We start from the raw sequence: 516,184 nt of genomic DNA, 5'->3' as shown, positions 1-516,184 counted from the left end.
CTGTTTTCATTAAATCAGAACCACGTCAGTTCTGACCTTCAGTGGGAAACTAAAAGCATGTGAGCAATTGTTTTCTAAGGAAACCTGAACAGATATGACTGATTAAAAGTTTTCTTTTTTTTATTTTAGAATGGAAACTAGTAGGTTTTTGTTGTGTTTGGGGCGATTTTAGAAGAGATCACAAAACCATCCCATAAAAACACAGAACTTGTCTATCAGTTACACCTTAGACAAGTTTTCTGTTGCTTTTATGAATGTACAACCACATGACCTGGTTAACTGATGTGAATTGGCCTGTTTGCATTTTTCATCTCCAGAATCTGTCAAAATTTCACTCATTTTGATTGGCCGAGGATGGCAGATGGAGTCCATCTCATTCTTCATTCATTGGATGAATGAAGAATGATTATTCTTCATTCATTCAAGAATAATCTTTACTTCCATTTAATGCAGTAGATGGTTTCTCATGAATCACAAAAATGTGGAATATATTTTTGCTTCAAAGCATTATTGATTTAAACACTCAGACACAATAACATGATCACTGGAACCTCTATGAAGCTCCGAACTTCCAAATCTATCCAACGTTTTTCTTTAAATTGTGTTCTAAAAGTGTATTTATTATTTATGTGACATTTTATGATTAAAGAACTAAGATGACAACAGAAGAGGTGAAATGTTTTGATGAATTATTGACTATAAACATAAAGATTCTGTTTAATCTGTTTGAATTTAGCTGTTTTGAACAACAGATTAAAACCTTTAAACTTAAAAATGTTTGACGTTTTGCAAAATATTGTTAGTATCTGAATCTTTTAAAATCTGTTAATTCAACTAATAACTGTTAACATAAGAATGTTGCATGCATAGATCTGATTGATTTTGATGAAGTTGATATTAAGCAGCTTTCCTGTTACTGAACATCCGTTATGATTATCAAGACATTCGATGTTTGGGTTAATGCATCTGAAACTGTGTTGACTTCACTTAAAACATGATAAAACAATTTATTTTGTGGCACCGTCTTTGGTCGTGTTGCTTTGTTTTTATATGCAAGTCTTATTCCATCAGCAGATGTAAGGTGGGAATCATTTTATTCTTGATTAAAACAAATGAAAGAGTCAAGTTTAAAAGTTTATTTGTCTTTTAACTTTCCACAGATGATTCATTGACTTTAACTTCAAGGTTAATCCAAAAACTAAATCACAAAAAAATGTCTTGTAATAAGTGAAATAATCTGCCAGTAGAAGTAGAACTTTTTTATCATCAATATTTAATTATTATTGACTTAAAACAAACTCCTATATCTTTCTGAAAAGGTGCTTGTAAGTTAGTTTAGTCTTATTTTAAGTGTGATCAGATATTTTCATTTGAAACTATCAATATATTTGGTAAGATTTTGTTTTTTTGCAGTGTGGAGCTGGATGTGGTTTACTGGAGTCATAAAGCCTGAAAAATGTACTTTTAATAATTTCCAGAATGATAGATGTCGTCTGTTCTTTAATTTTATTTAGATTGGGCTCTGAGGTGCTGCTTCATCCTGTCAGACAGGTTCTATTTAGTTTTTATTTTTTATTTTTAGGTTTTGGTCCAACAGGTTTCGCAGTAATCAGATCTGGATGTGGTGAGTGAATTTGAGCTCAGCTTTAAAAAAAAAAAAAAAAAAAAAGTGGTCACTTTAGTTAAATCATAATTTAACAAATTGGTCCGGAAAATCCTCACTGGAAAACTGCTTTTAAATTCTTTTGCATCTGGTGTTAAGATGCATTTAATGGTCTAAAAGATTTAAGTGCGATAAAAATCCGATGTAAGGTGGTGAGAACTTCTTCACAGTATTGTACTTTAATTTTCCGGAGAATTAAATATCTCCCTCTACAAAGTCCAATATTTCAAGCAGCTGCAGTTTAAAGCTTGAACTGTTTCTTGTTACAATAATGAATAAATTCGTACATCAGTATTTACAGTATGCTGACTTTGCTTTTTTCCTCTTCAGGCAATTTTCATCCAAAGTGTTTTCACTTCATTGTGAACGTTTTACTATTCATTGATCTTGGCCCTTTCACACTTTCTGAACACTTTAATGCATTTAAAGTGAATGAGGTTTTATTATTGGCTATGCATTTGTTAAAAAGCTCCCATGCACCAATAACTCTGAGCTCAATCCAGGTTTGTTTTTTTACTGGACCTTAAATAATCCCCTGATCTTATTATTCATGAGAATTTGTTGGGAAGCAGAAAAACCTTAAAGCTGCTTTATGGGAAACAGAAACGGGCGCCTCTAAGAGCCTTTTACAGCTCGGCTTTATGGCCGCCATAACCACACATGCTCTCCTGTCCCTGTGAAGTCTTTGTCACCATCTGCCTCTGCAGCAGGGCTGCGTCCTTTTAGCTGAATGAGACAAAGTGTGGATGCAGGAATGAGCTGTGAAGCATCACCTCCAGACGATGAATCATATCTGCACGTCTATCTGCTCTGAGCGGGAGATGAGACAGAGCGACTCAGGAGGTCAGAGTGAGAGATGACGCGATATCCAGCTCATGATGATAACTCTGAATATGACACAGATCCACTGCAGCGGAGCAAAATCTGACAGCAGGAACACACGGAGCATTAAAAAGGCTTTGGGGCTTCGCAGAAACATTTTCTAATAGTTCTTTTTGCAAACATATAAGTCTAATGTAGATGCCATCCATCTATCAATGCATCATTTATTATAATTTATCTTCGCTATAGGATTTTAAAAATCCAAATCAGAACTAATTATGAAAAAGCAAAAATGACCTGCTGGTAAATTAATAAATATTCTACTAGATCCCAACAAAACTGTTAACAGTCCATGATCAAAATGTGACAAAAGTTGATCTTTATTATACAAGAAATAATCTGCCAGTAGAACTGCTTTTTAAAAATCAATATTCAGGAATAATTTGTTGCTGAAAAGTTACTTGTAAGTTAGTTTTCTTATTTCAAGTTTATTAAGATATTTGAACTAGAAATTAGATCAAATGTACTTGGTAAGATTTTATGTTTTTGTAAAAAAGGCTTTTTGTTTGACATGTGACCTAGATTAAAGAATAGTCAGGGTAGAATGGCCCAGTCAAAGTCCAGTGAATCTGTGGCACAACTGATTATGCTTATCAGATATGATCTGATAAATGTAATCAGATTATATCTAATCTATTTAAGCTTGAACTCTTTTGCCAAAAATAATGGGCAGTATGTAGTAAACTTAAACTGTAATGTAAGAGAAAATGGTTCTACAAAGCTGCAACTCAGAGGTGCTGGAGACAAAAGCATGCCACACTTTTCAGATATTTACCCAAGCTTTCTTTAAAAGTGTCCACTACAAATTTATGCTGTACTTCATGTTTGTAGTTCTTATAAAATTTCGCCAAAAACATATTAAAGTTTGTGGCTCTAATGAGACAAAATGTTAAAGAGTTAAAGATTTATGACCAGGTCTGTTTCCAGCCGTCAGCAAAACAAAGAAAGAGGGTCTGGCTCCAGTCCCAGTGGGACAAACCGGTCCGCCTGCTCCCGCTAAAGCCGCCATGGCTCTCGGCCAACCGGGGAGAATCAGGAAGTGACGCCGCTCGTAGCGCACGGAAGACCCGGGACTGGCGCGCCAAATTTCAAAGCACTTCCTCCCGCACGAAGGCGACAGCCCGCACTGAAACCCGCACGGAAACCTCCAGGGACCGACGGAGACGCGAAAATAATCCGTAAAAGTCGAACTTAGCGGCGGTGTGAGTGTGGAGGCGGCCGCTGGAGGAGCGGACGCGGGGATTGGAGCTGCAGGTCGCGGAGGGAGACGCTGCGCTGCTCTGTCATTGTTGTAAGTGGAGCCTCTGACTTTCATCCTAACAAGGAACTAAACGACAGCGAGCCGGAGCCTCTGCTGCTGCGGAATCCGCTCCAATCAGCCCAATCTGGGTGAAAACGGGTTGATACCACAGGATTACGGCAGGTTGTGTTGAAATACACCGATTTAAAGTTTATATTTAAATAATTATTATAGTTATTGAGTTCTGCTTTGTGTCCTGATCCCGTGATTTGGCAGCTGGAACACGATGCACACTTCTGCTTCTTAAAGCTGCACATTCTGATCAAACTGATCAATAAACTGGACCATCAAAGTTCAGATCATTTCTGTCAGCAATTAAGCTACAAATAATATATAACACGTGTTTAGTTTTTTTATTAGTAGTAATGAGTACAGCTCAGAAAATGATTTTTAATGCACAAATTATTTGTTAATGTTACAATCATTTGGAAGACTGCTGTATTGACAGTCACTGGCATGTTTAAGTGCTGGATCTAAATATACTCATGGAAAGTTGAGTGGAAGGAGAAATAAGAGTCAAAAGCATCAGGGATAACCGCAGCCCTGATAATGTTTTTAAGATGGTGAAGATTCCCAGGGCAGAATCCAAACTGCTGGAGGTTCAGGGTGAAGTTTCCCTTTGATAAGAACTGTAGTGATGCAGGTTTCATTTCTGCTTTAATAACTGCAGAAATTATTAAACCTCATTGAGGATCTACAGAGTATTATTATTATTATCAACACAAAGACAAAATACACCAGAGCCAATACAACTGAGATAAATGTTGCTATTACACCAACCTGCCTGGCTACTTCTGTTGCTTATGCAACATTTTCTACCACATTTCCTCCTTCCACTCAACATTCCAATAATATGCTTGTAGCATTCTGGGGAAAGTCTGCTTCTGTTACTGCTCAGGCCTGTTGTTCAAGGTGTCGATGTTCATGATTTTTAAAATTTTTTGGCTCACTCTCGTGTTTATTACAGGTTAAATATTATTGGTCCTGAACAGATAAATGTATTTTAATTTGATGTTTTTCTTTGTTTTCTTTCAGATCGATCTTCAGTTTCTCAGGCTTGAACCTCCAGTGATTTTCTGTCTTTCAAAGTAGATTTCAAAGTAAAAGTCCCAGCTGCAGAGTTGGGAGCAGGTTTTGGCGTTTAATCCGTCCATCTTGGCGTTGCGTTAGCGATGCTGTGACTCACCTGCCGTTCACGTTCACGCGCCTCTTAGTGTTTGAACTGGCAGCTCGGCAGTCCCCTCTCCGCAGGGGCTTTGGTCTGTGTGAGCCGGGGCTCATAAAGCAGAGCAGGAGCTCATTTTCACCGTCTTCCACTCGGCTCCAGATCCTCATTACTCATTCATTTATGCGCAGCGTGGCGGCCGCTCTGCATGCTAATGGAAGCACCTGTTGCTGAGCGCCGCTGCACCCGCCTGTGACCTTCACGTTTCGATCCGCCTGCTCGGCGTTCTGCTCCGACTCTCAGCTTGGCTGCTCTCCACTTGCTCACAGGTGTGTTTGGAAATGGATCTGGGCCGGCTGTAGCTCAGGGCCGGTCACAGATCAGGGGGCGGCCTCAGCCATGCTGAACGGGGCGCAGCCGTGCTTCCAGCTGCTGCGGATCGGCCTGTCCACGGGCGACTCTGCGCGGGACCTCTACACGTTCCGGCCGGGGCTGAGCCGCTCCGTGTTCCGCCTGGGCCGGGCCGCCGAGCTGTGCGACGTGACGCTGGACTCGGCTTCGGTGTCGCGCATCCACGCAGAGCTGCACGCCGAGAAGGAGGCGAGCGGAGGCGACGAGGAGGTGCCGGCGCCGCAGGAGGAGGGCTGGAGGGTTCACATCAAAGACAGGAGCAGCCACGGTGAGAATGAAACACACCTGGAGCGTCCCAGTCAAGACCCAACATGACACAGGAAGACACACCCACTGACAGGAAATACCACATCTGCAGAGAGAGACAGGAACCTTCACAGTACAGCGGCAACTAACCTACTAATCGATTAATCTGATCAAATAAATGGCCACATTTTCCATTTAAGCCTTTTTATACAACATTAAATACGTTCAAGTTTTCCAATAAACAAACGATTCCTTTTTTAAATGAGAAAATAAACATTTTATTGCCTAAAATGCAATATTTGTTGCAAGGATGAAACAGCAGCGACAAAATAACAGGAAAAGTTCAGACCTTTCTGCCTGACTACAGTACATGGCTGATTTATTATTTGTTAGCACAATGTGCTTAATATGAGATTTTCTTTTCAGAATTTGAAGCTAAAGCTGCAACTTGAGAAATTCTGTGTAGAAAGATTTACAGACAAAAAAGTTTTTCTGTCTTAAATCTAAATTTTTTGTACAGTTTTGGCTTATTTACTACTCTGACTGTGTTGTTCTTCAGCAGTCAGTCTGTGTACTCCAGTTAATGTCGGTTGTACATCAGATTTTTGGATGTACCGGAAACAGGCAAATATAAAGGTTCCACCCAAAACTTTGAACTTTTTAATCATTAATCTTTGCATTTTCTTCTACAAAGAGGCTAAATTATAATTTTTTTTCAATGAATCTTCAGAAAAGTCACAATCTTTTGTACTTATTGGCTTCACTTGACCAAAAATAAAAATATTTAAAGCTTTTCAGTTTGTCGGCGCTGGAAGCTTGGATCAGGGTTTTCAGGTCTCAAATAAATCAAATAAATAAATAACCCTGTATGTAACAATCATTTTTAAATTATTGAGATATTTATTGTGTAAAAAATTACTTTTATGTTTAAAAAAACCCCCAGAATTTTCATTTGTTTTAAATATGACCCGTTTGAGCAACAGAGAGTGACGGGTCGGTTTATTACAAGAAAGAAAATAAATCAGACATTTTTCTGTTTGATTCAAACTGAATGCAAAGCTGCATCTGAAGAAAACCCATCAAACATAATAAATTTGACACGAACATTTTCATACATGTAGGACCAATAATAAGATGTTTTCAGTGGAGCTGATTGCTGCCCTGAGCAGAGAAACGCCTCCTGTTGGGATCCGTGTTCAGGTGGTTCTGCTGCTGTCTCAGGTGTTTGTGAGATGGAAAGAGAAATCTGGAGGTAAAGTCTGGCCCTGGGCCTGCCGGACTGTGACTGATGGACTCTGCATCTAAACTGCGCCTTATTGTCTAATTTTTCTGGTAATTTCACAGTCCGTTTCCCCACATTTCGCCTTTTCGCCGTCAGCCTCGTGTTTTAGCATTCCCGCCACATTTCTCCTGCTGTCACGGCCGTTTGATTGGCTTGTAGCCTTCCAGCTTTTCATTTCTGCTTCCATTTCACAGCCTGTTTTACATTTCCCTCAAAGTCTCCGAGCTGTAAACACATCCAGTCAACAAACGGCTTTATTTTCCAGTCTCCGCTTGTTCCGTTATGTCCTCCTTTTGTCAGATGTTGGAATATTAAAAAGTTTTGTGGATTTCTGGCTCCGGGTGACGTTCCCTCTGGAGCTGCAAAACTGTTGCTCACTGTTGGTTTGACTTCAAACAGTTTCCATCCTGTAAACGGTGAATATTTGATCAGATTTCAGCAGCATCAGTTAGCGGTTAGCATCTTCTGTCTGGTTTCCAGGAACCTGGGTGAACGAGGCTCTGCTGCAGCCGGGCGTCCTGTGGGAGCTGTCGGACGGCGACACGCTCACCTTCGGAGATCAGTCAGCTCCAGGAAGTCCAGAGTTCTATTTCCTCTTCCAGAAGGTCAAAGTTCGTCCCCTGGACTTTGATGCCATCACAATTCCAAAGGTAACAAACCGATGCTTTCAAGGAAGTTTGATGAGACAGAAACTTATAAGTCGTGTTTTCATGTCTTTGTGCTATAAAATAAAAAGTTTTTTTTTTTTAAGATTTTGACCTTTTGTTTTCTTCTTATACTCCCTTCTTTTTTTAAACAAACTATGATAATCATCAGTCTCTATTTTCTCATTTATCCACAGAAACCCAGGTTCAGCAGTAACTAATGTCCAACATAAGGCCCGCGGGCCATTTGCAGCCCATAAAATGATTTTGTGCGGCCCCTGGCTGCATTTCAACATTTGTTCAAATTTTACTCGTCATCTCAGGAAGTTAAATCAGATGGAGTCTTTTTTTTATTATTTAAGGCCTTTGACAAATTAAAAATTAAAATGGAGAGTCTGGGCTCTAGACTCATTTTTTCCACTGGTTGGACTGGTCCGCCGATTGGATTGGAACTTTTAAAGTCCAAAATTTTCTACTTTTAAGACTTCTAATCTTTCCAATCTTACACACATGAATGTGATGATAATTTTAGACCTTTTAGGGGTTTTTCCATATGGTAATTTCTCAAACATGGAATAAAAAATTAACATAACTGCAGTGGTTTTGAAGATCCCACAGCAACATGCTTCCACCGCCATGCTTGACAGTCGGTTCAGAGTTCTGAGGTTTCAAAGCTTCATCTGAAGAGACTTCTGATCATTTTGGCCAAACAGCTCAAACTTTGTATGTCACTCTGCTGTTTTTCAGGCAGGAACGTTTTCCTCTGACTTACAGAACCGCATCAGGACCAACTTGGACCGCAAATCAGCCGACAACCTGGACCTCTCCAAGATGTCCATCAACCGGGCCACGGTCATCCTGAACTCCATCGGCAGCCTGAGTAAGATGAAGGGCCGGGCCTGGACCTTTAAGAGGAGCCACAGCCACGAGGGGGCCGTGTCTGACCCAGGGACCCCGTCCTGCTCCTCACCGGTGGGCTTCTCCTCGCTGCTTCCCTCCGCCACGCGCCCGGCGTTTTCCTCCAGCGCCGCCGTTCCTCTGAAGCCCCTGCAGACGGCGTCCAGGAACAGGAGGAAGTCTGCTCACACCGTGCTGCTGGAGGACGACAGCTCCGACGAGCCCCGAGGGCGAGGAGGTGAACGGCAGCTCACCTTATGGTTCTTTATTTATGTTGGACAAGAATACATGTATGCAAACATACACACACGAAAAAACAATGTTTGACACATAAAAATCAGTTAATTGTTTGGACAGCAGTGAGTAGAAGTTTACACTTTTTTCCCCCCATCTTTATACTATTAATCAATATACCGAAATATATCAAAATACATCTAACAGTATATGTTATATCAATATCTTGCATGGAAAACTATTTTATTAAACAGATGTTTTATACTATATATATATATATATATAATATGAAGTTATATCTTATATGTCAGATATTCCTATAACACATATAATCCTGTAACGATAATGAATTTTGCTGTATGATAAATTGTCCCAGTAATTTTTGCAATAAACAATAATATTGATGTTTTGAGACCATTTTCAATATGTTAATGATGCACATTCACTCTCTCAAAGATCAGTAAACTTTAATTTTGTATTAAATACATTTACCTAAATCATCTAAGAATGTTCTATATTTTACTGTTTATGCATATCTTTCATCTTCCATATAACTTTAGAAATATTTTTTGTACATCCCTTTGAATATATCTATATTTGGACATTGCTTCATTGTTCTTATCTTTTGTTTCTTAAAATTCGCATCTTTTCTTAAATTGTATCCTCCTCTTTCTCTTTGGTTAAAACAATTTTTGAATTTTATTTGCTCTGTTCTTTATCTGTGATATTTTGAATTTAACAACATCCAGATATTTAAATACAAATGATTTTATAAATAGTGGGTTTGGGTTTATGAGCATTAAAAATGTAATATATTTTAAAACAGAAATTTAATTTGTGATTTTCTTGTTTTGGTCCAGCTGTGACAGGAGTGGTGGAGGACGGACAGAGATCCAGACCAAAGAAGAGACGGAGACTCTACAAATCTGAGTCTGAAGGTTTCGGCTCCCCTCCGCCTCCCCCGCTGCAGCCCAAGCACCACGGCGACATCCGCCGCCCGCTGGAGGTCAAGCCCTTCCCGGTGGGCGTCCGGACCATCGGCAGCTTCCACGGCGCCATGACCAACAGCCGGCTGAACCAGCAGCTGCTGCAGGCGTCCTTCACCAGCGTGGTTCCCCACAGACAGGAAGTGGACACCGCGCACCGCGTCAAAACCGTGGTGAACGGAACCATCGCCACTTTCCGCCAGCAGAAACCGGTGGCGCAGCGAGGCAGGCGGAGGGCCAACAGCTCGCCGGTGTTCTCCCCTCTGGTGGTGGGAGGAGAGAACTACAGCCTGGCTTCGCCCACAGTGAGGATTCGCACCGACGACAGAGGAAGGATGCAGTTCAACCGATTCCACCATCAAACAGCGTAAGATGTTTGGAATGAAGTTTTACTGCTGGCCAGAGGAGATGATAAAAAATTAAACATGTAGATTAATAATATATTTAACTAAATGAGGGCTAGTTATTTGTTAAAATAAAGTGAATAAAAATACAAATCGTAAAAATATTTAAGTAACAAAAGAGGTAAAAATGCATAATAAAAATGTCAGTGCTTCAATTTTACTTTATTTAAATATAATAAAACATCTGATTCAGCATGTAGCTTCAATATTCTAAATCTTCATGTTTTGTTATAACATAGAGCTGAGTGTCATCAGCACAGTGTTGTTGGTAAACCAGCCAACTGGAGCAGCCAAAGAACTGAAACGAGGAATTTAATCAGGTTTATTAAGTTTTAAGGTTTCTCCTGTAATTAGTTGCAGTTTTTTCTTCTTTTCATGATTTCTCTGTTTTTTCTTTTCCTCCCTAAAGTAAACGCCGCGGCCGGCCCAGAAAACACCCGCTCCCCCCTCGGCCCTCGCTGCCCTCTCCCTCCTCCTCCTCTTCCTCCTCCACCTCTTCTGCCTCCTCCTCCTCCGGCTCGTCCTCGTCCTCCTCCGACGAGGACGACGATGAAGATGAGGACGGCGGTGTGGCGGCGGGGCCGGTGGAGCCGTGCGCGGCGCTGCGCTGCCGGCTGCCGCAGCAGGACACAGTGCAGTGGATCCAGTGCGACGTGTGCGACGCCTGGTACCACATCGACTGTCTGCATGTGGACCGGAAGAAGCTGCTGATGGATCCCAACGCCGACTTCCACTGCGGCTGCCGCTGAGGCGACCAGCGGGGCCCGCGGAGCATTTTCACCCCTAAATGTTTAATTCTTTTAGTGCTAAAAACATGAAATGAAAACTAGAGCAGCAGCTTTCTGAACCTCGGTGCCACTCAGGAGTTTCAGAGGAAAACTAATGAAAAGGCTCTGCCTGGAGAGCCGGGATCAGGACGGGAACGCTCGATGAAACGTTTAAGCCCCTTCTCGCTGCATTCAGGAAGATTAATGCAATGTTTTTTAACAGAATAAACTTTCCTCAAATCTCCCCCGTTTGCTGACGCAGCCGCCCCACAGATGATCAGACTTTCCTGGGTGGGAGCGGTGGCGTGGGCGGCGGCGGAGCAATTAAAACGAGTCAGCAGGCTGCTGCAGCTGCTGAGACGAGATCTCAGGACGATCATCTGATGTTTGAAAGCACTTCTGCAGGAGCAGCTGCAGGATTTAAGGAGGATTGGGTTTTTATTAAAATGCATAGCTGCAGCTGGTCAGAGAATATCTCCTAACCACTGAAATGATATGAAATATGAACTCCTGATGGGGGGAAGCAGATGCTCCGTTCTGGGCCTCATGGGCTGGTTGGGTGTTTATGTCACAGATGATTTTATGATCTTTTCAGCTCACATCTTCATAGATTCCTCACACTACTGAAACTTCAAGCCAAAGTTGGTCGGTTTACTCTGAATGTACTCAACTTTTCACAATCTTCCTTCTGAATTTCTCCTCTGCTCAACCCATCTGGGAAAATCTAGCAGGTTTAAAAAATATATAAAAAAAATAAAATGGGAGAAAATGTTGGAAAAAAAGATCCTTTGTTAATTTTAAAGGTAGGAAAACTTAAAAAAAAATCTACATGTTTGTTTGAGTGGAATGCAGGTGAAGTTACTTCCTTTCCACTCATGTTAGATTTTCTGTTTTGCGTTTTATTGTTTGTTTATTCTCAGCTTTAACCAGACAATAAGCAGCCGTCTGTAGTTCATCAAAGGTAAACTTAATGAACTTTATATAACTGGTTTGCACGAAAATCTGTTATTTAGTTGCTCAAACGTTCCAGTTTCTTAAAATGCATCAGAAAAATGACTTTTAAATCAGTTAACTCTCTGGCCTTATACAAACATAAAGGTGCTGTTCAGCTTTTTGCTCAGATGTTGATAAAACTTGTTGGATTTTCTGTTGATTTATTTCTGTTTGGTTTTTCACAGTTTAATTCATTTTGCTTGTTGGGTTTAGATTCTGAAAGATAAAAATATTTAAAAAGCATCTCTTCAGCTGCTCAGCTTCACATAAAGGGAGCATCATCTTCACCTCGCTGAGCGTTAAACCAGCCTTTTTTCCACTTTCATGTGGCAAACCCGACTGTTGAAGATGTTTTACAAATTAGTTTTTTTTTTGCTCCAACACGTGTTAAAAGTCGAAGCTTGACTTGCTGGGAAGTTGAAACGGGTGCAATGTCAACCACAGGAACCACAAATGTGAAAACTGTGTAGAGCTTTGTGTTGTAAATTATTCAGAGCAGAAACGCCAGGAAGAAACCCTGCAGGTTTGCAAAACAAATTACAATTTTACCTGACTCTGAATTAATACTGAAAATCCTCCTCACTCTGAATTCCCTGAACTGTTCTGGAGTATTTTTATTCAACAAACTACACAGGATTTTAGTGGTTTTCTGGGCTTTGGATGGTTTTTTTTTTGTCATATGCTTTTGGTTATGAGGGAAATGTGAAATCTTATTGGTGTTGACAAATATTGAGATATAAAGTTTGCACACGCTGGGAAAATGTCGGGTTTCTGTGATGTAAAGAATCAAAACAAATCATTTTACAATTACGTCCACCTGTTAATGTTACGTTTAAGCTGTGTAATTCAGCTAAATAACATATAAATCTGAGGGAATTGTTAAAAATCAAAATAATCTACAGTAGCCTATATTGCTTTATTTATTATTCTATTTTAATGACTCTGCAGTTTCTCCCCACTTTGTCCTGGAAAAGTTCTCCAAATCTCTCATTGTGAGGACATCTCCTGTCTACAAACCTCTTTATGTGAGCCAGCGTAAAAGATTTCATGTCAGGTTTAGGTCTGGACTTTGACTAGGACGTTCCACTTTTAGCTCCTTTCTTGCAGACACCTGGAGGGTTTTGGGGTTGAAACTGTCATCAGTTTCATTTAATTCTGCAAAAACAGTTCAGTCTAAAGAACCCATCAGCATGATACTGCCATCACTATGTTTGAAGTTTTTGTGTTTTGTAATTTTGGTCCAAAACCTCTAGTTCAGCCACGTTTCGGTCCGTCCTGAATGTTTTCTTTGTATCCTGCAGTAGATCTCATTATATGCAGAACACAACCAGTATTTTCTAATTCCTGCTGATCCTTCAGTATATATATATATTTTTTGTCAACTTGTCTTTGTAAGGTTATACTGATACTTAGTTAGAAGCTTCAGATATTTTGGAACCTCTGCAGTTTTTACTTTACCTTAAGGATCCAAAAGTCAGGAAAAATCCCTCTGAAGTAAATTTTTGATTGATCAAATTTACTATTATTGGTGCTTCAACAAAGTTCTAGTTCAGGTTCCAACTTTTAGTTTTTGCATCTTCTGCCTTAGAGATTTGTTTAAAGTTGAGATGATTTAATTTGGTCTAATTCTTCTACATCACAAAAAATCTGATATTTTAACGGGTGCGTTTACTTTTCACAGATTCTGTATCTTTAAACCATTAAAAGACTTCATAACTGTTTAATGAAAGAGGAGAAACTCGTCTTTAATTGCAGCGGATCATAAATCTGCAGATCTGGGATTTTTTTCATTATCACTCCTCCTATCATCTTTGGAGACTTTGACAGTTTGTAGCCTGCAGACATTTTTCTGATTGATTTGGTCATGTCTTTATGTGTCCAACGTCAGATTTTTGTCTCCTGATAAAGCTTGCTCTTGTGAGGTGACCGCTCTATTAATGAGCTGCGAATCAAACATTGTTTAGTAAATCACGTTGCTTTGATCCGGATCTTCACAGTGCTCTGCTTTTAATTAGCACATTAAAAACGCCGAGCATTTCAGAGCAGTTTGACTTTGTTGGTTTTCTGATATTGTACAGAATCATAAATCTCCGATATGCCACGAGCGTCAGAGTTATCAGAGAAATAAAGATTATTCAGAAGATTTATCTCTGCATTATCTGTTTTTTTATCTTCTGAGGCTGAACTGTTTTCTTCTACAGAACCATCTGTGATCAAAAGCACATCTCATTTATTCTACATTCACATCCAGCTCCAGTCAAGATTGATCAGACCTTGATATCACCGTTTTTGTTTTCCTCCTCTTGTTTTTTTTGTTTCCTTTTTAAACCATTAACCGCAGCCGGAGATGTAATGTTTCTGCTGATTATTTTCTTTGAAGCAGTTACAGAGAAGCGTGATCCAACAAGCACAGACAACGTCCTCATATTCGAGGCCATTATCTCAACAATATTTTTTTTTTACTTCAGACTGGATAATATCCTGGTTCCCCATGCATGAAGTTACATTCACTCACAAAATTAGAGTTGAACACCATCACCTCGGGCACACATGCAGATAGGGAGGTTTAATAATTCACACCCATAATGTAGAGCAATGTCACATCCTGCGTTTAGATGTTCAGGGAAGAAGCTGACATTTAATATCCCTCCAGGGTTACATGGTTTTATCAGCTGAGAGTCTGACGATGGTTTATAGCCATCCCACATGGGCAAAAACGTGCCTGAAGGACAAGAAAATATATATTTTTTAACTAAAACATAAAAACCATTACTATGTTAATAAACATCACATTTTATTCATAAATCGTGGTGTCAATAAATCCTAAGTGTGACTCTTATCTGAGTTCACCAGAGAGAGCTGGACTAAGATAGTGTTTCAAACTAAGTTTAAGACTTTACAGGGTGACACAGAGACAAGCATCAAAATTACATTTGTTCGGAAAGCGGTTCGCTTTCACATAACACGGTGTAAACTATTTCCAAACCCTTTCAAAAATCTGTTCCTCTCCTCGCCTGTGGGGGCGCTGCGACTAGAACTACTGAAGGAAAACGACACGAAATCCTCCGAGGAAGACACGGAGCGCAACTTTCTTCTTCACGAGACGTAAACAAAAATGGCGTGGCTTCCGCTTGTCAACGGACAGGAAAGGAATTGTATGTTTGTATATGTACAAAAGAGAAATCCTGCGACCATTGAAGTATGACGCAGTTGACACAGTGCAGCGGGAAAGTGAACAGCAGTAGCTGCAAATATAACAAATGTTGCAATTTTGGTCCAATCAAACCGAATCTACCGGATTATCAGGGGTGAAAACACAGCAGTGGGAAGATGCTTCATTCAGGAGGCCTGGAGATCTGCAGGTGTTTTTGATCTTAGGTCAAAGTTCCTGATTCACAATAAAAAGAGAGACTGGCATCCATGGGATGGTTAACAGCAACACAGCAGTTTAGAAAAACGGACATCGTTTGGACAGTTAGTGACAGGTTTTGATACGATGCCACTCCGCCATGTTAACCTCTCTGCCTTTAGCTCAAAAGCTTCAGCGCTGCGTTTAGCAGGTACAACTGGGTAATTTGAAGAAATGACGACCTGGGAGCATTTCTGTGGATGTTGGTGTCATAAAAGCAAAGTGGATAAAGTGAATCTCACACGGAGCAGCATGGCCGGCTAACAGGCCTGTTGCTTCAGGACCAGCTGGGAGGAATCCTGCATCAGCGCCGGATCCTGGATACTCAGAATATTCTACGGTAGGATGTTTGTTGTTTTCTGTGTGTTTTGATTTAACATGTGGTATTTTAAAGGTCAGATCGGGATGTTTTACAGTTGTTGTGGAACAGAAGCTGGTATCTGCTGGTTTATGGCAAAAGGTGATGTTTTGATTCAAGATTTTGTTTGCAATACAAGATGAAGCTGTTACTGAATTCTGCTTTCTGAATAGTTTTATTTGTATTAACATATTTTGTTTTGTAGTTTTTGTTTGCACATAATTTAAATAAAATCCAGTAGTTGGGCTTCACTCAAGGACAACTATAAATGCTGTTTTGGTTCAGCAGGAGGATCTGATAGAAAGGTTTTCATATATTCACCTCGTCTCTTTGCTCTGCAGGTTCACACATAGTTACTAGTTTCTTAAATTAGAATGAGGGCAGATCATTTGGTTTCTTGCAGGCTCAGCTCTAAGTTTGTTACTCGTCTTCCTGTTGGAGCAGCTGATACTGAGCCTGGTTCTGTTGGTTTCTTCCTGTTTCCACTGTCACCACATGCTTGCTCTGGATGAGAAATTACAACTAATTTGAGGATTAATCTGTGTTTTCTTTGAATTGTATCACGTCATATGTTACTAAATTAGTCTTTAATAATATTGCTGTGTAACAAGAAGGCTCTTTGTTTGAATCCTGGCCAGATTGTCTGCATGTTTGCAAGTTGTTCCCAAAGCATCCATAGATTCTCTATTGGGACTCTGGTTTTGTGTCTCTGTGTTAGAAAATTAAAACAAAGTGAGGTGGGATGAACTCTACAACTCACCCAATGACCACCGACCACAAGCAGGCAGGGACAACGGATAGATGGACATCTGGAGGTGCTGATCAACCACAATATGTGATTGTGGTTGATCTTTATTTGGGCAAAGTTAGAGACTTGGATAATAAGTAATTGAATATTATTTCAGGCTTTAGTTCTACAAATGTGATTATTTTGATATATAATATCAATAAATTGATGGTTTTCCAACTTCCTGCCACCTTTGTGAGCCAGAATTGATACTGTATCAGAACTTCCAGGGCAAATAGAAGAAAAAACATCCAGAAAATAATGAACAGTTGTTGGAAATGCAGACCCTCCGTTATACATGAAACATAATGATCTGGATGTTTCCTGTAGCCTAAATGTGACACTTTGATTCTTTAAACCCCAAACCAACCAAGAAACATGTTTGCGAAGGCAGTTTTTCTTGATTTGCTCATTCTTTATATTTTTGTATTCAGTTCCTTAATTGTTCTTTAGAACTCCTCTTAATGATTTTTGCAGACTTTGTTGACAGTAAGCGTGCCAGAACCAGAACACTACCTTCCACTCTGAGGCCAGAACAACAGCACCATGAGCCCTAAAGACAATGCAGTCCAGATGCATCAGTCGGTCTTGTCGTGTGGTTTTCATGCTTGTGAGTTGTTAGTCAGTAAATGTTTGGTCAAAGCCATTAAAAAGTGTTGTAGCTGTTTATGCAGCTGTGTTATGTTTGGACTTTGTTGCATGATGTGATTTTCTCTGTTTGTGCAGCCAGAAACAATTACATTTTACTAACAGCAGGTCATCATGACTGTGGCGGTCAGAGAGGACAAGTCAGAGTTTCCACACGCACAAATTTCCATCCAAATTACTTCTTTTAGTTATTATGAACGTGGAAAATGTGCAGCTTAGTGTTATTTTATTATCCTCAGCTCCACATAGACAACCATTCCAATTCAGGTAAATGTCACCTTTATTCAACTGTTTACCTGCGATCATTCAAGCACTTCTTAGGTTGTTTAAACGTCTAGTTAAATCCTCTCCTGGGGTAAAACACGCTGCTAAAGCATCATGAAGAGGTTGCATCCACCACTGAGCGTAGAGTTTGTTTTTGCAAACCATTTTTTCTCTTTCTGGTTTGGCCTTCATCCAAATCATAAAAGTAGAGAGTTTAGAGCATAAAAAATATACAGTCTATAAAAGTTACAGTATTGTGAAAGAGTTAAATGCTTTTTGGTTTCAGAAAGTGACAGAAAATTTAAAAAGTATATAAGATAAAAAGGAATATTTTACACATTAATGTCAGGCTTCTGAAAAGTATTTACATTTCTATGCACTCAATATTTGGTTAGAACATTTTCACTATTTATGAAATGAATCGATATGATTATTTTCTTTTTTAAATCTACCTATAGAGCAAATGTCTACAGTTAACACCGCAAGCTAATGTTAGCATGCTAACTCTGATGGTGCAATAATGTTCCCTTCTCAAAGTTCTGACTGGAAAAAAGGCGCATATAAAATATCCTTTTGTGAATGTTTCTTTTTTATACTAACACAAAAATCTTAAATATATCAACAATAGGCATGTTTAGCACCAAAACATGCTGTTAACTTGTATGTCAATGTTATGTTTTGGGCGTTTTGGTCACCATCAAAGTGCCAATGTGAAACTTCTCCAGAAAAAAAGCCCGTAAAGACAGAACGAGCTGAACAAAGAGATGTTTTATTTCAACCTGACCCTTTTATAAAACTCCAGCTCTGTTCACCAGGAGGGATTTCAGAGTCAAATCTCAAACAATCCCCCAAGAATTATGAACAGAGCCTTTTTTATAGGCAAACAGACGGTAGACACTTTCCCATATTTGGCCCTGGTACCTCAAAGCAAGCAGCTCAACTATACACACAGTCTGGCCTTTGGCTTTGGTTTTGAAACCTGTTCCAAGCTCAACCTGAGGCCTCAATATAAAATATGGAGCAGAAACTAAGATGTCACTTTTATCTGACATAACATTCACATTTAATGTTAGCATAATAAAGTTTACATCCTCAGATATTAGTTAGTAAAAAACCCATTCTGAGATGCAATAATAATATTCCTAGGGTAAAACACTGGAATGAAGTTTGAAATAAGAGACATTCTTTTGCTTTTCAAAGGTTTTCTTTTAATGTCAAAGCAGAAGATGTCTGTATGGAATAAATATTTTTCCCTTTAGAGGCATTTCTCATTATTTTCCTGTTTGTACTTTCTCTATATCTATATATTTCTCTGCATCTATTTATTTTATCCACTGGAAGATGGAATGAAGAGATTCTTTGTCTGATATAAACAGACATCCAACTCCAGGAAAACTTCATGCTGGTTTTATGTGCTTGTTACCCATTATTTGTAGGGCATGACCTCCTCAGTGCTGATGGGTTTTTGCTTCTTTTAAATGGAAAAACCCACCGATTTGACTGGCTTGACAGCCTGACTGCTGCTCTGATATGAGACTTTGAGTATATGTCTTTAAAAGAAATGTTCAGGATGTCAAGGTGGTCTCATAAATGTTTTCAAGTTGGATGGATGATGAAAGTAAAACATGTCAGGCTGTCATTTCCCCCCCTCTCGAGTCAGAAAGATGCAGAATCTCATTTCAGAGCATCCACACACACGCACGCACACACACTGGTTTGGGAAAATCACCCAATGTATCACTCAGCAAATTTGTGACTCAAAACTCCTGCAAACCTATTTTACGGCGCCGGTCCAGTGGGGAGTTATACGAGTGATGGAGAGATTATGGAGCTGTTATGCCCACTGCTCTGACCTGCAAAGATGTAGGGAGACAATTACAATTGTCTGAACTGTTTCCATAGCAACGCTCCTCTGCAGATTTTTATTTTTTGTGTGGTTTGGGGAGTGGGGGGGCTGAAAGAAACGAGCCTGTTCTCCATCCTGTAATACCGGCTGACACCTTCATTCCCTTCGACGAGAAATGTACTGACATAGAAAGAGGCAGCGAAGATGATTGTGTGAAGATGAGCATGGGAAGGTTGGGGTAATTTTATTCCTGAAGCACTTTTTAGTTGCATGAAACTCAAAGTATTCATTTGTAGATGGGAGGGGGGGGGAACAAAGATACGAGAAAACAATCTGATTAAATATAGATGAAACAAATCGCACCCAAATGCAATATCCAAGAAGACATCACTTAAAAGACATTAAGCAAAGTGCCAGAAACCCCAGAGGTCTGGGTGGTTTGAAGAGCAGACATGGTTGAAATATCACGGCTTGTTTGTCACAGGAAGCTCTGCAGGAACAGCCGCCGCTGCCGTCTCATTTTGACGCTGCAGTCGAACAGAGCGGCCACAGACAAGAGAAACCAGAGAGTTTATACCTGCATTGAAAACCATCTGCATTCAACAGCTTCATTCACAGACACAAAACATCACCAGCGAATTCAGCAGCAAGAATCCACTTCCAGTAACAAAGACAGACGGAGGTACAGATAGGGAGACAAACAGCTGCTGCCCATTAGGCTGTTTTCAAACTCATATTCAGGCATTGATTGTACAGACAAAACCATTATTCTGTCTGCCAAGACAGAATAATGTTTGATTGGATATCCAAGCAAATCCACTCCAAGGTCAGACCGTCCAACGAGTAGAAAATGGAGAAAATCCAAAGAGCTGCATTTCAGACTCTACTGGTCTCTAAATGTTGAAGTTCCTCACAGAACAACTAAAAGTATTTCAACAAGCAGGACTTAATTCGAAGAGTTGAAAAAGAAAACCTATTCTATGAAAATAAGAACATGGCTGTGACTCAGGGTTACAAAGCTGCATCTAATTGAAATTCAAGACTCACAGGAAAAATATGTCTTAGAAAGAGGCAGCGAAGATGATTGTGTGAAGATGAGCATGGGAAGGTTGAGACCAAAATAGACAAATTTAGCCATAACTCATAACTGTCTGGACAAAACTAAACCCATCTTTTACTGTTTGAATATTTCCTAACTGCCAGGCAGCTGCTGGAGGGTTGATGATTTGGGCTCAGGACCTGGACACAGCATAAACTTTACTCCTCTATATGGTAAAGTACACAGAGGATCATAGAGTATAGAGCTAAATATGATTTTGCCTGTCCGACGGATGAAGCTTGGTTCAGACTGGCTCATCATCCAAACAAAGAAACAAATCAAGGTGTTGCATTGGCCCAGTTAAAGTCCAAATGCTGCTTAATTGGAGCATTTTCCTTTGGACTGTCTGCAAAAATCTGTGAAACAATGTTTGAGATCTTGAGGTAAAGAAAAATAACAATAATTCCTCTTTTTTATGTGTAGTGCTGACATCAATGCCACATGATGACTCCTACTTCTGTTCGCCCTGCCGGCATTGGCTTTGAAAACATATCGGTGTGTGTGTGTGTGTGTTATTCCCATTTATTTATTACAGAAATGTTTTGTGGAAGACTCTGTTGTTCCTTTTGGCCCAGAAAAACACATCAAAGAAGCAGAATTATGTATTATCCAGACACAGTGCAACTTTATAGCAAAATCAAGCAACTGTGTCACTTTTAGAAGCTCCTGCTGTTTCCGACTCGCCGGCTTCAGTACGTCATCAGGATCCATTTACAAACGGTTTTTAGGAGTTTTAGCCTGTGAAATAGTTTCTATGTTGAGCTCAGCATGCATGCAGTTCCACCAGGTGTTTGCTAATTGCCGCTGCCGCTAGTCTGGAGGAGCATCTTCACTGGGACTTATTGTCTTGACTTTTTTTCAGCCACATTTAAACACCTACATCTAAAATATAAAATTATGTGCTTTTGAGAACAGCATAATATCCCATCTATGTCAAAATGGAGAATATAAAAAAAGAAGTAGCTCTTTAATTCTGTTTATCATTTTGATTTGTCAGCTACAGTTTCTAAAACAATTTCTAATCTTTTAATTTTGTTTATAAAAAGCTCTTAAGATGAAATAAAATGACTTTATGGACCTTATAGAAGTCCCTCTGCCTTCAGCTCAACTCTCAGGACTAACCTGCAACACTGAATCTACTTGTGCATCTGCAGTTCTTTCCCTCCTTCCTTCTCCTTTCCTTCCTTCCTTCTCTCCTTCCTTTCTTCCTTCATTCCTTCTGCTGCAGGCAAAAGGAGTTTGCAGCTTCATGGACGCAAGATGAATACGTCTAATATTTCTCAAGATGGAAGCTTCCATCAAGAAGATATTGACTTTGACTAAAGCAAATAAAACATCTCCCTGGTGATCATTCATTCATTCATTCATTCATTCATTCATTCATTCATTCATTCATCCATTTATCTGCTCCTGGCTCTAAAACCAGGTCAAATCCATGAAGCCTAAGCAATGAAGCAAAGAAAGGTCATAAATAGTGACTGACAAGGTCTTCATTTTTCATTGAATTTCAGATATTCTTCTCTTTCGGGGGCTCTGTGATCAATCTCCATGTAAAAACTGCACAGTCAATAAATCTCCCCGGTGTTATGGACACTATCAGTTGTTCTGATCCTGTATGTATTGAGTCCTGAGAAGTCTCCCCGAACCGTATTGATTTTCCTGGAAAAAGAATCCCATAAAGCAGCAGAGTTGAAAAATGACTGAAGGTTATTGTAAATACCTGAAGCTGTGTGGATTTGACTTCTGCTGATTTAATTTATCACATTTCAATAGCAGCGTTATTTAAAAGATTGAATAAAATCAGTGCAGTAAAGGTCATATTAACAGCTCAGTTTTATACAGACTTAATCTAAAAAAACATTAAATGAGCTTTTGCATAATTTCTCATTAGGTGTAACAGGATCACTGAATGGATTATCACTTCTCTTCTTGCATGTTTCAGTTGTGAGGAATTAAACAGCTGCTGTTTTAGATGGAGATTTTACTTTCTGTTGTGATGTCAGCTTTCTTTATTGGTTAAATTTGGAATATTACAAACATTAGCCTCTCAAAAACAAACAATAAACCAACAACAGATGGAAAGTCAGTGATTTTCACCCCTGAGAAGAAGCCCAAGACGTCATTCCTGTCAGTTTGTCAGTGTTTTTCTGCCGGCCCAGCAGGGGGCAGTGCTGAGCTGACTGAGCCAGGCGGCAGGCGCCCACAGAGGACAGTCAGCAGGAGGGAAGGGGTGAACATGCAGGACCACTCCCTGAATATTACACCCTGGATGTTTGTTCCTCCTCTCTGCTGATGCGGAGTAAACGCTCTGAGTGGAAGTGGATCCTTTAGTGATCCGGACCATCTGCATGCTCCTACCTCCTACCTGTGCTGCTGTGGCCTCTGTTCTTGTTGTTTTGGAGTTACATGTTGCAGCGTTCAGGGTTCCAACCTGTGTGTGTAAGTGTGTGTGAGCTCTATGACTTTCCAGTCACACACTGTGCGCTGGGTTAATGTGGGGGGGCTCGTGTGTTTCAGGCTGCGCTCTAATAGATTCTCGGGAGCAGATGTCGATTTGTCCCAACAGCCTCTCACATTCACGTCTCCTTTTCTTCTTCTCTCCCTTTCATCTCTTTGTCTACTTCATCTATTTCTCTCACTCTTTTCTGATCCCACTCTCCTCTTTCATCCTTGCAGACCAAATTCCTTCCTTCTGTCCTTTCCTCTCACCTTTCCTCCCCCATCTTTTTCTTTCATCTCATTTCTTCTCCCTTTAATGCTCCCCTGCTCTTCTTTTTTGCCTCCCATATTTCAATTCTATCATCTGTCAACAGATCTAATCTCAACTCATTCTCTCTATTTTACCTGTATCTTTTTTTTATTTTAATTTCTTTCCTTTTACCTTCACTTTATCTTGCATTTTATTTGTTGCCTCCTCTTTTGTCTTAATTTCCCTCCTTTCCTACCGTAATTTCTTCCTTTGTCACTTTTTTCTTTTCCACCTAATTTTTCCTTTATTCTTTAATCACATCACTTAATTTCCTCTCCCTGTTTCATTTGTTTCCAGCTGTCAGCTTCTTTTTCCTGCCTCCCCGTCTCTCCTTAATCATTTCCCTCCTTTTCTCTCTTCTTTTCTCCTTTCCATCCAGCTGTATTTCCTTTCTGTTTATCCATCCATCCATCTGAACCCAGCCACCCTGTGAAGGAAGCTCCTTCTCGATCTTTCTGTAGTGATCCACATCTTGTCGCTGTATGTGAGGGTCAGAACATTGACGGACCGGTAAATTGAACGTGTTGCCTTTTGAGCTGATCAGAAAAAGACTTCAATCTATCCATCCATCCAGCTCCATCCAACCATCACTATTGGACCAGACACCAAGATATTCCTCTGCTTGAGGAAGAGTCTCATCCCCAGCTTGGAGGAAGCAGCCATTTTTTTCCTTCACTTTGATAATCTGTTTCCTTTTATCTAGTTTTTCCCTCTTTGAATTCCCTGTTCCTGATTTCCTGTCCCATCAATAGTCCCTTAATCCTGGAAATGTTCTTCAGGTAATAGAAGGCTGACTTTGTAATTATCTTTATATGACTCTGAAGGTTCAAACCCAGAATTCACTAGTTTCCAGCTATAATAACAGAGACTGTGCATTGACTCTAGATCGTTGGTCTTTATGTCCAAAGATAATAACTTCAGTTTTATTTCTGTTCAGCTGGAGAAAGTTATCCACACTGCTGATTTGTTTTTAACGTGTGTTTAATGTTTGGATGGGTTCAGAGTCACCTGTTGACATCGTAATGCAGAGCTACAGTATGTATCATCTGGGTAGTTATGGTAACTAATCTTATTTCTTGCTATAACCTGAGTGAGCAGGAGAATCCATAAGGAAGAACATTTTTTTGCAATTTAATGGATCGTTTATCATCTCAACTTCCTTCCCGTTTTACCGTTTCTTCTTCATCTTTTCACTCTTAAACTGCTGTATTTTTTTTTTTTTTAGCATTTTTGTATTCACTTTACCCCTTGATCCCACTATAATTAAGAATATCCTTATAAAACATGACAGGTTATGACTCCAGATCTTGGGGTCATAATATAACTTTTATCAGATTCATATGATCAAACGTTCTCACAGCAGACTGAGTTAGCTTGAGTTAGTCCACTTTGACGTATACCTATATCGGCTTCGAAAGTCCAACTGGCCTGAAGGATTTTATCTAGCAGGTGCTTATAGGGCCATTACCTTATCAGTACCCTGGTAATGGCCTCAACGCATCTCACAGTTGCACAATAGACTTAGACTTCGACTTCGACTTCGACTGACTTTGTTGTCATTTTCAATGCACAGGGTGTATAAAGAACGAAATTTCGTTGCATACGGCTCAGGACAATGTTTGAGGAGAAAAATGTTCGCTGGTTGACCTGACACTTCGCCCTTTTGCCTGGGCTGGGTGTGGAAGGTTGTTCCCGAAGCAGTTTCTCCTTGTGTGCCTTCTTCTCATTCACATGAGAGTTACCCAACTCTTTAGCAAGTTCAACAAGGAAGTCTACCCGTCTCTCCTTCACCCCAGTGCATGCCTGATAAAGCACATGTGCATTCAGTGCTGCCATGTCAATCAGGTTGTAGAACACCGCAACTGGCCATCTCCGTGTTCCTGCACGCACGCTGTACTCCCGCACCATTTGGTCCATCACATCCACACCACACTTTGTTTTGTTGTAATCTGTGACCGTGTTTGGCTTCCTTTTGGTGGTATCCTCAGTCTCAACCACGCTGTGCATGCTGCTCTTTCTAAACTGTCATTTTATACCCTCTTAGCTTTATTTCAAAGAGAAACATTACTAATTTCTTTTAGAAAAACCTTTGCACATTTCTTGAAACAGATTGTATGTTTTGCAAACTCTATGTACATTTGGCAAAATGACCTGGATAATGCAGCACAACATCATGGATCAGCTGCAAAAGGTCACATCTCTCCAAAAACACTTCATGTATGCTTCAAAACTAAACTGAAGAGCACTACCTACAGGAGAGTCTACTGTAGAGCTGCCTCCATCATAGATTGCACCCACCCCCAACATGGACTATTCACATTCCTACCTTCTGGCCTGACGGTCAACGACCACATTTACAATTGAAGAAGGGATGCTAATTTGAGCCATCAGAGTCGTCAGTGCCATATCGGCTCACCTTTTGGCCCTGGTGAGCCGATATGGGAAGGACTCGAAAACTGAGCTATCCTAGTGTTAATTATAAAAAGATAACTTTAAATAAAGATTTTAAAGGATGGCAGTAAACATCCCAGCTGATGGCTGGTCTGTACAGCAGAGGTTTCAGTTTCATACCCATAAAGGTTCTCGATGATCAGAACTACAAAGTTATGAAATGGTGAAGAGGTGATCATCCTCTTCATCCCTCCTGGTTCTCATTCTGTACGTCTAACTTCAATTTCCTTTCCTTTTTCTTTCTCATTTATCTTTTCTCCTCGTATTGATTAATTTCCTCTCCTTTCAACTCCTGTCCTGTTGTCGTTGCAATTTCTATATTTTTCCTCCATTTTCTTTGCGTTTCCCTTTACGTTTTGTCTGGATGTCATTTTCCTCCCCATTTCATCCTGTTTTCTTTTGATTTGTTTTTGTCTCACCTTTCCTCTTCATTTCCTTTTTTTATTTAAACCACCTCAAGTCTTCTTTTCAGTAATCAACTCCTTCTTTTCTTTACATTTTGTCTCTATCACCTTTCTTCCAATATCATCTCCTCTTCCTCCTCTCTCAGACTTTCATCCTTTTCCGCTCAACTTGTTTCTTTTCTTGATCTCCTCCTTCTTTCATTCCCTTCATCTTTACTTTTTTCCATCCCTCCTTTCACCTTCTTCTCCTCAGTTTGTCACTATTCTCTCTTTTTTTCAGTGGCTCTTTGTTCACATTTTTTGTTCTGCCATCTTCTCTCGCATGCAGAACTGGATCAATGGCATTCTTCTCTCTCTCTCTTTTATCTTTTGTTCCCACTCTCCCCCTCCCTTCTCCTTTTTTCTTTCCATCGAACTTTCACTCTTTCACCTCTCCGGCTCACAGGAAATGAGTTTCGAGCTTATTGGCTTATTTCCACCTGTCCCCAGTTTGACCTCTCTGTCTCACAAACAGACCCAGTCACATTCACTTTTTCTTCTCCTCCCCCAACAGGTAACAGGAAATTCAGTCAGTCTCCTGTATTTGTGCACAGATTCATAAAGTCAAACCACACACTTAAAAAGCGTTCCCTCCCACATGCCCCCTCGTGCTTTTCTTCATTTCAGTTCATTGTTTCACCTCACAAATCAGCCTCTATCGGCAACAGGAACGTACGACCTCTCTAAACTGTTTAATAATGCCATTAATCATCGGACTCTGACTTTGCGTTGGCAGTCGCCTCTATAAGTGGACTCAAAGTGGGTTACGATTCCTGAGGGCCCCGAGCTTCAAAAGAGGCCCTTAAAAAGCTACGAATGAATGTGGTCTTTCATTTTGTGCTGCTTGGATTTTTTTTATTATAAACATAGAAAAAAAGGCTCAGATATAGTAATATTTAGTTAACCATAAGATTCAGTTGCCTTAGCAATTGCTTCAAGTCTTAAACTTTGCAGCAATTTCTCATTTTGAATAAGCTTTTGAAAGTCAATCATTTCCCTTTTAATGGAAAAAATCTTTGGCAACAATCAAACTAATTGTAAAAGGCTTTAGGCGTTAGTAAAAACATGAGTTTTTTTTTTTCTTTCAAAATTTTCCATTAAGTAAATTTATTTTTGGAATATCAGTTTGCTGAGTCCTGTGGTTAATGGAAACGTAGCTAAACACACGACCACTGGACCAGGAATACTTTCTGTTGGGAGAACAACATGGAGATTAAACATGGTAAAACAAAAACTAAGATAGTACTGAAAAGTTCAAGACAGCAATAGATTCTTCACTGACACTGTTTACAAAAAACTCAACTGGACACAGAAGAACTGGGTAGCATGTTTTTTTTTAAAGGTTTTATTGGCTCTAGTGGCCTTTATTTGATAGTTAATTGACAGGAAAGTGGGTAATGAGAAAAGGGGAAGACATGCAGCAAAGGTCGCCAGGCCGGGAATCGAACCTGCAACAGCCACGTCGAGATCTAAGGCCTCCATATGTGGGTTGTGCTTAACCCCTGCACCACTACAGCTCATCCCATGTTTTTTTTTTTATTTGGAAAAAGCAAAACAAATATAAAGAATATGGGGAAATATCTCAACAAATGACAAGCTCCATTAATAGCATCTAGGAATAAGACAAACTTGACAAAGAAACAATGCTACAAGAACATTACTCAAAAGTTAGCAACAGTAATCCTTCTGCCTGTTTGCATTTCCCACATGGATGCAGCAACAATAACATTTTCACGGTGAACTCCATCCAGCAGGCAGAACAACAGAACCTCGGCTTTAATCCAAAGACCTTTTGTTGTTTAGCAGATTTGTATCTGGGAAAATCAAATCAATGTTTCTGCTTGTTTTCGTCATATCACATCTTCATGTTTGTTGTCTTTAATGAGGTTTACTCATCCTGTTTTGCCTTAATAAGCGTGATCAGCGTCAACAACCACCGATTCCTCCACTCTCTTTTATGCTTCCAGCCTCTGATTATTATGTGTATTTTATGTGATTGCAGATGTGGTTTTTATAAGATGATAGATAAACAAGAACTCATTTAATAAACAGCATGGGTATGAAACAAATATATAAACATGTTTTTCTTTTAAAGGGTAGTTATTATTAGAAATAATACACTTACAGTTTCTTGAGATTTAAGGAGGAAATGTTTAGAAGAACAACTCTTTTTGGTCCTCAGTGTGACAATAAACTGAACACAAACGCATAGAAAACATGTAGGAGCGTGTCTGGGAGAAAGTTCATACGCTGGAGAAATTATATCCCACAAATGGTTTGGAAAAACCCATTTTTTCTTACTGTCGAGGTGCTAACTTTTGGATTGAAAAACTGCAATGCTTCTATGAGCAGCTTCACCCTAATAAACCTGCCTCATAGCTGCAGCAACATTATGGGACTTCTCCTGACATTTTAGAAATGCAGGCAAAAGTAAGTGTTTATGAACTGATTTCTATTTAATTGCAAATCTGGAGCCAGTGAAAGAAATCTACTGAGATAGTTTGTATGGAATGCCATTAGTGTCAGTATTTGTTGCTGTGTTGATTAGTTCTGTGTTCAGTGCAGAATGAGCTGGAATGATAAACATACTATGTTTTAAAGTCATAAAGGTAGTTTTGTCCTTATAAATTTCCATATTTTTAAAATAATAAATCCTCTCTCCACCAGTCCCATCTTGTCAAACAGAATTTTGTCCCAGAGAAACTAGGCTCTATGTCTTAATGAGTTCTTGTTTCAACATTAATTTATAGTTTAATACTTCTGCTAATGCTTATAAAATAGGATTATTGACTATCAGGCTACAAATTACTGTAATTTTTACTGCAGGGCATGTTTTGACAGGGGATTAATTGGGTGACTGCTAATGCTAAATGATGATGTCATCTGATGCACTATGACCCCTGTACTTTATCAAAAACTAGTTCACACGCTTAAAACGCTTAAAACTGAATTGATTCATATTAGTTCATTATTTAACCTCAATTACTTTTCAGTAATTTATACATCATTGTTATTAAATAAAGAATTTATTTGTATGTTAGCTTAATGTTTCCTCTGTTTAGATATGACTCAGTTTTGCATATAATTTGTTTTCTTTGTGGCTTCAGTAAACCTCATAGGAACAGATATTACAGAAATATATTATTGCTGCTCTATAAACATTTAGTGTTTTAATATTGATGACTACTGACGTACAGATTCCTATGCGGTGATCAGATCTCTCCCACTCTGCTGTTGCTGAGAGCTGAACTTGCCCTAAAAATAAATCACTGACTGAACCCAGATGACTTTTGGACCTGGATCAGAATCATGTCATGCTAAATCATGCTAAGAATTGAAACCTTTCACTTTGGCATCAACAAAACAAGAGTGAAGTAAGAGAAAACCTTTGACCTCCCAACGATCCAATCCACTCGTCTAATCAGAATCTGCTCTCTGCAATTAGACCGATTCTGTTCCTGAGCCAGTTTCTCTTTTGGATCTTGTTAGGGAGCAGGCCGGAGCGTATGACACAATTAGCTGACATAAACACGGAAATAAAAAACACAAGCTTTAATTTTATTTACACAGAGAGCTTATGTTGCTTGAATGTAACCAGATGTGGAAGTCCTAATGTGAACCGATTCAAACATCAGAACCAGCTCTTCCAATTTAAACACATTTGTGTGACAGTTTCTTTTAATTCCCTAAAACAAATAAATGTCATAAAATAATATGTAATGCTCTCGCTGCTTTAGTTTGAAATGATTCCAACTTTACAGATGAAGAGGGAAAAACTTTGTGAGCTTTACGTTTTGAAGACTAGAACTTAATTTCTTCCATGTTTCTGGTTTTGACTCTGAAAATTAATCATCTCCTTGACCGACAGTTGTGGTCCATCTTATTTTCCCTGGGTTTGAATTTTCCAGCTCCAAACTAATTAACAAGGCAAAGGGAGAGGTCAGGATTCAGAATGAGTCCTCAGAGACATTTAAAGTGACAGTAAATTCAGACAGCACTCGAACTCTCGGGGAACCTCCTACATTTCACAAGATGTAATTAAATTCACATTACTGGCTGAACAAACTTCTCCGAGTCTCCAGAAAACGCTGCAGAACTGGTGGTTAGGATGAGTGATGACATCCAGAGCAGAAGAAAAAGTCGGTTGGCTGCAGCCGTACTCCTTCGACTTAATGTGGATGAATGAGGCCCATCTCAGAACAAAACTCATTGAAATTCTGCCTTCGTGCTCGAAAATAAAACTCTCAGCTCTAATTTGAGTGTATTAAGATCAGTTTGGAAGGGAAGGTAACAGCTCTTTAATGTGTAGCTGCCCATTTTTCAGATGTAATCAGTGGATTTAAAAGCTGTTTCATGCTCAGGTGGAAGCTATTCTTTTGTTATTTCTTTATCCGTCATGTCTGAAATTGATTGCGGGTGTGGGTTTTACATTTGGAAGCTGTTATTGTTGTGGACCCACAATGTGCAGTCATAGGAACTCTTATTATAGATGGAATAACACAAACGTTGTCCTGCAGAACCAGAACAAATTACACCGGAGATGGCCAAATCAACAGTTATTCGACAAGTCAACCCAGTTTTGCTCCGACTCTGGAAACCTACAGAGCGCGCCGCCATTATTGGCACCCCTGGCGAGTGTATTTATGCAGAAAAAAACTAAATTTACATTACAAAGCATGGCTCCTAAATTACTGGCACTGCTAACAATTCTGGTAGTATGAACTGAATTGAAGCATTTCATATTTTTCTTTTTGTAATAATAACTTTCTCAAACTTTTAGTGAATAGTCCAGTAATTTCCTATTTCCCGGGGTTATAAATATGACATCACACAAGGCCTATTTCTCTTAGCTTCTCCTAAAAATGAAAGACAACATGGCATTCAGAAAAGGCAGATGTGTGTTGCTCTTAAGTTAGGAAATTAAAACAAGAAAACAGCTACTTTTCTGAATCAGGTTCATAATTTGAAATGTTTTAAACTGAACTATGATGAATGAGGACTAAAGTTAAACTTGCCACCATTCACTTATTGAACTTTTCAGCAACAAATGTTCCAGTTAATTCATGCTGTGGGACTGTTTATAGGAACCTTGAAAGTGACTGACTTTATGAACTCTTTGAAATATCAAATCATTTTAAACCATTTTAAAATCTGCCGGCCTCAGCCAGAACACCGACAATAGTTTACTCTGATTTAACACAGAAATGCTTCAACAGACACAAAATCAGCATTTTTTTCATGGCTGTTTCAGTCTTCAGACCCAAATCCTGAAAAAAACAACAGAAAAAAACCTTCAAGGTGACCTCAGGAAAAGAAAACTGTACAAATTATTATTATCATAAAGCAATAAAAGTATTAATTTATTTTAAGGCTTTTCAAACATCTTCACAGGGTGTCAGTAACTGTGGCGGTCTCTGTAGATAAAACAAGAGCTGGAATCAAAAGACGACTCAACATCATGAAGTAGGTAAAAAAAACAACCCTGAGTTCACAAATTAATAAGCTTGTCAATATCACTGCCACACGGTCAGAGCTGAGTGGATCTGACACGTCTCATCTTGTATTTTATTAACTGAATGTGCTGCAGGTGCTTTCTGCTGCTGAGCTGCGACAAACTTTAGACTTTATTTCTTCAGGCCTGAATCTGAATGCATTAAATATTCTGTACTCCAAATAAATAGCAAAGTTCAGGCTCTAAAATGTTAAACCAGTGATTTACTTGGAATATTAATCATGTTGTTTAACAGAGTAGAAGATGTTTCTGAATCTTACCATCTGATCACAAGGATCCAAAACCAACAATCTTTTCTGGTTCAGCCAAAAAATGTGACTATATTTGTTTGAATATTTTCAATTAATAAAAAGATAATTAAATGTAAATTCATTATATTTAATATAATAAAAACACTTTTTAAAATATTTATGTAATTGTTGGTTCTTTCCAGTGCTGCTGGAAATCATGAGAGAATTTAAAAGACCCTTAGATCTGATTGGCTAATGAGTAATCATCTGACCAATCACCTTTAACCATAACAACCGTAGCTCCACCTAATGAGGCCAATTAACAAATAAATGTTCAAAATGACGTTGAAATGATGATAAAGTTGATTTTGTTCCATAGGTACACTGCAGCACATAAACTGTTAAATAGAGAAATATTTACTGAAATACTTTAGTTAAAATTTGACTTTAGCTTGCATTGGACCCCAGGGACTTGCGGAGGTTGGGTACCAAAACTACCTGCGAATAGTTAAATTCTGCAAATATTTGATCCCACTTTTTAACATTTACAGTTTTAACTGCCTATTTTTATATTTCACACTCCAAATATCTTAAATATGCATTAAAACACAGTGGAAACCATCTAGCACAGAAGCTAATATCTACACCCTCCCTCCCTTGGGGCAGGTAGAGCTGGATTATTCCCAAATAACTTCAAATATTAATTTGTGATTTTTATATTTGTTATTTTTTTTATGAACTTGTATGGTTACGTATTAAAATCTTTCATGTTATTTGTGGTTATGATGTATTCTGGTTCGTTAAGCCCCTCCATCAACCACTCTACTGGTCAAACAAATGAAGAACGGGTTCTACTGTCAGTTCAGGAAGAAATAAGGAATGGAAAGAGTATATAACTGTGTTTATGACTGCTATATACACTCTGTGATGCATTTGCACTTTACTCTGCAGGCTGTCTTTACTGTCGCAATGAAAAATTTTCACCTAGGATGCAAAAATGACACTTTGTTAACAGATGACATTGTTGCTAGGCTGTTAACCTGATTTGTTTCTGTGCTGTTCTGGAACACACCATGAAATAGCATTTACATAAATAATCCCGTTGGGAAACAGTGCAGCATTACTGTGGCCTAAGTTCAGTGGTTTACATTTGTAGTACCTCATCCTTCCTGTCTCTCACCAAACTTCCTCAAATAAGTGCAAAATGCCAGCCATAATTACATTAAAACACTAATAGGCATCAGCTTGGCTGAGACAGACGTTTGCATCAGCGCGCTGCTCATTCAGGAGGGATCTGCAGCAGCAGATTCTCTGGAGATTCAGCAGTTTTGCACAACGCGTCCCGGGAGACACTCATGCACGCTCCGATTTAGAAAACTGGTTTCCTGTGAGGCGGAAACGTGGCTTTTCTGCGCACAGGGGACGCCGGGAGATTAGCAAGACAAAGAAACCTGCGGCTGGATGTGTTGGAAGTAATGAATTATGGAAGGGGGATATGCTCTCTTATCACCAAGCTGTTATATTTAGATCAAGCTACAGGTTATTTCTCAGGGAAATGTGCAACAGGACAGACGTGCTGTTTCAAATAAAAGTTGGGAGGAAAGTCTGGTGGAAAGTAATGGAAAAACTCCCGCTTGGTGTGCACTGTGCCCCACTCCGGCTGGTTGTTTCAGGCCTGTTAAGGTGCCGTTTCCAACCTGAGGGAGCACGCGGGTCTCAGCAGCAATTACATGTTGGTGGACTGCAGCAGTTTTTCATGAAAGTGGTTTGGAGCAAACTGAGAAATAAATCAGTTTGGGGGACAGTATGCCTTTAGTATGCATGACATCAGCCACAACTCATCTCAGAAACATCCTTTTATTAGAAAAGATCTTGATACGGATCCACAGACTTGTCCTGAAAAACAGTTTCTGCCTCCAGCATGAAGCAATAAATGTTTTCCTTCAGGCAAGAATCAGATAATTATCTTCAAAGTAATTAGCATTGATAACATGATGATCCCAGAGGACATTTGCATCTCTATAGATACGCTCTTTTCACACACACCTTGCACAGTTGGTTTGATTCTGCTTTTATTGTTTCTTCACACCAAGAAAACAGAAACTTATTTTTTGCACATCTATGGCTTGGATAACGTGGGATGTGGAAGAGTTTCTCACCTGTGAACCACCAGGAGAAAATTAGAGAAGTCGACAAATTTAGTTAATTTTCATCAGGAAAAAGTGCAAACTGCGACATTAATAACAAATCCGGAGTGATTTTTTTCCGGGGTCACTTCATGCAAACTCACCCAACTCATTTGATTTATGGGATGCATTTAAATTAAATGTACTTCTCCTTTAGGTTTAGCCTTCAGAGCAGAAAACATCTATTCATCCAGTGTCTATACCAAGAAAAAGTCAATTCAGCTTCATTCATATGACAACATCTCAACTTTAATTACTGGTAATCACTCAATTTTTACTTTAGGTGGTAAAACTTTTTGTGCTACACATCAATAAAACACAAAGGAGTAGTTAGCAACAAATTACATTTGCAGTAAATAAGTTTACATTTATGAAAAATGTGAATAATTATGTTTCCTATCATCACCTAGGTATCAGTAGAGAAAATGTTATTTTTTTACTAATAAAAGTACAACTGGAAAAATTAAATACGAAATAGAAATATGAACAAACAAGGCATCCAGTGTCAACATTGAAATGATTTCAGTTATTTCTTGAATACCAACTCCACCAAAATGACCTTTAAAAGTTTTATTTGTAGAGCATGGCAATTTGAGTTTGACAGAAAAGGTTCAGTTTTTGGTTAGAAACCTTTAAATGATAATGTTTTAGCTGTTTGTTGTTTTATAACCACACAGTTTATGGGTAAGGCCAAAGTAATCCTGCATGGTCACACAGTGGCAAAACAATGACACTGATGTAGAACAGCTCTTAAAAGTCTAACTGCTCTGGTAAAATACCAGGAGTTTGACAGTTAACAGAAATGAGAACATGACAAATCATTTCCAAACTTTATCCACCTGTATTATTTCCCAGCATCCACTGGGAGTTTCCTTTTACACCACTGCTTTGCATTGCACTCTGTGATTTATGGGTTGGGTTCAGCTGCTTTGCCATGGAAACTTCATCCTTGCAGCTCTTGTGAAAATTTGAAGGTCTGCAGCGTTTGACTCTGCAGAAAGTTGGTGACCTCTGCATGATACGGACCTCAACATCTGCTGACCCACTCTGTGCTTTCACATGACCTAACAAATGTGGGCAAGTTACTGTCGTTTCCAATCGCTTCCACTCTAATACCACAAACAGTCGGCTGTTTGAGGAAGACTTGCAGAGGAAATTTCATGACTGAATTCACTGAGCTGAGCTGTCTGCATGCTGCCATCAAGGTGATTGGAACAGTAAATTCAATAATCAGGTAATAATTATTGTGGATTTGAATGAGGTTCCAGGTAACCATGTGCAGACAGAACTTACCAAACGAGCTTCATAAACTACATATCATAATTTAGTGTTTCCACCTTTCTCATATGCAAACACTTTTCATTTCACAGCAGAAATGACACAAAAATAATAATAAAAATAACAAAACAGGAAGTTCAGCAGCCATAACAGTCTCTCTTTCCTTATTAAGAACATTGCAAAAGCTGCAAAAACACTTAACTTGAAAAAGAAAACTTAATTTTCTTAGAACAACAAAATAAAATGTGCATCCAATAATGCAGTTTTGGAAACTGTTCACACATGGTTTTGGGAAATTGAACAGATAACACAGCGCTCTGTGTTTTTGCAACCAATAGACCAAGATGACATAAGAGTTGCCTTTTCTCATCCTCTCATTTTAAAAAAGCTTTGAATCAAACCCCAAGATCATAATTGGGATCAAATTAGGACATTCTTACTTTAGATACACAATATTCCAGCATTTTAGATCAGTTTTTAAAAACTCTACAACCTCAGTACATTTTTTTCAGCTATGTTGCATCAAAAGGCAGAAAAAGAGTTTTGTTGGCGAGAGATAATCGTTTTCGATAACCAGGCTGATTTGCAGTGGGTCGGAGCGGAACTTTCCCCATATTTCTTTGCTCCTTTTCTGACACCAATGACCCAGAAAGATAATAAAAAACACAGAAGTCAAGGTGGAAACAGCACAGCCTGTCTGAGTCAGTCAATCTGGTAAAGATGATTTTAAAAATAAAGCCAGATGATAGCATCTTTTATGAGTCTGGAGAGAGACTACATGGGCCACCTTCTGTCAAATTTTAATCGGAGTTTGATGGATGAGTGATTAATGACCCTAATTAATTGATTTTAATTTCCGGTCACATGATGCCCCTCCCCCCATCCGGATGACCCGTGACTAATTGATTTTAATTTCCGGTCACATGATGCCCCTCCCCCCATCCGGTCACATGATGCCCCTCCCCCCATCCGGTCACATGATGCCCCTCCCCCCATCCGGATGACCCGTGACTAATTGATTTTAATTTCCGGTCACATGATGCCCCTCCCCCCATCCGGTCACATGATGCCCCTCCCCCCATCCGGTCACATGATGCCCCTCCCCCCATCCGGTCACATGATGCCCCTCCCCCCATCCGGTCATATGACCCCAGGATGTCTCATGACCTCAGCGTGCTTAGCACGTGTTACAATATATTCCCGCTAATTTCAATTCATCCAATAGAAACAGAGACAGGCTCCGATGACAGAGACAGGCTCCGATAAAACCATCAAGAAACCTTGATGGTTTTATGAGTAATACAATTAAAGTATAAAAAAAACAATAAGTGTTAAATAATCAAGAATAATATACAATATAATATATTTAAATAGAATGTTGTAATTAACTCCGGTTTTGCTCACCAAGCCGTTCGTGTTTGTGCGTGTGTCCAGGCAGAATACTGGACAGAGATGTCCCTCAGGATGTCTCAATGCCATACATTGTTTAAGGGGAACTCCTTCTGACCTCTATGAGTTTGAATTAGCCGATAGAAGCAGAGACAAGGGGTTCGGTGTTAGAAAATCAATAGTAACATACAATATAGTATATTGAAATAGAATGTTGTAATTACCTCCGGGTTTTTAAACAGAAGGTCTTTCTGATATACTGCCTGAAACGGGACACGCCACAGCCATCAGGAAGACCCTCATGACCTCCGGTCATCATGCGTGACACGTGTGGCTATGTATATTTCCGATCATCTCAATAGGGTCTCTATCGGGGGTTGATTGATATGATGTAAACGCCAGCACAGGATTCATTCTCGTGACTTTAGGGAGGAAGCCCCATGACAGTGCTGCTCACCAAGCCATTCGTGTGTGTGTGTGTGTGTGTGTGTCTGTGTATATAAAGACATATAGAAACAAAAGTCCCTAAAGAAAACCTACAGTTTAACTATTTTACTGCATTATTTATGGTAGCACAATTAGCAGGTGTTGACTATGAGTTTGTGATTTCCTTCATCACTTCAATTTAAAACTCTAATAGATTTGCTTTTTCTGTAACACTTGCTAGTGTGATACATTTCAGTAAATGTTCCTCATTTGTACTCGTACTTCTTAAGAATATGTGACAGACAGTAAACAGGCCTACTCAAATTTAACTTTTATCTTTCCGCAGTTAAAAAATTTGTCCAGACTTTTCCAGAATTTGATCCGGCATCACTGTGAATGATTTTGTTCAGTTTTTTTTCTTGCTGTTGAATCAAACTCCACACAGATGGTGTCTGTGAAGATGCAGCGCTAACCGCTGCACCACCGTGCTGCCCACGTTTTTTCCAATTGGGTTGGGAAGGGATCTATTTTCTAGTTTGTCAATGGGGGGAAGAACTTTTTAAATTTGGTCTTGACGGAGCGTGGCATGGCGCCCCGTTCACAGAGGCTACAACCTCCACGCGTTTGATTCCAGTCCTCGGTTCGTCTCCTGCATGCCTTTCTCCTTCTCTAAATATCAAAATCAAGAACTTTAGACACGATCTTGTTGGTCTTCACTTGTTTGTTTCTTTTTTGGCTTCTTCCATCCCAGAGTGTTTCGTACTTTCTTCCAAAATGAATTTTTAGACTTTTTCTTTTTACCATCTGGATTGTACAAATCCTGCAGGATGGTTTCTCCAGCGACCTCGGTCTCTTCTGAGGATTCTGGATCCATGGAAGAACCTGATAGAGGTTCTCCTGAGAGATCCTCCTCTGAAGAAACCTCTTGATTTAATACTTTAACTTGGTTCTGTGAGTTTTCTTCCTTCTCTTGGGAAACTGTGATGGGTTGTTGTTGGAAACCTTCTTCCTCGGCTCTCAGAGTTTCGGCCAGCAGCAGATCGTCTCTCGCTCTTTGTAAATCATTTTTCACACAAATGAGCTCCTCCTGGTGTTTTTCTACTTGCTGTTTTAATGCAGTTACTTCGGTTTCAAACCGACTGTTTAGCTCCATGTACAAACTGTTAACATTATCCAGCTCAGCCTTGGCACTCCTTTCCTTGTCTTGCAGGATTTTCTTGTCTGTTGTTGTTATTTCTTGGAGGATGGCATATTCAGCTCTCAGCTTCTCTAGAAGCTTCTTGTCCTCCTCTGTTTGCTCCAGGTGAGCTTTTCTCTCCTGCTCTACCTGATGCTGGTATGTCTCGATTTCTCCTGACATTTTGTGGAGGAGCTCCTCCTTCTCAGCTCTCATATGGTCTAGAAGCTTCTTATCCTCCTCTGTTTGCTCCAGGTGAGCTTTTCTCTCCTGCTCTACCTGCTGCTGGTATGTCTCAACCTCCTGCTGTAAATCCATAATGTCTCTTTCAAACCTACATTTTATCTCCTCGTGCGAAATGTGAACCTGATCCAGTTTGTTCAGCATCTGCTTCTCTCTCTTTCTCAGTATTATGATTTCTCTAGCCATTTTTCGAAAGAGCTCCTCCTTCTCTGCTTTCAGCTTGTTGACTAGCTTCAGACTCTCTTTCTGTCTTTCTTTGTTTGCGTCTTTCTCACATTTCACCTCCTGCCTTACCAGAGAAATGTCTGCATCATATTTACATCTCAGCTCCTTGTAGGAAGTCTTAAGTTGGTCCAGTTCTTCTTGGACAGCCTCAGTTTTCTTCCTCTCAGCCTGTATTCCAGCAACAAATGCTTCCCGGCTGAGGAGGTGGGCCACCTTTAAATCCTCAAACTCCTGCTGCAAGGTCTTCTTCTTCATGTTTTTCACACTGTCGTAAAATTTGGATGCAATGTTTGCAGCGTAAAGTTCTCCTGGATCACTGAACATCTCTTCTCTCTCTTCTCTCTCCAGTCTCTCTAGTTCCCTCATTGCCTCTTCGGCCTCGTTGATAAGAGTTTCTCTGAGAGCTTCCTGCCTTTTTAGACTCAGTTCCATCTCATTCAGTTTGGCCTCCAGCTCGGCCGGGTTTTGGTCGTCTTCTAACCTCCCCTTGCAACAAGACTTCAAATCCTCAAAGTCTTGTTGCAAAGGCTTCTCCTTCATGTCTTTCACAGCGTTGTGAACCTTGGAAGGAGTGACATCAGAATTAAGGTCTCCTGGATCACTGGACATCTCTTGCCTCTCTTGTGTCTCTAGTCTCTCAAGTTCTCTTTTTGTCTCTTTGATCTCATTAATAAATCTCTCTTTGAGATCTTCCTGCTGTTTTAGCCGGAGTTCCATCTCTTCCAGCTCGGCCTCCAGGTCGGCCATGTCTTGGTTGTCTTCTATCCTGGCGCTCTCCATTTCCAGACTGGAGGCCAGTCTGTGGGTTCCCTCATCTAAGATATCCAGATGTGCAGGAGCGAAGCTGCCTTGGGGGTCTTGCTGGACTCCCGTTCTCGCCTGGGGTCCCATCATTTTGTTGCAGTATTGCTGAAATAAGTGAAACATTTCTCCTCAATACAATCACTAAAGTTGTCGATTGGTAAACTACCTTAAAGAGCTTTGCGCACGTCTGAACTGGTCAGTGATATTGCAAGCAATGAAAAATATGCAGAATTGTGTTGCATACAATTCTGCAGTTGATGACATCACAGACTGCATCGCCAGTGACATCACAGAGTCTTCCTTTGCTGGCGGTGTGACATCATTCCACCACCAAATATCTCACTATTTATTCTTGTTTACATTCAAAATAGTCCAGGATTCACTCGTTTTTATCCAAACTCATTTCTGTTTTGGGCCAGATCAAAAACCTGAATGTTCATAAAGTTCCTGTTGTGCCAGAACATATTGATGAAAACCAATTAAATTGTTAAAATATCAATAAATAGGTGTTTCAGCATCAATAAGTGTTTCTTAAAATAACATAATATTGAACATCTTTTCACACTAATCAGTTCATCCAGGATTGTTTTTGTGCTTTTCTGCAATCAACATCACAGATTTTGTGGCGCTAATTTAGAAATATCTATAAGGAATTTTTTACAATATTTGCGCTAACATATGATGTTAAATGTGATCTTTTATTAATCGCTCTATCGGTCATGGACTATAACTTGACATCAGGTCAGGCTGAGACAGCAGGCACTTGATCCAAAATGTTTATGGTCAATTTTGAGAAAAAAATGTCGATAAACTCAGAAAACATGTTGATAAACTCAGAAAACATGTTGATAAACTCAGAAAACATGTTGATAAACTCAGAAAATGTTGATAAACTCAGAAAACATGTTGATAAACTCAGAAAACATGAGGGGATCTGTTGATTTTTGTGTGAATTTTGCGGTTGTTTGTAAAAACTGGAGGGGCCCATTGCTTTGGAGTCTAGAGGGCCACATAAAAAGCTATGGCGGGCCAAATCTGGCACTCGGGCCTTGAGTTTGACACACGTGCCATATATGATAATCTATAGAACTTTTTTCAATATCTATACATTTTGAAGTTAATTTTGCTTGTTTAGTCAAACATTTATTTTCTTTTGTATTGTGGAAAAAGAGAGTGTGAAAGAAAATTTATAATAAATCGATGTAAACAACATGAAAAAGTAAAAGATAAAAACTAAAACTATTGATTTATAAATCTTGTTGAAAGTTGGTATTACCAGGGTTTCCGACCTCTCCCCTGACGTCCCGAAAGAGGGTCAAAAGACCCTGAGTCCAAACTGACGACTCTGATGGCTCAAATTAGCATCCCTTCTTCAATTGTAAATGTGGCCGTTGACCGTCAGGCCAGAAGGTAGGAGTGTGAATAGTCCATGTTGGGGGTGGGTATCTATTATACCTACAACTAGTCAGTCTAGTTTTGAAGCATACATGAAGTGTTTTTGGAGAGATGTGACCTTTTGCAGCTGATCCATGATGTTGTGCTGCATTATCCAGGTCATTTTGCCAAATGTACATAGAGTTTGCAAAACATACAATCCGTTTCAAGAAATATGCAAAGGTTTTTCTAAAAGAAATTAGTAATGTTTCTCTTTTAAATAAAGCTAAGAGGGTTTAAAATGACAGTTTAGAAATAAACTAACCAAATTAATTGTGTTGATCCACCTCAAAAAAATCATGCAAAAAGTGTAAGCAAAAGAGATCTGGGAGACTTTGCACATGCAAATTTGCATGCAGCCTTTTGTGCTGTGGAGGATAAATAGGTGACTGCTTCACCTATTTAGTTCTCAAGAACTAATGGCATTTATTTCAGTCATTATCTTGCGGGGGGTGACCAAGGTTCCATCACTATGTGACAGCTGGTCAGCAAACCTGGCAAACATGGAAACATTTATCAGGCATGCATTGGGGTGCAGGAGAGACGGGTGGACTTCCTGGTTGAGCTTGCAAAAGAGTTGGGTAACTCTCATGTGAGTGAGAAGAAGGCCCACAAGGAGAAACTGCTTCGGCAACAACCTTCCACACCCAGCTCAGGCAAAAGGGCGAAGTGTCAGGTCAACCATCGATGCAGGATGCGTGTCCTGAGGCCGAAACATCATCAGTGACCCCTCACACCCCCACCATGGACTGTTCTCCCTGCTGCCCTCTGGAAAGAGGTTCCACAGCATCCGGTGCAGGTCCACCTGGTTCCGAAACAGCTTTTTCCCACTTGCCATCAGACTGGTGAACTCTTAACTGGACTGTACTCAAAAACTGGTCTCCACTTTATACCTTGCACATGTACAGAGCTAAATAACTTATATTTTACTGTCAGTCCTGCACTTTATATTTTAGATTTAGATTTATATTCACATTTTATACCTTATTTTATTTTATTCTGGAGTAACCTCACAACATTGGAACCTCAAACATTGTCCTGAGCCGTATGCAACGAAATTTCGTTCTGTGTACACCCTGTGCATGCAAAATGACGACAAAGTCAGTCTAAGTCTAAGTCTAAGGAACAATTGTGCAACTGTGAGATGCGTTGAGGCAATTACCAGGGTAATTACCAGGGTAATGGCCTTATTTACAGAACAAAAGCGCCTGCTAGCTAAAATCCTTCAGGTCAGTCGACCCGTCTCTGGACTCCAAAGGTAGAAATGTTAAATGACCTTTCTCTGGTATTGCGTGTGTTAAAGTGAAGTTTTTATTAACCTCTTCCTGCTAGCTGCCCCCCCTGGGGGAATGAACTCAGACATCTTTTATATGGTGCAGGTGGGTCTCATCAACGTCTGATTGGCTTTGCTGATCCAATGGGGTGGCTGCTCTCCTGCAGCCTCTAGGCAGCCAATCAGAAAGCTGTGCCCGCACAGCTGATCCTGCATAATAGAAAAAAAACAAAGAGCCTCCACAGCCTGAAGAGGCCAGGGGCCGCAACAATGTTTATGTAGCTTTGTTGTGTTTTTACACCTTCTCGGCCTTTTGGCTAAGACAGCGGTCCCCTCCTTTGGGTGGTGATAGCGGTAGTCTTTGTGACTTGGCTGTTACCACTGATTTAGAGGTTCAGTAAATTTTGTCCCCGGTTGAGATATTGACCACTAAGTAGTGGAAAATATCTTTTACCTTTTATTTGTATTTATTGGTGTTTCTTAACTAGTGATGGTGAGATGAAGCCTCATGAGGCATTGAACCACTTGAGCCAACTGGTTCGAGAAAGGGTTCATTTCTTGAGGCTTCATGTGCACACGAAACCACCTACTGGCCAGGTGTATAATCACAGCCAGCTGTATCTTAACACGTGTGATGCATTGAATTTTTGTCTATTATGGCTCTTGGGAATGACTTCACAAAAGGTGTAGGACGAAATCATTTGTCAACATAAATTATGTATACACATATGTGTATAATAAAATATTGTTTGAATGTATCCTCTGTGTGTAATTATTCCCAAAATAGTAGTGTCATGTGATATGGCATGTTGTGTAATAATGTTTTTCTGTGACTCTAGAAAAATGGCCTGGGCTTAATCAGGCAGAGGACAATGAAAGTGCTTGTGGAACTAGGGAGGGGGTGGTGAACAGGCTAATGCTTGTGTAACTTGGATGATTTCATGCATTTTTATTAAGAAACAACAATTTCTCCACAGTTTTTATTCTCCCAACTCCTTGGAGCACAATAAACACCTCACCTTTACAGAAATGAAGAAACAGTGAAAAATACAGTTCCTCATAAGCAAACGTAATGCATCTGCAAATGTTCAGTTCACCTTACCTTGTTAGGGCTTATCAAATCGAAATCGAAAGAGGAGGGGAAATCCTCCTCTTTCTCGCCGGCTCCATCCTACTCCTATCCTGTCCTCGCGCTCCTAAATCTCCTATCTATCTATCTATCTATCTATCTATCTATCTATCTATCTATCTATCTATCTATCTATCTATCTATCTATCTATCTATCTATCTATCTATCTATCTATCTATCTATCTAACTATCTATCTATCTATCTATCTATCTACTAAACTCTCCAAACACCAAACTAAATAACCATTATCCAAACTCTGCTATCCAAACTATCAAAACTCTATCCACTCTCTGAACTGACCACAACTCGCCTACAACAACCCACATTTTGATTGGAGCCTGTGGGGTTTCTAAAGCTGTCAAACCCCGCGCCAACATCAGAGCCACTTCCCGAAGCAGTCACGTGGTACAGCCAGGCAGCGAGGCTTCGGACGTCATCGTTTTCGGCTCCTCCCCTAAATGAAGCAAGCCTCGATACGCGCTTTACGGAAACGCCCCCTCCATTACTCGACACACACCTCGAAGCCTCGGCACATCACGTAACATCACTATTCTTAACTATTTATTGGTTTTAGTAAAGGTTTTAAACCTTAACTGGTGGTGCCTCCACCATGGCGGCTAGCCATGCCAGCATGCGGAGGCACCACAGTGTTCGATTTTTATTTAAAGAAAAAGAAGAAGAAAATAGAATAACGAGATTGGACTTTTCCAGGAAGCTGATTCAACAGGTGATGAAGTTTCGGCCAGATGACCTGAATTGTATCCTTACCCTGCCTTTCAATAAGGGATATGACGTAAGTTTTTGCTCTGCCGCACTTCTTAAGGAATTTTGGACACGGTTTGAAAATGCTAAGACCCAGTTTTCAGTATTTGACGTCGAGAAACTGACTGACAACTCCCTGAAAACGGTGATTGTCAGGATGTTCAATGAGACTGTCAGTGCTGAAGACATCTGTATGTGGCTGGGTAGATACTGCACTGTGAGAGGCCAGGCTATGAAGGTGCGGGATGTGGACGGCATCTGGAACTGTGCTTGGCGGGTCCCCATTAAACAATGGGAAGTCTGGGGGGGGGCTTCCTTCCCCTCCCCGCCCTCTCCTCTCCTCCAATCAGAGGACCTGGCGGGAGATTTGAATTTTCCAACCCAGCTGCGTCCACTTGCTCATTTACCGTTTCTGTTAGCGTCTCTTTTCCTTTTTTCAGTTTATTTGCAAACGATTTTGGACAGTCTCTGAACAAATGATCCTGTCCACCACACAAATTACATTTCCGCCCGTTCGTACATTCATCAAAAGTGTGTCCCACTTCTCGACATTTACCGCAGAATACTTTTTCATAAGTTTCGGCCAGATGACCATGCTCGCCGCACTTCCGACACAGTTTGTGTGAAGTCAAATCAGAAAGAAGAAAAAAAAAAAAAAAAGTTGTGCGTTCCCACACGGACCTAAAAGCGGGACGGACAAGGAAAAAAAAAAGAGAAGACGGAAGTTAAAGCCGTCAAACAAAGAGGACAGGAGTTTGGGACTTTGTGAATCACAGATCCTAGTCAACCTGTGTACAACTGGATGATCTTTTAGATGAGCAGAGAGGCAGCCGGTAAGATATAAACTGTGTTGTTATGAGATCGGACCGCAAAGTTGTCTACAATCCAGTTTGGCCGATCGGATCATTAGTGACAGCTGAACTGAGGTGGTGGATTGCAGCGGCGACGCTTGCCGTTCATTGACTGATGGACTTTTATGATTGAATTGATTATTGCATTGATGAAATGGATTTGGGTAACAAGTTCAATTGTTAATTTACCATCAACTTCAAAGAATAATTTAAAGCTAAATTTATGATAAATATTTATTATTAATGTTGAGAAGCAGATGTTGTATGCTAAGAAATGTATGTGTATGAAATGTAAATATTAACTTGGAATGCACTTTAAAGTTAAGTTAAAGTTAACATAAGTTTAGTTACTTGTGTATTTAATTTTGATTATTTTGTATATTTAATTTGTGATGGGTTGCTTGGTATTATTTATATAATTTGCAACTAAGTGAAATTAATTTATACAGATTAGTAATTATTATTTTTTGGGTTTGTTTAAAGGTTTTTACCTGCATCCTCTGGATCAATGGTGAATATGTCCATACACTGAAATAAATGGAAGTAAAAGCAAGGAAAACTGTTTGGTCCTTCGAGTAAAATCCCTGCCATTAAGAATCTGCATGGGGTCATCCATCCCTTTTCAAGTGGGGAAGTTGCACAGTTTAAAAAAGAACTTGACAGTTTGGGTTGGCCTTGATAGTGAATGTAGCCCCTGTTCTCCCCCAGGACTGTCATTGAGGGGAGATGCTTCAGGCCCTGGAAGCCTTGGGGGTCTTCCCATTGCTTAATGGGGACCCGCCAAGCACAGTTCCAGATGCCGTCCACATCCCGCACCTTCATAGCCTGGCCTCTCACAGTGCAGTATCTACCCAGCCACATACAGATGTCTTCAGCACTGACAGTCTCATTGAACATCCTGACAATCACCGTTTTCAGGGAGTTGTCAGTCAGTTTCTCGACGTCAAATACTGAAAACTGGGTCTTAGCATTTTCAAACCGTGTCCAAAATTCCTTAAGAAGTGCGGCAGAGCAAAAACTTACGTCATATCCCTTATTGAAAGGCAGGGTAAGGATACAATTCAGGTCATCTGGCCGAAACTTCATCACCTGTTGAATCAGCTTCCTGGAAAAGTCCAATCTCGTTATTCTATTTTCTTCTTCTTTTTCTTTAAATAAAAATCGAACACTGTGGTGCCTCCGCATGCTGGCATGGCTAGCCGCCATGGTGGAGGCACCACCAGTTAAGGTTTAAAACCTTTACTAAAACCAATAAATAGTTAAGAATAGTGATGTTACGTGATGTGCCGAGGCTTCGAGGTGTGTGTCGAGTAATGGAGGGGGCGTTTCCGTAAAGCGCGTATCGAGGCTTGCTTCATTTAGGGGAGGAGCCGAAAACGATGACGTCCGAAGCCTCGCTGCCTGGCTGTACCACGTGACTGCTTCGGGAAGTGGCTCTGATGTTGGCGCGGGGTTTGACAGCTTTAGAAACCCCACAGGCTCCAATCAAAATGTGGGTTGTTGTAGGCGAGTTGTGGTCAGTTCAGAGAGTGGATAGAGTTATGATAGTTTGGATAGCAGAGTTTGGATAATGGTTATTTAGTTTGGTGTTTGGAGAGTTTAGTAGATAGATAGATAGATAGATAGATAGATAGATAGATAGATAGATAGATAGATAGATAGATAGGAGATTTAGGAGCGCGAGGACAGGATAGGAGTAGGATGGAGCCGGCGAGAAAGAGGAGGATTTCCCCTCCTCTTTCGATTTCGATTTGATAAGCCCTAACAAGGTAAGGTGAACTGAACATTTGCAGATGCATTACGTTTGCTTATGAGGAACTGTATTTTTCACTGTTTCTTCATTTCTGTAAAGGTGAGGTGTTTATTGTGCTCCAAGGAGTTGGGAGAATAAAAACTGTGGAGAAATTGTTGTTTCTTAATAAAAATGCATGAAATCATCCAAGTTACACAAGCATTAGCCTATTCACTACCCCCTCCCTAGTTCTACAAGCACTTTCACTGTCCTCTGCCTGATTAAGCCCAGGCCATTTTTCTAGAGTCACAGAAAAACATTATTACACAACATGCCATATCACATGACACTACTATTTTGGGAATAATTACACACAGAGGATACATTCAAACAATATTTTATTATACACATATGTGTATACATAATTTATGTTGACAAATGATTTCGTCCTACACCTTTTGTGAAGTCATTCCCAAGAGCCATAATAGACAAAAATTCAATGCATCACACGTGTTAAGATACAGCTGGCTGTGATTATACACCTGGCCAGTAGGTGGTTTCGTGTGCACATGAAGCCTCAAGAAATGAACCCTTTCTCGAACCAGTTGGCTCAAGTGGTTCAATGCCTCATGAGGCTTCATCTCACCATCACTAGTTAAGAAACACCAATAAATACAAATAAAAGGTAAAAGATATTTTCCACTACTTAGTGGTCAATATCTCAACCGGGGACAAAATTTACTGAACCTCTAAATCAGTGGTAACAGCCAAGTCACAAAGACTACCGCTCTCACCACCCAAAGGAGGGGACCGCTGTCTTAGCCAAAAGGCCGAGAAGGTGTAAAAACACAACAAAGCTACATAAACATTGTTGCGGCCCCTGGCCTCTTCAGGCTGTGGAGGCTCTTTGTTTTTTTTCTATTATGCAGGATCAGCTGTGCGGGCACAGCTTTCTGATTGGCTGCCTAGAGGCTGCAGGAGAGCAGCCACCCCATTGGATCAGCAAAGCCAATCAGACGTTGATGAGACCCACCTGCACCATATAAAAGATGTCTGAGTTCATTCCCCCAGGGGGGGCAGCTAGCAGGAAGAGGTTAATAAAAACTTCACTTTAACACACGCAATACCAGAGAAAGGTCATTTAACATTTCTACCTTTGGAGTCCAGAGACGGGTCGACTGACCTGAAGGATTTTAGCTAGCAGGCGCTTTTGTTCTGTAAATAAGGCCATTACCCTGGTAATTACCCTGGTAATTACCCTGGTAATTGCCTCAACGCATCTCACAGTTGCACAATTGTTCCTTAGACTTAGACTTAGACTGACTTTGTCGTCATTTTGCATGCACAGGGTGTACACAGAACGAAATTTCGTTGCATACGGCTCAGGACAATGTTTGAGGTTCCAATGTTGTGAGGTTACTCCAGAATAAAATAAAATAAGGTATAAAATGTGAATATAAATCTAAATCTAAAATATAAAGTGCAGGACTGACAGTAAAATATAAGTTATTTAGCTCTGTACATGTGCAAGGTATAAAGTGGAGACCAGTTTTTGAGTACAGTCCAGTTAAGAGTTCACCAGTCTGATGGCAAGTGGGAAAAAGCTGTTTCGGAACCAGGTGGACCTGCACCGGATGCTGTGGAACCTCTTTCCAGAGGGCAGCAGGGAGAACAGTCCATGGTGGGGGTGTGAGGGGTCACTGATGATGTTTCGGCCTCAGGACACGCATCCTGCATCGATGGTTGACCTGACACTTCGCCCTTTTGCCTGAGCTGGGTGTGGAAGGTTGTTGCCGAAGCAGTTTCTCCTTGTGGGCCTTCTTCTCACTCACATGAGAGTTACCCAACTCTTTTGCAAGCTCAACCAGGAAGTCCACCCGTCTCTCCTGCACCCCAATGCATGCCTGATAAATGTTTCCATGTTTGCCAGGTTTGCTGACCAGCTGTCACATAGTGATGGAACCTTGGTCACCCCCCGCAAGATAATGACTGAAATAAATGCCATTAGTTCTTGAGAACTAAATAGGTGAAGCAGTCACCTATTTATCCTCCACAGCACAAAAGGCTGCATGCAAATTTGCATGTGCAAAGTCTCCCAGATCTCTTTTGCTTACACTTTTTGCATGATTTTTTTGAGGTGGATCAACACAATTAATTTGGTTAGTTTATTTCTAAACTGTCATTTTAAACCCTCTTAGCTTTATTTAAAAGAGAAACATTACTAATTTCTTTTAGAAAAACCTTTGCATATTTCTTGAAACGGATTGTATGTTTTGCAAACTCTATGTACATTTGGCAAAATGACCTGGATAATGCAGCACAACATCATGGATCAGCTGCAAAAGGTCACATCTCTCCAAAAACACTTCATGTATGCTTCAAAACTAGACTGACTAGTTGTAGGTATAATAGATACCCACCCCCAACATGGACTATTCACACTCCTACCTTCTGGCCTGACGGTCAACGGCCACATTTACAATTGAAGCAGGGATGCTAATTTGAGCCATCAGAGTCGTCAGTTTGGACTCAGGGTCTTTTGACCCTCTTTCGGGACGTCAGGGGAGAGGTCGGAAACCCTGGTAATACCAACTTTCAACAAGATTTATAAATCAATAGTTTTAGTTTTTATCTTTTACTTTTTCATGTTGTTTACATCGATTTATTATAAATTTTCTTTCACACTCTCTTTTTCCACAATACAAAAGAAAATAAATGTTTGACTAAACAAGCAAAATTAACTTCAAAATGTATAGATATTGAAAAAAGTTCTATAGATTATCATATATGGCACGTGTGTCAAACTCAAGGCCCGAGTGCCAGATTTGGCCCGCCATAGCTTTTTATGTGGCCCTCTAGACTCCAAAGCAATGGGCCCCTCCAGTTTTTACAAACAACCGCAAAATTCACACAAAAATCAACAGATCCCCTCATGTTTTCTGAGTTTATCAACATGTTTTCTGAGTTTATCAACATGTTTTCTGAGTTTATCAACATGTTTTCTGAGTTTATCAACATTTTCTGAGTTTATCAACATGTTTTCTGAGTTTATCAACATTTTCTGAGTTTATCGACATTTTTTTCTCAAAATTGACCATAAACATTTTGGATCAAGTGCCTGCTGTCTCAGCCTGACCTGATGTCAAGTTATAGTCCATGACCGATAGAGCGATTAATAAAAGATCACATTTAACATCATATGTTAGCGCAAATATTGTAAAAAATTCCTTATAGATATTTCTAAATTAGCGCCACAAAATCTGTGATGTTGATTGCAGAAAAGCACAAAAACAATCCTGGATGAACTGATTAGTGTGAAAAGATGTTCAATATTATGTTATTTTAAGAAACACTTATTGATGCTGAAACACCTATTTATTGATATTTTAACAATTTAATTGGTTTTCATCAATATGTTCTGGCACAACAGGAACTTTATGAACATTCAGGTTTTTGATCTGGCCCAAAACAGAAATGAGTTTGGATAAAAACGAGTGAATCCTGGACTATTTTGAATGTAAACAAGAATAAATAGTGAGATATTTGGTGGTGGAATGATGTCACACCGCCAGCAAAGGAAGACTCTGTGATGTCACTGGCGATGCAGTCTGTGATGTCATCAACTGCAGAATTGTATGCAACACAATTCTGCATATTTTTCATTGCTTGCAATATCACTGACCAGTTCAGACGTGCGCAAAGCTCTTTAAGGTAGTTTACCAATCGACAACTTTAGTGATTGTATTGAGGAGAAATGTTTCACTTATTTCAGCAATACTGCAACAAAATGATGGGACCCCAGGCGAGAACGGGAGTCCAGCAAGACCCCCAAGGCAGCTTCGCTCCTGCACATCTGGATATCTTAGATGAGGGAACCCACAGACTGGCCTCCAGTCTGGAAATGGAGAGCGCCAGGATAGAAGACAACCAAGACATGGCCGACCTGGAGGCCGAGCTGGAAGAGATGGAACTCCGGCTAAAACAGCAGGAAGATCTCAGAGAGAGATTTATTAATGAGATCAAAGAGACAAAAAGAGAACTTGAGAGACTAGAGACACAAGAGAGGCAAGAGATGTCCAGTGATCCAGGAGACCTTAATTCTGATGTCACTCCTTCCAAGGTTCACAACGCTGTGAAAGACATGAAGGAGAAGCCTTTGCAACAAGACTTTGAGGATTTGAAGTCTTGTTGCAAGGGGAGGTTAGAAGACGACCAAAACCCGGCCGAGCTGGAGGCCAAACTGAATGAGATGGAACTGAGTCTAAAAAGGCAGGAAGCTCTCAGAGAAACTCTTATCAACGAGGCCGAAGAGGCAATGAGGGAACTGGAGAGACTAGAGAGAGAAGAGAGAGAAGAGATGTTCAGTGATCCAGGAGAACTTTACGCTGCAAACATTGCATCCAAATTTTACGACAGTGTGAAAAACATGAAGAAGAAGACCTTGCAGCAGGAGTTTGAGGATTTAAAGGTGGCCCACCTCCTCAGCCGGGAAGCATTTGTTGCTGGAATACAGGCTGAGAGGAAGAAAACTGAGGCTGTCCAAGAAGAACTGGACCAACTTAAGACTTCCTACAAGGAGCTGAGATGTAAATATGATGCAGACATTTCTCTGGTAAGGCAGGAGGTGAAATGTGAGAAAGACGCAAACAAAGAAAGACAGAAAGAGAGTCTGAAGCTAGTCAACAAGCTGAAAGCAGAGAAGGAGGAGCTCTTTCGAAAAATGGCTAGAGAAATCATAATACTGAGAAAGAGAGAGAAGCAGATGCTGAACAAACTGGATCAGGTTCACATTTCGCACGAGGAGATAAAACGTAGGTTTGAAAGAGACATTATGGATTTACAGCAAGAGGTTGAGACATACCAGCAGCAGGTAGAGCAGGAGAGAAAAGCTCACCTGGAGCAAACAGAGGAGGATAAGAAGCTTCTAGACCATATGAGAGCTGAGAAGGAGGAGCTCCTCCACAAAATGTCAGGAGAAATCGAGACATACCAGCATCAGGTAGAGCAGGAGAGAAAAGCTCACCTGGAGCAAACAGAGGAGGACAAGAAGCTTCTAGAGAAGCTGAGAGCTGAATATGCCATCCTCCAAGAAATAACAACAACAGAGAAGAAAATCCTGCAAGACAAGGAAAGGAGTGCCAAGGCTGAGCTGGATAATGTTAACAGTTTGTACATGGAGCTAAACAGTCGGTTTGAAACCGAAGTAACTGCATTAAAACAGCAAGTAGAAAAACACCAGGAGGAGCTCATTTGTGTGAAAAATGATTTACAAAGAGCGAGAGACGATCTGCTGCTGGCCGAAACTCTGAGAGCCGAGGAAGAAGGTTTCCAACAACAACCCATCACAGTTTCCCAAGAGAAGGAAGAAAACTCACAGAACCAAGTTAAAGTATTAAATCAAGAGGTTTCTTCAGAGGAGGATCTCTCAGGAGAACCTCTATCAGGTTCTTCCATGGATCCAGAATCCTCAGAAGAGACCGAGGTCGCTGGAGAAACCATCCTGCAGGATTTGTACAATCCAGATGGTAAAAAGAAAAAGTCTAAAAATTCATTTTGGAAGAAAGTACGAAACACTCTGGGATGGAAGAAGCCAAAAAAGAAACAAACAAGTGAAGACCAACAAGATCGTGTCTAAAGTTCTTGATTTTGATATTTAGAGAAGGAGAAAGGCATGCAGGAGACGAACCGAGGACTGGAATCAAACGCGTGGAGGTTGTAGCCTCTGTGAACGGGGCGCCATGCCACGCTCCGTCAAGACCAAATTTAAAAAGTTCTTCCCCCCATTGACAAACTAGAAAATAGATCCCTTCCCAACCCAATTGGAAAAAACGTGGGCAGCACGGTGGTGCAGCGGTTAGCGCTGCATCTTCACAGACACCATCTGTGTGGAGTTTGATTCAACAGCAAGAAAAAAAACTGAACAAAATCATTCACAGTGATGCCGGATCAAATTCTGGAAAAGTCTGGACAAATTCTTTAACTGCGGAAAGATAAAAGTTAAATTTGAGTAGGCCTGTTTACTGTCTGTCACATATTCTTAAGAAGTACGAGTACAAATGAGGAACATTTACTGAAATGTATCACACTAGCAAGTGTTACAGAAAAAGCAAATCTATTAGAGTTTTAAATTGAAGTGATGAAGGAAATCACAAACTCATAGTCAACACCTGCTAATTGTGCTACCATAAATAATGCAGTAAAATAGTTCAACTGTAGGTTTTCTTTAGGGACTTTTGTTTCTATATGTCTTTATATACACAGACACACACACAGACACACACACACACACACGAATGGCTTGGTGAGCAGCACTGTCATGGGGCTTCCTCCCTAAAGTCACGAGAATGAATCCTGTGCTGGCGTTTACACCATATCAATCAACCCCCGATAGAGACCCTATTGAGATGATCGGAAATATACATAGCCACACGTGTCACGCATGATGACCGGAGGTCATGAGGGTCTTCCTGATGGCTGTGGCGTGTCCCGTTTCAGGCAGTATATCAGAAAGAACTTCTGTTTAAAAACCCGGAGGTAATTACAACATTCTATTTCAATATACTATATTGTATGTTACTATTGATTTTCTAACACCGAACCCCTTGTCTCTGCTTCTATCGGCTAATTCAAACTCATAGAGGTCAGAAGGAGTTCACCTTAAACACTGTATGGCATTGAGACATCCTGAGGGACATCTCTGTCCAGTATTCTGCCTGGACACACGCACAAACACGAACGGCTTGGTGAGCAAAACCGGAGTTAATTACAACATTCTATTTAAATATATTATATTGTATATTATTCTTGATTATTTAACACTTATTGTTTTTTTTATACTTTAATTGTATTACTCATAAAACTCGGAGCCTGTCTCTGTTTCTATTGGATGAATTGAAATTAGCGGGAATATATTGTAACACGTGCTAAGCACGCTGAGGTCATGAGACATCCTGGGGTCATATGACCGGATGGGGGGAGGGGCATCATGTGACCGGATGGGGGGAGGGGCATCATGTGACCGGAAATTAAAATCAATTAGTCACGGGTCATCCGGATGGGGGGAGGGGCATCATGTGACCGGAAATTAAAATCAATTAATTAGGGTCATTAATCACTCATCCATCAAACTCCGATTAAAATTTGACAGAAGGTGGCCCATGTAGTCTCTCTGTCTGGAGATGTGCTGTGACGAAAAGCAGGTCCAGAGGTACACAACAATAAATGTCATTCAAAGCTATTTTGGACTTTAAAGATGAGCTGTAGGAGATAATGTATGTCAGATCAAAAAGGAAAGGTAAAGAGAGCCGAAAGCAAGACAAAAGGCAGGGAGGAAATCTATTTTTAAATAAAAACAAAAGTCTTGGAGGTTTTTTTTAGTGGATGTTTGGTGTGTTGTCTCAAATCCTGCATCGTCTTCTGACAGCAGAGAAACGTGGAGGAGAGAATCGGCGGCGCTGCTAGCTAACAATCAGCTGACACTCCAACAACTCTCCATCTTCAGGAAAATAAGGACCTTTCAACAAACACTTGAGTGTTTCTCTGTGTTCAGGTTGCATTCAGCAGTTTGGGAGGGATGTTTAAGCGCAGAAGTGTTGCCCGCTAATGGTAACATTTCATGCAGAAAACAGAGGCAGTGCTGGAGCTTTGTGTGGCTGCAGCTTGTTAAGGCATCAATTACTGTCAGAAGGTTCCAGCGGCAGGTGAGAGGCAGCGTGTCTGCTGCTATGATCGGCCGCGCGCTCGGACTGCCTTTCATGTGATGATAGCTGGAGAAAATTTAGAGGGGAAGAAATCAAGCACAGAAAATCTGAGCGACAGCAAACAGAGGAGGAAGGACGAGTTAATTCAGATGATTGGATTTTTGTTTTCCCGGATGAACTTGGAGGGGAAGCAAATGCTACTGGAGGGGCAAGAATGAGAGAGGAGATTTAGAAAATGACACGACGAAGGACGAGAGGTTGGGATAAAGAATCCACGGCACAAAACATGACCTGGGTCTGTCTCTGTGGCTCATTTAGGATAAAATTATAACTGTATTTAAATCTAATTTCTCAAAAGCATACATCCAAGTGTGAGTTACACATATTTATTTTTCATTCATCACTTGTTTCTGCGTGCGTACATCTACACTGGCTGTACGTTTTATGGAACATGGCAGTTGTTCTTAAACTCTCCTTTACGTTCCCTTCAGGCTGCAGCTGTTGCGTCATCATCCATCACAGCAGCAGATCTATTTTTATCAAGCATTAACAAACGGGACAAACTCGCAGCAAAACGGATCATCTCGTGCACAAGATCAAGAAATTATTCTTTATATTATCACAAAATACTTTTCTTCATGGCTTTCCAGGGTTACCTTATGATAAACATTCGTTCTTCAGGAGTCCCTTTTCTTTTTGCGTATTTGATTTGAGTGTTGGACTGAAACAGGTGAAGCTGATTTTAGACAGGAGCCCCACGGCAGGAGATGATTATAATTGTCTTTTAAAGCTCCAATTTTGCAATTTTCTCTTTGAGGGCCCTTCATGAAAGACTTCAGCTGATAAAAATGATCAGAACCAAACAGGAATAATGCAGCTGCTCTGACTGTGAGGCTAAACTTGGGATGTAATTGTGCAAAAAAAGGTTTTATGAGGTGAGAGATGAAAAATTTAATACAGTGAAAATGAAACGGGGAAAAACTCCTGGCTTTCCTCTTCTTTCATGTTCTTTGTTCAAAACATCTGATTCAGTTTCATCCCAGTTCACTTAGAACCAGTTCCATTCAGTTCTTCCTGGTTAAAATGAAATGATTCTTCATATTTCATCTAAGGCTCACAGATCTAATGGGAACACTTATTTATCTTTTTATGTCAGAAATAAATTTGTAATTATGATATAGGTCAGAAAGTCATTCACCCATTAGCATATTAATTATGTCCTCATTCAGCATTTTAATGCTTTCACTGCCTCAAAGCAAAAATAATTGTAAAATTTCTAGTGCAGCACAAACCAATAACACAACATGTGGAAGTGTGGCAACGTTGGATGAACATTGTGTGATGAAATCCTGATTCTGTATCAGCAGAAAAGCTGTTGGATCGACTTAAGCTGCAGCTTCACTCCTTTTCTCCCGGCATGATCTGCAAACCCACCTGGAGAAATGATCAACTGTCTGCATGGTGGGATGAGCCTTCAGTTTATTTAGATTTTAAAACCACAGCATTCATTTCTAATGTTCTTAGAAATCTCTGTGGTCATAACAAAACATTTAGTTTTATATCAGTGTTACATTACACACAGGGAACCTCAATTTACTCATCAGGTGATTTTTGAGGGCAATTGGTTGGACTGCATGACATCCCCTTTCAGATTCTGTTTATGAAGCAGTTTGAAAGCTGTCCTCTACTTTGTCTTGGTCAAGAGCAACAAAATATGAAAAACATCAACAGACATTACTGGAGCCAAATGATGCTGAGAAAACGGAAATGTTCGTCTTTCATGGACGGATTTGTGTTGCTCTGACTACAGAATTAAAATAACTAATATCTGCTCCAAATAACTTTGCAGAAATCTAAATATCTAAAGTTGAGGCAAATTAAACCGACTCCAACTGAACCAAGAGCCTGCAGCGCCAGCAGAAACTGAGACAAACAAGTCAGAGTCCAGGAAGATGTGATAAAAATAGAGAAGAATGAGCAGAGCTGCAGTGGAGCCTCTGACGGTGCGGGGCTAATAGGCAAGCCTGGGGTCACTCTGTGGATTTCTCTCCGTTTTACATGATGGTTAGACCGAGGCGAGGGTTTGAGAGACATTAAAGTTTTATGATAGCTCCTGGTGAGGACGACTCACTGTGAATTAACAGATCAGAGACGAAGTGCCTGCTGCAGAATATGACTGCGTGTGTCAGATAAAGTGGCTCCGTAATTGGACGAGACAGTTTAATGGCTTCGTTTTAGCCATTATGGGGTCAGCAAAGTGAGCGGGGTGACGGTGAGTTTGCTGCAGGTAGAGCAGGAATGATGTGACCCGCTGTGACATGGCAGGTGAACGGGGCTGATGCACAAATTCAATTTCAGACCCATCGACTACAAAGTCTGCTGCTGCTGTTACTGGGGTTTTTTTTGTCGCCTGGTGTATTTGAAGTCTCTTTCCATCACCTGCTCGCCCACTTTGCTGTTGGAAAAGAGTTTTGTTTCTCACCCACACACCTGCACGCGCTCAGCCACTCACACCTGCGCGCGCCGCTCCGCCACGGTTCCTCGCACGCTTCATGAACACGTCCTTTGTGTCGACTTCAGGAGCTAAACTCAAAACTCCCACGTTTGATGAGAATAAACTTCGCACAAACAGAAATATCACCCGCACACGCAGACACGCGGAGCCATCAGTCACCGTGCGCCACTCCGCCGCAGTTGGAGAGCAATCTTCTCCAGGCTTCGGACCACAGGTGGTAAAGCAAACAATCAGTTGTTCCCACCACGGTGTCAGAGCGGGAGGGAAAACTTCTCCCACGGCTTCACTGACTCTCCAGTGGAAGTGCGGCAATAAATGAGTCCTGTTTTTTTTTTTTTTTTTTGGTTGTTGTTGTTTTTTCTGAAGAAGTGACAGCTTGAAAACTTAATAACGGTGACAACAACATCAGCTGTCAGACTCATCAGGAAGAGGCGAATGTTAACACACTTTTCTGGTGAGGACAGTTTTGATGAGTGACAGACTGAACGATGCCTGACTGAGAGGAAGTTTTTATCCAATCATGTGTGAACAGATTAGTTTAATGGGAGACTGATTATATGGAGCTCTTCCAGTTTTATAGAGCAGTCAACATCCTACATGTCTGCTGGTTTACTTTCTTTTTTTTTAACTTTATTTCTCAGAACTAGGCTGAGATGAAGCAATAGGAACAGTTTGGTTTTCATCTGGTCCAGATCAGAACCGGTGGATTTACTGAGAGGTTCATGAGGTATAATGATAAATAGTTATTATTAGACTTTTTTCACATAATATATTCATATTGAATTGCATCCATTCCAACATATAACCATTGCCATTCCTTCTCACGACACTTAGAGTTGAGAAAACTAAGATTTCAGGTTCTGCTTTTCATGTTTTTTTTAGCAGAAGCTGCAGGATTTTCATGAATATCATTTTGAAATTCTTTGCATATTACCTGTAGGTTTGGAGTGAACACAACTCGGTTCATTTGGGCGCCACTGGATCAGTTGTCTTATGAAAAGTGGGGGTTAAATTCCAGCTTCCTCCTGCCACATGTCAACATGCCTCTAGGCAAGGCACTTCTCGCTGAGTTACCAATCGATCTGCGTATTGATACATGAATGTCTGTGTGTTTGTGAGGGCGGTTAGGTGACTGACTCTGGTGTAAAGCGCTTTGAGTGATCAATATGACTTTAAAATGCTTTATAAATTCAGCCCAGGTATCATTTATTAAGCTTTCTGCAGATCTTTGTGCAGAACTTTCTAAAAATATTTTGTTCCAGTCACAAAATACTAACTGATATTTCTAAAAGGCTGTAATGATGTCTTAGTTGTTTTTTTGTTTTTTTTTAAATAAACTCATCAGTAATCAACAAACCAAAACCTCTCGGCTTTAATTTTCTCCTCAAAAAATGAGCCTTCAGTGGATTCACTGCAAAAACACAAAACCTTACCAAGTATTTTTTTAATCTAGTTTCTAGTGTAAATATCTTAGTATTCTTGAAATGAGACAGAACTAACTTACAAGTAACTTTTATATGAACTTCTGTTAAGTCAATAATTCCTTAATGTTGACGAAAATGTACTGGTTCCACTGGCAGATTTAACTTGTAGCATTTTTATTTAGACATTTTTCTCATGTTATAAATGACATGGGAAAGTGATATTAAGAAATTATTCAAGCTCGCAAATCAGGCTGGAAAGTTACTTGTAATTAGTTTTGCCTTATTTCAAGTTCACTTTGGTTTCTGGACTAGAAACTGGAACAAAAATACTTGGTAAGATTTTGGTGTTCTTTCAGTGCTCTGCTTCTTTAACACTCTGGTTACAGTTACTTGTCTTCTTCACTAATTCCATCTCTTCTAAGAAAATTGTATTTTATTTTTTAGTCTGACTCTTTGATGGAAGCATTTTGCTCGCAGCTCTTCCTCTGCTGTTTGCAGCCTGTTTTCCACACAGAGGCGTCAACAGGCCGGAGTTTATGAAGAGATCCTTTTGTGACAGCAAAGTAAAACTACCAGCTGCGGGTGAAACACAATCATTACTGGTTTTCTGACAACCGGACAAGAAAAACAAATCTTTTTTTTGTGACAGATTTACTGTAAAGAAGTGAATATGTTTATTTTTACCAGAGAGTGTTGCTGAGGGTGTGAACCCACAGCGGAGCTCAGACTGACAGGCAGCAGAAATCTACTGGACGAAAACAGTTTTTGTGATTTTTTTTCTTCTTTTCTTTAGTTTTTCAGCACTCAGATATTGACTTTTCTTTTCCAGATGGATTCAGTGATTTTATCGATTTTTCTTTCACCATAGATGGCATCAAAGTAAAAAAAGAAATCCATCTATATCAGCCAGGAAAGGAAAGGTCATTGTGTTTGCTGCTTTGAACAAGTCTGAAGAAACTTTTTCATTTATTTTCTAAGGACACATTTTGACTCGCCACTGCAGGAAAAGGTGGAAGCTGCAGAACAACTTGAGCTGGAGCTGATCTCTACAAGTTTTATACTTTCAGATGAAAAGATGCACACATCTTCCTGGACCTCACCTGCACATTTAATAAAACCAGAACAGGAATCAAGCTAAACATGACGATCCCATCCATAGCTCCAGGAAGGGATGGGTTACTTTCAGTGTTTTCAGCTGTCCTATATTAAATATGATCATTAAAATCAGCTCCATGTTTGGCTGCTGGAGCAGCTGCAGCTCTGAAGGCGGCGTCGTCATTTATCGGTCCAAACTCCAAACAGAACTGTTCTCCTCGTGTTTCATGCTGTTCCTGTTGCATTCTGTTCACAACAGCAGAATCAACCTCAAATAAAGGCATCTGATTCATTTTTAAACTTCACACGTTGCAGGAGACAAAAAATGATTAACGTGTTCTATTAGGACGGACCGTTGGCCTCTTTTTGTTTCGTTTATTAATGGAAATCAGTACGTTCTGTTATTTTCTCAGGATCAACATTAAGCATTTAGCTTTTTTATCTTTTAAAAAGGTCTGAAGCCTTTGAGATCTGTAAACTCTTAATGGAGTCAAAAGAAGCATAAAAAGCCCCTTAAACTCTCTTTGTGCTGACAGAACCTACAACATCTTTAAATTCAGGATTTTCTTCCAGCTCTGGTCAACCTGTACTTTCCTTTCCCTTTCAATTGAATTCTTTAACTAACCATGAAGTCAAGGCTTAGTAATAAAAGAACTGAGCTGCGGCACCCGAACGCAGCCTTCAGCTTTTTTAGCTTCACTTTTTGATTTGACATTTCAGCAAATGAACAAAATAATGACATAAGAAGCAGCTGCATGTACAAGCAGCTGATGCAAATGTTGCGTGCATGAAATCTGTCTGTAAGTCTGATTAATTACCTGGTTTTCCTGCCTTCACTTTAAGAACGTTTTGTGTGACAACACAGGCAGTTTCTACTCCATCTCTGACAATTTTCTCCAATCTTGGAAGTTTTTAAAATGTGACGTTCAGAAACTGTCGTTTTAAGCTGTTTTTAAATGTACTACATCTTTAACGTAAAGATATGTTTATTTTGTATTTATTTATTCGTTTCAAACATTCATTCTACTGATTATGATATGCTTAAATTTTGAAGTCATTCAGAATCTTCTTGTCGTCTCTTCTCCTTCCACTACCTTCCTGAAAAGCCTCATGTATGTTTTTCTTTTTCTCACCTTGCAAACTGTTGGCCAGAGATCCAGCAGTTGTTTTTCTCTTTTCTGACTTTCTGTCTTTCCTCTCTGCGTCCTTCAGGTGAATTTTCCTGCTGTGAAGATCAGCAGCTGAAACGTACAAGGTTACCAGCAGTTGTTTCTCTGAAGCTGTTGATGATGTTTGTCCACCTTCTGCTCTTTATGGCCCGGAGCATCACACTGATAAAAGACATTTACATGTACAATAAAAGAATCAAAAGTCATCAGTCAGAAGCACCCGACTGCTTCTTTCCCTCATAAATCCTGATTTCTGTATGGGTGTACTTAGTTTTCTCACTAACTTTGCATGCAGTTAGATGCATGTTGTAGTGTGAAATTGAGCTGAACTGTTCGGCATTATTGATGCAGCAAAATATCTAAACAAAAGCTGAAAGTACAGAGTAATTCCTCAGTTTAGCTGGTCATAAATCCAACATCTCAGCTTAAATATTAAAGCAGCGCTGTGCAGTTTAAACTCAATGCAATTAGTTTTTATTTAAAGTTACTGAGGCTGAGCAGCAGGTAAAATATGCAGCAGGATTTTCAGATGTGGGAGAATGTAGTGAAGACAAGCAAAGGGGAAGAGGAAAGCCAATTACTTTTTCTGAGGTTACCTTTAATGTTCTCTTTGAGAAGTTGAAAACCTGCAGCTGAATGTCCGCGGGGGGCTGTCAAATGGCATTTTGAGGAAATGTAGGAACAAGCAGCAGTAGATCAGACAGGCTGGTGGCAGGTAGGCAGACCAAAAGGAAAAATTACAACTCTAACAGTCTCCTGGAGCGCGGTGAATGTTTCACAGCCATTCTTCTCTGCAGACCACGGCTGAGTTTCTGAAAGAAGATTTCTCTCTTTTTGCTCTTTTCAGCTGTTAAAATAAAAGCTGATCTCCCGGCTAAAGAGTCGATAACCTTTGGATTCTGGAAGCATCCAGACACAAAACCAGTTAATTATTCTGATTTCTGAAATGTTTGATAAGGATTTTTTGGTCTGAGTTACTGTGTGGGTGTCGGGTTTTGTTTCCAAGTACACTTGATGGCGTAACGAAAGACTTCTCTTTTTCTCCTGCACTTCTTTCCTTTTTCTCACTTTGTATGTTAGTGTGTGTTTGAGTTGAAAATACAACAGAAATGCTGTCTGTTGTTGCTGCCAAGGCTTGAAATCATTATCTGATAATGAAACGCGATCAGACAAATCACACAGACTGCTTCTGAAAAGTAGTGCGACGTGCCGCTGAGGAGTAAACATGTCTGTAAGGAAGCAAAGAGGGATTTCTGGGTAAATTACCAAATGAAACGGTTTTATTCTCTTCTCTGATGTTAAACTGGCTTAAAATCCATAAATAAAAACTACAAACTCGTTTATTTATAGAGATGATGAATATTAACCTCTGACTGGAGCTGTTTGCTAGTTTTATCTTCAACACTGCCAGATTCCTGAGACTGACTGATTCTGAAAAATGACCCCATCCCAATGAAATAACCACCGATGCATGATTGACATCCCATAAACTATGACAGAGTAGAGTGTCAACACTGTTTTGCTCTCCAAAATATTCAGAGGGGAACCCAGATGTCAGCAGCTAGTGGGAACGAGCCGGTCCAAGTTTGGGAAGAGCTTCAGCCAGCTGGCCAGCAGGAGGGGTCAGCAGGGTCAGAGAGACCCTTTAAGTCCTCAGACTCTGCAGAGGATTAAGGCGACACACGGTGCACCGGCTCTTTAAGAAGAGCTCCCAACCTCCACCTGCGTTTTCCCAGAACTGCACAGCTCAGTGAAACCCTGTCAGGGTCAGTTATCAGTTCCTACTAAGTTTGATTTTAATTTTATCCATGATATTTTGCCATAATATTGGAGTCATTTGTTTTGAGTTTGCTGCATTTTCCCCAAATGATAATAATAAAAAATGTATTTTAAATGGCTAGGATATGCTGCTTTCTCTAAAATAAAACCTACAATCATTAAATAGCTTAAAGTATTCTGAAATCCACTTTGTTTTTTAACACTTTAGACTCTTGCTAAACTTTAACCTTTTGTTATATTTATCATGAAAGTAGATTTATCAGTAGGAACCAAACTGAGAATGAAATGTTTTAATCTTACAGGTGAGGTTTTCAACAAGGTGTGCAGCAAACTGATTGATATCTTTATTCTGAAACGGAGGGAAAGGTTGGTGGAAGATGGAGAAAAGAAACAGCTGTGATCTATAGGAGGAGTGGGAATAATCCAAATCCTAAAAGGAGAAACAGGATTAGAGGAGGACTGCAAATACCTGAGTGATCACCTGACTAGTACTGAAAGAGGAATGCTGGGATCAGAGCTTATAGAGCAACATGTCTGCTGCTTGATCAAAGTGAGCGTCCCAACATGGAGCTGATTATTCAGCCTGTCGCCGCGTCATCAGCTGCCACTTACAACATGACTGCAGCAGCGACATTAAGCTCTATCTTTTTTTAAATTAACTTTAGTTACAGCTGAAAATGTAAAGCTTTGACACAACAATGCACATTAGACGCCTGTAAGAAACAAATTGTCATATAAAAAGCTCTTTATAATATAGAATCATACTTTATGTCAGTGCATGATGCAACAGAAACACTATATTTGGTTAAAATCTTTGCAAAGTGTTTTCAAATGCAAATTTGTACAGATGGTACGAATAAAAAGAGTTTTATTTCTCTGGGTTTTCTGTTTATAATGTCTTTTTGATTTTCTCTTTGTTTTCCTAACATGTTAAATTAGATCATTTCTTCTGGGATGTTAGAAAAACTGAACACATGGTTCCTCTGAAGCAGCAGTTGGACAAAGTCTTACTTTAAGTCCAGTCAGATAAAAACTGAATATGCATTTGAAACAAATATGGATTTAATTACTTATGCGTGTGAATGTTGGATTGAATTAAGACTGAAGTTTTTTTGTTTTTTTAAAGTCTCATCAGTGAATGCAACATCACCAATCTCATCCATCTACTAATGTATATGAACTTCAACCAGCTCCTCACAGTCTGCAGAGTAAGTGAATGCATTACAGCCTGCATGCGGCTAATACATGATGTGGGCTCTGATGGATGAACATGAACTTCATATAAAATGCTTGGTCATTCATTAGAGCCTGCATGCAGCTGCAGCTGCTGTTTGCTGCATCTGTCGGCCGTCATGTAGACAGTTGGTGGTGGCAGCATCCAGGTGTGGAGATTCTTTTCTTTAGCAGGAACAGGGAAGCTGGTCAGAGCTGATGGTGGCTAAATGGATGTAGCTAAATACAGGCTGATACTGGAGGAAAACCTTTTGGAAACCACAAAAGATTTGAGATTGAGGTGGAGGTTCAGCCTCCAACAGGACAATGACCCGAAATCTATTCAATGATCCATTTAATCTGACTGAGCCGCTTTGTAGTGGAAAAATGTCACAATCTGGAGGTTTTTCACAGCTGGTAGAGCGATAACCCATGACGTCCATCTGAAACTGCAGAGGTATGGACTCACTTTTCAGATTATTATCCATAAAACAATTTAAAAACTGTGCACTCTCCACTGTCTTTCTTACAATCTCTGCTTTATGTTGCCTTACCACTTAAAAAAATATCCCAATAAAACACATTCAGGTTTGTCAGGTAGTGCAGTACTCTTGCAGGGTGCTGTATTTTTCATAACTCTGTGTTTGAAGGTGTAACTTTCCCTGCAGCCATATCTCAGCCTCCAGCTTCATTGCCAGTCATGCAACGAAACAGAACCAGCAGAGAAAATGGGCTGGTTTTGTGATTTCTGAGACGCCTGCAGAGCTAATAGAAGAATGTTTCTGACCTTAATGGACACTCTCCTCAGCCCAGACCTTTAGCAAAGGTCATACTTATCTTTAAACTACTTTAATTAGGCCACATCCATTTATTCCCTCTGAATTGGATTACTGTAATTCATTACAGGTTGGTATGGTGCAGCTGATACCACGGTGTTGGCCCTTTCAGAACCTGCAGCTTCACTGGAACCTGCCTGATCTCCATGTCCGGAGCAGGATTAATTACACACACCTGCTGATTACCTACCAGCGCTTTAATGGCCTCTCAAACCCGGTTCTGTCTCTCATTCCAGGTTAGACTGAGAAGCTGATTGCTTTAGTTTGGACTTTAATGGTTTTTAGAGGTTCTGACAAGAAGATTTGAATTGTGGTCTGATCAGGCCTTTTTAGTTACAGCTGCAGCAGACCAGAGGAATCTCCTCCAAATTAGGTTCTGTCAGTGTTTTAATCACATCTAAAAACATAGATCCACTAACTGCTTTTCTCAGATTACATTTGGCCTCCTGATTATTTGTCTTCATTATGGCTGCCGTGGGGATAATCAGTGTTTGCATGCTGTTTCTCCAAACGTAATGGATTAAAATGTGGAATCCTTTTCTACAAGGCAGTTTTTTAATTTCACTCTTGGGGACTTGGATACTTTTAAATGTAGTTTTATTCTCAATAAGTTGTAGCTCATAATTTGTTTCATTGCAGCCTTTGGGTCAACTGCTATTTCTTTAAACATGTAAATATATTATATATAGCACAGAACATCGTGGAAGAATACAACCAACCAACCAACCAACCAACCAACCAAACGTGAGTCTAACGCTGGAGAGAGAAATAGTTTGAGTTCTTTTATCAAAAACAAAAGAGAAATCCTAAAACCACTACATTCTGACTCTTGCATTTTTAAAATATTTTGCAGAGAAGAAAGTTGTGCTCTTGGCTTCTTCTGAGGTTTTTGTGTCATTTCCCTCAGTAGTTCTTGGTGCAGCGCCACCGCAGGCGAGGAGGGGGAACAGATTTTTCAAATGATTTGGTTTGTTTCACACAGTGAACCACAGCAGCTGAAATGTAACAAATGTTGCAGTTTTGGTCCAAATCAAACCGAGTCTAGCAGACCATCAGGTAGAAAAACACCCTAAAGCCGATATAATCCATTTTCTGTGTGCATGTAGAGTCGTATGAGACATGCAGACAACATATTGTGATATATTGGACTTAATCTCATTATCTTCCACAGAGAAACAGAGCTGAGAATCGGGATCTTTAATTTTATGAATTAATTTGATTAATTATGTTACACTTTCACTGTAACATCATTTTCCTCTTGTGTAGAATATTCATCTTATTGAGCTGTAAAAACCGCAGGTTGACAAGGTGACTGGTTTCCAAAAGGCTGGTGACCCAGTGGAAGAGCCTCGTGGAGAAAGTGTTGCATTATGGGCTGTTTGCGGCAGTTTGCCGGCTGTTAGGCTCCGAGCGAGTGTGTGGCAGCTCAGACACTAATTTGTGGCCCAGCAGTTAGAAAGATGACTGGAGAATCCCACTGAGACTCGCTGAAGGTGTTATTGTGGCTCCACACGGATAACATCGCTGTTTAGATTGTCTAGGTGTGTTTTGGTTTGTATCATTATGGCTAAAGCAGAACATTATCTGCACATTATGTGACAGAACAGTTTGCTGTGTGCTCTGCATATTGATGTAACAATGCAAATGTAGCATTATATAGTTTTATTTATGTATTCTTGAGCTGCTGCTGCTGATAAATGTATTAGATTTAATTAAAGCACCATTGTTTGGAATCCTAATCGTCTACTTTGGTTGAAAGGAGATATATTAAGTTCCAGTCTGTGATAACTTTTAGTCAAAACAGCAGAATTACAGTTCCAGTTAAATCTTCTGTGTTTTTTTTTTTTTAGGAGGAGCAGGTTCATCACTTTGAGTTTTACTTTCCAGATTCCAGGTTTGTTCTCTGATTCCTGCCTGTTTAGTCATCATTAGTGATTTCTTGTGTCATTTCTGGTCAGTTATTGACCAAATGTTTCCTGGAGAAGCTCTTACTCACCCAGTTATGCTTTGACACACAGCTGGTTCTTATTCCAATCTCTGAGTCCTTCCCATAATTTAAAGTTCTTTGTTGGGTTCTTTTGCCTTTCGTATGTTTCCTGTTCATTTGGTTAACATTGTTTTTGTCCTACTGCTTTGACGTTCTTATTTGCATATTACCTTCCTCTTGTGTTTGGGTCCTTCAGCTCCACTTTATGAAATGGTTGTAAATACACATATGAAAACATGCAAACCTTTATACTGCTTGAGCTTCTTCACATGAACTATATATACCATATATATAAACTATATTCATCATACTACTGTACAATGAATTAATCTGTCACATAAAATCCCAATGAAAGACAAATGTTGGTGGGCAAAGTTCACTGTTATAAAACGTTTAGCGTGGTGCTGCTGTACAAGGGGGATGGAGAACAGCTGTTTTACAGACTTGTCCACAAATTAGCATTTTAAATGTAATCCAGAATTTCACATGGGAGACAAACAAATCTAGACTTTTAAAGTTTTTGAAGACTTGTGTTTTCTTTTCCCACCAAAACATAGATGTAGAATTTCTTGTTAAAATGTAAGACTAACTTCCTCTACAGTCGCTCCAGAAGTTAACCACTAAATATTTTTGTGTTTTTCTGTCCTTGCTCATTCCTTACAGGCTTGTTGAAGTGCTGCTGTCCAGCGTTCAATGGGCTGGAGGCGGGTACAAACTGGACAATGCACACATTCACACCTGCAGGCGATGCTGAACCTCTGGTTCCCCTCAGGTTGATGATTCTGGACTGTGGGAGGAGGCCAGGTTACCTGGACAGACGGGCAGCAACATGTGCCAAATTCAGCAGAGAATTGGAAAACTTTTCCTTTGACTTTTTCTCCTTTTCTGCAGTGAAACCCGAAGAATATTAGAATCTGCTGTTCCCAGCAAAAGTACAAGCTGACCTCCTGTAAAAAATAGCTTTGACACTTTTTAAAACCTTTTCCAGACTGCAGTGAATGTGTGTTTGACTGGTAGAGTTACTTTAAAATGTGGTTTTTACCCACTTTTTCTTTTCTTTTCAGCACTCATTCTCCCTGAACAGACGGGGGCTGAAATACCTGAGCAGATAGTTGCTGGAGCTGTAAGGAGCAGAAATGCCTGAGAAAGTCGGGTTGCTGTCAGCTCCCGCTTCCTGTTGAGGTAAGGTCTTCTCCCATTCAGCTCGGGTCGCTGCGCTGCACTTCTTTACATCCCGAAGGAAACAAAACTACAACCGTAAACGTGCTTGGATAAGAACTTGCTTATTAAATCACAGCATATTCCCCTGTTGCATCCCTTGCTCTTATATAAGCCAAAATGGAAAACACTGCAGTTGGACTGGTTAATTTGTATTCTTCCCAAACAGCTCTTTAACATTTTAAAGCTCTGGCTCACAGTCAGAAATGATAGATGCTATAGGGATATAATTTATTAGATCTTCTCATCTATCTTGTTTGGTCGAGCCATCAGGTTCTGCGAATGGCAAATAAATCTCATTTATTTTGAGGCATCAAACATCTTAAAGAATACTAATCTCTGTAAGTATAAAACATGACTGCTTCCTCAGAGTCGGCCCACTCCTTTATTTACAGTTCTAGCATATAAATTATGATGTGATGGAGGTCATTAATTCTCATCCTCTGTGCAGGATTTAACAAGTCCTGGCAGGTGGTCTTTGCATGTTTGGAATAAAGAAAATATGATTTGGATTTAAAATTATTTTGCATCTGCTTGAGAAACTTCCACTGGTTCCAAAGTGTAGAGAGAATGAGCCAAGTTAAATTATATTTTGACGTATTAATCTGTCAAAATGGATCTAACCTTGAGAGATCTCCATCACACACTTAAATAAGAAATTAGATTCTTGAATAGAGTTCAGGAATTAATTTAATATGGAACCGGTCAAAGACGATTAAGATCCAGAAGATGATTAAAGAAGAATCACCAAGAGCTACAACTCAGAAATCAAGACAAACTTTAAGTATAAATCCTGTCTTGTCCAGTTTGGTGTTCCACAAGGTTTTGTTTTGGGACCATTATTGATTTTGCTGCATCTTCTCCCTCTTGGTCTCTTACTGTATGATATTTACTTTTATTGCTCTGCAAATGGTATCCAATTAATCACAAAAATCTTTAGTGTGATTTGCAGAATTTATCTGTATAAATATGGGAAAATACAGAAAGAGAAGAGAGAAATACCCAAAAATCTGTATATATTTTATCTTCTAAATGACATTTCATAAATGCACAATTTACCCGGAATAAATAAAAAAAATCCATAACTCGTCTTTTTGCTTTATCCGCTTCTCTGCAGCCAATCAGAGGCGAAGTTGTATTTATTTAAGAGTCTTCCAGCCATAAAAATGATTTTCTTCCAAGCTCATATTCTTTAGACCAGAGAGAACCCAGAAGAGAGAACTGTTCATTATAAAACACTCACACTGTAACTAGGCCTGTTTTCACATTTAAATCAGTTGTTATAGGTGAAAGGTCAAATCTAAGATGTTTATGTGCTCCACAAGGCTGAAAGCATATCCATATTTGTCTCATTTCCTTTCTTACTCTCAGCTGTAGTTGTTCCCACAGTCGCTGGTAATGATGTGAAATCAATACCTTGATTTTTCTGCAGCTTCTCTGTTTCGATGCATTCCACTGATTTTTATTAACTCGGCTTATTAATGTAGAACACATCATGAAGAGTGGATCTGCACCGCTGTCTCCAGGGAATATTAATTATTGATATTGGTTTATGTATCAGTATACTGCTGCAGATGCCTACAGCCTGCTGTTGTCAGCTTCAGCAGAATTTATTTGCATAAAGATGGGAAAATACAGATGGGAAAATTTTCACCTTTGTGAGAAATACACAAAAAGGTGAAAAAACAACAAAAGTGGAGAACTGGAGAGGGTGTGAAACTCTCTAAACATGACAACATGATGGAGCAAAAGGGAATATATAATACATTTTAGATGAAATGCAGAACAAATAAAAGATAAAGCAGCTAAATATTTCAGAAGCGTTACCTGACAGCCATGGTTCTGTTTACGGGCGGCTTTCACATTAATAAGTTTAAACTTTGGGGTTTGATGGTGAAAACATTAAACAGTTTGTTTTGTTTTTCACCACAGCAAATCTATGTTTAAAAGTTAAATCAAAATAACTTTGATTTAGATTTTATGAAACTTGTTAAAATCTCTTCAGGGGTTTGTTTTTGTTTTATGTTTTTCTGCTCAGATTTTTGTTCAGTTTTCTTTGGTTTCTTTGTCTCTTTGAAGAGTTTGGATTATTTTTCCTGTCATTCTCCTTCATTAAGGTGGAAAGCAGGCGCAGGGCACATCATCCTGTGTCTTCTTCTGCTTCTTGGAACAAAGTGTCACTTGGAAACAGAGGCCTCTGTTTCCAGGCCCGGACGAACTCCACCAGGCCGCCTTTCGTCTTTCATCTTGTTTTTTGTGTTCATGAATTGGATCTCAGACTGTAGTGTTGGAGAGGAGGAGTTGTGGTTTGGGGATTCTCAGGTTTCATATTTACTTTTTGCAGATAATGTGATTCTGTTGGTATCTTCAGCTGGTATAAAGTGGTTAGAGATGAGAGGCAAATTCTGCAGACCTGAGACCATGGTTCTCAACTGGTTCTCAACTGGTCCTCAACTGGTTCTCAGCTGGTTCTCAACTGGTTCTCAGCTGGTTCTCAACTGGTTCTCAACTGGAAAACCATGGCAGGTTGGATGTCAGGCTTTTCCTGCAGTGGAGGAGTTTGAAGGTGTTTTTCCACAAATGTGCAACATTTGTTACATTTTCAGCTGCAGTGGTTCACTTTCACACTGCTGTATGTTAAACAATCCAAACCCTTTGAAGAACCTGTTCCCCTCCTCGCCTGTGGTGGCGCTGCACCAAGAACCACTGAAGGAAATGACATGAAAAACTCTGAAGAAGACATGAACCACAACATCCTTTTTTGTGAATTAAAAAAAATGGAGAGGCCTCAGTTGTAGGATTTCTCTTTTGTCTTTGGTAAAATACAATGAGACATTTCTTCTTCTTCTTGAGGTAGACTTGTGCGTTTGTTTTGGTCTCATTTACCCAGAATGCCCTGCACTACAGTTCACCTTGATGTCATGTGAATAGTTCTTCAACACACTATCAAGTTTGTTAAATAAGTAAAGTTTCCAAGATATTTTCTCTCTTTAAATTTCAAACATCAGATACAATAAATGACTAAAAAGTGAGTCAATAGCAGAATAAACTGAGTGGTATTGTTTTCAAATTGCATCACACACTGCTGCTATGATACTGCTGCTATCCCCAATTGCATTTTAGTAACAGATGTTGCCCATTTAAGAAGAAATAAACAAGCTTTCCAATGATGCAAGATTTGAACATCACAAAGCATTATTACAACACAGATATAATGAACCAAACACAAATTTCCATATCTGAATGTGCTGCTCTTTGTCTAATTTTTTGTTTTGTTACCAGAAAGCAGAAACATGTAGCAGCGTATAAAAGCATGGCAGCCAGTGTCAGTCCGTCTTCAGGCCGGAGCTCACGGCTCTCAGCAGAGGAGGTGGTTTCTATTCAGAGTAACCTCAGCGGCCGACCTGAGCAGAGTGCCGCCACTTTGTTCCTGCTATGTTTTAAGTGAAATGGTGACTTAAAGCCTGACCAGATTTTTACCAAGAATGTTGTGTTTACGGACCGTCATGCATGAAGTTGTGCACTGAGTCGTCAGTCTGAAAGCCTGCTGAGTCTTCCTTTGTTCACGTCTGAGTTCTCTCCAGTAAGTTTTTTTCCTTCAGCCTGCTTGGTTTCACTCTGTTTCCACTAAAACAACTGTCCTGCGTTCCTGTGTGTTCATTTAAGCCCTTCTGTTATCCTGTGTGTTGAATAATTACTCTGTATATTTTAAGTCCCTTTTCTCTAGTTATGATATATATCTAGTGAGTTTGTATGAATAACTATTCTTAATCAGCTTAATCTGAATTGGATGATATACTGCCTGGACAAAACAAACGTAAAAAAAAAAAGTAATTATCTTCTATTTGATAACCACTGCATGGGTGATTATCTTTCAGCTGGTAATAAGTTAATTAACCCCAACTGATGTAATAATTATCTTCTCATAAAAAACAGAAGATAATCTCCTTGAATGCATAAAGCATTGAAAGAGATTGTAGAACTACTAAAAAACAGTAAGGAAAGAGAGGAGCCATTGTTTTCTCTAGACGTTTGGTGAAATCCAATCGAGTCAAAACAACTGTAGAATTCAAGACTATGTTTAATTGGGTTCAAAAACACTAAAGCCTACCAAGTATTTTTGGTCTAGTATCTTGTACTTAAAAGCAAACAGTTGGAATTAAACAGGAACTAGGGTTTTAAAAAAAAACAAACAAACTCGACATGCATGACATAAAGGTTTAATCAGAAATATAAAACTGTACTGCTGTCTGTGAAAAAGTAAAAATTTTAAAATAAAATTTCAGGGTAGCAGATCTGACTTAAATACAAAAATCATTGAACATGTATACTAATAAATATAAATAACTCAGGGCCACACATTGTATCCCTACAAACTCAGCAGGTGTGAATTAAAGTCAGCTGTCTCCCCTCTGCTCTCATTTGCCAACAATAATTACAGCAAGTGTTCATAATTACCTTGACAGAGATGAAGTGAAGGATAAGCTACACCTTTAAAAACGTTATTCACGGGGGAAACCTTCTCCAGCAGCACATGCTTCCCATCATGCACGGCCTGCTTCACATCCATTCACACCTGCTTCCTGTGAGCTCTGCTCCCAGCTGGCCGCTGGGACACGCAGCCAGTTAAGATGCACCTCTGGTTAACAGCTGAGGGAGACGACGACCTTGATACGTCTCCCTGCATTACTGCAGCGCTGCGTTACCAGCAAACAGTGCTGTAACTCCATTACAGAATCACACCTGTTTACAAGTCCCAGCTCCGGCGGAGATAAATGAAATCAATACTCCGGCTCCTGTGCCATTTCTCCGGTGCTCTGCGGTCTTCAAGTTTATATCATCGCGCATCTTTGCAGCCTAAAGCTGATTATGAAGCAGAGTGCAGATCTGCTTACTTGAAAGATAAGTAATTATACGTAACGGAGTGCGGTGTTGGTGGAGTAGAGATAATGTAAGTCTGTAATAGTTACAGTAAACAGAGAGGAAGGCCTGACAATCAATGTGTGTCATAAAGCTGGTAATGGCAGGGAGGAGCTTCACAGGAATCTCATTTTGCTGAGGCGAGAGAAGAATCAACAGAACTGCAGGAGTTTTACTGCCTGACATGAATCATGGGGTGGATTAGATTGTTGGGTTATTTTTCCTCCAACCCAGAGTTATTCTAAAGGATTTAAACGTTTCCACTGCAGGTGATTCTCGCTGCATGCTCAACCAGGAGGAGTGAATGCTGCAGTCAAAGACTGGATGCAATCAGCTGGGCTTCTTTAGATACAAACTTTTTACTACTTTGAATAATTAATTGAGCATAAAGAGGATCAACTGGAACGTACAGTATGTGTGATTGAATTGAAATGATTTTTGCAAAGTGCCTTGAGACACATTGTGAATTGGCACTATGTGATTACTCAGAATTGAATTGAAAATAAATAAATTTATTATAAACTTAAACTTTCTTAAAACAAATGTGTTGATTTTCACTGCTGGTTCTGCACCAGATTTAGCTAAAGATAGTTTTTTATTGGTGCTGTGTAGCTACAAAGTCAGTCTGCTGTGACTCACTGCCATGACATTAACAATAAAAACATTTTTCTACAAGACTTTTTTAACATGTTTTGACACAATAAAGTGTCTGTATACACATTTACTGTGCTAGTGCACAACTGACGTGTGTAAAGGAACACAATTATTGTGATAAATAATTTTATTGCAATAACTGTGTTGAATTGTTAGTGGAGGAAATGTGTGAAATTGAACACAATGTGTCGTCCTGATATAGACACGTTATTATGTTGGGTTTGACATAATTGATGTTGATATTAATTCTTCTGTTTTCAGCTATTAGTTCTCAACAGATATGTGTTGATGATGGAATATGATGTGCAAAGAAAACAAAGTCCTCAACCTAAGTAGAAACATTGATCCCCTGCATGGCTTTGTGGTGACCTGCAGACAGGACAGCCTGGTTGTTTTACTCATTAACGCTACCTTGGTCAGCCTGGCAGTTACCGTGGGCGACCACCTGTTGGTGGGTCACTCTGGCTGTGGAAAACTTCACCAGTTCTTTCCAGTTAGGACCTGATTCCAGAACTGGGTTTGTTTAGTACCGGGATCCGTCTGGTTAAAAAAAAAAAAAACTTCCAGTAGAAACCGCAGCAGTTTCATTTGTGCTGACTTGGCTGCAGTTGGAGACAGAACAGAACTTTAAACACAAACCCACCCTCATCAGACCCAAACTAGAACAGTTATCTGACTAAATAAAGTACAAAACGTTCTGGTGGTTGGGAATGGAAACCAGGCTAAAATATTTATCTTTTAATCAAGCAAATTCTCTGCTGACACCCCAACTTTGAAGAGCCACAAAGTTTGTTGAAAGCGCTTTTTAGTTGTCAGTTTTATGGTGTAATTGGTCATGGATAAAGATCAGCAACCGCACACTCTGTGTTCTTGAAACGACTTTCACAGGAGGATTTAAAAACAAACTATAAATCACCGTGGCGCACATTTCTGTATCTATAATTCTAATGATGATACGGAGAGGCTGTTTTCAGTTGTGCCAAAGCAAAGCACTCGACGGGAGACAGATGCACAAGAAGCAGCCTAATGAGACGACAAGCAGCATCTGAGGCCCATAAGCACTTCTCTTAGATTGCATTTCCCTCTTATGTTGTGTCAGAAGCAGCAGGCTTCCGCTGACTGGAGATAACAGCGGCGGAGCTGCCGTAAGAATGTCTTATAAGGTAGATTTAACTCGAAAAGAGGAGGAACATAAACACTTTTCACTGGAACCTCCTGTCCTCTGGGTTTCCTTGTTAACTGCTGGCTCTGTGTGGTCATGTTACAGCGGTGCTGCATCGGTGAGCACTGGGGATATGAAAAATTGTCAAGATAGCGGCGCTCCAGTGCAGATGAGACAGGTTTGTGTGCAGATCCAGCACATGTAATTGTGAACGCTTCTCCTGAGAGCCGACACTGCTGCCAACATGTTTTGATAATACAATTAAGCTGTCTTGCAGTAGTGGTTTCTGAAATGGTGGCGCTGACAGGATGTATTTATAAAAAGTCGGCTGAATTGGACACATTTTGATGGTAATTTGTTGGAGATAAAAAGCTCTAAATTACTCACTGGATTTTCTGACAGGTGGCTTTGACTTAAAAGAGTGTTTAGGAATACATTTTTCTCTTTAAGTGCCTTCAAACTGCCATTGTCCTCCTGGAAAACATGTCACTTATGAATATTGCAGGCTGCCTCTCATGTACAGTTCACCGTCCTCATCAGTATCACCTCCTCTCTTGCATATTCCCTCCGCTGGTAATCTAACAACATATTTCAGAGAGGAAAACCACAGAGGCGTCGGTGATTTTACGTGTAAACATTTTAATGCTTCATGACAACGTAAAGTTTGATTCGTTTCCCATATTACAAAATTTTGGCCGAGAGAATTGTCCAAAACGTTTAGGAAACAGTCAGATAACAGTCACTTGAACTAGATTGTGTTGGTTGCAAACATCCCACCTTTTTGTCAAATCCCTTTTTTGTTTGAGCATCATTAGGTGATCATATGGGAATTATGGGAATCATATGCAAATGGGAATTCCAAAAATAAATTTTCTTAATGGAAACACGCCAATTTCACTAAGACTCTTATTTTTTGTTTAGGTTTTTGCACTAGGATGAAGTGATTTTTTTGGCTGTTGTGAAATTTGTGTATTTCTGCAATGGAAACATTTTTTGTGTCACATGAGTCACATAAAGAACAATTTGATGTTAACTCTGGTGGAAAAGATGAAGAAGTCAACAGTATGAGGATGATGATGTGGCATGTTTTTATTTAATGATTTATCACTTGAACAAGTTTATTCATGTGTGATTTTAATTGCATTTCTTCATTCATTTAAACACCATAATTGTGAAATTGTGTGTTTTTGACATTAGTGGAACATCAACAAAGTTTTTCTCACATTTGCAATGCGAACACAGCTGCTCTGCTGTTTGTAAGTTCAGCTCACATTAAATCTGGTTTCATCTCCTCCACCTCTGATTCTCTGTTTGTTGGATGGTTTCATCCCTTCGTCCCTTTTCTAATTCTGGCCAGATCTCTGTGTTTCTCTCCTCACTGTGACTTTCTCTGCCAGAGTTAATTGTTTTCTGCCTCTTTTCCTCCTTTGTGTCGTCTGTTGATGGAATCGGAGAAGCTCTCATTGTCTCTGCTGCAGGGAGGATTGGGATGGCAGGGATACGGATGGGAAGCCAGAGGCTGACTCCGTCTTCAACATACACACATACACACACACACACACGCAGTCTGTGGAGATAACAGTGATGCATGTAGTTGGAAACATTCAAACATGCCTTTACAGACCCGCACACAAAGCGCAGCAGCCTGATGTTTGCTCTCTGATTGACCCTGAGACACGGCTTGATAAACATGCGTGATCAATGCGCCCACCTCCACCCGGACGAGCCACTTTAATCTCTTCTCCAAACGATGCTTCCTTCCCTGCAGTGCTGAGCCAGTTTTCTATTTATGGAGAGGTGTTGAGCTGATTTGAGATGATCGGAAAGCGCCTCACTCCCGTTGTGAATCTCCTTGACGTGTGTGTGTGTGTGTGTGTGCGTGTGTGGGTGGATGTGTGCAGAAGCTGGCATGTTTACAAGTCAGCTTTTGGAATTGTCCAGGTGTGTACGTGCATACGAGCTTGATTTTAGGTCTGTGAAGGTGTTTGTGCTATTCAGTGTGTGGGGGTGTGCTTGCATTATGGATGGAGGGGACATCCACCGGAGCCAGCCTGCAGAGAGCAGATGTGCTTCCAATAATGACTAAATAAAGATGCAGGGAAGCACCGCCAGCCAAACTAATCAACGCCTTGAAGTGAACAACTTTCCTGATGGAGACGGGTCTGAGGCTTCCAGTGTTTGTGACTGAATGGACACATCTGCTGGTGTTTAAGCCCCGTGTGTGTAATAAGAACAGACACACACTCTGATATTACGTTTACTTCTGTTTGGCTACATTATTTGTTTCTGTGAGTTAAAAACACTCCGACATATGGTGTGTTTCCAGACTAAATGGTGGATTTGTGGCCAAACATTAGAACGGCATTAAGGTCGGATTACTGCATTGTGCAACTCTCAGCTTAACTTTTAGCTGCTGTGCACAGAACAGGCATCATGCTCAACTGATTTACAAACTGTGTTCTATTTCACCATATGCTTCCTGTCCTCCAACTACATCAGAATTCAATGAAAAACCCGACGTCGTTCCTTCACCTGACGGCCCTCGTCTTGTTTATTTGGCAACAACAACTTTCCAAAGTCTTTGAGAAGTTTCATTGAAAGCACCTGCTAATGTTGGCAAATATACAACCCCCTCCCCAACTGCTTTCTATTTAATAACTCTCATTGGGGGAAATTTGTCATCAATCCAAAGTGGCGTCAAAGAGATGAAAAGCATCCTGCAGAAGTGTCTCTGGGAATTATTGATACTGTTTCAAAGATGCAATCAGGTAATATGTTGCGACATTTTGTGGTTCAGTTGCCACAAAATGAATCATGTGAGAATACTGTTGCATTTACCGACGCTGATACAAAAGCATCTTCAAAAGGCTGAAAAGCTTTTTGAGTGGAGTTAGGAACATGACCATCATCCAGGGGAACTAAAACTGTCTCCCATCCAACACACTACTTTATAAACTTCATTTAGATTCAAAAGTTAAATTGAGTCCATTTGGAGTCTCACTCAATTTGCAAATGATGTAAATGTAATGTCCAGCCATGGAAAGAATCTATGATTCTGCAAAATGAAAATCAGCGTTTATTATTCATGAACTGGGGAACACTTATCGAGTTGGTCTGGCCCATCAGCAGCCCACACATTTCCACAGTGAACTGGATAACTGAGCTGAAGTGTTTGACAATTCAGGAACGAGAGATGCTGTCAAGAGAAAAATGGAGCACACCTTTACTGATTCAATAGGATTATGGGAGGAAATCAAACCTGCTTAATTAACTGATCATCCTCTGTGTGAGCAGGTCCTGCACACTTATCCCAACAGAAAGCTAATGTGGAACGACATTAGCAATGATCTGACAGAAGCAGCTAATGCTGCCTGTCACTGTGGAAAAGGTTGAAGTTTATTCTGCAGAGGGAAACAGACATCGACTAACTACATCAGGGGTGGACGTCCAAGAAAAATCAATCTAGGGTTAAAGAAATTAACTGTACCGTTTAAGATTAGCATTTTAAAGGGTAAAGTTCATAACATTACAATTACAAAAAGACAAAACAAGTGCAGCTTGTTTTGAGCAGTTCAATCAGAAAGTTGTACCTGAGCAACTAAACAAACTTACTTCCGTTTCTCCACAATGAACTGCTTTATATTTGGGGAAGTTTTTGCAAATTTATAGTTGCAATATTTTCCCCATCACAACCTTAAAGCATGGTGGTGGATGCAGGGTGATCATGGCTTGTTTACAGCCACATAACCTGGACAACCTGCAGTCGTCGTCTTCTGCATATGAGCGTACTGAAAAGTCAAATGTGATTCCATGAGTCCAAACTGAAACATTAACTGGATAAAACACAGCAACAAATCTTCAACAGTCTGACTGAAATAGGGAAGCATCAAAGTTTTGCAATGACCTAATTAAAGTCCAGACCTCAGTCAGATTGAAATGCTGATAACACTGTGGCTGTTATCAGAGAGACGGTCTTAGTGTTGGAGAAGAAGCTAACTCTTCAGTCAGCAGCTGCTGACAGCACTCTGTAGCACTGACCTGAAGGTAAGATAGTTTGTGTCCAGGATGTGTGGGGTCTGCAGAGCTGTTATAAGTCCTGGATGGCCCTGTTGATCCTCTCTGTAGTTGTAGTTGGGTCCGTTTTGTAGAATGAGGCGAGTTAAATGAAGAGGAAACATTTTAATGTTGGGAGTCGGTGTTACCTTCCATCATTAGTGAACATTTCAAACATATTATTAATAAACCGATGACAAAATTATGCATAACAGGATAATAAAAGTTGCTGTAATTCAGTTGCTGGTTGACACAGACTGTGATCATTATCTTCAACCACTTCGCCAGTCCATCAGGACGTTTCTTTAATTGCTTGCTGTGGCTGTTTACTGTTATGGCTCTGGATCCAGATGGGTTTTATAGAATCTGCACCAGTGGTTTTAAACGCTGAGCTGAGTTCTCCCAGTCGGACTGTAGTTTGAATTGATACATATATGAGGTTTTGCTTTTGGAGATGCTGTGTGGGCACAAGGTCACATTTTCTGACTAACCATAAAAATGCCTGACTCAGGCTGGTTGAGTTTTTAATACTGTATTTCCTCTGATGGGTTTTTGCTTCTCAGAAGTCGGGGCGCACATCTTAGCAAAAATACAGCCTCTTCAGTCCAATATGTATGGATCAGAACATCTTCGCTCTGCTACTGTAATCTGTCAGCAAGTCTATAGAAATGTTGCCTTTATTCTAAGAAAACAACATACAAGTTAAGTAAAACAGCTTTCTGGATAAATACAGTTCTGACTGCGAACAAAAAGATTAAAAGACTTCGACCTGCACAAAGAGAGAGAGAGAGACATAAGATCAGAGGAGAGGTAGAGGAAGGGCAGGGAGATTAAGAGACAGTATTATAGTTCCATTAAAGCTTTCTCTTTCATCAGTTTGCAGACTGCGCTTCTCTCTGTGCATGTTTCATATTGATTCTCCTCTGTCATTTTCCAGAGTTGAAACATTCCTGCAAGATTCTGAAGAACAAATACCAGACACACAGTTACATCCAATATCTAAAACTAGATTGAAATCTTTAGTCGAGTTAATTGCAAGACTTGTAATTAAGTAATCACAATTAATCATGTTTTAATTCAAGCAATAGGAGGACAGATGGACTGTGGGTTTAGTCTGCAGGCACTGCTTTGGTCTGTTGTGATGAAGAAAGACCAGAGCCAAAAAGCGAAGCTCTTGATTTACCGGCGCATCTACATTACGACTCTAACCTCCGGCCACGAGAAACAGACCGTGATCGAAAGAACGAAACAATGAATCAGTGTTCAATGTCGCCACGAAGAAAAGTGCATAATGTCACACAAGTTCAGTTACAACAGTCTGATGATGTAAATCTAGAAGAGAAGCAACAATAAGCATTTGTGTGTACCTAGAAAAAACAAACTAGTGGAGGTGTGAAAGTGTACTTTACAAGAGCAAAGGAGCCAATGAGCTGTTGCCAGGAATGAGATGAAGGTGGGAAAGATAAAACAGAGAGGTATTCTGGGAATTATGAAAGGAAAAACGTGTCATTCTGGGATCCTTGTGTCTGTTTATCCCCTTAATGTCTTTAATTAAAGCCAACAGCACTGTTGCTGTGCTCCCTTGGAGTGTCATTAGGAAACCAAATCTCAGCTTGGAAACACACTGATGGAGGAGGAGGAAGAGTGAGGGTCAAAGCTTCTAATGATGAGGGGGACGCAGCGTGAGAGGAACGTACAGATGGGACGAGGGAATTCATCAAGGCCGAAGGAACGCTGGAAGTCGAGATGAGTGGAGTTATTAAAGGTGAAAGAGAGCTGGAGGCCGGGACAGAGAGACGGACGCATGGGATGAGGATGATGGAACGGGACGAATAGACGGCTGCAGAGAGAGAGAAGGAGAGAGGGCGAGAGAGGAGGGGAAAGCTTGGTGGGGGGATTTGTGGATTTTAACTTCAAAAGGGCAAAGCTGGAGAGGAGACAGGCGGCCATGAAGAACGTATTAGCGAGCTAAATGTGTGGGTTTCCTGACACATGACCACATTACGCCAGCAGCACGTTTAATCAATCTGATGTTCCTGCTCACTGCTGCAGACCTCTTCTCATATGGGAACACAACCAACATCAGATGGATCGATGAAAGACAGAAAACAGGCAAACCCTCTCAGATTCACGTTGTTATACTTCAGAAATATAAATAGGTATGAAACATTCTAGTAGTTCTAGATAAAGTCCTCATATTGCTACAGAAAATCATTTAAAAGTCACAAATCCAGCACAATATTATGCAGAACTAAACAAAACAACATGGCGTCATTCACGTCCTGAGGTGTGCAGGAGGTGTTCAGACATCAGAGAAATTCTGCCATCTATAAATATTTTATTATGTTTTTATTATCCTCCATTATTATGCAAGCACACAGTTTTACTGTATTATGCTTTGCCTAAAGCTCCAATAATATTCAGTTTATTACAATAACAGTCTATTGAAAGTTTATACCACCAACATTATCATTATTAAATTGATAATAAAACCGATTAATCAGGTATAATTCAAACATAAAAGCTGAAATAAAACATTGCTGAGCATCATTTTGATCCAGATGTGTTTGGTTTGCATCATTTCCTTGTGTCTATATTTTCCATATGATTCATGAAACTTGATGCTTAGCTCACTGACTGGAGGAAATCAATGTAAGACAACATGCTACAACATGCTAGCATTGATGCTAATGTAGCATCTGAACACGGTTCCAACCGATGGGAACACTTTGGAACTGCCATACATTTTCTAGTTAATTTTTTTGTTTGCTTCTTTGTGCATTTGAATTTATTTCCCTTTCATCTGTTTTAGTCTGTTTTATCTTGGTTTGCCGTTTCTTTTGATTCTCAGTTCAGCCTCTTTCCTGTTAGCCTCTCTCCATCAGTTTCCCTGCTTTTCTTCTGCTACAGCTGTTCCACATTTCCTCTGATTAGTTTATCTGGTTCTCCGCGGTTTCGTTATAAGTTCTCATTATATTATTAAAGTTCTCTGTTAAACCACAGTTTTTCTCTGCATTTTGGTTCTTTATAACTGTAAACATGACAGAAAGCCTGATTGGAAGTTTTGAATCACGAGTTCAGGCTTCCAGAGCCTTTTGCATACAAACTGATGAACCAGGAATGAGTTAGAATGATTATACAGTCGCCTCTTTCCGTTGTAGATATGTTTCATTACAATGACAATTCAAAGCTTTGTCATTCTAGAAGAAACAGATGCTAAGCAGGTTTATGTCACAGCCATCGTAAAGTCAAAAACATAATGTAAAAGAGGCTTTTGTTACTGATATGAAGATCAGCGTTCTTATCAAAGGACCTAGATTAAGCGAGATAATAGCTGCCTGTCCTTGAAAATGAAAAGCTCTTCAAAAACATTATTAAGGACTTGTTTCAACATAACCATTTTTTAAGGGCCAGGTCCCCTTCTGTTTGTTCCCAATCAGGAGCCACTTATGTGAAGCACTTTGCACAGCGTATTACTGCATTTAACCATTGTCCCTACTTATCAGACAATAAATCAGGCTGCAGCAGCACTGAGAGCTACTCTGGTTTATGCCAGAACTTCTTTTCCAGGATTCAAAAAATTATACAGACATTTATTTTAGCCACTTTTCCAGCAGTTTTGGAAAAATGTAGTACCTCACCGCTGAAGGCAGCCATACGTTGGGATTCTCGCTGCCTACTCAAAGTAAGCATTCTTTAAAAACTGCAACCACTGACAAAACCAGCTAAGCACCAGAAGCAACGGTTGGCCTCATTCGGTAAACATGTTCTTAAGTTGGAAGTAATTCACTTTCTGTAAACTGGCACCAGGGGGCAGAAGTGGTGCTAATGCAGTGAGGGTTACAGGAAGAGTAAAGTGATAAAGTTACAGGCAGTTGCTGGAGACTCTGACGGTCAGCTGAAAGCAATTCCACAACACCTTTAGCTTCTGATGTCTCGCTCGGATGTTTTCAGAAATGAAAAAACTGTAAACTGAAGAAGTTTGCTCAGTAATACATCGTACCAAACTGCATTCGCCTCATAAATGGTGTTTTTGTGCTTCAAAGATTTCTTGCTGTTAGCATTTATAAAATAGATTCAAAGCATCTCTGTATTGGCTTTGCTTTGACTCTTTGTCCTCTAACCATCTTTTACATCCACTCTGCAAGATATACTCATCTTCGGTTCTAATCTGCTTCTGTAAACATACACCACGGCTCTTCTACACAATTTTTGCCAGTTTTTCAGATTGATGCACTCCAAAGAAACGTAATCTCTACTCCTGTTTTCCATTTTTCATGGCTGTCTCTCAGTGCTGCTATCTTGTTTCATGCTTGTGAACTTTGAGATGAAACAGATATCAAAATAATATCTTTGTGAAGCAATTTGTGGAAGTTTTAAAAAAGCAACAATGCAAAGATATAACTTGAAAACATTCTCTGATATAGATGCTTTTAGATCTGGTTCCATTGTGTTTTGGTACCGGCTGCAATATATTGTTAGTCTGGACTTTACCCACAGAGCTCTATTGATGTATTCACACCCTGATCAGATTTAGTTACAAATCACTTTGACCTTACAATATGTTCTTCTCTCATCATTCCTCTTGTCCCTGTACACAAACTATTGGGCCTCAGCAGATCCATGTGGTTCGGCTCATCATCAAAACAAGACGAGTCCAAACTGCAACAATCAGTCAGATCTGCAGAGAGGAACATAAGGGCTTACCTTAGAGGTTAGGAACAGAGTAGCTAATATCTTTGCAGACCCCACACATGCTGGACACAAACTGTTTAGACTTTTTCCTTCTGGTCGGAGCTGCAGAGCGTTGTTTGCAGCCACAACAGACAGTTTTTTCCACCTCGCTGATGAACACCAAACAATCTTTTTTTGTCTTTTATAAAAACGCTGACGCTTTACATATTTGCAAAAAGCTGAAGTTATATTCCTTGTTTGCATGCAAGAACATGGCAAAAAGCTGATTCTGAACCTTAATGTATTTATTTTATGCGTTAGCGCAACATAAAGTAGAGCACAGTTGTGATGCAGTATCAGATAAAAAAAACCCATTAGTTTTAGTCAGTTGATGGTAATCAGAATAAGATATAACGCTAAAATAATCTCGGATGAATCAGTGCTTACATAAATGCTCATCTTTTAGGTTTTCAATCAATAAGTTTCCATTTCCTTAAGAAAAATCGGACTATTTTAATATTGTATGCCTAATTTATTGTGGAGTAAGTAAACAAGATCACAATATAATTATTTTGTGATTTTAAAATTGTATTTTTAGCCCAAACGTCTTGTTGGCATGATGATTTTGGCTGACACAGCATGTGGTCTCCCATCACATCCTGATTAAAATACAATACTACTTAAAACAAAACACTACAGTCAATTAAATACTTTAGTCAAGTATTATATTTTAATTTTACTCTTACGTGTAAATGCTGGTCAATCAGAAACCCATATTTGCAAAAGAAAACTTGCTTGGGTACAAAATTCTTAAAATAATTGTGGATCCTTCAGATTGCAGTGCACAACTTACAAAATTAAATAAAATAAAACAAAAAACAAAAAAACATGGAAGGTGCCTGACAGAAAAATAACTGGCTGCTGTAAGAAGAGATTGAAGCAGTGGGTGGATGTTTGAAAAGAATTTACAGAGGCAGCCAGCTGTTAACAGCTGGACGTGTTTCAGGTCAGAATATAAAAGACGCCCGGCTGCTAGAGACTTATTACAATGAACGGAACTCCACTGAGCTTCAAAAGGTCGGCTAGCAGCTATGGCTACCAGAGATACATTAAGGCTAATTAAAATATAATTAATTTCTCTAAGACTGGGCTGACGCAACAATTCAGGAGCTCCATCAGCTTTTCAAATACAGCAGCGGAGATGTTGACCCCACTTACCTGCATTATCAGACTATAACCTTTTACATCTGGAACACACTTTTAGCAAAATCGCTGAATTATGGTTATTATCCTTCTGAACATTGCGTCTGTGTTCGGCCACATTCAGCCCAGGACTTGGAGAAATCAGGACATTCTGACCTGTTGCTCTGGAGAGTAAAACAGTAGACCCAGTTTACCCAGAACTGGGGCGCAGATAGACCCAAAAATAGTCAAAAATACAAGAAAATTAGCATCAGCAGAGTCCCGGTGGCTTTGCACTGAAAGCCTTCGCATATGCTTGATTCTGCAGCCAGAGCAGGAAGTGGATTGCTTCATTATGACTCATGGTGGTGTGCTGGTTGGTAAGCAGTTTCCCTCCAGAAACAAAAACTCAGTTTTAAATCTGAGCTCATTTGGATCTCTCCGTGTCAGTTTGCATGTTTTCCCCCTGCAGGTGTGTTTTTCTGCTCCTCCACAGACACACCTGGCAATGTGAACGTTGCCTCGCTGCACTCTGACTTCAGTCTGAAAGGTCTGCAAAAACCCATGAGTAGAATCTGAAAGTTAATTAGATCCTTGGGTTAAAGTTAAATAACATAATTCTGTCTGAAGTGCTCAGTAAAGTTTGGTTCAGCAGAATATGAAATTATGTGATAAAGTTCAAACAGTGACGAGGCCAGATGGTCCTTATCCTACCATTTTTAGCAGGTGGAAATGTAAGCAGACTGAAACTCTTTATTTAGAATTTGATGGGTTTCTTAACAAATTATTGAACTTATATTTTTACTCACTTTTTCATTTGGATTTTCATCTTAATGCAGCTGATTTTCAAACATAAATCATGTCATTTGTCTTAATTTTAATGGACTTTGACTTATGGTTACTATAATAGATTTTACTTGCCAGTTTTCATCCATCCACCCATCTTCTTCTTCTGCTTATCCGGAGTCGGGTCGCGGGGTCAGCAGCCTAAGTAGAAAGGCCCAGACTTCCCTCCCCAGCCACGTGTTCCAGCTCCTCTGGGGGAATCCCAAGGCGTTCCCAGGCCAGCTGGGAAACATAGTTCTTCCAGTGTGTCCTGGGTCTTCCCCTGGGCCTCCTCCCAGTTGGACATGAACACCTCAGCAGGGAGGCGTCCAGGAGGCACCTCAACTGGCTCCTCTTGACGTGACGGAGCAGCGGGTTTACCTCCCAGATGACTGAGCTTCTCACCTCATCTCTAAGGGAGAGCCAGACGCCCTACGGAGAAAACTCCTTTCGGCCGCTTGTATCCGCAACCTCGTTCTTTCGGTCATGACCCAAAACTCATGACCATAGATGAGGAACGTTGATCGACTGGTAAATCAAGAACTTTGCCTTTTGACTCAGTTCTCTCTTCACCACGACAGACTGGGCTTAAAGGAGGAACCGGTTCATCTTTAAACCCGCTTCACTGGGAAAACAATTCAAACATTTTTATCTGTAATATTGAGGTTCTAATAATAACATGCAGACCGGATTGTTCTGAGTGTTGTGTGCGGGAACGTTGAACAGGTTGCAGCCGTTCCTTTAAGATGCCAACATCAGCGCCTTCAATTGGATGCAGATAGTTGATGTTGGCCAGATGGCTGATGGGTGTTGGGGTTGTTTTGGATGTTGTCCTGTTGAAAGGTGAACCTCTGCTCCAGTCTTTCATCCTCTAAAAGGTTTTCTTCCAGGATTGCTCTGTATTTACCTCCATTCATCCTCCCATCATGTCTGACCAGCTTCTCTTTCCCTGCTGAAGGAAAACATTCAGGCTGAAATTTGATAAACAGGGAACCAATGAAACTGTTTCAGAACCGGTTCTGATGTGATCGATCCCTTTTTGATATGTTGGTTTGATTTATTTTCACTGGGAATATAGTTTACTTTTTTTAGTCAAAGATTTTAATTTATCAGTCAATCTTCCTAATTGAATGTTTATTAATTTACATATTTGTATACTTACCTTTTCAGAAAATTCATTTTATATTATTATTATTATTAACATATAAATTCAACATATCTTCACTTTGCCTTTTTAATATAATACAGGCTGTTTCCTATACTGCTGGTATTTGATACTTGGAGGAAAGAAATTCATCTTTCACTGGGTTTTGTTCTTGGAAAGTGAATGTACATCCTTTCTTGTAAGAGCGCTCCTTTACCTCTGCAGGTGTTCAACAAAAGATAAAAGGATGCAGCTTATTTCATCATGTTCCATTGGTATACAGTCCTTTGTCTTTATGCTGACTCCTGCCCTCTGCTTTGCAGCACTGCAGCTCTGCAAGGTTATTTTGTTTCTCATCTTATGGACCAGAGTTTAAAACTGGTTCATTTTCTCAAGGCATTCTTGGGAATGCAGTTAATTGAAGCCTGGCTGAGAGATGCAGGACATCACCCTATCATAAAATCAGCCTTTGGTCATCTCTACCTCGTCTGAATGTTGATACGTTGATACATGCAGTTATTAGCAGAGGGTCACATCTGTTTATGGTCTCCATCCGTCTCCTGTTTCCAGGATTTACAGCTTTAATTTGTTTTTTAAAAGCACTTTGACTAGTTTTCTACACGAAAAGGTTGATTTGTAACCTTTTACATGAGGCGAACTCATATTGAGACCAGATAATAACTCTGACCCCCAGGCAGTAAGAGTGCAATTGCATGTTAACATCAGTTTAATGACCAATTTCTCACAGAAGGAGGCAGCGTTAGATTCTTCTTCAGGAGAAAATCAAGAAGTGTTTTTAAAATTTAAATCTAAGCGGTTGAGGTGTGTAGATTGGGTTACATAAAAAAAGATTTGCTGTTGAACTCTAAAATTGATTTTTGCTACTGAGAAATAATCACATAAACATTATTCTCACGTCGGAAGATCATTGTGCACATTTTAAAATCTGGGGTAGGAAATGAAAGCATCTTATTTTTACTGAAATAATTTTCACTTATTCTCTCAGCAGGAATTAAAACACATGGTTTATATTTAATGCTTTATGCCTGAAGAAAAATTGCACTTTGTAATGTTCTACAGATGAGTTATTCTCACTGATGTTTGCCAGGTTTTGTTAGATTTCTTTATTTTTTTTAAGTGAGACTCGAGGTGAGTTTGCAGAGCTTGTTCCCAGCAGGAGGCCGACCTGTTCACAGCAGGATGGTGATGCTGTGCTACCAACATTTGTACTCTTCTGGCTTTTCCTTCTTCTCTTGAAGAATAATTTGAGTTGTTCAGAGGTCAGGAGGAATATCAGTTTGGATTTAAATACAGATGTTTGATAAATAGAGGAAAGAGAGAATATGACAGAAAGGGGACAAACAGTCTAGTTAATTGATCATCTGGGGTATTTTTTAACGTTATATTGTAAGTAAGTTACTATACCCATACCCACAAATTGTAGCTTTAAGTTGCATACAAACCCAGGGTTTCCCCTAGAAAACTTGCTAAGCCCGGTGGTCGAGGCTCCGAGGCGGTCCACTGGCGATCCACCGGCGATCCACCGGCGGTCCACCGGCGATCCACCGGCGATCCACCGGCGATCCACCGTGTTTTTGTATTAAAAGATGTTAAGTAGACAGGAAATGTAAATATATTACTGAGTAATTATATGTTATGGGCAAACTCCAGTGAAACGCTATTTAAACCCACAACTAGTCTTAAAAACAACAAATCAAAAAATACAATTAAGTTGAATATAAACTATTTGCACTTCTGTTTAATCCAAATTAAGTCAGCGGCTCCATAAAGGCTTCAGGGGCCCATAAATGCTAATATTTTAACACAGACCACAGATATATAAATGTAACATTTGTTTATTGAGATTATCAATGCTGCTAAGTTTGATTTAATGGTTTCAGCATACATAGATTAAAATACTGTAAATTGCTTAACATTTATATGTAAGATTTTAAGGAGCTGGCAGGTTTACTTTGTAAAAGTTCAAAGAACAATATTAATAGTTAGATTATTTTGTTACCAGAGCTACAACCTGATGCTGTGAGTTTAATCTTTGAGTATTTGTTTGTTCACAAATACTAATTAGTAAACTGCAATTATAACTTATTGCTTGTTAGGTTGGCCAATTAAACTACTCCCCCTCTTCCAGATTAAATCGAAGACAGAAGTTGTTAGAGGTGCTGATGTTTTTAACAACAACAGGGGCCCCTAAGTCAAATTCTGCTTAAGGCCTCATGCAGCCTTGGACCGGCCCTGAACGAGTTAAATTCGCTGCACAGAGCAGAGATTCGCAACAAACGGGAGATTTAATTCAATCCTGCTAATGTGGCTTCAGTAGCTCTGTTGACTTTTTAACCAGGGGACACAGAAACTATTTTGGTTGGTCCAATTTCTCTGAACTCCGCGCAGCCGCGCACATCAACTCTGTCTTTCTAAGTGAGCAAAGCATTTGATATGGTTTGATGCATCGTGTAACCGCAAAAATAATACTAAAAATAATAATAAAATAATCTAAAACCAGCGTGACTGCGAGACGAGCGTTAAAGCTCCTCACCGGGCTGAACCTGCATGATGAGGTTAGCGCTGGTTTGTTAACAAAATTCTTTGTCCACAAACAGAAATCATTCTCACTGCTTGCTCAACACTCTAATCTGAAAGCGCGACTACAAGTTATTCCTGAGGTTCACATAGAGCTACGCACCCAGAGCAAACGCGGTGGGATTTAAACTCCTACCTTGATCAAAAACTCTGGAAAGAAACATAATTCCTCACAGGGGGTTGATGTAAATATCCATACAGGTCAGTTTGAGTGAAAGGAGGCCCGCTTTTTAATTTTTTACCAGATTAAATAAAAAGACAAGCAACAAGTTTTGTTCAGTTGTGCTAGTTGTACAGCATTTGCACAGCTAGTTGTTACAGGAAGTTAGAAAATGTCAGCTTTTATTGAAAAGGCCTTTAAAGCCAAACTAAATCTACTCTGGTTCGATTTATTGGTTTCATATTGATTTTAGTCTTTGTACAAGTTAACAGTTAAGCATTTAAGATTTTGACAGTTTGGGGATGTAGAGACAAAGCTAACATTAGCCACGTTAGCTTCAGAATGTAACTCAGTGATTCTGAAACGTTGGGGAGGTGAAACTGAATAAAACTTTTTGTCTGACTGTTTTTGCAGTTATTGTAGTATTCAGACTTCAACATGAAATATTTTTGCAGTCTGCAGAACTGACTGCAGTGACTGAAACACAGACATTAATTCAGCTGTGTAAATCATTCTAACAGGTTTTGTTTAGATGAGCAGTAAACAAATTACAACAGGATTTTCAGTAAATTATGATGGAATTTCTTACAGTTGTGACATTTCAAGTAACTTTTTTACTTCATGTATTCCATAAAAAAACTACCAAACATTGTAGTGACAGAAGACAATCTTCTCTGCTTTAATTTGAATCAATGTGGACAATATATTAGTGTTTCCTGCATGCAGTTCATCCAGGCACATAATTGCTTTAAAATTGAGACGACTCATTTTGGAGAGACAAATTAAACATCGCTGAAACATCAGATGATGTCAGCATCTCCAGGTCACATGACACTCCTGTTCCTCAGGAGGCTGACATTTAACAACAGAGCCTGGAGGTTAGTAATCACTTGTTTCTCGTGCCTCACTCAGTCATTTGGTTTCTAAAAGCCTCTCACCTCCTCCCCCGCCTTCAGAAACACACCGCACCGTCACACACACATGGGCTGCCTTCACCCTAATCTAAGAAACCTGACCCCACCTCTAGGCTAAAGTAAAACATCATTTTAGAGCGAGTTTTCTCTTAACCCTCATCCCACAGGGTGAGATTCAGGACGGCGATAAGCCAGGCTTTCCGCTGCAGCCTGGATCAACCCTGACTGATGGCAGTGAGACCGAGGACGGCCGCAGCTCACTGGTGGGGGGCGACTTACATGAAGAGGAAAATAATTCCAGGTATCAGGATGGTGATATCCTGAGAAAATGCTCAAATGTTGCTCCAATTCCTTGAGGATATTTTAGATTTGCATTCTGTAAAAAAAAACAAAAAAAAAACAAACTTAAAAATAAAAAGTGAAATGGATTTTCCCCTGTTTATGTTCAGATCTACTGCACGACCCAGACATGAGCAGGAAAGCAGAATGTGCTCACTGGTTAAATCATCCTTGCATCATTTTATTTCTTAGCAAATATCTGCTTCGGGGTTTGAAATATTGTACATTTGGACTTCAATGAAGTCCCGCACCGTCACACAGAAACACACTTCTCTGTTTCCTGCAGGACTCTGCCGCCGCAGTCGGGATTTATGTTGCACGGTTTTTCTTCCCGAGCTACTAAACGGTTTCTTCTCAACAAACTGCTGCTGCAAAGGTGCAGCTTTTAAAAAGCACGACTGTCCTTCTGGGAATGTTCGTTAGAGAAGTGAGAACAACAGAGATTTTCTTTTATACTCAAAATTAACCATCAAAATTCATAGAAGTTGAAATGTTCTGAAATGTGCTGAATGTCATTCAGATCGTTTGGTCACTATTTCCCCCCTGATGCCAGAGTTTAAGCTTTTCTCACACAGTAATCAGCTTTGGAAATGACTTATTTTAATAAAGTAAAGTTATACAGAAATCCATATTTTCTACATTTATTTTTAATAAAAATATCAACAAATGTGTTAGCTTAGTCATGTTTGCTGTTCACATGTGGAACAAGGTCTAACCAAAACTGAACTCTTTGGTCTAAAATGCTAAATGTTTTGTGTAAATTAGATTTGCTGATCCCCTTGAATGCAACATGTCAGTGGAAAAACTTGTTGTTAGTAGCATCATGCTGTGATTTTATTTTGAAGGGACAAAGAAGCTGATTAAAATTCTTTGGATGATGTACGACGCCAAATGACTTGAGGCTGTGGTGGATCTTCACTTTCTAGTGGGGCAAAAACCTTTCATGGATTCTGAGATGGGGGTTGGATCAAAACATTTTCCTTTTATAAAACGGCCCAGTCAAAGTCCAGACCCTTAAATAAGAATTTGTGACACAAACTTTAAAGTGTTGTGTTTACAAGCTGTCCATCAAGTCAGACTTACTCTTAGCTTTTCTACAAAGTCAGGTTTATTAGTTTAGCACATTTCAGCAGCAAGGCAGTTCAAGGTGCTTTATGTGATACGTACATCATACAGTAACAAATGAAACGAGTAATAAATATAAAATTTTGTCAAATGCAAAGTAGAATGAGCAACGATTTCAGTCCCCAGATGAGCAAAGTGAGTAAAAACTTGTTGGATTTGCAGAGCTCTGACTCAGGGAAGCTGAATGTTTTCACCACACATTTTATGTGAAAAGCAGTTTATTCATTTATTTCTGCTTTATAATTCTGCTGTACTTTTTGCTTTTAATGTGAGGAAGTGTGTACAAGTTCAAGGAGCGTGAATACTTTGTGCTTGGCTCTGTATTCCCATAATTAAAATTCATTTGGCTCATTACTGGCTCGTACTTTTTGGTCTCCGGTTTTTCCTCATATTAGGTGATCTCAGCAACAGTTTACTAATGCTGCCTGCAACTATGAGGGCACTTATATGCATGACATGTCTTACTTCCCACTTCAGAGGCCTTGACTACGGGCTTACAAGCATGACTTAGAGGCAGAATTAAACCGTGCAACATGAAAGAACTCAACTCTCCACAAAAAATTGGCACAGCAAATTCCTCCTACTCAGGGCTTTGGATTGGTAATAAACTGTCTGCCACATCCCACACCGTGTTTTCCGTGTCTTTCTCTGGCGAAACAAACTGAGCCATCTTATAAATCATCGTAGGGTTTTCCACAGAATGAAAATAGCAAGCCTCCACTGCTTCATGTCAGCTTCCTGCCAAGCTGCTTGGCATTTCCATCGAGAAACTTCTGCATGTTGGTGTGTGTGTGTGTGTGTGTGTGTGTGGAGGAAGTCAGAGGGTCTTGTGTTCTACTTTGCTACAACTTGGCTGCAGCGTTGGGAACATGGAGCACAAGCTGTTTGTGGAACTTTGATGGACACGTTTGGCTTGATTGTTGGAATATGGCTGGTTTGAAGAACAGCTGAGAGGCTTCAGCCCCGTTTTTAATCTCCTGGTGTCTCGTTGTGTCTGGCATCTCTAACAAGCATGAGGTGTCCTCTGTGTTGATGCCTTGACCTGCTGGCTGCTGCTTCATTAGACACCTACTGCACATCTCACTGTTCAGTCCTGACATGAAAAGAGAAGTTCAGTTAGTTTTTTCAGCGACCTTCTGTTTCAGCTGGGTCACTTCTAATTTAATTGAAATTATTACCTGTGTGTTATTCTTTGTCTCTGTTTTATTTATGAAACCTTGTCATTTTTGCTTTTGGTTCCTCTAAATTGGTTTTCTAGCTTTTATTTGCTTCTTCTTTAGAGTTTTATTGCTGGTTGGAAACCCAACTTAAGGTGCATTTCTGTTATTTGCTTAAATTTTCCTTCCTCCTATAATTTGTGTAACTCGGCTTCGTGCACACACCTGGTCTTTGGTTGCTGATTGTCTCTGGCACCTGCTGCTCCTTCAGTCATTATTTCCTGCCAGGTTTTCTTTCTCCACTGGTTTGGTTCCAGGCGTTTGTTCCTATCGAATCCAGCAGTACTTTTGGATCCATCCTTGAAATTCTGGATTTTCTGCAGCTCCTTCAGTTCTGTGAGTGTATTCTCTTGTTTTTTTCACTGCTCTGTTTTTGTGGGGTGAGCCAACCCCTACCAAGCTACTGTGGAATAAAATTTGCTTTTATGTAAGATGTGTCACCCAGGCTAAAAGGCAGTCTATAATTGAATCCTATTTTATTAAAAATCCATTTGAAGGGCTGCGTATGCTAGAGAAGGACAAATAATTTAGTTATTTTCCTGCAACAAACCAAATTACTGAGTTTTCTTTTGTTGTTGCTCAGTTTTGGATGTTTAAGGGGGACATGAACTGTAGTTTGGATAAATGCTTCTAACTTCAACTGCTGTGACTTTATCTGGACTTTTAGCAGAAATGTCTTGATTGTAGCAAATGCTCTTTTTTCTGATGGTGCAGAATTATCTTCTCCCAGTGGAGGTCTTTAGTAAAGATGGTGAAAAGTTGACCGGTCTGGTTGACTTTAGATGCAGACACTGTGATAAGTCTTCTCTGCTATTCATGCTGCTGGATGTCCACTAAATAAAAAAATACATCTGTCCAGAAGCTGAGATGTGGAACAACAGCTAAGAATGAAACTTGGTTATTTGTGTCCATCTGCTTTTTCCTAAACTGCAATATTTGTTTTTCTTGCTTGTTGACAACTACTTTGACATCAAGACAGAATTCCTTTTTAGATTAAGAAGAACTGCTTTGTGATGAAGGAAGAACCAGATAAATGCAGAAACTGGCTGAAAGTGATGTTTGTTTGTTTGTTTTTTTTTCCATAGTATTGAAAGTAATTCAGTATTTGACATGTTTCTGCTGGTGGTGATTATTTTCCTCTGTGCTGCTGATTTGTAAGAACTCAACTTGGATCTGTGACAGGAAGGTTAAATAGCTGGTTATGCAGCAGAAATGTTTGCAAACGATTTTCCTTTGAACTGATAAATCCAGTTTAATAGTGGAAAATGTAAACAGCAATGCTCTTTTTAAAGTCAATTCATTTTGTTTTGATGTGCACATAAAACAAGTCATTTATAGCTATTTGTCATCTTTAGATACTTGAGCTACCAAATTTGTTGTGTCTGATCCAAATGTGAAACAACAATAAACCAGTGGAGAAATTCATCTTAATGTCTTTTAAGGTAAAAGAAAATCCATATTTTCTTATCTCAATGCTGGGATCTTCTTCTTTTTATCAACAGTAGTGCAGAGGAATCTTTCCAACCATTGTTTAACAAAATGTTGTGCTGGGCTTTGATCCTTTTTACATATATTTTGGGGGAAGCTGAGTTCAGTTTCACTTGCCTGCATGTTTAGCAGTTTATTGCAGAATAAAAAACTGACTTGGAGAGAACTGGTCTGATGGGCTGAAATGGGAAAAATACTTGCAACATGGAGATGGTCAGTTGCTGAATCACTGGTATTAAGGGTTCAAATCTTTATACCGAATCAGAAGTCATCGGGTCATTTTAAGTCCTTTGGTTTATGTCGGGTTAAACAGGTAAAGTAGCAGAATCACAGAAACACACAGGAAACAGAATGATTTGGTTGCCTGAGGTTAGCATCACTGATAAAAGCAGTTAAAAGGGAACTGGACCACTTTCACAAGGATTAGTGCAAATCCATAAAATGAACTCAGTTTAGCAGCTCTTCAAATCGATCAATACTCTGTGCCCCAGTCTAAAAATCCTCAAGAACAGATGAGAAATGATCTGGGGTTGAAAAAGCCACTTTTAGGGCATTTGGACTTCAGAAAACCACAAAATGTGAGAACCTGGAACGGCGGTGAGCCTCCCCAGGTGAGGCAGGCCCACCAAAGTTAAACATGGTAGTCATATTTGAGACATGTTTTTAATATTCATCATGTGTTCCTCATTTAATGCAAGAGGATTTGAGTCTGATTGTTGAAGAGAGATTAAGCCTGAAACGTCTGATCTCCTGCGGCTGACACCTGCTGTAAAAACGGAGCTGCAATGAGCATAGTCATTATTTTTTCATCTTCAGCTTTCATCCTGTTTTTTCCTCAGCTTCTGTTTTTCACCTGTTTTTATATTAATGTGAACATTCAGAGTCAGTGGCCTCAGATACCAGCTTGATAGCAGCTTTGCAATACAACTCAGCATTGTCCCTAAAAGAAGCTTAACTGATCCAGGGCTCTAATACTGGAATTAAATCAAATTGTGATTAAAAACAAATATTATGTGTTGCTGACAATTAGATGCTAAATTAATTGCAGGTTATTAGTTTCAAGATTGCATCTACCAGCGGTCTCAATTTACATTCTACTGAATGAAACAAGCTTTTTAGTCTGTTTATTTTATCGGTTCTGTTAATGCTTCAAAAAGACTATGGAAATTTTGTCAAAATGTTTTAAACAACCATTGCTTGTTTATCATTGTTTTAAAAACAAAAAAATCCTTAAATGTACGGTTCCAGAAGCTTTTATTCCTACTAGTACTAGTATTATTCATTTCCATTCCCTAATTGCCTAGTGTTTGGGTTTGAAGCTAAAAAGCTTCAAACCCAAAATTAGAAATAACTTTTAGTATTTTGGTCTCATGTAGTTTGTTCTTGTAGAAGTCATCAGTAAATGTATATTTTATTTCTTATTGGACAACCTTCTGCAGAGGTTAAAGGCCGTTTCCTGAATTTATCGTCCAGATATCGTTCTTTCTGTCCACTGTGTACGTCTGCATCCCTAAGCAATGTGTAATTCATACTCTGACCAACACTTATGGTATTTGTCCACCGGCTTGTCTGTACTCATAACAAGTCGGATAGCTGTGACTCTAATTAGCACAAAATATTAGTAAAAAATGGTTAGTTCATCACTCTATTTATTGCACATAAAGATCGAACATCAATTTTCATATTTCTAATAATGGTCGATGGCTAACTCTTACATTATACATGTCATAAAGAGTTGAGGAATCTGCTTGGTGATCTGGGTGCAAATGGCTGAATATCTCCAACTGGTTTTAATAAAGTTTTCTGTTGTTGCTCATAAGATTTTGCTCACAGCTTGTTGTTCGGTGAACACAGATGCATAGAAAACTGGAAACCTGGAGAGACGCCACCTCAAGTATCATCTTTGTGCGCCGCTCGGCTACATTTAAGCTCTGATCAGTGCAGACACATAAAACAGGCGATTTATTTGGACATGTGACATTTTCCTTGAGTGGACACTAAAAGCTTCAAGTGCTGCAGTTATCCGAGTCGCTCCTTTGCAATCGGAGACGTCTCCCTCTCCTTCTTTGTCCTTGCCGTTAGAAGAGCCTGATGTGCTTTTTGTTTTGTGAGTTTCAGTTCAGAAAAAAGAGATTTTTGTTTTTTTCAGAGGATGCAATCCTCTCTGAAAGCAGACTGTCTCTGAACTTCCACCAGTAACTAGCCTCCCCCTCCTCTGAAAACCCATAACCCGGGTTACCTCAGCGGGGACGACTCAGGATGACTGGCAGGCACCTCTAACCCGCCGATCCTCTGTGGTTAGAAGCTAAAAGATTATCCAGTGAGCAGCTGCCTCTCCTTTTTATTTCTTTTTTGGGGGATTTGAAGACTCTCTTCATCCGTTCACCCATCCATTTATCCCTCCATCACAACCTCCTCTTGCTCTGAAACATACACAAACCTGCATGCATGCAAATGAAACCGTTCAACTGTGGAGGCAGATAAATGTGAAACTTAGATTTTCTCACTAATTTTGATGAAGCCATTGATCCAAGGAGCAAATAACTGTGTAGGTGTTGAGCTGTCATGATATAAGAGGTGATTTATTTTGCTCTCTGGAATGACAGACGAAGGCCTGGAGATGTATGGAGGAGAGATCAAAGAATGGGTGGATGGAGTGATGCATGTCGGGGAGGAGAGATGATTAATGAGGCCAGACTGACCTGCATCCAACCTGAAATCATCAATGCAAAGAGAAACAGACGATCTGAAAGCAAACCAAACATTCAGAGGGATTCTTTCTATTCCTTTATGTGAGTTTGACCTGAAAAGGAGAAGTTCAATACGACATGATTATGGGTTTCATCTTAGATTCTTAGATTCAACTTTATCTGGAATAATTTATGATGTAGACGGAGCGGACTTCTCATTCTCTGAGTCTGTTTACAGCCAGAAGCTGCTCCCCTCTCTAATGTTTAAAACACCACTTCTTAGCTCTTTAGGCTTTTGTGAATCTCAAATCTGAACTTTTGACCCTCATTTGACTCAAAAGTGGTTCATGTACAAAAGTTCAACTCCCTCAAGCAATTCCTTCACAGAAAAGAGCTTCGAGAGAAAAGAAGCTGCCACAAACTTAAAGCAGAAAGTAATACAGAAGTTAAAAGGTGAATGAGTTTTGTTTTATTGTTCTGCTCAATTGCCTAAATGTTCAGTGAGTGGTCCTTCACATCAATAACCCACAGTGAGTAACCAGCAAAATATGTGAAGTGCTCCTTACTTTCAAATTCATACTTTAATTTGATGCTATAAAACTAAGTGTAAGTGGGGGCGTGCCGTGGTGGCGTAGGGGTTAGCGCGACCCACATTTGGAGGCCTCAAGTCCTCGACGCGGCGGTTGCGGGTTCGACTCCCGGACCCGGCGACATTTACCGCATGTCTTCCCCCCTCTCCCTCCCCCTTTCCTGTCAGCCTACTTCATAAAAAGGGACACTAGAGCCCACAAAAAGACCCCCTGGAGGGGTTACAAAAAAAAAAAAAAAAAAAAAAAAACTAAGTGTAAGCATTGTGTCACTGACCTTGCAGCACTTACTCATACTGAGCATGCATGCAGTGACAGTGGAGAGGAAAAACTCCCCTTTAACAGGAAGAAATCTCCAGCAGAACAGCCTCCATCACAACTGGCTGGAGGTTTGAGAAGATGGAGTAGATCCACAAAAAAGAAACAGATGAACTGCTGCAGGATTATCAGCGTGTAATACTGGTGATCACTCACTGCTGGTGCAGGTTTCTGCCTCCTGGAACAGTTTGGAGGTGATGTCTGACCTCCGACTGTTTAGTTCCTGAACAGCTGGGTTGAATGATTTTCTTTTTTTCTTTTTTGTTTGTGATTTTTGAGCAAACGCTGGTTCGGAGAACTACACATCTGTATCACATCTGACATTCTGGAAATGAAGTTGATCCCTTCAACCTTGTCCCTCAGGTCAGGGTTCAACTACTGATCACGTCATAGAATCACTACTCAAAAATAATCAGAAATATCCCTTTAAAGATACAAAACATTCTGCCCAGAATATGGGTCAAGAGATCAGCTGAGCAAGGGTTGCAAGAATATAATGGTGTCTAAACTTTAAAACAAAGATTTAAATAAATAAACACTTTCTCTTGTAACATTTGAAATGTAGTAAGATTTTAGAAGACAAAGAATCTGGTTAATTACTTCATGGGTTTTTGTTCTGGAACAAATTTTCTCATCTCAGGTTCAAGAACATGATCTAGGCGTCTCTGTTTTCAAAGATGCTTTCCGTAATTAGTCCAAACCCATAAGAATTTAATGATTGGGTTCTCTCATGTTTGCCTTTCAGGGAAAGTTTATACTGTTTCTAAAGGTAAAGAGAAACACGTAGTTCAGGACATTTTTCACTGAATCTAACATCTTCCACTTTGAAATGACTTTAATTTGTCTGCATTCAGTTAGAAACGCCTTAAATCAGTGGAAATCTCATCCTAAACATTATTTCAGATTTATCAGTATATTCTTTGCATGTCTGCAAATCACATCGTGTCCATAAAATTTCATTCTGAGGGCCACAAAGGGTCCTCGGTTCACACTTTTACATCCAAAGCCCGACACAAACTTTCTTTTTTGTTTTTTAACTGACTGAACTTTTTTCCTTCCCATATCCCTTTGCACTGTGTGTTGGTGCGTTTTTACATGCACAGGGGCCAATAAGTCTCTGATTCAGTGTGACTGATGGGAAATTACTTTAAAAACTTGCAGCTCTTGGCATCTAAGCTGATTCAAACTGATTCAGATTTTGTTTACAACATCATTATAGCAGGAGGAATTAATTTGCGCAGTTGGCTCTTCAGGGCCAAACAGGCCTGGAGCCAGAGCTTACTCATTATTTATGTCACACAAATTTCCCCCAAATTGCATTTATGTGGCCTTTTTTGCATTTCAGAGCCAAAGCAGATTATGTGCCAGTCCTCTGATGGTTTCAAACATATTACGAGTGTGTTTGACTTTTAGGCTGTGTGTGCATAATGTCAGCAAACCCTCCAGTAAACCTGCGCCGGTTGTCCTGTCGATGCAACGCTGCGTTTCTTGAGATCCTAATGAGTCTGACCTGTTGGTGATGGTAAATGCCTCTGGGCAACCTTTGAGACTAATGGGACGGATATTAATATTTTGTTGCCCAAGATGGAGATTACAGCTGCAATTACCTGACCTACATAGTGTGTTTGAGTCACTCTTCCTGGGAGCAACATGGTGGATCCTCTGCCTCTTGTTTCTTTGCCATCATTCGCTGAAGTCTTCTCCGTTAATGTTTCTGGGTTCTGATCCGAACACTTGCATCAGCTCAGATTTACACTTCCTCTCACTGCTAAGCCATTAACTGAGTGCCTCAGACTTGTTGAGCCAAATGATCCAGAAACACTTTGTGTTCGGTGAGGAAGCGTCTCATCCATCAGAGTTCTGTTTCCATGCGGTCGTGTTGCAGGTCGTTGTTGCTTGTTAAAATACCAAAGGTTAAGGTTTCAGCAGAATCCCAGTGTCTCTTACAGGTTTGTGTGTTTTCTATAGAGCTGCGACGTTTTCCCCAGATAAACACAGATCACACACCGGGTCATCTGCATGATGTCAAAACATGATCCGTCAGAGCGCTCCACATTCTTCCTGCGCTTTGTGGTCCGGCTGTTTGGAGTCCCGGCTCTTTGTAGGAGCTCTGCGCTGCAGAGTTCAGTTGGTGGAACATGTTAGACTGAGACTTTTCATGGACCCTGAAGTGAAACGTTGCTGATTTGAAACTTGCCTTCACTTGTCTGTCTTCCACATTTTACTTTTGAACCTGGTCAGCCCTGAACAGTAAGGATGTGGAGAAAATGCCACGAGGAAATCGGTCTTGATGTGGAAAAATTACAATTAGGTCACACCTGCTAGTTGTATTGCTATATGTTTATTCTAAGTTCTGTATATTCCCACCAAGTTAAAGCGGTTTCGGTTACATGCACAAGGTTGGATGTTGTTTTTCCCAGCTGCATGGGAACCAGTCTGATTCCCAGGCTTTGGATCCCTTATCACTTTGTACAAAACTCATGTGTTGTCTCTGCCTGGCAGAGCTTTCCGTTTCAGACTTGCTACATTATTGATTGTCCTGTGAGCTCTCTGAGTTGTGCACAATTCATGAATAAACCTGATTGAGTGATTTTACCTGAACAGTGTTTTATTCCATGACAGTCTACATGACAGCTTATGAAGTTACCAGGCACATCAAATATGAGACTTTTCTCTCTATGAATTGTTTTAGTCATTAGTGAGCATGAATTTACTTAATACCAGGCTTTCAAATATATATTTTAAACAATTTAGAGTATTTGTACAGCAAACGATGTAAATGCATTTGTTCAGGATCGTTGTTTTGTTGAAACACATGCCCAAGTTTCAGCTATCCACAGTAATTTGAAGGAAGTCTTCCTTTCATTTCTGGAATATGCCGTTAAAAAGTGGCTCTGATGCAGCATCACAGCATGATGCTGCCACCACCAGGATCGTTAGGTTAACTTATCTCGACTCCACCAAACATGCTTGTCATTGTGGACAGTTTGCTCAGTCTTTGTCTTGTATCAGTTTATGCAAATATATTCTTTATTTAATAATTCCTTACATGTCATAAAACACATTTCCAAATGCAACTTTGTTTATGCCTGCAGGTGATTTAATGTTCAGAGATTTCTCCTTGTGCGTATGAGAATCTAATTTTTAAAATCTCTGCGTGGAACGGTTGCACCGCCTGTGAGTTTCGGTCGTCTCCCTCAGAGGCCTGGGACCTCTGGTTGAGAACCTCTGATTACTTCAGTCATCCCTCCCTCAGGGAGAATTGTAATTTATTGTAACTCCCACTCTTCCTTTTCATTTTCTACCCACACTGAAACCTAACTCTGTAGTTTCCATTTGCAGCACGCTGTCAGAGTTGTAAGAATTACAGTAAAGCTGTAACGCTCGGAGGATTCACTATTTTATCCTTGAGATTTCTTTGCTTTTCCCCTCCTGGCAAAATGATTTTGATATTATTCCAAGGTCTTTAGTTCTCGGAGCAGAGAGGAATACAAGGCAGCTGCTCTCTGATGCTGCTGAAGCCAATGTGACCCGTAGATCATGTTCATCTAGACGGTGTTCAGTGGAGCTAACATGTTGACCCGACTCTCTCTGTACTCCACCACTGACCATTACTGACCAGTCTCCCTAAATGTCAAAGCAGCAAATTTCAAACTCAAAGGCATCTTTCTGGTTAAAACCTGGTAAAAAGGGTTAAGAATCAAAGCCTTAAGAATATGAGCGATGGATGGATGACGGTTTCCCATCAACCTTTCCTTGTCCTTATTGAAGAACAGACACAAAGCCTGAAGCCAAGTCAAATAGTTTTACTGTTTTCGGTCTAATCCAAGGAGAGCCATTCTATCTGACCTTGTTCTTTCCACTCTTCCATAAAGCCATACTTGTGAATTGCCTGATTAACAGGTTTGTTGTTCGTAGGTTGAACGCTGTTGAAGGTTGACGTCCATGTCTTTGTAGGTCTGCAGTTGCTCCATCCTCCGCATGTTCAGACGACTGAACAGAACTCTGAGATGTTGAAGGTTCTGGATATTGATTAAGAACCAAATCCTGCTGTAAAATTCTCCAACTTTCTCCTGGACTTTTCTGCTGGATTTTTTTGGTCTTCATGATTTTTGTCTAACAAACCTCTTCACAGAATGGCTGTGTTTATGTTGGAATCAAAATACACACAAACTTTGACAGGTGTCGTAATAGAAAACGCTTTTGGAAATGATGAGGTTCATTAATCTATGAAACCATATTGTCTTTTGTTGTTTCTCTGACTCTAGATATCTGGAGTTTAATCTAGCAGCTGCATTTTGTTGGCCATTTTCTGGCTTGGAACACAAACATGAATCACATGTTCTCCTGTCTTTCCCAGTAATTATCATTTCATATGATTTAAGTTCTGAATTACTCACTTTTGTACATTTGAAAAATATTTTATGTTTAAAGGACTTGCAGGGCATCAGTACTTGTGGAACCGATAATAAATAAAGTATAATTTAATCTTTCTTTTTTTTAACCCACCAATGAATATAAGATTTTTCTTACATTTGTTTGTGAAATGGGGCTGATGGGATAATGGACTAATTTATTCTTAGTTTCTTGTTATTCAACACTTAAATTACTTTCTCTTCAGAGTTCCTGACATGTTTTGATGATACACGTCCATCTTCGTCAAAGAACACTGAAAACATCTGTGGTATGTCAGATTAATTTAATTATCTAGTAACTAAAGAAACTTGAAGACTTTATTGCAAATAGAAACAATGAGTTTTACTGGAATACTAATTTATTCTACATGCATATTTCTATGTCTGAGGGTTTCCAGTGATTGTACAGGAAACATTTCCTCAGATATTTATTCCTCCAGACTTTCTGACTCTGCAAATTTTCTCTTCACTGTGTACTGAAGACACGGTGCAGGAAGGCCTTCAGTTAAAAAAACAGTTGCATTGAAATGAATTCCTGTTCAGAAAATAAAATGCCATCCTCCTCGGTTGTTTCACAGCAATAACTTCTAGATAAGGATGAACAGGGAACATCATGAACATGATGCATGTCTATGCAGGAGCATTACTGTCAGGAGTCAACAGATGGCGGGATGTAACCGGATCATTTGTATGCACCAGCACACACACGCTCATACACACACACACACGTATGCATGCTTGCACAGCAGGGACCGGCAGAGTACACAGCGAGCTTTCAGAGGACGGAAGGATTCTCTGCTCTGCTGTGATTAATGGGCTGATTGAGGTTGGAGCCAAAATAGGGGGTGGGCCAGTTTGAAACTCACTAATGAGGTGATAATGGAGAGGTGGGTGGCTGAGGCCACCACCCTGCAGAATGGTGGAAGCGAAGCTGGGAAGGCTTTAGAGGCAGGAAGGAGGAGAGCGCGCTCTCTAAAGGGAAGATTTGTGTTTGTTTTTTTTGGCTGGTCTGAATGCTGAAGGTGCACAGAGGCAGGAGGAGGCTTTTCTTTTATTCAGAAACTCTAAAGCAGAGAGTGTTGCACTGCAACTGTAGGTGTAGCAGGCAGGTGGTAGTTTCACATGATGAGGGGGTTTCAAACCGTGATTGCTGGTTTCAGAATGAGGTACTGCGGGTGTTCTGCAACCGAATGAAGGGCAAGGCAGCTTTGTAACTACCGTGAGGGGGAACAAAATACCTTGTTTGTGTTTAGAGAAAGATCAATAAGTTTAGAGATAAAGAATGTTTTTGCAAATCATTAAATTGACATTGTCAGTGTTGTTTGTGGTAGTATATTAAGAGTCTCTAGGGATAAAACTCCTAATTTTCTTTTGTTTCCGTGTTGGGATTTGGAGCCTTCTGACTGGACTCCACCTGTTAAAACTTTAGTGGCCCATAATGCACATTACCAGGATGACTGGTTTAGTGGAATTGGGTTCTGCTGAGAGGTTATGAGCAGTTAATGGGTCTGCTTCCTAACAGCCGGCTGGCGGACGACCCAGGTAGAAGTGTTAAAATGATGAGGGTGGAGTTTATTCTCCTTGGAGAACACGGCGATCCTTTAGCAGCGGACAACGGACAACGGGAAGAACGTAAAATGGAAACATGACCTGCTGCTTTAACGAACAATCTGGATTTGACTATTTTCTGCGGTTTTCTTGACTTTAATTGTTATTTTAGAGAACATTTTTATGTTCATCTGTCACATGGTAGAAGTCTGAGTGTCTGGCGCTCTAAATATATGGAGAATATGCAGCTTAAAACACGGTGGAAACTTGACACTGTGGGGCAAATAAGTATTTGATACACAGCAGATTCAAGTTTTCTCACTTGTAAATAATGGAGAGGTCTGTCATTTTTATTATAGGAACACCTCAATTATCAGACAGAATCTAATAAATCACATGGTATGATTTTTAAAGAATGACTTCATATTTAAACGTTTGATACAGTGGAAAAATAGAACTCACTTATTTACAGCTGTAGAGGTCGGACATTTCTGTCATCAAACTGTTTACTGATTGTCGTGTTGCTCATCCATCCTGGTTCTGTGCAGATCTACAGTTTTTGCTCCTGGTTTCTGTAAACAACTCTTTGGACTTGTCCATGGTGGAGAGGCTGGAGTCTGACTGAATGTGGGGAAACTGGTCTTTTATACAGGTAATGAGTTTAAACTGGTGCATTAATAAAGGTAATGAGTGGAAGACATGAGGACTTAAAGATGAACTAACATGTCTGAGAGTCAGAATTCAACTTGATGATAGGTGATCAAATGCAATAAAACGCCAAATATTAAAAGAACCATACAGTGTGATTGACTAGATTTTATTTTTAGTCAGCCTCTCACAGTCAAGTTACATTTTTAACTTGAATAATATTATCAAATAGTTATTTTCCAAACATTTCCTGTAATATGAATACTCAGGTTGGGTTTGCTTTGTGCTTTCAAGTTCAAAGTTGAAGGAGTCCTTATTATCCCAGAGGGGTCATTTGTTTTACAGCAGGAACATAAACTCACAACATACACAAAGTTACATTCTGAACTCTAGAAAACTTATAACTGATGGTAAATTCGACTTTCTGACCAGATTAGTTCTGCTTTGTATCGGGGAATATCTGTGCCCTGATTGGACCAAACCAGTTATTTCTCTGTAAAGCTCGGATCAGCCAGGACAGATTGGACTTTCTTCCACGACCTGACCTGATACAGTACACTACGGTCCTAAAAGGAAGCTGTAGCAATTTTACTATGTTTTAAAATACCCTGCAGGCGAGGTTTCTGTTTGACATTTAGAGACTCACAGCAGCAGATACAAGAAAAGGTGAGAACAGTTTCAATAAAACGAAAATAAAACAAAGATTTAGAATCTTTAATAAAATCTTTAAGATATTCAACACAATGTAATTTACAACAAGATTCTGAGTCAATATTTCAATTTAAGGATATTGTCAAAATTATTTGGGGCTGACTAAAAGTTAATAACCAGCTCTCCCTTTGGGTCTGTCTTCACTTTTAATGTGGGCAAAGTGAAGGCAGATGCACAGCGAGTACTGGTTATCAATTTCTGCATGTTCTCCTGAATCTCACATCCATAATTCTGCTTGAACTATTAATCGTGTGCACTGACTGGTCTTTATGACTGAGGCAAGGCAAGCACGCTCTGTAATCAGAATAATAACTTTCCTTCACAGAAAGGCTTGGTGTTCTAATTCTAGTTTGAGGAGAAATGGATAATATGAGAAAAACGGCTCGACTGTGGTGTGAATATTTGGTTCTGTTAGTGTTTCTGACTGGATCCCACAGCCAATGCAGACATTGATTAGACATTTCTTGGAGTTTGAAAAGTCAAGTTTTTTTTTTTTCTGGAACATTTTTGAGTTTAATTTCAGTTTTTTGTTTTTTTTGGTGGAAATGTATTTTTTTTCTCCACAGTGAACCTTATATGCTGTCGTATGTTTGGGTCAGGACCTTCAGTGTGGATGGCAGTCAGCTGATCTACGCCGAGTCCATATTTTGGTTTATGGTGTCTAAGTCTCTGAAACTTTCAGCTTAATTACTATATTTGTTCACATAAACACCACAACACACATTTCCTCTTGACGCTGTTGCAGTGATTTCTCCACGTAGTTTAGATTTTTACAGACTGAGCGACGACTAAACCATCAAATTCTGCCTCATCTCCACAATTTGTGAACAAAATAGGATTCTCAGTTAATCTCCTTCAACTTATTTAAAGACGAACGTAAAAAGTGCCTCAGCCGTCTTCAAAGACGTTCTCTTATCGTCGTAAACAGCAGGAGGATTTCAGTTTGTTTATTTCCAACTTCTGTGTGTTTGGAACGTTTCCGTCTTTAAAAAAACGTCTCTGAACAAAAGGCCCCATCCATCTAGAGACTCTGAGACCCTCCGCTGCCCCCACACGCTCTGACAGCTGTTCCTTCTCCAACTGTTCCCACTTCCATGCCAGAATCATCATCAGGAGTCACAATGTGCATCCAGGGATCATTTATGATTTCAAAAAAAACTGAAGATTTGTGTTACCTGATGTAGCAGCAACGAAAACAGAAACCAGAATATTTAACCAACAACCACAGAAACTGGCTTCCAGTGTGACAATGTTCAGGTTTTATTTCACTAAAAATCCACCAAACAATCCGACATTCTTCATTACGATCCATGAAGGATGACAGATGTTGAAGAATGTGACTTAATTTGATTGTTAAATGTTATGTTTTCTTGCTAAAACATTCATATTACTTGAACATTATCACAATTTGTCATGTTACAAACAAAAAATTATAAAGTTAATGAGATTTTATGTGTGCACCTGTATTCCGACTGGCCAAGTTAATTAAATCTTTTTTGGGTATATTTCTACTTCCTTTTGTTCATTCTTTTTTGCAGAATTGTTCAAACTTCATCAGTTTGAATGGAGAAATTCTCTGAATTGTACTTAAAGTTTTGCTGGTTGTAGATTTAATGTGATCTGTGTTTAAGTTTTTCACCAAATAATAAATGCAAATATTACTTACTGCAAACAGGACTTGTGTATTTACCTCATTTTCTCTTTTGCTCCTTTTTAAAAACATGAAAATCACATTTTTCTCCACCTCCAGACATTCAGTGCTCTCCTGAATGCTTTTTAGATTTACTTTTCTTTTCTGCAGATTTAACTTTGCGTTGGTACCACAAGAACAAAGCTGTGCTGGGACAAGAGCCTGAGATCTTCTCAGAAGGATCATTAGCATCTTTGAAGACTAAATATGAAATAATCTCTTAAATATGAGATGAGGCTTTATAACGGGCTTTTCAATTGTCTGCTGAGGCTGTAAAAATAAACAGAACTAAGTATATTTCTATCGTCTCCTGACATTTAAAGAAAAATAATTTATCCATCCCATTTCACTGGATTTGTGCTGGATTATACTCTTTTGAATTTATGACTAATTAGTTCATTTTTATCCCATAAGCCTAATTTTAACCAGCTCATTGTCTTCTTCTGAGGGCGGACGGGTTTATCTCTGCTTAGATTGCCTTTGCCAAGGTTTCCACAAACATCAAAGCATCTTTTTAGGAAACTTTTCAGCGATTCTACGAATGCTCAAGCAGGGATAAGAGGGATGTTTACTTCATCTTAGAGAACCGGAAGAGCACAATTATGTGCAATGATAAAAAATTTTAAGTGATCACTATGATCTTTGGTGGTCAAAAATAAAGTAGAAGCTACTTCCTGGGAAGCCTGGCAGTAGTCTGAGAACATAATGAGAGGTTATTAAAAACAGCATTTTTATCCCTAAAATGTTTTATTTTGAAATAAACCAAGAAAAATCAGAATCCCAGACTGTCAGTATTTTGTTACTGATAAACCTGCAAACTGCATGAACTTTCACTGGAGGATCAAAGTTCAGAAGGCCCTTTAATGTGCGATGATAATATTGAATCTTAATGTAGCTTTTAGAAGCCACCGTGTCTTTACATTCATGGCTTTTCATCTGAGTTCTGCATGGAAGATCATTTCTGAAGTTCATGGATTTGTTTTCTGGAGAACATTTGGTGACCAAATACAACAGCTTTATTTGACCTCTATTATTAATTTAAAATGAAAATATATAAAATGACTAATGATGGAAGTAATAAAAAGACTCCAGGAAGCTTTAAACGACTTATTTCCTGATCTGATAGAGGAATGGAAAACTTGTGTTTATTTAAACAGTTTTACTGTTTTCTCTCAAGATGAAGATAAGATAAATGAATATAGAGATCATTGATACTTTGACCTTTATTCAACCTGGAAACAAATGCTGGTAAAAGGTTCCCCTGATCTTCATCAGGTATGATGAGTCTTTCCTCCTCCATATCCTGAGGCTCATGCAACATAAGGAAACATGGCACCAACTGTAAACTCTTCATATAGTAGAAAATGTTAAAGCATGTGCTCCATGTCCAGGGACTCGGGGTCAACGGGTGACCCCGAGCAGAAAATGGAGGGATGAGGGAATTCTACCGCAGATTAATATTTTGTCTTTTTCCAACAAAAAAAAATCCCTTTTAAATATAAAAAAATTACACCAACCTCAAAACTTTTACAAACAAAACCATTTTTAATAGGAACACTGTTTAGTTTCAGAGTAAAAGGGATTAATAAATTAGGTTTATGAGCTTAAACCTTTCAGCCATGTCGGCTCCAGTTTGACCAGAAAGACCTGGACACGCACCAGTGATTCCAGTTTTATTTGGTCTGTCCTGCCAGTTTTAGTTTCTCTTCAACTATAATTAAAACATAAAATATATCCATGTTGTATTTTTAAACAGGGCACTTATGCATTATTTTTGTGATAATTTTGTTTGTATGGAGGATCAAAACCGAGTCTGTAAAATTACAATTTGTCTCAAAATTAAAACTAAGAAGGACTAAAAAACAAAGGAGGGTTGAGAAGAAAATAGTTCAACTGGCATCTGTTCTAGATTTCGTTTAGTTTAATAAATCATGACGTCTGCGGTTAATCAGCCAAACATTTTCTCAGGGATGATGAGAATCTCCACCTGAACAGCAGACATGTTCCCGCACCCTCTCCTCTCCTCTCCTCTCCTCTCCTCTCCTCTCCTCTCCTCTCCTCTCCTCTCCTCTCCTCTCCTCAGCTTTTCGGCTGAAGTCCTCTTGGTGACGCTCTGCTGACATCACTCGGATGTTCCCCACTCAGCTCTGCGCATCAAACCCACGGAGCTCCTGCGACTCTCTCACACTCCGTCCACACTTTGTTCTCCGCCTGCTGCTCTCAACGCTATCCGCCAGATACGCACCCGCCGCGGGCTACCTGTGCGCACTGCGGCCGGGCCACACGGGGGAGGGGTCGCGCTCCTGCCCGTCATTAAGACTCAGAGGATCTGCGCTCGGTCCGGAATCAGGAGGAGGACGCGCTGAGCTGCGGGAGGAAAGGAGGAGGAGAGAGAGAAGTTGCCTGGTTTGAAAGCAGGCGATCTGAACTGAGTTGTAAGTTTGTGAGCGGGCTGCCGGAGGAATAACTCGGAGTCCGGTCTTGGCACACCTCGGTGTTCTGGATATTTACCTCCAGTGCAGAAGAATGGCGAGAGATTACGCAGCGCGCTGCCCGCGCTCTCTGGGGCGGAACGCCTGGATGGTGGCAGCGGTGATCATTCTGGCTGCTCAAGGTAAGCCGAACCGAACCGAACCGAGCCGAGCTGGGTACCAGCGGAGGCTGAGTCCTCCTGCGCCGCGCGCTCTGGATCACGGCTGATCTCCGGACTTTCCAGCCGCACATTCCCCGCTCATGCTCACAGTCACGTCTCTGGCTGATGTCTGACTGTAAAAGTTTCTGATCCCGCTCTCCCTCCACCAGATCGCAGCTGAGTTTCAGCTGGGGTCTTGACATGCGAGGCGTGGCGTGGTTTTTGTCCTAATTCCTGGCTGCTTCCGTCGGCAGGTGACTGCTCAGGAAACCTAATCCTCTCTGAGCCTCTACAAACCCCTTCATGCACGGCTGACCTGCAGTCTGTGTTTACCTGCAGAGGGAGACGCGTGTGCGGTCAAACGGGACAGCAGCTGATTACTCCCCGTTAGAACAATGATGAAAATCGGAGCAACAGGGTGATGATGGGGAGCTGCGCTTCTACTGGCTTCTCTATAGAAATCCCGCCTTAATAATTAAATGGTTAATTAAAGAAAATGCAGATCATACTTGGATACAAATGGCATAGGTGGCTCATACAAAATGTTCCTTATCGGCACCATCTCACCATGAATCGTTCAGTAAAATAGGAGAAGTGAAGTGGATCACTTTGGTTTTCCTGTTGACCAACAGATGTTTCTCAGCTGCACCAATAATGATCGATTATCTGCTGTTCTGCTGCTACGCGCCAAAAAGAGTCAAAGAAATGTTATAAATGAATCCTGTGGCGCGTTAATACATCAGTAATGACCAGTAATTTTCGGTGTGATTACATGATATCTGAACCATTTAAAATCATGCACAGTATTTCAGATCCAGGCAAATTTGCTGCCCTCCTGGTGACGAAAAGCCTTAAAATTAATCAAACTTTTATAGTGGTGGAAAATCTCACAGTGAGAAACTCAGAAACTGTTGATTCTGCACAGAATGCTGCAGAATCAACATGTTCAGAGTCAAACGTCTGGTCAGTTCTCCATGACTTCCTGTTTTTTGCTTGATCACCAATAAAAATGGGAAACATGAGAGAACGCTGGAAAGGAAGGTTTAAAAAAAAACCCAAAGCCGATGACTTGTACTGGTCTATAGGTTGTTTGGAAGTCTCACAAAGATAAATATTACATTTTAATAAAGAACCACGTGTCCTCTAAGTACGGTGGAGGATCTGTGATGCTGTGGGCCTCAGAGATCATCCATCATCTGCTTATCCTCTCAGGGTCCTGGGAACGTTTGGTGTTTATCTGCATCATTGATCGGAGGAGAGGCGTGGTCCAATATGGACCGGTCGCTTGTCCATTAGAGTAACAACCCCCCCCAAATCTTGAGAGACCAATTTACCTCACAGTTGTGCTTTTGGACTGTGTGAAGAAGCCGGAGAACCTGAAAAGAAGCCAGGTGGGGATTTGAACCCAAGACCTTCGAACTGCAAGGCAGCAGGTTAGCCAGAGATCAGCAGCTGCTTATTTGAAACTGAAACAAGCCGAGTCTGTCAGCATTGATCTGAAACATATTAGAATCAACAGAAATCATTCAGCCATCATAAAGCCAATATTATTCCATTTCTGACTCAGTTCAGTGGGGAAAAAAAACAGTAAAAACTGAAAGTTAAGGTTGAATTTTCTGAAATATTTCAGTCTGACATTATGCTACTGCAGTAAAAAAAAAATCAAATTTTTACTGAGAAGCAGTAAATTTATCCACCAGTATGAAGCCTCTTTGTCTTCCTAAAATGTTTTTCTGCAATATTTCAGCCCCATCCAGACTTCTGTACAATAACATGCCACTGTTGTTGTTGAAACTTGGTAATGAGCCAATCAGATGGGGATCAAAATCAGACATTTGACTTATCAACAAAGTGTTACTTGTTGAGTCAAATGTAAAATCATAACGGTTGGACATCTCCACTGATGCATAACTGGGAAAATCTTGTTTGTATTTATTTAATGTTGGATTCCAAAGTACAGCTTATCAAAGTCCCTGCAGTTCAGTTTCCCTTCATGGTCAGTTATTGAATCCAAACGGCTTAAACAAAAGCCTGCTTGTGTTTTCTCCCTTCAAAGTAAAAGCAGAAAACAGTTTTTCCCTATTAAAGTCTAATCAATGCATCTCGACTGAAACTAGTCAGGTTTTCAGTGTTTCCTCCGCTTCCTGCAGACAGCTGCAGCCAGTCACGCTGAACATATTGGCATAAAAATCTGTTTTCCTGTTCACCGTCAGCAGAAATCTGCCCCGACTGTTGCTCCCACCTGGGTGTAACTCGTATCGTCTGTCGGAGCTGTCCCCGAATTGTCACAGAGGAAACAGAAGATGGGTCATATTGGAGCCGTGTCATCTCTCACGCTGTCGCTCCGCCGAGGCGCACCTCAGAGATCAAAGCGGCTGGGAGCCGCGCTGCGTTCAGCAGCAGCATCTGTCATGAGGAGCGGCGACCAACGCTTCTCTTTCCCGGGTGAAGGTTTGACCTTGATGGGGACCTCGCTGTGAACCCAGCCTTCCTCCTCATGTTTGTGTGAAGCATGAGGGCTGTGATGCTGCTGCAGCCTGGGCTGCACAGGTTGGTGGAAGGATGACAGCCGCTCGGCTGAGACGCTGGCTACATCCGGTTGTCTGAGAGCTGTCAGATTATTGTGACAGCATCCCCACAGGTTACGATTTAATTTGAGCATGCAACAACACAACTGTCTTGTTGGAGGAGGAGAAATCCTCGGCGCTCATTTCACCCACCACAGCCGGAGGAGATGCAGGTGAACGCAAACGTTGGTTTTTCCTGGCATCTAAAGCAACTTTCAGCAGAATTTTCTCTTTCTGCCTTTTCCCAACAGATCTGTGACTGACATGGTGATGATATGATTAGATACAGCAGAAATACTAAGGGTTTATGTTTGTGTGATCACACCTCTGATACTCTTTGTTTTGAAACACCTGAAGGATACAAATAAAACTGAAAGCGTTCAGTCTCCTGTTTTCACTCGCTCCCTGAAACAAACGTTAAATGCAGCAGAGAAGCCATGATGTTGGAAGAACCAGGTTAACCTTGAGTTAAAAAAAGTGTAAAACAGGGTTGAGTGGATCTCCTTCTGCAGCAGTGATAATTAAGTCACTTCAGGTGCCCCTCTCCTCTGAGGCTGGGCTCTTTGGGCTCCATCCTGCTCTGAAATGTCAGCCATGATGAGTCCCCTTGTCGGCTCGCTGGAGACGAACGACTGATTAGCTTATCACTTGGAGAGCAGGCGGCCGATGATTATCGCCCTTGCAGCGCCGCGGCCTGATTATCGAGAGTCATTAATGACTCATGGTCTGCTTTGCATTGCACCGTGTTGTTGTTTTGCATATTCATGCATGTATGTGCATTCCAGTGGTCCGTTCTGGTTTTCCCTCCATTTGAAGACTTGATCTGGAGCTTCTCTGCTTTGGCATTTTCATTTTTTCCTTTCTGTTAATGACGACTTGGGATTCCTACGACTTAATGCTTGTTTTCACAAGATGAACAACATAAATATGACTTCTGTTGAGCTGCACTTTGTCTGTGAAAGGCGCTTTGAAAATACAAACCTACTTAATTGATGGTTACTGTAAATGTAAGTGAACTCTGATGGTGTCAATATAATAATGTGCATCTTCCCTCAGCTGAAGCAGTTATGATCTAAACCATTTGTGCTTAAATTGCTCAACCGAGATCAGACTTGACTCGCACTTGTTCTTCAAGGTCTCAAACTTGGACTCTGACTCAAGTTTTCAGGTTTGAATTTATCTTTATTTCAGGTAATCAGAAGTGAAAGTTAACACAAGCTAATAGAAATATATTTCTCCATTTCTTTCCAAACTGTCATGGCTTCACTAAACAGGGCTGGGAAAGGCAAAAATAAAATTTTTAAAATTTTTATTGTGACTGTCATTGAGTTTTATATTATATGCAGCCATGTTGGATTTTGTGGTTGTGAAAAAGCTTTGGACTTTTCCACTTTTTTGTAATTTATTCCACATTGAACTAGAAATTTGAATTGAAATTGAAATACAAATGATCACTATTATTTAGCTGTATTTGGTAATTTAGCATGTTTTCTTGTTTTATCCAACTAAAAGCTTCTCAGTGTAGATTTATTTAATTCTTTCCTAATAATCATGAAAATTGTTTGAGTCACATTGGTATGAAGACGATAAACCGTATTTACTATAGATAACAGAGCTGCTCCCGGCTTCTCCATATATATATATACAGATATATATTTATATATCTCATTGGTTATTTAGAATGATCTGAAGCAGTTTTGTAAAATGCCGAAGTGTTTGAGAAGTATTGAATAAGAACATTCTTCCAGCAGATGTTTAAGACTTTCCTCTGGTCCTTGATTTGAATTTCTAACATACACCAAACGTCTGTGTCGGCAGATATGGAGATCATGAATCTGATGAGAGATTTTTTATTTCAGCTATTGGAGACCTGGAACCTGTCTAAGACTTGTAAAGAAATTACTTTTGAAAATCTCTGGAAAGTCGGTTTTTTCCCATCTTTCTACAAAAACATGTAAAATCACATCCAACGTTCTTCCTCAAGAGGAGAGAAAAATCTCAAAACAGTCATCAGCTTCACTCCTTGGGCCATTTCCAGAAGATGAGATGGATTGACAACAAAGTGAATGAAAATACAGACCTTTTTATTGCGTTAATTAAAATTCATAACCAAGCTCTGCTTTGGGAGACGCGTCTGTGAGCGGCTCGGTTGCGGCCGACTGTTGGCTGCGGATCGCTCTTCGCTGCATAATGGTGCTGCTGATTAGCTCTTAGAGGAAAACCTACAGGCTGAAATATTGCTATCCAAAGAATCTATCACTAAAAAAACTGATGAAAGGCCATTTAGCTCTAGTATTCACAGCCCTGAAGCTTAAGCGGGATTCTGTGGAAGTTGGAAGGTTTTGATGTGAGAGAAATGTTTTGGAGATGGGTGTATTTTTGTTTTCATTTGTTTTTCTTGATAAATAATTTAGATTCCAAGCTGTATTAAAATGTCTGAACATGTAAAGAAGCTTCAAATTTCCAACGTAACACTTGGAGTTGTTGGATTCCTCAACCATGCATGAAACTTTCAGCTGCTCCGTCCTGCAGCTCACTGACTCCTCTGTCCCTAACCTCTTTCAGAAAGTCCTTCACGCTGGGACTTGGACGCCTCCTGGCCGTCTGCTTTTGGACAGAACCGAGGCGGGCGGCGTGGGGTGTGGTTGTCAACCTGCCGCTGTGACGCTTCTGGGCCTCCAAGGTTGCGAGGAAACTGTAAAGGTCGACTTGTGTGAGGGAGGGCCGGCTTCGCGGCTCCAGGGTGTGATGCAGTGATGGCAGGTCGTCTGGGATTTAATCGCGTCAGCAACACATTCTCACCGTTAAGCTTTTAATTGCGTGAACTGAGAAGTGCAGAGAGGGATACTGTATGAAAAATTTCCATTGAAAAATTTTTTTACAAACATTTCCATCAACTCTTAAATGGATTTTTACCATGATTTACGTTAGTCATGTTTAATTTATTCACATTTCTGTGAATCCAAAAGTGACATTTTCTGTACATTATGTTATATAAATGTACTGTATAAAAATGATAAATTTAATACATTGACATAAAGTAGAAAATACACGAAAAACACCTGGGAAGTTTTAAATTTCCTTCAGATTTCTACGGCTCATTTCTCCATATTTTATGGATTTTGTGTCTGTCCCTCTGGGGTGATCGTCTTTAAGAATCGGTGGTGGCTGATGTGAGATTCTTGCGGTACGGTAATGTTGAGTTAAAATCTAACAGCTTCTCGTTGTTTTTTAGGGACTGAAACAGCTGGCCAACCAGCTTGCAGCCTTTTGTGTAGATTGGATAATAAGTACTTTAATAAGGACGACGGTTGGCACTGCTTCTGTTTCCACACAATCACTCAAAAAGTGAAATATTTCCAGAGTTAGATATGTCTTGTTTGCACGTGAAAAGCAATCGGATGACCATTCATAGCAACTTTCTCATCTCTCCAGAACTTTCTAGCATCTTATTAAAATAATTTCTACAGTAGGAACCAAATAATAGTTTGAAAGCTGGACTGGTAACCGATCTGTGCTTTCTTTATATTTAGAAATGACTTATTTTGTCCCTCACACACTGTTGGAGTGTGTGTTGTTCTTTAGAGGAGATGTCTGATTGGCTCTGCATCAACCCTGATGGTTGATATAGACTCCATGCTTCCTGTGATTCTCTCCACGTCTTTATTTAAGCTCTTTTCTCTGACTCATCATCGCCTTGACGATCAGTCTGTTGCTCAAGGATGGATTTCCCTTAACAGGAACCGTTACAGTTATTACTATTTATTAAAATTACTTTTTTCCTTAATTATAGCCTTTTCTCTGCCAATTTGCAAACATTATCATGTTTATTGGGTTGAGTTAATGTTCATACGTATCTAATTGTGATTCTTGTAGCAACTTTGAGAAGTTAACCGGAATGACTTGTTGGATATTATTTTTTTTTTTTGCACACTTAAGTCATTTTACACGTTTTTGTGACTAAAAAAGCAACACAGCTGCAAAGTGTCAAAATAATGTAACTCTAATCACAAAATGCATAATAGCAAGTTTGTTTGAAAGTCTGAAAAATTGTAAACAGTTAAACATCCCAAACCTCCAACCTGGGATGATCATTACAATGTAACTAACCTGTCTTTTTTTTCTTAATTACAAAATTCTCCTCTCTGTGAGTCCAAATTAAGTGGAGACATTAAAAGAGAGACTTCATTCTATGTGCAGCAGAAAGTTTCATCTTCAGTGAGGATGCCTAGTTTCACTCGTATTTCCTGGTTTTGGCCCTGGCGGCTCTTTGGCCTCAGATCGTTGTTTACTGATGGTCAGAGATTCAGCGTCTGCAGGGTGGATCTCTCCTGATTCCTCTGTTGCACCAACGCGTGCCTTTAGGGTTTTGTTTGTTTCCGATTGGTTTGGTGGAATCAGGGTGAGGATTTTGTGTTCTGTGCGGCTGCAGCTTGCTGAATGCCCACAGAGCAGCTTTTAATCCATCACTTCACCCGCCGCAAGTCAGAGTACGAGTCAGCAAATTTTCCTTTCCTTCCTCTTTAGTTCTTTCTTTTTGAAGGATCGGGATCGTAAGCAAATTCCACATCAGGCTCTTTGGAAATAAACCATATCATGGCTAACACCTTGGCACCTCTTTGTGATTCCTGGGCAAACAGGTGTCAGAGGGACGAGGGATTACTGAGCGGAGCAACAGGAGCGGAGCCATGAATCACAAAGGAGCTGATCCGCGGATGGCCAGAGGAAAGCTTCTGCGTTTTGCTCTCGGGGGTTTTAGTCGTCTCTCTGCATCATGAACATCGTTAGACGTTTGAAAAACACCCAACCTCTCCTGCGTTCTCAATCAATGCTGCTTCCTCTCTCTGGTTTTTACTTTTGCCTCCATGCCGGGTGGGAAAAAACACACAACTTCCAGCGGGGGCTTTCCAGGCTTTCAAACCCGGCTCATTCTATTCATTTTCTCTTTCCTTTATTCCTCCCCTCTCACTCGCTCTCTCTCATTCTCTCCCTTCCTTTCTCTCTCTCATTCTTCTGCTCACGACCCGCTCCGAGCCAGCCGGGCTGGCTGCGGCTCCATCCCAGCTCCCGAGTGGAGGCCCTTTTGTTGGCTCAGCTTTTGGTGGAATTAAAAGGGGTGCCAGCCGCCCCCTTTCCCCTCCTCCCTGCCTCTCTCTCTGCTGCTCCCGGCTCCTCCAGCCCTCATTGTTTGGAAAGGGAAGGGATTCAGAAAGTGTGAAACTGTTTAGACAAGCATCTCTGCTCTGTCTGCTCTGGGAGTGGAGTCGTCGTCCTCCCGTTTCAGCCGCCGCTTCCTTCCCAGATAGTTTGCTGGTGACAAAATGGAAATGGCTTGAACCCTCTGTGTGGGAGTGCAGCAGTGGATCAGGCTGCGATGTGACTCTGTGACATTTCCTGTTGTACCCATGTGGGCGATTTAATAAGCGCAGTAACATTTGTTTGCCTCACTTGCATCATTATAAAGCCTTTAGGCAGGGCTTCCTCCTGCAGAGAGACGGGAAGAGGGACGCTTAAACTGGGAACCGCGGGAGCCCAAACTGATCCGCGTTTGCAGATTTACAACTTGGAATTTACACGGCAGCTAAACGGAGGTATAAAGGAAACATCCTGGATGATGTGCAAACGCTAATGAGAGACGGCAATTTAAAATGTCAACGATGGGACCCAGTAGAGCTGACATTACTCATGCAGAAAGCAGATTTCTTTCTCACCCCCGTAACATTTGTTTGTAATCAGCGGTATGTTGGGATGAAATATCAGAGTAGGTGGAATAGAATTAGCAGACATTATTGCAATTAAACATTTCAGGAGTGTGATTAGAGCAAAACCACTTCAGGAGGAATATTAAAATGTAGATCTTGGTCTATTTTTTTATCCGCTGTTTGTTCAAAAACTCGCATTAACACAAACCTTATTACTGTACAGTTTTTTTTACATTTTACTGTCACAAAGCATAACTCAGAAAGTGTTCTGCATATTTATTCACATCCCCTTTTCTTTGATGCTCTTATTATTATTATTATTATTATTATTATTATTATTATTAGCAGAACTGCAAACATATGAAGACATGACTTTCAGACTCAAATGGAAATGACCAAAAGCCTCCTGGTGACTCTGGAGGAGATGCGGTGATAAACGGCTCAGGTAGCTGAATCTGTTGACAGCTTTTAGTCTTGCTTTCCACAAATCTGGACTTGATGAGAAACTGACAAGAAGAAAATGATTGTTTTACCACAAGCCGTGTAGGAAACATGGAAAACATGTGAAAAATTTTTCTCAAATGATGTCAAAATTCAGCTTTTATTTGGCCTAAATGCAAAATAATGCGGTTTTAGAAAAACTAACGCTGCACCTCTCTGACACATGGTGGTAGCAGCAGCAACAAACTCTATGCATGATTCCTTTTAAAGGTTTTGGACATGAAGTATGTTGATAAGTTCAGATCTATCCTGGGAGAAAAGCTTTGGTCGTGTCCAGCAGGACAACAGAAACCAGTGGAAAATATATTTATGTGCCAGAATGGTGCAATTAAAATTCAGACCAAAAACAGTTTGAGAATTTAGTTGCAAGGCCTGAATATTGATTGTATTTTTACTGAATCAGACTGACCTTAAACTACTTTACAAACGTAGCTGGACAGAAATGCTCTCCTCTAGACGTGCACATCTGGGAGAAACACAGAAAACAAGACTTCAGTTTTAATAGGACAGAATGACCAAATATTAAGGCATTCTATTCTTTTCAAAATTGTATTCATTAAAAAGAAAAAACAGATTTCATTTACCTTTAGATGTGCACTACTTTTTATTGATCTGCCTCATAAAACCCCAATAAAATATGCGGAGCTCTTGGTTGTAATGGGAATAAATATTAAAAAGCTGAACATGTGCAAATACTTTGGCAGAGTATTGGTTGTATTTCCATATTTTGCATTAAAACACAAAAATCTAAGCTTCTTAAAGTCGAGTAAAGTTGCTGGTGGTGCAGTACAGAGCTCAGGGTTGTATACCGTCTGAATTATGGAAGCTCTACACATGTCAGTCTTGCATAAATCATGAGTCTATGATGCATGTTACAATTTATGAAATATAAATTGGTCACATGATTCCTGCAGAAGTAACTGGTTCTACTCAGTCTGCAGTTTTCCCTTCAGTTTGTTGCCTTTGCTGTCAAACACACAAACTTTTCCTAATAACTGCATGAATCAATCAATCAATCAATCAATCAATCAAATTTTATTTGTATAGCACATTTCAGCAGCAAGGCATTTCAAAGTGCTTTGAAATGAATGAAGCCATTGTTTAGCACATCATTGTGATTAGAGGGAATCGCACTCGAAGTGAAACGTCTTTCCTGGCTGAGGAAGTTTGGATCCAAGAAGTCTACATGATCTTGAAAGTGAGTTTCCTGTCCTGGCTCAAGTCGGAGCGCTAGAAAGGTCGGCCATTGTCAGCTGTCCCTGAAAAGTGACGATACTGCTGAATGTTTGAACCGTCATCCTCTGACTGGAGGAGACAAACATCCTTCAGGAACTCATCCAGATTTCCTCTAAGCTGTCCTGTCGTCTGCAGGACTGTCTCTGTTTCTGGTTGGATCATGTTCTCAGCTCCCAGAGGTCTGGATGGTCCTATGGTGAATGTACTGATGCCTCTACAATAAGGTCTACAAGCTCTTGTTAAAATATGTAAAAAAATATATATATATATATTAGTGCGATGTCAGTTTTTACTGGTCTGGATGCCATATCTTTAGTCACCTTCACCACATCCACAGCATTCTTCAGGTGAGTAATTCTGTCAGATTTAGTTCAGATGGTTCCCACAATTTCATTTTCTCCCTGCGATGCCAGAACTTAGTTCAATGCTTGGATACAGAAAAATAGAATCTGTTTTTATTGTCGGCTTTCTGTCAGAGACAAAACTCACTGTTTTTAGTTTCAGCCGTCTGACAAAGAGCTTCAACTACATGGAAAAAAAGTGGCTGGAGAGACAGAAGTCTGGGCTTCTCTGTGGAAGCTGCCACCTCAATGACTGAAGATAATTAGATAGATGGATGGATGGATAGATGACACGGCATTTCACTTTCTTGCATTGTTTTGTGAGATCTTTCAACCATTTTTTTGCCTTTTATAAAAAGGCAAAATAGGAGAAAAGTCCTGTTTTTGCAGTGTGCATGTGAGGGACCAGACTCAAACGAGGACAAAAAAGTGTTTTAAGTAGAAAAAGTTTCAATTTAATTCTACCAAAAATAATTAAAGCATAAAGATTTAATGCAAGAATAAGTCAAAGGATAAGTAACAAGTGCAGAAAGGTTAAAAAAGGATGTTGTTATGCAAATGTATCAGTCTGGAGAAGGGTACAGAACAATTTCCAAAGATATTTTAAAAATTTACTGACATTTTTGTAAATTGAGATCTTTTGGATATGAAATGTCTTGAACTGGATGATACACTTATGAAAATGTCAGAAAAATCCGACTAGGACAGTTCGACTTTTGGGACGAAGTGATGTGAGGAAAACTAGAAGGTGGAATTAAATCAGAGGGTAATATTTCTGTCCCCTCAGCAAATGTACTCTTTTGGCTTTTGAATCTTATTATTTTGTCACTTTAAAGGTCAGATAATGTAGAGAAATGATCCTGGTTTTATGCTAAGAAAATACAATAACCTGGCTTTTAAACACCTTGTATAAATACTCTGAAGATGTGACAAATTAAACATGAATGCACTGAAATGTCTTTGTGTTGTCCAAGTGTTGCTGAACTGTGCAGTAAGACATTCTGTTGCAATATTAAACATTTCCTCCATGCCGCGGCTGAAAAAGCTCTGGATTGCGCCGTAGGTAGACTTTAGATTGTTGAAACGAGGCATGAAAAGGTCAGACCAAATATCAACCCTTTTAACAAATGTTCCTGACCGCTTGGTGAGACAAAGTAGCGACTCAAAGAGAGGGGGAAAAAAATGAAACTCAACACCTCTGAGGTAATTCAAATAGAACATAGGAAGTGAATTGATTTATCTGTTCCTCTGCCTCCTAAAATAGCCGGACTGTCCAGCTCCCTGCAGCTGGCAGACGCTTGGAAACAAGTTGTGGAGGTCAGCAGGTGAACGGCCACAGGAGGAGGAGACATCCTGAGTGTGCTGATGAGATGTTGAAGGAGAACATCGCTAAGGACGAGGATTTGTGCTTCCGGCACTTTCCTCACCTCCCTCTGCTTCCTGTGCTTCTTTATCATTCCTTAAATTGGCCGCATCGCCCTGCATGGTGTGTGTATGTGGTGTGTACTTGTGTGTCGATGGTAGTAATCTTAATCAAGTGGATCCACTTTGACAACATTGTTTCTCATTTGCATGTACAACTCTATTTGACTGAATACTCTTCACATTTCCATGCAAGTCACACACACATTAAAAGAGAATACCAGTGTCATTTAAAGTTACAGCCCATTTCCCAACACATTTCCCCCCCATTTATCCTGCCATGCATGTCACTACTAATTAGATCATTTTTTTGTCATTTTTCAATAAACGTGCTGCGGTTATTTCAAACCTGGCTGCCAGCGAATGGTTGTGCTGGCAAACAAAGCAGCTGCATGTAAGAAAAGGGGAAAAAAAACAAGACATGGATGTGACAATTAAGTTTGTCAGGCTGCGTGTTTCAGGAGTTATTTCCTGCCACAGACTCGCACATCTTCTGCAGCTGGCAGGTGAGTGACGGGAAGCAGTCCATGTTTTTATATTAACAATGGGACATGGCTTCCTGTCAGCCTTCATTAGCAGACGTGGAAGCATTTGCAGCTGAAGGGAGAACTTTCTATGAACAGCAACCTGAAAACTGAAGGAATGGCACCAGACTTGTGGTACGGATCTATATCAGCCCTGTTGGTGACAACACTTTGCTGAAATGTCTTTTTCCGCTCTGGTTTGCAGTATTTCTTTGTTCCAGATACAAACATGCATCACAGGGCCGTGCATTCACACAGCCGTGCCGAACAGAACCACTGCATGCAGAGAGAGGATGCAAACTGAGCAGAGGAAGGCCTGGAGCATGATTCAAACATCGACCTTCTTTCATTCACCGTTCAGCTCAAAAACTCAAATCATCCAAATAACGACGGCTCTCTGAGTAATTCAAGTATCATGAGCTGCTTTCACTGCATTCAATTCCAATGTTTCTGCTTCAATCCATTGTTTGTGTTCATACCAGTAATTAAACTGAACCGCAGTGGAACATCTGTGTGAACGGTTGCATTCCCAAAGCAACACACGAGCAGAAGAACATTGACGTCACACAGTAGTTGCTGTTGTTGAGCAATGAGAGGCGACGATATTATAGAAACATGAAGGAAGCTGATCAAACTGAAGCACAATAAGTAGCACCAGCTTTTTGTAGAGTATTGACTGAAATTTGTTTCTTTCAAAATGAGTCGGTAGAAGAAGTTTAGGTATGTGATCAGATTTCTTTTTGAAGTTTTTAGACATGCTTTGCTTGGCGAAAACCTCAGACACCCAAGTCTGGAAAAAACCCCTCAAACAGGAGTCAGTGTTGGTTATGGAGGAGAATTGACTCTAAAAACATGAGGATTCCCCCAGGTGCCACCGACTAACAGACTATCATTGCTGGGCTTAGTTTCTCAGAGGTTGGAGGGTTTTCTACAAGTGGTGCTGCTTATTTATTGAATTACGGAAACATGGCCTTGCAGCAGGACTAAAGCACACCCAGCAGTGTGAAGCAGTTCTCTCTGCAGCCACAGAGACCCTCCCCTCTCTCTGATCTGTTTTTCAAACACAGGGAACCCTCAAAGCGTCACTTTATGGCACGCAGAGTTTCCTGAGGTGGCAACAGCAGAATGGCAGGATGCATTGAAATGGAAATGTGCAAAATGGCCGCAGAGTTTTCTGCATGAAAATGTTTTTTTTTTCCTGCTGTATTTTAATGCTTAACCACAGTGGTTTTCCATCCTAACCAAGAAGTTTTAATGCAAATTAGAGTAAAAGATTCCCAGGCGATTCAGGAACTTCTCCTCATCCTCTCTGACCTCCAAAGATGTTTTGAATTTGTTTTTTTTTAATAAGTTTTGGTGTTTTTGTCACTCTTTATTCATCATCTACAGAAAATAATAATTAATTAGCAACTTTTATCTTCCAAGTTGTTCCACATAAGGCTGGTGGTTCAGCATCGAGTTTGCAACAGAAGACTGGGCAGTGTGACGGTTGATTATTGCACAATTTATAAAACTTCCTTCTCTTTTTTACCTTCCATTTTTACCACTGAATTCTCATTTTCTCCTATTGCTTCTTTCCTTATGCTGCAGAGAACCCACATAGACGGTACGTCACTTAGCAAAACTTGGTAAATAAACCTTGAAAAAGATGTCAGAGTATCCAAGAAGCCATAAATCTCAGTTAATTACGCCTCATCAGATTCCTCTTGCGAATTAGTCATGGGAAATGAGAACACAGCCGCTTTTCCTTCTGTAGCGTTCAAGAAGGAAAAGTTCTGGGATGATCTGTTGAAGTTAATTTGGCCTACTTGACTTCACAAGTCTTGTGATGTGTGTGTGCGCCCACTGGAGTGTGAAGAAATGGTGTGAACTTTTTGCTGCAAACTTGGTTCAGAATATCTACAATCCTCCCCGTGTTACAGTTTCAGAGATCTGGCTCAAGGCTACAGAAAATCGTTAATATAATGTCTCTGGAGAAAATAAAGACTAATATTTATACTCCTTTTCCGAGGGGGTTAGTCGGCTTAATTATGAGTCAATTATTGAAATAATTAAATAATTTTGCAATCAAGTGGAGTAAACAGACTTAAAAAAGACCATTTACTGAAAGAACAATACACTCAGAACAGTAATTAAGCCAAAACTGTTGTTACGTTTTTCATATAAGATCAAAAAACTTGTCTGTAAATCTACTGAGAACTGCTGTAGTGGTCATGTTTCATCTTCACCAGGTTCAGATTCTGTTCAACTTTTGGATCAAGAAACTTTATTTATTCATTTATTAATCAGTTAATACAAACAATAATAAACAGGGCAGCTCAGTCTGTTTTGGTAAGTCGAGCAGAAACTTTTCACATATTACAGTATTTTTTATTTTTTAGCTGCAGATGCATCCTTTGCTACAAATGAAGCGTTCACTAAAGGAATGCTGTTTATTTTCTTAATTCTAAAAGGAATCAAATTATTTGTTTGGATTTTTTTTTATGTATTTGTAATAAAGTAGTTAAATGAAACATCTGCAGAGTGTGCAATTTATAAAAATTCCGATTAGTGATCAGAATAAATTGACTTGTGTGTTAATGTGACAAAATTTCATAGTTTAGAGGCTGTGAATACTTTTGCAATGAAGAACAGCCAAACGAAGCATCGGGTTTGTTGAGGTTTATTGAGGTTTGTTGAGGTTTGTTAAGGTTTGCTGAGGTTTATTGAGGTTTGTTGAGGTTTATTGAGGTTTGCTGAGGTTTGTTGAGGTTTGCTGAGGTTTATTGAGGTTTATTGAGGTTTGATGAGGTTTATTGGGGTTTGTTGAGGTTTGCTGAGGTTTATTGAGGTTTATTGAGGTTTGCTGAGGTTTATTGAGGTTTGATGAGGTTTATTGAGGTTTGCTGAGGTTTATTGAGGTTTATTGAGGTTTATTGAGGTTTGATGAGGTTTGTTGAGATTTGCTGAGGTTTGCTGTAGGATCGGTGAGCCTGTCGTTTCAGGGAAGTTGCTCAAGGCCACATCAGCTGCTGATAAACCTGGAATTTAATACGACTCTGGGATCAATATGGGCTGCTGTTATAAATTCATATCCACTTTGTCATTATATTTTTTTTCTAAATGGTGGGTCATTCTATCCCTTCAGTTCACATCCAGCTGAACCAGCCCCACCCCCAACAAACACACACACACACACACACTACCCTCATACCTGGTGGCTACTGCTGAACCTGATTAATTACTTCCACATCTCGCTCTAATTTAGGTGTTGATTAAGAGATTTGGCGTTCAGTCTGCAGAACGAGCTTCCTCTCTCTCCTCTGTCGTAACTCCAGTATAAAGAAGGAGCTCTTCTTTAACTCCAGACTGTCTGTAATGTGAAGCCGGTGGTCACCGCTCTATTCACACCGTTCACCCTGCAGATTTCCCCTGCGAGGCCCAAATTGAGTTTTCTTCAGCACAAAAGGTGGCCGCTCCTTTTTGACATTAAAACGTTCAATATTCCAGACGGAAGCAGACGTCCTGTCTTCTGCCGAGCACCAATGAACGTTTTCATTTGCATGATAGAATTACAGAGCTCATTCAAAGGCAGGGTTTTCTATTTTCTTCTTTAATAATATATCGTTGTCGAGTGACTAGAGATATGGCCCGGTGCTCCTCTGCGGGCCCCGTGGGCTCTCCTCTCATGCTGCCTTTCATTATTTCTGCTCCCTACTGCGTTTGGCAGGAATGCTTTCTTACCTGTCAGTCAGAACCAAGAGGATCTCTGCTTTTTTTCTTTTTTTCTGAGGGATGATCCAGTCCAAGTCCCCCTCAATTAGGCGGAATGAAAGTGCAAAACAGATTAGCAAGCCTGCTGCCGAACATCTGTCATCCTTCTGATCCTTGTGTGTCGTCGTCGACATCTTAAGGTTCACTGCACGACGCGTCTGTGCAAACGTTACCAAAGCAGAGCTCTGTTTGTTGTGCTTTTGATGGAAAGTGATGGGGATCCTTGGAACGAGCCTCCGTTCTGTAATCATGAGTCATTTCTAAACAATAAGCAGGACCAGCAGGCATCGTTTTACCAGAACAAAGGACTCAAATTCAGCTCTAATGTGTCTGTTTACTGGCGTGGCTGCCTCAGGTTCATACAGGAAAGCTGTCTTATTTTTTAAGGCGGCCTGTTTTCACTTTCTGATACATAATCTGCGGTTTCTTTAGATTGGCTTCGGGTTGGGTTTAGATTTAAGTCAGAGCAGAGTCTGGATTGAAGCTTTTAGTGGCCATGACAAGGGCCCTCTGTTAGCTGCAGAGCTACAGTCACCATAAACTGTGTGATGGGTGATGATGTGAGTCACTGTGACGGACTGAAAACAGGCACACACTCCATCTTTTCCTCACACTTCCATAATAGGACTGAGTCGGCTGCTGGCACTGGCTTTACTGAGCGTTTAAAAAGTTGTGATTTCAACACTGATGCAACTTTCAACCTTACTTCATATATTTCTTTCCCATTGATATTTAAATATCTTAATTAAATTCCCTTTTTCAGTTAATTTTTTTAATTTTCATTTTGCATATCTTTTTATCTTTCCACCCTCCTACACTCCTTCTAGTGAGATGCCAGAGAGAGTAACATAAAGTAACCCCTCATCCACCTGTTGCTGCACACTGCTGATCAGCTAGCTGAAAGAAGGTGACTGTTATTTTTTAAAGTTGTCCGTGTGCGTTTACAGCTCAGGAAATATTAAACTGCTGTAATCGTCTAAACCTAAAAGCAATAATCAAACCTTTTTTTCACCAAATGCTGATTTCTGAACTCTTAAATCAAAACACTGAGTCCAGGCAGTTTGAAAAGAGTGAATGAGTTTATTTTCTTCATGTAATTTGAGGCTTGAAAGTAACAATTTGCCATTTTCTGCAAGTAATTTGTTGAACTTGCATGTTTGGAAACTGAGGGAAATGTCAGTTGATTGGGTGAAATAAAACTGAATTTATTCAGAGCATACTTGTGGATAATACAGTTTAAAAAAACCGAGCTTCTCAGTGGTATCTGAATGGTTTCCTGCAGTAAATAAGAGTTGTGGAGAAAATTATTATAACCTAGCATTTTTTGCAGTTGAAAATGTCTGAAATGTTCCAGCAAAAGCTCTGAGGCACAGACATGCTTGAAAAAAATGAGGATTTTATTTCAAACAAGCCAAGGTTATAAATGAATGTGCATGATCCAGGAAGAAAGAGCTGAATTTTAGACAGACTCTTCCTCCAGAAACTGACCACACCGCCTCTCACATTCAGCTTCATTAGGTCTAAACATACAGATCCAGCCATGAATAACAGTCTTTCTGCATTCACAGCCTGTAGCTTTAACTATAGGCACCGCTGGAGCTCCATACCTTCCTGGCTGCTCTCAGCATAAGACTCTTTATTAGAAAGAGGTCTCACTACTTCTGATCCAGAAGAATCATTTTGAAGGCATAGCTTTAGTTCTTACAAGAATCAGCAATGCATAATCAGTCTATTGTATAAATTAGTGCAAAATCAATAATTAAAAAACAGGTCAGCAGGCAGGCAGACATAAAAAGTTTACAACATTCATTTTCTGTATAATATACAGCAAAACTGCAACTAATGGATAATCGGATAATAAAACAATTCTGAAGCTCATCAGTTTCACCATGTAAGCCTTTTTAATGCAGTATAAAAAAACTAAAAATTCAAATAAAAAAAAAATCCAATTTATTTTTTGAATAATAAAATAAACATTTTATTGCCTAAAATGCAATAACAGGATTGCTTTAGTGAACTCTCGTTTGTAGTGAAAACCCAGTCCATCATGTTTTCTGTTTGTTTTATTTACACGCAAGTCTTTTTCCCCTTTAACCAGCTCCATTTAATTATAGTTAAATTTAGTAAAAAGCTATTTCAGAAATTTTAGTACCATTTAAGGGACAGTTTGTAACGGGATGTAATTCAGAGTTGGACTCCTTATTATGTTCCTAAGAAGGTGAATTTTACCGACTCCAGCTTGGTTTTGCCCTCCTGCAGCGTTGGAGCTTGCCTCCAAAAAACTCCATTAAGAAAAAAGTTTGAAATGGAAACTAGAAAACGACTGGAGCACCTAAGCCCCTGACCCATCCACCCTCTCATCCCCCCGAGTCAATTTCCAGGCGGTGGGATTCTCGAAATGAGAGGATGATTTTCCTAATCCCTGTGGATGCATCCGAGGATGGAGCGAAATGTTTCGACTGTTCCCGTTTCCAACCGCGCGGACGTCCTGATGGGCTGACTGGCGGCCCAGTTAGCTGATTGGACGGAGAGAAAAGGGTGTTTACAGGATGAGTGCTGCTCTTTTATGTGCATCTTCCCTTTTTCCCAGTGTGCTTTCCACAGACTCTGTGGGTGTCTAAGCTGTAAGCCTCTGGGTGTTTCACAGCTAATGTACAAAGTGTGTCTGAAGTAAAAAGTTAAATAGGTTTGGAATTGAATTAGGCATTTTTCAGAATAAAAGAAGCTGAAGGGGAGCGTGCTAATGAGATGGTTTGGAAAATGACTTTTTTCCAGCAGTGGTTGTCAGCATGAAACCGTCCAGAAGGGATGAAGAACGGAAAACTAAAACTGCCCTGGAATAAAGAAAACCAACAACAGACTGATTGATGGTAAATGATTCACTAAGTCTTGCTCAGAATTACACCCTTAAGTCTTCATCCACGTTTTATGTCTTTTGAAAATGTGTTTTATGTCGAGTTTGTTCTGTTTGTTTCATGTTGTTGTCCAGAGTTAAGTAATTCCAGCTGACTGGAAAATGAGTCCAACAGATTGATGTAAATGTTTTCATGACTCTCCCTACCTCATCCTTCTAAAATCAGCTTCAGCAGCAAACTGAACTATTTTAGTTTAGATTTAATTTAGAACTGGACTTTAACTAGGCCATTGCAACAACAATAAATCATTGTTTTGTTGTAAATGTGTTGCTGTGTTTGGGATCTTTGTTCTGTTGATTTGATTGACTTTGAGCCCAGGTTCAGCAGTCGGACTGACGGTTCCACGTTTGACTCTTTGAATAGTTTGGTTGTTTTGGTTGTTCAGGTCTGATTCAGTGACTGCCAGCTGTTCTGGTTCTGTGGTTACTAAATGAGCCCAAATCATCTCCTCACCACCATGATTGATAGTTGCTATAAGGTTTGTGTTCTGATTCTGTTTGACTGTATTATGTATTATGACCAATCATTTCTGCTTGGCTTTCATCTCACATTGTTCCAGACATCTTGTGTTTAAAGTCTTACTGCCACATTTATTTGAAGAAAGAACTTTTAGCTTCAATCCTTTTAAAAACAAGCCTCATAAAGTTTCAGTCTGTTTCTGTCACCTTCTCATGAATTTTAACTTTTAACCTGTAGAGTGTGAAATGGATCTCTCTTTATTTTTCATGCAATATGACGTTTTTCAAATAGTTTGGAAATGGTCTTAAAATCCTTCACAGGTTGGTGGGCAGCAGAAGTTGCTTCTTTAAGGTCTCTGCTGTATTTCTGTACTTCATAGCAGCAAAAGTCTGACCTTGATAGAAAAGTTTATCTCTGTTAATGACAAGTTTATGCTATTTTTGATTATCAGTGCATGATTAATTCTTAGTTTCAGCAGCTGGAGTTAGTTTTAAAAATATTTCTAACCAGTCCTTCAGTATTTTTAACATGTTTTTGGCATTAATGACAACAAATATGTTGCTTTTAGTTCAAAACTCATTAGACCTTCAGCTTGAGTTTCAAAATCAATCCATGGAATGCAAAAGTTGGGAATATGTCTATAATTTGTCATTTGATGACGCTTTCAGTTATATTGATTTACCATTCTTCTGGAAAAGTAGGAGACATTCAAAATTTAATTTTAGTGTATAATTTAGAATGGGCGGGTTGGATTCCAGTGATGGGCTTTAATGGAGAGCGGATTATCATCAGCGTAGGAGTGGATATGGAGGACATGATGATGGGAGTCATTTCCTTGCTGCAGCAGACAGATGGATGGAGAGATTGATGTGAGAAAACTTGGGACCAACCACACAATGATGCCGCTGATGTGAAATTTCTGCGCTGTGTGAAACTCTTCCTCTGAGGTTTGAACGTGTCCACAGAGGCTTTCTGCTATCTGCTGCTTACAGTAGCCGATAAGAGCTGCTCAGGATTTTCTCCCGACCACCTTAAAGCACACATTTTCAAGGCTTTAGATTCGGCTGCCAAGCAACGGCCTAATCTGTAGCAGACTAGGGGAAGGTTATCATCTCATGCAACTTTAATATCTTGAACTGAGTTCTTTTTTCTTTTTTGCTCTGCATCACCACAAATTATTCCAGGACAGAAAGTAATGGAAAAACTCATTACATGATTTAAGGTTAATGGACTAAAGCGTTCTTGGCATCATAGCAGAATTAGTCTAGAGTTTTTCCACCCCTGGTTCTGAAGGTACACTGACCCAGATCTGTTAAAGGTTTCCCTGATTTAGTCGCGCTGGTTTCAAATGAACAGAGGGAAGTTGGTGAACTTTTGAATCCAGGTGTTTTAAAGGAGGAAAACGTCTAAAACATACCAGACGGAGCGCCTGGAAAACCAGACAAATGTGGCAGCTGTGACTCTATCAGCTGGATGGTTTTTGGGTCCCGAGACTTTGTGTCTTGGAAAGTGTGTTTGTTGTGTTAATGCAAAAGTAATGTGAGACCAGGATATATAATAATGAATATTAAGTACGTAATGTACCTTTTTGTAAATTGATCAATTTGCAGTAATGGGATGTACAACAAAACGTATCATTTTTGGAAAAGACAAAACGAAAAAGGGGTAAAATTGGCTTTTAAGGGGTTAATATGTTAGAAACTTCATGAGTAATATGTATGAGGTTTGTAGATTTCAATTCAAACTAAAGATATGTTCATTATGATGATTTCTTTTTCCATTTTTGTTTAGTGGGACATTGGTAATACAATTTAGTTTAGTCACGTATCAGTGACTGCACAGAAAACAATCAAGTGAAATGTTTCTTTTCTTTTTCTTTCCCTTTTGAAAACACCAATTAGTGAAACTGACATTTACGTGGTTAGTTTGAGTAAATGTAAAATACATAAAATTAATGCGGGGGGGGGGGGGGGGGTAATTATGATGATCTTGAAAATACATTTGTGTGTTTAGGGGACTCAGGTCGTCACAAGGCAATAAAGATGAATCTCTACCTGCTGTTGCAGCACATTGAACGTTCCTGTGAGTAATGGTTCTGAAATCCAGAACACAGTTCCTGTGAACCTTTTGTCTCCAGAACATTGCCGACATGTTTTAACTTGATTGCGTTGAATTGGCTTTTACAGAAGCTGTAAGCTGCAGTGAGATTATCGTCGCTCCACAACAGCTCGGTTGTTTGGAGATGATAGGGGGCATTGTGTAATTGCTTGTTAGAAGAAAATATGCAACGGGCGCGATGGGTTAAATGACAATTAGCGCAGTATGTGTTCTGGTTTAGATGCATGCGGGAGAAGCTGCTGCTCGCTGTAGCCTGAAGCTCTTCGGAGCTCTGGGTTCACTCTGCGTTTCACTTGACAGGTCTGGCTAAACCGTCATCCTGTTGCTTCTATTCCTGGTTTCTCTCCCCTCTTTCCCCCCCTCTCCACCTCCACCTCCTCTCTCTGGGATGCTGGGGTTAGTACACAGTGACAACTCCCACCCTCCCTGCTGAGTGTCAGTTCACTGGCCCCCCCTTTTTCCTGAAATGAGTGAGGATGAAGAGCGGAGGGTTGGGGGGTTGGAACATGTCAGAGAGAGAAGTGTGAGGGTCCTAACCTTCCCCCCAGCCTGTTCTCTCCTCCTCGCCATCTCCTGGCTCTTTTTCCCTTCACTTCTGCTCTTGTATTTAATTCTCAGAGCGGAACGGCTGCCGGGCTCAGAGTGGCTGATGGAAGGCGCTCGGACTCAAATTTACTTTCAAGCACACCCGGGCGCTCGTGCACAGACACTCTGATGATCCCGCGCGCTGTCCGTTCAGGGTGCTGATTCTCTGCCACATATATGAAATGATTGCTGCGCAGGCACAGAAACCCTCCGTGTCTCAGTCGGTTGGAAACACTCAGCAGCAACCTCCTGACAGCTCTCCAGACGCACTCTCTCCACACAGATAACAGATAAAAGCTGTTTTCTTAAGTCCTTTCCGATGTCTCCCCCCCTCCCAACTCATGTCTCTTTTTCTCCTCATCTCTGTGCGCCGAGTTGTGGGCGTTGGCAGGGTCTGTGTTTGTCTCTCTGTGTGTGTGAACGTGTTTCGCTGCTTGTATTTGCATTCATGCTGCGTCTCATTGCTTTGTTTGTGTAGATGTGTGGAGAATAGACAGGAGTGACTACTGACGAAACAACCACGTGTCACTTTATGTTCTGGGTCTAATGTCTACAATTTGATGCCAAATGATCAGGATTTAAGAAGGAAAAAAGCAGAATTTTTTGTGCAACATGACTATTAAGTTTTTACTCTGTGGTCATTAGAAATACTAAGTACACCCTCGCTGCTACTGTAGGATTGAAACAGAAAAGTAACACTCAGGTTTAAGGCTGTTATCAGTAATTCTATCGACTATTCAGACGATTAATCAATTAATCGGATAAACAAAAAGCACATTCTGCATATTTTTCTTTTAATGACTTGTCTTTTCATATAATGTTGGAAATGCTTGATCGTCTGTAGCACAGGATGCATCTGCAGCTAAAAAAATCCTTCTAACATCAACATGAAAAGCTCAATTCTGCAACATTTAATATCAATACAGTTTAGGGATGATCTGGTGATTATGTTTATTATTAACTGATTAAGAAATAGATACAAAAGATCCTGAAGAGTTTTTTTTTTTTTGCAGAATTGGAACCAGGTGAAGCTAAAACTGTCACTTGAGGAATTCTGGGTAGAACAGACTTACAGACAGTTTTTTTTTTTATCTTAAATGCAAAATGTATACTTTTTTGTACAGTTTTGGCTTAATTACTGCTCTGTGTTGTTCCTTGAGTCTATTCTCCAGCTAATGATTAATCAATCACTAAATTATTTCAATAACTGATTAATAATTAATCTTATTAATAATTTCAGCACTTATAAATCAGGAGTTTAGGTAGTTTGGACAATATGGATGCAGTAGCATTTTAATGGCCTTTATAGAAGCAACTGAACGCAAATTTAAACTCCATCATTCTACAGAGCAAAAGATTATTTCCAAGTGGAAAGATTTGTGGCAGCTACCAATCTTTTCAAGCATGGATGTCCCAATAAATTCACCCCAAGGTCAGACCATGCAATGCCTGGAGGATCTAAACGGGTGAGGAGAAAAATATTAAGCAAGGACGACTTGTTTAAAAAAAGAAGAAAGGCTCTTCTCTCTCTCTCTCTCTCTTAAAAAATGGTTTGCAAAGCTGCATTTGAATAAGCCGCAAGATTTCTGCAATGATATCCTCTGGGCAGATGTGAACAAACAGGCGTTTAGTCGTGATCCACATGTCCATCTGAAGAGAAAACAAATTATAGGATAAACACCTGATGGCAGCTGATGACGCAGCTGACATGAAAGTATTTTAGAGTCAAGTCTGAATTTGTCAGACTGACAGCTGAGGTTTGGCCTTGACTGGGTCAGATCTACAACAGAATAACTGAAAAAATTTCCAGTCAAAGTCCAGGTTTCCAACTGACTGAAAAGCTGCACGGTGTCTTCAGAGAGCCGTGCAGAAACAAATGTCTGCAAACCTCAACAAGCTGAGAGAACATAAAAAGTGGGTAAAAACTTCTCCAGAACAAGAGAGACTGACAGAAACATCTGCCGGGAGTCATAGACAAGCTTGTTCTATAAACTGTTGAATGTTGGGTTAAAGTTCTTTATTTCCTGAAACTGAGCTGGAAATCCAGCCGCCTCATGACAGCAGGTTGGCTCTGACATGGACAGAGGTTTGTGCGTCATAAGAAACCACCATCACTTTTAAAAGTATCCGAGAACACCTCAGAGATTCATTCCTCCCCAGCAGGAGAGGGAGAAGTGGTTGCACGCTTTCTGGTTATCATTCAATGGAAAATGGAGCTCAGAGCTGGGAAATCTGTCAGAAAGTTTCCAAATACTCTCCTGCAGATGAAGCCTTCTGATAGCACTATGCGAACGTCTTTATGCTTGTTTTGCCATGATGACATCAGCATGCCAGACAGGTCCTGTTCCCAGGCCTGACAGAGGTCAGATTAAGATGCATTTTCATGAGACTAACACAGTGAATTGGATTTTTAAAGGTCACAGTGTTGCACCTTCATCTGTCAACCACATTGCTTTTATCTGACCTCTCATTTAACCCAAAGGATCGAATAGAAACGGCAATCAGCATCCTTATATGCTGTTTAATACACAAAACATAAAACCACCCGGCTAGAGGTGAAAGGTCCTGGAGATGCCCGTTCATGAAAGAAGAATATAATAATAGATAATTTTCTGGTTGGATAGGTGACTGCATGTCTCTGTTTTGGGATGGGTGAAGTGGTTGAACTGGTTCCTGTTTTAATGGATTCAAATGTTGAAGTTTCCAGAAGGTAAAAGGAGCTCTCTGTGCAAGATCTGACTGGCAGCAAATCAAAAAACACAAAATCCTACCAAGTGTTTCTTGTGCAAATGTATTAGTATACTTGAAATAAGACAAAACTAACTTACAGGAAACTTTTCAGTAAGAAATATGAGTTTATATTAAGTCAATATTGATAAAGCCCTCATTATAAGTGAAATATTAACCAGTAGAACAAGACAATAAGTTAAAATGTTTTGTTCCAGTTTCAAATTATTTCACCTTTAACTTGTATTTTTCCATCAATATTAAGGAAAGATTGACTTAAAACAAGTTCCTATATCTTGCTATTAAGTTAGTTTTTTTATTTCAGGTGTGCTAAGATATAGACCAAAAATCCTTGGTGAGGTTTTACTTTTGTGTTGTACAAATGTAACATGATGGACATTGTTTTGTTTGAAATTAGAATAAAGCCATGATGGAGAAGCAAAAAGCAGTTTGAAGTAACTTTATTAATTTATGTCCAAACTGCTGAGAGTCGAGCCTCTTAAGTGATAAACATCCACTTATTGTTTTAATTGGATGAGATATAATATTAGATTATTATTAAATGTTTGTTTGGGGCACACAAAGGATTTCAAATGATCTCATTTGGCTCAGAAATAAAGAACTATACCTTTCTATGCCCAGGTACATTTTGATCAGCGTTTGTCTGTTTCTGATATGTTGGGAGAATCTTGTAAAATGAGTTTGCAGTCGCATCCCGTCGTCTCTGCATGTTCAGCCGGTTTGTTTCTGCATTAAGAGGAGCCGTCATCAGTGGATAATTGTCCCACAGATGTTGGCCCGCCCCATCACAGTATCAGTTTCTAATCTGTGATCACAGGTGGATTAATTACCAGCTTTAATCAATCCGCTTTGACCAACATAATACAGCCCAGCCGCGCTGATGTCCAGACTTTAGTGGACACTCATAAAAGACAGCTGCCAACATTTTCCCCCCTCAGGTTTCAAATTTAACGAGTTTTGAGTTTTTTCAAATAAAATGGACACAACAGGGACTTTTTGCCCGTTGGCTACAATTTATTAGAGAAATATAAAAAAAGAAGAAAGATTTAAAAAAGAGAAATTCTAATATTTTGGGAAGAACACTTTAGAAAATGTAATTGTATTTATATATACTAAGATAAAGTATAATTAAAATAAAATAAAATGGTCAAATTAGTCAATTCAAAAATATTTACTTGATCCTAAAGTAAAATTAAATATGTAATAATATTTGGTTGATATTCAAACCGTTATGATCAATCTCCTAAATTTAGCAGAACTGAGCTGCTTTTGATCTGCTGTGACTGGTTGGGAGTTAAAAAACGGTGGAAAAGCTATACTTTCTATAAGAAAGAAAAACTTAGAGAGCACACAGTGGTAATGGGATAAGAACCGAGTCAGGAGTACTTTCTATGGAGCAAAAAAAAAAATTCAAGCTCAGAGTTAATGGCAGGAATAAGAGAAAGAAAAAGAGATGCAGTTAAGTGCAGAAGAAGAGGGACCAGAGGTACTTTCTACAGAAATAAGACAAAGAGAATAATGTATATAAAGTTTAAAGCAGTAATATCCAGACGTCCTTTCCATAGCATATGAGGCAATAGGAACCTGAAGGCTCCATGATTAGAAACAACCCATAGATGGAAACTAGCAATAGGAAACAGCAGATTGATTAAAAGTGACTAAAAAAACAGTCAGCGAACACAATTGTTCTGCCTGATCCGATTGGTAAGATGCCTGACCTGTAGGAGGCAGAGCTGTTTCAGCCAATCATAAGAAACTAGAGCAGGCTGACAGGATGCATCACCTCAACTCGATAACAGCCCCCCATCTGTTTCACATCAGACCTTCACAAAGGAGAAGGAGCCGCCGCGTTCGCCCGCAGCTACGCCGAGCAGGTCACAGGAAATCAGAGGAGGTGGCGCGCGGATCGACGTTCACATTCAAACGTAATTAGTCTGGCGCCATGTTTGAAGCAAGGAGGGACAAATAGGAAAGAAATTAAACAAGAATGGAGCCGACAGCAGCTGGTACCTAATCCAATAAATGATTATTCATTATGAAAAAAATCCCAACAGCCAGAACCACAAGTCAGTTTTGATTAATGAGGCGGATGATTAATCAAGTCTGCCAACACATCCTCACATCATTCAGGGTGGAGTTATTAATATTTGGTTGGTAGAGAGTATCCCAGCCCCCACCAGTGTTTTGTTTTCCTTGTGTGAAAGTAGGTTATCTGTGGGTCTTTGAGCAGGAGCTGACTCGTTCACCTGAGGTTTAAAATGCTGCTTTGTTGGTGCAACAACAACATTCCACTTTTAGGTTGCTGTTGACAGCTCTTCCCTTATGCAGGTGTTACTGCAGAAGATAAGGTCTGTTACCTTGATCTAATCTTAAATCTTGCAAAAATGTTGATTGACTCAAACATTCATTAGTTTGTGGTCTGTCTAAATTCTAAGTGCTTTCTCATTTTCACCGTAGAGTCTGGCCTTTTGCTGCCAGCATATGCTTGTTAACCACAGCGCTGACCTATGTCACACTATACCATAGCAACCAACTATGATTCACATAAAGTGCTTTATAATATTTCTGCATCACTAAATCAGGCCAGTTAGCCCAGTTTGAGTTCCAGGATTTTGTGGTTCATAAGTTTTATTAGCCATGAGTTTTCCACACTACCTCAAATGGAAAACTTTTTCTTTATCTGTGCATGTTGATAAAACACAGTTTTGCAATTGCTGTGTTTCTATTAAATAAGAAAAGCAATTAGGTATGTACCTATTTCATCCGCAGAACCAGCATTCATCATCTATCAGCCAATCAGAGGAGACGGTGGCGTCTTATTCAGGCATCAGAGACACTTATTCTTGGGAACGGCCATGCATGTGGCGTTTTTGGGAAACCGTAGTTGGCAGCTGCACATCGTCCAAGCAGACCAGAGCTAACACAAACTGGTGGGACGCAAAGAAGTGTTTCCATTGTAAATTTTGATATGGTTGAGAAACCAACTCTCTGGCATGTTTCCGTTTGACCTAAGCAAATTTATTTTCATAATTCCAATTTGCTCAATTTTTTGGTCAATGGAAACGTATCTACTGACTCATTGTTCATTTTCTAATGAGAAGCCACAGGAAGCAATAGTTTGGTCTTGCGGCTGCCCCTCCCCCACATGTTGCTGCGCACAACTGGTCAGCTGACTGACGAAAACCTCCAACAGTTTTTCTATGACTTATAAAGGAAACAAATTCAGCAGTTGTGGTGTGAAAACTACAACAACTCATCACTTTTGTGAAGGTATTGCTGCTTTAAGACTAGAATTTCTGAGATATGGATGTCAGGTCAGCAGAACCAACGCAGCATGTTCTCTGCCAGAGCAGACAACCTGAATTATTATTGGATACAATAAGCCTGTTGTAGCTGAGGTCGTCTATAAAAAAACCCAGTTTAACTGACACCACAAATAGCTGTTTTTGCTAAAGGATTTGTATCAAAATTATAATTACAACTATGTAGACATGGAAAAGAACTAATAGTTTTTTTTAGATTTTAATTAAAATACCTCATGATTAAAATTTGCACTAATACCCAATTTTTACTCGAGGTTTCTGTGGGAATCCTTGCAGTGAACTCTGAATATTCCTGCCTCCGTTTGGTTGACGCTGAAGCTTCACTCCACCATCCAGCCTGTTCAGTTTGTCGGTTTGTCCTTGATTCCCTGCAGAAGGTTTGGTTTACGTCTTTGTGCGGTGTCCGGTGTCGCTGCAGACTCGTCTTGCATTTCTATGTTCGGGGAGTTTTGTGAGGCATTCTGCGGAGGCCTGATCTCAGATCAATGCAGGTTTGAACAGTAGCAGCGTTTACACATTCCATTACCTTAAACGGACATCAGAGCACTGAACAATCAGTGTCAGGCTGCAGGCTTGTTTAGTGGAATCGCTCCTCTCTCCTGACTCGCCTGCTGGTCATTCAGTCATTCGCTGCCTTTGTTTTAGTTTCCACCAATCTTTGCTGTTTTCTCAGGAGCGGCTGATGTCTTTGTGTCTCCTTGACTTGCATCTCGTTGTTATTCCGCTCCTTTCCTCTCACCTTTCTGCCTTGTCATTGGCCTCTCCTGCTTGATTTTTCATTCGTCACATCTGCTCCCCTGCCGTCTGCTTTCTCCTTCATCCTCCTGTCATCGTGTTTCCTCTCCTTCATGCTGTCATTCATGTCCTCTCACCCCCTCCATCGTCTCCCTCCCCTCCCAATCTATTCATATCAGCTTTCCTTATTGCTCTCGCTTGAATTTGCCCTCTTATTTCAACCTTTTTTTCTTGCGAAGTCTTTCAGGTGCCAGTTTGGATTTCCTATAACTAAATTGTCCTCTTTGCAGTTATTGATGTAATTTTCAGGTGTGTATAAAAAGAAGACACTTCTTTGTGAAGCTGAGAATTATTCCTCATCCATATTGTTACCTTGTGTGACATTGACGGAGCGACTCTGCGTATCGTTTGGACAGCCAAGATATTCAAACTAAAAAATGTATGAATCCTGGTAAATATGTGTAATAATGAATGCTTTTTGTATTCTGTTACAGTTTGCCTCAAATTTTTAATAACTGCTGGAAACAGGTTTTCTTCCGTCAAAAATTGTATTTAGTTAAGTGATAAAATGTCCTTTAACTAAAGATGAATCTATTACACAAAAGAAAAACCTTCTGGAAAATCCATCTTTTTTTAGGTTTGTTTGACAGGAAAATAACATTTTCTGCAAAAAAACTTTAAACTCTAAACTATTTCCTCAGGTGCTCTATAAACTGAGTTTCTTTAAATCTAAACTAAATCCCACCTGTTTAGAGCTGCTTTTGAAGTGTAATCAATAAAACATGAATCAATAATCTGATGTGTAACGATGGCTCTTGACAAAATGTAATGACTAAATTCTTGACTGCTCGTTCTATGAATTTGTATTTTTGTGTTTTTATGATGTACAGCACTTTGAAAGGTAAATTTGAAGTACAGTTATGGTTCTTCTTAGACATAATGATAGTTTGAGAGATTTATGGTTTCCTGTTCTTAAGATGGAAAATAAATTCATATTTCTTGCTGAGTAGATGACTCATCATCTGTGGTCGGTTTGTTTGAACCATGTTTACATGCTTATTATATCAAGTTATATTATCACTGCAACATTCACTAAGCTCACTGCGCCTTGCAGGTGTTCTGAATATCACGCAGCTGCAGGATTCATCCCGGACTGGACCCGTCATCTCAGGTTCTGGTCTGGCAAAGAAAACTGGAGCACTACTGAAGTTATTAAAAAGTGTCAATAATAATGTAATAAGAGCATCACACAGTGTTTTCCTCACCGTTAGACTGAAACCTCATGCTGTTAGAAAAACAAGTGATGGTTATGATGAACATTACAGTAACTATTAAACAATACTTTGACATGTTAATAGAAATATAATGGAAAATAAATAAATAAAAATAAAAAATATATATGTATATATATAAAAATAAAATATCGCTCCAATGTGCAATTTTGCTAAATTTCGGACACATTTTGTGATATGTAAACTCAATCTATACATAAAAAGCTAATTTATGTCAGTAACTTAATTCACTAAGTGGAACACATTATATAGATTAATTACACACAACATTTTCAGTCCATTATCTTTGGTAATTATGATCCACTTACAGCCTATGAAAACATTTAAGTTTAAAATATCAGACCAATAAAAACTTTTTAATGAAAAAATGTGGGCGTAATAAAATAAATGTTTTATAGAATAAACAGTTAGAAAGAAATTTATTTTTAATTTGACAAACGAGCTTCATAGAAACACATATTCTAGATTATTTCACGAGACTAGTATTCCATATCCCATTGACATTGGAGTGGTTAGCCATGGCCTTTAGTCTTTATTCAGGCATTTTCCATTGATCTTCTAATACAGTTCAATCAACCACTTCAGGTAAAATGCATTAGGCTTCAGAAAAGTATCCAACCACAGGATACACAAACTTCTCTTTCTAGGCCAGCTACCCAAGCAAAATGCTAGAGACTGATTTCAAGTTTCAGCCTCCTCTGCACCTGCCAGGTGACGCTAATGTTCCAGTTTCTGTAAAGCGGGAAGCAGAGGTGGAGACGCATTTTATCAGTGGCCTTGTTCTTCTTTAGCTCAGGGCTGAATGTGTGCAGTAAGCTTTGTGGAAACTCTTCAGAATAAACATCCTGGTTGCTGATCTGCTGTTTCAGGTGCATACACAGTTTTCAGGCTAAATATTGATGATGATTTAAAAATGTTCAGGGTTACACACTAATATCAGAGGGACGCCATAAACATTTATGTCCCGATGCAGAGGATGGATATTTCCTCAGAGGTAATATGGTGCTAATATGAACACAATGGAATGATCTGATGATTTACTAACATGTGGCTGCAAAATCTCCACTCTACTTGAGAGAAAACCTGTAAGTATTGTTAGTGATGGAAAACAGTGAAGACACCTTTTATAATTTATTATAGCTGCATGAATTCAGTCAGAACTTCATCATTCAGCATCTAAAGACGCTGACATTAAGGTTAAAGCTCTTCACTTTTAACTGTTTTCACACATTCTACTCATTTTTATGGGTCTTTGTGAATAAAAAAAGAAAAGCAGGTCTAGGAACTTAGAAATTGCTTTTCAACGGTATAAATCAAGTCTGTCTTTATTTTATTTCTGAATAATAAAATATTCTCACCAGATTTACAGCCTCAGTGATCTATTCCCCCATCAATCAGCAATATAAAATCATTGACTTGAGCAAATCTTAAAATTTTCATAAAATAGAAGTCTCCTGAATAAACCCCAGCTCCATTTAAAACCCCCGACACATAAATTTCAAAGCATAAGTTTATGTATATTTTATATATACGCTCTCATGCATCTAAATCCTGACACGTCGCCATGTTTTTGATGTTTCGGGTATAAATGCGGTAATCTGTCTCTGGGTTGTGCCCAGACAGACACACAGCGGTGGCTGCGTTGGGGCTGCCATTGATTGGTGGCGGTGTTGGTATTCAGCTCCACGCCGCCACCCTCAGTACTGCTGCAGCGGCTTATTGGTTCTGTGTGTGTCTCAGGTGGACCAGCTGCACAGCATGGTGACAAGGAGTAAAGAGAGACCAGTGTTTCTCACAACAATTACTTCTAAAACCCAGACTGGTCATCTTCTCCTTCTTGTCTGTCTGCCTCTGGTTTTCTGTTTCCTCCTTTTCCTCAGTTTTACTGTCTCACCTTGCTCTGCCACCACACTTCCTCTATTTATTTTCTTTTTTTCACTCCGGTCCTCCTATTGTATTGTATTTAGCATCTGTCATCTTTGAGTCTATAAATGTGTTTTCTGACCTACTTCTGTCCTGTTTTATTTTCTGTCTTGCCTCTTGCCATTCAGCGCCTCTACCTTCGCCTCGCTTGTTGTTTTTAATTTCAAAGTTACAAAAATGTCTTCAAGATGCAGTCAAGGTTAAGAGTTACGCTTTTCTAGCTCAAAATGAAGAAGAAAACCGCAGCATGCCTGGAGAATGCAGTCAGACCTTCAGTAATAGATGGAGCATGATTTTCATCTCCGTCTCTGATTGTGTGTTTTAGGAACTTTAAGTCGACTCATTCCTGAGGAAATCCCTGAAATCTGAGGGGCTTAAATAAAACTTGACCTTCAGTTTGTCTCCACTTCGGATGTATTAGACCAAATTTGATGCAGCATCTGTACACGTCCTTGAGTTTTCTTCAAATAAATAAAGTTGAAGTTGTTTAGTTGCTTGCACTTGAACTTGGACTTTCATCTTGCAGCATAAATTAGCACTAAATGAGCCAAATTAGTCTTAATTTACATTTCTTGGCTGATGCAATATTTAACATTTAAGGATTTGCTGAAGCCCGGAACAAATGTTCCAACTGGAATGTGATTTGGTCCGAAGTCAAACCAGTGAGGACATTTCTTGTTTTGGTTAAAAATGATTATGTTTTAAAATGTTATAGAAAATAAAGGCATATATTTGATGCTTTTTCGGAGGTCTGATGAAATATCCAGTAAAACAACAAACTCTTAAGTGGAGGTCATTGTGTCATATGGATAACAAAATGTTAAAAGTAATTTTCTAATAAATCTAATAAATTTCCCAGTGAACTCCTGTGACAGCGGTGAAGATTGGTTCAGTGGATCCACTACTCAGTTTTCTGTAGAACGTTGCTTTTCACAGACACTTCACCCATATGAGCATGTCCAAAATATTTGAAATAAGATGCAGCTTTCACGCTGTTAGCTGGTGTTTGAATCCAGGAGTGGCTTTTATTTTCCTTGGCACTGATTGGTTGAACCTCCAACAGCAGAGAGAAGCAACTTTCTGTCTTTGTGCCAAGACTGTTTCCACTGTGCATATTATTAATGATTAAAATATGCAATACAATAATATGAATATTATTGATGCTGATATCCACTATTAAATTATTTGGATAGAAGTGGTTTAAGAGTCGTTCTCAAGTATTCATGAATTTCAGCTTTTCAGGGCTGTTGTGGTTCTTTACTGCTGTGAATAGTTTGCTTATATTTTATTTGATTCAGTGGGTGATCAGGTTACCGCCTGATGACATCACTTCAAACATGATGTAACTGATTATACTTTTGTAATATTTAACTCATATATCTTTTAAAAAGTGCCAGTTCTGTATTGTATTGAGTAGACCTCTATAAAGTTGCTTTCTTAAAAATCCCGTAAAATAATTTTTGAACTGGTCTTCCTCTTCTCAGCTTCGGTTTCTCTTCATCTTTCTGTTCATTTCCTGTTTTTGCTTTCTGTGCTTCTCAAGGTTAATCCCACACTATGCAACTCTCTGTTTCTTTCTTCCTTTTCCATTTTATATCCTGTTTTCTTTTCATGGTTTCGCCGTGAACTTACTCAATCTCCAGCTGACCTTCTGCCTGCACTGAAGGGCGGGTCGGGCTGTGTTTATTTTAGTGGCTGTCTGCAGCTGAGATCTTTCACCTCTTACCTCACACCTCTGTCTCCTCTCATTCCTCCTTCTCCTTCCACTTAAGCCGCTCTTTATCTCTGGCTTCTGGTTTCTGCCGGCAGGGTTTGTTATATTCTCTCGTCTTTCTCCGTTCTGGCCTTTCTCTCTTTAGCTTAACCTGCATGTGGTTCTTTGCTTTCTCGCTTTCCTTTCGTCTTCAACTTTGGCCCCTTTCAGTGCCATGCAGGTATCGGTTCTAAAAAAATGAGGCTTTGTTCTGTCTGAAATGGTTTTGAAAATGTGACTCGTATAGAGCAGGCAGATTTCTCTTAGCATTAGATTACAACCCCATAGAAAAATAGATTTAAATCAAAACATTGTCTAAGAATGTGCCATTTAATGTAAATAAATGTTATTACCCTCAGGGAAATTCAGCTAATCAATATCGATTAGTGTTTATATATTCATGACAATCTATATATAACAATATATTGGAATTTATAGACTCGATATGCTTAAGAAATGTGCAAAATTTCAGAGTTTGGCCAAACAGAACTGGAGACACATCTGCTAACTTTGGTACAAACTTCAAAAAACTTAGTGATGCTCTTTGAGAGACAAATAAAACTACAGCCGGAACCATTAGGGATCATGAACAGAATCCATCCTGACAGTCTCAGCTCTCCAAATGTAGCCAGGGATTTTGAGGGAATTTTTCAAAAATAAAAAGTCTGACTTGTATTTTTGCAGCAGTTTCCCATTTTTCTTCCCATTAAATACCAAATACCCATGTAAAAAAAAAAACCAGTTCCATTATGTTGATCATATTTGAACACTGAATGTTTTGTTTGTGCAGTCTTAAAAAGCTTTGTGATTGCATCTGTGCAACTTGTTTTCCTTCTACTATAAGAGTCACTTTAAATGATTCATGGTTCATGATGAGGAAAAAAAGCAGTTAAAGCAAATGAAAGTGAAACAGATGAAATGTTTGGTTGTTGATCAGACAAAGCTCTCTAAAAGACCTTGGGAGGTTTGTTGTTCTTTTTGCGTGAGGACATGAGAAACTCAAAGTTTGAATCTCAAAATGAACAATTCTTGGTTTGTATGATTTTGGCAATGACCCTCTGAGATTATAAAAGAGTTTTGAGTAAAAAATAATCCACTTGGTTTCAAACTATTAACACAAAAATGTTACAATTTCAGAAAAAAGTGTCAAATTATCAGTTTTGTTTGCTCTGCGTTTTTAATTTATTCATATTTGATGTTTTTTATATCCGTTTTTTGTATTTTTGACAGATATATAAGATGGTAGGAGACCTGAACTACACATTATATTTCCTGCATGCAAATTCTACATGTCATCATATTTTTGGCCAGTTGGATAGTTTACAGCATGGAAGAGCTTCCTCACCTGTGTGCTCTGACACAAAGCCAACCAAAACTCCCCTTATCTTCATCATCATCATCAGCGTGGATTACTCATTCAGACCCACAGAAAAACTTTCCCAGGAGAGAAGTTGTGATGATGAAGCGTACCTCGGCATATTTCCTTCTGCTGGTGGAGCTGAAAGTAATCCGAGGTTCTGCACCGATCCTGAGCTTCTCAGGTGGATTTTTACATTCAGTTGAAGCTCCTAACAGCTGCAGGCTGCAGCAGGACAGGCTGTAATTTCTGTAAACATTCCTCCATGGAACCAATAAAGGCAACTTTTAGCAGCAGCTTTATTCTGTGTATTGGCCAGGCTTGTGAAAGTCGGCTTTGGATGAATGCTGATGTAGAGGAAAATAACAACCCAGTTTAGATGGAATGAAATGTTGGCTATTAGATGACAACAAGTCATTTTTGTGGAGGGACTCTTGTCTTTCCTTGAGGCTGAGCAGTTGTGCTGTTGTTGCTACATTTTCCTAAATGTGCAGAGACGTTTGTTTGAGTTGTTATTTAAATAGCTCTGGTGTCTTTTTGTTATTGTATGTTAAAGTTGGAAAGAGCCTGAGGCGTTTTTTTATTTTTTTACCTTTTTGACACGCAAACGGCAGCCTGCTTCATTAGAGAGCATCGAGAGATGAGCGTCTCTTCTCTGCTCCGCCGTTCTTCATCTTCCTCCTCTGTCTCTTCCCATTTTTCAGCCGCTCTCCTTCGGCGTGATACAGTTCCTCATCTCTCACACTCACTTCACCTGACGTCTCAGATTTTCTCTTCCTTTTTCTGCCTTTTGCTTATAAACTTGAGCTTTCAGAGCTGCTTCTTCATCATTTTCACTTCTTTGCTCTCAGTCAGAGAATCGAGCTCAGAGAAACGCTGTCACTGGTTTCAGAACGTTGATGAGGTTGGCGGTTTGTGATATAAGCTATAACATGAATATAACACCTGATTAAAATAAATCCAGAGAATGGATTTGCTATTTGTTTCTATATTTCAGTTCAATTCTGCATCCTGTCGGTCACTGATGCCAGTTTTTTTCTAGACTTTCTATGTAAATATTGTTGTACTGTGATGAGCCGCCAGTCACTGGCGATCCTCCTGCTGCCATGTCTCCCAGCGATCCACCGTAAATCCCAGAGTATAATCGATCACGTTGACAACCCCCCATTAACCTCCGATTCATGCGCCCCCTCCTGACTGTGGCATCCAGCTGACAGGAACTCACCTGTGGGCGTTTTTGCTCTTTTCCGTGGGATGTTTTCCCGCTCTGTGCTCTTCCCTCTGTTTCTTCTCCCCTGAGGCGTTGCCCTAATCCATGATGTTTCCGTTCTTGTCTGTACATAATGTGACAGGAAATGCGCCTGGGACTGTTTCACTTCTGCATGTTTAAAACACATAAAACATTTTATTGCATACAGCAGTTTGGAACTTTTATGTGCATGATGTACTAAATATTCATTATGCAAATTTTTTTCCATACATCTAAATCAAAATCTTATAAAATGCAGTTTGGGAAACTGGAATACTTGGACATAATTCTACTGGACCTGCTTCTGGCTGCAGTTTCAAAACCAGCCAATCCAAGAGCGCCACTTATTTTCCTCTGTGCTGATTGGCTGAAATGATGAAAGCTGTAGCTAGTTTTCATGGTTGTGTTAATACAGTTTCCAATGTGCTCATTAATTTATATAAGTAATGAACTATTATTATAGGCAGTAATGAATGTTTTTAGAGTTAATCTCGTATTTTAGGATTTTGTTATTTGCAGGCAGCTGCTGTCCCTAACCACAGCGAATACTGGGGGTATTATAAAATGAACAGTTAAGTAGTTCTGACCAGTTGCATGTTAAGCGTTTATTTTTTTTCCAAAGTCATGCCTGGTGATTACAGGATTGGGTTAATCAGAAACTGTGGATAAAAAAACGACAGTTTAATGTCAGTAGGCCAATCAAAGACCTCAAATGTGTAAACTTAAGCCACGTCCCCAATAGGCTTGTGACATAATGGAAGAGATTCTTTATATTCCATGTTGTTGCTCATAGTTAACAGAATCACTCCTACTAATGAGCAGCTCCACCTTTTGTCACTAGAAACCTCTGACCGGTCAGAAATGGATGCAAACCGTTGAGGTGTGTCCTGACGTTTCAGCAGCAGATCCATTTGTCTGCAGGAATATATGTTGGGTTTCTCTGGGCCTGATCTTCTCAGTTTGGATGTTTCACATTTAAACTGATTGATTTATTGTTCATGTTGTGTCTACAGCCGCCTGTCTGATGTTTCTGCTGCTGCTGTTTGGAGAGTCTGACTCGATCACCGGATCGATTATTCCTGCACAGTGTAGCTGGTGAAATAATCATTACAACTAATGGGTACCACCAATAAACAACTGTACTCTTAATTAACGCCACTGCATAGTAACTCCAGTAAATCCTACAGTCACACCATCCATAGCAGGAGAATGAACCGTGTTTGAATATTTAATGACCGTTTTGGTGAGGTCAGCCTGAAGGGGAAGCTTCCTTTCATGGTGCTAAAACATGCAAACCTTGCACATGTGATGTGCATGTGTTGGGGAGGTCACTGCTCGGCCTACTTGCATTACAAAGAGTGGAATTGTAACATTATCATTTCTGCTCCTGTAAGTCTGAAAAAGGAAAGGTGTGTTTCAGATAAGTTGTCCACCAGTTTAATCTATTTTGTTCTGGAGAAAAAACCCAATTTTTTCCCCCTCATTATTGCATGTTAGTGGATTAAACCACCTGGATCACACCAAACTGTTTTTTAAACTTTTAATTCTGAATTTTGTTGATTATTTATTAGGTTTTTTTTGTTCTGTTTTGATTTTTAAGGTCTACCTGTGGGTGTTATGGAGCTTTCTGAGGATTTTTATCAAGATAAAGATGATTTCTCTGACGCTAAATGGCAAGAAAGTTTCACCCTAAATGGTGACATTCGGAGTGATTCACTTTGCAGAAATCAATCTTATTCCATTTTTTGGCAGCAGAGAGCAAGTAGAATCTCCTGCACTGCCCAAACCTTTCAACATGCTTTACTCATGCTGGCTGTGTGATGCTGATGCACTGAAGCCTGACAGCTGAAAACGTTCCTGGGTTTGAATCCCTGACTGGACTCTTTCTGCTTTGAGTTTGCTTGTTCTCCCTGTGCATGTGTGGGTTCTCTCTGGGTACTCCGGCTTCCTCCCAAAGTCTAAAAGCATGACTGATGGTACAAACTGCAGTTATTTAAGTTGTTCCACTTGCCATATGCTCAGGCATATTAAAAAGTCATATAATCCTGTTGAAACTACATAAATCATTAGTTTATTGCTGAAAGTTGTGTAAGTCTTAATCATTTTGCAATCAAATTTTCTCCTCTTTTCATCCTCATCTACTCCAAGCTCCCTGATAACCGTGCAGCGAATGCCCCAGCAGCGTGTGCATCTGGACACGCCTCCACTCTGGCCTCCATGTTCATTAGCTCTTGTCCCTCAGTGCTCATGTTTGTGTCTGCTGCAGCGAGCGCCGTTAAGGAAAAGCAGCACATTAAGAAACGCATCTCTGCTGACCTGATCTCTTTGTAGCTGGCCTCTGATCGATACCGCTGGTGTGTGTGTGTTGGTGTGTGTGTGTGTGTGGGTTGCAGCGTGTGTGTCGATAACAAGGTTACAAGCAGCTACGTTTGTCTCGCCTCGCCCCGCCGTTGTTGTCATGCAAATCACAAACACGTTGCACAGATGAGCAGAATTTCTCATTTGTTTTAATGAGGCCTGTCTGTTTAGAAGTCGTTTGTTTCACTTTGGTTGTTTTTTTAGTTTTCAATTAGGAGGCAACACCTCAGGACTCTCTGGGATGAAACTACACACACACACCGTTGCTTTCGTTATTGATAAAGCGTCTCGGTGTGAAGTAAAGGGGCTCAGATTACTGTTTGCTCTCCTCTATCTGTGTGTGAATCTGGGCGCTGTGTGTGCTGCAGACCGTCCTCCCGACCGCTATCAATCAGGGCCAACGTAGCGTGTACTAATTACTACGTTGTATGATGATTTACGAGCAAAGAGGCAGCAGCTCAGGAACAAACTCCTGCTGCTGTCAAACACAGTGATTCAAATCGGCTCCTCAGAAGAATATGACACAAATTACAGGTGGATAAAACCAGAAGATTGACTTAAACTTTGACTTCTGATTAAAAAGTGAATATTTCTAAAAAACCGATCAGAAAAACCAACTTTTTATCCACTTTTTGTTCATCAGTCAATATTTTGACAAGCATCTAATTAATACGGTGACTTAAAAATGTTCTGAGAATAAAGCCACACCTTGGCAGTTTTCTGTTAATGAATTGTCTTGCACAAACATTAATTTTCACTTTTATGCTCTGTTGCTTTTCATTAATCTTGCTAATGCAGCAATTAAAACCCTCCAGAGTTAAACATGTCTACAAACAAAGAGCTTTTTTCTCATTGTTCTGCTGGTCGTTCCTGCTGTTGCTCCTCCTGTCCGGCTGCAGATCAGGTCAAAAGTTTTCAACACACGGTTAGGTTCATATATGCAGGCTCAGATATATACATACACCCACCACTGATGAACAAGCTTCTGTTGCAAAAGTTTGTTTGAAAGAATCAGCGCAATATTTCAAAACCCAAGAACAGCAGCCCAGCTGTCAAGCATGGAAGTGGCAGAATCATGCTGAGCCTTTTTGCAGCCAGTGATATTTTGATGTGCCATTTTTTTTAGTAAATGGCTACTTACTACACAGTTTTTTTCTAAGTTGATACTGATTGTACTTTTATTTTAAAAAGATGCTTTTCTCATTTCTTTGAGCTAAAATATGTTTTTCAATCTAACTCTCCCCGGTGTAGGAGTCATGTTGGGCTCAACTGTGTGGATTTCAGCCTTTATGTAAAATTTTGAGTCTTTGTAAATTAGAGAAAAAACAATAAACACAAACCTTTGCGGCCAAGTCTGTTTAATGTCAGGTTTTTATTAAATAACTCACTGAAAGACCAAAGGAAAGACTGATGATCAATCTTGAGTAACTTTGAATTGAACTTCAGCTTTAGATTAAATATACAGTGAAACTCGATCATTTCTATCAGAGCCTCAATAATATTCTCCATCTGCAGTGAACTGGCTTTGTGACCAAAAACAAAGAGAACAGAACCACTGATCCAAAACTTGTTCCAGAAAATGGGAACTTTTCTGCCCACTCAAACCTAATCCATCCATTTGTGCGTGTTTTTTTTCATAAAGTCTGACGCCGCAGAATGTAGCGATGATAATCTATTGTGCACAATCGTACGTTATTACTGTACATGCTGATTCTGTTTCGTGTCAGTTACTCAGTGTCAGCACCACTGAAATGTATCAAAGTTATTAAGTCTTCCATCAGCTCCATGTTCGGAGCGTTCCAGGAATCCAGGCCTGCATATGGAGATGAGAGAAACTCTTGTTCTATATTTAAATGCTGCGCCTCTGAATTCTTCAAACGTGGATGTAAAACAAAGATCAGTTTGGTTTGTTTTTACTGTCGGGCTTTAATCATAGATTATCTGCAGACAGAAAAGACGGATAAAGCTGCACGCTGTATTTTTCAGCCTTTAGTCGTATTGAGAGGTCTCTGCACCTTATGGAAGAAACACTCCACTCCTGTCTTTTATGTGACAGCAGGGATAGAAAACCAAACCGCTCTGAATTTCTGGTTTCTATCACTCTGCTCCTGACATGATGGATCCCTCTTGTTTTATCTGCTATGAGATGCACAACTAAATTGACAGTAAAAGTGTTAATTTAGTTAGAAATAATGATTTCTTCATGTTTTTAAGACTTTGTAAGCAAATAAAGACTGTTCTTCCTGCACTCTTTAACCACACCTATAGACACAAACCAACAGCTAGCATTGATCCTGTGGTGCTCAATATAAGCAAGTTATTCCCAAGACACAGAATATTACTCCAGTTATTGGGTTGCATTTTATAGCTAAATATTTTTAGCATCTTTTGGACACCATATGCTCTGGAGGAACGTTTTCTACCCAGTAACTTTACCTCACATTTAGAACATGGACTTGGACATAGTTTAAATTTTATGTCAGGTCTTTGTCCAGATGTGTTCTTCGCATTTTCTGTTTTATGTGAGTTTAGGCCGTCAATGCATGAATCAGCTCACATCTGTCTTACATTAAGTGTTTGTCTCTCTTTCTCATTAACTGTGTTTTCATTTCAAATGTGCTCAAAACGTTATCAGTATTCTGCTAATGTATGAAAAACACAATTTCTCATTTGCGGTGTTTCCAATAAATAAGAAACTCAATCTCTCAATACTCAATAAGTCCTTAAAAACCTGCAATAATCTGCCCACTACTTCCTGTCTTCTTCGTGGTTTGTGCCAGAGGCAACATCTGGCTGTTGATCATGTGATTTGTGGGATGTGAAAAAAGTGTTTCTGTTGCAGTTTCACAAAATAAACCAATTTAGATACGGCCAACAATCCACCGCATCCTACAGCAGAACTTTATATCAAAAAGCAAGAGTTCTTTTGTAATTGCCGTATTTCCATTAAGCAAATTTATTTTCAAAATGTCAAATTGTGCAATTATATAGTTGATTGGAACGCAGGTAGTGACAAGAGGCTTTTCTGAGAACTTGAACCTCATTTGGACCAAAATGTTGTAATTTTAACAGTGGAAAAATGTTTTCTTAAGATCAAAATGCGTATAAATTTCATCACAATTGTCAGTTTTAATATTACAGCATCTGAACATCTGGAAGTTGAACTTCTAAGTAAAGTCGTGTCTGTGGTTTAACTGCTGAAGAATGATTTTATGTTCCTGTAAGCAGGAACATAAATTTCAGTGAAATTTCTGAGCTGCTGTTTCAGCGGAGGAGGAATCCTCATAAATCTGTCCATTCAAGCCGAGTTCAGACAGATAATCTTTGGGAGACGCATTCCTCCAGCCCTGATGGGACGTCAACAAAACGGAGAAGAATGTGAGAAACAACCTCGTTATTTTAGATTCAGCCCTAAAACTCACAAATCGTTTGGCAAAAATGGGGGTTTTGCTTTTAGTTTTTCCAGTGGGTTAGAGTGGAGGAAAGAAAATGTTTTCCAGCTCATCTGATGTTCAGTTTTCTCAAAATTTAACCAGAATTCCTAAAAATAAAATGCCTAATTTACAGTTTCCTTTTAGGTGATTTGGTTGATGCTTGCTGATTAGCTCTGTAGAGAAAAAAGATGTTTCCCAGCTCCCCTCCCCCTGGGCCCAGTTTTTATTTTTTATTTTTACGCTCTGTAATGTAACCTCATGTCACCCTCCTGCTCCACAACATTCCCACAAACGGCTCCAGTTCTCCAGACCTCCTACTAAAAGCCTTCTGAGGACGGATCCTTCCCGCTGTGTGGAGAAAGCAGAGCTGGAAGAAGAAACGGCTTCATTGATGAGGATGGAGGTTCTTAAGATGCTCCTCTGAATCAGAGGCATGCTGGGAAAGTTTTCAACCCAAATAAGCTATAAAAAGCTTACAGTTTAAGCTTATTAGTGGTGAACTTTTGTTCAGTTGTCCTCCAGAAAATCCTAAATGCAATATAAGCTTCTCCTTGAATCACACTGGCTTGTTTGCAGTTTTTTCTTTACAATTATTTGATGATTTATTAGAAATTACATGCAAAACTAGTTGCATGATAAACACTTTACAGCTAGTTTTAATTTCATCATTACTGCATGTTTTAATAATCAATCTTGTGACAGAATCGTACTGATACTTATTTGTTCTGCGTCAGTAAGTCTAAGATGCAGAACTGAAATCATTTCTGCTCAGATTTAAGCTGATTTTTTTCCAGCGTACAGATCAAAAGCACCTGGGTTTTATCTCGGCTCCAGAACCAGAGTGTGGTTTGTTGTGCTGAACATTTTGAGGATGCCGGCTCATTCGGAGCAGCCAAGTCTGGCTTCTTTGTGTTTGTGTTGGCTTGGATCTTCTTGATCCATCTCCTGGATCTCTTTCCTGGACATCTGGGCCACCAGCTTATAGTTCATGGTTCAGAGCCTTTGTGGAGACCTGAATGTTTGTCCAAGCTGGCGGGTCCAGCACCACATTTTGCACATGCAAAACTGGGATCCAGGAATATATGAAGAAAGAATGTGGCACCTGAGGAGAGGGAAGACGGCAAAAAGAGAATAAACCAATGAAAACAATATGACTTAGATCATTTATTTACTTGTTTTTCTGTGGTTTCATATTACACTTTAGATATAAAGACTTGATAAAATTGCTAAACAAAAACTACGGTTTGACTAAAACATTATAATTTGCTAAAACAAGCTGAAGCAGGAGGCTGAAGGTGATGCTCAGAGGAGCCACAAAAGCCAACTCTGCAAAAAGACCTGAAACACTGAAAGGAGCCAAACCGGAGCAGATCATGTCACAGACGGAAGGAAACGCAACTGTTTTGGTTGCTGCAGCCTCCTAAGAGTTCTACGTTTTTAGGATATAAACCCAGATTTGATGAATCCCGACCACAGATCAGCAAATAACATCCGATTATGTGTTTTAAAGTGGAATCTGCATCTTCTGCTTTGAAGCCAGAAAGTATTAATTTGTTTTTGTAATCATTTTGAGGCAAAAATAAAAAACTGGATTTCTAGCACAGCTCCATTAAAAATCCCTTGGTTTAATGATGCTCGTGTGTTTTCCAGCTGTAATTAAAGCGGCTGCGCTCGTCGGACTGATTTCTCAGCCAGAGCCGCTTTTCACTGTCGAGCTTTGTCATTACCAGACCTCTTGAGACGGTGCAAATGTCAGGTCTGACAAATGATCTTAAAAGGCACATTTACATGTTCATAAAGTTCAAGCTGAAGATGCCGTTTGACATTCAAATCAACTGGAATGGTCACTTTTCTGCTCCTTTGACCAGCGAGGTCTCCGGGACCGACTGCCTTCCCAGAATTTCTCAACTGTTGATTCAGATTTAATTTCATGCATGGCTTTAAGATGCCCCACATGTGAATATGAATGACATAATGCATGGTACACAGTTGACATCATTGGTATGAAATGAGGTGCTGCAGAGGTCGTGAATTGCTCCTCAGATTCCTGTTGCTTTCGCTGTAGCAACATACTCACACAAGCAAAAACACCACGATGAAGCTAATTACAGGCTGCTTGGAAATGTCACAAAAGCCAGTTTGTCCGTTTGAAAGCAGGAGTGAAATTTTAAAGAGCTGCCACCCTGAAGAGCAGATTGCAAACAGCGCTGAGGTAATTAAGCGTCGGAGCTTTTAAATGCACAAATTATCATCTGAAATAAATGTTCATCTTTTTTTTTCATTCAAAACAGCCTGATTGAAAAGTTGTTTTGTTTTTTTTGTTCTGCCGTAAATTAAAAAGCCATTTAGCATATTCAACCAAGCACACCGACAAGCTACTGTATGATAGGGTCATTATGTGCCATTATCTTCAGAGTTTGAGTAAATTCCCTGGAAAGCAAATTAGTATCAAAAATGGTCTGTTGTGTTAAAATGGACTTAATTGAAAAAAAAAACAAAGGAAAACAGGCAGAGGATGAATGAGTGGATGAAGTTTGACTGTCAGGTTCTGCTGGACTGTGAGTTTAGTTTGATGCCTTTGGTTCTGTGGTTTCATTTTGTTCCTGTTATGGATTAGAAACAGTTTTTACTTCAGTGTTTCAGTTTCCTGCTCATTTACTCACCTGTAGCATCCAGTAATCAAAGCTCCCAGTATAAAAACTTTGTTGTCAGATCCTCTGTACTGGTTTCTTTGGCCCATTGTGTTGATTAAATTATCTTTTCATAATCTTTTAAACAATTAGTCAAAAAATCATTAAGTGGTTACATTTCTATGAGACAAGAACTTCACAAAGTTAAAGGTGAAAGTTGTGTAGCTAAACATAAAAGTGATGAGCCTGATGTATTTTATATTCACATTAATTCAGTTTATTTACACAAAATTTCACAAAATGTCATCTCAAGGCATTTTATAAAAGTTAATTTCAATTCAATCATACATATATTTCAGTTGATCAAGTGCATAAAGTTCAGTTTATTATTCAAATTAGATTAAAAAGTCGTTGACATGCAGCATTTGGTTCTGGACAAACATATAGCAGCAACCGTTGGTGTTGTCATTGACTTTCCAGCAATTCCTCACACTGAACATGCATGTAGCAGCAGTGGAGAGGAAAAACTCCCCTTTAACGGGAAGAAACCTTCAACAGAACCAGAACCCGGTTCAGCACCAGCAGCCATCTGCCGTGACGGACCGGGACTTTGAGAAGAGCAGAGATGCAAAAACAAACAGAAGAGCTGATGTAGGAGAACTTTCTAAGTTAAAGAAAAGTTCATAGGATGTTTAGCTGGCAGCATTATCTCAGGCCTCATCCAAGCAGGTACCACAGTACCAAAGCAGAGTATATTATGGCAGCGTTAGCAGGTCGGTGCGTTTGTCCGTGAAAGACACGGACAGAATCAGATGCACTGACTCAGGAGGACAGAAACAGAGAGAGAATACAAATTAATAGTTTAAAAATTCTCTGGTAGTCTGATCCTTAAACAGTTACACAACTTCTATTCCCATTAAAGTTCTGCAAAGTCATTTACATTTTCTTTCACACAGTCACCCTTCTTTACAGATGCATCTTCCAAAATGTTATTTTTGATACTTCATTAGTCTAAACTGTGTGAAAACTGTCATTTTACATCATGACCAGTTAAAAACTGGCTGTATCATGCAGTGTGCAGAGCTAAGCAGATGTCAGGAGTTAAAGTACTTCTCTTTACATTAAACAGTATCATGTTTGGAGGCTGACCAGAGCATCCACCTCTCAGCTCATTGCTTCTGACTTGCATGTTTAAAAGGCTCTGGCAGCTCGACAAAAACATGCCCTGAGCAATTACCGTCACATGACCTTCGCAGAAAACACTCGGCTGCTTTCATCCGGCTGGAAGGAGGGTGTGTGTTGGAAGTGGGTAGCTACAAGAGGAAGGCCAGGCTGAAGAGAGAACCTAAACCTTTTGTTAAGTAATAACAGATAAGTAGGTAATAATGACTGATTCTAGTTTATTAAGGCATCAATTTTCTCTTCCTTTGAGAAAACCTGCAGCCTGTTAGGAGAGACAAGATGATGCTGCAGCTCCAAAGTGCAAAGCAGGTCAGGAAATAATGGACAGGCGGTGCAGCAGGTCTGCCTCGACTATCAAACCCTGTCAGAGCGATCTGTCAGGTGGGTTCGTGTGACATTTCTCCTCAGAGCAACTGCAGTCACAGGTGTGTTTGTTTTCTGCCACATAGCTGCCCTCTGGGGTGGAGATATAACCGTCTCTGAGTCTGAGCTTTGGTTGAGATGGTGTGGAGTCGAGTGGCTGCTGCTGACTAATGAACACGAAATATTCACACACCTGTCCTCTGAGCATCTCATTAGCATTTCTGAGCAGGCGAAGGACGAAAGAAGAATGCCGGAGAATTGATAGCTGGTGAACAAGTCCCTGAATTTATCTGTTAAAACTCAATAAAAAATTCAGTTTGGCTTTAAGACTTCATTGTAATTCACATCTGATTTATCTAAAGGACACATGCAGATGTATTTTAAGGTCATACTTTAAACAGACATCTTCCTAAGATGGCATAATGGAAAATCCTAAGTCTGTTTCCTTCCAGATGCCTGATGGTTCCACATTCAGCTGTTCAAACAAACATGCAGATATAAACACCATGGGGATGTCCAGTGGTGCCATTTGTGAATATTTCCCCCCAAATACTGGTTATTATTCACAGTGAAGGAAATCTTCAACTGAAAGGGCTGAACAGCCGCTCAGCATGAAAGAAGCCATTGTACAAGGAATGCTGCCTGAACAATAAAACGTGTCATTTTAAAGGAATTCATTCAAAAATGTTTGCAGAAATAATGACAAGAAACTTTTCAAATATTAAGTCAGTTTCTTCTGAAGCAAAATACAAAAATAAGGACTTTTTAACATTGTTTCCTTCAGTCCATACATACCGACAAAACCACAGAAAGCTATTATGATGCAGGTGTTGCCGCGGCTCATCGCTGTCAATAGGCCACTTTCTCAGGAAAGTACATAAAAACGTTGTGTGGCTGCAGCCTCGCAGCGTCCAGGCGGTTATTGTTTTCTCCTGTTGGCAGCAACGCAGCAACATCTAATAACGGGAAAATGAGGATTCCTAGTAGCAACAATCTGCAGCGCCACATCAGTCCATTGTTCTGTTTTCTGCTGGTGCCCTCCGCCGCCGAGCTCTCTTTATTAACCACAGAGCAAGAAATAAAACTCATAAGGAGAAGATGGGAGGTAATGGTCAGGACAGAAACGTGCAGCGGTTACCTCAGGGGGCGAAGGGGATGAAGGTAATCAACATGATCACAGGAAAGCTGTGCAGGTGGAGGAGTGGAGTTTTACTCGATGTTTTTCTCTGCTTCTTGTTGTGTGGACAAAGATTTAGCTTTTGCATCTTTTGAAAATAGCCTGCAGATTTCCATCCTACTCCTTTTTATATGCGCACAAAAGAATTTCTAAGAATTTTCCCTTTAGGTGTAACAATGAAGGACAAACAAGAGTGAGTGGCAAACTCTCTCTCCGCAGAGGAACCAGCGGGGCATCGAGATTTTTTCAAAAACCTTCGGGCTCCAAGCACAGCCAACAAAAGCTGCTTTTAAAGCACTGAGCTTAAGAGTTCTGCATTATGCTTGAGTTCAGCATTGACCTGCATAATTCAGCTGACGAAAAAGGACGGAAGAGAAGATTCATGACGAGGTAATTAGTTTTCTGAAGCAACAAATTCTTATAGAAGTCACTGATAAACAGGAAGTAGTTTCTGTCTTTCTATAGATAGAAAATGCTAAAATTATAGTAAAATATTTCTGGTGCAACGTTCTCTTTAATGTCTAATGCAAACTGGATGGCTTGTAATGAATATATGTGTCACAGAATATCATAAAAACTTTATTATCATACCAATATAATATTAATGTCTGTTAATGTTATTACTTTTACTTATTTTAATTTTTGTCACGTTGTTCCAATATAAATATTGTACTAATGTGATAATAACCTTTGGGAGGTTGTTGGTGTTTAATTCATGTTTGTTTTGACTATTTCCTTCATTCCTCTGTGTTCAGTAATGTTTGCAGGATGTTGACATATGAGAACATTTCTTTTAGTTTCTTGGTTTTTTCTTGTGTTCTGTTCTTTGGTCAATCAGATTTTATTCTCTTGAATCAGTGTTGTGTTTTTCCCAAAGGTTCCTACTTTCTTTGTTTTAGTTCAGCTCTTTGTGTTTATTATTCTCCTTCCTCCCTCAGTCTGACATTTTCTTTTTCTCACAGCTTTTTTTCCTTATCACCCGATTTCCTCACCTGCCTCCAGTGTCATTCACTGCTTCTTCCTTAGTATTTAACCTTATAAAAACCTTGCAGTTGTTCTGGTCCAGATGTAAAACCTTTTTTGAAACCTCTTTACAGATCATTCTTAAAACTTGTTGTTTTTAAGGTTTCATTTTGTGCTTCGTGTTTCTGTCAGCATTAAGGTTAAACTTCTGCAGCTGTCTTAGCTGCGTCCATTTTATTCTTCCAGCCTTAATCACTATCTAGAGTTTTATGCTGTTTGTGTGTTGGGATATTAAATTGAACCTTACTGAGCTGTATAAAGTGTTAATAATAAGTTTCCATTAATCCATGAATTGTTTGTTTTTCTATCCATTTGTTGGACTTTTGCTTCCATCTTTGAACAACATTTGGTTTGCCTGGGTGGTTATTATAAGAAGTCTTTTTTTAAATGTGTATGTTTGTTCATATTTCTACTATTTTGCTGAACCTTGACTCATGACGCTCAATGTGTCCATGTCTGCATTAATCCTTAATAACATCATCTTTGAGGAACAAAACCATCACTAATCCCAGATGAGACGTGATGCGTCATTATTGTGACTTTGACTTGCAACTATAATAAAAGCACAGCTGTGCTTTTTTAGCTCCAGCATGAATGACTGTAGAATATCCGTGTTCTGCTGCAGGTTTACAGCTCTGGGCTGTTATTTCAGAGGCTGCCCTGTTCAGCCCACCTTTGATTTTTTTTATTTTATTTTTACCTCTCACTGTTTCTTAAATTCTTCTCAGCAGTTTAATGGTGACTGATACCTTAAAATGCTGCTTCAAAGGTTAAACCCCTTTCTGTACCGTTATCAGTGAAGTAAAGGTCAGCCTTAACTTGACATTCAAACCTTTAAAGCAAAGTTTGATCCCTGTATTACCTTTTATTTGAATCTCCTTAAAAGCCCATTCAGTCCGTTTTGTGACCAGCAGCTTTTATGGAACGCCTTTTATATGTGATCATATGGACTGTAGTGACATTTATAGCCACACATGCAGCTGTCATGCTGCAGCAGCTATAAGAAATGAAATGTTTGAATTCAATGTTCCCATATTATATGCACTACGTTGATCTGTTTCTTCACCACTTCAGACAGAAACTGATTGTGTTTGAGACTCGGAGCCCTCCTTTTCAGAAGCCATTACAGCCAAGTTCTGCTGCTAGTGCTTGAAAAATGTTACCTGGCTGCAAACATGGCGCCTGAGGCTGCTCCACAATGGTCCTCACAGTTTCTAAAAAATGACAAATGAAGCCATCGACCACTGAGGAGTATGCATGGTGGTGCACTTCATCAGCAGAGCAAAAGTGTGTCAGGCGGTCCAGTCGAGCTGAAAGGTTTTGTATATTGCTTTAAGAAAATGACTTGTCCAGCAGTGAACTCTTCATATCTGGCTCTCCTGCCATTCTCCATCATTTCATCTTTACTGCTGCAAGAACACAGAGTTCATCAGTGAAGTGGGCCGTTACGGGGGTCTGAGTGTCTGAGCTGCTGGGTGTGGGCGACCTTTGGTGCGACGCTCAGGTTGTACTTGACTAACTTTGGTTCCCTCTTGCTGTGGAGGATTTATGTGAGGATGGATGCAGGGGGCTGTTTTTGGCGTCACACTGAAAGATTTAAAACAGCGTGAAACAAACGGGGGTCGGAGCGAGTCAAAACGGGGTCAGGCGTGTGTGAGCGGTGGATTAAAGCGGCGTGTGGGTGCTGATAAGCTGATCTCTGGGCAGAGCTTGTAAGAAAGTGTTTTCAAACATGGGAGACCCACTTATGACATCTTCCAGAAATTTATATTTAGACCATCCTCCTCTGTCTCACCAACTTTCTAAATATCCCACTTCTTTAGGGTTTTAAACCAGGAATCTTTGAAGACCTTGTGGCATACACACTTTACCCGCTAATGTAGAGAGATTCTGGAACGAGTCTGAATAATTACAAACACCTGTTTTTTCACCAATTAGTATCTCAGTTTTACACAGTTTCATTTCATGAGTGTAAAAGAAGAGTGTGAACATGTAAAATAATAAAACCATAACTGCTTTAGCCTTCCTGTTATCTGCTTAAAGTCCTGCTGGTTTGGTTGCAGGCTTGTCGCAACATGTTGCTGAAAATAGTTTCCTTAAAAATTGCTGAACTTTTCTTTCTCTGAATTCATTTTAAGCATTTTACTGTTGATTAAAATATTAGTTTTTCTCAGTCAGTAACAGATTCCAGGAAAAAAAGTGTTAAAATGTTGGCCTGATAGATCTGGTGCATTCTGGCTGGGAAAAGATTGGATTTTTGAGTTTCCAGTGGACTGATTATAGATCAGGTTGAACAAGCTGAAAATCATCTGATTCCAGCCTGCAGCCCTTTGCTCTGTGCATCCCTAAAATAAATGCCATTGTGTAATTTGACTTTAGTCTGGAGTGGGGTGGAAAAGAGCTTAAGATGCAGGGAGAAAACCGATGACATCCACCAAAGATTGTGACCTGAATTTCAATTAATCAGAATGTCACCGCCGGGTCAGAAAGTAAACGGCTCATCCAGAATCTGTACAGCCAGCTGCGGTAGCAAAAACCCGAATGAACACCATGACTGAATGTGGGAAGGATGGAGGAGGTGAGGGAGAGACGTGGGGTGAGAGGATGGAGCAGAGGGCTGCAGAATGCAAACAGCATGCAGAGATAAATAGATACATATCTGTGAGAGTGTGCAGGATTGCTTTTTGTCAGTGCAGCTTGTTCGTCCCCGCTTGGCCTGGTTTTATCATGCAGCTGCACATTGCTGCTGCACATACAGCCTATTGGTGGATGTTTTAAAGATGACAGAGGGGAGTGATACCATGGCTGGCTGAGGATGGAGACCCTCCCTCCCCTCCCCTCACTCTTCTCCCTGAAGCCCTCCATTTACCAACAGCCATGTAGAGACCTCCAATCTCCAGGCCTCCACTTTTATTTCTCCTCCTCCCGTGTCCTCTGTACTTTTTCCCTTTGTCTCTGTGTGCCTGCGCGGCTTGCTGTGCATTCTGACCGGCTGTTTGTCATGGCTGGATGTGAGCTTGGCACCAACACAAGCCAGCATTGTTTTTCTTTTTTTGGACGCTGCAGAGGGGAAAAGGAGAGCAGGGGAAGCGATTGAGCGGCAGAAGGAAAACAGGAGCTTGGAGGAGACTTCAGGATATTGTGGTGCACACAATGAGGCTCCAACAATGGAGCCACAAGAACCGCTTAGACGACATGGCAGCAACTCCACTGGCAGATTTGTTGCTTCATACAGCATGTGGCCTTTGCTGATTAATAGTTTGAAGGTCAATAATAGTGGGTGGTTAATGTGCCTATCAAGATCTTGTTGGAATCCTTCTTATAAAATTGATTTAACTTAATTAGTATTTGTTGGTAAGAAGGAAAAAAGACTGAAATTTCATCAAAATAGTTTCAAACATTGATTTGAACAAATCATGAGGTCAGGTTGATTTGTCAGGTAGGAGTGGGCTACTAGCGATATGGGCTTAAAGTTTTATCACAATATTTTGTGGCGCTATTGTGGTAACAATAAGAATTATTTATTACTATTTAAACTGTGACTACACTGAAAAAAGAGAACGGATGTAATCAAATTAAGTTGTCACACTTACTTTAAGTTTAACATGACAACTTAGTAAACTTGACATTCACTTGGATAAACTTAATTTGATTACTTGTAACAAATTAACTCATTTTTTAAGGTGGATCACCTGTCATATTCCCACAAATACAAAAGTTTGTAGAGCTTCTTTAGGAAGTGAGATTTGTTTCTCTAAACTGCATACAGTACCTGCAAAATGTTTTCAAATTTGATATTTATTGATATTTATTGAAAAACCTTTGGAGGAAATAGTAAAACTAACAAACCCAACAACACGGACAGCTTTGTTTTTTTTTTAATATGATTAATTGGAATTAACTGAGAGAGGGATAAATCAAAATTCTTATCGTAACAAGAAATTTATCACGATAAATGATAACCAAAATGATAAATGCCCCCTCTGAGCGTCAGGTCTAATAAAAGAGGGTATTTATCCCCAGCACATGGGCAGACATCTTGGACAGAACCGGGAGTGCACCGCACTGTAAGCCAGCCAAATCCAACCCGGACCGGGCCGTGGCAGCGCGCCGCCTGGACTCAGACGTCCGACGTGAATCAGATCGAAGGTTTAATACGTGAAGAGCCGTTTCACAGTTGGATGGCTTCCAGTTTGCTCCTGACTTTCAGCGACTGAGTCACAACTTGGCCAACAGGAGATGCAGATGGAGAGGGATTTGCTGAACTGGCTGTGATTCATGCCGTTTTGGAGCATATGTGTTCTACCCACTGGGCTGAGTAAAACGCCGGTAATGGTGAATCCATATGCATGCTGCACCGAGTCTCCTTCTAGAGAAAAAGTCTGCCGCTGGTGCCAGGAACAACGCAGGCTGGGAAAGTCCTCTGCAGTATTCAGATGGTGGAGCAAAGTAAACACTGGTGTGTCTGTTTGTCATCAGGTTGTACTGTACTCTGTTCTCTAAGTCTCTGCTTTGAGGGCCGGGATTACATGCTGCCATACCTGAATGGTCAGTTAGAAGTTAGAAGTTTGTTTAGATCTTGTTGAGACATTAGTCCTTTAATCCTGTAAATGTTCCTCAGGTGACAGAAGGCCGGCTTTGTAACTGTCTCTATGTGGCTCTGAAGGTTCAGGTCAGAGTTCATCACCACTCCCAGGTTTCAGGCTGATCACCAGTTTCTAGCTGTAATAACTGAAGCTGTGTGCTAACACCAGGTTCAGTTAATTAAATTAAATTTATTTATGTAGCACCAATTCACAGCAGATATCATCTTGAGGCAATTTATAAAAAAGAAATAATTTCAATTCAATCGAACATCCCCTCCCAATTTATCCTTGCTATCACACAGTGCAGCTAGCTATTCTTAGTAGTTTGTTTCTAAGGAAACCCAGCAGATTGCATCACTATTGTATCTAAGATAAACTGATATGTCATCCAGAGGACGTGCCCTACTGGAAGAAGATCCCAGGACAGAACCCAAACTTTGCAGATGGAATATGATGCATGTTCTGACGTGGGGATGCCTGAGAACCTCCCAGCAGGCGACGCGTCTCATTAATAAAAGGTTTCCCTCATGCAGCTTCTCCCTCTGTAACCTGACCTTGGATAAGCAGCAGAAGATTAATGAACGCGACCAGAACTCATCCACAATGGACGCATCAGACCGAAGGAACATTGTTGTTTTAAATCTTGATCATTAAGACTTGATCTTGTTTAACTGTACTGCTGCCAGTGACAAAACCTAAAGAGTTCAGGATGAACAATCTGATGAAAAATCTACCCAGCTTTCCACTTCTTAAGGACCAGGATTTTAGAGCTCTGAGGCCTTTTTGTCTTTGAATAGTTGGGAGTAGATTTAAAGATCAGGTATTTGTGCATTAAACCCCCAGATTTACAGGCATGGGTACATTTTGATCACCCAGGCCTGTAAGTTTACAGTTTATCTGTACATCTTTCCTTCTTTTCTGTAAATTTGCCTTTTGAATCAAAATGAACTCTTTTGGTTGGGATAAAAACTTCAACATTTGCCTCTTGGTTGAAGAAGTTTTGTCTTCTCCAGACAGACATTTTCTACTAGTTCAGTTCAGTTTTGTGCTTTTGGTGGTTTGACAATAACAGCAGACACACTTGTTCTGAAATCAGTGAGCTTTTTATCTCAGTCATATTCGGTTTCAGGAGGAATATCTTTGAGGTTCAGATCTTTTTCTGAAACTTGAGAAACAAAATCGATTCTGTAAATTATTAAAACTCTTCTTTTGATTAGACATGCTGAGTCATGCTGGTGATTTGAAAAATAAATCAGCATATTTTTCAGATATCAATAGAAGCTGTCCGTTTCAAGCTTAACTGAGGATGGCAGTTTTCCAATTTGTATGGGAAGATTCTTCAGAGTTTTGAACAAAACATAAAAAGAGGACTGAACTCTGGAAACGACTGCAGCAGTTGGTTTTCTGTTCTGTGGAGGGTTTCTGCTGGATGGAAATATTACGTGCACACTCTCACATGCACTCAAGACAATGGCATTGCCTGGGGCGACGCCCGGCTCAGGCCTCCTGCTCTGTTCTTCCTCACTCTAAATGGTGTCCTTTTTTCTTTCACCTGTCAGATCCCGTTTCTCTTTCACTCTGTCTCCATCTATTTCTCACTTTTTTCAGCTCTTTTTGACCCAGTTTTTGCTCCTTGTTTTTTTTTCCTTCCTTACAGTCCTCGGTTTGTCTCTTTGTGTTTCATTGATTCAGTCCTTTTTCCTCCCTTTATTTCAGGCTCTTCCTCATCATTTTCTCTGCTTTGTGTCACTCATTTACAGTATTTCTCATTTCTTGTCTCAGACTTTGCTCTTGCTCCGTTTTCTCTTGTTTCCACCTTTCATCTCATCTTTGCTCCTCCCTGTCATCTCGGTCATTAATTTTCCCATCTTTGGCTCGATGTGTCTTTGTGTTTCTCCTCTGTCTTTGTCCGCTGCCGGCTTGGCTTGTAGCACTTTGTCAGTGATTTCACCAATTCATCACAGTCAGCAGTCAGACTTCCAGAGGAACGGCTGTACGGGAACCTTTATCTCCGTCCGCCTTTATCTCAGGGACATTCTGTGGCTGCCAGCATGTAAAATAAAAACGCTACGACGTTCTGATTCGCTCTCCTCCTTCCTGTTGAATCTCCACTCTGACACGTCGTCCGTCTGTCAGTTTCGTGCAACAAATGCGGCCTCCTAATCCTCAGCTTGTTTTGCTTCATAGATTCAAATGTCTGCAGGTGAAGCTCATTTCTTTAACTGATGTCCAACTAATCTTTTCCTTTCTTCCACTCACCTCAGGAATCTTGCAAAGCACAAATCTTTTCCTCTGACAATAGCAGAAATGTTTTTGCAACATAACTTCAGGTGTAATGAAAGCAGGTAGCTCTGTGACCTCATGAAGCAACTTGAACTTTAAAATGAAAAGTGAAATCAAAGTTTAATGAGCGAAAGAAGAAGAACTGGATCTAGAGACACAGAAAACTAAAACAGACACTCTGACTAATAAAGTTCTTTGAAACCAAACTGAATCTAGATTGTGCCACTAATTAGTGACTAAACGTTATGAACTTAAAGCAGCACAAAGCATAAAGGATTATAAAAGGGTTTAAATCTTTAAGTGACATAAATCTAGGTAAAGTAAACATTTTAGGTTAAGGTTTTTGGCTTTGTATGGTTTTAAATCACTAAAGTATTTATATTATTTTCCAAGCAATCGAACTTTTCTTGTAATCTTTTAAATTTGACAGAATCGATGGTTGTTTGTTTGTTGCACCTGATTTCTATCCACTCCTCATATCTTTTGCACGATGTTTGTTCTGCAAATTGTTCCTGAAAATGAGAAAAGTGGACAGAAGTGTCAGGTTAACAGTAATTCCAGGAAATAAACACAATTTGAAAATCTGAAGAAAACCTGAGAGATTGATCGTCCTGATTCTCTACATTCAGGAAGGTTTTCATCGCATAGTGAAAAAAAAATCATAAAATCATGTCTTCCATCTGTCACTTTACCATCTTCCTAAAATAATGGTGTGGAATGAAATAATTATTCACACTGTTATTACCTTCATTAATCAGCTTATTCATTCATTTATCATATGTGCTTTTTGAAGTTGTTCTTCTGCTCAGAGCTGCACCTGTTGTTCAGTTGACAGGAAACTCAAGGCCACATTCAGCCACATTCTGCTAAACCGACCCGAGGTGTCAAAGTGCGGCGGCTCTGCAGCTTCATTTCTCCCCGGCAACTCATTTCGTGGTTGACCAATAGTATTCAAACCCACGGATTATTGAACTGTTGAGCTCAGGCTGCTAAATGAGAAGCATTTGTTGAAAATACATTTCTGTTGACTATCTGTACAAAGGTTGATTTGTGGTTGGTACAATGTCAAGGTGTCCTGCCTAAATTGTCTGTTTGACTGAAACTTCACCTGGTGCCTCTTTCTTCTAAGAAGGTGTTGATCTGTTTAGTTTTCATGAATTGTTTTTTTCTTTCCACTTGTTAGGTGTGAAAAGCTGTGTATAAAATCTGACATTGTGTGTGATGTAATCTGATTTTTTTTTTTATTTGTTTATTGGCCAAAAGTGATTTTGGCAAAAAAAAAAAAAAAAAAATGTCTTAGGCCATTATTTTAGGAAGTTGACAAAATTGTGTTTCTGTTTCTCATTTGATTTTATAATTTTTAATTATTTTTAAAAATAATTCCATGAAAACTTTTTGACAAGCTGCAGGTGAGAAATCATTAGGAATGTCCCAATCAGGATTAATTTATTTAATCTACTCTGTATCAGAGTACTTTGGTTCTGATGTGGGCCGGTTTATTCTCACACGTCTTCACCTTCAATCAAATCAGAATATTGTTACTTGACATTTTTTTGGTAGATATGTCATCTCACATAGCTGTTAGGTTTCAAAATTAATGTCTGAAACCTAAAAGAGTCGGGTACAAACATCCAAAACCATAAGTTTATTATAGCGCAAATGGACCAGCTCAAACGGCCGAACTGGAGATACCAGACCAGAAACCAGACAGGAACTGGGATACTTGGTATGAAATAATGCTCCACTGAGTCTCTGATCCAATTTGTGTATAAGAACATTCCAAAGAAGAATTTAAAACAGGACATTTGGGAAGTTTTCTGTGTGTATGTGGGAGCTACTTTATAGGCAAAAGTTGAATCTGGAGAACAAAAGAGCTTCAGACGTCAACAAATGGAGAAAGTTCGGCTGCTTGGAAGGAAGAATTCTAAAACAATGAGGAATGACTCAAGGCTTCTTGCATGTGACTCTAAATCTGCCCTGCTGGGGTTTGTAGCAAAAGCTCAGAAACAATGGATGAACAAACTCCACAAAGCAGCATGTTGCCAGCCTGCTGTTTACAAAAGGAGAAAAAAAAAACCTGGAGGCTAAAATGAAAAAGAAAAGGTGTGGCAAAGTGAGACGATGGTCTGCAGAGCACAGAACACGCACGGCAGGTTAATGAGGCGCATCTGCTCGTTTTTGTCCCACAAATCATTAGGTGTGCGCCTCGCCGCCTGACATGTGACTAAACTGATATCATACAATCTCACTCAGGCTGATTTTTATCAGCTCAGTGTGACATGCAATAACCCTGCAGGATTGCTGCTGCTGTTGCTCAGTGTGTAAGGGCCTTAAGTGAGAGATTTACTGTCTCATTCGCATCAGTACAACTCTGTAACAAGTCGGGCCACGGAGCAAGCCGCAAACAAAAGGCAGCACAACTAAAAGCGCTGGAGAGAGGGAAGGTGTTAAAAGAGGAGGGAGGATGAGTGTTTTGGCTTCTTTCAGCCTCATGCGGACCATTTTCTCCCTCAAAGGAAGTACTTAAAGCGCTATGGATTATTAATGCCCCATCTCTGAGGGGGCAGCTCCCTCAACATCCATCATACTCCTTTCTCCCCATGTTACTGTGCTCTTTGTTTCCTCCTCTCCTTCACACTCCCTTCAACCTCCTGTGTGTTTCTCATCCGTCTGATCTCCTTTTCTACATCAAGCGCTGGCTCAAATGATGCGTAGCACAAATACGAGACAGGAGAAACGACTTAAAGGAAGTTTAATGCAAAGAACACCAACAGAGCCAGAAGATAAGGGAGACCCGGCCAAAACGAACCCAGGAGGGAGACGGCCTCAAAGCTGGATTTGGACCGCTTCCCTAAATCTAGACGTCATAAACTCAATGAAAGCTTAACGTAGCTTTATTATCCACAAAGGAATTTGATTTAGAGCTTGCAGTGACATATAAAAAGGCAGCCATAAACGACTACATACTAAACACACTTACTCTGAGATGCTTTTTATGAGCTCAATATATAGCTGCCTGGACGAAAGATTCTTGATTAGCTTTGCATTAAAACAGAGAATATCTGTAGTTTTATTGTTTGAAAACAGACTCCAACCCTCAAAACGCCTGAAGTATTCACATTACAACCATCAGCCATTATAGGACGATTTTAGGTAATGGAACAACACAACACAGTTATATTGTAATTGTGAAGGAAGGAAAAAATTGATGGTTACAAATCAAAATCTGAACTTTTTCCTTCCACTTAACTACAGCCTCCTTTACTCTGATGCCCAAAAAGTTGTTCCAACACAAACACTTGTCCTTTAATTTGTAAAAAGTCTTCTTGAGTGTAATTTAATGTCAGTATGAATCCATGTGTTTGGTTTCTGGGCCCAGTTCTCTCTAAAAATCAATCCATCTGGAGGATTTGAAACTGATGCTTCTAAATCCTCTCCATCCAACCTCATTTAGCCTAAGATCATTTGGAAGAAAAATGCACAAACATGAAAGTTTTTGGTTGTAAGCCAACAAAATGTGCAACAGTTCCAGGGGTGCCAACTCTTTAGTTTTACTGTAAAACATGTAAAAAGCAAAACCACAGCACTTGCACTGATAGATGTACTTTTTAATTAAGTGTAAAAAGTAGAGAAATAGCTGAAACTAATGGAGGGTCTAATAACGTGAAACAAACCAAATTCACATATTTCAGGTGTAATTCGCCTCAATGTCTCAAGTTATAGGATTTTCTCAACCTTCACCTCTGAGTTGTTCTTCACCTTCAGCCTCCCGTCTCCTTTCAGCTGCATCCATTTCTCACTTCCTCTTTTCTCTTCTCATTTCCATCCATTCCTGCCCCAGTTCATATTTTTATCTTGCTCTTTGCTTTTCAGGCCTCCCCTGCAGTCATTTGATCTCTCCTCCTTAAACAGCTATTTCTGCTGTTTGTCTTTATTCCTTCCATCAGAAATAACAGGAAACAAACCAAGGAGGATTCCACTGCATGTGGAGGTGGAAACAGACGAAGATTTGGACATGAATTAGTTCAATCTCTGTCCAAACATGCCGGTCTCCTGAGTGCATGACCCCAGAAGCCTCTTTGTGTAACATGACATTTATACCAACTGTTTTAATGTCATTTAATGCCAAACAATGCAAATGAATCACATGGAAGTCTTAATCTAATCTTCTGCATTTTTCTTTTCTGTCATGTTTCAATAAATCAGATGTTTTATTATTAACACTTCTCCTGTTCGTCTGGGTTGGATGAACCTTTCTGGACGCTGGTCTTTTGTTTCCTTGGAGATTTTTCGTTCTGCTATCAGTCTGCTCACTATCAACTCGCTAATAACCTGATGAGCTGTATGGAATAAAAATGAGCTGTGGGACTGGCGTTCATGGTAGAGGCAACTTTTCCCAACCTTCTCTAGGCTTTTATAGAAATAGCTGATGAGATTGAAAAGATTTTGTATATCTTAGTTTGACAAATAAATGTTAACCTTCTTGGAGGTCTTAATGCTCCATAAAAACTTTAGTTGCAACCAAAAACATTTCCATTTTAGGATCAGAAGTTTAATAGAAAAGCGTCTCGCGCTGCTGTACTGCAGCTGGTGTCTTTAGTCAGAAATCCTTTTTGTGCCGTGACTTAATTAGATTATGTTCAGAATCAAATTAGGGCCTAATCATAACTCTCATTTCAGATAAAGTTGGGTTACTGTAGCCAGTAAATCTTTAATAATTAAAGATTTATGGCATATTTGTCTTATATACAATCATTGCTCTGCTTAATGTTTGAAATGGTCTAAATAAGATCAAATATACATTGAGCAACAGTTATGTGGACAGAAATGTCTTGTTGACGTCAGAATGATGTAAGAAGGTACAAATATGGGTTATGGCTACGTTAAGGACCAGCACTATATGCTGGTGAAGTTGAAATGTGCTCAGTTTGATGATTGGAATATCGTTTGTTCACATTTTGGACTTTATTATGTTGCTGGAATATTCAGACAGAAGGTCATCATTCAGTCATGTGTGTCACTGACTCACCCTCTCATCCTCTGAGTGTTTCTGGTTCTGGTCACATGTTTTTAACCTTCCTGACCATAACCTGAGCTGTTTGGATCACATGAATAAATGTGTGAAAGGCTGTAAAACTGCTTGTACAGGAGTGTTGGATAGTGATGGCCAAGTGTGCGCTAATGGGTGCATGTGCTTTGTATTGTGCTTTAAAAGGTCAGCAGAAACAGCAGCATGTTCACTTTATTTACCTCTAACAGAGCTATGGTCCACTGAACTCTAATTGTACCGGCAGAAAGCAGTTTGTTCATCTCTGCTGGAATGCCTACATAGATTTTAACTTGGCTAAAACAGAAAACTGTGTTGAATACCTGAACAGGAACTGAATCTTTTATGATTTAACTTGGCTAAAACATGCCATGTAAGGCTTACAAAAGTTCATATGCATTATGTGTTTAATTAAAGTATGGTTTTCAACACCAAACAGCAATTATATTTGCCATATTGATCCAAATGTGGAAAATAGTTATTTAAACATCATGGTATAAAATTAGCAAAACTAGCAAACAGGTCATGAAAATCTCTCTGTTTTATGGTTTTATTCATTTGTGTTGTTTCATTTGTGTTTAGATACTATGCTGTCTGAGACTCTATTGGGTGGTGTTTTCAAAGCAGCCAATCAAGGAGTGCCATTTATTTTCCTTGGCACTGATTGGTTGGACCTCCAAGAGTGGAGATAAGGAAAAACTGAGGCTGTTAGCTTCTGCAGTAGTGGCAAGATGGTTTCCACAGTCCACACTGTTTATTTAGGTACATTTGGTGTTTTCCTGTCTGAAATTTTGGATGTTGGTGAGTGAAATTGGTGTGTGTGTGTGTGTGTGTGTGTGTGTAGAGCGTGTGTGTGTGGCGTATTGCTCCTGCTGTGTGACTGGACAACACACACTGTGAGAAAAAAACCTTTTAGACTTGTTGTCATGTGATTTCTCTCAGGTTTTGAAATTTCAAAATCTTGCCGTATGAACCAGGCATTAGACTCATCATTCCTGTTACAAAGTGGAGGAGACCCGATGATGATGATGATGAGAAAGAGGAGCAAATAAAACGAGGTGTAAATCTGCCTCATTTTCAGCATGAATGTTTTTTATCTGTCTGCCAGAAAAGGCAAAACTGTTGAATTGGTGACATTTCATAAATACAGTGCAGCTTCTAAAAGTATACAGACTTTAAGAGGCATATTGCTTCCATTTTGGTTCCATCTTTCTTGGTGCCTCTTGGACCATCATCTTTCCTTCAACGACACCAAATAATAGCCTCCTTGTTCTTGTACCCTACAGTTTCCCAGCATTCGGTGCCTTCGGTTCCCTGCAATCATGCTCTGTCTTGTAATGTCAACCATTAGTTTGCTGACAATCATTTTGAAGCCTCAGAGTCGGGATGTTGGTTCTCATCTGCCTGTTTTTCTGAATCCTGATGGACAGTCATTGAACCCTCCAGATCAGGAATGTGTTAACATATTGGTTTTGTGTCTGCCTTATTTTTTTCTGTAGATTTTTGAGTTGAGATTTAAATTTAAAGATAAAAGCAAGGTGAAAATGAAAATTGAAGGCATGTTTCTACTGAAAAGTAAGTTGAGTTTTTACTTTTTCTCAGTTAAACTGTCCTTTTATTTTATTTTTTTTCAGGGGGAGATTTGGGGCTCTGTTTTCCCTCTGCTGCAGCACAGCAATTTTCTGCTGCTATCACCGTGGCTCTACACACACTCTGTCCATTTTGTGATTTTTACCAACACTTTTTTTCTCTCCCACTTTACTTGCCCTCCCTCCTCGGCTCTCGGTGGCACAGCTTGTCTGTCCATTTTGCTTGTTTTCTCTAAGCCACCCCCTCTTTAGCAGAGATGCTCTTAAGCTCCTTGTTTTCCTCCTCCTTTCGGCTTCGCTTTCCATCTGAGCAAATTGCTTTGGACGATGCATCCAGGTTGGAGTGTCCTACTTTTTTTTTCTTCTCCCTCGCTCTCATCTTCCAGCCTGTCCTTCTCCCTCATCTCTACATTTATTTATTTAGTTGGGAAGATGAAGAGAAGCAGCAAATGAGAGGGAAAGTCAGAGGGGGTCAGGCAAAGGGTGACTGTGAGAATTAAAACAAATAAGAGGATAAGAAAATAGTCTTAACCGAGTGTCTGTCAGTATAGTTTGGCAGCAGTTTCATGAGTAAACAGCCTCTAAATTCCAGACCACAAACTGTTTCACCACTTATGTTTCTTTAGTATGAAGATCAGACTTTTAAAGAATGCATGAAGGCCGAGGTTTTCCACCAGACTTCAGCTCTTTTGTTAAAATAGTAGTTTATCCTAAGATTTAAAGAAATATAAGCTGCTTAGATTCTTTCTGAATTGCAAATGATCTTGACTGTGTGGCTCATTTGATACTTAGCAACAAAAGACATTCTCTTCATGCAAGAATGAGAGGAGATGCAAAAATGCAGAGAGGGAATGAATCACAAAGCAAATTTAGCATTGATTTCTGTTCACTTTGTTCTTTTTTGGTTCTCTGGCTGATTTAAAAGGCCATCTGATAAACCGTACAGCATGAATGCTGCATACAGATGTTATTCATCACCTCCTGATTATGTTTTTACGACCACAATTGATTCCTTCCTGGCATTGTCTTTGAAAAGTTTGCAGCTACTGCTGAATATCTGCAAGCTGAGACAATGAAGAAGGAAAGTCAGAGTTGAACTTCTGGTCAGAAGTTTGCATGGACTCACCTTTTGTATGAATCTCAATAATTACTGATTTATTTCAACCATTCTGCACTTTGACTGCATACTTTTTGCAGCCATCACAAAAGATTACGTCATATTTTCCCCACAGACTCGTCTTTCAAACGTAACCAACAGATTTTCAACAGGTTTGAAATCAGAGCGTTACCATTAACCTGTTCTCCATCTTGTTCAAGTTTCACCCAGTTTTAATAAACTGTTCTACTTGTATCAATACAATTTGATAATTATGGATCAGGATTCATGGTAGAAGCTTGTTGAAGGCGACAGTGTGACTTTTACCTATAAAACATAATTTTGACCTTATATGGAGAAGAAAAAATGCACATTAAATTGAAAGTTGTGAACCTGGTTTAAAAAGAAATGGTCAACGTTGTATGATTCATTATAAGTGCCTTGAGACAGAAGAGCTGAAGCAAATCTTTAAAAGTCCTGAATTGTCTTTGCTGCAGTGATGATAAACTTCTGACTGCACATGAGGAGCAGTTCAGGGATTTTCATCAATTTCTCTTTAATTTGCAATTTAAATTTCTCAGTCAGTCTCCTGCAAATCTCAGAACATAAGGAGGTTTAACTATTCAGCTGTTAGTCTTCAGCTCTAATTTGGCACATCAGCAGCAGGGGAGGTAAAACCTCACCCTACATCACTCTGCAGAATCTGGGTCACCTGTGATTTCAGCAAATTTTATTATCCTGTGTGAAAATGTGTAATGAAACAGAGGTTGGAGGGTAATTCATTACTTCGCCACGTTGGCAAGGTTTTATGTCGGGGGTGAAAAAAGCATTCTGCTTATCAGTTTAAATCCTAAATTGGAGCCACGACAGGGAAGAGCTTCCCATCTCCACTAATTGGGTTTCTGCAGATTTGAACAGTGAGAGCATAAAGAGACCGAGTTAAAGACGGAGGAAGTTGGTGAAAACAGAAGAGAGCGAGTTTTTCCTCCAGAAGACTTTTGACAGACTGGCAGAGAGGAGGAACCGCCGCCTGATGGCTGATTCTGTCCTGCCGCTTCTGTTTGTGAGGCTGCAGGACCATAAAGAGTTAAACAGATTATTGAGGTATTAGGCAATAATACTGCTTGTGTTCATTCAGCAGTAAAAGGCCTTTCCCAGCAGGTGAAGTGTTCATGGGAGAGGAAACGATGGCAGCATCCTTGTTTGGTAGAAACAAAAACTGCTGGGAATAATGATGGAAGTCTGCTGTGTGCAATTAGAGCCTTTATCTTTATACAACCCACTGCTAAAAAGGAAGCTGAGCAGGGACAGACCTGGACTCCACACAAGGAAACCTCCGAACGCATCGCAGCACACCAGACAATGGAATTAAAACCAAACACAACGGCCGATTACTCATGACCAGTGATCCTTTATTTTTATCTGAAAGCACAAAGCTGTTGTCTGCAGATTTAGATCCATTTGAGCAGCGAATGTCAGACTCTGTGGAAATGAAACACTCTTTGAGTCATTTGTGATTGTGCAGCAGATGCAATGGAAAGATATCAGTTGTGTGTGTTTTTTTCCTCTGCTGCATCAGAGTGGATTTATAAATGAGTGTAAATCTGAGTGTTTCCATGAGGATCTGAAAGTTTTCCTGTGAGTGGGTTAATCAGAGACCATGGCAGTCCCGGCTGGCTGGATGTTTCACTGCAGCTCCTACAAACCATTACAGACCCACTAATTGTCCGGGTTTCACTGTAACCCCGACCAGAACTCCCTTATTAGCACCAAGGAGCTCTGAAGTCCGCTGGACCTCTCCGGGTTTTACCGCCATCAAACATAAACACCAACGCCAACACATTTGCTGCTGTTGCTATGCAACTTGTGCGGACTCATTTGAAGTGCACGGCTCTCTAAAAGTTAAAATTAGTTTAAACTTCTTCCACTTAGAGCATGCTTAGCCGTGAGGGCCATCCTCTTGCTGTCCTTCACAAAATAATGAGTAGAATTAAGGCAGCGTGGCGGAGAGAAGTCCCAAAACACACTCACTCACTATCGCCCTGGCCCTCTGCAACAACATTGTTGTGGTTATTTTGTGAATCCTGTTTCCAGAGAAAATGGCAGCTCAGCGGGGTGACGGTTTATAAAAAAAACACTCTGTCCTTGAAATACTTTGATGTGGCCCAGGCTCTAACTAATCCCCCCTTTGCCTGCCGTGGGCTCGAGGCCATCCCATTATACGGCGCGCTCTGATTTCTGCTAAACTACGATGGACCCATTTCACAGACTTTCTCCCTGTGCCAACCACGGGCCGCTGCAGCGTAAAGCTGCTGACCTTGGGGTGCATTTGCATTGGCGTGGATTAAAGGCTGCCTCCAGTGACCTCATCGCATGATTAATAATTCAAAGCTGAACTCAAGAGTCCATTTGTAAAAGTGATGTTTGATTATTTCCAGTTCTCTCAGGACAGCGAACCTCCGAGTTATGTAGCTACAAATGTGTAGCATGTCAGGTCTGTTGGTGAAGGGCACAGAGGAGTGAAGGTGGCTCTGATCCCAGTGTGTGTCCATGGGGGCCACCAGGAACCCGACTACATCACTGATCCAATCTACAGACCTGATGTTGTTGTGTTACTGTGTTTTTCTGTTTTGTGTGTTATTGGACACAATGAACCTTCACCTGTTGTAGTTTATCATAAGATGATTCATACAAACGATGATGGTAACTAATGTGGTCATGGCAACATGGTTTCTACTGCACATTAATACAAATTCAGGTATTTTTGGTGTTTGAACTGTTAAAATATGCAGTTATGAGAGGTTTTTGAGTCTCAAGTATTTACAGATTTCAACTTTGTGTTGGATCATCACGTAAAATCCAAGTAAAATACATTGTAGCTTGACAGATAAGATGTGAAAAGTTAAAGCGATGTGAATAGATCTCGAAGGTATCGTGGTAATGTTGCTAATCCTTTTGGAAAAAGGTAGAAGAAAACATTAAAAGTAGTTTTTTAAGATAAGTTATTAGTATTATAGACCCACATTTAGGGTTTGTTTCCATCAGCTTTCTAGACACTCAAAGTTTTTACCTTTGCAAAAAAAACAAGTGCAATCAAATTGGATTGAGAGCCTCTGTCAATATTGTTTTGTGGTTCTAAGGTAACAAAAATGTAATAATGCAAGGAGTAAGTATTTTTTAGGCACTGTATACATTTGTCTATGTATCTGTCTTGCTTGCTGAGGTTTTGCTGCGTATTTATCTATGTAATATCTCAGTTATGATTCTAAACTTTTAACTATCCTGCCTGATGTTTGGTACTTTATCATTTGTCTTGAACTCTACCTTCTCTTCAGAGTTTTTTTATTTTATTTTTTGCATTAGATACAGAGCAGAAGTACTAAGCCCACTCAGCCGTTCAGTCGACCCCCCACAGGGGGGAACAATGCATACCTTGACCCACTTATAGCTGGAGTCATTTAGGGGATGTGTCTGCATCCGCTCCTCTCCTGGGGTTAATGCTCCTCCGGCTCCTCTGGGTTCTGATTTATTTGGTGTTTCTGTTTTTATGAAGTTCTAATTCAGAATCTATTTCAGCAACTTCCCTGTAACTTTTCTCACCATCTTATCTCACATTAAAGATGTTTTTTTTCCTTGTCTCATGCAGAGCTTTGTATGCTGCAAACATTTCATAATCTCGCCTGAAGAAACCAAAGCTACAAATCCTTTACTACAAATCTGCAACAGGGGAAACTTTGACCTTGTGTGTGTGTGTTCTGCTCAGAGTTATACTCTACTTCTGGCTAACGATAAGCTAATGATTAACTAATGAGCACCTCAGTCCTCAATCTTTCTAACGTCTGCTTTTGAAGACCCGAGGAAATCATTAACATTTTTTACTGTCCGTTCTTTGAAGAAGGATGATTAATTTTTAGGGTTTTTATTTTCCATCATTATGCTTGCTCCCTATTTTAGTCTTGTCAAGTTGTCTGCATGTTCTAAGACACACATTGTGTAATGCTTTGCATAATGATATTAATAAAGACTTTTTTTTAAATTATGCAATACCATTAATAAGAAACAAATATATTTAGGGCTGCAGCTATTTTAGTAATCAATTATTCTGTTCATTAATCTGACAAATAATCATAAAAAAACTGTCTCAGTCTTTCATGTATTTGCAGCAACATTTCAGCTTTTATTTTGGAAGTCTCCAAATAATTTCTAGAAGTTTCATTCTTTTATCAGTTTTACCTTTAACATGATCCAGCCTGCTGGTGTGTTATAGAAACATTTCCACTAAAAAGTCACCTGATGTTGACTGATGTTCACCTGAACATCACCTGATTTTGACTTTGTTCTCTTTAAACATGAGGATTTTGCCCTTTGGTGCCTCTTCATTCTCTCTCTCTCTTCTGCTTTCTCACTAATTATGTTTTATATGTTTCAGACTGAAACAGTTATTCTGAGGTGATGGCCTGATCATTGCTGTTTCATGACTCTTTGCCTGCCGACATTGAAACAAGTGATAAATAATTATGGGTCTAAATACGTTTCCTGTGGTTTACATGTCAAGCAGAGTGTTAAAGCCAGCCGTCTGCAGGCTCTGAAAGGTCAAGCTGCGTTCCACACAGGGAATTATGGAACATGTTTAAATGTTTAACGCGCCCTGATTGTACTGAATGCCATATGCTGCAGCTGAATGCATGCATTTTTAACAGTTTTACCCCCAGGGTTGGGCAGATGGAATGCGACGGGTTGCATTCTTTTTTTTTTTATCTCTTTGTGAGGAAACCACAACTAGTCTTGGATCTATCATGAACAAGGATGTTGATTTTCAGTTTTTGATTCTTGTTTCAGGAACAAGAATGAGTTTTTTTGTTAATTGTAAACTCTGCCTTTACAAGCACACACACACATTTCCTGTAAATGAATGAATGAAATGCAAATGCAAACCTCATGAAGCCAGACCTAATCTGAGTTTTCTCCTTGCAGACGTAGGGCCTGACTGCAGCGCGGCTGTGAGGCGGAGTGGATGTTTTGCATGAGGAATGTGATTCTAATCTTTCCTGGCTTAGCGTTTCTCATTGTTACATGTCGAACTGTTGCCAGTTCTTCATCAGAGCCGCTGCTGCATTTCTGTTCAGGCACGTTTAGCTCGTAACTGGGAAGTGTTGGTATTTGCTGAGCAAAGTGCAATTCTCCTGAGACTATAATTACAGAGGAATCCTCTGAAAGGCTCTAAAGATTACAAAGAGGTGATATATGACAGATCTGTGTGTGTGTGTGTGTGTGTGTTGTTTTTCCGCTGCTTTCATTTGTAATATTTATGATTACCTTCCTAACGATGTTAAAGAGCTGCATGTAGCCAAATAATTAGTAGAAGTTGTCTGTTTAACTGAATTGTTAAGAGACTCCTGGACATTTTCTTTCATCTTCTGAAGTTCCTGTTTTTATGAAATCAAAATAAAAGAGTATTTGTCATGAGAATTTGAATGCATAAATCACTTTGCTGCTTTCAAAGGATTATGTCAGCGAAACTAAACAGTCCTCACCTCTGTCATAACGTCTGTTTGTACTGACAGGAAACAAACAAAAATCTAATTCCAACCATTTTCTTTCAAGCTAGTAATTTCATAAAAATTAGCTTCTTTTGCGTTTTAAGTCCTTTGTTTTGGAAGCACATATTTGAAAAGCTTTCCACTTCAAGCTGGTGTTAAAATCCAGTGGATTACTCTGCCAGACTGGGCTTGGATATTTAATGTTCCCAAATTCCACATGAGGAACTGTGGGTGTAGTCAATAGCCTGAACTCATTATTCAAAAATATACTGACTCTAAATATGATTTTCCTCTGCTTCTGGTAACAGTAGATTACCAGCATGTTCTGACTAGGATATTGTGTTTTATTAGTCAGTAAAATGGACCATCTAAAACTGACAAGTGGAGATTTATGCTGCAGATATCATATTTATCAAACAATGAAAAATATGCAGTTTCTTGTGTATTTAGTAGATCGTCACAAAATTCAGAAATTTCAGGTCTGCAATGAGAGTCAAGCCAAAGTCCTGAAACTCTTATTGACATGCAAACAATTTAAATGTTGCTAGTCGTACTTATTATCTTATTGCTGGACTTCAAGGTCCATGAAATAACAACTCTGCTTTCTATGGCTCATTTGCCATGAACCAATGAAGTGAAAACAACCCAAAGAGAAAAATCTCAGAAATTGCCTTCAAAATAAAAGCTTTTTTTTTTTTCAAAACTAATGGAATGTATTTAGATTTTAATGCAAAATGAAACCTTGTGCATATTTCAATGTAGGCTATTTTTGCACTCCACTGTTGGGACATTCAAGAACTGGAAGTTATTCAGATCTGCTCTAAAGATTTGCAGATATTTGGGAACTAAAGGAAAACCCAGATTCAGCCAAAAGAATGGCGAGATGTCACTCTGAGTGTCCAAGAATGTATTAAAGATTGAACTCTTCCCGTGAATAGTATAAAATTGGTTATGTAATTGACACATATTTGATCAAACTCTTGAGAAGCTTCAAATTACCAGCCGAGATTGAAAAAATTATAAATTACCTGAAAAGTGATGTTTTCATTAAGCTTCAAATACATAAGAAAAATTAAAGAAAGTAAAAATTAGGTAAATTATGTGAAACATTTTCTAATCACATTACTTTGATCTGTTTGGATTTAGGCACATTAACTCTGGAGAAGTTAACTTTATAGCAGTAAAATGTTAAACTTTGGTTAAGAATTGATTCATTAAACTTTACGGGACATCTAAAAACGTAACAGAACATTCCCTCTTATTTACATACAAATTAATTTAAAAATTTGAACAAAATTCACAAGAAGAATACAAATATTTTTCTTCTTTCTACTTTTTGAGTTCTCGTCGTCTAAGAGGTTGCGGCCTCATAATTGTCTCCATGGTTACGTGTTGCCCGAGCCCCGACATCGTTCTCTGAATCCTCCTGAGACGTGTGAATCTTTACAGCAGAGATTCTGTAAAACCACAGCTGTGAGCTAAACGGGCCCCCACAGCTAGATCTTTTATCTTCATCTCCTTCATCCACAGAGATGAACATCTGACGCTTTCAGACGTTAAAATAACATGTTGCTGCTTAATGAGCTGCCAGGGAAGCTGGCTGCATTACAAAAGTTTCCCTGCACTCATGTTAACGTCAGAACCTGACAAGGAGGTTCCAGTTCACCTTTTCTGTACAGTTTATTCTCCTTTTCATGATTATCTCCAGTTTTCTATTTCAGTGAGCACAAACGCAGTCGGAGACGTCAGAGTGACAAAGAGACCAAATTAAGCCAGAACCTTTCAGGACATGTTGAAGGCTGGAGATGGAGCCTAAAAATCCAGCATAAATCAACATCCTATTGTTGGCCCTTTATATATTAATTTAAAACCTACCTGGTGATGGGTTCATAAAATGAAAAATTCAACTCCTCAGTTGCCATGGTGATTCCTGTCTTCTCTGGGTAGCAGCGATGATGGGAAGCCCACAGCACCACTCCTTTAATCAGCCGGGCGGACCGAACTGCAGACAGCAATTCAGACATGAAGTTGCACCATTTCTGTGAGGCATTGGAGCCATAAATGAGTCTGTGTTGGTGAAACTTTTAAAGGGACAGTAACATGTAAAATCAACTGTTCTTAGCTTTACATCATGTTATGGTGTTACTCCCTCATCTAAAACATACTTGGAGTGTTGCTTTGATTCCTCGTCCAAGTTTCCACCTCACAGAGCTCCCCTCACCCGCAACTCCAACACTCTGCTTGTCGGGTCTATTTTTGTTCCCAACCTGCAAGGATTCAACCAGAAACATGTTACTTTTCTGCAGAAGAGAGGAGCAGAGCCAGACGTGGAGAACCGCTCTTACAAAGCTGACTCGTCTATGACGGGCAGTTTGATAAAACCAGAAGAGTGAGTAACGTTTCTAATCTTCAAGCAAACATTCAAAGAACAGTTAATAATGTACCATAAAAGAAAAGGGGCCAAAGAAGAAACACAAAAGAATAATAATATGAAAACATATAAACTCATAATTTAAATGAACTTAGATAATAATTTTTCCAACACTGCTCCTTCAGACTAGCCAGCAGCAATTAGCAAACACCATCTGCTGAGCTCATTATAGGAGCTACTTACCAACGCTGGGAAAAACATTGTTAAAAGATTAATATTAGCGCGATGTTGCTATAACTTTCTGAAGGCATACATTCAGAAAGAGCGGGAATTTTTAAAGAGACAGCATCCGAATTTCAATGTGTTAAATTATGTAGTCACATTTATTTATATATAAAGCATTTTTAAAATAACTGAAGGTAATATAGTTACTTGCAATAAATTGATAAAAACACACTATACCTCCCCTTTCAGACTGATGAACCAGCTCTAACCCTAAAAATGTGGTTCTGTTTATTTTTAAAGATGAGTCTGAAATGACCTACAGTTGCTCCTCTTGTAGAAATAGTTTCTCAGGGATTGAAGGCATGAAACTCCTCTCAGTCACTGGAGTGAAAAGTAATTTCTTTCTCCCAAAACATTTTAGAGAAAAGGTCAAGGTGTACGCTTGAGTGTAGAAATCATGTTCCATCTGCAGAACCATTGTTTGTGTCACTTCGTCTCCGAAAGATCCTGATTTCTTAACCATCAGAACCCTCCCTGACCTTTACAGAACTTCACCTTTAATGAGAAAGAAAACGCTTTAAGACAACACACACAACCTTCTGATGGGTCTTTTATGTCTTTAGATTAAGCAAACTCTTGTATGCCTCTAACAATCAGGTGCAGAGTCTTTATGTTCAGACAGGAAAAGAAAGTGAGTGAACTCTGCAGAGTGGCTGAGGAAGCAGATGGCTTTCATAACTAGCCCAGCGGATGGGAATCTCTTTGTTTTGAAGGCAGCGTAGCGCGAGCCGCTGCAGCGGGAACGCAGTGCTACATGTGCGTTTTCTGTCGGCTCATTTGGCTCCCTGCAGTCGACGGAGGAGGCGACTGTTTATTGAATGAGAGACAGACCTCAGACGGCGGAGCAACAGCACACTGTGACTTCACTATTAGGACTGGTGACTGTTCTCCACCTCATTAGCCACTCTGGAGGTTCTCAGCGCCTGCATCTGTCCTCTTATGGCTCCTCTTCTGGAGAGGCTGCGTTTTCTACAGCTGGAGTGAAGCACTTCTGTCACTTTTTCTAACAGAAAATTGAGATCCTAGTGCACAAAAGTCATCACACCCTTTGCACTTTTTCAAAATGTTGATGTTACAATCTCAATAATTCATTATTGTCCATACTTTTGATGTGGAAGGAAATTGTTGCATTGGTTTCAAAGTTGTCACCAATAAAAATTTGAACAGTGTTTATTTGCATTCAGCCCCTTTTACTCTGGTGTGCCTAAATCAAATCCAAGGCAACCACTTCTATTCATGAGGTACCTAAATTAGATGCAAAGGAAATAATGATGAAGCTCATCAGGTTCTCTCAGAAGCTTCACAAAAGGGGATTTTATTGTCCAGATATATGAAGTTTTGATGCCTACATTAAATAAAACTGAGAAAACATGAGAACTGAACACAATTCAGAACTATATTATTGGCACTATAGTTTATATGGAAGTGCCTTTGAACAGAGAGACTTGGTTAAGCACAGAAACACGGAGGCAAATGTAGCTTCTAACACAAAAGACAAACAGAGTATTAAAGTTTAATGAGAGCAAATTGTGTGACTGGAGAGTAGTAGGAGAAAGTTTCTGTGTTTTTCATGCTTTTCTGAGCTTGAGATATTTTTGCAAAGAACTGGCAAAACTGACTCAAACTAGAAGCAAATAAATACAAACTATAGATTATTTTCTTACTTTTCATTTATTCTCTACTTTGTGTTGATGTAGCAGAGAATAAAATACATCTAGTCTGTTGTTGCAACCCAACAAAATGTTGAAGTGAATATGGATAGTTTTACAATGGACAGAAAGTCATATCTGATGTTGCCTTTGATGTTGTTTAAATGTTACAGAAAGTTGAAGACTGACTCAAGGTGAAAGGGTCAGTAGCTGAACTGAAACATTGTTTCTAAGGCATTTTGCTGTTGTGGTGCATATCTGAAAAATTCAATCATCTTGTGAATGTTTGGTTCTTTTCTGTAGGGCAGTTGTGCTTAAACTCCCCTTCCTTCACCTTCTGATACTAACGAATCTTAAACACAGTAGCTCTTTATCTAGAAAATGTCCTAATGTTGAACTTCCACTGCAGTGTATTCAGTTTGTATAATTCATGGCCCTTCTGACAAATAGTAAAATCTTTTCTTGCTGTTAAAAATGGGACATTTGTGGTTCAGTCTTGTTACTTGCCTATTTGTCTGTGACCACTTCAGATCTATTTGAGATAAAAACACGGATTCTGCTGGAGGGATGCTGCTTCTTTTGGTTCCATCCAATCACATACATGCACACACTCACTAAGATCAGCTTAGCTTGTTGATTTAAAGTGATGTGAATGTTGTTGGACTGAGGCAGAAACCAGAGGAATTCATGCGCTCATAGGAAAAATATGGAAACTTCACGCAAACAGTCCAAGATCTGAACCTCAGACGTAATCATCCATTTAACGGCCAGAAAAACGTCACAGTTGTTCCTTTATTTTTCACCAGTTAGTGTGGAGGGCGGAACAGGTTTACTGTGAAATACTTTCCAGTCTAAACTACAGTGAAAAACAGAACAGGGATTACTTTGGTTTTGTTGTAAAAAGTAAGCAACTTGGTACATTACTGCCACCTTGTGGTGCGAGTTTTGACACTGCATAATTATGCTAAGTTATTGCGTTAAATATTCAAACATGAATGCTGTTGTCAACCTCAGACTGGAGCAAATAGCTGTAAAATCTGTTTTCTTTCTTTCTGAAAGTCTTGAATAGATCTTTAGCTGGTTCAGAGGCAGCCCTTGGCCCTCAGTATTTTGTAATTATAGACCTCGAGGAACATCCCATTTTTCCATGTTTTCCTGCTTCTGCACGCCTGCTTTAAGTTAGCAGTGGTGGACTGACTGTTCCAGGACTTGACAAGCTGTCGAAGTCTTTCATCCCTTTTCAATCAGTTGTTTAAAGGCAGAAACACATCTTAAACATGCAGGATAATGCACCCTGAGGAGCAGGAAAGTGATGAAAACACGACTCAACACGTCTCTGTCAGAGAGAACAGACAAACTGAAACTGGTGAAAGCATGTGTGCCAGTCTGCACGCTTCTAGCTGGTTTTGATGGACGGTTGAGATTCACAAGTGATTTTATTTGAGGTAAATTGTGCACTAGATGAACAAAATGACTCATGCATGCAAACAAATGTGTAAATGACTGTGTTTGTTCAGGTATTTGTTTTGGGGTTCTTTGTGAAATGTGCGTCTAACCGCTCAATCTGTGTGTTCATGTAACACAGGAGACACAGGAGAGGAGACAGGAAAGACTGTTGACAAGTAGCTAATTAGCAATCAGAGCAAGGTGCTTCTGCTGGGAAAGAGACCGTTGTTTCACTCGGACACACACAGACCCACACACACACACACAGTGTGTGTTTTCCCGTCGTCAGGCGCTTCCTGAGCTCTTTGGGGACCTGCTGTCACTGATGTAGAATCTGTATTTAGAGCGTCACATTGAGCTGTGGCAAAAGGTTATTGAGCACACACACACACACCCACGCACACACACACAGAAACACCCTCGCACACTGAGCATGCAGACAGTGATGATGATCGTGATCATGGCTGGCTGATGCTGGAACTGTTTAAGGAGGGCTGCCATTAGATTTCAGCAGTGATAATGACACCCAGGTGCCGATTCCGATGAGATGGGAGCCATTTTTAATGATTTCCTGTTTGGGGAGCGTTGCGTCTGCAGATGAAGCGTTCAGCTCTGAAAAGTAATGCTTGTGTTTATTGATTATACAAATCTGGCTTCGTTTTGATCACCTTATGTCCCGCTGGCTGTATTTTCTGATAACATTCTTGTCTTTATGTGGAATATCAGCAGGTATTTTATGTGTACGGTTCATTAATAGATGCCTATTGGCAAATCTCTTTACTCAGCTTTAAAAATCAAAATTATTTTTCCTCATAAAACATATTGGGTTCTCAGAATGATTCCAAATGACTAGTTTACTGAGTCTGAACTCCATTTCCTTCTGTTAGCTCTATTTTATTGTCATTTTATTGTCTTTTGCTGTTTATATTTATGTGTGATGTGCTTTGGTTTAACTGAAGTGGCTTTAAATGTCCTTGATAAATAAATCAGACCTAGGAAAACATTGAACAGTTAAAACTTAAATCACCAAGAACATGTTGCAAACAAAATCAACAAAACAACTATTGAGAAATAAAGAAATTGAAATGTTGATTTTTTTTTTTACTTCATTTCAATGGTGCTTAATGTCTTCTGAGTCCAGCATAGACCCTCGAATTAAGGCTGTTTTCCCCAAATATTGAATAATTTGGTTCAGTCCCAAATAGATATTTACTCTCTGGTACTATTTCTATCTAAATAGAAAGTTTGTTTATCCTGCAGGGATAAAACATCACAGAAATGTGTAAGAAAATATTATGCAATCAGTAAAATGAAAAGGAACGACAAGCAATGTTACATAGAGGTTTACTCGTCAGATTGAGGCCAGAAATCTTTTAATAGAAGCTGTCTGACAACTGGAAGTAGACTGGAACATCTGGAATGACAGGAAATCATGACCAGATCTCCACAAATTCAAGAACGGATGAGAAAGAAGGTTAGTGTGTATTAGTGACTAATACACACTAACTGTGTATTAGTGACTGTACTGAACCCTTCTCCTGTACTGAACCCTTCTTCTAATCTACAACTTAATGATCCTGGTTGTGAGAGCTGTTACATCTTTATGCTAAATACTGCAGCTAATGTCCTTCATTTAACATAGAGGGAGTTCACTGGCAACTCACCAAGAATCAAGACGCCTCGAAAGAGGCGATAAGGATCATCAGTAACTGTTAGTAACTCCCCTTCTAGAATTTATAATAGTTGTAGCTATTAGAAACTATTAGAACTCTTCATGTATGTGCTACCAGTAATCCTGTGAGTGATTAGCGAATGTAGATAACTCACATACGTTATCAGACTGCATTTCTTTCCTCCAGTAGTTACCCTTGTTTACATCTGATGAATCAAGTGTCTTGCATCTTTTCTAAGAAAATCTGTGGACTCAGCAGATGACCTGCTGCTGACCTGCTGCTGACCCATGTGCTCCATCCCTGAGTGGAAAGCTTCTCTGGACGTCAGACTGCAGCCATCTTGGCCCGCCGGCGGTCAACGCAGCATTAACATCTGCCGCCAGCAGACCTCGGTGGTTAACAGCCGCCCAGCGGACTCACATTTTTCTGTCAGAGTAATTGACCCCCTGCTCATTATGTGTCACTCACCCCCGTAATTTTACCCGCTGATGTGGACCTGAGTCGAGACCTTTTGAATAATTAGCCTCCATCAAGTTGACTAATTTCACATCGAGTCTTAGGATGACATTCACAAAAATGTAGTTCCCTGTGATTGTCAGGGTTTAAATTATAACCTGAGTGTTTGTAAAATGACCTGATATTGGATCCTTGTTTGTTTAATTTTCCTTCAGTCTGTGACTAATTCAGCAAACTGCCTCCAAATTGCCCTACACTGATGCTGTGATTTTTGGCTCTATCTGCTGTAAACTCATAAACCTAATTTTGCCAGACAAGCGTAAAAATGTTCTAATGCGACAAGTTGACTGAGTGAGACAAACAGTTCATGGCTGAAGTTCTGAGCTCAGACGCCATCAGAGGGAGAAGCAATAAAGAGCTAAAACGCTGCAGTTGGACATAATTTAGTCCTAATAAATAATCTGGTGTTTCTGTTAGCTTAACTGAGCTGAACTGATTCAAATTAAACCAAAGACAAATAGCAACCAGAAATTGTTATTGGATCAGTTTGCTGGGAGGGATTTCACCAGAGATTATCCAACCTGAAGCAGCTGGCGTCCAAAATATGATGGATCTGTCTCTGTTTTCATTTGTCTTTTATTTTCCTGACTGTCTTTACTTTATGGTGCGTACATGGTTCCACTGTTTGCTTAGATGAAGTTAAATTGAGCCTGAAAGCAGCCAAACGAAGCTGAGCTGTGCAGAGAAACCAAACGGGAACCCAGATGCTGCAAAGCTGCAGAATCCGCTTCACAAAGACCCAAAGCACCGGGCCGAGACTGCTGGATAAAAGTCCAAACTTTAAAAGACAAAATGAGCCAAACTGAGGGTTGAAGCCGTCTTCAGCGGCTCACCTTTCCGCCGTTACAATGGTTGACGTGCCCCCGCTTGTAGATGTCGGTCGTGAAGTGCTGATTGAGTTACACACAGGATGGAGTTTCAGTTTATAGCTCAACAATTCACCACAGAATCCTCCCTGAGACGTTTCTGGTGCTGAGGGAACATAGCTGCTGTGGCAGAGAAAATAAAACCGTCTGAGAACGATTAACTGGGTTTCATTAAAAAAGGGTGAAATGATCAAGTTGCAGAAATGCTTTGGCCTGTCTGAGAAGGGTGCATATTTTATTCCAGAGACGCTGTAAATTAGGTTAGTGCAGCATTAAAAGTAAAATGTGACCAAACCAAGAAAACAAAAGGAAATGTATCACTTTTCCCAAATCTTGTGAAGAACTTTGGGACTGGAATTCCTTTGTTCTGATGTCTGCGTCAGTTGAAGCTGTTCTGTTGCTGGATAGTAAGAATTGTAGTTTTGAACTGTGTTTTAGAGCACTGGACATGCAGAAACTAAAAAAGAACAATGTCGGTATTATTGAGGAAAGAAGAAAAAAAGACTGGGAGAAAAGGAAATGAGATAAGGAAATGAAGTGAATCAGTCAGAAGAGAAAATCCACCTGACCGAAGGTTAAACCCCACAGGAAAGAAGAGGAGGGACGCAGGGCCGGAAAGGGAAACTCAAGATATCCAGTACCAGCAGAAAAAAATGTTCAGATATGAGCTGAAGTTATATATATAAAAAAACTACAAACAAAAACCATCCGCTTTATCTCCTGCTAATCGTAAATCCACAAAACATGAAGCATCTTCTAATCACTGATTCCCAGCGGTGTAAAACGATTTAGTAGATTTTAAAAACCACAGAAGAACCATAAAAGAAGTGATGTGTCCTGATTTCATTCTCATATCTTGAATTCATCATGTTAAAGATAACGCCTAAAATTGACTGTTTACATAAACTTCAAATGGTCCACTGGCCTCTGAAGTTCACCTGAGTTCGCTCCGACAGCTCTGCAGTTCAAAGAGTTTCTAAAGGGAGAAACATTCGCCCACGGCAACATAAACGCTTAAAATTCAATCTACTTGGTCAGATTCCTTTGAAACCACCACACTGCAGAATGTAATGTTTTATTTATAAGAACAACATGAAAATGGTACAAAAAACAGATATCAATTTCTTATTGTATAATAAGCATTTATAAAGCAATCTCTGCAATCTGGTGCATTATGAAATGTTTTGTACCAGTTCGCTCTGAAACACATTCCAGTGAACATCAGCTCAGTTTTACAAATGACAAAAGTCAGAGACGCACATTAGAATTTGAACAGCTATTTTCATAACCTTCCAGAGTGAAGTGATTACAGCGGAGCCCCGTCTGCTCGCACATTTTTACTGGAATGTGACTTATTGGTTTAACAATGGGCCAATTTTCAAAAGGAAAATGCAGCTTATGAAGACAAATGGCTTTCTGCATTGCCTTTGTCTGTTGTTTCCAAAGTATCCAATCCAGGAGCAGCATTTGTTTTCCTTGGTGCTGATTGGCTATACCCCCAAGAGCAAAAATAAGTAAAACTGCTGATTTTAAGGTATATTTGGTGTTTGAACTATTATACTAGGAAGTCAATCGTTTCACAGGTGATCTCAAGTATTTGTTGATTTTATTGGTTCTCAGGCAGCTGCAGTTCCTAACCCAACAAATACCAGAGTCGACTATACAAAACAACTAAAATGACCTTTAAAGACAAGAATTAGATCTAAATCATAGATTAAAGTTTAAATATATACTGTACGTTCAACCCTTTACGTCATCCAAAACCAGTTTGTACAGTTTGGCATCCTGTTCCTGTCTGAAAACTCACTTTGTCCAGGTTTTCATCTAGGAGGAATTTTCTGAATTTGAATTTGGGCTCCATGATGATATTCATGGTAAATATTGCAATGCACAATTTCTCTTCCCTCCTATTTTCCCCACATTTCATTTTAAACGTTCAGTATTTGGGAACTATGATGGCTTAGGTTAGCTTGAAAGTGATGTTTTTGAAGGTATATATTTTATATGTATTAGACACAAAGTTCAAACATTGGAAGGAATAAAATGAGGTAAAGCAGTTTTACAAAGTGTAACTGGATCTGTGTGATGCCTCCATATAATAAGAAGAGACTCCATAAACAGGAAGACTCTGGTAAAGAGATCAGGGCGGTCGTGTTTGTAATGAGATAGTGGTGCTGCAGCTGAAAGTGGTCAGAGAACAATGGATAGGAAGCTGCAGGAAAGGTATCAACAACTTTCCCTAATGAGCCAAAAGGAGATGAAATTTCAGAGCTTTCAGGAGGCAGAAGGAAGCAGAGAACCAGGAAGGGAGAGGAGGGAATGGAAAACTGGAGAAAATTCAGGAAATTAGAACAAGTTACTGGAAAAAACAATACCAAAGAGAAAGAAGGTCAGAAAAAACACAGAAACGTATGTAGATTTCCTGCACATGGTAAGTGTGTGATAGCTGTTGTCTCTGAAATATATTGGACACCAAAAGGTAGAAGAAACATGACAGAAATCTCCTGCTTTACATAAAAGCATAAAGAAAACATGGATGCTCTATATAAACACTGTTACCACCTCTCAATTTCTGCAATCATTTCATTCCTTTATATTCTCCACAGTGAGTCTCTGAAGAAGCGGAGCCATGTCCTTTTAGGTGTAGTTTGTGGAGCTGATGAAGGCTAAAAGCTTCCATTTTGTTAATGTAGTCTAAAAGGTTTCACTTCCTTGTCAGCCATCATTTGGTAATAGTTGGTATTATGAGATCTGCTCACCGCCTTTTTCATTTCTAAAGAACATTTTGTGCTTGAGAGTCTGCAGAGGTACAGAACGTACAAGCTGCAAATCGACCCTGTTGCAGGTGATGCAAGTTGAAAACACCAAGAGATCAGACCGGGTCCTGACAGGTGCAAAGATTGCAGTTTTTCTCCAAATGTTGTTAGATTGCAGTACTGAGTGGAACTGTTTGCTTTCCCTCAGTTTGCTGATGAAAGACAAATGGTTACATACACTGGATATCTCTCTCTCTCTCTCTCCCGTTCTTCTTTTTATCTTTCTATTTTTCATGTTAAGCCCTCAATAACTGACATTAAATGCTCAATTATGATCCGATGAATGAAAATGGAACTGGATGAGTCACGGAGAGTTCAGCGTTTATTTACTTATCAAGAAGAAAAATGACATTGATAAGATTGTTGCTGCAATTTTAATCCCAAGAATGAACTTTATTGTTTCTAAAATAGCAAAAACTAATGAACAAATAACATCTTCTGACAACCTTCAACCTTAAATAAAGATAACTGAGTGCAATCTGCAGCTTAAAGCAAACTCTAAAAGGCAGCTTTAGTTGATGATTTGATCCATTTTAGTTGTTTTTTTGTTGCTTACTATTGGAACTAGTATCAAGTAGTTTACCTACTTGATACTTTGAGATTTTATAATCAATATACTTTGCTTACCTGCTTCAGCTCCTTTTAACATCAGAACTGTCTTAAGTAGTTTATTCATTTGAAATCCTTTTGTTAATGTCTGCTGTTACTTTATTTCTACATATTTTATTAAATAAGATAAAATGTCCATCTGAGAGTAAAATGTCTTTTTTAGGACAGACCTGGCTTGGATATATGGACTCAGTTGTTTAAATATTGTAACTGCACAATCAGCTTAAACAAATACATGTTCCATCAACACATGGACGGCTGTAATAAATTATTTAAACACAGATTACACGCTTTCCGTGTTTAATAAAGTCTTTTTCAAAAAGAAAAAAAAAGAACCTCCCAGGGTGTCTGCACATATCACATATAGAAACATCTGTTTTTTCCAGGCTCACAGGGATTAAATATGGATTCTGCAAAAAACAAACAAAAAGAAAAACTGAATGGATGGGTGGACAAAAGGACAAACAACAGAACTAATGAAAGGTCAAACAAACTTAGAGGACAGAAAAGGTCCAGAAGTTGAATTATTTTCCGTACTCTGTTCTTCTCCTCCATGTTTTTCCCTAAAAAGCTCGACTGAACCTCATATTTTTCCAGACTGCAGAAACTCTGGCCTACAAATCTGCACTCTTCCTGGAGATGAACTGTTTCAAAGACTCTCTGATTAGGAAGCTGTCAGCAGTTCCACTCAGATCACATGTAATTAATGACGCGTCTGTTTGCAGCGCTGACAGATGTTTATCTGATAAACTTCCTCTTCAGCTCTCCGAGGATCTCCTCTCATGTTTGTCAATGCAACATCAAACCTTCCCTCAACCTCGGCTGCTTTCACACTGCCACAGTATTCACAGAACCTTGAGCAGACGTGGAAATCCTTCGCTCTGCTCACAGTGTATCAAACTGACAATCAATAAGTTTAAGTTGCACATCTCTTTGAGCCTGGCTGTATCTCAGTAACGGGGTATAAAATCCGCGGGTATGTTTCTTTCTAAGGCTTTAAAATCTTCCCTTCATCTTTGAATACAAGATCAGAGCCTGCAGTGTGGATGCTTATCTGTATTGGGGTTAGAGGAGGCTTTAAATGCCAACGAAGGCCAGGACTGAGGTAAACTTTAAAGAAAAAATCTGTTTTGGGTTTTGATATAAAATTCGGGTCCTTTTCAGGTCAGTTCTCCACCTCAAACAGTCGTAATTCTTAACATCTATTTTAATTTCTAAATGTAGAAATTTAAGGGCAGATCTAATTTTTTTCTCTGTAGTGAAGTTTTGGCTAATAGCGCTGGATGGCTATTATTTTCATATTTACAATTCATAGACATGAAAAAAGGGCAGCAGATGAGACTGATAACTACATTTGGGAAACAATGCATATTACAACACTACCAAAACAACAGTGGTGATCACAACGTCTGTAGCTTTAATTTGACTAAGTTTCCAAGATGGCGGCGCGCGTAGACGCAGCGGCTCTGTGCTCACCGACTCGAAGTTCGTCTTTTCCACTTTGCTCCTGCATCTTAACTTGAGTCGAGCAAATCTCAATCTCGTTGTAATCTGTTGATGACAATGACAAATAAATCTTATCTTATCTCTTATCTTATATAGTTAGAGAACGGTAGCTTGGAGACCTGGCAACCCGGCACCCAACAGAAAGACATTAATGATCTTATGTGACAAAACCTTTTGACAGCATTCAGGTTAGATGTAGAGCCAACAGTTCTTGCTCAGTTACTCTGATGTTATAATGCATAGATCAGCTCATCTGCTTCTCTTTCACCAGAATACTTTATTCTGCTGATTGTGTGCAAACCTCTCTTCTCTCCGCATGATAAGTTTTATTATAGTGAGTTTCATGGCAGTAATGTTTTATGAAAATAATGTAACTAAGATGCCACCTCTTATAAAGCTTGTTTGTTAGCATAAAGTTACAGTGAGTTTTGACTCCCTGCTTTTCATCATCAGCTTTAGCTTGTTAGTACTCAAGATTCCAACTTGTTTTGTGTTTTTGGTGAAAATCTTCAAAATTGTGCAAAGTCATATTTGTATGAAAGTGCTTCTTGTTTGACTCAAATAGCTATTTATATAGTTGAAGAAATGTGATGTTGCTTAATTATGCTTTATATCTCTGTTTGTGGTTCTCAAATATTTGCTCTTTAGATGTTTAAGCAACAATCTAGTTTAGTAACTTATGAAACTTAACTGCTTGAGTAATTTTAATTATTCCTCCATCCTGCTGAATCTGAATGCAATTTACTGTAACCATGAGGGCTTGTATCTTTCTCATTGAACAAAAGTACCAAACTTTTGGGCCTGAACTTGTTGACCCGATGAGATTTACTCTTCCAGTCGGGGTAAGGCTGCAAAGCTGAAAATCAAGCCTGCAACTCAATGCTTCAGTTGTTGAGTTCATAACATTTGATCACAGGAGATGTGCTTTTCTGCGATTCGGCCCGTCCGAGCAGCAGAGGGAAGAACTCAAAGCATTACATCAGATGATATAGGGGAAAAACTCTGGGAAAACTCTGCCTCCAGCTATTTTTATATTGATGTAAGGCCCGTTCAGTTTTCAGGCTTGTTTAAACCCAGAGTGCCCAGATTCGGTCCAGAACATGACGAGTTTAATCTGAAGGAGCTGCTGGCTCTCTCTGCAACAAAGCGCTGGACTGTGCTGCGTTTCTGAAAGCCGGAGCCAGACTGGAAGGGTGAGGTGAAACCAGAAGACATCTGGTTAGGTTTTAATGCCACCAAACCTCAGGCTAACAATTACACTTTAAGGCACCAGCAAGACCTTCATTTTATTACTCCTTAACTTAATTACAATACTCATTTGACTTTGCAATAAATTTCTTGGACATTGCTGCGCAGTCAAGTTAAAAGACAGAACGTGCTGATACAGTCGTAGAGCTTTTATTTGCCCTGTTTCTAAATTGATTCAAATATAAGTTCAAGTGAAAAAACTTCGCTCAGTAACGTGTAGAAACAAACCCTCCGGAGTTTCCTGACTGACTTTATTGGCCTCTGACATCATTGTGGAGGAATTTATCAGATGTTTTGGTTTGTTGAGGTTGACGCACGTTTTTTCTTTCTAAACAGCTTTTCTAAGGTCCACATCATTGCAACCATGTTGAGGACTGGTCTTTGACTGGACCATCGCCGCTCTTTAACTTTTCAGCCATTCTGTGTTAGATTTGCTCTGGATCATTATCCAGTTTATGACCCGGTGGGTCAAACTGCTTATCTCCAGAACACGAGTTCATGGTCGGCTCTGTGACTGGGAGACGCCCCATTCATCACCCCTCCATCTTATTGCCCTGTGATGACCTTTAAGTTTTTACAGCCTGAGGCTTGGAGAGTCGAGATGGACCTCAACATTTATTGTGGTTATTGTGATTAATGTGAAAACTGTGAGCGTCGACCTTGGAGTGAATTTGCTGGGATGTCTACATCATCCGGCCTTAAACGTTTTCCACATCCGACTAATCTTCTCATCTGAGTGATGGACTTCAAATCATTTGCTCATAACTCTTCCAAAATTGATGTGCAGCAACAGTTTCTTCTTTAAGGTTATTGCTGATATGTTTCCACCTGGATATTTTGTTACCCCTTTACCATTGTGCCTGAATAAAAACCTTCCTTTTGGATCAAGGGTCTAAGACGGTGTATGAGGATCATTGTAGATAAAAAAAAAAAGAAGTACATTTCTGGCTACAAATCTAAGAATTCATTAATTCATTAATTTAAAAAATCTTCCACAGTTGAAGAATTTCCACCTCTGAAACTCAAAAAGTAAAAAAAAAGAAATTCTAGAAAAGTTCTGAAATTAATCCAAACATTTCTGTTTCTTTCAAGTTTTGGATATTTCTTGGTGGAAATTTACATCTTTTTTTTTTCTATCATAAGGATCAGTTATTAAAACACATTTGATCGTTTTTGGATATTCTGGCGTCTAAAACCATAAAACAGGGATTGAACTTTTCTCTTTGCATGGCTACAGATGTTCACACAGTGTTTGCAGCAGGTTGGTTTCAGTTATTTCTGCTGTGCTTCCCTTTATAATTAAGGCTTGTCATATCTGAAAACATGACTGCTATATTCTCCACATTGAGCTGTTTACTCAAGCTCTCCACCCTTTGGTTTATACAAGACTTTGATTTATTTATATTCATATCTTGTTGGGATAAAAAAAAAAAAAGAAATCAACATACACTTTTTATTTAATCGAGCAGAAGTACATTTCATGATCTACTTTCTTGGATTTGAAGACTTCTGGTATCACAAAGGTTCACAAGTTTAACCAGGATTTTCTCAAGGAGCAACAGAAAAAAGACCAGCGGGGTAGTTTGTCTTTATGGATGTACAAACGGGTAGGAGGTTCTTTTCCTGTGGTGAGAACTTGAGGCAATCCTTAAGAAGGTGGAGGTAGGAGCAGAGGGGTGGGGTTAGAGGTGTCGCTGGCTAATTACAGCGTCTAAGACCTCAGCCCTCATGTTCAGCAGCTTAACATGGATTAAACTGCATCCTAGCATATTTGTAATCTTAGACTTCAGAAGTCGGTGCTCAGCAGCAACCCTCCACTTGCTGCAGCTACTGTCACACTTCACACCAAGCAGGAGGAAAATGGGATCCCTGGCTGTATTGTGATAGCTGATGGCACAGTGGGAGCGTTTCTGGAGCCGCTGCAGAACCATGAGGGAAGCAGACACGCTTTGGCACTTCACTCCGCTCTAACTCAGAGGGCCCCACTTTACAAATGTGGTGGGCAGAAAATCATCTCGGAACCTCCAACCTTGAGGCAGATGGGCTCCGACTTCAGAGCGCCGTCGTCTTGTTCCACTTGCTGCGGCCAAGAACAGAGAAGCGAGGCTGAAAGCTCGAGAAAACACAGAGTCCTGTCTGCTCTCGGTTTCTGCTGAAGCCCACAGATGGTGGGATCAGAGTTTGGGCCTCTTAGCAGTGAATCCATGTTTGCCGTGTATCCAAGCTCTGCTGCTGACCATAAGCAGCTCTTCATGGGCACAATTTACCCGACTGGAAACGGCTACTGTCAGCCCAACAGCGGATGCTATCACAAAGCATTCTGGGTTCATGTTGACGGGTTCGCAGGACCTCGTCAGCCTCTGAAGTTTTAAACCCATAATTTAGCTGAATGGTTCCATCCTGCTGTTACTGGAGCATGGATCCAGGATGGAGCATGGATCACTCGTGATGTGGATCACTCACGGATCCACATGAGTGATGAAATGAAGTTCTCACTCAGTTGGGGCATCCTTTAGTTGTGGGCTCCGGATGAATAATTCAAAATGTGGAAACAAGGGGCGTGCTGTGGTGGCGCAGGGGGTTAGCACGCCCCACGTTTGGAGGCCTTTGTCCTCGACGTGGACGTCGCGGGTTCGACTCCCGGTCCCGACGACCTTTGCCGCATGTCTTCCCCCCTCTCCTCACCCTCCTTCCTGTCTGCCTACTGTCAAAAAAATACGAGCCACTAGCGCCGCACAAAAAAAAAAAATTTAAAAATGTGGAAACATTGACGGTTTTATTTTTTCCTGGTTAGAGCTAAGATTTGTCATCCTGATCTGAGGACTTTTTCATTGGAGCAGCTGTGACCAATCAGATGGCTGGCTTGAATTACTTAAAGATCCATTAAGTGTTTTCATGGAGTTTTGTTTCCATTACAAGGAGATTTGCTCATAGAAACCAACAGTAAACGATCCATCCCACCGGCGCCTTGCTGTGAAAACTCAGTGAAGCAACAGAATTCATCCGAAATGTTTGTCTGACTTCTGGATGTCTGAAAACATTCATTCAGCGCAACCTGTGGGAGTGCTGGACTTTGACTGGGCCATTTCAACAACCTTTCCATTTCAGCTGTTATATACATGGCCTCACATTTAACTCTAAAATACTTTGGTCCGCTCAGCTAAAAGGTGCTTGAAAGGTAATAGTTCTGTGGCTGCAAAACAAACCCAGATCATCACCCCTCCACCGCCGTGCCTGGCAGTCAGCATGTTCGTGCAGAAATGCTTTGTTTGGTTTTCTCCACACATTGTGCTGCGTTTTGATCAAATGTCTTTGGATTATTCCAAAAAGCTGCTTCAGCTGCAACATTGCAAACCTAAAAGGCTTCAGTTGAATTCAGTTTAAATTCAGAAATGTTAGACAAAATGAATCGTTCTCCCATTCAGTACTTTTTCAATCTGTTATTGTTTTTTAATAGACTGTGAATTTATGACAGTAAAATTAATCTTTCAGGGTTTTTGATTATTTTTCTGAGTTTTGTTTGGTCTGAAATTTTTGGATGACTATATTTGAAAAATGACCTTTTTCTCATTGTAGCAACATTTGTGTCAGGTTTTTTTCAATATTCTCTAAAATGCATCAGTTGCTTCTTCAGCTTCGTTTCTCGTGTATTTCTCATGTGTTTTTTTTTCATGTATTTGATTGCATTTTGGTTGAATTATTATATTTCTCAAATATACTGAATATTGTCCTGTTGACAGGCATTCACTCTGCAGAATGATGGGCTTAGATTGACCTTTAACCTTTCAGACTGGCAGGCAGCACGTTTTGCAAAAGTTTTTCATTTTTATTTATTTGTTTTGCCACTTGGTGATCTCCTGCATTAACTGAATAGTTTCCACTCATTAATAATCTCCCTCTCAGTCGAATGATGGACTCTAAATACTTTAGAAATGGCCTTGTAACCCTTCCCAGATTGATAAGCAGCAACTATTGCTTGTTGGAGATAATTACTCTGCCCTCCTTCCTCGGCGTTCTGCCACGGCTTCTGCTTGCTGAACCTTTGGCTCCGCTCGCTGATAATCAGTTAATCATGTGGATTTGATTAGCAGCCCCAGCTACTTATCCTCTTAATTCTGGTGGAAGCGGTGAGGCTCGGCTCCATTTTTTCACACACCGCTTCTGCTGTGTCAATGTCTATCAGGAAATCCTGCTGTTTCCAGGATGGATGACCTCAGTTGTTTCGGCGGGAACAGACTTGAAGCGAGGCGCTGAGCAAACACACACCCTGACAGTCACGCGCCGCAGCTGGTCAGTTGTTCTTGGCTGGTGTGATGGGAATGAAGGGGAGAGAAAAAAGAAGGAATTTGGCTCAGCAGTGGCGCAACTTAAATTGGGTTTGATTTAAAGCTCCACGTTGGGCCTGAATTCGAGAACACATACAAACACACGCCCGCACACACACACACACACACCCTCTGCAGGACTGTAGGTCAGGACCTATCTGGTTGAGATAAACCAGCTTCATGTCCATGTTTGTCTTCTTGCACTGGAATCCATTTTCTCTGGCCTTTTCTTCTGTTTATATTTCCCTCTGTGTGGAAAAGCGATGCACCGACCAGCTTGGTGGTTAGAAATGTCCGACATGAACTATGCAAAGAGCAGCAAACTTTACATGAAAAATCTGATCCTTCTGTCCAATATGAATGACTTTGACACGCCTGAAATAAGATGGAAGCATTCAAGGACCGTAGTAATGCAAGTTTTAGATGTTTCTGCTCCAGTTTCTGCAGGATAAAAATACACATTCATTTAAATGAGGCCTGTTGAAGCAGGGAGGCATTGAAACCATGTATAACTATTTAGATCTGCTGCTGTGCTATGACTACAGAAGACAATTTGAACATTTAACAGCAAAAATGACAGACTGTTGCAGTATTTGGACTGATATTTGGCTCTTATAGATCCAGACTGTTGTCTTTCAGCTCTTAAGCAGTAAAATGTGGCCTTGCTTCCTCTGAATCGCATAATTATGCTGAGTAGGAACCTGTTGGCATCACTTTTGTAATTTCATAGCAGTAATAGTTCATTAGAGCTCATAAATCCGTTCTTTAAAGTAGAGGACGGACAATTCTTCAGATATTTTACTGTTATTGTGAAAGCCTGTATGATCCAGAGTCTGTATTTTTATCCAATGCAAAACGTTTCAGCAAACCTTATAAAATCACCTTTTGCACAGAATTAGGCAGAATAACATTGATCATGACAATTTGATCGGTTCAGTTCAGTTTTTAAGTCTCATTTTTTAAATTCCTCTCCCTCTGATTCAACCTTCAAATGTTGCATCATGAAAACTCCCCTGGCATGTTGCAGATGTGGATCCAGATTTCTGCAGAATAAAAAGCTAAAAAGTGACATGCTCGGTCAAATGCAGTTCAAAAGAGGATTTCATCTGATCACTGGTAAATGTGGATTTTTAGCTGTGGTTGACAAATGCCACAGCTAGAAATCCACTGTGGCATGAAGAGAAAAACTTTAAAAGGGCTTTTAAAGACTCACTTTCACTGGGTTTCAACCGCTGCAGAATGTGCCTCTACAACAGTTTTTACTCTGTTTTGAAAAATTGCTCTTCTTTGTTGGTGTTTATTTATTCCAGGACTTGTCACTCTGTGGATTCATAGTTTTTGAAATGTTTTTTTTTTTTACTTTTGGTTGCATTTAATCATTGCCATGCAGCAGTTTCAGTTCTGAATAAACAAAAAGGATAAGAAATGTGGTGGTTTTACCACAAAATATCTAAAAAGCGTTTGGGGTAAAGTAGATATTTTCTATCTTTGCTGTACTTGAGTGTAATCTTGTATGAAATGTGTCTCTCTGTTAGAAATATGCTTGCCCTGCAGATTCAAGGACCAATCTACTAGCACTGACACAGAAATTATGTTTAATGTGCAACAGCATTGGTAGAAATGACTGAACTCTGAGCTTTTAAATATAAAACCAAAGTTTTATGGTCTGACTCCATGCCTCTTTTAACCACATTCAGACAGTTTAAAGATTAAAAGGAAAATTGTCACAAAGTGCAGAAAAGTAGCCTTTCAGTTCAGCAGTTCAGCTCAGGTTACCTGTGACTGTCTGGTTCAACTCTTCTACTCTATTTTTAAGTTACCTGGCTTTTATTTTGTACGGCTTGTAAAAGCTTTATGCTGCTTTGCCTTTCCAAAAGGAATCAAACCTCCATCCTTTTGCACCTGAATTATTGAAACCGTTCACTTCATGGAGATGCAATAATGTAGAAACATTTTTTTTTTTCAAAGAAGTGAATCAAACAATTTAAAAGTTAGGATCATAAAAAGAGCCATTTTCTCCACTTTATCAGAGATCCTTGAGTTTCTGCTGCTGTTGCTGGAGAAATGCTATCATTTCCTCTCCTGTAATGGATTTTTCTCTCCCTCTCCGGTTGTTTATTGCTGCCGCTGAAAGAAAGCGCTTTCTTCTTCATTGTTATGAAGAAGTCTGCACAAAGAAGTTGTATTTATTGCTGATGTTTGAGATAAGCAAAACAATCCCGTCATTAAATTTGATGATCTGCTTCACGTTGTTTTTGGAGAAGATCCATGTGAAGAAACAACCAAACTTCCTCCAGACAAAATAAACAGGAGCTGTGTTGAGTTTCTTCCATTCTGTCAAAGTATTTTAAGTTTTTAGCAACAGATCTTCTGGGAGCAAAAGTCACAATATCAACTGTAAGTATATGTAGCGTGTGTTAGTGAATAAATAGCCCTGGGCCTGTTGTTGTTCACGCGGTGAGCTTTTCGGTTTGATGTTTCTTCCCTCTCAGCTCAGCTTGGAAGTGTTCCAGTTTGTGCAAATGTCCACATTTCCACGTTTTCTTTTGTTGAGTTTTAGCTGCTGATCATATGTTAAGTTACATAAAAAGAGTGACATTTCAACACCAGATACACGCTGCCCCCATGACCCTCACACTGACACGTAGCGAACAGTTAATACTGGCTTTGCGGCGGTTGAACTTATGTTTTGAGCGGAGCCGATGCTGGACTCCCACACATGAAGAAACGTTTATTTGCGTTTTCTTTTCCCAGCTTCACTCGTGTATTTAAGTTCAGATGATTAGTATCATTTATGACTCATTATGATTCATTTCAAACTTTTTTTTTTTCCAGAGTTAAAAACCAGAACAAATACTCTTTTTTTTTTTTTTTTGTCCCTCTCGAACAAACTTAACAAGAAAGAGAGTTTTTCCGAGTCTTTCCTGCTTAAGAAGCAGTCGGGGACGAGAGGGATAAAAGAGCAAATCAGATGATGATATGTTCTTCCTCAGAGGAGGATGATGAAGAACAGAATCATGTTTTGGAACAGGCAGATGATCAGAGAGAGGACAGTCGGAGAAATTCAGAAATTAAAGGGTAACAGACGATGAGGCAACGCGTCTGAGAAGATGATCAAATGTTTAGTCAGAGAATGGCCAGGAAGGCCTGAATGCTGTAAGAGGCTGAAATGTTAAACACGAAAAGGGAAAAGAAAGGAACTTATTCCAGGATTAGACGGCAGCAGATATTACAGGTTTTACTCTGTTAAACACTGATGAACAAGACTTTGAGCACTTTTTCAGAACCGAAGATCAAAGGGACAAGACATTTTAAGAAGTGGTACATTGAGAAACCAGCTCTGTTAGACTCCAGCATTTCACTCCTTACTGCCTCAATTTTACAATTATGCAAAAAAAAAAAAAAATCTGTTGTTTTGCTTAAAGCAGGCATTTTTGGTAAATTGCATATTTTAATGCAGCATATATAACACATAAGGTTAGCGATAGCGGACAGACAAATAAATGGATCGGATGCTTGTCAAGCTGAATTTTCATTCAGATATTTTAGAGATGCTTTATGAAAAAAATACAAATAAGATTTTCCACTAATTATTTGGATTCACATTCCACAGAAAGTCAGAGACATGGTGAAAACTGAACCACCATAATTCAAATAGAGCTAAAAGATCCAACGTCACAACCAAATGGCAGCAAAGTCTTTCTATTACTGTTCTTGGTATGTGTAGAAAACGCATCAATAGGCATTTAGAGAGGAATCCAGAGACTAATCGTAGTTTTTGTTAAAGGACTGACATCTTAATTATTTTTACCATTTTATATTGTTGTAAACTTAGTAGCTTGAAAGTACATTAATATAACACATTATTTCATTAGAATGACCTTAGAGATGTGATTGTGTTGCACTGACAATCTGGACTCCATTGATAGATACTTTGTTCAACATGGTACCTGATAAATTAACTAAATATATAATATATTTTATTTATTACAAAGAACTCCAAGTTCTTAACTGTAACTCCAGAACTGATGGTTTGGCTGGTTTAGGCAAAGAGTGATAAAGTATCTTGTTGTTCTTGAAGTCTACAAGTAAAAATTATAAAGATGTATACATTTCTATTCAAATGTAAGACTTCAAAAACAGCAATCTGACAAAACAAAACACAATGTAAAATCTAAGCCAATCAATATCAGAATGCCTGTGTTCTTGTATATGATGTGTACAGAAATGGCGTCCGCTGAGCGCCGTCCGCGCTGGCCTCAGATATTATCGACGTTTTGTACTGGCGTGCTCCTTGCAGCTGCGGACTATTGATTCTTGTGCTTAAGCCCGGCAGCAGGTCTCACACAGCTTTGGACTAAAATCAGTTTGTTGTGAAGCTCTTCTCTCGCAGCCTCTGCTCTCCAAACCCAGAAGAGCGTCGTGGTGTTCTGTATGCTTTGTAGCGCCAGCCGAGTGTGTAAACGGATGTTTTGCATAATTACACTTTTCATCTGGACCGCTGCGATGGTAAACCGGTGAAAAGGGAGACATATTTGAGAAGATGCAGCGGATGCATGGGCCTCCCTGTGCAGTAAATGTCACTTCGGGTTGGGCCGAACGCTGAGCCGTCTCACATGGGACTCCTTCCCCGTGTTTTATGGTTTGCAACACGCGTCCTCTCTCCAGAGACCTTCTCTGTGCTGCGAGTGTTTGCGGACTGAGAAGATCTGTTGCCAGATGTGGCTCCAAATGAACAGCTGTTACTCTGCTCTACAGCTGCCTGTCTTGTTGCTACGACACCCTTGCTGTTGCCGTGGTGAACACTACTCTGTGCAACAGACGTTTTGCGTTTGGGAAATCCTGCCGTGGGTGTGTTTGGACTTAGGCCCTCCCTGACAACGGTCCAGTACCTCTGGGAGTCGGTTTGATGGGCGAGAGCTGAAATTCAAGATGCTGGTCAGGTGGCGTGTGTGGGAGTGTGTAAACTTGCTGGCAATCTAATTAATTTCATGTCCTGACGGTGAAAGTGTGAAATTCTAAGCATTTTAGATGGATAGAGACGGAGAGGCAGTGGCACCGTGAAACGGGAAGAGGAGGAAATGAAATAATGGAGGTTCTGGCAGGCAGTGGACTGAGTCAGTGAATGAACGACTGGCTGATGAACTGGCAGACAGCCACACAACAACATCAAGGCTGACAAATCCAGTGTCGTCTGGAGCTGCTCGGCTCTGTGCATTAATTCATTATGAAGTGTGAAGTCTGATTTCTATCAGTCAGACATGGAGACAAACCTGCACAGGACATTTCATCCTCCTTACAGACTCAGAAGACTCAGTTTGGTGATTACAGTCAAAATCCTGGATTAATTTGGTCAATTTAAAATGTTGCTAATTCAAAGCACATTTTGCCATCTAGATCACATGCCATCTCTGAAAAGGAGATGGCATGTGATGTAGATGGCATGTGGTAAGGTGGATTTTTTTTTAGTCAACATTTAGACTTTGCAGCAGTCCCACGCAAAGTCTCTCATTTGGATGGATGAGTAAATAATTCATAACCCTGCAGCTCCACTTGGAAATTAACTAATTTTGAAGCAACAGGCTCAGTTTATCAATTTCTGCTGTTCTTCAGACTTCATCAACCCAAACCTGGAGCAATTCTGTCACATTTGCCCACACACAGAATAAACAAGGTCATAAAAACATAAATGAAAATGAAATGTCTGAAAGTGAAATTCTTAAGGTCTGCTTAGTCGATCATTTGTGTGATTTCTGCAGCAATTAGAGCTGATTACAGAAATCTGAAGATCAAATTAGACTAAATGCATGTAATAAATGGCTAATAATTGTGTATATAAAAGCATCTTTTAGAGCTGAAATTCAGATTTTAAAAACTCTTTTCAGACCCACTTGTTGGTTTTTGAAGTCTTTGCATAAATTCATTTACTGCAACCTTTTCATGAACAGAAGTGAAGAGGTGAAGTGGGAAAAAGCAGACGGGGAACCACAGGATGTAAACAGGTGATAAGAGCATGAAGACACGACTGTGAGACACATTTCCTCACAGCTCCAGACAAACATGTGTCAGAAACTCAGACATGAGCTGATAAGCTACAGGAAGAAACATTTCTCTGAATGTTAGACACATATAGTCTAGTGGCTATAATTCTCAAATGTTTATCTCCTCACTCCCAGCTAGAATTAAAGTATATACTTGTTTTACTCAAAAACATTTACAATTGGTGCAACAACTCTTAAAGGGACAGCAACAGGCACTTTCCTGGCACTTGATGTCATTTTATAGCACAGTCAAATAATGATGTCACCTCAAGTAATAAAAAGTTTACTAAAGACCCTTTAGCCTTGTTATAACCTGAACATTTAATTAATGCCACATTTTATTTGAAGCTTCATGACTTGCAGTCAAAACACATTAAACACATCAAATGCCATCGCATCCATATTACATACCTGTTGAGCTTGCCATATGCAGTGTTGCCTTTCTGTTGCCAATTAAACCAAGAATCTATGTGTTAACATTAGCAGCAATTCTGGCATTAATGTGGTGTGGAGTTCTTTGCTTCATAACTTAATTTAGTCACAAAGATATACAAAAATAAATAAATTAAAAACATTTCTGCCTCTGATTGGTATATTCTTAGTCTGACCTCATTTAATAACTTCTGCTACACTCACCTAATGTTTAAAGATGTTTAAAGATCTCACCATCACCTCTACTACAGAACAGTGAGGATTGTATCAGTTTTAAAGTAAATTGCACAATTAAGACGAACTAAAGTCTAATTAAACTCTATCTGCAGGTTCTGCTGCAAGTTCATGTTTAATTAGATTTGAAAGTAGTTGAAATTTTCTAATCGTTACAGAAAAAATGACAAAACTCTCATAGGTGGAGATGTTGCGATGCAGAATGATAAAGTTCACGTCTGGCGGTAAAGTCAGTCAGTTTAAACCAGGAAATGTTATTGACTCCATTCTACGTTAAAAAGCTTTGATGCAAACAGACAGAAAATGCAAGATTAGATCTGAGCTTCATGGGACTGTGAACCAAACGCAGGCAGCAGGGATTAAAAAGCCGATTTCCCAGGTCTACTCCTAAGGTGGAGTATTATGGGAAATTGGATTCCAATCCTTTCCGGAGTCTGTGTTGGTATTGAAATACAACTCTGAGATGTGGAATAGACTCGAGGCAAACTGCATCTCATGGAGTCTGAATTATGTCAGACATGTCTTTGAATAGTTAATAGTATGAAGTTGATAAGAAGGAGCAACTTTTCAGCTTCCCAGTCACTGACATCAGATCTATAAAGTCTGAAAAAGACACAAATTAAATCATAAATCTGTCAAAAGTGATGATTGGAAACCTCGCGGTTCACAGAATACCAAATTAAGTGAGAAAATTAATTAAAATTTTAACACCTGAATGATTGATGATGTGCACTATTTAGCAAATATGAAAAAAAAAAGAATTTTAAATTTACAATCTTTTCTCTGTCTTATTTCTGTCAAAGGATCCCTTCTGGAAAAACTAATCAAACTTTTATGTGTTCATTTTAGTCACTTTATGAGTTTCTTTTTCCATGAAAACATTCATCAGATGGTTTTCATCAGCTCCGATTGCACTGAACACGAATCCGCTTCGTTCATTAAATACGGAACATTCTTTTAAAGGAGCAGAACACAGCGCTCATTTTGGGATTCAGGAATCTTCTCAGACGATCAAACCTCATAAAAACTTACAAATATTTTAGGGTGAAAACTTTAATTTACTACAATTTTGATACATTTTCTAAAGTCCACATTGACCAGTAGCTAAGCTCAGCTCCTCCCAGTGAGGCTGAACAGATTACAGCAATGATGTTCTGTTCTGTCCCAAACCAGTCTGTCATGGAACAAACTGGATCTGGAAATGTTGGCAAACTTTAGGAAACTTCTGGGTTTTGGGAAAACAGAGCAAGACTGCTGATTACTTAGATAGCTTAAAATATCAACTGTAGTCATTTTTCCTTGTTTTAAGTGTTCTTCTAACAACATTGCCTGTTTATCATATATATGTAATTAAAGGAGGCTCACATTATGATCCCTGTTTCTGCATCTGGAGGTTGAAGCTTAATAGAAACTTTAGAGATCATCTAACTGGTCATTCCTGCTTTTTATTGGTCTGCTTGTTGATAGCGGTCTAACGCCACAGCACCTGGTAGCGCCTATTAAAAGTCTGTTTGTGTTTTTATCAGCATATATTGGAGTTTATCTGATTTAACTGATTATCTTTCAGTTTTTTAAGAAACCTGAATATGTTTCTTGCAGGACATTTGCAGAATAATAATTTTCATTTACTCCAATTGCTACAGAAAAGCGAAGATCAAAATCCTGCAAGTACTTGGACTGATGTCTGAACAGAATCACATTAATGTACTTCATTTCTAAAGTGCTGCAGAAAATGGATCAAACATGTAAATAAATCATAACCATCTAACGTAACATGAATAAACCTGACAAATGGAGGCTAATCATGTAAAATGAAATGATTTATAGACACAAGATGTCAGCATATGAGTGTTTTGTTCTACACACACCGGTGTGTGTTGCTGAACTGTGGGTTTCAGCCTGCTGAAATTGCGGCACTTTCGCAATCTAATTTAGCCACGGAAAGGCTTATGCACCATGTATTTGGGTTGATTTAATATGACTGAGCAAACATTGAGTTGTTCCGACACCAGGCTGCTCATCTCCATCTATCATCTATTCTAATTCGCTCCTACTACACTTTCATTATTTGAAATTTGTGGGTTGCCCGGATGAATTTATTACAGTTGTTGAAACGGGCGCCCACGCCTGTTCGCGTTATACATGCTGGAGTCCATCTCGTGTTGTTGTTGTTCAGCTCTGCACAGATCTGGTAACTGCACATCTGTGAGTTCAGCGACTGAGTCTGGCTGGGGATGAATTTAGCTGAGATCCAGAAAGGCTTCATTGTTCATTCTGTTCTGTCCCTTTCATGCTGCTGGTGTTCACAGGAAAAGCCTTGAGGAGGTGTTTTGTGCAGAGAAATATCTACAGTGAAAAGATGAGGTCAGACTAGATTAATTTCATGGTTGCAGAGTGCGGTGATAAATGTGCGCTTTTAATCTGCGCTCTATGAGTCTGAGTATGTTCAGCACCCAGAGTCTCGTCCTCTGAGAACATCCTTGGCTTTTTCCGAGTCGACCGATTGTATTTCACCTTTATGAGAGCAGAAGTAACTGCACAGCGCCGGCTGCCCGATCGAGCAGCAGATTTTTATGAAGGTAAAGGTTCCTGGAGATGGGGATCACCCATCTCTCACCGGTTTGTCTGAGAGGAAGTGGTCGCGTTTGCGTCTGTCTGAGGCAGAAAATGAAACGGTGAGCGAAAAGTCGCTGCATGCCTCTGAGCCCAGAACCTTCTGTTCTGTAATTAGTTTTTCCTGCGCTGTTTTCCATCCCTCCTCCCTCACCTCATCCATCCATCCATGCAACAGATTGCAACGGTGATTCTGGAAATCCGGTGGATCAGGCCACACACACCCACGCACGCACGCACACGCACGCTTACACACCAATAGAGCCATATGAATGTAATCAAGTCCACAGTTGCACATGCCAGGGGTGTGATGGGGCAGAGAGGACAGAAATGACAGATTTAGTTGTCTTTATAATCTGTGTGTGTGTGTGTTTGTTCTGATCCATCTGTACTGCACAATAGTGGCAAGCCATCTAATTTTCAGGACTTATCGTCCCAAAGCCAGCTTGATTTCACCAGCCGGTGACTCTGAGTGTCTGTGGGATTTCTCAGCACACGGTGAAGACGAGCCTGCAGACTCAGGTTGATTCTACCCTGCATTTCTCTCTGCACATGTGCATCTGAGTGCATATGTTATGTGGATGTGCGTGTGTGTGTGTGTGTGTGCCCCTGGAGTTTATTTTACATCACACATCACTGATTCAGACCAACACTGCTGTTTGTGTCTCTGTTTGCTCACATTTCAGACTTGTTTCTGTTTTTTTTATGTTGGTTGTAACCGTGGAGTCGGCGTGATAACCGTCATTAATCAGCTCAGTCCTCTGCACACATCTTTGTTTATTCTGAGCCACTTCCACTCTCATTATGTAAAGTCACAGTAAAAAGGAAGAAAACACTGTTTTAATTCCAGGAATTTATGTATCAAGACCAAACATCAAGCGATGAAAAAACACACAACAGATTCCACACTGTCACTGTTTATTAAACGGAGATTAGGCAGAAATACAAGCGCTGTGTGTGAGGCAGACCCAAAGATTTACTGACGTCTTCAGCAGTGATCACTCTTTTAGTTTTCTGTCTGACTTTGTCTCCATGTGGAGGAATTTCAGCCCAATGTTGCTTCCGATTGGTGTCCTGATCTGACACATTTGGTCAGCCTTTTATTTGACTGTAGAATCATTTGATATAGAGGAAGTTCAGGACGAATGAGCCGAAACAATCCCACCTCCACCTCACTGCATTACAGTTTATATGAAGAGTTTCAGCCTATTTGCTCTGGGGTTTGTGCATTTTGGCCCAACCTTCCTCTCATTGGTCTGCAGAACATTGTCACAGAAATTCTGAGGTTCAACCAAATTTAGTTTTGCCATCAGGTGTGGTATGAAACTCCCACGGTATAATAACCTTCAGGGTGAGAAGCACTTTTTGATTTCGGCTGTGGATAAGTGGGAAAGAAGCTGTGGTGAACATTCACAAAGTGAGCGTTGTGAATGATCCTGGAGTGTAAAAGCGCTGCGGGTGGACAGCGAGCGGGAATGAGAAAGTGCCATGTAAGGTAATTCACTTCACCACATTAGCTGGTTAATTAGTCAGGCTGTCTGCTGTGGCTGAAGGCCTGCAGCCAGCTGATTACCAGACATGTTCAGACATGTTAGCTGTTATTTAAGGCTGGTGTAGCTTCTTTGTATTTCCACACAATTAAAGTCTGTGTTTTTGTCAACTAGAAATATTTCCAAAAAGTCGGTCCAGTGTTTCTCAGGCTACCTGACAGACAATTCTTTTAAACTGGTGGTAACTGGTTTATTTCTAACTGCCTTTGTAGAGAAAGCAGACTTTCTCCTCCAGCCTCGTCTAACTGATCTGTCATGAACCTCTAACTGTCTGTCTGTAGGACCTGCCATGAGCTCTTGGAGTTTTTCCTCCCTGAAGGGGAATTAGTGGGACATCAACTCCTGGGAAGACTGACAGCTCTCTTAAATATTTTCCACTTGAGAATAATCGATCCGTCTGGAATGATGGACTTCAGTTTGGGAATAGTGTTAAAGTCCCAACAGATTGATGGGTTGTAACAGTTCATCCTCTGAAGTCATTGCTATTGTCTTCCTGTCCTGGTATTGATGTACTTGTGGGGTCCAGACCAGCGAACTGCCAGCTCTAACTGACTGAAAGAGGATGAACTTCCTGTTTACTATGATTTTATTCTAACAGTGTGGCGTCAGAGTGATTGCCATCATCAATCAGCCCAGGCCTTATAAGCACATCTCTCCTGTGCGATGGTGTTTATTCTGAGCTGTTTATCAGTCGTTATGTATTCAGATCCTCTGTTAGTTTCACTTTCTGATGAATGTTTATATGTTAAAATCTCCCAGATTAAAATCGTCAGTGATTGGTAGGCGCACCTCGCCTCCTCGCGCCGCTTTGTCTCCCCAAAACAAAGCTCCTCTGGGCTTTGACCGCCTCGCTCTTATCAGCGCTAACATTCAGAGTTGGTTCTTTATGATTTCTGGAGGGAATTGAGTGCATTAAATCAGATTCCTTTCAATCAGCATTCTGAGGGAAACAATGAAGCGGATAAACCCGCACCTCGCCGAGAGCGCCGTTGTCAGGGCGGCGCTCCCTCAGGCAACAGTTGCTGATTACAGGAATACACGGGACCTGTGCAATTATCCGATCCTGAAGATTAAAAGTAGAAATTTATTTCTGGTATTATAAAAATATCAGAACAATCAGAGCAGAGGAGAGGTTGGAAATGATCCTAATGAAAGTCAAACTGAGCAGATGTTTAAAACTCATTGTTGAAAGTGATTTGATTCCAGGCTTATTGCACATTTTGATGTTATTGTTACCAAACTAACAATCTGTCTCTCTCCTGCCCCTGAGATGATTTTAATCACAGAGATACTATTTTACTAAGAGGCTCACTGAAAAGAAAAGAAATGCTGAGAAGTAATTTTACTTTTCAGGTTTGAACTGGAGAATGAAGGAGAGAACGGATGAGAAGTCTTCAGTTTTCCACGTAATCATAAAACATCTTCACTGTTGGCTACTTACAGGCATGAACGTCCTGATAAGTTTATTCTTTAAAGTCCAACTTCTTTTTTTATGAGGTGGGATAATCATAAAACAAAGAACTTTAACTCTAAAAACAAGAATGTGGTGCATAAGTTTTATTTTATTGTGGATTTTTCTGAAACAAACTGAAGATTATGCATAAACCAATACTAATATTTAGATGCAGTGGACAGACACGCTTTCACACTTTTAACTTTCACAGTATTCATAGATTTTTCTGTGGAACATTTTAATAATTTTAATCCAAATTATTCCCAGAAAAATTGTCTATCTACAGATTTTTTTTTTTCGCAGAGCATTTCTAAAATGATCCAGAGAAAATTCAACTTGTGAAGCTGTGACATCTGGTGGGATGTAAGTTGGAACGCTATTGGCTCCAATTTGGAAACACCATTTACTTTCCTTGGTGCTGATTGGCTGAACCACCAAGAGCAAAGATGAGGAAGTCTGTGGATGTTGGCTTCTGCAGTCGAGCCAAGATGGTTTCAACTGTGTTTATTAATGCATATTAAGGTATATTTGGTGTTTGATTTGTTAAACAAACTCCCAGCTGAAGACAGTCATGATCGCAGCCCAGAAATGAGGCACGTTATAAAACATTCAGCACCAATAATACAGATTTACATTCATATGTACATTCTAGCTTGTATGAATAATTTTGACTTTGATGTTTTAAAGAAAATCCAAAAGTAGTTTTAATTTCTTATCTCAATATTTACATTCAGTCCAAACACATAAAAAACATGTATGAATCAACCATAAAATTATCTGATCTTTATCCACTTAAAAATGAATGAAAACTTCTGATTTCAGGCTTATAAAACCTGCTGCATGCCTTTAAAAAAGTTTATTATTTTATTATTTTTAATTTCTAATCATGTTAGATTTAATAATTGGAAAAAATGATTTGATTTCTCCCAAAAGCATCCTTTTCCCTGCTTCTAAAACATAAATGAAAGTCCTACCCTGTGTAATCCTTCCACGACGGAAATAGATTTATTACTTTAGCTCCTGCTATGGTAGCTGCATTAAGATGCATTTAAATTTTTGTGTATTTGGGTGTTATTGTTGTGAGGCGCTGCTCTGCCCTCAAAGCGTTTAATCACAGAGGAACTTCATTCCAAAGAGGCTCAGAAATATTCCTCCTGTCCTCTTTGGACACTAATGGGGAATTCAGATGAGAGTTCTGTGAATTCCCCAGGTTGTCACTCCATCTATCAGCATGCCATGAATATTTGATGTCCAAAACAACCCAGTGCCCCCCTCCACCTTCCTGCTCTCCCTTTAATCTCTGCTGCACATCCTCCTCCCATCCTGAATGGCCCCGCTGCGAGCCACACCCTCCACTATCTCTCCATCTTTCTCTCATCCGGCGCTGTTCTATTACTCCTTCAGACAAGGTCATTAGTTAAAGGTCTGTGCTGTAATTGTAGCGAGGCGCCTGCCTGCTGAAACACTGTCGCCCCACTGGCAGCTGCGCTCTGATTTATTCGTTTGGCGACATTTTTCGACGTTTTATTCACTTGCAGAGTGATGGAAGGAGCCCGTGGGGCCCGACGGGATTGAATGCTTATGACGGAGAGAGTTGAGATTTAGTGTTCACGCACATTTGAGCCTGTTTGTTTACATCAGTAATGCTTTTTAAAAACTGCCGTTGAAAATCGAAGGAGTTGAGTGCATGAAAACGGCAACAAACAAATCATTGTCTTGTAGAAACCTTTTGCAGCTGAGTTATGCAAATGTTAATCGCTTTAAATCAAACATTGCTGACATCAGTTATGTTGCTGTTTGTTTCTCAGCAAAACTAATAAATGCTGCACAAAATAAAAGCAGACGTGACACTGAGTGAGACGAATACGGCTGACAGACTAGAAAATTTGCTCTGATTCATTTTGCACTTGTGTGTTTGATTCGTTCAGATTTATTTGAGTAGGAGTTTAATTTGTCAGAACTGAGGGAGTTTCTGTCTGGAGTAGTGAAGCAGATGTTGTCAATATCAAATGAATCTGCAGTTTCTAAGTTTTTATTTATCAGGATGTGATTATTACCAGGCTCTACGTTAATGTAGATCCAAGCTAAGGTTTCACCAAAGCACAACAAACTCCACTACTTATTACAAACAAATGTTTGATTAATCATAGTTTGAGTTTATGACATCAGCAATGGTCCTGGAGGATTGTGTTGCCATTGGCGATGTATGACATGCTGACACTAACATTGGTATCGACCAATATTAGTCATTTTTTAACACACCCGTATCATATTAACACACCAATATCAGCAATTGATATTTACTTCTATCTTGTTGCCATTTGGGTTGTAAATTATAATATCTCTAGATATCGATTATCGGCTATAAGAGTTGATTTTGGCTCATATTTTCTTGTCGGTGTATCTCTCATTGCCACAGTTCAAGGAGCCATTCCAATTATACATTTTTGAACTTGCACATTTTTCTAAGAAAATCTCATTTTATCACCATTTTAGTTTAATATAAACATAGAGAAATCTGTTTTTACGCATCATATTCACATAAAAATTGTAATCATCGTTTGTGAACGCCAATATTTTTTCAGACATTTCAGGTTTAACTTAAAAACAGTTTCTGGAAGAGAATAAATTAAAATAAACAGTCTTTCTTGACTTTATCTACTTGTTTTTATATATGTATATATAGAAACTCTTACTGGTACTTTGCACTGCAGTCCAGTTTTTGTTGCTGCCTGCTGTCTTGTGTGGCTATCAAAATGTTTCTTCAAATTTGAAGAAATGTACTTCAAACGTTTTTTTGTTGTTATTGTTTTTGTTTTGCAGTTTTTTCATCTTGGCTTTGCTTTATAAGTTAAAACTGATACTGTGTTTTTGGTACACTAGAGATTAAAAATGGGTAATTATGTTAATCATGTTCCGATGTGCAAAACCTACATTTGACAAAGGGTGTACTTTCATTTTCTTATGACTGTAAATGGTTTTTTTAAAGCCATTCTGAGAGGTGAGGCTGATTTTAGGTCTGTTTCTTTTACAACTGATTCCGTCTCTGATTTCTCTCCTTCCTAGTGAAACTCAAACCAGAGTTTAAGGTCAAATTCTTGTTTTTAAGAGAAACTTGACATTTTTAAATCTTTTTTCTCAGATTGTTTTCAGGTATTTGGTGTCACCACAGGAGGAAGTGCCTGTGTGACCTTGGTGGTCAGGTGACATCATGTCCAGGCCTTTGGTGCACTGATGTCTGGTTTTGCCGTATTTCTATGCAAATCTTTACCCTGCTTTGTGTGTGTGTGTAAGTGTGTGTGTTTGCAGCATATATATGTCACTGTTCTTAGTGTGAGAACAAACTTGGACCCTGGCTACAGCTGACCTTTAATGGCATTTGAGCAAACCGAAGGCTCACATCCACAGACCCTGCAATCTCCGTAAAACACTCACACACACTCACCCATCTATCCATAAAATCCAGGAAGTCCTTCAGAAGCGCGGCCCAGCAGCCGGTTGGGTGTTGGTTCTGTGTGACCCGCAGGGTGCAGAACCTCTGGCCTTGTTTGGGCTCCATGCGGTGTTTGTGTGTGCCGTTGGAGGGTAACTGGACTAAATCGCGTGGAGAAGTTAGGTGCTATCTTCTCTGCAGGCAGTCCACAACACCACGCCGTGTGTGTGTGTGTGTGTGTGTGTGTGTGTGTGTGTAGGGGTGTGTGTGCGCCTGGAGTGATTCACCTGCTGTCTGACTCATCCTCCCACACACTCGCATATGGACAGCAACACACACGCTGTACTCAAACAGACACGGTTTGCTCCCATGCAGGATGCACTGTACACACACTGCTAACAACATCAGGCCGTGTTTAAGCGACGTTACGTAACGGCGAGCTGTTGGCTCGCTGTGGCTTACAGCGGCGGCGGTGATGGGAAACAGCTGCCGCATCTGAACACAGTTTGGGGGTCAAATGTTTTTACTGCTTTCTTCTGTCACTTCGTTGCTGGTTTTCCATCCAACAATTTCTCACATTAATAGAAGCCATAAGTTATTTTCTTTAGGATTGAATATGTCAAGAAGTAATGCTGAGGATAATCCCTGCAGCTGGCAGGAAGCGTTTGGAGACTAATTATTCTCCACGTTCAGGAAGGCAGATGACTGCTGTACATCTGTTTACCTCAGGTTCTGCCCCCTGCTGGATACCTGTGTTTGTTCATTTATACCTGTGTTTGTTCATTTATACCTGTGTTTGTTCATTTATACCTGTGTTTGTTCATTTTGCGCCAGTCAAACAGCGCTGAGAACCGGAGAACAGTGACAGAGTTTGGAGTTTGTGGCCAAACATCGCTCACTTTGTGAACTTCATTCAGTTGACGTACTGCAGTATATAGCAGAAGATTTCACTCCTCTTGAACTTTTCACATTCTGTCTTAGTAGGAGCAAACATTTGTATGAGTTATTTTTAGAATTTATGTAATGCATCATCATAATGTAGTGCAGGGAATGGAAAATAATGCCTGGTTTTCAAAAATAAGTGCTGAATCTGTTCAACCACAGCAGTAACTGCTGCCAGTCTTTGGAGTTTTACATCTGCCAAACTTGCATATGCAGAGATATACATTTTTACCCATTATTCTTTTAAAATTAACCTAAGCCCAGTTAGATTAAACAAGGAGTTAAAGTTTAAAGTTTCCCAGATGGATTTAGATCTGGACTTTGACTGGGCCGTGACTATAATCTGGCTGTATGTTTAGGGTCGTCATCCTGCAGGAAGGTGAACCTTTGCTCAAGTATTTTTCTTCCAGGGTTGTCTGGTATTTAGCTGTATCTATTGTCCCTGTTAGCTTTGACTAGCTTCTCTCTCCCTGCTGCAGAAACGTATTCCCACAAAATGATGAAGCCATAGTCATTTTTCTTGCTTGTGGCAACTTTAGAGAGGAATTTCTTCAGGTTTCTCTCCACTTTGGGTTTCTAATTGTCATTCTGCTCTGTGAGAAACTCTTTCATAACCTGTGGATCTTCCTTTAGAGTCCTTAAAGGTCACAGAAACTGCAGGAAATCTGGATGAGTGACCAACCCGGACAACTCAATCATGAATTTGGATCAGTTCCTGATAGCAGAGATTTTTCTATTATTCCTTACTGCTCCAGATTTGAATCTAACCTGAGGCTGAAATTGTAAACTTTCTAGATCTGCAGGATCTCCTATAGAAAAACAACTTCAACCAAATGACAATGGAACTTTTTCCATTGCTCAGTTATTTATAAGCAGTTAAGAGAGATTAGATTACAGTTCTGTTCTTGCAATCCAATCCTAATCGTAAGAGAGAGAAACTAAATATGCTGTCAGTTGAATGCAGCTATCGATTCCAGCAATTAAAAATACATTTTAACGGATGTCGCTGGGTGTCATTTCTCTTTTTTTTTGGTGCATAACTGTGCAGAAGAGAACGATCCTCTTTATTCTTCCCTAAATTAAATTGTTATGTCACACTCGGCTGCTTCTGGGAAAACGTTTCTGCACACGAGGAGAGAAAAACAGCATGGGAATGATGCTCAGTTGGACGCCACAAAATTAGATTTTTTTCCCCCTATTTTTGTGTTCTGCTCTCTTTCTAATCAAATTCACTGAAATGGCAAATATGAACTGAGTGTCTTCAGGCTGGTGACGCCATCATGTTAGGAAACTAAGGTTTGAAGTCTAAAGATGAAGCAATGAGCATCAAATCTATAAACATTTTCACCAAATATGACAAAAACCTACAAAAACTAATAACACAACCAAAAATGAAATTGTGATTACTCAAACTGGGATGTAGTTTGATTAACTCTGATGCAGTTTAGCAAAGAAAAATCTCAAAAAGAGAAAACGCAGTATTCTTACCGCTAAAGAGGGATTGGAATAGACACAGAGCACATCTCCAATCTGTAGGAAAAAATAGAAATTTGTTGCAGAAATTTTAAAGTTAAAAAGTTAAGAGCTAAACAAATCCATTAAAGAACTGATTCCAAAACAATGATCAAACCGGATTCTGACCAGTTGTGGTGAAGCTTCTTCTATCTGTCAAACAAGTTTTACTGGGAGCATCACTTCCTGGTGGAGGAGATGTCAGGAGGTGCAGAACAGCCAATCAGAGGAAGACTTTGGGAAATGCAAGAGCGTCGTGTTATATCCAATAAAAAAAACTGGATGTTCTTTAGACTGTTTTCATATCAAATCATTGAATCAGAAGACAGGTTCAGATTCAGTGTTTCAGACGATTCATTTTGGATTTCAAAGCTTTTTGCATTTCTAAATTGGCAAAATAACACCATTCATAATTGAGGGGTAGTGACATGTTGATTGGCATTCATTCATTCATTCATTCATTCATTCATTCATTCATTGTAATATTACATGAATCCCAGAATACCAGCTGCAGAAACAAGAAGTTACTTTGCTAAGATTGTCCAGCAAGTAAAGTTTAGAGAACTTGGAGAAAGTCAGTTCTTGTGAGAGTTCAGGTCTGAGGTGTTTACATCATTTCTTCTCTTTTTGTTGTGCTGTGCCTTCAAACTCTTTTTTTATTTTAAGCTTTAGTAATAATGTCTGAGCTTTGCTGAGCAGAAACATGTCATGATATTTAACTGTGCATGAAAACATTGTTTAATTAGCCTGGAAGCTCAATGAGAAGAGTGCGCTTTGTTTCCAAGGGAACAACAGTTTCATCCAACTTAAAAAATAAAACAGGTAAACTGCTTTTGCACGTGTTGTGATCGCGTGTTAACTCTGGAATATGATTTAATGATTGAATGAGGAGGGAAACGTTTTTCTTCCCTCCGCTCCAGCTCACAGGCCACAGTGATCCTTTGTGCAGGAGCTTGAAAGCAGCAAGGTGTTGAAAGTGGAATGTTTGCAGATAACAAAGCAATATTAGCTGCCACAATCCCCGGCAGAGTTGGTCCTGGAGTCGATTCGCATGCAGACGAGCTTCCCTCGCCTCCCTCCTCCCCCCGGTGGATTTCCAGCCCGCTCTCATCCGTGCTCCCGGCGCTCCAGCTATCCATCCATCCATCTGCCCCCGCCGTCACTCTTTCACCTCTGTCTAATAATTGCAAATAAAAGACTGGCCTCACGCAGATAAGGGATGACACTGACATAAAGAAGCGGTGTGAAATAAACCCAGTTTGAAGCAGATAATGTCATTTCTTTGCAGACTGCAGAGGAGCAGGTAATTGAAACGAAAAGCCCGGCCCTTTCAACCCTCCCTGCTGCGTCTCAAATGCAGATCAGGCTCCGGGATCGTCTCTCAGCTGCCTCACCAGCTAATTACGCCACGAATCCCCGAGCACCTGCATCCAGCGCTCCTCATAATGACAAAGTGCCTCACCACACCTTGTCAACTGTGTTTAAAATAGACCTTTGAAAAAAAAAGAATTAAATTGCTTTCTCCCTCCTGTTGTTCACATCTGCTTTTTTAGCCATTTCTCCTTTTCTGATCATTTCCCATGTCTTGTTTTGCCAGCTGTTACTCTGCCTGTCACTGACCTTTTTTGCGTGCATCTTGAACAGAGACTGTAATCAGGAGCATAAAAAAACAAACAAACAAACAAACATAAATCTGTATGTAAATGTTTGCAGAGAAGCAGTGAACTTCTGTCATGTAGAGGTGGACAGAGATGAGCTTGATCGCAGCAGAAACAGGATCAAACCGCAGAACGTAGAGAACATCAAGTCAATCAGGTGTCAGGAAAACATGAGCTCTTTGATGCAGCAGTGAGACATGAAAACATGAGATTTTATTTAAAGAACGGCAGGAACGAGCTGGAGGAGAGCGATGTGCACAGATTGCTCTACATCACCTGTGAGCGCAGTCCTCAGCACGGCAGATGTAGAAGCAGCCAAGGTTTCATTTTTCATAAATAATTCAGGAATATGCATAAATCTGAGGGAACTCTCCTCCTTCTCAATCTGACTTTTCTTATATTTCATGAAAAATCAGGTCATTTCTTCATGGAGGTGCAGCAGCTGCGTTCAAATCACCAGAGAAGTTTTTTTTTTCTCATGTTTTTCTTTTTTTTTCTTATCTGATCTAAAGTTGTATTGGTGGGGATTTCAGACGCTGCAGAGCTGGCCTGCTTTTAGCTGCGTCAGATTGGAAACTTCCAGCTGGGTAATGATTGCTCTGGATTTCTGCTGATCGACAGAAATTTCTAAAAAATCTGAGCCAATCATGTTGACCAGTCAGCCTGAAGCTAGAAGGTTCCAGTAACCAGAAAAGGATTTGATCCTAATATGATTGGAATGTTTTATTTTACCAATTAGTCAGTTACAGTTCAACAGTTTCTTGGCTCAGGTTTTATTATCTCTTCATCTGGTTTCTGCAGAATTTTCCTCAGAAACCAGGAAACTTTTCCAACAGATTCTCCCAACCACAAAAACTGGTTGAAACTTTGATTGAGGAGCAGAATCTGATTTTTGTTTGTTGCTTCAAAGTCTGATGCATCTTGATCCTGATTGGGTCGTTTTACCTCACAAACTCTTACATCCGTATCGTTTATATCGTCCTTTAAAACGGATTTAGGACAACGGTTTCTTGGTTCTGTTTAATTATTCACAGTGGCTGACAAACGTTTGATAACTGGTGATGATAATTACAACCAGTTTTGTTATTTCTGTCTGAGTTTTTAAAATTATTGCTTAATGGAAGTATAACCTGATAAAAACAATATTTGGGTCAATTTTTACCACAAAAAAATCAGCAAAACAGCATCAGTGTAGAAAACATGCCTCCAGAAAGCAGACCTGGTGACGGGGGGTCACTTACGGTCATCTACACCATTTATACTCATAAAATGGGGGTAATTTAATATTTCTTCACATCATTCAAACCCAACCACTAATGTTAAATTCTCCTGTTTTCCTGTGTTCACGTTTAAATACATTTTTTTAAAAATCAATGAAATAATGTCAAATATCTCTAAAAAATACCAACCTGTCTCTCTTTTTATTTTGGAGAAACATCTTGCCGGTTTTTAAAACGTAGATCAGCGCCAATTTCTTTTTTGTGATTTCAATTCAGTAATAAAGAGTAACTGCTGTGAACTATTTCCAGATTTTGACTTCAGATCACAGATTAATTGTGACCGGAGCTGAATCTCTTTTTTTTTTTAAATCTGCAATGTTTCCTTCAGTTAAACTTTTCCAGAAGGTTTAAAATGACTGAATGAATGTTTTATAATCTCTGTGACAGAATCTCTGGAAAATCAGCCCTTCTCTCCCATGCACACATTTAGAAGTCACAATGACTTCTTTTAACAAACTTTAAAGTGAAAAAAGTTGATTTTTCAAAAAAAAAAAAACAATTATGAAACATCTGCAACATCATTTCCTGCTTTTTTCTACCTTGAGCGGTTCTCTGGTTTCTCTGGTTTGTGTTTTTATGGTGGACATAGATCTCTGTCTCAGATTGCAGAAACAGCCCTGCAGGAGGTGAACCCACCCAGCAGGACCAATCTATTTATGGAACTATCATCATGTGGGACCCCACGGTGGAAACAAATAAAACTGATGACCTCGATAAAACAAAATGTTCTAGAAACTTGGCAACAGGAACAATGAGTCGCCTGCTGAAGCCTCATCCTTCCTGTTTCAGTCTGACCTGAGTGAGACGCTGAGCTGCATGTCGTCCTCTGCTGCTGTGGACCACAAAACTTTATCTCATCAATGTGTCAGCCTGCACCAATCTGCTTTCTCTCCTCTTGTATTTTTGGACTCCACGTCCACATATGATGTGATTAACCTTCACATTAGGAAGAGGAGAATAATAGTGGCTCAAACCGCAACAATAATCCTCTTTATGTTTGATTTATTCATCTTTCTGTCCCTGTGTGTGTTTTAAACTCTGCTCACACACTCTTCTGCTAAACGAATGGGGCTACACAGAAACCCAGTCACCAGCTCACTCAGCTACACAAACTACATGCTGCACAAACCAGCCGTCCTCAGAAGTAATGTCCTGCCGGAGGGGACTGTGGGAAAATGAGTTTTTGGATGGATTATGATGATGTTGCAGAGCTTGGCCCTGCGCCCTGGTCTCTACTTGTCTTGTCCTCTGAAGTGTCTCTCTGTCCGCCGTCCTCACACCACCAAACCTTCCGAAGCTGGATGGAAAACTCAGGATTAGCGGAAACACGTTTTCATGTCTTTCCCCAGCCGTTTGGAAAGCCGTGCTGGGATTTGGCTGTCAGACTCGCTGCGGCCGTGTAATTACGGAGCGTGTTTGGTCCGGCTCCGCTGCGGCTCCTGGGGTTTTCCGGCTCGCTTGATGCGCATCAGACGGTGCGGCGTTCAGGAACCTTCCGGTCTGGGCGGCTCTGGGTGTCACTTTGAGGCGCCGCAGTGAGAGCAGGAGTTAAATCTTACTCAACTCTCTCTAGATGGTGCAAATTCCTGAAACTCTTGAACTTTGTGTTTCGAAACAGGAATGCAAACAGCTCTTGGTTTGGGTTGTAATGTTTAAACGTGGCTGTCAGGAGTTTTTTTGTATAAACAAACAGAAGGAAACCTGGGAAGCTCCGGGTTTCTTCCTCTGTGTTGTGGCTCCACATGCTGCGTGTTTTTCTGAGGGACGCTCGGCGTGTCTCTGTTCTCACTAGGAACCTTTACTGGTGTAATTGTGGTGGTTGGCTGTTTAGTCGTGAAAGTAAAAAAAAAAAGGGATTTGACTTTTATTCTCAACCATTTGTTGCATCTTCTCTCTGTCTCTCCGCGGCTCTTCAGGTTTTGCTGAAACAAATAAGTGTCGCGGTCTCCTCCTCCTCCTCCTCCTCTTCCTCCTCCTCCTCCTCCTCTTCCTCCTCATCCTCCTCTTCCTCCTCCTCTTTTTACTCTCGGCGCTGAGCTGTGAACTCAATGAATTCTCAAACAGGCCATTAGACGGTGAAATGGACAGCTGAGCCGTCTATTATTTCTGCATTGCTATGTGAATAATGTGATAAGGTGATATTACCAAATTATTTTAATTAGTTTAAAGCATTTGGATTGACGTTAAATTTAATTTCTACAGAACTCCTGTTGTGACATTAATTGTTATTTTTCCTCTTGGGAGCGTGAGATAATAACTTAAGTGCACGTGAGTGATTGATTTTTTTTTATTATTATTATTTATTTTAGCACAACACAATTAAAAAAATGTCACCAAGCACTAATTGAACATCTTTGCAAAGAAATAAACCGTCTCTGTGAGTCATTTATGAGTTTTACTGTCTACCAGCCTTTTTATGGTTTAGTATTTATGGATTTTTTCTGAAACATAACTCTAAAAACTGCAGAAAATTCTTATATTTGCAGATGTGCTTTATAGAGCATATACCTAAAATATTCAAAAGAAAAGCTTGATTAGCTTAAATACCTAGCTGCAATGCTACTGACTCGCTATTGGCTGCCTTTTGCAAAGCAGCCAATCCAGGAGCTCCGTGTTTGATTTGGTGTGAATTGTCACACAAATGTAGCAAGCAACAGTCACCAAAAAAATAAAAAATGGAGGAAAAAGAAAGAGTTGAAGAATAGTGACTGTACTTGTATTGAAAGCATGAATAAAATGAGGCTTTTGGAAAAGGACTGTTTACCAACAGCACAACTCATAATCACCAAGTTACTGTGTCTCCTTTTAAAGTGTGAAGAGCCGTTTCCACATTTACTTACATAATCGCATCTCGCCTACAGCGGGAGAGAAAAAAAACTTCCTGGAGATGCATAATTTCAGCACATTAGGGTGGGAACATTAAAAGTCAGTCCTCCTTTAAGGGCCCAAAAGCGTCACTGAATCCTGGAGTCATCAAGAATTTTCCCTGAGTTTGAAGTAAATAGCAGCTAGCGGTGAGTGAAAGGTCTCCAGGGAGAATGTAAATGCAGAAAGTGTTGAGCAGTAACGAGGTGGTCAGCGTGGAACAGGAAGCTGGGAAGGATGTGTGGATAATCCAGAGGTGGTGAGGAGCGTCGTCGCAAATCAGCCCAAAAAAAAACGTCCGCAGGCTGGTTGTAAGGAGGACGGATCAATGAAAGAAGTGGAACAGCACTTTTTTAGCTTTCCTGAGGGTGGGGGTGTGTGGGTGTGTGTGTGTGAGAGAGAGATGTAAGATATTTTAAAAAAAAGCAGCTGAATTCAAACTGCTCCATAATACTTCGATCTGCAGAAAGAATTCATGCTGTTTCTTCTGAGTGAACAAACAAAGCGAGAAAGGTAAAAAAAAAAAAAAAACACAAATCATTTACTGTTCTCACTGACGTACATCCAGCTTCACTGACAAAATAAACTGGTTTCATTCTCCTAAAGACAATATCCAACTGTTAACACCGACATGAAGTACAACCTAAAAGTCTATAAAGTTAAAGTGAAGCAAACACTATTCCGTCAATGTTTTATTAAAGTTTTTCTTTATTGAAATTGTGATTATTGCATTTGAAGATGATAAATCTGAGAAAAAAAATTTCCCAGTTTTTCATTCAATCTCAGATCTCTGTGAGATTGAGATCTGGCCTTTGACTAGGCCCAGGACTTGTTGGTGGATTTACTGGGACGTTTTGGGTGGTTGTCATGTTGCTTCAGCTTAGTTGGTTTTTACAGATGGTCTCATATTTTCCTTCTATTTGGTATATTTATGGGAAATGCTGTGATGGTGAACTGATCCTGCTGCAGTTAAAGTTAAACCTGTTCAGTTTCTCTCTGTACACCAGCAGTTGCTCCCATGATATTTTAGAGGTTCTGTTGATTTCTTTTAGCATCTTGCAGTCTGCTCTCAGGGTTAGCATGCATCCTTACCAGACTCATAATCTAACACAGTCTTCCTTCTGGATGCAGAAGTCAGGAGCAAACTAAACTAAATGGTGCTTAAAGAATGTAAAGGTTTTTCATATGTGCTGCTGATGTTCTAATCCAGGGGTCTCAAACTCCAGTCCTGGAGGGACGCAGTCCTGCAACTTTAGATGTGTCTCTGCTGCACCACCTGAATAGAATAATTAGGTCATTAAGGCTCTGGAGAACTGATCTACACAAGGAGGAGGTAATTAAGCAATTTCATTCCAGTGTTTTGAACATCTAAAATCTAAAATGTGGCACATCTAAAACCTGCAGGACAGCGGCCCTCCAGGACTGGAGTTTGAGACCCCTGTTCTAATCTATACGTAAAACTTTAGCTATTTTAAGTGGAAACAGAAGTGAGTTCATCCTAATTTATTCCTCATTTAAAGTAATAGTTGAAGTTCATATGAAATATTGATATGTCCATCAATCTTTCTATTTGATGGTTCTTTAGGCTTTACTACTGTAGGCTTTATAGTAGTAAAGGCTTTACTACTATAGAAATATCATCCAGTGAATTTTCTATTCAAACTTTCAAGAAGTGACTGAAATCTAGTGAGAAATCTGGAAATGTGAGTTTTGGAAAAACAAAACTTTGACATATAAATGTTTTGTGACACCGGCGGGAATAAAATGCTGATATGCAAATAGAAAGTAAGCAGAGGCAGACTCTCTAAAAAAAAACAAACGGGATTGAAGGCCAGTTGCAGGTAATGTGACAGGCTGTCATCCAGTACATGCAGAGAAGGGAGCGGGGCAGCAACAAGCTGTAATTGCTCTGAAATGAAAACTGTGAACTGGGAGCTGTGTAGCCCTTGGCAACAAACTGGCAGATTTATGAATAAAGCAAAAAATCAGCATACAGTTCCTGCAGCTTTTACCTCCATCCATCTCCCCGTTGTTCCAGCGTTTCCATTTCAGTCCCAGTTTAAAGGCTTTCTGGGTGTATTTACAGCTCACCTGTGTTCCTCCTCTCCTCTTCCTTCACATATGTTTGGCATCTTCCTCCTCCTCCTGCTTCCTCTCCTCCTCCTGCCCACATCCCTCAGGTCGCAGGCAGAGTCGAGATGTTGCTTGTCAATAATTGAATAAGGAGGGAGGCCTCCCTTCTTAACCACCGTACTGAATTATTAACCTGACGTCTGCGTGAATGGTTGGAGTCGCTGCACACACCTCGGCTCTCAGCTGATCTGATTGTGTATTAGCCTTTGCGTATGTTTTGGCGTGTGATGCATGATATAATAATTGGCTGTCAGCGGATGATGGAGCGTACGGGCCAGGCAGAGGTGGGCTCCCTCCTGCAGCCGGTGTTTGGTTTGTTTTCAGAGTGAGCTGTATGTGAAGGCAGATATAGCTGGGGAATTCATGCCATGCATGTTTTATAAGGGCTTGCCTGTGCTGCCTGCTAAATGAGATGCAGGTTTCATTTGTTTTGACTTGAGTGTGCAAACGACTGAACCATTTCTTTTTTTGTTTTTTGGAGGGGTGGGGGTTGAAATGCAACACGGAGCTGTGCACAGGTTGGCTTGGTGTGTTAGTACATCTGATCAGCGTTTCCATATGTGACTGCAGGCCTCAGTGGAGCTTCTGCTGTTCATGTGGATGGAAGAGCTGCAGGCCTCGTCTCATGGGAGAAGCTTGATGAGGGAGTCTGTGCTGAGGCTTACTGTTCAATAAATTAGAATATCTTAGTCATTCAGGAAGTGAAACTTGTATATAATAAAGATTCATTCCACGCAGAGTGACATATTTGAAGTGTTTATCCGTTTATTTTGAGAGCTTTCAGCTAATGAAAGCATGAAGTGCTCCAGTAGTTCCTGTTCCAGCTGTTCTGACTTTGGATTGGATCAAACACGATGGACCAACAGCGAATCATCACGGACTGTGTGAAGAACTTCAAACGGGACCAGAAGCAGCTTTGATTCTCTTTTCCACTCTTCCTCCAGACTCCTTATTTTTCCTTCCACCCAACTTTCCATTACGACTTGAAACAGCCCTTTGTGAACATCCAACTTTTTTGCGATGACCTTTTTGTGGATGATGCTCCTTGTAAATGTCAATGATAACCATGCAGATTTAAGATGTTTCTACATTAAACATATCTTTTTATTGGTCTGAAGTGATATTGTAATTTATTACAAACTAAATTTTGGGTTTTGATTAGATTTAGGCCATGATCATCTAACTACTTGGCTATAAACACTTGAATTAAATTACATAATTACTAATATAAACTTTATGTGGATCTGTTGATTAAGATGCAACAGATTTCAGGACACAAGTTTCTAGATGTTTTAGGTTTGGTTGCTGTGAGACAAACTTTCCTGATAATAAGAAAACACCACAAACAATCATAAGAATCCATTTTTTAAATGAACAAAGCTGCCTCTTTTAACACCTGTAGTGAAATGAAACAATTTTTTATTACTTTTTTGAGAGCTTTGCAAAATCTTTTACTACTGTAAATGTGCAATTTTTATTTTTCTACAAACAAATATAGTCAAATATTTTTGTTTTTAATTTTTTGTGTAAGAATATGCTGCCGTAGTTCTGAGAATAATCTTTTGTCACACATTTCCAGTGATGCTAAACAGAAAGTCATTAAATTTTTATTGTTTTGTAAATGCAGTTATCAGATGTTATGTTTCACAAACTTCTCCATTATTTTTTTACGATTTTGTTTAATGAACCTTGAGGCGATGCGAACTGTTGTGGATTTTATCCTCTAGTGGTTGGACATGAACAATTTCAGAACAGATCAGATCATTTATGCTTTAAAACACTGATATGAGTTTTAAACTCCACATCATTATGAATGAAATAAATAGTTACTGATTGTTTTATTTCCAAGCCTCCAGTTGTAAAGCAGGAAACATTTAGGACCAATAGGAGTCAGATATTAGAAGTTGGGGCCTGGACCCCAATGACCCTTCTTCTAGATGCGTTTGTGTAACGGTCAGATTTCACACCATTACACAGTTTTCCATGTTTTGAGGAATTTCTATCCAGTTCCTCTGATATCTCGTGAGTCCACAGACTTCGTTCAACTTCAACATGTCGAACAAAACCAAAAATTTGTCCAGCATCTCGTTCTCATCCTGCACAGCCCCAAATCCTGCACTGCTGCGAATTTTAATTGCCAGCATCTGTAAGGTTTCAGAGGAGCAGCAATTGAGGGGAAAACAAGTCTTATTAGCTTCTCAAAGCTTCAGAGTGAGGCAGGTGTCTGCTCCCAGAGTCAACACCATGCAGCAAACAGATCGCCCCCTAATTAGCTTCAACAACTAGCTTGCCTTCAGCATTTACTGATGGTTAGTGAGGATGGAAACTTGGTAAACTTTTTTATTTCAGTCTTCCTAATTAAGCTCTTGGGTTTTGGTTAAGCATTTCTGTGAATCCCAGCAGATTTTAGATCAGATATCAGCAGAAAACTGCTGGATATTGTGCATTCTGCAGGTTGGAGTAAACAAAAGTCAACATCCCGTCAGATATTTGCTGGAAATAGAGAAACGCCTCCATCTGATCCACATTGTTTGCTTGTTAGCTTTTCCTTTGGGGTCACAGAATTTTGTTCTGGAAGGTAATTAATGTTCAAACAAACAAGCAGAATCTGAAGGTAAACGATGAACCTGGAGGACAGCGAGGTGGAGGACGTCCTTTTCATCAGACACGTTCACCACAAGCATCAAAGACATGAACTTGTTTTTTTTTTCTCTCTCTGAACTCAAAAGAAAGCGAGCAACTTAGTTTTCTTGTTAAGCGAGGATTCTGCAACCTGCTCTCTGAAGTTAAATCTCTGAATGTTTCTGTAATCAGAGGTGAGGTTTAAAAGATCAGCTGCTACAGTTCCTGGCTGACAGGTGAGCAGAGCTTAAGAACTGGACACAACGAAAATCTCTTCATACTTTGACCTTTGACTCTTCATATTGGCTGCTTTCCAAGGCTGTTTTCATGAAGGCATTTATAAATTAAATGGTTCATAGACTGCTCTCATCTTGTAAAACATTTACTGATGAGGCTCTTGGAAGTCGGGACTAAAGTCTCACCATCTCGCCTGTAAGACTTTAATCTGAACCTTAACTAGACGCATTCCTTCATGTTAGCAGCAATAATTCCTCCCACCATCTATTTGAACTTACAGTAATTAATATTTTTATAAAAAGCATGGCTGCCATGACTACATTTGCTATTTGAATGCTTTTGCAGTAAATTAACAGCCACGGTGATGCATGGCGAGCTCCCGCTGATTGTTTTTCTGCACACAGAGCCGCTGTAGCTGGCAGGCTGAGTGCCTTCAAGGTGATGGCTTTGTGTTCCTGAAACAAGCTGCCTTCACATCCAACATTCTCCATGAGGAAGCCCTGTGAGTTTGTTTCCCCTCGTGTCAGTGACTGAATAGAAAGGAGCAGAATGAACATCATCAGTTTCCTTTCGCATAAGATACAGAAGAAATCTGAATACATATCCAGCTCTTTAAATTGTTGTGAATAAAAATTAGAAAGTTTTCCGCGTTTTCCAGCTTCTCCAGGAAAATCCCACGGCGTTTCCAGGCCAGCAGAGAAATTACAAAGTAAGACTGATAATTGCTTTAACCTGGTAGCTAACTCCCACCAACATGCAGCGTTCTGCTGCAGCCTCCATGCCGAAAGTTTTTCTCATTTGTCATGTTACAAACTTCAACATGTTGGGATTTTACTCCACAAACCAACACAAGATCTTACACAACTGCATGATGAAGCTCAGTCAGGTTTAATGGAAAATGTGAGTGAGGATTAATTTTCAAGTCTTCCCTCTGATTTTTAGTCAGATTTAGGTTTGGACTTTGACTAGATCAGGAATAACTGTATGATTAGGATGTTTGTTGTGCTGTAGTGTTTGATGGTGAATGCCTTAGTCTCTTAAACTGGCTACAAAATGTGCATACTGCAGACAGGAATGATGTGATCTCAGGTCTTTCACTGCTGCTTAGTGTCAGAAGTTGCAACGTTTGGAAAGCTCAGCTCAAAATGGCCTCCAGTGAACTTTATGCAGGACTTCTGATCACAATGCTTTTGTTCTCAGGACTCTTTCATCATGGCCAGAAATTTGCAGCCTGACAGTTTTCCTATTAACAGACTCTTCCACATAAACTCTGCTGCTGCGTTAGCATGATCCTCTTGGTTTGTTCTCTGATTGCCTGACTTGTCAGTTTAGTTTTGCAGCTGGTCCATCCTCTCTCCATGATGGAATGAAGGGGTGAACAGTGAGGGTCTTCAAAGCCTGGGATATTTTTTTTATAACCTAATCTGGCCTTGAATTTCTCCAGAACTTTCTCCCTGTCATGTCTGCTGTGTTCCTTGGTCTTCATGGTGATGGTTGTTCTCTAATGTTCTCTAAAAACCTAAAAAACATAAGAATTGTTTAGTCTTGTTGTGGTTGAACTGGATAAAAAAATGTAGTTGTTACTTTCCAGATTATTTGTAAAAGCTAAAAAAGTAAATCATTTCCTTTACATTTCTAAGTTACTTCATGTTGATCTGTTTCTTAAAATTGAAATGAAACACATTGAACTCTGTAGTTCAATGAATAATGTAGATATGAATGTAGTACCTTCACTAATATCTTTTAAATTGACTAAACTGTGTGTGCAGCCTTTGTGCATCGATTCATTTTGTGTCAAATGTGCACGTACTCCACCAACTCCAGAATGAATACTTGAACTCTGACCTCATCATATTTTAAATCCTCTCATTTTTTTTCTTTCCTCCTGTCTCATCATTGACCCCCAGCAGGATGGTCAATGCTGTACACACATGCAGAAAAAAAATAATGCTCAAAATGTCTCTTTACACACTTCATTTTCCATCTGTCACACAAAAAACCTTAAATCTCTTTTTAATTTTCTCAGTATGCTGCTTTTATGAGGCTTACGCAGACAACCAATCACACACTCACGCTCACACACATCCAAGCTGTCCTGGCCTCAAAAGGAGACAAATGATGAGAATGAAGTGGCATAAAGGTAGAGATAAAATATGGGGGAAGAAGGAGACGGAGCCAGACGACGAGAAGGCAGCCAGAAGTGACAAAAAAAAGATTGATATAATAAAAAGCTATAAAAGACATAAAGCTGACGGAGAGAGAGACGGTGAGAAACCGCAAATACAGGAGTGAGTGAGAGAAGAAGAGAGTAATAGTTGTGAAGAGAATGGATTCAAAGAGATTTATGGAGCTAGAGATAAAAATAAAGACTTGTCAGAGAGGCAGAGTGACAGAGGGAAGCTTGATCGACAGCTGTGAAAAAAAGACTGACTGGAGGAAGGGATGGAGGCAGCTGAAAGGCTGACAGTGAGAACGGCTCGCATGTTAAAAAAGCTCAGACTGATGGAAGAAAGTCCATCGGCTGGCCCATAAAGCTACAGTCAAAAACATAAGTACACGCCAAAGTGCAAACAGCTTCACCTTCTTTAGCAGCAGTAATTCATCCCCGACTATCAGGATCTCATATTGATGTGGAGACACCTGCCCCCGCCCATCCTCAAGACGTTCTACAGAAGCACCATAGAGAGCATTCTGACCAGCTGCCTCTCTGTGTGGTGTGGAGGCTGCAGCGCCTCCGACTGGAAGAACGTGAGGAGAGTGGTGCGGACAGCAGAGAGGATCATCGGGGCCCCCCTTCCCTCCATCCAGGACATTTCATCCCAGCGCTGCGTGTCCCGAGGCCGAAACATCGTCAGTGACCCCTCACACCCCCACCATGGACTGTTCTCCCTGCTGCCCTCTGGAAAGAGGTTCCGCAGCATCCGGTGCAGGTCCACCAGGTTCCGAAACAGCTTTTTCCCACTTGCCATCAGACTGCTGAACTCTTAACTGGACTGCACTCAAAAACTGGTCTCCACTTCATACCGTGCACATATACATAGCTAAATAACTTCTATTTTACTGTCATTCCTGCATTTTATATTTTATATTTATATCTATATTCATATTTTATATTGTATTCTATTTTATTCTGGAGTAACCTCATAACATTGGAACCTCAAAACATTGTCCTGAGCCGTATGCAACGAAATTTCGTTCTGTTTACACCCTGTGCATGCAAAATGACAATAAAGTCAGTCTAAGTCTTTGATCGGCTCTTCTTTCTGACTTAGAGAGACACTGAACTATAAAATCTGCTGGAAAATCCAAATGACTCGAGACAAACATAGTATTGTGGAAAACACGTTACTTACTTACTTATAAGGCTCTGCTCAATCTGCATTCGTCTCTAATGTTACCTGAGTTATGATGTGAAGGTTTGGAGTAACTCTTATAAAAGCAGTTTTTATTCTGCTTATTTAATGTATATATACATAAAAAAGAGAAATCTGGATACTACAGTGTTGGTTTTAGGAAACACACAAACTCACTGCTTTTGAAAGCAAAGAAACATTCAACAAATGTTTAGTGACAGCAGGGAGATTCAAAACAAGAACTTACATAAAAAGATACTGTTTGTACTGTGTGGAGGGAGTGTGTGTGTGTGAATTTGTGCAGTGGATTTATGGAATGGTATGAGCAGAAATGTTTAGGAAAAACATGGATGATGAGGAGTTGCAAAGATGATAGAAGATGAAAAAAATCAACATGTCATATAGTGATCCAGGTGTGACGGATGTGTGGAATTAAGTTATGAAGAGTTTTGTAATGTGAATTGTATCAAGTATTTAAATAATACATATTTGTACATTTGAATTATTCTTATACATAGTAAAAGAAAAAAGCGGGGTTGTGAGAATAAGTTTTGCTTGTTGATGTTTGACCCTGAGCTGACAGACAGATTCCTAATCATTCCTCCACCACCGTGTCTTTATGCATATGAGCTGTTTATGCTGTTTTCATTAAAAAAAATGCTGCTGGGCATCATGACCAAAAATTTTCTCTGCCAAGAGCTTTTTAGTTTTAGACTTTTTGGGGGTTCATACGTAGCCTTCTTCCTTCAATCTAAACGTTTTCTGTGTTTTTCTATTTGTCCTTTCTTAAACTTTTATATTTTCCATCCTAAACTGAAGCCTTTAAAGTCTAAGATGGAAGTTTTTTTTGCCATTTTTCTGAAAGTTGCCTGGTTGGATATTGGGGTGAATTTTTCCTCACATCTTCATAAATGCAGCTCCTCACTGCATGCATAAAACAGTCTCCACATCAGAAAGTGTCCCCTGGTTGTTGCTGTTCCTGTGCAGAAAGTCATGATCTTTTCATCTTCCTGCATCTCAATGACTGGTTCTACTTATAAACCTGTCATTAAACACTTCAAATGTCAAATAATGTAATAACTCGCTGACTTGACACATGGAGGCTCTGAGGAAAAGGAGGAGAATTGTTGCTTCGCCTTACAGTTCAGCATATTTCCATACAATATTTCAGCTCATAAACAAGATATAAAAAAGCACTCCTGAGAGCTGGTGTTGAGGCCCAGAAAAGGGCTGTAATTATCTGGGTCCTGCTCGTAAACATGAGGAAAATGAAGCAGATGAGGGATAAACAAGGCATCTGGCAGTCTGACTCAGGGTTCCATCTTTTATCTGGGGTTCCAAGGTTTATTACAGCAACCCAAGTGACCATAATATCTCTGCTCTGAAACTCACGGAAATGAGTTTTCTCTGGAAGCGAGTCTGGACTCTGGCTTCAAAATACAATGCTAAGATGAGCTGCTGCTGCTTTGCATTAGGAGAAGTGGGTTCAGGTGAGGGTATCTGATTGAGATGCATCCTGGGCGCTAACCTGCTGTGGAGGTTTTTGGGGCGAGGCTTTCGGAAACGATCTTCAGGGTGAGGGTGTACCTATAAATATTTAATGTTTAGCTGGAGCTATTAAAGTGATTCCAGATGGATGCAACCAGGCTGAAAGCTATTCACACCAGGGTCAACAAAACATCCAACTGACTCCATTTGCAGTTCCTAGTAAAGTATTCATACCCCTTAAAATTTCCTGCATTTTGTCACACCGTGTCCTAAAAGTTGACAGGTTTTACTGGGATTTTATTCTAAGACGGTTTCCACATATTTTATTTGTACAAATTTAGAGTGTTGAATACGTTTCTATTATTCTCCTTTTTTCTGATAAAGAAAAATAAAATCTTCCTTCAGAAGTTCCAAAATTAGTAAATGTCGTCCACTTGAGTGTAATTTAATCTGAAAATAAATGCAGCTGTCCTATCAACGTCTTGGGTTTGTTGAAGAATATTAGCAACCAACATCATGAAGATCATAAAGACCAGCAGACGGGTCCAGAGGAAGTCGTGGAGGAGTTTGAAGCAGGATCAGGTTCTAAAGCAACATTTTATGTTTTGAACATTTCACAAATTGCCTTTATGGAAAAGTATTGAGCTAGCAACCCATTGCTAAGAGAGTCACAGGAAGTTACATTTAAAGTCAAATGTTACTGATAAGAATGGAAATGAACATTCTGTCTAAAACTAATCCTACTGGGGAACATGGTGATGGATGGATGGATGGATGGATGGATGGATGGATGGATGGATGGATGGATGGATGGATGGTTTGGAAGTTTATTAGGTGGTGCAGAAAAGTTGAGACTCATTTGATGGTTCATTTTCCAGCAGGACCACAGTATTAATCTTACACCAGGAGCTACAGTGGAATGGTCTAGTCAAAGTCCAGACTTAAATCTAATTAAGAATCTATGGTAGAAGGTGCAGCTGGTGCAAAAGTTTGTTCAACAAAATGTTGACTCAGAGTAAATGAAAAATAAAAGGCAGTTCTACTGGACCTTGGTTGGTCTTTCTCATAAAAGTCCTGTAAACATCCTCTGGAGTTAATGATGTCATGCACAGGAATCCCAAAGCGGCTCGGCTGCCTCCGAAGCATTTCCGAACTTTAGAATGAGGGTTAACTCAGCTGTTTGGGATCTAACCTATTCCTGCGGTACACACTCCTCCCAGCGCCCTTCAGGAGGCAGAAGTAGTGGTGAATGTGCTGAGTCATGGTGATGGAGCTAGCTGCTGTGTTAAGTGTTTCATTTTAAAAGAAAAAAATGACAGCTTTGGAAGGGAAAAGCTGTTTTTCTAACGCCTAAATTGCACTAAATTTCACAACTCAGCTTTTAGACGTTCTGGGCCCAGTTCTTTCCTGTCATGATTTGTGAGGGGGAGACACGGGGTGTTTTAGCAATTGTGTTGAATTTCCATTGCAGCCGGTTGGCTTCCTGATGCACCTCTTCTCTGAGGCTCCATGTAGGATAGAAACCTTCCTATCGCTGCATCCAGCCGTTTACCAAGGATCCCGCTTGACAAGGGGAGCCGGGCTCCTCTAACAACATAATAAGGTTAACCAGGATGACCAATGTGTGTGTGCAGCATTTGACTCTTGTTGTAGAAGCATAAATAAAGACTAATGATGACGGGGATCTGTAGGTTAATGTCCTGAAGAGCTCACCATTAACTCCTCCCATCAGAAGAAACTCATCTGTTTGTGAGTCACATCCCGACTCGTTTTTACCTCCGTTAAATCGCTTCTGCAGCAGCTATCAGATTAGGGCACAAAAATTTCCATAAAACAATTTATGAAAAAAAAAAAAGTAATTATCATGAAGAAGTGCTCTGAGTGTTCCCGCATGCTTCCATCAGCTATGAATTAAAATAAAAGTCCCTCCTATTCTTTCCTCAAGCCTCAATTAATGGCCATTGTATGGACAAGGTTCCTCTGCTTTAGCCTCTAGCTCACTAATAAAACAATTTAATCATAAAACATTATGATATATTATAAAAAATGATGCTCCCTATTTTATAAAGTCTGTAAGTTCACAAGCAAACGATAGTGAGCGTTTGTATTCAGCCTTATTAATTGTCCGTCCAGTTTGTTAGGCTTTTTACACTCAAGGGAGAAGAGCTTTATTTGGGGACTGATCTGGAGAATGTCATCAGCTAACTGCAAAATGGAAATGTAATTATTCACTATTTGTTTAATGTGCAACGAGAGCATGATGTTCCCTTAAAAAGGCAGAGCAGAGCGAACATGCATTGTTGTGAAAAGCTTGTTTAATTATGAAAGATCCAAAGTACAAAGATGAGTGCTTCTGCAACTCAAGTATCACTGTGTTCCTGACGCAAGAATGCTCTTCTCTTTTAATTCTTCAGACTAAAAGGTGAAATAGAAAAATAAACTGAGATTTATAGGTAATAATAGGTTAAAATCATTTTCTTCCATTTATAAATCCTGTCCTTTGCTCAAAGCACATCTGGAGACGAGCGTCAGCTCCCGTTGTTCTCAAACAGGATTAAATGTGTACAGATGATGTATAGATAGAAATAGATCTAATAAAATATTTACACGTTTTATATGAGTTAGAGCTTGTTGCTAAGTAACAATAATTTATCAGCTTTTAGATGCACAGGAAAGTCTTTGTTTTTTTCTTTCACACTGTAAAAAAAAGTTTAAGCAAATATTGTAAAACAGTATTTTCAACTGAATCTGCTGTGGTTGTTCTGCTGCATTTCTGTAGGTTTACAATATATTTTTTGATTCACATTTGAATAAAAAACTAGATTGTAGGAATATACATACATTACAAAATAATGTTAATTGAAAATAGGTGATTTATGTAAATACTTTATTGCTAAAACACAGGTAAATCTTTCCACTTGTTAAATAATGATGGTACAACACAACAAAAAAATATATAAAATAGGTTGTTTGAGAAATTTGAGTCTTTTTTTGTTTAAAAAACATGCATTAAGAGTGAAATGCAATGCAATTTTCTTTATTTTCTATAGTGATTGACAGCAATTAACAATAACATAAAAATATACAAGAGTAATGGTTGCTTTGACACTAACATGTGTATATTAAGATAGATGATATACTTCTTCAGTTTTATTGCTTGTTAAAGATAATTGGCAGTGAAACAAATCACACATTGGTTTTTTTTATAGGGCAATAATTTTTTTTTTCTTCTAGTAAAAAGAAAGAAGTGCATTTACAAGTGCAGCTCTTTTGTGCTTCTGACTTTCAACGTAAAAACTCTTGAACCAACTGAGATTCGTCCCAACATGCCAGAAGGCTACAGGAGCAGGTCCTGGATGAGGGAGATGAGGTTAAAAGTCAAAACAGTAACATGACACTTTAACAGTGTTTACCAAAAAATGATGATTACATTTGACAGCATAATTGATTTTAAAGGCTTCAGATGGTTGCAGAAGGTTGGACTCTTATATTATCTTTAAATATGGCCGAATAGATGTTCAATTCTAACTTAAATTTAATACTTTTGGAACAAAAATACATTTTCTCAGGTCTTTTAAAGGTTAAAAAGGAACAAACAAACCTCGTGTTTGGTTTGTCTGGCCTCAAGGTAAATGCATATTCCTTTTTTACTTTAAATCATATTTAATTCTAGATTCACAATAAACATTTTATCATATGTACGTAGTTACAAAGGCTCCTAATTTCTTAAAATGTTCTTGCACCTTTTTAATTATCATGTGAATTTTATTTGTGCTAACGTCACGCTCAGTTAGCTCAGCTCTCAATACATTAGTCATTTATATGAAAATAAAAATCAGCTAGGCGTGACTAATTTCTTTGGCACAGGCTGGGTTAGCATGTTAGCAAGTACCTTCTTTCAGGGAAATGGGAGTATGTGGGTGATTGCTCTTCAAATAAACTTCAGAGAAAGTCGGAGGACTTGGAGAGAGAGGAGACATTAAGAAGAACGAGCTCTGAGGAAAATCAACAAAGTCAGCATGCTAACTGGCATGCTGACTTCAAAAGTGCTTACAGTAACAAAACATAGTTAACTCTTAAACTGCTCAAATAAACTTCCTAATTGTAAAATAAAATCATTCATGTGATGTTTATATTGAGCTAGGAGAATAGGATTATCCTTTTGATACCTTTGCTCAGTTAATTTGTACAGTAAGATCATCTCTAATAATATAATATTTAGTCATTCAGATGCAGAATTTGCTTTTTCTGTGAGAAAGCTAGGAATTTGCAGTAATTGCTCTGTTTTTCCTGTGGGTGCTGTGATGCATCATTTTGTTTGCTTGATTTGGATGCTGACTTTCAGACTTTAACGAGAAGTGAAGGATAAAACCAGACTCACTCAGAGAAACTGCAGATAGTTTGTTCTGTAATGAAGGCATTTATAGGATTTTTTGTTGCACAAAAATACCACAAGGCTTTTTACACAAGGACTTTCTTTTTCAAGAGCCCAACCAGGCTTGTGCCTTCTTTCAGTGAAATGGGAGTATGTGGGTGATTGCTCTTCAGAGAAACTTCAGAGAAAGTCTGAGGACTTGAAGAGAGAGGAGATATTATGAAGAGCGAGCTCTGAGGAAAGTCAACGATGCAGTAGGCTGCTGCATCTGAGGATGTCCAACTCAGGGCTAGGAGCAGATGAAAGTGGAGGAAAAATGGTGTGAGGGGCACGAGATGAAGAGGGAACATTGAAAATGATGTAGATGAAAGGAACAGAGTGGGAGAAGGAGAGTATTACAGGGACAGGAGGGTAGCTGAGAGAGGAGGAGAGTGGGAGGGTGCCCTTGACAAAATGTAGAGGGAGGAAGGAAAACAGAAAACAAAAGCTAAAATACGGAGGAGAAATAGGAGGAGGTGGTGGAGGGAGGAGGAGAAGCAGAGTCTAAAGACCCTGGAGAAAGTGAAGACTAACAGTTACAGTACAAATGGACATAATTTCCTTTTTTACTGATTATCTTTTAATAATGGTGACCAAGCAACCTGTCACAGGTTTTAGAAGACTTCCTTTTTGAATTTGAAATCTGACTGCAAAAACTGATCCTTGTTAAGTCACAGGAACATCATATTAGTCGTTCTAGAAGTCGTAAAATCTGGTTTTTGTTCTGCGTGTCGTGTATGTGCAGTCTGATTTCCTGGGAAAGCAGAAATGGGGCAGTAGCTCTGCCACCCACTGCAGCAGTTTAACTTGTCTGGCCTGAGGCTGATAAGACTGTCAAACCGGGAGCAGAATATGGTGACATATTGTGGGAGTCAAGAGGCCAGCAGACGGATAATAAGAGGCGCAGTGAGTTGTCCATGTGAAGGAGGTTAGTGAACAGCAAGAGTGAGGAAAATGATGGAATACGTTGCAGGGAGTTAACCAGAAACACCTGATGAAACCATCCATTACGTCCTTATTGGAGTTTTCTGCCCAGAAGCTGGTTGCTTTTCCAGATCATTTCAGTATTTTTATCTTTAAAAAGCAGATTTTCTGTGATAAAGATGTATATGAAACTAGAAAGCAGTGTTTCTCCCAGGTCATTTAAAAGAACTTTTAAAAGAGTGAAAGTCATTCATTCCTTTAAACACATTAAAGACTGGTTAAATATTCTAACAGAGAAACTCCCTATGCCAAACAACAGAGGTTTATGAATCCAGGTAATGAATGGGCAGCCTGGGATCCTCTGAGTCTGGAAACCTGCAATAATCTCTACAAGTTTTCTCATAATGTCAAAACATGTACTGTACATAATGGAAATACTCTGACTAATGAGGCTGTTGTTACAGTTTGGATGTGTCAGGGTGTAAAATATAACATGTTAAGAACATTTTTCACAAATGAAACTAATGTTAACACCATGCCAGAGAAAATATAAGGGTATAAGGGAAATGGAGCTTAAACAGCATCAAAGCTAAATGAGCTTTATTAGGCTACAGTCTGCAAACGCTAAGCTTGAAGCAGCATTTTATTACTATGTTAGTAGTTGAATAACAAAGTGTCAACAATAAATGGGTGTTGATTTATAAAGCTTAAGAGGAAATAGAAATGAATAAAAAACAGGTGTAATAGATGGTTCCAAAACCCAGCAAAACAAACGAGTAGAATGTGAGTTGAAGATGTTTAAATTTGTTCCCAGCTCATTACAAACCAGCCTAATCTACTACACATGTTAGAAAATAATAGATGTGATGGCAGCACTCTCTTATTTTCCCAGTGTTGGTCTCTTCTCCCATGATGTTGAAAAAGAGGGACACCTGCAGAGTGCAGAGTTTGGACCGCTCCAGAGAGGACTTGCTCCGTGTCGGGCAGGTGGTTTTAATGTTCCCGTCCGGCTGGGCGTTTCAGGAAGTCGGGCTGGAAGTCCCCAGGAGGGGAAGGAATTGGAGAAAAATGTTGAGTGAAGTCAGGAGAGAGAGACGCAAAACAGAGACAGGAGGACAGTGGACGACAAGAAATCAAGATGAAGAGGTGGAGTTAAAGTGGGTGGGGGAGGGGGCTCTGAAGGCTGGAGCTGAGATCAGTCTGCTCAGTGTCTGTCAGACGGACAGCAGGGAGAAACAGCTGGAGGCTCTCACTGTGTGTGTGTGTGTGTTTTACTGCCAACACAGGCTGTCCTGTGTGTGTGTGTTCTGTATGTGTTTACACCATAGAGGAAGTTAGACAGGGGCATAGCAAGGACAGCCAGAGATCACTCAAACACACACACACAGAAACCAGGCTACGGCAGCAGTGATGGGTCACTCTGCGCGACCATTAGATGTGACCTGGATACCTGCAGAGATAATAGATTTGGAGAGATCTCACACACACACACACACACACCACAAACAGACATCCCTGCTCCTAATATGGCAGCGCTGTCATCGAGCACAGGGAGAGAAAAGGTTTCAGTGTATGAATTTAGGGTGAGACAAATAATCCTGGCTTTGAATTGAATTGTATCGGGAAGCGAGGAGCGATTTCGTCCTGTGTAATTTCAGACAACAATATCCCGGTACACAACGTTCTCCCTCTCCTCCAGGCCTGAATCAATTTCTTCTCATTTATCTTCCCTTTTAAACCAAAAAAAAAAAAAAAATCCAGGCTCTTCTTTGCTACTTTGTTTTCTCTCTGCTTCTTCCTCACATGAATTTTCATCAGCCTGTTTGTTCTCATCCGTGTTTTTTTTTCCATCTGACTTTTTTTTCTGCTCCCATCTTCTTATCTTGATGTTCTTCGATTCACCTCTATTTACTTTTCTTGTTGTTTGCTGTAACTTTTGCTTCCAGTTGCAAATGTTTCTATTTGTTGGGGTCAAACAATGTTGACCTGAGTGCTGCAATGTAATCTGTCATGTCCCAACAAGTTCCACATGGATTTTTACAAACATTCCCGGTTAGATTCCCGGTTTCCACATTGAACTTGAATTTCACACTGAAACATTTACAAAAATCTTTAATTGATAAATTTGTCTTTATCACCTTTATTATCTGTTCCACCACAGTCGATACCAAAACCTTCCCTTTAAAGTCAGTTTTTTGTCATTTATAAATCTTCAAGTTTATCATTTTTCAGGGACTCCTAGTCCAAGGCAAATTTATTTGTTTGGCACATTCAGGGAGTCCACACATTCTTAGAAAGTCTTAAATTCATGTTTCTAAAATTAAGGCCTTAGAATGTATTAAATTTGTTTAAACGCGGGACTTTTCTGTCAAGCAAACATTCAAGTCGCTTGCGGACGTCTTCATTACATTTTAGTCGATTGAGGTTAACGATAACTGGCTGCTAACATACCCTTGCTAGCTAGTTATCTAGCATCCATCACGGAAACATGTACATTTATTGGTGGCTAGCTGGATGATGACCATGATTGCCACTTCTCACTTCTGTTGCCAACCCATATGATGTTACATGCATTTGTGCAAAAAACCTCTGCATTACAATACAAAATATCTTACTTTCTTTTGTATATTTCTGTCATAATACATGTTTTAAATTTTATTCATAATGGTCTTAAAAAGCCATAAATTTGAGTTGATGAAACCCTGACATTTCAGCAACAAATCAGTTTACATAGTTTTACATGATGAAGCAGTTATATCACAGTACAGTATTCATGAATTCACCTATTTGTGGATTTTTTCATAGAACATATCTTGGGAAGTTGAAATATAGCACAGTGTTATTTGATGTGCTATTGGCTGCCATTTGCAATGCAGCCATGCAGGAGTCCTATTTACTTGGGGGTATAACCAGTGACGGAAAGTGTAAAGTAATAATCTGGTGGGATTTAATCCAAAATACAAAATGAGCAAAGAAATGGTTCAGCGGTCCCAAAGTCAACCTTCTTTCTTTTGTATCCAGCCTTAAATCCTGGAGACTGAGAAAACCTCTGGACTCAGTTGAAGAAAATAAAACATTAATCTGGGGAATTTGTGATGGAAAAAAGGTCAAAGGTCAAAGGTCTCTCCCTCTGTATGATCCTGCCTTGTGAAATATTTTAGGAGAAGGGTAAATGCTGCCCTGTTGGCAAAAGGATGAACAAAGTATTGATGGCAGGTGTGTCGATAAATCTTTCACCATCACTTTTGTTTTTCTACCAGGATTTTTTCTCCAACTGAATAAATGTAACCAAGAATTAGATTTTTTATTTTTTAGTGTAGTTATGCAGCTGAAAGATAAGAATCCTAACTTCCCTTTGGTGTGAGTATTAATGACATACAAATTTAGGATCTTTCCACTCAAAGACTAGACTAGAATAAGGTAGAGGATCTTAGAAGGAGCTAAATATTTTTTTAATAAATCGCGCATAGTTGGAAATGGTGGAAATAAGACAGGAAAATGAAAAATGTCTCTATGTTTTCATCTGAGTATTTCTGCAAAAATTCATAGAAAAACTATGGGTCCGTTGAGCTTTTACTTTTATGCACAGTCGTTCACATTCTGGCAAAATCAGACAGATGTGCCCCAAATTCAAGCTTAAAAAGAAACTGCAATAAAATTACAAATAATTGAAAAGTTTTGTCAGGATTTTCTCTCAGCTTTTTTTACTAAGTTGTTAAATCTGACTTCCACAATTCTTGGTTGAATCAGTTCGTATTTCCTTTAACCTGCTGCTGTGAAACATTACTGGACTTTTCTTCCCTGCAACATGTCATCTAAGATTCTTGTCTGTTGTGACAATTGACTGAATTAAATGGGAAATTCAGTCTTCCTGTTGCATATTCTGTGCCCAGACTCTCCATGCTGCTGTTTATTCTCTAATTTCACTCTTATGGACACTTTGGACCCATTATCTGGCCCAAACCAGATCTGTGTCGCTGCTATTTGTCACCTGATCTTCTCGTATTAATTTGTGTTCAGCTCTGTAATCCTGTTATTTGCCACTTGCCTCTCACTCTGGCAGAAATGATTAGTAATTAGGGCTCAGTGCTTGGCTAGCCACATTACTCTCATCTTGTGTTTTTTTTTTTTTGTTGTTTTTTTTTTGCTAAAGAGGGCTTGTTAAAATGGACCCATGTCGCTTTGAAATGAAATGAGCCAAATCCACCCCTATTGTTGGATTTCTCCCCGTCTGCTGCAGCAGTTCTGCCTCTGAGCCACAAGTCGAAGAAAAATTAGGGACAAATCTAATCTGATCAAATAAGCTCCTACATTTGTGGGGATTTGGGTTCTTCTTGTGTCTTCAGTGGATACTAATGTGGATAACTTTGGTATTTTTATTAACAGGTAAAGAGGAATCGATGTAAATGCTGTGTCCATTTTCTGAATAAAGAGCAAGTGGAACGATGGATTAGTAATGAAATTATAACTCGTATCATTCTGAATTATGAGATAATGAATTCAGAAAAGCACATGAATATGTTTCTGACACATTGACGGTGGTTTCAAACCAGAACATGTGAAAGACAACACCATAGCAGCGCAGAGTGATTTTCTTGCAGTGAGGCAGATGGGAGTTGGAGTTCAGATGTCTGCACATCCTCACTAATGGGCTCCTTAAAGGGCAGCAGAATGTACCTGCTGCTGGTGCTGATGGAGCCATTAACAAGTAACGTTCAGCACCGGATACCAGAATGGTTCCATAAAGAAAGAACAGGTAGGAAGGAAGCCAGAACAACAACACATTATTTATGTATTTACTTACTTAGTAAAAAAAAAAGGAGCAGAAACCAAACATATTCCACCATTATGGATGTTTTTTCTGTTTGACTGAATATGGTCAACTGAATGACAGCCAGGTGTCGAGCGTCTGCAAAACGAGTCATCACCCTTCCACCACCGTGCTTTATGTTTGGGAAGCGTTTTTGATGGTTTTTCTTATGTTACTAGTTCCAGGAGTTTTGTGTTTCTTTCAGGTTTCATTTTCACTTCAACTCCTTTTTTCTGTCATGAAGCTCAACATCGACCGTGTTGCCTGTAGAGCCTGAGGTAGAGAAAATTAGCTGTTGTCTTAAATATCTTCTACCTGTGAATAATATTTCTTTATCTTCAAGTAATTCAGAAACGGCATCGATGGGCAGCAACAGAAGGTCATTGATGAAGTTTAACCATCTCATGTTAAAACACTTTAGAACAACATACTTATGAAAAACAGATTTTTTTTTTGTTTTTTTGCTTTGTGATATGCTTCATTCAATCCGCCAGAGATCAAATCTGACAATTTTCCTTTAACTTCCTTTGTTTGGTTATCTACAGATCAAATATTAGAAGATGTTTGATTCTTTTTTTCAGTTTGATAAATACAGAAGAGCAATCTGTGATGTATTTGGGGAGAATAAAAATGAACCGGATTGATATTAGAAACATTTGCTTTGCTGAAATAATATTTTGATTCCTTTGTGAATTTTCAGATTTTCTTCCTCATCTTTGATGCTCCAGATGCCGTTTTGTCTCCGCTTGCCCTTCCACCAAAATTAGACAACCATCTAGTTTGTTCCCTGCTCCATCTCTTCCTTCTTGATCCTTTTCTTTTTTCCTTTTTGATGAATCTCTCGCTGGCTTTTGATCTCTGCAGCAGCCTGAGTGCGTCGAGCCGTTGAAGCACGTCGATTGTTTGAGGCGTACGATGGAACTGCACACACAAAGCATGCAAATACAAAGAAAACTGTAACAGAAGGTCGGATTGACTGCTGGCATGGCTCCTTTAACTTTTTTGTCCTTGTTGACAAAGAATACAACCACCTCTGCCCAAACACGTGACCGATCTCGACATTGATTTCCTCTTGAATATTTGCTGTAAAGTAGAAGCTGCAAAGTCTAAATGTGTTTGAGCTTCACAGAGGCGGCTGCCCTTAACCTCAGCTCCTCGGCTGGAGCTCTTCCTCGTGGAGGTAGAAATGAATCCCAGAGTGATGAGGCTCCGCCCTCCTCCTGATGCGTTAGCTGAGGAGACGTATGCCAACATGCAGAGCTTTTATCTTCACCTGCCAATAAACCACCTATCACAGTTCCAAGTTTATGTCGTCCAAAACAGCAACATCTAGGGAAAAATAATCCCAGAAAAGTGTCTGGAGCTGCTTTATGTCCTGAATTTGTTACTCATTTCAAGCCTTTGCAGGGGCCCCTTTCTGAAAGCCGAACTTTCAAAGTTACCTGGGTTCTGTTTAATTCCCAGCGCGGCTCCTTTTTTAAACTTCAGACCATGTTCCAGCTTTGAAGGATGTTCTGGGTTTCACTCATCAAAGATATGCAGTTAACTCAGGAATTCTGCTTTGTGAGAAAGGCCTCTGGACGTAACCATCAAATGTTCACTCTGCACCTCTATGTGTCGGTGCCAATTTTAAAGGCAGAACAGCAAGAACACGATGAATCTGTTGCATGTTTGTCTGCCCGGAACATGGAGTCAGTCTAAAATGCCTTTATTGTAGAGCCGCATGCTGGATAAAGCCTTTATCCTGCTGTATTTTTCTTTCCTAAAATCTTCCTTGGCTGCTCCCTGGCGCATGAGGAATTCATTCTGCTTGTGAGGAAGTTCACGTTTGTGAGATTTCACCAGTGCTGCAGCCGCTTCAATGAATTCTGACCATGTGAGGCTACTTGTTCCACAGTATGTCAGAGAAAGTTTGAGTTTTTCTACGCAGATGAGACAGAAACAGAGCAGGAATTTCTGTTAGGAGTGTCGTTTTCTTTTTGGTCATTTATTTCAACTCTTATTTTCATATCTATTTATTTGAGGGTATTATAGTGACCTAACATTTTCATATCTTATACTGTACTTTAAACATGGTAGATATAAATGGCATACATACATAAAAACCCAACTTCTAAAAAGAAACAAGTATTACTACAATGATTTGTTAAAATAATTTGGGAAAAAAAGAAAATTTTTTATACAAAATATTTTCCTCTGCTCTGACAAATATCCTAAACCACAAATTAGGTCACCCAACAAATCCCCCCGGTGAGAAAGTGGATCATTTTGATGAATAATAACTTAAGAAATAAGATAAATAGCTTCAATTAGAATATTTTTTTGTGCTTTATGTATTTATATTTATGTCAATCTTTGACTTTCATGTTGTGAGTCTGATATTTGCTTTGGTCTTCATATTTGCTTCCTCACTGGCCCCCACTGAGCCCGCTTTAAAGACTTCCTGGCTACACCCCTGCTCAGCAGCCTTAAGGAGCATTTAACATTAATATTCAAGCATTAATATCTTTAAATATATTGAATATAACACACTAAATTAGAACTTACAGGTTGAAACCAGCAGGTTTGACGCACATTAATAAATATCATGAATAATAAATATCCAACTCTTTGTTCTGCTGCTGAAGAATCTCTCCATATCTGACGTCCATGTAGCTGCTACGCTGCGTGTCTCTGCGTTCCCATTTTCACAGCCTGATCACGACTCATTTAAACTTACTTCATGTCATTCTGGATAAGCATGCTGACATAACGTTTTTAGATAAGCATTTTGGATAACTATGTAGAGAGTTATTTTCAGTCCAGCATCATTTAAGGAGCTGGGTTTTGTTTCTTGGTCAACCAGTGAACTAGACTAAGTCTAGTTCTTAGTCTAGTTCGCTGGTTTGAGCCTCCGGTTGTACCTGAGCATCCTAACCTCCATCGTTCCATCTGAGGGGAACGGTTCGATTTTACTTCCTCAGATCTTAGCTATGATGCATATATTTCACTCTGTTAGTATTATTTCACTCCATAGAAAAAATCTTCAATAAACTAAAGCTTGTGCACCAAATTCTTGTTTGTATGTGAAAATCTGACTGCATGTTTGAATATTTTTCATTGTTTCGAACTTTGGCAACTTTGCCAGAGCTGTGCAGATGAAGCTGCCACTCACCAGTCTATGCTTGTAGAATAAAGTTGTTTTTAATAACTGTGCTGCAAACATGGAGACCATGACATTGTGATTAACCGTGATTATTTCTGTCAGCTCTAACAGGAACCTGTTAAAGGTTCTCCATGTTAATCTGCCCTGTAGTTTCTAACATTTAGCTCAGCTGCACATCTTCCGCCTACTCATTATGCGTAGAATTGCGTTTGTGTGGAGTGTCATGGCCTCAATGTCACTTCTGAACCTAAATGTAGCAGAATGTCTTCAGTTCTTTCTGCATCATCAAAAAAGACCTTGATTTAACTTGAAACATCAGAGGTTTCATGTGAAACACCAATTACTGGTGATTCACATTTTAACAGATCATTTACACACTGCGTCTGCAGGATGGTGTTACTGCTGTTATCATGTGGGTGAGTGAATGCTGTGCATCTATAAAAATAAAAAAAAACATGCTAAGTTTTCAGAAATAGAACCCAGCAGGCTTCCTGTCCGTGGAGCACTTTCACAAACAATGCAGAAAGGTTTTATGAAGAGGTTTTATAAACCCACAGGTCGGATTATTTTCTCAGCCCACAGTGGGCTATGAAACACTTCAATTCCAGTTGGAAAAAAAAATCAACATACCTGAGAGCCAGTGGGTTGTCAGCTGACGACATGGTAACAGAAAAGCCACCCACAGTGTTAACAAACCAATTACTGGAGCTGCCAGCTGCACATTAACAGAGCGCTGGCCTTAAAAGGCAAAACCATCTTCACTTTCTCTTCTTTCTGAATCAGTTTGTCAAATTTTATGCATTGTTCATGAGATGAAATTGCAGATTATGGTGCAACTGAGATTCTTTCTTCCTCATCTTAAATTCTCAACTGAAGGTCTTACTCCTGCAGAACACATAAAAGATCTGCATCAACACTCACCTCTTTCTGTTTTTCCATCGCAGAGGCAGCTCATAAAAGAAGCTTTAAAGTCACACTAGGGACAAAATCCCACTGAATATTTAACAACAAACCACGGTGATTGCAGGCAATGCTTCCCACTTTGCAATTTTCTCTTTAAAATCTCCCTCTGATGTATTACTAGGTGGTTGTAAACATTACAGGGAGGAGAGTATTAACCTGGGAGGAAGGATAGTCTTGCCTGAATGATCAGTGGAGTTTCCTGACCAGAGATCTGAAATGTCCGATTTTTGAGACACCTCTGCTAATCTGACGAGGTCTAAGAGGAATAAGTATTGTTTTAATAAACAATATTCCTTCATTTGTGCTATAAGAAAGAGTTTTAGAGCACTTTCATGCATTTTCTGCAAAACTAATATGATGTTCCAATTTGTTTTTCCTCATAGGAGGAGCTCATAGGAGTCTGTTTTTGAGAAACTACTCTGCATATTAAATCATGAGTTTGGCATGTTGATAAAGAGTTAGCAGCGTTTTGGGTTTTATCGTAATTATTCAATCAGTCTGTGTTCTGGGGGGATGAAACATTTGTTTGGAAGAAATTTCCCATCTTGGGCGTTGACTAATTCAAGGCCAAAAGTAAAAAGATGTGATTGTTCTGCTTTTATTGGGCTAATTCTTGTTTAATAGGTGTAAGCATTAACTTGGAATACAGTTTTACTCATTTGAAATAAAAATAATAAAACCAAGCTTGGGGTTCCGAAGCTGAATTGCTGCACCACTAAATTCAAGACAATGACTGAAATTCTCTGCTTTTGTTCAGATGGTTTGAATGATGGTTATTGGGCTTAATTTGAGCTCCATTAGCATCATTGTGGAAATAAAAAAAAACAAAACTAAAATCCTCACACGTTCACAGATGCCAGGAGCTTTTGACTGCCAGCGAACGCAAAGCTTTTCTCTTTTTTTATTGCAAACCAAAGCCATCGTCGTGACAACTAATCTCCTCTTTCTCCTTTCCCTCCACCTCATTGTTGATCAGTGGCCTGTTCCTGTAAGAGCCGCAGCAAAATGCGATGATTATGAGCTGTCAAATGCCAATTACCGGTAATTCATCTCTGCAGTGAGGGGTAGATGAGACAGTCACTCGACAGCAGCCGTCCTGCAGCTCTTCCTGTCTAATTCATGCCACCTTTGAACAGTTATCTGGATGACATTAATGGGAGATTTGAATGGATGCTGGTCTGTTTATAGCCTGTTCCTTGTGTGGAATACGTCAAAGCTTTGTGGTCCTCTGTTTCCAGGATTACATTTCAAAATGAAGATGAATTAAATGCATCACCAGATAATCATGTAAAGGATATTTTTACACCAACAATGGAGTCGATGGCTTCCTGTGTGTGAAGGTCAGAAATAATCTGCAGAGCATCTTGCTAGAGTTATGTTTGTCACCTGCATCTTCACTTTCATCCCCCCCACTTTCACCTGAAACACTTTTATTCTCCAAAAGATGAGCCACACAACCCCTGGGATCAGCGACCGAAACGCTCTAACAGCACACTCGTATTGATGGCCTGGAGCTCCGTTTAAACCTGATTGCCCGACGCTCTCCACAGCTGTTTCTCGGTTTAAAGATGCCACGTCGGTCGTCAGCCTGCAGTTACTCCTGACTGGCAAAAAGCTGCTGGATAGAGATATGATGGAGTCAAATGATTGCACGGCTAACCCCCGTGTAGCGGCCCGTTCTGCCGAGGCAGACGCCGTTTTACTGCTGGATGAACACAGAGATGTGATGAGAGGAAAAGTAGCCAATCCTGCCGCTATTGAAACTGAAATGGTCTTTTCTTTTAGCTGAACAACCAAACTACCAATTACTTTTCAGGCTTCATAGTGACTGAAAAAGCATCTTAGATGGGAAAACAAGTGTTCTCATCCAGACCTTCTTTAACCCACAGTGTCGTTTTCAAAATTTACAGATTGTGCCACAAAGCATTGTTGTGGGATTTTAAACACAGTGATGCATTACTGGACTCATAGAAAAACAATACAATTATTTCATTTAAAAATCAGAAAAGTGATATGTTTAGACATATTCAATAAATTAGAACATTATTAGAAAGCTTATTTATTTCAGTAACTCCATCACTAAGTGAAACACAGACAGATTAATTCCACACAGGCTGATGTTTTCAAGCCTTTTTCTCTGTTAATTATTCTGCTTGCAGCTAATGAAAACACGACATGATTAGAATATTACATATTATGTATTTTTAATACAGAAATATGGACTTAATGGAAACAATGTTTATGTATATTCAGATTTATTCAATATGTCTCTACATTCAGTCCCATTTTACCCTAATGCACATAATTAAAGTGACCTTATTGGTAACTATAATTTGACTTTGTGTAATTAAATCCCATAATTCCAACTGTTTTGTGATGACATCAGAAGCTTTTTAAACATGAGTCAACATTTTTTGCATGTTTGTGTGACATTCTCACAAAACTGTGATTCTAATAAATCCCCACAACCTCTGAAGCGAAGAGGTGGGAGTGTCATACTGTGGGACCACAGGAGTGAAAACATGTGCTGAAGAGTTGACACTCTGAACTGTATCCATGGCAACCCGAATGCCTGAGGATACAGCAGAATGAAAACTCCTAAATGCTTCTGCAGAAGCTTGGCAGAAGAGGAATACTGCACTCTGATAACCAACTGAAGCACGCTGCCAAAATTCACACAAGAGTTTCTGAAGAGAGAAAAAAATCTGGCCAAGAATGTTGCCTGAACGGATTCCAACTGAACACCTTTGGGCTTTTTTGTGGAGATGGTTGCAGCTGAACAGCAAAATCCATGAAACAAAATGAAGTGAAGCGGAAGAAATATTTGAACACAGGGCCCCTGGATGGAGGTTTTTTTTCTCCACAAATCTGATGCAATTAGTTAGAGGAACAAATTAAAATCCTATGAAATTCTCAGTCCATTTAGATGCATGTTACACTGCCTGCTGTAGCTTCAGTTTGATCCAGATATTTATTCCTTTCTGTCATTTGACAGCTGCTGGAAATCACCCAGATATAATCTGACACTAGTGACATGGTGACAGGCTGACAGGGGGGAGAAAACCCTCCAAAACAAAACAGCTGTGCATCATTGCCTTCTATTAGTATGTGATTTGGATGTTAATGTGGATGAGTGAGCACCCCATCAGCATATTCCTCCTGTTTACACTGCACGCCGTCTACACGGGGAAGCGCCGCATAAACAGGCAAATGCCACAAGCCTCTAAATGTCAATTAAGTGTGATTCATCTCTCCGGAGCGTAGGGAGGCAGGCAGAGTATGGCCATTCATTTAACCGCCTCCCCTCTTCGACTTTCCACTCCGTGTAGCTGAAGCTGCAGCGTGCAACAGTAGAATAGGAGGCAAATTGTGGGATCATCGGGGTCATAATGGAAAGGATTGAATAGATAAGGTTTATTGAGGTGCATTGACACCAATTTCCCCAATAGCTCGTCGTGCATATGTTTAACCTTCTTTCTGAAAAGCATAAAGGCAGCCAGTGATTTCATTTGACAAAGATCCTTCTTCCAATAATTGTCTTTGTTGAATTACAGACTTCAATTGTTAAAGCTGAATGACGACAGCCACTGGCTTCGTACCGAGAGAAATAAAGTTTCCATCTAGAGTTCTGCATGACAATCATAAAGAGTCTGTTATTTTTTCACACTGCGCTATGGCAAACGACCCAACCTTTTGTTAACTTGTTCCCCTCCTCACCTGTGATGGCGCTGCACCAACAACTGCTGAAAGAAGCAACACAAAAACCTCTGAAAAAGACACTGAGTGCAACTTCCTTCTTTATGAAACATAAACAAAAATGAAATCGGATTTTAGTGATAGCAGGATTTCTTTTTCATCGTTGGTAAGAAGACAAGCCATTTTTCTCACTGGCACTAGACTTTCCCATTTCTTTTGGTTGTTTTTACCCACAATTCCCTGCGCTATCATTCTTTTCCTGATTGTGGAGGAGTCTACGGTCCCCTTGGCATTCACATATGCACCCAAACCGCGCCAGAGTTCACTTCAACCAAGCTGAGGCAGAGGTTTGTAGGTGGACCAACATCAGAGTTCAATTACGAATTCACACCTTCCCAAACAAATCAGAATTTCTGGGCAAGTGAACTGGATTTCAATTAAAGTGGTGGACTAAACAGGGCTGGTGTGAATGCACCTTTAGTTTGCCTCTAGCTTACGTGTTTAAAGACTGTGCTAGGGTTGCATGAGGAATCATAAACCCATTCTAAGGTAATAATTTGCTGGAGCTTTATCAGTCTATCTGGTCTGCTGTAGTGAAGAGAGTGCTGAGCCTGAAGCTGTTTCAACTCTACCCTATGGTCAAGAGATATAAATTATGTTTGAAATATGGAGATCTAGCTCAGCTGTCTGTGAAGCTCTTGAGATCCCTGAGTACGGCAGGTCCAGCGGGTCAAATTACCCGGAAAGACAGGGAGCTGGAGCAGCCAACACAGTCTTTCTTTAACTGTGGGCATTATTGCAGGGGATGGAGTAATAAATCTCAAATGACGAGCACGACTTGTAACAATGTGGTAAGCCATGCATTTTAAAACTGGCTGCGTTTAAACATGTCTAGTCCAGGACTCAGCTCTTTTTTCTGTAGTCGGCTTTGCAAATATTATACCCTCATTTCTTACTTAGCATTTCCATTTCCTCCCCCACCTGCCGTTTGAACCTTCACTTTATTCATTTTCAAATGTCCAGGAAATGGATTTTTATGAAATGATCATTTTTCAGAGAAAACAAGCGTTATCACTTTAATAAGGACAATGTTTTACAGCTGGTTTGGTATGAATATATAAATAATAAGAAACCTCTCTGTCCTGATCTTGTTCTGGAGTTTAGTTTGAGGAACTTAATCGTCTCTTTCCACCTTTTAACTTTCATCCCGTTCTGCTTCTTCTTTTTGACCATTTACAAATGCACTTCCTGTCTCTTCACCCCTGAGTCTTCTCTGCCTACAGGCTCTCCCTGCCTTAGTCATAACTTTAACCCCTTTACATTAATAAGTCTTTTTCCTCACTTTCTTTTTGTGCTGTTATTTTATTCTGTTGCATTTATCAGTCTGTAATTTCCTTCCTTCCAGCTTCTTGTACACTTTTCCTGACTTTTCACTCCTAGATTCTTTTGAATATTTAATATCTAGCTGCTTTATTTCTCACCATTTATTCCCCACGTTACAGCACATTTTCTCTTATTATTTTTTGCTATAAATACATTTTTGACATCTGCAAATAATCTAAAAGTTCGTGCCTGTTTTTGTGTTTCTGGTGTGTGTGGATTTTCATATCAGTTTAATGGGATTAGCAAGATTTATGTTGATGAGCTAATTGAGAGGAAAGAGGAAATATAAAAAGCTGATGCAATCTTGGTTCTTTGTGTAAAACCTGGTTAAAAAGTGAAAGTTTGATTTTATGTGTTTGTGTGAATTATATGAAAGTGGGAGCCTTATTGCCCCCTCAGGGTAAAGACTGAGCTTCATTGTCTGAGTCGGTCTCATCTACTGACATTACAGTGAGATGCTCTGATTTATGCATGCAGCAACAAGGCTAAGCATGCATATGACTTCACGGTGAAAAAAAAAAAAAATATCCTCATTCTTCCACATATTTGTAGTCACGCGGCTACATGCATGCTGTAAATCCAGCGTAACCCGGCATCGCCTGAGGCACACGTGCACACTTCTGCTTCTATTTTCTTTGTTTGTGTGACTGTGTTTTACAGCTGATTTGCCGCCTAAATCCTCCCCGGCCCGTTCACCTCCGTGCAGCTGCTTGTAACTTATTGTCCTAATCAATCCCTCGCACACTAAGAGGCTTTTTCAGCAGAACCACCCGGGGTTAGCGAGCAGTTAGCGAGCGCTTATCCCCTTTTCTTGCAGGGAGAGCGAGAGGGCCGGCTCAGAGCTAGAATTTTATCTTTATAGGCCCAGAGGCAGGCTGAGAGGGGAACTGCAGGAGAAGAGACCCTGGTTGGATTTGATACCGGGTCTGCAGAGGGTTGGTGGCAGGGGGGAAGGGTCTCCGCATGAGGTCAGAGAAGCAGGGTGAAACAGAAAGTAAGACGCCCAGAGTTACTGTAAAAGTTACTGAAGTGAGAAACAAAAACAGGGATTTGACTGTCATCCCCAAACAATGAAAGCCTCCTCAGAAAATGTGGCTTTTATTCTCCCAGATGCTGGCAGATTGTTGGACCGGATCACACACACAAAGGATTACAACTTCTCTGTTTTCCCCTCTTATTCCTCCTCTTTCTTTCTGCTTTTATTTCATTATCTCTTTGAGTAACTTTCTTTCTTCCTTTTCTAATTTAAAGTGTAACAAGTTCATTACGGTGCATTAATCTTAGGAAGTACACACACTGTGTTTCTGCAACATGTGTTATTTCTGAACAAAGGGCAGAGGCAGCAATTAGTTTTGCTGGTTAGAAACTTCCTGATGAGGATTAATTCATATAATTATGGGCTATTGTTTAAAGCCAGCAACAATTAATGTCAGATTATGATGAATTTATTTAGCACAAGGTGGAAACACAGAAAGGAAGCATTAAATGTGATTGCTGGTACTTTTTTCTCAGCATTTGCCTGAATATTAGCTGAATTTTGTTTCCTTTCTGCATTTAGATCTTTAGATGATCCTCTACATCAAATTTATTTAGAAATTCTGTCAGAACTAGATTAGAAAATGTCGACTTCAAACACTAAAAGCAACTTAGGCCAACTTTAACTAATTAAATTCGGTTTCCCAGGAGAACTGTGATGCTATTCTATTTTTTACAAACTCAAAATATAAACTGATAAAAAATCTTAAACCAGGAAGACATTTTGAGTATTTGCATTTTATGCTGATGGGTCATAACCAGCTTGTAAGCGGAGGTTTAAAATATGTATATTAAGAAAGAATTTGTAAACAGAAGTAAGAGAGATAAATAGAGAAATAGATAATTAGTTAGCTAAATTACTGCTTCATCTCCATTTTTAGCAATAAGAGCATAATGTGAAGGTTGTTTTTAAGATAGGTATTTCGGTATTCTGAGCTCCAGTAGGTGGCGGTACTGTACACTAAAGGGTTGTTTGCCAACCGCCATTAATAAAAGAAGAAGACATGCTGCGCTGTCAATTATTTGTTGCTGTCGTTAATGATAACTGACGGTGTGCTAAAGAGCCTTTCTCTCTTGTTTTGCGCTCCAATAATGTGAAGGATTGTTCTTACGTCAATTTGAAAGAGTTTGTAGTTTGAAGAAGCCAGAGGTTTGTTTCTTTTCTTCAGTGGTCTTACGAAAGTCTTGCCGTTTTCTTTTGTGACGCTACTTCCAATGCGCGGCGAGGTTTGTCTAATTAAACTTCCCTGATTCTGTGCGTGACAAGTTTTACACTCCGCTCATCTGTAACATCTTTTTCGGTCTTAAGTGAAAAGTACTGCCACAGCGCCTGCATTGGCTCTGTTCCAGTAGTGTAGCATCTGCTTCTCTGTTAGCAAACACTGTTGTTGTGGTCACCTGACCTGTTCATGCGCGGATGGATAGATATGCTGGGGCGGACTATTTGCTGGAGGGAAATGCTGGGGCGGACTATTTAGTGGAGCGAAATGCTGAAGCGGAGTGTTTCTGTCGGCTTGCTTCTATCGGACATTTTAGATGAAGTCCGATAAAATCCAAGTTTTTGGTGTATATCGACCAATTTCCTATCAATACTGGATCGAAACATCCCCAATTATTTCCTGATGGAAGAGAGAGACTGGCCAGGATCTATCCATGGACAGCTATTTTAGATTAAGTGGTTGGAATAAAATTCTTGTTGTAAAGCAAAAGATGGCCTAGTCCATGAAGACATACAGATCGACCCACATTTATCTATTCTGAAGCCCAATAACCAGAAGAGAACATCTGCAAGAGAAGAGCTCAGAAAAAAGAAAACGCATCTCCGAAGTCCAAAGATTTGAAAAATGGGACAAAGTTTGATTTTCTGACAAATAAAAAGGAAAAATAAAACTGTAATCTGGATGTTCCCAATAGGAGATTCCACTGGAGATCCATCATGATCTGGAACTTTTCCTTCAGTCGCACAACCGAGCTGCATGTTAATCAAGGGAATCATTTCTCTCCAGTTTTCAGGTTTTGATGGTCTTTCTGCTCAAATTGAAGCACAAGTGATACATTTTCAACCTCTTTTCTAAACTTGCTCTTTAAAACCAGATCCTGCCGAGCTCTGAGACTCTGTCTTCTTGTCTTGCTGCTCTCTTTATGTTCAAGGAGGTCGACTTCCCTATTTGTTCTCTGTGAAGTTATGTAGGTCCGTTTGACCGGTGATGCTCAGCAGAACTTTTCCTGCTTGGGGTTATAAGATGATTTTGCTTTTGCATCAAAAGCAGAAAATTCCCAAGAGGCGTGGCGTTCCTGGAGGCTCGCCTCCTAGCGTCAGCCCCCTGTGAGTGATTTTTACTGTAATAAGCAGGAAAACTGGCTGAGATGCTGCCTGAGGCTTGTTACCAAACATTTTTATCTTTAATTAAGTTATAGCTCCAGTCGTATGCAATATTCGTTCTCTACTAGTCATTTTCAAATGGTTAAAAATGTAATTTAGAGGAATTTTGCAAATCCTGATTTTCCCTTTTCTCTTGCTGCAGGTGCTGTTGCTCAGAAAGTGCGAGTGGAGGAAGAGTTGGAGGCGTATCCCACAGAATCTGTCGATTTGCGCTGTGAATTCGTCGATGGAGGGAGTTTAACCAAGCTCACACAGGTTGGCACAAAAACCAACACGTTTTAGCTTTGAATGCTTTGGCTTTGATGACTTTGATGACTTTCTAAAGGTTAGAAGAAGGGAGGACTGGATTATTTTGGGGCTAAAATTCCTCTGTCTCCCAAAAACTTTCAAAGAATCAACAATAAACATGTTTTTCTGAAAGGAGATTGACTTTCTGTTGAAAAGAGTCTCTTTTTATAGAGGTAAAGAGCAGATTTTTATGGAAACCTGAACAGCCTCCACAGCAGAATAAAAGCTGGCTTTAAGAGGCTCCATCAACAAATGGGTGGGGGGGATGAAGCACCAAAGGATGAGGGGGAAACATACTGATGGATCCCTTTTAACAGCAGCATTCACACAAAGCATTTTTTCTGTGAATCTAAGCTTTTCTCTAAGGATTTCAAAAAATATTCTTTATTTTATTTTGCACTCTAATGCTATTTAACCTGTAAGTGAGTTGTTATTAAAAGCATAATTTGTATTCTGCAGTCTTTTCCACTAAGTGTCAGCTTAATCAGCTACAATTAAGCAAGACTATTCTGAACATTGATTTGTTTTAACAATTTCCACATATTAATCGTGATTCTTTGGTACAAACCTCTAATCATTCTGGGATAGCATCATTTTTCAAGATTTGATTTAAAATGCTTGAATTCAAAACAGAGAATTTCAATAAGACAAGAAAATGGCCAAACAAACACCAGACAACATTTTTAACTCCGTTACCTTTAATGCAGGTTCAACTCTTCTATGAATGCCTTCCAAAAGGTTCAGTCTGTTTTTGAAATAAGTGACCACTTTTTCAGAGCTTTTGTAATCAGACACTGATTACAAAAGCTCTGTATCACTGTATCACTTATACGTCTGATGTTGGATGAGAAAATCTGGCTTGTAGTTTGTTCTTTTTCATCCGAAAGGTTTTCTTTCTGTCTGAGTTCAGGACTCTCTGCCTCTCAAGATATTTCCCATCAGTCTCGCTTGCTCTTTCTGTGCCGGTGCACAGTGATGTTGGAACAGGAAGGAGACATCCACAAGTTGTTGGCACACAGTTGGAAGCTTGAAATTGTTCAGAATGTCTCTCTGTGTAGAGCCAAGCAGACTTATGCTTTGGATTACCAAATGGAAAGGTGTGAGTCATCACTCCAGAGAGCCCATCTATGCTGATCAAGAATCCAGTGCTTTGTGTTTCACTCTGATGTTTGTTAAAGCCGTCTGCATGCCTCGCTGGTCATGAAAGTGATTGGAATGCAGCAAATCAGTGATTCAGATGGGTGACCCAATGCCTTTGGAAAAATAATGTCAAATTAGTAAAGATTTGGAAATTCACTTTGTTTAGATGAAATTACTTACTTTATCAGCATATCATAAATAATCTCATCTTGCACACTGCAAAAACACAATCCTAAGTATTTTTGGTCCAGTTTCTAGTGCAAATAACTTTGTTTTGCCCTATTTAAAGTGTGCTAACTTACAAGTATCTTTCCACAAGAAACAGGAGCTTGTTTTAGGTTAATAATTCTTCGATATTGATGAAACACTTGTTCCACTGACAGATTTTTTCACTAATAACAAAACATGTTCACATATTACAAGTGAAATAAGTTAAATTAGTACTTTTTTTTCAAAATTAATATTAAGAAATTAACTTGGAACAAGTTCCTAAAATGTTACTTGTAAGTTTTGTCTTATTTCAAGACATGTGCACTAGAAACTAAACTAAAAATACTTGGTAACGTTTATTTATACTGTAGACAGTTCAGTCCAATCTAACAACAATTCACACAAAGTCAAATTCAGTTTGATAATGATGATGACATCTAAGATTTTCAAAGTCACAGTGTTGCATCCAGATCAAACCCGGATGCAACAGAGAGAAATGACTGTTTAAGAGGACCAGGACTCCAGCAGAACCAGTACCAGCCTCTGTATGGACGGGGCTCTAACCATATGAAAAGTTGGACAGAAAAACAAAAGAAATACAGGGAGAACCAGGAGTATCAACCTACCAACTAAATGGAAAGAAAAACAAAGCTTTGCGTTTACTAAACTTTCTGCCTATATAACAGATTCATATTTGCAGCAATGTTCTATTGAGCTGCTGACAAGAAATGAGAAAGAAAACAGCAGCCTTTGGCACTGATGTTACAGAATAAAAAAAAAATCATAGGGAAATAAATGTAATCTAGCAGATGCTCTGCAGAGCTTCTGTTCTACAGCAGAAATAAACACGCCCACACCTCCATGGAAAGGTGCCACTAGTTGGTGTTTTGTTCAGATGTCCTCTTTCTGCTGAGTGAGTCTGTGTATGCATCCACCCCTGCTGCTAAAACAAACAGCTGCTCTGCGCTACGGACAACAAAGCGGTCCGACACGTCTGAGTCTGTTCCACAGGTCAACTAAATAATTGCTTTGGTCAACAATTCATGTTTTATAAACTTCATATTAGGCCATTGGCAGGCTCTGTTAACACGTACAGAAACATCACTGATTACATGAAGTTCTGGAAATAACTTAGTATTATTTATGTCTGTCTTACATCACAAATTTAAACCTTAAACATCACAGAATTTAATGGATTTATATAAAAACATCCAATGTAAGCTCATTATGAAATTACATACACGATCCTCTCATTTCCTAAGTTTATTTTATTTTAGATTAAAGAAGCATCAATTATGTAAAAATAATCTAAAGGTACTTTCCATGAAACAGATTTATATCCCAAAATATGTATTTAATTATGTCCAATCCTACATTGAATTTCAGTTCAGTATATTCTCAAGTTTTGTAGTTACAATGGTCTCCCATTATTTACAGGAGCTAACAATCAAAAATGCCTGCAATTTCCCAGCTGTATTTTATTTAGAATATTTCAGATATGCTCTACAAAAAAACTGCAATTTTCTGCAAGTAAATTGAAGTTATTTCCTGCACAAAAATCCACAAATGCTGAACTGTGAATTGGTCCCCTGACAGTGTATAGTGTTCAAAGCTAAGTAGTAAACTGTTTTCCATCTGAAGAGCCCAGGTGGTTATATCAGGTTATCTCCTTTACAAATGTATGCAAAACTTTTTGTTATCCTGCTAATGTTGTAAAATAGTAAGAATTTTGCAATTACTGTGTTTCCTTTAATTGAGAAATTAATTAATATCATACTTGGATAAGTCTGCTCACAAGGCCAGTACATACAAAAAGCTCTTGTACGAACTGGCATGACTGGTGTGATGCAAAAAAGTGTTTCCATTACAGTTTTTACAATTAGCCAGAGGAATGCCATATTATAAAAACTGACATTAACTTCACCCAGCAATCAGATATTAAACATGCCGCTATGTAGGGGTAAACAAATCAAACTAATTAATTCTGCAGGAGCTGTGATGGTTTTCACTCACTTTCTGCCCATTTTGAGTACATTTCATAGAATACATAAACTCCAGCATAAATGAGCTGTTTGCTAGTTCAGTTGGATCTTCAGGGATCTGTTGCCTTCAGGCTGCTGGTTGGAATCAATAGGTAATTTGCTCACATATACAAAATCAGAAATTGCACATGGATTCATTAGTCCTATGTTTTATTTTCGCTGCAATCAACAAATGAACAGGGAGTCTCGTCTCCTAATTTGAGATGATATGTGGTGTAGAGTCTGTATCCCTGTTTGTATCCCCCTCTGTTTCTGCGTTATTTTCCCCCTCAGATGTCATTCGTTTAGATGTTTGCTAAATGTGTATTGATGAGCTGTATTCCCTCTCCTTCCTGGACTCCCACTTTAGCAAATATTCGGCTGTCTCTTTGAAAACAGCAGAGAAAAATGAAATCAATGTGGGAAAGCATCACAGTGTTCTCCCTCAGGGCAGAGTCTCTGCAGATATCGATATTTGTCACAATCAGAAATCTCACAAAGAAAAGCTTATAATGGTCCTTGAGAGGGAATCTGTAAGTAAAGCAAATCTTTCATTCAGTCCCGTAAAAGATTTATGGCCCCTTTACCAAAAGTGTTTTTTCTTTCTTAACAATTTGGCTAATTTGTTGCATCTCAGCAACTTCAGTGTCATCAAAAATTTATCTATTTAAGTAATTTCTTTAAAAAAAAAAAACCCTAACATTTCTGTAGCTGTACTGCAATGAACTGAATGTGGAGGACATGTGGCAGGAATAGTAATCTAAAAAAGAATCAGTAAAGCTATAAGATGCATCCATCCAACATCTGGAAGATGTCAGTGAACACATGTCAGGTTCTTGGTGTCAAAGTCCCGTACACGCCGTCGTTAGAGTTCTTTCATCAGATTCAAGCAAAGTCCCTGAAGTTTCTATGGATGGCAGATTTACTGCTTTCACCAAGTTGGATTGTTCTATATAGAATAATCCAAATGGGAAACTTAAAGTCCTCTCCCTCAAATAATCCAAACAGCTGACAGATGATTGAAGGTTGTCATGTAGAGCAACCCAACCCAGATATTTTGTGTGGAGACTTATTAGGCTTTTTCCAGCCAATAAATGCAATTCCAGTCTTCGAGTGCCACTGTCCTGCAGCTTTTCCATCTCTGCTTCAACACACCTGAATCAAACGAATAATTAATGACCAGGCGCTAGAAAACCTGCTGAGATGGAAAGAATGTAATTCAGCCATTCGATTGAAGTGAGTTGGAGCAGGACGCATCCAAAGGTTGCAGGAGAGTGAAACTTGAGGGTTGCAGTTGCAGACTCTGGATCTAGTGTTTTACATTATGCTAAAACGGAGAGATAGTGAGCTAATATTAGAATAGCTCTTTCCCTACTTTTGGCTTCCTCACAAATGAGGTCAGACCCTCTTATTAGAATTATTGAATATGCTTTAATTCTAATATTGACATGTTTTACTTCTCAGATTTCTGTACAAATTAGCCCATTAAGACTTGCTGTCACCTTACACAAGTCCTAATTCCGTTTGAACGCTTCAGTTGAAATCAGTTTTACCTTCATGTTTTAAAAGCACCTGAACTTCTATTTGCTGCTGTACTGAACTGAGATTCAAAGTTAGAAGTTATTTATGATGTGGCTACATCTATGTTAGATAATTCTGGCATGAGCCTTGACTTCTGATATTTGAAGCAGAGGTATACATTTTCAATGATTCCTCTCTGAGGACTCATTTTATGTATTTACAGAGATGTTTATTTACAGTAGCTTGAACTTTGTCCTCATGCGAAAACACACAGAGACATTGAAACACAGCAGTCACCAAGCTCTTACATATAAGACTCCATTGTCACAAATGCAGCACCACTCTTTAGTGTGTTCTCTTTAATGTTTGCACACAAAATTACAAATATGTCCCAACATAAATCTAACAGTAACAAAGTGACACAAATGTTCCCATTTCATCTGCATGAATCCATGTAGCCTTTCTGTTCTGTATCTTGGTGCAGAAAGTGATGGAAAGGCAGGTTTGGTAAGTCTTTCTGATTATATGTTCAGCTGACTGGATAAATAAACCATTCAGTGTATTTTAGTGGGAAATGTGTCGCTTTAAGCGGAGCCACTCGATGATTATGAAGTAGCAGCTAAGAGCCTTTTACTCTCCACCTCCTACACATGTAAACATAAATCATTGGATTCTCTGACGTCAGCTGTCCACACTCTGAAACTGACTCTGATCTGCAGGCAACAATGTAGTTAAAGCTGTAATAATAAACCATAAAATGGCAAAATGTTACTTTTGTAACAACAGTGGTGGTTGACGATGCTTCTTCTTCTTCTTTTTTTAAAAAAACAATTATATCATCCATTTAGATTTCTTATTAATGTAACATTTTATTTTCATTTCACAATTTAGTAAAACTGATTCTTTTTTTTAAAGGTTTTGTTGGCTCTAGTGGCCTTTATTTGAAAGTAGTTTGACAGGAAACAGGGTAATGAGAGAGGGGAAGACATGCGGAAAATCTCACCAGGCCGGGAATCGAACCTGCGACCACCGCCACGAGGACTAAGGCCTCAATACGGGGGTCATGCTTTGCCCCTGCGCCACCACAGCACCCAAAACTCATATTTTAAATCAAGGTTGCTATAAATCTGTTTAGCTGGGGAATTGGTCTATAAAATTCTATTTAGTCATTGAATAAAATGTTTCATTTTAAATGTGATTCCGTTCTGTTGTCCTTGCTCTCCAAACAAAACCGAAAAGGCCTGTTGGCATTTTTTATTAATTCATATTTAACTATGTAAAACAAATATAAGTTATGAAACTGGGTTTTTCCATTGCACAGCAGTTTTTTTGAACTGCTGTGTATTTTGCATTCTTTTATTCTCACTCTGCTGCCTTAAATTTGCTCATTAATGTTCCAGTGTTTATTAAAACACTTTGCTCTCCCAGGTATCGTGGATATGGGAACCTGTTGATGGCCAAAGGGACAACATTGCCGTGTACCACCCAACCTATGGGCAGAGTTTTCCCAACGTGGCCTTTAAGGATCGAGTTATTTTTCTCCAAAACAATCTGAGGATCCCGTCCATAAGGATTAAAGACCTGCGCATGTCCGATGCTGGGCGCTACACCTGCGAGTACGCTACGTACCCGTCTGGAAACGAGCAGGGAACCACCACGCTCATAATGCTCGGTGAGTACATATACCAAACCACAAACAGCTGTTTGTGTCGTTCAGTTATGGATAAATATATGTCAGGCCCACATGTGAATGATTAAAGCACTAAAATCCTTCACAGGACTTGTACTTTCTGTCAGCGGAGCTTTGGAAAGGCTTTGAAAAACTCCTCTTACTGTTCATCTTTCCTCTCCGCCATCTGCTTATCTTCGCGTTTTAAAACAAAACGGTTCCCAATGGACCTGAAGTCTTAGAAGGCTAAATTTAAAGCCCTGCCAGATTTTCTCTGGGTTTATCGTGATAACATGCTGCATAAAATATAAGGAGGATTTCCTGGAAATTCTCTTGATTTGACTCCTGGGGTTTCTCTAACTCTCTTTCAGAATGTGAAGGAAGACTCTCAGGTAATTTGGGAAAATGTGTTGATCTGATATGATCAGAGGGTAATTTGGAAGATGAGATAACCTGCAGGTGTTTTATTACAGAACTTCCTACTGTATCACTTATACATCTTATACAAAGATTGCAGAGATTTAGCTTCACCAGCATTTTGTCTTCCTCTTCCTGTCCAGATATTTAAAATGGATATGCTGTAATTAGTTTTTGACTGGCGCATATGTATTCCTTCTGTATTTGGTGCAGTGTGTCAGAAATTATAACTTGCAGCATGGTGTAAATAAATGTTTCTGTAGCCCTTTTTATTACACAGAGATGCAAGCTCTTTTAAAGGAAGAGAACAAAGATTTAAAATAAAACATAATTTTTTATGAACCTGTTCTCCACTTTAAAACCCAAATATGACAGCAAAACAAACAATTAAAGATAAAAAAAAGCCAAAGATGTTCTGGCAGTGAAACCTTTTCATCCCAACACATGCGCGCTGGGAGCTGCCTTTATTACATTTCATCCACCAATCAGGCACAACATCATGGCCACCTGCCTAATGCTGCTTTGGTCGCCGTTCTGCTGCCAAAAACAGCCCAAACCTGTTGAGGCGTGGAAGCCTGTGGACCCCCGAAGGTGTTCTGGAGTATCTGGCACCAGGATGTTAGCTGCAGAACCTTCTGCCTCGGTCCAAACAATTAAGGCAGTAAATTACAATGACAATGGATACAATGCCACTGTTCCCCATGATGCTCTACCCAGGACCCCAATGTGACGCCATCTTGAAAGTAAACCACCACCAGGCCTGTATTTTTAAATTAGCTAATTTGTCCAGTTACAAATGCTTTGTGTTTGACATAACTCTACAAAATGTTAAAAAGACTGGGATTTATATATGGGAAGCTTTTATTCACTAATGCATATCTACTAAACAACTAGCTATAACTATTTTTCACTTTGGACATGGGAATATATTCTCACTCCTAAAGAATGACCTGAGTGTTGCTGTCGTTTGGTGTTTGTTGAATCAGAACAGAAACTTTTTGTAGGTTCCTGTTATTACTCCTCAATCCAAACATGTAACAGAGCTTAAGATCAAATTTAATATGCAACAATCATGTCATTTACCTTTAACAGACCACAATCCGTAATTAGTTGTTTGCTAGTTGTCATATTACCTGTAGTATTGTCAGTTGCAATAATAAACAAGATTAAATAATTGAGAATTAATATATAACTAATATGAATAAATGGAAGTTGGTTGATGGTTAATTTGTGTTTCAGAAACTAAAGTGCTGCAGTTAGATGGTAAAAAACCAATATTTTTCTTGTTTGAATTTTTAATACAAGTGTAATAAAATTATCTTATTCATTTAATAATAATAGAAAAATCTACCATAGAAAGTGATGAGAAGTTGGATTCAGTCCCCCTTCCTGATTATGTATATAATACTCTAACAGGAAGCAAGTTTCTGTAGGCGACCATCTGCTCCAACATGACAGGAAACCGACAAGAACAGGACAGAAATCTAACAGGAGAGATTAATGATGAGCAAAAAGCAGCAGAGCAGGAACTCCTGCTAGAAATGGAAAGAATGACAATATGGCACGAGACGTCCAATGGTTCATGGCAGCATAGCTAAAGGGACGGTTCAGGGACAGAACAGACAAGTTCCATTATAATAGAGGGAACAAATGTGACCTGGTACCAATGGTAGAGAGGATGGATACTTCAAAGATTGAAAATATGAGGGTTTTTTTTTTTATTTTGCACAATTTCAAAACCTTCAGTGCCTTAAAAATTACATTTATGAAAGCAAATGTAGCGTATTTGATACTTAAAGTGAACAATATGTGTCGAGGAGCAAAGTCTAAGATGCCAAGTGCTTGTTCAGTGTTAGCTTTTACCCTCTGCATTGTCAGTTCTCAGCAGACTGCAAAGCAGCAAACACTTACAGCCAATAATGGGAGTAGTAGAAAAATGCCACTGAGGCTGGCGTCTTTGTGGTTTAAACTGAGTGGGTGTTAAAAGGCGACACATTCTTTTTGTAATCTTAGACTGCTTTTACTATTTATCCATTTGCCTTGTCCAAAAGAGAATGATGCCAGAGTTTTTTCATCTCCAAAAAAAATAAATAAATAAATAAATTAGAAGGCTTTGTGCTTAAATAACAAACAGTTTATTTTGTTGTTTCACTGAAGTGCTGCATGCACACATTAAAAATGAGTCCTGGAAGAACAAGAGCCTCCTACATTCAGCACTCTGCAGAAACAAACGCTCTAACATAATAGACCCTGAGCTGAATAGACAGTTTAATATTCTCTAGATGCCTGGTGCTTTTATTCATCACTCATTCTTCAGGGAGAGATGGGATTTTGATTCCTTGTTTTCTGTCTTGTTGGTTTAATTTGCAAGAGAAAATATTATTAGTCATTTCTGTCACTGAACCAGTCGGTCAAAAGGCTGTTTTTCTATTGTAAAGAGACAAACGAGAAGAACTTTTTCAAACGGGGGCTGTGAATAAATTCTTACCTGTTTTTCATATTAAATTCAAGAATATTTTGTCTTCTACACAAACATTTAATATATTTTGTTTCCCTCACTGTCTCAAATAAATCAGACTAAGCTTTTCCTGAATTTTGTCAGCTCGGATTAGCAAAATAATTTCTTGGGGCTAAATTCCAGAATAATTATGGATTTATAAGCAGCTTTTATTGTACTTCAAATTCAGAATTTGACATAACTTTTTTCTGTATTTTGTATAATGGGTTTGTAAACCGAATGACTTGGGCCAAATGTTTTGGATATCCTTTAGGTTTTTCATTGTAGTTTGAAACTTTGACCCATTCCTCCTAACAGAACCAGTGTAACCGGATCAGGTTTGTGCTTTTTCAGCTCTTCTCACAAATTTTGAGGCATTTTCTGCAGGGTTACTAATAATTAGACCCATAGCTTCTCCTTAATGACATATTTAATTGCATCATACTATTTTTGCTTAATGATAAATATGAACATTAATCTTCTTACCTTGTCAAAATGTTCTCTGTAAATATACTGACGGGTGTCAGTTCTAATAATTGATGATTGCTATCCATCACCGTCTTCTTTCCTCATTAAAGGTTTAAGATAAAATGACACGTTTGGTTCACATCCTCGTCTGTTTTTGCAGCATCCGCCATTTTTAAAGTGAAATCAAATAAATAGAAGTGATATTATGTTAGCAGTTGTCTGTTTTTTGACCTGCTTTACAAGAGCGTATAAGTTGTTTTGACGTCTGTCATGGAGGAGTTGGCCATTTTCTAAAGAGCGTGGCGTCATATTCAAAGGGTCAGTAGGTCGTAGGGATATCCGTTCCAGAGAACTAAGTACACAGAAGATGCATTTTTTGTTGTGGTTCTGTAAAAGGAATATGGAGATATTTTCTGGCTTATGCACAGAAGGATCTGGGCTAAGCCTCCCAACTGCTGTTTCTGTTGGCACAAAGTGGAGGCAGACTGGGAAATACCTGCTGGAAAGCTCAGTTGTCTTTTTGTGTGGATCTGAGGCGGTGCCAAACTCCCTGAGACTGAACCTGGCCCGACTGAAAGCATTTGGCAAACTGAATACCTCGAAGTCACTGGAGAACAGTCATATTCTATCTTCTTGGAAATGCGATCCATATGAGCCAATCACATTAGACCCCACGGCTGCTGGAAGCCAATCATATTACGTTGTATTGGATATTGAACCACGGGCTCCCCGATTGTATCATGACTTATTTTGGTATGAATACATAATCCTAACAGCATTTATTGGTTAGAGCAGCACAGCCAGGCAATACTGTTAGCTCTTGTTGGAGTGTGAATTTAAAAAAAATCTCTGGCGTGGCAGTGATTGATGGCATATCATCTTGGATGGGGACCACACGTAATAAGTGGCAGCCAAATATATTGCATCTTATTGAATTTAGCGAAACCAGCAAGACAGAAATATGATTGCAGGTGAGGGTGAGTGGAGTACATTAGAGGTCTGGTATATGTGCGTTCATACAGCCGCTGTTTCAGACGAGGGTGTTAATGTACATTCAGGTGAATGGAGTGGAGCTGACTTCACTGAGGGGAAATAAATGGTGTTTTTTTCTGCTAAATTCTTTCAGAAACTATCCCGTTTGAATTTATTTGTTTGGTTTGCTGGTTGAATTTCTTATAAAGCTGTAGTGGCTGAAGGTATTTCTTAGTGTGACAAACGTTTCCTCTGAAAACAGAAGCTGTTATAGTTGCACAAAAAATCACAATCTGGTAAATCTGAGCAAACTGATATTACATAAAAGGTTTTGGAGGCCAATGCCGATGAGGCATAACATTATGAGCACTGGCAGAGGAAGTTATCAGGACTTGAGCAGGTTTGACGATTAACCAAGTTGTTACGACTAGACCACTTCACCAAACAAGACTGAGTCATTAAATAAATCCTCATGTTGTGGGCGACTTTAAGACCCACTCAACTCGCTAAATATATTATCAATAGGGAGACAATGAATGGATAGGACATCAAATGTTGTATCCATCAAAGTCTTGCATCCAGTCCTTTGTGATTGTGATTTTGCACACAATGATATATATGTTGGGTTTTTTTTATTTCGACCATGATGGTAGTATAAAATCATCCACAAGAACAAGGAATGCAAATTACATATTTTTGTACCACAGTAATCTTAACATGCTCAAAATTGCAATGACTGTTGGAAGTTCGACACACTGTAAAGCTCTAGCAATCATGAGATTTTTGCTGATATGTTTATATTTGCACATTTAGACCCAATTTTCAGTTTGGCATTGGAACGTATTTATGTCCAGTCATATCTTCTCCAGCAAGAAAGTCATAAAACGACTGAAAACCTTCAGGATCGTCTCGGTTAAACTGCAATGCATTCAAAATAGATAAAGAGCCAGAACTTACAGGAGAGACTACATATACCTGGAAACATCTTTGGTTCCCCCAAGAGGACAATTTTATTGAAGGTTAAAATCAAACCTTTTCTAATACATTATCTCAAACAAGACCCAAAGCAGTCATGTTTTTGTAATGTGGGAGAAAGTCGGAGAACCAGCACATGCACAGGGAGAATATATAAACTCCATGGAGACAAAAGTAGGTCAGAATTCGAACCCAGGACCTTTTTTTTCTACCAACTGTCCCACCGTGTAGTCTTCTTTTTTTTAGATTTTCAAATTAAATGAGCTAAATTGCTAGAAAAGCTCCATTTTACACAAAATGACAGAATCAGAGCACACCAGCAGATAATACAATAGTAACATTCATCTTGTTTTGTTTAGTAGCTTACATCTGAAATAACCACAAGATGGGAAGCTTATGCTCATGAAAGGAATCTTAAATTGAGCATAAATAGCCTTTAAATGTGGGATCTATGGATGCTTTTAATATCCGTGTGGCTTTTTTTTCTTCTTGCATGTCAATGATGGTAAAAATTATTTCTAATTAATGCCTTTTAGACACTTGGATGGTTCATTGAGGCTATCTAAATTAATCTCAGGCCCAAGTTATTGTCTGGTAACATTTCCAGAGGCCAGTAATGAGTTGTCAAAACATTACGCATGCAATGATTAGAGGATAAAAGATTCCCATGTTGAATATTCATGTGTTGTTATACGTTGACATGGAGTGCAGACGCAAACAGATGTTTTCATGACAACCTGTGTAAATGTGTGCAGGGGAGTGTCAGGCTGAGAGGAGAGTTTTATGAACCTGGGCAGCTGGTGAGACACAGATTCCAAGCCTTCGCAGGACCTAGAAGCATGTATTGATTTTTGACAATGCATTCAACAAAGTAGAAAATAACAGAATAAATCACCTGACCGCCCTTCATCACAGTAGAGCGCTGATGCCATGTTTAGAAACGGAGAGAGGGAGGAAACATCAATATGTGTCCCCAGCCTTTTGTTTGATCTGCTCTGAAGACGCGGCCCGCTACCAGGCGTCACACGTTGATCAGATTTTCTATTTAAATGATCCTGTTGTTCTACATGATTATTTTTTATTTTGCTGAAACTGCATGGGCCACATTTACCAGCTAACATAAAGCCAGGCTCATGGGTTGCTTTAATCTGATTTGCTAACATATCAGTTTCAATTTTAAGAGCCACACACCAGCGCAGCCCAGTAACCCAGAGGCATCGGGGAGGAAATGGTTGAGTTATTATCAGGGCGAAGGTTCATATTGTCTTTACCTGGGAAATACGTTGAGCTGCTTTCTCTACTAAACCGGTAGAGAAAACAGCCGGTTTGGTAGAGACACATTGATAAAGTGTCTTAATCAATGTTTTTATATGTATTTGTGATTTAATGATTTGTTTCCTGCTTACTTGACCCGTTTTAACATAAATTATGTGCTCATAATGTTAATTATTTACCTACTAATTAAAGTGTTTAGTATAGTTTGCAATATTACGATCACAAACTTCTCTGCAAATTTGAATCCCTTTGGTGTGAAGTATTAAAGTGCGTTAGGACTTCTCCCTCAAAATCCACATTTTGTTCACTATTTACAACATCCAGTTATCTGGAAATGTTTGTTTTTCTCCCCTTAAGATCATAAAATATATTGGTTTTTTTCCCTTAAATGTGTTTGAGCAGCATTTCAAAATAAGTGACAAGATTATTACATGTATAAAACTGATTTTACTTGCAGCTGAGAATAAGCTTATACAATGTAAATCTAATGGTTTAACTCTGTGTTATGTGTCCTATCTATTAGGCAGATATTATTGGAATAGCAGCTTTACCTTTCTTCTTACATTATAACCAATAATCACAATAAGCTGAACTTAACTGTTTAACTATGATATTGTGTGTATTTAGATTGATATTACTATGCATTTCTTAATATTATGCTGAATCTACAGTTGTGAATTGGCATCATTTAATGTATTTCCAGACTATCACAAAAATCATGTGTGGGTTTTAGTCATTATTAGAATGTGTTGCAGTGTTAGTACTAGAAAAATAGTGCAAATAAATAAATATATAGCTAGGCCTGTCGCGATAAACGATAAATCGATTAATCGTACGATAAATTAAAACTATCGACGTCATTTTAATTATGGGCATTATCGTCTCTTCCGGCCTTTTTCTCTTTCTGTTAATGACACTGAATGAAAAAAAGGCTCAACTCCGGTGCTCTCCACTGACCCTCCCTTCCTCATTTCCTCAGTGTAAAGCCCAGCGCAGACTGCACGATCTTAGAGCTGTCAGCCGATTGTCGGCCCATTTTCAAAACCTGACGGACCACACATTACCCGACAGAAATCCTAGGTATAACGGTTCGATCGGGTTCGTTCCTGCCATGTGGTGTCCAACAATGGGCACAAAATAATGACTACAAGTCCAGTGAACTAATTTTAAAACCAGGCATTAATTAATGCTTTACTACAATCTACCTGCAGTGCATATGGCTAGTGTCAGCGTAAAGTCCTGACTGAATGAAAATCATTATAACCTATTTACGTCACGTTAACGAAGAACAGCTGAAAAGTTACCGGGTTTATCAACTGCGGTAGCAATTTCGCTCCAACTCCTCCTCTTGTCATTTCTATATTCTTTGCATGTTGAATAAACATTAATGTTGTTTCCACATATCATCTCCAATGTCCGCTGGACTTCGGGTTGCGCCGTTTCAGCTGTTTGGGATTCCCCTCCGTAATTTCCCCTCAGAAAACACGGAGGAGAATCCGCGCTTTCTGATTGGCTACCTGTCACATTCAACAGGCTGCGTTAAAGCGCCCAGTTGGGGAAAATCCCTGATTTAGATCGGAGGACGATCTACCGTAACACACCACACAATCTTAGAAAGACCAACGATCTAAGATTGTTGTAAGGGGAAAAATAGGAGCAAAAAATCATGTAGTGTGAACTATTGCATCAGGTAGTCGATGTGCCCATCTTCTCTATTTAAATCTAATTATTACTGAAGGGCAACATAATATACAGACTTCATAATCTGCACTCTTTTGGTTGAATGCAGTATTTATTTCCACTTTTACTTTATGTTGTTTAGTTTTTTTTTTTCAAGTGTGTTTTTTGTTAATGGAGACCATTTTATTTTCGTTTTTGGTTGTTTTGTTTATTTTGTTTATCAGTTCCAGTGTTAAGTGTTCTTTTGAAAATAAAGTGTATCTATCTTCGGCAGGAAATCGCATGGACTATTATGTCATTTCCATTAAATCAGTGTAAAAAGGTCTTCAAACAATATTATCGTTTATCGCAATAATTTTTGAGACAATTAATCGCTCAGCAAAATTTGCTATCGTGACAGGCCTATATATAGCCAGGCTTTCCACCTGTCGGTGAGCTCTGTTTGTTTTAACCTAACTGCTGTGCTGATAGAAAACCTCAGGCTGAGGTAAAGAGTCGAAGCTGCTCGATTGGATGCAACGTCACGAAAAGCATCATGGACAGATTCTCCTGACGTCTTTAAGCCTCCAGATCAGTCAAAAGCCCATTCAGCCGCTGTTTTTTTTTTTTTGTTCATCCTTTCTGTTCTCTGACTCTTTAGCCATACTTCTTCATTTGTCCATCTCACCCTGCATTTGTTACATAATTTAATTACAGCTTTGTCTCGTTTCTATCAATTTCTCATGTCTTTTATTAGCGTTCTTAGTGCCGTACCCTCATGTCGAGACAATTTCTGCATGTGCTTTTCTATTACAGAGCAACTCTGAAGTCACCTACATAGAGGCTTAACAGGAAGGACTATAAGATAGAATAATAAAATATTTGATAATAAATTCAAGCAGTAGTGGGAATGTAAATTTAAAAAACTGAAATTCTTTCCTAGTTGCAGATAGATGGGACAGATGGTGCCATTCTTCTTATGACACTGATTCTCTTTACCACACTCTAGAATTTAATTATCTCCAGTAATTACAAGTCTCCACCTTGGCTCTGTCACTCATCTTGACAAGAGCCTCACAATAGCAGTTCTGGCTTATTTTAAGTCCATTCCCGGGAACAAGATTGAAATGTTTCCTCTCCATCCATGACGGCTCGCTGTCCTGTCACCTCGGCAGACGTTTCAGTCAGCGAGGTGGAGCCAACCGTCTGGACTCTGGCAGTTCTTATATAAGAACTCGACAAGATTGAAATATTTACAACCCCATGATGAAACAGGGGCCAATCTGCGCAGCAGGCAGTAGCTTCGACGTGTCATTGATGCTGGTATCAAAGAAGTGATACATGACAAGCAGCACAAAGCCAGAGGCGAGGTTCTGATGTCGAACTCTGACCAGAGTCGGAGCTGCAGGTGATTGACAAGCTCACATCAGAGAGGAAAATTCAGCCGTCTGTTCCAAAATACCAGCGCAGCACAGAGCAGAATTAAGAAAAAAAAAGAAAATGACTAGGATGAGGAAGGTTTTATCATCTCATTCTGGATTGGATGAAATGTGGCTCCATCAATAAACCGTCCAATTTAAACTACTTATCAGCAAGCCGACAAGCATATTGACTGAGAGTCAAAGTTCCTATAGAGTACCAATCTTTTAGTGATTATCTGTAACTGCTCCAATGGTGCAGTTACATGTGAACATCATTGAATTAGGATACCACTTGAAAAGGTGATTTATTTATGTCTTTTAATTAATAAACTCACAAATAGCTTCTTTACACACAGAGTGGTCTACTTCTGCTGTTTACGTCTGTTTGATGCTTAAAGTAGATCAAAATTCAAATGCTGAATCAGCACAATTCTAAAAATATTTTTAATACACAAATATTCTGTTCATGTTATGACCCACACAATAATGCATAAGGATGCTGCTGTATCCCAGTATAATCATGGAAGGTTTAGTGAAAGTAAAAAGTTTGGTGAAAAAGAGTAAGCAGGAAATAACAGCTATAAAGACCTTTAATGAGAAGCAGAGCTTGAACATTTATTAAATCATCATAATTATGATGATTAATTGAGAATTATGATGAATAAATGAGAATTTTGCTGAATTAACAAGAGACTGGGGTCATTTTAACAAGCTGTTCAACCATAAAAATGATCATTTTGATTTTTTTTATATAGACAGTCATCCAGGTTACATTTGCTATGACCTGAACTGTGTGGATTAATAATGATCCAGGGTTGTAGACGTCATGTCTGTATGAGATGATAAATGCACAGTTCATGTAGAGGGCATTGCCTTATTACTATAAATAATAAATATACTGAAGTGGTTCCATCAATTACAAGTTTGTTTCTGACAGAAAGGCCAGATGGGCATCTCTTAAAATAAAAGGAAACAAGGTAAAAGGAGCATGAACTCTAGGAAAATTTGAGATGTTTTTAATTCAATTTTATTACATGTTAAAAGCATTTCTACTGTTTGCCAGTGGTTCACTATGCCAAAAGTACCAATACTGGCTCTAGTAACCAGGGTATCACTGGTTCATTGTCAAAAGGAAGACGAGACGCCACAGCTGATGATGCTGTGGGGTTGAAGGTCATTATTAAACCAATAGACGCTTCATTAAGGCCTCAGCAGAACCAAGGCATATCGCCTCCATGTCACACCGCAGTGATGCACAAAGAGACACAACCAAGTTATCAGCGCAGACTGTACAGGATATGGACGTACGTTTGTATCAAAAAAACATTTCTATTGGTCTGATGTAACATTCTACTTTTAAGATTTTCATCAAGAATCATCAAAATTAAGCTTTTATTATATCTATTCCATGCTTTAAATGTTTGAGTTTTTAAATTAAATGAGTGAAATAAAAACAGCAACTTTTTGAGGATATTCTAATTTATTGCGACGCAGCTGTATTTTTGAGACACCAGATGGTAGCTGTTCTTCTTGCAGAGATGAGACAGCCTGTTGGAAATGTGCTTCCACACACCTGAATGACTCGGATTAATCAAAGTGAAATCCTCTTATTTGAAGGAACTATTTGCCCACACTTTATATCAACATGTAGGGAAACCAGGCTCTGCAGATGCCACTTGTTATATGTTCTTCATCAAATATGAAAAGATTATTGAGGATACAGAGATGTGTGCATGACTATAAAGCAATCATCTCACCTCTAGTGGCTAGTTTTAGCTCAGGAACTCTAAATATATGAGATCTAGAGAACATTATTCATACATTTGTGTCATCGCATTTGCATTACTGTAATGCTGTTTTTACCAGGACAGATAATCAGTTTCAGGTCTGGGAGCTATGCCTGGTTTACACGACAAGAATTTTAAATTGTCGTCCGATTTTCAAACCCTGACTCACCTCACACACGTTAATAAAAAATCCCAGATATAACAGGTTTTTGTCATACAATACGATGTCCAGTCGCAAGGAAACAGCACAACACACACACAAACCAATTTCACACACATACATTCACCTATCAGACGCCAAATTTCACAGAACTCGACATGAGTTCAGCTTAAACAAGCATGGCTAACTGGGAAGAAGCAACGGCGATAGTTTGTGAACTATTTTCAACAGAGAAAAAGGACAGTAGAAGTTGTCTCTGTCCACTGGACTTTCCGGTGCACAGTGGTATTTGTTTTGTCTTTATTTTGGATTCCCCTCCGTGTTTCCGTCACGTTCAACAGGTCGTGTTCTTGTTCGTCCTCAGAGGAAACCACACCCTGTGAAATCGAGTCAGGATAATCCAGCATGTTGTATATCCACGATTTTAGATAGAAGAGATCACAAAGTACATTACATGCGGACCAGATCTCTCTCAACACGCCACACCCTGCAGAAATCTCTCTGAAGATTATTTTAAGAGCCATCCCGATAATCAGGGCATTCTTAAGATTGTCAGAAAATTGGCATAAAGGTCTTGCTGTGTGAACCAGGCATATGGGCTTTTCCCTTTGTGGATCTTAATGGTGGAGTAGTTTGCCCTGCAGCTTTACTTTTCTGACTGGAGGATTTCTAAAGACCAGCTGAGAACTGTTTTGTTTTCTCAGGCTTTTATGTCATGATTTTATTGTCTTTGTTATGCTTCTTTTTTCACTATGTGCATTTTGGTTGTGATTTTTGTTGTACAGCGCTTTTTGACTTTGATTCAACAAAATATGCTTTATAAGTTAACTTTACTAACTTACTGGAGGAGTTACTTTGTGCTAAAAATCTTCTTTGTTCAACTGTGACACTTCCAGAAGAACAGGTCACTTTTAGAGGAGCAGGTCATGTTTGCACAAAGAAAACAAACCCAAACTGGACTGACAGAAATAACAGCAGCATTTTTTCCTTTTTGCTCTGGAGTGTTCCTGTGTTCCCTTGAAGGTCAGCACTGTGAAGACTGTTTGCTGCTGGCAGACAGCTGAACTGGATGTGAGAAAGCAAGCATTTATTTTGTCCCTGGGAGCAAAGCGATGTTATTTGGTCATTGTACTTTGCTTTTAAACAATCTTTTGTTTTAAAATATGTTTCATTTGGCTTAATAGATTTTTTTTATTGCAAATACATATTGTTTAGGGGCCCTTTGAGATCTTAAGATGTAAAGGGCATTATAAATAAAATGAATTATTATTTAATTTATTAGCAAAAGAGAAAACAGCAGGAATACCAATAATGATCTCATTCAAGATTTTCCCTTCACTATGAGATTAGGTCACTGCAGTGAAAATAAATACATTTTATTAGTCCATTTTTTTTAAAAACACAGGGTTCAAATAAGAGTCCACTGTAAATATTTGGTGGTACAATGTGGCATTTTTTATTGCAATATGGCATTCAATTTCCAAATTTTTTTTTCTGTTGTAATAATTATATTGAAACTTTGTTGGTGCATTGGTGGCATTTCACAACTTTTATACCCTAAAATGATAGTAAAAGTTTAATATTTACTATATTCATTCATTGGTTTTGTAAGTTGGTTGTAAAGTTTAACTGGGATATTTCTTGTTCCTTTTTATGCAGCCTTATCTGTTTGCTTTGTTGTTTTTGTGATAATAATAATACATCAGTTTAGTATTTGTCGAAATCATTCAATATTCCTTGATTTGTTCTTTGAATTCAAGCTGAAAGCTAAAGAAAGTATAAACACATGAAACTGATAACCTTTTCCTCTTTCTCCCCATCTCTTCCTTCTTTCCTCCTTTCTCAACTCTTTTACACAAACTGTTTTTTTTGTTGCCTTTTTCCTTCTCTGCCACTTTTTTGGATTTTGGACCATCTGGGTTCTTATCGCCACGGTTTCTCTTCCCTTCTTTGCTCTCACCTTCTTCCCATTTTCTGCGACGCCAGCCAAGCCCAAGAACTCGGCCAAAGCCGTGACGGTCCAGGCTGGCAGCAAGTCGGTGATGGTGGCCCATTGCGAGGCAGCGGACGGGAAACCGGCCGCCACCATCAAGTGGCTGGCGTCGGTCGGTGGCAACCACTCAACCACCTCTACGAACGGGCCGGACGGCACAGTGACGGTTCGGAGCGAGTACAGGCTGGTCCCGACGGCGGAGGACAACGGCAGAGAGGTGACCTGTCTGGTCGACCAGAAGACCCAGGACCGGCCGTGGACTGAGGTTCTGAAGCTCTCAGTGGAGTGTAAGTTACGTAAAACAAACACTCATGTTGTGACATGTTGAGTCTTCACAGAGGCAGAAAACACACACAGATCAGTGCTGGACCTGACGACTTTGAATCAGTCGTACGTAGGGTGAAAATAAGTTATTGCATTATATTTCAATTAGAAATGCACCAATCCACTTTTTTCACTTCCGAACTGATATCTTTTAAGTTGTAAAAACTTGACAGATTGTTCAGTTTTTTTTTTTTTTAACAAAACATTCACAGTGAATCACATTGACATTCAAACTGTCCACCAGACTGTTGGTAGCAATGACAGAATACACATAAACAAAAACCATATACAAGTTATGTCTTCATGCAGCAGCATAGGAAGGAAATGCTTCCCAGTAAACACCCTGCTCATCTTTAATAGGATGTTAGAGGCCAATTCAGCATAAATAGAAGTGAGACATGTGTGATAAACATGAGCTGCATAAATACATGGGAAACAGAATGCAACCATGCATATATAAAGAATGCATGGTTGCAAAAACATGAAGGGCAGAATGTCCCAAAGCTCAGATTGATTTTAAATTTAACACATTTAACACAGAAACCTTAAAACACCAGGAGCAACCAGACACAACCATCACAAAAACTGCACCAATATTTAAAAAGTTAAACCGCATCCGTCTGTAAAACAATTAACAGGACCGCACTATGAAAGGTGTCAAAATGATCCATTTATTTATTGTAATTAAGCACAACTTTCACTTCCAGACCCTCCCACCGTCACCATCGACGGTTACGACCACAACTGGTACGTTGGTCGCTCTGACGCGGTTCTGTTCTGCCATGCCACGGCCAACCCTGAGCCCACCACCATCACCTGGACAACGTAAGCAGCACACACTCCACATCTTTACAGCACAGATTAACCTGTAAAGTTTAGCAAATGGACGACAGACGGGTCTGTCCTCGTATTAATCCCGTTCTATCTTCCTGTTTGGTCGTTTCCAGGGCTTCGGGTTCGCTGCCAGACACGGTGGTGGTGGAGCAAAACAAGCTGACGGTGAGGAAGGTGGACGACGCCGTCAACACCACCTTCACCTGCGAGGTCAAGAACAAGCACGGCGCCAGCAGAAAAACGCTCACCACGTTCGTCATCGGTGAGTCCGAACAAAACCACCCAAACACACAAAGACACCGTAAACGCCAAACCCCACATCTGCGGTTTCTGCAGCACAACTTGATGCAGAAAAACTTTTAATACTCAACATGTCCTCAACCCTCCTCCACCACTTACACACACCTGCACACATGCATGCAGATTTCATTTTTGGAAACTCTCACATGCTGGGATCAGAGCTGATCTGACCGCTGTGGGGGTTCTGACCTGTTTGCTGCTCGCTGTCAGCAGGGGCCGGCTGAGGCTTTTGATTGGCCATTTCCCCACTGCAGGGCCAAATTGCACGATAAGGGCCAATACTTGTAACTTTTAAAATGAAATCTATGTGCTGAAGTTTAGTCTGTGCAGCCAGAACTCAGCTGGAGGTGATTAACTGTGAAGGAGGCTGTTATCGGACTGCCTTGGCCCTGCGGTGGACGCTCCGGTGTTGGGATTGTTTCAGGATTTCTAAATTTTTCCAAAGGGTTCAAGTTGGTGTGAGCCAGTTTGCAGAGGTTTGCTTGTCTTTCTTACCCTTTTCCCACCCTCCCTCCTCCTATGCAGCAACAAGTACATTTACTAACACTTTCCTAAAGTTCTTCATCTCCTCTTTCCTTTCCTGTCTCATGACGTTTCTGGAAGTTGGGTTGGTTTTGCTCTTGGGGTTTGACCGTTGCTGTCTTGGTCGGGACTTTCTTTCACAAACTGATCAAACACGTCCACAAACTGAAACTCTCTATGATGAAGGTGTCAGAAGTTGTTGATTCCTCCTCGATTTGTTTTCAGTGTTGCACTTAACAGCTTCTCTATTGGTGAAAATCCTTTTCTTTGTCAGAGGAATTAGATGGATTATCACTATATTGAGCTTCACAACAAGACATGATTAAAACTAACATATTCTCTTTAACCAAATGACAGCGAGGAAGCTACATTTAGAAAATCCGTGGGAAATCTGAGCCGCAGATTTGAATTGTTTTTTTTCAGAAAACAAAGCTCCCTTTCAGCCGGGCGGTGTGCTGGGTGTGTGGGAGGTTCGGAAGTGGCTTAGCCGCTCCTGTTCTCGCTGGAAGCACAGCATTGTGACCGACTCAGAGTATCACCAAGTCAATGCTTTCCTCTTCCAGCACATCTCAACAAAATCCCTTTCAGACACATGTAAAACCCCCGCTCAGTCCATACACAGGCTCGCCCAACACTTTCAGGGCCTTGCAGAAACAGTTTTCATCTTTTTGTATCTGAGATCAAGGCCGAGCTTTGTGATTCATCCTCCTCTGTGCTGAATGTGTCGTCTGTGTTTCATGGCTTCTGTTACAGTAAGTAGATGGTATAAAGTGAACTCTGTTAAAGAAGGTGAGTACCAGAGGCGGTGGGTTGACCCAGCGCTTTGTGTGAGTGAAGATGATAAAAGGAACTGTTGGAGTAAGAATAACTTGATTTGTGGTGAAGTCAACGCTGTGGCATGTTTCTGTATACAGGCGCTTCTGAAAAGATTTTCTTCTGCACACCAACTAGTTAACTGCCTTTCTGTGCTATGATTATGCAGTAACATTAGACATTGTCCATGTAGATGTGGATAAAAGAGATTAGTTTATCCTTCTTCTTTGGATGTAATGCACAACTGACTGACTGCTCGCTTCACGTTTGGGGAAAATTCTTCACTGTCATCTTATTTTAAAAGTTTAAACAGGAAGTGAAAAATAAAACATTTGTTCCCACTTCGCAAAAACAACTAGCATTATTTAATAACTACTGAATAATTAATAAACCTGTTATTAATCAAGCTCTCACATCCTTCTAGACAACTGCACAGTAGCTTTTAATTGCATGTAATGAGATGAAATAATGAATCACAGCAGCTCATTAAAGTAGCTTAGAGGCTGTGAAGACCTTTGATTGCTGCTGTGTAATATGAGCGAACATTAAATGTTTATTTAGCAGCTGAAAGATGCACAGCACTTGTAGATATTGTGTTCATGTACAAGTAAACAGACCTGGTTAGTCTTATGGCATTAGTAGTGAAGCACCAATCATGGCTCTGAATTTTCCTGTTTTATTCAGTCTTTAAATGCATCAACGATGAGAATCAGATTGACGGTTAGGAATTTATTTGGTGCATTAATGTTGGTACTGTTGTTTGCTCTTTATTTTCTGTTGGATTTTCTGGTCTCATGGTTTTGCTTTTGAGTTTATCCTAATATCCAGATTTGAATAATCTGCCAGTACTGATATTTTCTGACCCAGGATGCATTCACTTAAGCATTTGATTTTGTTTTGTTTATTTTTTTCTTGGTTTTGTATATTTTCACATTAAAAACACCCATCACCAATAATAGCTCTATTGCTACATGTGGTGCTGATTTATTCAGCTGTATTTATATTTTCCCGATGGATAAGAATGTAATTGGTTTAAATAATCATCCAGAAACTTGTTTCTGGTACCTGCTGCGTCGTTAACGTTCCTTGTTTCTGGGTGAGCTGGTGAATTCCAGCTGCAGTGATGATCTTTATGGGTATTGTGAGCCGTCCCACCATTCTGATTCATATTCATCATTTTTTGCATTGGCTCAGGAGAAGTCTCAGCAGTCCAGATGGCCGGTCTGCCACTGGTAGTGAGTCACAGTGAGAACGCATCATTTGTTTCACCTTTCCAAAGGATCAGCAGCAAAAGGCTGAGTGACTCATTCAGACCCGCCAACAGTTCAGCCACTAAATGCATGAAGGAAGCATCTTGTTGGTGACACACGCTTCAGTCCTTCATGTCAGCTTTCTTGAATACAGCTTCTATTTCTTTCTTTCTATGCTCAGTTAAACACAACAGAGAAATGCTGGAGCAATGAAGCAGCATTTTGGTATTTTCTTTATTTTATATGTATTTTGTTGACATAACAACCAATCACAAGATTTTCTTTTCTTAGCAACCATCAAAGTATCACCAGATTCATCTGCTTGCTTAGTCCAATCACAGCAACCACTTTATATCTAATGTGATGCATTCAGATGCAGAACGTTCGGTTTCACTGTCAGCCTTCTATAGAAGCAGAAAAATTAATAGTCGTGTATTTGGAATATATTGTTTTTCATGTCTTTTATGGAAAAATGACTCACCTGGTTATGAGAAAGGAGAAAATAACAGTTGAGGATGCAGTGGCTGTTGAGGTTCCTGTTCTGGAAACTGAAAGAGGTAAAGAATAATCTTTGCAATCCAGTTCTGTACAATAACAACTAATTCTGATGTCCCCCAACCAAATATATTTCTATACATTCCAGTTCTGTTCAGAATTAATCCAATTATAATATTATATAGAGCAGAGGTGTCCAACGTACAGTTTGGGATTCCTTTTTGGCCATACGAATCATTTAGTGTGCAGGAAGTTGATGCAGATCTACTTTTTAATAAAAATTGGTGTGAAATTTTCACTGGGAACTAAAAAACTTCCAAAGTTGGAAACACAAAGTCATTTCCTCTCAGGTTCCTCAGATTATCAAAGACTTTTACTCTAAAGCTGACTTGGCTAAATAAAGCAAGACATTTTAAGGGTAAATCTGCATGTAATTGATCCATTTTTGTAGAAATTACACTATTTATTTGTTTGTGCATTTAGTTCCTTGCCAAACAGGTAAAATATATATATATAAATTTAAAAAATAATATAATTTTTGTGACCCACAACTACCTTTTTGATCCCACAAGTGAACAGTTTGGACACTCCTGATGTAGAGTCAGATTTGGTAAATCAGTAATTGCAAAAAGAAAGAAGAAAGTTAAAGGACTAAAAAAGGAATAGGATTACATCAAAGTCTGATTTGGAATAAAACTCTCATCCCAAATAACCCAAAATGTCCTGGACACCCTGAGGATGCAGCGATGACTTGTTGCAGACTGTTGGGCTGAATTCATCCGAGTTTTATTCAATCCCAAGCAGCTTTCACTGGGATTACGCTTTACGGTCGCAGTTAGACCCTCTTTGCAGGAATTGTCCAAATCTCCTTTTTGGGTGTTTAACCTGCTCTTCATCTTCTGTATCTGAACTTTCCAAATACTCTCTCTTTCTTCCAACTAATCACACCTAAATGGAAACCAGAACCTCTTTGTTAGCCTTCTTCATGACAATTAATAAGACAAACTAATTCAGATGATTCTGTTCCTGCCAGAAAAGAGTGTACTAACCCTTATTAAAACCGAAAGGACACGACTTAAACCATGTGAGTCAGATGGATTGTAGATATCATTAAGGGTCTGAGAATGAAATCATAAGTGTGTCCTATCTTATTTCTGGCACTGAGTGACCGCTAGCAGAAATTGTTGAACCTTTTTACCTCACATCCTTTCTGCTGCTTCAACTTCTGAGACACAACGTTGTTTTTAGAATGGTGCTTTTTCCGAGGTCGGGCACCATGAATGTATCGAGCCAATTACCTCAACAGAAGACACGCTTCGGATGAGGGAGAAAATCATTACCATTGACCCTTGGACAAACACACTCGGCTGCTTTAAAGGTCAGAGTGGTTATCTGCTGCCGTTGAAGCCGCAAATGAGTAAAATGTGGCTTTAGCGCGCCTAAAAGCTGCTGAATGTCGGATCAGGAAGTGACTTTATGTGGGTTTTTGTTTTGGAGCTGGCATCCTGAAAAGCGTTTTGATATTTTAAACTATTCCTTAGACTGAAGCATCTTTTCAGCACAAGATGAACAAAGTTGTTTATGAAATCACTGAACTAAAATGTTTAAAAGTTTAGATAAGAATACACTTTTAAAAACACTGTTATCCAAATCTCAAAAACATTATCACACCTTGTATTTAGCCAATGACAGCACAGGAGAAAGCACTTTGCTAGTGTAAGGTCAGTTTTTCTAAATTACTTTCTTGAACAGCTAAGGGAGGAGATTGATCTGATCTTTTCACACCATACTGCTACAACATGGTCACACTTTTAACAAATATATATATATATTTTTTTTTTAATAAAAGTTGATCTGTAGTAGACGCTGCTACGATCCGTTAGCGGTTCCCCTCTGTTCTGTTGCATGCTCGATGGAAGCCTCACGCCATCTGCCATTTCTGCTGCCATCAAGGAGCCATCACAACTCACAACCCCACACTCACACACACACATGCACACCCCCACCCCCACCCACAAACCCCCATCAGACCGCAGAGCAGCACAGTAAGACGGGGCTGATGAGAAAGAAGGATGGAAAATGGTTGTGGAAGGAGAAGTGGGTCTGAAGGAGGGATTTGATGGCACTGGGAGGCATTTTCAGAGGCCTAATAAAATGACTCTCACTCACCTCCATATTGTCCATCTCTCTCATCTATGCTGAGCTCTCAGGAGTAAGTGCCTCTGTAATGCAACAAGAAATGTTAGTGTTTTTGCTTACAGGAGTGAAATGTACCCTCCTCCCTTCTGTTCTGCACAAACACCCCCCACCTCCCTCCACACCCCATCCGGCAACGTCTGCATCATGCCAGCTATGCATGGCTCGCTTGGTTTCCACGGCGCCAGCTGGATCTGCCCAGGGCAGCGTGCACATAAGAGTGGAAGAGGTTGTTGGCAGGGGAAAATAAAATAAAACGATTGGAGTGGAGGACAGGAGGGAGTGGTGGTGGGCAGCGGGATGAAGACGGTGATTGCAGAGGAGCTGAAAACCGAGATAAAGGCGAGTGTTTGTGTGAGGGGCGGGGGCGGGTGGAGGGGGAGATGGAGAGGTTCAAACGCAGGGAGCAGCAGGAGGAGAGTGGACGAAGGGTTTCCTCTAAAAACCATGATGACTTCTGGTCGAGTTCGTAAGAGTGAGCTGGCAGGAGGCTGTGACCCTCTCTGTCCTCCACCTCTCTGCCCGTCACTCCACCCTCTACCCCCTCCCCTGCACAAGAAAAGCCTTTTATGGGGGAGTCCAGCTGGCATGAGGCTGGCGGCTGTGTTGCCGCACACATGCATTCACCCCCTTATACACACTCAACGCACAGCCGCATCGAGACGGACGAGTGGAAAAGCATTTCCTGGATCGCCTGCAGCAACTGAGATACATGTCCACTGGAAAGACACATACTCACTTTGAAGACACACAGACACTCTGTGCTTCACACCCGAACACACACACACACACACAAGCTGAACCATGCAGAACTGTCCATGAAATAATCAGATGATGTAGCCATGGGGAGGAAATTCTGGCTCCGACTCTGTGCCACAAAGCCACAGCTAACCTCAGCACTGGCCAAATCAAACAAACCATGGAGAGGACGAAAAGAGAAGGTAGTATTTATTTTACACAAATAAAGTCAAGTCACTAGCTGTGTTTCCATTATCATATAATTGCTCAAATTGGAAATAAGAAAGTAAATTTGCTCAATTGAACAGGACAGTTTTGAAAATAAGTTTTTGGATAAAAAGTTTTTGTGCTAGGATGGGGAGGTTGAAATTAGTGTGGGTTGCAAAACTGCAATAGAAACACTTTTTTTTTGCATTACACGAGTCATAATCAACAAACGGATGTTACTACTGGCTGAGAAGACGACAGGAAGTGGTAGGAGGATTATGGCACTGCATGTTTCTTAGTGACTTATCTTGTGAATAACCTTATTCACATGTGAATTCTGTTTGCCCATCATGTGAAATAGAGTAAAAAATTAATCAAGCTTTATCTATCTGCCATGTGTTTAGTTGCAAAACGCAAGAGTGTTTCTCCAAGGTCACCAAAACAAATTTAAAGGTGGTTGCCATGCATGCCCTGTAGAGCCCATTAATAAACACTCATACATTCCAGACGTATCGCTACTATAAATGAGTAAATTAGTTCGGGTGGTGATGAATAATAAAAACTAGATGTAAAACACTGCCACAGACACCTGGGCTTACAGCAGCAAGTGGGAGGAAGCTGTAATTCAGTCCAAAGGTTTGCCTTTTACACTGCGGTTATCGTTTGCCTGATGGCAGCATTTTGAAGAATTTATGAAGCGGCCGAGCGTTCTTGATGATGTTCGCTGCTGTACTCTGCAGCAGTTTGGGAAGATATCTTGGAAAGAAGGGAGGGAAACGCCAATGATCTTCTCAACAGTTCTAACTTTTCTCTGCCGGGCCTTTTTATCTGACATTCTGCAACTGAGAAACCACACAGACAAACAGAACAGAGTCGACCACACCTCTGTAGAAAGCCCTCAGGATGCTGCTGGAAGGAGGCTTATTTCAACCTCCTTCAGAAGAACAGTCTTTTCTGGTCTCCCTCTTTGTTTGCTGAGATGTTGTTGTGCCAGATTAGATCCTGATTTTCACACCAAGGAGCCTGAATCTCTTCACACTTTGTGGGATGAGCACTTATGCCGAGAGGAGCACCCTCATTCAGTGTCCAATGAAAGTTGATGTTCGTCTGCTTCATTTGGGCTGCTTGGCACCAGATTGTTCATCACAAACTCTCAACTTCTGTGTTCGACTTTTTTCCTTGTTGATCCTTGACATTGATTTCTTGTTTCCACTAATCAATCTTACCACTAACATATGGTTCATAAATATATTTAATTTAGTTGCAAAATTCCTTGTAAAACTCAATTATAGTTTTTGTGTAAATAACATGTGCATTTTTACAAAAGGGAAACAGAATAATGATCAGCCAAGTTTTTTGTGAGTTTCTGCAGTTGAGGAAATTAGGGCAACAGTTTTTCCTACTTTTGATCGCTTCATTTGGAGAAATGTTTCCTGATTTCAAAACTTTGGCTGAATTGGTGTTTGTAATTCCAGTCTCCAGTGTGGCAGCAGACTCTGAGACATTTGATTTTGCACAAGTTCGTTCGCAATTAAGTTTAAAATTCTGATTTTGCGGTGTAATGAGGAAAAAACATCACAAAATATTTCTAAAGTAGCAGCACAAAATCAGCGATTTGATTCTGAAATTCTGGAGGGATTTAAGGACACTGGTTTTAACTTTTGTGCAATTGCTTCAATTGATAAGTACTTTATGCAATGTATTAATTTTATAGTTGATATTGAACTGATATTCCATAAAAACCTGTAGAAATGTGGAAACAATGATAAAGTTTCAGTCATAACAAAGGTAAATATAGCATTTCCATTGCTTTCTTCAAGCTGCGTTTAAACATATGGAATGAAGAAAATTATGACAATCATGCTGGGATGATGACTGTGATTTCAAATCAGTGCAATTTCCTGACTAATTATCTAGAAAGACGGGAAATGAATCCTAAACTGTCTCTGAACTCTGGATTCTTTCACATGTAAAACTGAGACAGAAGCTCAGCTAATTACAGCTGCAGCTCTCTGTGGCTTCCTGCTTCACCGTTGCTACGGTAACAGACAGTAAAACAGCCTGTTTAGGCTTCTCATCTAATCTTTAGGTCATGATTAAGCTGATTCAGTTTCCTCTTGTGTGGGTCCCTGATCATAAAAGTGTAGCATCGGGTGCAGCACCATGGCCTCCTGCGGATCGTCGCCTTTATATCCTGCAACGTTTAGTTTATCCTGTGGAATATTCATGCTCAAACTTAAGCTGTTTTGCAAAAGAGAAATATGAATTAATTAGAGAAAGCTTTGTTTACCTAATTTCTGTCTCTGTGGGGATCTCCCCTTCAGACCTATTATGTTATTTGTTTATTCTAAGCCTTTATCACAGTCTGAAAGATCCTGCTGTTTCTTTTTTCCTACACATTATTATCGCTGTCTGTGCTGGCGCTCACAGATTTCTATTAAGTTTCTTTACATCAAACTTTTAGAGCAAAATGTGCTGAACGGTGCTGCTGAACAGCATGAAGTGTTTGTGGTTATTAATATACACCTGGAAGTGCCATTATTTTTAACGGTTCTGGTCAAATTAGGATGTTGGGTGTCATTTTAAGCTGCAGGAATATACTGTATTCTCATGTTGTATTTTCACAACAACTGGGCAAAATGTCTTCTGGCAGAAGTGAGGTGACGTCAAAGATAACTGCAATATATTCACAAAGGGAAGAAGCTCTGACATAATCAATAAAAAGCAACTCATTAAAAGAGTCTGACCTCACAGCTGATGGGCTAGAGCAGAGCAGAGAGGAACAGTTGGGGTCAAACTTTATTTTTAATAGGATTAAAATGATTAGAAATCATTTTAATCTGTGTAATGATGAAAAAAAATGTTGATTAATCATCAAAATTTCCTGGAACAGTATTGTATTGCATTGAAATATTTTCATTATATTGAGCAGCCCTAATTTAAATTGGTGAATAATTTTGGGCTTAAATGTTTTTCTCTCTGCTGCACTTAAAAAATTAAGCAAAGTAACCATGTGGGACTTCTGATTACTGCGGTTAGTATTCAGAGGATGGCTGGAGATCCCCCCGGTTTTATTTGACATGTTTTCTGTTTAAATAATGAAACTTATCAGGAAATTCCTAAAGGTTGAAGGCAACAACGTCTAAAAGCGATGGCAAAATTGTTTTTGCAACTCACTGCACAAAGCAAATGTCTGTAAAATTTAAAGATTACTTTATGAATAATTTGGGGACTAACTGTATGAATTCCTTAATGGTTTCTTCATCTTCTGAGATTCTTTTTGCAGGAATGCATGGCTCAAGAATGCACAAAACAAACCTCTGTTTGTTTAGCACAGACAGCGATAATAATGTGTAGGACAAAACAAACCTTTGTTTTGTCTCAAAAAAATAGAACTTCTGACTCAGAAGCTCCATGTATGCAGAAAGAAGGACATCTGACTGAAACTTTCAGGAATCACATGGAGTTGTCGGCTGCTGGCCTCCATGTGACCGTTGGTGCTGTTTCCACGCAGGGGGAACATCTGTTAGGGAGATAAGAGCTGAGGCGAGGGCCTCCAGGCTGCAGCTTATCGCACCCACAGACATGAGGGGAATACAGAAGCCCACATCGGAAAGGGGCATGAAGTGGTCCACATGGGGAGATTTGAGTTTCAGGAGGTCAGCAGGTGGAGGACAGGAGTAACTTCAGTCTTTTTCTCATTCTCATAGCAGAATGACTGCATGGTCAGTTCATCACCAGAAACAGCAGCACAAGCCAGTGAGAGTCTTTACAGGTTGAGAGGAAGATTAAAACAGTTTAATCAGTTATTGATCTGAAGTTGGAACAGGTAAAAATATTAAAAAAATAAGTGACTAAAAAAATGGACTAACATTTATGCATGTATTGTTATTGCTTTTGTTTAAAATTGGAAACACAAATTAATGTAGTGAAAATATTCATTATAATCAAAAGTTAAACTATCACAGCTTTTTTGTGAACATGTCTAAATTCAGTAGCATAAGTAGCACAGATTACACATAACATGTCTACTGCTCACAAGGACCACAGATTCAGCTTTTCTGGATGTTACTCCATGAACATGGAGCACATGCCCAATAACACGATTATTCAATCTAATGCAACACTATGCAAACATTCTGTCTGCGATGGTGAAGATTCACCTATTTCTGGATGCCAAGTGTTTGAAAGTGGAAGTAAAACTGAAGGCAAAATGTTTTCTGATTTTATTTATTTATTTATTTGAGATAATAAACTTGGGTGACCCGAGAGTATTGATCATTAGATGATCAGTTTGTACTTAAATCTGACAAAAAAAAAAACAATCCTTGATGGCAATGTTCAGGCAAGAAATATCTCCTGCTCTATTGCAGGTGAAAACAGTGATTTTCAAACTCCTAATCCCAATATACAATAATTATATTGTGCACTATTCACAAAAGAAAACACATATTGAGTGACACCCATATATGTTAACTTTTTAAAATCTTTTTATACTTTAGTAATGAAAATCATTCCATGCTGATTTTTGATACATCAGACTTCATTAAAATTGCTTCTCATGACTGCAAAGTCTGTGCTTCTGTTTCAATTTTTTTTTAAATTTTGTTTTATAAAATTTATTTAAAAAAGGTACTTAAAAAAGTGAAAAATGAGGAAGCTGATTTTTTTTTTCCCAATGGGAAGTAATTTTTTTCTTTTATAGTTTTCAAATTACATTTGTATGAAGACTAATTACTCCAAAGTGATGCTGCCACGCGTCTCTGGTGTGGAAGCAATTAAAGTGTGATTTAATTGTTGTCGGTGTTTACTTTAGATGAAAATGAGAATAATTATTATTTTAAAATAGTTTGATATAAAACTAACAAAATATGTAAGAACCAAGACTCCTAATTTGTGAAATAGTAATCATTTTTTTTATCCTTTTTTGATGAAGCAGAACTTTTCATGAAATCAATTTTTTTTATTTGTTTTACTTTTAGTGTTTGAGATTCAGAAGAATATCACAAGTCTGCAAGTAAATGTGAAAATTTACTTTTTCACATTCAGAAAAATGTGAAAAATTAACTTCAGAATTAACTATTCATGAAGTAACAGAAAAATGAAAGGCAAAGTTTCATCTAAAAATGAAACCTTTTTAGATTTAGTCCTTTAGTTACTTAAGATACATCAAAATAACTCCTTGTACCATTTTCAGAGCATAAGGTTTGGAAAAGTGTAACAACCAAATTAGCATAATTCACAGAGAGGAGTCATCCTTTTTATGGAACTTAAACAAAAAATGTGTTGGAAATTAAGGAGTTTTGAAGAGCCTGGTCTCACAGAATAAAGTGGAATTGTTTCCCTTTGCTTGGTTGATTATTTCCTGGGAAGAGAGCCAGGCGCTGGTGTCACATTCTAGCAGCCAGAAGTGGTTCTCTTCACAAAACACTGAATGCATTGTGGTGAGATGAGAAGAGTTTCTTTCTTAAGTTGCAGATACAGACAAGACACATCGTCCCTTTTTTAAAATTGTTATTAGCATTTCAATTTCCTACACTGGAAGACACAATGCGTATTGTTGAGGAATCAGTTCATGTGCTCTGCCTGGGTGAATCTGTCAAAGCAAATGGGACAAATTACTAAGCAGGGTAAAAATATAACATTGACATGTAGAGCAGCAACTTAAATGTCTTCTGTTAAAACAAGGCAGGTGTTCAAATAAAATGAGGAACAACCATAATCTCAAAGGAAGAATGTTTCTGTAAGAAAGGAAAACTATCTCACCTGAATTAACTAAGATTAAGCTTCATGTTTTAGAAAGTTGAGCTTAAAGGAGAAATCCAGGCCTTATTATGACCTGATCTGAGCTGCAGATGTACTTTAAATGGAACATCTCTGACAGCTCAGAGTAACTTATCATCTTCTAATCCAAGTCCTTGATGACCATCAGTGTGAAAAGAGCTACAAAACCTAAATCAGAGGTCAACTTTAAACTTGCTGAATATAAAAATAGTAGGTCACAAAAATACAGCAGACTGTAAAACAACTAAAGAATAAAATCTAGAAATTTGAATATGAACTTCTTGATAGAAAATATGCAGAAGCCCCAGAAATGCAAGTTGTGGTTTTGTTTTAATTCAAACCAAATAAACGTGAAATGACACAACCAGAGCGCATAATATCTTTTAAAAATGAGTCCTGTGGTTCTCCATTGTTAGTTACTATAGAAACCTGATGATCCTACACGTTCGATGCTTTGTGTTTCCTGTCAACATAAATTCCATGAATTCCTTTTTGATTCATTAGTTCATGATTGTGAATGTAATGTAGCATTCATTTCGACAGATTCTCCACAGTGAAATTGTCTCCTGTGGAGACAGGAAAGAACGAGTGAAGGTGGATCAGACGAAACACTAACGACTGCCTGATCTCATAACTGAATGTGAAATTTGGAATAAAGGGTCATAAACTGAACAGTAGTGACATTTTTATGTAATTTTCTTCCTGATAGAGATTCAGCTTGTTGTTTTTAACATTAGCCATTTGAAAGATGAGCTAATTGGTGTTGGTGTATAGATTAAGACTTTCTCTACACGCAACATCTATTCCCACATTTTCAAAAGAACTACAGATGCTTTGAAGTTTACATCAAAATCAACGGAGAACATCGTGATTTTAGAGTTTACATGTTTAATTTAACAAATTGGGCATCGTATCATATTACATAAAGACTTCTCTTCTCCAAACATGGAGCTTTGGATATGTTATCCAATATAAAAAGCAATATATTCCTAACTTGTCCCATTTTCACCGAGTAAATGTCACATTTTAAACTTTATTTTTTTATATTTGGCAGCTGTCTCATATGTTTCTTAGGATTTTGGGCTCTTAAAGCCCAACTTCACTGATTCCAGCATGTTAGATTTTTAGTCCTGTGTATTTGCTGTACAGGCTATGAATAAAACTTTTTCTGCTGTGTAACACATTTCACTTGTTGCACTGAAAATTTGTTGAGTTTTTGTTTATTTTTCTGGTCGATGAAATTGATTTCTACATGAGGTTGCCGGCCAGTTTTGAAGTTGCCAGTTAGATATTGATGTTATTTTTGTGGGCATTGAAAACCACTGGGAGCCTTATAGTTTGGATTCACTGCTGTTTCTACAGAAGCTGCTCAAATAGATCTGTGCTGCACTTGATGCTTGTTTTAGACAATTTTAAAATCAGAGTTTGATTTTGGACTCTGTGCATGTTTTCTCTACGTTCAGCTGCCCCTAGTTAGAGAGAGTTGAATGATTGGTATATGGTATTAATATTTTAAAGACAGATACCGGGCTCTCTGTGCTCTGTGGTTTAAATATTTCACATTTGGAGGCTGTGCAGTTCAAACATCAAGATTTCAAGATTTTTCTTTTTTCTGTTTATTCATCAACTACAAAAGAAATATGAGCTCACTGATAGAGCCGAGCCAAGCCACGGCACCGCTGGTTTCAATCAGGGTGAGGCGGCATGTGGGTGACCCTGAGATGCATAAACGAGAACACGCTTACATGCTCATGATGTACTGTTCTCGTATCCTCTGGGATGCCTTTCTTTTCTTCATTTCTCTCCATTTTCTCCACTGCTTTTCTTCCATCCAAGGCCAAACTTCCTCTGCTGCCATGCTTCAGGCAGAATTACATGTCATAGAATGCTTTACTAGAAGCATATAGAAAAGATTGCATTCTGCACATTAGAAACATCCTATAGAGCCCACTGCACTTACAAATATATGGGTTTATGTGGTACAGATACATATGTGGTGCAATTTGCATGCAACAAACACACTTTATGTGCAGATTTCTGTTGTACGAGCGTTTTGACATTGGACCCATGCACAAGCTAGTTCCTCAGTTAAATTACAGGGTCAGATGCTGGTACCTGTAGCTAAAGCTTGGCAAGGGAGCGGTTCATGATTACCTCTGTGCTTCTGCTGCCGCTGCTGCTGCATTCTTTTTCAATGTTAAAGACCCTGGGCCACTGTTGTTCTTTCTTTATTTCACCGCATCCCACTTGGAGACACGTCAGGTGAAGGGAAGAGGCAAACAGATTTTTGCACAAAAACAAATAAGCAGACATGGTGCATGCAGAGACACAATGGTCCTGATCCCCAGAAGGAGAAAAGCCTGCAAGCGCAGAGAAATATTCACTGAACATCAATCTGTTGTGTCAGCTCGGTCACATTTCTCATTTCTCTGTGATCTCCTTCTAGTCGGTATCAGAAAGCCCCAATAAACTTCCCCTGGTGAGCTGTGTGTTTATTAGCATAGAGAGATGTGGAAGTGTCTGCCTACCTTCCAAATTTCTTTCTTTTTTGTTTTTTTCCCACATGTAAAAAAAAATAAATTATATTATAGAAAAAATGACCTGAGTAGCAATATTAACTTGATTTATTAAGCAGGAGAAGCTATCTGAACCAACCAGTCCATATGTGGAGGAGACTAAACTAAATTACTGACACCTGTCAGCATGGAAAGGTTTAAAAAATTTACAAATGGAGAAAATGTGGATCAGTGGTGAAACCTCCCAAGAGTGTGAGGTCTACCAAAACTACTGCAAGAGTTTAACATCAACTCATCTACAAGGTCAGAATAAATCAGAATATCTGCAGCTCAGCAGGCCTCACAGAATCAGTGAACGTCAGAATTCATGATTCAATAAAGCAACATAGACTAAATAAAAATGGTTTCAATCAGACAGGCTACAACTACTAATGTAAGGAAAACGAATCATCCCAAAGGCTTTGAACATATTCTATAGACTGATGAGACTAAAGTGAAGGGTTTGTAAGGTGTGTGTCCCGTACCTGGGCTAAAGCTAACACACCATTTCAGAGAGAAATCAGTTTTGATAGTGTGGTGGTCTGGATCTGCTGCTTTCGGACCAGGAAGACTTGTTATTATTGAGAGACATGAATTTTGCTGTTTAGAAGAAAATCTCATCTTCTGTTCGGCACTTTAAGCCCAAGTACAGTTGGTTTACAAACAGAAGCACTCCATCAACTCCACCTCTGACGAAGGTTTCAGAATGGCTTAGTCAAAGTTCAAACTTAAGTCCAATCAAGATGCTCCAAAAATCTTGAATATGAGTGAAAAAAAAACAGTTCTGCAAAGAAAAGTGGATCAAAATTGTTTTATCAAAAAAAAAAAATATTTGTAAGGAGGAAAACAAGCAGGTTGGACTGGGCTGGATGTAATCCTGCAGACCAACGTTGTCTTTTAATTAGCCAGAAGCAAATGTTCAGGGTCAGACTGCTATCAACATCTACAGTTGATCCACTACCAGCTGATCAATGCAGAGAGGAGGAGGGCAGGTCAAAGGTTAAGAGGAAGGAGAGATGGACCGCTGTAAGGGAGGAAGAGGAGGAGATGACAGCGGAGAGGAAGTGTTTGTTCTGTTGCTTCACTGACGGTGTCTTTATTTTTTTAATAAGATGGAATAAAGTCTGCCTCTGGTTTCCTGCACGGATCCAAACTGGGCTGATTTCTGGCAGCTTCATGCAACATTAAACATTGAGTCAGAAAATCTGATTACATCTTGAAGCTTTTTTTCTTTTCTTTGTTTACTTTTAAAAAAAAAAAAATATTTTTTTGTTTTAGTTATTTATTTATTTTTATAAGATCTTGACCAAATTTGAAATTTCCAGTGATATTCTGGTATCATGTGGCGATAAAAGCTGCTGATTTGATTATTTCTTTGCAATCATTGTGCTAAACTCTGAGTCGGGTGAGATTTTGAGTAAGAGCGGCTGCCTAAGAGTAAAGAATGTGGTGAGGGGCTTATCCATCAGGGAGGCGCTCAGAGGTCCCCGCTCCGTTGAGGTTATCCAGGAATCTGATGAGGATGGCTTCCAGACGTCTACTGGGGGACGAGTTTCCGGAGTGTCTCACCAGGTGAAGGCCTGAGGCTCTGGGGGGCGGATCCTCTGAGGAGACGGTATCTCTGATTCCTGGAAACGTCTCGGCCCCCCATGGGAGGAGCCGGAGTTAGTCCCGTAACCCAGTCGCTGATGAAAGCCACGTTTTTTCACTTTACTGTAGAGGTTTTTACTTAGTTTTATTTGAATTGATTTTTAAAGAGCAGCAACAGACCTGGGACAACAGCCAATAACAACAAAACAACAGCAACTTTTAGTCAGTAACAGAGAACAAAGAACAGCAGTTTGTGTTAATGAAGTGACTGGTTACACCCTGTTTGAATGTTAATTGGAAAACTGTGAGAAAAATGTAAAAAAAATAACAAAACTAAACAATTAAATGATACAAAAAGAAGAGACTAAACATCTGTCCAAACTCTCTAAACTTTGCCGTTTTAGCCTTCAGATGTGCCTTAAAACTATGTGGCTGAGATTTTACAATATGCTTGAAACGTCCATCACAGATAAAGGAAAGCTATAAACACCAAGCAGTGTGGCGCCATGGAAACGCCATCCATTTCCTTAACTTGCCTGAGCTTACAACCAATTATGAAACAAGCAGTAAATATTAAATTTTTTTTCAAACGCAGTCATTAAAATCATCAAGCAAATACACATCAGATCTGTTGATCAATGTTCCAGTTATTAATCAAATGATGGGTTTTTAGCCTTGATTTAAAGGAACTCAGTATTTCAGCTGTTCTGCAGTTTTCTGGAAGTTTGCTCCAGATTTGTGGTGCATAGAAGCTGAATGCTGCTCCACCGTGTTTGGTTCTGGTTCTGGGGACTCAGAGCAGACTAGTAAGGTCATCCTGAGATATTAATACCTGTATCGGTCTCAATGTTAAAATAATTCTAGGTCAGGTATGAGTGCCTGATAAGCTTGTGAAGTTAGTGTTGTGTTTAGTGTTGTGCTCTGCTGGTGCAGAGCTTTCAAATGTGTAATTCAATTCATTTATGTCCGTGTCTAAAAAAAGTAAGTGATACTAAGCCCCAGATATCGGCATCGTAAGTGAAAAAAGTGGATCGGTGCATCCCTAGAATCTGAACTGAGACGCCGTAGAAAGACTTGTAAAGTGACGGTAATAGATGCTCTCCATCCAATCAGACTGAACTTCAGGCTGTTTTGCAAAGAAGAGTGTAAAAATGTCTACGTTTGCAAAGCTGGAGAAATATTTTGAGGTGTGAAATGTGACGACTTAAGTTGTATGAATAATTTTGCAAGGCGCTGAGATTACTTTATGAGCAATGTGAAGAGGGGGGATGATTCTGCTGCCTTCCTGCTTAACATTTTCATATTCCTGATCATAAGGGAGTGAGTGAGCTGGGAAATAAGAGAGCAGTCTTAATCCTTCTCCTTTCTCCCTCTTTGCTTTCTCTCCATTTGAAATGAAAAGCACACATTTGTTCAGTTTGTTCTTTCTTTCTTATTTCTGTGGCCCTTTAGCCCCCCCTCCATCCTTCCTCCTCCACACATCCCCTTTGTCTTTTACTCGCCCCTTATCCGTGGTCAGGATTTGCTCAGAAATGACTCACCCAGCCACAAATCGCCCATTTAGGAGTGAGGGGGGTTTAGTGGAGCAGAGGGAAGGGGGTGACTGTGAGATGGAGATGAATTGAGTGAGAGCGGAGCGAAAGGGATGGAGAGAGGGGAGCGGGATGGTTTTTTTCCACCCTGCTTGGCTTCCTTGATCAGCACCAACAGCAGAGGTCTGGATCCAATCAGCTTCCTGCATTCAGCCAGGCAGAATAAGGCAGAAAATGATTCTGACGGCGCGCACGCACAGACACACGTACAGTATCCAAACAGGACACACACGGACCGGCGGCCGTGTTGATCTGTGATAGAGTGCAGGCGGGGCCCAGACAAACGACAGCCCCTCTTACACATATCTGCTTGTCCTTATATATTAGCCAGAATTTACCCGGAATTAATGAAGCCACCGACATGTAGGTGTAAGCATCACAGTAATTGCACGAGCCTCTGCATCAATAATGTTCATTAAACTCCTGAACCCACTCGAGCTGACAGCTCGGTGTGTGAGTGTGTCTCAGCAGCGCAGACCTCGCAGTTTGGTGATGGATGACCGCAGATTTGCATTAAATGCTTCTTTATTTGGACACGGATGGTTGAAAAAGGACGATTTCTTATTAATCATCTCTGCTGGTTGCGAGTTTCAGAACTGCAGAAGATTAGAAAATCAGTACATCATCCATCTCACAACTTTCTAACTTGAAAATGTAATTCCTTTGCACTACTTTTGATTGTTTTCCATCGGTACTAAAAATAAATAAAAAACGAATCATTTTGCTTCCAATCAAGACAACCCTGAAAACTGCTGGCAGTTTGAATGTGTGCGTGTTCCTGTTTTAATATGAACTAATCACAAAAAGTAAGAAAATGTGTTTTGTTGATTACTTCTTAGTTGTCATCTTGGATAATCTTGAGCCATTTTTAAAAAAATTTCAATTAAACATAACCACATTTAACCAAGCAGCTTATTCTGCAATTATTATTGGGTTGGGTTATTGGCATCTTGAGAAACAAAGCATAATGTTTACAATTTAAACATTTATTAATTTAACTGTGAAATCCCAACTGCAGCTGCTGGTCACCTGCTTGCTCTCTCACTGCTGTGACGTGTAAATCACAGGAGATTATCATTATCCTTGGGCCCAATTAGGGCCAATTAACTTCTGATATAAACACATATGTTTGGCGTACTGTAATAATAAGGCATTTTTTATGGAAAAAAAAACTGCTTTTAGGTGTAATGAAACCCCTATGCACAAGGAGCAGTAGAACATTTTTACTGAATGCCTGAGTTGAGAACATTTTCTTCTATCTTGCAAAAACGAATCTCAAAAACAAAACAGAACCTATCAATATGACCATATGTGTGTTGACATGAGGCAGTTGTTTTGAATATAGTTAAAACACAGGATGGATTGAGAAAAATGACATAAAACCATAAACGTAAAATATTTAAGTTATTTAACTTATCTGTAGTTTGGTCTGACATTGCATTGAAAGGGAAAAAAAATGTAACATTTTTATCATAACTTTATGACAAGAGCGAGTGACATCATAATTTCATTGCTAAAACAACTTTTTCAATCATTTTCATGCTCTGCACTTTTAAGTAGTTTCAGTTTTTAGCTGAACAACTTCTGAGTTTTTCCATTTTCATTGCTTGGTGACAGAACTGGTGCTAAACTAGAGCTGCTTGGTGGAAGCTTTCCTGTAAATATCTAAGCTAAGTTTAGATATAAACTTTACTAAACTTTTTGACCAAATATATAGAAATTTAAACAAGTTCGGTCTTGATATTGTTTAGTTATATTTTCACCAAAAAATCTTGTGTTGGATGATCTTTGGACTGCTTGGCAGAGGTGTGAGGCTTGAGACCATGTAGTGAAAGCTCAGTTATTCTTGCTAAAATATGTAAATGTTGGCATCCAAACTTAATTGAAAGCACTATTGAACTTTCACTTTCAGTTCAATTTTAATTGAAAGGTTTTCAGATTTTGTTTTTTAGATTTTTTGCTCAATTTGTACAATAAAGAGTTCTTGTTCTGTAAGGGAAAAATTAAATCTGATGTGTTTATGTGGTCAGGAAGTGAGATCAACATTTTAATTGGATGTTAAATACTTCAGGAAGTATTTATTACCATGGTTACATGCTCAAACTTCATTTGCCTCAAAATATCTGTTTAAAAAAGCAGAAAGTGTGAAATGCTCATCAAACATAATGGCATGAATGTGCACTTTAGCTGCGTAGTGCTTCAGCTCGCTCTGGAGGTGCCAACAGAAACAAATCATGTGGGAAAAGTGAAAACCAGACCCAGAGGTTTCCAGACCTGGATCTGCTGCCAGGATTATTGTTTCTCAATCAGAATCTGATTCTCCACGATGCAGGCTGAGAGTTACCCCGGATGACCTCTTTACTTCTTAACTGCTGCATGAGCGAAACATTTCTGCCAAAACCCAGCAAAAAAGTTGCTAAAAAGACTCCCGTTCCAAGAATCGGTTTATTAGGATACTTTTCCTACTGAGAAGCTTCATCCAAGACGTCTAGGCTGTAGTTTATTTATTCACTTCAGCTGAACTTGATAGAAAGCAGTTTCTCCTCTCTGGAAGGCAGAGTGTTAACAAATTAAACCCATGGGATTCTGCAGCCTGGACAGATGCTAGGCTACTGCTTCATGTCTCCTCAGAGAAAGATTGAATTATGGCAAATAACACCAAGTGTAAAAGAAACAGAAATTCTGTTTTCCCCAGTAATCCTCCAACATGATGTCAGTTTCCAGGAACCGTCCAGGGAAGCAGCCAGTTTTGTGCTGCCTGGCATGTGTTTTACAAGCTGTGGTCGTCCTGTAATCACATAAAAAAATACAGAGCAAAGTTTAAATGACTTCAGTGAAGGAAACAAATCAGAGGTGTTATCGCAGCTTCAGGTAGAAGTCTAGATTGTCTGTAATCACAGGCCACCCAGCCGGCCCGGTGGGTGCTCATTTTTACATTCCCCACGTAGCAATCTGAGTTTGATCAAATCAGACTCAGAAAACACTTCCACCTCCCCACTCACAGCCTCACCTGTAATAAGAAGGAAAGGCTAATTAGAGAGATGTTAACGGAAAACCTGACAGTGTTAAAAGACATTCAGAGACTCCGAGGCTCTCATCCTTTTCAGGTCAAAGCACTCATCTTACAGGAGATGCACATTTTCACGGCATACCTAATTATCCGCAACTTGAGGATGTCACATAATCACACACGCGACGGGAGGAAAAGAGAAACACGCAAAGGTTCTGTCTGAGGAAACGTTTCCATCTGCATCACCGCATAAACATTTTATTGAGGCAAAACATGCAGGTACGTCAGAAGGTCTGTGGCTGGTTTTGTTCCTGATGAAGACCAAAAGCTTAACAACTTCACACAGAGTTTCACCAGAATCACTAAAGCAACACAAAGTCTGACATTCAGCTTAAAATGTTCTCCATTAAGTTTTTATCGCCATGACTTACACACTACAAGCTTGATGCAAAATCCTTCCATCCATCTTGAACTTATTTGAGGTCGGGTCATGGAGGTAAATTTGAGGTCGGGTCATGGAGGTAAATTTGAGGTCGGGTCATGGAGGTAAATTTGAGGTCGGGTCATGGAGGTAAATACTTCAGCATCACTCCAGCAACACTTTGAACCTTACTCTGTAAAAACCTGAAGGCATTCCAGCGAGTTCTGGGTCTGCCTCAGGGTTTCTTATCAGTTGGACATCATTAGAAAAAAGGGATTGCACTCAGGAGCTCGCACAATATGTGAATGTTAAGTGGACAGGCGACTGCTCCAAAAGCAGTATGCGGACTACAGCACAGGGCATTCTGGGTAAATACAGCCAAAACAAAGGCATAAGTCTAGATCTAGATGAAGAGATGGCTCATGGTCTTTTACCAAAGACAAAAGAGAAATTCCACAACCACAAAAATCTAAAGACATTCCATTTTTGTTTACATTTTGTGAAGAAGGAAGTTGCTCTAAGTGTATTCTTCAGAGGTTTTTATGTTGTTTTCATCAGTGTTGCTTGGTGCAGCGCCACCACAGGCGAGGAGGGGAACAGGTTGCTCAAAGGGTTTGGATCGTTTGATGCAGTGTGAAAGCAAACCGCTCCACCTATAAATCTTTTAGTTTACAGCTTCCTTTCTCTCACCAGTGGAACTTCACTTAGTAATGTAATCGGCATTATTAATTTCAAAATTCTCCGAAAATGTTTCCATTAATTTGTCAGTAAAACTAACCCAGTCTTCCTCTGGTTAAAAAGTTTGTTAAATATTCAGAAATTAGGGCATCAGCTGAAATCTGCCAATTTAAAAGCTTTTATCTAAATTGAAATATATAACATTTTTTAATAATGACCTTCTGTTGCTTGAATGTTTCACTTTGCTGCGTTGTCTTGGTCGTGTTCAACCTGAAGCATTAGAGCAGCATCTGTAAAGTTTTTCAGGGTTTCAAGATTGTAATTTAGTGGCAGACTTTATTCTGTTTGGCTGCAAAATTAGGTTTCTGGCATTTATTTATACTAGCTTGGTGTTTAAAATAGCATACAAAGTGGTCTTAAATGTGTTATCCATTCCTAACATCGTTACAGACCACATGTTAGCTGTTAGGTGGATTTTGACATGAACGAGTTTTAGTTGGAGCAAATTCAAGCCCAGCTAAGTTGTCCACGTCTCTTATTCCTTGTCGCTCATACTTTGGCTCAGATACTAAAAATACACAGTTCCGACTTCAAAATGAAGACATTTTATAGCGGATAATTTTCTTAAAGGAAACCAAAGATATTCATCTCTCCCAATTATTTTAAGCCTCACAGAAACAAATATATTTTATGTTGTGGATGCAAACCAGTCTGGCTTTCAGTATCAGTTTCTGCTGTTTAAAGTAGACTTGTGGTGTGCAACATGAACTCAAACCAGAAGACAACCTTTAGTCGATGTTCATGGGCTGGAAATGAATGCTGAGTCCTGTTGGCTCCGTTTTGTTGCCTTGCTGTGTGATTTTATGACTGTATTTTACAACCGTATTGTTAATCTGAGCTCTGTAAACTTGCTGGCTGGAGTTCATTCCCTCATAAGATTTACATTTCTGTGGTGGCGTGTCTGAATCTGATGAACATTTGTTTCCATGTTGGCGTAAAATGCAAACCAGAGTTCAGAGATGCAGTCAGAAGCTTTTCAACAAAGTTGAGTTGGTTTTTGTGCCACTTGGCAGCAACCCTCTGCAAAGAGAAAAAAGGGATCTTATTTGGGGGTTGCAGCCTTTTTTTTTTTTTTTGCATGCATACTTCAGGCAGAAGGTTTATTAAGGCGAGTGGAGCCAGGAGTTGTGTAGAAAGGTTGTCTGGGTTTGTGTTTAAATGAGTCAGTTATTGAGTGTTTGTATGAGAGCCTGCATGTGCAGCAGCTGGGTGCTAACTAAGCGCAGAGCTTGAGAGGAAAGTGGAGAGGTACTTGCATAACCCCTGAAGTTCAGAACCCCTGCAGGAGGCAGTAAAATGGAAAAACTTAATTAGACCTAATGTGTGTGCATGTGTGTGCACACTCGTGCTTTCACTCTCCTAACTCTTGCATGAGCCTTGTTTTTAATCCAAGTGTGTTGTATTCTATTATACATTTTTGCATCCTGCGTCCGGTTTGTTTACTTCCCCTGTTTTCGCGCTTTCTCTCTCTCCCTCTCTCTCCTACTTTCTCCTTCCCGTCTGTCTGAGCCTTTTAGTTCTCATCCCATCTGTTTGCTCTGTGTCAGGAAGCATCCATTTAAAATCCAAAGTCTCTGAGGAGAGAGCACAGGGAGGCTCAATGGGCCAAGAAAAATGCCAAAAACAAGATGCTTAAGAAGTCGTTTTGACTTTCCCCCTCCTTCCATTGCAATCTCCTTCTTGTATGGTTTACAGTTTAATTTCTTTCTTACCGTCTCTCCGTCGTTCCTGACCACCTTCTGATTGCTTCCTCACTGATGAAAAGTGAGGAGCCAGTAGATGAAAAGCGGTGGCCAGAATCCCTGATGAAGAGAAGGAACTGAGGATGATTCAGACGGGAAATTTCCTCTCGCTGTGGCATCGTGGGGTTGCGAGGGGAAATAATTGAGATTGTCATGGAAACGGCAGTGCTTAGACATGTGCGTGTGTGTGCTCAGAGGTGAGTGTGTGTCTGTCGACTTTCAGTTGTGGGGTAAATGAAGTGTGTGTAAAGATCAGTGATCATCAGAGGGTAATTTAATAGACTGTGTGTGTGTTTTTATGTGTGCAAGGTTGTCTGTGTCATCAGGGGTAATTAAGCAGAGTGTGTGATGTACAATTACTCTGTCTGGGTCAGAGGTGTGATACAGATGTACTCTGAGGCTTCTGCTGTCTTCAGGCTAATAAGAGCTTTTAAGAGCTCACTGTGCTCATGTGTGTGTAATGCTGCCAGAGAATGTGTGTGTTGGAACTACAACAAAACAAAGAACATTTAATGAGTGTTTCTGTTGTGTGTTAGTGAAGCTTTCTTCACGTTTCTGTGTACACGAGTAATTTTTAAAAATATTTTGGGGTCAGCTGTGTGGCAGCTCTACACTCGTGAGATTATAGTTGTTTCAAAGAGGAAAAACTATTTGAGTTTTTGCAGAGAATTTGATTCTTTGTTGGTTTTGATGCTCTCAGTAGGATGAATTCTTCTTCTCTGCCTCTTTTTGAATAGAACTTGTACTATGACCCAGTCATTGTCAAAATGCACAGTCAGAAAACAAAGAGTACTCTGGTGTGTCTTTGCGGTCAGAAATGCAACAAATCTTGTTGATGTTGGAATTCTGATTTGAGAAAGTTTGAGCCGACTGAGCAGCCGTGAGTGTAGCTTCCAGTCTGACTGTACAAATAGAAATCATGATGAAGGTTGCTGATGTAAACTTTGTATTAAATACTGCTGTAAAAGATATACATCTGTTAGCTAGTTCCGATTGTGTTTTAACTAATAAAAGTAAGATAAATATATTATCGGCTTTTAGTAATTAGAAATCCTGTGGTTTTCCGACCTACAGGTGCATTCCCAATGAGAGTGTGACATCATTCCCAGCTCTAAGCTCCAACTTTTGGAACAAATCAAACACCGCAAAAACACAAAATCTTAATTATTTTTAGTTCAGTTTCTACTGCAAATATCTTAGTACATTTGAAGTAAGACAAACCTATCGTACAAGTAATAGATGTTTGTATTATGCAAATAATTTGTTAATACTGATGAAAAAGTACTAGTTCCACTGGCTGGTTATTTTACTTAAATAACAAGACATTTTTCCTGTAACTAGTACTTTGTCATCAACGTTAAGGAATTATTGACTTAAAACAAGTTCCTATACCTTGTTTAAAAGTTACTTGTAAATGACTTTTATCGTATTTCATCTTGATCTCTGAGCTGTAAACTTGACCACAAATACTTGGTAATGTTTTGTGGTTTTACAGTGCAGCATTAGCATCTTGTGACGTTGGAATATGAGCCTTGATAGCAATGTTTACATCGTTGGGATGATTATGCCCACAACATATATTCTATTATTTACTTGTGTCATGAAATCAGTCAGCAACTTCTACACACTAGAGTGAATCAATACCTGCATGGGATTTATTTTCTAGATTTGATTTTTGCTTTTGCTGCATGTGAAGTTTGAATTTGTGTTAAGAAAACTTGAAAAGCCAACATGTGGATTAAAGGAGGAGGTAGATCATTCTGAGCCCAGTTGTTATATGTAATGATGTTAAATTGCACAGGAACAATGTTGCCATGTTTACCTGAGGAAATTTGCTCTTTCGACTCTACTTAAAGAGTTTTTATTCCACAGTTCCCACTGAGCCAGGTCAACGTGTTTATGGTATAAACACCTTTAATGGGCGTCAGGCCCTTGTGGCCGTCTGATTTAGAAAAAAGCCAGCATGTAATTTGAAAAATGGCTCAGTTGGTTTGCTTTGTCATCCGAGAATAAATGCCAATCAGATTCAGACAGGTATTGTGGGAGTATTAACTTGCCCCAAACATTTTTAACCGTCTTTAATAATAAAGTTTACTCTTTCATCAGTTCTTTGGTTTTACCAGTTTTTAAACAAGAATAGTTTAAGCCTTTAAAGTAAAGTCAATCCTGAAGGGGCATATTTGAAAAATGCACCACATCAGCTCTAATAATAGAAATAAATTGAACTATTTCTATACATGACACCTCTCACTATACAGTACATTTGCATTCCTACCCGGTTCTAACATTTGTACTTCAGTTTGTTTTCTCTTCCTATGATTCATTTGTAGAATGAATCATTAACTGGACTGCACTTAAAATCTGGTCTCCACTTTATACCTTGCACATGTACAGAGCTAAATAACTTATATTTTACTGTCACTCCTGCACTTTATATTTTATATTTTATATTCATATTTTTATACTGTATTTTATTTTATTCTGGAGTAACCTCACAATTGAAAGCTCAAAACATTGTCCTGAGCCGTATGCAACGAAATTTCGTTCTGTATACACCCTGTGCATGCAAAATGACAATAAAGTCAGTCTAAGTCTAAGTCTAAGTCTAGAACAAACTTATAGCAGCAATAAAACTGATTGTTTTCTGAATGTTTGGGATCCTTGTTCTGTTGATGAATTTGTTTGAATCGAGCTTCAGGTGATGGACTGATGTCCTCACCTTTGACTCCATAATGCTCTAATGCACAGATGGATTAATGGCCGACACGGTGACTAAAAGGAAGGTCCTGTGGTTACAAAACAAGCCCAGATCATCATCCCTCCACCACTGTGCTTCACAGTTGATATGGAGTGTTATGTTTCTTTCAACATGGTGCTTTGTTGTACTAATTTGTCTGAAGGAAGTCCAGAAAACTTGCGGTTCAACTTTCCAGGCCTAAGTTGAGTTTAGATGACTTAGTTTTCAACCACTCAGTGTTTTTTTTTATTGTTCTGATATGTATTTAAGAGACATGTTAAGAGTCTTAGAATAAGTTCTTGTTTGTTTTTATTTATTTTGCAGTTTCTTTGAAAACTCTGGGATCAGATGTTGTGGTGAACTGGAAGTTCACTCCTGGAAGTATTAACTATCATAAATGTTTTAAATCATGTTTTCAACTTCAGTTTGTTTTAAAATGGCCTGATGACCATTGACTGGTCCATTGTTGAGGTCTGTCCACAATGAACCCTACCCTAAAACACACTGTCATGTGCAGAACAATTTTTATGGAGGTAGTCACTATGATGATCAAGTGTTTTTGGAAAAGTCAACTTGTTCATATTTTATTTTTAAACTACAAAGTTTCTTGCTTTGCACTTGATAAAAACTTGATTTAAATCTTTTTATACTGATGATGCAAATACTGTTGTACAAAAGGTGAACACAAGAATTTTAATATTTATCACACTGTTTTATCTCTTTAAATTAAGAGCATGTGCCTTTAAAAGGGAAAGCTAACAATGCCTAAAGGCTAAAAAACCACAAAGTAGTTTATCAGGAATTATTTTGTGTTTATTTTGTGCTTCAGTCTAACTGTAGTCTTTTCAAACTAAAATATTGTTTTTTTAGTTCTCTCCTTTGGGTTTTAGTGCAGTACTTGTGAACAGATGTGGTTTGAATGATGTTAATGTATTGATGGCTTCCCAAGGAAAAGGTTGTTTCATCTCTAAGGACTTTCGCACTGAATCTGGAAGCAGAATTTTAGATGCTGGAAGCTAAAACCGGTGCTGATCTTTGGCTCATCTTCTAGTCTAAACCTGCTAATAAAATCCATCATAATTACACATTAAATCTCACTACAGGGGAGCCCTGAATGATAGAATACATTACAAAGTGTCCTGTCTCAGATTTGTATCTGACTAGAGTAAGAAATGTGGATAAGTCGGTTATTTTGTTAAAATCCTCTTTGACACTTTTTTGCTCTCATATTTTTCCCCTTTCAGTGTTTTAGTGTTTGGTTCATAGTAATTTCAACATTACTACAGTAGACGTCCTTGACCAAAAGCGGCATTTAATTGGAGTCCGTCCTCTCTGTGTTGGTGTGAACTGACAGGCTGTGGTGTGTTTTCAAGCCCCACTTCAAAGAATGAAAAAAGTGCAGAAAAGAGGGAGAGAGGCGGAGAAGAAGACCCTCCGATTATTCAGATTTGGGTTTATTTTAGTTTTTCATGCCTCTCTCTGAGGCTGTTTGTCCGTCCCTCTCAGCCCTAATTCTTTCCACCTTGCTTCCCCACATCTCAAATCATCTGCTTTAGATTATCCCAACCACTGAGTGGAGCCGAGTAGAAATGGGTTGTTTTCACGGGTCTCTCGCTCTCCCTCTCCTCTAATCTCCTCCATGTTCATGACACTAATACAGAGACTGATCTAAGCCCTCCTGCCTCTCTCTGTGACATTTATCACTGTGCTTCTTAATGCAGCCAGCCTGCCTCTGTTGACGAGAAATAAGGATGACAAGCGTGGCCTATTTTCTTGCTTATGATAGGCTCCTCTCCTTTTGACTTTTTTAGGGGGGAGTATTCGCACTGAAGAGTATTTACTAAAGTGTCTCGCAGCATGGTTGACAAGAATTTGACATTAAACTTTGATCGTAAATCTGGCATTTTACTGTCGGCACTAAACTGGGATCCATTAGTGTCTTAGATTGTAATAAATGATGTCGGATAACGCCCTCATAAAGCCTGCATCTATTAAAAACATCACTAAACATCCACTTTTGCCATCCTTGTAAAGCATTTACATGCTATATCCGGTTTTGATGGATGATAAGTGATGAAATTAAACATTAATGCATTCATTATTAGAGTGCCAATCAATGATTTTTTTCTTTGAATTAATGGAGTGGAGATGGGAAAAGTCCACACATTGTCAGATTTCCACTGATATTTAAAATGTAATATTAAATGAATTGAATTTACGCAGCTTTTTTATGACAATTGCTCAAAGACCTTTCACACATTAAGGCTGAGTTCACACTGCAACCTGATTGACCCAATTCCAATTTTTTGACATAATGCAACCTGTATCTGATCTTTTCATGACAGCCTAAAAACACACGTCGGTTTCCTTCCGAATGCGACGTATCCGATTCAAATGCGACCTAACGTCCAGGTCGCATTCATCCGACCTGAACGTCACTGATACTCACTATTCTGTGTCCTGATACACACAAGCAGGAAGAAAAACAACAACCATGGCGAACTGTAATGAGGATTAAGTTGTTAATATGCTGCCTCCGGTCGGACAACAACTCCAAATGTGTAAGCTATGCTCCACTGTTGGCGTCCATGTTTACTTCTGAAAACACTGAGCACTTCTTCTTTTTATGGCGGTTGGGAAAACACTGAGAACGCTGACGCTATTGTGCCCTCTACTGTGCATGCGGGACACTTTCAGGTCGTTTGCCCGTTCACACTGGAGAACACATACAGGTCGCATATATTTGGAAGTGTGAATCATCATCAAGAAAATCAGATTTGACAAAAAATCGGAATTGGGTCACTTCAGGCTGCAGTGTGAATGCAGCCTCAGTCTGCTTTCTAGCACAACACTCACAACATTCACATCCTCTTACACTGATCTGCAGATTGGTAGGCAACTTGTGGTTGAGATCGCTGGGTAAGTGCACTTCTAAAGATAGAAGAATAAACTAGAATTGAACCCACAAGTTTCTGACTTGAAGACAGTGGCTCAGTGGAGAAGAAGCAGACGGTATAGAATTAGCAGGAGACAGCCATCAGAGTGACTAGTTAGTTTAGAAAAGCAAGAAAAGTTCTCTGAAAGTCAAGCTGAAGGCTAATTAATGGAGGGTGGGATAACTACAAAGCTAACAGGCTAGTTTCAAAGCTAACATCTGGACAATATGGCCCCTAGTGTAATCAAATGGCGAGCAAGAGGCCTTTCTAAGCTAACTGCATGTTTATTGTCTGTTCTTTGAAAGAACAGCTGGTTAACATTCAATTTCAGCTCAGTTCAGTTTATTTATGTTGTGCGAATTCATAATATGTACCATTATCTATGCTCATATTTGCCATCTGATATTCTTAGTGTTAATGTCGTCATTTTTGCGTTTTTTCTTGAGTAATCTTATTGCAAAAAGAAGAACATAGGTATTGAAAACAAACGTGTGTTTCTGTTTAATTTAAGGGGAGAAATGATTGCTCCTAGTTGCAGAAGATAGTTGCTTTATGCATAATTTTAGTTAAAATATCAGCAGTCATTAAGTTTTGTAGAAAAATGGAGAGAAATTCACACTGCTCCTGTGTATGACCTGATCCATTGAAAAATGAACATGCCAGCTGTAATGACCTTTTTAGGTGCATTGTCTGTATAGCCTATACAGAATAATGGACTTTTTAGCACTTGATTAACAGAAGGATGACAGCCACCAAAGGCCCTCTCACAAAAGGCAATTATTCAGCTGTCTCTCTGTCTCCCAGGCACTTGATAAATGCCACTAATGCCTAAAATATAAATGGCACAATAAAAATAAATATCACTTTGGTCCACATGTTGTGTTTCAATGCCAATCTGTAAGTTTGAAAAGAGGGGAAAGTAGGACAGGGAAAGTTGGATTCATCAACCTTAGTACATTCTATCACTTCAATTGGATATAACCACTCCTCCTAATTTAGCAATCATTTCCTTTCCCCTGAGCCCCACCTTGCTCTCACAGCCGGTTTGTGTCATCCTGGCATCGTCTTCCCATATGAACCGGCAGATAGTGTTTTAAAGCCAACCAGCCCTCTCCTTTCAACTTTACTCTCTATTCCCTCCACCAAAAACCTACTCAGGCTTCCTCTGCTGTTCCTTTGCTCAGCTTCTCTCTTCTTTCATCTGTTTTTCCCTCTGCACTGTCAGAATGAACAATTTGCATGAATCACAGGCTCTCAATCCAGGCCCAGTTGTAGTGACATCCCCCTGCTGGTTTTGTTAGCACAACCACACATTGCAGCTCCAGAGAGGTCATTATCCAATGTCCAATGTGATATATCTGAAGGAAAACAATGTCATTCACATAATGTTGCTTCTCTTGCACATATACTCTAACAGCATCATTTCAGTGAACCTTAGATTGCTTGATTGGCGTGCACGGCTGTGTTTTCCAGGAGAGCTGGCAGAACCAGGGAGTCATTTGCATAAAACAAAAAGGAGCTCAGACTTGCTGCTGTTCCGTTCTCCTCTAATTGTACAGCTTCTCAAAGGGAAGTCTGCATGTAATTCAACTACAAAAAAAAATGACAGTGTGTAATTGCATACTTAAAGTGGATGTGAAAAGTTTACACATCCCTGTTACAATGATTGGTGTTTGTGACATGAACAATCATCCTGCAGCTAGAGCTACAGCATGCAAAAGGTTTCAAGGACTAAATTATCTCAATGTACATAAGTGCCGTCATCAATAACTAGCAAAAGTTTAAGAGTAATGTAACAACAACTGATTTTTTTTTTTTTTCTGAATGGAAAAATCATAAGAAAGTGGATCAGAAATGGCACCAAGAGGTCAGGCAGTTCTGACAACATTTTTATCCACTGTTATTCATGTTCTGCATGTAACAAAATCTAATGTATTCTACATTTGTACAAACTAAGAAGTTGGACCACAGAAACCTTTCCTCCAGATGTAGTCATCCAGGTATGGCTAAAATCTCAGGGGTAAAATTATGATCTGATGAAACCAAAAACTGCAAGAATTTCAAGACACATTGGGTTGTTTTCCAGTTAATTGACCTGGACTGTTTGTTATGGAACAAGAAGTTATGAACCGTTCCAAATATCAGTCACTTTTGACCCAAGCCCTTTTGGTACAAAAGCAAAAGAGGGAGGGGCTTATTTGAGTCCAAGAAGAGATGAAATTATAGATCAAACCTGGATAGATAGATAATGCAATTATCAAATCAATAGAACAACGACTTTATGGGAAGAAAGTTTTAGAAAATTCAACCAGAGTTCACAACTTCATCTGTTGGGTCACTTGAAAATGGTCGTGGATAAGCAATGTCCAATCGCTATCAGTGTTAGATATTTGGAAAATTTTGCTTGTTAGCTGATATTGGATGCTAAATATGGGATGCTAACCGACTCCTTCTAAAGAAGACTTGGCCTGAATGTAAATGGAAGGTGCTGCAGCATAGTAATAATTCATGTACACACCCAGGTAAAAATGCTATTGCATCTTTTAGAAATTTTTTTTTTAGATATTTTCCCTGTTGGAGGTTTGTTTTATGTCTCATCAAGCATTTAAATTTCTGAAATCTGGTGATTTACTGGGTGGTGCTCACTTTTTACATAAACTGTATTCTCTCACATGGTTGGTTTGATATTGTCTTTTAGCTCTACATGAATCTGCTCATCCAGATCAACATTATCTGAGCCAGATGCTTTTTTTCTTTCTTATTTCTACTCAGAATCCTCCTTAAAAACTGCCTGGCATTAGCCTTTCTGCAGTGTGGACTTGTACCTTTGTGTGCTGCCTGTCAGTGAGGTCTGGATGGGGTCCCAGGTTAACAGCAGGTGATCATTTTGCCCAATGGTTTGACTAGCTGACCAGTAGCAGTCAGATGGAGAAAGCCAGCGACAGCAGAGACCTGGACAATGAGAGGGGAGATAAAGGGCATGTGGAGCGGGTACAAATGGGAGAAAGGGAATTAGGCAGGGTCAAACTGGAAGGGCTTGGGGATGTTAAACACTTTCCAAGCACAATTGTGCTCATTTCATTCTCCTCAATTAACACCCTCACCTTTCTGTTCTGGTTCTGCTTCTGTGTCTGTCTTTGTCGCTCTGCTGGACCGAAAACCTTTAATCCGTTCCAGAGACAAAAAATAAGGTCCAAAGCAAACCTGTGTTCGCTGATGTTGTACGCTCGACTTCATTCTTGTTTCAATATTCAACTGAAACATGAGTGGAGAGGCAAACTTGGCTCACACCAACCCAAAGTTGAAAAGGCTTTACTCCCCTCCAGCTGCCGAAAAAAGCAGGGAGAGGGCAACAAAAGGGGAACCGACAGCTGGACAGACATAAATGTAGAGCAAAATGTCTGCAAAATGTCGCACAAAAAGCAGCTGGGAGAGTGAATGAGTCCCATTCAGCCTGATCCCAGCAATGACTGCACCCTCACCAAGGGATTACACTGAGAAGAACATTACCACACACTTATAAGAGGATTGTAACACACGTGCTATCATCACCACTTACAATAGAAGAAGAACTACAGCCATCAATTCCTTCCTTTTTCTCTTCCTCCACTCACTCCCTCATTTCAACCCCTCCATCCCCTCTGCAGAAGCCTTGGAGGATCCGTCCAGTGCCGGCGCAGTGGCGGGCGCAGTCATCGGCTCCCTCCTGGCCCTCTTATTGGTCGTGACTCTCGTTGTTGTCCTCCTGACCCGCAGCCGCCGCCAACAGAGGCGGGGCTTCCCCAGCAGCGGGGACTCCGTGGCGGCGGGCAACGGAGGCAGCAACGGTTCGGACTATGGCAACAAAGCCCGCCTGCTATTCGCCGGCTCCGGAAACGGCAGCAAGAACGGAACCGGGGCGAACAACAATGGGCCGGTGTACACGTACCGGGAGGGCTGTGACGCCACTGGGACCCTGACAGAGAAACCCAACAGCTACCACCACCACCTCCATCACGCCCCAGCTGGAAACCGGCCGACCCCCCATGACATCCTCCTCTGTGGTGAGATGGATGAAGCTGAGAGGAGGAAGTTTAACCTGGATGACAGTATCGAGGAGGAAGACGAGCGATACAATCGATTTGGAGGCGGCGGGAACGCGCTGCCTCCGGCGTATCATGCCCACAGAGGTCATGGCGGCGAAGCAGAAATGGATGTGTACCTCGACGACGACATGGAGTCCCAGAGGGACGGCTCCGTCATTTCCCGGACTGCCATTTATGTCTGAGGATGTGGAGAGGAGAAGAAGGGTCTGGAAATCAGAGGATGAGATGGAGGAAGTGAGGGAGTTAAAAACAACTTCCTGTTCAGCACTAAAATTCAAATCGCCTCCATTAGCTCGACACCTACCTGCTTAAACTCCAACCTGACTGCAGAGTTGCCATCAGTAATTTCCTCTATGCTTCACAGTTCCTGTATATTACTATCTAGTGAGGACTATGAGAACAATAAAAACAGAAAGAAGTTGTTGTGATGCTTGTGAGGCAAAAGTTGTGCGCTGTGGCTCAGTTTGTGACCGTGTTAAACTGTAACCAGGGGAGACTTGATTCAGTGTAAGTCAGAAACCTTAGCGTACTCTTGACGCTACGCTGCTAATCGCTACGTTCTTCTCGCTTCAGCTTCGCTGTGTGATTATGTGCAGAGTGACTCCAGTGTTTGTACTGTAAACATTACCAGAAATCGCAACTAGAAACATAATAAACATCACAAAATCACCCAGATTGATGTAAAATCTTCAACTTGTTAACAGCTTCTGTGGATGTTGCTGTTGCTCTTGTGACGAAACCTGAACCTGAATTTATATTGAAAAAAAAAACTCTGAAAGACTAAACTTGTCGTCCTGGCAACAGTGAGAGACTCCTTCTTAATCGCCGAATGCTGGCTCTACTGGGGGCTTGCTCCCCGCGACACCACCTGGTTTCCCGATGGGAGCCGCTGAAGTGCGGGGCCCCATACTGAGTCACATGACAGACTTACCAGTGTGTGTTAATGTGTGGCTGGCTGTGGTGTTAATGATGTGCATCATCCGTATATTGGGCGGTGTGTCACTGTAGCACAGTTGTTGCTGTTGTTGTTGTAGATGTTGTTGTTGTTGTTGTTGCTCTTGTGTAATGGTGTTGATCTTGCTTGGAAAAAGATTCACCGAGAGCCTTGGGGGGTTTCACAAAGTTTCACGTTGAGTCTGTAATGACTCATTAAATGAATAAAAAAGTTACTTTTCTTTGTTTCCAACTCTACTTCCTTCTTTTTGTTTTACCTTATTTACTTTCTTCCCACTTGTTTCCTTCCTTCGAGGACTGCTCAGTTGTTTTATGTTCCACTTTTATATAATAAGTCATTTTTTTCTATTTCGGCTCCATGTGTTGAGTGCGATATCCACCAGCGTTATTGGAGGTTATTGGATGTCACTTATCACTTTTTCAGGGCCTTTTGAATGTTTTAGGGTCTTTTTCTGATTATTAAATATTCAAGATGCATTTATGAATATTAAAGAAAAGAAAATCGAACAATTTCTCACTTACACAATGTATGTTAGCATATTCAAGCTTTGTTAGAAATAGTAAAGATGTAATCTTACCGAAGTGCAGTAACAAGCCACAACTCCAAGTTTAGATCTGAAAACTTTTTGGGGTGACATTGGGCACACACTCACCTGCCTCTTTATTAGTCACACCTGTTCAGTCGCTCATTAAGACAGGTAGCAAATCAACCAATCACATGGCAGCAGGATCCAGATGTGGTTGATTGCAGCTGTTTGTGTATTTCAAACCTGCAAATGCTCCTGAAGGACAATGGTGGGCCTAATAAAGTGAACAGTAATCTGTTCTTCAGGATGTACTGCAGATATTAATCTGAAAGAAGTAGTTCAGGTAAACCTGAAAGGCTAAAGAGCTTTAATTAGCTTATAACTCTTACGCTCAGGTGCAATATGATGCATAAAATACAGATTTAATAAATATCCTATAAGGTTTAAGAGCAGTTTTAGATTAGATCTTCTTCTGAGATTACAAATGTATCTTTTGAAAGTCAGGAAAGATGAGCCTGAAATTATTTGTGGCAAATGTGGAACACTAAATTCTTAATGTATTTCTTAAAAGCCAGAATCAGATTTTTTTTATTTTATTTTTTTATTAACAAACATTGAAAACAGAAATGTTTTAAGACACAAGCTCTGCAGCTCTGATTGTTTACCAGAGCTGAAGCTACGTGTTTTCCCATCTTTGTGTTTCAGGCATATTTGAAACGTTTTCCAGCCAGTTTCCTGTTTCTCTTGAGAAATTATAAGTTGAATGTAGCAGTAAATAAAGCACAGCAATTTATGTGAGAAATATAATGCAGTAAGGCTAGACCGAAGTCTCCGGAGATCAGGTGTAAATAAAACATTTCATTTGAGAAAACATTTTAATTAACAGCTTGTGTGAATCATTTTATGTCACTGTAACGGTGAGGTGACCCATCCAGGAAAACCATCACAAAAAAAGCCTTTTGGAAGAACGTAGACCGGCTTACACACGGAGGGAAAGTCACAATTGAAACATTTCAAGCCTCAGAAAAATGAACTCTAAATAGAAAGTATCAGGCGAAAAGCCTGTTGTAAAAAAATATTATTCACAATTTTTATTAAATGAAAACTGGCAGAGGCAAATTTAGTTAAATAAAGTTTTGAAAAGGCATTACACTCAAAAGGTGGCAGTGCTCACTTTATTCAAGGTCAGCCCTGTTTCTAACTTGGCACATCCATCAAATCTGCCGTTAAAACTGAAAACGATCCGCCTTACACACTTTGTTTATAACAAGTTGTTTGTTGCAATTAAAAAAACAGTGAAATAAAGGGTTTCTGCACGTTTCCACAACTCAAGGTTACAAGAATTACAAAATAATACTTACTTACTATGCCTTATTTTTAACTTATCAAATCACTTAAGCAAGTTAGATATGTTTCCAACTTCAGTAGTTTTTTGACAAAGCTGTTGATATCCCTTTTTCCAAATTTAATCGTGTTTAACATTCACCTCTGATGGAAAACATGACCTGCATCAGGTTTTAACTCCCTAAACAAACTGCAGCGAGGCGTCAAATTTTATTATAATATCTTATGTTCCGTCATAAAAACGATAAAAGTTATGACATAAAAACATTTCCAGCTTCTTTTTTTTTGGTAACTGTATGACTGTGAGTGTATGAAACAGTCAAAGCCACACAAACACAAATACTACTCTTGAAAAACGTTTCAAACAGGCATCTTAAGGACACCAAATGCATAAAGTATTGTGATTTTTATCACTAACCTGTACACAGTATTTGGAACTGCAGTGGAGCCCCGAACACTCAGACTTTCTGTGGAACGTGACTCCAAATGATTCCACAGTGGAAAAAACTGTGTTTATGGATTTTTTTTTTTGTAGATGATATCTAAATAAATACCTAAACACTATGCTACTTCACATGCTATTGGCGGACATTTGCAGAGCAACCAATCAGGGATCCCCATTTATTTTTCTAGGTCCTGATTGGCTGAACGCTCAATAACAGAAATAAAGAAAACCGTCAATGTTAGGTTCTGCTCCACTGTGCTTATTAATTCATATTAATCCATATTTGGTTAGAAGCATTTTTAGAATAGATCTAAAGTACTTGCTGTTCCTGTTCCCTCATTATTAACTATGATCACATTTTCCAACATGATGGAGAAAATAGTAAAAATAACAGTTCCAACAATACAGTTTTTGAGTTTTTAAATATCATTATTGTCACGATGAATCAAGATGATTATTATAGGACTCTTTCTATTGTAAAGATGAACGATCGGCCTGCCTGTGCTCTAGTAGTTAATGCATAATAATGCCTAAATTCCTCAGCTAGACCAGAAGAGTTTTGTTTCTCAAAACAAAACTGTTTAAACATCCGTTAGAAGAAGGAATGAATGAACTAAGTTTCAAATTGACAGCCTAGATTTCAAATATAAGACTTTTAATAACTTTATAAGACCCTGCAGAAGCTCTGCCATTAAAACGGTTTTTCAGTTGTTTCATCAGTTTCAACATAAAGAATAACAGAAAAAAGGGAATTTCCAATGAATGTTTTGATCTCTCCCTTTTCATATTCTCATGATCCAGTGTACTGTGAAAGAAAAAAGTATTGTCAACATACTATAGCTGTTATTCCTCAACATGAACTGTAACTGCTGTCGTGTGGGTTGGAAATCTGCAGTTTTACCATTAAATCAAGAGCTGAAATGTTTGGATTTTATATTGATTTTTTTCTGTTATAAAGGAAAGCTGGTTCAGCTCTTCCACTGCCAGCAGTTCCCTTGTTGCCGATTGATGTTGGACATACTGTGCAATCTGTTGTTCTGTAAATGAGACAGTTGTATCTGCTTTCTTACTAAATATTTCAGTGGAGACTCTGCGTACAGCCGCATCATTTGTCTGCACAAGCTGCCAATTATGTTGAAATAACTTGCAGACAGCTAGAGTGTAACTTCAGTTCTTACACATTCGGTGTTTATCATTTCCCTACAGAAAAAATGAGATGTGGGGTTTTATTTAGGACTCTGTGGGGTGCATCCATGCTCCAAGAATCACATTTTTCCAGTAACTATATGGTATCTGTCTGAGTATAAATTGAGAGAAACAGTCATTTCTGTTTTGTTTACAGTGCTGTATTATATTTAAATGGAAATATTTTTGTTGGAGGTATGGGTAAAAATAAAAGCCCCGGCTTTTTGAGGGCTCCATGTGACTATATCCAGCCTCTGGTCTCAGCGTTTTGCTTCTCCAGGGATTTCTAAAGGTAATATTAAACTGGGCTCACAAATTTGGTGCCTAATTATTCCCAGAGTCTTGTAGCGTGGATGCACCCTCAGCGAGAAAAATCTTCATCGGTCACAACTTTTTGTTTCAGCACAACCCAGTTTCAATAAAAGAAAAGCATTTCAAAAAGACTCTGCAGAGAATCTGGTAATTAATTATGCCGCTCTGTGTTATCAGTCCATAAATACCAAACTGCCTCAACCTTCCTCCTCGCTGCACCTGCTCTGATTTGCTGTGTTTAGCTTCTTCAACAGACCTGCCACAGGGACCTATTTCTGGTTCTGCAGACTCTACACAAAAACTGTACACTTGCTTTGTCACAGCATCTTCAGTTAAATCCACCATCACACCTGGATGCTCATTATGTAACGCACCGCATACTGTACTATGCAGTTTGATGCATTTGTTTAAAATAACACTGTAATGTGCAAACTGTGTGTTCATCATGCAGTTTATTCTAGAGGCCTTTACATTGCATATGCAAATACAGGTTTGTTTCAGCAAATTTGAATGTTTAAAAAGTGAATTGATTTTAGATATTCAGCTGGGAAAGTGCAGATGAAGAGAAGGGTTTCTGGAAAAGATTTTAAAATTTATTTTTTTAAATTCTGACTTTGATTTCAGAATTGTGATTTTTTTCTTCTCAACATTAAAGTTAGACTTTCAGGAAATAAAGTCAGAATTATGACTTTTAAAAGTCTTTTGAAGACTTAAAATAATTCATAGAAAAAGTCAAAATCTGAATTATATAATAATTTTAAAAATGTGATGTTTACTGAGATGTTTAAGTACGATAATGTTATTTAAAAGAAGGATTAAGAAAAGGTTATGTTTCATCCCATACAATAATGGAGAAGACAGCTGGCCTGGTGGCTGTCCATCAGAAAGGCGTTGGCTCCTTCAGCAAGTCATTGTTGTACAACCTGATGAATCTAAATATTTTCTGAAATATTCTTTTAATAACTTAGCTTTACGATGATATTCTTTCTGTTTTGGTGCCATTTGGTATCTGGGTCAGGGTTTTTCTGCAGCAACGACTGCAGTCCTTCAGTACATGACGGTGAAGAGGGGAATTCATGGTTTACTAGTCCATCTGCTGTATTTTCATGTAAAGTCCTGAGATGTGGGTCATAACCCAAAAACCAAGATTCTATATTAAGCACCTGAAATGTGTAACCTTTGTATGGTAAGAACTGGATAAGTTTGTTTTAACCGCTGCTGGTTGTTCATCAAATTGAGTTGCTGTAGGTGGTACAGGTACGATGAGGATGGAATGATGAAGACTGGGGGGAATCAGACCTTTTGTTTCCTGATTTAATATTTCCCAAAACAAACTGGAACATTATCATGTTATAATGTTATTCTCTCATCAAAAACACACCTGGAGTGTTGCTTTGATTCTTTCATGCATGTTTGAGAAATCCTTTACTTCAACCACCCAGCTCTGCGAAACACCTGGTTGGACGTTGCTCCACCTTCAAGACGCAGCTCCTTCTCTGAGCTCCTCTCACTTCCCCCACTCAGCTCCTTCAGACTAGCCAGCGGCAATTAGCAAACGCCTGGTGGAACTGCTGAGCTCATTATAGGAACTACTTCTCAATGCAACACTGGTAAAAACTTCGTTAAAGGATTAATAGAGCAGGTGTTTTTAAAGAGACAGAGGCCCAATTTCAACAAGTTAATTTACAAAGTAAAATTTCTTTTAAGTTATATTTGATATATGCAGCATTTTATAACAACTGAAGGTAAAATAGATATTTGTGCTATAAAATGGCACCATGTGCCTGGAAAATACATAATACTGCCCCTTCAAAGGAACATATCACTTAAGAATCCAGTAACAGAATATAAAATACTGTTTGAATATGTTAGAACATGTTTGATCTTTTTTCACACCTCCATGATTCCCTTGTATTGATTTTTTTCCCTTGCTGTTCCTGCGGCCAGCTGAAAGCGGAATGTGATAATTACACGTCCCCCTCTCTGATCTTTAGCTCGCCGTGGCGCCTCATGTCACATGTGCTGCTGGAGGCTGCTCTTATGAGCCTCACCCCTGCAGAGTCTTGTCCTTGCCTCTGTGAGTGTTGGCCCCCAGTCCATGCAGAGCGCGCAGTAACAGGTCAGTTGGCTCTGTCAGAAAGGAAAAGGGGCCAGAAGGGAGGGGAGGGTGGTAGGTCTGCGCTCCATCTGGGGAATACCAAACAGGCCGGGAGAGAAAAGGAGACTTTCTCTTCTCAGATTAGAGACATTGAGTCTGAAAAAGACCAGAAGCTGGGCAGAAACTGAAACCATTTCCCCCGCAGAGAGCTGAAAAGCAGCTTTTTTTGTGTTTAACCCACCTGAGACTGAGTGCGTCTGGAAAAACTAAGTTATCCGCCTCGGATCCAGGAGTTAGAGACGGCCAGATTTGTAACTTGTGAAGCCCGATCTGTTGGCTGCAGCACAGACATGACAGAGATGTGAAAAGGAGAGAGATATTTTTCAGGATGGGATTTACGGCTCTAACAACGAAAGCTGGAGGTGGAAGGGAAGTCTCAGGAGTATTTGCGAGCGGTATTCCGGCCCTCCACTTGGCGATTGGCTGCTTCTGCCCAACAACAACTGACAGTCCTTTTCAACCAGACCAATTAGTGAAAACAGGGCTGTCCTTTTTCAGCTTCCCTCAGCTCAGCCTATCTGCGACAGATCTTTTTAATTGTAAAGAATGTTCAGCAGTTCTCTGGAGACTTTTCTGAAGGGGGGTGCATAGAAAGGCGTTTTAAAATTCCCTCTCTCTTTGCTTCAGCTCTAGCGCCCAGCACTGGCTGTTCCTTGCATGTTTAATTCAGCAGAAGGCATAAAAGTGCTGTACATTATCTGTGCTTTGCTCTGAGGGGAAGGGAGAGAGGAAGAGGCTGAAAGAAGAGCCCTGCTAGTTATCAAGAACAACTTTTGTTTTAAATGCCGTTGAAGCTGAGCTTCAGTACAGCCAGCAGGGAACTGCTTCCAGTTTCTTGAAAGACTTTCACTGTTTTTCTGCTTTCTACTTTCAATCTCCTGAGCTGTGGGTTCATATTTTTCTGAAATATCTACAAATTCATTTTTTTCTCTCTCTACCCAATTTAGATAAAGAGCCAGTATTGTGTAAAATCAATTGTTTTGAGCTTTACATCATGTTATAAAGTTATACCCTCATCAAAAACACACCTAGAGAGTTGCCTTGATTCCTTCAAGCATGTTTGAGAAATCCTTTAATCTCCATGGCAACCATTCAGTTGTGCTAAACACCTGGATGAACCTAGCCCCGCCTTCCAGGCGCAGCTCCTCCTCAGGGCTGCAGCTTCCCAGCTTCTGCCTCACAGAGCAGCCCTTTCCTCATCACTTCCCCACTCAGCTCCTTCAGACTAGCCAGCAGCGATTAGCAAACACCTGGTAGAACAGCCTGTCTGCTGAGTTTCTGTTGGTAAAAATGTTGTTAAAGAGTTAATAGAGAACCAAGTCATACCTGAAGGTAATAATGACTGCTGAAACCTTTTCAGAGATTGGTTATCGATTCAGTGGAATTTGCTGACATCAGAAAGTCTTTTGTAAAGAACAAGGAGAAGGAAAACATTTTCTCACCTGAGAAACTTTATGCCCACAAACAATAGATGCTGTGACCTCAGTGGTCTTACACAGGACATTATCCCATGGTGTGGTAATTCTCAAGGCCTTTTTGTAAAGAATGGTATGAAGCTTTTTTTCCATTCTGCTCTATAGCAAAATATTAGCATCAAAGTAGTTTTTTTTTCATGGAGGAATATAAGAGCCTTCTTTCAGCTAGATGACTGAATGTAGGTAGAAAAGGGGCATCGCTGTACTTTTATTAAGTTATTATTTAAAACTTTAACATATTTTGATACCAGTAACCAAAGCATTTATACCTTATATAAATGAATTCTCTTTTAAAGCCTCCCTGATTTTTCCTGCACACAAACAAAATCTTAGTAATTTTGGTTCAGTTTCTAGTGCAAATATTTTAGCTGAAAAGTTCCTTAATATTGATGAAAACGTTCTTGTTCCACTGATTATTTCATTCATAACAAGATCTTTTTTCCTATGTTAAAGTTAAATAATCTGCCGGTGGAACTAATACTTTTTTTATGAATATTAAGTAATTATTGACGTAAAACAAACACGTATATCTTGCTGAAAATTTACTTGTAAGTTAGTTTTGTCTTCTTTCAAGATATTTTAATTAGAAACTAGACATTAATACTTTTTTTAAATGTTTTTGTAGTGTGTTTATCTTGAGTGTTTTGTGTGACTGAAGACGCCTGTAATTTTTCATCCATACTGAATAAAATCTTTTTACTCGTTTTTTTGTGTATTTTCTTGTAAAGCTTTTGCTGTCATTACAATCAGCCAAAGATTCAACAGATCAATGGTTCAACCGCTTATTTTTTTTATATTTCCTGCTTTAACTCATTTTTATTCAGACAGCTGAGCAAGAAAATGGAGATTCTCCTCTGCTGCAGGGCCTCTGCAGCTCCCTAAGAGACGGAGGGTGAAATAAAAACAGAGGTTGTAAAGATGTGCTCCCTCAGCTCAGGAAGCCATTAGCAGTGATCTGAAGTAGCGCTGGTGTTTGTGCAGCAGGTGTTGTGGTGAGTTTGTTTTAGGTCTATCTGGGGGATTTGTTTGACCTGAAAGGGAAAACTAAGTGAAATCCACACTAGAAGGGAAACAAAGTTTTCAAAGTCTTCAAGCTGTAGAATATTCAGCTAGAACCAAAAGCAGTATCAACATAAGAGTCATGAAAACCACCTAGGATATTAAAGCATTCTGTCTTCTGCTAATTTGATCAGAGTCAAATTGGAACAACGACAGTTTCTATAATGCTGGAGAGTTTTTGTCCTCAGGTTATTTTTATGAGCTGCATATTAAATAAAAACAATCCGCAGTGTATTTTATACTTCGGCTAAGAAAAGGTGATCTTTGCTGTTTTACAGACGTCTTTCAGTTTGTTTAGATGCTATTGATTCTGGAATAATTTATAAAGCTTCACTGAACCCAAACTATTAGCAGATACCCTCCACACTTATTGGAACCAATTCCCTTAATAGTTTCCCTGCCTTGAATTGCAAGTAGGACAGCAGTTAGTCTTGTCCTCCAACATTTCACAAGACTGAAGAATACAGAGAGGGCTCTGTGACCACTCTTTGTGAAATCTCTCTGTCCAGTCTTCTGTTTCGCTCATCCTGAGGGGTTTCTATAGGATCCAGGCCAGAGGTGTGAGACGGCCATGGAAGACTGTCTGCTTTGTGTCTATTAAAGCAGCTCTGGGTTTACTTGGCCATATGCTTTGGCTCTGTGTCCTGCTCAAAGACCTATTGACCATTATTGGTAGGTTTCTGGCACTTTATTTAAAGGGGAAGTATTATGCAAAATTCCCAATTTGCATGTCTTTGTTCTTCCATTTGGTTTTCTACTGCTTCTAGAAACAGCCCAAGCACTAAAAAAAAACCTAGACAGTTTTTGGCAAAAAGTTAATGTTCTTTGGTGTCTGGAAAATGAGCCATTTCATAAATGCCCAGAGCATAAATCCTCACCTACCAATGTGAGCATCATCCGCCCATAACCTAGCAACCCAAGCCGAATTCTAACACGTTTGGTCAGCTGGTTTTACCGCTGTACGTGCTGTACAATGGCTGCTGGAAAACTGATTGATTGTTGACTTACCATCCAGAATTCGTGTTGGTTGTGCAGAAGGCTCTATTTCTGCTTTTCAAAGATGAACGGTTGTACAGTTTAATCTAAGGTTCAACACTTACCTGCCTTACGTGGACAGCGTTCTGTCTTTTGTTTCCCATTTTCTGACTAGAAGAATTTGCTCTATTATTGTTAGCTGCATTAATAAATCTGGAATAGGTGATTTTGTTAAAAAAAATAATTTCCAGCTTGCAAAAAATGATAAATATCAAGAAACTTTTGTGTTCAAAACGATTTGTACCAGCTCTGTTTATATTTGCACCTTTACTAACTGATAGGTTGAGATTTTACTTCCTGATTTAATCACAATTCACAACATTTCAGTAAAACATGTTCTAGCAGATGTGGTTTATTTGCAGCCCAGCAAATTTGAGTGACCTTTGACCTCATTAGTGCAGCTGAAGTAAAGAAAACCTGAAACATCATTAAGGTTTTCTTTGGGGACGTGATTTCATATTACTTATTTTCGACAACATTGAAAGTGTGAGAATGCTGAGTGTTTGTAGGTGCAGCGTTTCTGTAGCTGAGTCGGGTTTGCTGGTGGTGATGGAGGGAAAGGTCGCCTCTCCCAGTGTTTGGTGCTGGAAGACATGCCTGCTGACACAACAGGCACAAAACAAAAACAGCAGTGAGGAGTTTAACCGACAGACACAAAGTTCCTTCTGAGCTTCTGTGTCTGCAAGCTGATTTTAATAGAAAATAATCATTTGCATTTTATTTCATTTCAGCAGATTCTACTTCCTGAACTGTTACAAAAGCAAAAGCCAGAAGGTTTGCCCTGCAGTCCTTCCATCCATCACGCTCTAATGTCTTCATTTAGTCGGTTCTTTCTAACTGAAACAATTAAATTTTAATTCACTCCTCATTCCTAAGGCGTTTCTTTAATGAACTGGATCTAAACATCCCTTTGTATCCTTTCCAGAGTGGCAGATAGTTAAACCATTCACAGGATCCTGAATGTACATGGCACAGGATCAACCGATACAATCATGGCAGATGGAGAGGCCTACTTTCATCTGCACTAATTGACCTTAACGTTTGACTCAAGAAAACGACCTAATTTGTTCATTTTGCCAGTGCCTGCAGTTTTAAAGCATTCATCTGCTTGGCTTTTATTTCCTCATCCCTTCATGACCTCAGCGCTCTTTCCTGTATTCGCCGACCTCTGCGATCATCTGAGAGGATCTGCATTCATGCCGTGCCAAGAAGATTTCTGTATTCTTTCAGCTCTGACATAATGTTGGATTTTAGATGCAATAAAAGCTTCTTGGTATGTTTTGATGCAAGTCTAATTATAGATCTGCTTTAATTCAAATGAGAGACTAAAGATGGTCAACTTCCAGGTGTAAAGTCTGGGATCGGATTGACTTAGTTGGTAATTTTCTTCAATTAGAAAGCAAAAACTGCTTAGCATTATAACTTTATACATGTATGTATTTCTAAAATGGTTACTGACACAAGTAGGCCTGTTATAATAAGCAATAAATCAAATAATCTCATGACAAATTAAAACAAACACAATAATTTCTTTTTGCATGACTTATTGTTTTTCTGTTTCTACCAAAACTTGGACGATATAAGTCTTCAGTCTGTTGATTTGGTCTCAACTAAACCTTTTTATGAAGGACAGTTTTGTTTACAATTACTTTATGATTTATTTTATTTGTTGTTTTTATTTATTTATTTTGGATATTTAAAATGTCTTCCAGTTCCAGTGTTAAATGTTCATTAGAATTTAAAGGTTTACTGATCTTTGAGAATCTGTTCTTGCATTATTGTAGCATTACCATTAAATGGTAAATGGTCTCAATACCGTAGTATGTAATGTTATTACAATAATTTCTTGGATAATTTATCGTCCAGTGAAATTTGTCATGGTGACAGACCTGACAGAAGTCACGTAAAGTCTAGTTAAGTGTTGTTCACAATAAAAGAAGCCATCCCAGTCAAGATATGTGAAATAATGTGGAATGAGACTTTAAATGAGTTCAAATTTAAATACTGTAGAAAATAAGCTTTTCGTCACAGAAATCAAATTAATGAGTACATGCAACCTTTTCTCCAAAGCTTAAGTTGCAGTTTAATTACATTTTCTACCTTGTTTCTGCTCATTTTTTATGCTTGTGATGAAAATGCTGCAGCGCTTCACTCCCAAACCCAAAATTACCATTTTTTCAGTGGCAGTTTGGTGAAATGACAAACGCCTCTCACTGAGCTGAAACTCTTTAAGTGCTGCCTGACATTAATTTCTTTCAACCCAGATAAGGAGTAGACAGAGCTCTTTTCTGGGTGACGGATTTTGCAGCTGTCTTAGCTCATGCTTCTTGTCTAACGCTGCACTGCAGCAGGGAAGTTCAGGTCATCGCTGATGATCGGCAAGATATTCGGTGGTCGTGCTGTTTTTCCTGCTGGGAAAAGTGAAACGGATTGCGGCGGTGTTTTTCACGGCTGAATGAGCGCATCACTTTTTGTCCGAGAGCAGAAGATATACCATAAATCTGTGTGTGAGCACAGGTTTCTTCTACCTTTATGGTCGAAGCAAACGCAGAACAAATCCTTTAATTTTAATCAGCGAAAATCAACAGAATTATTCATTCAGCTGTTTTTAAATGTTTCTGGGTGTATTTGGATTTTCAGAGCAATCAGTGTTTGATTGCAATCAACAGGTCGGTGACACCTGCTGGAAGTTTTTCTCGCTGCAGGTTTGGATTTTTCTGTTTTTTGTGGGGTTTTTACGTCACATTAGAACTGTTTATCGTAAGAAAGAAAATTGTTGGAGTTTATGATTTTCTTAAGCCTTTTGTGTGCTTTATTTAACTAACCAACATTTTTTTATGTAGGCTGCCAGTTTGACTTGAAGGCAGGTCTCCTATCCTCTTTTTAAAGTATATTATGTTAAGCTGAAAATTTCACTAAATGTGGAAAAAGTACAAAAATAAAATTAAATTCAAACATACTTTATTTCTCCCAAACGGAAATTAAACATTGTAGCTCATATAATCTAAGTATCTTCATAGAGCTGCTGTGAACGGTGAAGCTCTTGGAAGGAAGGAGCTCCAGTAGCAGACAGTCCTGCATCTAATCTGAAGAGGCCTCTGACTGAAGTTTGTTGCTCTATGACAGTTTGATGACAGTCAGACATGCAGACCAGACACTGTCCACTTATTGGTATGACACATTTTAAATGGAAAACTTGGAAGGTAATCTCTTCATTTAATAACTCTGTTTACAATATTATTACTACATATGAATGTTGACATTTAGAGTAGAGGCATATATTACTGTTGTCTAATTTAGAAAAGGTTCTGGTTGGATCTTTAAACATCTAGTATTTTGTTTGCGTAATATTTACGTTTCATATCTTTGTCTATTTTGAACTTTGCATTTCTGGCTGTTGAAACTAGCACTTGGTGCCTAAATCAAAATCCAGCTTTGAAAAAGTGATGTAGTTTTTCTTGAAGCCATTTTAATGTTGTTAGTTTATTGATGACAGAATGCGATAAGGTTTGGCTTTAAGCTGGGTTGGTGCGGTCTCATTGTTTCCGTCTCCATGGATTTTCTGCTATGTGAATTTTCTGGTTTTGCTACAAAGTTAATGTGAATGATGTTTGCAAAAGTTGATCAGAATCATTTCTTTATTTTAATCAATGAATGATCAGGATCAGCAGATAGTTGGTAATTAAGTTATTTGGATAATTTTGTCTATCCAGATAGGTAGTTTTTCTAACTACAATCTATCCATTTTAAATTAAATTTTATCTTAATAATGTAATGTCAAAATTAATTTTTCTCTGTTCCAATTATAAGTATAAGAAATAAAACCCTCCTTATAATTTCTGACCAGTTTTTTGGACGTCTCCATCTGAATTTCAACGCTTTACCTGGAGGGCGTCTTCACCATCACCTTATTTTTCCCTCTTTCTTCAGATTCTGTATTGGATTTAAGTCAGAACTCTGACTGGGCCTCCCCAAAATATCAATTTGACTTTCAGTCACAAAAAAACATTTTGCTAAAGTCGTCTAAATGTTATCGGACAGAGATGTGGATAGTTTGGTGTTTAGCTGTTGCTGCTCGGAGAAGAAGTGTCAAAGTCAATTTTACTAGTTAGTAAAACTTTACATGTGAAGCCTGACCAGCGCTTGTTAGCTAAAGTTTGTCTCGCACCTTGAGTTTGACGTAGCTGAGCTCGTTATCAGGCTGGTTCACTGATCCAGCCTGTCAGTGATGTTGCTGCAGGTTTCGACACCGAGTCTGGAATCATGACGTTTTTAATCAGTTACTGAAAATCTGACGCAATGGAGGTGATGCAATGGTTTGTGTTAGTTGTACGAAAAACTGCTTCTTAACAACAGATGTTTGACATTCGTAAATGTTTATAAGCTTTAGTCTGACAAAGAATAATTGTCCTTATTTTCCAGTGTGAATCCAGGAAGAGTCTGTGACTGTGGTTGTTATCAGGGGCTGAAACTCAGTCCTGGACTGAAAACTGGAAAATATTAAGCTGCTCAGCACAGTAGCACAGATTGCTGCTGGAATACTGAACATCAGAAGAGCTTCTTATTCTCCTCCCAAATATCTCCAAAGCTTATTGCCGTCCACTTTACCCTTCACATACATATGAAAGAGGAACTTTTTAAAAGTAAGAATCATTATTTGTGTAGATTTTTTCTCTCTCCAGTTATGACTTGTAGTGTTGTGATTGAAGCTACTTCAGTGTGGTAGTCATTGTAAGCCACTTTGGGTAAAAGAGGTTTATGTGAAAACCTTCCAGCAAAACAAATTATCCCACTTTAAATCTGCAGAGAGGATATTTCTGGAGGCACACGGTATAGTAATCAGCAGATTGAGTTTGCAGCGAAGTTAGCAGAGGAGAATCTGGCTGGTTTTATTTGCAATTCAACTGAAGGAGAGTCGGATTCATTCTGCGGACTGTAGAAGATGCATTTTTATTCTCCAGAATGAGACGGAGACTTTTCTTCTCCACTGAGATGCAAAGTAAACAATGAATCTTAATTAAGTTAATATGCAATTAGAAATATGTTTTACTGCATCAGAAATGTGCAGAAATTGACGGAAACTGTTTTTTCTGAATAATTATCAGTTTGTCTGATTCTCATGATATTGAGGAAAAAAACGTCCTCCTTAAATTACTGTGAAAATATGGAAACGTTAATAATTTACATTAAGTCATTTTCCCATTTTATAAAGGAATAGTCCATATATATGTGATAGTGGTGATAAGTTATACTGACGGGTATCAAAGCAGAATGGAAATCCAGGCGCCCAAAATTGATCAAACTAATCTTCATATCAGACAAACATAAACTTACTAAATGCAAAAATCTATTTTTAAGTTACTTTAAATTTGTTTGCTTCTTAAAATTAATTAGTTTTTCCATCGTTGTCATCAATAGTCTTTAAACTATGAATGAGCTGCTTACATCATTGTGGACGAATCCTGGCCCTCTCTTCTTTGTTTAAAGGTTTTGTTTTAGCCACATTATAAGATTTTTAACCAAAAGCCTGTGTAAAACTTTGACTAGGCCACCCAAATAGCTTGATTCTTCCAGCCATTCAAAGCTGGAGGCATTAATCTGTATAATCTGACTAATCCAGTCCGTTTTCTTTCAGTATTTTTTAGTTGATTCCATAAATTACAGCAGTTTTCCAGATGCTGCAGCTCAGACGGTAATCGTGTGTGAATGAAAGTGAACCAGCTGTCCAAAACCGATGGCTGATCACGGCTAATCCATGATTTCATAATAAGGAACAACTCTGTTTTTACTCAGTCAGGATGGTTTGGGAAGCTTTCTTCCCGTTCTTCCTTTCCCATTCTTTGGTATTAGAAATTGTTAAGATCTGAAACATTTAACTATGACATAAAAGCGAAAACAGGAAAAATCTGTCAGGTGACAACTCTTTTTTTTTTTTCAGAGTTGTATAATTATATTACCAAAGACATTCAGTGTAGCAGAAATAACCTTTAATACAAGATAAGGGACAGTTTGCTAATTAGAAATTATTCAATTACTTCTCTTTGTCATGCAGCATGTGTCAGAAGATGAAGCTGCTCCCAAAGTAAAAAGCCCCTCCAGCCATTTTTGTCTCTCTCCTGCTGGTCAAAAGCGAGCTCTAAAAGATAATTGAAATCGTTTTGGATTAATAAATGCACCACTAGTTTAGTGGCTGCAGCCATTTATTGCTGTCTGGAGGTTTAAACCCATCCTCTCTTCCCAAATCCAATTTTTTTAAATTGCACTTTTCATATCAGTACCAGCTGTTTCATTCTCTCCTGGTTCCTCCTTTATTCTGCTTTCTGCTGTCAAGAGAATGAGAGAAAAAAACACGGTGAAGGGAAAAGAAGGCGGGGGAGAAATGATGATCAACATTAAACATAATTGTTACCATTTTACATTTTATCACATTATTTCTGAGTGGTCAGTGTGAGGAAATAGATGCCCTAGTTTTCTTATTGCCTCTTAAAGAAATAATTTCCTTTTTTATTATCATGGGAGTTAACTGATATTCAAACATTTGCTACACATAAATTATTCACTTTTAAACTTTTTCAGGAAGTATTAAAGAGAGGGAAATGTTGGTTAGTTGCAAACTGGATCATCAAAGTGATATTCAGCAGTAATATGAAGATTTCATGGTTTTCTGATATCATGCAGTCCGAGGAGCCAAAAGCTCTGGAGCCTGTTTTAGATGCAACATCTTTGCAACCACAAAAGATTCACAAACGGTACTGAAGAAGTCAATGTAAAGCTTTATTTTTCTACCAATTTTTTTTTTAAGTTCTTTAACTTGTGTCTGCTGTATTCCATTAAAAGCAAGAGAGGGAAAGATGGACATGAATGCTTTTCTGTATTTTAAAGATTTTACAAAAGAAATGGCTGAAAACTCACTGGCTGAGAAACAGTTGCTTCTCAAATTGTGTTGCAAATTGTGAAAAATACTTGTCTGAATTGTTAAAGTACACATCTAATTAATGGATCCTGAATTTATTTGATTATTTTATTGGGATTACTGTAAACTAACTGGTGTCTGATTCCCAAAGAAAAGTGTTGTTTGTGTCACAGAGCTGGGATGAAACGTGGAAGCAGGAAATGATCTTCAAACACAGAGTTTCAAACCTTAAGAGGACAGAATCTCATAAAAGTGTTTATCACAAAAAACTGAGGAAAAAATGAGCTGCTAAACAAATTACTGCAAATAAGTTGTTAAAACCTGCAATGACTTCCAATTATGATTAAAATTTAAAAATATATGTTTTCTTGTTTTCTGCCATTGTAATTTCCCCATCATTTCTTTGAAACTTCAAATCTTCATTATAATTATTCTTCAAGGCCAGTCGACGTCTGGCCAAATCTATTATTTTCATGCATATTAATTCATGTGCTGATCCATGTCTCCTGAAATATAATAACCTACCAAATATTGGTTCCTTTGCAATTGTGATGATATTAGACAAATTGGTATTTTTATGGCAATTGCAATTTAAAGCTTTAAGTATAATTTGCTTTAAATATAAAACCAGAAGCGAATGGCTGTTCTGTTTATGTTCTGTTTATGGTTGAAATGAAAGAGAAGAATCCTTTCACTGCCACCACCTGGTGTTGCGTTAACCATTCACATCATTTATTAATGCAGAAATAACTTCTTGATGATTCCTCTGTTATATCCTCTGCTTCACACTGTTGTTTGCAATATTTACACCCAGTTATCGTGTTAATTTGTGTATTTATATGACAGTAAATCAAGTCAGTTTAGAAGAAAATGCATCTACAGTCACTTCTGTTCATGAGATTCCTACAAAACCCCAAAACTATTGTTACATTAATACAATTTTAATAAAAATCTGGCAAAATCATTTAAAAATGATTAAAACATGTCAGCTGAACTGTAAAACAAATCAAACTGTGCACCCACACACACACACACACACTCCAAACTCCCTTTTCTTTTCATTTTTGCCTGAACTGGAGGTAAGAACTGGGTTTTCTGTATTCCTCACACCTGAGGTTGTTAGTGAGGAGCATTCAGGGCAGAACTGAACCTGCAGAAAGGCTGCAGGGACTCAGCAGCTCCTCTGAAGGACGGCCGCGGCTCGGCGACACGAAGTTCCCTGCTCCTTGTTCTGCTCTCTGTGGGGAGGCAGACAAACTCTGCCTGCAGAAAAAGGCTGAGGACCCCTGCTTTGACAAAGAAGCAGCTTTTCTTAAAGAGTGCAACTTTTTTAATCCTAAAGTTTTCACTTCACTAACATGATCAGCATTGCCAGGGGTCGGGATGTCGCTATCTGTTGACAAAGCTGCAGTAAAAGGGACATATAATGCAATATTCACATGTTCCATGTTTTTATATTTCCATTTGTGTTTCAGTTGCTTCTAAAAACAATAATGGGAATAAGTTAATGTGTTTTGGTGTCTGGGAAATGAACTATTTCAAAAGCCTTCCTAATGCAACGTCACATATGAGCATTTGCTACCCCATTACCTAGCAACCTGAGTAGTGCTCCTGCATGTTTGGTTAGCTGGTTTTACTGCTTTACAATGGCTGCTGAAAAAGTCAAATGTTTTGTTGTTGACTTAGCAACCAGAAACCACTTGCTGCATTGTCATTGGTTGTGCAGGAGGCTCCACTTCTGCTTTCCGAAGATGTACAGTTATATAATTGCACATCTGTTTACAGCCAGTTTTATGTGTGTGTGCAAACATTGAGTTAGGAGGCGTGGCCTACCGCAGCTTATTTGGATTTAAAGTGACAAGACGCCCTAAAAACAGCTCAAAATAGGCGGAACTGATCAGACTCATTATCTAAGAAGGATTTTGTGAAAGAAAAAAATGCAATGAACATGTTTTGTTTAGGAAGTATGATGGGTCACCTTTGACCTCTGATTCTTCATTTGTTCCATCTTAAGATCCACATGCTGCCAAATCACACTGATGAGTAAAGAAAATGAATTTATGGAGTTATGTACCGTCACATAAATACTAAACCAGTTTTCAACATTTCCTATGAAAATGAATATTTTTTAGTGCTGTTATTCTGAACTTAGAGTGTAAAACAGGAAATATGTTTCACCCAGTAGGTTCCGTGTCAGATAATTTTATGTCTTAACAAAAGCGATCTGCAGTATTCATCATCTGAAGATGACTCTGCATCATACAGACTGTGTGCCACGAACATGTTGACGTCTGTCGACACTTTGTGTTCCTGTATGGAAATGTTCAAAAGCCTTGAATTAAAGCAGAATCCTTCATAACCAGATTCCACTGACGCTTTAACCTTCGTCTCATCTCAACTGCTGCCTCTAGGGGGCGTCACACTGCAGCATCCGTCTCCTTCTGTACCTTCCTTCCTCCTCTTCCCCTTTTCGTCCCTGGCACGGCTGGAATTTCTTGTCTCCATCCACTCTGACTCTTCACCTATCTTGTGTTGTGCCTGTTGCTTTGGATGGCTGACCCCAAGTGCTTGAACTCAGCCACCTTCATGCTTCGAGTTCTACCGGATCCACATCTGAAATTAAAAAGTCAAGTCCCTCAAACAAGCAGACTGTTGATAATGCAATAAAAACGAACCCCCATGGTCACCACCTCAAGCTCCGATCCGTTTCCGTGTTCATGCTGCGTTCCCTGCTGCTCACAGAGAGCTGGACGCTTCACACACACCAGTGCAGATTAAGGTGGATGCTTCACACACACACCAGTGCAGATTAAGCTGGATGCTTCACACACACCCCTGCAGGTTGAGCTGGATGCTTCACACACACCAGTGCAGGTTGAGCTGGACGCTTCACACACACCAGTGCAGATTAAGGTGGATGCTTCACACACACCAGTGCAGGTTGAGCTGGACGCTTCACACACACCAGTGCAGATTAAGGTGGATGCTTCACACACACCAGTGCAGGCTGATGGACGTTGTTCCTCAGAAGAGCCTGCCATGCTGCACCTACAATAAAGGTTTCTAATAGTAGATCACATGTGAAATTTAAAGCATTGTTGGACTTTTATCATTTTTTTTTTTGTTTTAGCTTATTTTATAATCATTGCTTTTTCTTTTTTTTTTACTCTCAGTACTTTTTCTTGCAATCCAGAAGTGTTTTTTTTTCTGGATTCACACTTTAGCCTTTTGAAGTTTATATTTTATTTACTTGGATGAATTCTACACATAAACTTAATTTAAAATTCACATTTAGAGTGTAATTGGAGCAAAATGGCAGAAATGTTCCTGTGAAAAGCTTCAGGCTAACATGAAAGATCTCATTAAGATCTTTTTTACATACTTGGAGGCATGTGGTCATATGATCTGACTTGATTAAAGTCATTTCTTTCTCTAGCTTCTAATTTCTTCAGTTTCCATCAGTTTTACAGCCACAGTATCAGAAGTCCAGATATTCCTGTACAGTATCTATATATGTTCATCGCTTCGGTCAAACCTGAAACAGACTCTTCCTCCTGTCGGAAAAGTTGACTCACACTCATCTAAAATTTATCTCCACAAACACCTGGTGCTCTGCTCTCCACTCACTCACTTTTTCTTATCTTCTCCGGGGAAAACAATCCTTCTCCTTCTCCTTCTCCCTTCAGGGTGTTTTTGAGAGTCTGCAGTAAAACGCATTTACTCTTCCAATCAGCACAGAACAAACTTTCTGATTCTGCTGTTTCTGCAACCAAACTTTATCCCCCCACACAAACTACAATTAGTCCAGGAGTTATGCCAAATAACCCCATGAAGAACTAAACTTAAGTATTATTATAATTTTGTGTAGTTACCAAAACTATCATGGTAAGTACTGGGCAGCATTGGCTTATAATAGACGTTAAAAAGGGAAATTAAATGGAATTTGTACAGCTATAGAAAAAATACAACAATTATTTATCAAAAGCTTATTCAAAGCTAACATTAAAAAGGCAAGAAAATATATCTGTTGAAACACACAAAGATACAAAAAAAGAAATTTCATCTTTCCATGTTTTAACTGAATTGTCACTTTTGAAATGTTGCAAAAACGGAAAAAAATGGAAAATGTGAAATGGGCATGTTTCTATTTCCCATTCTAAAAAATAAATGATAATATAAAAATAAAGTTATATTATGAGAATAAAGTCGTACAAGAATAAATTTGAAATAATACGTGGATGAAGTTGTAATATGACTTTTTTTCTCGTAACACTGACTTTATTCTCGTATTATTCCAACTTTATTCCTGTAACACTACATCTTTATTCTCATTTTTATTATTTTATTTTATTTTTTAATGTTCTTACTGGTCTTAATACTCCAATGGACAAATCCAGGCTACAATAGAGTGTAATTTCGTCAGATGTTGGTTCTACTTTTGGCTGTAATAAACAGGAAGTACCGGCCGAGGCTAGTTTCTGAGATGCATCTCAGAAAATGTGGGAAGTTTTCACCTCTGAACCTGAACATTGGACTTACAAATGTCTCTGAGTTTTGTGCCTCTGGTAAGGTACAGACCCACCAGTGGCTGTAACAGGGACCGCTACTGATAAGTTAATTTTTCACAAAAGTTTTATTTTTTATTTTTTACGCAGTGAGGATAAAGTTTCTTTGAAAGTACATGTTTGATTTTCAGCTCAAAGGAAGAAGATCGCTTTCTGGTTTTAGCCAGTAGCTTTCATTTGTTCTCCCTCGGTAGCTGAAGCAGCAGATGGTGGAGAGCCTGGTGTGACAAGAAAAAGAACATCACTGATGGAAGAGACAAACATGGCAGCAGATACTTTACTGAAAGGTCTCCAGGGTAGGAAACTGATGTACGACTGGCATTATTATCTAATAGATGAAAGCTGCACAATCTGCCTATTTATTACCACTGTGTGTAAAAATTGGATCTTTATTTAGGGTCTTCATTTCGCTTCCTCGGTGAACAGCCTTCTGTTTTATTCTAAAGAAATGTTACATTCTCAGAACAACGACACATCGTTGTTCTGTGAATGATCAACAGTTTCCTCTGACACATAAAACGCTCCATGAAGCTCTTCAAGCAGGTTTGAGAGAAATTCATGCAAAACTGAAGAACCTTAAACAGCGAAGGGAAGAGAAGTGATTTCAAGCAACTCTTAAAATCAGTGAACAAAATCAGCATAGTAGACATCCCGGTAAAGTGAGATTTGGTGTAATTTTTAACGATACGGTTTGTGTATTGATCTTATGCTCAAAACAACAGCAGAATTATTTTGCTATTTTTTTTAAGCCTGACTTGCTGTTACTTGAACTTATCAGTCACTCTTTGGCGCATTGCATCGCCCTCTACTGGCCCAGTATCTACTTACCAGTGGTTTTGTTGTTTTTTAATAGAAAAATGTAGTGAATTTCCACCAAAACCCTCAGATATTTTGGGAAAAACTGTTCAGAATTTTTTTTTTTTTTTAAAGAAAAAACTTGGAACATTTCCAAGTTTTTGTTTCTTTTCAAAAATATTTCTGAGATTAATCTAAAAATTTCAGAGCTTATTTTTTTTAAGCAAATTTTAGATTTTTAGAGCTCTGAACTTATTATTTCTAGAATAATCCTGTGACTAATTAAAAAAAAAGAAGAGATTTTTAGCAGAAATGTACTCCTTTTTTATATCTACCATGACCCATACGCCATTCAGGATTTTCTGTTTGGAAGTTTGGACCTGTTCTTGTTAACCGGTGGAAATTGATTATTCAGTGAAGAAAACTTTGTCTTTTTCAGGCCCATTAAATCAGACCAAACTCTGCCCAGGTTCTGGAGCAGCAGGATTTGTTATTGGACCTGCAGAACATGCTGCATTGGCATCTGGAAGCAATAATCTGTGTATAGCTCACAGGTGCATCAGCAGATGCAGCGCCGGCCTGGCCTTGAAATGCATCTGACTTTGCATAACTTTTAAATGAGTGAGGCATTTTAATAAAACTTACCAGACTAACCCAGAAGGCGAAAGAGAAAGGAACGGTCTGTTTAAAGTTTTCAGGTGAGACCGGCTGAGCAGCCGATGCTCTCCTCATCACTGGTTCTCGCCTCAGAGATGAGCTCTGCATTGCAATCTGCATTCTGTAGATTTCATCTGCGTCTTCTCTGGGTGGGCTGTACGACACAGCCTTCTCCGTCTTCCTCATTATTCCTCCTTTCATTTCACCCTCTCCCCACTCTTTCAAACACAAACTGGAAGTTGTTACCCTTTATTCTACCCAACGCTCCTCCTCTCCCGTTAACAAGGACAAGATTCCTGAGCGCGCTCTCCTTCGTAGTTTTGTCCCCAGTTCCTTCTCTCTCCTCCTCTGCAGATGAAAAGAGTCTCTGATTTATGTCTGCAGGGGTTTAAACATACTTTCTGATTTCAGTTCATGGTAGAAATTATTCCAAAGAAGGAGTCGGACCGTGGCTGTCTGTTGGAAAATGGTTTAGAACCAGAAAAGTAAAATGGTAAACATGTTTAACAAATTTCTGTTTGTCAGAAGTGTAACAAATCTTAATAGAAAACAAGAATAAACTTAAAAGTGCATCTAAATGTAATGGAGGACATATTCTGGAGGTGTTTACAAAATGTGAAATAATCTGCCATATAATTATTTTAAAAACACCATTAAAGGCTTGATTAGGTCTCTACACTTTGTATTTTACCTGCTTCTTTTCAATGTTTTACTGAAGGAAGTTAATCTTGTGGTGTGATGATATGACTCCTGGTTATGACTTTGTGAAATATTCAAAAACATTTTGACTTAAACTATTTTCTTTCACATTCTCTCATCTTCCAGTGTGAGCCTCATACCTCAGAATGTCGGCCATTTTGTCTACTTAAACCTCGTGTTTAAAATCCAGAGGCCCAAACTCTAATTCACTCCCATTATAGTTACTGAACAGAATATAAAACTGCAGACCAAAAAAACAAAAGGAAATTTATGGTCCCAGAAGGTTCTGGTACTCAAGGTTCATGAATTCTTATTATATTTTATATTTGAGGTGTAAATTCCCAGAAACGGAGGGAATCGCCATAGCAACCAGTGACAAACCGCTTTCAGACTCGGTGTTTTTGCTCCTCCAGACACAGCAGTTCAATATTTGGTCTCATCTGAACAGAGTGCATTCCTACAACTTCACATTTCAGATTTTATCTCAGATTTTATTCTGTAAAAAAGCAAATATGATCTGCAGTTTTTGCTCCTCTTCACAATGTTCACCAGGTTGTGTTGGTCTATCACATAAAATCCCACTAAGCAACATTAAAGTCTGAGGATATGAGAAAATGCAAAAAAGTTCAGGCAATGTGAAAAAGAGTTATTGGTTTGTTTGTTTGGTTTTTTTAGTAAAAGCAGCATTACAAGATTTTTTGAAATATTATTCTTATTAAAATGAAGATCAGAAAAATATTCTGGAAGTTATTAAATTGTGTTGTTTTGTTTAAAGTAATTACCCAACAAAAGTCTCTAATCATATAAAAAATATACTTTTTACTGTTTTTCATATGTTATAAAATATGAAAGTAAAAGCATCAAACTGTAGCTTTTATCGTAAACCTTTCCGTAGCCTGATTAATGACATTAGAAGCTGCCTTAGTTCTGCGCTTTCTCACTGCGTATCTTTAATTAAATCTTTCCAGTTGACTCAGTTATTTCTTTTGAATGATTCATTTTGTTATGAAGCTTGAATATAATCAGAACAATGGAACATTTGGTGGAAAATTTCCAGAGGTTTATGGTGAACTGAGTGTAAACAGGAGGCCTCCCTGTGGTCTGTAAAACATGCACCTTCATCCTGAACCACACACACCTTCACCGCCGCTGCCATCGATGCATCTGGAATTATGCATTCTGCCGCCATGCAGGGTTTTATTACTTTCCCTCGCTTCTCCCTTTTTTCATTTCAAATCATTCCACTTTGCCCCAGTCACAATATGTTCTAATTCAAACATTATTGGATCCGATAACAGGGTTGGTCCTAAGACTGTAGGAAGGTCTTTAAAGATTTAAGTGTCTCCGGTGATAGTATCAAACAAAAAGAAAGATTTTTTAAAGTATAATTCTTTGGAATTTCATGAGTGGAGGAAAAATAGTTGATGACTTTTAAACTAATATGTCTGTCAAGTTTCTTCAAACTTTAGCATTGTGTTTCTGGAAAATGAGTTTTTGAAAGAATGTAATGGAAAGAAAACCAGAATCATCCGAAGGATAATGTCTGTCTGCTCCTGCCTGATCTGCTGTGAAATATGCTATTTGTTATCTTCAATGCTTCTGCTAATGTTTTCTAAACGATGTTTTGGTAGAATCATACTACAGCTGCTCTTACACTGGTTTTTGATTTCCCGTGTCGGTGGGCCAAAAAAGCATTTGATGTTGGTCTAAACATGAAGAAATCATGAAGATTTCTGTGAGACTTTGAGTCCTGTCATGTCTATGAAGCATGCAGGGTGGGCATTTACTGTCACTTATCACGTCATTGATTATTTATTGTGATCAATTTCTTATAAGAATAAAAATCAGTGGCACTTTTTAAAAAAGTCTGTCCTTATTGTCAGAATTGATAGTTTTACTATTTTCTCCACTCTTGGTTTAATGAAAGCATAAATAAATACCATTAAAATGATAAATACAGTTGTTGTGAAGGTTAGTGATACAGATCATACTTCTTTATGTGACTGGTATCCAAAAGAAGCGCATTGATAATGGGAATGTTTTTCAAAAGCAGTATTTGTGTTTGTGGGGCTTTAATTGCTGTGACACAGTCAGAGGCAAATGTTACCTAAAACAGAAGCAATAATTAGTTCTTATAATCACTTTTATTGCAGAATACCATGATAAAACTTTAAATCCATTTTAAAAAGTAACCTATTAGATTCAGATGTAAACCGTGTTCCCATGAAGGGAGCCACCCCTCTGATCTGTCGACCACATGACCATGACATGATGTTTACATTCTCCATTAGTGTGGACATGATAAATGATGCTTTTGACCCTGCAGCTTTGTGAAAGGCCATATTTTCCATTTTATTTCCTTCCTGGCTTTTCTAACATGTTGACCTCCTGAAAGCCAGACGCTTGCTTCTTGCTTTTGACACATTTTCATCTCAGCTGTGAGCCCTGAACATGTGTCACAACCGCTTGGCTACAAAATCACTCCAATCCCCAAAAAAGCAAGATAAAAACAGATAAAAGTGAATCAGTGGTGGAATAATAATCATGGCTGATTTGTGGACGGCTTACCTTTTGTATTTACATCTCTGATCCGTCAGTAACATCAGGGAAAGGTGTAATCCTTTAATCTCTCCTCTTCCTCACTGTTTCTGCTGCCACATCTTTGCTCTGCGTTTTTATCATTCTCATTCTGTTTTAGCTGAGAGCAGAGGAATGTTTCTACACCCATTTTAATCATTCGATTCCTGTTGTTGCTGCTGTGATTCTGATACCTTTTTAGTCTTTTTGGCGAACACCGCAGGGTGCTGTGATTCGTCGCTGCTGCCAGCAACTAGAAAAAAACGGTTTCATGTTAAGTTTAAATGTAATTTTGGGACTTTTGGCTCATTTGAGTTTTATGGGTCGTGTTTCCTTTATGTAATTTAACGCCCTGTTGGAGTCATCCACCAAATACTACAGAACTGTTTTACCTTTTTGTGTTCAACACATACAAATCTCATCAAATACTTTTTTTTATATTTTATGTGTATTGGCTTTCCTATTTATTGATCTTTAAAATGGCAACTGCTCATTTTCCAAAATCCTCGAGCTTAAAATACAATTTAATAATGAATGAAGGGACAAAGCTCAGCTTGAGCAGTTTGCTTGTTATCTGTGTTTTCAGTCCAGGTTGGTCAGGAATGATGAACACATGAACATCAGTCATTTTCTTGTAAGCGCCCGATTCTGTTAGCTCATTAGCTAAGCACTCAGGCAAGTCTGCAGATTCTGGATTAAAGTTTTAAAACTTAATAACAGTCAGAATTATGTTCACATCCAAAAATTGTAACTTCTGCAAACATTACTTTCAAGTTAAAGATGCATTTTAATACCCAGCACTATTTTTAGGGAGAACTTCCAGACAGTAGCATTTAAAGCTCTTTATTAGGATTAGTCTTACGGTTCCAGTCATAGAAATTTGAGTTATTTTTCTTTTTTGTGTTTGTGGTTTTGAACTGTTGGTATAATCTGCCCCAGAGAAATGTCCACTTATCTCTTAATAAAAACACTTCATCTTTGCTTCTGTTTAGGGATTAGAAGAAAGGAGTCCAAGATAATCCTTGTTTGGATGCAATTAGCCTGTTGCAAAGCCACACAAATGTTGTTTTATTCTGAATAAAGGAAGAAAGCAAACCGTTTTTTTATTCATATTACACCTAGCAATATGCAGTTTGCTATTTCTTAGTTTAACTTATTTCAGAGATCCTAATGTCAAATTCTTTTCTGGTTTCTTTGAGTAGCTGTGGGGAAACATATAGTTTTTCCAGCTTGGCAGTCACAAGTTGAACTTTCCGATTTCATAGACTAGAAAATTCCCTGACATCAAATTTACAGTGGAGAAAGTCTGAGGTTATTTTCACCAACTCTGACCTCATAAACCAATATGGCTGCTTTGGGTTTAGAAAGTGAAAACTGCAACAATAAACATTTATTTCTGTCAGTTTGATTTCATGAAAACAGGGTTTTAACTATTTTTTTGCTGATTTTTATTTTATTTTTTACATATAAACATAAAATGCAAAGAAGTTGATTTCTTTTTAGCTTGCATTGCTACCAGTATTTTGATTATCTACCACTGTTTTTCTGACTGGTTAACTTGGGTCTGATGTCATTTCCTGGTCCTTGTTGTGGATTTAGTGCTAAATGGAAATCAGCTGAATTTGCCACCAGGACTCGTTTTGGGGTAATTGTCTGCTTCAGGTTGAAGTGGGAGTTTTTAAACAATTCTCCACTGCAACTCTAACATGAATAGATGAATCAAAGATCATTGCTCTCGAATCGCTCATATTGACTCATCTCTACTTATGAGAACCACTAAAGGCAACCCAGGTACCATCAGAGGCATTTCTGCTGTAATTACAGACTGAAACCGTTCTGTCTGCTGTCCGCTAAACAAAATATGTTTAAAGAAATAACCTGTTCCTTACATGACCATCCTACAATCGGAGGATATTTTAGGGACTGAAATTAATTTTAGGGTTGTAAAAAATGTAATTAGGGAACTACTGTTACTAAAAACCAAAACCAATCCCAGATCATATTTCACTTTATCTTTATATTGACACTGGTTATAATATGTATCACAAATTCACAGTTAAATATTTTTGTCTCCATTGAACTTAAGAATTATGGTTTGTGTTGCTATATTGGGAAATGTTTTGTGTTGGGTGCTGGTCATTATGCAATTCCTGCTTTGACAACCCCGATGATTTAAAGTCATATTCTGTATTACACTCATAGTCTGCTGTAATGTTAGATTATTGTAGGAGTTAGATAAAAAATAATAAATTCAGTTAGAAATCTAATTAACCTCCGCTTGCAAATTTTCAATGATTTTTTAAAAATTATTATTTCCATGTCTTCTTTAATGGCTGCTTCTTCTCAGAGTGGCATTCCAGCACATGTTGCTATAGGAGTTGTTTCACTGATGATGATTCTCTTACCAGCTTCAGCCGGCATCTCTGCTGGTCTTTAGTTTTTGTTGTGGAGCTGATTAAATCCAACTGACATATTCTCAAGTTCTCTTCCTGATATTTTGGCCTATTTCTTATTTTTTTTATTTTTCCATGATGTTACACTAGAAAGCAGTAGTTGAGACGTTGAAATAAAATCACAGATGTGCCTCCATTTACCTCATGTTTGCATTATTGTATAAGAATCTCATAAAGTCACAGCATCACCATCTGGACTCTCCCAAATTGTCTAAGGCATCATAATCTCAGTGTAATAATCTTACAAAATAATCGTGTTTGTGGTGGGTTGCTCATGGAGAGGTGAACAGCTGGTTCAAGATTTAAATATCTTTTTCATGTAAACATAATTATCCTGAAATTCTTGTTGCTTCAGATGAATGCAAATATATTTTCTTGGGATGTTTGCTGATCCAGACTTGAGGCTTTTCTTCCTTGGGCACCAAAGCGTGATAACCACCCACTTGTTGTTACATCAACCTTAAAAAGAAACCAAGAAATTGAAAGTTGTAATTTTTTTTTCTTCTTCCAACCAGAGGCTAAAATCGCTTGCTGACATAAGAGCCATAAAAAACAAATTGAATTTTTTTGATTTTCTGCTCTAAGTCATGTGTGGGAGTGTGATAAAATTTGTGTCAGTGATATTTTTGCCCTTCATATGTGTTCACTAGTATGTTTTAATCAGCTTCTTTTAGCCATATTTGTGTGTTTTACATTACTTCTTTAATTAATAGTAGGACAATCTGATGTCTGCAGTGGTTTTTCCTTTCACCTCATAGCCAGAGGTTTGACTTTAACCAGACATCTGGTAATTAAAAATGCTTCCAAGCTGAAAAATAAGCTGAGGTCAGGTGAGTTGTACAGATTCTTTTTTGTTTTAGACTTATAAAAAAATAGGAGCACAATTAAGGAAACTGAAACAGACCAAATCCACGGCGGACTCTGATGAACCCACTGGAGGTTTTTCTACAGCCGGCCTCGGAGACGAGCTTTGAAGGATACATTTATTAATTCTACTCATTTCATTCAAGTGTATCCTTGTCCAATTCCAAGTGCTTTTTATGAAGAATGACAACAGACGGGCTCGCTGAGTATCAGTTTTCTGCTACGGTCAGATTATAGTAGACCATGTGAGCTGTGCTTTTCTTCCTAATCTAATTGTGTGCTTTAGCTGCAGTGATGAAGATGTTGTCTTGAGTAAAGATGGGTTTTTCAAGGTTAAGAGAGAGAAAAAACTGGATGGAATATATTTTTGTGTTGCTGAGGAAGAGGAGCGTGGAGCTTTGTGCCTTCGGGGTGATCTGCTTTAATTCACCGTGGATTTTACACGGGAACACTTGTTACTTGTTTGTGTCTCTATCTGGCCTCCCACTCTGTTTGCACACATGCACGACTCAGGAATGTTCTCAGATTGTGAGATTAAAACCAGGGACGTAGGCGTTCGCTGTTGTTCCTGAGGATGTGTTAAAAAGTCACGGCTTGTTACCAGGATCAAAGCTGTTGGATTTATTTCATCATTTCATGGGTCTGAACCATCATGCCCCTTTTTCTGCACTTTTTGGGCCACATCTTAATGAATACAGGCTGGGAAAAAAGAAAATGTCCCCTCTCCGTTGCATCATATTTGCTTCCCTGCTTCTGTGAATAATTTTTTTGGAAACTCTATTTAAATTAGGTTACATCTACTTGTTAGTGTTAAAAATAGATTTTCTGGGACAAGGGGAAAGTTTAATCAACGTATAGAAGTAGTACCGAGTCATTGCAGGTCACAGGAAGGTCTCAGGTCCTTTCACTCTAATCAGTTCAAGTGGATTAAAGTCATGCCTTTTAGAAAAGTCCTAAGTCTTAAAAATGTACATTTTCCAAATAAGTAATTGAAACAAAGAATAATATCAGTTTCCTAATATGATTCTCAACAGGTGTTTTCATTAACTAGAACAAGTAGCAGCTAAAACTGAACTGAAAAATTTCAAATGATCAATGCATTTGTTACATTTCTTCATCCAGTTTAACTTCTCCGTTTTTTGTTTTTTTGTACAAAAAGTGTATATTTTTATGAAACTCTTGTCAAAAGACTTTGTCTAAATGTCAGAAACAGAAACTTTTTCTGTTATTGTTGGTGATTTTCATCTACTTTATGGACCAATATAGACATGTGATATTTTTATTCATTTAAGTCTTTTAAATGGATCTTTTTATTGTAGAAAATTGTGAAGCAAGTTTCACTAATTTGTTTCCCGTTTGCAAAAGTAAAAAAGTTTCTTGCCAGTTTTATGAGTTGATTGACTGTTAAGCTCTCACTTTAGTTTAAATCCATTAAATCTGGACTTTCTTTATTTTTTATGCTTTTTTTTCATAGTGACCACAAGAAACTAGTTTTAAATGATTAAAATTTACTTTGCTGCTAACCCCACGTTAACAAAACGATTTCCACCAGCCACAACTGTAAATAGTGAAAGAAACTGTAATACTTTAATCATTGCACCTTGTGTGAGGACCGTTTCATAACAGATTTAGTTTTCTCTTTTGTCCAAGTAAATCGAGAGCAAACTGAAGGCCCAGGGGCCAAATCCGGCCCGCTAAAGCTATTTATGTGGCCCTCTAAACTCCAGAGACTCACATCAATTAAACTTTAAGATAACAGTTGTGTGCTTAAATATTATTTTATTTCATTTGCATACCACCACATTACATTAATGTAATGAGTATTTTTATCAATACGTTCTGCCACAGCAGGCAAACCGGGACAGATCATGAATAAAAGAAGAAAAACATCATAAACGCTTGTATTAGGGAGACGCAGTGTGGATCATTTGGTTCTCGTGTCAGAATGAAGATCAGCCCACAGATCAGTCCATCAGCATTCAAACAGGCTACAGCGAAACTTTTGCTGCGTTTAAAGCATCTACAAATAATGCAGAAATTTCTTAACATAGAAAGTTCAGAACCAGCAGCTAAATTTCTGAATACTTGGGGAGCCATGGCCATGCTGGTCGATACGAACCAGATCTACGGTGTCTCCAGGGAGGAAGGGGAACTGGCATTAGGGCATGCATTGATGCATGAGTCCACCAATCAAGCCCTCATATCTGACCGGATCAGACAGAAGCCCGTATGAAGTGAAGGGGACACAAAGTCCTGTTGGGAATTTCACCCAAAAAGTGACTCTAAGACCAACATCTTGTGACAGATGTAATAAAGATTGAGCTACAACCGGCAGCAACTCCCAGTTGACTGAAAGATAATCTTATGAAGTAAAATGTAGCTCCTACTCAGACACTAGTAGTGAGGTCAGGACAGACAGCAGAGTGAATGATATAAAATCACTCAACTCCTGCAAAGTTCTTGAAGATTTCTAACAGTTTAAGTTCTCAGCTGGGTGTAGAGTTTGCATTTTCTTCTTCTGCATGAATCCATTATGTCCAAGAACTCCAGTTTTTTCTCCAAGTGTGAAACTATTTCTCAGTTTTGTCCCTCTGACCTTTCCCGGATGTACACCAGCTGTGACCCCCTGACCCCAAGAGGTTGTAGGCTCCACCCTGCCCCTACCTGACCTGGAAAATGGTTAGAAAGCAGATGGATGGATTCCCAACTCTTTTTAAATGCAATAAATTCTGGGATATATTTGTTCTCTTGGCAGATTTAGCTGCTTTTATAATTTCAAGAGCGCCCATCAACCAAAAGGCTGTTCATTTATGAACCACTTAAAGCATTTGAATGGCCCTGTTGCTGAAAATTTAATTAACTATTAAATATCTTCAAGTGGTGATTTTCACATTTTAGGCAATGGGGGACTGTGGTGGGACTCGTTTTCATTTTTAATCAAGTTAATTGCAGAATCTGTAATTAATCACAATTATATTATATATTATTATATACTACATTAAAAATCTTTAGTTGGTTCTTTACCCTTTTTGGCCAAAGACTCCAAATAGTCATTTATGGCTCCATAGCTGCAGTTGGAGACGTGTCCTAGTACAAGTAAGGTAAGAATTTTCTTCTTCTGGGATTGTTAATTTAAATTCTGATTTTTACTCACATTCATTTTGATGTCATCCCAGTTTCCCTGCATGTTTAACACTTTCTTATCAGATAAAACAAAAGATAAGAACCTTTTCTCCGTTGTTGATACAACCCTGATGGTAGAGATCGCAATCATAAACACAGGCAAGAAAAACTTTGGGACCCCAGAATGACCCAGTCAGAAAGTGGTGCAGAAGTGGAGCATCTCTGAGGGGGAAAATGAAACAAGCTGTGCTCTTAAATCCCCTCTCAAATAAATCTGAGCCTTTAGCATTCGGCCAGGAAGTAAAAAGAAAATGCTCTGGCTGTCCAGGGCAGATCCCAGGACAGGCTGAAGACGCTTTAATCAGGTTCAAAATTCAGGGTCAGATATTTCCATCTAGGATTTCAATACTGGATGATCATCTTATGTTATGTATAAAACATAAGATCCGCTGATGGGTTGTCACAAATGGAAGTTTCTAAAAAACTTTACAGAAAAGATTTGAAACAAACATAAATGCAGCTAATGCATTTGGTTCTAGTTTTGTCTTTCAAACTTCAAATCATAGGAATGTCTTTAAAAGTAAAAAGCTAATAAAGCAACTTTTTTTTACTTCGAACCTGGGGATAAAAAGTTATTTTCACTTTTGTAAATGTGGTTCCACTAAATAAATCTCAGACTCCGATGTGGATTCTCTCACCTCTGCGAAGTACAACACGGAGATGTGTGAGCATGCAACTTTTATAATAGTTTGAAAAATTGAAAATGGTGAAGCAGCAGCAGAGGGAAGCGATGGTTTCTCTAACTAGAGGGTGTTACTGTGAAACCTGGGCTGTAAATCCTGCTTTTCTTTCACCTCTCCAGTTTGCCCTCGGTTTTCCTCACCTTCGTCTCCTCCGGAGCCGAGGCGATGACATTCGTGATGATCATGGTGACTTGATGCTTCCTCACCCCTGCAGACGCTTTCTGAATGTAACCCAGCTGACCTGCTGAGCTGTGATCACCCACAGAACAGGCTGGATGTGGGATTAAACCCACACTGCACTACATGACATTCTTTTTATTTGAATCACACAGGAAACATCTCATTTTAAGGAGGTGAAATACTCCGGCTGTCTGCATCAGGCCCTCTGCACCTCTCGTATTCATGCTTTTCTGTATTTGTTACATTAAATGCACATGTGGTTCTCTGAGAACTGGGACATGAATAGCTCTGTAAAAAGAAAATATGCATTAACACTGGTATGATGTTCCAAAAGCATCTTCTCTGTAAGAACACCTGAGGGAAGAAAATCATTTAACTGTTAATCAGAAATGTCCTCGAATGCTGAGTAGGAACGCCTGGTCTCGAAAATCCGGTAGCAGTTCATGCCCCACATCAAATTTATTTGGTAATAAGCTGTAAAAAAAAATAGCATGCAGCTATGAAGCTTCAGAAAAGATTTATGCTTCCAATATCATGTAATTTGGTATATTCTGGAAGTTTTGAAAAGTTTTCATCTTTAAATTCATGTTAATTGTTGTCTTTGTTGGCTTTATTGCAATTTGAATGAATCTTAGTTCTTAGGAACTAAGATTCTTATTTTCTTTTCACTGTTTTTGTGATTTTAAACATTTTTCTTTCTCTCCCTGATAAACCCGACTGCATCTCCAGAGCCTTTAGAACAGAGGAGTTTTTCCAACCGGGCGGGAAACGCATCAGAACCGTTGAGTAATGAAAAGGTGCGATGGCTGCAGTCTCGCTCTTCCTCCTTGTCGAGCTGCAGAGGCAGCAATTTGTTTCTGGTGCAAACAGACACTTCACCTTCTGCAGGCGAAACTATACTTACAGCACTTTGAAAGATGCATATCCCAGTAAAAATACTGGGTTTCTATTTAAACAGTCATCTGCTGCACCCTTCACAGTTATTGGCACCGCCACTCGCTATACCTTCCACACAGGCTGCACTTTGCTTTCTCCTAATATCTCATAAGGTTGGACTGTAGAGAAGGTTTTTTAATTTTTCTGCCTCACATCAACAGGAGTTCTGGGTTATTGTCTCCCGTCACCAAACCAGCCAACAGGTGGTCTGTGGCATTTAGATCTTGGGACTGAGAGGAGTCAAGATGGCAGATTGTGTTTTTGAAGAACAATTTCTGTGTTGAGAACCCAGCTTTTTATTAGAGTCGATGCATTTTAATAAAGTTCCCAAGGCTTTTGGAAAAAGGCAGAACCACAGCATCATAGATCCTCAACACACTTAGCAGTCCACAGTAGAGGTTTCTTCTTGTATCTATGCAGATACAAAAGCCAAATCTTATTGTGCATTCACACCAACCCTGTTTAGTCCTCTTTAATCCAACTAAAGTTCGTTTGCCTTAAAGGTTCGCTTCGTTTGGTGAGGTGTGAATGTGGCGTTGAAAAAGCGAACTCTGACCTACCTACAAACCTCGGATGAAAGTGAACTCCACATGTGCAGTTTGGATGCATATGTGGATGCAAGCGGACCGGAGACCGCTTCAAAAAGAGGAAGCGGACTGTAGCGCAGGGCATTCTGGGTAAATTTAACCAAAACAAACACTTGAGTCTAGTGATGTTGGGAGAAATGGCATTTGGTCTTTCGAAAAAGACGAGAGAAAAATCCTAAAACCACTAAAATTCACATATTTGTAAAGATGGAAATTGCTCTCATGTCTTCTTCTAAGGTTTTTGCGTCATTTCCTTCCTTGTTATTGGTGCAGCGCCACCACAGGCGAGGAGGGGAACGGGTTTATAAATAGTTTGGATCTCTTGACAGTGCATTGTGAAAGCAAACGGAACAGAATCTATCAGAGTATCAGGTGTGAAAACACCTTTAGTCTCAGCTGATCAAAGGACGCAGATCCATTTGAATCCAGGTAGTTTCCTGTTTGGACAGAAAAGACTCATCATTGCAACATATTTAGTATCCAATGGTTGCCATAGAGACGTACTGAGCACAGCTTGCCATTATTTGCTGCAGTTTCTGTCATGATTTGCGGTAGTAGAGATGGTGAGGATGACGCTGTGGACCCAGGTTGAGATGATAGAAGTGATGATTTAATGTTGAATAACACAAATAATCCAAAGGTCCAGGCAACACAGAATGATTGGAAGGCTAAGGCTCACAACTGGTAGCAGCTGGTTACTATAAAAATAAAACATACTGACGACAGACTTGATGGAAGACAAGACACCAAAATGAGACGAGGACCCGACCAAGGACAAGGAACACAGGTGGGTTTAAAGACACAGGGAGACGATCAGGGGAAACGAGAATCAGGTGTAACTAATCAAGGGTTAGACGGGAAACACAGAGACTCCACAGAACATAGATCTCAGTAAACACAGAAACCCAAATCCCTACAGTTCTTTACCTTTGACCTTTTGGAGATTTTTTTCATCTCATTTAGAAAACAGTTGATGGACGGATGAAATAGATTTCCTTTCTGGTCTCTTTGGGTTGTTTTTCCTATCAGCGTCTGGGTGAGTTTAGTTCCAACCTTTAGACATCATAACATTCTGTTTACCAGTCTATTTCTTTTCATAATGTAATTCGTCTGACTATCCTTCAATCAGTTTGTATTTGGTTGTTTCCTTTGATCTTCTCTTTGAAGTGCTGACCGATTCCTTAAAGATGAATTTCCTTCAGCCAGACGGACCTCAGGCCAACTCGTTTGTGCACATCTTAATCTTCCACCTACAGTTATCTCACCAGGAACATTGTAAAACTGCTTCCTGCACAGATTCACTGGAGCATTTACTTCCATCCCCACACAAAGTTTTATCTTTAGACGCAGAACTTTTTATTTTTATGGTCAGGATTTCAAGAGGTCAGAAGATGTGAAGTCTCAGAGAACTGCAGAACATCTTCAGCAGAACTTTGGAGAGAAGAAATTAGCATTTGTGCTAATAAGACTCAAACAGCCTGCATTATTTTTACATTTATTTATTTTTACAGTATGATTTCACCAGCATAAGAAGAAAATGAAACGCTTCAAGCCTCAACTCTGCTAATATTTTTTTATTATTTAAACAAAAGTTTGGAGAGCCATGCATGCCTCGAGTGTGAACTTTAATCACACCGGTTTCCACTTGTCATGTTTAATCAGGCTGCAATCTTCCAGACGAGTTCTGCACATCCCACCCTGTTAACACCTACAATTAGCCATAAATAGTTAATGAAACAGCACTCATAAATGCCAGCCTACATATGCTTGTCACTCTGCATGAGATGCAAAAGCCAAAAAGGCAGAAGAAATCCTGAACTGTTGGGAAAATAAGGAGTTTATTCTGTGTGAGCAACAGAAAAATGCGACATGTGTGGCGTAAAAGCAGTTAATGTCGCCGCTGAGAGAGATCTAAAACACTTATTTCTGCTGCGAAGTGAGAATTGGTTTGTCCAGAAATGGACTGTGTGACCTGCCATTAAAACAGCCGGCAGATATCTGTGAAATATTGTTGCAAAGCCAGTTAGATCTGGTCCATTTGCTTAACACCTTCAGGTGATTGCACTTAATTGGATTCACAACTCAACAAGCTGCAGAGAGTTTCTAAAAGAGGCTGAAATAAAAAAGGGAATTTAATAGCTGATGGTTACAGGGATGTTCAGGGAGTTTAGCACCACACTTTCATCAACTCTGGGCATGTACAACTTCTCGATGAAATGATCATAATTAATGCAGCAGGTTCTCAAGTATATCTGGATGTGTGGCTCTTAATATCACCGGGGAGTAAAATTAGAGCTTCATGTCTGTCAGTCTAGCAGAAACACAGACAAACTTACTTGATTAGGAATGGATTATTTAACACATGTAGGTGAAACAAGATGAAAACAACAAAACCTTTTTGTGTTTATGACCACAGAATAAATGCAGCATTAATCACCTAGAGACAAGAGAAGCAGGTGGTTCAACCGTCTGTTAGATCACTTCGTCTTCTTCTTCTCTTCTTCTAATTTGTACACGCTAACTCCATGTTCCACCTCTCCAAAGAGCTCGATTCAAGCCAAACATGTTTGGTTGCTGCTGGATATGTGACTAGAGGAGCAGGGTCAGATGAAAACACAGCAGTTTTTCTTCTGCATGCTCCAAATATAACTGGCAATTGCTATAACAGTTAATGTAGTGATGAAAAAAATCACTGCTTCACTACAGAATGTTTGCAGTAAAATGGTGCGATACATCCTATAAAATTGTTATATGTGCAAATCTTCTGAGTTTGAATCATTGAACAGCTCTTTAGTTTAGACTCCAGTCAAGTTCCTGGTAATAATGAGCATTTCACCACAGATCTTCAGACGGAAAAGTCGACAAACTGCTCTGCAGCTGCAATAGATCGACCTAAAACTGCTTTCACTCCGTTTCCTGTCCTGGCATGTCAGCTTATTGAAAACTACATTACCCAAGTCCAAACATTAGGAAATGAAGTTCATTTGAGAAACTTCCAGCCTTCTGTTGTTGAAGGATGTCTTTCACTTTCACCTCCATCTGAAAGGCTAAATTACTTCTGCAGAAACTTCAGTCTTATTAAATATGAAAGAAACAACTGTTCATTTGGAAATGACATTTCAATACTCTACAAGTGTTATGAAATTAATGTAGTGTAGACCATGCAGTCAGAATCTTTGCATAATGTTGCACCAGATTATGTTACAATAGGTTTTTGCTGTGTCATTTATTTAAATTTACTTTTATAACTTAAACCTGCTAATACTTTACATTTTCTCAAAAAACACCAATAACTGCTTATTTTAATTAATCAAACACCCTAATATGCATTAATACACGGCTAACATCTACAATCTTCTATTTTGTCTGCTATTTGGGCTACAGCCAATCAGCACCAAGGAAAGTGAATGGTGCCCCTGGATTGGCTGCTTTGCAAACACCAGCCAATAGCGTGTCAAGTAGATATTCCATCTGCACCACAAAAACACATGAAATGACCGACGAGCCGACACCGTGTTTAGTTACATCATTCTTTGAGTGAATCAGCAGCTCTGTTGTTTTCTGAGCCGCTGATAGGATCACAGTGCAGGACACGACTTAATTACTCAAATTACAGTATTTGTCTCATTATTTCTGCTAACATGTCTTAATATCACCAATCTCATTAATGAATTCTGGTTTTAACAACAGGCAGAGTCTGTTAATGACAACCCTGACAGAGTTTTGACCCTCTGATTGGTGAATACAAACACACTGAATCAGAGGCCAGGTTAAAACAAAGAGCCAGATAAAAACAGACAATAAGATGTAATTGTTCCAACTCTAATGCTGCTGTTGAAGCCCTGGTCTTTTATTGTGTCGTTTTCAATTAGCAACAAAAAACAACTAAATATTAGATATGGCGCTCAGAATATTTTAATTAGGAATCTGCCTCCAGCTCCTGACTAAACGGAAAAGTAACCAAGTTCTCAGGCTAGGAAAATGTCTGCTAGTTTTCCTGCTTTGTTTTCAGGTCATAGTTTACATTTTTGAGATATTATGCAAGTGGAAACTGGCAGCTTGATGTATGTAAGCATTGAAGGTAAAAAAAACAATCAGTCTTACTGGACACTGTGGTACGTATTATGTCCAACGGTTTTTAGGAGCCAGAAGTGTCAGAATTCAGGAACAAATAATTGTCAAGAGTTTTTTGCTGCAACACGTTTGCAGGACAAACTTGATCAGAAACATTTGGCTTCACCAGATGCATTTCCATTACAAATGTGCTCAAAATTTTGTCAATATTACACTGATGTTGGTTGTTTTTTTTAAATAATCATTGCGGTGTTTCCATTAGATATGAAACACAATTAAAATCCAAAATGAATTTGTTTGTTCATGTAATAACTCATTAAAAAGTTTGACTCAACATCATCCTCCAACTACATCCTGTCTTCTCCTTCTTCTTCTTCTTCTTCTTCTTCTTCTTCTTCGTGTGAGAGGAGGGTGAGTGGAGAGCGGAAGAAGAGTGAAAGAGCGAGCGATTGTGTATTTTTCTATCTTTGGTTTTTTCTTACTGTTTATTCACTGGGTGTTTGTGTTACTTGTTTAATTGTTACTTTGTGTTTAGTTTAGTCACGCTTTAAGGGGTTTTGTGGGTTCGGGTGTGGCCGTCAGGCCGGCGTCTTAGGACGCCATGGTGGTTGGTGATGGGAATGTTTTGTCCTCCACGCTGACACGGAAGAACGGCGTCAAGGTGGGTGCCGGTTCTCCGTGCAGCGTGGAGGAAGTTTGTTTGGCGGTGGGTAAAGACATTGGGTATGAGGCAATTAAATCGGCGGCTAGGATGAACGGGGCGGTTGTTTTGTTTGTTGAAAAGGTGGAACAGGCTCAGCACTTGGTGGAGGTGGGCGTTTCTGTTAATGGCTTGTTTTTGCACGTTTCACCTTTAACTTTACCGGCGACTAAAATTACACTTTCAAACGTTCCTCCGTTCATTAGTGACGAGTTTTTTAATTAAAGAACTGTCACGACACGGAAAAGTGGTGTCGCCGATTCGAAAGGTTTTATCTGGTTGTAAGTCTCCTCTGCTTAAACATGTTGTGTCGCACAGACGACAGCTGTTTATGTTATTGAATAGGAGGGATGAGGAGCTAGATTTAAGGTTCCATGTTAAGGTTGATGGATTTGATTATATGTTGTTTGCTACTTCGTCACATATGAAGTGCTTTGGGTGCGGTCAGGAAGGCCACATTATTAAAATGTGTCCAGGCAGAGCCGAGCCGGCCCAACCGGCTTCAGCAGAGCAGCAGCAACCTGCTGCTGCTGAGCGGGAAAGAGAGCCACTGGGTGAGGCTACGGCGGCGGAGGATTCCGCTACTGACGCGGGTGGACCCGCGTTAGCGGAGGGGGAGCCCACTGCTGACGCGGAAGTACCTGCGGTGGTGGTAAGAGAGGATGTTGACAGCATTGTTGGGACTGATAGAACGGTAGAAATGAGTGTGTGTGAGAACATTAATGAGAGCAGTGTGTTGAGTGGTGACGGTGAGAAAGGTGAGAAAGGTGAAGGAGTACAGAAAGATAGTGAGCAGAGAGAGCAGGAAAGGGTGAGGGGTGAGAAGGAACAGCTAGCGGGTGGAGCTCAGGGCGAACAGAGAGAAATGCAGGTAGATGAACAGGATGAAGGAAAGAGTAGTGTAGAGGGGGTGGAGGGAGATGTAGTGGAGAAAGAGAAAGGACTGACAGATGATGAGAGAGAGGTGGAAGCTTCTGCCCCAATAAAAAGAAGGAGCAAAAGAAAGAACGTGGTGGCTGCTGCAAATGCTAGCAAACAGGCATGCAAGCTAACTGCAGGAAAAAAAGACGGGTCAGATAGCAGTGATGCTGAGAGCTGGTTTTCAGACACCAGCGATGTATCGGTTACTCAGTCAAGTACCAAAGAACCGAGATACCCTGTTGAGGCTTTTCGCGTCTTTTTACGCCAAACGAAAGGCTTGAAAGGTGTTAAACTCGAGAGTTATTTTCCAAATCTGAGAATGTTTTATTTTTCTGCCCGATATCACATAAAGAACAGAGAGTTGTCCGGTTTTACGGACACAGAAGTGTTTAGACTGAAAAAAATAATGTCTAAGGCCAGAAAACAATTCTGAGCATTATGATGTATGACAAGATTTCATTTTTTTCCTTAGTTTGTTGTGTGTGTGTTTTTAACCCCTTACCCAGTATGGATTCTTTTAAAGTGGCATCTTTAAATCTTAATGGGGCGAGGGAGGCGGGAAAACGGGCATTAATTTATCAAATGATGAACCAGAAAAAGATTGACATCATTTATTTGCAAGAAACACATAGTGATTGTAATACTGAAACGGACTGGGGTAGAGAGTGGAGAGGAGAGGTGGTGTTGAGCCATGGCACCTCACGGAGTGCGGGAGTAGGCTTCCTCTTCTCCAAAGCTTTCACCCCGAATTCCATGGACATTGAACACGTTGTTCAGGGGAGGTGTCTTTTAGTTAGAGCTTGTTTTGATCATTTTAGCCTGGTTTTTATTAATGTTTATGCTCCCATTGTCAATACAGAGAAAAGGCGTTTTTTTGAGAAAATTGGGGAAAGGTTGGGAGATTGTGGGTCAGAGGATTATGTTTTTATAGGTGGGGATTTTAATTGCACTGAAAATGATATTTTAGATCGAAACCATGCAGAGCCGCATCCGGCAGCCCAACACGTTTTGAGGCAGCTGGTCTCATCTCACGGCCTGGTGGATGTATGGAGAAGGATGCACGCAGGCTCCAGGCAGTACACATGGTCCCACATCAAAGATAACCGTATCGTTTTAGCTAGACTTGATCGTATTTATTGTTTTAAACATCATTTTAATGTGTTTAGAACATGTCAGATTGTGCCGGTGGCCTTCACGGATCATTCGTTGCTTCTAGGTGCTGTGTTTATTAGAAACATCTTACCTAGAAGCGCGTACTGGCATTTTAATTCGATTTTAACTCATGACTGTAGTTTTAAGGAAGTTTTATGTCATTTTTGGATTGGTTTTAGACAGAAAAAGTCTGATTTTACCTGTCTGAGACAATGGTGGGATTATGGGAAGGTCCAAATTAAGCTGCTGAGTCAACAACACACTGTTAATGCCACTCGAGACATCACCGGATCTATTAGAGATCTGGAGATGAATATTGTGGACTTAGAACGCCTTAGTGACTCCACTGGAAATCGAGAGTATATTGAAGCTCTTAAATCTAAAAGGCTAGTCTTAGCCAACCTGTTGGAGAATAAAGTCCAAGGCGCATTGGTCAGATCTCGGGTGCAGAACATCGCAGAGATGGATGCTCCCTCCAGCTTTTTCTTCGGCTTGGAGAGGAAACACGGGCAGAGGAAGCAGATACATTCGTTGATGTCGGACGCGGGGCAGCAACTGAGTGAGCCGGGACAGATCAGGAGGAGGGCGGTGGAGTTCTACAGTTCCCTATATCGTAGTGAGTACGAGGAAGATGAGGAATTGTATGAGGAGTTTTGTAGTGAACTGCCTCAGGTCTCTGAGGAGACTAACGCTGACCTGGAACGCCCTCTGGGGCTCCAGGAGCTCCACGCCGCTCTCCTTAGTATGCAGGGTCAGAGGTCCCCGGGCGTTGACGGGCTCACTGTAGAGTTCTACAAGGCCTACTGGGACCTTCTGGCCCAAGACTTGCTCGAGGTGTACACCGAAAGTCTGCAAACCGGCTCACTCCCCCTGTCGTGTCGCAGGGCGGTGATCACCCTGCTGCCCAAGAAGGGCAACTTACAGGAAATAAAGAACTGGCGCCCCGTGTCCCTCCTCTGCACCGATTATAAAATCCTCTCCAAGGCCCTGGCCACCAGGTTAGGGAAAGCTATGGAGCAGGTCATCCACCGGGATCAGACTTATTGCGTCCCCAGCAGGTCCATGGTAGATAACATCTACCTCATTCGGGATGTTTTGGAGGTCTCTGGTTCATTGGGTTTACAGACTGGCTTGATTTCATTAGATCAAGAAAAGGCATTTGACCGCGTTGAACACGGCTTCCTCTGGAAAACCATGGGGAGGTTTGGGTTCGGCGAGGGTCTGATCGCCATGATCCAGGTGCTGTACAGTGGCATTGAAAGTGTGTTGAAGGTCAACGGTAGCCTGTGTGCTCCTTTTAGGGTGCGTAGAGGCGTCCGACAGGGCTGTGCGCTGTCGGGGATGCTCTACGCACTCTCCCTGGAACCCCTCCTCCGGAAAATTCGCTCAAATGTTCATGGTTTGGTTTTACCTGGTTTTATAAACAATAGAGTTTTATCTGCTTATGCTGATGATGTTGTTGTTTTTATTAGAGACCAACAGGATATCAGTGTTTTAACCAAGATTACGGACCAGTTCTCTGTTTTATCTGCTGCGAGGGTGAACTGGGGCAAGAGCGTAGCCCTGGCTATCGGTGAGTGGTCCACGGGGCTCCCGGTTCTCCCTCAAGGTCTGATATGGAAAAGAGATGGTTTTAAGTACCTTGGTGTATTTTTAGGCAGTAAAGAAATTGTAAAAAAGAACTGGGACAACACTGAACAAAAAATACAAAACAAACTGTCAAAGTGGAAGTGGTTGCACTCGCAGATGTCGTATCGAGGCAGAGTGCTTGTATTGAATAATCTTGTTGCTTCCCAGCTGTGGCATAAACTGGCGGTGTTGGACCCACCATCCGGCCTACTTATGAAGGTCCAGGCAGAGATGGTCAAGTTCTTCTGGAACGGTCTACACTGGGTGCCGCAATCTGTGTTGTTTTTACCGAGAGAGGAGGGGGGTCAGGGCCTTGTCCACCTGGCTAGTAGAACGGCGACATTTCGTTTGCAGTTTGTACAGAAGTATTTGACGAGATTTCCTGTGTGGAAAGATGTGGCCAGTTGCATTCTTAGACGTGTGAACTTTCTTGGGCTGGATGCTGCTTTGTTTTTTACTGATTTTAGTTTTTTAAAGTTAAAAGGGGTGCCCCAGTTTTATCAGAGTGTCTTTAAATCGTGTGCCTTTTTTAATTTACACAGATCAAACACGAATGATTCACTGTATTGGCTTTTAGAGGAGCCATTAGTGTGCGGCGCACGGCTGGATGTAGCAGACAGCACAGTGCCGGGCGTCGCTGGAATGCTGTCCAGGGCCGGAACAGTGACCCTGCAGCAACTGATACAGGTGGCTGGACCGGACTTTGAAAACGTCCAAGAGGTCGCTTCGATGCTGGGGGTCCGGTCTGCCAGATTTACGCGACGTTTTCTGGAAAGAGTGAGAGAGCGCCTGACGGCTGAGGAGAGACGACTCCTGCAGCAGTACGTCGCAGAGGAGTGTCACCCGGATCCGTCTGATTCTTTTCCAGATGTGCTTTTAGATCCGGACTTTGAAGAAGACGGCGGCCCCCTCCTTAAGGGGAAAAAACTGGATCTGTGTAAGACAGACTCGAAAGTACTGTACAGATGTTACACTAAGATTCTGAACAAAAGGACTCTGTACAGAAGGCCCGTTAGCGTGTGGACCGACAGGCTCGGAGGATCTCGGCCACAATGGAGGACTTTGTACAAGCCTCCAATACGAAAAAGGACTGGCGATATGCAGTGGAGGATACTGCACGGTGCCATTGCCACAACCTCGTTTTTGGCGATCATCAGTCCCGGCGTGGTGAATGAGTGTCCTTTCTGCAGGTTATCTGAGAGTGTTTTTCATGTTTTTATAGATTGTGCACGATTACCTGTGTTTTTCACTGTGCTGTCGACATTTTTTAGTCTTTTTAGTGTAGTTCTCACCAGTTCTGTTTTTATTAATGGGTTTCCTCACAGTAAAGCCACAAGATTTAAGTCACGGATTTTAAATTATTTATTATCAGAAGCCAAGATGGCTATTTATTTAACTCGACGTGATAAGATGCAGGCTGGACCTCATTTGAGTATTATTGATGTGTGGAAGATTAACGTAAAAGCCAGACTGAGGCTGGAGTTTTGCTTTTACAAAGCTACCGGGAACCTCAAAGAGTTTGTGGACCTGTGGGGGTTTGAAAACAGACTGTGCTCCATTTCAGAACAGGACGAATTAGAATATAACAAATTATTATTATAAATGTCACTTATTGTGCTGCTGATTGTTTGATTTGATTTTTATTGTTTAATAAATGTTGTGTTAAAAATCAAAATCTTCTTCTTTGTGGTTCTCACCAGTGGCAACTTCTGGTTGTTGATCATGTGACTCTTGAAAAAAGTGTTTCCATGACAGTTTGGTGAAATAAAACAGTTTTGATAAGGTCGCCTCATCCTAGCGTCAAAACCTTTGATCAAAAAACTATTATTTTGTTTAATTGACAAACTTCACATTTTTAGAGTATCTGATTCCCAGTCAGTTCACGAACCAGTGATGAATCAATGTAATCTGTTTGACCCTGATCAGCAGATTATTGGTATTTATAAGTAGTGATGCAAATAGCAGCAAAAACCGAACACTGAGTTAGTGATCAGCTTTCTGTCAGTCAGTCGGGTCATTAGGTCAGTCGGTCAGTTTGGGCTGCAGAGATGAGCTCAGCTCCGTGTCGATCCTTTTATTCCCTCCTGGATTTACCTGCTGACTTTATAACCTCAACCGTTCAACATTTGTTTTTCCTCTCCCTTTCTTTTCTTCCTTCCATCTTCCTCATTGCTTCCCTCCTTCAATGTTCATTATCCAAATAAGCAGAATCTGCACCCACCTGCATCCCAGCTGGCGGCTCTCTTCCTCCGCTCCCCCCTCCTTCCCTTCCTTCCCCGTCCTCCTGTCGCTCCTCTTGCTTCTTTCTCCCAGCAGAATGCTGCTGTTGTGTTTTGCTTGTCACAGCAGTTGAGCTTCTCCTCACCTGTTCACAACCGGTCCAGACAAGGGAGCAGGTGTCTGCTGGAGTCTGCTGCCCAGTGGTGTGTGCGTGTGGGGGGGGGGAGGGGGTGTGTGCGTGTGTGCATGCAGGTGTGTGTGTGTGCATCTGGAAATATACAGCATCTTTGGAGCAATCAAGCTAAAACAAAAAGACAGGAATATTTGCACACAAAAAGAACCTGACCTGCACGCGACCCTTTGACCTTTGTCATCTTTTATGTGAATATTTGTACAAATATATTCTTGTCTTGTAATAATGACCACAGGCTTTTGACTTGGGTCTCAAAAAATAAACGTCAGAAGCTGCTACCTAAATTAAAGCTAGTAGCAGTTTTCCCTTAGCCATTCATTATGACATAAAATAAATTTAAAACAGCAAACATTTAGGCAGCAGCAGTGAGATTAAAGAAATCGACCTTTACCTCAGCAAAACACTGACCAAATTAATCTACACAGCGTTTATCTGCTAAAGACAGATTTTAAAAAAACAAAAACATGACAGTTGGATCTAGCCTGCTTTGATAAGGTGATACACATAAACTGAATTGGTTATGATTTTGTTTCAGATTAGTTTAATTTCTAAAACAGTTTAGTTCTTTTTGGACTCCAATCACTGTTGGACAACAGCTGGACTTGGCTTGTTCCACTTATTTTACACGAGAGCAGATAAAATATGACTGAACATTTCAGCTAAACATTAGTTTGTCCCAGTGGGGATCTTAAACTGTTCCCTCATAACATATTTAGTGCAAATTTATTTTCTGGACAGGCAAACTGCAAAATATGTGCAGATACAAACATAAAGTTTGCAAAAAGGAAACCTTTAAATGAGAACATAAACACAAAAAATAATCACATTAGTACAACTTAGTAGCACTTTCATGACAGTGCTACATGTTTTATTGTCTTAAGTTAGCTGGAGTTTTGCCTCAGTCCTGCATTGCAATCTAAACAAAGTAATTTAATGTAGCAAAGTTATAGACAGCAGCAGATTGGTCACCTAGCAGTACATGCTAAAGGGCATTAAGGAAATCTACATTTTCACGTTCTTCATCTGTTAAAGACAGAAAAATTTAATGAAAAAACCCTGATCCAGCTGAATCTAGGCTGCTTCGTTGAAACGTGCGGCTACATCAATACACTAAAAAACGACTCTAAACATTTCAGCTAAATATTAGTTTGTCCCTGTGGGGATCTTAAACTGTTCCCTCATAATATATTTAGTGAAAATTTATTCTCTGGACAAGCAAACGGCTAAATATTTGCAGATTCTAGCAGAAAGTTCATGAAAAGGAAATCGCTTCAGTTTGAACCTTTAAATAAGAACATAAACACAAAAATAATCACATTAGTAGTACTTAGCTGCCCTCCTCTGCTGTTAACACCAATTTCTGCTCCACCACCTAACACTTCCTCACACACACATCCCACCATGCTGCCGTCCCCGGACTGTAATCCAGTACAGCTTAGCGGTGAGTTATAGCCCATTATTCCCCTGCTATACAACAAGCTCCAGACTATGGAGGTGGAGATAGCGCTCCTCTGGCGCTCAGAACTCACACCAAGCTTATTTCACCTCATGTATGAGAGTCAGTCAGCGAGCGCCTGGGCTGCTTATCAGCGTATGTATACGTGTGTGGAGGAGGAGGTGAGAGTGTGTGTGTGTGAGAGAGAGGGAGCATCCATCCCAGAAGTGTCAGAGTTATCTCCTGAGGCCAGAAAGAAAGAGAGAGCGACACGGCGAGCGCAGGACGGAGACGGATGGATGGATGAAGAGAGAGAGGTGAGAGAGTTGGCGCTGTCACGGATGTGCAGGGAGGCGTGTAAGACACGGTCAGCGTGTCAGTGGCCGGATCTTCACCACACTTAAAGTGAGAGGGACACACACACTCGGCGTGACGCTCCATCTTCCCCTCTAATCTCCGTCCAACTGGTTTCATCTGGCAAGCAGTCAGCGGTCTCAGGAGAAGCCAAATGAACGCAGCTAAAAATATTTCTTTGACATCGACTTCAGATTATGCATCGACCTCATGATGTCGCGCCGCTTCCACTTCGAAAACACGAAATCTTACCAAGACCTGAGAAAAGTGAAGGTGAACTAAAGTTCATCAGTTTTTCTTCAAATAGTGGAAATTAAAGGCAAAAGAAGCAACAGGCTTCGTTTCACTAAGAATAGTTTTTTCAACATGGAGAAATAAACCTTAAATATTTTCAACCAAAGCAGCAACTTTATCACTAAACAGGAAGGATGAAAGTGAACCAATATTTTAGTAAACTTTCAAAAGTTTGAATCAAAACCTTAAATCATGTGTGCTGTTGTCAGTGGAGAGGAACCATAAATAAAGCAGAACTCTCAGTGCTGCGAGCGATCAGGCAGTGATGCACGGTAACTTAATGTTTACATATTTACAAACACTGCAAAAATACAAAATCTTACCAAATATTTTGGGTCTAGTTTCTAATGTAAATATCTTAGTTCACTTGCAATAAAACAGAACAGTGTTTTCATATTCTGACTCAAGTATCTGAAACATCCTTCCTTTTTGGAGACGTATAATCCGAAAATGTTGGTAACCTTAATCAGCTGAGCTCTGGCTGTAAAATAGATTGAAAAAGCCATAAAATACTTTTTTATTGCAACAACGTAATCTCACGTCAGCTTTTAATTTAAAAGACAAAAAATCAGTTGGTTGCAAGAATTTCTGGGACAATTTATCATCCAGCAAAATTTGTTTTCTCGACAAGAGTAGTTGTAGATTTCTTGTATTTTTCTAAAGTAAGAATGCAGCAGCTCCCATAGTTTTGTGTGTTTGTGGCCTGTGTGTGCCGAGACCTCGGTGACGTGTTCCTCCCTGGCATCTCCTGCCTTCCTGGCTTACAGGAACAGGTGGAAAAACAAACAGTGAAGGTACACAAACATCCTGCGCCTGTTGATTTCCAGCCTGCTTTCTGGTCAGCGGTGCAGCAAATCTAAACAACCATCTCAAATGTCAACATTTATCCGTGTGTATTTTCAATTCACGCTCTTCCAGGCACATTTCAAAGCGCTCGGCTGGAGATTACTTATTTATATTCACCGAATCGCCCAGTATTTGAGATGTCCCACCACATAAAACAGGGAAAGATAATTACATGTCTCTCTGTTGGTGGAAGGGTTCTCGCAAATTTGAATATTTTTCATCCAGATCCCAAATCACCAGGGCTGTAAATGTTTAATTAAAAATGTATTTATTTAGATGTTCAAGCCTAATGAGGTATAAATTAACTTGTGCCATGCTTTGATCAAAACAGCAGTGTTCAAATATTTGCTTTGAATATTGAGTGAGAATGTCTTCCTTGCAGCGAAATATTATTTTCTGCTTAATTTGCAATGAAAGCTGGACAGAAAAGGGAAACAAGTTCCTGTTCTGACTGGGAAAAGCTTTTTCTGTGATGTTATTAGTCAGAGAAAGACGGAGGAGTGTGGGGCTTCTGGTGAGCGATCTGCAGACGTCACCGGGTCAGTTGGTGCCTCAGATATGCCCCAAACTTCTCTGTACCCAGTTATGCAATAAGGTGAAACATTAAATGTGTTTTAAATGTAGGATCTTTTCACTTAGTGTTTGGAAAACAATCAAAATGTACCGTCTTGTTGGTACATTTTGATTTGATTGTTGGTACAGGATTCAGTGACATTCAGAGGGTTTTCATTCAACAGGATACGATTCAGAGCGATTTGATACGAAGTAAAGGAAAGATGCTTCATGACTGATTTTTAAATAATTTAAACAAGTTAGAAAGGCCTTGTATCATAACTTCAGTTGAAACATCTGTAATACAATAGATATCCTCATCATTTTAGGAACAAACTGTAAAAGTCTGAATTCCTGACCTACAGCGATGTGAAGGTGGATTAATTTGATGAGAAAAAGTTTTCCAGTTGATAGAAACTTTGACTTGGCCCTCATTAACTTGAGTTTGGACTTGGATTTGAAAAAAAAAATAAAAAAATTTCTGGCCCATGCATTAAAGTTTTAATCTTTATTGAAAATGTCTGCGAGGCTCCGAGCGGTCAGAGAGTTTCAACATTAATCCTCATAACCTGAGGTTTATGTGGTACTTTGGATGCATCAGTTGAACCTTAAATTATACAACAGCTGCTGCATATTAGTTTTTTATACATATAAATTATGCAAACTCATAGTTGCATAGTTTTTCACTGAGATTCACGGCCCACACGGAGCCCCTTCCCTGTGATGTGGGTTTGTATGAAAGCCAATAGAGACATAAAGATGTGTGTGTTGACGTTGCAGTAAAACCTGGTGGTCCAGACGTCTCTTTGTTGATGATTCTTGTTGTGGATCTGCTGTCTGGAACAACGTTAACCATCATTTAGCTCTCGTGTTGTTGCTGCTCTCCAGAGCAGATGTTTGTTTTCCACTTCTGTCGTCTTTAAATGTTCGGCTTTCCCATCAGAACCATTTAAAACCGTCCGCTCGGCTTCTGCCTTGTTGATGATCCGTGTTCAGCCTTGCGGATAAATGGGAGCAAAAATTCTCACTTGCCTTCTAAATGGCAACAGAAGTTCAAACTGTTTCAATCCCACCACAGCGTCCCGGGAGCCGCGGCCCAAAGTGTTGGAGTTGTTCTGAGTTTTTTCCACTGACTCGCAGGCCGCCGCCGTGTCATGGTGGCGGAGAAAAAGCTCGCAGCGTTTCTTCTGCAGCTTCTCCAGTCATGCTTTAATCCATTTTAAATCCCCAGGAGAAAAAAAGGCTCCTTTTTTTTTAGTCCCATTTTCATTTTCAGTTCTCACCTTAAAATCATTGTGTCCTCTTAAAATTGTGTCATATTTAAATTCATTTTCTCCGTTTCAGAGATGTGCGACTCCCGATTTGTTCAGGCGCCGTTGCCTGGCCTATAATGGCTCTTACGGCTTTACGGCGGCTATTTTAGTTATCTCCCCTGCTGCTCTCCGCTCGGCTTCCCCGGGGCCTGAGGGCCACGTTCAGCCCTCGCCGTCAGAGCAGAACTGTGGAATAAATACATGTGAGTGAGGGGAGGACGGTTGATTACCGGAAAGACCCCATCTCTGGGCTATTGGTTTACATAAGTGTAACAATCATCTACTCACTCTGTGATGTGACACAACGTAATAACCGACAGTCTAATTATGATTAGTTTATTCATGAAAGAAGGAACTGGAAAACAAGAGAAAAATTAAAGAGCTTTTGTCAAACTGCTTATCCTCCTTTAAAATAATTACAATGGCTGGGATTTAGTATAATTAATTTAAGTAACAGTTTGTTTGAAAGGGTGTGCAAGACTGACATGACTGTCATAAACATGACAGAGTATTAGTTTCATTGACAGATTATTTCACTGATACCAAAGGGAAAATGTCTTGTTATAAGTGAAATTATCTGTTATAATTGACATAAACCAATTTTATATCAATTGTACTAAAATAGTTGCACTAACTAGTCCAAAAATACTTGGTAAGATTTTGTATTTTTACAGTGTAGTTGATCAAACTTTAATCTCTCTTCTCACAAACGGACCATAATCTCTATTTAGCACCACGTCCAGTAATTATTTGCTCCATCATGTTCTAGTTTTCTTTCTCTTCCTTCCTTTCCATTTGTATTCCTCCTGGTTTGTCATGTCTCCTGACCTGGCAATGGTACGACCAGCCTTATCACCATAGCAACCACTAATCTAGCAGGCCTTAATTGGAGCTCGTTAATGAAGTTTTAGTGATGAGAGCCGAGGAGATTTATGAAGCAAGGGAGGCTGAGGCAGGGAAAAGGGCAGATGGGCCTAGAAAGGAGAGCGAGCAGTGGGTCAGACGATGGAGGCAGAGTGTGGGTTGTTGGAGAGGTAGACGGGAGGAAAGTAAGGAGATATTGTTGTTTCTAAGAATAGATCCTGGAAACTAAAGCCGGCGCGATGCCACGATGTGCGTTACTGCAGGAAAGTGTTCTCCTGCCTCGACTGCAGGCATCCTGTGGCTCGTTCAGTGTTTAATCCATCGCTTCGCCGCCCTCGTCATTCCTAAGTGGCAGCTTCCACTATCCGGCAGAACCCTGGGGGAAGGGGAGCGAGAAAACGAGCGAGAAGGGAAGGGGAAGACAAACAGGGAGAGGAGGAAGTACAATACAAGGAGGAGAAAGATTTGCATGAAGGGGAGAGGAGGATCATGCTGACCACAGATGTAAATAGAGGAGAAGGATAAAATGGAGACAGAGGTGGAAAACGAGGTAATCACTGATACATGAAGAACAAGAAAGAGAGAGGAAACAAGACAGAGAGGCCAGAGTAATGAAAGGAGGAGAAGCAAACAAACGATTGGAGAAACGGGGAGTAAAGGACAGACGGGGAGATGGAGCGAGAGAATGGCTCTCTCCTCAGTTCACTGGATTTCTTTCATGTTTCCAACTCATCATCTCCGCAAAGGGAATCAAAGATGAAATGAATAGCATGATCCGAGGAGTGTGTGGGCGGACTGGAGGATGGGTGTGTGTTTGTGCTTGTGTCTTTGTTTGTGTTGAGGATGCACGGTGCCGCACTCCTATCTCTGCGATGGGAAGGTAAAAATCAGCCTTTAAAAAACCAATACTGGATTTGTTGCTCTGGACGAGGAAAAGCAGGTTAATTTGAAAGCATCAGGACTGCAGATGTCACTTTATTAGATTCCAGAGGAGACAGAGAGTTCTGGCCATGAAGACACTGAAGATTATGTTCCACTCAATGTCATATCAAAGTATTCCTCCGCCATGTTCTGCCCTCTTTCTTCCTGTTTAACTGACTGCACATTACCCGTTTTATTGCTTCAGATAGATTAACCCATGTAGCTTTGATGTTAATGCTTAAAACCGTCTAAACCGGTTACCTTACAGTGACATAACTCTTTTACTCCAAGGTCAGTCCATTACCCAGACTGAACCATGTCAGTGCTTTACTAGGACTGAAACATGACAGCAGTTTATCTGAACTAAAACCTGGAAAGTATTTTACCCAGAATGAACCAGGATAGTATTTTACTAGGACTGAAACGGGACAGTATTTTACCTAACATGGCAACACTTTACCTGGGATCAAACAAGACAGTACTTAACTAAAACTTACTGTATTTTACCCAAACTGAACCAGAAGAGTATTTTAACTAACTAAGAAATAACCGTGCTTTAAAAGGACTAAACATAGACAGTACTTTACTGTGAACCAGGATAAAACTTTCCTCAAGTAAGAAATACTTTACCCAAATTGAACCATGTCAGTACTTTGAAACAGGAAAACAGGACAGTTCTTTACCTGAAGTAAACCTGGACAGCACCTTACCCAACAAAAACATGATTTTGCTTTACCAGGACTAAACCTGGACAGTACGTTACCTAGAGCGGACCAAGAGAGTGCTTTAATAGGATTGGAATAGGACACTACGTTGCTCTCTGTCCAACTAAAACATTACTGTACTTCACCTTTTATGAAACAGGAGAGAACTTCACAGCTTTGTTCTTGTCTTCAAACTGAAGACAGAATTACCCAAAGTCAGATATATCCCACCTTTTATTTTACCTGCTCATCCACTGGATCAGTGTTTCTCTATTCCGGTTCTCAGGGACGACAGACAAGTGTCTGATTAACAGACTTCTGGCATGCAGAGACTGTGCAATCATTTGAATAAAGTGCTATAGAACAGAAACACGTCTAAAATATAAAGGGCACCACAAAAAAGATAGTTCTAACATGGACTCAGTTAAGTTTCTAAAATATCCCAATTATCAACAGATGAGCAAATCCATCTATCCTGTTAGTAAGAACACAACTTTGAACTTCTTTTCTTTATTAATTATAGTTTTGTTGCCAACTAAAATATTCAAAACTAAGACAGTCACAGAACTCAGATCCCAAACTGATTATCAGAGATTCAGTAAAAAAAGGTCATTACGTTTATAGTGGAAGATAATTAGGATTTAAATGACTCCCTGCAGAGACTAAACACCAGCCAGTGCATTAGCAACTCCCAAGCAAACATAATCTTGACTAGAAATAGAAATTTGACACCAACAAGTAGCGATGAAGTCATTTTAATTATGTTTCTAAAACTCTTTAGTCTTTTCTCTTAGAGCTTCCTCTGAGCCGCTTGTGATTTAAGCTTCTAAAGCCTCACAAAAGAAATATTTGCAATTATCACTTTCGCAAAGTGATAATTGAGGTTTAGCAACAGGTTCTGACTGAAACTAAAACGAAATGACATTTGCATTGATTTCCAAAAATAGAGGGTACCATTTAAGTTCCTAAAGAGAAAACTCTAAACTTTCTGACAGTACATTATAGAAAACGCTGTACATTTTAGAAAAGCATCACCTCATATTAATCCAGAAGTTCAAGACCGTAGAAAATAATCAAACCTCAAAAATGGTGGATCATAACTATAGGGCTACTTGATTACGTTTATGTATTAAAGATTCTTATCAGTCTCATTAATGAAGTAAATTATTTTTCTCATCAGTTTTCAAAGCTATCAAAATCCGTCTAATGAGGTTTGACCGTCTGAAGGTTGGAACTAATCACAGATTAGTTGTGGGTCATTTTAAAAGATCACTGAGTCCTAAAATAGCAGAAAAAACTCATAACTCCAATTAAAAAAATATTTTATATGTATTCACACCCAGTGTTGTATAAAGTACTGAAATCTCAGAGTCAAGTAAAAGTACAAGTACCTCTCCAAAATACGACTTTGGTAAAAGTCGAAGTCACTGACTGAAATGTTACTTGAGTAAAAGTCTTAAAGTATCTGAAACGTCTTGTACTTAAGTATGGAAATTACTGTAAAAATGGATGTACTCAAGTAATGTAATGAAAAGTACAAGTAAAAAGTAAAACAAGGCAAGTGTGAATGACATTTCTTATATTTTGGTAAACTTGTCAAATAAACTTAAAATAATGTACCCAACCAAGTGCAGGCAAAATGAAACCTGCTAATAAATTGTTCCAGTTTTAAAGAGTAGCACATGTTAATGGTTTGTGGTTTTGAACTTGCATGCCTTTCCTATATTCGTTAAATTTAGTCTAAATTGCTATCGCTATGGCTTCTGTCCCCCATTGAACTAGGGTGACCAGACGTCCTCTTTTTCCCGGACATGTCCTACTTTTCAGACCTAAAAAGATGTCCGGGGGGAATTTAAAAATTGTCCGGGATTTTGGTCAACTGCCTCAAACACATTACATAGCTTACAGTGCATTATAGGGCACGGCGCTGCGTGTCACGTAATCCCTGAGCCGCGTCAGTGCGGGCAGCACTCTTCTGTGTTCTGATTTCTGATTTCCCCAACAATGGGAGAAGCGAAACAGGTGTATCCTATTGGAGGTGATGAACAAGCCCAGGCAAGCAGGCTACGGACTTTGTTCGGTAGCCTACTTGCTACTTGCTAATCAGTAGGTGGGGTCAAAACACTTTGTTTCTCTCTCTCGCTTTTTTGTAACGAGTAACTAAACCACACATTGAAAATGTATCGGAGTAAAAGTACGCAATTAAGTTCGGAAATGTAGTGAAGTAAAAGTGAAAGTCATCAAAAATTTTCATACTCGAGGAAAGTATGAAGTACTCCAAAATATACTTAAGTAAAGTAGTGAAGTATTTTTACTTCGTTACTATACAACACTGTTCACACCATTTACATAACATCTTTACAGTTATAAACACTAAATCTAGACAGCTGCAGACTCTTCAGCTGAGATTATTCAAAGTCACTGAAATGTGATGGAGGCCATTTTTAACAGCGCTGGTCAGAGGAGGGAAATGTGTGTCAGCATATTTATACAAAATGTCAGATTTTAGCATTTACAACCAAAAAGTGTTTTATAAATACCAGGAAAATACCACAACCTGTAAATTTTATCTGCCATTATTTATCTTGTATTATATTATATACATATATAATCCATTCCCTAACATTCTTGTATATTCTGTATAATCTGTATAATCTGTGCATATAGCTCCCATATTTATATTTATACACAATATCTATATCTCTTTGCTATAACCCCCTATAGTTCATACATACATAGTCTTGTACATCTGTAAATAAATATTTATATCTTGTAGAGCACTTCTGGATAGATGCAAACTACATCTCGTTGCTTGTACTTGTGACAGTGCAATGACAATAAAGTTGAATTCTATTCTATTCTAAAATTACCTTCTAGGAAAGTAGGTTACAGGTTGACTCATAATGCAGCCTGGTCCCTAAAAGAAAACTTCCAGGAAGGTAATATGAAGCAATATCGCATTCCTCCTGAGGAAAATGTTATGCATTTCTGGGAAACAATATGGTAAAAAGCTGATTTCTAATCTCAGTTCAGCAGATAATCCAAAGAAAGGGAAATGTTCCATCTGTCAATAGTTAATTAAACAGTTGTTTGTGTGTTTCTGCATATATCTTGTTGTTGTTATATTAGATTTGTTCATTTTTATTACTTTTTTCCTCCACTGAGCAGCAAAATGAAGAAAAACATTGACGTGTTGCTCAGGAATCAATAGTCCATCTTTGACTTGCTGTGATATTTAAAACTGGATCAACCAAATGCCTTCTGCTCTGTTTACATGACCCTTCATTGGTTTTATTAAAGGACAGAAGAGAGGAAGGAGAGATGCAGACTTCTCCTTCCTCCTGTCTTCCTCTAATGTCTCCTCTCTTCTTTCTTCTCCTCCCGCGTCATCTCTTCATTCATCCCCATCAGCCTGTTTAACCAGGATGGATGAAGTGAAGCAGCGACAGTTCAGCCGCTGCAGAGGAAACTCTCACCTCTGCTCACGCAGCTGCTCTCCTCCTTCCTCATCCTGTTTTCACACTCCTTCATTTTAAAAAATCTCAGCTTCAGCCGCGCTGACACGTCGTCTTTTTCATAACACTCGACGTCCGGTGCTTTCTTCCTCTGTTCATTCATCTCCGCCAAGGTTATATATCTGCTCCTGTCATACCTCCAAACGTCTTCACTTGGATTATAAGTTTCATTTCCTGTCCATCCATTCATGCCCTCATCTGTCCATTCACACCTCCATCCGTCCGTTTGGACGAGCCTCCATCGACTCATCTCGGCGCCCAGACAACAACCAGCTTACATCCTCATTTCACACTTGGATTTCTCTATTTTTCTTGACTTATTTTTTCCTCGCCAATGTCATGCAGATCTGCAGCCGGTACCTAAGTAGAGAGATTCAGAGCTGACAGTATTATCTCAGACGTATTCTTGAGGAAAAATCACAAATAGATTTCTATTTTCAGTGCATCTTGTCAAGAAACATAGGACTTGTTTTCATAATTTGCATCCCATTAAAAAAGCTGTTAATTTGTTGTCATAAGAGTTTCAATGTGTACCTGAGAGGCTGATCTGTGGGGAGATGCCTCCTCTCTTCACACAACTCTTCTCCTTTCAGTAATGCGTTTCCGTCTGAATCACATTCTTTTCATCTGCAGCAAACTTATTCCTCTGTTGATGCTTTGCAAAGCTTAGTAGGAACATTAGAAAAGGTTTTGAATTAATACCTCACTAATCCGCTGTTTACGATTCCGACAAACTCAGATAATTAAAATAAAACATTTGTTGTTGTAATCAACAAATCAAATTAAATGATAAGGCTCTAAAATGTCTGGGTAATCATAAAAAAATAAGAACGCAGATAAAAAGCCAGCTCAGTTGTTTTGGTTGGGTTGAATTGGCAACCGAAAGATTTGATGTGGTAAACAGGCTTAGTGACGAATTCCAGTCGGGCTTTTTTTGTATGTTTTGCTGTTAGTAAAGCTATCCTCAATCACACTTTTATATTTCAAAAGTCGGTAGTGGTTCAGTACCGACTTCAGCTTGAATGGTTCTGGATGGTTTCATTGGTACTTTTTCTACCATTCGCAGTCTTTTATCAACCTGCAGTTTCCTCTTCCATCCATGCACTGAACTGCTTTCAGACTCATGGATCTCATTTGTTTTTTCTTTAGAGTAGCTGCTTGGAGATCTGCAATACCTGCAAAAATATTTTCTATTCTTTATTCTGTTTTTAAATGTATTTTAGTTTGTATGAGTCACTTTGCTGTTGTTGCACAGAAATGTCCTCAATGTGGGACAATAAAGAATAATTCTCTTCTTTTAATTTCCGAATGACTGATAAAAACCTTGAAGGAACTTGAATGCTCTCTTTTTCTGTGGTACCAGTACATTCGTCTGTGACATTTTAGCATTTATTAATGTTGATAAATTAGTCAGCAGATAATTTCTCCCATAGTTGCATATGTTCAGGGCTTAGTGAAAGCATTCAGGTATAAACAACAACTTTTATCTGAATCGCTCTTCTGCACAACTAGAAGAATGTTTCAGTGAGACGTAAAGGCACCAACAACTTTTGCGTTATCAGTTTTATGTGCTGAGATCAGACAAACAATGTCATGTCAAATGGTCTGATTGAACAGCATCTGTATGAATGTGTTTAACAAAAAGCTGTACGTGTTTAAAATGTTCTCACCAGACACGATTTTTAATGTATTAGGATTCTTTGTGTTTTGTTCACACACTCTGTGTGTAAATATAGCATTCTGCTTAGCATTATGCAGCAGGATCCAGTCTGCAGGATGTGGATTTGGGTTGTTATGTATTCATCACTTTCAGTGACAGTCTTCTCACTCTTCAGAAAATTTGAATTCAGTAAATGATTGAGGGTGATTTTTTTTTTTTTAGCAGCTTCAGCTTTATGTTTTTATTCTTTCAACTTAAAAACATTCAAACACACCAATGATTGAAAGTATTAACACTAGGTGAGATGTTTAGCAGAAAATAATCCTTCTGGAAAGTAAGAACTCTGCAGGTGTAACAATGGGACTTTTCTTAATAATATATTGTTAAAAAAATCGCTGGTGTTATTCTGGAAACATAATCAGACTGCATGCCTCTGGTTTTTAATCGCACCTTGTTGTTCCCAGTGACTTTATCACCAGAATAACCTGTTTTATCATATTGTGATGTGCTGTGATTGTGTGAAATATAACGGCAGTGAATGGAAGCAGCTGAAAGTCACTTAATTTGTCCAGGTTTCTCTTAGGAGCGCTAAACTATAGTAGAGTAGAACAAAATTTAAAAGTGATTTTCTCTCTGAGAGCCGATAATTAAACCCTCATTCTTGAGGTTCAGACAGGAAGAAAAAATAATATTGCTGCAACTAATGACCATTGGTCGAACACACATCTATCATTAAAAAGGTCTTTTTGTCCAGTAACCCAGTGCATTTAGTGTTTTCTGCTGGCATAGATACCACATAATCATCTGCATACGGCTGTATATGGCTCTTTTTTGTATCAGATTTCTTAAAATTATTTACGTACTTTGAGAAACAGAAAATAATCATCCTTTGTAATCAACCTTTTGTACTTTCAAGATTTATAAATGTTCTGGATCTGAATTATGGTACTCAGCCTGTGACCAGTTGCTTACATTATTGGGTCTCAGAATTAATAATATGCTGATAAGTTTACATAGGGCCACCTGAACAATGAAGATAAATCTGTTATTCCCCTTGAAATCAACCAAAATTAACCTATTAGGGTGCTGATATTATTAAATCTGCTGACAGTGTTAAATGTTGAGTGAATGTTAATATCAGAAGTAGACAGTGCCTGCCTACTTCTGATATTAATGTTTTGGCCTGGAATGAAAATCTTGTTTTCCTTTCCAGGCCACTTTGATGACACACCAGCGCCATTCTTATTGCAAAGTGCCGGCATGCTGTGTGAAGGCTTACTGCTCGTCGACACGGTAAATAAAGGACAAGAGCCTGAACAATCGATGAATTCTCCAGCTCTGCCAGAAAGAAAGCAAATGATAAAGTGCTTCTTTTTTCACCAGATAGATTATGTGTGATTTAGGCTTAGTGGGTGTTCAAAGCAACACATAAAAAAAGCTTTCATGGAAAAAGCATTAATCTCCATTGTTTTTTATCAAATGGCAATGAAAAACACAATTTTCGTCATTATATCTCATGGATTATTAACCCCCACTGTGGATGATATAATAGAGATTTAAATCAATCCTCCTCCACCATCTAATTCTCCTTTTTATCTTCTTTTATTCGTCTTTCCCCTTCTCGTTCGACTCCTCTGGTTCCTTCCTAGCCCTGAACTAGACTGAGCTTAGCTCTGTCACGCACCGCCACTTCTTCATTTCATCACTCCATCACTCCATGTGCCCCTCCGCAGATCTGGGTATTCATCTGTCCATCCATTTGTCTGCTCCTTTTAGCCTGACAAGTGGAAATGACGAGAAGAGACTGCAGGGAGAGCAGAGAAGATCAGAGACCGGGAGAAGAAAGACGAGGTAGATTCTTAGAGAAGTGACTGAGGGGATTTAAGACAAAAAGAAAATAAAAGACGCTGATAAAAGATGGAGAAGGAACAAAAAGAGCTCAGAGGAAAGTTACCAGAGAAAAACTCAGACGGTTACATTTCCAGCTTTAAAACAATATCAAGGTTTTATCAGAGACTTTTTTCAATTTTCCAGAAGAAGGACCAAGATTTGTTTTCTGTTGCTCTCCAGTCAGTTTGTTGCTGACGAGGCAACAAAACAGCTTCTAAAGAAAAGTTTATCTGTCAACAAGTCCTGTAATCTCCAGAAGATTACCCACCAATAATCTCTCACTAAGGGGGGATTATTTGTAACTCAAACGTCTGATTCATTTACAGCTTACCAAAAGTAAAAATCGAGTACTGAAAGTCACTGTCCACATTTTAATCAGACTGTTTTTGGAATAAAAACTACTTGTCGACATTGGCATAACACCTCAAACCAAGAAAACTGAAGTACAACAAATTATTATATTTATACTCTGATCCACACTGTGCAAAATTCCTTCAATAAATTAGATTAAACTAAAAATATTGTTTAACCTTCATATGATTATTCTCAGATTGTCTAAATGCAATGAATATTTCCCCAAGGCTGTTATGAAGTTTTGTCAATACATGTCATGATGAAGTCAATAACCTGATTCTGTTAGAGTAGATCTCAGGAAGCTTTTGAAATAAATGCACTTTTGTTCTTTTTCCTTCTTAACATCTATTTAGGTCACATCTAATATCTAAGATATTTAAGAAAACCTCCCTTTGGGTTAGTTTAGTATTTATTTCTCTCTGAAAGTGTATAAAGTCTCTTTAAGCATATGCGTGGTTTCTGGAAGTGAATTTAAAACACTAAGATATGATCAGACGACAAATGCAGTCAAGTTAAGCACACTCATTCATGAGGCTCAAACACGAAGGAAAAAAATTCCCCTGCAGCTTATGATCATGGGTAGAACATGCATCCGTGTGACATACTCTCTTTAGAACGGCCTTTTTGTTGAGAAAACAATTAATTGTGATTTTGAAAAAGAATTTGCATGCACATTTTGCTATAAGAAACACTGAATTGTCATCTGCATATGGTAGAGCATTTCCAGCTGAACTTTAAATAATCCTTCTGTGGGCTGGTTAATAGTCAGACTAGATTGATGAAGTAGAACCAAGAGTAGAACCTGATTAGAATAAAAGACGAGCCTGATGTTTATTCACCATCTCATCTTTAATGTTCCTGCAGTTCTTTTTTAAAGTTAGGCAGATAATGAGAACTCTAAATTATGCTCAAAACTTTTTATTTCAAAGAGAGGAAAAACGTCCTTTTTTATTTATATATAATACTCTGAATATTTATTATTAGACTGTTAAATATCAGTTAAAGCTCATTGTCATTAAAGCATTGTTGTCCACTCCACAGCACACAGACTTGGCAGATGCTTTCGCTGGATGCCCGTCTCTGTTTAATCCCAGAAAAGAACTGGATGTTGCAATTAAGGTGTTACCTTTGTGACTTTGGGAAATAATTTGGGAAATAAACATATTCGACCAACTGCTCTTTATAAAGTATCTCCTTAGCATCTAACATATTTTTACAAGGAAATCCACCAAAGATTTCTAGGCTTGCATAAATTTGTATATTTTACATCTGTGAATCCATTAATTTGAAGAATTGTGTTGCAGTATTCCCATTTGAAGGCTTTAATGGCCCAGTCCTAATTTTAACAGGAGACATTTTCAGTTTTTCTCATTAAACCTGTGAAATTTAATCCATTCAATAAACATGTTTTATTAGGACCTGGCTGTATTTAAAGGTTTTAAAGCATCAGATGAACCTAATGAGCAGCAGCATTGAATGCTGAGTATTCTGTTGCTTTAATTAATTAGTGCTGCAATTCAATTTGGTGTTGAGTTTCACCCTGGGCCAGAGGTTAACAAGGCCTGAGGATAAAACTTTACTTGAAATTTCTCACAGTGCCTTTTGGGGGTGAAAGCAGCAGGAGGAGGAGGAGGAATCTAAGTAAAAGCTATTTTACATTCTGCCCTTTCCTCCTGAATGCAGCCACCGTCCCCTGTGGGCCGCCGCGGATGATTCATGATAAGTCATGACTGGGAGATTATTTCCAGTGTGCTCAGGGTGCAAAAGCTGAAATGGTCTCCGAGTAGAAAATCAACTTGTGTTGCTGGTGTGCAGCAGAGGAACATATTCTTGTCTGTCTGATAATATGTTGTGGTCAGTGACAGACGGCAAGAAAACAGCTTACCTGAAAATACGTGAGCCAAATTAATTCCTGGGTCAACAATAAACCCTCTGAAGAGGGCGACATTTCGTTTAAAGTCAAATTGAGACACGAAAAGATGACTTTTAGAGAAATGCATTCTTTCTCCTGTCTTGGAAAATTTTAAATTTGACTTTTCCTCCCTGGAGACAGAGACATAGAGGAGGCGAGGCACTATAAATAGAGTAAGGAGATAAAGCGGAGTAGTGGAGAAACAGGAGGAAGCGTGTACCTGTTTTTGACGGATGTAGGGTGAAAGGCAGAGAGAGTGGGCGGCCGGCCGGCCCCACGGCCCCGGCGCTTGTGGGTAATGACCACTGATGCGTAGCAGCCTGGTTGTCATTCTCAGGGGCCCGGCTCCATTAGAGAGAAGAGAAATAGGCCCCGTGTGCTTGTGGATGTGTGTGATGGTGTGAAGGTGCATGTTTCTGCACAGCCAGAGAAGCTGTATGCTTGAGAGGATCTGCTTCCATTAGGGAATAACCTATAAGATGCTGGGGTGCAAATTTATCTGCGAACCCGTAGTATGCAGAGTCAATTTCCATCTGGGAAAACAAGCTTGTATTGCTATGTTTGAGCCTTCTGTTTATTTAAAGAACGTGAAGCAGATATGTGTGGGTGAATGATCCATGATAGGACCAGGGTGTTTGCCCGCCTCATAGTCCAGTGGACTCGGTTTGACTGTGGATCAAAATTCTATCATTTCTTGCATTTTCAGCTCCTGCAGTTTTTACTTTGATACTTGCAAAGTATCAAAGTAAAAATAAACAGTTTGAAAGTCCAGGATTTCTCTTTAATCTTTGGTAAAATATGAGCCATTTTTCCCACCAGCGCTAGACATGTGTTTGTTTTGGTTGTATTTACCCAGAATGCCCTGCTCTGTAGTCCACTTCCTGGTTTTGGTGCGGTTTCCAGTCCACTTGGTATTCTCATATGCATTCGACCTGCACCAGAGTTCACTTCCACCGAACCAAGACTGAGGTTTTTAGGCTCGGTTTGTTGATTACATTACAACAAGATTACAACAAATCGAACTTTCTAGACTAACAAACTGGAGTTGGATAAAGGTGAAATGAACATAGCTGGTGGAAATGGACCTTAAGATGTTAAAACAATTTTTTTTCATATCCAGTTTTTATTTGCCTTCTTTCACTTTTCCAAACACACAGATATACCTGCAGCCAGAATGGAAGGAGCCATTTTTCTTTTTGACAGAGAACTAATGGGACAATCACACACCTGTTGGATGTCCATCTCACACCTCGTCTGGAAGTAAAGCTCTAGTATAATTCTCAGAGTTGCCAGAGGGGAAGACTATGATGGAACCTCAACACAACTGAACTTTAAGCTTTAAGGGAACAGGAGCTGCAATGACAGAAGTTGGCATATTCAAACCAGACTATGAGCACATTCTCTTGACAAAGAGGCGTTTTACATGTCCTTCTAACGTAACATCTCTACAAATCAAACCAATGGTCCCCAAAATGTTACAAAGGAAAACTAACGCAGTGTCTTTTAGCAGCAGCACAATCCATTCAGAGTATAATCTCAGTTCTGAGTCCCTATTGCTTTTAGTTCTGATTTAATTCTTTATATCATACTGTAGATTCAGGAAGAACTTTCTGCAACTTCTGAGATTATGATTATATTGACATAAAAACTTCAAACAATTGATGCAGATTTATTAGCGGAAAACGTCATTAATCTTCTTCTCCTGATCATCCAATATTTCTGGGCTAGCAGAAGATCTGTTGACTGTGGAGGATGTTGGAGATGTTGGGCATAAAAGCTACTCCAACCAAAAAATAGGACAGTCTTAATAAAAAGTTTTAAAAATGTGCACATTTTGTCAATTTAATACACTTAGGATATGATGTAGTCAGTGAAATGATTTACACTTTCTTCAGAATAGTTTGATCTATTTGATTTTACAAAGAAGCTACAGTGTTGTAACATCACCCCACCTGAAAGAGATTTATTATTTTCTTCTGAAGGACGACCTAACTCTGCACATACGGGTGTAAAAAGTCTTTATGTAGCACAGATCTCACTCATGAGGATCTTTGCAGTGCGATGAGTCTCTCCCAGGCGGCTGTCGGTCTGATTGAGAGCTGAGCCTCAGACACAGACAGGCTGATAGAGAACCGGCTCCTTCCTGCTCTGTAGAGAACACAGGTACTCGCCTGGATTGTTGCCGAATTCAGTGATATTCCAGGTTTTTCTGTGTCTATTTCACAGATTCTCTTCACATTTTGTTGTTGTTCAGCCTGTGAGACAGGCTGAACTACTTCAGCAAAATCATGTGTAAGTTTTTATATAGCTGCTAATTGCTAGCAGCTATATACAGTACATCCAAGTGTTAATTGGACACCTGGATGTAATGAATGGCTCATTACCAGGCATTTGAGGAAATGCTATGTGGTTTCAATCAGCCTACTTTAGTGTGAATCCATCTAATATCACATTTTTGACATTGGTGCTTGTAATTCAGAACCTGTTAGGAGGTACGATTCTCTTTCACGCTGTACTGTGTCAAACCAGACAAACCCTTTAGAAAACCTGTTTACTCTAACACTGATGTTTGTGTTGCAACAAAAACCACTGAAGGAAACGAGACAACAACCTCAGAAGAAGACGCTGAGCACAACTTCCTTCTTTGCAAAATGTAAACAAAGACGGATGTCACATTTTAGCGGTTGAAGGATTTCCCTTTTATCTTTGATAAATGATGAAAACACATCCACCCACCAGGACCTGACAAACCCTTGACTTCCCTGACAGCTGCCTCCTTCCCCTTTTTCCTGTTTCTGACCCTAAGGCCCTAAAATCCATGTCTTGCTTCCATTCATTGTCACACTGTCAGATCTGCCTGACCTAATTCAGTTATGCAGTCTCAACATTGTACATTGTGACCCAGGTCACCATCAAGATTTCATAACATCGACCTCAGAGTGTGACATGTTCAATTCTTGCATGACTTTTTAAAAACTTGTAGCATCCACCGGGGTTTAGATGCAACGTTCAAACAGCATCTCTCCTCTGGCTGCTTGTTTCTGTGAATCAGTCACCTGCTCATGCTGCAACCCTCCAACCTTTGCAAATCACTCTTACCTGTCTGAATGTCTCACTCTGTTCAAACATTAGAGGTGTGTTGTGATGTCCTGTTGCAGACCATGCTGCACATGTGTGCATATTTATTTATATCTGAGATCCTTGTCTTTGTGAAAACATGCATTATGGAGCAGAAAAGCTCTGCTGACCTGTCAGTCACACACCAACCTTGGGCTGACACAGACGGCGGCTGACTGAGAGCTTTTGATGCAATTCAGGGCTGATGTAGTGCGACTGTCCTTCACTGTGCCACATAATGGACTGTAGTGCTTTCCATTTAAATCAAGGCTTCAGTGTGTTTGAATTAAGTTAAATCTAATCAAAGGAAGACTCTGGGGAAATCTTCTTTACTAACACATACACACACTCACACATTGTGAAAAATGATAAATCATGGTGATAGATGTGCCTTTGCAGGGGTGTGAACTGTAGGAGCTTTTGTGGTTTATGGTCTTTATATGTAGGATTCATAATGTGTATTCTTCATTTTTAAGCCTACTAACCTCCTGCATGAGGCGTCAATGTGTCCTTGAGCGTGAACTCTGTTAAAATTTGAAATTTTGCCCAGTTGCTAGCGTTTGTCCGTGACGTTTGTAATGCAGCAGTTTGACGTGTGAAGCTTACCGGATGTTGCCTGCTGTGAACAACATTCCTCCGCTGTGAAGAGAGAAGCTCTGTGCTGAGGGAGGCGTGTCGAGTTCGCCAGGCGTCTGGTTCCCAACTTTCCCGTATTTAAAGCCAAATTGAAGTGCCCCATATGGAACGTTTTGTGTCCAGTATTTCGCTGCAGCTTGCTATTTATATTTACAAACACTACATGGCACTCCTCTCCTTACTTACCTAAACCTAGATAAAAGAGGTTTAGGTAGTAGAAAGTACGTAGAAATCGCAGCGCAGCTGGGCTTCATCTGCAAACAGCTATTCAGGCCAGAAGTCACAGCTAATTTTAAAAATGTATTTTATAGACTTATGGAGAAATATACACAGACAGAAAACTCTGGTACTGCAGAAAGGAAAGGGAACAAAATATCTGTGGGTTAAACCTGTCAGAAATCAAAGCTTTTTGCAGTTCATGCTGTTAGGAGTTTTCAGTTGGACACTAAGGTGAGAACGATTTAACTCAGCTGTTTAAATGAAACGTAATGATAAATAAGTAACGTCCTTTTGCATAAAACCGCAGGCTGGTATTGGGTTTTTCTATTTACATTCTGCTTGAAGTTGCTTTATTGCTTTAAAAACAACATCCTTCTGTTTACTGAGGACATTATCAGCTGAAAACATATTAGGAGAAATAATGAAAACCTTTAGTTGTTTTGATGAAAACAAAATGTTTTCATCAAAACAACATTTTGTTCATTCTGGAATCCCCCAGGATGAGCTGGGATTCCCATCTGGACCTGTTGCCTCTTCGACCCAATCTCAGATAGTCAGAAGATGATGGAGGGATGGTGACCTTGAGCCTAGCTGTTCTTTGTTTGGTGTTTAAATTTATTTAATTCCTAAATATGACAATAACAACAAAAAAAAAGATAAATCTGTACCAGCGTCCCTAGCATCAGATCGGTAGCATCAGACCAGTCCAATCCAATCTTTGGTCACCATGTTTACAAGAGTATGTCCAATCCAACCTTATCTTCTGGCTGCTTAGCTTTTCAGCCAGCAAGATTTTTTTCTTATTGAACTGTAGACTGTAGATATTTTTCTATTATTCATTTAGAGTTTCACTCCAGGCTGAAGGAAAAAAAGTGTCCCTGCAAGTTTTCTGCAGAGCTTTTAATTTCTAAATGATAGCTTTCCAATCTGAGACAGATTTTTCTGCTGCTATTAAATAGTCAAAGGCAGCATGAAGTAGGAAGCCTCGATGGGTTATGTTTTTAAAGGCGTGATTCCTGCCTGGACCTTTTCATTCAGAAGAGACAGAGCATTTCAAAGGAGCTGACCCCATTTAAAAAGCAATTGGTAGAATGAATGTAAATCATGCTGGTCCTTTTCTAAAGCACCAAGTCTTTATAAAAACTCTCCTCAGTAAATGGCGACAACCCTGAGAACACCATAATGTGTGTTTTTCAAATATTGAATCTGTGGCAGCTCCACTCTTCAGAGTGGCCACATTGTTTAGGCCTAAATGGCTCAGGAAGGGCCACATGAAGAATTAATGGCAATTACATTTACGCTGCACAGAACAAGCCGAGCATGAAGAACTCCTCACAGAAGCACTTGAACCAATGAACTGGAGTTCAGTCAGATGTGTGTTTGCATATTAATGTTTAAAATGCCTCTGTAGAAGTCAAACATATTTATTTCTGCGGCGACTTTACACTTTAAAATAGATTTACTATCAGAAACACACAGAATGTTGCATTTTTAATCACACTTTACTCTTTTATCTCCACCACACTGTTTTGTGAAGCTATGTAATTTTTTAACTGTAAATCCCTTTGTATGCGACCTCTGTAACTTCAAATCCATAATTGTACATATTTGGCTTTTCAGCAGGGATATTTATCCAGATGAAGATTTTATATTTTTAATAGGGGTTAAATTACTACCAACAAATTAATATCTTCTCACAATTTTGAGTCCTGAAGAGCAACAATCCTGCAACTGTTTGATGCATCCCTCCTGCAGCCCCCTGAACTCCCTCATCAGCCTGGCATTCAGCTCTGCAGAGGCCTGGTGATGAGCCATTCATCTGATTCACATGTGATGGAGGACAGACGCATCTAAAAGCTGCAGAATATTAACTCCCAAGGGTTGGACTTGTCCATCCATAATTTAAACATTCCATTCCTACTTAAAACCTATTTAAGTTAAAATATGTATGTTTAGTTTGTTGTTGAGACAAAAATATGTTTAGTTTTTATAAACTTTTATGGTTTTTACCCATGAACACTTTTGAGTTGATGAATTTGACCAATGTGACAAAAAGTTTGGACCCACTGGAAGCATTCTAATTAGTAGAGCTGGACAATAAATCAATAACAATATGTATCGCTACAGAAACGTGATCAATCAATAGATAATCAGTCTGATAGAATATTCAATCATTTCAGTGAACTCCAATCCAGAACTGCACTGCATTCTGGGAGATGTAGGCAGAGCAAAGGCATAGCTAGGTCGGTGGCATCAACTAACTCACTCACTCTTTGGTTACCTAGCAACTCACTCACTCTTTGGTTACTTAGCAACAACCTGTTGAGTAACTTGCGCAGCAGCAGTTTAAGGTTTTACTTCATAACTAGCTAAAAATAAAAAACAGCACAAAGTGAAAACTGTGTAATAAACAGTAAAGGTCACATCATCAGTTAGAACTTCAGATATTTAAAGCAAAAAACTAATCAATAATTATTGATATCAACTGATATGAAATGCTTTTATCGTGTTTTTCAGCCATATTACTCAGCCCCATCATTAAGTCCATTTTGACAATTTAACTCCTTTTTTTTGTTGTAATTCCTTGATTAAGGAATTTGTCTGTTCAAACAGACAAATATGTCCTGTTTGAACATATAAGAGATCTTTAAAGTAATTAATCTTTATTTGATTTGTTCTGTTAATTTTTCTGCGTTTTGAAGCTCGACTCATGACCCGGTCATGACAGGGAAAAAGTAAAGAGTAAAACATGTAGATTACATCTTCATGGCCGTAACATTCTTAATGTGCTTCACCTTTCATGCTCCTCAGTTTGTCTCCATTTCTGTTTGATTGACAGCTGAGGAGGAAGAACCCGCCCCTCCCTCACACACACACACACACCCGCACACGCACACACACGCCCACACACACAGCGATACCCTACCTTCAGTCCGAGCATCGATCAGCTCCCTCTGCTTCCATTTTCCTGACCTTCCCTGCTTCCGTCCCGTGATGCCTGCAGCATGTCCTGCCCGTGTTTAATGGTGCGTCTCAAACGCAACATGGCCGGTTTGTGCTGCATTCCCACCATCTAAATGTTCCTGTCTAGACTTCAGGAACCATCAAAAAGTTACACAACCCACTTTCAGAGTAAAACTGACAAACAAAAAGAGGACTAAAATAAGACCACATAATCATCAATCATTTTATGTAATTAAATTTGCTAAAAAGAAAACAGAACTTTCACATTTTAAGCTTCCTCTTAGTTTTCTGATTTTGCGTCTTGCAGCCAGATTTTCTTGTAATCTTTGAAAGATGTTTGGTTCAATCATTATCCGGCTTCCTTAAGGGTTTCTGAAGTTTCTCTCTTTACTCGATTTCAGTCCAATTCCTGACACTGACAGCATCTCTGTGCATGTGGTCTGCATGACAAAACAGGAAGGTGGGAAAGAAAAGGAGACAGTCAAGAAACAAGGAAATGCATCATTCTTTGTTTAATCATCTACCCTATTCCAAGTCTTTAAGCTCCTTTGGGAAGCAACTTGTTGAAGCTAAAAGCTTCATTTTTGTCAGTTTAATTTTGTTTTAATAGATTCAGCCAAAGAAGTGGGACAGACCTGTGGTAACAAGGTCTCTCAAGATCAAACCTCAAACGGTTTCTTTGCTAAATTTTAAATTATAGTGCAAATGCAACACTGGTTCATGTGAGACTATGAGCATTTCATGCCTGAGTGACCGAAAGGTCAGAGTTAAAATGGCTTGGATTAAAAATCAAAATTCTTCTAACGATGTTCCATTTGACTGCAAACGATAGAAAATCTAAAAAAGTCCAAACAACACATTGACTTTTGATCAGGCTGGGAAGGATACCAAAAAATCTGTTTGGGTTTTTTATAAAACGGGACAGAATTTGATCTCTACATGGAATTTGAGATATTTTAGGAATTTAACAAGTGCAAAAAAGTAAAGCTTTTAATCTTTTTAAAAACACAGCCAATTTTTTCCAACATTTTTGGATATTTTCTCTCCCTGTGAAACTCCCCGCTCCTTCAGTCCACCTCATGTTGCTCTCTGACCTCTGCTTGGTCAGAGTTACAGCTTTATCCTTCAAGTCATTTATTTTTCCTGAATGGATGCATAGTTCATTTTGTTTCTTAAGTTTTGGTTATGATGGATGCTGTCAACCTTTTAAGTCATCTTCTAAATCATGTTTCGTATTCGAGTATTTCTCATATTCTTGGTTATTGTTTGTATCGGATCATCTTGTAGTATAATACTACTTCCTTTTATTTTGCAGACAGATTGAAGCATATGAGATGAATAAAGTTAACTGTGTGAGAAATGACATAAACCTGTCCAAGGCTTTAAAACCAGTAACAGTGTCGTGTCTTGCAGTCGAGTCACAAATCAATAAATACGCTGTTGATTAAAATCGGTAATAAGAGCTCATTTAGCCTTTGAAATGTGCAAAAGAAAGTCTGATAACTGCTTTGAAGTAATGATTTCTAATTAATGTTAATGGTGCTGCTTCCACAGACCCGCCTGACTTTTTCATTCCCTTTAAAGGCTGCAGATGCAGAGTTGTCCAACGCTGCTGCTTTCACATCATCAAGCCTTTAATCACTGCTGTTGTTTTGCGTTTTTTGCTCTTCAAAAGGTTAAAATTAACATGCAGGAATCAGGTTTGATGTGGAGCTTTATCCGCCATAACCATAACACCCGTCTATTTTCTATTAGCAATCTGTTTTTGCAGGTCAGGTCAGGGTTAAGTTATGAAGGTTGGTGCTTTTCTCCATAAGTACACCAGTTCATGGTAAAGGCATTTACAGAAAGTCTAATTCCCACAATGCATTGCATTATCAAGTTGTTACTCATGTTTAACTTAGTTGGAACAAATTTCAGTGTAGAAAGAAAGAATTTGATCCCATAAAACTTGGATCTTCCGAGTTCCCAGCAGCACATATTTAAGCTGTGCATCAAATAAACACACAAGTCAGAATCTAAGTTGATATTTTCTTTGGTTCTGATGTTTTGGTCTGAACTTTTTTTAGAGAGAAACATTAACAAGACTGAGCTGCTGCTTTTCTTTCTCAGTCATCACTAAAATACTGTTCACATCGACTTTGACGAAATGGAAAAATAAACAACTTCAAAAAATGGACAAGTTGCTGCAACTTTTCATAAACATATAAAAATAAATGAAAATTTGTTTCAGACGGTTGACGAAGACGTGCAGCATTCAGTAACAATCGTTCCTGAAGGTTTGCGGCTTTGGCGTCTTTCCACCCAGCAGTGGTTTGGATTGGAAACATTCTTTCATCATTGCTCAATAATGAACTCTGACCTGGATTTTGTCATCTGAATAGAGCTGATTTTGTTGTTAGGGTCTGTATTCAGATCAAGAGAAAACATTCAGACTTGTCAACTTAGAGAAAAATTAGCACAAATAGGAAACTGTAAATTTCAATAGAAATAGATTTTTTTCGACATCCAGTGGGATTAGTTTACCAGTCAGCTCTGTTCAGACCATGCCAGCTCATTTTAAGCTTAAAAATCTATTTACTTTATTATTTATTTATTTGTGTTAATTTATCTGGGACAGTATCCAGAGAATATTTAGTTCAAAGAGCAAAAATGCATCAGATTATAGCTTTTTTTTTCATCTAATTTCAGTTTGTAGTCCCAGTGGCAGCTGCGGGGAAGACAAATGTCGACTTGGAAAAGCAACCAAACAAGATTTTAAAAAGAGAGAACAGAGCATTTGGCAGGTTTGTCAATTAAAAATCAATTTTATTGCTTTTCTGGAAAAATATTACATTTGTTTTCAAATCTGCAAAGAGCATTTATGTCTTTAAATGAGAAAGCTGATTGTCCAAAAGCAGTTCTCTGTGCTTTCCCCTCGAGGCAGACCTCATTATTCAAATGTTCATAAATCAGATAAATTAAATTCTTAGACGGAGGAACATTAATATGAATATCTTTGACTCCAGTGCAGCTTTAAATTTTAGTTGTTTTATTGTTATTTATTGCAGTAGAGTCGTTTGGTTATCTTTGGTTGTTTATAAAATGTAAATAAATTTTGTCATAAATAATAAGTCGCATAAAAGTACAGACTTAGTATTTTATCATAGCTTAAAATATGTGTTGTTCTGTTTATATAAATCATTTTATGATGATGTGAAACAACCAACTTCTCAGCATATTTACTAGGGATGTTTTAATGCTGTATAGTGAAGGATGCATTTTTCTTCATAATAAAACATTTCTATATACATGTTACATTTCATGCTATCTGATCATGAATAACTTTATTGTTTGCAGATTTTATAGCAAGACAAAAATCATGGAAGTCAGCCGAAGCTCTGAGTTTGCTTCATAAAAGACAAAAACTCCCACAGCACAATTTGTTGGAAGTCAAATGTTCAACAAATCCAAACCATAAATGAATCGGTTTGTGTTTCACTGTCGTGTTTCATTTCTCTGTGGTTTTTTTTGTTTTTGTTTTTTTTTTGTTGCCATGAGCTTTTAGGCTGCTGAAACTTGTTTGATACACACACACCGACACACACGTCAGCGAGAGCAGATGTCAGCCTCCAGGCTCTTCATTGGGTTAGCTGACACTGTAAAGGTCACTACAAATTACTCATGGTCAGCATGGCCCTGTCTGCAGCCGACACAACGGCTGCATCGACTCTGTCAGCCAGGAATTACACCATTGACCTTTTTGCGCTTGTGTGCTCGCCACTGTGTGTGAGCATACGTCTTTTTTCCAGTTACTCGTCGGTGTGCACGTGCATGCGTGTACTCGTATGTTCTTGGAACTACGTTTTTGTGTTTTTCTGTCAGATTCTGTCTCGTCTCCTTTGGGTCATTGGCTTTCTTCCCAGGCTTTTCGCTCACAGTGACATGGAGATTATTGCTGTTGTTGCCCCGTGTTATTTACTTCAGCCTTGTGTTTGTGCAGCCCAGTCTCTGGAGTAAAACTGGCATTTTCTGTTTCTTGATCTTTATTCTGCCAATGTGTTTTAGCAGAAAGTGCCTGTTGTCACTCCAACCTTGTTACTCTGCAGCATTTTGGGAAGAAGCTGCAGAAAACCCAACAGCTGCTTGGGTTTTTTATTCAATGCTACTTCAAGCTATTATTTCTGGGACTATTCCCTGTAATTGGATCTAGTATTGGACCCGACCTAAGATGGATGTTTATTGCAAAACGTATTTGTGAAAAGAGAATTTCTACCAAATTTATGGTTAGTTTAAAGGCAGGTGGAGATTTATGTGGTCCAGTGATAAACGTATTCATGCAAAGCAACAGCACAGATGTCTGGCTAATGCAATCTGATGAAGAGTCTGTAAGCCAGAGGCTCTCTCACCGGGAGAGCAACCAAAATGAATGTTTTTATTGCATTTTCTTAAGTAAAACAGCAAAAACAATGAGCAGATGATCCTTAAATCTAAGTCAGGATAGAAAAGTTTGAGTTTCAGTGACTCTCCAGCAACAACAGAGAGCAAATGCTGAAAATACGGAAAGCCAAAAGGGTCCAAATTGAAACAATGTACAGTACTGGGTGCGTCTGACAGAAGAAACCAAAAATCTAAAAAGAAACGTTTGTTTTTTTCTTTTTTTTATCTGTATCAATTCATAATAATTCCTGAGCCTTGTTTAATGTCTGCAGCAATGTGGATTTAACTGTTAACAACAAAACTGTGATGCTTTCAGAAATGAGAGCATTTAAGATTTTAAAGGTGAGAAGCAAGACTGTAAAAACATTCAGCTTTAAGCTAATATGCCGTCTTTCTTCTAAATAAAGGCTTATAATGCAAAACAATTCCTGGGAGCTTGCTTAGGTTTCATTATATTTTATTAAAAGTTGAAATGGTGATTCATATTTAGTCATATTTACTCTAAAGACTAGAATACAGTCATGGACTGGTATCAAGTTTTTTCTCAAGATTTAAAACAACTTGAGCTTTAAAAACTGCCTAAATATTAATCATATTAATCACACGGCTTCTAGAACTTTTAATTAGATGCCAGTGAAAAATTGTGGCATCTAATTAGATTAAGTGAGAGTAGAGAAATGTAGTTGCCCTTCCCCCTCCTGTTGCTGCATATTGCAGGTCAGCTGGCTTAAAAAGGCATCTAAACTTGCAGTAAAAATAGATAAAGATGTTTGGAAAAAGCAAGAAAGCCTGACAATCAGGAAGTTTAAAGGGCTGTGTTTTTACCTAAATACTCTAAAACCATAATATTTTTACTCTCATATTAACACATTTTACAAGAATCACAGCTTCAAAGAGAAAAATCAGACCCTCCACTCACCCACCACCACGGGTTCAAACTGCGGACACTTCTTGATCAGGATCTCATTGCTCTATCTGGTGAATGCACCACTCAGGCTTCAGTCAGTTTCATTTTTTCTTATTCTCTTATCATATTAGATCATAAATACTACATTTAAGCTGCAATAAAACATGTTTGCTTCCTTTTTAAACTTCTTATTCACTCCAGAAACTGTAGAAAGACAGAAAATCAATCAGGTTTTGCTATAAATTAATGTGAACCAAATAAAGGATAAATACAGCTGGCTTTACTTTCACCACATGCAGAGATTATGTGAAGGCTGTGCCTTTCCACTGCGGCCATGTTGGATCTTATTCTTCTTCCCGGGGAAGTCTCTAAATTAACCTAGTAATGAAGCGTCTCTGAGAAGGAGGGAGATGTTTCTGGTTTGAAGAAGGGAGTTTGAGGAAGCAGGTTTATTTATTCTTTGCTCTGTTTTGATGTTTCTGTCGCCGGTGATTTTTTTTTTCCCCGCTTCGCCGCTCGACTTCTCGTCGCTGAGTGTTGACTTAGCCGTGAGTGGGAACAAGACACTGGTGGAGCAAAGCTGTGTGTCCACCTCGCCCGGGGTTGTGTTTGTAAGTGCTTCTTATCGGCGCTGTCACATTTATTAGTGTGCACACAAAACACACTTGGCACACAAAACACACTTGGAAACAGCTGTGCACAGAACCCTCCGCTGTATAATCTGCTGACTGCATGTCAGCGTGCAGCTGAAGAGCGTTCTGTGTTTGGATGAACTGAACACGTGGCGTTGAGTTCAGAGCTGTGAATTTTTAACCGTGATGATTATGCAGGAGCACCTGTGAGCGTTTCTCCTTCTGATGGATCTATCCGATGTAAAACAGATCATGTTTATTCAGGTTTGGATCTCACTTTTCAAACCAAATAGTTCCTAACTTGGCATCAGTTCTTTCTGCTCCAGTTTTCAAAGCCGGAGCTCCAAATCCAGCAATGGCTCCTTCAGAAGCCTCCACTCGTTGCAGATCTAAGCATCAGGGAGTAAAAGCAGCTGCAACTTTCTGACCACCATGTTTAAAACTCCTTAGTTTGTAATGAAACCTGCTTGAGTTCATCATCATTTTCTTGTTTTTTGTAAAAATGTCAGCAGATGTTTTTAACTGAATATATGATGATAATTTACAGCTTTGATTATAAAGATATTTTCACATGAACTGCTGCTGTAGACTGTTAATGCTCCAAAACACGACTGAAACTCGGTTTTAAAAACTTAATCAACAATCAAAAATGCAGATCACTTTGATGCTGAATAATAATCATCAGCTTTTGGCTGCTGTTACAAATTCCTATTCTTTATTTGTCTTCCTGTCTTTCTGCTGCCAAGGAGGTGTGTAATAATGACTGATGCATATTTTACACATTCAGTGGTCATATTGGAGGTGCTTTGCTGCCATCTAGTGGTTGGAGGCATGCCCAGTCATGCTTAATGTCTCAAATTTACATCACAAATACTTAAGTTTGCATTGATTGCATTGATATTGCAAAAGAAAAGCTATTGTGCTTTCACAATAGGTTGACAATTTTAGAATTGTGTTTAACAAATATTCAGTAATAAAGGCTGTTGGGATACGGGACCATATACTGTATGTTTGAAATACAAAAAAAGTTTTTACAATCTTCAAAGCAAAGTTTATTAAAAACAATAACTATATTCTTACACGTATTAGAAACCACAACAAGCTGCTCGTCTCAACTCTAACAGAATCAAACCTTGGCTGTGTGCTAAAAGAGTTTAATTATCTTGTTAAACAAGGAGATATTCTATAGAAAATAAGTTTTTCTCAGCCATCAAAGTCAACCACATACTGGCCCAGTCCAAGTATCAGACATGCTTTAGGATTTATTGCATTCACAACTGAACTTAAAGTTTTGTGTAAGTCAGTTAGTTTTTAATCATTATTACTTAAATGTGCGGTGAAAACTTAATTATTCCTGTATATTGGAACCAGAATGATGTGAATTTGCCCAAAAGCAGATTTCCATCAAATTCTGCTCTGCTTCAGGTTTCATTCACTCTGAACTGGTTGGTTCTCAGAGCAGAAGCTGTGAAGCTGAAGTTTGTCCAAAATCTCTTGAGTAGCAGAAGATTTTCATACCGACTTAAGATTTTAATTTTGCCAAAGCAACCTACGCTCAGAAAAAACTTTCCAACACAGAAGTGCACGACATTGTGGACTGAAATATCTTTCTAAATAATAAAAAATCTTTGTTTGCAATAATACGGATCATCAAGGCAGAGATGATAAATCCTGCTCTGTGCAGGTAATTGGTTTGGCTGCTCTGTGGTTCCCTGTGTTGGCTGTCAAAGCAGAACCAGTCAAAAAGTGTCTCCAGCTCTGCTTGGATCAAACAGACACATTCAAACCAGAGCCGCATTAATATAGAAGGGAATGATTAAAGCTCCTCCACTCTGTAATTTCCTTAAGCTGATTTCTTTCTTTCTGTCTTTTATACCTTTTGTTCTCCACATCTCCCCACTCTGGCTCTTCTCTCTCCACCCATGAATAATCCATTCACCCCAGCCTGCCTGTGAAATAACAAAAAGTTTTGGACTTCACACACAAACCTCCTCCTTCTCTCTCCTCTCTGCGCTGCTGGAAGCATTTTGCCTCTGCCGAGTTTTGCCTGAGGATCCGCTTCCTTAAAATGAGACGCAGATGAAAGATGTTCTGTGCTTCTGTAAGGAACCATAAAAAGAAATATGTTTGTCATTTGTGGAAGTTGTCCTTGGCTTTTGTGACACTTGCAGTTCTGCTTTGCCTTTAAACTTTTATTTATGTGCATGAGAGAGGGCTGGGAATGAGAAACTGAATTTAGAAGGTAAAACGACACCCTCAGGTGGGATTTTCACATGCATATGCAGGCCTGAAGGCGCTAACGCAATAAATGTATATAAATTCCAGTCACTGGGTTTAATAACAGCAAAGTGTCACACAGACGTGCATGTTTGCAGCATATATGACGGGTGGAAACCTCAGAAAAGAATGAAGCAGAAACAGCAGAGAGCACCAGATGGAGGAGAGAAGATGGAGATTAAAATGGAGGTTATGTCCATGTGACGTGAGCGTGCACGAGAACGATCGATTTCACCACACCTTTAAAAACATCTGTCGAACCGCGGCAGAGAGCGTGTGTGAGGAGGCAGCGGCTGTGATTTCAGGTCCAGTTTCAGGCTCCGGGAGATCCGGCGTTCCTGGCATGCATCCTCTTTTCATTACAGCTACACGGGATCATAAATCTGGCTGCAGTTTGCTTTCCTGTGCAGCATCATTCATTTATCAAACTCCCGCTGGTGTGTGTGCGTTCGCACAGCCAGGAAACATTCAGGGAAACAAACCGGTGGCACTGAACATCGCTTCTTCATGCAACATCAGTCCCACATTTCCATGGATCTCTGCGTAAAGCGAGAAAATATTTGAAACAGGATCCTGAAGATCAGGCAGCAGAAACAGCTTCACAATCATATCCACTGAACATCCTTCACAGAGAAAAACCACAAATGAAATCCATAAATCCAAACAGATGGTTGTGGTCAGATGTTCTGCTAATTATTTATTTGAACTTGTCCTTTATTAGAGTAAATTAAACATAAATTTCAGCAAGTCATCAACCGAAGCTTTTTTGATGACTGCAAATGTCATGTGGTTGAAGAAATAAAGAAGAAATCATCAGACGCCCAAATTTATGACATTGAATATGAACGTCCCACAAATTTAATAAAGTTTTTTGATCTGCGTTCAGCATTTTTCTAAAGTGAAACTTGTTCTGATGGTTCTGGTTTACTTTGGACACCTAAATAACTTAAAAAAAAATAAATCTAATCAAAATCAAATTTTTTTGTGTAGCACTTATCAAAGTACATCCCATCACCGTTTCATTCTGTTCATGGAAATCAAAAAGTCAAGAAGGAAATGGATCTCAAGATTTTAGAGTTAAAGGTTTACTCAACTCTATTGTTTTCATCTAATAAATCATATAATGTGAAGAAAAAAGTTATTGTAGTCATATTTTTGTTTTAGTAACTAAGAACTGTGACTTTATCATCATGGCTGTTCAAACCAGTCAGGTCAGCGCTTTCTGGTTTGGGATGAAAGATTGATTTTATTCTTCATCTCCCAAAGTTTTCCTTTTAGGGCTTACAGAGCAAAAATCAGGAGCAAAAAGTAGCTTTGGTCAAACTTCAAAAATGGATCTTGACACGTTTTAAAAGCTTGGTTTTTTTGGGTGGTAAAATGTTACGGCTTCTTTATTACCAAAAGACTTTTTCCAGACCCCAAGTCACAGAATCAGAGGAAAACTTAACAGTGGTCAGATTCCTTGCTAAGAGTTTTTACTTTTTTACTTTAAGGAATAAAAATTGTAAGTTGAAAATTTCTTCTATTTATAAATTCCCCTGTTGAAGATATATTCAGCTACATTTGGTGAGTTATAAAAAGTATATCTTTTACTTCAGCAAACCTTTTTATCTGCTGAATAATTCAAAACGTCAGGAAAAAAAATGCCAACCTGCTCAGATTTCGGATTGGAAGTCACTTTTTTAATAGAGAAAAAATATTCTTTTAATTTTTATTTTTCCTTTTTTTTGTCTCTTTCTGAAAAAAGTTGAGAATAATCCTCAACAGATTCTGTTGTTCCTTTAAAAACCTTTTTAGCAGCTATCATGTCATAAACTTTAGGGTAGGAAATGTACCCAGCACCTTTATTTCAGTTATTTTTGCCTTTCAGGGCTTCCATACTTTGAGTTTTTGTCCCAGAAGTTGTTGTAGAGATGAACTGTTCCAGTGAATGTTTGAAGTTGTTCTATTTTGGATCTTCCTCCTTTTATTCATTTATTATTATCCTTATTTATCTTTTCACTCTCTTGGGATTATTTCCCTTATAATGCAGCTGCAACAAACCATCTATGCTTCTGGAGTAAAGAGAGTTAAAATAGAAATGGATTCAGTTCATATTTCCTGCTGTATTTTTATCTGGATCTTTTGGGAGCACATGAAGCCGAGTGAAGAAGAGCATGGAGAACCAGGTGGTTTGAGGAAGACTCTGGTTGTGAAAGGCTGTCTGTCAGCCTGACCCTCTCTGTGTTTTCAGATTTCTCTGCGTTACACAGTAGAAGGTTAACAGGCTTTGGCTCTTTATGCATTGTTTCACTTGTGCAGCTTTTAGAAACTGTAGATTTTTACGGTGTGGCGGAGGCGTTCATCCACTTCACAGGACAAAGGTCTGTGCAGGATGCTAGAATCTGCCAACTGGGAATCTAAAATGTTGCTTTGTCGGTTTTGAAAGCCCTGATTATAATTCATCTCCTCCTGTTTTCTTCTTCTCTCGTCTTCCCTCAGCCTGTTGCCTCTCTTCCTCATCCTTCTACTTTTATTTCCTCTACTCCTCTCTTTCTCTCCTGTGTGCTGTTACTGCATGCTGGAATTGTGTATTTTTGGCTTTCACCTGCATACTGAGATGCAGTCACACAAACACAGGACACCACTGGGCCTCTGTACTCAGCAACGGAGCAGAAATAGCCAAACATTTCACCTGTAGTTAGCTGTTCTGCAGGCAAAGCAACAGGAAAAGACAGATCCCCGTCGCTGACGCTGAAAGGCTTCACCTGCTCCACCCGTCCGGGTCGTGCATCACCTTGTCCTCCTTCCAGTCCTCATCTCTCTCTCTGTCAGTCTTATTCTAACACTCAGTCAGCCTTACCACCTCTTTTTGTCTAGTGCTGAAAACCGTGGTCACGCAAGCCAAGAAACCCACACAAACATGCATGTGCGTGAACCAACACCCACGTGCAACCTGCACAAAAACACGTTGATGACACGGCGATGCATGCCTGCGAAAACACACCGAGCTCGCTATGTTGTCAGCTGGCCTCTGTCTCTCACATGCACTTATGAAAAAATGACTTTGGAAGAAGAAACAAGATGTTGTTGTGCTATTTCCTCTATGTGAACTTTATTGGTATGTACAGCTATTTCTTCATTTTAAAAAATAGCAGCACTAAAGTTATTCTTTTTAATCGCTTTCTTTTTTGTTATTTAGACTGCCAGGAGCAGATCCCGTCTTGGAAAAAAATCCCCAACAGAATGGGAGCTCAAATAATTCATGCAAATGTTGCAATCAATAGTTCATATGCTGCACACATAACAGGCTGACCATCTGTCGGAGCGAGGGCTGGGGCTGAATTTAAATGTGGAGCGCAGCGTGGGGGTAAGCAGGCCGCTGCAGTTAACTTGGAGATAATCACAGTGCTGTCAGATGGAGGTGCAGTTCATGTCAAACATCAGCTGACAGATTTTATTTGTTAGCAGGCTGAAAATCAGGCTCCAAATCTGCTTTGATTGACTGACAGCTTCTCCGGAGAGATGCTGGCAGAGAAGTGATCCTCATTAAACCACCGAAGGAATCATCATGTAGCAACATGATGCAGCTGATGTAAGGGTTAGTCGAATTCATGTTGGAACGCAGGCTTATTGTAGGAAAATGCAGGTTAAATGATATATTAGAAGAAGAGAACAAAGACTGAGACTTCAACCGAATCCATTAGCTTCTTCATGCTACCATGACGACCTGCAAGAAGATTTCCAGGTAAAAATCCTCCCTGTGCAGGTTTTCTGTGAGGAAACCTGCAAACTTTAACATCTGATCACATTACAGCATCAAACTGTGACGATTTTTATTACAAATTCATCTGGAGCAAAACAGAGAAATGGATCATTGTAAAGTAGAAAGATGGAAGGAGATGGAAAGAAGGATTTTACATAAAAACAACATCATTATGAACAACCACGACTATCTAACCATGTTTTCTAAGACATGGTTAGACTGTCTTAGAAAACATAATGTCTTCAGTCAGAGGCGTCTTCAAATTTTCTGTAACACAGACTGCTACAGGAGATCTTTTTTGCCAACAGCCGTCATCATCTAAAATATTTGAAGAATTTGAATTAATATGAATTACAACAACATTTCATTTCCCTCTGGGATCAATAAAATATTTTTTCATTTTAATTTGAAGGTGATTCAAAATGTCTTCCAGACAAAAAAAACTGAAAAGTGTGGCATGCATGTGTATTCAGACACATTTTCTTTTAATACCCCTAAATAAAACCCAGTGCAACAAACTGCCTTCAGAAACCACCAACATTACAAAGGAATGGTTTAGATCAAAGCACATTTATGTGTTAGAATGGCCTAGTCAAAGTCCAGACCCAAGTCCAATTGAGAATCTGGGGAAAGACCTGAACACTGATGCCCCAGCTAAGCTTTAGTAACTTTGAAAAAATAAAATAAAAATGTAGAGACATGAACTGCAAAAGGCTTGCAGCAGTAATAAGTTTTTATTTGAAATATTTCTCATATGCTCTGGAAATAAATCGGCTAACAGGAAAATTTTTCATGAATAATTTGTAGTTAAGTTCTTTTAAAAAGCTACAAATAATGACTTACAACTGGGTGAATTTCACAGTAAATATTGAAAGTCATAAATCCTTTTATTGAATGTCTTTGTGTTGGTGAATAAGAAACACTGAAGCTTGAGGTTTAACATCATAGTGTGTAAAATAGTTAAATATTTTTGCACCACATATCCTGATGTTCCACAAAGAGTTTCTGCAATTATTCATCATTTTCTAAAGGATTCACTATTTAAAGAGCTGAACAGTTTTAGCTGCTACACACTGTTAGGTTATACTGTCTGATTCATCTCCTGAATATTTATATTTAAGATCATCTTCACCTGAAAACATCTTTTTTTTTCATGTTTTGTCCAAACTACTTAACTGAGGTTAGCAACCCTATCTTGCTAGAAATATGGATTTAAACTACATGATAACAGAATCCATTTAAACGTAATCTTCGCATCGCCATAAGGTGTTTACACATGAACTAATTAGCGAATATTGAACAAAAGAAAGTCTAGAATGTTGCTAATTACAGAAAAAGAGTGAAAGAGGTGACAGTTTCTTATTCTGCAGCGCTCTGCATCATCTGAGCACAAATAAACTCTACAACTGAATAACTTTAAAGTTTGTGTTTACAGTTTACAACTTTTCACTTATTAGATATTTATATTTTAAGCTCTTAGAATACTTGATGTGTTTTGCACCCTTATTTACCAGATTAGGCTGACATGATGATGATTATTATTATTATTATTATTGTAAAGCTGCTATTTATCATGTATTGCTTCTTCTTTTATCTTCAGAGGGATGTAATCTTTATCCCAATAAATAGTTTTCTACTATAAATCTGTATTGTACTGGGCTCTCCACTGGAGCTTTGGTTCTGGATGGGGAGTATCAGCCACACCTCCAAATTGCACCTACGTCTTACTCTGAATAAAATAGAATATATATAAACTTTTAAAGGGTTCTGTTTTTGCATGGCCAGGAAATCGTCTTTTCTCCATGTATTAAAAATCAAGCCAATATTCACACTGAAGAAGAGTTTGCACATTTATCCGGATTAAGCCACTTTTCAATAATATACAACGGATAAAAGATTTTTATAAATTTTTAATTTTCTAAGAAAAATACATAATACACTGGATACATGTTTTTTTTATCTCTCATCTTGCGGGGATTAAAAATGCATCTGCAAACAATCTTTGCTTCTAATCTGAAGTCAATAATAAGATTAATGTGTAAACAACAGAAAGCTGAACCGGTTCCCATCTATCATCTTCTGGAAAAATATAAGCAAAATTTGTGTAGGTGGGAAACAAGCTGCTGATCATTTCACCGGCAGCGCGGATATTACACTAATATTAGTGTTTTGAATTATTAAAGTCGCCGTCTGACAAGTGCGAGATTTAAAAATGAAAGAGGATGTAAAACATTTACGCTGTGCCATGAGGAATATGAAACGTCCTGTTCTGAAATGTCGCAGACATGGCTGGAAACGTGACAGATGTCTGTGTTTGTGCCTCCCAGTGTTGTGTTTTTATGGCGGTCGTTGCATGTTTATGGGCTGCAGCCGCCGTACGTGGCACACCTGAGGCGCTTCACGGTCTGCTGGCTGGAGAAAAACATTATCCTGCAAGGAACGGGGAAACTGATGTTCGCACATGACACTTTAACTTGTGTTTGGATTTAGTTTTTCTGCACTGGCCACTGGCAGCAGTACCTGCTTGAAATGCAGCTGCCACCTGTGAAGCCCGAGGTTCCCATCTGTCTTTCTCTGTGCGTTTGTGTGTTTTTGTCTCTGCAACTGTGTGATGGTGTGCAGTGAAAAGCTGCATTCTGGTTTTCTTGTGGAGTATTTTACATTTTTGCTCAGAATGTGTGAGTTTGTCTGCTGAGCCCCTCACTCTGTCGTTTTGTGCTCTAACGCCCTCAGGTGACCACAGGTGAGGGCAGTTTGATGAGCTATTTGTACTCTCGGGCTTCTCGGATTCCTTCGCCTCTCTGTGCATAATTAGGCTGTCGTCCTGATGTTGTCTTGCTTCATCTCAGATTGTTTGTCATGGATGGAGTTAAAAATGAGCTTTCTGTGTGACTGGAGCAGGTTTGAAAGCTGTGATTGCAGCTACAACTTGTCACTTTGGATAGCTTTCACCTTAAGGGTAGCGAGATCTCACACTTGCATGCAAACTTCCTCCAACATTTGCCACAGCAGCTGCAGCCACAAACCAAATGAGACGTAAATGTCACAGGAATTGAAGGAAAACACCTGAGTCCAGAGTGTTGCATCCACTCTGCTTCTCATTTTCTCCCAATCTCTTTGTCTTTTCCTCCAATAAACCAACAAATGGCCGTTTATTTCTGATTCGGTTTCACACGCGTGTGGTTCCTATCCTTCCTGGACGCCATCTGTCAGCTAGATGGAAAGGTGATGAGAAGATGAATCACAACAACTTCCTTTTATTATGCTAATGAACCACCTGATTACCATGGACCCAAACTCCCTGCTGATGCCAAGCTGCTGGCTCTGATATAAACTAACCCAAACATGATTCTCCTCACAATTCAATTTAATTCAGGTCAGCTTATTTATATCAAACAGAACCTCAATAAAAATACACCTCTGAGGATAATAACAAACAGGTCCTATTCTAACCCAGTTACATTTAATAGATTCATATTTACAGTCCGTCAGCTAACCCGGAGTCTTCTGCAATCTGGTCGTAATGCAATTCCCAACAATCAGGTTCAGGAATTCATAAAATGCCAATTAGTAAAATGCTGCCTGAGCAAACCGTCAGATTGCATCGAAGTGAAGAGTTGATGCAGCTTCCCACTTCCAGAAACCATTACCTGTATCAGAACCAGACCGGGTTCAGCAGCATCCATCTGCCGAAACGACAGGAACGCTCTGAGGAAAACTGATGGTAGAAAATACAGGATTCCCACACGTCACAATGTTTTAAATATAAAACTTTTCCACATTTCTCACTCAAATTTCAGCCAATTTTAACATGAAAATACAAAAACTCAGAGATTTGCTTCACTTTTCATTCAGCATTTACTGGGATTTGCAGTTCCACAAAGATTGTGGTTTTCAGTCATGCATGCAGAAACTCACTTGTCACAACACATATACAGTATGTGAGTCATGTGAGGAAAACCTCCTGCTGAGCTGTAACGACTCATCCAGCCTGGATTCACGGCACACAAAAGCTGCTAAACACTTAAATGGAAACATCCATACATCACTGTCATATCTCTTGTTATTTGTTGGTCTAATTACTGTAAACAAAAAAAGGACCCAGCAGAGAAAACCAGGCGCCGTCGGCTCACAGCGGGCTCCTAAGACTCCCGTAATTGTCACCACCTTTCTTATAAGGCCCTCTGCCACTTCCTGTACTTGGGTTGGAAGCAGTCAATAAGGCTGCTAATCTTGTCAGTAACAGTCTCATTTGTGTACTGTAATAACTCTGACGGCTCGGTGAAAGCCCTAATGATTTATTGATGTAAAATGTTATACTTAGCAGCTCTAACTGGTCTAATGAGGGCTAGAAAAAGCACCAGTTAAAGCCATCGACGGACTGCCCAAGTGTGCAATTTATTTCACCGTAAAATGTGAAGGATGTTCATTTAATCAATTTCAAAGTATTGGCTGAATTTAAGTGTGATGACTTGGTTCAGCTTTAGTTGAACTGATGAGAAGCATAATTTTAGTACTGTGAGCTGTCGAAACTCTGCACCGCTCCTTTTCCTGAGATATTCTAGATGACTTTCTTTGGAGAGTTTATCCAAAAATCAAAAAACAAGATGTGCTTTTTGGTACAACATAAACACGTCAATCATTTTTGAGTTCAACGGCATCAGTACCGTCATTCGCTGCAGCAAAAAGGTGAGACATTCAGAGCATTTTCCTCCAACATGAAACCTTGTTTTAAAACCTAATACAGTTAAATTTAGAGTTAAGTAACTTAAAAAGAACCAGAAGGACAACATGAAGTAGGCTGAGTGATCCTAAAAAGCAACACTTCGTATCTAAATAATTTAAATTTGCAAACCGTTAAATGAAGTGAGTGATTAATTATTTTATCAGTTTAATTGAATGATCTGTAATTAATTAATCACATTTTAATTGAAAACTATATATTCACAAAATGAGCAACATTTTCAAATTAAAAACCATTTTTCCTTCTTGAGTAAATAAACATATGCGCTCAGCACCAGACATTTATTGTCTTTAATGTGTTATTTAACGTTCAGATTGGTGCAAAGTTCATTTTTCCAGTGTTTCAGGAACCTCTGATCATTCATGGGTCTTCTTTAGAAATCTCAACCCAATCTTCACAAATATTTGATGAAGTACACCTGAATGAAATTCTTTGAATGGGAGGGAAAATCATTTTTGTCCATACAGTCGACCTCCGCTTATTTGAGGCTCAGAATTAGCAAAGTTGCAGGTTTTTTTGTAGAAAGTTTTCAAAAGAAAATGCAGCTTTGAAAGCTGAAATATCTCGGTTCAATGCCACTTGGCGCTATTGGCTGGCGTTCTCTATTCAGCCAATCCAGGAGCGACGTTTATTTTTTTTAGCACTGATTGATTGAATTCCTAAGAGAGGAAATCCAGAAGACTGTAGATGTTAGCTTCTGCAGTAGGTCTAAGACTATTATAAATAAATATTAAGGTTTATTTAGTGTTTGAACTGGTAAAATAGGCCGTTTTTAAAGGACATCTCAAGTATTCATGGATTTAATCTGTTTATGGGTGGCTGTGGTGTTTAAATACCACAAATAGATCAACTATACAGTGCAACATGTCTGAGAACACAAATCTTTACTCTCTTTCACACCTGCACAAACCTGTAAATACTGAAAACAAGCTCCACACTTCCCATGTCTATTTTAATTACATTTATAATGAGTTTTTCTGTCTTTGCCAGTGTTTTTTGCGTAGTGACTCTTTATCATATTTACCACACTGAGGGTTATGACACCTTTAGATCTGGGTTGTGTGTCTTGAAGGTGTTTATAATGTGTGACTGTGGCACATTTCTCTGGTTTGGTGCGCTGAGGTATGCGCTCGCATGTTGGTGTGTTTTATCTAACAGTGCCTCCTTTTTTATGCTAGATTTGCCAGCACAACAATTAAAGTCCGTGTCATTACCCCCCATTAACATCATGCAGGCTGTGATGGTCCAGACTGTGGCTCTGAGCCGATAATCAGGTTGAGTCGTAAAAACCTCGGTCATGAAAACATCAAACGAGCCGGTGGCTGCAGAGCACACTCAGTCACACAGCTTGGTTTTCTTAAAGCCTTCTTTATTTTTTACAGCTCCATTAGTCCCCGCTCTGTCACTGCTCTGGCTGTGTGTGTGGAAGTGTGTCCATTGTCTGAATAAATCCAAATCATGTCAACGCGCTGCTCTTTTCTGCTGCTTTAGGGATCAGGCTGAGACTGTCTGGCTGGTGGAGTGTTTGTCCTCTGAGGTTGAAGAGCTAATTACTGTCTGCATCCTGCAACTGGAGATTTGAGCTGCCAAAGGCTTGAGGCGAGACCTGCTATCCCTTACCTTTGAGAGCAAAATTGTCTTCTCATGGGTGTTAGGATGCTCTGGAGAAATTTTGGCAATGTGGACCAGAAAGAGTCTTTGCTTTCCATGTGGTTCCTGTCGGGTTTTTTGCTGCGATCTGTGATTCGGAGTTGCTTTCTATTTCTTCCAGCCGCATTTTCCTTTCATCAACTCCACTAAAGATGTTCTTTTTCATTTCATTCATTAATTACTAAATTGTTCCACAAACATTCATAATCAGTGAGTTCTTGACCTTTGTTAGACTGCGCTGGAAATTATATATTTTTTGTTTTATTCACAGTGTGATGTTAATTCAGCCGCACATCACTCTCAATCACCGTGACGACGACTTACAGGTTTATTTACATTTTTCATGCTGCGCAGCTCAAATGATAAAGCTAAGAAAATAAAGGATTGAGCGGCAGCTCTGACTTCTGACATCTTTACTCGAAGCGTCAAAGTAAGATGAATAATAAGCTGTGAAAGCACACACAGGCGCACGCCACACCCACACGCGCACCCCTACACACACGCACACACACATGTTTGCGCAGCTATCTTTGCGGGGACTTTCCATTAACTTCAATTCATTTCTACAGTCTAAACCTTACCCTTACCTTTATCCTAACCATTACATACCCAACCCTAACCAAAACTCAATTCACACCTTAGTCCTAAATCTGACCCCTGACCCCAAAACAGAGTTTCCCCTTGTGGGGACCAGGCTTCAGTCCCCACAAGGGGAAACTACACACATATACACAGAGAAGAACAATTTGGCTGTGATTATTAATAAATTTACTTCTTAATGCAAAAAAAACAAAGCAAAGCAGGATGCTACAAGTTTACGTAAAGATTCCACTGTTTTACATTTTAAGGCATAAATTTAAAAAAAATCACACATTGACTTTATGATAAATTATTGTTCAGATGAGGCGGATGGGTGGATGGTTGTACAAAAGGACAAATTGATGGATTTGACTCATTGATGGACCATTTAAATAAAAAATAAAATCTTGAGCTCCACAAATTTGTCCATATTCTACATTTACTTTGTAAAACTCACGCAGACCAGGCTGAAACCTAAACCCAGACTTTTCCAGACTAACCAGTAAGACGATCCGATACTCAGCTGAAGGTTTAGAAACAATCTGCATCTGAAGCATCTGAACTCTGCAGCTAAAATCTCTCCAGTTCTCTGCCAGCAGCTCCTCTCCTCTAATTTGAAGTAATTTCTCCATATTTCATCTCTGCTGCGCTCCATAAGGATTAGAAAAAAGGGTTTATTGTTCTGGCGGTTGGACTGTCAGACAGATTTAGTTTCTGTTAAAAAAGTTAACATGCTGTGAGACTGTAGTTTTTGATTCCAACAGAAAACCTTCTATAAAGCTCAGATGGTGGCCAATGGTCGCTCATGTCTGTGTGGATCTTGGTCATGTCTCTGTTTTCGTTCAGGTACTTTAAGGTCTCTGAGCATCTCTCAGGTGTGTCTCGTTGGCGAGAGCCTTTTCTGAAATCTCTGCGACCAGAACCGGAGAGCCAGAGAGAGACGGAGCTCAAATGAAATGGAAAACCACGGGTAGGGGAATGAAGATATTACCAGCAGCGCCGCCCGTGTTCCCTGCATGATAAATACTTGGCTCCGGAGCAAGACACGGGGAGAGGCGTAGAGAGGAGATAAAAGGTAATAGAATAGAGATGCAGAGATATAAAAGGAGAAAAGCGAGGAGGATGCTGGAAAACAAGTCAGGAACTGCCTGAATATAATTCCCCTAAAACCTCCCACCTTCAGATTTTCTGACGGGTAACCTCTCACGGTGTTTCTGCAGATGTCCTTTCATGCTGTTTACTTTCAGTATCAAAGCACAAAACAACCTGAGATTTTCTGCCAGAGCGAAACCCCAGAGAGAGAGTGATGGATGAGCTTTATAATGTGGAAAAGTCCAGATCTGGTGTCTCTGACTAACACAAGGCTTGCTTTGTTCAGAGACTGACTTCATGTTTTATAAGCACTCTGATGAGATGGCCTTTCTTTGGAGTGAAGACAGAAAGGTGATCCATCACTTTCACCTCTCAGCCGCGTCCTTACAGAAAAATGTTTAGTTTTCAAAAGATTTATGGAAAACAAAGAATAAAGAAGCAAATTAAGAATACTGTAAGTGGTTTTACAAATAAGTGTTGTGCTTTAATGTTCAGACGCTCTGAGTCAGTCTTGTTTAAAATCACATAAAATTTTGCACATCTAAACTGAAATATTCATTCATTCATTTTTCTTTTTTTTGCAGTTGTATTTGGATCTGAACTTTGACTAGGTCACAGTAACACAACAGTATGCATTAACTTGATCCACTTCATTTTAGCTCTGGCTGTATGTTCAAGGCCATTTCAAACTTTGCAAGTAAAATTTTGAAAGAATGAGCTGCATTTGTATTTGAATCTGATAAAGTCCAAATCTTGATAATCGGCACCAATTTAGGTTCTTTTGAAGGCGTTTGGTTGCAGTAAATGTTGTTTAGGAGTTTCAGATTAAAAGCTGGTAAATACAAATCCAATTAAATTCAATTAAATGTTGTAACTCATCCAGTAGCAGTCAGGATGCCTCTGACTGAAGACTGTTGCTGTGCTGCAGCCTCATGAGATGCTAACATGTCCTGAACTTGTTAGCAAGCACTGCTAATCCACCTCATTTGCTTTTGCTGCTCTGCTTTAAATCTCTGTCTGGTTAGAAGGTCATGCAGAAAAACAATCATGTCTGGGATGTGATTGTTCCCCATCATGAAGGATGGAAGAGTTCGTTTAAATTTCCTCTTTCTCTCTCTGCTCTTCAGTTCTGCTCTCTATCCATTCATTGTCTTTTTCAACTTCCCTAGGATTTAAAGTTTTAGTTCAGCTTTATTGGTTTTATAATCAAAATAAAATACACTTAAGTAAGATTTATGTTCTCCATGATGAAGAAATGTGAACATGACAAAGTAAGGGTATCTAAGGGTACTAAAAATTATTTCTTGTCTTGTTTTTAGTTTAGATGTTTTTTTTCTTTCTGGATGATATTCAGTGTTTGATACTGAAGCTAACATATGTTTTAACAAACAACATATTCTGTTTATAAATTTTGCAGCCATTCCATAAAAAAACACTGTTCATTTATGAACTTTGCTTCTTAAATCATAGCTGTCAACTTCATTTGCATTTAATCCAAATTGAGCTTTAATCCGGTGCTTCTGAGATCACTGATCAGGAATCTCAATCAACATCCAGATTCTTTAGATCAGTGGAGGTGAATGATAATTCGTTAGTTTTGATGTTTAAAAGGACAACATGCTGTCGCTGCTCTGGCTTTACAACAGTCACTGCATAGACTCGTCGCCATATCCCCACTTTTTCATTTCACTGCCTTTTCGCTCTAATTAACAATCAAAAATTATTTCCCATGTGAAAGAAATGTTCCGTGACCAAACCAAGCCATTGCTAATACGTGGTAATGTGATAATTACATGGTCATCAATTGGGAAAATTGAGCTGTTGTAATCTCAATTATGGAAAAGTTCATTTTCCAGAGTCCCAACATTATTTTATTTATTTACATTTTTTTGCTCATCCATTCTGCTGGATCCCGTCATGCGTTAAATTTGTTTTTCTTTGCCTGCTCGTTCATTAGTGCTGGAAACGTGTTTATCAGCTTGGGGATTTGGCCGTGTTTAGGTGACGCCGATTCAAACCGTGAGAGTGAATACGAAGCGAACTCGGTCCTTTCTGTTCGTTTACCCCTGGGAGGTGATTAGTGTTGCCTTTTGTTGAGTTTCTATTTTAAAAACAGACTTTTTCACTGTTTACATGTGAACAGAAACACCTGCATAGTTCAGATTATTGCTTCAATCTTTGACATTAGTATTCACAATACATAAATGAGCATGTAGACCTCACCTCACATGCTCTTCTTCTTCCAGGAAATGTTATCTGTTGCCTTATATTACCTATAAAAGTACGGAAACAAAGTCCAAAGCACGAGAAAAGGTTAGGGAAAATGCCAAAAAGTATATTCTCCAGAGTATCTTAGAATCATTGCAGTTTGAGGAATCATTCATATAAATTTTCAGTTTACGCTTTACAAACTAAGGGAGCTTCAATGCAATCATACTGAATACATTGGATTAATAATCCTAACTTAATTTTTTTCAGCAAGTTAAACACGTTATATTACACACAGAATAACTTTTTAAAGTAATTATTAAATAAATGTTTTCATTTCTGCTTACAGCAAATGAAAACATGAGATTAAAATATTACATCAAACTAATAAATAAAAAAAATTTAATACAGAAATGTTGGGTTAATGAGAAGTATGTTGGATAATATGATTCATGTGGCCAAATGGATCCATACTTTTAGGTTGATTATGTGAAATTCTGATTCTAATATTTAAATGGTGCTACTAAAATCCAGATTCAAACTAACTCATTTCAGGCCAGTTTAGGTGATTCTGTTTGAATTAGAGCCTCAGTTTCCTGTTCATGTGTTCATAGGTGATACCCAGCATACCTTCATCAGCACTTGTCATGCTGAGGTGAGTGAATCGCTCTCACTGCGGTTTCTCCATTCAGTAGCATGAAATAAAGAAATGTGTTTTTATCATGACATGTACTAGTATTTGCATTAGCTTCCTAGCAGTGTTTTTTTTTTGTAGATTACTGTAATATAAACTTTTATGAGCTGCGCCTGTATTTAAAGAAATATAGGTTAAAAGCTATTAGAAGGAAACCAGATTTGTTTAATTTAATGGAGGTTTTAAAAGGTAATAAAATCAGCTTCACTGTTTTTCTGTAAATTGGTTTATTTTGGGTGGTCAGATGATTTCTCTGCTGGCTCCATGCTGCTCTGCTGAGTCTGAGTGTGTTTGTGTGTTCAGTCGCTCCCTCTGCCCTCTCTCTTCTCCCTTTGGGTTTCATGTGTGTTTTCTCTCCTTCTTTGCACTTTGTATTGTTAACTCAGCAAACACTACCTCTCATTACAGTACATAACTAGAGCTTAAGAGCTCTAGAGAAAGTTCATCCTTCTGCTCCTGTCCTTTCCTGCATTTTCTCTCCTTTTATCTATTTTCTGTTTCCTGCTATCTGTCTTCCTTCACAACAAACGCTAAATGCTTTTGCTTCCCTTTAAGCTTTTTCTCTCCCTGGTGTCTCTTTAGTCATTTCTCCTGACTTTCATTTCTTCCATAGTTCCATGAGAGAATTAATATTGCCTTCAGAAATGATTTAAACTTTCTGTTTACTGATGCACATTTCTTACACAGTGCAAAATATTGCCAAGTATTTTTGATCTAGTTTCTAGTGCAAATATCTTAGTACTTAGTACTTAGTTGCATTGCTTGTTTTATTTTTCAATCGAGATATAAGCACTTGTTTTAGGCCAATTATGTGTTGTTATAAGTTAAATATTCTGCCAGGGGAACCAAGAGTTTTTCATCATTATTAAGAATTTTTTCACTTAAAACAAACCTCTATATTTTGCTTAAAAGTTACTTAAGTTGGTTTTGTGTTATTTCAAGTGTACTAAGATTTTTGCACAGGAAACAAGACCAAAAATACTTCATAAGATTTTGTGTTTTTGCAGTGTGGGAAACGGTAAAACTCTCTGTCAGATTGGTATTCATCTTGGCATTGAGCTTTAATGTCAACTAATGTTGGATGGATTTTGTACTTTTACCAAGATGGAGAAACAAATAAATGCACCTGGAAACAAAATTGGAATGCAGATGAGATGCAAGCCGTGATGGATGGAGGTTAATTTTCACCTTGACAATTATTACCAGCTTTCATAAATATTTATCATTGATTCACGTTTCCATCAGTTCAGCACAGTCAGCAGCAAACTTACAAGTTAATGCCAAACAAATTTAAGCTGCTGTGGTAGAAGAAGGCGGTTCACCGTGTTAAAGTGCTCGTTTTTCAATTTGTCACCAAGGTGTCGATGATAATGGAGAGGAAAGTAAGACAGGGATGAGATAAATGGGACAGAGTGGATGTAGGTTGTCAGGTCTAAATACCTATTAGAGACAATTTAAACAAATACAGGAAAGACAAGAGAGTTAGATTCTTTGTTTCTCGCGAGGAGAGCAGACAGAGATGTGTTTACAGTTACAAACCGCCGACCGCTCTGCCACACATCTGTCTGTTCCTCTCTTTTATTGATCTTTAGGAAACCCTGCCACACGGGGCGCTGCAACTCTAAAAGGGTGGAGTCAAAACATGGTTGCAGCGCTAAATAACATTCACTAATCTAGACACATGTTATCTATACTCTAAATCTTTCTTTCTCCAGGCACAGCGTTGAATAAGACCCGTTTGCATAGCTTCAAAGCAACGGCTTTGTATCACAAAAAAGCACAGAGCAGAGTTTATTGTCAGGTATGTAAAACTCTGCTGGGAGCAATTAACACCTCCGTCTTGTAGGAAGTCCTGCAGGGCAACATCTGCTGAGAGTAGCTGTCACCCCTATTTCCCAAGGAAGTCTCAGGATAGAATCAAAGTTATTTAACACACAGAAACATTATCTAAATGTAACTACAAGGCTACATGATACATCAAATATTTGATAATTACTAATACAATTTACCTAACATTTCCGCCCTGTTTATCAGATATTTGGTGTACTTCTCATATCCCTTCAAAACCAGTCACTTCAAATGATTTTCAACTGGGAGATGATTTTTTGGAAAGCAAACATTTTTACACTCAGGGGTTATACCCAGTCCAAAAATTAGGATCTGGATACCTGTCAGAAGAGTCATCATCAGAGTATTCTTTGTCAACATTAGATTTTTTCTCTAATAAAGGATACATCTGTGCCATCTGGTCCGCCATGGGTGAAATCGCTGTGGTAATGAGACGGTTAAACAAAGAACGCAGGCACAGAACAAAACAAGAAAAGAATAAGAAGAGGCATCATTAATTTCAACAGCAGATTCCACCATAGTCCAGATATGAGCCAAAAAAAAAACTTCTCCATATGAGGGAACTGCATCCTGTGACATGGCCTGTTGCAGATTTTTCAAAACAGACATTGTCATCAAAATGAGTTTCATTAGCATCAGAAATATAAGTACAACATTCTCTAGTGTCATCTTCATCAGTGTCAGCATAATCAAACAATGGTTTAATTCAAAAATAAATTTTGCTTTGTTATTGTCCATCAGGGTAATTACTCTAATCTTTTATCAAAGAACGCAGACTTTGAATGAGATCACATCCAGACAGCACCGGAACAACAGCTGTCAACTGGAACGAGAAAGCAGAGTTCAGATTTTCCAAAAGCATCATTCATTTTGTGTATTCAACACAAACATCTTCAAGTCACTCCGTGTCTGAGTGAATCCTCCACTGCTCGTGGCTCTGTGGCTGTTATCTTCGAAATAAGTGTGAAGCCGCTTCTCCAAGCAGCCCCACCCCCGCCTCGCATGACACAGCTTGTATGACAGAGTCCAGAGTCCTGGAGCTCCGAGCTCCAGGGCAGTCTGTGTGTAAAACCATGAGCAACACATCACGTGAAACCTTATCTCCTAGTTTGTCCAATTCTGCTCATCAAATGGTGGATGTGATCCCTTCAATGTACGTTGCTATTATTATATACTATAGCTCCTAACCGATGGAAAACAACAAAACCCTGTAATCATTTGCTTCAAAAGACATGTTTCCAAAGTAACGTTTTGCCAGAATATCAAACAAATGCAGATCTTTTCTTAAACCAATCTTGTAAAAATAGGATTAAACAAACGAAACAAAACAAACACAAAAACTTAAAAATGTAGTTGTAAAGCTTACATTTACCACCAAAATGAATAACGATGTGAATTAAACAGTCCAGTTTAAATTACTTTTATAGAACAAACTAGATCTTACTGGTTGTTTTGTCTAAATCATTTTACATACGTTCCTTAAACAAAATTCAAAAGAGTTAAACTTGGAGAAATTATAATGTCAATGTATAATTTAACAAATCTAGACATTTTCAGAATATACCAATTTTACCTAGGTCTTTTACTTGTCGTTGAATTTAAAGTTTTATTCAAAATCGTTTTAAATGGATGTAAATCAAAACAAAAATCAAGTTTAGAAAAATCATTATAATCCCACCTGAGTACTTTTACTGATTAGGGATAACTTTAATCAAGAACAGATTCTTCAAAACATTTCTTTAAACATTCTTGCTCCATTAAATTAATGCTCTGAAAATGGCTAACACAATAATATTTTTAATTTCTATAATTGTTTTCCTAAGTTAATTTACCAAAATATGCTTCAGTAATCGCTATAAATTTGTTATCTATTGTTTCAAAATCCTTTAGCCCATTATCAGAACATGTTTCAATGGAGAACGACTCAAATCCATTTAAAAGAAACATATATTTCACCAGACCATATCTTTCCTTTCACTTTTTATGTGTAACACGGATCAAACATGTTCTTCAAAAATAAAAAATATTATTCAAGTAATATTCAAGTAATATAAAAGATAACCCTATAGCATTCTCCCCCCTGTTGATGCATTATCTGCTAACGCATCACATGTCCACTACTTTTAAATAACGATGTTGATAAAACAGGTTCATGATGTTCCCCGAGAAATTCTACCAAAGTCAATGCTGCCGTTTTCCCAAAAGGCAAAATCCGTCAAAACAAACAAAACAATTTATGTTAGCATGCTTTATCTTCAAGATTACTATTTTCCCAAAACGTTACAGTTTTAAAGCTCCTTATCTCATTTTACTCTTACGATTGTCAGATATTTTATTTTACAAACCCCTCAAAAATTTTCACTAGTGTTTGACAAGGCGTGTTCACCAATTAAGACTCTGTGAAGGTGTTTGCATTAACCAGCCAGAGAGACGTCGAAGAAAATTCAAAATATAGTCAACAAAAAATCAAAAATGATAAATTGGGCCCAAACTATAATCAACATAACAAAGAACAATTCAGTTGGTAACAGAACAAACTCAAGCACAAACTGACCTAACAAACAAGACATGAGGGGAACTTAAATAGTGGCTGATCAGACCATTAACACACACTAAGGGGTAATTAAACACACAAAACCCTAACAAATACTGGCCAGAATATTACCAAATCTACAAATGAAAGAAATTAAACTAAAAATCAAATTTCCCCCTCCCTAGGTGAACAAATGGAAATGGCCCGCTAGGGAAGTTTGACACCCATATATGGACACCAATCAGCTGGAGCTCATCTGTATGATGAGCAACAGGTCCAGAGGAAACTGGTAACTCAAAAGAAAGAAATTAATTTGTTATATTTAACAAAATATAAAGAACAGACACTTAAAGTTAACTAAATGAATACACAGCAAATAGCTAAACAAAAAGTCAGACCAACGAAAACAAAATTCAAAAATAAAAAATCCAAACTACTCACTAATCGATATATAAAGTAATATTAAAGGAAAACAGCAAATCAGTGTTTGGATGCAAAAAACTTATATTTAACATTTTCCACACTATTCCTTGCTCACTAAGTATTTACTTGCTTAAACTATTTACACTAAAGAGAAAATGTTTCACTAAATCTAAGCACAAACCTGCCTTATGTAATGATAAAGACTCTCTAAAATTTATGAAATCCGTATATGCTTATATTTCACAAGTTATATTTTAAAGTCACTACACTAGTCTGAGCAATCTCTATTGTCAGACCATAAAACAAATTCTGAAGCCCACCATAAAACCCCCTTTCACCTCTCGGAGGAACTGACTTATATGGCAGGAAAGAGAGCCGATAAGGATGTCAGGAAGAACTCCCAATTCTTTAAATACTTTAGTAGGCTTTGGCACGTAAAGCATCAGATATGTTTTAGTCTCTAATTGTAAAATTTGAACTTAAAAAAAACCCTTTCGTCGTACCACTACTGATATTTTGCCAGGAGGTACTTTTAGATGTTGGGAGCGAAAGTGATTTACATCACACCCTCTCGTTCTGTCTTGCGAAGCTACTGCAAGTGGGGGTTACTTCACACTTAAAAAATAATGGTATGCAAAAAGGCTTCACATGTTAATTAGTTGAATCTTGTGGGGTAGCAGTTACAGCCCAGCTCTGTGGCCCTCCTGGAGCGGCTGCAAGGGGGGCTGCAAGTCCCCTGATCTCTACAAAAGTTCCATATGATCTTTACCATTAACCCATAAGGTATTTCAAACTTAATATTATCCTTTAACAACAAATTTGTACAGTGTAGCAAACTTTTTCTATATTCAATCAATTTCTTAGTCAACAAGTGAGTTACTTCTATTTTATTCTGTCCTGTAGATTTAATAATATTTTATCTATCCTAAAGTTTTGGTCAGTTTAAAAAGACTGATTGTGAAACTATCTAGAATCGGTTGCATACTGCAGTTTGTTGTTATCTGAGCAATGCCTCTTACAGTTAGAGCCTGTTTCTCTATATAATTTATGCATTCTAGGCATTCCCCTTGTTGGCCAACTGGAAACTCCCCCTGATCTACGCAAAGATCAAAGGGCCATCTGCCTTCTACCGAAACAAAAGAGCGGATAGCTGGCCCTGACCCCCCGTGGCTCCCACGGCCATTCTGAGTACAGAACGACCTGAGATAAGACCTCACAGATACCTGAGAAATCTAAAGTCTCTGTCTCCCAAGGAAAATGCAAATTTTATGGCTTCGCCTGTGGCCTGGCCTCACAGTGGGGGTCCCATTGAGTGATCTCCCGTAATCTGCATTTGGTTCCTGTGTCTCTGAATGCTTACCCCTCTGGTTTAGTTTTAAATGCTTAACACAAACCTGTTCAAAATAAGAGTGTTCCATATACCTTTTAAGATTAACTGTATTAAGCATTAAAAATAATCATATTTCCTTATTTCATTTGCAGCCCTCTCTTCTTTCTGTAGGCATTTTTTGAAAATGAAATGACCTTTTGTAATGCATTAAAAGTTCTTAAAAAAGAAATAAATCCATAAATAGAGTAATGTTAATGTATCTGTCTTACCATCCCCCCAGTTGAGACATGCGAAAACGCCATGGCTCAATATTACAACCCATTTTACAAAGTTTTTCTGTTGGCAAGATAGGCCTATTTGCAGGTCACTTATAAATTTGATCTTCCATTTTCTCCCGTTCCATTTTTAAGCCAAAGATCCTTTTCTTTTTCAGGACTTAATTGCTGCATGTCTTGTAGGATCTTTTGTCATATGTTTGATTTTTTTTATTTTTTTTTTTTATTTTTTTCCATATATAAAATCGTTATTTGTCCCTCCGCTGTTTTTTTTTTTTTTTTTTTTTCATCTCATCAGCGAAGGCGTTTCCTAGAGACACTTTATCTTTCCCTGTAGTGTGTGCGGCATATTTACAGATTGCTGGTTGTTTTGGTAGCTGTACAGCTTGTAGTAAATCTTTTAATAGGTCTGCACGAGTTACTGGTTTTCCTGTAGAAGTTATCATACCCCTATTTTGCCAGTACTGTGCAAACGTGTGTACTGTTGCAAACGCATATTGACTATCGGTGTAAATCGTCACTGCTTTATCTTTCATTAGTTTACAAGCGGTGGTTAGCGCTATCAATGCTGCAGCCTGAGCTGAATAATGCGAGGGAAGTTTTTCAGCTTTTAACACTAGTTTTTCAGTCACTACTGCATAACCAGTTTGAGTTGTCCCTTGTACATTTTTCTTTGAGGAACCATCAACAAAAAGTATTTCACCGTGATCTAATGGTAGATCTTTTAAATCAGTTCTACTCTTTGCGTTTTGTTCTGCCATTTCCTGACAATCATGCTTTGTACCATCATCTGGAAGAGGTAACAAAGTTGCAGGATTTTAAAATCGTGCATCTTTCAATAGTCAGACGAGGTTGCGATAATAATGTGCTCATACAGGAGAGATGCCTCGCAGGCGATAAAAAAATCATATTTGTTCGTAATAATAGTGCTGAAACTGCATGTGGTACTTTTAATGTTAACAGATGAAACAGTACAATAGGAGCACTAACTTCTACTGCCATTGAAGCAGCAATCACTGCTCTCACACAGGGAGGTTGGGCGCATGCCACACTATCAAGTTTGGAAGAAAAATATGCTATTGGTCTCATTTTATCACCATGTTACTGAACTAGCACCGAGGTCATATACTGACCTTTGCAACCCACCATCTGGAAAAAATGTTTTTTATAGTCTGGTAAGGCGAGCGCAGCACTTGACACTAGGGCCTGCTTTATTTCACTTAGTGCTGTCTCTGCTGCCTCTGTCCATTCCAAAGAGGAAGACATTTTTAAATTTTTTTTTTTTTTTTTTTTTTTTTATGTTTTTAGTTTTTATTTTTAGTTTATTTAAACAGAGTTACATGCGGGGAGGTCCACGTTCTATATACCAGAATCGTGGACGCTGCTCCATCTTCCCCTACATTTGGATTTGCTAACTGTATCATAGGATAAAGATCAGTCGTGTGTGGCTGACTATTTGGCTCTTCTAAAAGGGCAACATGGGGGAGGGAGAAAAGTTTCTCCCCAGTTCTTAGACCACTTAAAGTTTGCTTTTTTGTGATCTAGTGTTAGACCCCTCACTACCTTTCTCCTCATAGTGTGGGGGTGCGGGCAAGTCGGGGTATAGTTTTGCATTTTGTACTATTTTTTCCTCCCCTTCTGTTTTGTTATGTTGGTATTTGGTAATTTCAGCTACTTCCCCTCCCCCTCCTGCTGCTCGACTGCCTGTTAACCGCTATGTGCCCATCAGTGGTTGGAATCAAAACTAATCCTAGCTACATAAGGCCATCCCTGCATGAAAAGTGTTATTTCTGGTCTTACACTGTCCATAGATAATAAATCCTGTAGATTTAAATTGGACTTCTTCACTCTCTAAACTTTCTGATTCTAGTCATGCTGACTGATCTATGTATTTTTTCTGGGCAATGTCTGGCTATGTGTCCTTCCTTCCCACAACACCAACATCCTAAATCATTTTGTTTGAAATTATTTTGTCTGTAATTATTTTGTCTGTAGTTCCCTCTTCCCATTCTCCCTCTCAGTCCTCTGGGGTTCTGACCTCTGCCCCTAAATCTTCCTCTTCCTCTCCTGTCATGATATAATATTTGCTCCTCATCTGGGAAAAAGGCTCCTGAAACCTTTGTCTGTTCTTTTGAGACCTTTTCTACGTGTATAGCGTGGTTAATGCATCCATCTAAAATCCCAGTTTTCAATCCTATGTAATGTTGATGTATTCTCAGGCTGTATTCATCAAACGATTCTTCCTCCTCTTCTCTTTTTTGTGCTAATTCCAACCAAAATTTTACATCCTCATACCCTTCTTTGCGCATTTTCTTTGGGTTTGACTTTGTTTTTTGCATTATTTCATCCTGTAGTACTGTTAGTTTCTGTGAGTTTAGACGGCCGTCAAAGTTATAGTTTGTTATCCATTTATCTAAATGTTTTATTTTATGCGGATCCTGATTTTCAACATATTTCCAGTCATTTGATTTTAAACTGGCTGTCGGCTTAATTTTACTTAGACTCTTCCCCATTTTTTTTTTTTTTGTTTTTATACAATTTTGCCCAGTTTGTCCGACTCATAGGGAATCCTATAAACTGGAGATCTTTTCAGTAGGCCAGCAATTAAAAATACCTGTAGTGGTAACCCCCGCTTCAACTCTTTCGAGTGGGGGGTTCTTACCTCTGCATCCAAGACAGGTTTGCTGGTTACAACCCTACTGTTTTTATATGAGATAAAACACCAAGCGGTATTTATATCTCCAATCACACTCACAATCATACGTTTGTTGCGGAACTTAAGCGCCTGCTTCGCCGGACTCCGCCATCCGTTCCAATTACAATTTTAATGCCTGATTTAAATATTTTTATTATTGATTAAATTTTATTATTATATATCGAATTGAGGAAATTTCATTATTTTTATTTTTATCGGCTAATTGATTAAATTTTATTATTATTATTTTTTTTTTTTTATCTTCCAATTTATTAAATTTTACTGCAGGTTTATACTAGGCTCCGTGCGCCTGCTGTTTTTCCACGAAATTTTGGCCAAGGACTTCGGACGCCCTCCACGGATATTATGTTTTATTTTTACCTGTTAGAGTCTAGAATGTCCAGGGTTTTCTTATTCGCGCAATGACCCTCAGTCATTCGCCACACATTTAAACAAGAATCTACTCACCCTCTCCTGTCTTCCCCTCAGAGCCGTCAACCGTAAGATCCCAGCAGGCAGGCAGAGCGCCAGCCCTTGAACAGGTTCTGATAAGCTTCCACTAGGAAACTTGCCGTGCGCACGGTCTTTTACTGGGGTCCACCATGCCCGCTGGAATCCTTCCGGTATATTGGCATCCGGCTGCGAAGGACCAAATAATGTCAGGTCTAAATACCTATTAGAGACAATTTAAACAAATACAGGAAAGACAAGAGAGTTAGATTCTTTGTTTCTCGCGAGGAGAGCAGACAGAGATGTGTTTACAGTTACAAACCGCCGACCGCTCTGCCACACATCTGTCTGTTCCTCTCTTTTATTGATCTTTAGGAAACCCTGCCACACGGGGCGCTGCAACTCTAAAAGGGTGGAGTCAAAACATGGTTGCAGCGCTAAATAACATTCACTAATCTAGACACATGTTATCTATACTCTAAATCTTTCTTTCTCCAGGCACAGCGTTGAATAAGACCCGTTTGCATAGCTTCAAAGCAACGGCTTTGTATCACAAAAAAGCACAGAGCAGAGTTTATTGTCAGGTATGTAAAACTCTGCTGGGAGCAATTAACACCTCCGTCTTGTAGGAAGTCCTGCAGGGCAACATCTGCTGAGAGTAGCTGTCACCCCTATTTCCCAAGGAAGTCTCAGGATAGAATCAAAGTTATTTAACACACAGAAACATTATCTAAATGTAACTACAAGGCTACATGATACATCAAATATTTGATAATTACTAATACAATTTACCTAACAAGGTGTGTATGAGATGAACAGAGAATAGATGACAAGGGAGAAAAACAAAGCAAAGGAGAATTTAAAAAAGGAGAAGTTTCTGAACGAATTAAAATAAGTCGAGTTTTTAACAGAGGTGGGAAGTGATGGATGAGTGTGCGAAGTGCACAGAATGAAAAATATAGCTACTTTTGTGTTAAATGAAAGTGAAGGGGGGAAATCATCATTTCACTCTGTCATCTGTGTGTTTTAACCCTAAAACTCACCACATCATTGGAGCTCATAGAGTTAAGTGCAAACCTGTCCAGACTGAAACTAATCAGTTTCAGACAGAGAAAATATCACTAAAACCATCAACTTTAGCTCTGTTCTCAGGGTGATGATACCTGCAAACCTGACGTGTGTAAAAAGTTATGAGACTTAATCCATCTGTGCAACTTTCAGGTGTGGTTTCTTTATTTTAGAGATATAAAAGTGCTTCTCAATAAAAGTAGTTTTATTTCAGTAGATCCATCTCTAAATGAAACACATGAAGCAGATTGATGTTTTTAAGTCTCATTCTCATGATTATGATGAGTTTCCACTAAAAACAGCTCTGGTGACAGAATGCTGCATCCTCGGTGCACAAAGGAGCGATATCACAGATCCTTCCTCTCTGCAGATGTTAGCTTTTATGACCATCTCTGCTCTCAATAAACATGCTGGTATTTTTCCATTTCATGGAAATAAAATGTTTTTTATATAAATTTGTACATTTGTATTTAATTTTAAGTAGGAATTGAATTAGAATTTTTAAATTATCCTACCGAGTTGCACATTTCTTTGATTCAGAGTGTGCTGTTTTTAATAAGTGTGTAGTATTTTTTCCCTTGTTGTGTATGTGTAGCCCCTCATTCTTTCTTCTGTTTTTATATGTTTGTCTTTGCGTGAATCTGCATTCTTTGACTTGCCTGACACTTTGCTGCTGGCACAGCAGAATCAGGGCCAAATTATGGTTATTTCTGTTCTCTTTTTTTCAAGCAACTTTGGTTCATTATTAAAAGGAAGGACCATAATTTACCAGCAGCAAATTCAGTTGCAAACAGTTTTTATATTTTAAAAATCATTTAAAACAGGAGATAAATGAACATTCTGGTTCCCTTTATGAAACAACCAACTGTCCTGCAGTCACAGCAGCCATCTTTACCAGAGCTGATTCTGTTTTCATTCTTCATCACACAAACATCAAACCTCTAAAATGAATGTACTCAGTTCTCACTGACGCCTGTGATGGTGGTCATAAAAATAAACCTGCAGGATCTGACCGCAATGTGTCACTGAATGCATATTGAATTAATGAAAACTACGCCAAGTATATACAATACATATGATTAAATATAGTCATATCCCAAAGACATCAAACAATGCTTTATACACACACACACATATATGTATATATATATATATATATATATATATATATTCAGCTGCATAGCAACAACACTAAGCAGAGTGATGCACAGAGACTCTATTGTCTTCCTGAACAGTGAGGATAATTAAATTTTCCAGCTGCACTTTTCTCTGAACCTTTTGTTGTCACCAGATTAATTTCATATCAGTAAGAGAAACTTTCTGCTGCTGCTAAAAATACATCGTGCCACCTACACACAGCTCAGTAACCTGTATAACCTGTGTTGTTAGCTTCTGCTTTGGTGATGAAACTTTTTTTTATTTCTTACCTGTTCAGTGTTGCATTAGCGCCACCTTGTGTCAGTAGCACGCAATAAGATGGTAATTCAGCAAAACAATGTTGCAAATCTGAAAAAGAAAACCAGTCATCCAGCTTAAAAAAAATAGTTATATTTATAATATGACTATCATATAATAGCTGCAAGTGATCAAATTAAGTTTATCCAAGTAAATATATTAATTTTATTGCATTCTCATGTTAAACTTAAATAAATTAAGCTTCACAAACTTAGTTTGATAATATGTAAGAAGTTAAAAAAAAATTAGATTATTAACAATAAGAACGTATTATACTGTGAATGAATTCTTAAAAAATGAATAAGGCTTAAATTGTTTTAAAGTTAAACTTATGAGTTGATGCTAAATACATAAATGTAGTTTATCTTTACCTGTCATATCCTTAGAAAGAAAACAGATCACAATAGTGTAAATGAAAAAATGAGTTTGTTAGAAGTGTGAGAAATGGCCAGCTTATCTAGAGATGGGTTTTGATGTGGGCAGTTACCCAGGGTGGCATTAGAAAACGGGGATCCACTGATCACTGATCTGTCGATTGCACATTTAACAAGTTTTTTGTACTTTTCTATTCTTTATTGAATGTGCAGTAGCTGAGAATTTATTCTTGTTAATGATTCTAAGATTATGGAAAAGTTGACAAGATCTTCTGCACTGCTGGGAGGAGGGAGACTTTTCTAAACCTCTTCTTTACACTTTTATTAAATCCTAAAACTTAGGAGTTAGTGTGCAAAAAATGATTGATCCAATCTGACATCATGTTTGTTCAGAGAATTGTTGCAAAAAGGCCTTTCGGTGTTTCAGTGACTTCCTTCCTGAGTAAAGTTTATCTGTAGAGTCCTGTGTGCAGATGTTTGTCTTGCCCCTCATTTTTTGTCATTTCTCTCATTACCTCTGCCCTTTGTATGCATGTGCATCTCACTGCACTGTCTGCTGCTTCTGTAGCGCAGCTGTGAGTTTGTTCACCTTGTTGTTTTATGCATGCATGGACTTATTGTGTGTGAAGGTCAGAAGCAAGGGGACAGATGACCGATAGGGCTGCAAGGACAGGGAGGCCACCGGAGCCGTGGGCTTTGTGTGGTTCTGTGTGAATGATTCGGTGTGGCAGCGGATGGCAGGAAGCATACGGTTCCCCGCCAGCACAGAACAACGTCGCAGCATGTGGAGCTAACACGCATACACACACGCATATCCAAACTGTGACGCACAGCAAGAGACACAAATTTCCGTCAAAGATGGCGCACAAACAGGTGAAAACACACACATACGGAGAGGCCGAGGTGTGAACCATCAGTCAAACATTTACAAGCAAAGACAGATGACAAACACTGCAACAAGGCAAGCAGGAACACGAACAAACATCTTTTTTTATGTCTGCACACGTCTAAAGCTCATTTAACAGACAGAGGAGAGCGCCACCTCCAGGCGGTGCATTGTTTAAGAACTGCTTCATTTATTCAGCTTCATTTAGTATTTAAACTGTTAACTTCACACAGCAGCAGATTCCAGCTGCAGGTCGGTCATTTCAGAGGAGCAAAGCATAATTAAAGATTATAATTATGGAATCCACTTAATTATAAATGTTATAAATGTAAGGTGATTCTCCATTATGTTTGTATCCAGAGTGAATTTATCTCCCTGAAAAACATATTTTCTCTGAAATGTCCCAAAGTTTTCAATTATTCAAGATTTCTAAAGGTCTTTCTAAGCTTTTGTTTAGATGATTATTTTACCCACGGCGGCATTAGAAAAGGCGGTCCACTTATTTTTTATCATTTTCTAATTTCTGACCCCTACTTCTGACCTCTTACTCATTCAGGAGTAAAAAAACATGTTCCAAACTAAAAGTATGAGCCAGTGTTTTCCCCCTGTGACAGATGTCTTCGGTTTCTGTGTTTCAGTATGGTTTAGCAGTCTCCACGCTTGTTTTGTGGTGACAGGACAGAAAAATACTTTTTTTTCATGCCTCTCAAACAACCAGTTGCCATGTAGCTACCACCTAATCGTTGTTATGGAGACCTCAAGATGGCACTCCGAGTCCTCGCTGCCTTTCTCCAACAGGAAGTTTGGAGACATTTTTACCTCCCTAAGCGTCTCCCTCACTGTGCAAGGTGTTGAGAGAAACTTGCTGTTTCTCTTGTTCGAATTGCTTTAAGCCTTTAAATTATTGCTCTGACTCTAAATGTATAGAATTTTTGACCAAAAACTTTCTTTTTGTAAACATTTCGAGAGCTACACTGCAAAAACAAAAAATCTTTACAAAAACTTTTGGTCTAGTTTCTAGTGCAAACATCTTAGCAGACTTGAAATAAGAAAAACTACCTTACAAGTAACTTTTCAGTAAGATGTTGGAGCTTCTTTTAAGTCAATAAGTCCTCAGTATTAATGAAAAAGATTTGGCTGCACTGGCAGCTTTTGTTTTTACTAATAAGATATTTTTCCTATTCTATAAGTGAATAATCTGCTGTTTTTTGGCAATAAGTGGAGTTCCAGCAGGTTTGGTCAGCTGGTTTACTGCTGTACAATGGCAGCTGGAAAAGACAAATGTTTTGTTGTTGACTTACCATCCAGAAACCACCAGCTGCGTTCTTGTTAGTGGTGCAGGAGGCTCCACTTCTGCTTTTCAAAGATGTAGAAATGTGCAGCCATTTTAATGTTTGAGTGTAAATGTTGAGTTTGGGGTGTGGCCAGCCAAAGTTTATTTGGATAGTGACAGACGCCCTGAAATGAGCTCACAAATTTCAACATCTAAGAGTGATTTTGTGCACAAAAAATGTGGTGAACATGTTTTGTATCGCCCATACGTCTATCCTAACCCGTTCAAGGAATTTTAATCGGTCACCTTTAAGTTCATGACATGTTTTGACAGATACATTTGAATTTCCAGTCCTTCACATGCCACCTGTCTCCATATTTGACCTCTGAGAGGGAGTTTTTGCCCTCTGCTTCTCCTTCCGTCTCTCAAAGCTTTCACCTGGAGCTCATTGCGTATGCAGGGTTACCCGGTAACAGACAGCCGCTCGGGCACACAGGTGGCACAATTGCTGTCTGAGTGATGGATGATTGGCCCTCCATGATTGGCTGTCTCTTGGCCTCTCAACACACCCACATATGAAGATAAACATGATCTGAATCCCAGCGATGGGAAAACACATGCATACACACACACGCAGTCGCATCCCTATCTCTGAGGGTCGCCTTGATTGGCCGTCAGGAGAAGGCGACCCCGATTTGGGCCCGCAGGACCCGGAGACGCGGCGTGAAGTGTGTTTGAAGTGGCTCGAAGTGACATGTGCTGGAGCGAGTGAACTTAACAGTAAAGTAGGATGAATATTTATAGCGTTCCCTCGGCTCCAGACCTGGGCAAAACAGCCCTTGAATATATTCCAAATGTTTGAAATAACCCAAGGAGCGCCTGATGGAACTGATCTCTCCTCCAGGTCATTCCGACTGTCTGACGAGGCTAAAATTGAGCGTGCCCCAACTCCTTTAACACCTAACAGCCCACTTTTGCATTCTCCCGTCTCTTTGTGCAGGTATTACCCCAGTCGCTTAACCTTTTAACCGCAATGCTCAGCCGACTGCTATTGAGTGCCAAATTGACTCTGGAGTTTTTTCACACTCCTGCAAAAGAGCAGAGGATGAATGTGCAGCTGGCAGATGCAGCAATGCAGGTCTGATCTCTTTACCGAGGCCCTAAACATAAAGGAGGACTTATTTAGTCTGAGCCACTTACAATACGGCAACTTAAACTCAGATAAACCGGAATATTTTGTTATCAGCAAATGTCAGTTTTGGCTCTTGCAGACTGCAGAAGTCTCTAATGGCTCTTTCACACTTGCAGTTCAGTTTATGTGGCCCAGACCAAAATGAGAGAAGATTTTATCATTTTTAACAGCGGAGGAACTCATATAAACCACATCCAGCATATCCACAGTTATTGGCCTCTTGGTGAAAATGTGTGAAAAGCCTGGGAATGAATTCATCTTGTCAAAAGATTTCAGTTTAATGCAATTTGTTACTGCCAGGAGTGGAAATATTTGTTTTTAATAAAATGTCTTGTACTAAATCTCTTGGCACCCCCGCTGGTAACATCTTATAAAACCCTCTTTTGCCAAAAGGGTGAAATATCACGTCTTCTCTAACATTTCATAACACTGGAGCATTAAAGGAGCGGGGTGTTTGCACAACCACTGGATGCTGAATCCTGTCTGATGTTTTCTTCTCATCCCATTTTCTGGTCTGGGTGGTGAAATGGTCATAGAGGAAGGCAGATTTTTAATTCAATATTGATCAATTATCGATCCTAAAGGGAAAGTAAATGTTGTTGTAACTAATATTAATTAAAAATTCTGCAAACAGTTATTGTATATGATGATGCCGTGTAGCGGTCTGTATTATAACAAATTTGAAGAAGTCTCTGACTAAAGGTACAGGGTTTTTTGTATTTTGTACCAGGTGAACCTTTTCTGAGTTGATTTAATCACATGTTTTGGACCCAATGACGACATGTTGTCAGTTTCCTCAAAGAGAACACCAGATTTAATCTAAATTAAATGTTTCCTTTACAGCTTTGTCGATAATCTGCTAATGTTGGGGGGAAAAAACACAAGTTCACAATTATATCATATAGCAAGACATTTTTTCCCATGTTACAAGTAAAATAATCTCCCAGTGGAGCTAGTATTTTTTTTATCAATGTTAATTTACTTAAAACAAGTTCCAATATCTTCCTGAAAAGTTACTTCTTAGTTTTGTCGTATTTCAAATATATTAAGATATTTGTACTCGAAACTAGACAAAACATACCTCATAACATTTAGTTTTTTGCAGTGAGTCATGTATGCATTTAAAAAAATATTTAGTTACATTTAGTTAGGAAATTGTAAAGCGAGACAGTAATTGTGACGCAGTTGATTTTGTTGTAAATTTACTCAAATTAAGGGTTGGATTTCTTTTCAAATTGGAGATAAATGTGAGATTATGCAGCTGTAATAAAAACTTTATTATTTTAAGGGATTTTGTTACACATCTTAAGTGTGTAACAACTGTTGCAAGAAAGCTCAATATGACCAAAGAAAGAAAACCATGTGACATAACTTTAAAAAGATTGAGTTAATTTGTAATAAGTAATAAAATTAAGTTTATCCAAATATACACCTATATATAGTTTATTAAATTGTCATGTTAAACCAACTTAAATAAAGTAAGTTTGACAAACTTAATTTGATTCTCTTTTTCCAGTGTGATAATGATAGCAAACAGATCAAACATTATTCTTCTCCAACCTTAATTACTGAAATGTTCTGGTCTACACTTCAGAGCCATTGTATTTTTAATCAGTTTTTCCAGTTGTATACAGTTTCTAACTGTTTTTGTAGCATCACACCTCTGAAGAGGTTCCTGTTGTTGGTTTACACCGTCACACCTCAGACGGAGCACATTTCCAGGATTTGGCTGCAAAAATCTCTCTGCATGTATCTCACTATTTTCCCTTGGCTCCTCAGCCTTTAAGTGATTTGATGCTACATGACTAGGTAGATGACAGCTCTTTTTAGAGAGACGACAACTGGAAATGTCAGCGTCAGTGTGTTTACAAAAAAAAAAAACGGGAGCAGCGAGACCGAGGAGACTGAGCTGAGAAGATAAATTCAGCCGGGTCCTGCTCGTTGTCGCTCCCTCGTTATCTGGCTGCTTCACTTCCTGCTTCCTTCTTTCTACTAACATGACCCAGTTTGATCTGGATGGGGTTCAGGTCTCCCAGATACTCTCACTTCCTCTGGATCCTTCTAAAGAGCAACGCCGCTGTGTTTCCTGGGCCTTCTCTCCAGCTGCGATGTTATTTCGGTAGCAAAGCAGCAAAATTTGTGCATATTTATGTGCTTTACCCTGTTAAGTCGCTGCAGACCCTTGTGGGGTAGAAAGGGACAGAAAAAGCTCCCGCTGTCAGAAAATAAAAGAGGATCTCTGGCTACAGATAAGGTTCAGAAGTGTTGCACATCTGAAATATCTGTCACAGAAACACAGAGCACTGATAGACAGATTAATTTTCAAAAAGGTCACGCTGCGTTTCAGCGTCTGTCTCAGCGAGTGTTTGTGAGAAATGGGATTTTAAAGATGCCATCAGAGCAGCTTGTCCTTCTGTGCAACATGCAGGTGTGTGTTTTGGTCCTCTGCAGGCTGCCGGAGTTGTCACGTACTGTAACAGAAACGCTGCTGGATGACTCTTGTCCCCTCTCTCAAGGCTAATTATAGTGAGTGCACAGGGACGGAGCTATCTAAGAATTATTTATGATCCTCATACTGGCCCGCTTCTTCTCATCAAACAAGGGGTCCTCGATTTGCAGATCGGCGCTGATCCTCAGCCTCCCTTTGCTTCTTTTCCCATTTGTTTCAGAATCGCACTTTAAAGAAAAATAAAGAATATCTTCAATCAGTCCAAAAGTTTCTCTCCCAGCCAGTCGATATTTGCTTTTAGAGGACAAAAGTCCTGATATTTACCATTGAGGATTCAGGTTATTAAAATCATTTTTATTCTGAAAGCCTTTTTGTTCTGCAGTTTCTTCGCTCAGACTGTTCTCCTCCGCAGAGAAAATAAAACCTGATACAATGTGAGCATTGATTGTCCATGTGTTTGGATCTAGTTTGAAAATATTACAAATTCAATATGAAAGGAGCAAAAAAAGGACATTTAGAGCTTTTCACAGAACAGATGGTCGCTGCTGCAGCCCTGCTGTTGATCAAAGTTGTGTTTTTAGAATCAGAAATTACATTTGTCTCTTTAATTACAATTTTCTTTTTGTACAAACTCCCCAGTAACATTTTTAAGTCAACCACAAAGAATATTATGGAGTGAAACTAAGCTGCTGAACTATATTATTTTATCACATATTTTGCATTGTGTTCATTCATTTAAGCTTGGAAAGTTTTTCACATTTGTGCCTTATGTCACATGTGCAACACTGCTACTGCATTTACACCATCTGCCCCTCAAATATTGAAGCTCTTACCCAATAACAGCAGAACTTAACTTGAAACAACACCATGCAAACACTTTGTCTAAATACTGAAATTGCAGCTGACAGAACTGCCTACCTTCTGTTAAATTCTGCTAATAACTATCTGACCCAGTTGATTCTTAAAAATAGGGGGAAAATGTAACAAGAAATAGAAATCCACAGCAAAAGTAACAACACACCATTGATCCCAATACTTGTGCTCTATTGGCAATAGGAGTAGTTAAGAAAAGAAATTACAGGACTGAGGTTCTGTATAGTTCTGTTAATTTTCCTACATTAAGAATTGGAAAATGAGCATTTTGTTTATTCATCAACATAAATAGTAATAAGGAAAACAGTGGGAATCATTTTCTATATGAGTCTAAAGAATGTCTTCTTCTCCTTAACAGGGAACAATCTCTGTCACAAATGTTCTGTTTATTTCTCAAGATCTAAAGTTTAATTAGAATCAACTCAAAAATGACTCAATATAAGAAAAATCACTAATTTGATCAGAACCAAATATATTACTCATCTACTCTCTGTTGAATATTTAATCATAGAAAAACCCAAGAATGTAATTTTTAACAAGCAAAGAGGAATTATGCTAATTCTGCTGTGCAATTGCAGATTAGATGGGATGTTTTGGGAGAAAGGAATTAATTTTTAAAATATTATAATCTAAGCTGATTGAAAATCAAGCATTTATCAGATGCCAATCTTTAACTTGAGAGAGGAGAAAAAAGGTCAGGTTTCAGCACACAATAGAAACAGGAAATGGATCTTACCTGGACCAGAAAACCAACACAGTTCTTAAACTGCTGGGTGGTTATGATCTTGGATCTTTTTGAGGCACATTTGTTAAAATAACAAGAAGCCTCTAACTTTTAGCTTAGGCTAAAAGATTCTCCATGGTGTTTGTAGAGAAAAAATCTGAAATAAATCTGAAGAACAAAATGCAGCGATGCAAACAAAAACACCTTCCACTGCGATCTTAAAAGGTTAAACACTTCTCTCCAACCAGGCAAAGAATATTTATAGTCTTTTATTTTGCTACCTGAAGTTTTATATTTATTTGAGGTAAACAGGATGATCACAAAAAAAGAAAAAAAATCCTCCTAATCCAGTTACTTCTCTGTGTCATTGTGCTTGTGATGCAGATGATGCAGATTGAGAACATCAATCTGTTCTCAACTTTGCTTTTACACCGAATCTAGTCTAACTATCTTTGCACACTTAAAATGAGAGAAAACTAACTTCTAACTTACAAATACAATTCAGCAAGATATGGATAAGATATTAGTAATTCCTTGATATTGGGGGGAAAAAGTACTAGTTCCACTTTCAGATTATTTCACTTATAATAAGACCTTTTCCCCCTGTTATATGTGAAATAATCTTCCAGAGGAACTAGTACAGAATTATTCATATAAAACAAGCTCCAATATCTTCCTAACAACTTACTTTAAGTTAGTTTTGTCTCTTTTTAAGTGTAAAAAAGAGACACTTGTACTAAACTAGACTTAGCACAATTCTAGTTTCTTGTACTAAGATATCTGATCAGTAAACTAGACTAAAAATACTTGGTAAGATTTTGTGTTTTTGCAGTGTAGAGGTACTTATATGATTAACAAAAATACCAATGATGGAAACCCCCAGCAGTCACCTTCAAAATAAAAGCTTTGCAGCTTTCAAAACAAATAAATGTGGATTTTTCTGAATGATAAACTTGAATCTTCGGGATCTATTGGATTGATGTAAGGCATTAAGGAACAGTTAAAGCATAAAGGGCTCAGGTTGATGCTAAACAATGAGGAGAATAACAAGAGCTGTAAAATCAGAAAAACGTCAATATTTGCTTTCAACTGTAAAAAGAAGCTTGAAGGTAAACTCTGCACAAAAAGTCAAATGTATTATTCTCTAGTAAAACCAAGAGAACGAATCAATTCTCAGCCATTTCTGCCTTTGAGTTTAACACCAGTGTAATTTTAATTTCCTAGGCAACAACTCAACGTACCTGAAACAAAAAGTATATCCAAAGGAGGGAAAAAGTGGGATTTAGCCAATTTCTGAAGTCCATTAATGTCAACAAGAAATGATGCTGATTCAAAGCTTAAATTTTCCATCTACTGCAAACTTTAGCTCAAAACTTCAGAAACCTCATCCATATTTGATTTCTTTCCATTTTCACAGCATTACTTCTGACTTTGAGACGTTTTAAAAAACAGCCACATGGCAGGAAATGTGTAATAAGTGCAAACATCCTCCTACAGTTCATCAAGTCTTCTAACACCACCGGCAAAATGTTTAAGCACTCTTAATGTTTTTGGCCTTTTTATCGACTTAAGCTGGAGCAGAAATTGCATGTTTGCTGTTTCTAATTAAGATTTTTACTGCAGGCAACCTGTGCGGTGGAGTGGAGGGGGTTTTTGCAATGTAAAGCAGCAGCACTCAGCCCACAAAAATCAACAACGCACTATTAAATTATGCTGATCTCCGCATGCCGTTCTTTGTCTTTATTCCACTCACCTTTCCCTTTTCTCACCCACCACCTCTCGTGCTTCTTGCCTGAAGTGCCACACCGAGAGGAATAAAGGTGCATTTTCTCCTCCAACGTTATAATCATTCCTTTTTTTATTCATCGTAATTGTTTGCTGATTGCAGTCATTTGGATGCACTTATAACTTCAGTGGCGTTTCCAGTGATGGTGGCCGCAGGCTGCACGCTGGCTGCTGCTGTGTGGGTTTGGGTGTGTGTGATTGTGACCGCCGGTGTTTATCTCTTAAGACTCAGTGAATATGAAATGGGAGGGCTGTTTGAGTCAGAGCTGCTAGTAGCTTATTGTCAAACTGTCATCACAGCAAAGTGCTTGGAATATAATAACACAGATGGAAGAAATACAAATATTTTTAATGGAGAGGTGTGTGAATTAAAAAAGAAGTAAGAATGAAGTTAAATACCAAATTAATAGATTAAAACATGCTGATGGTTTAAAAGGTGAATGATAATTTATTTATTTGAACAATGGCCTAAGACGAGGCGATTTGCACTACAAATCACTCCAAGTATTCAAGGCTGTTTTAAAGAGACCAGCAGAATAAAACAGGAAGTCATGCAAAGTATTTTTGTCTCGTTTCTATTGCAAATATTTTAATATGTTGAAAAAGACAAAACTAACTTGCAAATAACTTTTCATTTTCTTGTTGCTGAAATGTGCTATACAAATAAAATTTGATTGATTGATTGATTGATTGATTGATTGATTGATTGATTGATTGATTGATTGATTGATTGATTGATATAGGAAGTTATATAGAGTATTTTCTGTCTTAATTTTGCATTGTACATAAATTTTTGTAACTTGTCAAAGGACTGCAGATGCAAATTAGCTTTTTGATATAATCTGGTTCAGCACATCAAATTCTGACATTTATGAGTTCACATTGTCCTTTTTTAAATAAAGTTCATTATCAACTTGTTTTAAGTCAATTTTCCTTACTGTTGATTTAAAGAAGTACATTGACAGATGTTTTTTCACTGACGCCAAATTGTCACTTATAGCAATTTTATAAAAATTTATAAAAGACGGTACTTCTCATCAATATTAAGAAATTAACTTAAAACAAGCTCCTATATTTCACTGATTTTTTTTTAAAATTCTTTGTCTTGTTTCAAGTGTATGAAGATAATTTGCACTAGAAAGAAGACAAAAAATAATTAGTAAGATTTTGTGTTTTTGCAGTGAATACCTTAAGATGAGCAAACCAAGCGCTATTCTCTACATCTACACCACTGTAGCAATACACTTACATTAACTTTATTATTACTCTTCTTTTCCAATAAGTAGAAAACCATCACAAGGATCTCTGATTCCCACAGAAACCCAACAAATGACACAGTCATAATCCCCCTTCAAATCCACAAAACAAATGCAGACAGTTAAACATCTGGTCAACTTTTCTGCTCCCAGGACGAAGGCTACAGATCATTTGGACACCCCATAATAACATTTTGTTCTGCGAATTTCGAAGTATCACGTAGATGGTTGAAATTTAAAAAATAAAAGCTTCCCTTCCAATACCTGCGTTCTCGTCTGCAAACAAACTCCAATGACACCTGACCTTGTCAGTCAGTCAAGTCTTTTTGTATAGCAGCAAGGCAGCTCAAAGTGCTTCATGTAATAAAATCACAACATTACAAAATTATAAAGAAAACACCATTCAGTCAGCAATTTAACAAGCATTACGTTTTGACGAGTGCCATCACCAAAATCATACACCTGAAATATTGCGGTCAGTGTTTCGTTTATCCACATGTGGGTGAAAAAACCCTTCACAGGTTTTTTTATTCATATTGTTATAGTGGACATTGATGTAGCTTTTTAATTTAGTACTGAAAGAGAGCCTGAGTTGGCTTTAGATGTGTGCTGCTGCCTCCTTAATCTTGATAAAGTTTGATTTGAAGTTTGAAATGATTCAATATAACATTAATAAACCATTAAAAACCAAAGAATTTACTATAAATATCCAAAACCACTAGTGCTTGATTAGCACATGCAGGGTTCAAAGACGCAAAGGAAACCTACGTATATCATAAACCAGAATAATTGAGTCAGCTTTTTATTTATAAAATATGCATTTTATTAATCTCCATTTTACCTAATAATTTGTATAACTTCCAGCCATCACACATGCTAAATTGGTGTAAAACTGAAGCAGCTATTATGCTAAATTGAGCAAAAACAAGAAAGATGTACATAGAGCTGCCAGGTTTATAAAAAAAAATAACTTGCGGTCCCTCCAGAGCTGTTGGTCTTTGTGTTTTTTTCTCCACTCACCTTTTCCTCTCCCACGCACCAGCTCTCATGCCTCTTTTCTAAAGTGCCTTGCTGAAAGGAATAAAGGTGCCCTTTGATTCATCATTATCGCTCGCTGATTGCAGTCATTTCTGCACACTCCTAACTCCAGTGGTCTTTTTAGCTACGGCGAACACACACTGCAGGCCATATTTGTGTGTTGGCGTGAGGGGGTGAGTGTGTGCGTGTGTGAGTGCGTGAGTGTGTGAGTGTGTGCGCGCTGATGGTGGGAGCTAATGTTGCTGCCAGAGCCGCTGCTGGGTTGTGATGTGGGGGAGGCAGTTTTGAGAAGAACAAAGTTCCCGTGGTGGCGGCTTTCGTGCTGCTACACACAGTAATTGGAGTTATATACAGAGTTTGATGAAGGACTAAATTTAAAGAATAAAAAAGGGGAATGTTTTATTGGAATATAGAAATGAGAAATGAGAGAGACCAGATGATGGAGGGAAAAGTGGAAGACAGAAGCAGTTGTTGTTGCAGTGTCACTCATGGCCTCCCTCAGGAGTGTTTAGACCTTTAAAATCTCCTCTTTTCCACAGGCAACTAACACCCCTCCGCATCATCCCTCTCTCTCTCTCTCCATCTCTCCTTGCATCACCCACATTCTCTTGTTTTCCTCTGTTTCTCAGTTCATTTGAAACGTTTTCCCTCGTCTTCTCCTTCATTTATTTCTGGTCCCACCGACTCTCACATCCTCTCGTTCTCCCCTCCTCTTTTCCACCTTCCCTCCGACACTGAAGCTGCGATTTATAAATAGTTTTACTGTAAACCACATTCAGGGGGAGCAGCAGGCGGAATGAAAAGACGTGTACCAGTTATTTTTTTTCCTCTCTATTTTAATTTACTCGCATGAAGGAAAGCTGAAATAAATATCTTTTTTGCAGAATTGTATTGTAATATCCCATCTCATCAGGTTTTCACACTGTTTTATTGTATATTTAAGCATAAATACCACTAGTGCACAGAAAAAAATTGCTTTTCTTTGTATTCTTAGAGCATATTGCAGTGTGGCTAAATGCAGGGCTATATTTAGTTGTAATTGTCAGAGACCAGTGCAAACTCCACACTTGTGTTGTTTAAAAATGTGTAAGCAAGACAAATCTGTTCAAATAATCAAAATTAACTTTATTTATACTTGATGAACAATGAATGTCATATTAAGGCCATTTTGAAGAAAAGGGGTTCAATTATGTCGATATATTAAATGAGACACAATCCAAACTAATCCTAAATGTATGCAAAATTTGGAGTATAATCCATATTAGTCAAAAGTTATCAAAATAACTTCCTGAATCCTCAGCTGACTTTGCACCAGTCCCTCCTCCTGAACATCAGGAGTATTAAGTACATAGACTTTCTACCCAACCAAGTTTTTTCCCTTCAATCTGATTTTAAAGCTTTTCTATAATCAAATTATATTACGAACTCTCCAGAGCCAACAGATCCAGGCCACATGAACCAGTTCAGTTATTCACTAATTGACTTTTATAACGTAGTTGTCGATAGAACTGACATATAAACTCTTTTATTCTGTGATACATCTTTATTTAAAAGTAATAGCTGCTGTGTGGGATCAATAAAAACAAACTCCCGAACATCATTTTCAGACTTTTTTTTGTGGAGAGTACTTGTTTTTCTGTGGAGCAGAAATCTGTGTTTTTATAATTCAGCAGAAAGCAGAAAGAGGCAGTTTAAGTGCAGGCCTTGGGCACAGTGTGCTTCTCTGATTGCTTATACAGCCCCCACACTGTATGTGAGAGCAATGGAGCACTTAACACAGGGGCTGTTATTTCAGATCCATTTAAATTGCATGTGATGCAGTCAGAAATTCAGATCATTTGAGTGTCACTTTGATAGTAGCGTAACGTGTGCAGATTCAGGCTGACCCAGGCGGTGGAGCGAGAAACAAACAGGCTGTTATCTGGAGGGAAAAGCCACTGTAGCTTCCTTCTGCACGTCAATACGTCCCCATTCGTTCGTTCGGTTTTCAATAAAGAAAACAAAAGGACACCAATGCTTAATATGCTGATTCAGTGTTAGAGCTGACCAGAAAGCAGGGAGTTGGAGAAAACCTGGGATCTAATCCAACTAACAGCGGATTTGTTGGCTCCACATAGATGTCATAAAAAGTCAAATTTTTGCTTCTTTTGTGTCGCATGTTAAAGTCTGAGCTAGAGCTGCAAACAGTTAATAAACTTATAATTATCAATTAATAAGTTATTAGATTAAAACTAGTTCTAATTGATTAACTAATAACATCTAACTAGTTACACATTCTTTTAGTGTTGTAATTTGGCCGCCATCCAGCAGAGGGCGACGAGGAGCCAGTTAGAGAAACAAAGATGGCGGAGCAATACCAGAGCTGGAAAGGTAAACCGTTCAAACAGAGACCGGTGTTCAGGATTTTATAAGCACTTTATTCGGTTCTGTTCTGAAATAAACACTCGACAAGCTCCTTAAGTTTCACCCTAATAGGAAACATTCAGCCGAGCTACGAAGACACAGAAGTGGGACGGAAAAACGGAAAACATTCCTTCAAGAGCAACGAGAGGCGGTAACATCTCTCTGTTTATGATTATTAATTAAGTGTTCCACATATTATCGTATTTTTTACCTTTCTATTCAGTAACTTAATAGATTGCTGTTATATTTTATAAATAAACATTTCTTAATGTGAGAAATTATCAGTATATAACTGACACAAAATAAGTAAAATGTAATTTTTTCAGAGACCGTAAATGAAAAATTGATATAAGAAAAAAATATATTTTTAAGAAACTGTCCTCGTATCAATTAATCCACAATCGATTGATAAGATCAGCCAACTTTAGATGAACTCATTAATCAATAACTTCCATCCTTAGTCTAAGCTACTGTCCTGTGAGGATGAAGATATGTTTTCTGTCAAATATTAATGCTGTTGTTCTTCGATATATGATACTTTATTGTGGTTTAAAATGTAATTCTTCGACAAGATCTGACTTTATTCTCCCTAATATTGGTCCTGAAGGTCTATTTTCACTGCAAGATGGTGTCCAGCTGAACAACTAGGTGCATGCTGTTGCATGCACTGTTGATTTGGATACAAATGTTTCCGAGGTGGGTATAGTGGTGATGGAGGCGTTAGTCTGCCAGTTACCATGCCAGAAAACCCAGTTTGAGTCTCAGCCCACACTAAGTTTTCACTCTTCACTGGAAACAGGTTAGCATGGCTGGGTGGTAAAAGCCAGGCATCAGTTCTTCGTTTGTTTGTTTTTTTATTGACAAGAAATTTGAGATGATAAAACTAATTTTAATATCAGAATCTGATTGAAACAATATGCAGTTTTCACATGATTTATTTTAATAAAGCAACAAAAGCTGCACAAGTCAACCTGGCTCTTTGGAAAATCCTTTTTCAGTAAATCAACAATGTCAAATTTCATTTTCATATTTCTAAGGTTCCTAATTAATTTGTTTTTCTTAATCTGGTCATTTCTACAATGCAAAATAACATGTTCTGTTGTTGAAGTGAACTCTGGTTCAGTTCGAATTCATATGTAAACTCCAAGCGGACCAGAGACCTCTCAAAAAGCAGGAAGCGGACTATAGTGCAGTGCATTCTGGGTAAATAAAGCCAAAACAAACATTCTGCAATAGTGCTAGCTCGAGAAATGGTTCGGTTTTTTTGGGGTTTTTTTACCAAAGACAAAAGAGACAACCGCTAAAATCTGACGCCGCTCCATTTTAGTTTTTTCAGACTTTCATGTTGTTTCCTTCATGTGGTTCTTGGTGCAGCGCCCCCACAGGTGAGGAGGGAAACGGGTATTTCAATTAGTTTGGTTTGTTTGACACTTAACACTGTGAAAGAGAACCGCAGCAGTTGAAAATGTAACAAATGTTGCAATTTTCTGTGATTCTTCTGACCTTTTCAGTTGCTTTAAATTCAACCAAAAGCAGATAAACGGTAAAAAACCCTCCTGGTTTTCTCTGCTCTTCATACTCTGACCCTGTGCTCCTATAATCTTTGCATGGAGACTGATAACACCCTGAGTTTGATAATATATTTCACACATTTCCATAGTTATGGAAATCAAATTCTCTGTGTGTCCACAAACACCGCCTGGCATTTCCTGCCCTTTTCATTCTTTCATTTCTGGGCTGCGTGGTGGAGCAGCGCTGCCGTAAAGGACATGGCTAAATATCGGCCCTGTAATTAGATTATTGGTCAGAAAACAACTTGCATATTTTCCATATCTGCAAACTTTTCTACCAGTTACATGCAAAAACTTTTTAAAATTTCGACAGTGAAACATGTTTTTTTTTCTGGATTCAAGCTGTTCGTCTGAGCAGGTGCACGAGAACAAAGTTATTACTGCTTGGTGCACCTCTGGTTTCCCTGCAGAGAGAGCGCCGGTCGTGTTTGATGAGGATTCCTGAAGCGCTTTTTCTGTTCAGAGAGATGCGATGGGCTTTTCTGATAGATTATTAACACGTTTTGCATTTGCCCTCCAACAAACTCCCTGCTTCCTCCATCAATCTTCTCTGCAGCAGTCCTCTCCTCGTGGGAGGCAGCCTCCTCTCACCTCAATTCTGATTTCAATAAGATCTCTGTTCCTGTATTAAATCCTGACTCCTGTGTCACCTGGTGGGAATTTCCCAACAGCAGGGTAACCCAGTCTTTGTTAAAAAGCTGGTTTGCTGTTAAATGTATAAAAAAAAAGATATAAATTGTGATCTTTGACACATCAATTGAGCTTTGAAGAAACTCTTATGTAGGGAGAAACGGATTGAAGCCGTCTGGATGTTTTCTGTCTGTTTTTGTGTCCAGCTGTGAAAGAAAAGCTGCTGCATTTGCCCGTCCATCTAATGTACCTGCATATGAACAGGCTGCCCCCTGCTGTTTAGGAAGAAAACAAATTAAGAATAAATCTTCTTTGGTTGAGTCTGTCCTTCCCACATAAACATATTTTCTAATTTAACCTCATGTCTTGACTAAAGCTGCATTGATTTTATTTTGAAGTTGCTTTTTTAACATAATGACACAGGAGCCAAATGTGTTCACAAGGAGGTCACGACTTTAGCCGTCAAAAGTGACTGTTTACTCTACAGAAAATCTAGACAGGAGGAAAATGCAAAGGTTTTAGCAAAACATGGATTTCTAAGTATTTATATGCTGAAGTTGGCGGTAAAGCTGTTTGTTTGAGTCGGGACTACGAGATGAAACGCAGATAAATAAAAAAAGTTGACTGGTGCTGAAAGGGTGCGGATATTGGAAGCTTTGCTAGCTAAAGTCAGGCGTGTTAGTTGGAGGTAGATAGTATTTTTACAAAATTTAGGTGTAGATTAATCTCACTGATTATAATCTGCCAGCTTTGCTTTGCATCTTTGTCTCAGACATTCAGCCTGACTTTAAAGCACTCGTTAACGACCAAAGAGACAAGATTCCTCTTAGTCACGCGTTTTACAGTCATTTGTGACCATTCTTCTTGAGGAGTATTTGTGAGGTCAGACCCTGATGTTGGGTAAGTCGTCCTGGATCAAATTCTACTCATCCTATTGAGAAACAGAGTTTGGACTCTACTGAGTTCTTCCAAAACAATATTGTTATTCAAGACCTTATCAAGTCTACTTCATGTCCTGGTTTTGTATTCATATCACAACTGCAATTCCTAAAATGTTCCCACAAATATGGGAGCATGAATTCATCTGTGCAAATCTTCAGTTCTGAATATTCAGAAACATCTCCGGGAAACACAGAAAGAAGTCTGTTTACCTTCCTTTTAAGCATTTATGATGACTATGTTGGATGACTGAGAATACACAACAAACTATTACCCTGAGCCATGCAAAGTGGCAGCATCATGCTGTGGGGATGCTTTTCTTCAAGGAATCTGGTCAGAAGATGAATGAAGCTAAACCTGGGATAATCCTGGAAGGAAACCGGTTAGAGGCTGCAGAGATTAATGCGTTTAAACGGTCCAGTCAAAGTTCAGACCTAAATCCAGTTGAGAGACTCAACAGTTGCTCTTCAGAGTCATTTTCTATCCAGTCTGGTTGACTTTGAACTGTTTTCAAAGAGGACTAGTCAAAGGTTTCAGCCTGTAGATGTCGAGACTTTGAGCTGCACCTGCAGTAAAAAGAAAAAAGGAAGTCCTAGAAATGATTGATGTTTTATATTTTCATTTGTGTTCTATCACATAAAATCCCAATAATATTCCTGGAATTGTGATGTGGTGGAATGGTGAACAGCTGAAGGGGTATAAATACTTCTGCAAGGTGCTGTAAATACAGAAACATGAGCAAAGAGGATACAAACATCGCAGGTTGTCCTTTTATCATCTCTGTAGCAGAGACAGTGGTGTGGGCACGCTCCAGTTACACTGAGTAAAAGGGAGAAAATCAAAACAAAGGACTAAATAACCTGTGAAAACCTTTCAGCCTCCCTCTTTGTTGTTCCTGCCAAATTCCCAGGGATAGTTGGTGATTGTGCCGAGGGAACTGCAGCTGCTGCAGACCTTTTTTTTTCTGCCTTTTCAAATAAGAGCTCAATCTGAGCGGCTTTTACAGTCAGTTCAGATTCCTCACATCCCTCTGGAAACCATAAACAAATTCTTAATTAAAGAGAAATGACTTGTTCTGACTGGGTCGAGTCGGAGCTTTATGGCATTTTTACGGCAGGAAGTTCAGAGCTGCCTGTATGAATTCTTTATGTTTTATGGCTGCGTTGTCACCCTGTTTGTTTTACATGTTTTGCTCTGCTTCGGTTTTATGAAGCACTCCTGAATGACACGGCTGCAGATTATTCCTTCTTCTCAGCAGGAGAACGCATAAAACACAAATACCGCCAGTGAGCAACATTAAAATGCCGAGATCGGCCTCATGAAATTTAAATGAACCTGTAATAACACTTTGTTTCCTCTTTCTCTCCCTCTCTACCTCCTTTTCGACGGTACAAGAAGAGAAACGGGAGCCTGTCCAGGAGCAGCAGACAGGCGCTCTGGTCGGAGGCGTCCTCGGCACCCTCATCTTCATCGGGATCATCATCGGCATCGTCTTCCTCATAAGGAAGTACCAGCAGGACACGGAGTGAGTCTTCGTCACTAATTCTGCATTAACTTAAACGTTTGTTTAACCTCCTGAGCAAACTAATCCCTCCTTCTGGGGCTGCAGCTCATTAAAACTTATCACACGTCATTAAAGGATCCAGCAGTGGTGGCTCGGTTACAAATCCGGACCTGAAGTTTACGGCACCAACCCGTTTCAAGGTTCCCATTTATCCTCCCCTGGGCTGCAGCTGAGGACGGAGATTTATTAAACCTTCTGGGCTTTTGCTCCACATTTCAGATGCAATTTTCCAAACTAAAGCTCCATGTAGATCATCAGGGTGTTTTATAAACGAGCGAGCAAATGGGAGCTCCAACATTCATTATGTTGTGATTAAACTTTGATGCATCCATAGGAAAGGTGCAGCATCCAGACCATCAGTCAGTGTGAAAGAGACGCTGTTCGACCCGTAAATCAGAACAAACAGAAGTAATCATTGGCTAATATCTCAAACCTTGTTGGTTAAAAACTCTGCAAAGAATAGACTCTGTGCTTCTGCTGTTATTTTGTAAAATGTAATTTTATTCTGATTTTAGAACAGTTTGAAAAAGTTGAGTTGAGCGTAACAAATGTTAAAGGTCTTTCAGGCCTTATGAAACTGATGGAAAAATAATCAGTAATGTTGGTCAAATGGTTTATTTTTCTTATAGTGAGCAGAAAACAACTTGTATAAACAGGGATATTTATTTATTAATTTATTTGTTTATTTCATTCATTTACAGTTTGAAATGAAGACGTTACATGTTGGCATCAACAAAGGTTTCAATAAAAAATAGTTGTTCAGGAAGTCAATTTATTAAATCATAAGCAATCACTCATATAGATACACCTTTATATATGTATTTATAAATATAATAATAACGTAAATTAAACTTATTTGTAATGATACGGCACTCATTATACCTTGATATAATATTTTTATTTTCTCAAAAGTAAAAATTGATCCATTCCCTTTTTTATTTTAGACAGATTATTATTAATTTAACATACAGTAAGTATGCTCTTTAGATTACTTGATTCTGAAATGACATACTGACAATACAAAAGTTTTGTTTAATTATAATACAAACATAGAGAATAAATAAAAACAAAAGTTTTTCAATGTGCTAAACTTTGACAGAATAATAATTTCCCTTATTAGGATCATCAAGTTCTGTTGATTTGTTGCTTGATTATTTCTGTTATTTTGTGCCATCGATAATAATAATAAAGCTGTTCATTCACTACTTTTGTTTTATGGTAAGTGTGGAGCAGGAAACTCATGTTATACTGATTACGTTTTATTTATGGGAGCCTTCAGTAGAAGTTGATTAGGAGGCCTAATTGAAGCTAAGCCCGTCCTCCACTCCACTTCAGCACCACTAATAACTCATTTATATTGTTCTTGCTTCATTGTTTATGCAGTGATGATGTATAAATAACCATTAGCATGCCTTACTAATGGAAACTAATGAAATAAACCAACAGACAGGGCTTTATATAGACCAACTATAAGGCAGATTGAGCATCACATCAATCACTCTGAGTGATTTAATATATTAATGGCTGTTGGAGTAAAGTGCCCATATTTAAGAGTTCAAACATAATTATGTTCGGCAGGGAAGAGCTCAGATGTTCAAAGTAACTCAAGAGATAATGGGAATTATCTGACATAAGTTTTTGATCTTCTAACAGTTGAGAAGAACAGAGGATCTATTCTGGGTTCTGTCTTGATTTTGGTTTGCTTCTTATTTCAAGGTATTGGAAAAAAAACAAATTTTACATTCACATCAACTGGGTGGTGACTTTAGACAGGTTGGTGCTGCTTTGGTGCATTTTTAATCTGCTTCGCATTTTGAGGCTTTTATTGAACCCAGTAGAACTTTTTCCTTCTACTTGCCTGACCAGCTGACCCTGCTTTTCTCCCAGAGAGAAATACCATTAAATATCCTGGAACCATAGATGAAATCTATAACCAAAATGTTAATTATAGTCTTGAGACTTTAGAAAGAAAATATTTAACATCAATAACATTCATTTAGCTCCTCACTTTAACCGTTTCAACGATGAAAGCAAAGCAGTTCTGCTCAGTCCAACCGGTTTCTTTCACGCCCATAAAGGATTTCTCCACCTGTGTTTGAATTGATTCAGTCATCCAGTAGAAAAAAAATCTTTAAGCTCACTAAATGTATTTCTTTCTCCAACTGACTGCTGGATTTTTTGCAAAAACAACATTGACTGAACTACGACACAAAGGGACATCTTCAGCGGTCAATATTTCATTTCTGTCCTTCAGCCTCTCAGCGGCCAAAGTTGTCCATCTTTTAAAACACAAAGGAAAATCTGATGTCTTAACGAAGCGAAGATCAATAACCACATTGCTTTTCCCCTTTCGTCCAATCAGGGGTCCTCCGAAGCACAAGCCTCCTCCTCCGGTAAAGGCAGGCAGCTCAACGGAGATGGTGAGTGATCGGTGTGGCTTCAAATCAATCCTTATTGTCACCACAGTTATATTATCGTCTCTCTCTCTCACACACACACACACACACACACCCATACACAGATACACAAAGTCCATTTGGGCAGTCATAATGGGGCTAATGGCTATTGATTGGAGATCTCAGTTGGCTTCTATGTGCCCAAATAATTATCTTGGTTTGTAAAGAGCCCCATTAGAGCACTTCGTTATTTTCCCTATCATTCCATCGCATTTTGGTGCGCTTATGTAATGTGACTAAAAACTCAGTAAATTTATGTTGATTAGACATGAAAAATGGCGTCTAATGGCTTTTAATGCCTTGGCTAAAAGGATGGTTCATGTGGTTCAGCAGCGAAAGGGTCTTTTTCAGACATTTAAAGGTTTTCCTGTGAAGCAGCACTTGTGGCACATGATGAAGACTGTAACTCTTAAAGCTTCTGGTTTTCAGGGCGGTAACAGGTTACAAGTCTGCTGGCTAAATCTGAACACTTTTTAAATAATACTCTTTGCTTCAGCATTTATAACTCCTTCATTTTTGGTGATAAAGTTCTCAAATTGTTATACAACAAACCCACATGTGTTTTCTATGAATGACACTGATTGAAAACCCTGTCAGTTTATCGCAAACTTAGTGAGTTAATGTCAAAGTAGAGCTGAAACGATTAATCAGGTTAATTGCAATGAATCAACATTATTAACGATTAATTGTTAACTGGAGCACAAAGACTAAAAAAACGACCAATTGCTGAATGAACAACACAGTCAGAGCAGTAATTATACCAAAACTGTACAAAAAATATGCATTTTGCATTTAAGATATCAAAAATTAAATGTCTGTAAATTTGTTCTCCTCAAGTGTCACCTTCATTTGGTTCAAATTCAGTAAATTAAATTTCTATTCAGTTATTAATTGGTTAATTGAATAATAATCTCCACATCAATCCTGGACTGCATTGATGTTGCATTGAGCAGAAAGAGCTGAGCTTTTCACATCTTGATATTAAAAGTATTGTTTAGCTCTAGATGCATTCTTTGCTACAAATGATGGAGTTTACTCTAGAAGATCGCTATGTTGCTGCAGATTAGACAGTTTATTTTTTGTCTAACAAAGAAACTCTTAGGCCTATTTGCATTTTTAATGTGTTTCTAATATTGTATAAGAAGGCTTGAATGAAAAATCTGCAGATTATGCAGATTTTTTAATCCGATTATTAATCATCAGAATAATCGATTAATCAGCCATCTAGTTGGAATAAATATTTTAACCTCACTAAAACATATTTTTGTGTTAATTTTAACACAAAACTGATAAAATTGGAGATTATCATGTTGTGAATGATAAGTTACAGATTTAGATCAATGGATCCACAGTGGCATCTATAACTTTCTTGACTGATGTCATGCTTTTTGAAATTACTAAAGTGAAAAACAAAATGATTATTTCAAAATACATAATAGCTGAGCATTTAAAGTGACAGACATGTCAGCCGTTGCCTCACTGGCTATGTTAGCATTGTGCTTTGAAATTAGCTGAAAAAAATGCACCACTTGAGTCTAATTGTGTAAGCAGGACTTTCTTACCTCTAAATCAGTTTTTTCTCAATGAAATTGAAAGAATCATATGACTTCTATCTGTCTGTCTACAATTATATCAAGTCTCCTCTTTTTTTCTCTCTTTTTTTACATAATGAGCGAGTTTTGTCCAGTATGAGTGTCAACTAATTGAAGTTTCAGGCAGCAAATGCAAATTTGAAAGAATATCTTCTCAAGCTTACAGCTGTTATCTTGTTAAAGGATAAATGATAGTTTAATGCTGGAGCCGCTCAGCCAACTGTCTGCTCTCAGCTACGTCTGTGGCTGCCAGCGGCTGAAACGGAAGATTTTCAGCTGAGGTGCGAATCATCATTTTCCTCTGAGTGAGATGACATCAGGATTCTCCGCTCTGGTCCAGATTAGACATCCAGACCACGAAACCGTCGCCTTCCAACCAACCAAAGCAATGAAAAAATGAAAATAGTCATCCATTACATCTCATTATCAGCAGAAAGTCTTTGTGAAAAATATCTCAGCAGAACCGATTCTTAAAAACTGATTAATGCTCGCCTTTTAGAAGATGTAACCATTTGGTCAGAGTGCATCAAACTGTTCAAACTGATGCCTGTTCATACTAACATCCTTTTATGACTCAATAAATCAGAATGTAGTTGAAAAGTAAATTCAATTCAAAAATTTAGCCTTCTATTATATTTCAAAGGAAAGTTGAGTGAAAGGAAAAACTTAAATGGAGAAATATCCAATGAGTATTACATCAGGGTTGTTTGTTGGGAAACTAAGTACAAATTTTTTTTTCCTTTCATTTTGATTGTATGGCTCTCAAATGTTCCTCCAAACTCTGCAGCATTTTTGTCCAAATGAAGCTTTAATCTAAATGGATATATTTGGAACAATGTGCAACAGTGTCATTTGTTTTTTATTCCAAATAAAACGCTTCTGATGTTTGTGGTTCAGAAAATGGTGAAAAACGAGTGACAGTTGTAGCTCATGTGTGGTGGATCTCCAAGTTTTCACGTCAGCTGTGCTTTGCTTACCAATCCTATTTAAACTAAAATTAACCCCGTTTCCTGTGCACCTTTCCTCTATCACACTTTTTCCTTTCACTCAATTTTGCCATTGTTCTTGAATACAGCTTACAGCTTAAATCGCAAAATAAAAGACTTGGAACTCAATTTAGAGTTGACTTGGACTTGTAATCTGAGACCTGAGTCTTAGTGTCAGTTTTTATTTAATGTAGTAATTAGTGAAACGAAGGCGATATGTGAGCTACAGGGGAACATGTGATTATTATCCACTGTTGTTGGTTGGTGAATTTTTAAGGGATGTTAATGGCTCATAACAATTTGTCCTTGTTAGCTGTTTAATAAAAATAATCACGTTAATTTATTTCCAACGGAATGTTGTATTATATGAATTTGGATCATTTAAAAAAACGTAATTTACCTCCATAAATTCCTCACCGCTAAGCTACCTGCAATATTGCGAGGACACTTCCTGATAAAAGTAATAAAATAAAAGCACTTCCTATTATATTTACTCACAAGTTTAACACTCATTTCCTTACTGCCCTTTGCCTTGTTTGCCTTATAAATCTGAGCATCTTTAATCATTAGAATTGAGAATCAAGGTAATAAGTTTTAATTTAGAAAATATTTTTCCAATATTATTAAAACTTCTCCAGCTAAAATTGAGGAGAAGAAAATCTTCCAAATTAAAAAAATGATACAGAATAAATTCCTCTTTTGTTACAACCCAGTAAATATGAACAGCAGCATTTTGTTTATTTAAACTCTTATAATATTGAAGCTTATTGATCTCTGAACTCTGACTAAATCATCACAGATATAACTGTGTTATATCACTGAATACATTCTGCACTGAAAATATACAGCAGAAATTTACCTGAAAAATTGCATCAAAAAAGCTGAAAATACAGTCATTCAGTTCCCTGACCTCCAATAAAAAGCTTTATTTTAATGCATTTGACTCTACTGTACATGTTAATGTTTGTTTAAATATGAAACCATAATTTACTCACAATTAGTCTTTAATGATATAGTTTGCAGAGATTCAAAACATCTAAATGATTTATAGATTCAGAATTTTTAAGTTACCAAAGAGACAAAGGTGTGGTTCAGGAAACATAAAAACATTTAAAACATTACAGTACCCAATATAAAGACACAAAAACATACAATACAGAAATATAAAATAGTTTAAAAATACATTACAAGCCATGCAATAAAAGTCTAATAAAAAAGATACCAGTCAGTCTGAAACAAAAAAGTGCACACAACAAAAATCTGTGTTTTTCTAATATATGTCAACTTATGGATGCTTATCAATTTTAATACTGAGAAACTGAAAAACCAACCTTTGTGTAAAAAAAGAAAAGATAAAAATAAAGGTATTTCTGGTCAGGATTTTAAAAGGACACCCCCACTGTTATTCCTCAGTAAAAACAATCAGGCGTGTAACATGTTCACATGATATGAGGCTCAGCATGTGGATTAATTTTTGTCCTGGTGAAACCTCTGACATTTAGACTCAAAGAGAAACCTTGAAGCAATTCATGAGTTAAGGAATTAAAATAATTTGAAATCAGCGATTCCAGAAGTGGAAGGACATGAAAACAACAGACCACAAGATGCTTATTTTATCCCTAAACTTTACTGTTCTGGTAGAAAAATATTAGCAGCAGCATTTCCTAGGCAACAATATATTCCAGCATGGATAGAAGAAAGAAAACTACACTGCAAAAGTGTAGTTTCTAGTGCAAGTATCTGAATTTTTATCTGATTTCAAGTGTGCTAACTTTTTCAGTGAGATATAGCAGCTTGTTTTAAGCAAACAATTCTTTAATATTGATGGAAAATTACAGGAAATTTAACTTATGGGGAAAATGGCGTCTTATAAGTGAACTAATCTGCCAATCCTCACCTAAGGAATTATTGACTTAAAACAACCTCCTCTGTGTTGCAGAAAACTTACTTGTAAGTTAGTTTTGTGCTATTTCAAATGTACTAAGATATTTGCACTAGAAACTAGACAAAAATATTTGATTTTGTGTTTTTGCAGTGCAACTCTGCAGAAGCTTAAAAAAAGGAATAAGTTTCACTTCAATATAGGATTAGTTAAGCCAGCCGCTTGTTTCTTTAAATGAAACACCTAAAAAGATCTAAATAAACCTTAACATGTGTCACAGCTTTACTCTGTGGAGGGCACAGAAGTTCTCTAGTTTTGTATTAAATGAGCAGTTTATGAGTAAAAAAGAGCAAGAGAGCCAAAGTAATTTAGGTCAAAATGCATCTGAGGAAATGTAGCCACAGTAATTGCTTAATTGCAGTGGGAAAAACAAGTGTCTCAAAGTTCATGCCAAAGCTATTTTTCTTTTTAAAAATGATAATTTTCAAAGGGAGTCAAAGCAAAGTGTCTGCTCTTTGTATTTAAATGAGAGGCTGTTGAATGCACCAAAGCAGAAGGATACGATTCAGTGTTTGTGCAAGTGAAGGGTTGCGCTTCTCTTTTCAAAGGAGCGTTCCTGAAGACAGCTGTGTTATCTACTGAACAGATTCTGTTGAATTGTTTCAAAGGCCCTCTCCTGTCTTCTCCACTTGACTGCTTGTTTCTGTGCTGTTTTGTGTTTTTTGCTCCCTTTCTGCGCTGATTTGTGTGCATGCAGCTGAACAAGCCGTCAGAGCCGCCCACAGCCACAGAGACTGTGCCTCTGAGCCCAGGAGAGGTTTACTACGAGCCCACAGGGGGAGAGCCTGCCACAGTAACTAACACACACTGTTTATGCACAAACACAACGTGCACACAGATCCAAAACCAATGTTTTTAAGGCTGGGAGACGTATGATGACAGAGAACCGCATGCATATGGACCAGTATGAGCTGTCCGCTTTGTTCCAGTCAGTCACTACTTCTTCAGATCTTTTTGAAGTGAAGTTGTGTGGAGTAGTGAGGAGAAGTTTGTAGCTGTATACCGAAGCTTTGAGTCCTTTAGTGAGGGAGTTCTGGCATCGACTCTCACTGCAGTAGTTCAGTATGGTCTCTTAAAGCAGCAGTATCTGACTTTTATGAAACAAAAAAAGAATTGGTTACGTGTTTTTGTTAAAACTGTCTCTATGTTGTGACAGAGTAATATGAGAACAAATGCAACCAATCAGAGCGAGGAGGAGGGTCTTAGCGCTGTCAATCAACTTCAGGTACTTACCTCTCAAAATGCTAACGGTGGAGAAACAACTTACCTTTACGGAAAAAACTTTCATCAACCATGCTAACTAGCATTAGCATTCACCGCAAGCTTTGCTAGCTGCAGCACAGCTGAGAAAAAAAGGGAGAGAGAGAAGGGGATGAGCAGCACCACACAGTGGATGATTGGTAGCGCTAAGACCCACCTCCTGGCTCTGATTGGTTGTTCCTATTTAGCACTGGAAGAAATAGTATTACCAAAGTACTGTTAAAGTAAATTAGCTTCATCTCAACTTTTCCAGTGTTTGTTTTGGATTCTTGCATTGTTTTACTTTCCACCCTGACACAAATTTATTCCACTTCTAACAGAAAACCTCCAGGATTTGTTGTAGTTTCAGTCGTGTTTAAGGCAGGACTTTATGCAGTCCTTAAGAGCATCTTGCTTAACTGCTCTTTCTTAAACCTAAGATGTTTTTCTTTGGGCAAAAAGTTCTAGTTTAGTTGGCTCTGACCAACAGATGCAGTTCCAGTATGCAGAGTTTTTCTTGCTCTCCATCCTGTGCAGGAATCTATTAATATCACCCCTGCAGGTGTTATTGGCTCAGAGGAAACATTGTCCCTAGTTTTCTTAACAGGCTTTTTGAAATATTGTGCTTCGTGTCTCTGTGCTGTGTGGTTTGGTGAATTTCTTAGTGATATTTTTCCTTGCAGTTCTTTACTAATTATCCTCTTTCTGCCTTGTGAGAAAGCTGCAAATATGTTTTTAAGTTTAAACTGACTTTGTTTTGCTTTTGGCATGACGCTTTCTACACTGACCAGTTCTGATGTTCCAGTTTTGACCTGATTTTACAACCATTAAGCATTTAAAGGACATCATGTCTCTAAAACTCCTGCTTGTTTTAGAGCAGTGCTTCTCAATTCCAGTCCTCAGGCCTCCCTGCTCTGCATGTTTTAGATGTGCCTCTATTCCAGAACAGCTGATTCAAATGATTTCATGACCATCAAGTGCTGCAGAAACCTGTTGATCACCCATAGATTCAATCCAGGTGTGTAGCAGAAGGGAAACACCTAAAACATGCAGGGCAGGGGGGCCTGAAGGCCGGAATTGAGAAATGCTGTTTTAGAGAAACTATTATCCTGCTTGGATAATAGTTTTGGATTTTTTTTAATGTGCAAAAGTAAAATAATGCAAGCACAGGATACTTGAAAAAGCTGTGTTAAATTTTTTATGCTATCACTTTGGAAATTGTCATGCAGCACCTATTAAAGCTTTTAAGTGCAGAGCCATAAAGATGTGACTGTGTGCTGCTGAGATGGTCAGTTTTCCAGCCAGCTCCTATCTCCTCTGCAGAGATTAAAGGCTCCATCAACACAAACGCATTTTGTTTTAAAGCACATAACTTTTGCTAAGACCCCAATTGGCACTCTTTTAAACTTTGCTGACCTCGTCTTAGTTTTAGGGATTGCTTTTTAGATTGAAGTCCAGAAAAAGGAAACAATGAAGCAGAACCCTGTGATAGATTCCTACACTAAATGGTTTTTATCATGCATTTTGTCAATCGGCACTTTATTAGTTTACTTTAAACTAAACTGTTTATACGAGCAAGCTAAGAAATCTCCTGATTTTTCTGTTATTAATGTTGCTCCTCTGTTCTGTCTGGAACCAAACTATAGTTTTCTTCCTGTTTGGCTTTTATAATCCAGAGTGAATTCTCAGATTGTTTAAAAAACCAGCTGAGCCTCCATGCAGAGCTGCACAGACCAGCTGAGTGATAAATATTGTCTAAATGAGAGATTTTTTCAGTGCAACAGAACTCTCCTTTTCTGTCTTATCTGATGACATTGCAGGAACATCTGAGTTAACCTGTTTTAGAGAAGCCATTGCTTATTTTCTCTTTAGCTTCTCGTAGCCTGGAGCCAAGTACAAATGATTACCTTGTGATCTCACAAACCTCTTGAGAATAAATCTTGTCCAGAGTGCAGCGTTTTTCTTTGATAATCTCCAACAAATCAGGTTTTTTTTCTTCCTTTTTTTAAGAAAGATTTCTTTCTTCAGGAAAACCTGTTTTCCCAGGATTTAAAATATATTCCACTTGTTCACTGCAACTTTTTTATAACTTATGATGCTAGAGAAATGTGGCTTCTCTCGTTTTGAATACAAAGAAAGTACTTTCTGTCGGTTCCAGGGTTTATGTATAAGGATATATGTTGACTTCTCTTTTTGAATCTGTTGCTTGTTTTTGTACTTTTAGAAACTTTCAAAGAATGTGGGAACTAAATTGTTTTTGTAAAGATCTGAAATGCAAAACCTTGAGATTATGACTGTATTTATCGTTATGATAAATGTTAAACTACAAAAGTTTAGTTCAGTTATTTGGTTGCCACAAAAACACTTTCGTTGAATTATTTCAGTTCAGGGTGTTCAAAGTACGGTTCGGGGTCCTTTTTCAGCCCTTAATATAATTTCGTCTGGCCTTCAATCTAATTTCAAAACTGACATAAATTTGATGTAAAAGAAAACAACATTTGAGTATATTTGCTCTGACAAATACGTCTTTTATTTATATTTTGTCTTTTTTTCTTAACGTTTTGTTGTAGTTATGTTCTCCCATTTATTAAATTTAGCTAGGTGGGACAAGTGTTTTTGAAGAGTTTGCAACATTTTCTTCAAATGAATATCTATTTACAGATCAATTTCTACAAAGGTTGGACTACTGAGTGCTTTTTATTAAAATAATGCATGTTATGTTTTTGTTGGGGTCTGGACACCACTTATTTAAACGATGAAGAATCACCTAATTACATTACTTTTTAAAATTATCTTTTTATTCATTTTAAAGTTAAATCCAAAAATCTAATAGGTAAATAAAATAAAATTGATGATAACATTTTTTACAGCTGTTTATCACCTTGTCCTGGTTCTGTCCAGAAAAATGATCAAAATGGATGTAATTAAAAAATGACTCATTGGCAGGAATTTTTGGCAAAGCTGAAAATACTATTTTATTTTATTGCAGTAGGTGTATATTGCCAACACTAACCACCAAAACATTACTGTTCTTTAAATGATTAAACTTAAAGAAGAAAACATAAATGAATATAAATATCTGAACAGTTTCAGAATTGAGTTTTGTGGATTTTTCCTGATAAAATGTTGTAAGCATGACCTTGTTGACCTTTTTTCAGATGCTGGATGAGGAAGCCACCGACGCCCTGAACGGCGGAGCCCCTCCGGTCCTGAACAAGGATGGCTCTGATGGTCACCATGGCAACGACTCATCCAATCACGGGCCCTCGTCTGGCAACATTCCTCGTGGCGAGAGCTTCGTATCGACCCCCATGTATGTGTAGCCGTAGCAACGAAGCCACAACAGAGGCACACGGGAAAGTTTCAGGTCACCTAAATTAGAAAGAAAAACAAAGGGAGCGGCCATGACACCTGTTTCTGCTTTTCATTGTAAACTTAACCTCTAAAGTTTTAAAGTAATCTGCTCACGGATGGTTTTCGATTTCATTTCCTGCGTTCACATTTCCTTTTTGTGTTTACATCAAAGCTAAAGCTTGTAACTTGGGATGGCTAACAAAAGTATCAAGCCTATATTTTCCTTTTCCAATTTTCTTTCTTTAAACACTTGTGAAATTCAGTTAAAGTTTCTATCTTAAGCCAGGAAGCCTTTGAAATCATATGTGTTGTTGCATAAGATGAGGCGGGCTTTAAAACCGCATGCAGAGCCGTTGTATAGATGAACCAGAGCTCTGATTGGTTACTAATTAAAATCCACATTTCCACCCAAAAACAGTCAGAAAACCGCCTTTTACTGCGATTTAATATGAAATGTTTTATGCAACGTTTTGTGCCATGACGTTTAACATCATGAAATTGTTATTCAAGTGTGAGAGGGAGGCTGCTGAGCCTCAGCTTGTCTGTTTACAGCCATGGGACATAATTTAAACATTTTTTTCTCTCAAAACAAGATTGTAACAAAAAAAAAACACCTTAAGAAAATTCGGAACATAACAACTTCCATATTCCTGTGTGAGAAACACACCAGTGAAGAAACAATACTACCAGAACGGATTCACACCTTTTTTGTTGTTTTTTTCACATTTTTCTAACAGAAAATCAACAAACATCCTTCATAACAAAGTGAAAACATGTTTTCAGACATTTTGGAGTGTTTTAAAAATGTAAACATAACACTCATGGTTTAATACTTTGCCTAAGCAACTTTGGCATCAATCGAAGCCTTAAGTTTTGTTTGGATGTTTGGATCTTTTCAGAGAATCTGAAATCTGCTTCTCCTGGCTGCCTGCTCGGGTCACTGCCGTTTTGGAAGCTGAATTCTCACCAGAGACTCCAAAACAATCTTTGTGTTTGGTGTCTCACCCTGGTGCAAAGCAGTTTCCCGTTTTCTGCTGCAGAAAAACAACCACAATGTTTACAGACAAATCTTTGAACGTTTGATTTAATATGAACTGCTAAGTCTGAGATCTTAAGTAGAAAAATGTATAACATCCAAATCATCTTCAGCCAACTGAATTTATCACAGTTGGACTCTAATTAATCTGCAGAAAGCTCTCAAGGTGGCTCAGTTTTGCGTGAAATAGCAACGGGAGGGTGTACTTATGTACCTCTGACTGAAAATCATGTTTTCAGTTTGTTGGTATGGAGAATTTTCACTGTTTTTCTTTTAAATAAAACTATTTAACCTTTAAACAAGTCTCTAATATATGTGGACAAGTGAATTTCCTGGTGACATTGTTGTCTGAGAAGCAAAGCCTTCGTTAACGTGAACAAAGGAGACAAGGCATAATTCGAAGCTGTAACCTGGCAACATCACATAATTAAGATGCCGTGATCCGTATTGGTTGTGTTAATTGCAAAATCTGGTGAGGCTACAGCTGCGTAAATCAGCTTATAGCAATACACAACATGGGAGTTCATAAAGATTCACAAACTGTCACACAAACACACATTCCTCCTTTCAGAAATCACACTGTTTTTAATTATTCAAAAAATATATATAGACTGTGTCATAATGTGTCAAATCTGAGCATATATTAGAGAAAAACTGCCATTAAAACCATTTCAACCATTTGAAATGATAACCTATTCTGACATATGCAGAACATTTTGCTTTTTAGCTAATAAGGGAGAAATATAATCTCACCTCATCCTGCTGTATGTCCTCTGGCTGAAACTGAAATTGGTCAACACAGATGTCAAACGGTACCAAATGATAAAAATTGTAAATAGCATTGATAATATTGATTTATAATATATTGTTGGTGACATGTGTATACATCAAATAAACAGGTGTAGGTGTTATTAGTGCCTCTGTACAGGGGATGGAAGTCAGCTAAACGTCAAACGAGCGACTAAAAAAACAAAATGTATATTACTATTTTGCTTTTCACAAGTCCATTAAAGTCGTCACTTAATACGAAGATGTTTTGAGTATAAAAAAAATAAATGGTGTGGATTTTATTCCTTGTTCATATTGCTCTGCATGGCATGATCAGTGGCTTGTAGAAACACTTTCCCGAGGCTGTTTGCCCAAAAGAAATCTTCATCATTTGTAAAGGCATTTCTGAATATTGGAAAAGAACGCTGCTTTTCTTTTGTTGTTTTTTTTTTTTTTTTTACAATCTGTGTCTCGATGCATCTGTCATAATCGTGCACACCACAAGCTTAAATCTAATTTAAGGCGTGTGTTCTTTTGTGTTGTGACAGCTCCCCAGGCTGCCTGTGTTTGTCTTCAGCACAAATCCAAAAATACAGTAGACACTGAATTTCTCTCAGCCACAGAGTGCAACACACACAGAAATGCAGTTTGTTTGTTTGTTTGTTTCTTCCCTTACCATTCTTTATCTTCATTGAGCCACACAAATTGTCCTGAGTTCATCATGTCAGCTGTCAGAAAACAGGTTGGAGTTAACCAGCTCAGCTCCAACCACCTACAACACAAAGGAGGTGGATAAACTGCAGATTTCTAGAGCTGGTCAATGCGTGGAAAAGCTGAGTGAATGATGAGATAAATAATCTTACATTTTCTGAACCATAGGCACCTAATACACTTATTTCCTGACGTAAGGGAATAAACCTTACAGTATCTGTATTTAGTCAGTATCTTTCCTGCTGTTGAACGTCCAATGTGACCATAATGTAAAAAATCATTAAGAAATTCTCACTGAGGAAGCTACACTGCAAAAACACATTTGACCAAGTATTTTTGATCTAGTTTCTAGTGCAAATATCTTAGTACACTTGAAATAAACCAAAACTGACTTTTCAGCATGATATAGGAATTTATTTTAAGTCAATAATTCCTTAATATTCATGAAAAAGTACTAGTTCCACTGAGATTATTTTTAATAAGTACTTTTCCATCATTATTAAAGAATTGTTTACTTAAAACAAGTTCCTATTTCTTGCCAAAAAGTTACTTAAATTTTCTTTTTGTCTTATTTCAAGAGTACAAAGATATTTGCACTGGAAACAAGACAGAACATACTTTGTAAGATTTTGTGTTTTTGCAGTGTAATTGCTACTCCAGCTTATTTTTTAAACAATTGTTTACAGACTCTAGAAAAACATTAGAAATTTTATCTACTTTATCCTATTTGTAGCAACACAAACATTTTAGAGTTAAATAGACGACATAAACAACATTTATGCAAAAGTGGTGACCCATTTTTTAAAAATCTAGTTTGTGACGATGTAGACAGTGCAGTCAAATTGATACTAGTTAGCTTTAAGAGAGGAAAAGTCCCATTTAGAAGCTAGCTAACTAACTTAAGCTAACAGCTACTCAATTTACACGAGTCAAACAGGGTTGTGGTTGCAGCTGAACAGTTGATCTACAGAGGAAAACAGGTCATTGTTATGTTTTCTCTCAAATTTCTAATTCTGTGAATTCCAGCTCAGACTGGAAATCGATGGGTCCAACTAGCTGGTCTGTGGCAAAACATTATGGTATCTATAGCAAAATAGGTATGGTGCAGCTAAAGATAAACAAATATCAGGTAAAAGTTGTAAAACATTACTAATGTAGGATTTCTAAATAATTTTTAAAAGTTTTAAGTTATTTTTATAAACATAATTGTGCTTCAGATTGGCCCTGTTTCAAGTAGCTGTTAGCTTGATTAGCTGGTAGCTAAAGTTGGCACCTTCCAGAGTTTCTCTGATTCTTCTTAGTAAAACACTCAGTAGACGAAACAATCTAGAGAAAACAACATTCACCACAGTGTCTCCTTTACTACAGCATGCTCACTGAAATATTTAGTCTATTTTCAGGAGGACGTAGCAGAAATACACATTTATTTTTAAGTGAAATTGGAAAATTTCTAACAAATATATGACAAGTAGTTATTTTTCTTTAACTGTAAGTTTTTATTCTTTTCTGAAAATAGTTAGGAAGGGAGAATGCTAATGGAGTAAAAGCTTTTCAAGTTCCTCTGATTGTAGGCTCTGATGTTATTTTTCATTAAAGGAAATGTCTGCATGCTGCACGGATATTTTGGGAGAAAAAAAGCTATTTCCATATTTTGCAGAAAAGCTTGTGTCACATTAGCAGCCCAGCTTTTTAATTTGCTTTTCTGTTGCAGTGTTGGACAATCATGTGTGATGTATTTTATAGCCCTGCCGCAGAACAAAAAGCTGTCTTCAAAGAGGGAATGTGGCGCTTTTGCCTCTTTTTGTCTGTAAATTAATTTCACAAAATGAATGAATGTTTAGTTTCCTGTGGATTAATGTGTTTAATGTGTTTGCCAGCAGGCTGCTCTTGATAGATTGAGGAAAGGGGGAAAAGACAATCATCAGGACACATTACATCAGAGACCAATGACTCTGCAAGCGTTCAGTTATGAGTTTTGGCTCTGCCGTCTCATTTGGAGAATCATTTGGCTTTACCCAGCGCCTCACGTTTAGTAGCGGTGTGTCATTTAGAGGTACCTTAAAATGTATGATTTGCCAATTTCTGATAGTCATGAAGGAATTTATGGTACTTATGGCAAAAGCTGCAAAGAAATCAAATGTGTGAATCTCTGGATGGGCCGACTAGGGCTCCACATCCATAATGAGGAGATCCTGCAGTATTTCCAGATGGATCATTTAACGGATGAAGCGTTTGTCCCTTCAGTCTCTGCTTCGCATTTCAGCCAAGGTGCTTGTTCGGTTTCCCCACCTCCACAATTACGGGTTAAACGCCACAACCATAAGCTGTGCACGTCAACGATAAGGTTGATTACTCTGAATCCTCTCCTTCATTAAGCCTAATTATTCCAACAATTCTTTCCTTCTTCTGTCTCTCTCCTTCATCCTTTGTCACTTCAGCTTTTCGTCACGGAGCCAGACGTGCCTTCTTTTGTTATTTTTAGCCTTTCAATTCTCACATTTTATTCTTTGACAGTAGAAGCGCTGATGAGACGAGTAACACACAAACACAGGATGTGTTTGAAAAGGAAAATGGGAATGCTGAAACAAAAGCCACTCTCATGCACTGGAAATATAATCATATTTTTGTGAATGTTATTGATTTTGTTTCAATTCTTATGTATCACTTATCATTTTGTATGCTTTTGGGGAATTATACTGTATGTTTTTCAATTCACTGTCTTGTCAAATAAAATGTAAATCAAAAAGACTTTGTGATCATTATCTCTGGAAAAGATGAAATATGTTAGAAATTATGAGTAGAAAGAACTCCCTACATGAAATCATAAGCTTATTTTTATTCATTCTGAATAATTCTGCTTATAATCTTCGGATTTGTAAAACACACCAACCATCTTTCAACTTTCTGTTTTTGCTTTACACTTTTAGTTTGATTTATTTCAGATTTCTGGTACGAGACAAATCTGTTAAAAAATATTGAGCACCTCTGCCTTCTCAAAGCGCTACCTTGAAACAGCCAATCAGAGCCAGGAGGAGGGCCTTAGTGCTGTCAATCATGGTTGTGATTCCCACTTGCTCTCTGCAACAGGCTCCTGATAGCAGATCATGTTGTGAATTCTCAGGCTAGTTAAGATGACCAACGATGACGATGGACAAGCAGTTTTCCTGAAACTAAGTTTTCTCAGATATGAGAAATTTTCTAGAAAAAAAAAAGAATTTTCTGAGTTTTTTTCTACATTTCTGAGATAAATCTCAAAATATCGCAGAGAAGGAGGGTTCTAGAAAATATGTGGGATTAATCTCAACATTTCACTTTTCTTGCAAATTTTTTACTTAAAGCTCAGATGTTTTCTTGTTTTTATTTTTTTAGAAAATTTGATACTGAGCTAAAAAATTTTTTTTTCCTTGCAAATTTTTGACTTTCGAAGCTCAGACATTTTGTTGTTTTTTGGAGACATTTTCTGAAATTGACCTAAATGTTGCTGAGATTTTTTCCAGAAAATTTTAGACTTTCTAAACTCAGAAATTTCCACGTTTTTTTCTGTAAAATTTCAGAGAATAATCTCAAAACTTCTGAGTTTTTTTCTCGCAAATTTTTCACTTTGAATTCAGACATTTCCTTGTTTTTTATACAGAATGCCTGAGATTGACCTAAAAAAGATTTTGTTTCTTCCAGCGAATTTTCAACTTGTCAAACTTAGAAATTTACTCCTTTTTATTTTTTCTACAATGCCCCTAATCCACTTTGATAAGATTACTCAAACTCTGACGCAATTCTGCAGTTAGACATTGTTTTTAGTCAAATTTGGTTATTTTTGGAAAAGTATAAGAAAGCCTCCATGTTTTGAATCCAGGACCCTACTGTACCTCCGCTTTGAGAATTAAACGCTTGTAGAACATGGTTCTTGATCTTGTTGTTAGCCGTTAGATTTGCCTGACTTTCTTTTCTGTCTGCATTTTATCCTTCAGTGTCGCTGCCACCGAGCCGCTGTCAGATCAGATGAGATGAGACAAGCTCATTGTCAGCGAGCATTTGTTCACTTTTGTGGCTAATTAACCGTATCGTTAAGTTCATCCTGGTCCCTGCTGGGCTCAGCGTTTGACAGAGATATAAAGTGAGTGAGGAGAGGCTCCGACATCAGAAGCGGTTCAGTTCAAATAAAATCTGTAATGTGACGGAGGAGCAGCATGAATAAGAAAAAGCCCAGGGCAGCAGCTCAGCGTTACCTTCAACTGTATAAGTTTCCCATCCAGAGGTATCGGGATAAAAACTGACATGTCTGGCAGCTGAAGTTTGATTTCTCTGGCTGATCAGTTGTTGTTTTTAATCCGGATTAAAGATGCTCATTGTGACTCATGAAGACGGAGAAGCAAACAGAGCTGGAAAAAGGAGCTCAATCAACAAGTTTATCCCAAAAACCTGTTGTACTTTATATCCTACAGCCCTCTTTTCCCTTTATTGTTACTCGGAGGCTTTGTTTAATAATGTATTTTACCTACTCACTTTCAAGTCTGCTGTAGCTTATACTCACAACAGTTTCCTCTGAAACCTTAACAGAGAAACTCGCTTCTCTATTTGAAACATAGACGGTTTTACTGTGTCTGTCTCTATGTTTATAATTATGATGGTTTTCTGCTTACAGCTAATAAAAACCTGACGTTTAAAGTTAGAATGTCACATCAAACTAATTGAAGAACATTTTCAATACAGAAATGTAGCCTTAATGAAAGCAATGTTTAATACCTGCTTAAAGGGGCAGCATTATGTGTTTTCCAGCCACATGCCTCCATTTATAGCACAATCAAGTAACTATGTTAAGTTATGAAAATGCTAAACCTTAAAATTTGACGCTTTGAAATTGGCCTCTGTCTCTTTAAGAAGCTCTTGTTCTTTCCCAAAATTTTATTTTATTTTTGTGTCGTTTCTCAACTCTAAAAAAGTTGTTTTGATTAGTTCTCAAATCAGAGAGAATTTATTTATTATTTAGGGAAAAAATGCACACAAACTTGTTTTTCTATTGTTTCTGTTTGATGTTAATATGTTTTTAAAGTATTTTTCTGACACTTGTAAACTTTGTCCAAATTCTGGAAAAAACACAGAATAGCTAACGATCAGGGGTTTTATGATATATCAAACATAAAAAGTATCGAATCGATACCAAAATGTTTGTCAGGAATTGAAAACGTGACATAATAATAATTATAATATCTTGTCTGTAGAACATTTTTTTAAACAAATGTTACAAAGTGCTTCACATTAAAAAATATTTTTTTAAAAACATCAAAAATGACACAAAAAACAAAAAGTATACCAAATCTATAGCAACGTATACAATAACATGACATAAAAATACAAAAGAAATTCAGACATTACAAGTCTTTTTATACAAATTTTAACTGATGATTTAAAAGAAGAAAATAATGTTTCAGTAGAAATATTTATTGATCATCAGCTGAGATACTTGATAATTTCAGGCTTCTGCTTTTCTAACATTAAAAAGTGACAATAATTAACTGTGGACATTAATGGTAGATATACGACGTCTATAAACTGCTTTATGGTTAAAATTCATGACCATAAAATGGATTAAAGTTAAAATGACTGAACAAAGTGAATGAGTACACAGCTTAAAGGCCTTTTGTGTGCAGCTGTCTAGAACTGTCTGCAATGATTTAATCATTTGCTTTTATTTGTTGTCATTGTGCTGCTTGCTTCAGATAACATTGCAGGTAATCCTCATTAATAAATAGCCTCTGGCTTTCTGCATCACAGCTCTCATTACCTTCTTCATTTATTCCTCCATCCATCTATCCTCCAGCCTCAACCCAGAATAATTAATCTTTTACTACTATTAAAGATTTATTGCGAGTCTCAGTAATTTTTCAAATCAAACATTAAGCTTATATTACCTCGTTTTGCCGCTGCTTCCCCTGAGAATAGCCTTCGCCGCGCTATCTTGAATATATAAACCTGTTTTCTGTGATAAGACAAAGTAAAAACAGGCTTCCTCAATCACTTGTAGAGCGCTGTGGAGTCTCATTTTCTCTTGGGCCAATTTTTCTCAGCAGGACGCCAACTCAGCAGGGGGCGCTTTCTTCCTCCTGCTCTTCCAGGCCACGTTTCTCCCTCATCTCATCTCTCCCACTCACTATCGACAAGCTCATTGATTCACTCCCCACTCCGTCAACCTGACTGTCTTAATCTCTCTGAGTCTACCTTTCTACCTGCTTACACTAATCCCTCTGTCTCGCGTTTTCATTTCTTTTCTCATGTCCCAGAATCACAGCCCCTCTTTTCTGCCTCTTTTCATCTCGACAATCGTTTCTCTTTCTCCGCCTGTTCTTAAATCTCGCTCTTTTGGCTTTAGAAATCAGACTCTTCAGTGTGAATAATAGAAGTTTAGGTGGTTAGTCACTCAATATGAAATAAAATGTGCACCTAATGGTTTTTTAATGGTTTTCAAAATTGTTTAAAAATATCAAAATATTTCAACAGGACGTTCAAAAGGCATTTCATATAAATGTTGGGTTTTTTTTAAATAATCCTGATGAAAATAAATAATCCTGATGATATTCAGAAGCAGGAAATTAAAGAAGTTACTCGTCATGAATGGTTAGATGTTCCTCCAGCTACTAGTTACAGCCTGAGGAAACCCTGAGGGCAACAGGGGGTTAAACCTAGTGTACCTAATAAAGTGGCCTGTGGGATTGATTGGTGTAAATGAGGGACAGGTGTGGTTAAAATCACTCCCATCTGGAGCGGTGAGCGCTGTGGTTGGACTGAAGACAGCTTCAGGAAGTTCATCTCCTCCAGGTCAAAGTTCAGCAGCAGGTGGGTGTGACTGCTTCATTTTCTGCTGCATCATATGTCCTTATTTTAATTCAGATAAGAAGAGCAGCACATAAGTTAAGCTCAGTGTAAACTTTACTTAGACTCATTTTGCTGTAAACAAGGACAAACCTAAAAAAGAATTCGAGGTTTGTTCCAAAATTTATTCCAAATCATCGCATCCGCTGCTCACAATGAGTTTGGTCTGAGAAAAAAAATATTTTATACCATTTTATGTTCACTGCAAACTTTCATGTCGTATGTTACTAGTGTTGCAATCGTTCTTCCTCAATAAGTACTAAAAGTCTTTATAAAAGTATTACAGTTTCCCAGGCTGCATTTTCAATTAACTATTTTAGAAGAAATAAATAAATCTGTATAGGTGAGTTTTCCACAAATGATTTGGAGTCGTTGCACAGAAAAGTCCAAAAAGTCCTGTAAGACCGATACCATGAACAAATAATAGATGCAAGAGCTGAAATGGGAATTAACCATTTTATTTGTGTATTTTAGCATTTCTCTCTTTGCAAGGATATTTTTTTCAACAAGTATTTTTGCAGACTGGGCTTTACAGGGCCTGAAGCCCCCAGAGGAAGTGGAGTGTGAATTAACTTCGGGTTGGGTTTAGAGTTAGGAAACTGCTAAGGGTTAGGGTAAATCTTAAGTAATAGAAATTAATGGAAAGTGAATGGAAGTTAATGCAGATTAAGTTAGTGAAGATATTAGACACACTGTTTGTATGTGTTTACAACCATCATTGTGTCCAAAGACTTTATAAATTAGAATGTGATTTTTCTGGAAAACCACACTTTATGGATTATTAGGTCCATTCTTAAGTTATGTCTACTACTTTCTGTGGAGTTTAATAATGATCTCAGTTCTGCCAAATGTAACTTTTGATGAAATTACCAATCCAAAACCATACTTCCTGGTTGCTTTTGTTATGTTCAAGAGCTGCAGCTTAGGACGACGTGTTGCTGTGAATAAAAATATTCCTGTCTTCATATCTGGCTGAGTGAAGCTACATAAACGTGTCAAGTTCTGTCGGCTGCAGCTTCATAATCTAATAGAAAAAGTATCAGAAGTAACATTTCCACTTACTGACTGACATTTCTGTTGTTTCAGCACCAAAGCGTTGGTCTATAAAGAAAATATTCCAGTCAGAACAACAGAGATGTTATCGCTTCAGGCAGGAGGGGATGTTTTATTTATCTGAAAGATTCTGATATATTTTCTATATGTCATCTCTTCCTGTTTATTTTGTCGGCTCATTGTGACTTACCTGTGGTATCAGCAGAGGATTGTGGACTTTTCTTTGATTTGTGGATTCAGGGGGAAAATAAACCTGCCTGTGGTTTGAGATGTGGATCTTCATTTAAAGTCACAGCAGGGATCACATCAGATGTGCTCTGGCTTTACTTTCTCCATTAAGATGCTCCGTTTGAACGTCGCTGATTTAAAACTGTTTAAATCAGACCTTTTGTTTCTCCGATCAAATTCCACTCCACCTTTACCCACTTCCCAAATTTAAATCATGGGACTCTTTCCTTTAATTTTCTGTAACTGGTGTGGCTGAGTCTGATGCTTTTTACCAAGTGAACTTTCTTCTTATTTTTCTTTCCCTAATTTCCACATTTTAAAATCCCTTCTAAGTTTAAAAGTAGGTCATAAAACTCTGAGTCAGACCATCAATATAATCTTCCTCTTGACAGCATTTAGTCTTGAATGAGCTAAATTCCTAGCAGACGTAGCATTCATCTTTAAAATGACCATTCCTCAATAAGTGAGAAACTGAATTGTCTGTAGATTGTAATTTATGTCTCATGTTCTTTAGTTCATTAATAATCCTTTAACATTAGTTGATTTACTATTAAATTGTTTCCACTATTTTTAGGAAACTTAAATTTTAGTCTTTTAATAAGTTTCATTTGGTGCTCCCCTCTTTTAGGTGTAATTTATAAAACATAAGTGATTAAAAACTGATTAGACTTTTAGATAACCAATTAGACTGGCCATGGTACGGACATTAAAAATAATATAAAGTCGTTGGTAAATTCTGTCTTTAAAGCAACGACTGTCGTGTTTTTTTTATGTTGAACAAAAATGCAAACAAGTTGAGATGGGCACAATGGACTTAACATAGAAAATGTGTTCAGTTCATTTAAATGTCAATTCACAACACATCATCTGAAGACACTTTACAACAAATCAATTCAGTTCCGTCATACAGTTGATCCTACTCAGCAAACAGTAAATTTAGTTCAGTTCATTGTTCTATCAGTTTTTGATCTTAGGAAATCTAACAGTTTGCATTGAGTCATTAGCTGCATTTTCACCACAAATATGTAAATCTTCTGTAAATCTCCATATTCTGTTAATGTTGAAAAACACAATTTCCCAATTGCAATGTTTCCATTAGATAAGAAATTAAATTAAAATTGCATGTGAATAAGTTTGTTAATGTGACAAGTCACTAAAAATTATGGCCAAAAAGAATTTATTATAGAACTGGAATAAGATGAACAAGCAATGCAAAAAACCAGTGAATTTATCAAATATTTGTAAATTTGACCAAAGTTTCTAATTAACTTTCAATAACATGATGGCCGCCAGCACACCTCTAGTGTTTGTCTGGTCCAACACTCTTAAATTAAATAGTTCACTAGCAGGCTCCTGTAGAACCAGGTGGAGGTAATTAAACCATTGGAAACACGTGTTGGACCCGAGACTAAAATATTCAGGACACCATCTTTGGTGGACTAGCGCTAGCCAACTCTAGCTAGCAGTAGTTATCTGGTCTGAATTCACCATCTATTGTTTTAATTTATTAAAATCTGTTTTGTAAAGTACTTTGGGACAGAATTTGTTGTGAATCAGTGGCATAAAAACAAACTGAATTGAACTGTGTTTACTTCACCACTGGTTACACCAAACCACTCAACTCCTCCGTTTTTCCTGTGACTGATTGGTCAAAGTTTCCACCAAGACCCAGAGGATCATAAAATCCTTTAATTTATGAAAACAGTCCAAGATCTGAAGGCAAACTTCATTCTTCCCCCTCAATCTGTGAATCTGCCTGCGATTAAAAGGAAACTCTGGTGTTTATTAAATTAAGTAGAAGCTAAACAAAGACTGTGTGCATGCTACTAAGCGTTTTAATACTGTTGTAAATTATATTTTAATTCACAGAATGCCAAGTGTTGGCATGATTATTACAGACCTGGGAGGCTGCTATTCTTCTTCTCTGACAAATCCAGGTAGATTAGTTCTGTCTGTCTCAACTGGAGCAACAAATGAATTTGGCATAGAAACCTGCCAGACACTGCCACACGCACACACGCACGCACACCCACACACCCTCACACGCCAACACACACCCACCTTCCCATGCTGACTATCATTTTCTCGGAAATACACCTCCATCCACCCCCTGCGTGCTCTCCTCAAATTCACCCACACATGGCTCCACTGTATCCATGCATACATCATACAACACACTTATTCACAGTGTGGAAACTAACCAAACACACACACTCATGAATACATCCCTGTATGGTGTGTGCGTGCGTGCGCGTGTGTGTGTAGTACAGAATAGAGCAGGAGCGACAAGCTGCCAGGTACCATTTTAGATCCAAACACAATAGACTTTATTGACTCTGTTCATGCTCAAATGTGTGTTTCTGCAAGGTGAACGTGTGTTTCCGCTAAGTCTATTCAACAGCTGCTTGTGGTAACACTGCCCCCTGGTGTCAAAGCAGGGGAAGTGCGGCCTGGAGCATAACCCCGCCCGGAGGCGCTTGGAAAGTAGTAAAGTCTTAAAGCGGTCAGATATAGCAGTGATGATGCTGGATGAGGAAAATGAAAACAGAATCAAATGCAGCTACAGACATCCAAGAAAACTACAACATTTTAGTAAATACTTTGATTTATTCGGTCATAAATTACATCAAAACACTGCAACATTTTAAATCCCTTCACTGAAAAGGTAAAGACAGAAGCACAAGGCTTATTTATGCCTGTCCTATTCATCAAATTAAACTAAATTACTCCATTAATCATTGCAATATATAAAACCCCCCAAATATTTCACTTGTTATATAAACATCAGTATAAAGAAACATGAAAAGAAAAATAAAATGCAAAACCAAAACAGGTACAACACAATCTGTAGTTATTTACTCTCGTAACCATCAAATATTTTTTCATAAATTTTTACTATATATATTTTTTTTTTTGTAAATTAATCCTTTTATGCCACAAGATGCCGCCCTGGGCGGTTGCCCATGTGGCCCATATCAGAAAGCACCACTGGCTGTAGGCAGATTACGGCGCTCCATTCTCCTCCTGGTGGCACTTATGCTAAAGTTGTTCAATAATAATTGAATATATTTTTTGGAAATGGTATCTTTTGATTACCCAATCCATGCATGCATAATCACAACACAATACTTTAGTTAAAATTTTTGGGAGCAAAATAAAAAAAATGGGCAAAGTATGAAAAAAACTTGATATTTAATCAAAAATTGCAAACACTCTGAAAACTAATTGAAACTAAATTAGACACAGTCACAATAAAATATAACTAAACTAATGAAAAACACAAAACTATTAGAACACTGATTGTATCTCCATGAAAATTATTTCCACATTTTATCATTTCTGCTGCATGTTTTATCATTGCTGTACATCTGTGCAGGTGTGTAGTAGAGTGTGAATGTTTTATCATTATGAGCATTATTAATAAAGATATTCTAATTCAATAAAAATCCTCCTGTCATTTAATGAGCAGCTTCATAAAATAAATGAGATTTTATAGCTCCTGAACAATCTCCTGCTGTTAATCGGTAATTTCCTGTATAAATTACATTTCCAGCATTTAGCATTAGTTTGAACTCGGAGCTCTGAGCTTCTCTGATGTGTAATTTCTGCCATCAAAGAGCCGTTTCTGTGTCTTTGTGATCATTCTACTCGCTTTATTGCTCCATTTTCTTCTGCATCTCTTAAAGTTTGAGCCATTAACATGTCAACAGCACACTTTGCATTCTGCGTGCGCGCCCGAGCTGCTGCTGAGCCATAAACCAATCAGTCAGCAGTATTCAAATGAGAGAAAGGGAAATTACTGTATTAGATTTGCAGCTCAGAACAGTTGCTGTAAAAACTCCCCGGTGTTGAGAACTCATGAAGGGAAATTATTCACATTCAAGGTTGGAGGAACGTGTATTTTGGAAAATCCAGCCTTGGATTATGAGGGGAAAAAATTATTTCAGCAATAAATGCAGGGAGCTGAACGACTTGGTGAGCAGATTTTATTATTTTAAAAGTGTTGATTTGCATCAACGAGTTACAAAACTGAACCTATTTATTTTGGAAATCTCATGACAGTTTTTTTTTGGTTTTGAACTTGGAAAAACCTCAGTGAGGCCATTTTTTTCACAGTCTTTCTTATTGTTGAATTGCGACCTCTGACCTTAGAGGCAGTGAGACCTGTGGAGGATTTTTGTTTTTGTTTTTTTTCTGTGAAATATTGGATGAGTCGTTGAGCTTTTGGATTCTGGTTTTCTCCACATGTGGATAATTGGTTCTTATTGTGCTTCTCTGGCATCAAAAAAGCTTTGTAACAATTTCAACATTGTAAGTAACTTCTTGATTTTTATCAGTCAGGCAGTAAAAAGTCAAAAATGTTAGTGCAAATTGCTATGAGGGTTTTTTTTTGTTGTTTTTTTTTTTTGTAAATCTTAGCCAAGTTGGTTTGGAAATAAATCATAATTATTTGACAATCGGTTCACAATTGTCATAGAAACTGAAACACTATAGAAAATACAGTCTGGAAAGAATAACTGGTTTGTAAACATTAAATCTGATCTTTGTGGGAAATGTCTAGTACAGCGTTTCCCAATTCCGGTCCTCAGGCCCCCCTGCTCTGCATGTTTTAGATGTGCCTCTATTCCAGAGCAGCTGATTCAAATGATTGCATGACCATCAAGTGCTGCAGAAACCTGTTGATCATCCATATATTCAATCCAGGTGTAGCAGAAGGGAAACACCTAAAACATGCAGGGCAGGGGGGCCTGAAGGCCGGAATTGGGAAACGCTGGTCTAGTACATAAAGTATGTTTAAAGCTCATTATTTATAGTAAGCAACATATATGTTTGAACTTTTATGCGTCTTTTCAAAATTTTACTAATGATGTAGGAATGTCTCAATGTTTAAATTATTAAAATTATTAAGCTGACATTTATTTATCACTATTTAACAGATTTATTCAAAAAGTCTTTACAAAGCATAATGTACACCAAAAATATGACAAGTTTTTCCACTGACTTTTTTTTATTTCATAACCTCAATCTGACTAATTTAGCTATAGTTTATGTAAATGTTTAACAATGTTTAACTGATTTTCACTTACATAGTTGCATGTTTCTATTTATTTTCTTGCTTAAAAATGACAAGAATGTTTCTGGATCTCAATCTGTTGTTCCAGCATGCTTCCAGCAGAGGGCGCAGTCAGATGCATAGTCACTTCCTCCACATGGACGGAGACGAAATGGAGCTTCGGGAATCGACAGCAGAAAGGATGAAAGGTCAGGAGGAAGAGGGCATCATCATCAGTTCATCACTGAGTGAAAATGGCTCCTTTGGTCAGGAATGAAACCTGGATTTTAATTTCTAGGATTAATAACCACTAAAGTCGTAATATCCCAGTGTAAAATGAAATGTATTGTTGGTGCAAAAACAAAAGTAATGTTTTGTTTTATTATACGAGTCACAAAGCAACACATCCCTGAATTCTTTTTCCAGTTTCTCTTTTTTAAAAAATACGTTTAATTTGCCATTTAATTCAAATTTACAACTGCAGTTGGCGCCATAACAGTAACACTGAAATACTTTGCATAGATCGGGTGTAATGTTAAGCTTTATATTTAAATTTTAACACAAACTAAAAAATAATGTGTATTTGATCAAAAATGGAGTTGTATTGACAGTTCTACAATATGGAAGAGGACTTGGAACTAATCAATCAATATTTTCATGACAAAATTAATTAAATGTAAAAAATAAATACCATCTTCCACATGGGGGGAAATTACAGAAGAGTTTAGAAATCCATGGAGAATTTAATTTAAGAAACACCACAGAAGAAGAAATGAGGTGGAGGGTCATGTGTTAACAGTCATGTGTTCCTAACAGAAAAGTTTAAGTTCTGCAGAGTTGGAACGAAGGAGAGTATTCAGCATTTTCACTGAGGTGAGTTGAAGCAGGAAAGTGTCTGGAAGTAGCAGATCAATGTTTCTTGAGGACTGCAGTTGGACATCCCTGATCTAAAGCAAACATGAGAAATTAAAAAATATTTTAGGAAATTGTATTTTTGCTTGAAGTGCATTAACATTTTTTGTTTTTGGATGGTGGAAATATGGAACTCTTATGAATGTTAGAACTTCTTTCTCCATTTTCAAACTATGTAAATGTTGAAAGTTTTCACCTACAGGTGTATAAATTTTTCTTTAACAGGGAGTGAGGAAAAACTGTTTCATGGCCCAAAGAACCAGAGAAAGAATATATTCTTAATTGGTATTTATTAGAAGACTCCACAGCGTTCGAAGTCTCTGCTCACTGATCGCAGTCAGGAGAAAGAGCCTTGAGCAAAACACGGCTTACAGTTTTATAAGAAGAGTTTCATTCCCTTCACACAGTCTGATAATCTACTTGGTTACAGAACAGGCAGCAAGAACACGCATCTTCTTTCACTAGGGGAGTCAAACATGCAGGAAGATGTTTTGAATCTTCCTGCACTTTCATTACTCTTTCTTTTTTAAGCTGTTGATGATTTTTAAGGAATACCGACTGGTTGTTTTTTGTCTGTATGAGAAGTTCTAGCAAATACTTCACACACTGTGTCATTAGTTTATTTCTGAATTTTGTTGGTTTTATTATAAAAATAGAACATGTTTGGTAAATCTTGGCTTGATGAGTCGTCTGCCTTTCTTCTCTCTCAGTCTCCATCTGATTAAAGTGGCAGCCCTTTTATTTTCATTTTTAAATCCTCTGCTGTGCCGTAAATTGTTTCCCTGACAGTTCTGCTTGCGTTGCTGTTCGTCTTTAATCTGCCTTCCTGCAAGAAAAGGAATTGCTGAAAAGTTTGTGACAGACACAAAAGGGGCAATTTGATGTTCTTGAAAGGAGCAAACCTCTGAGCAATGATTCATTAACTTTTGATTCACCTGCATTTTTCCATAAGGCAATTATTCTTTAAAGTTTTAATCTATTTTCTAAATTTCTGAGTTATTGTAGCAAAAACAAAAGGCTCTCTCTTTCAGTTGCAGTTTTTACATGACATTAAAAATGTTTTTATCCTTTCCTAACATTAGCAGGCATAAAATATTCATAATAGCAGAAGCAACAATGCATAACATCAGATATCCGTTCCAATAAGAGTTTTTTAAAACTAAGACAAAAATTTGGAGTAAACATTTTAAACCATCTTTTATTAGTAATTAGAACAATAATCAACACAAAAACAGCTGCATATGTTTGTTCCCTCTAGAGCAGTGGTCCCCAACCACCGGGCGGACCAATTGGTACCGGGCCGCGCAAGAAATAATGAACTACTTCCGGATCTTTTATTTTGAAAATCTTAAACCGGATTTTACCGGTTACGTCTTGCGCGTCAAAATTGAGCTAACTTGCAGCAGAATGAGTAACAAAACAACATCGGAGTGCAGTGAACCGTCGCTATTTCGCGGTTCACCTGTCGCGTCTCGCTGCTTCGTGGATTTGCATCGTGCATTGTGTTCTGCATTCTGATTGGCTAAACTGTCTCTCCGCTTCTTCTCTACCTGCGTGTCAACAACGTTGCGGTTTAATATGTACACGTACGTAAAACAGCTTGCCAAATTTAACATAATCGATGGTGGCATGTCGGTTTATAAGAATCTTTTTGCCCAGAAGAAAAAAGAGCGACAACAACAACCGATAACTATGTTCTTCTCTCGAAAAAACACACCTGCACCGCGGGCTTTAGAAGAAAAAAAAAACCGCTACAGAGCGGAGTCAGGATGCAGCGGCTCAGTCAGAAGAGCAGTGAAATACACAAGAGTCACTGTTTGTGCTACTGTACTTTGTTTTGTTTTTTTTCATAATCATTTTTCATTTTCTCCCTTTCTAATCCAATAACTCAGGTCGCGGTGGGGCGGCGCTGATCTCCGCAATTCGGGCACGGGAATCCGCTTTCAGTTCATATTAAAATTATTATTTTACAGTACAGTAGTTATTTGTAATAAAAAAAAGTTTACACAGTACTTTTTATTTGTTAAACAAATGTTTGGGCCTGTAAAAAGGTTTTGTTCTTTGGTTTCAATGTATTATGGAGTGATGCTTATGACGCGCGCGCACACATCTCCACCCCTCCCCCCCCTCCCCCTCCCCACCCCGCCCCGCAGCAAAATTGCGAAGGGCTGACCGGTCCGCGCGACTAAAAAGGTTGGGGACCGCTGCTCTAGGGTGTTCTGTGACAGGCACAGGTTGAAAACAAACTACTGTACTTCCTGTTATCTGCTGAAAGTCTCGCTCTCTCTTGCAGCCTGAATTAATCACAAACATCTGTTTCCAACTTGAAAACTTATAGCTTCTTCCCTTATAGCTTCAGTGTCCAATCTGAAGAGTGTGGTTGTGGTTTTTTTTTTTTTTTTTTGCTTATTAGGCCAAAAATCTTTTATTTCTTTGTGGGTCTTAAAAAAGAGAAATATAATTAGTCCTTCTCTAGTCGTCCAGTCAGGAACTTTAATATTCAATGTGAAAACTGAGAGCAGTGAAGTCTGGGATGGAGAACTGAACGCTATGCTACACTGTCACCTTGGGGTGAATTTGATGGAACATCCAGAGGGCCAGAAATAGGAGGATATGGAGCCCTGAATTAAGACCTGTTTTTTTTTTTTTTTTTAATATAAAGACATGCAGTAGTTCTCTCCGGGTACTCCGGCTTCCTCCCACAGCCCAAAACATGACTGTCAGGTTAAATGGTCTCTCCAAATTCTCCCTAGGTGTGTGTGTGCCTGGTTGTTTGTCCTGTCTGTCTCTGTGTTGCCCTGCGACAGACTGGCGACCTGTCCAGGGTGAACCCGCCTCTCGGCCGAAACGTTCGCTGGAGATAGACACCAGCACCTCTCCCGACCCCATTAGGGTCGATGGACGGACGGATGGACATGCAGTAGATTGATGTGGCACAGAGACTTTAAAGTCTGGTTATATATTTAGCAATTTTTGTATCTGGTAAAGTTCAGATTATTTCAGTTTGTTTTTACAGTATCCTGGTCTGAATTGTTTCTGCAGGTTTCTTCAAGCTGGGCTGCACAGTGCGCTCAGATGAATCATACTGGATCCTTTTTTTTTGGCTTGGATAAAAAGAAGGATCTTTAATAAAAGAAAATTAGAGCAACTTAGGACTGAAAGGTTTGCTGAGATGTTTCTTCACTTTTTTATCTCTAAAATCCTTCATGAAAACATATTTTTAAGATTAAAACATTTTCAGGAAAATAACTTTTTGAGGTTGTACATAACTTCATTTGCTGTACAGTAAATATTTAAAATAAAACTTTACTGTACAGTTGGGTGGTTTTCTTGTTTCCTACTGGGAAATGCTGCAGAAGCAGGAGTCTCCATTTCTGCCTGAGCGATTGTGAGTAGTTCAGAAATGTTCATCGAATGCTAATAATGTTCCTGTGTGACACAGCTGGAGGACAGTAATTTTCATGCTTACAGTATTAAATTAGCCCATCTGCAGAAAATCAGGATGCAGTGACGTTCTCCATCATGGCTGCGGTTTTCCATTAATTCCTCGACGTTTCATTCTTCCTTTCTCGCACATTTCTCACATACTCCACAAGCCCGTCATCATTTCTCACTCCTTCCCCATCCTGCTCTGCTCGTATGCTTCTGGATGAGGCGATAGTGATCTCCATGGAAACAGCCCAGCAACAGGCTGGGTCTCGGCGTCCAATCAGAGAGAACTCTGTTCCTGTAGATCGTCCAATGGGAGAGCCAGGCAGGGAGGTGTTTAGGGGGGTTTAGTGCACCCGTCAAGGTGAATGCTCAGGAAAAGCTCACTTCCTCTTTCGGCTGAGAATCTCATCGTCTCAGTGGTAGACAGTTTTATTTTTTTCTTTTAGTGTTTTTTTTTTAATTTTATTTATAAATTTAAAAAGACTTGTGGAATAATTTGATGAACTAAAATGTTGAAAACTGAGAATTAGCATGACTAAATTAAATTTGAAAAAACTAAATCCAAGTTAAAATTTAAAAACAAAATTCAAAGAATGACAGAAAAAAAGATTGACTGTTTTTCTTCTATTGAGGAAAAAAAAGCGTAGTTTTTGTTTCTGAATATGGACTTAGATGGTTTCATCTTTTTCACCAACCAATGACTTTACATATAAATTGATAAATATTTTCCCTATAAGGAAATACAAGTTTGACTTGCAAAGCAACAATTGGTTTTCAAAGCTATTTTTGTAGGCACAGTTATTGCATTTTGAATATTAATATGGAACATTTAATTTGTTTGAGAAAGTTCCACCTGAAAATCTGCAGAGAAAATATTTTACATTTTACTCACTTTTCTAAAGCTGGAATAAAAGATGGAGAAACGCTTTACTCAATCTGTTGGATCTTTGAAAGCTTTAAAAACTGCTACAGACTCTGAACGCTGCTGTGGTCCAGAGGAATCTCTAATTTTCCTGATGGTATGAAAATCCCTTAGAGCTCGCTGGGAGAGCCGTCCTGATGGATGCCTGCAGAAAAATGATCAATTAGCTTATTGTGCTACACGTGGCTGGACAAAAAGCACCAGCATATTTTGTGAATCCTGATCTTGATGAATCGCAGACCACAGCAGTCGGCAAACATTTCCCGGACTGTGACTCCGGGGCTCCATCACGGGGGGCGGGGAGCCTGGCGGCTGGTTGCTGAGGCTGGGCTCCTGGGGTTCAGCCGGTGCCGGGAAGCACCCTCCATATTTAGTTGGTTTCTGCCAGGAGAAATCCCTGGGCATCATAATCTGACTTTCTGGATACAGGATGTTGACTCAGTGGTGGGAAAGAGGCAGGAATTTGTGTGTACTGTTGAGAAATAACTAATTGGACTCGCCTCAATTAAAGTTTAGGCTCTAACTCAATTTTAGAATCGCAGAGAGAGGAATACTCATCTCTGTGATGAAGATCTTCCTTTTTGTGGCTTTAAGTGACTTTTTAGAGTTTATTTACCCAACAGCAGCTGAGATTACTCATTCCTGTTTGAGTGTATTCTGTTCTGTTGTGATGAATAGCCTTCCCAGCCTGAATCTGTGCAAGCTGCTGTCCATGTCTGACCACAATTTTGTCCAAAAGTGTATGAAGTATCAGACGATCTTTGACCAAATGTAGGTGATGCGTGTTTTCGTAATCATATCATCAGAATTGCGGAGTTATTTGAAAAGAAAGGTATAGTTGTTAACTGATCATCTCTTCTTGCTTCTAGTTGGATCTAGTGACAGACCTGAGTGGTAAAGGTGAACTGGAAATGTTTGGACGAGATCTTTGGAAAAGTTTCTGTTATGATCTCGGAAACGCTGAGAACTGCTACTGGTAGTGAGTCTGAAGTCATCAATATTTGAAAATTGGAATCTTTTCGCCATATTCGGTCACCAGTGATTACAGGTTTTATTATCAATCTGCATTTTCTGCCACCCGTTCCTCAGTCACTAAATAACCACGGTACGAGTAAATTCCTCAGTTGTTACGTTCTTGTGCACTAAGTGATGCGTGAAGAGGCCGGGTTAATCTACAGCCGTCCATTAAAGGAGCTGCAGCCCATTATCCCACCACCTAAAAGCCTGGATGTGCTGTTACATAACAGTGCAGTTAAACCAGAAAGATACAATCAGGCAGTCAGATGACAGAAAAACCCGTCTGTCACTTTGTGGATGGATTTATCATGACCTCACAGAATGGAAGAAAAGCTATTACTGTAGTAAAGACTGATATCTAGAGATGTTTCCACTGAGTTCCATGTTTGAGAGCCTACATGTGGGTTCATCATGGTGGCAGTCATCCGCCAATCACATGACCTCCCAATTCAGGATATGGTTGCTTAGCAACAGAACCCCCACCCTCCCATGTTACCCATCGAACAGCGATCGCGTGGATGAAAACGGGTTGAGAGTGAGAGCAGTTTATTTATAGAAGCCCTGGAAAGACGAGGGAATTACGTGTCGTGTCTAAAATTAAACTCACTATAATCCCCCTCCCCTCTTTCCATTTCTCTCTTTTTCATTCACTTTTTTGTCACATTCATTTATGGATGCAATGGAAATAAGGTCGAGATCAGGCGACCAGATGTGGGGATGTGGGTGTGAGAGGACAGAAGATCTAGTTGTGAAATACCATCCAGTCATAACAAATAAAGAGAGTTATATTCATCATACATCATCCAGAGAAACCAAAATCTGTAAATATGAACGGAAAAAAGTCCAAAATGTTTACGCAAACACACTCTCTTCATTTTCACTATAAACGACTCGTAATGTCAGAAATTCACATCATAAAAGTCCATAACAGACAAACCTTAACACACTAAATCATAGACTTTTTCCTATTAACGTTGCTGTCACAGCTGCCGGCACACAAAGTTAAATCACTCTGCAGCTTCAGCGTCCCCATGATTCCCACCAAGGGGATCCATTTTAGACAGCACAGCCACAGCCAGGCAAAATGGAGAGCCAATCAGAGAGGAACAACAGCTGTCTGTGTAATGGATGGATGGAGCCTGTCAGATGACGGTGTGACGGGAGAGACGAGCATGAGCAGAGACAAAGGAAAAGTGTGACTGATGTGAGAGGAAAAATGGAAGAGAGGGTGGCAGACATGAAGGTGCTAAACAACGCAAGAGACCGAAAGTAACAAGATTGCTTATTTGTACAACCAAATAATTGTTTTTGCTTCTTTTGTTACATTTCAATGTTTCAGATCATCGTATTATAACTTGACATTAAATACAGTCAGCAGTGTAGTAGAAGTAAGAAATACTGCCACCTGCGGATGGGAGTCACATTAAAACTTAATGTTTCTGACCACTTTTGTGGAAAATTTCCAATAAAATCAGGCATGAATTGGAGCAAAATATGTGTTAACCTTTCCTGCTGAACCTCTGAACTTCGTGGGGGAAACACAGGGGAGCCCCTTCTCGCTCCAAGGCTTTAGTGGTTGGGGGCTTCAGGGTTAACTTCCTCTGTGGTTCACAGCGGTGTGGCGCGGCAAGCAAGAGACGGTCAAAGGTTCCTGCACATTTATTTCTCAGTGCGGTAACAAACATATACGACCATTATTATTTACTCTAATAAAGCTCTTTATGCCGAACAACATCCATGCCCCCCCGGCTGGTGTGGCGGTGCTAGTGCAACAGTCTGAATCTGTTGATTTTTGCGTAAATTTAAAAAATCTGGAGGGAGGTAATGTGGCGTCTGGAGTCTAGAGGGCCACATTAAAGCTACGGTGGGTCAGATTTTGCCTCTGGGCCTTGACTTTGACACATGTGATTTATTGGTTTGCTATACCAGAACAGGAAGGGTTATACAGAAAATTCAAAATGCCCTTCCTGTATGTTTTTAAAAAATGTTAACATTTAGGATGCCATAACTGGCTTAATGTCCGTAGATTTCCCCGGGCGCAGCAAAGCCCCGAGTGGCCCTGGTGAAGTAAATCAACCAATTTTATCCTCGGGTCTTATCGAATCTAAGGCTCTCTACACCTTTACATGATGGACGACCGGTGATTTCCTCTACAAGGTCACCCAGACATGGATTCCCAGGGAAACCAGGGTGGCATTTGTTTGTGGGCCAAATGAAACATCAACATTACAGAAGATAAGAGGACAGGGAGAGAGAGAAGACGGATGTCTGAGGTTGTTTCATTACTCTGGCTGGCTGGTTGGCAGATCTAAAGGAGCAGCATTTACGTATTTAACCAATAAATACAACCCAACTCAGAACATGAACTTGCTTAAATGTGATTGATTTAATGCTTAAACTGCTTTTCATAGATTTAGAATGCCAATTTGAGGTTTTACTTTGCAAATTTTGATTCACTTGAGTGTCTTAGATGTTTACTACAAGGATGAGAAAATTCTTGCTTTTCTATTTACACACAAGTGGAATTAATAATATATTGTGCAAATGTACAGATTTGTTCTTCCCTCCACTACAAAAACACAAAATCTTACAAAGTAATTTTGGTTCATTTTCTAGTTCAAATATTTTGGTTTATTTTGAAATAAGACAAACCTAAAACATAAGTAACTTTTCAGCAAGATATAGTAGCTCGCATTGCGTCCATAATTCTTTGATATTGATAAAGTTATACTTCCACTGGCAAATTATTCATACATACAAATGATTACGAGAATTTGATTTATCGAGAACTAGTAAAGACAACTAGTTTATCATCTAAACACCTCTTTGTTAGTGGAGTTGTGAGGAATACTGCAATGAAATTCTACATCCATATGATCTACCCTTATGTGCAGTTACCATTTACAGGTATAAGGAAGGGGTGAGTGCTGTTTTTTAACTGATTGCAAAACATTTTAATATTTTTCACAATCTTTTTTTAGTGCCATTGTGTGTTTGAATTTACATTTGGCTCATTGCACTTCTAATCTGTTATGCACATTTATGCAACACTTTTTGCTGAATTTTAATTATTTTTCACATTGAGAGCAAGTTTAATTTTTTAAAATTAAACTTCAGTAGACAAAGTAAGATTTTAATGAAGTGTGCAAAACAATCAATACATTCACTTTAATAATAAAGCTGCAGGAAAAACTGTCGTGTGTGTGATGGCGAAATTAATTCCTGCCTGCTTGTGATGAAGTACGAGGCTTTAGCACTTCGGCGTTGTGTTGCATCGTGAGTCATTCTCTCTCGCCGTCCTCTCCTCCTTCCCCCACTCTGGGAATTATGCAACGCTCCACAGGCCTGTGGGGAGACGGTATGGAGGGGAGAACTGTGTGAGTGGGATGAGGTGATGTTGCAGTCGCTGGGTTGGTTGGTCGAACAGAGAGAGAAAAACTGGCAGATGACTGGTTTTTAAACCAATCTTATGTTCATTCTCCATCTCCACCATCCTGCTTCCTTCAAGGTCATTGACAAAGACAGTCTAAAACACGTTCTCCTGTCTGTGATTGGTCGTCACAGTGGGACAGGTTCTTAAAGAGACAGCTGCATAGTAAATTTTGGCAGCCATGTTTGCCAGAGTAAAGTACCAGCTGGAGGAGGCATGACTGTTTGACAACTTCTGCTCGTCTCATGGATTTTTCCCAAACTACCTCCTAAAATATTTATCACACACTTTAAAAATAACTGCCAGCAGCTCCATGATTTTTGATCTGTTCACATGTCCAAATAAAGAGCAAGGTCAGACTCACTTCCTGCCCCTCAGCTGTTATTGACCAGCAGTTATAAGCCGTTGTAAACTGTACTTACAGTAACTAACACAACGAACAATCTGTGTTTTCACGCTAATGGAGTAGCATGATTTTATTTGGGGTTTTTTTGTTGTTTTTTTTTTTCAGGTAAAATTTTTAATTTGTATATACAAATGTATTCTTTGTAAAACGGGAGTTTTACTTTTTTTATTGAAAAATAAAGAACTGGAAAAACATGCTGCAGCTAAAATAACTACACATTTTGTTAGTTGTCGAAATGGATCTTGAAATAATGTGGTGGATTATTCTGTGGACCAAAGATTGAAGCACACAGATCTTGAATATTACGATAACAATCGGACAAAAAAAGGTTAGTAATTTTAGATCGTAAACTTACCTGGAAATCTCACATGGACAATATAAAAAGAAAATGATGTGAAAGGATAGCAGAGAAGGAAGTAAAAGGACTGAGACTCCAGACTCTACACTGGTTTATTATTGTGAATAGAAAACAGACTTGAATAAATTAATTTAGGTCCTCATCTTGGCATTATAGGTGAGCAAATTGCTGAAGGTGCTTCAAATTAAGAGTTTATGTTTTACTACTGGCTTGTGAACCCTACAAGTACTGCAGGAGGAATATGGCAGACATTTTGCTTTAAAATTGCTCCAGAACTCAGATTGTTTCTCCTCCCCAAACCATAAAACAGAACCTTTACTCTGGTGATCCCAGCCTCTCTCTGCCTTCAAGTGTTTCCATTAAAAGATGTGAGCTCTGACTGGAGCAGAAAGTGCACAGTGTGTGTGGGAGGCAGAACCATCCAGACACACAGATTTCCACATACTGACACACAAATAGAAACTTCTTTAAGGTGGAGTGAATTATTTATTGTGCACCGAAACTCTGTGCACCACGAGAAACAACGAGTTGTGGGAGGAGAAAAAGCAAATGTTACAGAATATGAAAAACATTCATCATTAGAGCTTCTTAATATCTTTTGTAGATTTTTTTTATCCTGTTTGTTTTAAAACATTTTCAAGTTCTTAAACATGCCATCCAATCAGGTTTCTTAGATAAATCAATCCAAATGTTCCCTGACAAAATGTGGACAACAAATTACATTCAAGACATCCAGAGACATAAATTACAGTTTAAATGTCTAAAACGAGAGGAATCTCTATGTAACTGGTATAACTCAGATTTTCTGAGGATTCATTCCATAAAAACATCAATGTTCAAAAAATAATAGAAAACTGGAATGTGTTTGTGGTATTAAACCCATCTGTCACAAAACCTTTTAGTGCTAATATGTCGTTTTAGGTGATCTTAAACAGTTTCCCCCCAGAATAGTCTCACCAACTGAGGGTTTATATTGTTTTTTATGTAATGTAAAATTTGATTCATTTTTCTTTCGACTCTGCTAGCTCTGAATCAGAAGAGTTGCTACAGAGCAATAAAAAATACATTTATTACTTCTGCTCTGGAAATGCTTCTAAATTCAAGCAAAAAGAGCCTGAGAGGGAGACCACTAGAAGATCTGAGTTTGTCTCATAAACCTGTTGCAACCGTGGTCAAAGGTCATGAATCATCACATTTAAAGCACAAAAATGATATAAACTGACACTTTAATAAAATTGCCTTTTTGTTGCTTTTTAAAGCTCTCTTTTGTTTTATGAAGCACTTTTCTGAAACAAGCAGAGCCTTATGCCGTTTAAAATGAAAACTAAAAACTTTCTGTAGAAAATGTGTTGCCCCTGAACTGTAAAAAAAAAAAAAAAAAGCATAATCTTGTTTTCATGGAAGCTGCAACCTAAAGCTATGGGAAGGGGAATCAGCAAAGTTCATTCCTTGACTGCTATAAGACTACTACATCACATTATGCAATCACAACTGAGATTGGCCTTCAAAACAAAATATTGCCACTCTTTGGTAACTTTTGATTGCATTATGAACTTATATTTTGTTTTGTTTCACGTTTTTGTTTACATATTTCTCCGATTTGTATATAAGAATGAATATAACTATCACAAACTATAAGCTTGAAGAAATGTTTATATATGAACTTGGTATATAACTACATTTAATCCTGCTTCTCAACACTTTCAAAAATCTCCCCTGTTCCAACCAGTCATTACAGATTGTGAGAGGAAAGGTTTATTGTAATATTTCCTCGTTTGAGAACTGCTGCCTCTATTGTTCTGACACAACCTGACAGCTGGAGACATGCAAGAGTGGCTGCGGTTGTGAGAGGAAAGTAAAGAGGAGGATCAAATGGCTGCAGGAAGATGAGGTGCAGGAGAGAAGAAGGAAGCTGAGGAATGGAGACTCACAGGAGAGCAATGGGTAAGAATGTATTATATTCTGGTTCCTTTCCCATTTGTAAACCAGTTTTAAACGGATTATTTTACATATTTTTCATTCATTTTATTCTGCAGCATGCCGATTTTCTTTCTTGAAGGTCCAGTTAGCTGTAGTTGCATCAGACTGTATTTATAATTCACTGGAAATTAAAGCATTTGTCCACATAAAAAAGACAAGTCATCATAATTATAGTTATCATTAAATATGTAAGACATGAATTTTAAACTTAGAAATCAAGTGAAACAAGAACAAAAATTGGTAAGAACAACATTGTCAGGTTGTAGATTCTGATGACATTCAAAAGTGCACAAGCTGAAAACAATCTCAATGAAAAACTGGAACTTCTGAAGAATTTTTATTTAATCTTTTAATTTGGTTAAAATATTCTTTTGCTGTCACTGTTCAATAATTTTGGCTTTCCAATAAAATGTTTTCACTTCATTTTATTAATTTAACATGAATTCACAACCTTAGCTGAGGTTGTGAATTCAATCTATGTAGAGCAATGGAGAATCCAGTTGCAAAGCAATAAAGTCATGTCAGTTTCAGATCTGGTCACAGAGCAATAAAATAATAAATCATATTGACATATGCAATGTAGTATTTATGCTAATTGGTAAAACAATAATCATTTAAAGAGAAGCAGATATAGTTTTTTTAGACTTAATCCAGGAAAAACTCCTTAGTTAAACAAAGGAGCACCTTATGAGGCACACTTGGAAAGAAAAACGGAGAGGAGACGCAACATTAACAGCTGCATTCATTGAAAATAATGCATAAATGAAGAGGAGCAGCAGAAACATACCAGAGGGAAAATGTGGATTCTGGAAAGACTGATTATGTCATTTTTAGCAAAAATGCAAGTGTATGCACTAAAAGTAGGCAAGAAAATGGCATCATTTCTTCAAGCTTCTCTACTTTTTGTCCCTGCTGGATGCCAAAAATGTGCACCGGACAGACACGGTGAAGGGAACAGCTGAAAACAATATTTGCAAAAGTAAAAAAAATATTATTGGTGACTAATTATAGCATTTATTATATGCATTTTGGTATTTAAATTGGCATACTGAAATACATGAACTCTTTAATTACTAATGTCTGCTCACAAAATACAATCACTGTTTTATTCCTAATGTTTATGGATCAGTTCAGCTAAATTTGCTGGTATCATTCCTGTATATAAAGAAATTTTACTTTGTCAACTATCACATTTTTATACATTTCTTTGTAAGAAAAAACCCCAGCACACTACTGACACAATATTTCCATTTTCTATTTCTGGAACATCCCAGGTAAAAAGATTGTTTTTGTTTGATGGATGACTGAGCAGTGCAGAAACCAGGTCACTCTGGAGTGATGATAGAGTATCGATCCTACCTGGACACAGAAATGCCTGCAGACAATCACAACCAGACATTTTCACAGCAGCATGCATGCTTAAAATGACTGCATAATATGTTCATATATGATGAAATACTAAAAGATTTCTCCTGTAGTAAGACACCACCAAGTGTGTCATTTAATCTCCTGTATCAAGGTAGCTTAATATACATTTATGCATAAATGGCAGCAGCTTGTCTTGGTACATAAGGGGCTCTAATTGTCTGCAATCTTCCACAGCAGATGATGAGCACAGAAATAATCTTTTGGGTAATGTTGTTACAACAGACAGTGAATATGACATTATTTCCAGCTTGTATTGTGATTTATTTTATTCCAATTGTGCTTGAGTTTTGGCCAAGTTAAATTAATCAAATTCATTTCTTTGAATTTACTTTCTTCCAGCTATTTTCTTTTGCTGTGTTGGTTCCTCCTTTGCCCTACCTTGGCAAATTTGGGGCAATATAAGTACCCTAAATATGCCGTCCATACCTCCAAGTTGCAAATATGCATCAATAAATAAAACGTTAGTTCTACTGAGAACTGATGTCAAACACAATTTAAGAAGCATCTATGAAGCATTGGTTTAACAAAATGTCCATCTATACTGAATTATAATAAATACAGGACATGAAGCTTTAAATTCTTAATATCAAGTTTTTTAGTGAAGTTCTGTAAATGTACTTCTAAAGTAATGAAAATGTAATGTTGGCAAGAGTTTCTCCCATAGATCCCTCCTGATTAATTCAGCAAATCAGATTATAGTCTAATAAAAGTTTCCAAGGGGCGTAAAACATTGTGCAAAACACAATCGTTCTTTGTTTCTCATTATTTTGCTTCCAAGCAGGAAAGTTTTTTCCGTAATATTTCATTTTTCTTTGGATTTTGGTTGTTTTTTTTAACTTAGTTTTATTTTAGTTGATTGATTTAACATACTGGACAATGTCTGTATATAAAAAAAAATTTTGATGTAGTTTTTGTGAGATATTGATCTACATACCACACTTTTTAAACACCTTTTTCAGAGTGAAAAGTCAAATAAAAAAATATATACATTGAAGTTTGTGATTGTAACTTCAAAATGACTTGCTAAGCTATTAACTAAATAATTTTAACTGGTTCCATAAAGATCACAATTTAATTATATTTGATAAATGTATTTATTTATGCAATACCATCAGACACATCTAACTAGTCAATCCAGACCTACACCACTGATGACAAAATAGTCGTGTTCAGAGAGCAGTCTTTAAACTTGTCAAATCGCAGTTAATGTTATATAAATAATGCTATAAATCAATTAAATCGGAAAACTTGCCACTTAATAGAATTACCTTTGCGAGTTATTCTGGGAACTATTTACTTTGCGGAGCGTTATGGTTGTCGGGAGATGAGGTCTTTGAATATCACGGCAGTCTGCTTGCAGCCTCGGAGGGAGACGGCATCCGAGAGGGAGAGAGAAGGCTGCTGGCCGGCTCTACTTTCCACCGGCATCATTTTTCGCCTCGCGGAGAGACAGTTGATGAACTGTCACCAACGGCTGCGATAAATTTAAAAATTTTACACCGAAAAAACTACAACGAGCTGTTTTTCATCTCCCTTTGAGTGAGGGTGAAGCTTTTTGTCGAGGCGTTTAATGAGACGTTGCTTTGTCTATTTACCTTAAATCCTCACAAAAATATCAGTTTACAGGACACTCTTTTAGTCAGTTAACGGATTTTTCACATGACAGTTTTATCTAACGGTAGCATACAGGCGACATTTTAAGGCGGTTGCTCGATTTTTTTCCTTTTAATTCAGTTTCATCTTCCGGTCTTAAAATCCAGATATTTTGGTTGAATCAAGTCTGAGATCATCTTTTTGGAGGAGAACCGACTGACAGCGCAACAATGGGGGTAAGAAACATTATTTATGCTACTTTGGTTTTCCGCTGCAAAAATGTCGGCTGTTTGTTCGGCACAGATTCGGCAAAAGGTGAGTCTGCATATGAAAGGGTTAAAATGAATGAAGGTATGATGTTAGAATGACATTGTACACGGCCGGTTAGCTATTTATCGAAAGTGTAATGCAGTCAAACGGATCTGATTCCTCTGAGAAAAGTCATTACATTATTTATTTGCTGTTTGTAACACCAAATCAGTGGGTGTAACGATGAAGACGGGGATTAACTGGGATGAAAGTGGGGGATGCATGGATTGCCTGGACTCATTTTTATTCATTTTATTTTTGTGGAGAAATATGCTGCAGCTTTCTGACTCATCCATACTGAAGCAGCCTTATCACAGTCTCACCTAAATGACACGTTAAATGCAGGAGTCTCCATTCTCACCTAGGGAGACGGACTGAAGCTCAGGTACATTTATTCCACATCCAAACAGGGCGTTTGTGTTTCACACAGCTTGTCGCCTCATTTATCACACATTTTAAGACTTCAGAGGTGCTCTGGGTTGTTTTTATGTGATCTTAAAAGCAATCTGGGGTTATTGGTCACGACCTAAAAGGCAGACGTGTTCCCAAAAGCAAGCCAGAATTGAATACCTTTCATAGTCGGAGATAATGAATGTGCAGAAGCACAGTTATGGACTAATATGTAACCTGCAAGCTGCCGAATTTAGTCTTTCCTACCTGATTGGCTGCAGAAACTCCTGCTCACCCATACTGAGTTTTCTTTTCAGTTGTTCTCCTTAAAGCAGAAAGATTCATAAAATTACAGAGATGCCTAAATGTGCAACCCTTCTCTACTGAGGGTGTTGCCTCTGGTTTGTTTCCCTTTTCATTTCCTCAAACGCCATTTAGTACTAACTCATTTACACATTACATAATACAACAGTGTATGATGTTCCTGCCATGGATGAGGCTGGGTTTACTGAAAGGTAACAAAGCAACAATTGAGCTTTGGGTAACCAAGTGCGTCAAAATGGTTCCTCGGCGGTGATAATCCTCCCTCTAAACCCCCACGCTCCTAAACATGTTGACGGATGGGTCCCAGAGGAAGATACTCTCATTGAGGATAGCCCTCATCGTCTCGTTTTATCCCTGATGCCTAATGAAACCAGGCTGAGGCTTGATTCAGACCCAAAGTTAGGCTTTATGAAATCACTTTTATATCCCATGCTGTTTTTATGAGGTAAATTTTTTTTTTGATTCACTGGTCATTATTCAACATTTCCTTGTATTCTGATAAATCAGAATTAGGCTAGCAAGAATATATAATGTAGGGAACTGTGTGATCCCGTAAGTGCTTTCTCTTGTGCTCCATATCCAGCTGTAGAGGGTTGGGATAAGAGAAGACTAGGGCAGAGTATCGCTGCTGCTCTGTCACGGTTTGTAACTATGTCCACTAGACTGCCTGAGGGGGACACCGCACACAACTCTGGCTACTTCGTCAAAGAGCGGGAGGTGGAAGAGGGAGAGTAGTTTGTTAGCTCATGGGGTGGTAGGAGGTGGAGGGGGTAAGTGGAAACTCCCGTGTTCTCTGATTTACCGTCGGATGAATGGAGTGAGAGAGGAGAGGCAAATAAAATGGGCTGTCATGGAGTCAGATGGAGACCAGAGGGAGGGTTAGTTTCCAAAGCAGCTGGGACCATTTGAGATCGGCCAATCAGTTGATCAGGTAAGGAGCTAACGATCAGGATGGAGGCTGAGGACAAGGAAGGCAGAGGTGAAATTAAGGTCAGCTGATTTACGTCTTACAGCAGACACAGTGATGGAGATGGGAGGACGAAGACTCACCTTGAGAAGAGTGCAACCTGGCAAGGATGGAGGAAGTGGAAGAAAGCTGCTGCTGGAAAATATTTGTGGTACAGAGATGGGATGGAAGATACAGTGATGTAAAGGTTTAACCATTGATACAAATGCCAGACTGAAGTTACTATGTCCGCTCAAGTCCCATGATGCACTTGAGAGGATGCTTTAAGATGAGAGCCAACCACTGTGTGGGATTCACAGCATGGTGTTTATCCATTTAACACAGCCAGTGCTCTTTTATGGCTAAACTTACTTTGACTTCATGTCATCCATACATAGTGAAGACGAGATAAGCTCTTCTTATGGCAATCACAAAATCAGATTATTATCAATGTTAATATTTTCATACAAATAGAAGTCTGTATGTGGACAGAATATCAGGCAGCAGTGGCTGTGTTCCATAGTACCACTATAGATAAATAAATCACCGTTCAATAGACTAATTCCTCACTAGTAATCATCTTACTGAGGAATCAGATTGCTTGATTGGTGAGGTTCAGTTTTTAATAAAATATTAAAAAATTATACCCATACAGTGTAAGATTGAACAACACAAAAGGCAAAGTTGTTTAACAACTGGGCAGAGTTTCACTTTGCTCATCTACTGTATATACTACATTGTTTCCATCTTTAGCAGTTTCGGCTATTAAGCAGCAACTGCCAGGCCATGAGAGTCAAACTAACCTGAAAGTGACGCAATCAACATTTTCTCGTGTGGCCTAGCTGGCTTATATAAATCAGCTCTGATTTCCTTAAGTTTGGGAGATCTGTGGTCCGAGAAACTGATCTCATCTGCTGATCCTATCCTCCTCTGCATGAGTCTGAAAATCAGCCACTGTCCCATTTTGCTCTGCTTCCAGAGAGGGCTGACTGACAGACTCACCCACCAGGCCACTTCAGTTCACGGCAAATGTCATTTCAATCCATTACTACTTTTTTTTTTCTTTTCTTTTTTTTTTAATGTAAGCTTATACAAAATATGTTTGAGTTGACAACACATTACATTATGTTCTTTACATAGTATATTAGTTTTCCTCAAAGACTGGGCTAATTGTCATTAGCTTTGCAGCCACCTTGTACAGATCAGCTCTGGCTATAGAATGAGAACTGAGCTGCTGTTCCTAAACGAATGACTGATATCATATTATGTCAATATTATATTCTCTGATATTGGACAACTCCAGACCTTAAAGACCATTCACTTAAATTATTTGTTTAAGCAGTGACACATCTAATGGACTCATAACTCCGTCTTTATTACAGGGAGTCTGTGACCTGTCTCCCAAAGATTCTTATAACTTTGCCTAAAAATGATAAAGAACCAGCTAATGTTCTTAAACACGGATAACAAATATTGACTTTACCAGTACCTTTTTTCAAAAGGTCAGCCAAGCAAGATGTATTTAGCTGGACTGAGGGCAAAAATTGCATTTTGAATCAAAAATATTGAAGACCCCTGCCTTGGATTTGCCACCTGTGATATCTATACCACACTCATAATACAAACTCTTAGTTTGAAAGGATTTTGCCTGATAATTCTTATATTAATATTTAAAAAACTGTAAAAGTCACAGCTTCACTGGAATGGGTAGCTTGAGCAAAACGTTCCCAAAAGCTGCCAATTACAGCCAAGTCAACAGCTACCTGAGGAGCCATCTATTTCTGATGTTCTCCTAGTTGAACTGTTTTTGGCATATTTAGTTTTTCATGCTCATAATTTAAATACACTCATGGACCCCATTTTGCTTTTTGAAATGCCATATTTTTGTGTGTCACAGAGAAGAAAAATGTTGTTGGAAACATTCCTTTGAGATTTAGGTTCATAATGTTATGATAGAATCACATTTGCTACAGATCTATTGATTGTAGATTGGGTGAGTGTTGCTCTTTTTCGGTCCCTCGTCTGTAAACCTGAGAGGTGGTGGTCAGACCTAATGTGAGGGTGTGCTGAAAACGGGCGTTTCTACATTTCTGCCATGTTCAGAGATTCCATGTTCTCTAGTCCAGTCAGCTGTTCTCATGCTTATTCACTTATGTTCCATATTTTTATTTTAAGGATTTATTAAAATACATCAGTAGTCATCATCACAAAAATCCTGATCAGACTTTGCCATATTTCCAAGTCGTTGAGCTCAGAGATTTGAGGTTGGAAGGCCTCCTTGCCATCACCCTAATCTTTTGGCCCCTACAAAGGTTCTCTTAAATTCAAGTTTGGGCGTTGGGAATGCTTCTCCAAAGCATTATACAGTATTACTTCCTGTCAGAGGAAAGATTACTGAAATTCACAGATTAGTTTAACTAAATCTGCTGAGGGTACAAATAATTAATGATAATCTGGTCTAAACTACAGCAGTCATAGTTGGGTTAAAAATAGCAGGATAACACTTTATCTTTTTCTTATTTATTTGAACATTTTTAATGAATTTTGTTTTAATAAATGTTTCTGTTTAAAAACGAAGCACCAGATAAGCATAGTTTTGATAGAGTAAAAGGTGAAACCAGTGGTATAGCTTGTCTAAATCTTTGGTTCTCTCCATTCATTTTGCAGCAGATGTATAAAAGCAATTTATATTTAAAATGAGAAATCTTATAGATTTTGCTGTTGAATTTGAGGTGAAAATGTTTGAATTTACCTATTTTAAGGAAATTTACAATCTAAAATATTCACTGAACTAAATTTTTCTCTGGTTCAACTGAGATTTTGTGCTGGGAAAACCTCTTCTTTAATATTCAATATAGTGCTAATTTGGCATTTGCCCCCTCCCTAAGTATTTTCGCTCAGTAGGTAGACTCTTTGCCAACATACACATGTCAGACAGTCCAGCACAGTTTCAGTTTTTTGGCAACTTGAGGACAAACTCTTCAGTGATGGACAGAAGTCATAATGTCAACTGGTGGATGCTCTTTTGTTCATATAATTTGTTGTGTAATTGCTTCAGTCAGTCAATATTTCATTAATACTCACTCTGAGCCTCAGGACCCTCTGTAGTTTCCATCTGTGAGGCAGAGTGTAAGAAACCACATTGATCTGTACAACTGCAAATCACCCATTGTTGATCACCAATGTCACTGATTCTGCTCTCAGTGCAGTGAACAGTTTGTAAAAAGCCGTGTGACTCATTTGACTCTGTTTCCTGTTTAACAGCACAGTGACGTTGAGGTTTTCCAAAACATCCCTATGCCTACTGGAACATCTCTTCATGTTAGGAAATAAACAGTATTACTTAAATGCCTAAATATCTTTAATACCTTTCAACATTTTTAATATGGCCTCCTACTCTACTAGTGATTTACTTCGAAGATGTAAATCAAGAAATTGGAATTTGATGGCATCAGTAGGGCTGATTATTTTAGTTATCGAGCAATCTGAGGAATCTGACGATTAATTGAATAATTGAATAAGAGATTGTCCTGTTCTGTAGCTTCCTAAGTTAGTAAAAAAGAAAATGCTAGTAAAAAACAATTCAGTTGTTTGTTTTAATACATTTAATTATTTTTTAAACGCAGTACAATTCAAACATCTCTTACTCTCAAGTTTGAAGTATGAAAAAACGTTTTAGTGGAAAAACTGAGAAATCATTTCACATGTAGTCATCTACAGTCAGTTCAATAGATGAATTCTCATGTTGCCCCATACCTGTCAAGCTTTGGGTTTGAGAATACGGGAAATGCCACCTGGAGTGGAGGGCTTGGGGTGGTGGTGGTGGGCGAACGAACGTAAGATGGGGCTGGAGGGCAGGAAATAGACCAGGGGATGAAAGAATGGGGGGAGCAATACGGGATATTTACGGCACCTTCGTTCGTCACACTCAGAAACTCATCTGCCAGCTATCTACCGCCACGATGCGCTCTGCCACCCGTATGTTCAGACCGGGATGATATGAAATTTATTGTGCGTTTTGTCCGTAACGCTACACTTAGACTGTAACCATCAACTACTCAGCCGCCCGCCGTGTTCGGTCTATCCGCTCACCTGTATAAATACGCCTGCAGCGCTCTTCCCGCCGTTTGCTTTCAGCCAGCAGCTCCCGTAGGAGAGAGGCTGCCGTACTCCAGGCATCGCGCCAGTCATTTTAAGGATGCTTATTGGTCCCCCGAAAACAACAAAAATCCGGACATTATCATGGATCAATAACATCCCCAGGCCGAACTTGAAAATTTTACTGTATGATGATAACACTTAGGTTTTGTCAACAACTCAGAGGCGGAAGTGAGAGCGCTGTGCAATTCACAGCGCTCAAGTAAAGTCCCGGCTGGAACACGGTGCGCTAAATAATAAAACATAAATTAACAAAGCTTCGAGGCAGATACATTTTCTTCCAGGAATTTTAATAATCAAGGTACTCGAATCACTCGAGGAATCGTTTCAGCCCTAGTTACAACTCACCATGAACAAATTTCTTTTCATGTTATTGTTTTTTTTTTAAGAAAAAAAAAACTTAAATCTAAAGGGAACCGTTGAGTTCTGGAGCAGACAGAAGGATGATCAGTCAGTCTGTCGTCACGTTTTAAATCCCAGAGATCTTTGTTCTTTCAGTCACGCCACACTGAAAGAAATGCTATAGATGTTGAATATTTTACACAAATAAATCTTGGAGATTTTATCTCTTAAAAGCATAAGCATAAAAAATGACGAATGTCATTTTTTATTTTATTTTGTTATCTTGTTTTTTTTTTTGTGGTCTAGACGGCTTCCTCCAGTTTAAACCTCAGTGCAGACGAGTGGAAGAGAGCCTTGAAGCAGATGGAGGGAGGAGAGTGTAAACAAACTGGGAGGGTGAAGGGAGGCGCTGATGATGAAGAACCCCTCTTATGCTATTGCCTATGTGTGTTTAACAAGCAGTCCTTCAATATTTTCTAGGTCAGTCAGTTCGCTGAGCTGTGTGGTAATCCATTTCTTTTTGCGTGCAGAACTATGATCTATTTAATGTGGCACAACCGGAGCTACTACTCTGCTCTCAGGGCTACACCGACGGGAGCCTCCATTCAGACTCAGAGCCAGCAGAGTGACATTCTGATCACTGGAACATCATCAGATTAGGTTGAAAAATGGGTTAAATACCAGCTGAATTGGTGCTAGCTGGCAGATACTTCACCAACAAGGCTGCTGTTACTGTATCTGCTGATGTAAAGACCTGTAAAGGTTTTGCTGGTAGTGGATTGTTATTTTTTGAAACTCCTGTTTGTCCAAACTGGGTTATGGCCATAAAATATTTCTGTCTGATGTCTAACATTTGACCCCTGATTTCTGCAGATTAAAAAAGATAATCCCGTTTTCCTCAGACTTGGCTCAGAAATAAAACATGTTGGACTGGATACAGTTCACCAGCAGAACAGATGAATACAAGGATTCTTCATGTTCCTGTGTGTGGACCTTGTTTTTAAGTCTTAAAGTGTAGTAACTTTTGAACAGTTTGCTCAGTTTCTTGAGAGAAAAGGTTGCATCTCCTCATTTGTCATCTTTCCTGAGCATGTAAACAGACTTCTCAGACTTAAAAGTATGTTACATCATATCTTTCCTCCATTCAGCTTTATGGTAATTTATGAGACTGAGAAATGTTCTTGGAGAAGTTTGTATTTGTAATTTTGGTGGGAAGAGTGTCAGAACAGGGTTACATAAAGTCACCCCAGAACCTGATTGTTCATTTATTGTTTATAAGCGCTTATTTTTGCACGGTGTCAGGGGGCTGGTGTTTATCTCTAACCATCATTAGGTGAGAAGGCAGGGTACATCCTTGACAGGTCACCACTCTACACAAGACATACAATTATGTACACTTGGATTCCTCCATGGGTCAAAGTATCCTAAGGGCGGTTTAGAGTAACTGTTTAGGCTAACAGTCTGACTGTGGTAACCCACACATGCAGAGGGAGAACCTGCAAATTCCATGCAGAAAAACCTCAAGTCAGGATCCGAACATGTGAGGTTGTTGCTGCAAGGCAAAGATGCTACCAACTGCACCACTCTGTAGCCCTTTTTCTTTACAATCTGTGCTCAGTTTGTTAGAGATACGCATTTTGGGTTCTTTTAAATGTAGGGCTGAAAGGAGGAGAGTCCTCCTCAGAACTTTCTGTCCCTGACAGCGATCCAAACTACTAAGAATAGGCATCAATGTATACAGAGCAGAGCTTCCTCTAGAAAACCTGCTAAGCCCGATGTTAGGGGCATTAGGGCGGTCTGCTAGTGGGTCACAAATAGGCATAATCATTTGGAAATAATGGCATGTGACGGTTAGGGCTAAGGTTGACCTGATCAACAATGGGTCAGGGCAACCCTAACCTGACAGGCCATTTTTAAATATCATAAACGGGAAACCGCAAGGAAAAACTAGATAACTTTTTTAATCTTCAAAAAGGATAGAATCTCAATACAGTTTACAGTTTTTACCATGTTTCACCAGAATGTGAGAAAATTATTCTTATGTGCACAATTTATGCTATTCTTTCTGTGGTAAAATAAAAAATACAATTTTTCAACATCAGTGAAAAAAGTAACAAATCGCAATATCTTATCAAATTTGTCAGCTTAAATTAAATATAAAGAAGCATGTTATAGTCTTGCAGAAAATCAATTGTAAAGACAAAATGTTTAATCGTCACAAGTTTTCTTTACTACAGCACAAACGTGTGTTTGTTACGAATGCAGAGGCAGCGAAGGAGAGTGACAGAGGATTATTGTTGTTCAGTGGGTTAATCTGTGGCTGTAGTAAACATGCTACTGTCCAGGGTTCAGAACACTTTCTGACAGATGGCCAGAGATACGTAAACATGCAGTGTTTGTAAATCCACGTGTTCGCACATAAACGTGGAAGAACAGATGTTCATCATGTTCATCAGTATTAGTTTTTTAATCTTTTTTTATTTAGTTTTTTTCATCAAAGCTCCAAATCCTTTAGTCAGTTTCACTATTTTTCTCTCCACAAACAAACTGCAAATTGACTTTAATTATACCACACATGTACAGACACTAGATTCTGTTTATATGACACCCTTAAATAAAAATTACAGTTTTTATATTACATTATTGGTGCTGTATGCAAAACATAATGTTTTTATGTGCAGCTTGAAAAAGCAAAAGTGAAATAAATTTTAATAAATTTCTCTAAAATTGGCTTGCCTCTTGACAGGAAATAAAGTTGCCAAAAATCTTAAAGACATTTCACAAAACATGAGGAGCTATTCTTCAGATTCATTAACACTTAATGAGCTACAAGATGTCCTGCTAGGATTCAGAAATATTTTCTACATGTTAAGAGAAAACTGCTGCACTCCGATATGTCCATTAGATATCAAGTTGTTTCGAATGGCTTTTATTTATTTTTTCATAGAGGCAGACATATAAAGTTTAATATCACCTTTATAACAATTGTTTTGAATATTTTAGATATTTAGATGACGAGCCCTCTGGTTCCGCAGGCAAGTAGAAATTTGCTCTTTTTTTGTTGCAGGTTCTTCCAGGAGGATTGATCCTTCTCCTTTGGGAGATAATCTCTCAGGAATACAGCAGTGATAAGATTTTACTCTGAGATCTCATTGGGAATGTCAGCAAAGGTTCAGTGCTGAATCTGATTTATTTATTTTTTTGTTAGGAAATTAAACAACCTATAAACTGAAAGTAAACCAAGTTTTGAGAATTAAAATAAATTCTCTTGTCCTCATTCCTTTGTGCCATTTTCTGGTTTCTGAGGGACAAGCAGTTTTTATCAGAGCCGCCGGCTGGTATTTTAGTTCTGTTGCAGGAACCCACGGGATGTTCCTCTGTCAGTGCAAAGAGAGCGCAGTAAAACTTCAACAGGAATGTGTGAAATACTGAAATTAAATGTTTCCACTGAAATCCAGGACTACAAACCTAGTTGGTCATTAATGAGGTGTTATACAATGATTCATTTACACCCAGTATTTTATTTATTAATTCAAGGTAGGGCAAATAATTAGATCAAACAACTATAGAAGCAACTATGACAGGAAAAGTAAATTTTATTTCATAATAAACTCTAAATATATATTTTTTCTTCTGACAAAAGTGGACGTTGCAACTGATCAATACAATGTGATCCATCATACTGACAAATTAAACTTTAGATTTAGGTTTTCTGTCTTGTATATCTTATATTTATATGTAATTCTATCTATGTAATCGTGTTTATGAAACTGCCAAAAACAGGAAAGAAAATAGGTCGGTTTTCAAATGAAAAGCGTTTTTTTATAAAGTGCTTGATTTTCAATGTTATATTAACTGGAGGTGACCTGCAGACCTAAAACTACTTAGATCTGCATAAAGGGGTTACCCGCATAGAAATGAGGGCAGCTGAGGCTAAAAAACATAATTTTATGTTTTTTTGGCTCATAGTTTCTCATCTCTTCTTGCTGCTTCATTTTATCTTCCAAAGTTATATTTGTTCAGTTTTAAGACTAATATTTCCAAATGACTGATTACGTTTTAACCAAGATCTCCTGAGTCATAATGTTGAATCAACACCAGTTGAATGTAGTTATTGTATAGTAAACAATCTTAACATCTAGAATGACATGCAGTGTTTGCTTTTCTACTTTGAAAAAGAACTCTGAGTTTAACCCCAGTCCTGAGTCTGCATCTCCTCAACGAGTCAATGATTGGACGTTTCAGCAGACTGGGCTATATTGTATGTTTTCATAAACTACTTTAAGATTTGTAGTCCAAGTCTAAGTTGAATGTTCTTTTCCCAGGTCAGTGTAACTTGTATCTTCCTTCCATCATAGTCTGAACAACAGAAACAGAATCAGAAATGATGGTGGGATAAATTGCAGATTACACCTAATCTGGAAACATTTAGTTCTTGTTCTCACTCCAGAAGACTCCTTCCACATTTTGATCTCAACTTGAAGGCTCTCATGTCATCTTAATATGATCTCAATATTGTATCCTCTCAAGATCAGTTGTCAGATTCACCAACCAGCAGTATGTCTCCTGATTGTATCGCCTGATATCTCGTTCCTCATTTGTCTTATATTTTGTTCCTGATTAGTAGATATTGTTCTCTACTATGAAGGACTAAAGAAAGCTTTTTGGCCTTTGTGTGTTCCAGTACGGACGGTCGGACAGCTACCGGGTGGCCACCACACAGGACACGGATGACAAGGAGGCGCTAAAGAAAAAGGGAGGCAAGGACATGGATGACCTGAAGAAAGAAGTACCCATCGTACGTGCACTTCCTGTGTTTCAGATACTGATGTTCAGCATTCATCTTTGTTACAGAGGTTCATTTGATGAAGGACTGTATGAATAAAGGTTAATGTGGAAGCATAGAGATGATCAGAACCAGATGAGTAAAGTCAAGTCTGATCCTCCTGATCTTCCTGTTTTTAAATGAGATAATATAGAAGATGTTTTTAGCACCTCGTGCTGCAGGGTGTGGTTTAACATGGAGGAACAATTTAATCTCTTTGTGGAGTGATTTATTTCTCTTTGAGGCAGAAGTTCAAACCCACAGCATACCTTTTTGATTTAAAGCCATTTAACATGTTTCAGATGAAATGATATCAAAATGTTACAGCAGATCAAAAATGCTTTGCTATATTAAAAACAAGCATTTGTTGTCTTACGTTTAGTAGTTTTTCAGGTGCAGATTTTGAATTTATATAAGAATTGTTGACATGAATTTTGATGGCATTTATCTGTCAGCTGGAAGGTTGTTGGTTTGATTCCATCTGCCCACCATCTTGTGTTCAAGCTATCGTAGGAAAGACCCTAAGAGTGTTAAAGTGCTCAGGTTTGTGTGCTAACAGGTGAATGCGACTTATCAGTAAGACTTGAAATGTTCTTTATGAATGTTGCCTTTTATAGAGGTTTTTAAATTCACCGCCCATCTGTATTCTCTGCAGACGGAACATAAAATGTCCGTTGAGGAGGTTTGCCGGAAATACAACACGGATATCGTTCAGGTAAGATATTAACTTCAAACCACACAGATCAGTCTGAAACTTCCTGTTTCAGGACAACTACGGCAGTTTCACACGAGTTAGGACATCGGTTTCAGAATCCTCTTCAATTTTTCTTCACAAATGTTCTGTTTAAAAACACATATTCTCCGTCCTAAATGCTTTGCTTCTATGCTCAACGTTTCTTTGGTGATTTGTTTTCATGTTTATTTATTTCTAACACCCTCCTACTAATTGGTAATACATCCCCTCTCTGTGTTTACCACACCCAGGGTTTGACCAATGCCAGGGCGGCAGAGTTCCTGGCCAGGGACGGACCCAATGCCCTGACCCCACCCCCCACCACTCCAGAGTGGGTCAAGTTCTGCCGTCAGCTGTTTGGTGGCTTCTCTATCTTGCTGTGGATCGGTGCCATCCTCTGCTTCCTGGCCTACGCCATCCAGGCTGCGACAGAGGACGATCCTCCTGGGGATAATGTAAGTGGACGGTTGTCACAAACATTCACACTTGCAAGTCATGTTGCTTTAAATGGAAATGTAGCTTCTAACATTGTTACAATGTAATTTTAGTGGAACTATGGCATATTGTTGAATGTTCACACAGGCTCACTCAGGCTATGTTCACACAGCAGGTCTTGATGCTCAATTTCAGTTTTTGATGAAATCTTTTTTGTTGTTTATTTTGGCATGGTCATTCATACTACTAATTAAAACTGACTGCATGAGACTTTTGTGCAGATTATAACGCAGAGCATTCTGGGTTAATACAACCAAAACAAATGTGTGTGTCTAGTGCTAGCAGGAGAAATTTTGTGCGGTCTTTTACAAAAACAGAGAAATCCTACAACTACTAAAATCTGACACTACTATTTTTTTACATTTTGTGAAGATGGAAGTTGTGCTCATGTCTTCTTCTGCTTCTAAACAATCAACTTAGAAGAAAATGTTTTCTTGTTGCTCAATATATGCATTCGGTGTCATATTGAAGAAAGTGTCGGTGCTTTTCAATTTCTCTCTCAGTGGTCATATTTTTCTGCCTGATAGTTGTGGAGAAGTGTCAGTCTCAGGGTGAGTATTTGCTGCTCTGTTTCCCCTCATTTCGTCAGAGATCATTGTGCAGTGTCCTCCGGGATGAGTGTGTCGGCTGTGTGTCCCGACGCTGCCAACTGGCCCGTCTTTCGGTTGACACACACCGTCCTGTTGGCGTCCACTTTCATGCCGCCATAGGGAGATGGTGACTCCTAATGTTTGGAACGTTTGGTGAAGAGAAAGATGTTGTCGGGTCAGCACAGTTTCCATGCTGGGTCAGAGCACAGAACAGAGCCGAGAACAGAGGCTAAACGGTTCTGACGCACACAGCATGACCAGACAAAATACTGTGGCTCAGTCTGCAGGGAGGAGTCGGTGAAACAGCATCAGTGTTGAGCCAGGATGAGCGCTCCTGTCTGTTATCCACCAAAACATGAGTTCATGCTCCGATGACCAGCCACAAAAAAATATAGATAACAGGACTTTGAGAAGTTAGTTAATGTGTTTTACCACGTTATTATGTAATACAATAAAAAACAGTATAGCTTGAAGATTTCAGTGATAACTTAACATTTTTCTGAAATAATTTTCCTTTCTTTCAGTCAGTTATTTGATAACTTTAGCTGCTGAGGTGTATTTTTTCTCTCTGCTTGGATGCAACATATTTTTAGATTAGAAAAGTGATCTAACTTGACAGATTTTTACATCAGATCTGAAAGTCTCCTATTCTTTCCTCTTCTCTTCTTCTCTCTCTGTAGTTATATCTGGGAATCGTGCTTTCGGCTGTTGTCGTCGTCACTGGCTGCTTCTCCTATTTTCAGGAAGCTAAGAGCTCCAAGATCATGGAGTCCTTCAAAAACATGGTCCCTCAGGTGCAAATGTTAGATTTTTGTTGTTTTTGCTTTTTTTCCAAATCTCTAAGAAATATAGATAATGAATCTTTCTATGCTGTTTTCATAGTGTTTTAATTAAAGAATCCTTCCAAAACGTTTCTTTGGCACCATTTAAAGGTTTCATTTTCATACGTAACTGAGTTTTATGGCAGCCAGATGTTTCTACATTACATTTTTTTCTGTAAAACATTTTGCTTTGTACCAATTGATGCCGCAACTTTTTTCTCTTTTTATGTCAGTTAAAAACATTTAACTATGAAATATCTCATGACTGCCTTCCGTTCCCAGCAAGCCTTGGTGATCCGAGAGGGAGAGAAGATGCAGATCGATGCCGAGCAGGTGGTGGCAGGAGATCTGGTGGAGGTGAAGGGAGGCGACCGGATCCCCGCTGACCTTCGCATCATCTCCTCCCATAGCTGCAAGGTGTGCACAAACCAAAAAAAACTCAAGCTCTAGCAATTTCTCTGTTTAACTAGTTTTAAACGGTTTTCCTGTATTTCCAGGTTGACAACTCATCCCTGACTGGAGAATCGGAGCCCCAGACCAGGTCACCTGAGTGTACCCATGACAACCCTCTGGAAACCCGAAACATTGCCTTCTTCTCCACCAATTGTGTCGAGGGTAACTTCCCTACTGTCAATTTTATAATGGTCTTTATAAATTTAACATTAATGGAGACAACAATTAACCTTTTCAGGAGTGTAATGTATTTATAGAGTAGAAAGGTGTAGCAGACAAGTGACATTATTTATAATTATCAAGTAACATGGTTTATTAAATAAAATAATGCAATTTCCCTTGTTTGGGCTGCACAGTGGCGCAGTTGGTAGTACTGTTGCTTTGCAGCAAGAAGGTCCTGGGTTTGAATCCTGGCCTGTGGTCTGGAGTTTGCATGTTCTCCCTGTGCATGTGTGGGTTCTCTCCTGGTACTCCAGCTTCCTCCCACATTCCAAAAGCATGACTGTCAGGTTGATTGGTCTCTCTAAATCAATGGTTGTGTGGTTGTGAGTGTGTGTGATTGTTTGTCCTGTCTGTCTCTGTGTTGCCCTGGGTTACGGTTATGGTTACCTGTCCAGGGTGACCGCCCTCTTGCCCATTAACCAATAGGCACCAGCACCCTTTGCAGCCCCACTAGGGATAAGCATATAATACGCTGGATGGGATGTCCCTTCTTTTTACACATGATTTGTATAAACTAATAAGTGGATTAGAAATTTATAGAAGAGGCACTTATGTATTTAAAATTAAAGGGATGTTTTGACATTTGTGTGAATGTAATTATTGTTTTCCAACTTCAGCTTCATATGTTTGCAATGCATTTTGCTATTAAAGATAAAACTATAATGATCCTAATTAGACAAGAGTTTAAAATCCCTGCAATATTTAACATTTTACATCTGGTGCCCTCTTGTGGTCAAAATTCATGTCTCGTGCCTTCAAGTTGAATCAAACAGTCAACTCTGTTTATGCTTTCATTTATTGTGATTCTATGTAATAATTTTGATTAGTTTCTGTTTTTAACTTCCTGTATTTTATTTAATGCCATAAGTGTAACAATGTTCTCTAACCTTCTCTCTAGGAACTGCTCGTGGAATCGTCGTGTGCACCGGTGATCGTACAGTGATGGGTCGCATCGCCACACTCACCTCAGGCCTGGAGACCGGCAAGGTAATGACTTCATCATCTGCAGGCGCTCTGCAGCGGTGCATTAAAGCGCCTGATTCACAAGAACATCAGTTAAAGATGGTTATCAAATATTTATCCCTTCTTTATCCAGTTTCCTTATTTTTGGGGTTTGCAGATGGTTGTGTACGTTTATTTTTCTGCAATAACAGAGTAGTTTCAACTTATCTGAGATTCAAAAAGAGAGATGAGGATCATTGTTTCATTTTAGGTTAAAAACAGGTTACTTAAAGCATAAAGTTGCCAGCACTCTTATAAAAGATCTATGTTTGAACAAGAATTTGTTTTTCATCTTTTTTCAGACACCCATTGCTAGAGAGATTGAGCACTTCATCCGTATCATCACTGGCGTGGCCGTCTTTCTTGGCGTGACCTTCTTCATCCTTTCACTGGTCCTGGGCTACACATGGCTAGAGGCCGTCATCTTCCTCATTGGCATCATCGTCGCTAATGTCCCTGAAGGACTTCTGGCTACCGTCACCGTGAGTCTTCAGAGAAACTGGTTTGAGTGTTTGTGGTGTTTTTATCTTTGAAGAACACGAAGAGGATTAGCACATCATCTCTATAATGATTCTGTCAAGTTGGAATTTTGTTATAGCTACCTTTTGTGTCTTGTCCTTTCTATTTGTTGTAGGTAGGGGTGGGCAATATGGACTACAAGTTTTATCACAATATTTTGTGGTAGTATTTTGATAATGATAAAAGTGACTATAAGAATTATATATTACTTTTGTAGGTAACCTTTTACTTGCATATTTTCACAAACACAAATGCACTTGGAAAAACATTTCACTAAAAAGCTATTTAATGAACATTGGTAGATTTGTTGTTACTGTCAGTCTGTGTGACTGTGAGCCTGTTGTGTTTGTTTCAGTGTGTGTTTTGTAACTGCAGTTTTGTCTGGTGGTGTGTTTTTTCTCTTAGTTTTGTGTTGTTGTGCTGTAACTTTGTGTCTGGCTCAGTTTTTGTGTCTGTGTTGAATCTGTTCAGTTCTCTCTCTCTCTGTGTGTGTGTGTGTGTGTGTGTGTGTCTTTGTACCAAAGCACTCATGTGTTTGTGTTTCTCTTTGTCCATTCTCCTCTCTGTAATGTCTCTCCCCTCTTTTCCAGACCAGGGCGGGGCTTTCTGCAATGACAACAGCTAGTTAATGTAATGACATTAGGTCTGCTACTTTTTAGCTTGATAGTCTGAACTTGGCCTTCTTGGCTCGGCCTTGGCTTGTTCTGTTTGGCCCTTTGGCCTTGCTGTACTTGGCTCAATAACATAATGCCAGGGTGTCAAACTCATTTTCATTTTGGGCCATATCAAGATGATGAATGTTCTCAAAGGGCAGGTTGTGCCAGAATATTGCTAAAACCTTTTAACCTCTTAATTAAAATATTAATAAATAGCTGTGTCTGTATTCAATGAGAACTTATTAAAATTATAAATATTGATCATATTTTCAGACTGGTCAGTCCCTCCAAGATTTTGCAATTGTTTTTGTGATATTTAGCAATCAAAATAACTGATTTTGTGATGATACTTTAGAAATACTTGCATGGAATTTTGCAATATTTACGTTTATGTATGACAGTAAATGTGACTTTTTGTTACTTGCCACATCAATCTGACTATAACCTGACATCATGTTAGACTGAGGCAGCATAGTATTACAAGTAAGAAACACTGCCACCTGCAGGTGGGAGTTAGCATTACTTAAATCCCAAAGTTTTAAACCATTTTTGGAGAAAATTTGTAATAAATTCACAATTGTGCACTATAATAATAATGCAGGGCTTTGTTGATTTTGCATGAATTTTTGCGGTTGTGAAAAACTGGAGGGACTGATTGATGTAATTTGGCAGTGTACAGATAGAACCTGGTTTGATTTGACTGATAAAATAATATTTAAACACACAGCTATTTTCTTCAAGGTTCTATTTATGTGGCCCTGGAGTCCAGAGGGCCACAAAAGAAACTAGATTGGGCCTCGACGGACCAGATTTGGCCTCTGGGCCTCGAGTTTGACACATTTCCCATAATGCATTGCTGTTCTGCTGCATCACCTCACTCAGCCTCTTCACCGCTTTATTGGCTGCTTATACTTTGAAGGAATCTTGATATTAGTGCATTTTGCTGAGCTGCTAAGGAGAATAAAGTTGTTCGGGAATCTCGTTTGGGCTGTTTCTTATTTGGTTTAGTTTGCTACTAATTAACTCTGCTCAATCAGATGCTCCTCTAATGTCAGGTTTCCCAAATAAAGCACTAATTTATCTTTATTCTTCTCTTTCTTTGTTGTAATCTCCATCTATCCATTTTTCTCTTCCACCGTTTGTCTCCTCCTCTGCCTCCCTCTTTGGCATCGCTCTGTCCTTCCAGGTGTGTTTGACTCTGACTGCGAAGCGAATGGCCCGTAAGAACTGCCTGGTGAAGAACCTGGAGGCTGTGGAAACTCTGGGTTCCACCTCCACCATCTGCTCCGACAAGACCGGCACCCTGACCCAGAACCGGATGACCGTGGCCCACATGTGGTTCGACAATCAGATCCACGAGGCTGACACGACTGAAGACCAGTCTGGTGAGAATTATAGAAATATCCCTATATAGAAATATAGGGAGGAGTTTCAGTTAATCCTTAACAAGAACTAGTTCTGAGTTCAACCAGGCTGAATTCAAATATTCATAGTTCACCACCAAATGAACTTCAATAATAATCTTGTTTATTTTTAAGACTTTGTTGAAGATAAATATTTAAATATCACATATAATATTTTATGTGTAGCTCATGACATCAACAACCAATTAGCACCATGATTATGTCATCGCCTAGCATTTGTAAGATAAATGATATGTTCTCATTTTCTCATTAGGCTCTCATTTTGTCTTCCATAAAAAATATTTTTACAGTAAGTGAATTCCCAAGACAGCTGCTCTAATTCACATATTTAAATGCTTTTCTCATTAGCGGAGGAAGTCATTACAGGTCTCTAGTTTAGATTTATAAACTTTGACTGGAAACTTTGTTTCAATCAATATTTAAGACCATGTAAATAATAGAGAAGTGTTTCAAATCAACACTGACAGACTAAAAGACAACAGCACAATTAAAAAAATAATAATTTTACAAAGCAATATAATTATTCTTGTTGATATTATGAAAATCAAAATGTATCATCTGACCTATTTGTACAAGAATATCTTAATTGTAAAACTGAAGCTCAACTCTACTCTTCATTTTTCAGCTACACACACACACACACACACACCGTGCATGTTATCTATCTGATTTCTAACTATGAACCCTTGTTACTTCCGAAGCGGCAGCGTCAAAGGTCAACAGGTCTGTGAGGACACTTGCGTCCCCATGACAGTTAAGAGGTTAAAATAAATCTTAAATTCAGCTAAACACTTCACAAAATGTACCGCTAGTAAAGATTTTATACGTTCAACAGTCTACAAAAAAACTAAACCACTGTTTGTCCTGTTAGTTTTAAAGCATTAAGTTCTCAAGAACTCAGTGTAGAAGAGACTAGATAAGAAACCAAATTTTAGTTGTGTAGCAGGAAACCAGACATCGGATAAAGTAGTTTCTTTTTGACCCTTTTAGGTTCTTCTTTTGACAAAAGTTCGGTAACATGGGTATCTCTGGCTCGCGTTGCTGGACTGTGCAACCGTGCTGTGTTCAAGGCCGGTCAGGAATCCCTGCCCATCCTGAAACGTGATGTAGCCGGCGATGCCTCTGAGTCAGCTCTACTCAAGTGCATCGAGTTATCCTGCGGCAGCGTCAAAGGCATGAGGGACAAGTACAAGAAGGTGGCTGAGATCCCCTTCAACTCCACCAACAAGTATCAGGTAGACTCAAAATAGTTCTTGGACTATGCCAGACCAAAAGCCTCAAACTCTGTAACGACTCTTTATTAAACACACAACAAAATATTTTTCCCATTCAGCTTTCAGTTCATGAAACTATGGATGAAAAAGTAAGTCCTTACCTGCTGGTGATGAAGGGAGCCCCTGAAAGGATCCTGGATCGCTGCTCCACCATCATGATCCAGGGCAAAGAGCAGCCAATGGACGACGAGTTGAAGGAGGCTTTCCAGAACGCCTACCTGGAACTGGGAGGACTGGGGGAGAGAGTACTGGGTAAGAATAAACCCCAAGTTAATGCCAGACGCAAAGGAATTAAACCAAGTTAGTAAATAAATGATGTGTGATAAAGCAAAATGACGCAGGAAGAATCGAAAGATTGGAAGTTACTGAAATATATTCAGAGTTTGTACTGATGCTTGAAATCCTAGAAAATGTTATATTTCATTTAGGTGTTTTCAAGGTTTGGAAAGTGCTTGATATTAAAACTGTAGAGTTTTGTAATAAAGTTAAATCTAATGTTTAGATAACATTATTTACTCTTGAAACCAGATATTTTCATACAAGACACATGCATATTTTTTTCCTCACTGTCCGAAGTCAATCCAGACCAAACTTTTCTTGTTTTAGTCAGTTAGAATTTAAGAATTTTTTTGTAATTTTATTTGTATGTTGGTTATACTAAGGATAACATTAACATATTCAAAACATATTTACAGTTCTCTTTTTCTGCCCCTTTTCTTCCAGGTTTTTGCCACCTGTTCATGCCACAGGACAAATATCCCAAAGGTTTTTCCTTCGACACAGATGATGTCAACTTCCAAATAGACAACCTTTGCTTTGTTGGCCTCATGTCTATGATCGATCCTCCTCGCGCCGCCGTCCCTGATGCTGTGGGAAAATGTCGCTCCGCTGGCATCAAGGTGAAAACGTTTCAGTTCCGACTTTAAAATTAGAGAAGTCCAGCAAATCAGCACAGTTAAAACATTTGTAATGTATCATTGTTTTCTATTTTAGTTATACTCTATTACACAATTTCCAGTCCAAATTCAATGTAACTTTAATTATAAAGAAGCGTATGCTACCACAAAAGACCAAAGTGCTGTAATGAGAAAGGAATCCACTATGTGACCAATTATTAGGCAAATCATATTTCAGAGGAGTATCTTTAGTATCATCTATTTGTCCAATCATTTTAAAACTGAAGATTAACTCTGCTCTCGTTATGTATCCGTGATTTCTAACATTAAATGAAAGGCTTCCTATTTTGTTCAACAACTTATTAATATTTCATTTTATTTTGGTAAATAATTTTTAATTATGCCTACTATTTGCTGTTCTGTAGGTTATTATGGTGACTGGTGACCATCCAATCACAGCCAAAGCCATTGCTAAGGGAGTCGGGATCATTTCTGAGGGCAATGAAACGGTGGAAGACATCGCTGCTCGTCTCAACATTCCTGTCAGCCAAGTTAACCCCAGGTCAGACAGCAGGCCGACATTTATGCATCTAATCTTATTCCAATGATGAAAAACATGAGGGATTATTTAGGTCATCAACTGAAGGAATGTAAGAATTAGATTCGTGACAGGTATGTTTATCATTTGGAGCAAACTGTTGCTTGAAATTGTTTTTGTTTTGTAGCGATGCCAAGGCCTGCGTGATCCACGGCACAGATCTGAAAGACCTGACTCAGGACCAGATGGACGATATTTTGAAGAACCACACAGAGATAGTCTTTGCTAGAACTTCCCCACAGCAGAAGCTCATTATTGTCGAAGGTTGCCAGCGACAGGTAGAGTCAACAAACATTAAGTTGATTGTAATTTCTTAGTATTAGATTTCCTGTTGTTGTATATTTGGTCTAATAATATGAATGTGTGGAACTTTCCCTCAGGGAGCCATCGTGGCTGTGACAGGGGACGGCGTGAATGATTCTCCGGCCCTGAAGAAGGCAGACATCGGCGTTGCCATGGGGATTTCTGGCTCTGATGTGTCCAAACAAGCAGCAGACATGATACTGCTGGACGACAACTTTGCTTCCATTGTGACTGGCGTGGAAGAAGGTGTGTGATTTAAAAACAAAGCAGGTGTCAGAGATTGGAGCAAGTAAAAAGTTGGGAAATGAACTTGAAATAAAAGCAAATTAAAATGGCTTTAATATTGTAAATATGATTTGTCGTGGCCATTTATGCTAAGGTTTTGTAGTTTATAATTTCTGCCAATTTCGTTTTGTTCTTTGGGTAGTTGGAATATATTTAAGTTAATTTAGAATCAAAATTTGTAATTAATTGTTATATTTGGAATTGTTTAATTTACGTTGTTAATTGTTAGACCCTCCCACCAATTTGAGTTATTAAGAACACACCGGGTGCTTGGTGCTGGGTGGATTGTTTGGTAAATGTCTGGTGTGGACGGGAGGTTTTGGTAGAATGATTTTTTGACCACTTGAACATTTGAACATTTATTTACACTTGTTTTGTTTACAGCTTCAAACATTAAATTGAGATTATTTTTCATTTCAACTAAGTTACAAGACCTTTATTTCTACTTTTGCAATAAATGAATCAAGTCAAAGTGCGTACAAATCCCAAGCCACCTGTTACCACCCACAGCCTTTCTTGGAGTTTTATTTTTCGCTTTTTTGGAACGAAAGGCTGCAACATGATTTATGTTACAGTCCAAACCTTTTGCATCAGCAAACCTTGACTAAATACTTGTCATGTCTTTGTCTTCAGGACGCCTGATTTTTGACAACTTGAAGAAGTCCATCGCTTACACCCTGACCAGCAACATCCCAGAAATCACCCCTTTCCTGTTCTTCATCCTGGTCAACATCCCACTGCCGCTGGGTACCATCACCATCCTCTGCATCGACCTGGGAACCGACATGGTGAGAACAAAGTGTCAGTCAGGGAACCGAACTCTTGACCCTAATGCAAAGAAATCACTGTTCGGTTCCACATTTTCCCACAGATTCAGCATTTTTACACACTTTGATGGATTAAACAATATGTTTTCATGCAAAGAGAATCAAAATGTATGAGCTGAAAATAAAACAATATCAATTAATGAGTCACTAGGAAATATACGGCTTATTGTGTGTAACTACAAATTAGGTGCAAACTGCAAAAACAATTTTATCATGATGTCATTGTCTAAGTACTGCTTCATATAAATGGAGTGGTATCTAAAGAATAATACAGAACCAACACTAGGGAGGAGAGTGGGAACACTAGTTAAAGTACCAACTCTTAAAGCTTGGCTAATGAAAATTTTCATTTATCTTTGGTATGTTAATTTTTCTTTCTGAAGAATAAAGAAAATTGATAACAATATTCTTCATCTGTCAGGTTTAAAATTGCTCTTACAGCAGTGAATTTATCACTTTTTTCAGGTCAGAGCCAAGTCGTGATATATTTCTCATTTGTCTTTCTATATTTAAGACGTATAGTACAGTTGTAGATTTGTTACCAACATTGAGTCCTGTTTACATCCATATGGTTTCTACAGTTCTTGTATATGTACTATTGATGAGGCACATTGCTTTCAGGCTCCGATTCTCACACTGATGTGAGGATGAGAAAAACGTTTGGGCAGCTGAATGACAAAATAATCTTAAGTATTTTGTCCCTTTGGCGAAAAATCTCAAATTGAGCTCATTCACTTGTTTATTATCGGTTGAGCTGGTTATGTTTTGAACAAAGTGTGACTTCTTCTTCTGCTCATCTAAAACTGTTCATGTAAACATTTTAGATTTTTTTTTCTCTCTGCAAATGAAATGTTTCTTTACGTTTCCATTAAATTGATTGAGGTTTGACGAATAAACCATGTTTGTTCTGTTTGAGGTTCCTGCTATTTCTCTGGCCTATGAAGCAGCAGAAAGTGACATCATGAAGCGCCAGCCAAGGAACCCAGTGAGGGACAAACTGGTCAACGAGAGGCTAATCAGTATCTCATATGGACAGATTGGTGAGTTTTCTTCTACCACCAGACTTATAAAACATTAACTATATTCACACTGGGCTGCATCCACATATTTTAGTGCAGTAGATCCTATTCTATTTAGTTTAATCACTTCTGATTAATATTCAGTCAAGAATGGCTGCCACGGAAAGCTAACTAGCATTCTGCTAACAAGCATGCTATGCTCTGTTTCTGCAGGCATGATCCAAGCTCTTGGTGGCTTCTTTGCCTATTTTGTTATCATGGCTGAAAATGGTTTCCTGCCGTCTTACCTTGTTGGTATCCGTCTGAACTGGGACGATCGCGCTAACAACGACCTGGAGGACAGCTACGGCCAGCAATGGGTACCAGTTTCCTCCTGCCATCTCTCTGTTATCATGTTGGCCTTCTGACTTCTCTATTGATATCAGCTATATGGAACAAACATGAAAAACATAACAAGAACTGTTTTCCAACTGTAATTTTCTGATGTGATGATCGTGTGAAGGCAAGCAGCACTGAAACAGGAACATGTTCTGTTTTTCTGCCAGACTTATGAGCAGCGTAAGATCGTAGAGTTCACCTGCCACACAGCTTTCTTCGTCAGCATCGTGGTGGTGCAGTGGGCCGACGTCATCATCTGCAAGACCAGACGCAACTCCGTCTTCCAGCAGGGAATGAAGTGAGGATGAAAGTGTTGACAAAAATACACCATAAAAATTCTGATCATGAAAAGCTTTCTTTAAAAAAAAACGGCTTGTATCCTCAGATGATTACAGATCTTCTAGTAGATTGGCAGTAAATTCTTGAACCAGGAAGTTTATTTAACAATCAACATCAAGCAGGTCTGAGCTTAGTCGCAGGTGAAAAATGTGGAAAAAAGATCCAGCTTTCGATCAGCTTTTTAAATAATGCAGTTCTTCACTGCAGCCACATGGTGGCAGTAATAAACCAGATGTTCTCTGACAGCATTTAGAGTCTGATGAGGAAGTGATTACAGAGCAAATTGAGACGAGTCCACACTTTTGTTTTTTTCTGACTGAACTCTGGGTTCCTCCTTTCACCTCTGTTACTCTGGATTTCCTGCTACAACTTAAATCCTCCTAACATTGCATTTTACCTGCGATCGCTCAAATCGTTTCTCCTCTGTTTGTTTTGCAGGAATAAGATCCTGATCTTTGGGTTGTTTGAGGAAACGGCTCTGGCTGCGTTTCTGTCCTACTGCCCCGGGTTGGACGTGGGGCTCCGGATGTACCCACTCAAGTAAGAAACCTACACTACACGTTCAAACCAGCAACAATAAATTCAGATAAAGCTAATTTGTTAAAGATTAGCTAAAGATAAAGGTAATTTGTTTCTTTAAATCCAGTTACTATAGTCTTAATTCTCCTCTCCTACCTTATTTTAGCAGCTCAGTAAGGCGCAGTGATTTTTTAAATTTTATTTTATTTATTTATTTTTAGTTTTTGTTCTCCCCTTCGAGGCCCGGTCTGTCCCGATCCACTCTCACCCTGACTCTTGTTTCTCCTCAGGCTCACCTGGTGGTTCTGTGCGTTTCCGTACAGTTTCCTCATCTTTGTTTACGACGAAATCCGAAAACTCATCATTCGCCGAGACCCTGGAGGTGAGTCCAGACCCTCGCCCACTTTGATAGCAGAGGCTCATTTCAGTCATGAAACCCGAGTCAGTAACTGGTGGCTCCCTCTTCTTCTGTTCCTTTCTTCCTCTTCTGTCTCTGCAGGCTGGGTGGAAAAAGAGACCTACTATTAAATCATCAAAGCATCCTTTGCTTCTATCCCATCCTTCCCTAAACTCGCCCCTGCCTCTGTCCCTGCCTTCCCTTCTCCATCCACTCATCTGTTGCTCCTTTCATTTTCTCTAAAATACTAAAGAAAATGTTTACTCATCCTTCCATCTTTTCTTCACTCCCCCATGTTCATTTCTAAATTACAAACACAACTGCCAAGACAACGAGAGGACCAACAGCAGAAGGGTTGAGGATAGGGGAGGCGTGGCCTTGTTACAGCCCCTCCCCATCCTCTCCGTCCCTCTGTCCTTTTTTCTATCCAAAGTCTGTACAGCACTAATCTGCCAGAGCCACAGTTTGTGCCGACATTGTTCCTCCACTGCCAGCTTCAGCCGCTCATCGTTAGCGCGCTCGATATTCTGCTGCTGCTCGGTGCTCCGCAAGCATCTCGATCCACGAGTTAAAAAAAACCCGACTGTTCCTCTGCAAACCCAAGGCAGCTCCCACGCCCGCCTCCGGAGCGGAGCGGACGTCCCGTTTCTATCCACTTCCTGGAGTCGAACGGCCCAGATCCAGCTGCGAAATCACTGCCATCCCTCCTTTCTTCCTCCTCCTCTTTACTCACTGCCGTCCTCCTCTTCCTCCTCTTCTCACCAGTGAGCCAAGCGCTCACCGACGCCCCCGGCAGGGTGGAAGAAAGGCTCTGCTCTCCCCCCCTCCTCCCATCCTTGTATTCTTCTCTGTTAATCGTTTTCTAATAGATGACTGCGTGTTTTTTAAAAACTCAATTGTTTGTAAAAGTTTTGTGTTTCTTTTTCTTGTTAAGTTCAGAGTGGGTCTGAGAGATGCTTGTTTTCATTCGGACATGACAAAGCACACCGTCCCTCCTTATCCTTCTTCTTCTTACCCCCCACCCTCACCCCTCCTGTCAATCTGTCCCAGTTCCTGTCTGTTTGTGAACACTGTGGAAACCCTCCGTCTTTCTTAAACTCCCGTCCAGATCTCACTCCTGTTCCCTTCCCCTTTAAAAAATAAAGAAAACAATCTTTCTGTGTTCTAGGAAAAAGAGATTTCGCTCCAGTTTCATTCTTTAAATCTATGGAAAATGTGGAATAAGGGCCTGTACCTTAGCTCCTGAAACAGCAGCAGATGAAAAAAAGAGAAGTAAATGAAACAAAAACAGAAAGATCTCTCTTGTTCAGCTTGATCTCCAGTTTGTTTTTGTGTGGAGTTATGTCAAAAAAATGGGAATAAATTCTGTGACCAACTCTTACATGTGGCAGCAGCGTCAAGTTGTCTCTTCTTCTCCCTCTGCGTTTCATTAAGTCACTCACAAGACCTTAAACGGGACAATAAACAAATCAGGACTGAAAATGCATTTATTATGATTCCTGAAGAATGAAAACATCAAATGAAATAATAGATGTAAACCTTCATTTCTTCACCTAATGCAGCATTGAGGATGAATCCTGGAAAACTCAGACATGTTACAGAACCAACATTACTTGGATTACTTTTGTATAAAATAACAAACTTCAGATGCTACATTAACCTCAAAGGGAGTTCTTGTTCTTACAATTCCATTAATTGTCTTCTGAGTTTTATCTTAAAAATAATCATCTCACTCATTCAGCAATGGTGAAACTTGGTCAGAACATCTTTTTATCTTCCATCAGTGTTTTTAATCTGCTTTGTGTAGAAAAAATGCTTGTGAGATTAAAAAAAAACTGTTAAAAATAACAGCGTTAATCATTATCAACCAGATTGATCTCTGCTTTTGAAAGAATAATACGAGTACTTTGATTAAAAAATGAATTGAAAAATATAAAGAGACCAAAATTGGCTGCTGAGTTGATCTCAAACCCTTTCAAAAGGAAATGAAAGCCAGGAAGAGTTGGGAGAAAACAAATTACTGTTTGGATAGATGAAAGAAAATCCAAAAGGTCAATAACTCAGCTAATTATTTATCTGAAGCTCTGCTCTGCATTTACCTGAGTACAGAAGTAAAAAAACTTAAGGTTAGAGATCATCAAACAGGATAATGACTGGTCTGAAGAAAACCAGAAATATGTTTATGGACTAACTTTTTCTTTTTAGTCAGCTGACCACATATTAGCACTGGGTTTCCACTGTGATGCACGGTGGTGCAGGCGTCATGATAAGGGCATGTGTATTCCATAACAGGTGATTAGGGGTCAGTTTGAATCCATCAGCATACCTGAAGAGGTTATTTTAGAATAATATTTGTGTTTTTACGGAATAAAGAACCCAAACAGGAAGTCAGCAGCCAGTCGAGTTCTGGACCACAATTCAATAGGAAACTTGTAGGGAGACGTTTAACATGTCGAACAGTGGAACGTTGGCCAATATTGACTTTAGACTTTCACAAAATGCGGCACACACAATATTTTCAATAAACTAAATATTCACATGTATTAATAAATGATCAATAAATACAAACAAAGGATGATCCAATCAGGGATTTTCCCTCAGGATGTGGCTAACAGGTTGCAGTAATCAGACCAGGAGATTATTACATTTCAGACACATGTCTGAAGTTGAAGAAGAATAAACTTTTCTTGTTTTGGGTCAGTTCGGATCACCAAAATTATTTCTATTTGCTAAATGCCAAAAAACTTAGCAAAGACATTTTTTATTTTTTTTTTGATTTTCTGTAACTTTCTCAGACCAGTGAGGTGGATAGTGAGTGTTACAGAAACATTTCAAAACAGGATGTAGAATACAATCACAAGATAATATTAATATTTTTTACTACATTATATTATCGTTTTCCTCCAAAGTGTGGTGTTGGAAAAGTTTGAAAACTTTGAAAATGCGTGAATTGTACTGTGGGAAAATTGTACAAACCCTGGGTTTGTATAAATCACATCTTATTTTTAATTAAGTCTTAAAATCTGTAAATCACTATTAGAAGTTGATTATACAGGGAAAAGTCTAGAAAGATGGTTCCTAAAGTTCTGGTCTGGTTACTACTTGGATATAAATAAAACCAACATTTTGGCCGTTGTTGCCGTTTGTTTTATCACTTTGCAGGTCAAGCTGTCCTGACATATTCACCATTTTCAAACCAAGATGCTTCATTCTTCAAAACTCAGCTCAAAGAACATCTTCATCAGTGTCCACAGAGTTAAAACCTGTTTTCATGTCTACAATTAGTCATAATTAAAAAAAAGCAAAATCTCCACATTTGATGTCCTCTGAGACTTAAACCATCATATCACGGTGATCCACTAAACAACCAGCACACAAGAAGGCGGCCATGTTGAACTGAAATCTGGCTGTCAGCAGGAATTAATCTAAATTTTTAGAAACATGTGGGTCACCTGCAGCTGCGGTCTTCGCCCTTGTTCTTCTGAGCAAATCTTTTTTTATTTTTTATTTTAAGGATCTCTTCACTTGAACAAATAAACACACACTCAGACTGGGAGCACTGGTGTTCAGGTTTCATGAATACCATTACAAGGCTCACAGAGCAAATGAGTGCTGCTGCCCAGTTGACTCCCAGCGTCGTAACCCAGGGAAATGGGTCACCTCCTTATACTTTCTGCTAAAACCTGCAGAAATATGCCGTATTCTCTATTAGCTCAGCTGCAAGTGCTTGGAAAGTAAATCATGAGGCATCTACTAATAAGACTAAAACAAATCTGAGAACTCTGTTCTAAAAAGGGCGATAAAACGCCCTTCCTCCCCCAGTGTCTCTTCTGAAGGATAAGGCCGTGCAGATAATGGAAGGATGGATGTCTTATTAAGCACATTTACCATCCGCAGGAGGACAGAAGGTCACCTGTGTGATGTGAACTTTCCTTCTGATAACGATCTCTGACTTAAGCTTTTGCTGGAAATGTCTTGCCGACGACCTGCTCTGTTGGAAATGACAGATAAATGTAGATCCCATCTCTCTCTACAACCCGAACCCCCACCCATCCACCCACCGCCCAAACGCGGATCTTTAAAGCCTGCTTCAGTTTTACAAACAAAAAAATAAAAAACTGACAACATTGGTGTTTCAAAAAAAACAACAAAAGGACACAGAAATGGAGGTGAAACATCAGATATAAAGATTTTCCTCTTCTGAATCAATTTTAAGGTTCTTTTTCAACAAACTTGCACAGATCTCTCTGGACGGTCGAATAAAATAGGAAATATTTCTATCTTCTATGTCTACTTGGGTTATTTTTGAAACTAGTTTTTATCTAGTAATCATTCTTTAGCAAAAAATCATGGAAATTCAAGTCATTTACATTGCTGTGATGCATTTTCCCCTTCAGAAAAAATATGAACACTGCCTATTTATGTTTCATAAAACACTTTTTTTCTCAACTATAGCCATTGAAATGATCTTCTTTAATTTCATTATAGAGTTGTTTATTGAAAACAAAAAAAGTTATTTACGAGCCACAAAGTAAATAGGATGATTAGGGTCTTGGATACGTCAAAGGAAATGAATATAACGGATTTTAGTGCATTGCTGTTGCTGTGTGATGATGTTTGACATTTTTGCCATATTCCACCAGATTGAACAAGTAAAATTGTAGTTTTTTGTGTGTTTCCATGTAATAACTAATGAAAACTAAAATATTTTTGTTGGCATTTAAAGTGTTTAAAAGGATTGAATTGTATTTTTGAGAATGTAAATGTTTTGTAGTTTGTAAAAGAAAACAGAAAATGATGATTTTTAGTGGCATATTTTTGCCATAAATGTGTTTAGAGGGATTTGAATCGTGGAGAAAAGGAGAGATTTTCAGCCTGGCCTGAAACATTTTAGTTTTATTTTATCTACTTTTCCAGTGTTTTTTTTTATCTATTTAGTTTAACCATCCTAGGTTATTTAAATTGTTTTATTTACTTTTTATTCAACATATTTTTTTATCACTGATCCTTAAGTTGATATATAATCTAATAATACATTAACAGAACTTTTACCTTTTAACATTTAGTATTTATATTTCTGAATAAAACATTTAGCCTGTATTGAAATAACAGTAAATAATAGCTCATTCTATAATATCCAGGATTGTTTTTTTTCTTTTCTGATCTGTGAGTCATTCTGGCGTGTTGCGTTCACAACTGTTAGCTGAATTTATAAAAAGAAGACAGTTTGACAGGTGGAAAACATTTTATCTCCATAAGTCTTCACAGATTTATTTCTCTGTTGTGGAGAGTTTGTTTAGAATTGAAACCTGCTTTTCTTCTCTTTTTGTCCAGTTTTGTACATATCACACAGTCATGAGCCATAGTTTACGCCCAGACCTGATGAAACGCGTTCAGAGCTCACAGTGAGGGGAAGTGAGGCGGTCTGCATGCGTCGTTAGTCGGCGGCTGTTGCTGGACGCACGCGCCGGCGCCGCCGAGCTTCTCCTCATCCTCAGCCTCACGCAGACACAGATCCACCGGCAAACATCTGTTAGAATATAAAAAGGAGAGGAGATGCCTCGTAGCGCTGCAGCTCCACTCCACTCATTATGGCACACACACACTCGCATCCTTTTCTTATCCTCTCCACATACACACACACACCATCTCTCAATCTCCTACCCGATTACACCCGCACACTAAAACCCCTTTCTCCACACCACCCCAACACTCTGCCTTCCCTAAAACGTTTTTTGCTTCCTCTGATACACACACACACACACACACACCTCCTCCTCCCACCCCCATTCCAGTAATCTGGCTGGCCCGTGGCCTCCTCTCTCTCGCTCCACTGTTCTGTGTGATAGAATATCGATCGGTTTGCCTCGCCTCGGCGTGGAGCAGGAGGAGGGGGCAGCTGCAGGGCTATAGGGTGTGTGTGCGTGTGTGTGTGTGTTGGATGGGGGGGCAGTGGTCAGACATGCTCCAAGGTTGTTACCACAGCAACAGCAGGATGGGTCAGAGGGTTGCCATGGCGTCCAGGTCGCAGGGTCAGGGGGAGGGTCCTGGAGGGCTTCTGTCTCTGTGCGAGTGTGTGTTTGTGTTAATAGGAACTGTGTGTGTGTGTGTGTGTGTCCAGTGCTGCTATATTGAGTGTGTTAATAATGAATAGTGTTGCATGCGGTCGCTACATCTGAGCGTCTCTTCCTACACGCCGTCGGTTCACTTTATTTATGGAACAGATTCATATTTTCACACATTTTAGACCAGAAACGTGGAAAATTATCTCCAGCTGCTTTTCCATTGATCATATAACTGTGCAAATTGGAATTACAAAAACAAATTTGATCAATGGATTCACAGCAATTTTGAAAAACAAAAATTACACTTTATAGTAGAAAGTTTTCGCGTTAGGATGTGGCGGGTTTCAGCCGTATTGAAATTAGTGTGTTTTGTAAAACTGCAGTGGAAACGCAGCAGTCATGTGATCAACAACCGGATGTTACTACTGGCAGAAACGATGAAGAAGACAGGAAGTGGTTGAAAGTCAATTGTGTGGCGTGTGAACAAATTTATTCACGTTATTTTATTGCGTTTCTTATTTAATGGAAACACCGAAATTGCAAAATTGTGGGATTTGTAATGGAAACAGCTGCTGATTCATCAGCAGAAAGACTTTATTAAATCCCAGACTTACACCCATCAGATTTCTATTGGCTGATACCGATTTCTGGAGTTTCCTTTAGATTTGACCTGCTGACTCCATATTTGACAGCTTTAGATTTTAAAAGGACGTATCCACCAATTTAGGAATCGATTATATAGAGTATACAGACTAAACAAAAGCCAGTTTTGATAATAAAATAAACATGCTAAGAATAATAATTAAGCAAAAACTGTACAAAATAACATAACATTTTGCATTTAAGAAAAAGAATCTTCTTTTTCTGTAAATATGAACTCCTCAAGCTTCACCTGATTCAAATTGTTAAAAAAATATCGATTAAGCACCTTTTTCCTGGCCAATTAATGGGTTAATCGGCAAAATAATCAGCAGTTCTGCACTGTATTGATGTTCAGTCCAACAGAAAGAGCTGAGCTTTGCACATGTTGATGTTAGAAGGATTTTTTAGCCACAGATCCATACTCTGCTACAACTGATCAAACATTCACTAAAGGAAAGTTATGTTGTTATATTTTAGGCAATAAAATGTTTAAATGTCTCATTTAAAAAGCAGTTAGATTACATGTTTATTTACATCATTAAAATACATTTTAATGTATTTCCAATATTGTCTAAAAAAGGCTTAAGTGGTAAAAAGAAATATCCAAAATGTGCCAACTTTTTATCCGATTAATTAATCGTCAGAATAATCAATTTCTAAAATAATCATTAGTTTTACAGTGAAATAAGTTTAGAATGATGTAAAATATATTGTCAATATAAATAAACGGCTTCATTTCATGTTATTTTATACCTACAGTTTGTTTAAATACTAAAGTGATGGCCTGTTTATCCGACGGCTGTGAAAAAGTTGTCATTTTGTATAAAATGCAACATAAAAAACAGATTTCTGCTCTCTGAATGCAACAATTACTGATTTTTTCTAATCTTATGCCTCATTTTATCAATTTGTTGCATGTTGTATTCATGGTACAACATAACTATTTTTTTTTTTAAATACAAAAAATGGTGCTTCAGTAATTGAGCCGATCAAGTAACATAACCGATCAATTCCAATCTGATTGACTAATTGATTGGTGCATCTCTATTGACTTCCCATCTGAATGAAAAAAAATTGGACAGAGCAGTTTTTATTCCCTAAACAATAAAACTCTCAAGTGCTTCAAACTTTGGAGGTAAATTAAATATTAAAAAAAAAAAATCAAACATTCACAAAGAGAGCAGAAGAATGTTTGAATCATTCCTTTAGGAAAAATAGTTTCTGCAAAGTTTATTACGTCACAGAAACATAAAACCGACGAGCAATAATATAATAACACAGCAGTTTACGGTGAACATGTTGACCAAAACAAATGCTTCCATTAAAAAGCATCAACATCATGAAGATTTCATATCTGCAAATCAATAAACAAATACATGAATGTTGACAAGACGTCTGCAGATTATTCTCTTAACTCCACCAGTCACATTAATGCAGATAAAATATCTCAAAGCATCAAATTAACAGCAGAAACTCAAAAAAACATTGAGTGGAAAACAAGAAATAAAGAGAAATCAGAAAAACATGCTAATATGATTTCATAGTTGATTATTGTGATTATATCTGTTACAGATAAATCATATGCTTCACTCTGTTTTCCTCAGCAGCTTAGCAGGAAATGGAGCATTGATCAACATATTTAATGTATGTTGATGATTTTTGATGATGGCTTTGACAAAATGTAATGATTATTGCTAAAATGTTCTATACAAACACACTTGATCAGTTTCTGAGATATTTGTCTTCTGTTACTAAAACTTAAGTCATATTTGGGCATCAAGGGCAGGAAGTTCATCAAACTGGCCAAAAACTGAAGATTATTTGGATGCAGAGCGAAAATGAATGACAATTTAAATACATCGATGGGCCATTGAGCAAGGCACTTAACCCCAGGCTGCCATCCGTCTGCTTATTGGTGCAATTGGGTGAATGTGGGGTTAGTGTAAAGTGCTGTGAGTGTACAGTGTAACTAAATGGTGTTGTATGAATTCATCCATTTACAGTTTGTTGTCTAAGAGTAAAAGCAATCAATAAGCAATAGTCAGACATATTTCCATTTTTATCCTCCAAGCTGATGCTTTATAAAAGCAACCATATTTGGAGCAAAGATTAAACCAAAAAAGTTGAGCTCCTCGTTTAATCAAAGGTTCTGCATGTCACCAGCGATCGTTTTCACTTCCACCCTCCTTTCCTGTGACGAAGGTCTGCTCTTCATCCTCACCAGCACACTGATCACAAAGATGGCAGCTGTACGAGACAGAAAAAACTTCAGATGAGACTTTACAGTAACATGGCAGCAAAACATATTTAGCTTGATGATTTTTATATATATATCTCCATCTAAGCCTTAAATAAACAGAACTGCAACACATTTTTATTTATCCCAAAACATTGTGATTGTGTGTCCAGTTGTGGGTTTAATTCTGTGTTAAAAGAAACCTTAATTCACCGAGATGTGGCTCAGAATACTAATTCACATCCAGCTTGACTTATCTGCTCAAAAGCACCTTACTTCTACGATTTCCTCCTTCTCTTTTTTAGATTTTAAGCCAGTGGACCAAATAGGATCTTAAAGTCACGAGGCGTCTGTGCAAAGCCAATCTCTGGCCGCTCCCCCTCCTCCAGCACGGCGCGTTTCCTCTGCAGGGTTATCAAACAGTCTCTGTGCAGCTTGAACGGCTGCGTGTGTGAGACATTTCTGCTCCATTTAAGGAAACTTTGTGGCAGGAATAACAGATCCAGGTTTAGGTTTCACTCACTGAACACTCCCAGGAATATGATTTCTGGCTGCATGAGGTTAAAGATCCGATCCCTCCAGTTTCGTTCACCTATGTAGGGAATGGGGCCAAACTCATTGATGGGAGGATCTGCAGGAGAGCAAAGAAAAGTGATGGATGCATTTATAGTTTTTCAATCTTATGGAAAATTATCCCCCTGCTCTGAATACTCACATGTTGAGAGAGTTTTTGTTATGTAGGGTCCATAAAATGTCCTACAACAGAGGAAAAAAGAGGATTCATCAGTGACATTAGATCACGTGTCAAACTCGAGGCCCCGGGGCCAAATCAAGGTCGCCATAGGTAATTATGTGGCCGTCCAGACTCTAGAGACAGAAAAAAATAAGCAAAAAAACTCAACAATGTTTAGATTAATTTCAGAAATTTTCTTGGAAAAAAACCTGGAAATTTCTGAGCTTGAAAAGCATAAACTTTGCTAGAAACAGCTAAAAAAAGATCTAGAATTTCTTTTTTTTTATTTCTGAGTGTGAAAATGCAACAATTTGCTCGGAAAAAAAAACTCAGAAATGTTAAAATTAATCTCAGAAATTGATTAGGAAATTTTTAGGGGGGAAATTTCGGTTCCAAAAGTTAAAAAAAAAAATTGACATTTGTAAGATTTCTGAGTTTAAACTCAGAAATCTAGAGTTGTTTTTTGGGGGGTTTTTTTTGCAAATGTTCAAAAAATTTGGTAGAATTTTTAAAAAATTAATTAAGTTTTTTCTTTTTTTAATTTCTGAGTTTCAAAAGTCAAATATTTTTGACTCTTTGAAACTCAGAAATTTCAGAGATTCTTCTCAAAATTATCCTGTTGCAGTAAACAGCCAAGTTATATCAATGTAAAAAAGTCTTTCATATTATACAAATTCAAGAAGTTCTCTTCGAATGTAGAAGCAACTACTTATTAATATTTTAACAGTTTAACGGGTAGTTTTATAAATACATTTTTCACTGTGAAGACATTCATGATTCTGATTTGGTAAATGAGTTGACGCCCCTGCATTAGATGATTCATAACTTCCACAGTGGAAATCTGAACAACCTGAGTGTCTAATTTACCATTTTTGGCGCACAGATGACACCAAATGTAAATGCCAGCCAAGCCTTATTCTAACTGCTTGTAATTAATATGTTCTACCAGTTTCTGACAGCTGAACTTTAAAAATGAAACCAGAAGGTTTTCTCAACTTAGTTATTCCTCTTTTTTTTTTTCAAAAAATGTAATAAATGTTGACTCACGCAGTCAGAGACAAGCTGAGGCAGAAGAGGAAGAAGGCCTTCAGGGCGAGGATGAATGAGGCGTCGTCCAATCTTCGCTTGCCACCGCTGCAGTTCGGCCATGTGGCCACCAGGTCCCGCTGTAAATCGTTTACCCGTAGCCGTCTGAGCAGAAATCTTAGCGGAAATTAGAGAATCTCGTTAAAATAACAACTGGATGTGGTCTCAGCTCTTTCTAGGGGGTTAAAATCAAATTCATCTATTAAGTTTTAATAAATTCGGTTGTTTTTGGTCACACTTTCCTTGGTCTTCACATAAGATCACCAGTTAACGCAGAGCTTTGCACAGGAAAGTGGCAGAGGTTCAGGTTGGTTAGTTCGTACCTGAGGTTATTGTGTAGAACCACCTTCGTATCTTCACCTTCATCCACGCTGATCTCCACGTACCCCATGTGGCCCCGCAGAGGAAATCCTGAGCTGGATTCTCTGGGTGGTTTTGCTGAAGCTGCTCAGAGCTGCGAGTTCCTGAGGTTTCCGGGTTGTGTGCGGGAAGTGTCCGCCCACCATCAGCAGCAGGAGGAAGACTTGTGAGCTGGACCCGATTCTCCCAGTTCAGTGGGTTCATTTTACCCCAATTCCTCAAAAAATACATACGGGACATCTGTTAGGGGACTTTAACACACAAGCAACACGTTGTCGAGGTGTTGTGTACATGTTATCTGTACTTGTTAAAACTTTATATTTTCATGTTGTCAACGTTTTAATATGGAAGCCTAGAGCGGACGAATTCCTGATATATTGCTTCCTGATGGGTTTTCTCGAGATAATCTGGTTTCCGCATTTTTTCGTGATGCATCCTTCAGATGCATGCATTGAATCAAGTTTAATACAGACACCAATCATCTCAAGAAAAAAAATGTTTCCTCAAGTTGAACTTATGTGGGGAAACCCATTGGTGCCAAGTTTTAGGCTAAGCATACGCCTAAAACTTTCGCTCTCGGCCTCGTATTTTAGCGCATTGTTGAAATGTCTGTGTTGTCTACCTGTTGTGTACCTGTAAAATTTCACGTATATTTGACCTGAATGGAGTTCCATAGAGAATAACGATAAACCAACTTTTTCACTAACATGTTACCTAATTACTTGTCCCATTGTTGTGTCATTACCAATAAAAAATGCGGCGGACGAATCTACCGTTGTTATTGTGTTTTACATGCAAAGATAAATGTAAATAAACATTATAAATAAGAGAAAAAAAGATATGAAGTCTAAAGTTTCACATCAAACCTGGAATTAGAAATCCACATTTGTCTGGAGGAGACAAAACATTTTTCACATGTTATAAATGAAATAATCTGCTAATTTAACTTGTGCATCGTATATATAAAAGTTATTGACTTAAGCTGGTGTATCCTGCTGAAAACCTAATGCAAGTTAGCTTTGTGTTATTTCAAGTGTACTAAAATATTTGCACCAGAAACCAAAACAGTTGGTAAGATTTTGTTTTAATCTAAAAACATTTTTAGTTCATGCATTTATTTCCTGTAATCATTCAAAAGCAATGGATATTGAATGTTTATGATCAGAATAATCAAAATAGTCACGTGAGACTATTTTAGTCTGTGTACCAGCAGGAAGTCGTGACATAAAGAGAGTCATGGAGCCTGCTGCTGTATATTGCTGCCTCGCCGCCCCGCTGTCGTTCCTTACCTTTATTTTACTGACTGTAAAATGTTTAACAGCCTTTTCAGCAGCAGCTTTATCTCTCTTGGCTGCAACCGTCCAGGTAATGTTTGAACGTGTCAAAGGAATTGAGTCTTAATTATCAGTTATTGCTGTTTCTCCCCTCTCAGGTTGCAGCCTACATAGATCATCTTAGACGGGTTAAAATTGGGGCTTTTTGCCTGAGAAATGCTGTAAAAACATGAAAAGAAGGACTGAGTCAGGTCTAATTTCATAAAAACTTGTTAAAGATGTGTAGTTTTGTCTAAATATTTTAGTATCTGTATTATTTAGTCTCTGATATCAGCTTCCTCGCTTCACTGTAGGCTTTGTGTTTTTATTTCCGCTGACTCTCTGCTTCCTCCCACACTCGTCCAGGTCTTTCTTTTCCACCTAAAGTTGTTTTTCTTCGTCTAATGATGTCTCTAGGTTTTTTTTTCCTGTTCTTTTTTTTATCTTCTATGACCTTAATATAAGTTTTATTAGACGGGAGAGAAATCACTTTCCCAGACGCTGAAGCTCACTGTCGACCGCGAGCTGAGCTTCATCACCTGCTGCTGTGGCCATCACACCAACACACACACACATACACACAGGTTGCAGGCTCAACTCCGTCGCCATGGAAACAGCCAAGATGCTGAGTGCAGGGGAGGAACAGGATGTGAGGAGAAACCCTCCGTATGGATCTGAGGTGAGCGTTTCTGCACGCCGTTTTGCTCACCTTCACACGTTTTGATTCCTAAAAGTTTCAAATAATTCTCCCTCTTCTTTTTTTTCTCATTCTTTTGATTTTCGCCTCACTGACCCTTTCAGGATCAAAGCACAGCCTCACTTAGAGGCAAATTACAGTTAAAGTCTGCATTTTTAAGCCTGGCTGACCCCCAGTTGGAGTCAAACGTCCTGAATGTGCGGCTGTATTAACTCGGACGCTGCGTTTTGTCCACTGAACAGCTCAGGACTCTCTCTCTCTCCCTCTCTCTCTCTCTCTCTCGCTCCCTCTGTCTTCCCCCCTCCTTCCTCCCTCTCTTTTCTCCTGAAAGCCAGATGGGCCGCAGCTCCTTTTATTCTCGGGGCCCCTGTGCACGTGCCGAGGACACCGGGCCTCACGGCGTTTAATTCACAAGCTTTAACCGCCCCTTTCTTCTAACCCTCACATCCAGCCCTCCTCCCTCCCTCTTCCTCTGCTTTCTGTCCCCTTTCTTTTCTTTCCAACACCTCTCCTGCAATGCCTCCCATCCCAGGCATGACACTGTAGCAGAGAGCTGGCAGGTCGCTGGATCCTCAATGCAACAAAGCAACGTTGCTGCAGGTTGCTCCACAGCTGTTCCGTTTGTGCACAGAATATTTATAAAAACACGATTTACATGTATTTTTGTCTATTCTAGCCATTCTATTTCATTTTATTTATTTATTATGTCTTCTAATATTTCTCTGTTCTTCATTTTAATTTCACTTGCTTGGTTTCTCCAAATCAATGCATGTTTTTTTGCTTCTTATTTATAAAACTGTTGTTTTTGCTGCACAAATATATATATATGATATATATAGATTTAGACATCAAACATAAAGAGATTTTTTGTTTATATTTTCTAGTCTTTCATCTCTGTGTTTTCTCTCTGATTCAGTTTGTATTTCCTGTAAAAAAAAATCCACTGAATATGAAGTGTGTGTGCTCCATTATTTCCTACCTGCATAATTTTTTGATTTTTTTTTAGCAGTTCTTATTCTCGTTATTTATGTATTTAGGTCATATTTAATCTTTTCTAATGTTTCTCTGCTCTTCATATTCATTTTCACTTGCCTGGTTTCTCCAAATCATTGCATAATTTCAGCTTCTTATTCATAAAACTTGTTTTTGCAACATTTATATATATCTTATCCAACATATATAAAATACAGATTTATACATCAAATATATATATAGATTTTTTTTGTTCCATTTTCTGATGGATGGTAAGGACTCAGATTTTCATCTCTGTATTCTCTGACAGATCTCAATATCTGCATTTCCTGTGAAAAAAAATCAGCTGTTGATTATGAGGCAGTGTTCACTTTATTACAGTATTTACATTTCTTATTTGCAAGTATTTTTATCTACTGTAGCAGTTCTAATTCACTTTATTTAAGTATTTATGTGTTATTTACTGTATATTTAAATCCTGTCTGATATAGACTTTCACTTGCTTTGTTTCTCCAAATCAATGCACGTTTTTCTACGTCTTATTCATAAAACCGTTTTTGAAGCATTTTAATGAAATTTTAAAAACCCAGCTTTTATTTATTTCATATATAGATAGATTGTTCATTAATCCCATGTGGGAAATTGTAACATAAACAATATACACAACTATTTATGAGTACACACATCCAGCTAAAATTATTTAAAAAGAACACAGCATGTAAAATATGATTTCCCATGAATAATCACATATCATTTATAAAGCAGCTACTGTTCTGCATTTTGCAGATGTTTTTGTTCTATTTAGAAAGAGAGAGAATGAAAGCCTGAGAATCGACTGCAGAATGTAGATTATTATGGCAGGAGGACTGTGTGCACTTTATATTTTTTATTTACACGTAGTTTTGTGTATTGTAGCATTTATTTATTTATTGAGGTGTTAATGGGTGTAACACTCCTTCCTGTTTCGTCATTTTAATATTTATCTGCTTCAGGTT

At 38.9% G+C, this 516,184-nt stretch overlaps 3 protein-coding genes and 3 long non-coding RNA genes across 8 annotated transcripts; 4 read left to right on the top strand and 2 right to left on the bottom strand.

Annotated features, from left to right (window-relative positions):
- The first annotated feature begins 5,311 nt into the window (after positions 1 to 5,311).
- tcf19l (transcription factor 19 (SC1), like) lies at positions 5,312 to 14,021 on the top strand. The gene is made up of 5 exons (XM_032581706.1): positions 5,312 to 5,689; positions 7,430 to 7,599; positions 8,341 to 8,728; positions 9,585 to 10,077; positions 10,524 to 14,021. Exons 1-5 carry the CDS (start codon positions 5,410 to 5,412, stop codon positions 10,861 to 10,863), a joined length of 1,671 nt encoding a protein of 556 aa, XP_032437597.1. The 5' UTR covers positions 5,312 to 5,409; the 3' UTR covers positions 10,864 to 14,021.
- Positions 14,022 to 44,620: 30,599 nt separating this feature from the next.
- Positions 44,621 to 45,513, top strand: LOC116730693 (uncharacterized). Its single transcript, XR_004341392.1, has 2 exons — positions 44,621 to 44,831; positions 45,333 to 45,513. It is a non-coding gene; the product is annotated as an uncharacterized LOC116730693 (long non-coding RNA).
- Positions 45,514 to 107,783: 62,270 nt separating this feature from the next.
- LOC116731759 (uncharacterized) lies at positions 107,784 to 110,507 on the bottom strand. Its single transcript, XR_004341621.1, has 2 exons — positions 109,090 to 110,507; positions 107,784 to 108,945 (listed from the first exon to the last, which is right to left on the bottom strand). It is a non-coding gene; the product is annotated as an uncharacterized LOC116731759 (long non-coding RNA).
- Positions 108,940 to 450,108, top strand: pvrl2l (PVR cell adhesion molecule related 2 like). 3 transcript variants are annotated; one of them, XM_032581592.1, is made up of 10 exons: positions 108,940 to 109,192; positions 254,073 to 254,185; positions 260,539 to 260,782; positions 274,397 to 274,690; positions 275,435 to 275,552; positions 275,675 to 275,823; positions 433,110 to 433,239; positions 435,641 to 435,698; positions 440,952 to 441,047; positions 444,652 to 450,108. In XM_032581592.1, exons 1-10 carry the CDS (start codon positions 109,105 to 109,107, stop codon positions 444,814 to 444,816), a joined length of 1,455 nt encoding a protein of 484 aa, XP_032437483.1. In that variant the 5' UTR covers positions 108,940 to 109,104; the 3' UTR covers positions 444,817 to 450,108. The 3 variants fall into 3 exon arrangements, with proteins under 3 accessions (XP_032437483.1, XP_032437484.1, XP_032437482.1); XM_032581593.1 differs by lacking the exon at positions 440,952 to 441,047; XM_032581591.1 differs by lacking the exons at positions 433,110 to 433,239; positions 435,641 to 435,698; positions 440,952 to 441,047; positions 444,652 to 450,108 and adding an exon at positions 308,835 to 314,170.
- Positions 450,109 to 475,861: 25,753 nt separating this feature from the next.
- On the top strand, positions 475,862 to 502,472 carry atp1a3a (ATPase Na+/K+ transporting subunit alpha 3a). Its single transcript, XM_032581006.1, has 23 exons — positions 475,862 to 476,277; positions 487,195 to 487,308; positions 487,991 to 488,050; positions 488,320 to 488,523; positions 489,834 to 489,947; positions 490,257 to 490,391; positions 490,472 to 490,589; positions 491,548 to 491,636; positions 491,954 to 492,133; positions 494,013 to 494,211; positions 495,241 to 495,485; positions 495,584 to 495,776; positions 496,248 to 496,423; positions 496,846 to 496,982; positions 497,146 to 497,296; positions 497,399 to 497,567; positions 498,240 to 498,394; positions 499,350 to 499,473; positions 499,666 to 499,811; positions 499,998 to 500,128; positions 500,608 to 500,709; positions 500,979 to 501,070; positions 501,188 to 502,472. Exons 1-23 carry the CDS (start codon positions 476,272 to 476,274, stop codon positions 501,214 to 501,216), a joined length of 3,069 nt encoding a protein of 1,022 aa, XP_032436897.1. The 5' UTR covers positions 475,862 to 476,271; the 3' UTR covers positions 501,217 to 502,472.
- LOC116731297 (uncharacterized) lies at positions 492,709 to 495,738 on the bottom strand. Its single transcript, XR_004341563.1, has 2 exons — positions 495,626 to 495,738; positions 492,709 to 492,776 (listed from the first exon to the last, which is right to left on the bottom strand). It is a non-coding gene; the product is annotated as an uncharacterized LOC116731297 (long non-coding RNA).
- Positions 502,473 to 516,184: the final 13,712 nt, after the last annotated feature.

Source organism: Xiphophorus hellerii, chromosome 13 (genome assembly GCF_003331165.1).
Source record: "Xiphophorus hellerii strain 12219 chromosome 13, Xiphophorus_hellerii-4.1, whole genome shotgun sequence".
In the NCBI taxonomy this organism is placed as follows: domain Eukaryota; kingdom Metazoa; phylum Chordata; class Actinopteri; order Cyprinodontiformes; family Poeciliidae; genus Xiphophorus; species Xiphophorus hellerii.
Note: the sequence above shows the minus strand (reverse complement) of the source record. Positions and strands in the feature narration are given on the sequence as shown.

What these genes read in the sequence shown, in the direction of transcription:
- tcf19l (XM_032581706.1), top strand. Translation starts at nt 5,410, where the DNA reads ATGCTGAACGGGGCGCAGCCGTGCTTCCAGCTGCTGCGGATCGGCCTG. An exon ending in CGAGCCCCGAGGGCGAGGAG is followed by an intron (nt 8,729 to 9,584) that starts GTGAACGGCAGC and finishes GTTTTGGTCCAG; the next exon opens with CTGTGACAGGAGTGGTGGAG. An exon ending in CGATTCCACCATCAAACAGC is followed by an intron (nt 10,078 to 10,523) that starts GTAAGATGTTTG and finishes TCCTCCCTAAAG; the next exon opens with TAAACGCCGCGGCCGGCCCA.
- pvrl2l (XM_032581591.1), top strand. Translation starts at nt 109,105, where the DNA reads ATGGCGAGAGATTACGCAGCGCGCTGCCCGCGCTCTCTGGGGCGGAAC. An exon ending in GATCATTCTGGCTGCTCAAG is followed by an intron (nt 109,193 to 254,072) that starts GTAAGCCGAACC and finishes CTCTTGCTGCAG; the next exon opens with GTGCTGTTGCTCAGAAAGTG. An exon ending in ACCACCATCACCTGGACAAC is followed by an intron (nt 275,553 to 275,674) that starts GTAAGCAGCACA and finishes GGTCGTTTCCAG; the next exon opens with GGCTTCGGGTTCGCTGCCAG.
- atp1a3a (XM_032581006.1), top strand. An exon ending in ACAACACGGATATCGTTCAG is followed by an intron (nt 488,051 to 488,319) that starts GTAAGATATTAA and finishes TACCACACCCAG; the next exon opens with GGTTTGACCAATGCCAGGGC. An exon ending in ACAGCTACGGCCAGCAATGG is followed by an intron (nt 499,812 to 499,997) that starts GTACCAGTTTCC and finishes TTTTTCTGCCAG; the next exon opens with ACTTATGAGCAGCGTAAGAT.